At 38.2% G+C, this 576,716-nt stretch overlaps 3 protein-coding genes and 2 pseudogenes across 5 annotated transcripts; 3 read left to right on the top strand and 2 right to left on the bottom strand.

Moving 5' to 3' along the window:
- The first annotated feature begins 42,393 nt into the window (after positions 1 to 42,393).
- Positions 42,394 to 44,934, top strand: LOC149257416 (GDSL esterase/lipase At4g01130-like; annotated as a pseudogene). Its single transcript, XR_016245955.1, has 4 exons — positions 42,394 to 42,639; positions 43,031 to 43,414; positions 43,512 to 43,782; positions 44,618 to 44,934. The product of XR_016245955.1 is annotated as a GDSL esterase/lipase At4g01130-like (transcript).
- A 21,384-nt stretch (positions 44,935 to 66,318) lies between these two features.
- Positions 66,319 to 68,594, top strand: LOC149257415 (GDSL esterase/lipase At4g01130-like). The gene is made up of 4 exons (XM_089372975.1): positions 66,319 to 66,409; positions 66,780 to 67,144; positions 67,243 to 67,513; positions 68,283 to 68,594. Exons 1-4 carry the CDS (start codon positions 66,319 to 66,321, stop codon positions 68,543 to 68,545), a joined length of 990 nt encoding a protein of 329 aa, XP_089229101.1. The 3' UTR covers positions 68,546 to 68,594.
- A 36,391-nt stretch (positions 68,595 to 104,985) lies between these two features.
- Positions 104,986 to 108,222, top strand: LOC149257414 (GDSL esterase/lipase At4g01130-like). Its single transcript, XM_089369721.1, has 4 exons — positions 104,986 to 105,573; positions 105,965 to 106,329; positions 106,427 to 106,697; positions 107,578 to 108,222. The coding sequence occupies exons 1-4, from the start codon at positions 105,324 to 105,326 to the stop codon at positions 107,838 to 107,840; spliced, it is 1,149 nt and encodes a 382-aa protein (XP_089225847.1). The 5' UTR covers positions 104,986 to 105,323; the 3' UTR covers positions 107,841 to 108,222.
- Positions 108,223 to 210,898: 102,676 nt separating this feature from the next.
- Positions 210,899 to 521,061, bottom strand: LOC149257413 (Ubiquitin-conjugating enzyme family protein). Of its 2 annotated transcripts, none has more exons than XM_089414286.1 (11): positions 520,830 to 521,061; positions 472,393 to 472,458; positions 472,086 to 472,153; positions 423,523 to 423,556; positions 398,379 to 398,448; positions 398,101 to 398,158; positions 338,324 to 338,452; positions 328,505 to 328,596; positions 293,513 to 293,600; positions 293,019 to 293,091; positions 210,899 to 211,271 (listed from the first exon to the last, which is right to left on the bottom strand). In XM_089414286.1, exons 1-11 carry the CDS (start codon positions 520,834 to 520,836, stop codon positions 211,195 to 211,197), a joined length of 762 nt encoding a protein of 253 aa, XP_089270412.1. In that variant the 5' UTR covers positions 520,837 to 521,061; the 3' UTR covers positions 210,899 to 211,194. The 2 variants fall into 2 exon arrangements, with proteins under 2 accessions (XP_089270412.1, XP_089270407.1); XM_089414281.1 differs by having other exon boundaries at positions 293,019 to 293,094; positions 520,830 to 521,060.
- Positions 521,062 to 550,929: 29,868 nt separating this feature from the next.
- Positions 550,930 to 551,812, bottom strand: LOC149257412 (uncharacterized; annotated as a pseudogene).
- Positions 551,813 to 576,716: the final 24,904 nt, after the last annotated feature.

Raw genomic sequence — 576,716 nt, 5'->3', positions numbered from 1 at the left:
TGAGACAAAGGATTCCTTGGCAGTAGTATGTTGATTGAGGGCTCGAGGGTGGCCAACTGTAGAAACATTATGTGCAACTGAGCCTACAGTTGGGTGGAGAGTCGTCCCCAAAAAATTTGTTGCAATTAGCGGAATTCAAAGAGCATTCAACTCCAAAAACACAAGTAAGGAATATCGTCGATACATGTAACTCATCTCTACTCGTGTTTTTCGAAAACGCTATGTTAAATAGTTGAATAGTTATGTGTTGATTATTAATCACATAAATTGATGTAATTATTGATATATTTTAAATCTGTGTTGTTACAGTAAGTTGACAGATCTTTGGGTATGGAGTAAATAAAAGATCCTCTTTGAGACTCTCATCACCCTTGTTATTTTATATGGATGTCAAGTTTGGGTTGCAGTATATTTAGAGAATTGTGGAGAAAATTGAGTTGATCCTTATAACCTGCAACCTCAAGATTAAAAGAAATACTCTCTAGCCTATCCTCTTGATTGAAGCTAGCCTTCCCCCCACTGGAAGCATGACTACTATTAGGTATCTCATGTATAAGGAGAAGCTATACAACATGGAAGCCAAGAGGTTCTCCAAAATTGCTTCTAACAATAGCAAAAACCCCCACCTCTAGCTTAAGCGAGGCTGGCATAAGGATGCTTAGTCTTGGCTAGATCATTAGGGGATAAAGGAAGAGTTAATCTTGGAGAATATGGAAAATATTAAAAATATTATTACTTCCAACTTTAAGGATAAGTTGCGGGATGATAAAGAGTTAGAGGGAAAAAGGAAGCAAATGTATTATAAGGAGGTGATTAACCCCAATCTTGATAACCGGAATTATCTTTCTATCTTTCCTAGTGCTAAGAAGAAAATGAACATTGTCAACATAAGAACTAATTTTCATGAGCTCTAAAGGGAAACCGGGTGTTGGTCAATTCCCAAAATACCTTAGGAAGAAAGAGTTTGTCACCTTTACGATACTAAGATAGTTGAAGATGACAAACACTTATTCTTGGATTGTTTGGCTCTTACTCAAATTCATTCTAATTTTCAAAATATTCACCACACTACCAATCTTCTTCACTTGTTAAGTAAACAAAACTATGTGATATATGAATGTTTCTCTCCCTCCTTTTTGATCATATAAATAAAATATTAAATACTCTCATTAATCTCTTACTTTCTTAATGTTTAATAACCCATATTGGTCTAAGTGGATGTTAATCATCATCATCATTGTTATGAATATTTCCATATGTGGAACTAATTTTATTAAATTTTCTTAATTAAGAGAATGATGTTTGTTAAATATTTAAATTTAATAAATTCAGTTTTAGTTTATTAAAATTGTTTAACTCTTCTAAAATTGTTAGATTTAAGAATCAATTTTATTAAAGTTATTTTATTTAATGAATTTTCCATTATTCAAATTAATGTAATATCTTTTTCACTACATACATTATTTATTATTTTTAATTCATATTTAAGTTGATTTTTTATCTTAATTTTTCAAAATCTTGTAAACCAACCTAGATCCATCTTAACCCCGAATCTATAAAGCGTCGAGATGGATCAAATCTCCTAAGGTGAAAACCATTTTTTTTAGTGCAAAACTTGAGGAAAGGTTTGCACCTCGAGAGATTTGGTCCCTCTCGACACTTGATAGATCCAGGGTTAAGATCGATCTAAGTTGGTTTCTGTCGTGTGTGGTCATACAAACTTTGTTGAACATCTAATTATTCTGATCATCTTAAATTTGCTAAATATGTCTAAGATTAATTTGGTCAATTTAATTTTAAATTTGCTTAATTACCTTAGTTTGTTGGGATGAGAGAGATTGTTAGTAACTTGAATGATGAAAAATGATGAAATAAAAATTGAATGCAAAGTGACAATGTAACAATCTTGAATGATAGAAAATGTGAATAATAAAAATGTAGTCAATTATAAACAATCTTCATTGTGTTCAATCTCAGGTTGTTTTCTTCTATTGTTCATATTGTCACGCCTATTAGTTTTGACATCTTTTCATGTCAATTGTATGAAAATGGCAGTTGAAATCATATACCATTCAAATATTTAACTCGAGCTACTATAGTAAACATCATATCTTGTCTTTCTTGTTCTCCACTATTAATAGTAGCTTTCTCCAAAGTCAATCATTGTGACTTACGAAGTGTTAAACCCCAAATAATTTTCAATGGTAGAAGTTTATATTACCTCATTTGAATGCAAAGTGATTAACAATGTTGAATGATGGAAAAGGGAATAATAAGAAAGAAGCTAATTACAAATAGTTTACAGTTTCAGGAAGTAAGCATTTCAGGTAAGTGAACATTTTATTTAGATTGAAAATTCAAATATTGTATTTATGGTTGAATTATTGTAACATAGAAGTCAATGCACATCATTAATCATTTTTATGTTGTTACACTAAAATCAATGCACACTATTAATCTAATTACTTTGAAATTAATGTACATCATACATCTAGTTGCATCAAATTAAAAATCAACGTCTACATTGAAATCAATGCATCTAGTGCAAACAATCAAATAAGATTAGAAATAAACATCTATACTGAAATCAATGCATCTAGTGCAAGCAATCAAATAGGATTAGAAATCAATATCTACACTGAAACCAATGCATCTTGTGCAAGCAATCAAATAGGAGTAGAAATCAACATCTACACTAAAATCAATGCATCTAGTGCAAGCAACCAAATAGGAGTAGAAATCAACATCTACACTAAAATCAATGCATCTAGTACAGACTATCAAATAGGATTAGAAATCAACATCTACAATGAAATCAATGCATCTAGTGCAAGCAATCAAATAGGATTAGAAATCAAATACACTAATTAACACATATATTTTAGTGAAAAACCAAAATATTCATGAATTTCTAGATCTAACTCTTATGTTTGTATTTGTCTCTGCGTGTTTCTTTTTTCTTCCCTCTCTTTACACCTTCCATATATGTGTCTATCTCCCTCCCCCTATCCTTCTATCTCCCCCCCTCACTCTCTTCCCCATCTCTCTCCCTCTCTCTCAGTCATCTATATCTATTCCTCCCTCCATCTCTCCTTATTTATATCTCTATCTCACCCCCCTAAACACATGTCACGCACACAAACTCTCTCTCTGTCTCCATATCTATCTCTCTTCCTCCCTCCCTCTCTCTATATCTCTCTTCTTCCCTCTCGCCCCCTCCATCTATATCTCTATCTACCTATGCGTCTCCTTGATCTCTCTATATTAGCCCGTAAACATACATTGTCTCTCTCCATATCTATCAATCTCTTCATCTTCCTCTCCATATCTATCTCTCCCTCTTCTCTCTACATCTATCTCTCTTCCTCCCTCCCTCTCTGTCTCTCTCTTCTTCCCTCTCTACCCCCTCCATCTATATCTTTGTCTCCCATTTTCTCTCCTTTGTTTATCTATCTCACCCCAAACATACACACTCTTTCTCCATATGTTTCTCTCTCTGTCTCTATGTGTCTCCCTCTCCCCCCCCTCTTCCTCTCCCTATCTCTCTCTTCCCATTCTCTCTCTCTTCCACTTCTCTCTCTCTCTATATCTCTCTTCCTCCCTAAGCCCTCTCTCTTCTTGCCTCTTCCCCCCTCCATCTATATCTCTATCTCTCCTTGTCTCTCCTCCTTCGTCTCTCCTTCTCACCCCCAAAACATACACACACTCTCTTCATATCTATATATCTCTTTGTCCCTCTCTCATCCTCTATCTCTCTCTCTTCCCTTTCTCTCTCTCTTTTCCTCTTCTATCCCTCCCTCACTCCTCTCTCTCTCTTCCCTCCCTCTCTCCTCTCTCCCTCACTATCTCTCCATCTCTCCCTTGTCACTCCCCCTCCCTCTCTATCTTTCTCTCTCTATGTATTTCTTCTTCCCTCCCTCTCTCACCCCTTCCAATTTCATCTCTCTCTCCCTCACTATCTCTTCATCTCTCCCTTGTCACTCCCCCTCCCTCTCTATCTTTCTCTCTCTATGTATTTCTTCTTCCCTCCCTCTCTCACCCCTTCCAATTTCATCTCTCTCTCCCTTTGTCTCCCACCTCCCTCTATCTCTCCCCCCATCACACAGTCTCTCTCCAGTCTCCAGCTTTGTTATTATCTCCCTCCCTCTCTCCTTCTCTCTCTCCTCCCTCAATATCTATGTATCCCTCTCTCTCTCTTTCTCTCTCTTCCCTCATCTCCTCTTTCCCTCATTTTGTCTTCATCTCTCCCTTCCCACCCCCTCTCTCTCTCCACCTCTATCTCTCAATGTCTTTGTTCTTCCTTCCCTCTCTTGCCCCCTCCAAATCTATCTCTCCCTCCTTCCCTCTCTCTTGCCCCCCTGCCTCCTCTCTCTCTTCCTTTCTCTCTCTCCCTCTCTCTCCCACATCTTTCTATATCTCCCCCCCCCCCTGTCTTAAAACCAATCCCATTGTACTATATTTAAGAAAGTATCTAAATTAAAAAAAAACATACTTAGTTGTAAAATATTAAACCTATATTTTGGGTCAATATAAAAAACTTGAGAGAATCATGCACTATCTTTCCTCTATCATTGTTACTCACTTTGTTCTCTCTTTGCTTGGATCCTTGGTTAATATGCATCTAAATTAAAAAAAAACATACTTAGTTGTAAAATATTAAACCTATATTTTGGGTCAATATAAAAAACTTGAGAGAATCATGCACTATCTTTCCTCTATCATTGTTACTCACTTTGTTCTCTCTTTGCTTGGATCCTTGGTTAATATGCATCTATCGTGGTTCTTTATAATATTATTTTATATTACATAAATTTCACATATGTATATATATAAGTATTCTAAAATTTAATTTTATTAAACCTCGAGTTAATCCCTATGGGACTATTAGTCGTGAGGATGGAGGGATAGAGAGTTTAGATACATCTCAAAAGTAATTATAACCTTTTTGCTTTTAGATTTAATTAAAAAATATCATAAATTTAAATTCAAATAAAATATTTATAAAATTTTTTGATTGTGAAATAAGTTATGGTTTTTGGGCATGTGGTATTGATAAGCCATGGCATTGGCCCATGGTATTATAACAAAATAATTAAAAGCTTAGATCCATAACATATAATCAAAAGCCTAGAGGGCCCATAGTATTGATAAACCATAGTATTGGCCCATGATATTATGATTTTCTTTTATCTAATTTTTTTTTTCTTAATTTTATTAATAAAAACAAAATTAAATTTTATTATTTTTATTACTTCGTTCAAACCTGTTTATTGCACTAAAAATGCCTTCCATGTTGTTTTTTAAAGTTCTTATTATTAGTAGTAGTTATAATACATGCCATTAAAATGTTGACATACACTATTTCTTACATTACATCTAACACCTGCACATCTATCCTATATTAGGCTATAGAGTTGTATAGCACCGATCGGCTCAATAATACACTTAAATATTTCTTCAATTTTTATGAAAATTTTAAATAATTATTAAAAGAATCCAAAACATGTTTCCATACTTCCTTGCTTTTCTATCTTACTCAATTGTTATTATTATTATTATTATTATTATTATTTTCTACTCCAAAATATTTTCTATATCACTCCCTCTCTCACACATATATTATTTTCTCTCATAATTTTAATATTTTATTTATTTATTTATTATTTTAATTATAATTATTAAAGCTAATTTTTTTATTAAAATTTTTTGGTCAACCAAAGAGCTTGCATTAATTCGTCAAAAATTGATTACATGGGTGCCAAAATGTCTTTGTTCTCCAGGTCGACCAGATTTGTTGGCTAGGAGAGCAATGCAAAATTTGGAAAGACAAAGACTTTTTTTTTGCAAGAACCTCAAAAACAAACTAGGGCTATAGCCCAAAATATAAACATAACAAAAAACACCTTGCAAAAACCATACTACATTAGAGGAATTGACGCCCGAGAGTTTCCAGGAGCCGCAGGATGACCGTGCCCCTCATGGGCATGAAAATCAATGTGTGCCAACCTTGCTTCAATTTCAATTAGCCTTTCATTGGACCTACGCTGGCTACGATGAACTGAAGCTAGGCAATCCTAGGTTTCTCCTGGAGAGAATTGCAAATCATTTATGTATGTTGTTACGTCATTTCTATCTTCATACCTTTTCTCTTAGAGAATGTCCAAGCTTGCATGAATAATACACAATTGTTCAACAATTGACTGCAATGTTGGGTGCTACACCATGCTCCCTGGCGATGGGGCATGACCCCGAGCAATCTCCTCCTCCATAGCTCCGCCCTCCTCTTCTCGCTTCTCCCCCCATGCGACTCGGTCCCCAACCTACTCGCGGTGTCCAGCACCACGTTGAGCCCTCCCTCGTTTCCTCGACATGTCAAAAATCCGCTTCAACTATTATATAGTTGGCCCACTCCACCCCTTAATCATGCCCAAAGGAGGGGCCACTCCAACGTTGCAAACACACAGAGCATGGATGGGCTTCCCCTGCCAAGTTGGAGTCTTTCCCATTACCTAACTCCCCAACCTCGACCTTTCCAGTGTCCTCTTAGCCGTGTCAGAGCGAACACGTCTCCACACTAGTGGGTGGTCGAGGGGTTGCGACCATGCAAGGTGACTAAAAGCCACTAACAGAAAAGGAAGAGACGACGAAAGTAGCAAACCATAATTTGAACTTCGAAACCACCATTAATTTCCAAGCCAAGAAAATTCTCAATGACAACATCCATTATGACACTTATAATTTGAAGTTCGAAACCACCATTAATTTCCAAGTCAAACAAATTCTCAGTGACAACATCCACTGTGACATAGTCATTGACCCAATCTCTAGGATCCTAGACTGTTCGCACCCTCACAAGGGAGAGACACACCGTAACCACAAACCACCCTCCATCAATGCCTCAAATGAAGGGAGAACCCTTGTGCATACTCAGCTGCTCCAATCCCTCTAATCCACACTCCCATACCCAACATCCAAATGCAACTTGAAATGATGAACATAGGCTTTTGATAAATCATGAATGCCTTCTCAATATTTCTGTGCCTCCCATGGCACTTGGGGGTGGTCATCATATTTACCATTACTACGCCCCATCCCTGCCGATTGGAGTCACTTGGAGCTAGGCTCCGTACCCCTTGTCTATCTGTCTCTCATGCACTTGACACATTACATACCATCGAGGAATATTTTTATTAATTAATTTAATTACATTTTTATTATAATTTTCAAAATATATTATATATTATTTATTTTAATACATCTAAAAAACTATTCGTTTTTCATTTTTATTTAATATTATTTATTAATATCAAATACACCATACACCATACACGGAAAAAGTCGAAATTATTTTAAAATTAAAATAAATTTCACTTCCACCTCTTTTTTAATAAAGAAATATAAATTATATTAAGTTATTAAAAATCTAAAAACATTATCCCACATTATGGGCTAAAATAATGTGACTAAAGCATCATCTTTTCAAAGCAAAAGAGCACCCATGAGTTGATTTGATGCACACAGTGTGATTTGATTTGTTTTTATTGCGAAATAGTTATTTATTTGGCATTTATTATGTGTGGGGTTCACATGGTTACTTTTATGGTTTATACTTTATTAAATGTTTCGTGGATTTTGTTTCATTTAGGGTTGATTGATTATTTAGATTCCATAAGGGGATTTTATTATCCTTAAAATATTAAGGATTTTGATTAATTTAAATCCCTATGATTTCGTGGTAAGAATAATTAAAGAAGCATAATTTTTGCTTTTATATTTTATTGATAATTAAATGGTTGTATAGTAAAATAGGTGAGATATTAAATTGCAGTTTGATTTTATAAATGAAATTAAAAATAATGATATTAAAAGGTATATTAATTCATTAAAATTAATATTAATGACTATTACAATTAGCTATTAGTTTTTATATATATTATTTTTGTGGTATATATTGATATTTAAAATTGTTTTTGATTTATTAAGAGTTTGTTTTTTTAATATAAGGGAACAAGTTTACCGTTTAAATTCCAAATTATTTGATAAGCAATTTTTTTTTAATAAATTATTAATATTCCTTTTAAAATGGTGTAAGTTTTTTTAATAAAAATAATAAAGTGAATAATAATAAAAAAATTATAATTATAATTATTTTTTCCATTTTTAAGGAAAAAAATTATATTATATAAACAAAATTAATATTTAAATTTAAATTTGGAAAACAAATTTTATGTTCAACTTATTCACCAGTGTAACAATGAACTTTATTTTTTTAATCCATCAATTGAAATGTCATTAGTGTTATTTGACAAATAATCATGTCATTACAATGTATTATGTAAAGAGTAACATACTTTTATTTTTGAACAATCATCAATTGAAATGTCATTAGTGTTGTTTTTTTTCAACTATGGTTCACGACCATTGAGTGACGGCTACATCCATGGGTAATATTTATGAAACATCATTAATTGAAATCTCTGGGTAATATTTTTGAAACATCATCAATTGAAATATCATTAGTGTTGTTTTTTTTTCAACTGTGCTTCACGGCCATTGAGTGACAGCTACATCCATGGGCAATAATCTACGCAGATCCACCCAAAGGGATCTACCCTTCGACATATTTGGTTGGGCCCAACTCCAAGGGCATCAGGGAGATTTGACCCTGTGACCTCCCAATTGGAAAGGTACTTAGCAACGGGAACTCAATCAATTGAGCTATCCCTTGGGGCTACATGTCATTAGTGTTACTTGAAATAAATGTGAAAATTAATTTAAAGTGGAAAATCAGGTGGAGAGGGAAGACTATATAATTAAAAAATATTCAATGTGGAATTGCATTATTAAGATGAAGCATTTTATATATGGGGTAAAAGATTGATTGCAAAGAATTTTTAAATAGATTTTAGTGATTTGAATTTTAAAAAGGTTATATTTTAAGTGTGGTGTATTTAAGTCATAAAATTATGTTTTTATTAAAAAAAAGGGAGAACATATTTTTCATGAAATCAAGTATAATTAAATTTGACTTTGTCAACAAATCATCATTAAAAAAATGTATTAGAAGGAGTGTTAAATTTGGAATGACAAGTCTAAAAATTGACCCATTAAATGTAGTGGTTCATATAAACATAATCCTTTTTCTCCAACTTTCTCTTATGATATTCAACACATGAAATTTTTCTAGAAGGACTTCACCATTGAACAAAACATAAGTTTCAAGTCCTCAAGTACAAGGCCAAACTCTTTACAATTGTGGTGTAGGAAATCCAGGTTTTGAATGCATGGAAAAATTTTGGACAAAGGTAAAAATGTTTGAACATGACTCTTTTAAAAAACTATTACTATAGTTACAAGAGTTGAGTCATTTTGAAGTTAATCAAATAAAAATACTTGGTTATATAAAAGAGGTTATAAATATGCTTAGGAAATCCAAGGATGAGGGAAAGATTGAATTACCACTAATCCAGATGCTTGGTCATTTCCACACCCAAATTCTAAATCCCTCACCATCAAATATCTATTATAAATTCTTTCAATGATGGTTTAAGGGTCGTTTATGTAATATTTAAACATTTGTTATCATATGACCTACACCATTCTCACTATTAATATTATGACTTGAGCAAAAATCACTCCTTAATGCAAGGTACTATAATATTCAAAGACCAAGAAAAGTCAAATTTGAGATCTTATATAAGAAGTGTACGGAGAATACCATTTCCCATGCATCATTTTGATAAGATGAGCCACCCACATTCAACATCATCTTAGTTTGCCAACTTGCTTAAGTATAAGAGTTACTCATTGAACAAATAGTGGACCCTCATACAATTTTTAGTAAGACATGATTGATAGAGATTAAGGACAACCTTGGACTATTGTGAATGATGCCATTCTTTTTAAAAAGTTGCACCTATTTATGATTTTAACCTCTACCTATTAAACAAACTCTTTATCATGGGCATGCATCTCCCTCTACTTTGTCATGTGGGTTTCTGCAAAATTTATGGTGATGTTTCAAACTTTTATTGGTTGAGCAAATAAGTTTGATATTAAGTAAATTGCGGTTGAATGTGACACTTTCTAATGACATAATGTGGCAACTATTCTTTATTGTGATATTTACCTCCTCAACCCTCTGCGTTATTGACCATTTTGGTCTTCATTAATATCCCTCCAGAGCTTTGTTGCAACAGTGCAATTTGTTTGGGGTTTGATAAACGGTTCATCTATTGACACCGTGGAGATTTCCTATCAACTAATGGCGGTGGATTTCCATCTTAGTTCATCAGCCCGTTGACTATTCACGACCTTCTTGTTATGTGCTTGACCCTTCATAGCTTTCGTGGCTTTGGGCATGTAACTTAGGTTGTGATCCCTACTAGGTTTGCCTTCTGATGGACTCTTAGTTTTACAAATCCATGGAACTGTGACCCAATTTGGAACTTTTTTTGTACAACTTATACTCAGTAAATGATGACACCATACATTCAATACTACAACAATGACATCAATAACAACATATTCAACAAGCTCCCCCTGAACTTGACATCAATGACAACACATTCAACATTATTTTCCCTTAATTTGTGCAAAAGGCCCACCTTTTGAGGGCTTATTCCCTATGTATTGTACATGTGGCTTCAATTTGTATTATTTTGGATTAATTAATTTGTAGAGAGGGTCATTTAAATTACCCTCATTTGGCCAACTTAGGATATTTTAGGTTAGAAAATTAGTATTTTATTAAGAGGGAAGTTCAGAACCTCTATAAATAAAGGTGCACTTCCTCTCATTTTCTCATGAATTTTTGGGGGAGAAATCTCATAACAATCTGAAATTTTTGTGATTTTTCTTTATAAATTTTGGCTTTGGATAGTTCAAATGAAGCGAATTATCTTGGGGAACATATGTTTTGAATAGAAAAACTTTCTTTGGATTGATAGAGTGATTCATAAATAATTTTTTCTACTTTATTATGAGAATTATGTTCCCTTTGTTACAATTGTTTTAATAAAATTGTCATGTGCCATATTAATGTCTTATTGTTATTGATGTTGAGATGATGTCATTTTCATTATCATTGATATCAAAGCAATGTTCAAGCATGATTGTTGAGAGGTCAAATGAACTCTATAATACTATTGTGCATGTAACTGATGGGATGTATGAAGGAAGTCATGAAGGATCACGCACCTTATAAATGTTCAATTGGCAGATAGTCATACCAAAATCTCATACAGATCTGCAAAGTTAAACATATTGCTTAAATAGAACATTGTCCAAGGATTTTTCCAACAAGGCCGATCTGGAAGAACAAATAGAATGTTTGAAGAGGTCTGGTTCAAAAGAACAAGCGCAACTACACCTTATTTCAGCCAGTGAAGCAAATTTGAAAAATGAAATAGATTGCATTGAGAAAATTATGTCCCACTCGGACTAAGAAGGCAAAATTAAGGACCAAGAATACTATGAATTTTTTCTAGCCAATGAAGGTGTTGTGCATGGCCGAATACAATGATAACAATTTGGATCTCAAGTATAACTAAAAGCATGAATAAATGACTATTAAACCAAACATATATTTGAGCTATCCCTCGGATTCAAACGACAGTTTAATCCCTTTAATAAGTTGAGCTATTCCTATGATTTCTATTACTTGGATTTTTGTCTACAAACATCAACCTAATGATGATAATTCAACTCTAAGTTGAAATGCACATGCCCAGCCCCCAAATCGACTCCAAGAAAAATTAACTAAACACTATATATATATATATATATATATATATATATATATATATATATATATATATATATATATGCCACTCGTTTGGCTCATTGGATAAACGATTTGGACTTCTGAGCAAGGATCTGATTTGACATAAACGAGCATCTAATTTGGAGTTCTGAGCAAGGATCTGATTTGACATGAGCAAGCATCTAATTTGGAGTTTTGGGAAAAGATCTGATTTTTGGCCATTGAAGCTCTGCAGTTGAGAAAGAGACCCTATGGATTAGAGATGACGAGCCCTACAATATAGATAAATGTGCTCTGCATTCTAATGTGAAACAATCTTGTGGTTAAGAGAAGATAGATGTCTGTAGTTTTGGACAATAGCTCTGTGGTAGCGATGATGGACTTGCTGCAATCGGTTAGTACTCTTTTATGCTTGAATAATTGACACTAGTGAATTAGGATTTTTTGGAGATCCTACAAGAACTAGCTGGTAAACTTAAGCAAGCCGCTGGAAAGGGCCTTGTACTATGCATAGTGATTAAGAGACTGTAGAAGGTGACAGGGACTAGTTAGGCCACAGACATGTAGGACAATAAAAAAAAACAAACGCATAGCCCAAATTGTTGAGGCTGCAGCTTTTGTGAAGTGCTTTATCACAAGGACCAGTGTGTTTTAGACCCACTTGTGTAACCACAGGAAGAAGGCCAGAGTCTTTTTTTCTAAGAAGACAAAGATATTTGTGGATAGGCTAAGCTCGTGCACAGGTGCAAATAACAGGGGGAGGTGTGAAGCAAGTCAAAAGGAGAAAAGTAATAAGCTTAAGGGTATTGGCTGAGGTATAAAGGCTTAACGTTGCAAGCAGAAGAGGGCAGGGTGCTGGAACAAACCGAGGAGCAGTACATGTGGCTATATTAAGGGTTGAAAGTGCAAACGTAAGGGTGTGTTGGTTGGGTGATAACACATTGAAGAAAGCGAAATCGTGGTAAACCATGAGTTGCTGTTGACGACTCCAAAAATCTACAAATTGTTGAGTTGGTGATTAGCTAAGAGATTGGTGTCTCTTGTGGATTCATGCTCACAAATTTTGTTGTGTTCGTGCTCAACTGGGGGATTGGTGTTTCCCATAGGTCAGTGTCTATGAAAGTCTCAGTTGGAGTTGATAAACTTGATTGTAATTTTTATATATTAAGAAAAGTTGAAAGTGACTTTCTCCTAGTTATAAATATTCTACGTTCATGTGTTCAATCTCAGATAGTTAATATTGTGAATTATAGATGGTTAAAAATTGATTAAACGACTAAATATTGGTTCACCCCCCTTCCTTTCAATATTATCAGAGCAGGTTCCTTCAGTGACAACCTGATAAGCGGAAGGAAGATCCCAAAAGAGCAGATGGAAAAGTCAAGAATGCAATCCTCCCAACATTCAAAGGAAGTCCCATCCAATGCTATGTTGACAAAATCTTCTAAAGATATTGAAGAAAGTTTGTTTTTTCCAGCTCCTTTGTTCAATGGAACAAAGTATGATTTGTGGAGAGTTAAAATAAGGCATTGTTTGATGAGTCTCGGTTGTGAGGTATGGGAATCAAGTTTTACAGGAAGCACAAATACAAAGGAGTCAAAATAATACAATACAAAAGAAATGAAAATGACCTTGAGTAGTTTACTAGATTTTGTAAAAGTCAAAGTGGGTCAATGTTCTTCAGTGAAAAATATTTAGGAAAAGCTACAAAAGCTTTATGCAAAATAATTTGTTCTTGTGACTGTCGAGTCAGAACCATAGTGTGTGGAATAAGAACACAAAAACAATCAAGAAAAAAAGAAAATAGATGAAGAAAAAATTGGAAACACCAAAAGCATGGAATACTATGAAGATGAAGAAGGCTCCAAAGTAGAGTTTGAAGCAAAACTTGTGGCTACTCTGAAAGAAACAAATAGATTGAGAAAAGAAAATGAAGAACTTAAGAAGTAGGTGGAAGATGTTGAAGAGAAGAATCACGACCTTGATGGTACAAAGAAAGAAGTTGTCCTACCAAGAATCCAAGTACAGGAAGCAGAAAAGAGAGAAGAAATTCGGACAAGAAAGCTTAAGGATTTTAACAAGCTTGAAGCAAAATTTGGTCAACAAAGAAAGGAGAAATGAAGAAATAGTCAACTCCCTGAAAAATTCAGTTAGAAGAATCAAAGAGAATTGAATAAATGAAGATTTAAATGTTGGAGAGAAAAAAAGGATTTGTAGAAATTTTGCAAATTCTCTACAAATCTTGCTCTGAGACCTATGTAGAAAATCTGCCTGTAGGTTAACCCAGTAATGCAATATAACCAAAGCAAAATACTATATCCTACTTCTACTATCAATTTGCGAAAGTTTAAAGATCGAGCTGAACAATATAACCAGAAGAAGAAGAATCAATGCACAATACACATGAAAATACTTTGGGGAAAGCCTTAGCTAAAAACCCCACTATCTATATTATCATACAAGGTGGAAATACATAGAAATTATACAAAGCCTTAGCTCTCATAGCTATCCAGCTCTCAGTACAATCCTCACAGATGCTCACAGGAAATCCTGGCTTCTCACAAGCCTTCCTCTCTGCCCTCCAAGCTCCTATTTCCTTGCACTATTCCTAGTGGATGATTTTCACCTCACCAAGTGGAACACTGCTCTCACACACTGTCAGAACTGCACAATCCTCAAGGAATGATTCCTTCTGCATGCATGAGTTTTCTTTATAGGAAAACACATGCAACTGATAGTACACTATCCTTGACTTTAATCTCAACTGGGTCTTTCTCAGAATAGACATGCATGAGTTTCTGATGAGGGAATCTTCAGTTAACTGGAGTACACTAGTTGAGTGCATGCATGCATCAACTGACTGTTAACTCTCTATTAGTTCCTCAAACAGTTTGGAACTAATTTAACTGGACTTAACTCAGTAAATTGAGTTAACTAATTACAACTCAAATATAACTCAATCTTATCTCCTTAATTTAAGGGATAACTCTTTCATGGATTCAAAAAGACTTCTAACTTGAATTTCTCCAACTAATTAAGTCAAAATAACTTAATTAATTATTCCCAACTAGTTGTTAAGACTGAATTCAATTTTAATTCACAATTTAATTCAAGGACAAATTAAATTGGAATATTCTTGATTCTATTTTTATCATTTCTTGTTGCTATTTTCAAAAGGATTGTGAGAACCTTAAAGAAGAGATTGCCTCATTAAAAAATGAAGTTGGCATGCTATGCAAAAGTTTGAAGAGTTCTCAATCATTGGATGAGATTCTCTGCCATCAGAGATCATCATTTGTAAAAGGGACTTGGTTATTCACGTGAATCTCCTTGCAAAGAATATAAAATCTCCAAATTCCCAAAGGTTAATATTGAAGAAAAACTTGAAAACAAAGTCGTTGTCCTTCAAAGGTCAGATCACAATGAAAACTAGAAGAATGTTGCAAATGCTTCCTTTTCAAGAAGTTATTTTGGTGTCCTCAAGGAATCTTCTCTCTATGTAAGTAACAGTGAGAATCGATCAAGGATTGTAGGGCCTATACCAAGAATGATCATAGAAAAATAATTCTTTATCAGTCTTCTGAAAAATATTTTATAAGCTACAAAACTAGAGGACCTATTGGCTACAAGATAAGTTATGATTCAATTTATCCATTGTTCATGTACAATATAGAATGTTATAAATGTCACAATATTGGACACATAGGTCATGATTGCAAAAGCAACATGATATGGTCTCCTAAGAAACTCAAAGAAGAAATTATTCCTACTAGGAACAAAAAACGTCCACCAAAGTTTAGAGAAGAAAGCAAGAAGAGCCAAAAATAACATAACATGACTGGGTCTTGCATGATTAATGAACAAATTGTGGATTTTGGGCAATGAATCTCTGCAGTTGAGAAAGAGACTTTGCAAATTAGATTGGACGAGCCTTGCGATATAGATAAATGTGCTTTGCATTTTGAGGTGAAACAATAATGTTGTTAAGAGAAGATAGAGGTTTGCAATTCTAGACAATAACTTTAGGGTAGTGATGGTGGACTTGTTGCAATCGAGTAATATTATTTTATGCTTGAAGGATTAACACTAGTGAATTAGGATTTTGTGGAGTAGGTTGAAATCCTACAAGAACTAGTTGGTAAACTTAAGCAGGCCACAAGAAAGGACCTTGTATTGTGCACAATGATTAAGAGGTTGTAGAAGGTGACGAGATGTTTAGGCCATAGGTATGTAGGACAATAAAATAAAATAAATGCATAACTTGAATTGTTAAGGCTACAATTTCTGTGAAATGCTTTATCATAAGGACCCAATTTACTGTGTTTTAGACCTAGTTGTGTAACCACAGGAAGAAGGGAAATACCCTTTTTGTTAAGCATAAAGAGATATTTGTGGACAAGCTAAGGCCATGCATAGGAGCAAATAACAGGGTGGGGTGTGCAGGAAATCAAAAAGAGAAAAGGAACAAGATTAAGGGTGTTGGATAAGGTATAAAGGCTTAAGGTCGCAAGGAGAAGAGGACAAGGTACAGGAATAGACAAAGGAGTAGGACACGTAGTTGTAATAAGGGTTGAAGGTGCAAACCTAAGGGTGGGTTGGTTGGGTGATAATGCACTAAAGCAAGCGAAATCATGGTAAACCAAGTGTTGTTCTTAACAAGACCAAGAATATACAAATTTCTAAGTTGGTGCTTAATTAGGAGAGTGGTGTCTTCTATGGGTTGGTGCCCACAAATTCTGTTAAGTTGGTGCTTAGTTAGGGGATTGGTGTTTCTTGTAGGTTGGTGCCTATGAAAGTTTTAGTTGGAGCTAATAAACCTGATTGTACTATTTATATATTAAGAAAAGTTGAAAGTGATTTTCTTCATATATAAATATTCTTTGTTGATGTGTTCAATCTCAGATAATTAATATTGTGAATTATTGATGGTTAAAAATTTGTTAATCTACTAAATATTGATACACCCCCCTCTTAGTATTTCCAACACTTATGAACTCTATTTTCTTCATATGCAAAATTTGTTATCAAGTATTTATCAAGGAAAATAGTTGCATTCCTTGACCTTAAGCCTCCTACTTAGGGAAAGTTGCTAGGGTTAGATTGATAGGATATTCCTCTTTCTTTTCCATCTACATCCAAGGTCTTCATCTATTGATTTCCGCTCGTTTAACTCCATATGCCCAGAAATTCATTAATGAGTTTAGGAATTGATCCTCCATTCTCCATCAATTTATAGTTTGATGTAAATAATTAAATTCAGAGTAACCTGTGTTTGGGAATCTATTTTACCATTTTCCAAAGCATACTTTGATTCATTAGTTCTTTGACCTCACTATTTTATCCCACTCGAAACCATACTTTATTGAAGATTATTTTAGGGTGTAAAACTTGCAAGCACCTTAGAGAACCATTTGACCTTGGATCCCTTAGTCATTTGAACCTATAATTCTTGCACATGAATTCTCCCTTGTGGGGATAACATCTTCCCACAATACAAGAAGGAAAATCACTACTAAGGCGATGGTGGTTGTGGATGTGGTTGTGAAAACCCTAAAGATGATTAGAAAGCATAGGAGAAAAATACAGCGGTGGTGCCAAAATTTCGAATCTCTTAATTCTCAGCCTTAAGACTGTAGAGATTTTTGTATAAATATTTACTCAATTCGAAGCTTATACCATACAGAGTCATCATGAATTCTCTTTTGTTTAAACGCTGTGGGGCTTGTATAGTTATGATTATGACATTGCTGCCTGCTAAATTTCACCAAATTTTTTATAATTTTCAAAACAAAATTTACACCTTGTTAAACTACTCTATTGTTTTTTGGCTGACCCACTAAAAGGTTTGAACATAATTTGAATCTGAAAAACAATAATGATAATCCATCAAACATAACAAACTTTCATTATCACATCAGCGTGTTATGCATTGAAGATGTGTCTACAGCCAGTTACAACATTCTGAACAAATTAAAAATGAGACCGACTTATGATATTATTTATATCATATTTGTCTCCATATTATTTATACATATTATGGTATTATTTATACATATTTGTCTCCATTTGGGGAAGTAGGGAGGATATTCTTGGGAATTAAATTTTTCCACAAAGTTTAATTGTTGGAGTTTCTATATTTTTTATAATAACATTTTACTCTGAACCAATAAATTTTCATTTAGATATTAAAATTAATTATAAAATAGAAAAAAATCGAATAAACCACAAAAACAATTAACACACCCAATAATAAACTAGTGATGAAAAGAACTAAAGTTAACACGAGTATTCTAATGACTTGAATTCTATTGGTATTTATATAGTTGTATATTACTCATGCTTGGTGTTCTAAGTTTAAGGGGGAGTTGTGCACATTTTTTATAATAACATATTATTATGAATATTTTTTTTTCCTTTTAAATATTAAAAGAGAATGACAAACAATAATCATAAATTTGTAATTAAAATAATTAAAGATTAATATGATTATTTTGATGAGTAACATAATTTAGAAACTTTATAAGTAGCCTTTTAAAAAGTGGTATAATTTATAAGTTTTATAAGGAATCATTAAAAGTATTTTATTTTTGTGAGATAATATTTAGGGTATTTAAATATGGGATCTTGTATTCACAATTGCTTTATTAGATTAGAATAACTAAAGTTAGTGTGAGTATTCTAATAAGTTAAATTTAATTTGCATTCATATACTTATTGCATATCACTAGTGGCATAATTTAGAAGCTTCCTTAATAGCCTTTATAAGTGGCACAACTTAGAAGCTTTATAAGGAATGTTTAAACTATTTTAATTTTGTGAGGATAATATTTTGGGGATTCAGCATGAGATCTTGTATTCACAATTATTTTGCATTTTTATATACTTGCCAAGTGAAGTTTGTTAAAAATTATATATTTTGAAATTTTAATAAAATATTTAAATAAATTTTAAAAAACAAATTTTATAATTAACAAATATTTAAACTTTATATTTAATCCCATTTTAAGAAAAAAATGGTGAATTTCAAAGAATTGGGATATCTATCTTTATGATTTCCCTCACACCATGTGCACCATCTTGAACACTCTTATAGAGAAGGATATGTTAAATAGTTGAATAGTTGTGTGTTGATTATTAATCACATAAATTGATGTAATTATTGATATATTTTAAATCTGTGTTGTTACAGTAAGTTGACAGATCTTTGGGTATGGAGTGAATAAAAGATCCTCTTTGAGACTCTCATCACCCTTGTTATTTTATATGGATGTCAGCTTTGGGTTGCAGTATATTTAGAGAATTGTGGAGAAAATTGAGTTGATCCTTATAACCTACAACCTCAAGATTAAAGGAAATACTCTCTAGCCTATCCTCTTGATTGAAGCTAGCCTTCCCCCCACTGGAAGCATGACTATTATTAGGTATCTCATGTATAAGGAGAAGTTATACAACATGGAAGCCAAGATGGTTCTCCAAAATTGCTTCTAACTCTAGCCAAAACCCCCACCTCTAGCTCAAGCGACACTGGCATAAGGATGCTTAGTCTTGGCTAGATCAATGGGGGATGAAGGAAGAGTTAATCTTGGAGAATATGGATAATATTAAAAATATTATTACTTCCAGCATTAAGGATAAGTTGCGGGATGATAAAGAGTTAGAGGGAAAAAGGAAGCAAATGTATTATAAGGAGGTGATCAACCCCAATCTTGATAACCAGAATTATCTTTCTATCTTGCCTAGTGCTAAGAAGAAAATGGACATTGTCAAGATAAGAACTAATTCTCATGAGCTCTAAAGGGAAACCGGGTGTTGGTCAATTCCCAAAATACCTTAGGAAGAAAGAGTTTGTCACCTTTGCGATACTAATATAGTTGAAGATGACAAACACTTACTCTTGGATTGTTTGGCTCTTACTCACATTCATTCTAATTTTCAAAATATTCACCACACTACCAATCATCTTCGCTTGTTAAGTAAGCAAAACTATGTGATCTATGAATGTTTCTCTCCCCCCTTTTTGATCATATAAATAAAATATTAAATAGTCTCATTAATCTCTTACTTTCTTAATGTTTGATAACCCATATTGGTCTAAGTGGATGTTAATCATCATCATCATCGTTATGAATATTTCCATATGTGGAACTAATTTTATTAAATTTTCTTAATTAAGAGAGTGATGTTTGTTAAATATTTAAATTTAATAAATTCAGTTTTAGTTTATTAAAATTATTTAATTATTCTAAAATTGTTAGATTTAAGAATCAGTTTTATTGAAGTTATTTTATTTAATGAATTTTCTATTATTCAAATTAATGTAATATCTTTTTCACTACATAAATTATTTATTATTTTTAATTCATATTTAAGTTGATTTTTTATAGTAATTTTTCAAAATCTTGTAAACCAACCTAGATCCATCTTAACCCCGGATCTATAAAGCGTTGAGATGAATCAAATCTCCCGAGGTGAAAACCTTTTTTTTAGTGCAAAACTTGAGGAAAGGTTTGCACCTCGAGAGATTTGATCCCTCTCGACACTTGATAGAACCAGGGTTAAGATGGATCTAGGTTGGTTTCTGTCGTGTGTGGTCATACAAAATTTGTTGAACATCTAATTATTCTGATCATTTTAAATTTGCTAAATATGTCTAAGATTAATTTGGTCAATTTAATTTTAAGTTTGCTTAATTACCTCAGTTGATTGGGATGAGAGAGATTGTTAGTAAATTGAATGATGAAAAATGATGAAATAAAATTTGAATGCAAAGTGACAATGTAACACTCTTGAATGATAGAAAATGTGAATAATAAAAATGTAGTCAATTATAAACAATCTTCATTGTGTTCAATCTCAGGTTGTTTTCTTCTATTGTTCATATTGTCACGCCTATTAGTTTTGACATCTTTTCATGTCAATTGTATGAAAATGGCAGTTGAAATCATATACCATTCAAATATTTAACTCGAGCTACTATAGTAAACATCATATCTTGTCTTTCTTGTTCTCCACTATTAATAGTAGCTTTCTCCAAAGTCAATCATTGTGACTTACGAAGTGTTAAACCCCAAATAATTTTCAATGGTAGAAGTTTATATTACCTCATTTGAATGCAAAGTGATTAACAATGTTGAATGATGGAAAAGGGAATAATAAGAAAGAAGCTAATTACAAATAGTTTACAGTTTCAGGAAGTAAGCATTTCAGGTAAGTGAACATTTTATTTAGATTGAAAATTCAAATATTGTATTTATGGTTGAATTATTGTAACATAGAAGTCAATGCACATCATTAATCATTTTTATGTTGTTACACTAAAATCAATGCACACTATTAATCTAATTACTTTGAAATTAATGTACATCATACATCTAGTTGCATCAAATTAAAAATCAACGTCTACATTGAAATCAATGCATCTAGTGCAAACAATCAAATAAGATTAGAAATAAACATCTATACTGAAATCAATGCATCTAGTGCAAGCAATCAAATAGGATTAGAAATCAATATCTACACTGAAACCAATGCATCTTGTGCAAGCAATCAAATAGGAGTAGAAATCAACATCTACACTAAAATCAATGCATGCAGTGCAAGCAATCAAATAGGAGTAGAAATCAACATCTACACTAAAATCAATGCATCTAGCGGAGACTATCAAATAGGATTAGAAATCAACATCTACAATGAAATCAATGCATCTAATGCAAGCAATCAAATAGGATTAGAAATCAAATACACTAATTAATACATATATTTTAGTGAAAAACCAAAATATTCATGAATTTCTAGATCTAACTCTTATGTTTGTATTTTTCTCTGTGTGTCTCTTTTTTCTTCCCTCTCTTTACACCTTCCATATATGTGTCTATCTCCCTCTCCCTGTCCTTCTATCTCCCCCCCCCCCCCCCCACTCTCTTCCCCATCTCTCTCTCTCTCTCTGGCTCAGCCATATATATCTATACCTCCCTCCATCTCTCCTTATTTGTATCTCTATCTCACCCCCCTAAACACATGTCATGCACACAAACTCTCTCTCTATCTCTCTTACTCCCTCTCTCTCTCTGTATCTCTCTTCTTCCCTCTCGCCCCCTCCGTCTATATCTCTATCTACCTATACCTCTCCTTGATCTCTCTATATTAGCCCGTAAACATACATTGTCTCTCTCCATATCTATCAATCTCTTCATCTTCCTCTCCCTATCTATCTCTCCCTCTTCTCTCTCCATCTATCTCTCTTCCTCCCTCCCTCTCTTTATCTCTCTCTTCTTTCCTCTCTGCCCCCTCCATTTATATCTTTGTCTCCCATTTTCTCTCCTTTGTCTCTCTATCTCACCCCCAAACATACAAACTCTTTCTCCATATGTTTCTCTCTCTATCTCTATGTGTCTCCCTCTCTCCTCCCCTCTTCCTCTCCCTAGCTCTCTCTTTCCCTTCTCTCTCTCTTCCATTTCTCTCTCTATATATATCTCTCTTCCTCCCTAAGCCCTCTCTCTTCTTTCCTCTTCCCCCCTCCATCTATATCTCTATCTATCCTTGTCTCTCCTCCTTCATCTCTCCTTCTCACCCCCAAAACATACACACACTCTCGTCATCTCTATATATCTCTTTGTCCCTCCCTCATCCTCTTCTCTCTCTCTCTTCCCTTTCTCTCTATCTCTTCCCCTTCTATCCCTCTCCCACTCCTCCTCTCTCTCTCTTCCCTCCCTCTCTCCTCTCTCCCTCACTGTCTCTCCATCTCTCCCTTGTCACTCCCCCTCCCTCTCTATCTTTCTCTCTCTATGTATTTCTTCTTCCCTCCCTCTCTCACCCCTTCCAACTTCATCTCTCTCTCTCAATTCCTCTCTCTCTCCCTTTGTCTCCCACCTCCCTTTATCTCTCCCCCCATCACACAGTTTCTCTCCAGTCTCCAACTTTGTCACTATCTCCCTCCCTATCTCCTTCTCCCTCTCCTCCCTCAATATCTATGTATCCCTCTCTCTCTCTTCCCTTTCTTTCCTAATCTTTATGCTCTGATTTTCTCTCTCTTCCCTCATCTCCTCTTTCCCTCATTTTGTCTTCATCTCTCCCTTCCCATTCCCTCTCTCTCTTCACCTCTATCTCTTAATGTCTTTGTTCTTCCTTCCCTCTCTTTCCCCGTCCAAATCTGTCTCTCCCTCCTTCCCTCCCTCTTGCCCCCGCCCCCGCCTCCTCTCTCTCTCTTCCTTCCTCTCTCTCCCTCTCTCTCCCACATCTGTCTCTATCTCCCCCCCTTCTCTCTCTTAAATCCAATCCCATTGTACTATATTTAAGAAAGTATCTAAATTAAAAAAACATACTTGGTTGTAAAATATTAAACCTATATTTTGGGTCAATATAAAAAACTTGAGAGAATCATGCACTATCTTTCCTCTATCATTGTCACTCACTTTGCTTTCTCTCTCTGCTTGGATCCTTGGTTAATATGCATCTATCGTGGTTCTTTATAATATTATTTATATTACATAAATTTCACATATGTATATATACAAGTATTCTAAATTTTAATTTTATCAAACCTCGAGTTAATATCTATGGGACTATTAGTCGTGAGGATGGAGGGACAGAGAGTTTAGATACATCTCAAAAGTAATTATAACCTTTTTTCTTTTAGATTTAATTAAAAAATATCATAAATTTAAATTTAAATAAAATATTTATAAAATATTTTGATTGTGAAATAAGTTATGGTTTTTGGGCATGTAGTATTGATAAGCCATGGTATTGGCCCCATGGTATTGTAACAACATAATTAAAAGCTTAGATCCATAACATATAATCAAAAGCCTAGACAACCTATTGTATTGATAAATCATAGTATTGGCCCATGATATTATGATTTTCTTTTATCTAAAAAAAGTTCTTAATTTTATTAATAAAAGCAAAATTAAATTTTATTATTTTTATTACTTCATTCAAACCTGTTTATTGCACTAAGAATGCCTTCCATGTTGGTATTTAAAGTTCTTATTATTATTAATAGTAGTTATAATACATGACATTAAAATATTGAAATACACTCTTTCTTACATTACATCTAACACCTACACATCTATCCTATATTAGGCTATAGAGTTGTATAACACCTCTCGGCTCAATAAAACACTTAAATATTTCTTCAATTTTTATGAAAATTTTAAATAATTATTAAAAGAATCCAAAACATATTTCCATGCTTTTCTAACTTACTCAATAATAATAATAATTTTCTACTCCAAAATATTTTCTATGTTGAAAATGCAACAAGATGATGGAGCTTAGTGAAAAGGAGTCGCCTTCACTAAGTGGGCCGGCAGGCTATTTTTGGCACAAAGTCTATTTTTAGACATATGGATCATGGTCTATAAGTTGCAGGATGCTATTTGTGGATGATTGGTCATGTCGGTAAAAAGATATGGACTTCTATTTTTAGACATATGGGCAGATTCTATTTTTAGATTGCCAGGCTAAAAATAGAGCAGTCGAATATTATTAGCTCATAATAATATTTGGACTATAAACATTATCTTATCTTCTTGGAGCACTTCAGTTTGAGCTACAGATGTGACACATGCAGTTGTCAGAAGGAAATACGCTTTTCTTGTGGGTCAGTTGAGCTATTGCATGGTGGACTTCAGTTAGAACTCATGTGGTTGAGTTTGGTGGAGTTGACTGAGGAGTTGATGGAGTTGTGTTCAGTTTGACTTGGTTGAACTAGTTGTATTTAGTTTAATTGCAAATACACTAGTGATGAGTGATGTGAATTAATTGTTAATTAATTCACTAATTATTAACTCATAAATCAACTAAAGAATACATCAGTTAACTCAGTGCATGGACAGTTTAGGGGAGACAAGTGTTAGAGGTGAGTGAAAGGGCAAGACAACTGTCAGTTGTGACTATAGTTGTGCATGAGATTTGCACAATCAATGGATTGAGTAATGCCAATGAGGATTGCGTGATTCAGCCAAGGAAATATGAGTTTGGATCAGCCATACTCATCTATTCTCTTGCAGGATTGCGCAGTGGAGGCAGGCAAACAGTGGAGGAGATTTGAGGCATCAGATCTGAGCTAGTTTGTGTGTAACAGATGGAGATAGTACTGAGTACTTGTGAGGAGTATTGTAGTATGTATTGTTACATGTTCTCAATCATTATAATATACAGATAGTGTGGGGTTTTCAGCTGTATGCTTTCCCCGGGTTACATATTGTGTTAATGTGCGCATGCGATTGATGTTTCATTGTTTTTAATTCCACAAAATTGATGATCAATGTAGAGGAGGTTATGTATTATGCATGTATTTCACAATAGTGTATAATCGGGATAATCTCTGTGAATAAGTGTCATATTATTCAAAATTTATACATGGTATCAGAGCAGAGTTGATCATCAGATCTATTATTCAGAAAGTGATTACATTTTATTTCTTCAGGCAGAGTCTGTAATCGGGCCAGGTAGCCTCTGGATTCATCCTTCCTTTGGAAGGTGAGATATCCGGTAAAAGCCCATACAATCAATCTCTGTACAAGAAATACTTTGTTCTCACGAATTTTAGATCAGAAGTGGTTGAGTTTTGAGCTGGTGGAATTCGAATTTGCAGCAGTGTTTTCTTGGTGTCAAAATTGAAATGTCTTTCAACAGATTGTGATTGGAGTATGCTCTTGAAGGCAGCTCGAATTATATTGCATGGAAAGACATGATGGAGGCGGTGTTAGATGACAATGGGCTGAAGGAGTTCATAGAGGCTGAGGTCCCAAAGCCTACTGAAGCTGCTCACGTTGAGGTTTGGCAAAAGAAGACATCAAAGTGTCGAAGGATTTTGTTGGAGGGCGTGAAGGATCACATTGTGTCCAGCCTGCATGGAAAGGCTTCTCCATACTTTATGTGGAAAGCGTTGACAGATTTATTCCAAAGCAAGAGCGACCAGAGGAAGTTGGTACTCAAGGATAAACTCAGAAACATTAAGTGTGATAATGGAGACATTATGCCTGAGTATCTCACGAAGTTCACTCAATGCTGGGATGAGCTGGGAAGTGTGGGGGTGACTGTTGATGATGAGGACTTGGTGAGCTTGGCTCTCCTTGGTCTTCCGAAGAGTTGGCATTCCTATCAGGACTCTGTCAATGGTTGAGAGAAATTGCCAGGATGGGAGAGACTTTGGTCGGATCTTGTGCAAGAGGAGATCAGGCGGAATACCAGGGACGGATCTTCATCAAAGGCATCTGATAAAGAAAATTGCGCTTTGGTTGCCAAAGCAAAGAAGGGGAAGGAGAAGGGTTCTCTTTCCGAATCCAGTTCTTCCAATGATGGGAAGAAAGTTGACAAATCGAAAGTGCGATGCTTTCGTTGTCATGAGGTGGGCCATTATGCTTCAAATTGTCCACGAAGGAAATCCAAGAAGGGATCCGGGGAAGGATCTGAAGGTGAGGCACTTGCTTCACAGTTTGAGTTGGATTTCACACTCTTCGCATGCATGGTTTCATCCATGGTGGGAAGTGGTTGGTTTCTTGACAGTGGAGCTTCTTTCCACATGACCGGTGACAAGAGTTTGTTCAGTACTTTGGAGGAGAAAGATCTCCAGATACTCATAGCGATGGGTAATGATGAGAAGTATAGTGTCTCAGGTGTAGGCACGGTTATTTTTCAGAGGGAGCATGGAGCTCGCCTTAGCTTGACCGATGTCAAGTATGTACCAGGACTGAAGAGAAACTTGGTGTTGATCGTGATGCTGGAAGACAGAGGCTATGATGTAGTTTTCAGTAAGGGAAAGGTTTTCCTTAGACACATCATCACTAGATAGGTGAAGCAGATTGGTTCACGGGTCAAGAACCTGTATGCTCTTGAGGTTCAAGATGCATGCAAAGCCTTGAGCAGCGAGGCAATTGATGGAGACTTGGTGGTTGAGAGGGAGCGTATATTATCTCTCAACATCAGAGCCAGAAGAATTCTCAAACGATTGTGGAGGAGCCACAATTGGTGCAGCAGCTTCAGGAGGTTGTGGAGCAACCATAACAAGGGAAGCTGAGTGGAGATCGAGTAGAGACATCTACTCATGCAGAGACCTCCAGTAGGGGGAAACTTCGAGTTAGGTGGGCTGAGGGATCACATGCAGCCATACCTCTAGGTAGGAGGTGGGGTGATATAGAGTGATCGTCCCAAGGAGGAGGGGCAGGATCCTTGAGGTACCCAACCTCTTGGATGAGACCTTGCTACGGGAGCCCCGATGTGGAGTAGCAGGAACTGACTGATTGGGTAGAGACAGATGCGGATGGAGCAGCAGAGAGAGCGACAGTGTAGGGAATCCTAGGACAGTGCATAGCTAGCAGGCTGCAGCAATGCGAGAGGCACAAGTGTTTTGCACAGTGCTAGGTGGCACAGAGAGGTGTGCAATGGTGTGAGATGCATGGAGATGTTGCAGTAGCGCAGATGTCAGAGAGGGAGCACTTGTCAACAGCAGGTAGATCTTCAGCATCAGAGTATGTTCCTAGCCCAACAGAGTGGTTAGTTGGGAGTGTTTTTGTTCCAAGTGTTGTTGGAGCAAGTGGACCGGGCAAATGTGTTGCATGCAGAACATTCCAGAGTTGCAGGATAGGGGTTGCAGATAATCCATATCTTGTTGAGAGGGAGTGTTGAAAATGCAACAAGATGATGGAGCTTAGTGAAAAGGAGTCACCTTCACTAAGTGGGCCCGCATGCTATTTTTTGTGCAAAGTCTATTTTTAGACATATGGATCATGGTCTATGAGTTGCAGGATGTTATTTGTGGATGATTGGTCATGTTGGTAAAAATAGATGGACTTATATTTTTAGACATATGGGCGGAATCTATTTTTAGACTGCCAGGCTAAAAATAGAACAGCCGAATATTATTAGCTCATAATAATATTTGGACTATAAACATTATCTTATCCTCTTGGAGCACTTCAGTTTGAGCTACAGATGTGGCACATGCAGCTGTCAGAAGGAAATACGCTTTTCTTGTGAATCAGTTGAGCTATTGCATGGTGGACTTCAGTTAGAACTCATGTGGTTGAGTTTGGTGGAGTTGATTGAGGAGTTGATGGAGTTGTGTTAAGTTTGACTTGGTTGAACTAGTTGTATTTAGTTTAACTGCAAATACACTAGTGATGAGTGATGTGAATTAATTGTTAATTAATTCACTAATTATTAACTCATAAATCAACTAAAGAATACATCAGTTAATTCAGTGCATGGACAGTTCAGTGGAGACAAGTGTTAGAGGTGAGTGAAAGGGCAAGACAACTGTCAGTTGTGACTATAGTTGTGCATGAGATTTGCACAATCAATGGATTGAGTAATTCCAATGAGGATTGCGTGGTTCAGCCAAGGAAATATGAGTTTGGATCAGCCATACTCATCTATTCTCTTGCAGGATTGCGTAGTGGAGGCAGGCAAACAATGGAGGAGATTTGAGTCATCAGATCTGAGCTAGTTTGTGTGTAACAGGTGGAGATAGTACTGAGTACTTGTGAGGAGTATTGTACTATGTATTGTTACATGTTCTCAATCATTATAATATACAGATAGTGTGGGGTTTTCAGCTGTATGCTTTCCCCAGGTTACATACTGTGTTAATGTGCGCATGCGATTGATATTTCATTGTTTTTAATTCCACAAAATTGATGATCAACATAGAGGAGGTTATGTATTATGCATGTATTCCGCAATAGTGTATAATCGGGATAATCTCTGTGAATAAGTGTCATATTATTCAAAATTTCTACATTCTATATCACTCACTCTCTTACACATATATTATTCTCTCATAATTTTAATATTTTATTTATTTATTATTTTAATTATAATTATTAAAGCTAATTTTTTTATTAATTTTTTTTGTCAATCAAAGAGCTTACATTAATTCGTCAAAAATTGATTATGTGGGTGCCAACATGTCTTTGTTCTCTAGGCCGACCAGATTTGATGGCCATGAGAACAATGCAAAATTTGGAAAGATAGAAACCTTTTTTTGCAAGAACCTCAAAAACAAACTAGGGCTATAGCCCAAAATACAAACATAACAAAAAAACACCTCGCAAAAACCATACTACATTAGAGGAATTGACGGCTGAGAGTTTCCAGGAGCCGCAGGATGACTGTGCCCCTCATGAACATGAAAATCAATGTGTGCCAACCTTGCTTCAATTTCAATTAGCCTTTCATCGGACCTACGCTAGTTACGAAGAACTGAAGCTAGGAAATCCTAGGTTTCTCCTTAGAGAATTACAAATCATTTATGTATGTTGTTATGTCATTTCTATCTTCATATCTTTTCTGCCGGAGAATGTCCAAGCTCGCATGAATACCGCACAATTGTTCAACAATCAACTGCAATGTTGGGTGCTACACCATGCTCCCTGGCGATGGGGCATGACCCCGAGCAATCTCCTCCTCCATAGCTCCGCCCTCCTCTTCTCGCTTCTCTGCCCACGCGACTTAGTCCCCAACCTACCCGCGGTGTCCAGCGCCACGTTGAGCCCTCCCTCATTTCGTCAACATGCCAAAAAGGCGCTTCAACTATTGTATAGTTGGCCCACTCCACCACTTAATCATGCCCAAAGGAGGGGCCACTCCAACGTTGCAAACACACAGAGCATGGATGGGCTTCCCTCGCCAAGTTGGAGTCTTTCCCACTACCTAACTCCCCGACCTCGACCTTTCCAATCTCCTCTTAGATGACGAAAGTAGCAAACCATAATTTGAAGTTCTAAACCACCATTTATTTCCAAGCTAAACAAATTCTCAGTGACAATATCCACTGTGACACAGTTGCTAACCCAATCTCTAGGATCCTAGACTGTTTGCACCCTCACAAGGACGAGACACACCGTAACTACAAACCACCCTCCATCAATGCCTCAAACGAAGGGAGAACCCTTGTGCATACTCAGCTGCTCCAATCCCTCTAATCCACACTCCCATATCCAACATCCAAATGCAACTTGAAAGGATGAACATACGCTTTTGATAAATCATGAACGCCTTCTCAATATTTATGTGCCTCTCATGCCACTTGGGGGTGGTCATCATATTTGCCATTACCACGCTCCATACCTGCCAACTAGAGTCACTTAGAGCCAGGCTCTGTGCCCCCTGTCTATCTACCTCTCACGCACTTGACACATTACATACCCCGTCGAGGAATATTTTTATTAATTAATTTAATTACATTTTTTATAATTTTCAAAATATATTATATATTATTTATTTTAATACATTTAAAAAAATTATTCGTTTTTCATTTTTATTTAATATTATTTATTAATATAAATACACCATACACGAAAAAAATCGAAATTATTTTAAAATTAAAATAAATTTCACTTCCACCTCTTTTTTTAATAAAGAAATATAAATTATTATATTAAGTTATTAAAAATCTAAAAACATTATCCCACTCATTATTCCTATCCTTAGCTGATATGGGCTAAAATAATGTGACTAAAGCATCATCTTTTCAAAGCAAAAGAGCACCCATGATTTGATTTGATGCACACATTGTGATTTGATTTGTTTTTATTGTGAAATAGTTGTTTATTTATTTGGCATTTATTTGCTTATCTGTTGGATTATGTGTGGGGTTCACATGGTTACTTTTATGGTTTATACTTTATTAAATGTTTCGTGGATTTTGTTTCATTTAAGGTTGATTGATTATTTAGGTTCCATCAAGGGGATTTTATTATCGTTAATATTTTAAGGATTTTGATTAATTTAAATCCGTACGAGTTCGCGGTTAGAATATGTCAGGCCAGGCAGTAACTCCACAAAACAAATAACTGATTCGTCTATTATTCCATAGGTAGGTCATTGTTATATACAATAGGAGTGATTGTTCAGTTCATCTCCCGATGACTGTTCACATTCCTAATTTATTTATTTACACAAAATTCCCCCAATCATGAAGATTAGGTGTCAACATTCCCCCCCTTAATCTGAAGGGATGTTGGTGAGTCCAAGCATCATTCTGAATCGTTCAAGCTTTTCCCTTCCAAGTGCTTTGGTGAAGATGTCTGCAATTTTCTCATTTGTAGAACAATGACGGAGATGGATTGTTTTGGCCTCAACATGATGTCGAATCAGATGATATTTAGTATTGATATGCTTTGTTCGATCATGGAACTTTGGGTTCTTGGCCAACTTTATTGCAGAGGTGTTGTCAATCATGAGTGGAGTTGATTGTACTTGTTTTACCTGCAAATCTTCAAGAATTTTCCTGAGCCACACAATTTCTTTCGTTGCTTCAGCTGCTGCCACGTATTCTGCTTCTGTTGTGGAATCTGCTGGAATTGATTGTTTGCGTGATCTCCAGGAGAGAGCTCCTGATCCAAGACTCATAGCATATCCTGAAGTAGATACCCCAGTTTCTTTGTCTCCATCGAAGTCTGAATTAGAGTATCCAATCAAGCTGAAGTCGTCCACCTGTGTATACTTGATTCTAAGGTCTTGAGTTCCCTTCAAGTACCTTAGAACTCTTTTTGCAGCAGAACAATGTCCCTCACAAGGCTTTTGCATAAACCTGGAGAGGATTCCAACAGCAAATGAAATGTCTGGTCCGGTAGTAGTGAGGTAGATGAGACTTCCTACAAGCTGTCTATACTTTGTTGCATCCTCAAATTCCTTTCCTTCAATAGATGTGAGCTTTAAGTTTTGTTCCATTGGAGTAGAAAGAGGATTGCACTCTGTCATGCCAAATCTGTTTAACAAATCTCCAATGTATTTCTTTTGAGAAAGAAATATGGATTTTGGATGTTGGGTTACTTCAATGCCAAGATAGTAATGAACATAGCCCAAATCAGTCATTTCAAAACTTTTCCCCAATTCCTTCTTTATGGATGCAATGTAGCTTTCATTGTTCCCTGTCATTAAAAGATCATCTACATATACCACAAGATATACAACTGTTTTGCCAACTTTCTTGACAAATAAAGTTGCATCATCAAGATCAAAATGATTGAAGTTGAGTTTCAGAAGATGCTCAGTTAGTTTTTCATGCCAGGCTCGCGGTGCTTGTTTGAGGCCATACAAGGAATTCACAAGTTTGCATACTTTATGTTCATGTCCTTTCACAGCAAATCCTTCAGGCTGGGACATAAAAACATTCTCTTTTAGATCTCCATTCAAGAAGGCAGTTTTTACATCCATTTGATGGACTTTCCAACCGTTCTGAGCTGCTAGTGCAAAGAGTGTCCGGATGGTGGCCCATTTTGCTGTGGGGGCAAAAGTTTCCTCATAATCGACCCCTTCCTTCTGTGCAAAACCTTTTTCCACAAGCCTAGCTTTGTGCTTGTCAAGTGAGCCATCAGCTTTGTACTTGTTCTTGTAGACCCACTTGCAGCCAATTGGTTTGGTTCCAAATGGAGGATCAACTAGCTTCCAAGTGCTGTTATTTATGAGGGCATCGTACTCCTTTTGCATCGCTTCTTTCCATTCATCATGAGAAGCAGCTTCTTTGAAGGAAGTTGGTTCAAAATCTGTAGACAAGTTCAATTCACAATCATAAGAAACATCCATATCAACAGGTGAATTAGAGTCATCTACATCACCTCCATTTTGTCGGTTTGAATTTCTGGTTCCTGTTTTTCCAATTTCATCAGGATGAACACTTTCAAGTGTCTTTGTCAACCACTTTGGGGGACCTTTTTGAGATGGTCCAGGTTGCTCTGTTGATCGAGTTGGGACTGAATCAAGATTGAGTCTCCCAATTCTATCAATTACATCACTTAAAGCATCATCCGTTGTTGGAGTTTCAGTCGGGGGAGAGTGTTCTTCAGAAGAAGATTCAACATGTTGATCTAGTATAGGAATCCCCCCTTCAAGATGTGGAATCTGATTATCAAATTCTTGAAATGATTTCGTTTTTTCGAATCTATCCAAGCGATCAAGTTGCCTCTCAACAACATTGTCAGAATTGGATGATTCAAAAAAAATTACATCTCTGGATACAACAAACTTTTTATTTACTTCATCATAGAGGCAGTATGCTTTGGAGGTGTTTGAATACCCCAGGAAGATACACTTACGACTTCTAGCACCAAGTTTGTTTCTATGTACCTTTGGTATCAAAGCATAACAGGTGGAACCAAAGATCCTGAGATGTTTTACCGAAGGAACATGTCCATACCATAATTCATAAGGAGTCTTGTTTCTTATAGCATTAGATGGACATCTATTCTTTATATATGTAGCACATAGAACAGCATCAGCCCAAAACATTATCTTTACATTTTTGAAGAAAAGCATGGATCGTACCATATTCAAGATTGTTCTATTCATTCTTTCAGCTACACCATTTTGTTGGGGATTATAAGGCACAGTTGTTTGATGTTTGATCCCATGTTGGCGAAGATAGTTTTCAAATTCATTTGATGTACATTCTTTTCCATTATCAGTGCGAATAGACCCAATATGAGATTGTGCATCATTTTCAATCCATTTATGAAAATTATTGAATGTTTGAAAGGCATCAGATTTGTTCTTCAATAAATAAACCCAACACATTCTGGTGTAATCATCAATAAATTTCATGATATATTTATTTCCATTTGCAGAAGGAACAGGCATTGGACCACATAAATCTGAATGAATGAGTTCAAGCTTCCTATGTGTTCTTGAATGTGAATCATGAAAAGACTGTTTGCTATGCTTTCCTAGAATGCAAGCATCACATTGCTTATGTTTCCTAGGAATTGTAGGCAAACCAGAAACACCATTTTTCTTCAATAAGCGGAGACTGTCATAGTTTAAATGTCAAAATCTAGCATGCCATAATAAACTTGATGGAAGTGATGGAATTGTAGGCAAACCAGCAACACCATTTTTCTTCAATAAGCGGAGACTGTCATAGTTTAAATGTCCAAATCTAGCATGCCATAATAAACTTGATGGTGTTTGAATACCCCAGGAAGATACACTTACGACTTCTAGCACCAAGTTTGTTTCTATGTACCTTTGGTATCAAAGCATAACAGGTGGAACCAAAGATCCTGAGATGTTTTACGGGAGGAACATGTCCATACCATAATTCATAAGGAGTCTTGTTTCTTATAGCATTAGATGGACATCTATTCTTTATATATGCAGCACATAGAACAACATCAGCCCAAAACATTATCTTTACATTTTTGAAGAAAAGCATGGATCGTAGCATATTCAAGATTGTTCTATTCATTCTTTCAGCTACACCATTCTGTTGGGGATTATAAGGCACAGTTGTTTGATGTTTGATCCCATGTTGGCAAAGATAGTTTTCAAATTCATTTGATGTATATTCTTTTCCATTATCAGTGTGAATAGACCCAATATGAGATTGTGCATCATTTTCAATCCATTTATGAAAATTCTTGAATGTTTGAAAGGCATCAGATTTGTTCTTCAATAAATAAACCCAACACATTCTGGTGTAATCATCAATAAATGTCATGATATATTTATTTCCATTTGCAGAAGGAACAGGCATTGGACCACATAAATCTGAATGAATGAGTTCAAGCTTCCTATGTGCTCTTGAATGTGAATCATGAAAAGACTATTTGCTATGCTTTCCTAGAATGCAAGCATCACATTGCTTATGTTTCCTAGGAATTGTAGGCAAACCAGCAACACCATTTTTCTTCAATAAGCGGAGACTGTCATAGTTTAAGTGTCCAAATCTAGCATGCCTTAATAAACTTGACGTTGTATCAATGATGGTTTAAGGGTCGTGTATGTAATATTTAAACATTTGTTATCATATGACCTACACCATTCTCACTATTAATATTATGACTTGAGCAAAAATCACTCCTTAATGCAAGGTACTATAATATTCAAAGACCAAGAAAAGTCAACTTTGAGATCTTATATAAGAAGTGTAAGGAGAATACCATTTCCCATGCATTATTTTGATAAGATGAGCCACCCACATTCAGCATCATCTTAGTTTGCCAACTTGCTTAAGTATAAGAGTTACTCATTGAACAAATAGTGGACCCTCATACAATTTTTAGTAAGACATGATTGATAGAGATTAAGGACTACCTTGGACCATTGTGAATGATGCCATTCTTTTTAAAAAGTTGCACCTATTTATGATTTTAACCTCTACCTATTAAACAAACTCTTTATCATGGGCATGCATCTCCCTCTACTTTGTCATGTGGGTTTCTGCAAAATTTATGGTGATGTTTCAATCTTTTATTGGTTGAGAAAATAAGTTTGATATTAAGTAAATTGCGGTTGAATGTGACACTTTCTAATGACATAATGTGGCAACTATTCTTTATTGTGATATTTACCTCCTCAACCCTCTGCGTTATTGACCATTTTGGTCTTCATTAATATCCCTCCAGAGCTTTGTTGCAACAGTGCAATTTGTTTGGGGTCTGATAAACGGTTCGTCTATTGACACCGTGGAGATTTCCTATCAACTAATGGCAGTGGATTTCCATCTCAGTTCATCAGCCCGTTGACTATTCACAACCTTCTTGTTATGTGCTTGACCCTTCATAGCTTTCGTGGCTTTGGGCATGTAACTTAGGTTGTGATCCCTACTAGGTTTGCCTTCTGATGGACTCTTAGTTTTACAAATCCATGGAACTGTGACCCAATTTGGAACTTTTTTTGTACAACTTATACTCAGTAAATGATGACACCATACATTCAATACTACAACAATGACATCAATAACAACATATTCAACAAGCTCCCGCTGAACTTGACATCAATGACAACACATTCAACATTATTTTCCCTTAATTTGTGCAAAAGACCCACCTTTTGAGGGCTTATTCCCTATGTTTTGTACATGTGGCTTGAATTTGTATTATTTTGGATTAATTAATTTGTAGAGAGGGTCATTTAAATTCCCCTCATTTGGCCAACTTAGGATATTTTAGGTTGGAAAATTAGTATTTTATTAAGAGGGAAGTTGAGAACCTCTATAAATAAAGGTGCACTTCCTCTCATTTTCTCATGAATTTTTGGGGGAGAAATCTCATAACAATCTGAAATTTTTGTGATTTTTCTTTATAAATTTTGGCTTTGGATAGTTCAAATGAAGCGAATTATCTTGGGGAACATATGTTTTGAATAGAAGAACTTTCTTTGGATTGATAGAGTGATTCATAAATAATTTTTTCTACTTTATTATGAGAATTATGTTCCCTTTGTTACAATTGTTTTAATAAAAATTGTCATGTGCCATATTAATGTCTTATTGTTATTGATGTTAAGATAATGTCATTTTCATTATCATTGATATCAAAGCAATGTTCAAGCATGATTGTTGAGAGGTCAAATGAACTCTATAATACTATTGTGCATGTAACTGATGGGATGTATGAAGGAAGTCATGAAGGATCACGCACCTTATAAATGTTCAATTGGCAGACAGTCATACCAAAATCTCATACAGATCTGCAGAGTTAAACATATTGCTTAAATAGAACATTGTCCAAGGATTTTTCCAACAAGGCCGATCAGGAAGAACAAATAGAATGTTTGAAGAGGTCAGGTTCAAAAGAACAATCGCAACTACACCTTATTCCAGCCAGTGAAGCAAATTTGAAAAATGAAACAGATTGCATTGAGAAAATTATGTCCCACTCGGACTAAGAAGGCAGACTTAAGGACCAAGAATACTGAGAATTTGTTCTAGCCAGTGAAGGTGTTGTGCATGGCCGAATACAATGATAACAATTTGGATCTCAAGTATAAATAAAAGCATGAATAAATGACTATTAAACCAAACATATATTTGAGCTATCCCTCGAATTCAAACGACAGTTTAATCCCTTTAATAAGTTGAGCTATTCCTATGATTTCTATTGCTTGGATTTTTGTCTACAAACATCAACCTAATCATGATAATTCAGCTCTAAGTTGAAATGCACATGCCCAGCCCACAAATCGACTCCAAGAAAAATTAACTAAACACTATATTTATATGCCACTCGTTTGGCTCATTGGATAAATGATTTGGAGTTCTGAGCAAGGATCTGATTTGACATAAATGAGCATCTAATTTGGAGTTCTGAGCAAGGATCTGATTTGACATGAGCAAGCATCTAATTTGAAGTTTTGGGCAAAGATCGTATTTTTGGCCATTGAAGCTCTGCAATTGAGAAAGAGACCCTATGGATTAGAGGTGACGAACCCTACAATATAGATAAACGCGCTCTGCATTCTAATGTGAAACAATCTTGCGGTTAAGAGAAGATAGATGTCTGTAGTTTTGGACAATAGCTCTGCGGTAGCGATGATGGACTTGCTACAATCGGGTAGTACTCTTTTATGCTTGAATAATTGACACTAGTGAATTAGGATTTTTTGGAGATCCTACAGAACTAGCTGGTAAACTTAAGCAAGCCGCTGGAAAGGGCCTTGTACTATGCATAGTGATTAAGAGACTGTAGAAGGTGACAGGGACTAGTTAGGCCACAGACATGTAGGACAATAAAAAAAAAAAACAAACGCATAGCCCAAATTGTTGAGGCTGCAGCTTCTGTGAAGTGCTTTGTCACAAGGACCAGTGTGTTTTAGACCAACCTGTGTAACCACAAGAAGAAGGCCAGAGTCTTTTTTTCTAAGAAGACAAAGATATTTGTGGATAGGCTAAGCTCGTGCACAGGTGCAAATAACAGGGGGAGGTGTGAAGCAAGTCAAAAGGAGAAAAGGAATAAGCTTAAGGGTATTGGCTGAGGTATAAAGGCTTAACGTTGCAAGCAGAAGAGGACAGGGTGCTGGAACAAACCGAGGAGCAGTACATGTGGCTATATTAAGGGTTGAAAGTGAAAACGTAAGGGTGTGTTCGTTGGGTGATAACACATTGAAGAAAGCGAAATCGTGGTAAACCATGAGTTGCTGTTGACGAGTCCAAGAATCTACAAATTGTTGAGTTGGTGATTAGCTAAGAGATTGGTGTCTCTTGTGGATTCGTGCTCACAAATTTTGTTGTGTTCCTGCTCAATTGGGGGATTGGTGTTTCCCATAGGTCAGTGTCTATGAAAGTCTCAGTTGGAGTTGATAAACTTGATTGTAATTTTTATATATTAAGAAAAGTTGAAAGTGATTTTCTCCTAGTTATAAATATTCTACGTTCATGTGTTCAATCTCAGATAGTTAATATTGGGAATTATTGATGGTTAAAAATTGATTAAACGACTAAATATTGGTTCACCCCCCTTCCTTTCAATATTATCAGAGCAGGTTCCTTCAGTGACAACCTGATAAGCGGAAGGAAGATCCCAAAAGAGCAGATGGAAAAGTCAAGAATGCAATCCTCCCAACATTCAAAGGAAGTCCCATCCAATGCTATGTTGACAAAATCTTCTAAAGATATTGAAGAAAGTTTGTTTTTTCCAGCTCCTTTGTTCTATGGAACAAAGTATGATTTGTGGAGAGTTAAAATAAGGCATTGTTTGATGAGTCTCGGTTGTGAGGTATGGGAATCAAGTTTTACAGGAAGCACAAATACAAAGGAGTCAAAATAATACAATACAAAAGAAATGAAAATGACCTTGAGTAGTTTACTAGATTTTGTAAAAGTCAAAGTGGGTCAATGTTCTTCAGTGAAAAATATTTAGGAAAAGCTACAAAAGCTTTATGCAAAATAAAAGAAAATAAGAAAATAGATGAAGAAAAAAATGGAAACACCAAAAGCATGGAAGACTATGAAGATGAAGAAGGCTCCAAAGTAGAGGTTGAAGTTGACGTTGAAGCAAAACTTGTGGCTACTCTGAAAGAAACAAATAGATTGAGAAAAGAAAATGAAGAACTTAAGAAGTAGGTGGAAGATGTTGAAGAGAAGAATCACGACCTTGATGGTACAAAGAAAGAAGTTGTCCTACCAAGAATCCAAGTACAGGAAGCAGAAAAGAGAGAAGAAATTCGGACAAGAAAGCTTAAGGATTTTAACAAGCTTGAAGCAAAATTTGGTCAACAAAGAAAGGAGAAATGAAGAAATAGTCAACGCCCTGAAAAATTCAGCTAGAAGAATCAAAGAGAATTGAATAAATGAAGATTTAAATGTTGGAGAAAAAAAACGATTTGTAGAAATTCTGCAAATTCTCTACAAATCTTGCTTTGAGACCTATGTAGAAAATCTGCCTGTAGGTTAACCCAGTAATGCAATATAACCAAAGCAAAATACTATATCCTACTTCTACTATCAATTTGCGAAAGTTTAAAGATCGAGCTGAACAATATAACCAGAAGAAGAAGAATCAATGCACAATACACATGAAAATACTTTGGGGAAAGCCTCAGCTAAAAACCCCAGTATCTATATTATCATACAAGGTGGAAATACATAGAAATTATACAAAGCCTTAACTCTCATAGCTATCCAGCTCTCAGTACAATCCTCATAGATGCTCACAGGAAATCTTGGCTTCTCACAAGCCTTCCTCTCTGCCTTCCAAGCTCCTATTTCCTTGCACTGTTCCTAGTGGATGATTTTCACCTCACCAAGTGGAACACTGCTCTCACACACTTTCAGAACTGCACAATCCTCAAGGAATGATTCCTTCTGCATACATGAGTTTTCTTTATAGGAAAACACATGCAACTGATAGTACACTGTCCTTGACTTTAATCTCAACTGAGTCTTTCTCAGAATAGACATGCATGAGTTTCTGATGAGGGAATCTTCAGTTAACTGGAGTACACTAGTTGAGTGCATGCATGCATCAACTGACTGTTAACTCTCCAGTAGTTCCTCAAACAGTTTGGAACTAATTTAACTGGACTTAACTCAGTAAATTGAGTTATCTAATTACAACTCAAATATAACTCAATCTTATCTCCTTAATTTAAGGGATAACTCTTTCATGGCTTCAAAAAGACTTCTAACTTGAATTTCTCCAACTAATTAAGTCAAAATAACTTAATTAATTATTCCCAACTAGCTGTTAAGACTGAATTCGATTTTAATTCACAATTTAATTCAAGGACAAATTAAATTGGAATATTCTTGATTCTATTTTTATCATTTCTTGTTGCTATTTTCAAAAGGATTATGAGAACCTTAAAGAAGAGATTGCCTCATTAAAAAATGAAGTTGACATGCTATGCAAAAGTTTGAAGAGTTCTCAATCATTGGATGAGATTCTCTGCCATTAGAGATCATCATTTGGTAAAAGGGACTTGGTTATTCACGTGAATCTCCTTGCAAAGAATATAAAAGCTCCAAATTCCCAAAGGTTAATATTGAAGAAAAACTTGAAAACAAAGTCGTTGTCCTTCAAAGGTCAGATCACAATGAAAACTAGAAGAATGTTGCAAATGCTTCCTTTTCAAGAAGTTATTTTGGTGTCCTCAAGGAATCTTCTCTCTATGTAAGTAACAGTGAGAATCGATCAAGGATTGTAGGGCCTATACCAAGAATGATCATAGAAAAATAATTCTTTATCAGTCTTCTGAAAAATATTTTATAAGCTACAAAACTAGAGGACCTATTGGCTACAAGATAAGTTATGATTCAATTTCTCCATTGTTCATGTACAATATAGAATGTTATAAATGTCACAATATTGGACACATAGGTCATGATTGCAAAAGCAACATGATATGGTCTCCTAAGAAACTGAAAGAAGAAAATATTCCTACTAGGAACAAAAAAAGTCCACCAAAGTTTAGAGAAGAAAGCAAGAAGAGCCAAAAAAAACATAACATGACTGGGTCTTGCATGCTTAATGAACAAATTGTGGATTTTGGGCAATGAATCTCTACAGTTGAGAAAGAGACTTTGCAAATTAGAGAGGACGAGCCTTGCGTTATAGATAAATGTGCTTTGCATTTTGAGGTGAAACAATATTGTTGTTAAGAGAAGATAGAGGTTTGCAATTCTAGGCAATAACTTTAGGGTAGTGATGGTGGACTTGTTGCAATCGAGTAATATTATTTTATGCTTGAAGGATTAAAACTAGTGAATTAGGATTTTGTGGAGTAGGTTGAACTCCTACAAGAACTAGTTGGTAAACTTAAGCAGGCCACAAGAAAGGACCTTGTATTGTGCACAATGATTAAGAGGTTGTAGAAGGTGACGAGATGTTTAGGCCATAGGTATGTAGGACAATAAAATAAAATAAATGCATAACTTGAATTGTTGAGGCTACAATTTCTGTGAAATGCTTTATCATAAGGACCGAGTTTACTGTGTTTTAGACCTAGTTGTGTAACCACAGGAAGAAGGAAAATACCCTTTTTGTTAAGCATAAAGAGATATTTGTGGACAAGCTAAGGCCATGCATAGGAGAAAATAACAGGGTGGGGTGTGCAAGAAATCAAAAAGAGAAAAGGAACAAGATTAAGGGTATTGGATAAGGTATAAAGGCTTAAGGTCGCAAGGAGAAGAGGACAAGGTACAGGAATAGACAAAGGAGTAGGACACGTAGTTGTAATAAGGGTTGAAGGTGCAAACATAAGGGTGGGTTGGTTGGGTGATAATGCACTAAAGAAAGCGAAATCATGGTAAACCAGGTGTTGTTCTTGACAAGACCAAGAATATACAAATTTCTAAGTTGGTGCTTAATTAGGAGAGTGGTGTCTCCTATGGGTTGGTGCCCACAAATTCTGTTAAGTTGGTGCTTAGTTAGGGGATTGGTGTTTCTTGTAGGTTGGTGCCTATGAAAGTTTTAGTTGGAGCTAAAAACCTGATTGTACTATTTATATATTAAGAAAAGTTGAAAGTGATTTTCTTCATATATAAATATTCTTTGTTGATGTGTTCAATCTCAGATAATTAATATTGTGAATTATTGATGGTTAAAAATTTGTTAATCTACTAAATATTGATTCACCCCCCTCTTAGTATTTCCAACACTTATGAACTCTATTTTCTTCATATGCAAAATTTGTTATCAAGTATTTATCAAGGAAAATAGATTGCATTCCTTGACCTTAAGCCTCCTACTTAGGGAAAGTTGCTAGGGTTAGATTGGTAGGATATTCCTCTTTCTTTTCCATCTACATCCAAGGTCTTCATCTATTGATTTCCCCTCGTTTAACTCCATATGCCCAGAAATTCATTAATGAGTTGAGGAATTGATCCTCCATTCTCCATCAATTTATAGTTTGATGTAAATAATTAAATTCAGAGTAGCTTGTGTTTGGAAATCTATTTTATCATTCTCCAAAGCATACTTTGATTCATTAGTTCTTTGACCTCACTATTTTATACCACTCGAAACCATACTTTATTGAAGATTATTTTAGGGTGTAAAACTTGCAAGCACCTTAGAGAATCATTTGACATTGGATCCCTTAGTCATTTGACCCTATAATTCTTGCACATGAATTCTCCCTTGTGGGGATAACATCTTCCCACAATACAAGAAGGAAAATCACTACTAAGGCGATGGTGGTTGTGGATCTTATGCGACCTAACACTAGGATGATAGATTTTATGGTAACATACAGAAGAGGAACCCTAAAGATGATTAGAAAACATAGGAGAAAAATACAGCGGTGGTGCCAAAAATTCGAATCTCTTTCCAGCCACTGCCGTCGGCTGAAGATTTGTTAAAGCTTGGTTGCTTTTCTGGATTTCTCAGCCTTATGACTGTAGAGATTTTTGTATAAATATTTACTCAATTCGAAGCTTATACCATACAGAGTCATCATGGATTCTCTTTTGTTTAAACGCTGTGGGGCTTGTATAGTTATGATTATGACATTGCTGCCTGCAATGTGTTATAGTAGCTGTGAATATCCAGCCGTTTTTAACTTTGGGGACTCCACCTCTGATACGGGCACAATACATTACATTTTCCCTTACAATATGCTCGCGGAGAATCCTCCCTATGGCCGAACTTTCTTTGGAAGACCTGTAAATCGTTACAGCGATGGAAGACTGTCAATAGATTTTTTTGGTAAATTGTTTTTTCAGTACTGTTTCAAGAAAAACGTGTTAGTAATTTGAAGATTTCTGGTTTTCTTGATATAATGCTTTGGGATTTATGACATTGTATAATTTGGGTATTAGTTTCCAAGGGTCACATTTGCTGGTTGGAAATATGGACCCAAATTACTTATATTCAATATAGTTTGGATATGGACCCAAATTACTTATATTCAATATAGTTTGGATTAAAGTTTAGAAGGGTCACATTTGCTGGTTTGAAATGTCCATCTAAAGGTTTATTTGTGGACTCAAGGTTCGAAAAATCGACCCAAATTAGTCATGTGATGGATCCGAGTGGTTCGAAAAGTCTAACCACAATACTAATGTGATGGATCCTAAAAATTTAAATTGATTAACAGCGCAGGCATTGGGATTGCCATTCCTGAGCCCATATTTACAGTCTGTGTCTGCGAGTTTCGATCATGGAGCCAACTTTGCTGCTGCAGGTGCCACTGTACGTGTAATAAATTTCATTGCCCCCATTTCTCTTACTGTCCAGATCAATCAGTACAAGATTTTCAAGCAGCAAGTCGCTGCAACCATCCAAGCTCATGGCAATGTCAGCTACCTTCCAACCATCCAAGCTCATGGCAATGTCAGATGCCTTCAGAACAGGGATTTATGTATTAGAAATTGGAGGCAATGACTTCAGCTTTGGGTACATGAATCTTCATCTTAATACCTCGGAGGTCCAAAGGACAATTCTTCCCAAGGTGGCCAGGTCTATCAGGGGAGCTGTGCAGGTCTGATTTTATATATTTTTTTCTATATTTCTTAACAAGAAGATTCATTATCTGGCCTTCTGGAACTGAAATTTTTATGTGGTTTGAATGAGTTCAGGCTCTGTACAAAGAAGGTGCCAGAATGATTATGGTAAAGGATGTGGGTCCTCAGGGTTGCCAACCCTTCTGGCTTACTTTTTTTTCCCATTCCTCTAATGATTTTGATCAATATGGATGCTCCCTCTCCTACAACAATGCTGTTCGCCTCTATAACAGAATGCTACGAGCGCAGCTCGCTGTTACCCGCAAGGAACTCCCGGATGCCACTATTATATATGTGAATACTTATGATATTGTCTATGACTTCTTTGTCAATCCCTCCAAATATGGTGGGTATTCATCACTCTGTTCAACAATATGGTTTAGTGAATTTATTAGTACATGGCTGTTGGAATGTGCTAATAATTCCAGTTAGCTCATGGTTGTAGTTTGTTATTGCAATTAGTAAGTCTAGTTTAAATTTGGGAATAGTTAGTCATGCATGTGTGAGAACAGTTAATCATGTAGGCGTAGTCATGTATGGGACATGGGTGTTTGTTTAATTAAAATAAGTTTTGGGTTTTTCGGGCAAAATAGCTTGGATGGATTTTTTTAATGAACTCAATACTAACACTTGGAACACTTGGATTGTGGAGAGTTCAAAACTAAAACCTGCGATTTCAACAAATCTCTTCCAGATTCTAAGTAAATAACCAGGAAATATGCTCAAAACAGCTCCAAAACACAAAACATATAAAATAGCATGGTTTTGTAACTGAAGATTTGCATATTTATCATCATCATTTTGGTCCTAGTTAATCATGGATTTGCATATTTATTATTATCATTTTGGGTCTATTTAATTATGCATGCCTGAACTATTATTAGTATATTTATTATGAGCAACAAAACCACAGTGCCATTCTATTATCTTTTGTGTATATGTGAGATAAGATTAGAATATCTATTATTAATCACAAAGCCACAGCTGAGAGTTTTATAGTTTTGATTTTTCTTTTGAAATTTTAGTAATGGGTGGTTTGAGAATAGTAAATTTCTAAGAAAGAATTTGAAATCACAGTTCTCATGGATTAAATCTTCTAAATTCTCTGAAAAGAATTTAGAAGATTTGGTAAATTTTAAGTTTAAATGTTGAATGATTTCTCTGATGTTTTTATGTTACAGGTTTCAAGTTCACCACCAGGGCTTGCTGCGGTGTTGGGGGCAAATATAACTATAACTACGCAGTTCAATGTGGATCCACAGGAACCATAAAAAATACTTCTGTGACTGCAGAATCATGTCCTGATCCAGCTTCCCATGTCAACTGGGACGGAGTTCACTGGACAGATGAAGCCAACAAGATAATCACCCAGCAGATATTAAGTGGCAAATATTTCGAGCCTGCATTCTCCATTGCTTCACATTGTAATCTCCAACCTCTTTGAAGCTTCAAAACCCGTTCTTTTTTTCTGTAAAGATTCTTTAAAGGCCCATGAATAACACCCAGGGCTCACTGTTTCTCTGCATGCGATACTGAAGCAAAGCAATATTAGGTTTGAGGTGTGGTTGGGTTCAAACCTGAGAGCGAGTTATTAATTGAAATTTATATTCTTTGGTACGTTGATTAATGAATAACCGTTGTGGCTCCTCGGCACGAGTGTCGACGCGCCTCATTAACGATGGGAGCAGAGCAGAGACAGGAACGCATTGATCTCGACATTATTATTATGGGATTGTGTTGCATGTGACACACCAGAGCTTTTTCTGAGTTGTAAATTAGCGTGAGCTATATATCCTTGAAGCTCGCTCCTTTTATTCATGATTGAGGGTTAAAAATTAGATAGTAAAAATTTACACATGTTTTCAAATGTTGCAGCTGGTTTGGTTTGATTGGTTTGTATTGCATTAGTTGTTTGGAGGGTAAAAAATTTTGAAATTTAGTTTTTTCCAGAACCAAAAAAGCTGAGATGTATTATATTGAGGCCATATAATAGAACATGAGCTTTTCGAAAAGCATGAGGACAAAACTGAACACCCTATGCATCAGGGGAGTACAGAAAGAGGAACTGACACACATATAACCAAAATCTTGTCCATCCAAAATCTTGAAACACATATAACCAAAATCTTGGGCATCCAAAATCTTGAAACTTAACAACTGTAATCAAAATTTCTAAAAATTTCTACTAAATTTCACCAAAATTATATTAAATTTTCTATAATTTTCTAAACAAAATTTACACCTGGTTAAACTACTCTGTTGTTTTTTTGGCTGACCCACTAATTTGAACCTGAAAAAACATAATGATAATCCATCAAACATAACAAACTTTCATTATCACATCAGCGTGTTATGCATTGAAGATGTGTCGTAGTTCTGTCTAAAGCTTGTCTACAGCCGGTTACAACATTCTGAACAAATTAAAAATGAGACCGACATTGCTTACGTACTGCGTTAGAAGCTTATCCTATTATGATATTATTTATATATATTTGTCTCCATTTGGGGAAGTAGGGAGGATATTCTTGGGAATTAAATTATTCCACAAAGTTTAATTGGAGTTTCTATATTTTTTTATAATAACATACCAATAAATTTTCATTTAGATATTAAAATTAATTATAAAATAGAAAAAAATCGAATAAACCACAAAAACAATTAACACACCCAATAATAAACTAGTGATGAAAACAACTAAAGTTAACACGAGTATTCTAATGACTTGAATTTTATTGGTATTTATATAGTTGTATACTACTCATGCTTGGTGTTCTAAGTTTAAGGGGGAGTTTTGTATATTTTTTATAATAACATATTATTATGAATATTTTTTTTTTTCCTTTAAAAGAGAAAGACAAACAATAATCATAAATTTGTAATTAAAATAATTAAAGATTAATATGATTATTTTGATGAGTAACATAATTTAGAAACTTTATAAGGAGCTTTTTAAAAAGTGGTATAATTTAGAAGTTTTATAAGGAATCATTAAAAGTATTTTATTTTTGTGAGGATAATATTTAGGGTATTTCAATATGGGATCTTGTATTCACAATTATTTTATTAGATTAAAATAACTAAAGTTAGTGTGATTATTCCAGTAAGTTAAATTTTATTTGCATTCATATGGTTATTGCATATCACTAGTGACATAATTTAGAAGCTTCATTAGTAGCCTTTAAAAGTGGCATAACTTAGAAGCTTTATAAGGAATGTTTAAAGTATTTTATTTTTGTGAGGATAATATTTTGGGGATTTAGCATGAGATCTTGTATTCACATGTTTTTTTTGCATTTTTATATACTTGCCAAGTGAAGTTTGTTAAAAACTATATATTTTGAAATTTTAATAAAACATTTTAAATAAATTTTAAAAAACAAAATTTTATAATTAACAAATATTTAAACTTTATATTTAATCTTATTTTAAGAAAAAAAAGTGAATTTCAAAGAATTGGGATATCTATCTTTATGATTTCACCATGTACACCATCTTGAACATTCTTATAGAGAAGGATATGTTTTCTTTGGAAGTTGTGAAGTTCAGGGTTGCTAAGTTTACTAATGGGAAAGCTAAGGATATTGAAGGCTACCAAGATGAAATTTTCAAAATGGGTAGGTCTATGCTCATCACTCAATTTAGAAGTGAAACAAGGTTTCCCTAAGCCTTGGATGCAAAGCTTCATTGTGACTATTTTTAAAAGTGAGGGTGAAAACATTCCCTCTAACTACAAGATCGTTGATTAGCCACATTTTAGCCAAACTGTATGGGCTTATTTTGGAAAAGAAGATTAGCCTTTGGCTTGAAAGCCATGATAAAGGAGCTAAAGGGCATGTTGGATTTAGGAGACATCACTCTGTATAGATCATATTGTTACTCTCAGGGTCATTACAAAGGAATGTCACAATAACAAAATTGATCTCTTATGTTGTTTTGTTGATATCTAATTCTGATGATGAACCACAGAGGATGGTTTGAAACGTCGATACATAAAAAAACAAAATGCGATGGATCCGGAAGACATAACCACACAAAATGTAGATCGCAGAAGTCTCAAATTCATTATTTAGAAAAGTTTTCGACACAGTTCCTAGGGATAAGCTATGGAAGAGACTAGAAGAGATAAATGTTCATATCGAGTTGAGGGTAGCTATGACTAGGATATACAAGGATGTAATTTCCAATTTTAAGACCTCTAAGGGCTAGTTAAAAGAAATTAAATGCAACATCAGAGTTAAGCAAGGGTATCCCCTCTTCCTAACTCTTCTTTGGCATTTACATTGATAAGCTGGAAGAATGTTTGGAAGTTGTGGGATGTGATGGCCTCAGGCTCACTGGTATGGTCATTACTCTTCTCCTTTATATTGACGATATCATTCGTTTAGCCAGGAGCCATGACAATCTTGACAAGCAACTTGGAATCCTCCATTATTGCTCGAAGATGTGTATGATTGTTAATACCAACAAGACTAAGTTCATGATAATTAAATCCAAATAGATCAATTATGATAATTTCATTTATGATAATAATTGCCTGGACAAAGTTTCTTCATACAAATATATGAGAATAGCTCAATTGAAATTATAGAATTGAAAAATGGATAATTGGAGGTTGGAAAACTTATTATGAGCTTGAAAACAATTGTAAGTGTAATGTCCCTTATTAATAAGTAAAATAATATAATGTTAAAATATAAGTAAATAAGTGATAAATAATAAAGAAAAGATAATAATAAAAAATAAATAATAAAAAGAATATACTAATAATAAATAAATAAAATAGTAAATAATAATATTGTAGTTCTAAATAAATATATATATAAAAGTAAACTATAAAAATAGTAAAAATATGTAAAGTTAACAAAAAGTAAAATAAAATAAGAAAGAGTTAAATTAAGAGAACTATTAAAATAGTATAAATAAGTAACTTTAACAAAAAGTATCTCGCAACTTTTGACAGCTCAATGGGCTGGCTATAATCTTGGAAATCCTATCGCTCTGCTATAAATAGCCCGTATGAAGATCTTTCTGCCAATGCATCTGCTTTTTTATATATCTTATATAATATAATCATGCTTTTTTCGCTCTAAAAAAAAACTTTAACAAAAAGTAAAAAAGAATAAAATAAAAAAGAGTTAAATTAAACAAAATATTAAATTAAGTAAAGCTTAAAATAAAGAAATAAAAGTTGCATGTTGACACATGGAATGTGTGAATGCAGATCCCTTTTCATTGTTTGGTCTATTTAATGGATGATGAGGAAGATGACATTCATCACTCCTTCATCCATTCTCTTGGGAGAAAAGTGTTGTGAGACAAAGGATTCCTTGGCAGTAGTATGTTGATTGAGGGCTCGAGGGTGGCCAACTGTAGAAATATTATGTGCAACTGAGCCTACAGTTGGGTGGAGAGTCGTCCCCAAAAACTTTGTTGCAATTAGCGGAATTCAAAGAGCATTCAACTCCAAAAACACAAGTAAGGAATATCGTCGATACATGTAACTCATCTCTACTCGTGTTTTTCGAAAACGCTATGTTAAATAGTTGAATAGTTATGTGTTGATTATTAATCACATAAATTGACGTAATTATTGATATATTTTAAATCTGTGTTGTTATAGTAAGTTGACAGATCTTTGGGTATGGAGTAAATAAAAGATCCTCTTTGAGACTCTCATCACCCTTGTTATTTTATATGGATGTCAGGTTTGGGTTGCAGTATATTTAGAGAATTGTGGAGAAAATTGAGTTGATCCTTATAACCTACAACCTCAAGATTAAAAGAAATACTCTCTAGCCTATCCTCTTGATTGAAGCTAGCCTTCCCCCCACTGGAAGCATGACTACTATTAGGTATCTCATGTATAAGGAGAAGCTATACAACATGGAAGCCAAGAGGTTCTCCAAAATTGCTTCTAACAATAGCCAAAACTCCCACCTCTAGCTTAAGCGAGGCTGGCATAAGGATGCTTAGTCTTGGCTAGATCATTAGGGGATAAAGGAAGAGTTAATCTTGGAGAATATGGAAAATATTAAAAATATTATTACTTCCAACTTTAAGGATAAGTTGCGGGATGATAAAGAGTTAGAGGGAAACAGGAAGCAAATGTATTATAAGGAGGTGATCAACCCCAATCTTGATAACCTGAATTATCTTTCTATCTTTCTTAGTGCTAAGAAGAAAATGAACATTGTCAACATAAGAACTAATTTTCACGAGCTCTAAAGGGAAACCGGGTGTTGGTCAATTCCCAAAATACCTTAGGAAGAAAGAGTTTGTCAACTTTGCGATACTAAGATAGTTGAAGATGACAAACACTTATTCTTGGATTGTTTGGCTCTTACTCAAATTCATTCTAATTTTCAAAATATTCACCACACTACCAATCTTCTTCACTTGTTAAGTAAACAAAACTATGTGATATATGAATGTTTCTCTCCCTCCTTTTTGATCATATAAATAAAATATTAAATAGTCTCATTAATCTCTTACTTTCTTAATGTTTAATAACCCATATTGGTCTAAGTGGATGTTAATAATCATCATCATTGTTATGAATATTTCCATATGTGGAACTAATTTTATTAAATTTTCTTAATTAATAGAATGATGTTTGTTAAATATTTAAATTTAATAAATTCAGTTTTAGTTTATTAAAATTGTTTAACTCTTCTAAAATTGTTAGATTTAAGAATCAATTTTATTAAAGTTATTTTATTTAATGAATTTTCCATTATTCAAATTAATGTAATATCTTTTTCACTATATAAATTATTTATTATTTTTAATTCATATTTAAGTTGATTTTTTATCTTAATTTTTCAAAATCTTGTAAACCAACCTAGATCCATCTTAACCCCGAATCTATAAAGCGTCGAGATGGATCAAATCTCCTGAGGTGAAAACCTTTTTTTTTTAGTGCAAAACTTGAGGAAAGGTTTGCACCTCGAGAGATTTGGTCCCTCTCGACACTTGATAGATCCAGGGTTAAGATGGATCTAAGTTGGTTTCTGTCGTGTGTGGTCATACAAAATTTGTTGAACATCTAATTATTCTGATCATCTTAAATTTGCTAAATATGTCTAAGATTAATTTGGTCAATTTAATTTTAAATTTTTTTAATTACCTTAGTTTGTTGGGATGAGAGAGATTGTTAGTAACTTGAATGATGAAAAATGATGAAATAAAAATTGAATGCAAAGTGACAATGTAACAATCTTGAATGATAGAAAATGTAAATAATAAAAATGTAGTCAATTACAAACAATCTTCATTGTGTTCAATCTCAAGTTGTTTTCTTCTACTGTTCATATTGCCATGCTTATTAGTTTTGACATCTTTTCATATCAATTGTATGAAAATGGCAGTTGAAATCATATACCATTCAAATATTTAACTCGAGCTACTATAGTAAACATCATATCTTGTCTTTCTTGCTCTCCACTATTAATAGTAGCTTTCTCCAAAGTCAATCATTGTGAGTTACGAAGTGTTAAACCCCAAATAATTTTCAATGGTAGAAGTTTATATTACCTCGTTTGAATGCAAAGTGATTAACAATGTTGAATGATGGAAAATGGAATAATAAGAAATAAGCCAATTACAAATAGTTTATAGTTTCAGGAAGCAAGCATTTCAGGTAAGTGAACATTTTATTTAGGATGAAAATTCAAATATTGTATTTATGGTTGAATTACTGTAACATAGAAGTCAATGCACATCATCAATCATTTTTATGTTGTTACACTAAAATCAATGCACACTATTAATCTAATTACTTTGAAATTAATGTACATCATACATCTAGTTGCATCAAATCAAAAATCAATGTCTACATTGAAATCAATGCATCTAGTGCAAACAATCAAATAAGATTAGAAATAAACATCTATACTGAAATCAATCCATCTAGTGCAAGCAATCAAATAGGATTAGAAATCAATATCTACACTGAAACCAATGATCCAGTGCAAGCAATCAAATAGGAGTAGAAATCAACATTTACACTAAAATCAATGCATCTAGTGCAAGCAACCAAATAGGAGTAGAAATCACCATCTACACTAAAATCAATGCATCTAGTAGAGACTATCAAATAGGATTAGAAATCAACATCTACAATGAAATCAATGCATCTAGTGCAAGCAATCAAATAGGATTAGAAATCAAATACACTAATTAACACATATATTTTAGTGAAAAACCAAAATATTCATGAATTTCTAGATCTAACTCTTATGTTTGTATTTGTCTCTACGTGTTTCTTTTTTCTTCCCTCTCTTTACACCTTCCATATATGTGTCTATCTCCCTCCCCCTATCCTTCTATCTCCCCCCCTCACTCTCTTCCCCATCTCTCTCCCTCTCTCTCAGTCATCTATATCTATTCCTCCCTCCATCTCTCCTTATTTATATCTCTATCTCACCCCCCTAAACACATGTCATGCACACAAACTCTCTCTCTGTCTCCATATCTATCTCTCTTCCTCCCTCCCTCTCTCTATATCTCTCTTCTTCCCTCTCGCCCCCTCCATCTATATCTCTATCTACCTATGCGTCTCCTTTATCTCTCTATATTAGCCCGTAAATATACATTGTCTCTCTCCATATCTATCAATATCTTCATCTTCCTCTCCCTATCTATCTCTCCCTCTTCTCTCTCCATCTATCTCTCTTCCTCCCTCCCTCTCTGTCTCTCTTCTTCCCTCTCTACCCCCTCCATCTATATCTTTGTCTCCCATTTTCTCTCCTTTGTCTCTCTATCTCACCCCAAACATACACACTCTTTCTCCATATGTTTCTCTCTCTGTCTCTATGTGTCTCCCTCTCCCCCCCCTCTTCCTCTCCCTATCTCTCTCTTCCCCTTCTCTCTCTCTTCCACTTCTCTCTCTATATATATCTCTCTTCCTCCCAAAGCCCTCTCTCTTCTTGCCTCTTCCCCCCTCCATCTATATCTCTATCTCTCCTTGTCTCTCCTCCTTCGTCTCTCCTTCTCACCCCCAAAACATACACACACTCTCTTCATATCTATATATCTCTTTGTCCCTCTCTCATCCTCTATCTCTCTCTCTTCCCTTTCTCTCTCTCTTTTCCCCTTCTATCCCTCTCTCATTCCTCTCTCTGTCTTCCCTCCCTCTCTCCTCTCTCCCTCACTATCTCTCCATCTCTCCCTTGTCACTCCCCCTCCCTCTCTATCTTTCTCTCTCTATGTATTTCTTCTTCCCTCCCTCTCTCACCCCTTCCAATTTCATCTCTCTCTCCCTCACTATCTCTCCATCTCTCCCTTGTCACTCCCCCTCCCTCTCTATCTTTCTCTCTCTATGTATTTCTTCTTCCCTACCTCTCTCACCCCTTCCAATTTCATCTCTCTCTCCCTTTGTCTCCCACCTCCCTCTATCTCTCCCCCCATCACACAGTCTCTCTCGAGTCTCCAGCTTTGTTATTATCTCCCTCCCTCTCTCCTTCTCTCTCTCCTCCCTCAATATCTATGTATCCCTCTCTCTCTCTTTCTCCCTCTTCCCTCATCTCCTCTTTCCCTCATTTTGTCTTCATCTCTCCCTTCCCACCCCCTCTCTCTCTCCACCTCTATCTCTCAATGTCTTTGTTCTTCCTTCCCTCTCTTGCCCCCTCTAAATCTATCTCTCCCTCCTTCCCTCTCTCTTGCCCCCCTGCCTCCTCTCTCTCTTCCTTTCTCTCTCTCCCTCTCTCTCCCACATCTTTCTATATCTCCCCCCCTGTCTTAAACCAATCCCATTGTACTATATTTAAGAAAGTATCTAAATTAAAAAAAAACATACTTAGTTGTAAAATATTAAACCTATATTTTGGGTCAATATAAAAAACTTGAGAGAATCATGCACTATCTTTCCTCTATCATTGTTACTCACTTTGTTCTCTCTTTGCTTGGATCCTTGGTTAATATGCATCTATCGTGGTTCTTTATAATATTATTTTATATTACATAAATTTTACATATGTATATATAAAAGTATTCTAAAATTTAATTTTATTAAACCTCGAGTTAATCCCTATGGGACTATTAGTCGTGAGGATAGAGGGATAGAGAGTTTAGATACATCTCAAAAGTAATTATAACCTTTTTGCTTTTAGATTTAATTAAAAAATATCATAACTTTAAATTTAAATAAAATATTTATAAAAATTTTTGATTGTGAAATAAGTTATGGTTTTTGGGCATGTGGTATTGATAAGCCATGGCATTGGCCCATGGTATTATAACAAAATAATTAAAAGCTTAGATCCATAACATATAATCAAAAGCCTAGAGGGCCCATGGTATTGATAAACCATAATATTGGCCCATGATATTATGATTTTCTTTTATCTAATTTTTTTTTTCTTAATTTTATTAATAAAAACAAAATTAAATTTTATTATTTTTATTACTTCCTTCAAACCTGTTTATTGCACTAAAAATGCCTTCCATGTTGTTTTTTAAAGTTCTTATTATTAGTAGTAGTTATAATACATGCCATTAAAATGTTGACATATACTATTTCTTACATTACATCTAACACCTGCACATCTATCCTATATTAGGCTATAGAGTTGTATAGCACCTATCAGCTCAATAAAACACTTAAATATTTCTTCAATTTTTATGAAAATTTTAAATAATTATTAAAAGAATCCAAAACATATTTCCATACTTCCTTGCTTTTCTATCTTACTCAATTGTTATTATTATTATTATTATTTTGTACTCCAAAATATTTTCTATATCACTCCCTCTCTCACACATATATTATTTTCTCTCATAATTTTAATATTTTATTTATTTATTTATTATTTTAATTATAATTATTAAAGCTAATTTTTTTATTAAAATTTTTTGGTCAACCAAAGAGCTTGCATTAATTCGTCAAAAATTGATTACATGGGTGCCAAAATGTCTTTGTTCTCCAGGTCGACCAGATTTGTTGGCTAGGAGAGCAATGCAAAATTTGGAAAGACAAAGACTTTTTTTTTGCAAGAACCTCAAAAACAAACTAGGGCTATAGCCCAAAATATAAACATAACAAAAAACACCTTGCAAAAACCATACTACATTAGAGGAATTGACGCCCGAGAGTTTCCAGGAGCCGCAGGATGACCGTGCCCCTCATGGGCATGAAAATCAATGTGTGCCAACCTTGCTTCAATTTCAATTAGCCTTTCATTGGACCTATGCTGGCTACGATGAACTGAAGCTAGGAAATCCTAGGTTTCTCCTGGAGAGAATTGCAAATCATTTATGTATGTTGTTACGTCATTTCTGTCTTCATACCTTTTCTCTTAGAGAACGTCCAAGCTTGCATGAATAATACACAATTGTTCAACAATTGACTGCAATGTTGGGTGCTACACCATGCTCCCTGGCGATGGGGCATGACCCCGAGCAATCTCCTCCTCCATAGCTCCGCCCTCCTCTTCTCGCTTCTCCCCCCATGCGACTCGGTCCCCAACCTACTCGCGGTGTCCAGCGCCACGTTGAGCCCTCCCTCGTTTCCTCAACATGTCAAAAATCCGCTTCAACTATTATATAGTTGGCCCACTCCACCCCTTAATCATGCCCAAAGGAGGGGCCACTCCAACGCTGCAAACACACAGAGCATGGATGGGCTTCCCCTGCCAAGTTGGAGTCTTTCCCATTACCTAACTCCCCGACCTCAACCTTTCCAGTCTCCTCTTAGCCGTGTCAGAGCGAACACGTCTCCACACTAGTGGGTGGTCGAGGGGTTGCGACCATGCAAGGTGACTAAAAGCCACTAACAGAAAAGGAAGAGACGACGAAAGTAGCAAACCATAATTTGAACTTCGAAACCACCATTAATTTCCAAGCCAAGCAAATTCTCAATGACAACATCCATTATGACACTTATAATTTGAAGTTCGAAACCACCATTAATTTCCAAGTCAAACAAATTCTCAGTGACAACATCCACTGTGACATAGTCATTGACCCAATCTCTAGGATCCTAGACTGTTCGCACCCTCACAAGGGAGAGACACACCGTAACCACAAACCACCCTCCATCAATGCCTCAAATGAAGGGAGAACCCTTGTGCATACTCAGCTGCTCCAATCCCTCTAATCCACACTCCCATACCCAACATCCAAATGCAACTTGAAATGATGAACATAGGCTTTTGATAAATCATGAATGCCTTCTCAATATTTCTGTGCCTCCCATGGCACTTGGGGGTGGTCATCATATTTACCATTACTACGCCCCATCCCTGCCGATTGGAGTCACTTGGAGCTAGGCTCTGTACCCCTTGTCTATGTGTCTCTCATGCACTTGACACATTACATACCCATCGAGGAATATTTTTATTAATTAATTTAATTACATTTTTATTATAATTTTCAAAATATATTATATATTATTTATTTTAATACATTTAAAAAAATTATTCGTTTTTCATTTTTATTTAATATTATTTATTAATATCAAATACAACATACACGGAAAAGGTCGAAATTATTTTAAAATTAAAATAAATTTCACTTCCACCTCTTTTTTAATAAAGAAATATAAATTATATTAAGTTATTAAAAATCTAAAAACATTATCCCACATTATCGGCTAAAATAGTGTGACTAAAGCATCATCTTTTCAAAGCAAAAGAGCACCCATGAGTTGATTTGATGCACACAGTGTGATTTGATTTCTTTTTATTGTGAAATAGTTATTTATTTATTTGGCATTTATTATGTGTGGGGTTCACATGGTGACTTTTATGGTTTATACTTTATTAAATGTTTCGTGGATTTTGTTTCATTTAGGGTTGATTGATTATTTAGATTCCATAAGGGGATTTATTATTTAGATTTAAGGGGATTTTTTATCCTTAATATTTTAAGGATTTTGATTAATTTAAATCCGTATGATTTCGTGGTAAGAATAATTAAAGAAGCATAATTTTTGCTTTTATATTTTATTGATAATTAAATGGTTGTATAGTAAAATAGGTGACATATTAAATTGCAGTTTGATTTTATAAATGAAATTAAAAATAATGATATTAAAAGGTATATTAATTCATTAAAATTAATATTAATGACTATTACAATTAGCTATTAGTTTTTATATATATATTTTTTTGGTATATATTGATATTTAAAATTGTTTTTGATTTATTAAGAGTTTGTTTTTTTAATATAAGGAAACAAGTTTACCGTTTAAATTCCAAAATTATTTCATAAGTAATTTTTTTTAATAAACCTTTTAAAATGGTGTAAGTTTTTTTAATAAAAATAATAAAGTGAATAATAATAAAAAAAATTATAATGATAATTATTTTTTTCAGGAAAAAATTATATTATATAAACAAAATTAATATTTAAATTTAAATTTGGAAAACAAATTTTATGTTCAACTTATTCACGAGTGTAACAATGAACTTTATTTTTTAAATCCATCAATTGAAATGTCATTAGTGTTATTTGACAAATAATCATGTCATTACAATGTATTATGTAAAGAGTAACATATTTTTATTTTTGAAACATCATCAATTGAAATGTCATTAGTGTTGAGTGTTGTTTTTTTCCAACTGTGGCTCATGACCATTGAATGGGTAATATTTTAGAAACATCATCAATTGAAATGTCATTAGTGTTGTTTTTTTTTTCAACTATGGTTCACGACCATTGAGTGACGGCTACATCCATGGGTAATATTTATGAAACATCATCAATTGAAATCTCTGGGTAATATTTTTGAAACATCATCAATTGAAATATCATTAGTGTTGTTTTTCTTTCAACTGTGGTTCACGGCCATTGAGTGACAGCTACATCCATGGGCAATAATCTACGCAGATCCACCCAAAGGGATCTACCCTTCGACATATTTGGTCGGGCCCAACTCCAAGGGCATCAAGGAGATTTGTCCCCGTGACCTCCCAATTGGAAAGGTACTTAGCAACGAGAACTCAATTAATTGAGCTATCCCTTGGGGCTACATGTCATTAGTGTTACTTGAAATAAATGTGAAAATTAATTTAAAGTGGAAAATCAGGTGGAGAGGGAAGACTATATAATTAAAAAATATTCAATGTGGAATTGCATTATTAAGATGAAGCTTTTTATATATGGGGTAAAAGATTGATTGCAAAGAATTTTTAAATAGATTTTAGTGATTTGAATTTTAAAAAGGTTATATTTTAAGTGTGGTGTATTTAAGTCATAAAATTATGTTTTTATTAAAAAAAGGGAGAACATATTTTTCATGAAATCAAGTATAATTAAATTTTACTTTGTCAACAAATCATCATTAAAAAAATGTATTAGAAGGAGAGTTAAATTTGGAATGACAAGTCTAAAAATTGACCCATTAAATGTAGTGGTTCATATAAACATAATCCTTTTTCTCCAACTTTCTCTTATGATATTCAGCACATGAAATTTTTCTAGAAGGACTTCACCATTGAACAAAACATAAGTTTCAAGTCCTCAAGTACAAGGCCAAACTCTTTACAATTGTGGTGTAGGAAATCCAGGTTTTGAATGCATGGAACAATTTTGGACAAAGGTAAAAATGTTTGAACTTGACTCTTTTAAAAAACTATTACTATAGTTACAAGAGTTGAGTCATTTTGAAGTTAATCAAATAAAAATACTTGGTTATATAAAAGAGGTTATAAATATGTTTAGGAAATCCAAGGATGAGGGAAAGATTGAATTACCACTAATCCAGATGCTTGGTCATTTCCACACCCAAATTCTAAATCCCTCACCATCAAATATCTATTATAAATGCTTTCAATGATGGTTTAAGGGTCGTTTATGTAATATTTAAACATTTGTTATCATATGACCTACATCATTCTCACTATTAATATTATGACTTGAGCAAAAATCACTCCTTAATGCAAGGTACTATAATATTCAAAGACCAAGAAAAGTCAAGTTTGAGATCTTATATAAGAAGTGTAAGGAGAATACCATTTCCCATGCATCATTTTGATAAGATGAGCCACCCACATTCAACATCATCTTAGTTTGCCAACTTGCTTAAGTATAAGAGTTACTCATTGAACAAATAGTGGACCCTCATACAATTTTTAGTAAGACATGATCGATAGAGATTAAGGACAACCTTGGACCATTGTAAATGATGCCATTCTTTTTAAAAAGTTGCACCTATTTATGATTTTAACCTCTACCTATTAAACAAACTCTTTATCATGGGCATGCATCTCCCTCTACTTTGTCATGTGGGTTTCTGCAAAATTTATGGTGATGTTTCAAACTTTTATTGGTTGAGCAAATAAGTTTGATATTAAGTAAATTGCGGTTGAATGTGACACTTTCTAGTGACATAATGTGGCAACTATTCTTTATTGTGATATTTACCTCCTCAACCCTCTGCGTTATTGACCATTTTGGTCTTCATTAATATCCCTCCAGAGCTTTGTTGCAACAGTGCAATTTGTTTGGGGTTTGATAAACGGTTCATTTATTGACACCGTGGAGATTTCCTATCAACTAATGGCGGTGGATTTCCATCTCAGTTCATCAGCCCGTTGACTATTCACGACCTTCTTGTTATGTGCTTGACCCTTCATAGCTTTCGTGGCTTTGGGCATGTAACTTAGGTTGTGATCCCTACTAGGTTTGCCTTCTGATGGACTCTTAGTTTTACAAATCCATGGAACTGTGACCCAATTTGGAACTTTTTTTGTACAACTTATACTCAGTAAACGATGACACCATACATTCAATACTACAACAATGACATCAATAACAACATATTCAACAAGCTCCCCCTGAACTTGACATCAATGACAACACATTCAACATTATTTTCCCTTAATTTGTGCAAAAGGCCCACCTTTTGAGGGCTTATTCCCTATGTATTGTACATGTGGCTTCAATTTGTATTATTTTGGATTAATTAATTTGTAGAGAGGGTCATTTAAATTACCCTCATTTGGCCAACTTAGGATATTTTAGGTTAGAAAATTAGTATTTTATTAAGAGGGAAGTTGAGAACCTCTATAAATAAAGGTGCACTTCCTCTCATTTTCTCATGAATTTTTGGGGGAGAGATCTCATAACAATCTGAAATTTTTGTGATTATTCTTTATAAATTTTGGCTTTGGATAGTTCAAATGAAGCGAATTATCTTGGGGAACATATGTTTTGAATAGAAAAACTTTCTTTGGATTGATAGTGTGATTCATAAATAATTTTTTCTACTTTATTATGAGAATTATGTTCCCTTTGTTACAATTGTTTTAATAAAAATTGTCATGTGCCATATTAATGTCTTATTGTTATTGATGTTGAGATGATGTCATTTTCATTATCATTGATATCAAAGCAATGTTCAAGCATGATTGTTGAGAGGTCAAATGAACTCTATAATACTATTGTGCATGTAACTGATGGGATGTATGAAGGAAGTCATGAAGGATCACGCACCTTATAAATGTTCAATTGGCAGAAGTCATACCAAAATCTCATACAGATCTGCAAAGTTAAACATATTGCTTAAATAGAACATTGTCCATGGATTTTTCCAACAAGGCCGATCTGGAAGAACAAATAGAATGTTTGAAGAGTTCAGGTTCAAAAGAACAAGCGCAACTACACCTTATTTCAGCCAGTGAAGCAAATTTGAAAAATGAAATAGATTGCATTGAGAAAATGATGTCCCACTCGGACTAAGAAGGAAAACTTAAGGACCAAGAACACTACGAATTTGTTCTAGCCAGTGAAGGTGTTGTGCATGGACGAATACAATGATAACAATTTGGATCTCAAGTATAACTAAAAGCATGAATAAATGACTATTAAACCAAACATATATTTGAGCTATCCCTCGGATTCAAACGACAGTTTAATCCCTTTAATAAGTTGAGCTATTCCTATGATTTCTATTACTTGGATTTTTGTCTACAAACATCAACCTAATGATGATAATTCAGCTCTAAGTTGAAATGCACATGCCCAACCCCCAAATTGACTCCAAGAAAAATTAACTAAACACTATATATATATGCCACTCGTTTGGCTCATTGGATAAACGATTTGGAGTTTTGAGCAAGGATCTGATTTGACATAAACGAGCATCTAATTTGGAGTTCTGAGCAAGGATCTGATTTGACATGAGCAAGCATCTAATTTGGAGTTTTGGGCAAAGATCTGATTTTTGGCCATTGAAGCTCTGCAGTTGAGAAAGAGACCCTATGGATTAGAGATGACGAGCCCTACAATATAGATAAATGTGCTCTGCATTCTAATGTGAAACAATCTTGTGGTTAAGAGAAGATAGATGTCTGTAGTTTTGGACAATAGCTCTGCGATAGCGATGATGGACTTGCTGCAATCGGGTAGTACTCTTTTATGCTTGAATAATTGACACTAGTGAATTAGGATTTTTTGGAGATCCTACAAGAACTAGCTGGTAAACTTAAGCAAGCCGCTGGAAAGGGCCTTGTACTATGCATAGTGATTAAGAGACTGTAGAAGGTGACAGGGACTAGTTAGGCCACAGACATGTAGGACAATAAAAAAAAAAAAAAACGCATAGCCCAAATTGTTGAGGCTGCAGCTTTTGTGAAGTGCTTTATCACAAGGACCAGTGTGTTTTAGACCCACTTGTGTAACCACGGGAAGAAGGCCAGAGTCTTTTTTTCTAAGAAGACAAAGATATTTGTGGATAGGCTAAGCTCGTGCACAGGTGCAAATAACAAGGGGAGGTGTGAAGCAAGTCAAAAGGAGAAAAGGAATAAGCTTAAGGGTATTGGCTGAGGTATAAAGGCTTAACGTTGCAAGCAGAAGAGGACAGGGTGCTGGAACAAACCGAGGAGCAGTACATGTGGCTATATTAAGGGTTGAAAGTGCAAACGTAAGGGTGTGTTGGTTGGGTGATAACACATTGAAGAAAGTGAAATCGTGGTAAACCATGAGTTGCTGTTGACGACTCCAAAAATCTACAAATTGTTGAGTTGGTGATTAGCTAAGAGATTGGTGTCTCTTGTGGATTCGTGCTCACAAATTTTGTTGTGTTCGTGCTCAACTGGGGGATTGGTGTTTCCCATAGGTCAGTGTCTATGAAAGTCTCAGTTGGAGTTGATAAACTTGATTGTAATTTTTATATATTAAGAAAAGTTGAAAGTGATTTTCTCCTAGTTATAAATATTCTACGTTCATGTGTTCAATCTCAGATAGTTAATATTGTGAATTATTGATGGTTAAAAATTGATTAAACGACTAAATATTGGTTCACCCCCCTTCCTTTCAATATTATCAGAGTAGGTTCCTTTAGTGACAACCTGATAAGCGGAAGGAAGATCCCAAAAGAGCAGATGGAAAAGTCAAGAATGCAATCCTCCCAACATTCAAAGGAAGTCCCATCCAATGCTATGTTGACAAAATCTTCTAAAGATATTGAAGAAAGTTTGTTTTTTCCAGCTCCTTTGTTCGATGGAACAAAGTATGATTTGTGGAGAGTTAAAATAAGGCATTGTTTGATGAGTCTCGGTTGTGAGGTATGGGAATCAAGTTTTACAGGAAGCACAAATACAAAGGAGTCAAAATAATACAATACAAAAGAAATGAAAATGACCTTGAGTAGTTTACTAGATTTTGTAAAAGTCAAAGTGGGTTAATGTTCTTCAGTGAAAAATATTTAGGAAAAGCTACAAAAGCTTTATGCAAAATAATTTGTTCTTGTGACTGTCGAGTCAAAACCATAGTGTGTGGAATAAGAACACAAAAACAATCAAGAATAAAAGAAAATAGATGAAGAAAAAATTGGAAACACCAAAAGCATGGAAGATTATGAAGATGAAGAAGGCTTCAAAGTAGAGGTTGAAGCAAAACTTGTGGCTACTATGAAAGAAACAAATAGATTGAGAAAAGAAAATGAAGAACTTAAGAAGTAGGTGGAAGATGTTGAAGAGAAGAATCACGACCTTGATGGTACAAAGAAAGAAGTTGTCCTACCAAGAATCCAAGTACAGGGAGCAGAAAAGAGAGAAGAAATTCGGACAAGAAAGCTTAAGGATTTTAACAAGCTTGAAGCAAAATTTGGTCAACAAAGAAACGAGAAATGAAGAAATAGTCAACTCCCTGAAAAATTCAACTAGAAGAATCAAAGAGAATTGAATAAATGAAGATTTAAATGTTGGAGAAAAAAAAAAGGATTTGTAGAAATTTTGCAAATTCTCTACAAATCTTGCTCTAAGACCTATGTAGAAAATCTGCCTGTAGGTTAACCCAATAATGCAATATAACCAAAGCAAAATACTATATCCTACTTCTACTATCAATTTGCGAAAGTTCAAAGATCGAGCTGAACAATATAACAAGAAGAAGAATCAATGCACAATACACATGAAAATACTTTGGGGAAAGCCTTAGCTAAAAACCCCACTATCTATATTATCATACAAGGTGGAAATACATAGAAATTATACAAAGCCTTAGCTGTCATAGCTATCCAGCTCTCAGTACAATCCTCACAGATGCTCACAGGAAATCCTGGCTTCTCACAAGCCTTCCTCTCTGCCTGCCAAGCTCCTATTTCCTTGCACTGTTCCTAGTGGATGATTTTCACCTCACCAAGTGGAACACTGCTCTCACACACTGTCAGAACTGCACAATCCTCAAGGAATGATTCCTTCTGCATGCATGAGTTTTCTTTATAGGTAAACACACGCAACTGATAGTACACTGTCCTTGACTTTAATCTCAACTGGGTCTTTCTCAGAATAGACATGCATGAGTTTCTGATGAGGGAATCTTCAGTTAACTGGAGTACACTAGTTGAGTGCATGCATGCATCAACTGACTGTTAACTCTCTATTAGTTCCTCAAACAGTTTGGAACTAATTTAACCGGACTTAACTCAGTAAATTGAGTTATCTAATTACAACTCAAATATAACTCAATCTTATCTCCTTAATTTAAGGGATAACTCTTTCATGGCATCAAAAAGACTTCTAACTTGAATTTCTCCAACTAATTAAGTCAAAATAACTTAATTAATTATTTCCAACTAGTTGTTAAGACTGAATTCGATTTTAATTCACAATTTAATTCAAGGACAAATTAAATTGGAATATTCTTGATTCTATTTTTATCATTTCTTGTTGCTATTTTCAAAAGGATTGTGAGAACCTTAAAGAAGAAATTGCCTCATTAAAAAATGAAGTTGACATGCTATGCAAAAGTTTGAAGAGTTCTCAATCATTGGATGAGATTCTCTGCCATCAGAGATCATCATTTGGTAAAAGGGACTTGGTTATTCACGTGAATCTCCTTGCAAAGAATATAAAAGCTCCAAATTCCCAAAGGTTAATATTGAAGAAAAACTTGAAAACAAAGTCGTTGTCCTTCAAAGGTCAAATCACAATGAAAACTAGAAGAATGTTGCAAATGCTTCCTTTTCAAGAAGTTATTTTGGTGTCCTCAAGGAATCTTCTCTCTATGTAAGTAACAGTGAGAATCGATCAAGGATTGTAGGGCCTATACCAAGAATGATCATAGAAAAATAATTCTTTATCAGTCTTCTGAAAAATATTTTATAAGCTACAAAGCTAGAGGACCTATTGGCTACAAGATAAGTTATGATTCAATTTCTCCATTGTTCATGTACAATATAGAATGTTATAAATGTCACAATATTGGACACATAGGTCATGATTGCAAAAGCAACATGATATGGTCTCCTAAGAAACTCAAAGAAGAAAATATTCCTACTAGGAACAAAAAAAGTCCACCAAAGTTTAGAGAAGAAAGCAAGAAGAGCCAAAAATAACATAACATGACTGGGTCTTGCATGCTTAATGAACAAATTGTGGATTTTGGGCAATGAATCTCTGCAGTTGAGAAAGAGACTTTGCAAATTAGATTGGACGAGCCTTGCGATATAGATAAATGTGCTTTGCATTTTGAGGTGAAACAATAATGTTGTTAAGAGAAGCTAGAGGTTTGCAATTCTAGACAATAACTTTAGGGTAGTGATGGTGGACTTGTTGCAATCGAGTAATATTATTTTATGCTTGAAGGATTAACACTAGTGAATTAGGATTTTGTGGAGTAGGTTGAACTCCTACAAGAACTAGTTGGTAAACTTAAGCAGGCCACAAGAAAGGACCTTGTATTGTGCACAATGATTAAGAGGTTGTAGAAGGTGACGAGATGTTTAGGCCATAGGTATGTAGGACAATAAAATAAAATAAATGCATAACTTGAATTGTTGAGGCTGCAATTTCTGTGAAATGCTTTATCATAAGGACCCAGTTTACTGTGTTTTAGACCTAGTTGTGTAACCACAGGAAGAAGGAAAATACCCTTTTTGTTAAGCATAAAGAGATATTTGTGGACAAGCTAAGGCCATGCATAGGAGCAAATAACAGGGTGGGGTGTGCAGGAAATCAGAAAGAGAAAAGGAACAAGATTAAGGGTATTGGATAAGGTATAGAGGCTTAAGGTCGCAAGGAGAAGAGGACAAGGTACAGGAATAGACAAAGGAGTAGGACACGTAGTTGTAATAAGGGTTGAAGGTGCAAACCTAAGGGTGGGTTGGTTGGGTGATAATGCACTAAAGAAAGCGAAATCATGGTAAACCAGGTGTTGTTCTTAACAAGACCAAGAATATACAAATTTCTAAGTTGATGCTTAACTAGGAGAGTGGTGTCTTCTATGGGTTGGTGCCCACAAATTCTGTTAAGTTGGTGCTTAGTTAGGGGATTGGTGTTTCTTGTAGGTTGGTGCCTATGAAAGTTTTAGTTGGAGCTAATAAACCTGATTGTACTATTTATATATTAAGAAAAGTTGAAAGTGATTTTCTTCATATATAAATATTCTTTGTTGATGTGTTCAATCTCAGATAATTAATATTGTGAATTATTGATGGTTAAAAATTTGTTAATCTACTAAATATTGATTCACCCTCCTCTTAGTATTTCCAACTCTTATGAACTCTATTTTCTTCATATGCAAAATTTGTTATCAAGTATTTATCAAGGAAAATAGATTGCATTCCTTGACCTTAAGCCTCCTACTTAGGGAAAGTTGCTAGGGTTAGATTGATAGGATATTCCTCTTTCTTTTCCATCTACATCCAAGGTCTTGATCTATTGATTTCCCCTTGTTTAACTCCATATGCCCAGAAATTCATTAATGAGTTTAGGAATTGATCCTCCCTTCTCCATTAATTTATAGTTTGATGTAAATAATTAAATTCAGAGTAGACTGTGTTTGGGAATCTATTTTATCATTTTCCAAAGCATACTTTGATTCATTAGTTCTTTGACCTCACTATTTTATCCCACTCGAAACCATACTTTATTGAAGATTATTTTAGAGTGTAAAACTTGCAAGCACCTTAGAGAACCATTTGACCTTGGATCCCTTCATTTGAACCTATAATTATTGCACATGAATTCTCCCTTGTGGGGATAACATCTTCCCACAATACAAGAAGGAAAATCACTACTAAGGCGATGGTGGTTGTGGATCCTATTTTTGTTGAGGATCTTATGCGACCTAACACTAGGATGATAGATTTTATGGTAACATACAGAAGAGGAGAAAAATACAGCGGTGGTGCCAAAATTTCGAATCTCTTTCCAGCCATTGCCGTCGGCTGAAGATTTGTTAAAGCTTGGTTGCTTTTCTGGAATTCTCAGCCTTAAGACTGTAGAGATTTTTGTATAAATATTTACTCAATTCGAAGCTTATACCATACAGAGTCATCATGAATTCTCTTTTGTTTAAACGCTGTGGGGCTTGTATAGTTATGATTATGACATTGCTGCCTGCAATGTGTTATAGTAGCTGTGAATATCCAGCAGTTTTTAACTCTGGGGACTCCACCTCTGATACGGGCACAATACATTAAATTTTTCCTTACAATATGCTCGCGGAGAATCCTCCCTATGGCCGAACTTTGTTTGGAAGACCTGTAAATCGTTACAGCGATGGAAGACTGTCAATAGATTTTTTTGGTAAATTGTTTTTTCAGTACTGTTTCAAGAAAAACGTGTTAGTAATTTGAAGATTTCTGGTTTTCTTGATATAATGCTTTGGGATTTATGACATTGTCTAATTTGGGTGTTAGTTTCCAAGGGTCACATTTGCTGGTTGGAAATATGGACCCAAATTACTTATATTCAATATAGTTTGGATTAAAGTTTAGAAGGGTCCATCTAAAGGTTTATTTGTGGACTCACTTACTGGTTCGAAAAATCGACCCAAATTAATCATGTGATGGATCCGAGTGGTTCGAAAAGTCTAACCACAATACTCAATGTGATGGATCCTAAAAAATTACATCAAAGATTCTAATTATTTTGTTTGGATATTGTTGATTAACAGCGCAGGCATTGGGATTGCCATTCCTGAACCCATATTTACAGTCTGTGGCTGCGAGTTTCGAAAATGGAGCCAACTTTGCTGCTGCAGGTGCCACTGTACGTGTAACAAATTTCATTGCCCCCATTTCTCTTACTGTCCAGATCAATCAGTACAAGATTTTCAAGCAGCAAGTCGCTGCAACCATCCAAGCTCATGGCAATGTCAGCTACCTTCCAACCATGGATGCCTTCAGAACAGGGATTTATGTATTAGAAATTGGAGGCAATGACTTCAGCTTTGGGTACATGAATCTTCATCTTAATACCTCGGAGGTCCAAAGGACGATTCTTCCCAAGGTGGCCAGGTCTATCAGGGGAGCTGTGCAGGTCTGATTTTATATATATTTTTTCTATATTTCATAACAACAGGATTCATTATCTGGCCTTCTGGAACTGAAATTTTTATGTGGTTTGAATGAGTTCAGGCTCTGTACAAAGAAGGTGCCAGAATGATTATGGTAAAGGATGTGGGTCCTCAGGGTTGCCAACCCTTCTGGCTTACTTTTTTTTCCCATTCCTCTAATGATTTTGATCAATATGGATGCTCCCTCTCCTACAACAATGCTGTTCGCCTCTATAACAGAATGCTACGAGCGCAGCTCGCTGTTACCCGCAAGGAACTCCCGGATGCCACTATTATATATGTGAATACTTATGATATTGTCTATGACTTCTTTGTCAATCCCTCCAAATATGGTGGGTATTCATCACTCTCTTCAACAATATGGTTAAGTGAATTTATCAGTACATGGTTGTTGGAATGTGCTAATTATTCCAGTTAGCTCATGGTTTTAGTTTGTTATTCCAATTAGTAAGTCTAGTTTAATTTTGGGAATAGTTAGTCATGCATGTGTGAGAACAGTTACTTATGTAGGCCTATTCATGTATGGCTGTTGTTTAATTTTTATAAGTTTTGGGCTTTCTTAGCAAAATTATTTTGGTGGATTTTTTTTTATTTTTTTTAAATGAACTCAATACTTACAAAAAAGAACTCTTAGAATACTTGGATTGTGGAGAGTTCAGAATTAGAACTTGCGATTTCAACAAATTTCTTCCAGATTCTGAGTAAATTTAACCAGAAAATATGCTCAAAACAACTCCAAAAGATATAAAATACATAGACTATTGAGTCCTGCATGGTTGTGTCTATTTAATTATGCATGCCTGAACTATTATTAGTATATTTATTATTAGAAAAAAACCCATTGCCTATCTTGTGTATATGTGAGATAAGACTAGCATATCTATTATTAATAACAAAGCCACAGCTGAGAGTTTTATAGTTTTGATTTTTCTTTTGAAATTTTAGTAATGGGTGGTTTGAGAGTGAATTTCTAAGAAAGAATTTGAAATCACAGTTCTCATGGATTAAACAAACTTATAGTTTCTCTGAAAGGAATTTAGAAGATTTGGTAAATTTTAAGTTTAAATGTTGAATGATTTCTCTGATGTTTTTAAGTTACAGGTTTCAAGTTCACCACCAGGGCTTGCTGCGGAGTTGGGGGCAAATATAACTATAACTACGCAGTTCAATGTGGATCCACAGGAACCATAAAAAATACTTCTGTGACTGCAGAATCATGTCCTGATCCAGCTTGCCATGTCAACTGGGACGGAGTTCACTGGACAGATGAAGCCAACAAGATAATCACCCAGCAGATATTAAGTGGCAAATATTTCGAGCCTGCATTCTCCATTGCTTCACATTGTAATCTCCAACCTCTTTGAAGCTTCAAAACCCGTTCTTTTTTTCTGTAAAGATTCTTTAAAGGCCCATGAATAACACCCAGGGCTCACGGTTTCTCTGCATGCGATACTGAAGCAAAGCAATATTAGGTTTGAAGTGTGGTTGGGTTCAAACCTGAGAGCGAGTTATTAATTGTACGTTGATTAATGAATAACCGTTGTGGCTCCTCGGCACGAGTGTCGAGCAGAGCAGAGACAGGAACGCATTGATCTCGACATTAGTATTATGGGATTGAATTGCATGTGACACACCAGAGCTTTTTCTGAGTTAATATTAAATTAGCGTGAGCTATATTCTTGAAGCTCGCTCCTTTTTTTCATGATTGAGGGTTAAAAATTAGATAGTAAAAATTTACACATGTTTTCAAATGTTGCAGCTGGTTTGGTTTGGTTGGTTTGTATTGCATTAGTTGTTTGGAGGGTCAAAAATTCTGAAATTTAATTGCTTGCGCATCCAAAATCTTGAAACTTAACAACTGCAACTAAAATTTCTAAAAATTTCTGTTAAATTTCACCAAAATTATATTAAATTTTTTATAATTTTCTAAACAAAATTTACACCTTGTTAAACCACTCTGTTGTTTTTTTGGCTGACCCACTAAAAGGTTTGAACATAATGATAATCCATCAATTTGTCACCTTAAGAAACATAACAAACTTTCATTATCACATCAGCGTGTTATGCATTGAAGATGTGTCGTAGTTCTGTCTAAAGCTTGTCTACAGCCAGTTACAGCATTCTGAACAAATTAAAATGAGACCGACATTGCTTACGTACTGCGTTAAAAGCTTATCCTATTATAATATTATTTATATATATTTGTCTCCATTTGGGGAAGTAGGGAGGATATTCTTGGGAATTAAATTATTCCACAAAGTTTAATTGGAGTTTCTATATTTTTTATAATAACATTTTACTCTGAACCAATAAATTTTCATTTAGATATTAAAATTAATTATAAAATAGAAAAAAATCGAATAAACCACGAAAAAAATTAACACACCCCATAATAAACTAGTGATGTAAACAACTAAAGTTAACACGAGTATTCTAATGAATTTTATTGGTATTTATATAGTTGTATATTACTCAGGATATAGCTTGGTTTATATATTACAAGTGATTAGCTTGGTGTTCTAAATTTAAGGGGGTTTATATATATATATATATATATTTTCCTTTCAAATATTAAAAGAGAAAGACCAATGATAACTATAAATTTGTAATTAAAATAATTAAAGATTAACATTTACAAATAATTAAAGATTAACATGATTATTTTGATGAGTAACATAATTTAGAAGCTTTATAAGAAGCTTTTTAAAAAGTCGTATAATTTAAAAGTTTGATAAGGAATCATTAAAAGTATTTTATTTTTGTGAGATAATATTGCCGTAGTCTTTAACGCGACTTTTTGAAAGCCTTTCCGGCTACTTTTTCCGGTTAAAATCCGGCAGTAATTTATTGAAATCCAAGTTTGATAACTAGTTTCTGCACAATGAAAGCGTCCCAAGGGTTTTTCAGGGTGCTGAATCGGAATATGCAGTTAAAAAACCATTTTAACTGCAACAAATCATGATTTCATCTCAATTTCTTCCGCCTGATTCCGTCACCGGAATCTCAAAAAGTCGCATTATAGACAACTCCGATAATATTTAGGGTATTTCAATATGGGATCTTGTATTTACAATTACTTTATTAGATTAAAATAACTAAAGTTAGTGTGAGTATTCCAATAAGTTAAATTTTATTTAGAAGCTTCATTAGTAGCCTTTAAAAGTGGCACAACTTAGAAGTTTTATAAGGAATGTTTAAAGTATTTTATTTTTGTGAGGATAATATTTTGGGGATTCAGCATGAGATCTTGTATTCACATTTTTTTTTGCATTTTTATATACTTTCCAAGTGAAGTTTGTTAAAAACTATATATTTTGAAATTTTAATAAAACATTTTAAATAAATTTAAAAAACAAAATTTTATAATTAACAAATATTTAAACTTTATATTTAATCTTATTTTAAGAAAAAAATAGTGAATTTCAAAGAATTGGGATATCTATCTTTATGATTTCACCATGTACACCATCTTGAACACTCTTATAGAGAAGGATATGTTTTCTTTGGAAGTTGTGAAGTTCAGGGTTGCCAAGTTTACTAATGGGAAAGCTAAGGATATTGAAGCCTACCAAGATGAAATTTTCAAAATGGGTAGGTCTATGCTCATCACTCAATTTAGAAGTGAAACAAGGTTTTCCTAAGCCTTGGATGCAAAGCTTCATTGTGACTGTCTTTAAAAGTGAGGGTGAAAACATTCCCTCTAACTACAAGACCGTTGATTAGCCACATTTTAGCCAAACTGTATGGGCTTATTTTGGAAAAGAAGATTAGCCTTTGGCTTGAAAGCCATGATAAAGGAGCTAAAGGGCATGTTGGATTTAGGAGACATCACTCTATATAGATCATATTGTTACTCTCAGGGTCATTACAAAGGAATGTCACAATAACAAAATTGATCTCTTATGTTGTTTTGTTGATATCTAATTCTGATGATGAACCACAGAGGATGGTTTGAAACGTCGATACATAAAACAACAAAATGTGATGGATCCGGAAGACATAACCACACAAAATGCAGATCGCAGAAGTCTCAAATCCATTATTTAGAAAAGTTTTCGACACAGTTTCCAGGGATAAGCTATGGAAGAGACTAGAAGAGATAAATGTTCATATCGAGTTGAGGGTTGCTATGACTAGGATATACAAGGATGTAATTTCCAATTTTTAGACCTCTAAGGGCTAGTTAAAAGAAATTAAATGCAATATCAGAGTTAAGCAAGGGTATCCCCTCTTCCTAACTCTTCTTTGGCATTTACATTGATAAGCTGGAAGAATGTTTGGAATTTGTGGGATGTGATGGCCTCAGGCTCACTGGTATGGTCATTACTCTTCTCCTTTATATTGACGATATCATTCGTTTAGCCAGGATCCATGACAATCTTGACAAGCAACTTGGAATCCTCCAAGATTATTGCTCCAAGATGTGTATGATTATTAATACCAACAAGACTAAATTCATGATAATTAAATCCAAATAGATCAATTATGATAATTTCATTTATGATAATAATTGCCTGGACAAAGTTTCTTCATACAAATATATGAGAATATATTTTTTTGAAACATTGACCGGAGAATCCACAGTTTTAACATTTTTGTACCAACGTTTCAAATCCCAACTGGGATCCATCATCAGGATATGAGAATGATGATAACAGAAGAGCAACAAAGAAGAAATAAATAGTGATGAGGATAAATTTTGGAACAATGTACTGTCGGCTGAAATAATCATTAATTAATTTAATACAATTTAATATTAATATGTTTTTAATAAATTATTATTTTATTATTTATTTAAATTTTTGGAAAAGTAAATTAATACCAAACCCTAAAGATTAATTAAGGACTAAACTAAGACTAAAAAAGCCTAATAAACTAAGAAGAAATAATTTCAATATAAAATTAAATTAATGTATTAACCTAATTATATTAACAATTATAAATAATAAGTAATTTATAATTTATTAATATATTAATTAATTGTTATATAGAAATTATTTTAAGGAAATGAACTATAAACTAAGACTAAAGAAATCCTAAAAATTAAAAAGAAGAAATAATTTCAATATAAAATTAAAATAATGTATTAACCTAAAATATATTAACAAATTATAACTAATAAGTATTAATAATTTATTAATATAATAATTAATATATTAATTAATTGCTATACAGAAATTATTTTAAGGAAATAAAGGTAACTAATAAATTTTTAAGGGCTATAACTAAAACAAAAATAGGTTGATTAAACTAAAAACACTACATACTAGGGAAATATTAATTCTTATATAATTTAATTAAAATATTAATCAAATTATTAATCATTATAAATAATTACTATTTATAATTAATTAATATAGTGATTAATATATTACTTAATAGTAATATAGGAATTAATATATCCTAGCATTTAATGGAAATTTTAACCTGGATCTAAAAGAAAACATAGACAAATGACATGAGAAGGGAGAGGGGTAACTTACCTGTTGAGGCCTTTACCAGGGAATGTGCTTGCGCTTTTTATTTCCCTGATCAAGGGAAGCCAGCTCCCGCTAATCTCCACACCACTATCCCTGTTTAGATTATGAGGATGTTTGATGATTTCAAGCGCTTCTCTGATCTTTCGTCTCTGATGTTGCTCTTCCCTTGCGATAATTGATGCGCTTTCCAGACAAATATGGTGCTTAGTCTTTAAGGAGTGCTCTGCTAGGGCTGAAGTACGAGATCTTCCGTTCTTAATATCAGCGCCATGTTCCTTGAGTCTTGTCTGGAGGGAGCGACCTGTTTCACCAATGTAGCTCTTCCCACAAGAACATTCTATTTTATATACTCCTTTAAGCTGATGATTGCCGATATCATCTTTAACAGACTTTAAACCTTGCCTGATAGTACTTGGAGCTGAGAAATGAGTGATAATGTTTTTATTTTCTAGGATTTTAGCGATTTTGTCTGTAATTCCATTGATATATGGTAGAAAAACAATACCACAATTAGGCTGGTCTTGAGCCTTAGGCTCATGAGACAACATCTTTCTTTCAGCTTTCTCAATGGCCTTTTTAATTTCTTGCTCCTTGTAGCCTATACTTTTAAAAGTTAAAATTAGATGCTTCTTCTCTTCGTCCAGGTGCTCTGAGTCGGAAATTCGAAGGGCTCTGATGGCCAGCGTGTTTAGAACACCAAACTTCTGGGATGGGTGATGGTGGGAATCAGCATGGAGGTAACTTTCTGTGTGGGTTGCTTTCCTGAAAACCTTATGGCCCAAAGAGCCATCCTCTTTTCTGATGATAAGGACGTCTAAAAAAGGAATGCTCTTGTTTTCTTCAAGCTCCATCGTAAACTTTATATCTGGAGAGATCGAATTTAAGTGAGTGAAAAACTTTTCGAGCTCTGCTTTACCATGAGTCCATTTTATATTGGTGTCATCGACAAATCGCTTCCACCATGCTGGCTTCAAAGGATATGAATTCAGGGCCTTCTTTTCAAAGTATTCCATGTATAGGTTGGCCACGATTGGCGACAAGGGGGACCCCATTGCCACACCGGATGTTTGTTCATAAAATACTCCTTGAAAGGTGAACACAGTCGACCTTAGGCAGATCTCAGCCAGCTTTGCAGTCCCTGGATCAGCAACTTCTTTTATAACCTGAATGGCTTCATCAAGAGGGATCTTAGTGAATAAGGATACCACGTCGAAGCTTACAAGAATATCATCATGTTCCAACTTCTCATTTCTAATAAGATTCACAAAGTCCTGGGAGTCCTTGATGAAGGAATTAGTATTTCCGACAAGGGGCCTAAGAATTTTTGCAACATATTTCGCAAGCTCATAGGTTGGGGAACCAATAGTATTAACTATTGGTCTAAGGGGGACCCCTTCCTTATGGATTTTGAGTAATTATAGAATTGAAAAATGGATAATTGGAGGTTGGAAAACTTATTATGAGTTTGAAAACAATTGTAAGTGTAATGTCCCCTATTAATAAATAAAATAATATAATGTTAAAATATAAGTAAATAAGTGATAAACAATAAAGAAAAGATAATAATAAAAAATAAATAATAAATACTAAAGAGAATATACTAATAATAAATAAATAAAATAGTAAATAATAATATTGTAGTTCTAAATAAATATATATAAAAGTAAACTATAAAAATAGTAAAAATATGTAAAGTTAACAAAAAGTAAAATAAAATAAGAAAGAGTTAAATTAAGAGAACTATTAAAATAGTATAAATAAATAACTTTAACAAAAAGTATCTCGCAACTTTTGACAGCTCAATGCGCTGGCTATAATCTTGGAAATCCTATCTCTCTGCTATAAATAGCCCCTATGAAGATCTTTCTACCAAAGTATCTGTTTTTTTATATATCTTATATAATATAATCATGCTTTTTTTCGCTCTGAAAAAATAAAATAAATAAATAAATAAATAAAAAATAAAAGAAAAAGGAAAGAAAAAAAAAGGAGTTAAATTAAAAGAAATATTAAATTAAGTAAAACTTAAAATAAAGAAATAAAAGTTGCATGTTGACACATGGAATGTGTGAATGCGGAGCCCTTTTCATTGTTTGGTCTATTTAATGGATGATGAGGAAGATGACATTCATCATTCCTTCATCCATTCTCTTGGGAAAAAAGTGTTGTGAGACAAAGGATTCCTTGGCAGTAGTATGTTGATTGAGGGCTCGAGGGTGGCCAATTGTAGAAAGATTATGTGCAACTGAGCCTACAGTTGGGTGGAGAGTCGTCCCCAAAAACTTTGTTGCAATTAGCGGAATTCAAAGAGCATTCAACTCCAAAAACACAAGTAAGGAATATCATCGATACATGTAAGTCATCTCTACTCGTGTTTTTCGAAAATTCTATGTTAAATAGTTGAATAGTTATGTGTTGATTATTAATCACATAAATTGATGTAATTATTGATATATTATAAATTTGTGTTGTTACAGTAAGTTGACATATCTTTGGGTATGGAGTAAATAAAAGATCCTCTTTGAGACTCTCATCACCCTTGTTATTTTATATGGATGTCAGGTTTGGGTTGCAGTATATTTAAAGAATTGTGGAGAAAATTGAGTTGATCCTTATAACCTACAACCTCAAGATTAAAGGAAATACTCTCTAGCCTATCCTATTGATTGAAGCTAGCCTTCCCCCCACTGGAAGCATGACTATTATTAGGTATCTCATGTATAAGGAGAAGCTATACAACATGGAAGCCAAGAGGTTCTCCAAAATTGCTTCTAACTCTAGCCAAAACCCCCACCTCTAGCTTAAGCGAGGCTGGCATAAGGATGCTTAGTCTTGGCTAGATCATTTGGGGATAAAGGAAGAGTTAATCTTGGAAAATATGGAAACTATTAAAAATATTATTACTTCCAACTTTAAGGATAAGTTGCGGGATGATAAAGAGTCAGAGGGGAAAAGGAAGCAAATGTATTATAAGAAGGTGATCAACCACGATCTTGATAACTGGAATTATCTTTCTATCTTGCCTAGTGCTAAGAAGAAAATGAACATTGTCAAGATAAGAACTAATTCTCATTAGCTCTAAAGGGAAACCGGGTGTTGGTCAATTCCCAAAATACCTTAGGAAGAAAGAGTTTGTCACCTTTGTGATACCAAGATAGTTGAAGATGACAAACACTTATTCTTGGATTGTTTGGCTCTTACTCACATTCATTCTAATTTTCAAAATATTCACCACACTACCAATCTTCTTCACTTGTTAAGTAAACAAAACTATGTGATATATGAATGTTTCTCTCCCTCCTTTTTGATCATATAAATAAAATATTAAATAGTCTCATTAATCTCTTACTTTCTTAATGTTTAATAACCCATATTGGTCTAAGTGGATGTTAATCATCATCATCATTGTTATGAATATTTCCATATGTGGAACTAATTTTATTAAATTTTCTTAATTAAGAGAATTATGTTTGTTAAATATTTAAATTTAATAAATTCAGTTTTAGTTTATTAAAATTGTTTAATTCTTCTAAAATTGTTAGATTTAAGAATCAATTTTATTAAAGTTATTTTATTTAATGAATTTTCTATTATTCAAATTAATGTAATATCTTTTTCACTACATAAATTATTTATTATTTTTAGTTCATATTTAAGTTGATTTTTTATATTAATTTTTCAAAATCTTGTAAACCAACCTAGATCCATCTTAACCCCGGATCTATAAAGTGTCGAGATGGATCAAATCTCCTGGGGTGAAAACCTTTTTTTTTAGTGCAAAACTTGAGGAAAGGTTTGCACCTCGAGAGATTTGGTCCCTCTTGACACTTGATAGATCCAGGGTTAAGATGGATCTAGGTTGGTTTCTGTCGTGTGTGGTCATATAAAATTTGTTGAACATCTAGTTATTCTGATCATTTTAAATTTGCTAAATATATCTAAGATTAATTTGGTAAATTTAATTTTAAATTTGCTTGATTACCTTAGTTTGTTGGGATGAGAGGGATTGTTAGTAACTTGAATGATGAAAAATGATGAAATAAAAATTGAATGCAAAGTGACAATGTAACAATCTTGAATGATAGAAAATGTAAATAATAAAAATGTAGTCAATAACAAACAATCTTCATTGTGTTCAATCTCAAGTTGTTTTCTTCTACTGTTCATATTGTCATGCTTATTAGTTTTGACATCTTTTCATATCAATTGTATGAAAATGGCAGTTGAAATCATATACCATTCAAATATTTAACTCGAGCTACTATAGTAAACATCATATCTTGTCTTTCTTGCTCTCCACTATTAATAACAGCTTTCTCCAAAGTCAATCATTGTGAGTTACGAAGTGTTAAACCCCAAATTATTTTCAATAGTAGAAGTTTATATTACCTCGTTTGAATGCAAAGTGATTAACAATGTTGAATGATGGAAAAGGGAATAATAAGAAAGAAGCCAATTACAAATAGTTTACAGTTTCAGGAAGCAAGCATTTCAGGTAAGTGAACATTTTATTTATGATGAAAATTCAAATATTGTATTTATGGTTGAATTAATGTAACATAGAAGTCAATGCACATCGTCAGTCATTTTTATGTTGTTACACTAAAATCAATGCACACTATTAATCTAATTACTTTGAAATTAATGTACATCATACATCTAGTTGCATCAAATCAAAAATCAACGTCTACATTGAAATCAATGCATCTAGTGCAAACAATCAAATAAGATTAGAAATAAACATCTATACTGAAATCAATGCATCTAGTGCAAGCAATCAAATAGGATTAGAAATCAATATCTACACTGAAACCAATGATCCAGTGCAAGCAATCAAATAGGAGTAGAAATCAACATCTACACTAAAATCAATGCATCTAGTGCAAGCAACCAAATAGGAGTAGAAATCAACATCTACACTAAAATCAATGCATCAAGTGGAGACTATCAAATAGGATTAGAAATCAACATCTACAATGAAATCAATGCATCTAGTGCAAGCAATCAAATAGGATTAGAAATCAAACACACTAATTAATACATATATTTTAGTGAAAAACCAAAATATTCATGAATTTCTAGATCTAACTCTTATGTTTGTATTTGTCTCTACGTGTTTCTTTTTTCTTCCCTCTCTTTACACCTTCCATATATGTGTCTATCTCCCTCCCCCTGTCCTTCTATCTCCCCCCCTCACTCTCTTTCCCATCTCTCTCCCTCTCTCTCAGCCATCTATATCTATTCCTCCCTCCATCTCTCCTTATTTGTATCTCTATCTCACCCCCCTAAACACATGTCACACACACAAACTCTCTCTCTGTCTCCATATCTATCTCTCTTCCTCCCTCCCTCTCTCTATATCTCTCTTCTTCCCTCTTGCCCCCTCCATCTATATCTCTCTTCTTCCCTCTCGCCCCCTCCATCTATATCTCTATCTACCTATGCATCTCCTTGATCTCTCTATATTAGCCCGTAAACATACATTGTCTCTCTCCATATCTATCAATCTCTTCATCTTCCTCTCCCTATCTATCTCTCCCTCTTCTCTCTCCATCTATCTCTCTTCCTCCCTCCCTCTCTGTCTCTCTCTTCTTCCCTCTCTACCCCCTCCATCTATATCTTTGTCTCCCATTTTCTCTCCTTTGTCTCTCTATCTCACCCCCAAACATACACACTCTTTCTCCATATGTTTCTCTCTCTGTCTCTGTGTCTCCCTCTCTCCCCCCTCTTCCTCTCCCTATCTCTCTCTTCCCCTTCTCTCTCTTTTCCACTTCTCTATCTATATATATCTCTCTTCCTCCCTAAGCCCTCTCTCTTCTTGCCTCTTCCCCCCTCCATCTATATCTCTATCTCTCCTTGTCTCTCCTCCTTCGTCTCTCCTTCTCACCCCCAAAACATACACACACTCTCTTCATATCTATATATCTCTTTGTCCCTCCCTCATCCTCTATCTCTCTCTCTTCCCTTTCTCTCTATCTTTTCCCCTTCTATCCCTCTCTCACTCCTCCTCTCTCTCTCTCTTCCCTCCCTCTCTCCTCTCTCCCTCACTATCTCTCCATCTCTCCCTTGTCACTCCCCCTCCCTCTCTATCTTTCTCTCTCTATGTATTTCTTCTTCCCTCCCTCTCTCACCCCTTCCAATTTCATCTCTCTCTCCCTTTGTCTCCCACCTCCCTCTATCTCTCCCCTCATCACACAGTCTCTCTCCAGTCTCCAGCTTTGTTATTATCTCCCTCCCTCTCTCCTTCTCTCTCTCCTCCCTCAATATCTATGTATCCCTGTCTCTCTCTTTCTCTCTCTTTCCCTGCTTTCCCTATCTTTATCCTCTGCTTTTCTCTCTCTTCCCTCATCTCCTCTTTCCTTCATTTTGTCTTCATCTCTCCCTTCCCACTCCCTCTCTCTCTCCACCTCTATCTCTCAATGTCTTTGTTCTTCCTTCCCTCTCTTTCCCCCTCCAAATCTATCTCTCCCTCCTTCCCTCTCTCCTGCCCCACCCCGCCTCCTCTCTCTCTTCCTTTCTCTCTCTCCCTCTCTCTCCCACATCTGTCTATATCTCCCCCCCTCTCTTAAAACCAATCCCATTGTACTATATTTAAGAAAATACTAAATTAAAAAAAAAAACATACTTAGTTGTAAAATATTAGACCTATATTTTGGGTCAATATAAAAAACTTGAGAGAATCATGCACTATCTTTCCTCTATCATTGTTAGTCACTTTGTTTTCTCTTTTTGCTTGGATCCTTGGTTAATATGCATCTATCGTGGTTCTTTATAATATTATTTATATTACATAAATTTCACATATGTATATATAAAAGTATTCTAAAATTTAATTTTATTAAACTTTGAGTTAATCCCTGTGGGACTATTAGTCGTGAGGATGGAGGGATAGAGAGTTTAGATACATCTCAAAAGTAATTATAACCTTTTTTCTTTTAGATTTAATTAAAAAATATCATAAATTTAAATTTAAATAAAATATTTATAAAATATTTTGATTGTGAAATAAGTTATGGTTTTTGGGCATGTGATATTGATAAGCCATGGCATTGGCCCATGGTATTGTAACAAAATAATTAAAAGCTTAGATCCATAACATATAATCAAAAGCCTAGAGGGCCCATGGTATTGATAAACCATAGTATTGGCCCATGATATTATGATTTTCTTTTATCTAAATTTTTTTCCTTAATTTTATTAATAAAAACAAAATTAAATTTTATTATTTTTATTACTTCGTTCAAACCTGTTTATTGCACTAAAAATGCCTTCCATGTTGTTTTTTAAAGTTCTTATTATTATTAGTAGTTATAATACATGCCATTAAAATGTTGACATACACTCTTTCTTACATTACATCTAACACCTGCACATCTATCCTATATTAGGCTATAGAGTTTTATAGCACCTCTCGGCTCAATAAAACACTTAAATATTTCTTCAATTTTTATGAAAATTTTAAATAATTATTAAAAGAATCCAAAACATATTTCCATATTTCCTTGCTTTTCTATCTTACTCAATTATTATTATTATTATTATTATTATTATTATTATGATTATTTGCTACTCCAAAATATTTTCTATATCACTCCCTCTCTCACACATATATTATTTTCTCTCATAATTTTAATATTTTATTTATTTATTTATTATTTTAATTATAATTATTAAAGCTAATTTTTTTATTAAATTTTTTTGGTCAATCAAAGAGCTTACATTAATTCGTCAAAAATTGATTACATGGGTGCCAAAATGTCTTTGTTCTCCAGGCCGACCAGATTTGTTGGCTACGAGAACAATGCAAAATTTGGAAAGGCAGAGACTTTTTTTTGCAAGAACCTCAAAAACAAATTAGGGCTATAGCCCAAAATATAAACATAACAAAAAAACACCTTGCAAAAACCATACTACATTAGAGGAATTGACGCCCGAGAGTTTCCAGGAGCCGCAGGATGACCATGCCCCTCATGGACATGAAAATCAATGTGTGCCAACCTTGCTTCAATTTCAATTAGCCTTTCATTGGACCTACGCTGGCTACGTTGAACTGAAGTTAGGCAATCCTAGGTTTCTCCTGGAGAGAATTGCAAATCATTTATGTATGTTGTTACGTCATTTCTATCTTCATACCTTTGCTCTCAGAGAATGTTCAAGCTTGCATGAATAATACACAATTGTTCAACAATTGACTGCAATGTTGGGTGCTACACCATGCTCCCTAGTGATGGGGCATGACCCTGAGCAATCTCCTCCTCCATAGCTCCACCCTCCTCTTCTCGCTTCTCCCCCCATGCGACTCAGTCCCCAACCTACTCGCGGTGTCCAACGCCACGTTAAGCCCTCCCTCGTTTCCTCAACATGCCAAAAGGCCGCTTCAACTATTGTATAGTTGGCCCACTCCACCCCTTAATCATGCCCAAAGGAGGGGCCACTCCAACGTTGCAAACACACAGAGCATGGATGGGCTTCCCCTGCCAAGTTGGAGTCTTTCCCACTACCTAACTCCCCAACCTGGACCTTTCCAGTCTCCTCTTAGCCGTGTCAGAGCGAACACGTCTCCACACTAGTGGGTGGTCGAGGGGTTGCGACCATGCAAGGTGACTAAAAGCCACGAACAGAAAAGGAAGAGACGACGAAAGTAGCAAAGTATAATTTGAACTTCGAAACCACCGTTAATTTCCAAGCCAAGCAAATTCTTAATGACAACATCCATTGTGACACTTATAATTTGGAGTTCGAAACCACCATTAATTTCCAAGTCAAACAAATTCTCAGTGACAACATCCACTGTGACACAGTCGTTGACCCAATCTCTAGGATCCTAGACTGTTTGCACCCTCACAAGGGCGAGACACACCGTAACCACAAACCACCCTCCATCAATGCCTCAAATGAAGGGAGAACCCTTGTGCATACTCAGCTGCTCCAATCCCTCTAATCCACACTCCCATACCCAACATCCAAATGCAACTTGAAATGATGAACATAGGCTTTTGATAAATCATGAATGCCTTCTCAATATTTCTATGCCTCCCATGGCACTTGGGGGTGGTCATCATATTTACCATTACTACGCCCCATGCCTGCCGATTGGAGTCACTTGGAGTCAGGCTTCGTACCCCTTGTCTATCTGTCTCTCATGCACTTGACACATTACATATCCATCGAGGAATATTTTTATTAATTAATTTAATTACATTTTTATTATAATTTTCAAAATATATTATATATTATTTATTTTAATACATTTAAAAAAATTATTCGTTTTTCATTTTTATTTAATATTATTTATTAATATCAAATACACCACACACGGAAAAAGTTTATTTTACTTCCACCTCTTTTTTAATAAAGAAATATAAATTATTGTATTAAGTTATTAAAAATCTAAAAACATTATCCCACTCATTATTCCTATCCTTAGCTGATATGGGCTAAAATAATGTGACTAAAGCATCATCTTTTCAAAGCAAAAGAGCACCCATGATTTGATTTGATGCACACAGTGTGATTTGATTTGTTTTTATTGTGAAATAGTTATTTATTTATTTGGCATTTATTATGTGTGGGGTTCACATGGTGACTTTTATGGTTTATACTTTATTAAATGTTTCGTGGATTTTGTTTCATTTAGGGTTGATTGATTATTTAGATTCCATAAGGGGATTTTATTATCCTTAATATTTTAAGGATTTTGATTAATTTAAATCCGTATGATTTCGTGGTTAGAATAATTAAACAAGCATAATTTTTGCTTTTATGTTTTATTGATAATTAAATGGTTGTATAGTAAAATAGGTGAGATATTAAATTGCAGTTAGAAATAGTGTTTGATTTTATAAATGAAATTAAAAATAATGATATTAAAAGGTATATTAATTCATTAAAATTAATATTAATGACTATTACAATTAGCTATTAGTTTTTATCTATATTATTTTTTTGGGTATATATTGATATTTAAAATTGTTTTTGATTTATTAAGAGTTTGTTTTTTTAATATAAGGAAACAAGTTTACTGTTTAAATTCCAAAACTATTTTATAAGTAATTTTTTTCTTAATAAATTATTAATAGACCTTTTAAAATGGTGTAGGTTTTTTTTAATAAAAATTCTAAAGTGAATAATAACAAAAAACAATAATTATAATTATTTTTTCATTTTTAAGGAAAAAATTATATTATATAAACAAAATTAATATTTAAATTTAAATTTGGAAAACAAATTTTATGTTCAATTTATTCACTAGTGTAATAATGAACTTTATTTTTTAAATCCATCAATTGAAATGTCATTAGTGTTATTTGACAAATAATCATGTCATTACAATGTATTATGTAAAGATTAACAGATTTTTATTTTTGAAACATCATCAGTTGAAATGTCATTAGTGTTGAGTGTTGTTTTTTCTAACTGTGGTTCATGACCATTGAGTGACGGTTACATCCATGGGTAATATTTTTGAAACATCATCAATTGAAATGTTATTATTGTTGTTTTTTTTTTCAACTATGGTTCACGACCATTGAGTGACAGCTACATCCATGGGTAATATTTATGAAACATCATCAATTGAAATGTCTGGGTAATATTTTTGAAACATCATCAATTGAAATGTCATTAGTGTTGTTTTTTTTTCAACTATGGTTCACGACCATTGAGTGATGGCTACATCCATGGGTAATAATCGAGGCAGATCCACCCAAAGGGATCTACCTGTCGACATATTTGGTCGGGCCCAACTCCAAGGGCTTCAAGGAGATTTGACCCCGTGACCTCCCAATTGGAAAGGTACTTAGCAACAGGAACTCGATCAATTAAGCTATCCCTTGGGGCTACATGTCATTAGTGTTACTTGAAATAAATGTGAAAATTAATTTAAAGTGGAAAATCAGGTGGAGATGGAAGACTATATAATTAAAAAATATTCAATGTGGAATTGCATTATTAAGATGAAGCATTTTATATATGGGGTGAAAGATTGATGGCAAAGAATTTTAAAGTAGATTTTAGTGATTTGAATTTTAAAAAGGTTATATTTTAAGTGTGGTGTATTTAAGTCATAAAATTATGTTTTGATTAAAGAAAAAAGGGAGAACATATTTTTCATGGAATCAAGTATAATTAAATTTGACTTTGTCAACAAATCATCATTAAAAAATGTATTAGAAGGAGAGTTAAATTTGGAATGACAAGTTTAAAAATTGACCCCATTAAATGTAGTGGTTCATATAAACATAATCCTTTTTCTCCAACTTTCTCTTATGATATCCAACACATGAAATTTTTCTAGAAGGACTTCACCATTGAACAAAACATAAGTTTCAAGCCCTCAAGTACAAGGCCAAAATCTTTACAATTGTGGTGTCAGAAATCTAGGTTTTGAATTCATGGAAAAATTTTGGACAAAGGTAAAAATGTTTGAACATGACTCTTTTAAAAAACTATTACTATAGTTACAAGAGTTGAGTCATGTTGAAGTTAATCAAATAAAAATACTTGGTTATATTAAAGAGGTTATAAATATGTTTAGGAAATCCAAGGATGAGGGAAAGATTGAATTATCACTAATCCACATGCTTTGTCATTTCCACACCCAAATTCTAAATCCCTCACCATCAAATATCTATTATAAATGCTTTCAATGATGGTTTAAGGGTCATATATGTAATATTTAAACATTTGTTACCATATGACCTACACCATTCTCACTATTGATATTATGACTTGAGCAAAAATCACTCCCTGATGCAAGGTATTATATTATTCAAAGACCAAGACAAGTCAACTTTGAGATCTTATATAAGAAGTGTAAGGAAAATATCATTTCCCATGCATTATTTTGATAAGATGAGCCACCCATATTCAACATCATCTTAGTTTGCCAACTTGCTTAAGTATAAGAGTTACTCATTGAACAAATAGTGGACCCTTATACAATTTTTAATAAGACATGATTGATAGAGATAAAGGACAACCTTGGACCATTGTGAATGGTGCCATTCATTTTAAAAAGTTGCACCTATTTATGATTTTAATCTCTACCTATTAAACAAACTCTTCATCATGGGCATGCATCTCCCTCTACTTTGTCATGTGGGTTTCTGCAAAATTTATGGTGATGTTTCAAACTTTTATTGGTTGAGAAAATAAGTTTGATATTAAGTAAATTGCGGTTGAATGTGACACTTTCTAATGACATAATGTGGAAACTATTCTTTATCGTGATATTTACCTCCTCAACCCTCTGCCTTATTGACCATTTTGGTCTTCATTAATATCCCTCCTGAGCTTTGTTGCAACAATGCAATTTGTTTGGGGTCTGATAAACGGTTCATCTATTGACACCATGGAGATTTCCTATCAACTAATGGCAGTGGATTTCCATCTCAGTTCGTCAGCCCGTTGACTATTCACGACGTTCTTGTTACGTTCTTGTTCAACAATTAACTGCAATGTTGGGTGCTACACCATGCTCCCTGGCGATGGGGCATGACCCCGAGCAATCTCCTCCTCCATAGCTACACCCTCCTCTTATCGCTTCTCTGCCCACGCGACTTAGTCCCCAACCTACTCGCGGTGTCCAGCGCCACGTTGAGCCCTCCCTCGTTTCGTCAACATGCCAAAAAGGCGCTTCAACTATTGTATAGTTGGCCCACTCCACCACTTAATCATGCCCAAAGGAGGGGCCACTCCAACGTTGCAAACACACAGAGTATGGATGGGCTTCCCTCGCCAAGTTGGAGTCTTTCCCACTACCTAACTCCCTGACCTCGACCTTTCCAATCTCCTCTTAGATGACGAAAGTAGCAAACCATAATTTGAAGTTCAAAACCACCATTAATTTCCAAGCTAAACAAATTCTCATTGACAACATCCACTGTGACACAGTTGCTAACCCAATCTCTAGGATCCTAGACTGTTCGCACCCTCACAAGGACGAGACACACCGTAACTACAAACCACCCTCCATCAATGCCTCAAACGAAGGGAGAACCCTTGTGCATACTCAGCTGCTCCAATCCCTCTAATCCACACTCCCATATCCAACATCCAAATGCAACTTGAAATGATGAACATACGCTTTTGATAAATCATGAACGCCTTCTCAATATTTTTGTGCCTCTCATGCCACTTGGGGGTGGTCATCATATTTGCCATTACCACGCTCCATACCTGCCAACTAGAGTCACTTAGAGCCAGGCTCCGTGCCCCTTGTCTATCTACCTCTCACGCACTTGACACATTACATACCCCGTCGAGGAATATTTTTATTAATTAATTTAATTACATTTTTTATAATTTTCAAAATATATTATATATTATTTATTTTAATACATTTAAAAAAATTATTCGTTTTTCATTTTTATTTAATATTATTTATTAATATAAATACACCATACACGAAAAAAATCGAAATTATTTTAAAATTAAAATAAATTTCACTTCCACCTCTTTTTTTAATAAAGAAATATAAATTATTATATTAAGTTATTAAAAATCTAAAAACATTATCCCACTCATTATTCCTATCCTTAGCTGATATGGGCTAAAATAATGTGACTAAAGCATCATCTTTTCAAAGCAAAAGAACGATGCACACATTGTGATTTGATTTGTTTTTATTGTGAAATAGTTGTTTATTTATTTGGCATTTATTTGCTTATCTGTTGGATTATGTGTGGGGTTCACATGGTTACTTTTATGGTTTATACTTTATTAAATGTTTCGTGGATTTTGTTTCATTTAAGGTTGATTGATTATTTAGGTTCCATCAAGGGGATTTTATTATCGTTAATATTTTAAGGATTTTGATTAATTTAAATCCGTACCAGTTCGTGGTTAGAATATGTCAGGCTAGGCAGTAACTCCACAAAACAAATAACTGATTCGTCTATTATTCCATAGGTAGGTCATTGTTATATACAATAGGAGTGATTGTTCAGTTCATCTCCCGATGACTGTTCACATTCCTAATTTATTTATTTACACAAAATTCCCCCAATCATGAAGATTAGGTGTCAACATTCCCCCCCTTAATCTAAAGGGATGTTGGTGAGTCCAAGCATCATTCTGAATCGTTCAAGCTTTTCCCTTCCAAGTGCTTTGGTGAAGATGTCTGCAATTTTCTCATTTGTGGAACAATGACGGAGATGGATTGTTTTGGCCTCAACATGATGTCGAATCAGATGATATTTAGTATTGATATGCTTTGTTCGATCATGGAACTTTGGGTTCTTGGCCAACTTTATTGCAGAGGTGTTGTCAATCATGAGTGGAGTTGATTGTACTTGTTTTACCTGCAAATCTTCAAGAATTTTCCTGAGCCACACAAGTTCTTTCGTTGCTTCAGCTGCTGCCACGTATTCTGCTTCTGTTGTGGAATCTGCTGGAATTGATTGTTTGCGTGATCTCCAGGAGACAGCTCCTGATCCAAGACTCATAGCATATCCTGAAGTAGATACCCCAGTTTCTTTGTCTCCATCGAAGTCTGAATCAGAGTATCCAATCAAGCTGAAGTCGTCCACCTGTGTATACTTGATTCCAAGGTCTTGAGTTCCCTTCAAGTACCTTAGAACTCTTTTTGCAGCAGACCCATGTCCCTCACAAGGTTTTTGCATAAACCTGGAGAGGATTCCAACAGCAAATGAAATGTCTGGTCTGGTAGTAGTGAGGTAGATGAGACTTCCTACAAGCTGTCTATACTTTGTTGCATCCTTAAATTCCTTTCCTTCAATAGATGTGAGCTTTAAGTTTTGTTCCATTGGAGTAGAAAGAGGATTGCACTCTGTCATGCCAAATCTGTTTAACAAATCTCCAATGTATTTTTTTTTAGAAAGAAATATGGATTTTGGATGTTGGGTTACTTCAATGCCAAGATAGTAATGAACATAGCCCAAATCAGTCATTTCAAAACTTTTCCCCACTTCCTTCTTTATGGATGCAATGTAGCTTTCATTGTTCCCTGTCATTAAAAGATCATCTACATATACCACAAGATATACAACTGTTTTTCCAACTTTATTGACAAATAAAGTTGCATCATCAAGATCAAAATGATTGAAGTTGAGTTTCAGAAGATGCTCAGTTAGTTTTTCATACCAGGCTCGCGGTGCTTGTTTGAGGCCATACAAGGACTTCATAAGTTTGCATACTTTATGTTCATGTCCTTTCACAGCAAATCCTTCAGGCTAGGACATAAAAACATTCTCTTTTAGATCTCCATTCAAGAAGGCAGTTTTTACATCCAGTTGATGGACTTTCCAACCGTTCTGAGCTGCTAGTGCAAAGAGTGTCTGGATGGTGGCCCATTTTGCTATGGGAGCAAAAGTTTCCTCATAATCGACCCCTTCCTTCTGTGCAAAACCTTTTTCCACAAGCCTAGCTTTGTGCTTGTCAATTGAGCCATCAGCTTTGTACTTGTTCTTGTAGACCTACTTGCAGCCAATTGGTTTGGTTCCAAATGGAGGATCAACCAGCTTCCAAGTGCCGTTATTTATGAGGGTCGTACTCCTTTTGCATCGCTTCTTTCCATTCATCATGAGAAGCAGCTTCTTTAAAGGAAGTTGGTTCAAAATCTGTAGACAAGTTCAATTCACAATCATAAGAAACATCCATATCAACAGGTGAATTAGAGTCATCTACATCACCTCCATTTTGTCGGTTTGAATTTCGGGTTCCTGTTTTTCCAATTTCATCAGGATGAACACTTTCAAGTGTCTTTGTCAGCCACTTTGGGGGACCTTTTTGAGATGGTCCAGGCTGCTCTGTTGATCGAGTTGGGACTGAATCAAGATTTAGTCTCCCAATTCTATCAATTACATCACTTAAAGCATCATCTGTTGTTGGAGTTTCAGTCGGGGGAGAGTGTTCTTCAGAAGAAGATTCCACATGTTGATCTAGTATAGGAATCCCCCCTTCAAGATGTGGAATCTGATTATCAAATTCTTGAAATGATTTCGTTTTTTCAAATCTGTTAGTGTCAGTCTTTCCAGCCTTCCTCCAGTGATCAAATATGCTCTTACAAAGTGATTTTGAAGTGTCAAGGTCAAATTTTGCATTTCAGTGAGTCTTCAAGCAAAATTTGGTCACTAGGCATTAGGTCTAGGGTTTGCTTTCACACTTTTCAAAGTTGTCCAAATGTCAGTCTATGTCATCATTCAGCTGAGTCTATCATCATTCAGAGGGTTTCTATCATCATATTAGGTTCCATTGGGTCATGTTACACCTTATTCATGCTTTAGTTGTGCCTAGGCAAGGTCATTTCCCTCTCCTAGGGTTTTGAAGGCAATTTCTCTTGGATGGTCAAATCACCGGCAAAACTTGTTCCCTGATGTTCATACACCTTCCCCTATCCTTAAAGTACCTTATCAAACACTTCCCATCCCTTAGATCCGCCAAATTCTTCATTTTTGCACAAACCCTAGTTTCTAGCTACAACGTGGCAATTTTCTAGGTTGGGCCTGTGTTTTGCCCTTTTGGACCCCTTCCCCTCACTCAATCTCTGAGATTCCAATTTCCCCTGCTTCCTAACATCCCTCCCCACTTCCAAAAATTTCCCCAAGAATTTAGAAGCCCCCTATCCTCTTCATTTCGCTTCATTTCGACAAAATTCCTTGTTTCACACATCGGGACAAGTTTCACTCAAATGATGTTCCAGAGCAATCAAAGATGAATTTTTCAAAACTGAGAGAGGTTTTTGTCCAAAACATGCCAAGGAAGAGAAACCTCCTTCACTTTTTGCACAGGTGTCATGGTTTTAAAGAAATGTCAAAAATACCGGCGAGAACGAAGGTGCTCCAAGGACGGTTGGCCAAAGCACAAAAACGAAGGAAAACGCTCGATCCACTCCAAATTTTGGTCAAAGCCTCTTTGACTGAGCATGGTACTTGATTGGGGACTCCCAGCCCAAATTTCAAGAAATTTGGAGAAAATTTTGTCATTTGTGAATTTTTTGTGCCATTTGCAGGTTTTTCCCATTAACGGGTCTCACCCCCCGCGCGACCCTTCATCATGGCAACTCCATTTGGCAAAAACTCAGCATTTCCAGATTTTTCATGCAAAGTTACACATGCTCATGGATGGACTTGAGATTTGGTGAAGTTTTGGGCCTCCAGAAAGTCAAAAAACTAGCAAAAAATGACTTTCTGCCACATTTTTGAGTTGCAGAAAGCAGTCTTGGGAGATTTGATTTTTGACAGGGCAAATGAACTCCAAATTGAAAAATTCTAGTTGGGTTGGAAAGTAGACTCAAAGAAATTTCCAATGAGCTATCCTGCACCTGATTATGACACCAGGAAGTGCCCCAAAAGTGGTCCCAAAGGTGCGCGACCCGTCAGGCAGAGGCGCGCGACCCGTCAGGCAAACTTCTCCAAATTTCACTGTACAGCTCAGAAAAACGCAGTTTGACCCTGTTTGACTTTTTGGGGTGAATTATTAGGCTCTTTGATGTAATTATTGTACTTTTATGACACTTTGACTCTTATGTACCTCTTATAGAGGATTCATTCATGAAAAGGGTGAAAATTAAATGAATGAATTGGTTTCCTAGTTTATAGAGGCAAGTTGTTTTGACTGCCTAGATTTTAGTGCTCAGTTTAGAATTGGTTGAAACAGCTCCTAGAAGGATGAGCTCGACCCCTAGAGGCAAGGAAAGGTGTTAGCTTGCCTATATTATGTATTTTCTTAGTCATTTTCAGGGGTTGGAAGGTTGGACTCTTGAGGGAGAAGCTATCATTGTATTATTCACTGTATCTCTGCAATTTTTGGCTAAGGAAGACCAGGGTTTTGCAGTCCTCTTTGGGATTCTTGTGGACTCATGTGTTGATGGTGTGTTTCTCAATGTACTTGTAAGCTTGTTATGTGACTCATTTCCTTTCTTTTATTTCTGCACATTAAACAAATGAAGTGTTAAAGTAAGAATTCATGCCTGCCATGCTCTACTTTTAAGTTTGTTTAATTTCAATGTTTTCTACTGTCTAAAGAGAATTCAAAGTTATTGTTTGCTCTCTTTAGCTCTTCACCTTTCATTCTTGACATCCATCTCAATCAAAGGCATCAACACTGTCTCCTACCTCGCCCCAAGGAACCCCCTGCAGAAACTGTGTCCAATCCCCGCACCCAAAATTGCCATCCCCTCAATTTGCCACCAAAAACCCTAAAAACCCCAAATCGACCCTTTTGATCAGTTTACTAGCCTAATATCAGTGTTACCCTATTGGTCATATCATCCATTGAAGATTTTATCGAGATAGACCGGAGAGAGCCTTTTCCTGCCCCGTAGGGCTAGCTACGAGGCTAAATGGTTTGATGTTGCCTTGAGGTTTACCTTTTTCAGCCTAAGGTGAAATTTCAAGCGCTAACATACTAGCGACCATACTGGGGAGAACAAATTTGTTTGTGGGTTGATGTGTTTGTTTCATAAGTCTTAGACGGAGCCTGAAGTTATGCCAGGTAGCCTTCGAAACGCTTTTGCTTTGCATAAGCGGAAGTAGATAAACGCTGCTTCAGTCCATCTCCGTGAGCTTGTGAATACATCACTTCATTTGCATTTTACCCCAGTACATGTATCAAGTTTAGATCTGATGGTTGATGGTGGACAACGATCAGACACTTGCAAGGCTGAAATCATTCACTGGCGACTCCTTCACTGAAAACTCCAGAGATCAATGCTTCATGGTGACTTCACTGCAGAGAGATCAGTAGCTTTGAGATTTTCAAGATGGATCGGATTGCAAGAAGATATGCTCCCTTGAGTCGAGATCACATCCCCGGTTTTCCATATAAAATTCCGAAGGTAGATTGGTCAAGGAATTTGCCTACATTTAATGATGATGGTAAGAAGGACGCTGCTCTACATCTGGTTAGATTTCATATGCATATTCGCAAGTTGAAGGTGGATTTTCCTGAAGATTGCTTGATGAAGATATTCCTGGCCACTCTGGAAGGTAAAGCCCAATCATGGTATGAAAGTTTGCCACCTGCTTGTATTTATTGTTTAAAGGATTTTCATGCTATGTTCATTGAAAGATATAAGGACTCTTATCCATCATTGAATTTAGTTCAAGACTGTTGCAAGCATGCCTATAGTTTTATTGAAAGCCTTGAGAAGTTTTATGAAGATGATAATTTCATGGATGAAGAGATCATGGAAGCCCTGTATGAAAAGCCTTTTCAGCAGCACATAGAAATCTTAGAGGATACTTGTCAAGATCAGCAGGTTGAAGATGGCCATATGGTTGTAATTGATGAAAGAGAAGAGCTTGTTTCAGATCTGCCCATAGAAGAAGACAGCGTGCAGGGTATCCAAGATTCAATTTTAGAATGTAATGCAGTCAACTCAGCTATTTCAGATCAAAATTCAGATCATGGTGACCAAGAATACCTTGTGTTGAATCCTATAAAGAAGAACTCGACTGTTGAGATTAGCTGGCATGAAGAAAACGAAGTTACAAATCTAAGTGCTCCCACCTCACCGGAACTAGATCTTCATGAGGAGGTCATTCAGTCAGCTCATGAACAACAAGGTGAGATCTTTGCTCAAGCAAGTGAAAATTTTTTTCTGCATGAATTTGTGGTAGACGATATAAATGATCATCTTGTGCTTCAAGGACCATCTGAAGTTTTTTCTCTTATGATTGATGAATGTAATAAGGAACATGATAACCTGGCCCTCATGTCATATACAAATGACCTACAGCACATTCACACCACAGAAGATCAAAACATTCAGGATTTCCTTCCAGATTCTTCATATGTTTCATGTGTTGAAATGCTTTTCCAAGAAGAGATCTGCCCATCCATTTGTTCAGAGTTTTTTGAAGCCCATGAGCATTCTTTTACCGAAGCACATGATGAAGGCAGATCAGAATTTGAAATAAAGGATTACTTGTTCTTTCAGCAGAAGGTGGCAATGGCAAGTCTTCATGTTTTCCAGGATCCAATGGCAGATTTGTTACAGTCAGCAGTGAAAGTGATTATTGTTGTGTTCAGTGATGAAGGAGAATATGGTCAACTATGTTTTTGGATGCCCAGTGATAGGTTTGTACTGTTGACCATAAGATCAAAGCAGGAGAATCAATCAAGAAGGCATCTGCTTGATTGTTTGCATTGGCATTATGATATAGTTTGATGGTAGGTTGTCTTGTAAGAAACATAGGCGGTTATGTACTGCCATCAAGTTTTAAATTTTAAGTTCAGGTCTTGAGTTAGTTTGTTAGAGTCAAGTTTTTCCATCATTTCAATTTGTCATCGAGTCGGTTTGAGTCAAGTTTCAGTTAAGTTTCAGTCACTTTTTAGTCAAGTTTTCATTCAATAAATGTGTCAAAGGCTTTGTGTTCTCCGTTCAAAATAATGACTCCATTGCCCAATGATTGTAAGGCACTGGTCTGCTCTCCCAGAGGTCTAAGGTTCTTGGCACCTCCAAGGAGCTACCATCCCCATTGGAGCCAATGTTAGTGTCAGTCTTTCCAGCCTTCCTCCAGTGATCAAATATGCTCTTACAAAGTGATTTTGAAGTGTCAAGGTCAAATTTTGTCATTTCAGTGAGTCTTCAAGCAAAATTTGGTCACTAGGCATTAGGTCTAGGGTTTGCTTTCACACTTTTCAAAGTTGTCCAAATGTCAGTCCATGTCATCATTCAGCTGAGCCTATCATCATTCAGAGGGTTGTTATCATCATATTAGGTTCCATTGGGTCATGTTACACCTTATTCATGCTTTAGTTGTGCCTAGGCAAGGTCATTTCCCTCTCCTAGGGTTTTGAAGGCAATTTCTCTTGGATGGTCAAATCACCGGCAAAACTTGTTTCCTGATGTTCATACACCTTCCCCTATCCTTAAAGTACCTTATCAAACACTTCCCATCCCTTAGATCCGCCAAATTCCTCGTTTTTGCACAAACCCTAGTTTCTAGCTACAACGTGGCAATTTTCTAGGTTGGGCCTGTGTTTTGCCCTTTTGGACCCCTTCCCCTCACTCAATCTCTGAGATTCCACTTTCTCCTGCTTCCTAACATCCCTCCCCACTTCAAAAAATTTCCCGAAGAATTTAGAAGCCCCCTATCCCCTTCAATTCGCTTCATTTCGACAAAATTCCTTGTTTCACACATCGGGACAAGTTTCACTCAAATGATGTTCCAGAGCAATCAAAGATGAATTTTTCAAAACTGAGAGAGGTTTTTGTCCAAAACATGCCAAGGAAGAAAAACCTCCTTCACTTTTTGCACAGGTGTCATGGTTTTAAAGAAATGTCAAAAATACCGGCGAGAACGAAGGTGCTCCAAGGACGGTTGGCTAAAGCACAAAAACGAAGGAAAACGCTCGATCCACTCCAAATTTTGGTCAAAGCCTCTTTGACTGAGCATGGTACTTGATTGGGGACTCCCAGCCCAAATTTCAAGAAATTTGGAGAAAATTTTGTCATTTGTGAATTTTTTGTGCCATTTGCAGGTTTTTCCCATTAACGGGTCTCACCCCCCGCGCGACCCTTCATCATGGCAACTCCATTTGGCAAAAACTCAGCATTTCCAGATTTTTCATGCAAATTTACACATGCTCATGGATGGACTTGAGATTTGGTGAAGTTTTGGGCCTCCAGAAAGTCAAAAAACTAGCAAAAAATGACTTTCTGCCATATTTTTGAGTTGCAGAAAATAGTCTTGGGAGATTTGATTTTTGACAGGGAAAATGAACTCCAAATTGAAAAATTCTAGTTGGGTTGGAAAGTAGACTCAAATACCTTTCCAACGAGCTATCCTGCACCTGATTCTGACACCGGGAAGTGCCCCAAAAGTGGTCCCAAAGGCGCACGGCCCGTCAGGCAGAGGCGCGCGACCTGTCAGGCAAACTTCTCCAAATTTCACTGTACAGCTCAGAAAAACGCAGTTTGACCCTGTTTGACTTTTTGGGGTGGATTATTAGGCTCTTTGATGTAATTATTGTACTTTTATGACACTTTTACTCTTATGTACCTCTTCTAGAAGATTCATTCATGAAAAGGGTGAAAATTAAATGAATGAATTGGTTTCCTAGTTTATAGAGGCAAGTTGTTTTGACTGCCTAGATTTTAGTGCTCAATTTAGAATTGGTTGAAACAGCTCCTAGAAAGATGAGCTTAACCCCTAGAGGCAAGGAAAGGTGTTAGCTTGCCTATATTATGTATTTTCTTAGTCATTTTCAGGGGTTGGAAGGTTGGACTCTTGAGGGAGAAGCTATCATTGTATTATTCACTGTATCTCTGCAATTTTTGGCTAAGGAAGACCAGGGTTTTGCAGTCCTCTTTGGGATTCTTGTGGACTCATGTGTTGATGGTGTGTTTCTCAATGTACTTGTAAGCTTGTTATGTGACTCATTTCCTTTCTTTTATTTCTGCACATTAAACAAATGAAGTGTTAAAGTAAGAATTCATGCCTGCCATGCTCTGCTTTTAAGTTTGTTTAATTTCAATGTTTTCTACTGTCTAAAGAGAATTCAAAGTTATTGTTTGCTCTCTTTAGCTCTTCACCTTTCATTCCTGACATCCACCTCAATCAAAGGCATCAACACTGTTTCCTACCTCGCCCCAAGGAACCCCCTGCAGAAACTGTGTACAATCCCCGCACCCAAAATTTCCATCCCCTCAATTTGCCACCAAAAACCCTAAAAACCCCAAATCGACCCTTTTGATCAGTTTACTAGCCTAATATCAGTGTTACCCTATTGGTCATCTCATCCATTGAAGATTTTATCGAGATAGACCGGAGAGAGCCTTCTCCTGCCCCGTAGGGCTAGCTACGAGGCTAAATGGTTTGATGTTGCCTTGAGGTTTACCTTTTTCAGCCTGAGGTGAAATTTCAAGCGCTAACAGAATCTATCCAAACGATCAAGTTGCCTCTCAACAACATTGTCAGATTTGGATGATTCAAGAAAAATTACATCTCTGGATACAACAAACTTTTTATTTACTTCATCATAGAGGCGGTATGCTTTGGAGGTGTTTGAATACCCCAGGAAGATACACTTACGACTTCTAGCACCAAGTTTGTTTCTATGTACCTTTGGTATCAAAGCATAACAGGTGGAACCAAAGATCCTGAGATGTTTTACCGAAGGAACATGTCCATACCATAATTCATAAGGAGTCTTGTTTCTTATAGCATTAGATGGACATCTATTCTTTATATATGCAGCACATAGAACAGCATCAACCCAAAACATTATCTTTACATTTTTGAAGAAAAGCATGGATCGTACCATATTCAAGATTGTTCTATTCATTCTTTCTGCTACACCATTCTGTTGGGGATTATAAGGCACAGTTGTTTGATGTTTGATCCCATGTTGGAGAAGATAGTTTTCAAATTCATTTGATGTATATTCTTTTCCATTATCAGTGCGAATAGACCCAATATGAGATTGTGCATCATTTTCAATCCATTTATGAAAATTCTTGAATGTTTGAAAGGCATCAGATTTGTTCTTCAATAAATAAACCCAACACATTCTGGTGTAATCATCAATAAATGTCATGATATATTTATTTCCATTTGCAGAAGGAACAGGCATTCGACCACATAAATCTGAATGAATGATTTCAAGCTTCCTATGTGATCTTGAATGTGAATCATGAAAAGACTGTTTGCTATGCTTTCCTAGAATGCAAGCATCACATTGCTTATGTTTCCTAGGAATTGTAGGCAAACCAACAACACCATTTTTCTTCAATAAGCGGAGACTGTCATAGTTTAAATGTCCAAATCTAGCATGCCATAATAAACTTGATGGAAGTGATGGAATTGTAGGCAAACCAGCAACACCATTTTTCTTCAATAAGCGGAGACTGTCATAGTTTAAATGTCCAAATCTAGCATGCCATAATAAACTTGATGGTGTTTGAATACCCCAGGAAGATACACTTACGACTTCTAGCACCAAGTTTGTTTCTATGTACCTTTGGTATCAAAGCATAACAGGTGGAACCAAAGATCTTGAGATGTTTTACCGGAGGAACATGTCCATACCATAATTCATAAGGAGTCTTGTTTCTTATAGCATTAGATGGACATCTATTCTTTATATATGCAGCACATAGAACAACATCAGCCCAAAACATTATCTTTACATTTTTTAAGAAAAGCATGGATCGTACCATATTCAAGATTGTTCTATTCATTCTTTCAGCTACACCATTCTGTTGGGGATTATAAGGCACAATTGTTTGATGTTTGATCCCATGTTGGCAAAGATAGTTTTCAAATTCATTTGATGTATATTCTTTTCCATTATCAGTGCGAATAGACCCAATATGAGATTGTGCATCATTTTCAATCCATTTATGAAAATTCTTGAATGTTTGAAAGGCATCAGATTTGTTCTTCAATAAATAAACCTGACACATTCTGGTGTAATCATCAATAAATGTCATGATATATTTATTTCCATTTGCAGAAGGAACAGGCATTGGACCACATAAATCTGAATGAATGAATTCAAGCTTCCTATGTGCTCTTGAATGTGAATCATGAAAAGACTGTTTGCTATGCTTTCCTAGAATGCAAGCATCACATTGCTTATGTTTCCTAGGAATTGTAGGCAAACCAGCAACACCATTTTTCTTCAATAAGCGGAGACTGTCATAGTTTATGTGTCCAAATCTAGCATGCCTTAATAAACTTGACGTTGTATCAATGATGGTTTAAGGGTCGTGTATGTAATATTTAAACATTTGTTATCATATGACCTACACCATTCTCACTATTAATATTATGACTTGAGCAAAAATCACTCCTTAATGCAAGGTACTATAATATTCAAAGACCAAGAAAAGTCAACTTTGAGATCTTATATAAGAAGTGTAAGGAGAATACCATTTCCCATGCATCATTTTGATAAGATGAGCCACCCACATTCAACATCATCTTAGTTTGCCAACTTGCTTAAGTATAAGAGTTACTCATTGAACAAATAGTGGACCCTCATACAATTTTTAGTAAGACATGATTGATAGAGATTAAGGACTACCTTGGACCATTGTGAATGATGCCATTCTTTTTAAAAAGTTGCACCTATTTATGATTTTAACCTCTACCTATTAAACAAACTCTTTATCATGGGCATGCATCTCCCTCTACTTTGTCATGTGGGTTTCCGCAAAATTTATGGTGATGTTTCAAACTTTTATTGGTTGAGCAAATAAGTTTGATATTAAGTAAATTGCGGTTGAATGTGACACTTTCTAATGACATAATGTGGCAACTATTCTTTATTGTGATATTTACCTCCTCAACCCTCTGCGTTATTGACCATTTTGGTCTTCATTAATATCCCTCCAGAGCTTTGTTGCAACAGTGCAATTTGTTTGGGGTCTGATAAATGGTTCATCTATTGACACCGTGGAGATTTCCTATCAACTAATGGCAGTGGATTTCCATCTCAGTTCATCAGCCCATTGACTATTCACGGCCTTCTTGTTATGTGCTTGACCCTTCATAGCTTTCGTGGCTTTGGGCATGTAACTTAGGTTGTGATCCCTACTAGGTTTGCCTTCTGATGGACTCTTAGTTTTACAAATCCATGGAACTGTGACCCAATTTGGAACTTTTTTTGTACAACTTATACTCAGTAAATGATGACACCATACATTCAATACTACAACAATGACATCAATAACAACATATTCAACAAGCTCCCCCTGAACTTGACATCAATGACAACACATTCAACATTATTTTCCCTTAATTTGTGCAAAAGGCCCCCCTTTTGAGGGCTTATTCCCTATGTTTTGTACATGTGGCTTCAATTTGTATTATTTTGGATTAATTAATTTGTAGAGAGGGTCATTTAAATTCCCCTCATTTGAACAACTTAGGATATTTTAGGTTAGAAAATTAGTATTTTATTAAGAGGGAAGTTGAGAACCTCTATAAATAAAGGTGCACTTCCTCTCATTTTCTCATTAATTTTTGGGGGAGAAATCTCATAACAATCTGAAACTTTTGTGATTTTTCTTTATAAATTTTGGCTTTGGATAGTTCAAATGAAGCGAATTATCTTGGGGAACATATGTTTTGAATAGAAGAACTTTCTTTGGATTGATAGAGTGATTCATAAATAATTTTTTCTACTTTATTATGAGAATTATGTTCCCTTTGTTACAATTGTTTTAATAAAAATTGTCATGTGCCATATTAATGTCTTATTGTTATTGATGTTGAGATGATGTCATTTTCATTATCATTGATATCAAAGCAATGTTCAAGCATGATTGTTGAGAGGTCAAATGAACTCTATAATACTATTGTGCATGTAACTGATGGGATGTATGAAGGAAGTCATGAAGGATCACACACCTTATAAATGCTCAATTAGCAGACAGTCATACAAAAATCTCATACAGATCTGCAGAGTTAAACATATTGCTTAAAAAGAACATTGTCCAAGGATTTTTCCAACAAGGCCGATCAGGAAGAACAAATAGAATGTTTGAAGAGGTCAGGTTCAAAAGAACAAGCGCAACTACACCTTATTCCAGCCAGTGAAGCAAATTTGAAAAATGAAACAGATTGCATTGAGAAAATTATGTCCCACTCGGACTAAGAAGGCAGACTTAAGGACCAAGAATACTGCGAATTTGTTCTAGCCAGTGAAGGTGTTGTGCATGGCCGAATACAATGATAACAATTTGGATCTCAAGTATAACTAAAAGCATGAATAAATGACTATTAAACCAAACATATATTTGAGCTATCCCTCGGATTCAAATGACAGTTTAATCCCTTTAATAAGTTGAGCTATTCCTATGATTTCTATTGCTTGGATTTTTGTCTACAAACATCAACCTAATCATGATAATTCAGCTCTAAATTGAAATGCACATGCCTAGCCCACAAATCGACTCCAAGAAAAATTAACTAAACACTATATTTATATGCAACTCGTTCGGCTCATTGGATAAACGATTTGGAGTTCTGAGCAAGGATCTGTCTGATTTGACATAAATGAGCATCTAATTTGGAGTTCTGAGCAAGGATCTGATTTGACATGAGCAAGCATCTAATTTGGAGTTTTGGGCAAAGATCTGATTTTTGGTCATTGAAGCTCTGTAGTTGAGAAAGAGACCCTATGGATTAGAGATGATGAGCCCTACAATATAGATAAATGTGCTCTGCATTCTAATGTGAAACAATCTTGCAGTTAAGAGAAGATAGATGTCTATAGTTTTGGACAATAGCTCTGCGGTAGCGATGATGGACTTGCTGCAATCGGGTAGTACTCTTTTATGCTTGAATAATTGACACTAGTGAATTAGGATTTTTTGGAGATCCTACAGAACTAGCTGGTAAACTTAAGCAAGCCGCTGGAAAGGGCCTTGTACTATGCATAGTGATTAAGAGACTGTAGAAGGTGACAGGGACTAGTTAGGCCACAGACATGTAGGACAATAAAAAAAAAACAAACGCATAGCCCAAATTGTTGAGGCTGCAGCATTTGTGAAGTGCTTTGTCACAAGGACTAGTGTGTTTTAGACCCACTTGTGTAACCACGGGAAGAAGGCCAGAGTCTTTTTTTCTAAGAAGACAAAGATATTTGTGGATAGGCTAAGCTCGTGCACAGGTGCAAATAACAGGGGGAGGTGTGAAGCAAGTCAAAAGGAGAAAAGGAATAAGCTTAAGGGTATTGGTTGAGGTATAAAGGCTTAACGTTGCAAGCAGAAGAGGATAGGGTGCTGGAACAAACCGAGGAGCAGTACATGTGGCTATATTAAGGGTTGAAAGTGCAAACGTAAGGGTGTGTTGGTTGGGTGATAACACATTGAAGAAAGCGAAATCGTGGTAAACCATGAGTTGCTGTTGACGAGTCCAAGAATCTACAAATTGTTGAGTTGGTGATTAGCTAAGAGATTGGTGTCTCTTGTGGATTCGTGCTCACAAATTTTGTTGTGTTCGTGCTCAACTGGGGGATTGGTGTTTCCCATAGGTCAGTGTCTATGAAAGTCTCAGTTGGAGTTGATAAACTTGATTGTAATTTTTATATATTAAGAAAAGTTGAAAGTGATTTTCTCCTAGTTATAAATATTCTACGTTCATGTGTTCAATCTCAGATAGTTAATATTGTGAATTATTGATGGTTAAAAATTGATTAAACGACTAAATATTGGTTCACCCCCCTTCCTTTCAATATTATCAGAGCAGGTTCCTTCAGTGACAACCTGATAAGCAGAAGGAAGATCCAAAAAGAGCAGATGGAAAAGTCAAGAATGCAATCCTCCCAACATTCAAAGGAAGTCCCATCCAATGCTATGTTGACAAAATCTTCTAAAGATATTGAAGAAAGTTTGTTTTTTCCAGCTCCTTTGTTCGATGGTCCAACAAAGTATGATTTGTGGAGAGTTAAAATAAGGCATTGTTTGATGAGTCTCGGTTGTGAGGTATGGGAATCAAGTTTTACAGGAAGCACAAATACAAAGGAGTCAAAATAATACAATACAAAAGAAATGAAAATGACCTTGAGTAGTTTACTAGATTTTGTAAAAGTCAAAGTGGGTCAATGTTCTTCAGTGAAAAATCTTTAGGAAAAGCTACAAAATCTTTATGCAAAATAATTTGTTCTTGTGACTGCCGAGTCAGAACCATAGTGTGTGGAATAAGAACACAAAAACAATCAAGAATAAAAGAAAATAGATGAAGAAAAAAATGGAAACACCAAAAGCATGGAAGAATATGAAGATGAAGAAGGCTCCAAAGTAGAGGTTGAAGTTGACGTTGAAGCAAAACTTGTGGCTACTCTGAAAGAAACAAATAGATTGAGAAAAGAAAATGAAGAACTTAAGAAGTAGGTGGAAGATGTTGAAGAGAAGAATTGCGACCTTGATGGTACAAAGAAAGAAGTTGCCCTACCAAGAATCCAAGTACAGGAAGCAGAAAAGAGAGAAGAAATTCGGACAAGAAAGCTTAAGGATTTTAACAAGCTTGAAGCAAAATTTGGTCAACAAAGAAAGGAGAAATGAAGAAATAGTCAACGCCCTGAAAAATTCAGCTAGAAGAATAAAAAAGAATTGAATAAATGAAGATTTAAATGTTGGAGAAAAAAAACGATTTGTAGAAATTTTGCAAATTCTCTACAAATCTTGCTCTGAGACCTATGTAGAAAATCTGCCTGTAGGTCAACCCAGTAATGCAATATAACCAAAGCAAAATACTATATCCTACTTCTACTATCAATTTGCGAAAGTTTAAAGATCGAGCTGAACAATATAACCAGAAGAAGAAGAATCAATGCACAATACACATGAAAATACTTTGGGGAAAGCCTCAGCTAAAAACCCCACTATCTATATTATCATACAAGGTGGAAATACATAGAAATTATACAAAGCCTTAACTCTCATAGCTATCCAGCTCTCAGTACAATCCTCACAGATGCTCACAGGAAATCCTGGCTTCTCACAAGCCTTCCTCTCTGCCTTCCAAGCTCCTATTTCCTTGCATTGTTCCTAGTGGATGATTTTCACCTCACCAAGTGGAACACTGCTCTCACACACTGTCAGAACTGCACAATCCTCAAGGAATGATTCCTTCTGCATGCATGAGTTTTCTTTATAGGAAAACACATGCAACTGATAGTACACTGTCCTTGACTTTAATCTCAACTGAGTCTTTCTCAGAATAGGCATGCATGAGTTTCTGATGAGGGAATCTTCAGTTAACTGGAGTACACTAGTTGAGTGCATGCATGCATCAACTGACTGTTAACTCTCTATTAGTTCCTCAAACAGTTTGGAACTAATTTAACTGGGCTTAACTCAGTAAATTGAGTTATCTAATTACAACTCAAATATAACTCAATCTTATCTCCTTAATTTAAGGGATAACTCTTTCATGGCTTCAAAAAGACTTCTAACTTGAATTTCTCCAACTAATTAAGTCAAAATAACTTAATTAATTATTCCCAACTAGCTGTTAAGACTGAATTCGATTTTAATTCACAATTTAATTCAAGGACAAATTAAATTGGAATATTCTTGATTCTATTTTTATCATTTCTTGTTGCTATTTTCAAAAGGATTGTGAGAACCTTAAAGAAGAGATTGCCTCATTAAAAAATGAAGTTGACATGCTATGCAAAAGTTTGAAGAGTTCTCAATCATTGGATGAGATTCTCTGCCATCAGAGATCATCATTTGGTAAAAGGGACTTGGTTATTCACGTGAATCTCCTTGCAAAGAATATAAAAGCTCCAAATTCCCAAAGGTTAATATTGAAGAAAAACTTGAAAACAAAGTCGTTGTCCTTCAAAGGTCAGATCACAATGAAAACTAGAAGAATGTTGCAAATGCTTCCTTTTCAAGAAGTTATTTTGGTGTCCTCAAGGAATCTTCTCTATATGTAAGTAACAGTGAGAATCGATCAAGGATTGTAGGGCCTATGCCAAGAATGATCATAGAAAAATAATTCTTTATCAGTCTTCTGAAAAATATTTTATAAGCTACAAAACTAGAGGACCTATTGGCTACAAGATAAGTTATGATTCAATTTCTCCATTGTTCATGTACAATATAGAATGTTATAAATGTCACAATATTGGACACATAGGTCATGATTGCAAAAGCAACATGATATGGTCTCCTAAGAAACTCAAAGAAGAAAATATTCCTACTAGGAACAAAAAAAGTCCACCAAAGTTTAGAGAAGAAAGCAAGAAGAGCCAAAAATAACATAACATGACTGGGTCTTGCATGCTTAATGAACAAATTGTGGATTTTGGGCAATGAATCTCTGCAGTTGAGAAAGAGACTTTGCAAATTAGAGAGGACGAGCCTTGCATTATAGATAAATGTGCTTTGCATTTTGAGGTGAAACAATATTGTTGTTAAGAGAAGATAGAGGTTTGCAATTCTAGACAATAACTTTAGGGTAGTGATGGTGGACTTGTTGCAATCAAGTAATATTATTTTATGCTTGAAGGATTAACACTAGTGAATTAGGATTTTGTGGAGTAGGTTGAACTCCTACAAGAACTAGTTGGTAAACTTAAGCAGGCCACAGGAAAGGACCTTGTATTGTGCACAATGATTAAGAGGTTGTAGAAGGTGATGAGATGTTTAGGCCATAGGTATGTAGGACAATAAAATAAAATAAATGTGTAACTTGAATTGTTGAGGCTACAATTTTTGTGAAATGCTTTATCATAAGGACCCAATTTACTGTGTTTTAGACCTAGTTGTGTAACCACAGGAAGAAGGAAAATACCCTTTTTGTTAAGCATAAAGAGATATTTGTGGACAAGCTAAGGCCATGCATAGGAGCAAATAACAAGGTGGGGTGTGCAGGAAATCAAAAAGAGAAAAGGAACAAGATTAAGGGTATTGGATAAGGTATAAAGGCTTAAGGTCGCAAGGAGAAGAGGACAGGGTACAGGAATAGACAAAGGAGTAGGACAGGTAGTTGTAATAAGGGTTGAAGGTGCAAACCTAAGGGTGGGTTGGTTGGGTGATAATGCACTAAAGAAAGCGAAATCATGGTAAACCAGGTGTTGTTCTTGACAAGGCCAAGAATATACAAATTTCTAAGTTGGTGCTTAATTAGGAGAGTGGTGTCTCCTATGGGTTGGTACCCACAAATTCTGTTAAGTTGGTGCTTAGTTAGGGGATTGGTGTTTCTTGTAGGTTGGTGCCTATGAAAGTTTTAGTTGGAGCTAATAAAGTTGATTGTACTATTTATATATTAAGAAAAGTTGAAAGTGATTTTCTTCATATATAAATATTCTTTGTTGATGTGTTCAATCTCAGATAATTAATATTGTGAGTTATTGATGGTTAAAAATTTGTTAATCTACTAAATATTGATTCAGCCCCCTCTTAGTATTTCCAACACTTATGAACTCTATTTTCTTCATATGCAAAATTTGTTATCAAGTATTTATCAAGGAAAATAGATTGCATTCCTTGACCTTAAGCCTCCTACTTAGGGAAAGTTGCTAGGGTTAGATTGATAGGATATTCCTCTTTCTTTTCCATCTACATCCAAGGTCTTCATCTATTGATTTCCCCTCGTTTAACTCCATATGCCCAGAAATTCATTAATGAGTTTAGGAATTGATCCTCCATTCTCCATCAATTTATAATTTGATGTAAATAATTAAATTCAGAGTAACCTGTGTTTGGGAATCTATTTTATCATTCTCCAAAGCATACTTTGATTCATTAGTTCCTTGACCTCACTATTTTATCCCACTCGAAACCATACTTTATTGAAGATTATTTTAGGCTGTAAAACTTGCAAGCACCTTAGAGAACCATTTGACCTTGGATCCTTCATTTGAACCTATAATTCTTGCACATGAATTCTCCCTTGTGGGGATAACATCTTCCCACAATACAAGAAGGAAAATCACTACTAAGGCGATGGTGGTTGTGGATCCTATTTTTGTTGAGGATCTTATGCGACCTAACACTAGGATGATAGATTTTATGGTAACATACAGAAGAGGAACCCTAAAGATGATTAGAAAACATAGGAGAAAAATACAACGGTGGTGCCAAAATTTCGAATCTCTTTCCAGCCATTGCCGTCGGCTGAAGATTTGTTAAAGCTTGGTTGCTTTTCTGGAATTCTCAGCCTTAAGACTGTAGAGATTTTTGTATAAATATTTACTCAATTCGAAGCTTATACCATACAGAGTCATCATGAATTCTCTTTTGTTTAAACGCTGTGGGGCTTGTATAGTTATGATTATGACATTGCTGCCTGCAATGTGTTATAGTAGCTGTGAATATCCAGCCGTTTTTAACTTTGGGGACTCCACGTCTGATACGGGCACAATACATTACATTTTCCCTTACAATATGCTCGCGGAGAATCCTCCCTATGGCCGAACTTTGTTTGGAAGACCTGTAAATCGTTACAGCGATGGAAGACTGTCAATAGAATTTTTTGGTAAATTGTTTTTTCAGTACTGTTTCAAGAAAAACGTGTTAGTAATTTGAAGATTTCTGGTTTTCTTGATATAATGCTTTGGGATTTATGACATTGTATAATTTGGGTATTAGTTTCCAAGGGTCACATTTGCTGGTTGGAAATATGGACCCTAATTACTTATATTCAATATAATTTGGATTGAAGTTTAGAAGGGTCACATTTGCTGGTTTGAAATGTCCATCTAAAGGTTTATTTGTGGACACACTTACTGGTTCGAAAATCGACCCAAATTAATCATGTGAGGGATCCGAGTGGTTCGAAAAGTCTAACCACAATACTCAATGTGATGGATCCCAAAAAATTACATCAAAGATTCTAATTATTTTGTTTGGATATTGTTGATTAACAGCGGAGGCATTGGGATTGCCATTCCTGAGCCCATATTTACAGTCTGTGTCTGCGAGTTTCGATCATGGAGCCAACTTTGCGGCTGCAGGTGCCACTGTACGTGTAACAAATTTCATTGCCCCCATTTCTCTTACTGTCCAGATCAATCAGTACAAGATTTTCAAGCAGCAAGTCGCTGCAACCATCCAAGCTCATGGCAATGTCAGCTACCTTCCAACCATGGATGCCTTCAGAACAGGGATTTATGTATTAGAAATTGGAGGCAATGACTTCAGCTTTGGGTACATGAATCTTCATCTTAATACCTCGGAGGTCCAAAGGACGATTCTTCCCAAGGTGGCCAGGTCTATCAGGGGAGCTGTGCAGGTCTGATTTTATATTGTTTTTTCTATATTTCTTAACAAGAAGATTCATTATCTGGCCTTCTGGAACTGAAATTTTTATGTGGTTTGAATGAGTTCAGGCTCTGTACAAAGAAGGCGCCAGAATGATTATGGTAAAGGATGTGGGTCCTCAGGGTTGCCAACCCTTCTGGCTTACTTTTTTTTCCCATTCCTCTAATGATTTTGATCAATATGGATGCTCCCTCTCCTACAACAATGCTGTTCGCCTCTATAACAGAATGCTACGAGCGCAGCTCGCTGTTACCCGCAAGGAACTCCCGGATGCCACTATTATATATGTGAATACTTATGATATTGTCTATGACTTCTTTGTCAATCCCTCCAAATATGGTGGGTATTCATCACTCTGTTCAACAATATGTTTTAGTGAATTTATCAGTACATGGTTGTTGGAATGTGCTAATAATTCCAGTTAGCTCATGGTTTTAGTTTGTTATTCCAATTAGTAAGTCTAGTTTAATTTTGGGAATAGTTAGTCATGCATGTGTGAGAACAGTTTGTCAGGTAGGCCTAATGCATGTGTGAGAACAGTTAGTCAGGTAGGCCTAGTCATGTATGGGTGTTTGTTTAATTAAAATAAGTTTTGGGTTTTTGCAGCAAAATAGTTTTGATGGATTTTTTTAATGAACTCAACACTAACATTTGGATTGTGGAGAGTTCAAAACTAAAACCTGCGATTTCAACATCTAAGTAAATAACCAGGAAATATGCTCTGCGATTTCAACATCTAAGTAAATAACCAGGAAATATGCTCAAAACAGCTTCAAAACACAAAACATATAAAATAGCATGGTTGTGTGACTGAAGATTTGCATATTTATTATCATCATTTTGGGCCTAGTAATCATGGATTTGCATATTTATTATTATCATTTTGGGTCTATTTAATTATGCATGCCTGAACTAGTATTAGTATATTTTTTATTAGCAACAAAACCACAGTGCCATTCTATTATCTTTTGTGTATATGTGAGATAAGATTAGAATATCTATTATTAATCACAAAGCCACAGCTGAGAGTTTTATAGTTTTGATTTTTCTTTCGAAATTTTAGTAATGGGTGGTTTGAGAATAGTAAATTTCTAAGAAAGAATTTGAAATCACAGTTCTCATGGATTAAATCTTCTAAAATCTCTGAAAAGAATTTAGAAGATTTGGTAAATTTTAAGTTTAAATGTTGAATGATTTCTCTGATGTTTTTATGTTACAGGTTTCAAGTTCACCACCAGGGCTTGCTGCGGAGTTGGGGGCAAATACAACTATAACTACGCAGTTCAATGTGGATCCACAGGAACCATAAAAAATACTTCTGTGACTGCAGAATCATGTCCTGATCCAGCTTCCCATGTCAACTGGGACGGAGTTCACTGGACAGATGAAGCCAACAAGATAATCACCCAGCAGATATTAAGTGGCAAATATTTCGAGCCTGCATTCTCCATTGCTTCACATTGTAATCTTCAACCTCTTTGAAACTTCAAAACCCGTTCCTTTTTTCTGTAAAGATTTTTTAAAGGCCCATGAATAACACCCAGGGGCCAGGGTTCACTGTTTCTCTGCATGCAATACTGAAGCAAAGCAATATTAGGTTTGAGTGTGGTTGGGTTCAAACCTGAGAGCGAGTTATTAATTGAAATTTATATTCTTTGGTACGTTGATTAATGAATAACCGTTGTGGTTCCTTGGCACGAGTGTCGACGCTCCTCATTAACGATGGCAGCAGAGCAGAGACAGGAACGCATTGATCTCGACATTATTATTATGGGATTGTATTGCATGTGACACACCAGAGCTTTTTCTGAGTTAATATTAAATTAGCGTGAGCTATATCCATGAAGCTCGCTCCTTTTATTCATGATTGAGGGTTAAAAATTAACACATGTTTTCAAATGTTGCAGCTGGTTTGGTTTGGTTGGTGTGTATTGCATGAGTTGTTTGGAGGGTAAAAAATTTTGAAATTTAGTTCATTTAAATAATTTCTTTTAACTCAGGAGTGTTTAAATTCTGTTTTTACCCTACAAATGGATTTAGCATTATCAGAAAATTTTGCGCATCCAAAATCTAAAAACGGATTTAGCATTGTCAAAATTTTTTGCACATCCAAAATCATGAAACTTAACAACTGTAACCAAAATTTCTGCTAAATTTCACCAAATTTTTTATAATTTTCAAAACAAAATTTACACCTTGTTAAACTACTTTGTTGTTTTTGGCTGACCCACTAAAAGGTTTGAACATAATTTGAACCTGAAAAAACATAATGATAATCCATCAATTTGTCACCTTAAGAAACATAACACACTTTCATTATCACATCAGCGTGTTATGCATTGAAGATGTGTCGTAGTTCTGTCTAAAGCTTGTCTACAGCCGGTTACAACATTCTGAACAAATTAAAAATGAGACCGACATTGCTTACGTACTGTGTTAAAAGCTTATCCTATTATCATATTATTTATATATATTTGTCTCCATTTGGGGAAGTAGGGAGGATATTCTTGGGAATTAAATTATTCCACAGAGTTTAATTGGAGTTTCTATATTTTTTATAATAACATTTTACTTTGAACCAATAAATTTTCATTTAGATATTAAAATTAATTATAAAATAGAAAAAAATCGAATAAACCACCAAAACAATTAACACACCCAATAATAAACTAGTGATGAAAACAACTAAAGTTAACACGAGTATTCTAATGACTTGAATTTTATTGGTATTTATATAGTTGTATATTACTCATGATATAGCTTGGTTTATATATTACTAGTGATTAGCTTGGTGTTCTAAATTTAAGGGGGTTTATGAACACATATATATATATTTTTTCCTTTCAAATATTAAAAGAGAAAGACCAACAATAGCTTTAAATTTGTAATTAAAATAATTAAAGATTAACATGATTATTTTGATGAGTAACATAATTTAGAAGCTTGTGGTATAATTTAGAAGTTTTATAAGGAATCATTAAAAGTATTTTATTTTTGTGAGGATAATATTTAGAGTATTTCAATATGGGATTTTGTATTCACAATTACTTTATTAGATTAAAATAACTAAAGTTAATGTGAGTATTTCAATAAGTTAAATTTTATTTGTATTCATATAGTTATTGCATATCACTAGTGGCATAATTTAGAAGCTTAGCCTTTAAAAGTGGCATAACTTAGAAGTTTTATAAGGAATGTTTAAAGTATTTTATTTTTGTGAGGATAATATTTTGGGGATTCAGCATGAGATCTTGTATTCACATTTTTTTTGCATTTTTATATACTTGCCAAGTGAAGTTTGTTAAAAACTATATATTTTGAAATTTTAATAAAACATTTTAAATAAATTTCAAAAAACAAAATTTTATAATTAACAAATATTTAAACTTTATATTTAATCTTATTTTAAGAAAAAAATAGTGAATTTCAAAGAATTGGGATATCTATCTTTATGATTTCACCATGTACACCATCTTGAACACTCTTTTTTTCAGAAGAAAAAGCGAAATAGATTATATACACCATCTTGAACACTCTTATAGAGAAGGATATGTTTTCTTTGGAAGTTGTGAAGTTCAAGGTTGCCAAGTTTACTAATGGGAAAGCTAAGGATATTGAAGGCTACCAAGATGAAATTTTCAAAATGGGTAGGTCTATGCTCATCACTGGATTTAGAAGTGAAACAAAGTTTCCCTAAGCCTTGGATGCAAAGCTTCATTGTGACTATCTTTAAAAGTGAGGGTGAAAACATTCCCTCTAACTACAAGACCGTTGATTAGCCACATTTTAGCCAAACTATATGGGCTTATTTTGGAAAAGAAGATTAGCCTTTGGCTTGAAAGCCATGATAAAGGAGCTAAAGGGCATGTTGGATTTAGGAGACATCACTCTGTATAGATCATATTGTTACTCTTAGGGTCATTACAAAGGAATGTCACAATAACAAAATTGATCTCTTATGTTGTTTTGTTGATATCTAATTCTGATGATGAACCACAGAGGATGGTTCGAAACGTCGATACATAAAACAAAAAAATGTGATGGATCCAGAAGACATAACCACACAAAATGCAGATCGCAGAAGTCTCAAATCCATTATTTAGAAAAGTTTTTGACACAGTTCCTAGGGATAAGCTATGGAAGAGACTAGAAGAGATAAATGTTCATATCGAGTTGAGGGTTGCTATGACTAGGATATACAAAGATGTAATTTCCAATTTTAAGACCTCTAAGGGCTAGTTAAAAGAAATTAAATGCAACATCAGAGTTAAGCAAGGGTATCCCCTCTTCCTAACTCTTCTCTGGCATTTACATTGATAAGCTGGAAGAATGTTTGGAAGTTGTGGAATGTGATGACCTCAAGCTCACTGTTATGGTCATTACTCTTCTCCTTTATATTGACGATATCATTCGTTTAGCCAAGAGCCATGACAATCTTGACAAGCAACTTGGAATCCTCCAAGATTATTGCTCCAAGATGTGTATGATTGTTAATACCAACAAGACCAAATTCATGATAATTAAATCCAAATAGATCAATTATGATAATTTCATTTATGATAATAATTGCCTCGACAAAGTTTCTTCATACAAATATATGAGAATAGCTCAATTGAAATTATAGAATTGAAAAATAGATAATTGGAGGTTGGAAAACTTATTATGAGCTTGAAAACAATTGTAAGTGTAATGTCCTCTATTAATAAATAAAATAATATAATGTTAAAATATAAGTAAATAAGTGATAAACAATAAAGAAAAGATAATGATAACAAATAAATAATAAATGATAAAAAGAATATATTAATAATAAATAAATAAAATAGTAAATAATAATATTGTAGTTCTAAATATATATATATATATAAAAGTAAACTATAAAAATAGTAAAAATATGTAAAGTTAACAAAAAGTAAATAAAATAAGAAAGAGTTAAATTAAGAGAACTATTAAAATAGTATAAATAAGTAACTTTAACAAAAAGTATCTCGCAACTTCTGACAGCTCAACGGGCTGGCTATAATCTTGGAAATCCTATCTCTCTGCTATAAATAGCCCTATGAAGATCTTTTGGAAATCCTATCTCTCTGCTATAAATAGCCCCTATGAAGATCTTTCTGCCAATGTATCTGTTTTTTTATATATCTTATATAATATAATCATGCTTTTTTTTGCTCTGAAAAAAAAACTTTAACAAAAAGTAAAAAAATAATAAAATAAAAAAGAGTTAAATTAAAAGAAATACTAAATTAAGTAAAACTTAAAATAAAGAAATAAAAGTTGCATGTTGACACATGGAATGTGTGAATGCAGACCCCTTTTCATTGTTTGGTCTATTTAATGGATGATGAGGAAGATGAAATTCATCATTCCTTCATCCATTCTCTTGGGAGAAAAGTGTTGTGAGACAAAGGATTCCTTGGCAGTAGTATGTTGATTGAGGGCTCGAGGGTGGCCAACTGTAGAAATATTATGTGCAACTGAGCCTACAGTTGGGTGGAGAGTCGTCCCCAAAAACTTTGTTGCATTTAGCAGAATTCAAAGAGCATTCAACTCCAAAAACACAAGTAAGGAATGTCGTCGATACATGTAACTCATCTCTACTTGTGTTTTTCGAAAATGTTATGTTAAATAGTTGAATAGTTATGTGTTGATTATTAATCACATAAATTGATGTAATTATTGATATATTTTAAATCTGTGTTGTTACAGTAAGTTGACAGATCTTTGGGTATGGAGTAAATAAAAGATCCTCTTTGAGACTCTCATCACCCTTGTTATTTTATATGGATGTCAAGTTTTGGTTGCAGTATATTTAGAGAATTGTGGAGAAAATTGAGTTGATCCTTATAACCTACAACCTCAAGATTAAAGGAAATACTCTCTAGCCTATCCTCTTGATTAAAGCTAGCCTTCCCCCCACTGGAAGCATGACTATTATTAGGTATCTCATGTATAAGGAGAAGCTATACAACATGGAAGCCAATAGGTTCTCCAAAATTGCTTCTAACTCTAGCCAAAACCCCCAGCTCTAGCTTAAGTGAGGCTGGCATAAGGATGCTTAGTCTTGGCTAGATCATTGGAGGATAAAGGAAGAGTTAATCTTGGAGAATATGGAAAATATTAAAAATATTATTACTTCCAACTTTAAGGATAAGTTGCGGGATGATAAAGAGTTAGAGGGAAAAAGGAAGCAAATGTATTATAAGGAGGTGATCGACCCCAATCTTGATAACCTGAATTATCTTTCTATCTTGCCTAGTGCTAAGAAGAAAATGAACATTATCAAGATAAGAACTAATTCTCATGAGCTCTAAAGAGAAACCGGGTGTTGGTCAATTCCCAAAATACCTTAGGAAGAAAGAGTTTGTCACCTTTGCGATACTAAGATAGTTGAAGATGACAAACACTTATTCTTGGATTGTTTGGCTCTTACTCACATTCATTCTAATTTTCAAAATATTCACCACACTACCAATCTTCTTCACTTGTTAAGTAAACAAAACTATGTGATATATGAATGTTTCTTTCCCTCCTTTTTGATCATATAAATAAAATATTAAATAGTCTCATTAATCTCTTACTTTCTTAATGTTTAATAACCCATATTGGTCTAAGTGGATGTTAATCATCATCATCATTGTTATGAATATTTCCATATGTGGAACTAATTTTATTAAATTTTCTTAATTAAGAGAATGATTTTTGTTAAATATTTAAATTTAATAAATTCAGTTTTAGTTTATTAAAATTGTTTAATTCTTCTAAAATTGTTAGATTTAAGAATCAATTTTATTAAAGTTATTTTATTTAATGAATTTTCTATTATTCAAATTAATGTAATATCTTTTTCACTACATAAATTATTTATTATTTTTAATTCATATTTAAGTTGATTTTTTTATATTAATTTTTCAAAATCTTGTAAACCAACCTAGATCCATCTTAATCCCGGATCTATAAAGCGTCGAGATGGATCAAATCTCCTGAGGTGAAAACCTTTTTCTTTAGTGCAAAACTTGAGGAAAGGTTTGCACCTCGAGAGATTTGGTCCCTCTTGACACTTGATAGATCCAGGGTTAAGATGGATCTAGGTTGGTTTTTGTCATGTGTGGTCATACAAAATTTGTTGAACATCTAATTATTCTGATCATTTTAAATTTACTAAATATGTCTAAGATTGATTTGGTCAATTTAATTTTAAATTTGCTTAATTACCTTAGTTTGTTGGGATGAGAGAGATTGTTAGTAACTTGAATGATGAAAAATGATAAAATAAAAATTGAATGCAAAGTGACAATGTAACAATCTTGAATGATAGAAAATGTAAATAATAAAAATGTAGTCAATTACAAACAATCTTCATTGTGTTCAATCTCAAGTTGTTTTCTTCTACTGTTCATATTGTTATGCTTATTAGTTTTGACATCTTTTCATATCAATTGTATGAAAATGGCAGTTGAAATCATATACCATTCAAGCTACTATAGTAAACATCATATCTTGTCTTTCTTGCTCTCCACTATTAATAGTAGCTTTCTCCAAAGTCAATCATTGTGAGTTATGAAGTGTTAAACCCCAAATAATTTTCAATGGTAGAAGTTTATATTACCTCGTTTGAATGCAAAGTGATTAACAATGTTGAATGATGGAAAAAGGAATAATAAGAAAGAAGCCAATTACAAATAGTTTATAGTTTCAGGAAGCAAGCATTTCAGGTAAGTGAACATTTTATTTAGGATGAAAATTCAAATATTGTATTTATGGTTGAATTACTATAACATAGAAGTCAATGCACATCATCAATCATTTTTATGTTGTTACACTAAAATCAATGCACACTATTAATCTAATTACTTTGAAATTAATGTACATCATACATCTAGTTGCATCAAATCAAAAATCAACGTCTACATTGAAATCAATGCATCTAGTGCAAACAATCAAATAAGATTAGAAATAAACATCTATACTGAAATCAATGCATCTAGTGCAAGCAATCAAATAGGCTTAGAAATCAATATCTGCACTGAAAGCAATGATCCAGTGCAAGCAATCAAATAGGAGTAGAAATCAACATCTACACTAAAATCAATGCATCTAGTGCAAGCAACCAAATAGGAGTAGAAATTAACATCTACACTAAAATCAATGCATCTAGTAGAGACTATCAAATAGGATTAGAAATCAACATCTACAATGAAATCAATGAATCTAGTGCAAGCAATCAAATAGGATTAGAAATCAAATACACTAATTAATACATATATTTTAGTGAAAAACCAAAATATTCATGAATTTCTAGATCTAACTCTTATGTTTGTATATGTCTCTGCGTGTTTCTTTTTTCTTCCCTCTCTTTACACCTTCCATATATGTATTTATCTCCCTCCCCTTGTCCTTCTATCTCCCCCTCTCACTCTCTTCCCCATCTCTCTCCCTCTCTCTCAGTCATCTATATCTATTCCTCCCTCCATCTCTCCTTATTTGTATATCTATCTCACCCCCCTAAACACATGTTATGCACACAAACTCTCTCTCTGTCTACATATCTATCTCTCTTCCTCCCTCCCTCTCTCTATATCTCTCTTCTTCCCTCTCGCCCCCTCCATCTATATATCTATCTACCTATGCATCTCCTTGATCTCTCTATATTAGCCCGTAAACATACATTGTCTCTCTCCATATCTATCAATCTCTTCATCTTCCTCTCCCTATCTATCTCTCCCTCTTCTCTCTCCATCTATCTCTCTTCCTCCCTCCCTCTCTGTCTCTCTCTTCTTCCCTCTCTGCCCCCTCCATCTATATCTTTGTCTCCCATTTTATCTCCTTTGTCTCTCTATCTCAGCCCCAAACATACACACTCTTTCTCCATATGTTTCTCTCTCTGTCTCTATGTGTCTCCCTCTCTCCCCCCTCTTCCTCTCCCTATCTCTCTCTTCCCCTTCTCTCTCTCTATATATCTCTCTTCCTCCCTAAACCCTCTCTCTTCTTGCCTCTTCCCCCCTCCATCTATATCTCTATCTCTCCTTGTCTCTCCTTCTCACCCCCAAAACATACACACACTCTCTTCATATCTATATATCTCTTTGCCCCTCCCTCATCCTCTATCTCTCTCTCTTCCCTTTCTCTCTATCTTTTCCCCTTCTATCCCTCTCTCACTCCTCCTCTCTCTCTCTTCCCTCCCTCTCTCCTCTCTCCCTCACTATCTCTCCATCTCTCCCTTGTCACTCCCCCTCCCTCTCTATCTTTCTCTCTCTATGTATTTCTTCTTCCCTCCCTCTCTCACCCCTTCCAATTTCATCTCTCTCTCCCTTTGTCTCCCACCTCCCTCTATCTCTCCCCCCATCACATAGTCTCTCTCCAGTCTCCAACTTTGTTATTATCTCCCTCCCTTTCTCCTTCTCTCTCTCCTCCCTCAAAATCTATGTATCCCTCTCTCTCTCTTTCTCTCTCTTCCCCTGCTTTCCCTATCTTTATCCTCTGCTTTTCTCTCTCTTCCATCATCTCCTCTTTCCCTCATTTTGTCTTCATCTCTCCCTTCCCACTCCCTCTCTCTCTCCACCTCTATCTCTCGATGTCTTTGTTCTTCCTTCCCTCTCTTTCCCCCTCCAAATCTATCTCTCCCTCCTTCCCTCTCTCCTGCCCCCCCGCCTCCTCTCTCTCTTCCTTTCTCTCTCTCCCTCTCTCTCCCACGTCTTTCTATATCTCCCCCCCCCTCTTAAAACCAATCCCATTGTACTATATTTAAGAAAGTATCTAAATTAAAAAAACATTTTTAGTTGTAAAATATTAAACCTATATTTTGGGTCAATATAAAAAACTTGAGAGAATCATGCACGATCTTTCCTCTATCATTGTTACTCACTTTGTTTTCTCTCTTTGCTTGGATCCTTGGTTAATATGCATCTATCGTGGTTCTTTATAATATTATTTATATTACATAAATTTCACATATGTATATATAAAAGTATTGCAAGGATTGTTATACAGATAATGTCGACATTTTGGTGATGATCTTGACCAATAAGGGTTTCAAAGGGCGGAAGGATCTGGTACGATCAGGCGCTGTAACATGGCCTGAACGGAGTTCTTTGTTGGTGTAATGGGGTTGTAGGCCGGCATCGGTCCTGCAGCCTTCCCTGCCTCCGTACCCCCCTTAGAGACTTGAGCTGGGGGTTATTCTTTTTTTTTTTTATCTTTACCCTCTGTTTTATCCCCCCCACTCCTCCGCAGGCGCTCTTCTCACCCCGCTCGTTTTTACCCTGATCATTCTTACCCTCCTCTGCCGATCGCTGCGAGGTCTTTGTCGCCGCGCCTAACTCCTTACAGCAGTCGCCTGTCGCTTTCCTCCCATCGTTTACCACCCGGACGGTTAACTGCCGCCCCTCTATTCTCGCTCCTGAACGGCTCAATGGCTCACCTGGCTGTCGGCGACGGTTACCTGGTTCCGAGGTCACTTATTATTCCAAGCAGCTGGCGATGGATCTTGACGAGGTGGACTACTCAGACTCTCCGCTGGCAGACGGTTCCATCTGGCGCTCCACGTTCACGGCTTCTGGAGGTATGTACAGTGAAACCCTGTCCGCTAGTTTTGAGGATCTCACTCAATCGACGGATCCGACCCTTCCTGTTGCTCTCCAGCCGACCGAACCCTCCACCTGGGCTCCCTTCTCTGTTCCATCGCCGGCATCCCTAGGGTTTCTAGCGGAGTGCCTCCAATCCTCTCCCATCGAGGCTGGCCCCTCAAATCTTCAGGCTTCTCTTCCCTTCCCTCTACAACCTGACGCTCCCCTTGAAGCCCCCCCTCTTTCAACTCCCCTCCCCCTCTCCGCGCCCCTTGTCACATCTAGCAGCTACAACCCCATCCCCCCCTCCCGGAGGCTATCCCCCCCCCTCCCGACCCCTCTCCCCCCTCCTCCAGTCGACGCTCCTGCAGGATCTAGGGCATTAGCTAACCCTAGCCGTATGTCCTCCCGCCCGAAGAAGAAACAGCGATGCTTTAAATCCAGACCCGAGGACATCATTCTGAGGCTTGAAGAAGACATCCAGTGGGGAGATGCGATGGATCTAGTGGACAGAGTACTTGTGGGACGCATCCGGGGCTGAAACTACTCAGCGGAAAAGCTGAAGACCTGGGCAACAGAAATTTGGGGCCAATACCTGGCGGAAATCCCCTCGGTCCAAACGTTCGTGCGAGGCTGGTTCGCGTTGAGGTTCGCAAGGGTAGACCACACGAGCTGGGTACTATCATCCTTCTGGCACTTTGAAAAAGCACCAGTACTTCTTAAAAGATGGACGCCCCTCTTCGACCTGGAAACTGAACAAATTGGGGTCGGGCCTGTATGGGTTAGACTCCCGGGCTTGCCACTTCAGTACTGGTCCGAGGACATTTTCTGGAGAATTGGAAACTCGCTGGGCACCTTCATGGAATCAGACAAATCTTACATCGCGATGGGGATGATGGCCTGTGCCAGGATCCTAGTCCACCTTGACGCGAGAGGAGGCTTGCAGGAACATATCACTATATAGTGGAAAACATTCTCGAGGAAGCAGAAGCTCGACTATGAAGGGATCCCTTATCGATGTAGGAGATGTCATCAAGTGGGTCACCTCTACAAGGATTTTCCCCTTCTCAAAAAGGCTCAACAGGAATCCATATTGCAGGAACAACCCACTTCTGCAGGACCCCAAGCTCCTCAGGCTGCGGCAGCACCAAGGGCGGAGCACATCAAGACCTCAGACACAGTGGATGTGCCGCTTGCACCTGTGGGAAAAAAGCAGGGCAAAATCCCAATCAGACCACCATCTCCTCCACTGACGTGCTCAAGGGTAGCAAGGGGCGTCGTCTTCTCACCGGGTATGTCTCTTCCCCCTGTTAATTCTGCATCGCATCTCGCTTCTTCTTGTTTATCACTATCCTCCCACATGCCCCCTCCTGTCTGGATCCCCATCCCCTCTTCCCCTTCGGCTATTGACCTGGTGACGGGCTCCCGTCCGCCCTTTCCCCCCTCAAAATCTCACCACCTCTATGTGACCTGCCCTCTCCCTCAACCCTCGACTTTCCTCTCCTCCTGCCCCCTCTCTTCTGTCCAATCTCGCCCCCTCCTTTCGCCCTCTCCCTCGGTAAATTCCACTCCGAGGTACTCCACCCGCTCTACAGCAAAACAGAAAGAGTCGGACGCCATAGGATTGGATACTGCCCCCTCCATCCTCTCGCCCAAGCAGGGTAGAGGTCGACCCTCCTATATTCACAAGGCTAAAGAACAAGCTGGGGATGAAGTGATCCAGGGCAAACAGCACACCATTGAAAGGGTACTTAGAGCAAAGGACACCCTTCCCCCCTCCCCTCCATGAAGCTCTTGTCCTTCAACTGCAGAGGGTTGGCCAGCCCCGAGAAAAAGCTGGCCCTGAAGCGACTCCTCCTTTCCGAGATGGTCGACATTATCTTCCTGCAAGAAACCCTTTGTAATGCAGAATCAGCCACTTCCATCCTATGCTCTTGGCTGCATGGCTAGTCTTTCCATGCTATAGATGTCTCGGGCCGCTCTGGGGGCATTGCAATTGGGTTCAAGAACCGCTCGATAAATCTGAAGAACATATGGGGTGGTGAGGGCTTTCTGGGGGTGGACATTTACTTTAAGGAGCTGGAGGAAGAGCTAAGAATCCTAAATGTTTATGGACCATGTCACAATCGGGAACTTTTTTGGCGAAAGCTCCTCAGCTCCCTCCTCCTCCAAAATGGGAATTTAATTCTTGGGGGAGACTTAAACTTCTCCATGGGCTTCTCAGAATCCTGGGGTCATATGGCATAGATTGACCCGCTCTCTGACTTCTTTGAGCAGCTGCTCGAGACCCACCAATGGATCGACATCCCTTCAGCCAAGATTCAGTACACCTGGAGGAACAATCGGTCAGGTGACCAAAGCTTGGCCAGAAGACTGGATCGTTTTATCATCAAGGAGGCCTTTCACAACAGTCACCCAAGATCCACACAATGGGTAGGCAGCAGAGGCTTGTCGGATCACAGGCCTATCTTTCTAGAAGTTGGGGAAAAACAACTGAAGCAAAAAGCTCCCTTCAAGTTCAACGCCACATGGCTCCGGGACCCCTCCTACATCAAGCTAATTTCCGACTTCTGGAAAACACACCCAATCCCTGAGGAGGAGGATCCAGCAAACTGCTTTATAAAAAACCTCTATGAATTAAAGGGACTATCCAAAGACCGGGCTCACAAAAAGAGGGAACAGGAAGACTTAATTATCTCCCAAGCAGAACAAGCAATTGTAGACCTTGATTCGTAGTCGGATGGAACTTTCAACTCCCCGGAACATAAAGCCATGTATGGAACCCTGATCAGAGATCCCAAATCCTTAGAGACAGAGAGGCAAGATGGAGATTAAGAAGCAGAGAAATCTGGATTAGGGAAGGGGATGAAAACACAAAATTCTTCCACCATTTTGCTAATGGTCGGAAATCGATCAACACTATCTGGGAGCTGCAAAATGACCAGGGACAACAAGTGCACAACTCCAGAGAACTAGCCTCAATGGCCACCTCACACTTCAGAAACATCTATGAGGCCCCGAGGGAAGCCAACCTGCTAGAGATCATGCGAGTTGTCGAGCTCTTTCCCAGGTTTGTGGACAACGAGGATGCTGAAGAACTCAACAAGGAGGTCTCATTAGGGGAGCTAGAAGCCACCATACGAGGTTTCCAAAAAGACAAGATCCCGGGACCTGACGGTTGGACCATCAAATTCTACCTTGCTTTCTTTGATCTTCTGGGCCAGGACCTCCTCAGGGTTATCAATCATTGCAGCCGCTCATAAAAGATCCCCTCGGCCATCAAAGCCACTTTCATAGCCCTCATCCCCAAGTCTGACAAGCCAGCCTCTTACAATGACTTCAGGCCCATCTCACTATGTAACTGCCTTTATAAGATCATGGCCAAAATCCTCGCAAATAGGCTAAAGCCCATCCTCTCGGCTCATATTTCCCCTGAACAGTTTGCTTTCCTACATCACCTCCAGATCCACGAAGCTATTGGCACTGCACAAGAGCTCCTTCACTCGTTGCACAGCAGGAGTCTGAAGGGCAGGATAATAAGGTGGATCTCTCCAAAGCTTTCGACAGGGCAAGCCTGCTCTACATTCGAATTCTTCTCACACACCTTGGGTTTCCCTACTTGTACATCAAAAGGATAATGAGCTGTATAACTGATGTGCCGTATAGCATCCTCCTAAATGGTTCCCCCACACCTTCTTTACAGCAGAAAGAGGCCTCAGGCAGGGATGCCCCTTATCTCCTCTACTTTTCCTGCTCATCATGGAAGGTCTAAGTCTATTGATAGGGACAGAACACAGGAGAGGCATGATCACTGGTATAAAGATCACGGAAAATTTCTCTCTCACTCACCTATTGTTTGTAGATGGCGTGCTCATTTTCTTAAATGGTAGCTTGGCCGACTCTTCGTCCCTGCAGCATGTGTTCGACCTCTTCCAGAAGGCTACAAGTATGATCATAAATATTCACAAATCCTCCCTCACAGAGGTAGGCTGCACGCAACATGAGGTTTTTTACATCCGACACTGGTTCCCCTTCCCACCACACCAGATGGAGGAAGGGATGAAATATCTAGGATTCCGATAAAACATGGAGGATACAAGATTGCTGACTGGACTTGGATTATTGCAAAGGTGGAAAAGAGATTAAATATCTGGTATAACAGATGCCTCACCAGGGCTGGAAAACTCACCCTCATAAAAGAAATACTGGAAGCAACCCCTGTTTACTGGATGTCATTGGCCTGGATTCCAAGAGGGATACTTGATAGACTACAAAAGATCTGCTGCAGATTCTTATGGAAAGGGAATAAACAGGGAAGCCTCTTTGCATGGGTTAAATGGGATACTATAGCTAGACCAAAGAAATGGGGAGGATGGGGAATAAAAAGATTAGGTTTTTGCAAAAGCTTTGGCAGCGAAGTTAGGATGGCAGCTCATCACCACTCAAAGCCTCTGGACAAAAGTGGTATATGAAAAATACATCGCCCCGGAAAACATATTCGGCTGGATTCGCAAGGAACACAGAGGGAGCAGAAGGCACTCCAATATTTGGAAAGCTGTCCTCAATTCTCTCCCACTCATCCGGGAAGGTCTAACATGGAGGATACACTAGGGACAAGTTGTACGCTTAGGAACAGACCCTTGGATTGGGTGCGGCAACGCCCATCGCCTCCCTACACCATTAATTGCCTATCTCCAGGATCTAGGCATCTCCCACATAGTCCACATTGCAGACCATGCAAACACCACCCCTTTCCAGCAAGCCTGGAAGACAACACTCGATCTCCACATTCCGGGACAGTGGCGGCATGACTGGGAGATGTACATTGAAGCCCTCACACAAGCTCACATAAGGATAACAGAAGGAGAGGATGAGATAGTATGGGCACTCACCAAAAATGGAACTTATACCCCCAAGGAAGGCTACTTAAAGCTTATACAATCTGCTCAGCCTGACAATGTCCAGCCTTGGTGGAAAGCGCTATGGAAGCTCAAAGCGGCCCCCAGATCGCGTATGCTCATGTGGACCATACTATTCAACAAAATTCCTACAGGCGCAAACTTAATGAGACGATCATTCCATGGACCCTTCTGGTGTCATCTATGCAGATGCAATGAGGAAGACACCGATCATCTTTTCCTAACCTGCCCTATTGTCTCTGCTCAATGGTCCCTCATAACCTCATCCTCCCCATCCTTCAATAAATGGCAAGGACAGAACATATCAGAAGCCTGGCTGTATTGGCTAGAGAAACACAAAGGTAGAGAAAGGAACCTACCTCTCCTCATGTGCTGGGCTATCTGGACGGCCAGGAACCGAGCTATTTTTGACCATAGAGACCCCATCTGGCCAACCATCAGATCCCAGATCCTTGCCGATTATGAATTACTCCCGGAAGACCTCTCTCAGCCCCCCCCTAGAACCATCCTCCCTGAGCACATTGACAAATCCTCCCCATGGGCCTATTTCGACGGCTCGGCCCAAGCTGAAGGCTGCGGAGGAGGAGCCCTCCTCTACCTCAGGGAGGGCCATTGTTACCATATACAGATGCACCTGGGAAGGGGCACAAATAACTATGCTGAATTGTCCACTGCCAAACATCTTATACATTTTGCTCTTGAGAAAGGTTGCACAAAGCTACAACTGTTTGGAGATTCAAAACTTGTCTGCAACTGGATAAATAGAACTTCGCACTGCTCTGCTTTTTCGTTGAGTCACATTCTGGATGAGACACACAGGCTCATAGATTTATTTGAACATTTTGCTTGTCAACATATTTACAGGGAGCGCAACTCAAGGGCGGACCTCTTATCAAAACAGGCAGCGCAAAGGCAAGAAGAAGACTGGCTGATACAGCAAGAGTTGGATGGACTCTTCCATCAACACTATCACAGACCTTTTGTCGACCCGAGCTCTCTCCGGAGGATATAGTCATGAGGATGCTTTTTTTCTTTCTATGTTACAGAACTATATACAGACTGTATTTTTTGATACTTTTTTGGCACACTAGAACTATACAAAGCTAGAAGACAGCAGCTGCTGTTAACAACCGGAAATATTTTGAACTCATTACAGAACCAACAGACATATCTCTTTTATTTGGATGAACTGCAGATGTTTATCTTTTTTTTTGTGTTTTCAAACAGCATGTCTCCCTGCGTGGAGCACATTTTTTGTTACTTCTGTATAAATTTTGGTAAATGACACATCTGAGAACTGAACTCCCTGCGTGGAGGAAAATTGTTAACATTATCTATACAGGGTTGTAGACAACTTTTTGCTACTATCTGGTGGAGGCAATCAGCCTCATCATGCATATGCCTTGGCATCTACAGAATGTAATTTCTTTTAGCTAATAGAAATTACGACTTTTTCTACGGGAAAAAAAAGTATTCCAAAATTTAATTTTATTAAACCTCGAGTTAATCCCTATGGGACTATTAGTCGTGAGGATGGAGGGATAGAGAGTTTAGATACATCTCAAAAGTAATTATAACCTTTTTGCTTTTAGATTTAATTAAAAAATATCATAAATTTAAATTTAAATAAAATATTTATAAAATATTTTGATTGTGAAATAAGTTATGGTTTTTGGGCGTGTGGTATTGATAAGCCATGGCATTGGCCCATGGTATTGTAACAAAATAATTAAAAGCTTAGATCCATAACATATAATCAAAAGCCTAGAGGGCCCATGGTATTGATAAACCATAGTATTGGCCCATGATATTATGATTTTATTTTATCTAAATTTTTTTCTTAATTTTATTAATAAAAACAAAATTAAATTTTATTATTTTTATTACTTCATTCAAACTGGTTTATTGCACTAAAAATGCCTTCCATGTTGTTTTTTAAAGTTCTTATTATTAGTAGTAGTTATAATACATGCCATTAAAATGTTGACATACACTATTTCTTACATTACATCTAACACCTGCACATCTATCCTATATTAGGCTATAGAGTTGTATAGCACCTCTCGGCTCAATAAAACACTTAAATATTTCTTCAATTTTTATGAAAATTTTAAATAATTATTAAAAGAATCCAAAACATATTTCCATATTTCCTTGCTTTTCTATCTTACTCAATTATTATTATTATTATTATTATTATTATTATTATTTGCTACTCCAAAATATTTTCTATATCACTCCCTCTCTCACACATATATTATTTTCTCTCATAATTTTAATATTTTATTTATTTATTTATTATTTTAATTATAATTATTAAAGCTAATTTTTTTTATTAAATTTTTTTGGTCAATCAAAGAGCTTACATTAATTTGTCAAAAATTGATTACATGGGTGCCAAAATGTCTTTATTCTCCAAGCCGACCAGATTTGTTGGCTACGAGAACAATGCAAAATTTGGAAAGACAAAGACTTTTTTTTTGCAAGAACCTCAAAAACAAACTAGGGCTATAGCCCAAAATATAAACATAACAAAAAAACACCTTGCAAAAACCATACTACATTAGAGGAATTGATGCCCGAGAGTTTCCAGGAGCCGCAGGATGACCGTGCCCCTCATGGACATGAAAATCAATGTGTGCCAACCTTGCTTCAATTTCAATTAGCCTTTCATTGGACCTACGCTGGCTACGATGAATTGAAGCTAGGCAATCCTAGGTTTCTCCTTAGAGAATTGCAAATCAATTATTTATGTTGTTACGTCATTTCTATCTTCATACCTTTGCTCTCAGAGAATGTCCAAGCTTGCATGAATAATACACAATTGTTCAACAATTGACAGCAATGTTGGGTGCTACACCATGCTCCCTGGCGATGGGGCATGACCCCGAGCAATCTCCTCCTCCATAGCTCCGCCCTCCTCTTCTCGCTTCTCCCCCCATGCGACTCGGTCCCCAACCTACTCGCGGTGTCCAGCGTCGCGTTGAGCCCTCCCTTGTTTCCTCAACATGCCAAAAAGTCGCTTCAACTATTGTATAGTTGGCCCACTCCACCCCTTAATCATGCCCAAAGGAGGGGCCACTCCAACGTTGCAAACACACAGAGCATGGATGGGCTTTGCCTGCCAAGTTGGAGTCTTTCCCACTACCTAACTCCCCGACCTCAACCTTTCCAATCTCCTCTTAGCCGTGTCAGAGCGAACACGTCTCCACACTGGTGGGTGGTTGAGGGGTTGTGACCATGCAAGGTGACTAAAAGCCACTAACAGAAAAGGAAGAGATGACGAAATTGGCAAACCATAATTTGAACTTCGAAACCACCATTAATTTCCAAGCCAAGCAAATTCTCAATGACAACATCCATTGTGACACTTATAATTTGAAGTTCGAAACCACCATTAATTTCCAAGTCAAACAAATTCTCAGTGGCAACATCCACCGTGACATAGTCGTTGACCTAATCTCTAGGATCTTAGACTGTTCGCACCCTTACAAGGGCGAGACACACCGTAACCACAAACCACCCTCCATCAATGCCTCAAATGAAGGGAGAACCCTTGTGCATACTCAGCTGCTCCAATCCCTCTAATCCACACTCCCATACCCAACATCCAAATGCAACTTGAAATGATGAACATAGGCTTTTGATAAATCATGAATGCCTTCTCAATATTTCTGTGCCTCCCATGGCACTTGGGGGTGGTCATCATATTTACCATTACTACGCCCCATGCCTGCCGATTGGAGTCACTTGGAGCCAGGCTCTGTACCCCTTGTCTATTTGTCTCTCATGCACTTGACACATTACATACCCATCGAGGAATATTTTTATTAATTAATTTAATTACATTTTTATTATAATTTTAAAAATATATTATATATTATTTATTTTAATACATTTAAAAGAATTATTCGTTTTTCATTTTTATTTAATATTATTTATTAATATCAAATACACCATACACGGAAAAAGTCGAAATTATTTTAAAATTAAAATAAATTTCACTTCCACCTTTTTTTAATAAAGAAATATAAATTATTCCTCTTTTTTAATAAAGAAATATAAATTATTATATTAAGTTATTAAAAATCTAAAAACATTATGCCACTCGTTATTCCTATCCTTAGCTGAAATGGGCTAAAATAATGTGACTAAAGCATCATCTTTTCAAAGCAAAAGAGCACCCATGATTTGATTTGATGCACACAGTGTGATTTGATTTGTTTTTATTGTGAAATAGTTATTTATTTATTTGGCATTTATTATGTGTGGGGCTCACAGGGTGACTTTTATGGTTTATACTTTATTAAATGTTTCGTGGATTTTGTTTCATTTAGGGTTGATTGATTATTTAGATTCTACAAGGGGATTTTATTATCCTTAATATTTTAAGGATTTCGATTAATTTAAATCCGTATGAGTTCGTGGTTAGAATAATTAAACAAGCAATTTTTGCTTTTATATTTTATTGATAATTAAATGGTTGTATAGTAAAACAGGTGAGATATTACATTGCAGTTAGAAATAGTATTTGATTTTATAAATGAAATTAAAAATAATGATATTAAAAGGTATATTAATTCATTAAAATTAATATTAATGACTATTACAATTAGCTATTAGTTTTTATATATATTATTTTTTTTTGGTATATATTGATATTTAAAATTGTTTTTGATTTATTAAGAGTTTGTTTTTTTTTAATATAAGGAAACAAGTTTACCGTTTAAATTCCAAAATTATTTGATAAGTAATTTTTTTTAATAAATTATTAATAGGCCTTTTAAAATGGTGTAGGTTTTTTAAATAAAAATAATAAAGTGAATAATAACAAAAAAATAAAAATAATTATAATTATTTTTTTCATTTTTAAGGAAAAAAATTATATTATATAAACAAAATTAATATTTAAATTTAAATTTGGAAAACAAATTTATGTTCAACTTATTCATCAGTTTAACAATGAACTTTATTTTTTAAATCCATCCATTGAAATATCATTAGTGTTATGTGACAAATAATCATGTCATTACAATGTATTATGTAAAGATTAACAGATTTTTATTTTTGAAACATCATCAATTGAAATGTCAATAGTGTTGAGTGTTGTTTTTTTCCCACTGTGGTTCATGACCATTGAGTGACGATTACATCCATGGGTAATATTTTTGAAACATTATTAATTGAAATGTCATTAGTGTTGTTTTTTATTCAACTATGGTTCACGACCATTGAGTGACGGTTACATTCATGGGTAATATTTATGAAACATCATCAATTGAAATCTCTGAGTAATATTTTTGAAACATCATCAATTGAAATGTCATTAGTGTTGTTTTTTTTCAACTGTGGTTCACGGCCATTGAGTGACGGCTACATCCATGGGCAATAATCTAGGTAGATCCACGCAAAGGGATCTACCCGTCAACATATTTGGTGGGGCCCAACTCCAAGGGCGTCAAGGAGATTTGACCCCGTGACCTCCCAATTGGAAAGGTACTTAGCAATGGGAACTCGATCAATTGAGCTATCCCTTAGGGCTACATGTCATTAGTGTTACTTGAAATAAATGTGAAAATTAATTTAAAGTGGAAAATCAGGTGGAGAGGGAAGACTATATAATTAAAAAATATTCAATGTGGAATTGCATTATTAAGACGAAGCATTTTATATATGGGGTAAAAGATTGATTGCAAAGAATTTTTAAATAGATTTTAGTGATTTGAATTTTAAAAAGGTTATATTTTAAGTGTGGTGTATTTAAGTCATAAAATTATGTTTTTATTAAAAAAAAAGGGAGAGCATATTTTTCATGAAATCAAGTATAATTAAATTTGACTTTGTCAACAAATCATCATTAAAAAAATGTATTAGAAGGAGAGTTAAATTTGGAATGACAAGTTTAAAAATTGACCCCATTAAATGTAGTGGTTCATATAAACATAATCCTTTTTCTCCAACTTTCTCTTATGATATTGAACACATGAAATTTTTCTAGAAGGACTTCACCATTGAACAAAACATAAGTTTCAAGTCATCAAGTACAAGGCCAAACTCTTTATAATTGTGGTGTTGAAAATCTAGGTTTTGAATTCATGGAAAAATTTTGGACAAAGTAAAAATGTTTGAACATGACTCTTTTAAAAAACTATTACTATAGTTATAAGAGTTGAGTCATGTTGAAGTTAATCAAATAAAAATACTTGGTTATATAAAAGAGGTTACAAATATGTTTAGGAAATCCAAGGATAAGGGAAAGATTGAATTATCACTAATCCACATGCTTGGTCATTTCCACACCCAAATTCTAAATCCCTCACCATCAAATATCTATTATCAATGCTTTCAATGATGGTTTAAGCGTCATGTATTTAATATTTAAACATTTGTTATCATATGACCTACACCATTCTCACTATCAATATTATGACTTGAGCAAAAATCACTCCTTGATGCAAGGTACTATATTATTCAAAGATCGAGGCAAGTCAACTTTGAGATCTTATATAAGAAGTGTAAGGAGAATATCATTTCCCATGCATTATTTTGATAAGATGAGCCACCCATATTTAACATCATCTTAGTTTTCCAACTTGCTTAAGTATAAGAGTTACTCATTGAACAAATAGTGGACCCTTGTACAATTTTTAGTAAGACATGATTGATAAAGATAAAGGACAACCTTGGACCATTGTGAATGGTGCCATTCTTTTTAAAAAGTTGCGCCTATTTATGATTTTAATCTCTACCTATTAAACAAACTCTTCATCATGAGCATGCATCTCCCTCTACTTTGTCATGTGGGTTTCTGCAAAATTTATGGTGATGTTTCAAACTTTTTTTTTCTTTTTTTTTGACAAAATCGGGTACTGATATATTATAAAAACTTCGAGGGACTGAGTCCTATTACATGGATATGACAAACTAAGGCATTAAGGATCCAAAACGGGTTCGCAGACCCTTGATCCTTGTTGCTACATAAACGGTAACTGAAATGAAAGAGGTAACGGCTATATTGCCGGATAAAAGAGCCTGCCAGCCAACAAAATTTGCAATTCATGAGTCCTAGGTGTTCTTCTGGTTAACTGAGTCATCCGGGAGGGATTCCTTCCTTGCGCTAGCTCTGGTTGAAGCTTCCGCTTGCATACTTTGGGTAAGAGTCCTGATATGAGCTATGGCTTCCTCTAGGTGGGTGCATCTGTCCTTCAAGGCCTCGATCTCAGCTTTATATTTTTCCAGCTTCTTCCTTTTTGATCTGCTGTCCGCCTGATAGTCATCTTTGAGGTCGTTGAAACGCTTGATGAATCTGCCTATCATGAAGGTGTGCGCTTTGCAGAGAGTGCACTCACTGTTCGTGATGACATTTTCTAAGGGATTGGTAGCAGGCTCCTGAGCTCCCTGCTGATTCTGCTGATCCGCCATTTCTCCTAGCTGGGGAAGAAAGCCAAAGTGCTGGTGATGCAGGTAGGGACGATTTCTGGGGAAGGGGGCGAAATAGGGGAAAGACAGAAAGGGGGAGTGCAGAGCTTTGCACAAGGAGGGGGCCGGATGGGAGGAACAGGGTGGCGGGGGAGCGGATGAAAGAAAGGGGGAGCGTTGTGACAGCCAAACAAACAACCTGTTAGCAGGAAAAGAAACACTGAAATTAAAAATGCCTGAGTTTACCGCTGCTGAGGGACGTGATCCAAGCTCCAGATGATTGCGCCCTGCTTCAAGAGAGAGACTGTGCTGGGAGGAGGCGCGTGCTATGACCATCGAAGCGGTGGAGGATGAGATTAAAGAGAGAGCCATGCTGCTATAAATAGAGGGAGAGAGGCAGCTCGAGTGGGTGATCCAGTGCTGATCGGATCGATTCCTGAGGTGACTGTGAGTCCAGGTGGAGATTTTGCTGCGCGCGATGGAGATTTTGGTATGATGACCGTCTGAGCAGAGCCTGAGATTGACGGCGGAGGACGAATATAACATTAGATCGGGGCTGGGAGAGGTGACATAAACGATCACAGGGGGGAGGATCTGAGAGAGGAGGGACGGAGTGGCGCAGTCGAGGAGATTTGGCAGAGAGTGAGGTGATTCGGGGATGAGCAAATTTCGAGAAAGATGGAGTCTGAGGTGGCTCAGAATCTGAGAAGAGAGAGGAGGATAAGATTCTTTAAGGGATTGCTTTGTCATAGTAGTAGTCGTTTTCTCTGACTTGGCCTACGGGTCTACTGGCTGCCTTGTTGGCCTGTTCATCAGCCTCTTTGTTGCTGCTCCTTAGCACATGTTTGAGGGTGGCCCCATTTATGTCTCTTATGTTGTCGTTGATCCTAGCTTTAATGTTGTTCAGGGCAGTTTGCTTGAAATCCTTCCCCGAAACCATAGCAGCTATAATAATAGCTGAGTCACCCATTATGAGCGGATTTTGAAGACCAAGTCTCTTCAGAATGGAGGTTCCCAGGAGAAGACTATAGGCCTCGGCCCTATTGTTGGACATTATGCCCAATCCCCACTCGTAGGTCACTATAATCTCGCCTTGATGATCTTTGATGACTCCTCCTGCACCTGCCTAACCCGGATTGTTTTTTGAGGCCCCGTCGAACTGAAGGGAGGGCCTCTTTTGGTTTTGAATCCATTCTCTGATTTCCTCATTAGAGCCTCTTAGCTTCCAATCAATCTTTTTCTGACCTGTACTTGCTGCTTTGTGGTTCCTTGATTCATGACTGAATTTTCCCATCCATTCAATTTCCCTTGGGTTCCCAGATTCTTGATCTGATTGGGCTATTCCATTAGCACTGATGGTCTCCGAGATGAGGGCGATTGTTTTTGCAAGGGTGCTTGAGATGCTGGCCTTCTTATTGTTAAAAATGCTTTTGTTTCGGGCGTTCCAGATTTGCCAACAGAGGGTTGGAGGGATGCTATTCCACAGTCTTTTGGCAAGGGTTTTGTTTTTCTTGGGGTAGGGATAGCTGTTTCCCCAATTTTTTTGAAGGAGGGTGATCTGATTGGGCAATTCGCCTATCCTTAATGGACTGATAATGAGCTTCCAGCAATTTCGGGCAAAGGAGCATTCTAGGAAGAGGTGATTGATGCTTTCTTCCGCTGCTCTACACAGGCAGCATATTGAGGGACCGAGGATGCCTTTCTTCCTTAGATTTTCCGCTGTGAGGATTTTGCTTTTAAGGAGAGTCCAATTAAAAAATTTGATCTTTGGGAGACATTCCGGATTCCAGGCCACTTTATGAAGAGGCCAATTATTGGTGGCTGTGGCATTTTGGAGGATTTTGTATCCTTCTCTGACTGTGTAGATTCCGCCATTGGGGTCCCAGACATACTTATCCTCGGACAAGCTGTTAAGGGGAGCTGACCCTGAGAGAGATAGCTTGAGGTCGGCCCACAGATCCCTTAGATTGTTTGGGAGGGGGAGATGCTTCCAGCCCAGCCACCTGTTTTGGTCCCAAGAGGAAATGTCATATAGGGACTTAAGATTTTTTCCTTCCATCCACAATTGCAGAGGTTTGAGATTTGGGAGAGCTTCCCTTGCTTCTGAGCCCATTATGCGATCAGTCCAGATGTTAATGTCTTTTCCACTGCCCGGAGCTCTTGAGATATAATCTTTGAAATGGGGGAGAGTTTTTTTTATGAGTTTCCAGACTGGGGTGCACTGTCTGTCAACGATAGATTCCGATAGGATGTTGGAGTTGGGGCCGTTCAGGTATTTTCTTTTGATTACTTCTGTCCACCAGGCGCCTTTTCCGTTGAGGATTCTCCAAATCAGCTTGAAGCCCATGGCCATGTTGGCTAGTCTTGGGATTCTTATTCCTAGCCCTCCTTTTTCGAAAGGTAAAATAACCTGGTCCCATTTTACAAGGCTGAATTTTTTGGAGTCCTGCCTTCCTCCCTGCCACAAGAAGCTCCTGATGATTAATTCCATGTGCTTATGAGTGCTGGCCGGGGCGAGAGTGGTTGCGAACTGATATATGGGGAGGGCTGAGAGGATGGCTTTTATGAGAATTGTTCTTCCGGCCAGGTTGAGCCAGGACACACCCCAACTCTGAAGTTTCCCTCTCAGCTTCTCTATTAGTTTCACCCAAATTTCAGTTTTGACCGATTCCTTTGCTAGTGGCAATCCCAGGTACATGAAATGGCTCCAGTTCCTTTGAGCAGGGATGTCCAAGATTGAGGAGATTCTCTGAATAATCTGCCTGGGGACGTTCCAGGTATATATCATGCACTTATTGTTATTGAGCTTTCCTCCAGACACTTGTAGAAAGAGCTCTAACGTTTTCTTGAACCTTCTTGCCATGAGACTGGAAGCTCCTCCAATTAGGAGGGTGTCATCAGCGAAGAGAGAGTGGTTTATCCCCTTGGTTCCACGCACTATGCTGACACCTGTGATTTCTTTTTGCCTGCGAAGATTTTCCAGGTGTATGCTTAGCGTTTCGGCCATAATGATGTAGAGGAATGGGGAGAGCGGGCAACCTTGTCTCAATCCCCTTGAGCTTCTGAAGAAGTTGCTTGGCCTGCCATTAATCAGAGGGGCTGTCCAAGGGAATGATATACACTCCATGATCCTGCTGATGAAGGTGCTGGATATCCCAAATTTCCCAAGGGCTGCCTTAAGGAATTGATGGTTAACTCTATCAAAGGCGTTTGCCATGTCTAGTTTAATAATCATACCCTTTTCCTTTCTATTTATACTGCTGTGGATTGCCTCTTGGATAAGGATAACGTTATCCATAATTTGTCTTCTGGGGACGAAGCCTCCTTGATTCTCAGAGATGAGGGAGGGGAGGAGCTTTTTTAGCCTGTTGGCTAGGATTTTGGTGATAATTTTATAGGAGACATTGCACAGAGAGATTGGGCGGAATCGATCGAAGGATTGGGGGTTGGGATCCTTGGGGATAAGGGCTAAGTGAGAAGATTTGATGTTGTTCCCCATTTTGCACTTTGAGAAGAAGTTCTTTACCATTCTAATGAAGTCTTTCTTGATGATGTCCCAATGATTTCTGTAGAATGCCACTGTGAACCCGTCTGGGCCCGGTGCCTTGTCCTGCGCCATGCTGAAGATCGACCCCTCAATTTCCTCTGTCGTGACCTCTTGGTCCAGCTCGTTGTTTTGGTCTGCTGAGATTTTATTTTCGATTAGGCTGAGGAATTCCGCATTATCGGTGGGCTGAGTGTCTGCGGATAAGAGGGCGCAAAAGTGTCTGGACGCAGCCTCTTTTATTTCCTCTTGGTCTCTGAGCTCTCTTCCATCCATCATGATTTTCTCTATATGGTTCCCTGCCCGCCTGAGTTTTAGGCTGTTGTGAAAAAAGGAAGTGTTTTTGTCTCCGGCTTTGAGCCAGAGGCAGCGAGACTTTTGTCTCTGCTCTTCTTCTTCCATCCTGTTCTGCTTATACAATTCTTTGTACATTTCATTCTCTTTGGCCTGATCTTCCTCTGTATACTGGATTCGCTCCTTTTCCTGACTCCATTGTTCAAGCTGTGCTTGGAGGTCCGATCTTTTTTTGCTTTCCTCTGCAGCGTGGTTTCTTGCCCATCGTTTGATAACAGTCCTGAGGGATTTGAGCTTGGCTTCCCAAATATAATGGGGCGAGCCTATAATTTCTTTTGCCCACTGCTCCTTAATCAAGTTTCGAAATTCTTCTTTGCTGTCCCATGCCTTGTTGTATTTAAAGGGGAGAGGCCCCATGTTCTTTCCTTTGTCTAAAGTCAGAGCCACAGGTTTATGATCTGAAATGTATCCTTGGATGATTTTGCTTTGGATATTTGAAAATCTTGCCACTGTTCTTTCTTGAGCGAGGATTCGGTCTAATCTCTCTTTTATATTGTTGTTGCCGGTTCTTTTATTGCTCCAGGTGAATCTCCCGTTGTGCGGAGGGATATCCACTAGATTATGGGTTTGGATTATTGCTTCTAGTGAGTCTCTTGAGGGATCAGCATAGTAGTTTCCTCCCAATTTCTCATCTGCATTCCTTATAAGGTTTAGGTCACCTCCAAGGAAAATGTTCCTTCCCTGAACTGTCATGAGGTCTGAAGTTATTGATTCCCAGCATGAAGCTTTGTCCCTATAATGATTAGGGGCGTATATGTTGTATATAGAGTATTCCTCTTTTGAGGCTTTGTTCTGCATGTCTGTTCTTACCCACCAGCTGTAAGACTTTTGCTCTTTGAGTTCCCATTTGCTTTTGTCCCATAGTGTTCCTATGCCTCCTGAGGCACCCGCTGCACTTGTTGCTACACCTGCATAGCTTTTGCTTCTTTTTATGTGATTTTGAAATTCTTGTTCCGTGATTTTGGTCTCCTGTAGTAGGAGAAGGTCTGGATGTTCAGATTTGAGGAGATCCCGGACTGCATTTGTTTTTAGGGAGGAGCCCATCCCCCTACAATTCCAGGAGACCAAAATCATCATTTTCCTTGTTTGGTATTTGCCCCGCTTTTCTCTTTCATTTTTTCTCCGCTTCCTTTTGATTTATCTAGGAATGTGTCCATTGGTTGCTGCATTCCGGTGGCCATTTCTTTTGCAGCGTTTTCATCTCTAATCTCTTTATTAGACTTTCTTCCAACTTTTTTGGGGGGATCTGTGGAGAGGTTGTTTTCCTTTGATTTGTTTCTGGTTAAGATTCTTTCCACTGTTGGGGGAGGAGAGGGTTGGGGAAGGGAGATAGGGGAAGAGATAACGATGGCGGTCCCTCGAGGGGAAGGGGGGGGGGGGGGGGATGGAGGGTCCTCTGCGGACAGGGTTTAAAAGGGGTTGGAGGAGGAGGGGAAAGAAGGGCCAGAGCCAGAGGGGTGAGAAGGAAGGGAGGAGTTTTCAGGGGGATCCTTTGAGCTTGGGCCTGGAGGGGGGTTTGATTTTTTCTTTTTGACGTGCTCCCAAGCTCCCTCGAGGGTTTCAACATTGCCTTCAGGGACATTTATTTTAGATTTGCTACATCTATTAGCGAAGTGCCCATATTCATGACATACCTTGCACTTGAAGGGTAGCTGCTCGTAGTCCACTTGCTGAATGTGCGTCCACTGATCGACTTTAAGTTTGATTGCTTCCGGCAGTCCTTTCCCCAGATCTACTTCGACACAGATCCTTGCGCATGCATGCATGTTCTCCTTTGGTTCAGATCTGTCAATATATTTGCCAACTGCGTTCCCTATGGCTTTGACGGACTCATCCCCCCAGCAATGGAGCGGCAAGTGGGGCAGACGGACCCAGACGGGGACAACGTTGGGGACATCCATTTCTGGATCAAAGTCTGGAGTCCATCTGTTTAAGTAGAGACCCCGGGAGTCCATGAAATAGGGGCCATTCCTGAAGATGAGGTTCCTGTCTTCCGTTGATTCGAATAGAAAGGTGTAAAATCCTCTGCCACAAAACCTGATTGCTATTTTCCCTTGTACCATCGAGTTCCAGTTTCTCTCGACCCATCTCTGAACTGATCTTGGGGAGGGCCACAGTCCCGTGAACTGGCCGACCAGGCCTCTTTCTGCTAAGGAGATTGCTGCTCTCCTCGGGAGGGAAGGAGGTAGAGCTACTTCTGGTATTTCATCTAATTTCTTGATGAACTTGGAGGCTGAAGGACGGATTTTTCCCGCTGCGCTCTCAGGAATGAGAGAGGCAAACATTTTCTCGAAGTCTTCTGGATCCTGAGGCGGGGGATCCATTTCTGCCATAGGAGAGTCAGATGAAACCTCGAGGGGGCTACCGGGGGGAGACCCCGGTGCTGGGGGAGGGCAGGAGGCCCAGGAGCGAAGAAGGGGAGGCCAGCAGATGAGGGGAGCGGGCCTAGCAGCCGCGCTGCCAGGCGCAGAGGCGCGGGAGCGGAGTCGGGGGATCTAGGTCGCGCGCAGGTCCAGCGATCGCCAGAGCTCTTTTCTTAATGTTCCCTTGAGTCTCTTTCAAACTTTTATTGATTGAGCAAATAAGTTTGATATTAAGTAAATTGCGGTTGAATGTGACACTTTCTAATGACATAATGTGGAAACTATTCTTTATCGTGATGTTTAACTCCTCAACCCTCTGCCTTATTGACCATTTTGGTCTTCATTAATATCCCTCCTGAGCTTTGTTGCAACAGTGCGATTTGTTTGGGGTCTAATAAACGGTTCGTCTATTGACACCGTGGAGATTTCCTATCAACTAATGGCGGTGGATTTCCATCTCAATTCATCAGCCCGTTGACTATTCACAACCTTCTTGTTACGTGCTTGACCCTTCATAGCTTTCGCGGCTTTGGGCATGTAACTTAGGTTATGATCCCTACTAGGTTTGCCTTCTGATGGACTCTTAGTTTTATGAATCCATGGAACTGTGACCCAATTTGGAACCTTTTTTGTACTACTTATACTCAGTAAATGATGACACCATACATTCAATACTACAACAATGACATCAATAACAACATATTCAACAAGCTCCCCCTGAACTTGACATCAATGACAACACATTCAACATTATTTTCCCTTATTTTGTGCAAAAGTCCCACCTTTTGAGGGCTTATGCCCTATGTTTTGTACATGTGGCTTCAATTTGTATTATTTTGGATTAATTAATTTGTAGAGAGTGTAATTTAAATTCCCCTTATTTGGCCAATTTAGGATATTTTAGGTTAGAAAATTAGTATTGTATTAAGAGGGAAGTTGAGAACCTCTATAAATAAAGGTGCACTTCCTCTCATTTTCTCATGAATTTTTGGGGTAGAAATCTCATAACAATCTGAAATTTCTGTGATTTTTCTTTATAGATTTTGGCTTTGGATAGTTCAAATGAAGCGAATTATCTTGGGGAACATATGTTTTGAATAGAAGAACTTTCTTTGGATTGATAGAGTGATTTATAAATAATTTTTTCTAGTTTATTATGAGAATTATATTCCCTTTGTTACAATTGTTTTAATACAAGTTGTCACGTGCCATATTAAGGTCTTATTGTTATTGATGTTGAGATGATGCCATTTTCATTATCATTGATATCAAAGCAATGTTCAAGCATGATTGTTGAGAGGTCAAACGAAGTCTATAATACTATTGTGCATGTAACTGATGGGATGTATGAAGGAAGTCGTGAAGGATCACGCACCTTATAAATATTCAATTGGCAGACAATCATACCAAAATCTAATACAGATTTGCAGAGTTAAACATATTGCTTGGATAGAACATTGGCCAAGGATTTTTCCAACAAGGTCGATCTAGAAGAACAAATAGAATGTTTGAAGAGGTCAAGTTCAAAAGAACAAGCGCAACTACACCTTATTCCAGCTAGTGAGGCAAATTTGAAAAATGAAACAGATTGCATTGAGAAACTTATGTCCCACTCGGACTAAGAAGGCAGACTTAAGGACCAAGAATACTGCGAATTTGTTCTAGCCAGTGAAGGTGTTGTGCATAGCTGAATACAATGATAACAATTTGAATCTCAAGTATAACTAAAAGCATGAAAAAATGACTATTAAACCAAACATATATTTGAGCTATCGCTCGGATTCAAACGACAGTTTAATCCCTTTAATAAGTTGAGCTATATCTATGATTTCTATTGCTTCCATTTTTGTCCCCAAACATCAACCTAATGATGATAATTCAGCTCTAAGTTGAAATGAACATGCCCAACCCACAAATCAACTCCAAGAAAAATTAACTAAACACTATATTTATATGCCACTCGTTTGGCTCATTGGAGAAATGATTTGGAGTTCTGAGCAAGGATCTGATTTGACATAAACGAGCATCTAATTTGGAGTTCTGAGCAAGGATCTGATTTGACATGAGCAACCATCTAATTTGGAGTTTTGGGCAAAGATCTAATTTTTGGCCAATGAAGCTCTGCAGTTGAGAAAGAGACCCTATGGATTAGAGGTGACGAGTCCTACAATATAGATAAATGTGCTCTGCATTCTGATATGAAACAGTCTTGCGGTTAAGAGAAGATAGAGGTTTGTAGTTTTGGACAATAGCTTTGCAGTAGCGATGATGGACTTGCTGCAATCGAGTAGTACTGTTATGCTTGAATTGACACTAGTGAATTAGGATTTTTTGGAAGCTCTTACAAGAACTAGCTGGTAAACTGGGGCAAGCCATAGGAAAGGGCCTTGTGCTATGCATAGTGATTAAGAGACTGTAGAAGGTGACAGGGGCTGTTTAGGCCACAAACATGTAGGACAGTTAAAAAAAACAAACGCATAGCCCAAATTGTTGAGGCTGCAGCTTTTGTGAAGTGCTTTATCATAAGGACCACTGTGTTTTAGACCCACTTGTGTAACCACGGGAAGAAGGCTAGAGTCTTTTTTGCTAAGAAGACAATGATATTTGTGGATAGGCTAAGCTCGTGCATAGGAGCAAATAACAGGGTGAGTTGTGAAGCAAGTCAAAAGGAGAAAAGGAATAAGCTTAAGGGTATTGGCTGATGTATAAAGGCTTAACGTTGCAAGCAGAAGAGGACAGGGTGCTGGAACAAACCGAGCAGTACATGTGGCTATATTAAGGGTTGAAGGTGCAAACATAAGGGTGTGTTGGTTGGATGATAACACATTGAAGAAAGCGAAATCATGGTAAGCCATGAGTTGCTGTTGACAAGTCCAAGAATCTACAAATTGTTGAGTTGGTGATTAGCTAAGAGATTGGTGTGGATTCGTGCTCGCAAATTTTGTTGCGTTGGTCCTCAATTGGGGGATTGGTATTTCCCATAGGTCAATTTCTATGGAGTTGATAAACTTGATTGTAATCTTTATATATTAAGAAAAGTTGAAAGTGATTATCTCCTAGTTATAAATATTCTATGTTCAGTGTTCAATCTCAGATAGTTAATATTGTGAATTATTGATGGTTAAAAATTGATTAATCGACTAAATATTGGTTCACCCCCCCTTCCTATCAATATTATCAGAGCAGGTTCCTTCGGTCACAACCTGATAAGCGGAAGGAAGATCCCAAAAGAGTAGATGACAAAGTCAAGAATGCAATTCTACAAGCATTCAAAGGAAGTTCCATCCAATGCTATGTTGACAAAATCTTCTAAAGATATTGAAGAAAGTTTGTTTTTCCCAATTCCTTTGTTTGATGGAACAAAGTATGATTTGTGGAGAGTTAAAATAAGGCATTGTTTGATGAGTCATGGTTGTGAGGTATGGGAATCAAGTTTTACTGGAAGCACAAATACAAAGGAGTCAAAATAATACAATACAAAAGAAATGAAAATGACGTTGAGTAGTTTACTAGATTTTGTAAAAGTCAAAGTGGGGCAATGTTCTTCAGCGAACAATCTTTAGGAAAAGCTACAAAAGCTTTATGAAAAATAATTTGTTCTTGTGACTGCCAAGTCAGAAACATAGTGTGTGGAATAAGAACACAAAAACGATCAAGAATAAAAGAAAATAGATGAAGAAAAAATTGGAAACTCCAAAAGCATGGAAGACTATGAAGATGAAGAAGGCTCCGAAGTAGAGGTGGAAGTTGATCTTGAAGCAAAACTTGTGGCTACTCTAAAAGAAACAAATAGATTGGGAAAATAAAATGAAGAACTTAATAAGTAGGTGGAAGACATTGAAGAGAAGAATCACGACCTTGATGGTACAAAGAAAGAAGCTGTCCTACTAAGAATCCAAGTACAGGAAGCAGAAAAGAGAGAAGAAATTCTAACAAGAGAGCTTAAGGATTTTAACAAGCTTGAAGCAATATTTGGTCAACAAAGAAAGGAGAAATGAAGAAAAAGTCAACTTCCTAAAAAATTCAGCTAGAAGAATCAAAGAGAATTGAATAATTAATGAATATTTAAATGTTGGAGCAAAAAAAGGATTTGTAGAAATTCTGCAAATTCTCTACAAATCTCGCTCTAAGACCTATGTAAAAAATCTGCCTGTAGGTTAACCCGATAATGCAATATAACCAAAGCAAAATACTATAACCTAGTTCTACTATCAATTTGTGGAAGTTTAAAGATCGAGCTGAAGAATATAACTAGAAGAAGAAGAATCAATGCACAATACACATGAAAATACTTTGGGGAAAGCCTCAGCTAAAAACCCCACTATTGTATTATCATACAAGGTGGAAATACATAGAAATTATACAAAGCCTTAGCTCTCACAACTATCCAGCTCTCAGTACAATCCTCACAGATGCTCGCAGGCAATCTTGGCTTCTCACAAGCCTTCCTCTCTGCCCTCCAAGCTCCTATTTCCTCACGTTGTTCCTAGTGGATGATTCTCACCTCACCAAGTGGAACATTGCTCTCACACACTGTTAGAACTGTGAAATCCTCAAGGAATGATTCCTTCTGCATACATGAGTTTTCTTTATAGGAAAACACATGCAACTGATAGTACATTGTCCTTGACTTTAATCTCAACTGGGTTTTTCTTAGAATAGACATGCATGAGTTTCTGATGAGGGAATCAACTGATTGTTAACTCTCTATTAGTTCCTCAAACAATTTGGAACTAATTTAACTGGACTTAACTCAGTAAACTGAGTTAACAATTACAACTCAAATATAACTCAATTTATCTCCTTAATTTAAGGGATAGCTCTTGCATGACTTCAAAAAGACTTCTAACTTGAATTTCTCCAACTAATTAAGTCAAAATAACTTAATTAATTATTTCCAAGTAGCTGTTAAGACTAAATTCGATTTTAATTCACAATTTAATTCAAGGACAAATTAAATTGGAATATTCTTGATTCTATTTTTATCATTTCTTGTTGCTATTTTCAACAAGATTGTGAGAATCTTAAAGAAGAGATTGCCTCATTGAAAAATGAAGTTGACAAGCTATGTAGAATTTTGAAGAGTTCTCAATCATTGGATGAGATTCTTTTCCATCAGAGATCACCATTTGATAAAAGGGACTTGGTTATTCACGTGAATCTCCTTGCAAAGAATATAAAAGCTCAAAATTCCCAAAGGTTAATATTAAAGAAAAACTTGAAAACAAAGTCGTTGTCATCTAAAGGTCAAATCACAACGAAAACTAGAAGAATGTTGCAAATGCTTCCCTTTCAAGAAGTTATTTTGGTGTCCTCAAGGCATCTTCTCTCTATGTCAGTAACAGTGAGAATTGACCAAGGATTGTAGGGCCTATACCAAGAATGATCATAGAAAAATAATTCTTTATCAGTCTTCTAAAAAATATTTTATAAGCTACAAAACTAGAGGACCTATTGGCTACAAGATAAGTTATGATTCAATTTCTCCATTATTCATGTACAATATAGAATGTTATAAATGTCACAATATTGGACACATAGGTCATGATTGTAAAAGCAACATGATATGGTCTCCTAAGAAACTCAAAGAAGAAAATATTCCCACTAGGAACAAAAAAAATCCACTAAAGTTTAGAGAAGAAAGCAAGAAGAGCCAAAATAACATAACACGACTAGATCTTGCATGCTTAATGAACAAATTGTGGATTTTGGGCAATAAATCTTTGTAGTTGAGAAAGAGACTTTGAAAATTAGAGAGGACGAGCCTTGCGATATAAATAAATGTGCTTTGTGCTTTGAGGTGAAACAATACTGTGGTTAAGAGAAGATAGAGGTCTGCAATTCTAGACAATAACTTTAGGGTAGTGATGGTGGACTTGTTGCAATCGAGTAATATTATTTTATGCTTGAAGGATTGGCACTAGTGAATTAGGATTTTGTGGAGTAGGTTGAACTCCTATAAGAACTAGTTGGTAAACTTAAGCAGGCCACAGGAAAGGAGCTTGTGTTGTGCACAATGATTAAGAGGTTGTAGAAGGTGACAAGATGTTTAGGCCATAGGTATGTAGGACAACAAAATAAAATAAATGCATAACTTGAATTGTTGAGGTTATGGTTTTTGTGAAATGCTTTATCATAAGGACCCAGTTTACTATGTTTTAGACCTACTTGTGTAACCATAGGAAGAAGGAAAATACCCCTTTTGTTAAGCATAAAGAGATATTTGTGGACAGGCTAAGGTCGTGCATAGGAGCAAATAACAGGGTGGGGTGTGCAGGAAATCAAAAATAGAAAAGGAACCAGCTTAAGGGTATTGGATAAGGTATAAAGGCTTAAGCTTGCAAGGAGAAGAGGACAAGGTGCAGGAACAGACAGAGGAGCAGGACATGTAGTTGTAATAAGGGTTGAAGGTTCAAACCTAAGGGTGGGTTGGTTGGGTGATAATGCACTAAAGAAAGCGAAATCATGGTAAACCAGGTGTTGTTCTTGACAAGGCCAAGAATATACAAATTGCTAAGTTGGTGCTAAATTAGGAGAGTGGTGTCTCCTATGGGTTGGTGCCCACAAATTTTGTTAGGTTGGTGCTTAGTTAGGGGATTGGTGTTTCTTGTAGGTTGGTGCCTATGAAAGTTTTAGTTGGAGCTAATAAACCTGATTGTACTATTTATATATTAAGAGAAGTTGAAAGTGATTTTCTTCATATATAAATCTTCTTTGTTGATGTGTTCAATCTCAGATAATTAATATTGTGAATTATTGATGGTTAAAAATTTGTTAATCTACTAAATATTGATTCACCCCACTCTCAGTATTTCCAACACTTATGAACTCTATTTTCTTCATATGCAAAATTTGTTATCAAGTATTTATCAAGAAAAATAGATTGCATTCCTTGACCTTACGCCTCCTACTTAGGGAAAGTTGCTAGGGTTAGATTGATAGGATATTCCTCTTTCTTTTCCATCTACATCCAAGGTATTCATCTATCGATTTCCCCTAGTCTAACTCCATATGCCTAGAAATTCATTAATGAGTTGAGGAATTGATCCTTCATTCTCCATCAATTTATAGTTTGATGTAAATAATTAAATTCAGAGTAGCGTGTGTTTGGGAATCTATTCTATCATTCTCCAAAGCATAATTTGATTCATTAGTTCTTTGACCTCACTATTTTATCCCACTCGAAACCATACTTTATTGAAGATTATTTTAGGGTGTAAAACTTGCAAGCACCTCAGAGAACCATTTGACCTTGGATCCCTTAGTCATTTGAACCTATAATCATGAATTCTCCCTTGTGGGAATAACATCTTTCCACAATACAATAAGGAAAATCACTACTAAGGTGATGGTGGTTGTGGATCCTATTTTTGTTGAGGATCTTATGCGACCTAACACTAGGATGATAGAGTTTATGGTAACATACAGAAGAGGAGCCCTAAAGATGATTAGAAAACATATGAGAAGAAGACAAAGAGAATCATTGAAGAAGATATAAGGAAAAGGCTATAGAAGATAAGCAATCAATTCAAAAGACAAGTCAAAAAGACACATGATGATGATTAAGGGGAAGTATGAAGGATTAACTCCTACTTGTAATACATTGTAATGCGTTAATAAGGTAGACTATGCACAAATTTATAATATGTTCACAAATTAAAAATGAAGATAGTGAGACAAGTTAAGATGTGAATCTCATAGAATTAATGGAGAGATATAAGAAGATATTATTGGAGATTATTATGGATATGGTTGATGTAACAACCCTTGGTTGATTTTCCATGTAAATACACTAAGACCATGATTATGGGACATGTATTCCAAGCTGAATGTTGGGAAAACATAGTGATGGGTAACACTAGTGATTAATTAATGACTATTGAATTTGGAATAGGCATTGGCAAATACAAAGATGCAATAATTGAATTATTATTTATGAAAATAAAGGAAAATAAGAGAAAAGGAAGGTGAGGAAACACAAATTTGCATGAGAGAGAATTTGAAGGAAAAATGAAGGTAAATGAAGAAAATAGAGGCCTTAATGATAAAATGGATTCTGAGGATTAGTTCACAACTTTTGTCAATTTAACCTTTTGTCTATTTAGTTTTAGAGCTCTCATTTCATTCTCTCATACTCTTGCACACAGAGTATTCTTAGAGAACTTTGGCATACATTGGATTTGGAAAAAGAAGGCAAAGAAAAGTAGGAAAGCGCAAGGGAATAGTTGGAACAACAGCTACAACTGGATTTCTTTGCAGGTAACAGGTTGCATGTGTGATTTCCTTGTTGATTTCTAGATGCATGGTATATGCCTGTGATTTTTTGGTTATCTGTTGTCATTAGCATGGAGATATGCCTGGATTGAGAATGTTTTAGTCTTTCCTTGCCATTTCCTAGATATACATTGTGTTGTGGGTTTTTCCACTTGTTGTTTTCTTATCGGTGCTCAGGTTTCTTATGGATGTGGGTTGGAACAAACAATATGGAAGCCTTGGAACAACTTGGGCTGAGCTACTAGTCCTGGAGCCTAGGTTGGGACAAACACTCTGAATCCCTTGATGGGTTGAGATACTAGTCCCTGGAGCTGGGTTGGACAAATACTCTGGAGCCCTGGAAGATTGTGGGTAGAGTTACTAATTCCTGGAGCCTTGGACAACCTGGGTAGAGACCGATCTGGTTGGTGTTAGTGATGTTCGAACGTAAATGTGGAATCACTAGTTGAAGGATGAGGTGGTTGGCCTCTAGAAGCACTGGTTGGTTTTGTCTTGGTTTATTCCATGAGATCCCACATTCATGCTTGGAATATGGCGTGGGGGGTGATTGGATGAAAGAGATATTTAGTTCATCCCAATATATGGTCAGGTGGTACATAGAAGTCCCAAACCTAGTTGGTATTTTCATGTATTAATAAGAGTTATTCTTCTATTGTGATTCATGTATGCTTGCACTAATTATATTGGTGATATTATGGTTGAGTTTCCATGGTTACTATGTTGTCTATTTTCTGGGTATATATTGGTTATATGATATGTACTATCATTGGCTCTTGTCTTGAATTTTTTAGTTATTAATTGGTTGATGAATATATGGATTAATAAGTGTGGATGTAGCTATGTGGAGAGGGAATATAGACTTGTTGGTGATTCTATGGTGAATCTCGTATTTTTATTATCAAATATGCTTTTATGACTTGTAGCTTACATGTTTTCCATGTGTTTGACGAAATTTCTATTATGGACTAGGCATGTCGTGGGTCAATTTTTATTTAAGTTTTGTATGAAAATATTTTTCATTATGCCATTATCATTCAAAGAAGTTATAGGCAGTTCTAGGTAGTAGTCTAGAGGCTAGCCTAGAAAGGTGGCTCAAATCTTGGCACTGCACCCTCTAAATTGGGAAAGTTGGGTCAAAACGACATGGAGGTAGTGTTCTGCATGTCGTTGGAGGCCTATAACCGCACCCAAGCCTTGTCATGCATGCGGTTGAATTATAGGTAAGTGAAAATGAGGTCTAGCTCAGGGTTTGGTCACCTGGGGTGGTCCTTTGGCCTTTAAGTGTCTTGTAGCCCAAGGGATGTTGTGAGTTGTCAATGTGTGGTCAATTTTTAGGCCTCACTTCCATAATTGGATCTTGGAGGTATAGTCACTTTTTCTGTGATCTCATCAAGCACTTAGTATTCTCTGTTTTCTTTTTCCTGTTTCTTTTCATGCATTTGATCCTTATACAAAACCTTTTCATTGAATATGTGTTCTTTGCTCCTAATGATTCTTTGTTTTTCATAATCATAAAAACAATAAACAAAATCATTAACACCATATCCAATAAAGGTACATTTCTTTTATTTTACCTCAAGCTTTGTTCTATTTTCTTTATTAATGTGTACAAAGGCTTCACAACCATAAGTCTTTAAAAATAAGTAGTTTACATTTTTACCTGTCCATGCCTCCTTTGGAATACCACCATCCAAGGAACTTGAAGGCCCTATGTTTATTAGATAAACAACAGTATCTATAGCATTTGCCCAAAATTGTAAAGGCAATCCTGCATGCAATCTCATGCACTTTGCACGCTCCATGGTTGTCCTGTTCATCCTTTTTGACACACTATTTTCTTGTGGTGTTCCTGGAACTGTCTTCTCTCTACGAATTCCATTCTTTGAACAATACCTATCAAACTCTTTGCTGCCATATTCACCTTCGTTGTCTGATATGAGACACTTCAACCTTTTTCCTGTCTCATTTTCAACCAAAGCTTTCCATTTCTTGAAAGTATCAAATACATCAGATTTATTTCGAATACAGTAAATCCAAGTTTTTTTGGTTACATCATCAATAAAAGTAACATAATAACAAGATCCATCGAGAGATGATACATGAGAAGGTCCCCATACATCTGTATGCACAAGCTCTAATTTTTCGCTCTTCTTTTCATTCCTAACTCTGAGGAATCTGAATCTCTTTTATTTTCCATAAACGCAATTCTCACAAAATTTTAAATCAACATGCTTCAAACCTGGCAACAAATTTCTTGAGGGAAGAATCTGCATCCCCTTCTCACTCATGTGCCCAATCCTATGATGCCAGAATGTCGTATCTTCTCCTGTAGAGGTTAAAGAATTAACAGAATTAGAAATACCATTTCATAAATACAATGTACCAACCTTTTCTCCTTTTGCTATTACCAAGGCTCTTTTAGTGACCTTCTAGGTTTTATCTGTAAAAGTAGTCACACGACCTTCACCCCCCAACTGCCCAGTTGAAATTAGTTTTTTTCTTCAGATCTGGAACATTCCTTACCTCCTTCAGTAGTCATTGATTTCCATTCTATTGTTTTATGAAAACTGTACCCATTCCAATGATTTTACAGGGTTTATCATCACCCAATCAAACCTGTCCAAAATCTCCTTGAACATAATCATGAAAATGTTTCCTATCAGGTGTGGCATGGAATGAGGCCCCTGACTCTACCACCCATGCATCAATAATCTTTTCTAATGAAAGAATCAAAGCATCTTGCAACACATCACCTGTCACATTCGCTTCATGGTTGTTTCCTTGTTGCACATCTCCTTCTTTTCCCTTCCGAGACTTGCAGTCTTTCTGTAGGTGTCCTTTATTCCCACATTTCCAACACACTATCCCATATCTGGACTTGGATCTTCCTTTTCTTGACTTACTGTGATATCATAGGGTCTTTCCTCTTTCAATTTTTCTTCCCCTAGTCTCTGCAGTCAAAGCATTACCTGATGTCTCACCAGAGCTTTTCCGTTGCATTTTCTCGCTAAGGATTGCATCGACAACATCATCAAACTTTAAAGTACTAGATCCAGAGACAAAGTTACTAATGACCATAACTAAACCATTCCAAATGTCTGGCAATGAGCATAGAAATAATAGAGCCCTAACTTCATCATCAAAAGTTACCCCTACAGAACTTAACTGGCTGGTAACTGTATTAAATTCATTTAAATAATCAGCGACGGATCCACCTTCTGACATCTTCATATTAAATAAACGCCTCATAAGAAATACCTTATTTGAGGCTGAGGGTTTTTCATATAGTTTGGCCAATGCTCACATTAAAACCTCTATTTTCGTTTCCTTTGAAATATTAAAGGCTACCGACGCCACTAGGCATAACTGTATTGTTCCAAGTGCCTTTTTTTCGAGAATATCCCATTCTGTGTCTGTCATACTCGTCGGCTTCTTTGCCTTTTCGCTCAATGATAGGCATATATATTTATGATACAGATAATCTTCCATCTGCATCTTCCACAACTAGTAGTTTTGGCCATTAAATTTTTCGACCCTAAACCTACCATCTTCTGCCATTGCTCCCACTCGAACTAGGAACCCTTCTCTCTTGTGAGTTTATCAACCAAATAGACCTTCAGCTCTTATACCTTGTTAGAAAAGTATATATTACAGAGCAATGGAACACATAAAATATATTGCAGAAATATAAACACTGAAAAAGTGTTGTGAGACAAAGGATCCCTTGGCAGTCGTATGTTGATTGAGGGCTCGAGGGTGGCCAACTGTAGAAACATTATGTGCAACTGAGCCTACAGTTGGGTGGAGAGTCGTCCCTAAAAACTTTGTTGCAGTTAGCGGAATTCAAAGAGCATTCAACTCAAAAAATACAAGAAAGGAATATCGACGATACATGTAACTCATCTCTACTCGTGTTTTTCGAAAATGCTATGTTAAATAGTTGAATAGTTGTGTATTGATTATTAATCACATAAATTGACGTAATTATTGATATATTTTAAATCTGTGTTGTTACAGTAAGTTGACAGATCTTTGGGTATGGAGTAAATAAAAGATCCTCTTTGAGACTCTCATCACCCTTGTTATTTTATATGGATATCAGGTTTGGGTTGCAGTATATTTAGAGAATTGTGGAGAAAATTGAGTTGATCCTTATAACCTACAACCTCAAGATTAAAGGAAATACTCTCTAGCCTATCCTCTTGATTGAAGCTAGCATTCCCCCCACTGAAAGCATGACAATTATTAGGTATCTCATGTATAAGGAGAAGCTATACAACATGGAAGCCAAGAGGTTCTCCAAAATTGCTTCTAACTCTAGCCAAAACCCCCCACCTCTAGCTCAAGCGAGGCTGGCATAAAGATGCTTAGTCTTGGCTAGATCATTGGGGGATAAAGGAAGAGTTAATCTTGGAGAATATGGATAATATTAAAAATATTATTACTTCCAAATTTAAGGATAAGTTGCAGGATGATAAAGTGTTAGAGGGAAAAAGGAAGCAAATGTATTATAAGGAGGTGATCAACCCCAATCTTGATAACCAGAATTATCTTTCTATCTTGCCTAGTGCTAAGCAGAAAATGAATATTGTCAAGATAAGAACTAATTCTCATGAGCTTTAAAGGGAAACTGGGTGTTGGTCAATTCCCAAAATACCTTAGGAAGAAAGAGTTTGTCACCTTTGCGATACTAAGATAGTTGAAGATGACAAACACTTACTCTTGGATTGTTTGGCTCTTACTCACATTCATTCTAATTTTCAAAATATTCACCACACTACCAATCTTATTCACTTGTTAAGTAAACAAAACTATGTGATCTATGCATGTTTCTCTCCCTCCTTTTTTATCATATAAATAAAATATTAAAGAGTCTCATTAATCTCTCACTTTCTTAATGTTTGATAACCCATATTGGTCTAAGTGGATGTTAATCATCATCATCATCGTTATGAATATTTCCATATATGGAACTGATTTTATTAAATTTTCTTAATTAAAAGAATGATGTTTGTTAAATATTTAAATTTAATAAATTCAATTTTATTTTATTAAAATTGTTTAATTCTTGTAAAATTGTTAGATTTAAGAATCAATTTTATTGAAGTTATTTTATTTAATGAATTTTCTATTATTCAAATTAATGTAGTATCTTTTTCACTACATAAATTATTTATTATTTTTAATTCATATTTAAGTTGATTTTTTATATTAATTTTTCAAAATCTTGTAAAACAACCTAGATCCATCTTAACCCCGAACCTATAAAGCGTCGAGATGGATCAAATCTCCTGAGGTGAAAACCTTTTTTTTAGTGCAAAACTTGAGGAAAGGTTTGCACCTCGAGAGATTTGATCCCTCTCAACACTTGATAGATCCAGGGTTAAGATGGATCTAGGTTGGTTTCAGTCGTGTGTGGTCATACAAAATTTGTTGAACATCTAATTATTCTGATAATTTTAAATATGCTAAATATGTCTAAGATTAATTTGGTCAATTTAATTTTAAATTTGCTTAATTACCCCAGTTTGTTGGGATGAGAGAGACTGTTAGTAACTTGAATGATGAAAAATGATGAAATAAAAATTGAATGCAAAGTGACAATGTAACACTCTTGAATGATAGAAAATGTGAATAATAAAAATGTAGTCAATTACAAACAATCTTCATTGTGTTCAATCTCAAGTTGTTTCCTTCTACTATTCATATTGTCACGCCTATTAGTTTTGACACCTTTTCATACCAATTGTATGAAAATGGAAGTTGAAATCATATACCATTCAAATATTTAAGTTGAGCTACTATAGTAAACATCATATCTTGTCTTTCTTGCTCTCCACTATTAATAGTAGCTTTCTCCAAAGTCAATCATTGTGACTTACGAAGTGCTAAACCCCAAATAATTTTCAACGATAGAAGTTTATATTACCTCATTTGAATGCAAAGTGATTAACAATGTTGAATGATGGAAAAGGGAATAATAAGAAAGAAGCCAATTACAAATAGTTTACAGTTTCAGGAAGCAAGCATTTCAGGTAAGTGAACATTTTATTTAGGATGAAAATTCAAATATTGTATTTATGGTTGAATTACTATAACATAGAAGTCAATGCACATCATCAATCATTTTTATGTTGTTACACTAAAATCAATGCACACTATTAATCTAATTACTATGAAATTAATGTACATCATACATTTAGTTGTATCAAATCAAAAATCAACGTCTACATTGAAATCAATGCATCTAGTGCAAACAATGAAATAAGATTAGAAATAAACATCTATACCGAAATCAATGCATCTAGTGAAAGCAATCAAATAGGATTAGAAATCAATATCTACACTGAAACCAATGCATCCAGTGCAAGCAATCAAATAGGAGTAGAAATCAACATTTACACTAAAATCAATGCATCTAGTGCAAGCAATCAAATAGGAGTAGAAATCAACATCTACACTAAAATCAATGCATCTAGTGGAGACTATCAAATAGGATTAGAAATCAACATCTACAATGAAATTAATGCATTTAGTGCAAGCAATCAAATAGGATTAGAAATCAAATACACTAATTAATACATATATTTTAGTGAAAAACCAAAATATTCATGAATTTCTAGATCTAACTCCTATGTTTGTATTTTTCTCTGTGTGTCTCTTTTTTCTTCCCTCTCTTTACACCTTCCATATATGTGTCTATCTCCCTCCCCCTGTCCTTCTATCTCCCCCCCTTTTTCTCATCCCCATCTCTCTCTCTCTCCCTCCCTCAGCCATCTATATCTATACCTCCCTCCATCTCTCCTCATTTGTATCTCTATCTCATCCCCCTAAACACATGTCACGCACACAAACTCTCTCTCTATCTCCATAGATATCTCTCTTCCTCCCTCTCTCTCTCTGTATCTCTCTTCGTCCATCTCGCCCCCTCCATCTATATCTCTATCTACCTATACCTCTCCTTGATCTCTCTATATTAGCCCGTAAACATACATTGTCTCTCTCCATATCTATCAATCTCTTCATCTTCCTCTCCCTATCTATCTCTCCCTCTTCTCTCTCCATATATCTCTCTTCCTCCCTCCCTCTCTTTTTCTCTCTCTTCTTCCCTCTCTGCCCCCTCCATCTATATCTTTGTCTCCCATTTTCTCTCCTTTGTCTCTCTATCTCACCCCCAAACATGCACACTCTTTCTCCATATGTTTATTTCTCTATCTCTACGTGTCTCCCTCTCTCCCCCCCTCTTCCTCTCCCTATCTCTCTCTTCCCCTTATCTCTCTCTTCCACTTCTCTGTCTCTCTATATATCTCTCTTCCTCCCTAAGCCCTCTCTCTTCTTGCCTCTTCCCCCCTCCATCTATATCTCTATCTCTCCTTGTCTCTCCTCCTTCGTCTCTCCTTCTCACCCCCAAAACATACACACACTCTCTTCATATCTATATATCTCTTTGTCCCTCCCTCATCCTCTATCTCTCTATCTTCCCTTTCTCTCTATCTCTTCCCCTTCTATCCCTCTCCCACTCCTCCTCTCTCCCTCTTCGCTCCCTCTGTCCTCTCTCCCTCACTGTCTCTCCATCTCTCCCTTGTCACTCCCCCTCCCTCTCTATCTTTACCTCTCTATGTATTTCTTCTTCCCTCCCTCTCTCTCCCCTTCCAACTTCATTTCTCTCTCTCAATTCCTCTCTCTCTCCCTTTGTTTCCCACCTCCCTCTATCTCTCCCCCCATCACACAGTCTCTCTCCAGTCTCCAACTTTGTCACTATCTCCATCCCTCTCTCCTCCCTCAATATCTATGTATCCCTCTCTCTCTCTCTTCCCCTTCTTTCCCTATCTTTGTCCTCTGCTTTTCTCTCTCTTCCCTCATCTCCTCTTTCCCTCATTTTGTCTTCATCTCTCCCTTCCCACTCCCTCTCTCTCTCCACCTCTATCTCTCAATGTCTTTGTTCTTCCTTCCCTCTCTTTCCCCCTCCAAATCTATCTCTCCCTCCTTCCCTCCCTCTTGCCCCCCCGCCTCCTCTCTCTCCCTCTCTCTCCCACATCTGTCTCTGTCTCCCCCCCCGTCTCCCTCTCTCTCCCACATCTGTTTCTATCTCCCCCCCCCTCTCTCTCTTAAATCCAATCCCATTGTACTATATTTAAGAAAGTATCTAAATTAAAAAAAAAATACTTGGTTGTAAAATATTAAACCTGTATTTTGGGTCAATATAAAAAACTTGAGAGAATCATGCACTATCTTTCCTCTATCATTGTTACTCACTTTGCTTTCTCTCTTTGCTTGGATCCTTGGTTAATATGCATCTATCGTGGTTCTTTATAATGTTATTTGTATTACATAAATTTCACATATGTATATATAAAAGTATTCTGAATTTTAATTTTATTAATCCTCGAGTTAATCTCTATGGGACTATTAGTTGTGAGGATGGAGGGACAAACAGTTTAGATACATCTCAAAAGTAATTATAACCTTTTTGTTTTTAGATTTAATTAAAAAATATCATAAATTTAAATTTAAATAAAATATTTATAAAATATTTTGATTGTGAAATAAGTTATGGTTTTTGGGCATGTGGTATTGATAAGCCATGGTATTGGGCCCATGGTATTGTAACAAAATAATTAAAAGCTTAGATTCATAACATATAATCAAAAGCCTAGACGGCCCATGGTATTGATAAACCATAGTATTGGCCCATGATATTATGATTTTCTTTTATCTAAAAAAAGTTCTTAATTTTATTAATAAAAACAAAATTAAATTTTATTATTTTTATTACTTCGTTCAAACCTGTTTATTGCACTAAGAATGCCTTCCATGTTGTTTTTTAAAGTTAGTATTATTATTATTAGTAGTTATAATACATGACATTAAAATGTTAAAATACACTCTTTCTTACATTACATCTAAGGCCACATCTATCCTATATTAGGCCATAGAGTTGTATAGCACCTCTGGGATCAATAAAACACTTAAATATTTCTTCAATTTTTATGAAAATTTTAAATAATTATTAAAAGAATCCAAAACATATTTCCTTGCTTTTCTATCTTACTCAATAATAATAATAAGAATTATTATTATTATTTGCTACTCCAAAATATATTCTATATCACTCCCTCTCTTACACATATATTATTCTCTCATAATTTTAATATTTTATTCATTTATTATTTTAATTATAATTATTAAAGCTAATTTTTTTATTAATTTTTTTTGTCAATCAAAGAGCTTACATTAATTTGTCAAAAATTGATTACGTAGGTGCCAACATGTCTTTGTTCTCCAGGTCGACCAGATTTGTTGGCCATGAGAACAATGAAAAATTTGGAAAGATAGAGACCTATTTTTGCAAGAACCTCAAAAACAAACTAGGGCTATAGCCCAAAATACAAACATAACAAAAAAACACCTCGCAAAAACCATGCTACATTAGAGGAATTGATGCCTGAGAGTTTCCAGGAGCCGCAGGATGACCGTGCCCCTCATGAACATGAAAATCAATGTGTGCCAACCTTGCCTCAATTTCAATTAGCCTTTCATCAGACCTATGCTAGCTACGAAGAACTGAAGCTAGGCAATCCTAGGTTTCTCCTTAGAGAATTACAAATCATTTATGTATGTTGTTATGTCATTTCTATCTTCATACCTTTTCTCCCGGAGAATGTCCAAGCTTGCATGAACACCGCACAATTGTTCAACAATTAACTGCAATGTTGGATGCTACACCATGCTCCCTGGCAATGGGGCATGACCTCAAGCAATCTCCTCCTCCATAGCTCCGCCCTCCTCTTCTCGCTTCTCTGCCCACGCGACTTAGTCCCCAACCTACTCGCGGTGTCCAATGCCACGTTGAGCCCTCCCTCGTTTCGTCAACATGCCAAAAAGCCGCTTCAACTATTGTATAGTTGGCCCACTCCACCACGTAATCATGCCCAAAGGAGGGGCCACTCCAACATTGCAAACACACAGAACATGGATGGGCTTCCCCTGCCAAGTTGGAGTCTTGCCCACTACCTAACTCCCCGACCTCGACCTTTCCAATTTCCTCTTAGACGACGAAAGTAGCAAACCATAATTTGAACTTCGAAACCACCATTAATTTCCAAGCCAAACAAATTCTCAGTGACAACATCTACTGTGACACAGTCACTAACCCAATCTCTAGGATCCTAGACTGTTTGCACCCTCACAAGGACGAGACACATCGTAACCACAAACCACCCTCCATCAATGCCTTAAACGAAGGGAGAACCCTTGTGTATACTCAAATGCAACTTGAAATAATGAACATAGGCTTTTGATAAATCATAAACGCCTTCTCAATATTTCTGTACCTCCCATGCCACTTGGGGGTGGTCATCATATTTGCCATTACTACGCCCCATGCCTGCCGATTGGAGTCACTTGGAACCAGGGTCCATGCCCCTTGTCTATTTGTCTCTCACGCACTTGACACATTACATACCCATTTGACACATTACATAGCCATGGAGGAATATTTTTATTAATTAATTTAATTAATTTTTTTATAATTTTCAAAATATATTATATATTATTTATTTTCATACATTTAAAAAAATTATTCGTTTCTCATTTTATTTAATATTATTTATTAATATCAAATACACCATACACGGCAAAAGTCGAAATTATTTTAAAATTAAAATAAATTTCACTTCCACCTCTTTTTTTAATAAAGAAATATAAATTATTATATTAAGTTATTAAAAAGAGCACCCATGATTTGATTTGATGCACACAGTGTGATTTGATTTGTTTTTATTGTGAAATAGTTATTTATTTATTTGGCATTTATTATGTGTGGGGTTCACATGGTTACTTTTATGGTTTATACTTCATTAAATGTTTCGTGGTTTTTGTTTCATTTAAGGTTGATTGATTATTTAGATTCCATAAGGGGATTTTATTATCCTTAATATTTTAAGGATTTTGATTAATTTAAATCCGTATGAGTTCGTGGTTAGAATAATTAAACAATCATAATTTTTGTTTTTATATTTTATTGATAATTAAATGGTTGTATAGTAAAATAGGTGAGATATTAAATTGCAGTTAGAAATAGTGTTTGATTTTATAAATGAAAGTAAAAATAATGACATGAAAAGGTATATTAATTCATTAAAATTAATATTAATGAGTATTACAATTAGCATATTATTTTTGGTATATATTGATATTTAAAATTGTTTTTATTTATTAAGAGTTAGTTTTTTTTTTTAATATAAGGAAACAAGTTTACGGTTTAAATTCCAAAATTATTTGATAAGTAAAAAATTTTCCTTAATAAATTATTAATAGACCTTTTAAAATGGTGTAGTTTCTGTTAATAAAAATTATAAAGTGAATAATAACAAAAAATTATCATTATAATTATTTTTTTCATTTTTGGGAAAAAAATTATATTATATAAACAAAATTAATATTTAAATTTAAATTTAAATTTGGAAAACAAATTTTATGTTCAACTTGTTCACCAGCTTAACAATGAACTTTGTTTTTTAAATCCATTAATTGAAATGTCATTAGTGTTATTTGACACATAATCATGTCATTACAATGTATTATGCAAAGATTAACCGATTTTTATTTTTGAAACATCATCAATTGAAATGTCATAAGTGTTGAGTGTTGCTTTTTTTTCCAATTGTGGTTCATGACCATTGAGTGATGGCTACATCGGTGGGTAATATTTTTGAAACATCATCAATTGAAATGTCATTAGTGTTGTTTTTTTTTCAACCGTGGTTCATGGCCATTGAGTGACGGCTACATCCATGGGTAATATTTTTGAAACATCATCAATTGAAATGTCTAGGTAATATTTTTGAAACATCATCGATTGAAACGTCATTGGCGTTGTTTTTTTTTCAATTGTGGTTCACGACCATTGAGTGACGGCTACATCCATGGGTAATAATCTAGGCAGATCCACCCAAAGGGATCTACCTGTCGACATATTTGGTCGGGCCCAACTCCAAGGGCGTCAAGGAGATTTGACCCCGTGACCTCCCAATTGGAAAGGTACTTAGCAACAGGAACTCGATCAATTAAGCTATCCCTTGGGGCTACATGTCATTAGTGTTACTTGAAATAAATGTGAAAATTAATTTAAAGTGGAAAATCAGGTGGAGAGGGAAGACTATATAATTAAAAAATATTCAATCTGGAATTGGATTATTAAGATGAAGCATTTTATATATGGGGTAAAAGATTGATTGCAAAGAATTTTAAAATAGATTTTAGTGATTTGAATTTCAAAAACGTTATATTTTAAGTGTGGTGTATTTAAGTCATAAAATTATGTTTTTATTAAAGAAAGGAGAACATATTTTTCATGGAATCAAGTATAATTAAATTTGACTTTGTCAACAAATCATTATTAAAAAAATGTATTAGAACGAGAGTTAAATTTTGAATGACAAGTTTAAAAATTGACCCCATTAAATGTAGTGGTTCATATAAACATAATCCTTTTTCTCCAACTTTCTCTTATGATATTCAACACATGAAATTTTTCTAGAAGGACTTCACCATTGAAAAAAACATAAGTTTCAAGCCCTCAAGTACAAGGCCAAACTCTTTACAATTGTGGTGTCGGAAATCTAGGTTTTGAATTCATGGAAAATTTTTGGACAAAGGTAAAAATGTTTGAACAGGACTCTTTTAAAAAACTATTACTATAGTTACAAGAGTTGAGTCATGTTGATGTTAAACAAATAAAAATACTTGGTTATATAAAAGAGGTTATAAATATGTTTAGGAAATCCAAGGATGAGGGAAAGATTGAATTAGCACTAATCCACATGCTTGGTCATTTCCACACCCAAATTCTAAATCCCTCACCATCAAATATCTATTATAAATGCTTTCAATGATGGTTTAAGGGTCATGTATGTAATATTTAAACATTTGTTATCATATGACCTACACCATTCTCACTATTGATATTATGACTTGAGCAAAAATCACTCCTTGATGCAAGGTACTATATTATTCAAAGACTAAGACAAGCCAACTTTGAGATCTTATATAAGAAGTGTAAGGACAATATCATTTCCCATGCATTATTTTGATAAGATGAGCCACCCATATTCAACATCATCTTAGTTTGCCAACTTGCTTAAGTATAAGAGCTACTCATTGAACAAATAGTGGACCCTTATACAATTTTTAATAAGACATGATTGATAGAGATAAAGGACAACCTTGGACCATTGTGAATGGTGCCATTCGTTTTAAAAAGTTGCACTTGTTTATGATTTTAATCTCTACCTATTAAGCAAACTCTTCATCATGGGCATGCATCTCCCTCTACTTTGTCTGGTGGGTTTTTGCAAAATTTATGGTGATGTTTCAAACTTTTATTGGTTGAGCAAATAAGTTTGATATTAAGTAAATTGCGGTTGAATGTGACACTTTTAATGACATAATGTGGAAACTATTCTTTATCGTGATATTTACCTCCTCAACCCTCTGCCTTATTGACCATTTTGGTCTTCATTAATATCCCCCCTGAGCTTTGTTGCAACAGTGCAATTTATTTGGGGTCTAATAAATGGTTCATCTATTGACACCGTGGAGATTTCCTATCAACTAATGGCAGTGGATTTCCATCTCAGTTCATCAGCCTGTTGACTATTCACGACCTTCTTGTTACGTGCTTGACCCTTCATAGCGTTCGCGACTTTGGGCATGTAACTTAGGTTGTGATCCCTACTAGGTTTGCCTTCTGATGGACTCTTAGTTTTACAAATCCATGGAACTGTGACCCAATTTGGAACCTTTTTTGTACAACTTATACTCAGTAAATGATGACACCATACATTCAATACTACAACAATGGCATCAATAACAACATATTCAACAAGCTCCCCCTGAACTTGACATCAATGACAACACATTCAACATTATTTTCCCTTAATTTGTGCAAAAGGACCACCTTTTGAGGGCTTATGCCCTATGTTTTGTACATGTGGCTTCAATTTGTATTATTTTGGATTAATTAATTTGTAGAGAGGGCCATTTAAATTCCCCTCATTTGGCCAATTTAGGATATTTTAGGTTAGAAAATTAGTATTTTATTAAGAGGGAAGTTGAGAACCTCTAGAGGTGCACTTCCTCTTATTTTCTCATGGATTTTTGGGGGAGAAATCTCATAACAATTTGAAATTTATGTGATTTTCCCTTACAAATTTTGGCTTTGGATATTTCAAGTGAAGCGAATTACCTTGGGAACATATGTTTTGAATAAAAGAACTTTCTTTGGATTGATAAAGTGATTCATAAATGATATTTTCTACTTTATTATGAGGATTATATTCCCTTTTGTTACCATTGTTCTAATAAAAATTGTAATGTGCCATATTAATGTCTTATTGTTGTTGATGTTGAGATGCTATCATTTTCATTATCATTGATATCAAAGCAATGTTCAAGCATGATTAAATGAACTCTATAATACTATTGTGCATGTAACTGAAGGGATGTATGAAGGAAGTCATGAAGGATCACACACCTTCTAAATGTTCAGTTGGCAGACAGTCATACCAAAATCTGATACAGATTTGCAGAGTTAAACATATTGCTTGGATAGAACATTGTCCAAGGATTTTTCCAACAAGGTCGATCTGGAAGAACAAATAGAATGTTTGAAGAGGTCAAGTTCAAAAGAACAAGCGCAACTACACCTTATTCCAGCCAGTGAAGCAAATTTGAAAAATGAAACAGATTGCATTGAGAAAATTATGTCCCACTCGGACTAAGAAGGCAGACTTAAGGGCCAAGAATACTGCGAATTTGTTCTAGCTAGGGAAGGTGTTGTGCATGGCTGAATACAATGATAACAATTTGAATCTCAAGTATAACTAAAAGCATGAAGAAATGACTATTAAACCAAACATATATTTGAGCTATCCCTCGGATTCAAACGAGAGTTTAATCCCTTTAATAAGTTGAGCTATTTCTATGATTTCTATTGCTTGGATTTTTGTCTACAAACATCAACCTATCGATGATAATTTAGCTCTAAGTTCAAATGCACATGCCCAGCCCACAAATCGACTCCAAGAAAAATTAACTAAACACTATATTTATATGCCACTCTTTTGGCTCATTGGAGAAACGATTTGGAGTTCTGAGCAAGGATCTGATTTGACATAAACGAGCATCTAATTTGGAGTTCTGAGCAAGGATCTGATTTTACATGAGCAACCATCTAATTTGGAGTTTTGGGCAAAGATCTGATTTTTGGCCAATGAAGCTCTGCAGTTGAGAAAGAGACCCTATGGATTAGAGGTGACGAGTCCTACAATATAGATAAATGTGCTCTTCATTCTGATATGAAATAGTCTTGCGGTTAAGAGAAGATAGAGGTTTGTAGTTTTGGACAATAGCCCTGCGGTAGCGATGATGGACTTGCTGCAATCAAGTAGTACTGTTTTATGCTTGAATTGACACTAGTGAATTAGGATTTTTTGGAGCTCCTACAAGAACTAGCTGGTAAACTGGAGCAAGCCACAGGAAAGGGCCTTGTACTATGCATAGTGATTAAGAGACTGTAGAAGGTGACAGGGGCTGTTTAGGCCACTGACATGTAGGAGAGTAAAAAAAAACAAACGCATAGCCCAAATTGTTGAGGCTGCAGCTTTTGTGGAGTGCTTTATCATAAGGACCATTGTGTTTTAGACCCACTTGTGTAACCACAGGAAGAAGGCCAGAGTCTTTTTTGCTAAGAAGACAAAGATATTTGTGGATAGGCTAAGCTCGTGCACAGGAGAAAATAATAGGGTGAGTTGTGAAGCAAGTCAAAAGGAGAAAAGGAATAAGCTTAAGGGTATTGGCTGATGTATAAAGGCTTAATGTTGCAAGCAGAAGAGGACAGGGTGTTGGAACAAACCGAGCAGTACATGTGGCTATATTAAGGGTTGAAGTTGCAAAAGTAAGGGTGTGTTGGTTGGGTGATAACACATTGAAGAAAGTGAAATCGTGGTAAACCATGAGTTGCTGTTGACAAGTCCAAGAATCTACAAATTGTTGAGTTGGTGATTAGCTAAGAGATTGGTTTGGATTCGTGCTCGCAAATTTTGTTGCGTTGGTGCTCAATTGGGGGATTGGTGTTTCCCATAGGTCAATCTCTATGAAAGTTTTACTTGGAGTTGATAAAATTGATTGTAATCTTTATATATTAAGAAAAGTTGAAAGTGATTTTCTCCTAGTTTTAAATATTCTATGTTCATGTGTTCAATCTCAGATAGTTAATATTGTGAATTATTGATGGTTAAAAATTGATTAATCGACTAAATATTGGTTCACCCCCATTCCTCTCAATATTATCAGCGCAGGTTCCTTCAGTCACAACCTGATAAGCGGAAGGAAGATCCCAAAAGAGTAGATGGCAAAGTGATCCGGATTTAAACAGGAACGCAATAAAATACAGAGATAACCATAAAGACAGATATGCAGTGGAAATAATACCTCAATTCATTACTGTAAAATACTGAAATGTGCTTACAAATAGAAATGGAAATAAACCAGCTAGGGCGATGGTAGCTTATCTCTGAGAAGAGATGTGGTGGCTACATGCCTCTGAATTGTCTTACAATGAGGCTTGAAGGCCTATTTATTGTTGAGAAACAATGGAAAACCCTTCACATTCCAAAACCTAACCCTAGAAGATGAAACGCCAAATTGTGGGCCCCGTTTTTGGGTAAGTTGGTACATCAACCTCCCGGGGTCGCGAATTGGTCGTACTATCTCCGTTTGACGTGCATGATAGCTCGTTGGAAAGATCTCTCCGAGGACTACGACGGAAAAGACGATTTTTATTAGAAAAATCGCTGGCGGTGGATTTCCCAAAAAACGTCGTTTAGGGCCTCAAAACAGCTCCGGAAGTTTAGGACCCGAAAAAACTGCTAAAAATAGTAAACTGTGCTATAATTAAGGAAATTGAAAAAAAACTGTAAGAAGCACTAGAAGGGATCCAAGTGGAATTAGCGGGTGGCCACCAATATCCACCTGGATCATTCCTCACCCCTTAGGAAGCAATGGTCCCCATTGCGTTGAGTTCCTCCATGAGATGAGGGAACTTCTGCTGCACTTGGTCCCTGGTGAGCCACTTGCCCTGGTGAAGGAGTTGTTCTGCTTTGACAACTCGATACAGTTGGATATTCTGCTGGCGAGTGTGCTTGATCTGTGTGTCCATGATCCTATCAGTTGCCACTTGTTCCATGCAAGCTGGATTTAACTCTGTGGGTGTGAGTTGTTTTGCAATGTTGGACGTGTCTAGTAATGGTGGAAAGTATGGCCGAAGGCGGTCGACATTGAACACCGGGTGCAGGCCAAGGAATGGGGGAATGCTGAGCTCAAAAGCATTGTCTCCCACGGCCTTGGTAATGGTGTAAGGGCCATATCAGAGTGGTCTGAGTTTCCGATAGGCTCCGGTAAGGCGTTCCTTTTGCAAATGCAACCAGACTTTGTCGCCCACTTGAAACTTGTGTGGCACCCGATGTTGATCATGTCGCTGCTTGTACTTGGCATTTGATTTCTCCAGAATGTCATGGACCTGCTGGCAAATATGTTGGATGTGCTCAATGAAGCTGTTTGCCTTATCTGTTTCGGACTGGACATGAGCAGAATCTGCGTAAGTAGCTGCAAATGGCATGGCCACATCGATGGGACATAGTGGCTGGAATCCCAATCCCACCTGGAAAGGGCTGTGGCCAGTCGAGCTGTGGGGGGGCCGGTTGTAGCTGTGTTGAACATAGGGGAGGCTCTCGTCCCAAGTGCGTGGATGCTTTGAGTTGTACATGCGCAGAATGTGTACGATCATCCTGTTGAAGACCTTAGTCTGGCCATCAGTTTGAGGATGGAAGGCTGTGGACTTAGTGAGTTTGGTGTCCAGCATCGACCAGAGGCTAGAACAAAATGTACTGAGGAACCTGCTATCCCGATCTGAAATGATAGACTGTGGGATCCCAAAGTGTACCCATACTCGTTCAAAGAAGAGTTTAGCAGTGGCTTCTGTTGTGATATTCTTCTTGCAGGCCGCCATAATGGCCATCTTCGAGAACCTGTCGACGACCACGAAAACACAGTCATTTCCATGCCTAGTGGAAGCGAGGCCTGACATGTAATCCATGGAGATGGATTCCCAAGGTCGACTAGGGGTAGGTAGTGGGGTATAGAGGCCTTGCTTCTTGATGGTCGGTTTGGCAATGGCGTAAGCAGTGCATGATCTGATGTACTTCCCGACATCCTGTCGAAGATTCGGCCAATAGAAATTTTTCTGCAGTACTGCCACGGTTTTTTTCGACCCCAAAATGCCCAACGACCCGACTGTAGTGTGCTTCCCAGATCATCTTGGCACGCTCGCTTGAAGGAACATAAAGGTGACCCAGGTGGCATAACAAGTCGTCCTGGAGGTGAAAATCTGGAACATGCTGACCCTCCAAGAGTGTCTGGTATGTGTGGCCGAATTCCGGGTCGCTTTTGTAGAGCAGTGGCCAATCAGAAGTCTCGTGCCCACAAGAGTTGAGCATGGTGGTTAACGCCATGATCGGTGGTCGACTGAGGCAATCTGCAACATTATTTGTGCTGCCCTTCTTATACTTGATATTCAAATGGAACTGTTGCAGGTATGTGGACCACTTCTGATGGTGATCATTCTGCAATTTCCCTTGGGTCTGTATGAACTGCAGGGGTCGGTGGTCCGTGTGGATGACCGTTTCCTTCCCCAAAATGTAATGCTTCCATTATCGGCAGGCCTGCACAATGGAATACATCTCTTTGTCATAAGTGGGATACTTCTGGACTGTGTCTGAAAGCGTCTCACTGTGATATGCCACTGGATGCCCGTGTTGAGTAAGGACTACCCCAATAGCATAGTCAGAGGCATCTGTCTCGACCTCAAATGGTTGTTGCAAGTCTGGTAATGCAAGAACTGGTGCTGTGCAGAGTCGATCTTTCAACTCTATGAATGCCTTCTATTGAGATTCAGACCAAATTTTTTTTGCTTTCGCTCCTCCCTTGGTGACCTGACTCAAGGCCCAAGTGATATGAGAAAATCCCAACACGAACCTGCGGTAGAAGTTGGCAAGGCCTAGAAAGTTGCGAAGCTCTGTCAGAGTGGTTGGAGATGGCCAATCCCGAATGACTTGGATCTTGGCTGGATCCACATGCACCCCCCGTTCATCAATAATGTATCCCAGATACTGAACCTGGGTCATGCCAAAAGTGCATTTCTCCAAATTGGCACATAACTTGTGTTGTCGCAGTGTTTGGAGAACCTGTCGGATGTGGTGGAGGTGCTCTTCCTAAGTCTTGCTAAAGATCAAGATGTCATCCAAGTATACCACTACAAATGAGTTGGTGAATGGCCGCAAGATGTCGTCCATTAGCCTCATGAAGGTTGCAGGGGCATTCGTCAATCCGAAAGGCATAACCAACCATTCGAAAAGGCCCTCCTTGGCTTTGAAGGTAGTCTTCCACACATCGGAGGGTTCGATTGGTACCTGGTGATATCCTGACTTCAAATCGATCTTGCTGAAATATTTTGCCCCCTTTAGTTGGTCCAGGAGGTCATCAATCCGTGGGATTGGGTACCTATTACGGACAGTGATCTTGTTCAGCGCCCGATAGTCAATACAGAGTCTCCAAGTCCCATCCTTCTTTTGTACCAGCACGATCGGACTCCCACAGGGCGATGAACTCGGACGGATGTGACCTTTTTGTAGCAGCTCCTGAATCTGCCTCTTGATTTCATCGTTCTCCAGAACAGAGCGTCGATAAATTGGTCCATTGGGCAGTGGTGAACCTGGGGTCAGATCAATGGAGTGCTTGACCTGACAGTGCAGAGGAACCCCTGCGGGGGAGGTGAAGATGTCCTCATACTCCTCCACGACCTTGTCCATCTGTAGTTGTCGTGCGGAGGGGCCCTGTCTAGAGGTCGTGGCCATCGTCTTCTTCTTTTCTTGATGGCGTATCATCAGGAAAACAAACTTCCCAGTTTTGGAAATGAGCTTATTGCATTGTTTTGCAGTAACCAAAGAGATGGCGGTAGGCGGTGCTACCTCTGGTATCCTGTACAACTTATTTCCCAAAGTAACAATAACAGCACGGGGCCTTGACTCATACACAGCATGTCGTTTCCACAAGTATGGTTGTCCTAATAACACATCACAAACTTCAATGGGAGCAATGTCACACAATACCTCATCCGTGAAGGGCTTGATGTTGTATGGAAGGCGACACTGTTGGCTTACGCGAAGATCCCGTCCTTGATGCAACCACCCAATGGTGTAAGGTTGTGGATGTGTTGTGGTCGGTAAGCCCAGCCGTTTCACGACCTCTGCCGAAATGAGGTTCTTTTGGCTCCCGCTGTCGACAATGAACTGTAGCGGGGAGCCCTTTACCCACATCTGGGAGTGGAAGAGACGCTCCTCCTCCTCTGGATCTTCAGGTTCCTCCTTCTGGATCTTCGTGGTGGCAACGGTGGCGTTGGGCTCCGCATCGATAATCTGCTTCCCTTTGTCATTCCCCTTATCGGGTTCTGACTCAGAGTCAGAACATGCATCTGATTCTGAAACCTTTAGCTCGGCCACCAGTGACTGCTTGGCCCGACACTCACTTGTGTTGTGAGTGGAGCTCTTATGGAACTCACACCACTTTCCGGTGTCCTTTTTCGGCTTCGCGGCGTTGTTCTTTGCTTGCAGCTTTGGCGGGTTGTCTTGGGCCGCCCCGCCTTGGCTTTGTCCTTTGTTCTGCGGTTTGGGGGCACCTTTCCCTTGTTTCGGATTCGCAGACCCAAAGTCTCGCTTCTTCTGTTTAAACTTTTGCTCGACCTTGACGGCATATCGGTATGCCGTGCCGAGCGAGGAGATGTTCAGGAATTCTATTTCTTCTTGGATGTACTTGTGCAGGCAGCCACGGTATTTGAGTAACAAATGCTGCTCTCTATCATTGATACCCAACTTTGTGCGAAGGGTATGGAAGATATTGGTAAACTCTGGTACGTCTTGGTCCCTTCCCTGCCGTAGCGTGGTCCACTTTATGTATTGATCCTCATAGCTTCCGACAGGGTAGTACTGCTCCTTGATGGCATCTCGGAATGAATCCCAAGTCAGTGCGACTGAAAATAGTGAGCCTGTACTTTCATCCTTCTGCTCGCAGTAGGTTTCCCACCAATCCTTGACGTGGGGGGCTGCTTTGAGAAGAGCGAAAATAATCTTTTCCCGACTGGAAAAATCATGAACAGAAAAATAACCCTCTAGCACATTTAACCATTTATCGACGGCATCTGCGTCTATCTGACCCTCGAATATGGGGATTTCAAAATTAACTTGTACCTTAAATGGTGTGGCGTTTCCAGAGTTGTTGTTGGAAGCCGATGCGTCGCCCCTAGGTAGCCGCTGAAGGATTTGGGCAAAGTTGTCCATCATCGCGTTCCTTTGTCGCTCGAGGGCTTCTTCGAGCAAGATTTTGATAGGATCTCCTGCCCCCTCGTCTTTCTTTTCATCCGCCATGGGAGGCCGTCGGGATTTGCGAGGCTGGTCTTGCAAAGGTTCGACCAGTTCAAGCCCTAACTCCTTATATCCCGACCTCGTTGGGGACATGCAAAGAAAAACAGAGAAGAAAAGCAGACCACTCTGATACCACTGATCCGGATTTAAACAGGAACACAATAAAATACAGAGATAACCATAAAGACAGATATGCAGCGGAAATAATACCTCAATTCATTACTGTAAAATACTGAAATGTGCTTACAAATAGAAATGGAAATAAACCAGCTAGGGCGATGGTAGCTTATCTCTGAGAAGAGATGTGGTCGCTACATGCCTCTGAACTGTCTTACAATGAGGCTCGAAGGCCTATTTATTGTTGAGAAACAATGGAAAACCCTTCACATTCCAAAACCTAACCCTAGAAGATGAAACGCCAAATTGTGGGCCCCGTTTTTGGGTAAGTTGGTACATCAACTTCCCGGGGTCGTGAATTGGTCGTACTATCTCCGTTTGACGTGCATGATAGCCCGTTGGAAAGATCTCTCCGAGGACTACGACGAAAAAGACGATTTTTATTAGAAAAATCGCTAGCGGTGGATTTCCCAAAAAACGTCGTTTAGGGCCTCAAAACGGCTCCGGAAGTTTAGGACCCAAAAAACTGCTAAAAATAGTAAACTGTGCTATAATTAAGGAAACTGAAAAAAAACTGTAAGAAGCACTAGAAGGGATCCAAGTGGAATTAGCGGGTCGCCACCAATATCCACCTGGATCACAAAGTCAAGATTGCAATTCTCCAAGCATTCAAAGGAAGTTCCATCCAATGCTATGTTGACAAAATCTTCTAAAGGTATTGAAGAAAGTTTGTTTTTCCCAGCTCCTTTGTTCAATGGAATAAAGTATGATTTGTGGAGAGTTAAAATAAGGCATTGTTTGATGAGTCTTGGTTGTGAGGTATGGGAATCAAGTTTTACTAGAAGCACAAATACAAAGGAGTCAAAATAATACAATACAAAAGAAATGAAAATGACCTTGAGTAGTTTACTAGATTTTGTAAAAGTCAGAGTGGGTCAATGTTCTTCAGCGAAAATCTTTAGGAAAAGCTACAAAAGCTTTATGTAAAATAATTTGTTCTTGTGACTGCCAAGTAAGAACCATAGTGTGTGGAATAAAAACACAAAAACGATCAAGAATAAAAGAAAATAGATGAGGAAAAAATTGGAAACACCAAAAGCATGGAAGACTATGAAGATTAAGAAGGCTCCGAAGTAGAGGTTGAAGTTGACCTTGAAGAAAAACTTGTGGCTACTCTGAAAGAAACAAATAGATTGACAAAAAAAAAATGAAGAACTTAAGAAGTAGGCGGAAGACATTGAAGAGAAGAATCGTGACCTTGATGGTACAAAGAAAGAAGTTGTCCTACTAAGAATCCAAGTACAAGAAGCAGAAAAGAGAGAAGAAATTCTAACAAGAGAGCTTAAGGATTTTAACAAGCTTGAAGCAAAATTTGGTCAACAAAGAAAGGAGAAATGAAGAAAAAGTCAACTACTTGAAAAATTCAGCTAGAAGAATAAAAGAGAATTGAATAATTAATGAAGATTTAAACGTTGGAGAAAAAAAAGGATTTGTAGAAATTCTGCAAATTCTCTACAAATCTCGCTTTGAGACCTATGTAAAAAATCTGCCTGTAGGTTAACCCGATAATGCAATATAACCAAAGAAAAATACTATAACCTACTTCTACTATCAATTTGTGGAAGTTTAAAGATCGAGCTAAACAATATAACCAGAAGAAGAAGAATCAATGCACAATACACATGAAAATACTTTGGGGAAAGCCTCAGCGAAAAACCCCACTATCTGTATTATCATACAAGGTGGAAATACATAGAAATTATACAAAGCCTTAGCTCTCACAGCTATCCAGCTCTCAGTACAATCCTCACATATGCTCACAGGCAATCTTGGCTTCTCACAAGCCTTCCTCTCTGCCCTCCAAGCTCCTATTTCCTTGCGTTGTTCCTAGTGGATGATTCTCACCTCACCAAGTGGAATATTGCTCTCACACACTGTTAGAACTGTGCAATCCTCAAGGAATGATGCCTTCTGCATACATGAGTTTTCTTTATAGGAAAACACATGCAACTGATAGTACATTGTCCTTGACTTTAATCTCAACTGGGTTTTTCTTAGAATAGACATGCATGAGTTTCTGATGAGGGAATCTTCAATTAACTGGAGTACAGTAGTTGAGTGCATGCATGCATCAACTGACTGTTAACTCTCTATTAGTTCCTCAAACAGTTTGGAACTAATTTAACTGGAATTAACTCAGTAAACTGAGTTAACAATTACAACTCAAATATAACTCAATCTTATCTCCTTAATTTAAGGTTTATATCCTTAATTTAAGGGATAACTCTTGCATGACTTTATAAAGACTTCTAACTTGAATTTCTCCAACTAATTAAGTCAAAATAACTTAATTAATTATTTCCAAGTAGTTGTTAAGACTAAATTCGATTTTAATTCACAATTTAATTCAAGGACAAGTTAAATTGGAATATTCTTGATTCTATTTTTATCATTTCTTGTTTCTATTTTCAACAAGATTGTGAGAATCTTAAAGAAGAGATTGCCTCATTAAAAAATGAAGTTGACAAGCTATGTAAAAGTTTGAAGAGTTCTCAATCATTGGATGAGATTCTTTGCCATCAGAGATCACCATTTGATAAAAGGGACTTGGTTATTCACGTGAATCGCCTTGCAAAGAATATAAAAGCTCCAAATTCCCAAAGGTTAATATTGAAGAAAAACTTGAAAACAAAGTCGTTGTCCTTCAAAGGTAAAATCACAACGAAAACTAGAAGAATGTTGCAAATGCTTCCTTTTCAAGAAGTTATTTTGGTGTCCTCAAGCAATCTTCTCTCTATGTAAGTAACAGTGAGAATCGACCAAGGATTGTAGGGCCTATACCAAGAATGATCATAGAAAAATAATTCTTTATCAGTCTTCTAAAAAATATTTTATAAGCTACAAAACTAGAGGACCTATTGGCTACAAGATAAGTTATGATTCAATTTCTCCATTATTCATGTACAATATAGAATGTTATAAATGTGTCCAAAAGAAACATGATATGGTCTCCTAAGAAACTCAAAGAAGAAAATATTCCTACTAGGAACAAAAAAAGTCCACTAAAGTTTAGAAAAGAAAGCAAGAAGAGCCAAAAATAACATAACACGACTGGATCTTGCATGCTTAATGAACAAATTGTGGATTTTGGGCAATGAATCTCTGTAGTTGAGAAAGAGACTTTGAAAATTAGAGAGGACGAGCCTTGCGATATAGATAAATGTGCTTTGTGTTTTGAGGTGAAACAATATTGTGGTTAAGAGAAGATAGAGGTCTGCAATTCTAGACAATAACTTTAGGGTAGTGATGATGGACTTGTTGCAATTGAGTAATATTATTTTATGCTTGAAGGATTGGCACTAGTGAATTAGGATTTTGTGGAGTAGGTTGAACTCCTACAAGAACTAGTTGGTAAACTTAAGCAGGCCACATGAAAGGACCTTTTATTGTGCACAATGATTAAGAGGTTGTAAAAGGTGACAAGATGTTTAGGCCATAGGTATGTAGGACAATAAAATAAAATAAATGCATCACTTGCATTGTTGAGGTTACAGTTTTTGTGAAATGCTTTATCATAAGGACCCAGTTTACTGTGTTTTAGACCTACTTGTGTAACCACAGGAAGAAGGAAAATACCCTTTTTGTTAAGCATAAAGAGATATTTGTGGACAGGCTAAGGTCGTGCATAGGAGCAAATAATAGGGTGGCGTGTGCAGGAAATCAAAAAGATAAAAGGAACAAGCATAAGGGTATTGGATAAGGTATAAAGGCTTAAGGTTGCAAGGAGAAGAGGACAAGGTGCAGGAACAGACAGAGGAGCAGGACATGTAGTTGTAATAAGGGTTGAAGGTGCAAACCTAAGGTTGGGTTAGTTGGGTGATAATGCACTAAAGAAAGTGAAATCATGGTAAACCAGGTGTTGTTCTTGACCAGGCCAAGAATATACAAATTGCTAAGTTGGTGCTCAATTAAGAGAGTGGTGTCTCCTATGGGTTGGTGCCCACAAATTTTGTTAAGCTGGTGCTTAGTTAGGGGATTGGTGTTTCTTGTGGGTTGGTGCCTATGAAAGTTTTAATTGGAGCTAATAAACCTGATTGTACTATTTATATATTAATAAAAGTTGAAAGTGATTTTCCTCAAGTTTTCAATATGTTCCTATGTGATGCTACAACTCTTCCTTTTCTAGATGTTATGCTGTTTTCTCCTAAAATATTTTACCTCTCAGTGGCAGTCTTGTTTCATGAGACCCATCAGAATTATGATGTATATATTGCCTTAATATAAATATAATGCTTTTCTTTCTGAAAAAAAAAAAATATTCTTTGTTGATGTGTTCAATCTCAGATAATTAATATTGTGAATTATTGATGGTTAAAAATTTGTTAATCTACTAAATATTGATTCACCCCACTCTCAGTATTTCCAACACTTATGAACTCTATTTTCTTCATATGCAAAATTTGTTATCAAGTATTTATCAAGAAAAATAGATTGCATTCCTTGACCTTACGCCTCCTACTTAGGGAAAGTTGCTAGGGTTAGATTGATAGGATATTCCTCTTGCTTTTCCATCTACATCCAAGGTATTCATCTATTGATTTCCCCTCGTCTAACTCCATATGCCCAGAAATTCATTAATGAGTTGAGGAATTGATCCTCTATTCTCCATCAATTTATAGTTTGATGCAAATAATTAAATTCAGAGTAGCCTGTGTTTGGGAATCTATTTTATCATTCTCCAAAGCATACTTTGATTCATTAGTTCTTTGACCTCACTATTTTATCCCACTCGAAACCATACTTTATTGAAGATTATTTTAGGGTGTAAAACTTGCAAGCACCTCAGAGAACCATTTGAACTTGGATCGCTTAGTCATTTGAACCTATAATCATGAATTCTCCCTTGTGGGGATAACATCTTCCCACAATACAATAAGGAAAATCACTACTAAGGTGATGGTGGTTGTGGATCCTATTTTTGTTGAGGATCTTATGCGACCTAACACTAGGATGATAGATTTTGTGGTAACATAGAGAAGAGGAACCCTAAAGATGATTAGAAAACATAGGAGAAGAAGACAAAGAGAATCATTGAAGAAGATATAAGGAAAAGGCTATAGAAGATAAGAAATCAATTCAAAAGACAAGTCAAAAAGACACATGATGATGATTAAGGGGAAGTATGAAGGATTAACTCCTACTTTTAATACATTGTAATGCGTTAATAAGGTAGACTATGCACAAATTTATAATATATTCACAAATTAAAAATGAAGATAATGAGACAAGTTAAGATGTGAATCTCATAGAATTAATGGAGAGATATATGGAGATATTATTGAAGATTATTATGGATATGGTTGATGTAACAACCCTTGGTTGATTTTCCATGTAAATAAAATAATAACAAGGTCATGGGACATGTATTCCAAGCTGAATGTTGGGAAAAAATAGTGATGGGTAACACTAGTGATTAATTAATGACTATCGAATTTGGAATAGGCGTTGGCAAATACAAAGATGCAATAATTGAATTATTATTTATGAAAATAAAGGAAAATAAGAGAAAAGGAAGGTGAGGAAACACAAATTTGCATGAGAGAGAATTTGAAGGAAAAATGAAGGTAAATGAAGAAAATAGAGGCCTTAATGATAAAATGGATTCTGAGGATTAGTTCACAACTTTTGTCAATTTAACCTTTTGTCTGTTTAGTTTTGGAGCTCTCATTTCATTCTCTCATACTCTTGCACACAGAGTATTCCTAGAGCACTTTGGCATACATTGGATTTGGAAAAAGAAGGCAAAGAAAAGTAGGAAAGCGCAAGGGAATAGTTGGATCAACAGCTAAAACTGGATTTCTTTGTAGGTAACAGGTTGCATGTGTGATTTCCTTGTTGATTTCTAGATGCATGGTATATGCCTGTGATTTTTTGGTTATCTGTTGTCCTTAGCATGGAGATATGCCTGGATTGAGAATGTTTTAGCCTTTCCTTGCCATTTCCTAGATATACATGGTGTTTTGGGTTTTTCCACTTGTTGTTTTCTTATTGGTGCTCAGGTTTCTTATGGATGTGGGTTGGAAAAAACAATCGGGAAGCCTTGGAACAACTTGGGCTGAGCTACTAGTCCTGGAGCCTAGGTTGGGACAAACACTTTGAAGCCCTTGATGGGTTGAGATACTAGTCCATGGAGCTGGGTTGGACAAATACTCTGGAGCCCTGGAAGATTGTGGGTAGAGTTACTAATTCCTGGAGCCTTGGACAACCTGGGTAGAGACCGATCTGGTTGGTGTTAGTGATGTCCGAACGTAAATGTGGAATCACTAGTTGAAGGTTGAGGTGGTTGGCCTCTAGAAGCATTGGTTGGTTTTGTCTTGGTTTATTCCATGAGATCCCACATTCATGCTTGGAATATGGTGTGGGGGTGATTGGATGAAAGAGATATTTGGTTCATCCCAATATATGGTCGGGTGGTACATAGAAGTCCCAAACCTGGTTGGTATTTTCATGTATTAATAAGAGTTATTCTTCTATGGTGATTCATGTATGCTTGTACTAATTATATTGGTGATATTATGGTTGAGTTTCCATGGTTACTATGTTGTTTATTTTCTGGGTATATATAGGTTATATGATATGTACTATCATTGGCTCTTGTCTTGAATTGTTTAGTTATTAATTGGTTGATGAATATATGGATTAATAAGTGTGGATGTAGCTATGTGGAGAGGGAATATAGACTTGTTGGTGATTCTAAGGTGAATCTCATACTTTTATTATCAAATATGCATTTATGACTTGTAGCTTACATGTTTTCCATGTGTTTGACGAAATTTCTATTATGGACTAGGCATGTCGTGGGTCAATTCTTATTAAAGTTTTGTATGAAAATATTTTTCATTATGTCATTTATCATTCAAAGAAGTTATAGGCAGTTCTAGGTAGTAGTCTAGAGGCTAGCCTAGAAAGGTGGCTCAAATCTTGGCACTGCACCCTTTGAATTGGGAAAGTTGGGTCATAACGACATGGAGGCAGTGTTCTACATGCGGTTGGAGGCCTATAACTACACCCAAGCCTTGTCATGCATGCGGTTGAATTCTAGGTAAGTGAAAATGAGGTCTAGCTTAGGGTTTGGTCACCTGGGGTGGTCCTTTGGCCTCTGAGTGTCCTGTAGCCCGAGGGATGTTGTGAGTTGTCAGTGTGTGGTCAATTTTTAGGCCTCACTTCCATAATTGGAGCTTGGAGGTATAGTCACTTTTTCTGTGATCTCATCAAGCACTTAGTATTCTCTGTTTTCTTTTTCCTATTCCTTTTCATGCATCTGATCCTTATACAAAACCTTTTCATTGAATATGTGTTCTTTGTTCCTAATGATTTTTTGTTTTTCATAATCATAAAAACGATAAACAAAATCATTAACACCATATCCAATAAAGGTACATTTCTTTGATTTTACCTCAAGCTTTGTTCTATTTTCTTTATTAATGTGGACAAAGGCTTCACAACCATAAATCTTTAAAAATGAGTAGTTTACATTTTTACCTGTCCATGCCTCCTCTGGATTACCACCATCCAAGGAACTTGAAGGTCCTCTGTTTATTAGATAAACAACAGTATCTATAGCATTTGCCCAAAATTGTAAAGGCAATCCTGCATGCAATCTCATGCACTTTGCACGCTCCATGGTTGTCATGTTCATCCTTTTTGACACACTATTTTCTTGTGGTGTTCCTGGAACTGTCTTCTCTCTGCGAATTCCATTCTTTGAAAAATACCTATCAAATTCTTTGCTGCCATATTCACCTCCGTTGTCTGATCTGAGACACTTCAACCTTTTTCCTGTCTCATTTTCAACAAAAGCTTTCCATCTTGAAAGTATCAAATACATTAGATTTATTTCGAATACAGTAAATCTAAGTTTTTTTGGTTGCATCATCAATAAAAGTAACATCATAACGAGAGCCACCAAGAGATGATACATGAGAAGGTCCCAATACATCTGTATGCACAAGCTCTAATTTTTCACTCTTCTTTTCATTCCTAACTCTGAGGAATCTGACTCTCTTTTATTTTCAATAAACACAATTCTCACAAAATTTAAATCAACATGCTTCAAACCTGGCAACAAATTTCTTGAGGGAAGAATCTGCATCCCCTTCTCACTCATGTGCCCAAGCATATGATGCCAGAATGTCATATCTTCTCCTGTAGAGGTTAAAGAATTAAAAGAATTAGAAATACCATTGCATAAATACAATGTACCAACATTTTCTCCTTTTGCTATTACCAAGGCTCCTTTAGTGACCTTCTAGGTTTTATTTGTAAAAGTAGTCACACAACCTTCACCCCCCAACTGCCCAGTTGAAATTAGTTTTCTTCTTTAGATCTGGAACATGCCTTACCTCCTTCAATAGTCATTGATTTCCATTCTATTGTTTTATGAAAACTATACCCATTCCAATGATTTTACAGGGTTTATCATCACCCAATCAAACCTGTCCAAAATCTCCTTGAACATAATCATGAAAATGTTTCCTATCAGGTGTGGCATGGAATGAGGCCCTTGAATCTACCACCCATGCATCAATAATATTTTCTAATGAAAGAATCAAAGCATGTTGCAACACATCATCTGTCACATTCGCTTCATGGTTGTTTCCTTGCCGCACATCTCCTTCTTTTCCCTTCCGAGACTTGCAGTCTTTCTGTAGGTGTCCTTTATTCCCACATTTCCAACACACTATCCCCGATCTGGACTTGGATATTCCTTTTCTTGACTTACTGCGATATCATAGGCTCTTTCCTCTTTCAATTTTTCTTCCCCTAGTCTCTGCAGTCAAAGCATTACCTGATGTCTCACCGAAGCTTTTCCGTCGCATTTCCTCGCTAAGGATTGCACCGACAACATCATCAAACTTTAAAGTACTAGATCCAGAGACAGAGTTACTAATGACCATAACTAAACCATTCCAAATTTCTGGCAATGAGCATAGAAATAACAGAGCCCTAACTTCATCATCAAAAGTTACCCCTACAAAACTTAACTGGCTGGTAACTGTATTAAATTCATTTAAATAATCAGCGAAAGATCCACCTTCTGACATCTTCATATTAAATAAACGCTTCATAAGAAATACCTTATTTGAGGCCAAGGGTTTTTCATATAGTTTGGCCAATGCTGAAATTAAACCCTCTATTTTCGTTTCCTTTGAAATATTAAAGGCTACTGACGCCACTAGGCATAGCTGTATTGTTCCAAGTGCCTTTCTGTCGAGAATATCCCATTCTGTGTCTGTCATACTCGTCGGCTTCTTTGCCTTTTCACTCAATGGTAGGTATAGATATTTATGATACAGATAATCTTACATTTTCATCTTCCACAGCTAGTAGTTTTGGCCATTAAATTTTTCGACCCTAAACCTACCAGCTTCTGCCATTGCTCCCACTCGAACCAGGAACCCTTCTCTCCTGTTAGTTTATCAACCAAATAGACCTTCAACTCTGATACCAGTTGTTAGAAAATTATATATTACAGAGCAATGGAACACACAAAATATATTGTAGAAATATAAACACCGAAAAAGTGTTGTGAGACAAAGGATTCCTTAGCAGTGGTATGTTGATTGAGGGCTCGAGGGTGGCCAACTGTAGAAACATTATGTGCAACTGAGCCTACAGTTGGGTGGAGAGTCGTCCCCAAAAACTTTGTTGCAGTTAGCGGAATTCAAAGAGCATTCAACTCAAAAAATACAAGAAAGGAATATCGTCGATACATGAAACTCATCTCTACTCGTGTTTTTCGAAAATGTTATGTTAAATAGTTGAATAGTTGTGTGTTGATTATTAATCACATAAATTCATGTAATTATTGATATATTTTAAATCCGTGTTGTTACAGTAAGTTGACAGATCTTTGGGTATGGAGTAAATAAAAGATCCTCTTTGAGACTCTCATCACCCTTATTATTTTATATGGATATCAGGTTTGGGTTGCAGTATATTTAGAGAATTGTGGAGAAAATTGAGTTGATACTTATAACCTACAAGCTCAATATTAAAGGAAATACTCTCTAGCATATCCTCTTGATTGAAGCTAGCATTCCCCCCACTGAAAGCATGACTATTATTAGGTATCTCATATACAAGGAGAAGCTATACAACATGGAAGCCAAGAGGTTCTCCAAAATTGCTTCTAACTCTAGCCAAAACCCCCCACCTCTAGCTCAAGCGAGGCTGGCATAAAGATGCTTAGTCTTGGCTAGATCATTGGGGGATAAAGGAAGAGTTAATCTTGGAGAATATGGATAATATTAAAAATATTATTACTTCCAAATTTAAGGATAAGTTGCGGGATGATAAAGTGTTAGAGGGAAAAAGGAAGCCAATGTATAATAAGGAGGTGATCAACCCCAATCTTGATAACCAGAATTATCTTTCTATCTTGCCTAGTGATAAGAAGAAAATGAACATTGTCAAGATAAGAACTAATTCTCAAGAGCTTTAAAGGGAAACCGGGTGTTGGTCAATTCCCAAAATACCCTAGGAAGAAAGAGTTTGTCACCTTTGCGATACTAAGATAGTTGAAGATGACAAACACTCACTCTTGGATTGTTTGGCTCTTACTCACATTCATTCTAATTTTCAAAATATTCACCACACTACCAATCTTTTTCACTTGTTAAGTAAACAAAACTATGTGATCTATGCATGTTTCTCTCCCTATTTTTTGATCATATAAATCAAATATTAAATAGTCTCATTAATCTCTCACTTTCTTAAAGTTTGATAACCCATATTGGTCTAAGTGGATGTTAATCATCATCATCATCGTTATGAATATTTCCATATATGGAACTAATTTTATTAAATTTTCTTAATTAAAAGAATGATGTTTGTTAAATATTTAAATCTAATAAATTCAATTTTATTTTATTAAAATTGTTTAATTCTTCTAAAATTGTTAGATTTAAGAATCAATTTTATTGAAGTTATTTTATTTAATGAATTTTCTATTATTCAAATTAATGTAGTATCTTTTTCACTACATAAATTATTTATTATTTTTAATTCATATTTAAGTTGATTTTTAATATTAATTTTTCAAAATCTTGTAAACCAACCTAGATCCATCTTAACCCTGAATCTATAAAGCGTCGAGATGGATCAAATCTCCCGAGGTGAAAACCTTTTTTTAGTGCAAAACTTGAGGAAAGGTTTGCACCTTGAGAGATTTGATCCCTCTCGACACTTGATAGATCCAGGGTTAAGATGGATCTAGGTTGGTTCCAGTCATGTGTGGTCATACAAAATTTGTTGAACATCTAATTATTCTGATAATTTTAAATATGCTAAATATGTCTAAGCTTAATTTGGTCAATTTAATTTTAAATTTGATTAATTACCCCAGTTTGTTGGGATGAGAGAGACTGTTAGTAACTTGAATGATGAAAAATTATGAAACAAAAATTGAATTCAAAGTGATAATGTAACACTCTTGAATGATAGAGAATGTGAGTAATAAAAATGTAGTCAATTACAAACAATCTTCATTGTGTTCAATCTCAAGTTGTTTTCTTCTACTATTCATATTGTCACGCCTATTAGTTTTGACATCTTTTCATATCAATTGTATGAAAATGGCAGTTGAAATCATATACCATTCAAATATTTAACTCGAGCTACTATAGTAAACATCATATCTTGTCTTTCTTGCTCTCCACTATTAATAGTAGCTTTCTCCAAAGTCAATCATTGTGACTTACGAAGTGTTAAACCCCAAATAATTTTCAACGGTAGAAGTTTATATTACCTCATTTGAATGCAAAGTGATTAACAATGTTGAATGATGGGAAAGGGAATAATAAGAAAGAAGCCAATTACAAACAGTTTACAGTTTCAGGAAGCAAGCATTTCAGGTAAGTGAACATTTTATTTAGGATGAAAATTCAAATATTGTATTTATGGTTGAATTACTGTAACATAGAAGTCAATGCACATCATCAATCATTTTTATGTTGTTACACTAAAATCAATGCACACTATTAATCTAATTACTTTGAAATTAATGTAAATCATACATCTAGTTGCATCAAATCAAAAATCAACATCTACATTGAAATCAATGCATCTAGTGCAAACAATCAAATAAGATTAGAAATAAACATCTATACTGAAATCAATGCATCTAGTGCACGCAATCAAATAGGATTAGAAATCAATATCTACACTGAAACCAATGCATCCAGTGCAAGCAATCAAATAGGAGTAGAAATCAACATTTACACTAAAATCAATGCATCTAGTGCAAGCACTCAAATAGGAGTAGAAATCAACATCTACACTAAAATCAATGCATCTAGTGGAGACTATAAAAAATGATTAGAAATCAACATCTACAATGAAATTAATGCATTTAGTGCAAGAAATCAAATAGGATTAGAAATCAAATACACTAATTAATACATATAGTTTAGTGAAAAACGACAATATTCATGAATTTCTAGATCTAACTCCTATGTTTGTATTTTTCTCTGTGTGTCTCTTTTTTCTTCCCTCTCTTTACACCTTCCATATATGTGTCTATCTCCCTCCCCCTGTCCTTCTATCTCCCCCCCTCACTCTCTTCCCCATCTCTCTCTCTCTCTCCCTCTCTCTCTCTCTCTCTCTCAGCCATCTATATCTATACCTCCCTCCATCTCTCCTCATTTGTATCTCTATCTCATCCCCCAAACACATGTCACACACACAAACTCTCTCTCTATCTCCATATCTATCTCTCTTCCTCCCTCTCTCTTTGTATCTCTCTTCTTCCCTCTCGCCCCTTCCATCTATATCTCTATCTACCTATACCTCTCCTTGATCTCTCTATATTAGCTCGTAAACATACATTGTCTCTCTCCATATCTATCAATCTCTTCATCTTCCTCTCCCTATCTGTCTCTCCCTCTTCTCTCTCCATCTATCTCTTTTCCTCCCTCCCTCTCTTTCTCTCTCTCTTCTTCCCTCTCTGCCCCCTCCATCTATATCTTTGTCTCCCATTTTCTCTCCTTTGTCTCTCTATCTCACCCCCAAACATACACACTCTTTCTCCATATGTTTCTTTCTCTATCTCTATGTGTCTCCCTCTCTCCCCCCCTCTTCCTCTCCCTATCTCTCTCTTCCCCTTCTCTCTCTCTCTTCCACTTCTCTCTCTCTATATATCTATCTTCCTCCCTAAGCCCTCTCTCTTCTTGCCTCTTCCCCCCTCCATCTATATCTCCATCTCTCCTTGTCTCTCCTCCTTCATCTCTCCTTCTCATCCCCAAAACATACACACACTCTCTTCATATCTATATATCTCTTTGTCCCTCCCTCATCCTCTATCTCTCTCTCTTCCCATTCTCTCTATCTCTTCGCCTTCTATCCCTCTCCCACTCCTCTGCTTTCCCTCTTCCCTCCCTCTCTCCTCTCCCCCTCACTGTCTCTCCAGCTCTCCCTTGTCACTCCTCCTCCCTCTCTATCTTTCTCTCTCTATGTATTTCTTCTTCCCTCCCTCTCTCACCCCTTCCAACTTCATCTCTCTCTCTCTCAATTCCTCTCTCTCTCCCTTTGTCTCCCACCTCCCTCTATCTCTTCCCCCATCACACAGTCTCTCTCCAGTCTCCAACTTTGTCACTATCTCCCTCCCTCTCTCCTTCTCTCTATCCTCCCTCAATATCTATGTATCCCTCTCTCTCTCTCTTCCCCTTCTTTCCCTATCTTTATCCTCTGCTTTTCTCTCTCTTCCCTCATCTCCTCTTTCCCTCATTTTGTCTTCATCTCTCCCTTCCCACTCCCTCTCTCTCTTCACCTCTATCTCTCAATGTCTTTGTTCTTCCTTCCCTCTCTTTCCCCCTCCAAATCTATCTCTCCCTCCTTCCCTCCCTCTTGCCCCCCTCGCCTCCTCTTTCTCTCTTCCTTCCTCTCTCTCCCTCTCTCTCCCACATCTGTCTCTATCTCCCCCCCCCCTCCCCCCCCCCTCTCTCCCTCTCTCTCCCACATCTATCTCTATCTCCCCCCCCTCTCTCTTAAATCCAATCCCATTGTACTATATTTAAGAAAGTATTTAAATTAAAAAAACATACTTGGTTGTAAAATATTAAACCTATATTTTGGGTCAATATAAAAGACTTGAGAGAATCATGCACTATCTTTCCTCTATCATTGTTACTCACTTTGCTTTCTCTCTTTTCTTGGATCCTTAGTTAATATGCATCTATTGTGGTTCTTTGTAATATTATTTATATTACATAAACTTCACATATGTATATATAAAAGCATTCTAAATTTTAATTTTATTAAACCTCGAGTTAATCTCTATGGGACTATCAGTCATGAGGATGGAGGGACAGATAGTTTAGATACATCTCAAAAGTAATTATAACCTTTTTGCTTCTAGATTTAATTAAAAAATATCATAAATTTAAATTTAAATAAAATATTTATAAAATATTTTGATTGTGAAATAAGTTATGGTTTTTGGGCATGTGGTATTGATAAGCCATGGTATTGGCCCCATGGTATTGTAACAAAATAATTAAAAGCTTAGATCCATAACATATAATCAAAAGCCTAGACGCCCCATGGTATTGATAAACCATAGTATTGACCGATGATATTATGATTTTCTTTTATCTAAAAAAGGTTCTTAATTTTATTAATAAAAACAAAATTAAATTTTATTATTTTCATTACTTCGTTCAAACTTGTTTATTGCACTAAGAATGCCTTCCATGTTGTTTTTTAAAGTTCTTATTATTATTATTAATAGTTATAATACATGACATTAAAATGTTGAAATACACTCTTTCTTACATTACATCTAACACCTACACATCTATCCTATATTAGGCTATAGAGTTGTATAGCACCTCTCAGATCAATAAAACACTTAAATATTTCTTCAATTTTTATGAAAATTTTAAATAATTATTAAAAGAATCCAAAACATATTTCCTTGCTTTTATATCTTATTCAATAATAATAATAATTATTATTATTATTTGCTACTCCAAAATATATTCTATATCACTCCCTCTCTTACACATATATTATTCTCTCATAATTTTAATATTTTATTCATTTATTATTTTAATTATAATTATTAAAGCTAATTTTTTTATTAAATTTTTTTGTCTATCAAAGAGCTTACATTAATTTGTCAAAAATTGATTACGTGGGTGCCAACATGTCTTTGTTCTCTAGGTCGACCAGATTTGTTGGCCATGAGAACAATGCAAAATTTGGAAAGATAGAGACCTTTTTTTGCAAGAACCTCAAAAACAAACTAGGGCTATAGCCCAAAATACAAACATGCTACATTAGAGGAATTGACGCCTGAGAGTTCCTAGGAGCCGCAGGATGACTATGCCCCTCATGAACATGAAAATCAATGTGTGCCAACCTTGCTTCAATTTCAATTAGCCTTTCATTGGACCTACGCTAACTACGAAGAACTGAAGCTAGGCAATCCTAGGTTTCTCCTTAGAGAATTACAAATCATTTATGTATGTTGTTATGTCATTTCTATCTTCATACCTTTTCTCCCAGAGAATGTCCAAACTTGCATGAACACCGCACAATTCTTCAACAATTAACTGCAATGTTGGGTGCTACACCATGCTCCCTGGTGATGGGGCATGACCCCAAGCAATCTCCTCCTCCATAGCTCCGCCCTCCTCTTCTCGCTTCTGGCCCACGCGACTCAGTCCCCAACCTACTTGCAGTGTCCAGTGCCACGTTGAGCCCTCCCTCGTTTCATCAACATGCCAAAAAGTTGCTTCAACTATTGTATAGTTGGCCCACTCCATCACTTAATCACGCCAAAAGGAGGGGCCACTCCAACATTGCAAACACACAGAACATGGATGGGCTTCCCTTGCCAAGTTGGAGTCTTGCCCACTACCTAACTCCCCAACCTCGACCTTTCCAGTTTCCTCTTAGACGACGAAAGTAGCAAACCATAATTTGCACTTTGAAACCACCATTAATTTCCAAGCCAAACAAATTCTCAGTGACAACATCTACTGTGACACAGTCGCTAACCCAATCTCTAGGATCCTAGACTGTTCGCACCCTCACAAGGACAAGACACATCGTAACCACAAACCACCCTCCATCAATGCCTCAAACGAAGAGAGAAACCTTGTGCATAGTCAACTGCTCCAATCCCTCTAATCTACACTCCCATACCCAACATCCAAATGCAACTTGAAATGATGAACATAGACTTTTGATAAATCATGAACGCCTTCTCAATATTTCTGTGCCTCCCATGCCACTTGGGGGTGGTCATCATATTTGCCATTACTATGCCTCATGCCTGCCGATTGGAGTCACTTGGAGCCAGGCTCCATACCCCTTGTCTATATGTCTCTCACACACTTGACACATTACATACCCATTGAGGAATATTTTTATTAATTAATTTAATTACATTTTTTTATAATTTTCAAAATATATTATATATAATTTATTTTCACACATTTAAAAAAGTTATTCGTTTTTCATTTTTATTTAATATTATTTATTAATATCAAATACACCATACACGGAAAAAGTCGAAATTATTTTAAAATTAAAATAAATTTCACTTCCACCTCTTTTTTTAATAAAGAAATATAAATTATTATATTAAGTTATTAAAAAGAGCACCCATGATTTGATTTGATGCACACAGTGTGATTTGATTTGTTTTTATTGTGAAATAGTTATTTATTTATTTGGCATTTATTATGTGTGATTTGATGCACACAGTGTGATTTGATTTGTTTTTATTGTGAAATAGTTATTTATTTATTTGGCATTTATTATGTGTGGGGTTCACATGGTTACTTTTATGGTTTATACTTCATTAAATGTTTCGTGGTTTTTGTTTCATTTAAGGTTGATTGATTATTTAGATTCCCTAAGGGGATTTTATTATCCTTAATATTTTAAGGATTTTGATTAATTTAAATCCGTATGAGTTCGTGGTTAGAATAATTAAACAAGCATAATTTTTGTTTTTATATTTTATTGATAATTAAATGGTTGTATAGTAAAATAGGTGAGATATTAAATTGCAGTTAGAAATAGTGTTTGATTTTATAAATGAAAGTAAAAATAATGACATTAAAAGGTATATTAGTTCATTAAAATTAATATTAATGAGTATTACAATTAGCTATTAGTTTTTTATATATATTATTTTTGGTATATATTGATATTTAAAATTGTTTTTATTTATTAAGAGTTTTTTTTTTAATATAAGGAAACAAGTTTACCGTTTAAATTCCAAAATTATTTGATAAGTAAAAATTTTTCCTTAATAAATTATTAATAGAACTTTTAAAATGGTGTAATAAGTAAAAAAATTTCTTTAATAAATTATTAATAGAACTTTTAAAATGGTGTAGTTTTTGTTAATAAAAATAATAAAGTGAATAATAACAAAAAATTATCATTATAATTATTTTTTTCATTTTTTGGAAAAAAATTATACTATATAAACAAAATTAATACTTAAATTTAAATTTGGAAAACAAATTTTATGTTCAACTTGTTCACCAACTTAACAATGAACTTTGTTTTTTAAATCCATCAATTGAAATGTCATTAGTGTTATTTGACACATAATCATGTCATTACAATGTATTATGCAAAGATTAACAGATTTTTATTTTAGAAACATCATCAATTGAAATGTCATTAGTGTTGTTTTTTTTTTCAACTGTGGTTCACGGCCATTGAGTGATGGCTACATCCATGGGTAATATTTTTGAAACATCATCAATTGAAATGTCTGGGTAATATTTTTGAAACATCATCAATTGAAATGTCATTAGTGTTGTTTTTTTTTCAACTGTGGTTCACGACCATTGAGTGACGGCTACATCCATGGGTAATAATCTAGGCAGATCCACCCAAAGGGATCTACCTGTCGACATATTTGGTCGGGCCCAACTCCAAGAGCATAAGGAGATTTGACCTCGTGACCTCCCAATTGGAAAGGTACTTAGCAATAGGAACTCGATCAATTAAGCTATCCCTTGGGGCTACATGTCATTAGTGTTACTTGAAATAAATGTGAAAATTAATTTAAAGTGGAAAATCAGGTGGAGAGGGAAGACTATATAATTAAAAAATATTCAATGTGGAATTGCATTATTAAGATGGAGCATTTTATATATGGGGTAAAAGATTGATTGCAAAGAATTTTAAAATATATTTTAGTGATTTGAATTTTAAAAAGGTTATATTTTAAGTGTGGTGTATTTAAGTCATAAAATTATGTTTTTATTAAAGAAAAAAGGGAGAACATATTTTTCATGGAATCAAGTATAATTAAATTTGACTTTGTCGACAAATCATCATTAAAAAAATGTATTAGAAGGAGAGTTAAATTTGGAATGACAAGTTCAAAAATTGACCCCATTAAATGTAGTGGTTCATATAAACATAATCCTTTTTCTCCAACTTTCTCTTATGATATTCAACACATGAAATTTTTCTAGAAGGACTTCACCATTGAACAAAACATAAGTTTCAAGCCCTCAAGTACAAGGCCAAACTCTTTACAATTGTGGTGTCGGAAATCTAGGTTTTGAATTCATGGAAAAATTTTGGACAAAGGTAAAAATGTTTGAACATGACTCTTTTTAAAAACTATTACTATAGTTACAAGAGTTGAGTCATGTTGAAGTTAATCCAATAAAAATACTTAGTTATATAAAAGAGGTTATAAATATGTTTAGGAAATCAAGGATGAGGGAAAGATTGAATTATCACTAATCCACATGCTTGGTCATTTCCACACCCAAATTCTAAATCCCTCACCATCAAATATCTATTATAAATGCTTTCAATGATGGTTTAAGGGTCATGTATGTAATATTTAAACATTTGTTATCATATGACCTACACCATTCTCACTATTGATATTATGACTTGAGTAAAAATCACTCCTTGATGCAAGGTACTATATTATTCAAAGACCAAGACAAGTCAACTTTGAGATCTTATATAAGAAGTGTAAGGAAAATATCATTTTCCATGCATTACTTAGCCACCCATATTCAACATCATCTTAGTTTGCCAACTTGCTTAAGTATAAGAGTTACTCATTGAACAAATAGTGGACCCTTATACAATTTTTAATAAGACATGATTGATAGAGATAAAGGACAACCTTGGACCATTGTGAGTGGTGCCATTCGTTTTAAAAAGTTGCGCCTATTTATGATTTTAATCTCTACCTATTAAACAAACTCTTCATCATGGGCATGCATCTCCCTCTACTTTGTCATGTGGGTTTTTGCAAAATTTATGGTGATGTTTCAAACTTTTATTGGTTGAGCAAATAAGTTTGATATTAAGTAAATTGTGGTTGAATGTGACACTTTCTAATGACATAATGTGGAAACTATTCTTTATCGTGATATTTACCTCCTCAACCCTCTGCCTTATTGACCATTTTGGTCTTCATTAATATCCCTCCCGAGCTTTGTTGCAACAGTGCAATTTGTTTGGGGTCTAATAAACGGTTCATCTATTGACATCGTGGAGATTTCCTATCAACTAATGGCAGTGGATTTCCATCTCAGTTCGTCAGCCCGTTGACTATTCATGACCTTCTTGTTACGTGCTTGACCCTTCATAGCGTTTGCAGCTTTGGGCATGTAACTTAGGTTGTGATCCCTACTAGGTTTGCCTTCTGATGGACTCTTAGTTTTACGAATCCATGGAACTGTGACCCAATTCGGAACCTTTTTTGTACAACTTATACTCAGTAAATGATGACACCATGCATTCAATACTACAACAATGGCATCAATAACAACATATTCAACAAGCTCCCCCTGAACTTGACATCAATGACAACACATTCAACATTATTTTCCCTTAATTTGTGCAAAAGGCCCACCTTTTGAGGGCTTATGCCCTATGTTTTGTACACGTGGCTTCAATTTGTATTATTTTGGATTAATTAATTTGTAGAGAGGGCCATTTAAATTCCCCTCATTTGGCCAATTTAGGATATTTTAGGTTAGAAAATTAGTATTTTATTAAGAGGGAAGTTGAGAACCTCTAGAGGTGCACTTCTTCTTATTTTATCATGGATTTTTGGGGGAGAAATCTCGTAACAATCTGAAATTTCTGTGATTTTTCCTTAAAAATTTTGGCTTTGGATATTTCAAGTGAAGCGAATTATCTTGGGAACATATGTTTTGAATAAAAGAACTTTCTTTGGATTGATAAAGTGATTCATAAATGATATTTTCTACTTTATTATGAGGATTATATTCCCTTTTGTTACCATTTTTTTAATAAAAATTGTAATGTGCCGTATTAATGTCTTATTGTTGTTGATGTTGAGATGCTGTCATTTTCATTATCATTGATATCAAAGCAATGTTCAAGCATGATTAAATGAAGTCTATAATACTATTGTGCATGTAACTCATGGCATGTATGAAGGAAGTCGTGAAGGATCATGCAGCTTATAAATGTTCAGTTGGCAGACAGTCATACCAAAATCTGATACAGATTTGCAGAGTTAAACATATTGCTTGGATAGAACATTGTCCAAGGATTTTTCCAACAAGGTCGATCTGGAAGAACAAATAGAATGTTTGAAGAGGTCAGGTTCAAAAGAACAAGCGCAACTACACCTTATTCCAGCCAGTGAAGCAAATTTGAAAAATGAAACAGATTGCATTGAGAAAATTATGTCCCACTCGGACTAAGAAGGCAGACTTAAGGACCAAGAATACTGCGAATTTGTTCTAGCCAGGGAAGGTGTTGTGCATGGCTGAATACAATGATAACAATTTGAATCTCAAGTATAACTAAAAGCATGAAGAAATGACTATTACCAAACATATATTTGAGCTATCCCTCGGATTCAAACGAGAGTTTAATCCCTTTAATAAGTTGAGCTATTTCTATGATTTCTATTGCTTGGATTTTTGTCTACAAACATCAACCTATCGATGATAATTCATCTCTAAGTTCAAATGCACATGCCCAGCCCACAAATCGACTCCAAGAAAAAATTAACTAAACACTATATTTATATGCCACTCGTTTGGCTCATTGGAGAAACGATTTGGAGTTCTGAGGAAGGATCTGATTTGACATAAACGAGCATCTAATTTGGAGTTCTGAGCAAGGATCTGATTTGACATGAGCAACCATCTAATTTGGAGTTTTGGGCAAAGATATGATTTTTGGCCAATGAAGCTCTGCAGTTGAGAAAGAGAACCTATGGATTAGAGGTGACGAGTCCTACAATATAGATAAATGTGCTCTGCATTCTGATATGAAACAGTCTTGCGGTTAAGAGAAGATAGAGGTCTGTAGTTTTGGACAATAGCTCTACGGTAGCAATGATGGACTTGCTGCAATCGAGTAGTAATGTTTTATGCTTGAATTGACACTAGTGAATTAGGATTTTTTGGAGTTCCTACAAGAACTAGTTGTTAAACTGGAGCAAGCCGCAGGAAAGTGCCTTGTACTATGCATAGTGATTAAGAGACTGTAGAAGGTGACAGGGGTTGTTTAGGCCACTGACATGTAGGAGAGTAAAAAAAACAAACGCATAGCCCAAATTGTTGAGGCTGCAGCTTTTGTGGAGTGCTTTATCATAAGGACCACTGTGTTTTAGACCCACTTGTGTAACCACAGGAAGAAGGACAGAGTCTTTTTTGCTAAGAAGACAAAGATATTTGTGGATAGGCTAAGCTCGTGCATAGGAGCAACTAATAGGGTGAGTTGTGAAGCAAGTCAAAAGGAGAAAAGGAATAAGCTTAAGGGTATTGGCTGATGTATAAAGGCTTAACATTGCAAGCAGAAGAGGACAGGGTGCTGGAACAAACCGAGCAGTACATGTGGCTATATTAAGGGTTGAAGTTGCAAACGTAAGGGTGTGTTGGTTGGGTGATAATAAATTGAAGAAAGCGAAATCGTGGTAAACCATGAGTTGTTGTTGACAAGTCCAAGAATCTACAAATTGTTGAGTTGGTGATTAGCTAAGAGATTGGTGTGGATTCATGCTCGCAAATTTTGTTGCGTTGGTGCTCAATTGGGGGATTGGTGTTTCCCATAGGTCAATCTCTATGAATGTTTTACTTGGAGTTGATAAACTTATTGTAATCTTTATATATTAAGAAAAGTTGAAAGTGATTTTCTCCTAGTTATAAATATTCTATGTTCATGTGTTCAATCTCAGATAGTTAATATTGTGAATTATTGATGGTTAAAAATTGATTAATCGACTAAATATTGGTTCACCCCCCTTCCTCTCAATATTATCAACGCAGGTTCCTTCAGTCACAACCTGATAAGCGTAAGGAACATCCCAAAAGAGTAGATGGCAAAGTCAAGAATGCAATTCTCCAAGCATTCAAAGGAAGTTCCATCCAATGCTATGTTGACAAAATCTTCTAAAGATATTGAAGAAAGTTTGTTTTTCTCACCTCCTTTGTTCGATGGAACAAAGTATGATTTGTGGAGAGTTAAAATAAGGCATTGTTTAATGAGTCTTGGTTGTGAGGTATGGGAATCAAGTTTTACTAGAAGCACAAATACAAAGGAGTCAAAATAATACAATACAAAAGAAATGAAAATGACCTTGAGTAGTTTACTAGATTTTGTAAAAGTCAGAGTGGGTCAATGTTCTTCAGCGAAAATCTTTAGGAAAAGCTACAAAAGCTTTATGTAAAATAATTTGTTCTTGTGACTGCCAAGTAAGAACCATAGTGTGTGGAATAAGAACACAAAAACGATCAAGAATAAAAGAAAATAGATGAGGAAAAAATTGGAAACACCAAAAGCATGGAAGACTATGAAGATGAAGAAGGCTTCGAAGTAGAGGTTGAAGTTGACCTTGAAGCAAAACTTGTGGCTACTCTGAAAGAAACAAATAGATTGACAAAAAAAATGAAGAGCCTAAGAAGTAGGCGGAAGACATTGAAGAGAAGAATCATGACCTTGATGGTACAAAGAAAGAAGTTGTCCTACTAAGAATCCAAGTACAAGAAGCAGAAAACAGAGAAGAAATTCTAACAAGAGAGCTTAAGGATTTTAACAAGCTTGAAGCAAAATTTGGTCAACAAAGAAAGGAGAAATGAAGAAAAAGTCAACTACCTGAAAAATTCAGCAAGAAGAATCAAAGAGAATTGAATAATTAATGAAGATTTAAATGTTGGAGAAAAAAACGATTGTGAGAACCTTAAAGAAGAGATCGCCTCATTAAAAAATGAAGTTGACAAGCTATGCAAAAGTTTGAAGAGTTCTCAATCATTGGATGAGATTCTCAGCCATCAGGGATCACCATTTGATCAAAGGGACTTGGTTATACACGTGAATCTCCTTGCAAAGAATATAAAAGCTCCAAATTTCCAAAGGTTAATATTGAAGAAAAGCTTGAAAACAAAGTCGTTGTCCTTCAAAGATCAAATCACAACGAAAACTAGAAGAATGTTGCAAATGCTTCCTTTTCAAGAAGTTATTTTGGTGTCCTCAAGGAATCTTATCTCTATGTAAGTAACCGTGAGAATCAACCAAGGATTGTATGGCCTATATAAAGAATGATCATAGCAAAATAATTCTTTATCAGTCTTCTGAAAAATATTTTGTAAGCTATAAACTAGAGGACCTATTGGCTACAAGATAAGTTATGATTCAATTTCTCCATTGTTCATGTACAATATAGAAATTTATAAATGTTACAATATTGGACACATAGGTCATGATTGCAAAAACAACATGATATGGCCTCCTAAGAAAGTCAAAGAAGAAAATATTCCTACTAGGAACAAAAAAATTCCACCAAAGTTTAGAAGAAAGCAAGAAGAGCCAAAAATAACATAACATGACTGGGTCTTGCATGCTTAATGAACAAATTGTGGGTTTTGGTCAATGAAGCTCTGCAGTTGAGAAAGAGACTTTGCAAATTAGAGAGGACGAGCCTTGCGATATAGATAAATGTGCTTTGCGCTTTAGGTTGAAACAATATTATGGTTAAGAGAAGATAGAGGTCTGTTGTTCTAAACAATAGCTTTAGGGTAGTGATGGTGGACTTGTTGCAATCGAGTAATATTATTTTATGCTTGAATAATTGACACTAGTGAATTAGGATTTTGTGGAGTAGGTTGAACTCCTGGAAGAACTAGTTGGTAAACTTAAGCAGGCCACAGGAAAGGACCTTGTATTGTGCACAATGATTAAGAAGTTGTAGAAGGTGACGAGATGTTTAAGCCATAGGCATGTAGGACGGTAAAATAAAACAAATGCATAACTTGAATTGTCGAGGCTACAATTTTTGTGAAATGCTTTATCATAAGGACCCAATTTACTATGTTTTAGACCTACTTGCGTAACCACAAGAAGAATGAAAATATCCTTTTTGTTAAGCATAAAGAGATATTTGTGGATAGGCTAAGGTCGTGCATAGGAGAAAATAACAGGGTGGGGTGTGCAGGAAGTCAAAAAGAGAAAAGGAACAAGCTTAAGGCTATTGGCTAAGGTATAAGGGCTTAAGGTTGCAAGGAGAAGAGGAAAAGGTGCAAGAACAGATAGAGGAGTAGGACATGTAGTTGTAATAAGGGTTGAAGGTGAAAACCTAAGGGTGGGTTGGTTGGGTGATAATGCACTAAAGAAAGCGAAATCATGGTAAAACATGTGTTGTTATTGACAAGGCCAAGAATATACAAATTGCTAAGTTGGTGCTCAATTAGGAGAGTGGTGTCTCCTATGGGTTGGTGCCCACAAATTCTGTTAAGTTGGTGCTTAGCTAGGGGATTGGTGTTTCTTGTAGGTTGGTGCCTATGAAAGTTTTAGTTGGAGCTAATAAACCTGATTATACTCTTTATATATTAAGAAAAGTTGAAAGTGATTTTCTTCAGAAATACATTTTCTTTGTTGATGTGTCCAATCTCAGATAATTAATATTGTGAATTATTGATGGTTAAAAATTGGTTAATCTACTAAATATTGATTCACCCCCCTCTTAGTATTTCCAACACTTATGAACTCTATTTTCTTCATATGCAAAATCTGTTATCAAGTATTTATCAAGGAAACTAGATTGCATTCCTTAACCTTAAGCCTCCTACTTAGGGAAAATTGATAGGGTTAGATTGACAGGATATTTCTCTTTCTTTTCCATCTACATCCAAGGTCTTCATCTATTGATTTCCCCTCGTCTAACTCCATATGCCCAGAAATTCATTAATGAGTTGAGGAATTGATCCTCCATTCTCCATCAATTTATAGTTTGATGTAAATAACTAAATTCAGAGTAGTCTGTGTTTGGGAATCTATTTTATCATTCTCCAAAGCATACCTTGATTCATTAGTTTTTTGACCTCACTATTTTATCCCACTCGAAACCATACTTTATTGAAGATTATTTCAGGGTGTAAAACTTGCAAGCACCTTAGAGAACCATTTGACCTTGGATCCCTTAGTCATTTGAACCTATAATTCTTGCACATGAATTCTCCCTTGTGGGGATAACATCTTCCCATGATACAATAAGGAAAATCACTACTAAGGCGATGGTGGTTGTGGATACTATTTTTGTTGAGGATCTTATGCGACCTAACACTAGGATGATATATTTTGTGGTAACATAGAGAAGAGGAACCCTAAAGATGATTAGAAAACATAGGATAAGAAGACAAAGAGAATCATTGAAGAAGATAGAAGGAAAGTGTTATAGAAGATAAGAGACCAATTCAAAAGACAAGTCAAAAAGACACATGATGATGATTGAATATTGAAATTACAAGTATTCCTTGAGGGGAAGTATGAAGGATTAACTCCTACTTGTAATGAATTGTAATGTGTTAATAAGGTAGACTATGCACAAATTAAAAATGAAGATAGTGAGACAAGTTAGGATGTGAATCTCATAGAATTAATGGAGATATATATGGAGATATTATTGGAGATAATTATGGATATGGTTGATGTAACAACCCATCGTTGATTTTCCATGTAAATAAAATAAGACCAAGGTCATGGGACATGTATTCCAAGCTGAATGTTGGGAAAACGTAGTGATGGGTATCACTAGTGATTAATTAATGGATATTAAATTTGGAAAAGGCGTCGGCAAGGACAAAGAGGTAATACTTGAAATATTATTTATGAAAATAAAGGAAAATAAGATAAAAGGAAGGTGAAGAAACACAAATTTGCATGAGAGGGAATTTGAAGGAGAAATGAAGAAAAATGAAGAAAATAGAGGCCTTAATGATAAAATGTCTTCTGAGGATTAGTTCACAACTTTGATCAATTTAACCTTTTGTCTATTTAGTTTTGGAGTTCTCATTTCATTCTCTCATACTCTTGCACACAGAGTATTCTTGAAGCACTTTGGCATACAATGGATTTGGAAAAAGAAGGCAAAGAGAAGTAGGAAAGCGCAAGGGAATAGTTGGATCAACAGCTACAACTGGATTTCTTTGCAGCTAATAGGTTGCATGTGTGATTTCCTTGTTGATTTCTGGATGCATGGTATATTCTTGCGATTTTTTGGTTATTCATTGTCATGAGCATGGAGATATGCCTAGATTGAGAGTGGTTTTAGCCTTTCTTTGCCATTTCCTAGATATACATGGTGTTGTGGATTTTTCCGCTTGTTGTTTTCTTATTGGTGCTCAGGTTCCTTATGGATGTGGGTTGGAACAAACAATATAGAAGCCTTGGAACAACTTAGGTTGAGATACTAGTCCTGGAGCCTAGGTTGGGACAAACACTCTGAAGCCCTTGATGGGTTGAGTTACTAGTCCCTGTAGCTGGGTTGGACAAATAATTTGGAGCCCTGGAAGGTTGTGGGTAGAGTTACTGATTCCTAGAGCCTTGGACAACTTGGGTAGAGACCGATCTGGTTGGTGTTAGTGATGTCCGACCGTAAACATGGAATAACTAGTTGAAGTTTGAGGTGGTTGGCCTCTAGAAGCACTAGTTGGTTTTGTCTTGGTTTATTCCATGAGATTCCACATTCATGCTTGGAATATGGTGTGGGGGTGATTGGCTAAAAGAGATATTTAGTTCATCCCAATCTATGGTTGCGTGGTACATAGAAGTCCCAAACTTGGTTGGTATTTTCATATATTAATAAGATTTATTCTTCTATTGTGATTCATGTATACTTGTACTAATTATATTGGTGATGTTATGGTTGAGTTTCCATGGTTACTATGCTAGTTATTTTCTAGGTATATATTGGTTATATGATATGTACTATCTATGTCCCTTGTCCTGAATTGTTTAGTTATTGATTAGTTGATGAATATATGGACTAATAAGTGTGGCTTCAACTATGTGGCTGCAACTAAGGTGAATCTCTTATTATTTTTATCAAATATGCATTTATGACCTGTAGCTTACATGTTTTCCATGTGTTTGATGGAATGTTTGTTATAGACTAGGCATGTCCTGGGTCAATTCTTATTTAAGTTTTGTATGAAAATCATTTTCATTATGCCATTTATCATTCTAAGAAGTTAGAGGAAGTTCCAGGTAGTGGTCTAGAGGTTGGCCTAGAAAGGTGGCTCAGATCTTCGCACTGCACCTCTGAATTGGGTAAGTTGGGTCATAACGACACGAAGGCAGTGTTGTGCATGCGGTTGGATGCCTATAACCGCATCCAAGCCTTGTCATGCATGTAGTTAAATTCTAGGTTAGTGAAAATGAGCTCTAGCTCATGTTTTGGTCACTTGGGGTGGTCCTTTGGCCTCTGAGTGCCTTGTAGCCTAAGGGATGTTGTGAGTTGTCAATATGTGGTCAATTTTTAGGCCCCACTTCCATAATTGGAGCTTGGAGGTAGAGTCATATTATAGTAACTCTTCGTCTCATATTTACCTTGGTAGGCTGGTGAAATTGGGTAAATGTGGGAAGGGGTGGTTACAGTTGAACGAAAAATCTAATATGACATTTTTTATGGTTACTTAAAGCTATATAAAAGGGACAAAATGTACAATAAACCACACATAGGGATGGTCTGTTTGAATAGAAAGTTCCCCTTTTGAGGTTTGTTTAGTGTAAACTCTAGGTGTCCCCTGCTTGACATATGTTTAAAGAATGTATGTTATTGCTTATTAATCCCAATGCTAGCAATGATATTTAAAATTATCTTATATATAGTCGTACATAAAGACATTGACATGCAAACCTAAAATAATGGGGAATCCTTTTTAGAAATCAAGGCCAAGAATGTTGTGTTGAAATCTCCCAAATTTTCCCTTATATTATCGATTCTTTAATCATCGTAAGAAGATTTCCTCTATCATGTCACAAAATCATATAAATAATTGAATAGTTATCATTAAGACCTTGAATTTTGTCTTTTTGGAAGGAGTGCATAACTTCCTTTAATTCCTCACACCCCAATTCCATCATTAGTCCCTTGTTTACAATTTCATCCACAAACCTAGGAAAATAAGGTGTTATTTTAGTACTCTAGTGATGTTTCCCTTAGAATTTTTTAAACATTAATGATTAAAAGAATCACTCAATAGATCTAGCTTGTTATTGTAAGAACAATACACATTTTACCAAGGATATGGCTTTTCCAAAATCTAGTGAGAAAATATCTATGGATTTTATAGTAATATAACAAATTATAAGAAGAATAAAGAATGTGTTCCACCTTGCCACAAGAGCCCCATTAATTTATTTTATTACATCTATGGAAGCAAATTCTTATCCCCCTTGAAAAATAACAAAATAGTTCCATTCACTTTGTTCCCCTATCCCATGCTTCCTTAAAGCATCAAATTGTCAATTTTATGTAGTTTCACCAATCAATTTTCATTGTTGATCTACATTGTTTGTGAGAAGCACTCAAGCTCCAAATATTAAGAAAGATAATGATCATTTTTAAACCTTCCCTAAGGATAACCTTGCACTAAGCCCCCTTTAATTTTCCATAGTTTCCTTTTATATATCTCCTCCTTAAAGAAATGTTGAGGTCTAAAATGAACCTCTTAAAGAAAATAATAAAATGAGAATGATGAATATTCAAAGGAAATGAAAAGAAACTAATTTTTTAATCAAATTTTAAACTTAGTTTGTGGGTGGTAGCACAATTGGAAAAATGCATGTTGGCAATCCCTTGTGTATTCAAGTGATTAGAAGTTCAATCCCCTCAAACATGTCTCACTAGGTGAACTTAAAAAAATCATATTTTAAACTTATCTCCTTATAGATTTCACTCAAATTTCAAGTGCAAACACTCGTTGGATGAGGAATTTATGTCAGATTGAGTAAGCACCCACTCTGCATACTTTTGATAAACTCACAATGACACAAAATGAAAAGAAACACACTTCTTGTAATATATTTCCAATTTTTAGAGTCAATGTACATCTATCAAAAGTACATAAATTGGGCGTTTCTTGCATGTAGAATTTAATTATACATCCAACGAGTACCTACACTTGAAATTCTAATAAACTTATAAGAAGATAAATAAAAAATACAATTAATTTTTTTTTTCATTCCCTTCAAATCTATATATCCTTATGGTTGACATTATCATCTTGAACTATATTGGTTATTTAAAAGTTGATGTTGATAGCACATTTTTTGTTTTGAGGCACACCTTTGACCCAAAAATTTCTATATACAATGTTCTATTGGGCTAGGGATAGGAAATATTTCCTAGCGAGGATACCTCGGGACACTCACAACACCTAAATCCACTCCTAAGTCTCCTTCCATCCCCCCAAATCCATCTCATTGTCTTTAATTTATTTGATCTTAAATTATACATTTTATTTCCTTTAAATTTAAATTATGTTTCCTCATCAAAGTAGATAAATTGTGTTCAAATAACTCCTTAGAGGAAACAAGTTTTGAATTGAATTTGTGTAGGTGCAAGGATTTCTTGAATCTAATTTGTATAGGTGCAGTGATTCCTTCAGGCCATTGGGAGGTTCTACAATACTAACTTCCTCAAGGGACACCCTAATACTGATTCAAAAACTCCTTTGGAATTACAGAGAATAGAAATGGATTGATTGATTTTAAGGCTTCCCTTAATGGCTTATGGCTAAGGTTTCCCTTACTGGTACTAATATACCAATAAATAGATATAATATGATACAAAAATTTTAGAATTTTCCATATTAGTTTCAATATATGTGGGTTGATGATGTGGGTGGCCCCTCTTGTAGATCATCCCTTTGTAGTTCTTCTGAGGTCACACTACTATTGTGCCCAAATATTAATCGAATTTACTACTCCAACATGATCCACCCTTAATTTATTTTCCTGCTTCCTTAACATGCCTATTGTAGTTGTTAAAATCTTTTAAGAAAGTATTCAAAAATTCAATGTGAGTATCTAGATACTTGGCATTTCTTGATTTCCCAACATTGAACCTCTCTATCTTTGGATAGGCCTTGAGCCTCTCTGTTTTGGACACTTGTATCAAAATTTTCTTTATGATCTTTTGTAAAGATCACTATCTCTACTTGTTTTCCATGGATGGGGATGTCTATTTTTTTGTTCATAAATTAGACAATGAACATGTATAAGAGAATCCTTACATGGTCTATTTCATGATGGTGTGATCAATTTCCAAACTCTTGGGCAAGCCCTCCCTAAATCCAACCTTAAGTAGGTACTAGTAACATATTTGTGAACTTGGAATTTGGAGCACTTGACAACTATGTTAAGAAGATTCCTTAGCTAATTTCCAATACTTTATATAGCACCCATTCCACAACTCCAACAACAATGCTAAGAACTCAACCCATATGAGCTAGATGTTTGATACTTCCCACATAAGGTAAATAATGTGAAACCATGCCTTAGTTGATGATACAAAATTTTCCCAAAACCATTTACCTCAACAAATTTGAAACATGTCAACCTCAAACTTAAAGATGAATGTGAGCCAACATTTTCTTCATTTGTATGTTAATCCCTATATAACACGCATACTAACCCAAAAACTCCTTATTAGTCCCTAGATATAGAGTGGTTACATTTCTATTGTTATATTGTTATGTAGGCTAGAACCTTTCATGGTCCCATTTTATTATAATTGTACCCTTTGTCTCATATATATATATATATATACACACAAACACACACACTCTAAGGAGACCTATTCTTAGGATCATCAAATATTGTCTTGTACATTGTATTCATTGTTAAAAGGAGGTTTTCCCCCGAAGAGTACTGTAATTATTGGTTTATTATCATTTTTAAGCTGCAACGTTTATAACATTTGGTATTAAACCTCATAATCCTAGGGGTTCGCTGCTTCAAACAAGTCATCATGGAATTTTCACTATAGGTTTTTTTTTTTTTTGGTTTTAAAAAGATGAAACTAAGAGAATTTTTAGAAGACATCTCAGGAAATATATAATTCAAATTTCAGATCTTGGTTCACTATGTTTTTGGAGATGCATTCCAAGGAAGTGAGTGTTTTTAAAGGATCCTGAAATCAATATCAAATAGGTAAGTTCGAGATTGTCACTATAACCTTTTTTTGTGAGGTTTCAATCCATGAAACCTGTACCACATTGAGGTGAAATATATATGAATATATTATTCAATTTTCAATTATTGGTTTTGTTGAAAATGGTTGTTATTGATGTCAAAAACCATCAAAATTAAAGAGGAAATTACATAGTCAAATAACATATTCCAAGACCCTTCCAATAGTATATGGAATTCCCTCTAATTACATAGGAATAAGGAGATAGGAAATATTTTTTCAATATAACCCACCTAGTAAAATTACAAGTAGGCCCCATTTGGATACCCTATCTTTGAAGGAGCATTTACTCCAAATACTAGCTCAAATGGGAGCATATGATATAGGGTTTGAAAGCTTATTATGAGACCTTTCCAATGAAATATGACATGAATTCTAACTCGTCCTGGTTGAGGAGAAATCAATCTTAAAAATTCACTATACATTCTTCCAGTTGCACCAATTGACCCAACTGGTGGACAAGTTAGCTCTAACGCAACATCTAAATGCATTATTAATAAGTGTGAGAAGAAGCATTTCTAACCACTTGACTAAGGAATCTGATTTTGTGTTTAGGAGAGTAAAGGAGTAGGTCTGAAGTTCATACCTCATGAACCAAGAAGTGAAGTAAAGTCGAGTTAAAGCAACTTTTTGTGGAGGGTTTTGGCATATCTTTTGAAGGGGATTTTAGAATTGTTCTTGTTAAAGGTTTCTAGTTTTTTTGAGGTCTATTTTTAGGGCTGAGTGCTATTATTGAAGGCAAAGTTTTAGGGGACAATTTTTCTTGTTTGAAGGCCGAGTTTTAGGGTTGAGTTATGTTATTTGAAGATCTAGTTCAGATCTGGTTTGAATGCCAAGTGCAAGCTTGATTTGAAGTCCATGTTATGGTGTATTAAAGGTTGAATTTAGGTTGGAGCTTGTAATTATTGTAATTATGTTCTTACTGAGGATTGGTGCCCTCATCTTCTTAATAGGATGGAGCCTCCAATTTTTGTAAGTTGGTTCTTACAAAGGATTGATGTCATCACAAGAGATTGTAACAAATTAAAGATTTTTTTCAATTATTTCTTATTCAAATTTTTATTTGCACTTTAATATTTGTATTGTTAATACATTATGGATGACTCGTTATGTGATGTGAATTATGTTTCAAGATTAACTAAGTGAAAAATGGTCAAACGTAATGAAATACTAATTCATGTAGGTTTTAACCCCGTACAAAAATTACCTGCATACGAATTCTAAAACACAGAAAATAAACAATGCGAGAGCATAACACATAAAACACATATATACAAAGATTTCCCCTGGATCCCAGAATCGGGACTACCAGCTTGATTTTTCATTATGTTCCTTTCAATGTTATAATACATATTTATATATGCTGAAGCATCCAATACCATGGACCAAAAACCATTACGTCTAAAAAACATGTGCGAAAATCATGCACAAAACCATAGGTGGGTCCGTCCAACCTAACATAGGGTCCAAAACCAAAAATTTTCGGGGCACTGCCCCGGACCCCATAAAGTGGGGTTACAGGTACACCTCAAACCCCCTGTGACCCTCCCCCTGCCCCCCACTACACAATCGGCGCAACGAAGGGGGGCTCCGCCCCCCCTCTAATCCCCTGGTTAATTACGTGGGCTAGTCATGGAAAGAATATAGCACAACCGAACATTCTCCCACTTGTTGTTTTCTTTCCATAGGGGGCCACAAGAGAGCTTAGTCATTTTTCCAGCCCTGAAATGCCCATTGTCTCTCTACACCAAGAGAACTTCTCAGAGCTCACAGATTTTGTCAATGCATCTACAATATTCTTCAAAGTGTCCACCTTTATTAGCAACACCTTTTTGTCTTCTATCATATCCTTCACAAAGTGATACTGAACATCAATGTGCTTTGTCTTTGAATGATATGCGGGGTTCTTTGCCAAGAAAATTGCACTTTGGTTGTCACAGTCTATCCTTATAGCTCCCTGTACTAACCCCATACTTGAACACAATCTCTGCAACCAAACTGCTTCCTTGCTTGCATGAGTGGTTGCCAAGTATTCTGCCTCTGTAGTTGATAGTGCCACTACAAATTGTTTCTTACTCATCCAACTGATTGCACCTCCAAATAGGTTAAACACATACCCACTTGTAGATCTTCTCTGATCCAGATCTCCAGCGTAGTCTGCATCAACAAAGCCACGAATATCCAACATTCTGTCCAATCATGATCTTCCTTGGTAGCACAAACCATAATCACTAGTGCCACGCACATACCTGAAAACCCGCTTCACTGTTGTCCAGTGCTCCTTCCCTGGTTTTGACATAAACCTACTCAATACTCCCACTGCATGTGCAATGTCTGATCTAGTACAGACCATTGCATACATCAAGCTACCCACTGCACTTGCATATGGAACACGGGACATGTCCTCTTCCTCTTCTTGTGTCTTGGGACACTATTCAGCAGATAACCTCACACCTATAGGAATAGGAACCTTCACCAGTTTACTATCTTGCATATTAAACCTCTGCAATATTGTCTCGACATACTTCCTCTGGTTTAACCAGAGCTTCCTCTTTGCTTGATCTCTTTTAATTTCCATGCCCAAAATATAGTTTGCAGCACCAAGATCTTTCATGTCGAATTTGGAGGACAATTGGGTCTTCAAATCTTGGATAATTTCTTTGTCATTTCCAACCAGCAACATATCATCCACATACAAGACCAGATAAATAACACGGTCACCAATTAATTTAAAATACACACAGTAATTTGTTTTGCTTCTGGTGAAGCCAAGTCCCCATATAAATGTATCAAATTTTTGATACCACATCCTTGGTGACTATTTTAACCCATACAGAGACTTGTTTAACTTGCATACCAGTTCTTTCTTACCCTTCACCGCAAAGCCTTCAAGTTGCTTCATGTATATTTCCTCTTCTAGATCCCCGTGAAGAAATGCTGTCTTCACATCCATCTGTTCTATCTCAAAATCAAAAGTAGCAACAACAGATAAAAGTAATCTAATAGAAGTTACCTTGGCAGCAGGAGAAAAAATATCACCAAAATCAATTCCCGGCACCTAGGAATAACCTTTTGCTACCAACCAAGCTTTTTATTTCTCCACCTTTCCTTCTGCATTTGTCTTCCTCTTGAACACCCATTTGCTGCCAATGGGTTTCCTTCCAGCTGACAACTCCACTAGATCCCAAGCCTCATTTTTGTGCAAAGATGCCATTTCATCAACCATGGCCTCTTTCCAGAGTTTGCCATCCTCTGAATCTACTGCTTCCTTCACAGTTCTGGGATCATCGTCAGTAATAGATAAAGCAAAATTTGAACAGAAAGCAGATGGACTATACCTTTCTGGCTGCCTTCTTTCTCGAACTGATCTTCTCACACCCGAAGTTTGTGGCTCTTCATCTTCTGATTCCTCCTCTGCTGTAGAGTCTGATTCTTCCTCCTTAAGCTCAAACTCTATCTTCTCAGGTTCCTTTGGTTGGACTTCATGTTTAATAACATCTTTTACCTCTCTGAACACCACATCTCGGCTGTACACAACCTTCCATGTGACTAGGTTCCAAAGCTTATAAACCTTTAAACCATCCTTATACCCAATAAAAATGCACTTATCAGATTTACTATCCAACTTGGTTCATTTCTCCTTTGGAACATGTACATATGCATCACATCCAAATACCCTCAGATGTGAAAGAGAGGGTTTCTTACCAGTCCATAACTCTTGTGGAGTCTTATCCTCCAACGCTGATGAAGGTGACCTGTTGACCAGGTAACATCCAATATCCACCGCCTCTGCCCAGAATTCTTGTTCTAACCCGACACCAATGAGCATGCTTCTTGCCCTTTCCATCAACGTCTTATTCGTTCTTTCTGCAACTCCATTTTGCTGAGGTGTATATGGAGTAGTCTTCTGTCGTGCTATACCACACTTTTTATAGAATTCTTCAAATTCCTTGCTGCAAAACTCTCCACCATTATCTGTCCTCAGAACCTTTATCTTCTTCTCAGTCTAATTTTCCATGAGAGCCTTAAATTCTTTAAACCTATCAAAGGCTTCAGATTTATTCTTAAGGAAATATATCCATGTATTCCTTGAGAAGTCATCTATAAATGATACATAGTACATAGACTTACCCAGTGATGGAACCTTCACAGGTCCAAACACATCACTGTGCACAAGTTCTAATATTTGTTTCGCCCTCTTACTACCAGAGGGGAAACTCACCTAATTCTGCTTACCATATACACAATTTTCACAGAAATCAAAATCCAGAGAGCTATTACTCATACCTTCTACCATACCTTTATCATGAAGTATTCGAAGGCCCTTCTCTCCAATATGTCCAAGCCTTTGATGCCACAACATGGTCTTCTCTCCAAAGACCACTAGATTTTCTGCTCCACTTTCAGGAACCACAGAACCGTTGCACCCATCAATAACAGTGGTACCTTATAGCTTGTACAGAGTTCCAATTCGAACTCCCCACATCAATACCAATGCTACCTGAACCATTTTGTAGGTATCCTTCTCGAACACTGTTTTTACACCTACATCATCCAACTTGCTTACAGAAATCAGATTTCTGGCCAATGCTGGAATATGCAGAACAACTGGAAGTGTTCTAACCCTTCCACCTTGCAACTTCAACTTTACTTTTCCACGACCAATGATTCTAGCCCTCCTATCATCCCCTAAGAAGACATCACCACCATCGTATTTCTCATACTCGCAGAACCACTCTCTATGGGGAGTGAAGTGAAATGATGCACTTGAGTCAATCAACCATGCCTCATGATCTACATGTGTACTTGAAGAAGCCAAGTACACATCCCCACCTTCATCTGAGGTGGTTTTTGCCTCTGCAGAAGGAGCATCATCAGATCCCTTTCCTTTATCAGGATCTTTAGATTTACAGTCCCTTTTGTAGTGCCCTTCCTTTTCGCATTGCTAGCACACCACCTTTACAGGTTTTCCTGGAGATTTAGATCTCCCTCTAGATTTAGATCTCCCACTCGATGACTTATTTTTGTCTCTGTTCTGGGACCATCCTCGTACAGACAAGGCATCACCATTCTGGCTCTCCATATTTTTCCGTCTGATCTCCTCCGTTAGCAAGGATGAGACTATTTCATCAAACTGCAAGGCAGTTGCATTGCTACCTATTGCAATAACCAAACTATCCCACGAATTTGGTAGAGAACACAACAAACTGATGCACTTATCTTCATCTGAAATTTTAATATCAACAGATGCTAACTGACTTACCACAGTATTAAATGCGTTCAGATGCTCTGTCACAAGTGTCCATCTTTCATCCTCAGGTTATTTTCTATAAGAACAACTTATTCACTAGAGACTTAGATTGGTACAAAGTCCCTAACTTGTACCACAAAGCCTTCGTCGTAGCTTCCCCTGATACATTCAACAATATTGAATCTGAGACACACAACCATATTGTGCTCTTTGCCTTCCGATCCAACTTCTTCCATTCTTCATCGGACACTCCTGTTGGTTTAGTACCCAGATCTACTATGATCCACTGATCTTTATCCACCAACAAATCCTCCATATTGAGTTTCCACAACTCAAAACTCTGACCATTAAATTTCTCGATCTCTATCTTTCCACCGCTTGCCATCTTCTTTCACCACCAGAATCGATCTCGCAGGTCTCCCACTGAACAGGGTCTACCACAGGCTCGAGTGAAACCCCTCAGCAACAAAGGCGTCCCCTTAAAGACAAAACTGCTATGATACCAAATGTAGGTTTTAATGTCGTACATAAATTACCTGCATATGAATTCTAAAACACAGAAAATAAACAATGTGAGAGCATAACACATAAAACACATATACACAGAGATTTCCCCTGGATCCCAAAACCGGGACTACCAGCTTGATTTTTCATTATGTTCCTTTCAATGTTATGATACATATTTATACATGCCGAAGCATCTAATACCATGGACCAAAAACCATCGCGTCTAAAAAACATGTGTGAAAATCATGCACAAAACCATAGGTGGGTCTGCCCAACCTAACATAAGGTCCAAAACCAAAATTTTCTGGGGCGCTACCCCGGACCCCATAAAATGGGGTTACGAGTACACCTCAAACCCCCTGTGATCCCCCCTGCTACACAATCGGCGCAACGAAGGGGGGCTCCGCCCCCCCCGGCTAACTACGTGGGCTAGTCGTGGAAAGAATATAACACAACCCAACAATTCACCCCCCATCCACCCCCCCTTAGTATTTCAAATAATTTGTATTAGAACAGACTTCTTCAAGAATAGTTTAATAGCTAGAAGAAGATATTATAGGGGGCCATGGCCAGGTGAGAAGCATCAATCAAAATTCCCTTCTTTGATGATGCAACACACATAGCTAATCTATTTTTTTTCAGAAATTGTAAGATTACATGGATTGCCTATAAGTAGTGTCTGATAGAGATATAAAGTTTGTAGGACATTTCTGGAGAACTCTTTGGAAGAAACTAGGAGCTAACTTCAGTTTCAGTTCAGTATACCACCCTCAAACAAATGGACAGACCGACGTAGTAAACAGGAGCTTGGGAAACATATTGAGAAGTTTAGTGTATCAAATCCTAAGCAGTGGTATTTAGCACTAGCTCAGGCTGAATTTGCTTATAACGATACTCTAAACCGAAGTACTGGAATGAGTCCATTTCAGATTTTTTTTTGAAAGAATCCAAGAGGTGTGTATGAGCTCAGAAATTTGGGTAAACAGGAGACAAGAAGTGCAAAAGCTAAAGAGTTTGCAGAACATATGTAAAAACTACAAGAAGATGTCAAAGGCAGATTGCAGGAAAGTAGTGGTAAATACAAACAGAGAGTGGATATGAAAAGAAGAGAGAAAGAATTCCAAGTGGGAGATTTAGTGATGGTATATTTGAGAAAAGAAAGATTTCTTGTTAAGACTTACATTAAACTGAAGATGAAAAAGATAGGGCCATGTAGAATTGTAAGAAAGTTTTTAGCTAATGCATATGAAATTAAATTGCCAAAAGGGATTGGAATATCGCCTATTTTCAATATTGCAGATTTGTATCCATACAAAGGGACAAAGATAGAGCTACAGGAGGAAACTATAGAAGATGAAGTTCAAACCTTGAACTGGGAAGAACAAATGCCAAAGACTGTTAAGAAAGAAGTAGAAGCTGTTTTAGAGAAAAGAGTATCCAAAAGAACCAGAGGACAGACTTATTTTCAATATCTAGTCAAATGGAAAGGACAGCCAGTGGAGGATGCTAGCTGGTTAACAACAGCCGAGTTGCAGAAGTATGGAGTAAGCCCTGAAAGTCTGAAGGATGATTCTTTTCTTCCCTGAGAGTCTGATGCAGGAGCATCTGGACTTAGCCAGCAATGTGAAAATTTGTTCACATGTTGTGGCTAAACAAGTTGAATTTCACTAACCTGAGTGGTCAAAAGTCATTTTTTACCGAGAGGGTTGGATCTCTCAAGAAATGAGTTGTATTTCATTATTGTAATAAGTAGAAATTGTCTTATTTTAGATTCAAAGATAAGTTGTTAGCATAGGTGTATGATGTAGCTGGAAAATAGTGATTTGACCGTTAGATTGTTTAAGAATAGGGATTGAGTTATTAGACAGGATGGAATTGATAAAAAGAGGAAAAATGTAATGTAGACGGATGGGCAGAGAGAGAGAGAATTGAGTGAAGCGAGAGTGGAGAGACAGAGCGAGGACTTCCATATTGAACAGAGGTCTTTTTAAAATCGTTGTAATCGAGCCAGAGGGCCGAGACTCTGTAAGTGTTACTGTATTGATAAATTGATGCGTGTGGGATTATATATATATATATATATATATATATATATATATCGATCCTGTGTGGATTCCCGTTATACTTCTATTTATTTGTATTCGAGACAGAATCAAGTGTTCTCTGTTTTTTATGCTTTACGATATAAAAACTCAGAGTTAATGGAAATCACAGTCTTAAATGTTCTTACCATTGTTGATGCTCACTTAAGTCCCAGCCATTGATCCAAGTTTCGAATTAACGAGCGAAACCCTGCCAACCGTTGGATCACCATATTCCATCGCAAGATTTGTTTATAAGGGAAAACCTCAAGCCTTAAAGAGTTGCCATGTGCGATCATCACAATATTGCATCACAAACAAGCAGTGGAGTGTGATCGGTCTGTGGTCTTAAGAAGTTGCAAAGAGCGATTACGAAATATCGCATCGCGAAAGATCCTTTGTATGTTATCGGACCCGACCGTGGAATAGTGCGATTTGCGATTACGATAAATCGCATCGCAACAATACAAAGGGGAAAGCATCGGGGTTGAAACTATAGTGATTTGCGATTATGCGACATAACCTAGATTGTTGGATTTAAGGTGAGACGATCCACGGAGAATCACGAGCGACTTTGTTAAATAAAGGAAAGATTTGTTGTCGGCTTTTATATTGGGAAATCAGAGTAGCGCTGCAGAAGATTGAACTGTAAAAAGAGATAGCAAACGCGGGGGTCGATTGTTTGAGATTTCTCAAAACGATTGATTCCTGCGTCAGTGATTTGAACAAGTATAAATTAGAATGACTCATCCTCCATTTGACTACCCAATTTTGCCAAGCAAGGAACAGAAGGGAACTTGATCAAGGAAGAGGGACTTTAGTCCTGTGAAGAAGAGGAAAAAGGTTCATATCTCATGAACCTAACAATAGTTTGAAGAAATATATATTGGGTACCATCTATGTTCTTGGGTGAAGGGTATTGGAGGCCCTTTTGATAAGACTTTGGAGCAAAACTTGGAAGATCTTGGTCACCTTGTAACATTGGTTCTGTCCTCCTTTATAGCACAAAATTTCAATCTCTTGAGCATAGATCTAGGCATGTAGCAGGAGCATTTCGGTCTAATAAAGGAGTAGATTTCTTACTTCAAATTCAGCCTATGGGTATCAACAATCTTCGACCTAATTTGCCTCAGACTCAACCCTATAGAAAGGACTAGAACTCGACCTTCTCTTGGAGTAATTTCAACCTCCTCTTCGTATAAAATTAAGCCTTGTGAAGAAATTTGGACCTGTGAAATTTTAGCCTTTTCTGAGGATAAATTCGACTTGTGGACATAGCTCAACCCCCCCTTATGGACAGAACTCAACCCTATGGATCTTGGCCCTCTTATGGACTATATTCGGCCTATTAGAGCAGTCATTGTCTCTTCTTATGTCAACCTATAGAGCAGTCTTAGCATGTTGGAGTAGCTTAGGCTTCTCTTGTTGGACATAATAGAGACTAGATTTGTGCAATATAGGAGCAAATCTTTGACTAGAGCTTGAAGTGTGAAGAAGTGCCTTTTGGAGTAGATCTTGGACTAGACGTTGAAGTGATTCTTCAAGGAAGTATTTTCGAAAGTATTTTGGTGAAAGGTTAGAGCCTAGGAGGATTAGTTTCCTCATATTGACTAAGTTGATGCATGGATTTTTTTAGGAGGATTGGTGTCCTCAGATAGACTATGTTGGTGCATGGATTTGCCTAAAGGGATTGGTTTCCTTGTATAAGGTTGGTGCCTTGAATATTTGAAAAGGTTGGAGCCACATTTTTGTAAAAAGAGGATTGGAGTCCTCACTGTTGTTTTCAATAATAATTTTATTTATTTCTAGTATATCTTGTGCTCCTTACTGTGAAATATTTTAACTGGCTTAATATACAATTGAAAGAAATATTGATTCACCCCCCTCGTCAATATTCCAAAAAATAATTCTTATCAACATTTCTAATGTAGTAACCATTTATTGTGATCCATATAAATTAAATGGTTGGCAAATGCCAATAGACATCAACCTATAATAAGCATCAAAACACATCATACATCTCAAGTTGCAAAATTTTATATAAAATTATATTCCAAAAAATCATAAGGATTAACCAAATTATAACTTTATTTAAAATTATTATTATTGCTATTATTAAATAGGATTAATATATAATTTAAACATATATACATTTAAAAAAACATTTAATGAGATTCTTAACCATCCAAATTCACCCCCACTCTATCATGGAGATTTTTAATCTATAAATAGGATTTGTTACAATACCATGGTTTTTCAATACCACATGCCCAAAAAACCATAACTCATTTCAAATGACACATGTTCATATGACATTGTTTGTAATTTTTGAATTTATTTAGAAGGGAAAAAAAAGAATAACTACTTTGAGAATAAATCTAAGCTTTTGATTTGGGTATATTATTAAGAGTATTTTAAACTATTTTATGGAGATTAAATCCCTATTATTCACCTAATAATTATTAATAATTAAATTAAAATTTTGGAAACCCTATTCTAAAATAGACATGCCTATTGACATAACAAGTAATATCTAACATCTTATCTTTTACATAAATGAGAAAACTTCTAACAAAATTTATAATCATGTAAAAGTTTAACAACTGATATCTAGTAAAACAAAAGCGTAGCATATTTTATCTTTTAAGGAATTGAGAAAACTTCTAACCAGTATTGATGTGCTTACATTCATAATTCATGTTGGATTTGCATAATATTCATACTCACACATGTTATGATAAATGTCAAGACTCAACAGAAATGTCAGGAAAATGTGCCCTGCAAAATGCAAGTAGCAAATTTTTAGTAACAATTATCCAAAATAGCAAGCAAAATGTGGGAAATGATAGTACTTTATCTCAGGGAATAAGACAACACCTTCAAATTTCCCGTTCGTCAATAATCCTGATAACATAGTCACTCATACCTCAAAAGAATCGGGCGCTAGATAGAAATGACTTTTCAAAGTTACAATCTAGATTCAAAATATGAATCGAAGTTTATAAATATACATTAGTTTATAATTTTGATTAAAGCAATTATCAACAACTTCAAAGAAATACATGATTTGGCTTTGATGAAGAACTTTACTTCAGACGCAATATACAAGACTCCTTGCTAAGGATTTAGTCCAAGGCAACATCTTATAAACAGGAATTGCTACTAATCCCAAGGGAACCCCTTTTGCATACTGATATTTCTGGTATATAACGTCATGAGGGGGAAATCCTATGCCGGATCCCTTCGTTTATCATCGCAGTCACCTAAATTGTTTTGCAATGTTCTGAAATATTGCCTCCAAATATAATTCGGGTTGCATAATAATTAGTTACAATGTCCATGAAACATAATTGCAATATGCAGAGACTAGAAAGCTCTATATATAATAAAGAACTGTCCCATTTTTTACTTTAACTCAGACTACTTGGAGCCTGTTATTAACCACATCCCTGGCCTCGCAAATACAATCGTATCACATTTATCATGGTTAAATGAGCCGTTAGAATTAGCTAGCCCTCTGCACTCAAGTTAGTAGGGGGTGAGGTTTTAGTGTGCAAAATGAAGTATTGACTTAAAAAATAATAATAGTAAAATATAATGATCACATAATTAAAAAATCACAATTGTCCCTAAAGGTGCAAAGGTACACCAAAAGAATAAAAGAATTGAGATCATCTTGCCACAAACAAAGTCCAATGTTAAATGCATGCGCATAAGGTTTGTCAAATTTTCCAATGTAAACATCTATAATCATATTTTTGAGTGGAGTTAAATTGCTTCTTGATAAGAATATGTAGATGACATATATCTCAATCTGCTTAGAGACATTAATAAGGCACATACAAATCTTTGAGAAAGACTCTGCATCTCAAAGAAACGTTGTTGTGATGGGTAGAGACTGTTCATCCAAACCAATTGCAAAGCCTCATTTTCGTCCGCCTCCCTCAAAATCCGACATGTCGGGTGGGTCAACAGTGTCCACAGTGTCTATAGTCATGGTTATTTGTTTCAAATATAATTGAAGGCTAGGAATTTTGGACAAAAACACTGATGAGAAAAATTATGTTGTTCTTGGGATTGAGGAAGGTGTTTCCAGTATTCAGAAAGACGTCGTTGTCAGTGCCTTCAGTATAGTCCAGTGTTAGAGCAAGAGGAATGGGAATAGAAATAAATGAGGTTCCCATCGCTTGTAGTCTTACTTGATTACAACGTATAGATGTAGGGGCAACAAACTTCCCATGAACTCTTACTCGCAAGTCCATAGAAACAACTATAAACATCCTTCAAATTTCTAGCAAAATAAGACAAAGTTCAAACATCATATGTGTTTATGTGTTCATCTATTTCTTGGATACTCTCATTTTGTGTCCATATATGTGTATGTGCATCTTGCAAAGGGATCTAAAGAACAAATGGAATGGACATATCAATAGATTAGTGATTTCCACATAAGTGGTCCAAATGTAGAAAAAAATTGTTATACTTTATGTTGGTCAAAGTTATCATCGATGTCAATATGAGCATTGTTGAAGATGGGAAACCCCTAACCCTAAATGAAAAATGCAATATGCATGAAACCTTAAGAGAAAGCCTTAAGTTGAGCATTAATTGAAAACCCTATGCAGAATGATATAACCCTAGATTGCAAGAAACTTGGAAACCCTTAGTTTGGCAAACTCTAAGCCTTTGTTGAAGAAACCCTATCAAATGTACGAATTTGTTTCTTATTCTGAAGACAACATTGAAAGAAGGTGTTGGAGGTCCACCGTGCAATTCATTGACAGATTTTGGCCAATCACTGGTAGAACTGTGGCAAAAGAAGTCATAATTAGTGAAATCTGGTAAAAAATGTATAATTAATCTGAAACTTTCTAATTGTTGTGTTTTGCCAAGTGGTAAAAAATTATTGGACAAAGGAGGACAAAATTGAGCCTCTACTATAGGTTGAATCTGTTCAACCAAATCCATCATAGGAATAATTTCGGCCTCTACTATTGGCTAAATCTGCTCAGCCAAACCCATCACAGGAACACCTTCGGTGTAATTAATAAAAATAATATTAAAACATAATGTTGACTCAATTAAAAAATTAATAAAATGTGAAATGTAATATAAATAGTAAATCCATCCATTTCAATTTATTATATTGTAATTTTGATTTTAATAATAAAATGACACTATTTTTTCCAAGAAAAAAGCATAATATGCATATCACATTAAAATCAATTTACAAAATAATGATTTATTATAGCAACCACATATAATTAATAGACATAAAACTTAATCAATTTAATTAATAAATATATAATTAAAAATAAAAATATTTCTAAATATAAAAACTGTGGAATATATATAGTTATAAATAAATATTCAATTTACAATATAAATTAAAATAATGGTTTATATCAATAACCATTATATTTCAGAAATTTATACTTAAATTTAACGAATAAGCCTATAAAATTCAATATTTACAGTATTTTTTTTCTACTACCTATCTATCCATATATATCAATAATGCTATGCATGTTAGATAAAAAAAAACCTTACATATATATATATGATCCAAAAATGCTGTAAATATAAGTCTATTAGTAAAACTTTGATAAAATAAAAAATAAAATTATTTCTCTCTCTATATATATATGTGAAATGTATATAAAATATAGATAATATTATTAAGAACCACCATAGATTCATCTTAATTCCAGATCTACCAAGCACCTTGGTAAATCAAATCTGTTTGATGTGCAAACCTTTCCTCAAGGTTTAGCCTCAAAAAGAGGTTTACATCTTGAGAGATTTGATTCCTCTTGACGCTTAATAGATCCAAAAATAAGATAGATCTATACTGGTCAATAGCCCATGTTAAATTTATCATAAAAAAATTCTGCCAAATAGCTCTTGCAAAATAAATCCATCCACATAAACAAATGAACAAACTTATTGGAAATCAAGTACACACTAATGTGTGCATTGACCGTCAATGTTTCCCAAACTAGGAATTCACGAAATAAAACTTCTCTAATAAAACAAAATTATCATACTATTCTAGCCAGCCCATTTAGAGCCTTGAACAGCCATGTTCACCATTTAGCATGTATAATTTTGAATTAACAAATATAATTATAACCAATGGGAATGCGTTGTAAAGTCAGAGGCCATCATATGTAGCTAGACCCCCCCCCACATATCTTGAATGTGGTGATCAGAATCTACTCTATATTATACAAATACTTGCCTTCATATTTTGCATTAGTAATGAATATAGCTTATTAATGAACAACTAGCTATATGAACCGATGCTCAATAGTGCTTGATAATTCTAATACATCCATATAGAATCAAATTGCAGGCTTGCGAAGTTCTCCTAAGCTTTGCTTATCTGCGGGAAGAGCCATGTGATGAACCTTCTGATCTCTCTGTAAGATAATGTTCCAACATATCTTCTTCATCATCTGCAAATATCATGGAAATGGAACAGAAAATCACAACCGTGAATATATAAGCAAAACCTAAGGAACTATAACTAGGAAACATCAAAACGATAAATGTCGACTAATAATCTCCAGCGTTTACTAACAAATTTTAGCACTGCCAATTGTCTTTACAATGTTTAGAAACAAAAAGCCTTGGTTTGGATTTTAAACAATCATAAGCCTACCTAAAAGCCATACTAAACAACAACGAACCTGTAGATACTTTCACAAAATGGTTAACCAATCCTTATTCGGTCAATGACGTTAGTCAAACAATAAGGGGAGTGACCACATAGGGGACGAACAAAAGCCAAAATCATTGCTTCAATCTACTAGAACAAAAAATGAATAAGCATAAATAGATGATGGCAACTATATTAGTGTCATGATGCATCGCCTAGGGTGTGCACCCTAAAGCAAGGATGTCTTGTTTCGGGCACGCCTAAATAGGGGTGAGATGTTCTCGAGGATGTCTGGAACATCACAGGATGTTCCCCAATTTTGGGTGTTCTATGAATTAGGGAGCAGTTACCATGTAGTGGTGGATGTCACTTACAGGATGGCTGCCTGTCCCCAAAAACACATTTAAAAAAAATGAAAAAAAGAAGAAAAGCGACTAAAGCTTATAACCTAACCATGTCCAGAGCTTGAGAAAATAAGGAATCTGAAATTATACAGACAAAGAATGGCAGCCATGAACAGCAAAATCTGCCAACATAACCTTAAAAATGGGGAAATCATATGGGACCAAAAAAGAAGCCATATGAGGCATCCACATCCACAATAGCAGAAGCGAGTGAAACTATCATATGTCAGAGATAAAAACGATTATGCGTATGAATAATGTATTTCAGATAAGACATTGTATAAATCATTGAAGAACGATGATGTTCACATTCAATATATTTGTATGTATAGTGTTTGAAAGATGAGTCAAATTAAAAGGATGTGATTTTCAGTGTCAAGCTTAATTAATATTATATAGCTATTAATATGTACTATTATATATATTAAGTCATACATATCTAACATTATATACGGAGCAGCAAGAAATATTCAGGAAAGCCTCCCTTAGCTCTTTAGGAGGTGTTGGACTTAAACAGTGGGGGCAAGGGCCGAGGTGACAGTAGGTCCTCACCCAAATGTGCCAACCCAGTGAGGCTGTTGGGACCTTAACAGCCTTGCTACTCAGATCAGCAATAAGGTGCATAGCTCATGAGTCCAAGCTTGCATTTTTGAGATTTAGCATTTGTTACCCCCTTAATGAGAGAGGCCATTTATCACTCATTAGGGTTGAAACAATACAAGCGTTTCTCTTTATGGATGGCACATCAAGTGCTCTAGGAATTAGGTGATGGCTAGTGACATGAACAAGGTTCGTTATCACACAAAATATTCAAAAAGTTTAGGATATAAAGAAATCCATCTGGACAAAAAAAAAGCATATGAATAATTGATAGTAGAAAAATATGATGATGAGAGTACAGTTGGGAAACATGTATATCTAAGTGAGAGTGCCCATTCTTAAAGAGTCATGTTCTTTAGGAAATGTCATATCATAATTATTATATTGTATTGATTATTATTATCATTATTATTTATATTTAATTTATACATATTTATGTTCATAACCATGCCTTCCCCATTAGAAATGCATTGTCTTCAAATCATATTGATAAAAAGGCTTTTATATCTACACTTGTAATTTCTTTGCATAATCTTGAAGTTGTCATTGTTGATTGTCATGGTTGATGATACTAGATGATACAAACTTCTAAGCACTAAGCATAATTGTTGAACGGTAGCATGACCTAACCATCTCAAATCAATATTCTATGGAACCATGTGCTTGTAGTCTTCCAAAAATGAATTGTTATCATAAGACTTAATTGTTTTCACATTGATATCATCTAGAACGTAAATCAGTCGTTTATGCCCAGAGTGATATAGATTCGTCGATTAGTTGAGATGTTTGTTCTTATGATTAGGGTGTCGATAAGCAATTCTTGATTTTCCTTTGATGTACTTATAGAATTTTATTTACTTATTGTTGGCATGTGATCTTCTTTGTGTATTGATACTATAGTTTGATTACTACATCTTCTCTTGGAATTTTTGTTGTTTGAACTACAACATCCGAGTATGTCTTTACTTCTATTGGATTCAGATTTGACTGAGTTGTGAGGTTAACGGGATCTGTATTTGTTCCCTTTCTTCAACTTGAATTTCCACATCTAAATATTTTGATACTTCCTTCTCGATAAATTGTTGTCCTTTGTTTTCCAATGACTTCTTGTCTTTCTTAAGCTTCTTAATTTTTGTAAGTAATTTTCCAATGTAGTCCTTGAGACGAGAAATTTCTTCATTTTTCTCTGCAATAATTTTGTCAACATCTTTTGACACATTTAATTTTTGGTTTCCTTGAAGAATTTGTTTTGAAAGGTGTTACTAAGCCTAGTTGCAATGTGTTAATTTTTACAACTGTTGTCAAATTCCACCTTTGACAGCTCAAATGACTGAGATGATGATTGCATTAGATTCCTCTTTTCGAGAAGACCAAAATCGACCTAAAGATCACCCAATTTGGTCAAGCGGATGTTGAGTTTTGAATTTTTTGATTCATATATGTCTTATGGATGTTGATTTGTGGTAGCGTCGGATGTGCTCTAGCCACGAAATTTGGTGGAGAGGTTGGGGCACATGGGATCTCCAATACCCAGAAAGGGTTTGGGCAAATTCTAAACAGTTTGAGAAATATTAAAATAATTAATATTTTTTAATGGAGTCCCTAAGTCTAAACTTAGGGAAATTAAAATATTAATGTGTATTAATATAAAACTGTGTTAGAATGGTCTAAAAGACATGGATCAAGCCAGATCTAATCTTAGCTATTGATTAGGGACTTAATCTCGGTCGTTGATATGTCAACGAGAAAAGTATAAGAGGGGGCTTGAGGGTCACTTGGAGAGCACACCAGAGTGATCAGTCATTCTATTCTCTAGAGTGGGGTTTGCTAAGAGAGATAGAATCAGTGATTGGAGTTGTAGCTGAGGGGCATTGAGTACAAATAGACAGAGAGGCAGAGATAGTGCCGAAAGAGCAGCAAGTAGCCAAAGAGAGTGACACAGTAGCAGTCAGGGCCACGCAGAGGCAGCCAGGAGCTGCGCAGTGCCTCAGAGAGGCCAGCGTTGCTTACGCAGGGCCTCCTAAGGCTGACGCAGACCCATTCAGGGTGACGCAGGGCCAGTGCTGGGCAGAGAGGGGCTAACACAGTCCTAAAAGGCAAACGCTAGGGTTTCTGAGACACATTAGAGCTGAGGAGCTCCCAGAAGGTTTATCTGGGGTTTCAATCAGGACATTTGCCTCAAACTAAGAGGTTTACTGCCAAGAAAATTCTATGTTGGGTAGGCCGGATTTGGCACCCAAATTGTACTCTGATATTGCTTAATAAGAAAACCCTCAGATATTTGCACCGGTTTTCCCACATTGGGTTTTTCCGGGGACATTGGTCCAAAAATAACGGTGTCATTTGGTGTGATTGTTTATGTTTCTTTCAATTGTTGATCTATAATATGTTGAGCATGCACTAGTGTTTATTTTTAGTATTTACATTGTAAATAACTTGTTAAGTAACGGAACAAGTAGGTAGGAATAAATTAGATAAAGTGCATGGAGGGTTTCTAACTGGTAGACTTAGAAACTTCAACATGGTACCAAAGCGTGATTGCAGATCATAGGAGGACTAAGGACATCAGTCGAGCAGAGCAATAGCAGCAGAAAACAGTTGTCCCGAGGTGACAAAAGTTGTTTCTAACAAAGCAGCAACAAGGGAAGGGCGATGCAGTGCTTGTATCATCAAGGGTGAGCTAGGAAGAGGCAGCGCAGAGGCTAAGGAAGGCAAAGGGAGCCTCATGCAGAGCCACGCAAAAGTTAGGAGGGTTGACGTAGTTGACTGAGGAGGTCGGGTTACTGGGGTAGGGATTGCGCAGAGCCTAGGAGCTCTCACCTTCAGGTTGCTAGGGTTTAGAAGGTTGTGGGAATATTACAGAGTGGAGCTAGTGAGGTACTGTAGTCAGAACAGTACGTGACAGAGCAAGGCCAAGAGGAGAGAGTTGCTACCGAGGATTTCTAACCGAGAAACCCAAATCAGTGGTGCGGTTGCACAGAGGATCAGAGTGGGGGGCATCTCGACATCACAGAAGGATTTCCAGGAGGTAAATCGAGACTCAGTGGGAGTCAGATCAAGAACTTCCAGGAGGGAAGTAGAAGAGCATCATGGTACTACACGGAGTTTCGAACTTCGTAGTCTGGAAGGCTAAAATCTTATCTGTACTTGACAGAAATTGTGTCAAGAACTTCGCCTTGAATATTATAGCTATCCCAGTTGACCCAAATGATAACGACAAGTACGAGGAGGCAATGGCGAGGGCCAAGAGTATCATCCTTGATGGGGTCAAGGACCGTGTAGTACCACACATTGCTGAGAAGGAAACGACATATGAGATGTGGGAGGCCCTCAAGAAATTGTACCAGCATACTTCTGTGCAGAGAAGAATGTTACTAGAAAATCAACTGAGGCTGTATCAGATGAAGAAGGGAGAACCAATTGACACCTTCCTCGGAGCACTAAACGAGATCTGAGATCAGTTGACTGCTATAGAAGCCATGACGGATCAGGAATTGATGGTGAGGACGACCCTAAATGCAGTCTCAGAAGACTGGGAGGTATTTGTCCAGAGTATACTAGGCAGAGAGACAATTCCACCGTGGGATGAGATGTGGGATGCTCTTCGCCAAGAAGAGATTAGACGGCAGCCGAAGACAGGTAGCAGCAGCAAGGGAATCAAAGTCAAACAGGAGGAGGAAGATGTTGCCCTAGCATTTGAGGGAAAGCCGGAAAAGCAGAAGAAGAAGGATTTCTCCAAGATCAAGTGCTTCCACTGTGGGGAGCTGGGTCATTATGCGGCCCAGTGTCCAAGGAAGAAGAGTAAAGGAGAGTCTTCCGAGACTAAGCAGAGAGACAATTCCACCTTGGGATGAGATGTGGGCTGCTCTTCGCCAAGAAGAGATTAGACGGCAGCCGAAGACAGGTAGCAACAGCAAGGGAATCAAAGTCAAACAAGAGGAGGAAGATGTTGCCCTAGCATTTGAGGGAAAGCCGGAAAAGCAGAAGAAGAAGGATTTCTCCAAGATCAAGTGCTTCCACTATGGGGAGCTGGGTCATTATGCGGCCCAGTGTCCAAGGAAGAAGAGTAAAGGAGAGTCTTCCGAGACTAAGGCAGTGCCAGCAAGGGCAGAGAAGGAAGTTTTGACAGACGATGGTTGTGCCATGAGTGCACACGCACCATTGAGCGGAAGTGGGGAGACATCGAGCTGTAGTCAGGCGGACTACAGGCGATGAGCAGCAAGATCCTCGAGGTACCCAGCCTCTTGGATTAGACCTTGCTACGAGAGCCCCAAAGACGAGTAGCAGCACTGGTTGATGTTGATAGAGATGGGTGTGGATGGAGCAACAGAGAGAGCTAGTGCAAGATTCCCAAGACAGAGCGAGGCAAGCAAAATACAACAGTGCAAGAGGCACAGAGTGTTGCACCAGTGCAGGATGGCACAGAGAGGTGTGCAACAGTGCAAGATGCAAGGAGTTGTTGCAGCAACATAGAGGTCAGAGAGGGAGCACTTGTCGGCGACAGAGGGAGCTTCAGCATCAGGAGGGTCTCTAACCCAGCAGAGAGGTCAGAGTTGGGAGATCAGTTACTTCTCAATAACTGAGTTGCAGTGCAGCAGTGGGCAACACGATGCAGCATGACGCAAGGAGTTGCAATGTAGATGCAGTGTTGAGAGAAAGGACCAGCAACAACATGGATGCAGAGGGAGCTGTCGTACAGCGATGGCAGTGGCAGAACCATGGGCAGCAGTACAGGATACAACAGTGCAGAGGATGGTGGGCAGCAAGCCTAGCATCAGCACAAGGACTGATGTCAAATGATCAGAGTAATACTCAGTGACGAGTATTGTTAGACCACAGTCCTCGCTAAGAGGGAGTGTTGATTTGTGGTAGCATCGAATGTGCTCTAGCCACAAAATTTGGTGGAGAGGTTGGGGCACATGAGATCTCCAATACCCAGAAAGGGTTTGGGCAGATTCTAAACAGTTTGAGAAATATTAAAATAATTAATATTTTTAATGGAGTCCCTAAGTCTAAACTTAGGGAAATTAAAATATTAATGTGGATTAATATAAAACTGTATTAGAATGGACCAAAAGACATGGATCATGCCAGATCTAATCTTAGCCGTTGATTAGGGACTTAATCTCGGCCGTTGATATGTCAACGAGAAAAGTATAAGAGGGGGCTTGAGGGTCACTTGGAGAGCACACCAGAGTGATCAGTCATTCTATTCTCTAGAGCGGGGCTTGCTAAAAGAGAAAGAATGAGTGATCGGAGTTGTAGCTGAGGGGCATTGAGTACAGAGAGACAGAGAGGCAGAGATGGTGCCGGAAGAGCAGCAAGTACCCAGAGAGAGTGACACAATAGCAGCCAGGGCTCACGCAGGGCCACGCAGAGGCAGCCGGAGTTGCACAGAGCCTCAGATAGGCTAGCGTTGCTGACGCAAAGGGCCAGAACGCTGACGCGGGGCCCATTAGGGTGACGCAGGGCCAGCGCTGGGCAGACAAGGGCTGACGCAGTCCAGAAAGGCAGACGCTGGGGTTTCTGGGGCAGATTGGAGTTGAGGAGCTGCCAGAAGGTTTATCCGGGATTTCAGCCAGGACATTTGCCTCAAACTGAGAGGTATTATTGCCAAATAAATTCTCTGTTGGGTAGGCTAGATTTGGCACCCAGATTGTACTCTGATATTGCTTAATAAGAAAATCCTCAGATAGCTACACCGGTTTCCCCACATTGGGTTTTCTCGGGGACGTTGGTCCAAAAATAACGGTGTCATTTGGTGTGATTGGTTTTGTTTCTTTCAGTTGTTGATTTGTAATATGTTCAGCATGCACTAGTGTTTATTTTCAATATTTACATTGTAAATAACTTGTTAAGTAACGGAACAAGTAGGTAGGAATAAATCAGATAAAGTGCATGGAGGGTTCCTAACTGGTAGACTTAGAAACTTCAACAATGGAATGGGTCGGCCCTAACCACATGTGTAACTGCTTAGGTCGGTCTCAACCCCAAGTGGACCCTCATGAAAGCTAATAAATAGAAGAGACCTCAAGCTCTTCTCTTCTCTTATTGTCTTGGTTCGCACAAGGGCCCGAAATCTCAGGGTCGAAGCTCGCACTGATCTAGGGTTTTCTAGACCTCAGACGTTGGCACAAAACTAGAAGTTTTAGTCCCTAGACTCTAGCACAATGTGTTATGTGAATGTCGAGGGACCCTTGGACGCTGGCACAGTGGGTTATGGGAGCGTTTAGGGCTTCAGCGATAGATTGAGTTGTATTAGTCCTCAAACGCTCGCATAAAGTGGTCCTAAGAGCGTGTGGGCTGCCATAGACGCTCGCACAGCAGCCTTATGAGAGCGCACAACGCTTGAAGCAGGTATGTGTATGTTTGACCCCAGACGCAATCATCTAGTTCACCTGAGAGTGTCCAGATCTGTTCCAGACGTAGTCATCCAGTTATGCAGAGAGTGTCCAGATCTGCTATAGACGCTCACACAACTCCTCCCCGCGTTTGGGACTCGTGGATGAGATTTTTGTATTTTGAAGATTCCGCTCAGTGACAATAGTGTTCAGCAGTATCCAACAGTTGTCTACAGACAGTGACAACCACTTCAGTCCTTAGAATTAGGGTTTTGATTTCAAGCATGAATAGATTTGTTTCATGGATATCATAGTTTTTTTGTTGCATAGATGAAGTTATGGATCATTGTACTCTCTTTTGCTGAATCATTTGATGGTGATCTAAGAAGAAGAAGATTTGCAAAGAGTTTTCCCCATAGTGGGTTTTGCCCTGATCTCAGACCAATCCTGGTGTCTCTATGTGTGTGCATGATTTTCTTCTATTGTTCCTTTATGTTCCGCTGCATTGATGATGATGATGATGTTCTTTCTATATAATTGCACATGCTGATGAATAATGGTGTAAATCTTAATAATGTAATGATGATATGGGATGAACTTAATGTATAAATGAAGAAATGCAATTATCAAAGCAAAGAACAATGTAGCCCTATGAAAAATTAACATGGTATCCGAGCTGGGCTGAAGAAAAGCCATGGAGATCACCCTGATGATGACACCTTTGATGGAAGCAAGAAGAGGATGGTGGAGACCTAAAAGAAGTCTAGGGTTTGAAGAAAACCCTGAGCAACTTGATTAGTAGGGTTTGATGGAATTTGTTAAGGCTAGGGTTTGAGAGAAACCCTAGTTTATGGAATCAATATGAGATATGAAACCTAGTATGGTCAATATAAAGATGCTCAAACACTTGTGGGATATTTGATGAAGCCCTAGATGGATAATCCCTAGCAGACCTAGTTGGATAATTGAAGGCAACATTGGTATATGGACCATGGATATCGATGGCTCTTGAAGATCGGTTCAAGAGGGAGAGGATCACCTCTCATTAAAGATAAGTATTTCTTGACTTATGATGCCTCTTACTTTTGTTTATATTTATGGATCGTACCATTATGTTTATTGTTGATACTTCCTGCATATGTATCTACGTATATGGATGTTTCTAACCTCTTTGATGAGATGTGATGAGTAGATTCTTCTTGAGGATCATTTGAGATGCAAGAAAGAAAAGCTAGATCTAGAAAAAGGTAAAGAGGTACCTAATGAAAAAGGTGACAAACACTACACGTTGTCTATGAGTAGGTGCACATGTATTTGAATACCACAAGGTATGCATGGTATGTTGTATTTCAGTTGTATCATTAGATGGCTCGGTAAGCCCTAAGGTATTATGAGAATGTCTCTTTCTTTCATGGCTCATACATGCATATGAAAGTGACTTGGATCTATGTTTCCTATGTTGAAATGATGCACATAGTGTTGAGCTTTTGATCTTCTTGAATTCTACGAGGCTATCTAATGTTGATTCATTTATACACTTGATTATTGGCTAACATCCATTTGTTGGACATCTTGATCCTATAAAGAAAGCTATCACCTTGACTCTAGTAAATGATACTCTTGATTCTTATCATGATGGATTTCATATAGAAGGATAGCTCATTAACTCCTATACATGAGTCTGTTGATAATGCTTGTGATAAGCATGATGAAAGCGTATGGTAAGAGAGATTGACACTCTCATTGTTTTGGTAAAGCTTCATTGAATGACCTTACTTGATCATGACAAGCATGGTAACCTTGATGTTAGAGGTATAACTATAAGATTGATATTCTAGATCTCTTACTTTCTATCGTCTTAATGGCATATGGTAAATCTAGATGCCCTAACTTGATGAAGTGTTATTGTGCTTATAGTCTTTGAGATATGATGTTGCATCTATCAGCTGCTTTGAGTCTAACCTTTGATGATAGATTGATGTCATGATGTTGATAGCCATGATAGACATATGTTTATGATCTAACAGATCTGTTGTTGCTTGACTCTAGTAGAGACAGGTTGATGACATGAATGAAGATGAATAAAGTATATCCTCAGTTAGAGGGAGAATCTCTTCTCAAGACTCTTACTCATATTACTATTGCCATTTTGTGCTGCTAAAGCATAATTTATTTTTATCTAACATTATTGATCTGCAACAAAATCTCAGATATGAAGCTTGTACAGAAATTAGGGTCTCTGCTCTGAACACAATCATAGAACTAGGAGATCTCATCCCTAGACGCATGCATGCTAAGGCACAGAGAGCGTCTAGGTAGCTAAAGACGCTCCCATGCTAACTTGAAGGGAGCGTCCAGGGATTTGACTACAGTTGGCCATCACCTGAAGCTTTCTGAAGCTGTTTGAACTTTGAATCAAGGTGTCTCTGACATTTTTTGCCACTATACTATGATTTCTGAAGTTGTTGGGTTAAATTGTTGATCACATAAAAATGAAGTATTGTGCATGAAATCGGATTATCATCTGGAAGTTGTCAGTATCACAGATGTGTTGCACATAACAGCAAGATCCACACACAGGAAAAGCTTGTATGACATGAACATGCAGACTGAACTTGTATTTGCAGGTGACAGAGACATACATATGGATATGTCACTATGTTTGTGCTACATGAGGTTGGCATGATTTGGCTAATTGATATAGATGAACAATGTTTTGTCATGATGCTTGGCTATTAATTTGAATTGATGATTGAGATATGTTTTGACTATAGCTCTCTCTACGATAGCGAATTTGGACTTGACCTGATGACTAATGATCTGATTTAACGATTGTCGATTTGCCCTGATGTCTATGCTATGTGGGCATAATGACTTATGTGAGTATTCAGAAAAATGGTTTTGCATTGGCCTCTTTGTTCCTAGCACAATGGTTTGAGGTAATGATAGTTGTGATTCAGCATGAAAATGGAGCATGCATGACTCATCATAGATGTATGCATTTGCACCTAGTGACACGGTGACTTGTATTATGATTATGAGAATGACTTGATAAAGTTCAGATTGATATTGCATGGTTGATGACAATTTGTTGTCATGATAATAGATGAAGTCGAGACTTGAGATGAGCTCTTTGATGACTTCGATAATGGTTGTGATCTGACTTCTAAACTTTGATAAGCTGACTCTGTTGATGTGATGGTACAACATTGATTTATGTAAGGTTGATTTTGTTGGCTTAGCAAGGCATTATGCTTAGAGCATTACATGAAGCAAGTTCCCTGATCCAAATATCTATATTTGATAGTTATCTTATGAAGTCAGGATGATGGGTTCTAAGGTATGGATTTGATTTTGATTATGGTTTTGGTTTTATAACTTGATGGTCTACTCTTGACAAGTGATGAGCCTCTGATAAACTAAGGAAGATGAAGATGGCCTTTGAAGCTTGGAATGATGTATCATGGCATGATGAATTGATTTCTTGAATTTGGGAAAGAAATTCCATATTGCAAAGCTATTGAAAATGTTTTTTAATAATGAAAAATGCAAATCCTTGGATACTCCGATTTGAAGTAAAAAGATGTTGAACTTGTCATGGCATCTGATTGTTGATTAAAGCATTGACGTTCCATTTTGAACATCCATCTGTATATATATGATGTGCATGGAACCTGAATAAATCATGATTGAGTTTCTTCATTCGCATAGAATTGCCACCGAGCATGCTTTGAAATATCTGCATGAGATATTCTATCTTTGAACTGAGATAGTTCTCCTATGATATGTCGTTGCATGGATGTATTGTTGTTGTTAAGCACATTTTAATGCTTCTTTAGTATGAGACCTGCCATGATATCTTGGATTGAGTATGAGTATGATGTTGCTAGCATGGCTAGTTGTGAGGCAAGATGAAGAAGCTCCTTAAAGAGTTGTTTGAGCATGATTTGGATATGACATGGATACATTGTGATGACATGGAGTGAGATTTGATTGCCCGAAAATCCCACATTTATAGATGGGACCAAGATACTCTTATATATTGAGACAATGCAGTTGTTCGAAACAAGGTCAGGCTTGTGGTTGGCACCTCATTGAGAGGGAGGATAATTATGGTATCCTTTTGTGATTTATATGATTATTTATGTTCGAACATAATATTTGATTTGATGCCTTGTATGAACAGGAAACAGTTGTTATTGAGACAAGATGATACCAGGTTTGAATATGATGAGAGCAGTGCTGATCAAGGACATTGGGCCAACTCTTCCTCCTTGCCTGAGTTCCCAAGGTGAGGAATTGAGATGGAGGGATCCTAGGGTTGAGGGAACTCTGGACAATGGGGTATGACCCCTATCTATTACCCATAGGGTTGGAGAATGTTGCTCCCCTATCTTCATAGAGTTAGAGAATGTTGCTCCCCTGTTTGGTCTTTGTAGAGTATACCCTATTTGGCATCATACCCACAAGCAGGCCGGTTTGTCAAGAATACCACTCCTCATTTGGCCAATGAGTTGAGAGTGTACTTGGGGTGTACAACCCAAGTCGATTATGATGCAAGTGTTCTACCACATGACTATTTAGGGTCATCGATCGGAAGATCAATTGGCAATAGGATGGGTTGAGATAACCCTATGCGATTCCGGGTTAAGATAACCCTATGCGATTCCGGGTTAAGATAACCCTATGTGATTCCAGGTTGAGATTGAGCTCCCTAATGAGATCCCCGGGTCGAGATGTGCTCCGCTGTGTGTTTAAATATCCTATTACTTGATATGGGATTGTAGATGTATAGCTCCCCCATGAGATTTTGGGTCGAGATGTGCTCCTTGATGGTATGCTCTCTGATGACGATTGATGATGATATTCCGAGTAGCAGCCCGCTGGCAGAGATTCCAGGTAGCAACCTGATGGATAGAGGGTGGCAGCTTAAGCTCCCCTTCGGTAACAAATTCTTTTTCTTCTAGATTCGAGAATGTTCAGCATATGAGCAGGAACAATCAAGAGATAAGCAGGAATAAGCAAAGGATAGATCGAGATGTATAATGATGATTTGTGATGATGAGACACTTGAGATGGACATCGCATGATAACTACATGACAGAGATGATCCGTAATTGTACGTGATGACACTTGAAGATTCCAGAATGGCATATTGATCGATGGACAGATATTGGCAGGGGGAATTGTCCCAGTTGAGAGGGAGTGTTAATTTTTGCAACTATGGACAAATTCCACCTTGGACAACTCAAATGACCGAAATGATCATTGCATTAGATTCCTCTTTTCGAGAAGACCAAAATCGACCTAAAGATCACACAATTTGGTCAAGCAAAAATTAAGTTTTGAATTATTTTATTCATACATGTATTATGGAATGGGTTGGCCCTAACCAGATGTGTAACTACTTAGGTCGGCCTCAACCCCAAGTGGACCCTCATGAAAGCCTATAAATAGAAGAGACCTCGAGCTCATTTGGACACATTGAACAAGCCATCTTCTCTTCTCTTACTGTCTTGGTTCGCACAGGTTTGTCGGAAGAAAGTTCGCACAAGGGTCTGAAATCTCCGGGTCGAAGCTCACACTGATCTAGGGCTTTCTAGATCTCGGATGCAGGCACAGAACTAGACAATTCAGTCCCTAGACGCTGGCACAATGTGTTATGGGAACGTCGAGGGACACTTCAACGTAGACATAGTGGGTTATGGGAGCGTCCAGGGCTTCAGTGATAGATCAGGTTGTATTAGTCCTCGGACGCTCGCACAAAGTGGTCCTAAGAGCATAAGGGTTACCATAGACGCTCGCACAACAACCTTACAAGAGCGTCTAGGGCTTGAAGCAAGTTCGGGTATGTTTGACCCCAGACGCCCTCATCCAGTTCACCTGAGAGTGTCCAGATCTGTTCCGGACGCAGTCATCCAGTTATGCAGAGAGCATCCAGATCTACTATAGACGCTCACACAACTCCTCCCTGCGTTCGGGACTCATGGATGAGATTTCTGTATTCTGAACATTTCGCTCAGTGACAACAGTGTTCAGCAATATCCAACGGTTGTCTACAGTCAGTGACAATAGTGTTCAGCAGCATCCAGCGGTTGTCTATAGTCAGTGACAACAGTGTTCAACAGTATCCAGCGGTTGTCTACAGTTAGTGACAACACACTTCAGTGCTCAAAATCAGGGTTTTGGTTTCAAGCATGATTAGATCGATTTCATGGATATCATAGTTGTTTTGCTGCATAGATGAAGTTATGGATCATTGTACTCTCTTTTGTTGAATCATTTGATGACGATCTAAGAAGAAGAAGATTTGCAAGGGTTTTCGCCATAGTGGGTTTTGCCCTGGTCTCGGACCAATCCCAGTGCCTCTGTGTGTGCATGTGTTTCTTCTATTGTTCCTTTATGTTTCGCTGCATTGATGATGATGATGTTGTTATTTCTATATAATTGCATACACTGATGAATAATGGTGTAGATCTTAATAATGTAATGATGATATGGGGTGAACTTAATGTATAAATGAAGAAATGCAATTATCAAAGCAAAGAACAATATATCCCTATGAAAAATTAACACAATGCAACGTACTATAGTGTTATTTTTTTCTTCTTGTAGGAAAATGCCAAAAACTTCTTCGTATTTAAGATAATGAACCTTAGTGATTCCATCCAAGGTAAACCCAAAATCAAGATTTAATGATGAATTACAAGACAAGTATAGTCCCCAATACTTAGTTGTAAATTCCTTATTTCATATTATTTTTCATACATGTCTATTGCTTCAATTATATTCGACTCAAGAGCCACTAATTGGTTAGCACATTCAATACTAAGATAATTGTCATCTTGAGTAGAGGCGATAGAGATAGTAACATCCCTTCCTACAATTGTTCCTTTGAGTTTAAATAGTGCAAAAACAACTTTGCTAAAAGTTTTAGGAAATTTTCCTTTACTAGTATCCATTTTACTTTTTCAAACTTCATAATATTTCACTTAATCTTTTAACACTTTTGTGATTTAGATATTATTCATATATATCCACTTTAGAATAATCAATTTCACTTAAACTTTAGCCCTTTAACTAAAGAGTGACTTTTTTTTGCACTTCGAAACTTTGATAATGCTGAATGTCATTTTTTTCTAAATTAATATTCTTTTAATGATAATTAAATTTTAACGTGTTTTTACTTTAAATTAGAACTTCAATAATGCCCCCATTTTTTGTAACTAATGCCCCCTTTTATATATATAATTTTCTTTACCATTTAAACATATATCCACTTACACACCTTTAACTCCTTGGATACTTTCCTCCACGTAAAAAGATATAACTTATCATTCACATAAGTAGATATTTGTATTTATTTTGTTTCTCTTTAACTTGTGAATACCATGGGTAATTATCATGGGTTGCTAAAACCACGAGCTTGTAAACCAACAATGGCAATTAATTAGGATTCAATATTATCTTATCTCCTTTTCCTAGATGTAGTTTTAAAAATATTTGGAAAAAATCCCTTTTTATTTTCACATGCACTTTTTCAACAATAATTTAGAACCTTTATATATATATATATATGAATGTCTTTTTTCCACAACCTTATAATTTTTTTGCATAACTTTTACTTTTTACTTTTCTTTTATTTTAATTACAAGAATAAGAGTGGCCAAAAGCTTAAATTTGGTCAAGGACCTCGAGAATAGGGACACCCCAAAAATTTTATGTGGCAAATCGCTAGGTCAGACAACAGAGCTCTAATACCAAATGATACCAACAAGGTTCACTATCACATGAAATATTCCAAAAAGTCTGGAATATAAAGAAATACAGGTGGACAATAGATAAATAGTATATAAGTAATTGATAATAGAAAAATATGATGATGAGTACAATTGGGGTCCTGTATATATACCTAAGTAGGAGTGTCCATTCATAAAAAGTCGTGTCATTTGGGACATGTGCTTTCATGATTACTATTGTATTAATTAATATTATCATTATTATTTATATTTATTTTATACATAATTATGTTCATAACAGTGTATAAGGGGGGTAGAGTTCATGTTGGGCTTTTGCCTACTCACTAGTTTTTTTCCCATCCATCTTTTGAATTTTATCGTTTTCTTTCATTATGGTTTTCTTTTGCGTTTATCTTTTTCTTGTTCCATCAACCTCTAGGAAAGTTTCCCAACCCAAACTCAAAGATGAGGATGAGAGGGTGTGGATCCCTATGACCAATGACCACCAACCCAAAGAATGGATATGGAATAAGGGAAATGATGGAAAGTGGTAAGTATGAAATATCCTAGGCATACCACTTCAATCAAAGCCTCCAAAGTAGTGTCCTTCCTATAAGCCTAAGGCCTCAAAGGAGGTCCCACTAGACTAGAGTCAAAGACTAACCTCCCAGGTGAATTGAGGCAACAAGAATACAGTCAAAATCGGTCAATCATACAGACAATCACTTGATTCATATTAATATGCCCTGAAACATAAAGTAAAAGCACATGATTGCAAAATGGTTAAGGTCTCTATCGATGGATAACCCGCCTGTTAAAATTGCCTAGGAGAAAATTTATTGAGAGAAAAATTAAAACAACCAACAACATTTCATAAAACATAAACATGATGCCTTCTCCTGAAAAAACCCAATTCGGGGAAAAACCAGCTAACAAAATTCCAATAGTCCCTTGGCCAAAACTTGGCCAAGCCGACCAAGTGAGCCCTCACTGCTCACTGCTCATTACAATGAAATCTTCCCATGCCTTTTAAAGGCTTCACCACATGAAATCCACATGCATAAAACCATGGGCAAGCAAATCCATGTGCCCAAAACCACCATTGTTTGATCGAGTAACTTTGACTCTTTCAGTAAGTCAAGTTTTACCTAATAATCCCCCTTAAAACTTGACTTGGGCTTTCCCTTGACCAAATCTAGCCAAACTAGCCAAGTAAGATAACATCGCTCACCTTCAAGCCCTACACCCATCAAGGTTTATATCTAGAATATCAGTTAATTTGAAATTCCCCCTATCACCTATTGAGAAATCAATCCATGTAGATATTAGGGTTTGATTCCAATTTTCTTGGTAATTACTTGTGATGTGTGTAGGCTTCTTTTACTACTTTATTATGCTAATTTTCATCAAGCAATTACCAAATCAAAAGTGCATGAATATCACAAGAACAAGAAACACAAGATGTAGTCACTCAGCAAGGGCCAAACCCCTATGAAGGGGAAAACCTAGTCAAACTCTTCCTCTAGTAGATTCAAATCAAGATGAGACAATCCAAGGCCCTTTTGACCTAGATAAAGACCTCCTCCAATCACCAAGCGCCCTTCCTTCAAGTAGACAAACTTTGCCAGAGTCACCAAGTGTCAGCTCCTCAAATATTGCTTCAATCCAGAATTTCGGTCCCCTAGCAACAGAATTTCGAACTTACAGTTACTACAGAAATTTTGGCCCTTGCAACTTGCCCTGAAACTCTGAAAATATCACATGTGAGAGAGAGAGAAATGCTCCAAACTTCAATTTTTCTTTCTCCTTGGATTAGGTCTTCTTCTCCTTGAATTCGCTCTTGTTCTTGTCTCTTTCTCTTGCAAATCGAACTTGTGTGAACAATCCTCCAAATGAGTCGAACTGTCTCTATTTATACTGCTCCCACAAGGTCAAATTCCCTTCAACTTGGCTGACCTCTCCAGGACAGGGCCGACTTGGTGAGGAATAAAATGATTGTGTTTGACTCAAAATAAATTTCTTTACATGATACAAAAGCCCAAGAAAGGTCTAATAAATGTGACAATGACTCTTATGACTCAAGACAAAACCTAGAAGCCTTCAATGGAGGCTATGACCTAGAAAATAAATAAAAGAGCATGAAACCCATGCTTCAAAAATATTTTTTCTTTTATAATAACATTTCTTTTTCTTTCTTTTGACAAATACATTACATCATCACTCAAAGAGTCAAATACAATTATGAATACCAACACTACTTATATTCTTCAACACTCCCTCTTAACCCAAACACAGGGCATCAATTCCGAGCGCGGAGTTTTGTAATAATTTCTTCGTTTATTTATTGTCCAAATCCCATCGAGGAACGAGATCAATCTCAGAGGAGCCAAATTTATTCAGGGGTCCGAGTTCATACTTGTTTGGAGGATAAAATTGTTGTAGCTCAAGCTTCTCTGTCTAGCAGAAATCACGTTCTTCCTACAGGTCAAATTGATTCATATATTGCTGGAGTTGTGCCAGGCTTGTGGCTGAATTTAGGACAAAGCTGCCTCTGTCCCTGACCGTGTGTAACCATCTCTGTTGCTATGCATAGAGCATACTATCTGTGGGCAGCGTATTTCTCTTTCAACCATTTTCTCAGTCATATTTGCTGGTTTGGCATTTGACCAAGAGTTGAATCTTATTTCCAGCACCTGTCCGTTTTTTTGTTGTCCGGATCAGCCGGCATCTGTATTAAAATCCGTACCAAACTCCTTTGTTGTTTTCCGTGTCTTGGGAAACGTGCAGATGGCCTCACTAACCAATCTGATGTTGGAAGGCAATCAACATTTTAATGGCAATAATTATAACATCTGGAAACAGAGTATGTTGACCATTTTTTAATATAGGCATCTTGACCAGCTCGTTCTGAACAAAGAGCTCCGTCTTGGTACAGTTGGTACCGATCAAGATAAGTTTGATGATCGAAATCGAGAGGCTTTTATGCTTCTCAAACTCTCTGTGACTGGTGATTAGTTACTGTAGATTCCTTCCGGCAAGACAGTTGCCGAAATCTGGCAACATTTGAAGGAATTGCACGAGACATCCTACAAGAACAGAGCTTTCTTTCTCAAGAATCAGTTGTTCTCCATCATGATGGAACATATGTCTTCACAGGAACATCTTAACAGGATTAAAGACATTCGAGATCAGCTTGAAGCCATTGGTCGGACCATGGAGGAAGAAGATATGGTAGTCATCACTCTGAAAAGTCTACCAAAACCTTATGAGCACTTCATCGAAACACTCAACATTACCTCCACTAATGTTGATCTGAAGTTTCTGGAGTTATGCACCAAACTCATGCAGCAGGATCGTTGGAAATAATAGATTGGTAGTGGTGCTTCATCAACCTCCTCAGAAAATGCTTTTGCTGCCAAATATCAGTCTTCTCAGCCTTTTCAACAAAAAGGTTCCTCTCAGCGTTTTGACCCTACTAGGAAGAAAAATGTGCAGTGTAATTACTGTCACAAGTTCGGCCACATGAAGAAAGATTGCCGACAAAGGATTGCTTCTGAACATAAGAAACAGGGAGGTTCCCATCAAACAGCGAATGTTGCAGAACATTCCGAGCAGACAGAATCTACCTTTTACGCCTTTATGGCTAAGAGGTCATCAAATCATGTCCCGTCTTCTGCCTGGTACATTGACTCTGGTGCATCACGCCATTGATTCTGTGGTATTCGGCGAAGGTGAAGAGTACATAGTGGTTGGCAGAGGTACAGTTCAAATCCAGTCTGTTGGGCGTACACTCATCTTTCTGAATGTGTACTATGTTCCTGGTATGGAAATTAATCTGTTGTCTGTCAGCCAAGTTATGAGGAACTTTCCTCAGCTTGATGTAGTGTTCAGTGCACACAAGTGCTCCATTATTGACAGGGAGACTAGTCTAACGGTTGTTGTTGGCCTAGAGGATCATGGTCTATACAGACTTCTTGACACTGGTGATTCTCCAGAAGTAGCTCTAGCAGCTCGCGTTTCTCCATCAGCACTCTGTGGCATCAGCGATATGGGCATCTAAACATGCAGTATCTCTCTCAGCTCTCTCGGGAGGGACTTGTGTTAGGGTTATCTGATATTCAGACTCAGCAGTTGGGAGTATGCGGCGCCTGTCAAGTTGGCAAGCAACATCGGTCTTCATTCAAAGATGGAGAATCTTGGCGCGCATCTAAGGTACTCCAGTCAATCCATGCTGATATTTGTGGTCCTATGAATACATCTTCTATTACTAGTTGCAAATATTTTTGCTTATTGCAGATGATTTCAGTAGAAAAATGTGGGTGTATTTTCTAAAATATAAATCTGATGTATTTAGTATCTTTTAGAAGTTTAAATCCTTAGTTGAAAAAGAGTCTGGCTGTAATATCATAACTCTTAGGACAGATAACGGGGGGGAATTCTGTTCTTCTGCTTTCTCCAACTTCTGTGATACTCATGGCATCAAACGCCAATTAACTACACTCTACACTCCTTAGCAGAACAGTGTTGTCGAACACCACAACCGTACGGTTGTTGAAATGGCTCGTTCCATGTTACAACACAGGAGTGTTTCGAAAAAATTCTGGGCTGAAGCAGTATTTACTGCTGTCTATCTTCTTAACCGATCACCTACTCAGGCTGTTAAGGGGAAGACTCCCGAAGAGGTTTGGTCTGGCCATAAGCCTAAGATCAGTCACCTCAAAGTATTTGGCTTGGTTGCATATGTTTGGATTCCAGCTGCTAAGCGCTCTAAGTTGGATTCCAAAAGCCAGAAACTCATGATGACCGGGTACAGTGATCATCACAAGGCCTATAGGCTAATAGATATAGCCACTGGTCGTCTTAGCTTCAGTAGGGATGTAGTATTTGATGAAGACAGAGGATTCTTTCAGTCTCCTCCTTCTAAGCAGTGTTCTGAGGATCAGCCTCACAGTGTTCTTCTTCCGGTAGGTCCACCTGATGGGAGGGATGATGCAGCATCAGTATTTGATGATGCAACATCAGTATTTGATGATGCACTACCTGAGCTTCCTCTGGAAAATAACCCTCCTCTTGCTGCTCCTATTGATCCTGAGCCTTCTCCTCCTCCTCTTGATATTGGTTCTTCTACTCTCCAGCCTAAATGGTGGGCTAAAACCATTGGTGATCTACGGGATAATGAGCTCCTTGAAGGTAGAACTTTTATACATAAGAGCAAACAGCGGTCTACAGTAAATTTTGCTCTTATGGCTAACCTGCACAGTATTTTTGAGCCTCAAACCTATTCAGAGGCTAAGGGTACATCTGAGTGGGACTAGGCTATGGAAGCTGAATTCCAGAGTCTTCAGAAGAATCACACCTGGACCCTTTATGATCTTCCTGCAGGGAAAAAGCCCATTACCTGCAAATGGGTGTATAAAGTGAAATACAAAGCTGACGGAACCCTAGACAAGTATAAAGCTCGTCATGTTGGTCGAGGGTTCTCACAGAAGGAAGGCATCGACTATGAGGAGACCTTTGCTCCTACAGCCAAGATGAGTACCATACGGCTTGTCCTTGCCCTAACAGCTTAGTTCAATTGGAAAGTTCATCAGATGGATGTAAAGAGTGCTTTCCTAAATGGTGACTTACAAGAAGTTTACATGACGCAGCCTCCAGGATTCAAGGTTGCCAGTCAAGAACAGAAAATGTGTAGATTAGTTAAAGCACTCTATGGATTGAAACAAGCTCCTCGGGCTTGGTACATGAAAATTGATCAATATCTAACAGATAATGATTTTCAGCAGAGCCCATCTGATGCAAACTTGTATATCAAGCATATTGTTGATGATATTTTGTTTGTGGTTGTCTATGTGGATGACCTTATCATTACTGGCAGTTCAACACATTTGATCCATGGGATCAAACAAGATTTGTGCAGCACCTTTGATATGACAAATTTGGGACTTCTTCATTACTGTATGGGGGTTGAAGTCTGGCAGACTGAGAACAACATCTTCCTCTCTTAGTCCAAGTATGCCAAAAATCTTGTGGACAGGTTCAGAATGCAAGATTGCAAACCGACACTTTCAGCTCAGTCATCCTCACCCCTTGTGGATGAAACTTTATTCAGGCAATTAGTAGGCAGTCTCATCTACCTTACTGCCACTAGACCTGACATCAGTTTTGCAGTGAGCTACATTTCTCGCTTCATGTCAGCTCCTAAGGCTGATCATTGGATAGCAGCGAAATGTGTGCTGCGTTATGTGCGTGGCACTCCTGATTATGGACTTCTGTACACTCGAAGTTCCGATCCTATACTCAGTGGTTACACAGATTCTGACTGGGCCGGTTCGGTTGATGACCGTAAATCTACAGCTGGGTATGTGTTTAGTCTAGGATCCAGTGCTGTCACCTGGACTAGTAACAAGCAGCAGGCAGTGGCTCTCTCCTCAACAAAAGCAGAGTATCGGGAGGCAATTAAGGCATCTTGTGAGGCAGTTTGGCTTCGACGTATGCTTGCAAATATGCATGTTTCCCAGACAGGTCCTACTCCCTTGTTCTGTGATAATCAAGGAGTGCTCAAACTTGCTAAGAATCCAGTCTTTCATGAACGAACAAAGCATGTAGAAACCCATTGTCACTACATTCGCTAGCTAGTTGAAGACGGATCCGTTCAGTTGCGATATGTTCCCACAACGGAGCAGCCCGCCGACATCTTCACTAAGCCCCTTGGTCCCGATAAGTTTGTAAAATTCAGAGGGTCTATCGGTGTTGTAAATATTGAGCATTAAGGGAAGGTATTAGAATAATGCTATTTAGTGTTTAATGCTCATTCTTATTAGTTGTTTCTATTTTTATCATTTTAGCAGTTTCTTAGAAGAAACTGGTTGTTTCTATTTCCTAATAGAAGCTTGATGTTTCTATTTCTGTAAATATCTCTGTATTACTTATTGAGCTTCATTTGCTCATGTAAATTAACTCAATTCATTCATTGATTAAAGACTATGTACCTACAAATTTCTAACAAGTTCAACCAAGTACAAATGAAGTCAACTTTATCAATATATGGTTAGTATGTCATCATAATGGGAGCATAATATATCATATGCTAGATATCAAAACCTAAACCTAGTTAGGTTTACAATCAACAAGGGTTACACCTTTCATGCCTTAGATTTTCACAACAATCTATGTTAGAGTTTTGTCACAAGCCCTAAGATTCTTATACCAAAAATTAAACTTTAGATAGTAGCAATTAATTTCAGTCACAACAAAAGCATTTCACATCTAGGGTTTCATTATCATGCCCTAGAACCTCATATCAATTTTCTGCTAGGGTTTTTATTGTAAACCCTAGATACAAACATCAAAACTTCAAGGTTAGATATTTCACAATTTTTGGCTAGGTTTTCAATCATACGAAAGTACATACACCTAGGGTTCCATTCCCATGAATTTACATTGACTATTGCAAGGCTTTTGTCACACACCATAATTCATCAAACCCTAAAAATCTAGGGTTTCAGCATATAAGTTAGATATTAACAACAAACCCTAAAATTTAGGGTCTTATATCAACAAACCTTAAACATCAAGAGATTAGGATTTCTTTATATGTTCTAGACTTTATCAACAAACCCTAAGGCTAGTGTTTCATCAAAACATCACCAAACCCTAAACATCAAAAGGCTAGGGTTTTCATAGTGAACCTAAAGATTAGGGTTTTACTAAAAGTGAACAAAAAGTAGATAGAATGATAAGGGTAGATTCAATCTAGAGATTAATCACCCTAACAATATAGAATCTTAATGATTCTATAGCAAACCCTAGACATGAAAGAGTTAGTAATCCAAAGCAAATTTAAAAATGGTTGTACCTTTTATGTCAGGAAGACTAACTATAAATCATGTGGTCTTCAAACATACCTTCAATTATTCCTTTTACAAACCTTGTAGGGTTTTCTTATTGAAGGATTCTTTCTACAACAAAGCTTCTTTCTTTTCATGATACTTGTTGTAGCCTCCCTCTTGATTTTTAGAGTATACCTACAAACTTTCTTTCCAAGGAAAAATACTCTAGCAACAATAATAAAGAAATCAAAGTAGAATACTTATCTCTTGTGAGAAGGGCTTCCTTTTGCATAAGATCATTATTTCTTTTATGTATCTGCAACACTTGCATGACAAGTACCACCAAAAGTATACAAGTACAAATGTATGATTATAAACTAGGAATTTCTAGACCAAACCCTAAGTCATTTTTCAAAATATTAATTATAGGGATTCCAATTTCTCCCTAGAAAACTTTAGAGACTAAGAGCTAGGGTTTACTAGAACTTAGAGATCAACAACTTTTAATAACATGAAAACTACAAATTCTAGAACCAATCAAGAAATTTCAAGTAAACCAAATTAAGTTAGACCTTATATAAGCCAGAATTATTATATGTACCTCAAAGAATACTTACCTTAGTTCTCCAAGATATAAGATCCTTGTTCCTTTCAAGAATGAATACTTTAGGAGATGTTAAGTTTAAGGATTGCCTTCTAGGAGTATGGCAACTATTATTGATGTCATTAATGCCAAATGGTATTAATTGCAGCTTCTTCTTCAAGGTGATAAGTTACTTGTGAACAACATCTCTTATAATTTTGCCTACCAAAATGCCACAATTTGTAGGAGAGATGGATTGCTAATAGCCTTGGTGATGACTGATATAAATATACTTTAGAATTTTCTGAAGATGAATGCGGCCCTATAGATGACTATAATTTCTTCCAAATGATCTTAACACTGCTTCTATTCTTTTTGGTCTTGGTTCCTGTTAGTGTCGGTCTTGAGCCCTCCATCGGTGATCAAAAGCTCTTTGCATATGCATAGGTAGGTGTCTCATCAGTGTCAGTTTTGCATCCCGTTAGGCATGCCATAAAACTGATGGAGGAGCTGGTCCTTGTCCCCTTCTTGGCTTTGCTGGATCAGGTCATGTCAGGTATTAAGCTTGTGTCATATTTGTTTTGTTTTGTCTTGAAGTCCCAAGTCTTAGGTCTAGGGTTTTGGTCAAAAATCACTACAAGGTCATGAGTCAAAGGTCCATGAGTGCCTAGCAAGCCAGAAGGAGGTATGTACATATGTTCCATTGATATTTTTCATCAGGTACAGCTCATTTATACCTTGGATTTAAAAACCCTGTTTTTAAACCCAAGGTCATGTAATATTTGTAAAAAATAAGGAAAATTTCAAAAGTCTTCAAAATGCCGGCAATAACCCTGGTCTCCTCGCCAGAGTCCATCAGATGGTCAACCTGCAAAAAGAATGAAGTTAAAGCACCTCAAAAGCTAAATTCAGGACAAAGCAACTCAAAAAGCAGTGTTAAAAGTGAATGTCAAAATAGAACATTAGAGAGTGGGTTTTGTAAATTAATTTTTTCAAATTGAACCTACAAGAGGTAAATTTCCCTCTAAACATCTTCATTATGCCTCTATGAGCTAGCAAAGAAGAGCAAGAGGGCGGAAAGAGAGAAAGAGGGCGAATTGCAGAAAAATTAAGGAGATTTCTGGTGCGCGACCACTCGGGCAGTGTGCACGACCACCTGGGCGGTGCGCGACCACTCGGCGCCTCCTCCACAGTTCAAATTTCTAACGCGCGCGACCACTCGGGGTGTGCGCGACCACTCGGAGCCTGCGCGCGACCACTCGGGCTCCCACTCACAGAACCTTCCTAAATCCACTCAAATCGCGTTTTGGTTTGCTAATTGCTCGAGGTAGGCCTCTCTAATGTACTGAATGTTTGAAACATGGATGATGAGCTTGTGTTCATGCAATTTTACCATCAAAAATATGAAGAGAAATAGGTTTAGTGATTGTTTGTTCATGTAGGCAATTTTGCTAAGGTTGGTGTTTACTTTCAAGGTTTTTAATTCCTCTTTATTCCCTCCATTACTCATATTAGATTTACAATTGTCATAATGTGTCTCTATCTCATCACATTTGCAATGAATATCAATTCCCCGTTCCCTATACCTAAAATCCTAATCCCTCTCATATGCATCCCTTAAACCCTAATTCCTTCCCCACAGCAATATTATAAAAAATATATATATATATATATAAAAACACAGCAAGAATCGAAATAGTGATGTGTAAAAGGAAAGAGCAATTGCAATGGTAAAAATAATAAAACAAAAAAGACAAAAAACAAAGGAAAAGATTACTATGTGTAGCCAAGCCATTGCAAGAACAAAAGAAACTTATTGCTGTGCATAGTCCTCACAAATACAGTGAAAAGAAGGCTGTGTTATTCAAAGCAAAAATAAAGCAAATACAGCTGTACATATTTATTAAAGGACATGCTGCTCTGAAATACTGTTTGCAAAAGAATGTTGATGTGTCTCCAAAACCAAACCCTACGCATCCTTTTCCCTTCTATCCCCCTTCTTCCCTAATAAAGATATTTCTTTGCAAATGATTTCCTAATGATGGAAGATGAGATAGTATGTTTGACATTTTGTGAATTATCCCTTAAAAATCCATGTTTTTACATATTTTCCCATTCCTTATTAAAAATCCCTCCCCTAACATTTCCCTCATGATTTTTTCCCCTTGAAAACAGCATACTTCTCAGCATTTTGCAGGCAGGGCAGCAGTCAACTTTGTCTATTTTCTCCACCTTGCTCAATAACACCATGTCAACCACTGAAACTAATGAGCAAGGTGATGACCGGTCTTCTTCTACGGAGGTTGAGGCACAGCAGAGGCCTCGTAGGGGTGGCAAAGGTGGTCATCATAGGAGAGAAGAGCCCACATCTTTAGCAGAATTACAGGCTTGCCCATTGGCAGTGACTTGTTTCCAGTACATGTCATGTTTCCAGTTTTGCGAGAGGCTTGCCCAGATTCAGCACCACAGGGAGTTGGCCCAGCTATTTGTTTTGCGCCTTCATGATGGGCAGGTTACTCTTGCAGGGGTGAATTTTGTGTTTTCTCCTGAGATGATTTCAGAGGCTACCGGGATACCCAATGTGGGTGAGGTGTGGTCAAAGCGCAAATGGCTGGATTTTGTTTATTTTGAGCCATATGTCAAGCCAGCATTCGTACATCACTTGTCAGGGAACTTTCCTTTCAGATTCCTCCGAGAGGAGTATGCTCCGATCATGCGGCTTATCATGCATTACTTCACATGTGAGGGAAGGTTTTCACGAGTCTTTGCTTGTCACATTCGCCTGTTGATGCACTTTACCCGAGTGAGGATGATGAACATCTCGGTTTACTTCTTCCAGGACATTCAGAGGATGGTGTCCGTGTTTCAGAGGCAGTCCCCAGCTCAGCAGCATAGGAGTTTGTGCCATCATGGTCTCATCCAGCTCATTGTTTCCCATCAGTTGAGTCAGCAGGGCATTCCATGGGCAGACTTCATTTCTCATGAGTTCTTTACAGTGCCACCACAGCCACAACCAGAGCCAGAGGCCATTCATGAGGCGGGAGGTCCATCACACCAGCCCGAGATTATTGTTCCGAGACATGTTGCTTCCCCACCGCAGCTTACATATCAGAGGGGTCATAGGACCTTATTTGCAGCAGCTCGACGAGTATTTTCTCCACAGCAGGTGGAAGGGGTCTCGTCATCTTCTTCAGATCAGCGAGTGTTATCTCCACACCAGGTGGAAGGGGCCTCGCATTCTTCATCAGCAGAGGCAGTACGGGAAGGCAAGCAGCCCATGGTTGAGGATGAGAGAGCTGGCGATACACATCATGATTTCATTGACCTTGACGCTCACTCTCCTTCTTCAGATTTTTATGAGCTTATCAGACAGAGAGAGGAGGAGAACCTCGTGTTGCAGCAGAAGCTCGAAATGGCTCAATGGACCATCACTTATCTGGAGCAGCGCAACAGACAATTAGAGGCGGAGAAAGAACTTGATGAGCTATGGAGGATCCGCGGTAATCGAGGTTTGAACCGTAGGAGGCTCGGGGACCCATTGCCTGCTGACCGGGAGTCTTTGCTCATTCAGGCAAATGCTCGCTTGGAGAAACTGTTGGAGAAAGCCAACCAAGACAAAACGCTGCTACGGAACATGAAAACTCATTATTGGGCGAGAATGCATGTTTGCAAGGCAAAAATGAAGATACTCCAAAGGAAGTTGTCCGAGGCCCGCAAGAAGAGGAAGAAGACCAACCCGCTCCGTATCTTGGTTGAGGCCTCTCTTACTCACCATGATACTCATTAGCCTCCTCCTGGCAGCAAACTCAAGAAATTTTGAGAGTTTTGAGGCATTTTTGGCATTTTTGAGAATTTTACAGGTTTTGGCCATTGGAGTGGTCTCACCCCGCGCGCGACCACTCGTGGGGACAGCTCAGAACGGGGAAAACTCTACATTTTTGGAATTTTCATGCAAAAATACACTTGCCTATGGATGGACTTCAAATTTTATGGAGATTTGGACTTCCAAAAGCTCAAAATACATGCAAATTTTGACTTTCTGCCCCTTTTTTGAGTTGCAGAAAGCTGCCTTGGGAGAAATGACTTTTGAGGGGTCAAATCAACTCCAAATTCAGAAATTCCAGTGGGGTTGGAAAGTAGACTCATAGACCTTTCCAACAAGCTATCTTGCACCTGATTTGGACACCAGGAAGGCCCTCAAACACAGCTGCCAATGTGCGCGACCACTCCAAGGGAGGGGCGCGACCACTCAGGGAAATTTCACCATTTTGACTATTTTGGCCTGCAAAACACTGTTTTTACTTTGGTTGACTTTTGATGTATGTAAATGATGGATTGTTGGGTAATTTTCATGGCACATGGATACATTTACTCTCCTTTAACACTTCTAGAAGTTTCCTTGATGTAAATAGTGAATATTAAATGCATGGATGGGTTACCTAAGTTTTAGAGGCAAGTTGTTTTGACTGCCTATTATCTAGTGCTCAGTTTAGAATTAGTTCAAACTGCTCCTAGGAAGCTGAGCTCGACCCCTAGAGGTGGGGAAAGGAGTTAGATGATCTATATTATGCCTTCTCTTGCTCATTTTCATGGTTGGACTCTTGAGGGAGAAGCTTTATTGTACATTTTACTTGTATCTCTGCAATTTGAGGAAAAGGAAGGCCAGGGTTTTGCAGACATCATTGTGGATTCTTGTGGATTATTGTGTTGATGGTGTGTTTCCTACTTGTCATTGTAAGTGTGTTTATGTGTTCCATCTCTTATTCTATTGCTGCTAATTAAACAAAAGAAGTGATAAAGTTTGAATTCATGCATGCCATGCTCAGCTTTCAATTTTGTTTAATATTTATGTTTTCCACTGTCTAAAGAGGATTCAAAGTCATTGTTTGCCCTCTTTAGCTCCCTCTCTTTCTTCCTTGATCATCCATCTCAGCTTAAGGCATCAGCACAAACTCCTTCCTTGCCCCAAAGACCCACCTGCAAAAACTGAGCTCAATCCCCACACCCTGAATTGCACTCCCTCCAATTGCCACCAAAAACCCCAAAAAACTTTAAATCAACCCTCCTCATCAGTTTACTAGCCTAATATCTTTGATCCTAATTGGTCTGCTCACCCCATTGAGAAAATACCTTGAGTCTGACCGGAGAGAGCCTTCTCCTTCCTCGTAGGGCTAGCTACGAGGTGTAATGGTTTGATGTAGCCTTGAGATTTGTCTATCTCAGCCTAGGTGAAATTTCAAGCGCTAACAGTTCCTTTTATAAGTAGACTCATTGTTGGTTGATAGGACTATCTCTAGTCCTCAAAACTGACGCAGGAAAAACCTGTGATACCCACAGTATGCATATAAAATGCATAATCTCATTCATCCCAGGAATTTCAATGACCTGCCTAGTCAAACCTTCATTACTTAAGGGTTAAGGCCCCTTAATCAAACCCTCATGCGGAACAAGTTAATAACTAACCCCAGTCTGACCCTTAGTTAATCCTTTGGTGCGATCACAGAGTTCAAAGGACTCAATAGAATGTGCACTCAAGATTCCCGTTTTGCGATATGCGATTGCCCTTTCCACCGTTGATTTCGTCCATCAGATCAACAGCTGTCGCAATATCGCATCACACCATCATGTGACTTCATCGCCTCTCGGATGCGATATGCAATAACACAACCAGACTCCAAATAAATTAAAACCACGCCTATAACCTCCTTGGGTCCACTCTCCACAAATCTTTTTGCTTCAATCTCCACCGTCAATCTTACTTTCAATCCAACGATTGATGTCTTCCCCCGATCAACAGACTTGCTCGGTGATCCTGCGCCGTAGATCAAAACCCATTTGATCCGACGGTCCAAATGATATCACACAGACCACTTGCATGACGTTTAGTCGCCTTACGAAGCCAATAAGGATTATACAACTTTAATCTATAAATGTTCGGGTCCGCCCTTGAGGTTAAAGTTTGATCTCTTTATGGCCCGATATCCATTGGATGACGAAGGCCATCAAATCCTATGGTTTGCGGCCCTTCAACTAGCACGCGGGTTATCAACCAACTTAACCCCGCAGTTGACTGTGACGTAAGCGTTGATTGTGGGATCAATGGTTAGGATTTACTACAGGACTTCAACCACGATCAAGGGAATTTGTTCTCTCCTACCCCCGCTACTCTTTACTTTGGTTTTATGTCATTTCTTCAATGTCTTTCTGTGGTTTCGGCTTCCTTCAGGGTTCTGGTCCTTCGCTATTCTGCCACAACTCTCTCCTTAACTTAACTCCACTCGCGCCTTTATGCTCCTCCACCTTCACTGTAACACTAAAGGCTTCCTCCTATACTGTCGATGTGTACAAAGCTGTAACACCTCTATGTTACTCTTCTCTGTAATTCACCTACCTTCTGGATCTGCACCTGCAACCTATGTTACACAAAATAACTCAAGATCATATACAATATACATCTCAATTACTCAATACACACACATGAACTCAGAATCGAGTTGTCTATTTAATAAACATGTATTTACACAGAAACTCTTTCCTTGGCCTGATCTTTTGTATTAGTGACCTTTGTTCTTGCCCGTAGGCTTACAATCTAATTGATTGACTTCTCTAACTACTCTCTAACAACTGACTCTCTATGCCTTTTAGGTTTACATTTATACAAAAGGTTTTGTTGAACTAATTCAGGTTCAAATCCTTAATCTGCTAAACTAACTCCTGAATATCCTCTAAGTCCACTTTTAACTCCAGTTAATCCCTGAGAATCCTCTCTAGTTCCTCGAATCATGAGACCAATAAGAGTTACAAATGATTTTCAACTCTCTCAGTTCCCATTAATCACCCATGTTCTCCTACATTCGAGAGCATTTACAAATATCCTCACAATATCTAATTAATTCCTATTCTAATAACTTAAAACATTAATAATTACATACATAGGAATCCAACTTCCTTGAAAACACAAGACCCCTAAGTTAACTAGACTATGATGAAATTGTTGAGCTGAATGCTCCTGCATCAAAAACATAACTTGAGACTTCAAGAATACGTCAACCTAATTATGTATAGAACTTCGAAATTTTTAGATGGCACAGAACTTTGATCTTTCTCACATGATACTCGGCCTTGTCTAGGCTTATAACCTAGCTTCTCGGACTTCAAAGATGTTGCTCAACTCCTCTTTCTGTTATCGTTTTCCAGTTCAGGACTGTGGCCCTAATCTCCGAGGTCTACAACCTAATTGCAGAGGTAATATTTTATAATCATGCCAATAATATGCTATATAAGTTCGATCTTCCTTCTAAATGCCTCAATCTTCAATTGTAGCTTTGAAACTCTAGTTTTTCCAACCAACAGTGATCTTCTAGCTGCCTTGTTTCATTGACCTTAGCTCTGAAACCTTGTTGAGAAATCAATGCGTGTAGATATTAGGGTTTCATTTCTCTTTTCTTGATAGTTACTTGTGATGTGTGTTGGCTTCTTTTACTACTTTATTATGTTGTCTTTCATCAAGCAATAACCAAATCAAAAGTGCATGAAGATCACAAGACTAAGAAACATAAGATGTAGGCACTCAACTAGCACAAAACCCCTATGAAGGGGAAAACTTAGTCAAACTCTTCCTCTAATAGATTCAAATCAAGATGAGACAATCCAAGACCCTTTTGACCTAGATAAAGATCTCCTCCAATCATCAAGTACCCTTCCTTCAAGTAGACAAACTCTACCAAAGTCACCAAGTGTCAGCTCCTCAAATATTGCTTCAATCCAAAAATTTTGCCCCCCAACAACAGAATTTTGGACCAATAGTTTTTTGTAGAAATTTCGGCCCCTGCAACTTGCCCAAAATCCCTAAAAATACCGCACGTGTAGGAGAGATGCTCCAAACTTTGATCTTGCTTTCTCCTTGAATTCACTCTTCTTCTTATCTCTTTCTCTTGTCGATCTAACTTGTGTGAATACTTTCTCCAAATGAGTCAAACTGTCTCTATTTACACTGCTTAGACAGGGTCGAATTCCCTTCAACTAGGCCGACTTCTCCAAGACAGGGTCGACTTGGTGAGTAAAATGACTGTGTTTTACTCAAAATAACTTTCTTTACATGATACAAAAGCCCAAGAAGGGTCTAATAAATGTGACAATGACTCATATGACTCAAGACAAAACCCAGAAGCCCTCAATGGAGGCTATGACCTAGAAAATAAATAAAAGAGCATGAACCCCATGCTTCAAAAAAAAGATTTCTTTTATAATAAAATTTATTTTACTTTCTTCTGACAAATAAATTACATCATGACTCAAATACAATTATGAAGACCAACACTAGTTACATTCTTCAACATCGCCTAGGTCTAATTCCAAACATTACTAGTAATTTCCCCAGGGTATGCATGCCTTACCAGGGCTTACAACAGTATGCCCATTTACATGTAATAAAAATTTTAGCTCCATTATAAAATAATAATTTTTTCATTGTTGCTATTCTGACTTCCATCCTCTCACCATGCCATTAAAATATCCTCTCACCCTACCATTGCTCTAAGTTCAATCTACAACCATTTCCACTAATTACTCTTGCATGTAATTTTGTAAACAATCATGCTTACTGCTCTACTATGAATCTTATGCACCCTAGCACACAACTCCTCTCTCTAGAGGCCTTATAAACCCTTGGCAACAAAAGTGTCCCTTGAAGATAACACTTGGCTCTAATACCATGTTAAAATTATTGGAGAGAAAATTCACTAAAAGAAGAATTATAAAACAGCATTTCATAAAACATGAACACACTGATTTATCCTAGAAATCCAAATTCAGGGAAAAACTAGCTGACAAAATTCCACTAGTCTCTTGGCCAAAACTCGACCAAGTTGGCCAAGTGAGCCTTCACTGCTCACCTCCCTAGCCCATTACCATGAATTTTTTCCAAGCCTTTTAAAGGCTTCACCACATGCAACCCATGGGCAAGCAAAAACATGTGCTCAAAACCATCATTGTTTGACCGAGTAACTTTGACTCTTTCACCGAGTCAAGTTTTATCTAACACCACCTTCCTTTAAGGAGGAATGCCAAATGCGAGAATTAAATCCGACTAGAGCAAAATCTAGAGGATATATGAAATCATGTCATGTGTTAATCAATAGGGTTGTTGGTTGGCTAGTTGTCCAAGGAGGAGAAAAAAATTCCACCTTTTTGTTATACCCATTTCTTGATGGGTAATAGAGCTTAAATAGTGGGGGCTTGGGTCGAGGTGACAATTAGTCCTTGCCCTATGTGTGCGCATCTAAAAGGTTGTTGACACCATCACAATGTTATCCACCATTTTTGTGGGTGATATCCCTAGGAGACATTTTTCTCCAAGATGGTCCTCAGCTGGCAGCCAACAGCCCCTTGCAACCACCAATTAGCTCGTTGTGCCATTTCTGCGCCACCTAAGCCAACCATGTGGTCCCTCACCCATTTGTCATGATCGTATGTTTGAAGGTGGCCCTCTCGAACCCAATGTTTTAAAACTCCGACTCGACTGAGGGTCGACTCCGACTTAGTATCGACTCGGCCGGCTCGATTTCAATGACTCAGTCGTTGTAAAAAATACATTAAATATTTATTTTTTATAAAAAAACATAATTTTAAAAATTTTCATTCACGTTTCCAAACACACAGCATTAGCTTTGCTCAACATGTAAACCCTAGCATCTTGTTATCAATGCTCAAATACTACTATCAATAATTCTGTTGTTTTGCCTCATCATCTCAACCTATAGAACAAACCCTACTCAAACCCTATCTGTAGCATAATACACCTTCACTGTCATATCCTTCAATGCAAACTTCAAGACAATCTAAGTATCCAACCATTGTTGATGTATCCCTAGATGTGCAATCAGCTACCAAGTTGTTATAGTCAGAAAATTTCAACAATCTAATTAGATACACCAAGGTGACTGTCATATAACAAGGTGACGATCATATATGGGGTTACTGTTATCACTATCAAGTCAAAGGGACAAGCCATTCATTGTTGTCATATCATTTCAAGATTACATAGAGATCACTGTCATATACTAGGTCACTGCTATATGTCTAGGGCACTCTCATATCAAGAGCACTGCCATATATCAAGGTGATTGCCATTACATTTCATTGTCAAGTCTAATCACACAATATTGTCATACTTGTCATTACATATCATACAAATTACTGCCAAGATTACTGTCATATCACAAGGTTGCTACTATATCACAAGATTTATGTTACATACAAGATTACTGCCCTATGTATCATTGTCAGGCCAATACATGAGCTCTACCCCATTATCATGTCCATCACCCTGGTTCCTACAGGTTCTATGAGCCTCCTTTATCATATAAGACCCGTGATTGTCCCAACCCTTAGTGGGCAATGAACCGCCCTACCTTAAAAAGGGGTATCCACTACTACATCTCATACATCATACTCTTACCCCTTGAGCCCTGATCAGTTAATCAAAGAAAAAACATAAAAGGAAAAAGGCATATAAAGAAGGGCGAAAAAATTAAGGTTGGGGCACATCATGTACCATGATTTCTCCCTCTTATACATTATATACCCAAGTGTGGACTTTCCTTTTAATAGTTATCCCTGTACCCCAGCATGTGTTTCAGGGCTGCCCCTTCTCATCCCCTCCTCCATTCACCTCTTTATCACATACCACCACCTTTAAAAAGATGTTCCTTGGACACATTATCCCCTTTAGAAGTAGAAACCACCTAATAGGATACTTGATTAACCCCATTTTGGATTTTGGAGACATTAGCACATCCCAAAGCCCATTATGGAAGGGCATGCCATTATGAAGTCCCCACTTGTGGTCCATAGTTGGTAAGCTCATTTACTTGATTTTTCTAATGACTTGTTGTACTGGAAGGCCAAGGGACACAATGGATCTTATGCAGGATTGCAGATGGTCTCCATCTTGGGTTTGGTCTCCCTATATGGGATCCTAACCCTCCAGAGAGCTACATTGGCACATGTAGGGTGTGCATTAAGAGCCATGGGTCTCCATAGCAGTAGAAAACACTCCATGGATCCCCGAGGATGTTCAGAGATTGTCCGAGATTCACCTATTGGATAAGGAAGATGCACCTTGTTCACCTCTGCCAAGCCAACCCCATAGATGTACCATGCACTTGGCAGCTCATCCAAGACATGTAGGATGATGTGGTATCACCTACACCATCATCAGAGCCCTTATAGATGATCTGCAAGCATCATTGACTCATTTTGAGACCCATGAGGTTATTATTGTGCCCCCACACCCACTGGGAGCACCACCGGTTTATTGTTTGGTAAAAAAGGAGCCAACCCCTTGTCCATCACTTTTGAGGATCCTATTCTTCATTGTGGCACTTATGGGCCTCATTAGGCCTCTTGGAGGGGGCCCTACAACATGTATTATTTATCATCTAACCTCTTAATAGCCTTATTATTTCATTTATGAGCTAGTTTGGTAGGCTTGTCACCAAACATTAGGTTATTGGCACATTATTTTATTTTTGGGGCTTATGTAGGCCTAGGAGATTAATTTGAACTCCTCATTAGTGTATAAATACATGTAAGATGAGTTCATTTAGTCATCATCACTTTGGATTGGATCTCCTCTCTCTTGAGAATTTCGCATTTTTTTTTGGAGGATGAATTGCAGTTGTTGTTGCCCAGATTGTACAGACGTTGCAACAACACTCAGGACGGGGGTTGTCACTCTGATCCTCGCCCACTCCGTTCTAGCTATCTCCCAACAGGAGGCTATGTGGGGTAGTCCCTATGGAATGAGATGAAGGAAAACAAATTGGAAATCAACTTGTTTTGGAGACACGGATAGGTGGCCTAGCCACTTGGTTGAAATCAATGTTTTAAAACTCCGACTCAGCCAAGGGTCGACTCTGACTCCAACTTCGACTCGGCTGGCTCGATATCAGTGACTCGGTCGTTGTAAAAAATACATTAAATATTTATTTTTTTTACAAAAAAACATAATTTAAAGATTTTCATTCATGTTTCCAAAGTCAAACACAAAGCATTAGCTTTGCTCAACATGTAAACCCTAGCATCTTGTTATTAATGCTCAAATACTGCTATATAGTATCAACAATTCTGTTGTTTTGCCTCATCATCTCAACCTATAGAACAAATGGGTAGAACAAATGGGTATATCATTCATATAGGTTCAAATGGAGCTCTTAAAAAGTGTACTAGTAAAGTTAAGATGGCAAGATGCCTTAATCTGCAAACAAGCTGTAACAAGTGTGTAAATTAGTTCTTCATCATCACTAGATGTACTCTGCAAACAAGCTGCAACAAGTGTGTACACTATAAATTAGTTCTTGATCATCACTAGATGTACTTTGCAACACTGACGGTAGATGTTATTTTCCCTTGACTGGGCAAAACATGCCTAAATACTAGAGATAAATGATACAAAATATGTTCCATGACAGTAACAAAACATATGGAAAAGCTTCATTAATTTTCATGTAATTATCACCATAACCATCCAAAAGAAACTTCGCAAAAAAATATTTTCAAGCAAGCTCCGGACATTCCACCAAAAATAGCTCAAATGTAATATGGATAAGAAGTTAAGAACTAGTGATGAACAAGATATAATCTATAGGATTGCTACAACTTAATGTCAGAAACAATCTAAAAGCCTGCACCAGTAAAATCACAAAACATTCCTCAGATAATCTCAGTTCTTTTGGAGGGAATATTAAGATTACGTTCACACCCAGACACTTGTGCACATCATCAACAAAGAGCATGACCATCAACCTTCCTATCTGCATCTTTGCTTTTGATTAAAACACCCAAGAACATCCTCTTCAAATCCAATGTCTCAAATCCCAAGTGTCATAAGCCTTGGCACAAAATTGATATACCAAATATCTTTGTCGTGGTGAAGAACACATGCAATAAGTTGTTCAAATGAGAATCTCCTGAGAAGGCAATGAAACATTCCCATTCAATCCTCTTTTGCCATTGGAAAACAAAAAAGCACTGACCTGTGACGGAGAGTGACCCACCTGATCCTCTCAAGAAACGATAATTTCTGCAATCCTCCGCATGATTATAAATTTTATGTGCCTGGGCCACTGTACATAACCTGGTCGGGTTAATACGGACTCGGCCGAGTCGGTCGGGTTAATACCAAGCCAGCCGAGTTGTTAGACAACTAGGCCGGCTCGGTATTAACCCAGCCAGCTGAACCGTTTCCTAGGCTGGGTTGATATCTGGAGGCTTGACTCGGACCAACTCGGCCGAGTCGGTTCCGAGCTGGCCGTTTTTAAAACACTGGTTGAAATTAAGCAAGATTATTGATTAGATTAGATTTTCTATTATGAGACCAGTGCCTTAATGGAGTCACAAATTCTTGCTTCTTATAAAACAATGAAATTCTAATGACCAGCAAATGTAATTTAACTTGTTTAGATCACTTTAAGATGATGTATTCAGTAAAATTTCAGATCTGATTTTTTAATTTGCATCAGTAAATAAAGACAGATCAGCAAGATAAAATTGCCAAAAATGGATGGCCAATATGCCCAAAAATAGCAAAATGCAATAGAACTTGAGAATTTCAATTTTAGATCTTTTAGAGAGTTTGACTCAACAATTTTCAGCACTGATATGTTTATTACTGTAGTGAGTTAACCATAGATCAACAAACTAATCAAGCCTTAAATGATGCCCAATATTTCCAAAAATAGAAAATTTTCCGGAAATTGAAAATTTCAATTTTTGGCCCTTATTAAATATTTGATTCAGAAATTTTAGATATGCAGAAAATTTCAATTATGCAGAAAAATCCAGCAAACTTAAATGTTAGATCTAGGCCAAAACTCAAATACCTAAGACGCCAAAATTTGTGACAATAAAGATTTTGGAATTTTAAATGAGTTTCACCATTTAATTTGTGATTTTAGGGCCTAATTATTAGTAATTTGTTTGTTGTAATAAAACTGCAGAAAACAAGGGTTTAGAGATCAAACCCTAGGCCCAAGGCCTTGAAGATCCCACCGTTGAAAATCGTTGAAACTTTGGGATCACTTTGCCGCTTACAAAATAAGAATTTTGAGACCCTAATCCTGCAAAACTGCCAAGTATTTAGCTTTAAAACTTCAACTTAGGGTTTCGGGTCAATTCTGAGGCAAAGGAGGCAAAGAATTGGAGAACAAGGCTAAGGGAGGCAAATTTGCGGGGATAAATGAGCTAGAATAATAGATCGAGGCACAAGGATGAAGAATACAACCTCAAAGGGACAACGTTATGCCTAATGAGGCTAGTGTTTGGGAAAAAGAAGGTAAGGAGGCCTGGGGAAAGGGGGTCGCAAGCCCTTAGAGGGTTGTCGCTTAGGGAGAGAGGAGAAGAGGGCTGAGGGAGAAGGCCGAGGGAGGAAGGTTGAGGGAGGAGGGCCAAGATGGAAGGAGGGCCGAGAGGGGAGGCTGAGGAGGGCCGACAGCCGAGGAGAGAGAGCAAAGGAGGATGGAGGGTCGAGGAGGCTAAGGGGAGCTTGACAGAGGGAGGGCCGAGGGGATGGATGGCCGAAGAGGAGGAGAGAGAGGAGACTGAGGCCTCAAAACCCCATAACAAGGCCCAAACAAGGCCCTAAACCAAAATGCTAAAGGAAGACTGACGTTGAGGCCTACGAAGGGAAATCTGGGGCTAGAAGTCTCGAAAAGGTTGAAACCCTTGCTCAAAAAAATGTATGCTTCAACTCCTTTGATTTTCCAAAAATTTCCCATGGGTAACCTGCAAAAAAATTCCAAGTGACTAGATCTTACCTTCCTCCCACTTGGTTTCTCAATCTAACCTGCAAAAATGAAAATAGGAATACCCAAACCCCAATATATACAATAATTAAAACTAAAACCCCAACCCAAATTAGAAAAATAATTTACAAGATATACATGGGTTTTCAAATAGATTTTGAGAAAATATTTTTTATGATATTTTTTTCCTTGAAAGAATGGCTAAAACGCTTCAAAAAAATTATCGGTCATTATAGCCCTAGCGAAGATTTAATCCACCATATAAAAACTAGGAATCCAAGCAAAATGATCCCTGACCACAGTGTGTGAACTTGGAGACCAAGGACTGAGTACCTACAAACACTATGTATTATCTCAAAATATATCAAGTAAAGCACCACATAGGAAGCCTGTAGTCAATACATACCACAGATCAACGAACAAAAACACCTCGAGTTGCACCCCAAAGTCTTTTATTATAGCAAAGAAAATAGTTCCCAGCGGGACAATAATCTACAAAATGCTTCACCAACAATTCTAGCTAGAGATCAAGATGGTAAGAGACTCAACTAACTCTTTAATTTATAGATAAATCCTCCAAATGGAAAAATAACGACTATTTTATTTGATCCTTGTCAAAATAATCTTGGTCGTTGATAAATACTTCAAGGTCTTTTAACCTTGGCCAGTGATTTTTTATTTTTGAGAAATTTTCGAATTTATCATTTAATTCTATTTTAATTAGCTCAAAATTAATTATTTAGAGCTAATTTCCTCAAAAATTTGACTTTGACTTAACCACCAAGGTCCAAGGGTCCAAATTTTCTTGAAAAATACAATATTCCCTTGGTGAATGACTTAAAAATTCTCTTTTAAGACCCACAAATTTTTCCATTTGGAGAATTTATTTTCCTAAGACAATTTAACTTCACTCTAATTAACTCTGTTACATGGGAACTGCTCCCTAAAGGTGGGAAACCCGTTCCAGTGGTTCCTGCGCTCTCGAAAGCTTTGGAACTGTGTGGAAACGTTCCCTTTTCTGTGGGAGCTTGGGAAAGTTCCGGGACCTTTGAAGGCTACTTTTTTTGGAGTTCCCGCGTTCCCCTGGGGTTGGGGAATACAAAGCATGTAGACAAATATGTTGAACTGCCCACAAAACATGAGGCTTTGTTGAAACCTTCGCAGGAAGAAAGGCCAAAGACATCCTTAACACCGATATCCTTAATTGAGAAACTGGAGCAATCTCTTGATGGGTTAAGGAAGCGTGTGACACCTCAATGTAAGGGCGATATCTGGGATGTCATGCTGATGAGTATTTATTTTTTGTTTATGTATATGTATCGTAGAAGATTGCCTGCATATTGTAGTAATTTTCCTTTGTATTTTTAAGGCAAATTGTTTCAAATACTGGTCATGTGTCAGAGAACTGATAATGAACTTGACATTTTAATATTTTATATATATAAAAGGGAGAGACTCAGGAAGAGAGACACCCAGAGAATATATTTATATATAAGAGAGATTATATATTTAAATTGATTTTAATATTTGAATATTTTGATTTAATATTAATTTTGATTATTATATAATTATATATTTTTTATTTTTGTATTTTATATTTTTTTATTATATAATATTACCGTTCCCGATTAGCCGTTTCCTGTGAATTTTGGGGAAACCTCTAGCTGTACTCGACACCTGTACCCAAGTTCCCAATGTTCCCAAGTTCCAGAAACTCATGCAACATAGATAATTAATTAATTTTCTGGTTTAGGATTTAATTTTATTTTGCCAGAAAAATTAATTAATTTACACATGAGGAGATTTAATTATTTTCCCAACCCTCTAATACATATGATTTTTTATTTACAAGACTCAAAGAAGGAATACACATTTGTCTTAGACCCTCAAGACACAAGCCATCTGCAACTCAATATGATCTAGTAAACCAAGTGATTTGTAATAAAATAATTAAGCCAAATAGCTTAAATTATTCCCAAACGACTTTTATATCAGAATTGACTAAAACACTAGGAGTCATATAATAATCTGACAATAAATTTAACCCTAGATTTGGGGGTTTAAGCTAGAGGGAAAATACTCTTCTAATTAGTCAAGTCGAAAAACACAGGTAATCAGTGAGGTTAAAAAACCTCCTAGGATTGAATTCATCATCAAATTATAGGCTTACCTAGGTTGTTAAATAGACTCAAGGATTTACTAAAATCATTTACAATATATAACTTGCAGAATGGGATGACCATGACACACGAACTACTGATATGTGATCCGATCCTTGTTGAAAAAACTAGTACTTTCGCTTCCCTGGAACTTTGACAATTTGAGTGCAATGGGAGCCTTATGGATGAATTTTGATGTTTGGAATTGGTTTATCTTGTCTTGGAGCTTCTCTATTGTCAAATTGTGGATGGTTGGATATGTTCTAGTACATGTAAGTATATGCTTTTAATGTTATTCTTATTTTATTTTTTCATACATATTGGATTGGGAATTTCGCTATTTTTAGGGCTAATTGTTGTATGCATTTACTGATTAAATTATGAAATTTTGTCTCTATATAACATCTCTAAATGTACGGGCCATGTAATTTTTAATGAAATTTCCTAGGGATATTTCTATCAACGAATTCATCTTGATAAGCCATCACCTTTTGCAAGTCAAAGTATAAAGTTGTAAGTACCTTCCCTTTGCCCTAGAAGGCAAGTGAGGTAGTCTTAAGGCCTCCTTGGCTAAGAAACAAAGGTCCTCATTCACATCTATCCTAGACTCCATTCTCCCAAGACTAAGGCATTGATCTACCAATAGGTGGTCAGTCAAAAATCAACTCTTTCACCTTCTTCTAGGTCTAGCCAAGTTGGGTCACCTAAGGCATCATTTTCCCAACAAAATAGTCCTCCAAAAAGTTTGAACTCCTAGCCATTCCTGTGTTGGTGTGTCCTCAAAGCTTCTTCCAATTTTGAACCCATTCTGATAGTGGAGTTGTGAGATAACCCAAGCCCTAGCTCCAAGATCAAACTTTTCCCTGGTATCCCCAAGGCTAGTGCCTCATAGGATCCATTTGACACCTTTAAGTAAAAATTCTTGCTTTGATTTGATCCTTCCCCTTCCCTGTCTGGGTTGAGAACATCATTTGTTGCTAAATTCTTGCCTCTTAACCTAGGATGGGTCCACTTGGTCTCGTGTGGTCCCACTCCTTGAAAAGATAATTCTTCAGGAACCATCTGGCATACCAATTTCAATAAGGATTTTAGGGATTGCGACACTCTTTCACAAGTCATATTCCCTAAACCTAACCTTCAAATCCCCACATCCTTCTCCTAGAAGACATTGTACCTTGCTTAGAAAGCAAGCAAGCTCCATTCTTGACCCTCTTCTAGAAAGGGATTGTTTGGGTCACTTTATATCCATTTGTTGATTTATCCTTCATCTATGACTCCATATATACTAGGTCTCCTCCCATCGGTGAAAGTCCATAAATAGTAGGGAGCCTTAGCTGAGGTGACAGTGGGCTAAGTCTCCATTTGTTGCCCTTGGTCTATTATTTGACCCTTTAGGAATCCCCTTTAGGTCCCCTGCTAGTTTGAGCGGTAACATTTTGGCGCCATTGTTGGGGAGGAAGAAGGTCTACCTCCCTAGCGAATCATTGAGGAATTGATTCATTGACAACATGTATAAAGCATTCCTCTCGCAACTCCACCCATTGTCCAAACCCCTAGTTCACTTAAAGGCGACAACATTCCTCCTTTAACTAGGGCTGCTGCAAAAAGGGGAGAACGAACTCCACTACTTGTTGGAACTGCTCTTTTCCCTGAATTTGAGAAGGTCAGTGATCCATCTCCAAAGATGTCATCTAGTTCTAACACTGAGCCAAAACAAGATCAACCCAAGATGACCAAGATTGAAAGACACTTGGTTAGTGTCTTTGCCCCTTTGAAATTGATTGATGATCCCAAACCACTACCTGAAAAATATAACTGATGGTTACCCAAATTCAAAGGGGATGCTACTTGGACTGCCTATGGTTTTATTGCAGAATTTTATTGGCAAATGTCCCCTAGAATGATCTTTGATGAAAATACGTTCATGATGCTTTTTGCTTTATCACTTGAGGGACAAGTAAGAGATTGGTACCTTAGCCTTTCCCCTTCATGCATACAAGACTCTGATGAATTTGAAGACCTATGCATGAAGAGGTGGTCATGCAATGCCCAAGGGACCTTCAATATTGAAAAATTCTACCAAATAACCAAGGGAAGGGAAGATGTATGAGAATTCATTCAAAAATTTGATAGGGTAGTCAAAGATATACCTAATCATTTGAAGCCATCCGAAGCCAATATTCTTAATAAGTTCATAAAAGTGGTGGGTGGCCACTTCAACTATGTGCCAAGGGATAAAAAACCTTCCACTTTGGCTGAAGTTGAAGAAAACATACGAATCTCAAAGGTTGATATCAATGACCAACCTAGAGCTATAGCTAAGGTCAAGAAGGAGAAGTCCAAAGATCAACATGAGGAAGCTCTCCTTGCAATCCTCAAGAGGATGGAGAAGTTCACTGACAAAACCAATGCACGTGAAAGGCTTATCATTAACAAAATCACCCCCATGTAAAGGGCCTAAGAATCTAGTTATATCTCGAAAGGAAAGCCTTTTCCCAAAAATCAAAGTGAAGAAGATAGGCCAAGCTCTTCTCAATTCCCAAACATTTTGGCTCCAACTAATCATGTTGAGCCAAACCCTTCATCTGAGGATGAGGAAAATGAAGGGGAAGAGAGTGAGGATGAACAAACTGATGAGCAGGCCAACCTTGTGGAATCTGACATCTTCAACATTTTGCTAGGGGGGTCGTATACACATCTCCGATTAGTGAGGTCGCCCTTAAAGAGGAAAAGGAAGAATCCATTCCTAACTTTGATAGCAAGGGAAGATTCAAAGGGGTCCAATACTCACGAAAAGAAAATAACAAAGACCTCGCAACTCCTAAGGAGCCATCTAAAGAAGATCCATCACCTGATCAAGCCCCTTCCAAAGAATCTCTCCCTAAAATTCCTCCCAAGAAGGATCCCCCAACAAAAGCCAATCCAAAAAATGATCCTCCGAGTAAAGAAAACATCAAGAAGAAGGAAAAGTGTAAAGAGGTTAAACTTGGCATTGACATAGGAGTTGTTGTACGAAGAATGACTATACTCGTTCCTTTGAAAGAGATTGCTAAACTTCCTGAGCAACAACAACAAATCAAGAAGTCTCTGGGAATTCAAGAAGAAGAATTACCTGAAGAATTGCAAAACATCCATATTCTTGACCGAAACCCTGGGCATGAACCATTCTTGCTCACTTTGGCTATCAATGACCTCTTCTTACACAATTGTATGTTAGACTCAGGGGCTTCCGCAAATATCATGCCCTTAACAGTTATGAAGCAATTGGTTCTCAACATCACTCGACCGTATAAAAAGGTGTGGTTTTAACTCCAAACCTCTAGAAGTGGAAGGTCTCATCAAGGACCTTAAGGTATCTTTGGCTAGGAATCCCAATATATCCCTCCTCATGGACGTTATTGTCATTGATATTCCTGATGTGTTAGGGATGCTATTATCTAGGAAATGGGGTGCTACCATTGGGGGTCATGTTCAAATGGACTTGTCTTATGCCACCATTCCACAATTTGATGGCACCCCTTTTATCCTTTATAGGACACCTACCTACTTACCTCTTGTGATTAAGCCTGGACCATACTATGAAACATGTGAAATTGAGAAACCTTCTCCTATTCTCCCGGCTCAAGAAGTTTGTATCCTCAAGCAACCAATCTCTAAAGCAAGCAAAAGGTGGAATCCTAAAAAAGAGTATAAGGTTGGGGAATTAGTCTTGGTTGATAGAGACCCAATACCTGTTAGGGTTCATGGAAAGGTTGGGGAAGATTATTAATACATCACCAAACTCAACGACGAACTTTGGCCCGAGCCGATCAAATTAAGTCGTATCACCTCTTTCCTTGAGACTTGATATTGTATCATATGCATGGTAGAGTAGGATGCATTGCATGTCATTTTTGCACTAGAACTAACGTCGTATGATATTTGCATGGTAGAATAGATGCATATTTTATTTTTTTGTTGATTTTATGGCCTAACATTTAGCATGTGCGATCATGAGATGTCGTGAGAGCATGTTGCCCCATGTTCTTCATCTATTATATGTGCAGCTAACAAGTCTACGGTAACCAAAAGACTCTTGGAGTTTTCGTGACCTCTCGTTCAAGTAGCTTTGCCCACTTCTCTGAGAGATCACGTTCCAGTTGGAGCCAAATGTTACCCACCATTTTGTGTTGAAAAGTGTAACTAGGTTCGGCCTTTATAATGAAATGTAATTATGATTTTATGTAATAAGATGTAAAGAAGAAAAATAAATTTATTATATTGACTTGCTTCATGGGTTTCACAAGCAAGGGATTTTGTTATTGAGTCAAGACTCCAATTGAGAGTCTTTAGGAATTACTTTTCATCTAGTCATAAAATGATAGAGTCATTGTCATGTAAGGAAGTCATGTTACACTTTGTAAAAGGTCAATATTGTCTACGTAAAGTGTTGTAGCATCCATTGTCCATTGTTATTTAAGTTTTATTTTCAGTTTTATAAAATCAAAAAATATGAAAGAAATGGTTAATTTTATGTTTTCAATGGCTTTGAAAGTGATAAACCCGCAAGAAGATCTGGGTCATCCAATCAACGGGCCACAGATGCAACGGCAATTGCATCATTAACTAGAATGGGTTTATTTCGGAGATCGGAAGCGACGATGTATCAAACACAATTTACATTCACTGAAGTCGGGGCTAATCTCAGTCGTCCATTGGAAGAGACAAGATCTGATGGATATCGGGTCAAATATCGGGTCGGAAAGTGATCAAGTTCCATCTTTTAATCGGACCCGATAAATTATTAATGGCAGTTTTATTTTCCTATCCGGTCCAGATATCGGGTCGGCAAGTCATCAGGTTCCGTCTTTAAAATCAGACCCGATAAATCATCAAATGCAGTTTTTATTTCCTATCGGGTTCGTAAGGGAGACAAAGGTGCATTGAAAAGGCGGACTCGACAGGTTTTATGAATCGAAGTGTTAATTCTTTTAAGTTTCATGGGCCTGACCCATCGTTTAAATGTCATGCAGGTTGAAGAAGCACGATCAAGCGATAGTTTGATAAGACTTTAAGATGCGTTGCGGGGAAGCAATGAGCACGAAGGTTAATTAAAGTTCGACCCCCGCAGTTGACCGTGACATTAGCACGGTTGACCGAAATGTGCAGCCAGAAATCACTACAGGGGTTCAACGTCGTTGAGGCTCCCATACATTCTTTACCCCCCGCAGTGCTTCCAAAGCCTTTCGCCCTTCATCCACTACTTCGTTAAGGCTCAAAGATACAGATTCGAACAAAGAACGACCATCATCTTCTAACTTTCGTTACTTCCTATTATTTTGTGTTCTTTAGAATGAGGTGTCCTTTACGCTCTTTGTAATATTCTGTAATAATTTTTACTTTAGACAGTTAGGGAAATAGTCAAGTAGTTTGATAGTTTTGATGACTACCAACTGTCTCATAAGGTATAGAAAAAGGAAAATTTAGAGAGAGGGGGTTCCAACTTGGGAGAACCTGGATACTAGGCCACTGTATGCTTGATACAACTGTTGATTAATGAAAGAATCAGAAGTTTTCCACACATTGTTGGGTATGATTTTGTGTCTTCTTTGCTATGTGTCATCATATGTTTTCTTCCTTTAAGTATGGTAATGAAGTTGCAGGTCTTTATTTGCTTATGTAAATGAAGTTAAAATCCCTTAAAAGAGCGCTCCTATACTTGAAGTTCTTACCTCTGCAATTCTTCTAAGTTACAGATAGTAGTTTCTGTGTAAAACAGCATATTATTTTTAACTTCCAAGTGTCACAGATAGTAGATTTTGTGTAAAATAGCATATTGTCTTTGACTTCTTCAAGCTCTCTTCATTTATCATTTATATTCAGCAATCAAATGGAATTCTGATATTTTCATGTCACCTAAGTATTGAGGGTTAAAAACCAAGTCTCCGAGGTCCTTCATTTGAGAACACAACATATAATTAAGTGACAATCATTATAATCATTAATGTCTTAAGCACAATTTCTACACAGCCAGGAAATTGGTTTCTTAAGGTACAACATAAAGTATCCTCCAACAACTTGTCACTTATCCTCTTCAAGTCGGCCTACAAACGATGAAAGAACATATTGGAAGAAGTCGGCCTAAAGGACATGTGTGGAGGTGTATAAATAGCCACACTCGTACTCCATTAGATGCAAGTAACTCGACTTAATATCGACAAGAAAAAGTGCCAAGTAGAAGGGAAAAAGAAGTGCGAAGAAGGGGACAAGAGAAGTGCGAAGAAGAAGTGAAGAAGGGCAAGCGAAGATAGGTTTCTTCTGGGCTAGCGAAGGAGGACTCTTCTGGGCATAATGAAGAAAGTTTCTTTTGGATCAATGAAGAAGAGTTTCGTCTAAGGCAGCGAAGAAGAGTTCTTCTGGGGAGACGAAGAAGAAGTTTCTTCTGGGACAGCGAAGGAGGTTTCTTTTGGGACAACGACGGAAGGATTCTTCTAGATACTTTGTAACCGTGATAGAGATCTAGAGATCGAGATTCTCTAGATGAAGCCAGTGAAATCATAGAGACCGAGTGTCTCTAGAAGAAGTCGAGAAGTAGCAGTGTGAAGGATAGAGACCCAGTTTCTCTAGCAGTCGAGGAGACCAGTTCTAGATCAAGAAAGGAAGTTAAAGGGAAGAGGCAGAGCATCAAGGATAGTGGCAAGCTTCTTGGGAGGATACCAAAGTCAAGGGTGTGTGTCATGCAATGTTTTAAAACTCCGACTCCAACTCTGACTCGGCCGAGGGTCGACTCCGACTCGATATCGACTCGGCCGGCTCGATTTCAATGACTCGATCGTTGTAAAAAATACATTAAATATTTATTTTTTATAAAAACACATAATTTTAAAGATTTTCATTCATGTTTCCAAACACACAACATTAGAATATAGATAGAAGACAACATATGATCAAAGTAGGCTCATGAATATATCCATTTTATCAAAATGGCATCCAATGCATACACGATGATGATATAGAGATCAAAACAAAAACACATAACCAAGGAGGCTATAAATGGCCTCTACAACAAAATTCTGTGACCAGTACTACTGGCTACTGCTAGAGTTGCCAACATCATCTGGCTCAGTGTTACTTGGGAGCAGGAGGGAAAGTGGGGAGCGAGAGAACGGGAGCGGGAGCAACATTTTCAGAAGCTCCTGGTTTGGGAGCGAATCCCAGAGGAGTTCGACAACCAATGTCACTAACATTAAGGTACATAGAGGGATTGGTGCTCTTGATTAAATACGAGTTCCATACCCTAATACATGACAAAATTCAATGGAAACAATGCAATCCTCCAATCCTGAAATCCTGAAAAACTGACAACTCTGCTGGATTTTGAATGAAATCTAAAATTCTACTTTCTCCATATGAAATACAATGAGGCCGAAACCACTCTCAAACATCCTAAGTCATTTCATGGTAATGTTAAAAATTTAAGTAAAAGGATGAAAATGAAGATTAAGGAGAATGTCACTTTTACTTTAAGAATTTAACATTACCATGAAATTTGAATAGCATATCAATAGTAGAGAGCATTTGAGTGTGTTAAATAGGGTTTGGAGGGGGAAATGGACCCCAAATAACATTTAACTAATTCATAAAACACATTGGAGTCCAAACCAATCAGCAAACGCTTCAAAATTTCATTAAGAAAATGTCAAATCGTTGTTTTGATGGGGTTACGGGCCGCTGGTTATGACTCGACCGAGTCAATACGGAAACGGCCGAGTTGGCCGAGTCAGCCAAGACTCGGCCGAGTCATGGCTGACTCGGCCTACTGAACCGTTTCCTCCACCGAGTCACATTTCTGGGCAATGAAACGGATCAACTCGGCCGTTTCCGTTTTGAATCGGCTGAATTTTAAAACTATGGTGTCATGGTCTTGGTACTCGTCAATTGAAGATCTATTAGAAGAATTTTGATCGGGTTTTCCTCTCAAGAGGTGAGAGGTTTTGGCCCTGGCTGACAAGCCTACATACTATGTCACTTGTCTTTTATTATTGGTAATTGTCTTGACAAAAAGAACACAATAATAACATAACAAAGAAAATATCATAAGATGAGAAGTAAAAGTATATCACAAACAATTATCAAGCAGAGAAATATTTTAACTATCCATGCCCTACATTTCTCAACATTTTGTGGGTGATATCCCTAGGAGAATTTTTTCTCCAAGATGGTCCTCAGCCAACATCCAACAACCACCAACTAGCTCGTTGTGTCATTTCTCTATCACCTGAGTCAGCAATGTGGTCCCTCAACCATCTTCCATGATCGTATGTTTGAAGGTGGGCCTCTCGAACCTAAAGGTATGCCTTGTCATTTGGTAATTGAATCTTGTAGTTTGCTTATCATGGACACTTTAGGGCATGGATTAATGGGGGAATTCGGCAAAAAGAATGGGCTAGGTTTGTGCAATTGTCCCGTAGACCCCTTTTGGATATTAACCTTGGATTCTAGTCCTGTGGGATCTCTTTTACTGACCATTAGGCTTTAGGGATGGTATTTCACGGGAAACCCTGATTTTGGTTGCGTGGTCCCACTCCCTTATCTGCATATACTACCCCCTTTCCACTCACACCATTTCTCCCACCTGAGTCCACATGTCTCCACTGGGTCCAAATAAGGTTAGCTCTTCCCTTCTCCTTGCACACACCTTGAGTTAGGCCTGGAATGATGCCCCGAAGGTTGATGTGGCTAAAAATAAAGATAAAAGCATAATTGGCCACACTCAACAGGAAAATGTACCACAAAATGCAAAAGAAGGCCGGGACAAACACATTTAACACGTGGGCAAAATCCCATTAGGGGAGTTTTGAGGTCTAAAATGGGCCTCCTAAGGAAATTATAAAATAATAGTGGAAATAATAAAATAAGATTAAATTACATCATCAAATTTCAGAGGAGAAAAAAAAAAAAAAAAAACTATTTTTTCAACTCGTATTTTCAACTTAACTCCCTATGCTTTTACTCAAATTTCAAGCGACAACACTTGTTGGATGAAGAATTTGATTCCTCATCCAAGGAGTACCCATGTTGCATACTTTTGATGGACCCCGCTACACGAAAAATGAGAAATACATGAAAAACATGATTGCGAGGTCCATCGAAAGTATGCAACATGGGTACTCCTTGGATGAAGAATTAAATTTTGCATCCAACGAGGACTCCCGTTCAAAATTTGAGTAGAACCTTAGGGAGATAAGTTGAAAATAATAGTTGAAAAAATAGTTTTATTATTTTATTATTTTTTTTATCTTTTTGCTTTTTTACTCCAAAAATGGTGAATCATCCCCCATGGTTGACATCATCATCTTGAATCCTGTTGGTTCTTATAAAGTTTATTTTGGTTGTACATTTTTTTTAGGAGGCTCATTTTAGACCTCAAAATTCCCCTAATGCAATACATGAGCTCTAACCCATCATCATGGCCATCACCCTAGTTCCTATAGGTTCTAAGAGGCTCCTTCATCATACAGGAACCCATGAGTGTCCCAACCCCTGGTGGGAAATGAACCGCACTACCTTAAAAGGGGTAATCCACTGCTACATCTCACACATCATGCTCTTGCCCCTTGAGCCCCAACTCCCGAGCAATTAATCAAAGAAAAATCATAAAAGTCTAAAGTCATAAAGAAGGGTGGAAAAATAAAGGTCGGGACACCTCATGTATCACGATTGCTCCCTCATATACATTATATATCCAAGTGTGGGCTCCCCTCTTATTAGCTACCCCTGTACCCGAGCATGTGGCCCAGGGGTGCCCCTTCTCATCCTCTACTCCATTCACCTCTTTATCACATACCACCACATTTAAAAGGATGTACCTTGGACACATTATCCCCTTTAGAAGTAAAACCCACATAATAGGATACTTGGTTAACCCCATTTTGGAGTTTGGAGACATTAGCACATCCCAAAGCCCATTATGGAAGTGTAGGCCATAATGAAGTCCCCACTTGTGGGCCATATTTGATGTTATTGCCTGTCAGTCATGTCAATCACCAGTGATCAAATATGCTCTTTCAAAGTTTGCTAGGGTCTTAGGTCAAATTTTTTATGGTTTTAGTAGGTCTTCAAATAAAAAAATTTGATCATTGGTTATTGAGTCTAGGTCAATGCTACTCCCTTCAGTAATCATGGTTCTCATTAGTTGTCATGGTTGGTCTCAGATCAATTGAAGTGTCAGCATATAAGTCTTGGTCTAGGGTTTCCACTAGTGTTGTCATTACTATGTCCAAATTCAAAGCAAAGAGCCATCATGGTTATGTGTCTTAAGTCTTCACACCAAGGGAGATAGCATGTTAGGAAATAAAGGTAATAAAAGGTATCAAGCAACTTTTATGAAGATATTACTGCAAAAGAAAAGGTATATTGTCATCCTTTGACATATACAAGAAAAGGTGATTTTGTATGTTTTAAAGACATTCCACACATTTGTTTTCATCATTCACATGTACAAAGACTCCAATTGATCATTCATAACCCACAAGACTCATTCAGCATCGAAACTCACTCTCCAAGTGCATTTCAAACTATTTCGCTACGTTTTCTGCCCTCCACACTGCGTTTTCCAAGGTGTGAGGCAAAGGAACAGCTCCCAGCGTTTTCTACAACAAGTGAAGGCTTCTCCAGCTCAGTACAAGTATGTCAAAGGCAAACACCACCTCAGCAAAGTGAAATTTTCAATTTTTGGGTGTGGAACTCTCTCCTAGGGTTTCCACTCTACGTTTTCAATTTTTCAACACCATGGTTTGATTTGCACACAACTAAACTAGTTTCCCTATACATTCTACCCTTCCTCACACTGATATACATCTCCTCTATCATTCCTAACCCTTCCCATTCATCCCCATAGCTTCTAGGGCAAAACCAAAACCCCACGCTACGTTTTCAGCAAAAAGGGTAGCGTGGACTGTGTAAAAATTGTTGTTGCCCTTCCCATCACTCCCTATCCTATTTCTCACTTCCATAAGAACCTTACACACCTCCCAGAATTTTCCCATTACTCAATTCCCTCCCCAATTCCTCTTTCGCCTCACTTCAAGTCACAAAACCTAATTCTTAGTTTCCCTAATTAAAACTCTGTTTTTCCATTCCTCATAACCTAGTTTGTTGTGCAAACATCTGAAAATGGAACTGAAAAGAAAACCTACAACAAGGGAGGACAGGTGTCAAGGTTTGAACCCCTTAACACTCAAGAGTTGGTCTCCTCACCATTTGCTAAGTAGTGTTTCCAGAATGTTGGTTGCCTAAGGTTTTGTGAACAAATCCAACAAGTGGGTTATCATGCTAAACTAACCAGCCTGTTTGCCACAAACCTTAGAGGAGATAAGGTCAAGATTGCAGGGGTGGACTTCATCATTTCATCAGAGACCATAGTTGCTGCCACAGGGATACCAAACAGTGGGGAAGAGTGGTTCAAAAACTCAAATTTGGACATTTCAAATTACAAGGCTTTCATCAAAATTCAGTTCAAAGAGGCTCCCAAGAGTGTTTTTCCTTTTGGACTGTTGCTTGAAAGGTTTGCTCCATTAATGAAATTCATCATGAAATATTTTACATGTGAGGGCAGGTTTTCAGCAGTGTATAAGTATCATGTCAGATTGTTGATGCACTTCATCGGTGTAAAGCCTCTCAACCTACCTCACTATCTTTACAAAAATTTGGTCAAGATGAGAAGGAAAGTACAAAACAGAAAGGGTGACCACCAAGCTAGTCCCTACCACCATGCTTTGATTAAAGTCATTGTCCTACATCAGCTTGGACAGAAAAACATCTCTTGGGAAACCTTCATGCAATCCACAGTGTTTATGCCTTCTACTAGTCAGCCTCCTAGCCATAGTACACCACCAGCATCATCCAAACCAAGGAAGGTTGGCTCATCTAGCAAAGTTCTAGTGAAGAAGACACCTAGCGCAGAAGTCACTCAGACCTATATCAAAGGGAAAAGGCCTGTGTTTGCTCCTAGAGGAGAGGAAAGGGCCAAGCCTATTTCAGTTGACAGGGAAGCATCTCCACATCACCATGAGACATCATTCCATGAGAATGTTCATGAAAAACAGGGCAAACCATTGAAGCAGCTTGTCATGGAGAAAGAGGCTAAGATTAGAGATTTGAAAGATGATTTGGCTAAAGCCAACTACATGATTGCATTTCTGCAGCAGGAAAATAGGCAACTCAAAGTAAATCAAATGCTAATGTCAAAACCTAGAATGGGTGTAGAGGATGAGCCAGGCAAAGGTAAGAACATCATTGATTCAGAGCAAATAGAGGACACTGAGGTTCAAGTGTTAAATTGGCAACTAGGGCCAAACTCCTTGTGGGTCAGCTTATTTATGACAGCTGATATTTTTATTGGATCCCTCTCGTCGAAAGGTGTAGGATTGATCCAAAGATCATCCGATTCTGATAAGTATTTATGGAGATATGAATTTATTTAGATTATGGAATTATCATCTAGCCGACCAACGACTTGAGTAGGTTCAGAAGCCCATCAGACGTGTCTATTCATCATCCTTGTTTTAGTATAAATAGAAGAAGACTTTAAGTCATTCGACACACTCACTCTCTCATGATCTCTCTTCATCCTGTTTTGGGTTTGATGGAGAAGAGATCTAAAAGGAGTGCCCTAATATCTACGATGCCCTAATGGAGAACGTAGTCATGAGTCGTCTATGGCTTAAGGTGCAGGGATAGAGGTAGACGCAGTCAATATGCTGTCATGGAAACCCTTACACATAGTTATGCTGAACGCAGGACATAAAGTTATTAATACGCAATTATGAAGTTACCCTTACATGTTGTTCATATGATATATATATACGCTGTTAGCTACAGTAAGATAAGGAATACAGCGTGGATGGAACATAGCTATATACAAAATATACATACGTTGTCCAGAAGCTCGCAGTCAAGTAATGAACGCAGCACCGCTGTCCAGAAACCCTTACTCGCAGTAATGAACGCAGTCAAGGGAGCACCGTTGTCCAGAAACACGCAGTTAGATTATATACGGACGCAGCAAATCTATGCATTGGATATATATACGCAATACAACGCAGCAAGATTCACGGGCAATGACTCAATGTGGCAATATATATATATGCAGTATTGAAACGCAGTTATTTATGAAACACAGGTCATATATGGAACCCGCAGTTGGAACGCACCCGCAGTATTGAAACGCTGTTATTTATGGAACGCAGGTCATATACGGTACTTGCAGTTATGAAACGCTGTTAGCCGCAGTCTCATATAGAGGAGCCGCAGTAGGGTCTGACTGCACCTAGGGTTTCGGTGCAGTCACAACCTTGATGCCAGAAGCAATAACGTCATCGCAGTGAAGAAGAGTCTCAGCATTGGAGTAGATCCGCTCTACAGGATTTATCATATTGTTTGGTACAAATGATAAAGGAATGATGTAGTCTCAGCAACATAAAGGTTACATAATAAAGCAGTAATGAGAATCACTGTCTCAACAAATATACAGTGATGACAAGGTATATTGCAACAGTCCACATAATGATGACTTCAATGAAGAGCTCATTGACATAATGTAATGACTGTCTTAGTGCATCCATGAAAGTATAGAGATCATAGTGAGTGGATCATGTTGATATGAAGCAACAGTAAAGATATCCGTAATGATGGCTTCAATGGTGCTGAAATGAGGAGGATCTCAGCAGTGATGGAAAAGAGGATTAGAGATCTGGTATATGGATCTCTGTGACATGCAACAGTGACTTGGAGAACAACATGATGTATGGGTAGCATAGTGATGAGATCATTAGCAGCATGATGATGCATGACACAGCATGATGGTGCTCCACGGTAAGGTGCAACAAATGGACGAGATGTAGCATGATGATAGGTGAAGGAGTCACCTTGGAGAATCAGTTGAAGCAGAATATCTTCAACTGATCTCATCATTATACGAAATGATCTATGCTAGATCTAGATAAGTCAAAGTGTTGACTTCTATTGTAAATGTACTATCTCTCTCTCTCTCTCTTTCTCTGCTGAACTTTGAAGAACATAAAAGAAGAATTGATCAAGGGTTTCCTCACACATTGTGGGGTTTGTCCCTGGCTAACGCCACATCTTGTGTCCTCTTGTCTTGGCATGTCTTCTGCAATTTATACTTATGTTCTATCTGCAGCTTACTTTAACACTGATGTGATTGCTAACTGTGAAAATTTAAATAAATTGCTCTAGCATAGAACATACCTAATCTTAACATGGTACCGGAGCTGAGGTGAAGATTTTTCCCAAGCAAAAGTGAAAGAGCAATCACCAAAGACAGTTGGGACAAGACAAAAGGATCAATGGGTTCCTCATAATTCACCCTGGCTGAAGTCAATTGAAGCAGAGAATATTATCAGAATGGCGCAGCGGAAATTTCTACTTCATTGGGAAGTTTGGATTTAAAGATGGAAGGAAAGACAGATGCCTTGGTTACAATAAGTTTGGTCATTATGCGAAGGAGTGTCTGAATGGCAGAGACACTTCTTTTGATGAAGACAAACAAATCATTCTAGGGTTAAGGAAATGACAGGTAATACAGTTCATCAAAGAGAAATGGTCGACTCTTCTAAGAAAGCAAGGAACCTCAGGCACTTCATCGGATAGATAATCATGGGATTATACTTGGAGCTAATGCCACCTATCCCCGAAAAGATGTTGGGAATGTTATCCCTCAATTGAATGAGGATAACTCAATTCATTTACAGAAACACTTTTATGTACCTGATCGCAAGAAGAACCTGGTGACTATTTCAGCAATGGAAGTCAAAGGTTCAAGGTGGCACTCATCGATGTAAAGGTACGTATTTGAAAATAGATTTTTCAAAGATGTTTTTGAGTTTAGGGTTGTATTGAGTTGCTGGAAGTCCACTAGGGACCATGTCCATTGACATAGCATTGGAGGTCTGTGAGTCAAATGGTGATAGGGATGCCTGAATTCAAAAGGAGCATGAAGGTACATGTCTGAGATGTACCGAAGGAAAATCTTATAGGGGGGCCATTCCCCTCTTGCAGCAGGTCCACAAGTTTGGAACAACCCGAGGAGTTTGAGATTCATGATCAGAAAGCCCTCTATGGCTTAAAGCAAATCACCCCGGGCATAGTATGAGAGGATCAACAACGGTCTGATGAAGTTGAGATTCACTAGGAGTGAAATCGATCCAAACCTCTGAAGGTTGTGGATGACAAACCTCTCATACTGGCACCTATGTCTGACAGGTGCAGACCCTCTCATTTATAGGAGACAGAGGGAGTTGGATTATGAATCTGGAAAGATAAGCTGCAAGCCTGTGACTACCTCGACGATCTTAACTTTCAAGAAGTTATATGGTAGTGATGTCGAACTTGATTTGGGAAATGCCTCTAAGTTTCATAAACTCATTCGCGTTGATGTTTTTGCAGAACCTCCGTCCGGACATATGTGTTGCAGTTAGCATGGTGAACTCATATTTGGTTGAGCCTCACTGGATTGGTGCCAAGAATCTTCTGAGATATCTTCAAGGCACAATCTCTCATGGATTGAGATACACTGCCGGAAATATGAAATGAGTGGGCAGGCAGTGTGGAGGATCACTGGAGCACTTCTCAGTGTTGTTTCTCTTTGGAATCTATCTCGATATCCTGGATGAGCAGGAAGCAGAAGTCGGTGACTTTGAGCACCACCAAGGCAGAATACATTGCTGCTAGTATGGCCTTCTGTGAGGCAGTCTGGTTGTTGAAGCTCTTCAGTGAGCTGTTTGTACACATGATGAATACCATTGTGATTCTCTGTGACAACCAGTGGTGGGATTCGATTATCGAGAAATCTCGTATTCGACGATTGCTCCAATAGGTAGACATCAAATATTGCCTTATCTAGGATATGGTAAGTCAATGAGCAAGGAGGCTCCATCGCATTGAGATTCATGTACAAGTCGTTGACATTTTGACAAAGTCCCGGGGAAAGATCAAATCTGTGATTTTCCCGTACGACTTGGAGTCATCGAGAGACCCTTGTAAAAGGGTCCTGCATGTTGCATACATTGAGCTCTGGGAGCTCTGGGGGCTTGCGATTCTTACTGGAACAACATACGACCACAGGGTGACTCACCCTCCCCTGGTGGTGTGCACTGGAACAAGATGATTTGCTCTCTTGTGGAACAGGATGATTCGCTCTCCTGTGTAGCAGGATTGATGTGTTCTCCTGTGAGGCTTGGATTGATGTGTTCTCCATGGCGATTGTAGCAGGATTGATGTGTTCTCCATGGCAATTGTAGCAGGATTGATATGTTCTCCTGTGAGGCCTGGATTGATGTGTTCTCCATGGCGGCCTGGATTGATGTGTTCTCCATGGCGATTGTTGCAGGTTTGATGTGCTCTCCTGTGAGGACAGGATTGATTAAATTCTCCCGTCGAGGCATCCTACCCATGCAGTATGGGACTCATGGGAAGTACCTCTCATCTGATCAATGAGCAGGGAAATGAAGTTAGGGACCATAGTAGTACCGATGGACGCATCGTTGTATCTACCGTACTCCCTACGCTAGGATGACCTCCATTGATCTGGGATCAATGATACTGGTCTGGGTTCAGTAGTAGGAGTTGTACATACTATGATGCTGACTTTGGGTCGGCTGAGACTGGTCTGGGATCAGTGGTACATACTCCGAGACTGAGTTTGTGTCAGTGCAAGACTGGTCTGGGACCAGTGAGAGTCGTACATACTATGACGCTAACTTCGGGTCGGTTGAGACTGGTCTGGGACCAGTAGTACACTCTCTGAGCCTGTGATACTGGTCTGGGACCAGTGGTAGGAGTTGTACCTACTATGACACGGACTTCGGGTCGGTTGAGACTGGTCTGAGACCAGTGGTACACTCTCCGAGACTGCGATACTGGGCTGGGAACAGTGGTAGGAATGGTACTTACTATGAAGCTGACTTCGGGTCGGTTGAGACTGGTCTGGGACTAGTGGTACGCACTCTGAGACTGACTTCGGGTCAGTGGAGAATGATATGACTCATTCTTGATCAATTCTTCTTCTTCATAGTTCAAGAGAGCTAAGTTGAGTAGAGCAGAGCTGAGCAAAGCAGAGCAGAGCAAGCAAAGTTGAACAGAGCCAGCAGAGCTGAGCTGAGCTGAGCTGAGCAGAGCCAGCTGAGATAGCAGAGCTGAGTAGAGCCAGCAGAGCTAAGAAGAACAAAGCAGAGACAGTCAAGCTGAGCAGAGTAGAGCTGAGCAGAGCTAGGCAGAGCAGTGCAGGGCTCTGATGGCAAAGATAGTACACTCGGACGTATGGATCAACGGATGGAGTTCTCCCTAGTTGAGAGGGAGTGTTAAATTGGCAACTAGGGCCAAACTCCTTGTGGGTCAGCTTATTTATGACAGCTGATATTTTTATTGGATCCCTCTCGTCGAGAGGTGTAGGATTGATCCAAAGATCATCCGATTCCGATAAGTATTTATGGAGAGATGACTTTATTAAGATTGAGGAATTATCATCTAACCGACCAGCAACTTGAGTAGGCTTAGAAGCCCATTAGACATGTCTATTCATCATCCTTGTTTTAGTATAAATAGAAGAAGACTTTAAGTCATTCGACACAATCACTCTCTCATGATCTCTCTTCATCCTGTTTTGGGTTTGATGGAGAAGAGATCTAAAAGGAGTGCCCTAATGTCTACAATGCCCTAATGGAGAACATAGTCATGAGTCATCTACGACTTAAGGCACAGGGATAGAAGTAGATGCAGTCAATACGCTGTCATGGAAACCCTTACACACAGTTATGTTGAACGCAGGACATAAAGTTATTAATACGCAGTTATGAGGTTACCTTACACGCTGTTCATATGATATATATATACGTCGTTAGCTGCAATAAGATAAGGAATACAACGTGGATGGAACACAATTATATACAAAATATACATACGCTGTCCAGAAACTCGCAGTCAAGTAATGAACGCAGTCAAGGGAGCACCGTTGTCCAGAAACACGCAGTTAGATTATATACGGACGCAGCAAATCTATGCATTGGATATATATACGCAATACAACGCAGCAAGATTCACGGGCAATGACTCAACGCGGCAATATATATATACGTAGTTATTTATGAAACACAGGTCATATATGGAACCCGCAGTTGAAACGCACCCGCAGTATTGAGATGTTGTTATTTATGGAACGCAGGTCATATACGGTACTTGCAGTTATGAAACGCTATTAGCCACAGTCTCATATAGAGGAGCCGCAAGAGGGTCTGACTGCACCTAGGGTTTCGGTGCAGTCACAACCTTGATGCCAGAAGCAATAACGTCATCACAGTGAAGAAGAGTCTCAGCATTGGAGCAGATCTGCTCTACACGATTTATCATATTGTTTGGTACAAATGATAAAGGAATGATGTAGTCTCAGCAGCATAAAGGTTACATAATAAAGCAGTAATGAGAATCACTGTCTCAACAAATATACAGTGATGACAAGGTATATTGCAACAGTCCACATAATGATGACTTCAATGAAGAAATAATTGACATAATGAAATGACTGTCTTAGTGCATCCATGAAAGTATAGAGATCATAGTGAGTGGATCATGTTGATATGAAGCAACAGTAAAGATCTTCGTAATGATGGCTTCAATGGTGCTGAAATGAGGAGGATCTCAGCAGTGATGGAAAAGAGGATTAGAGATCTGGTATATGGATCTCTGTAACATGCAACAGTGACTTGGAGAACAACATGATGTATAGGTAGCGTAGTGATAAGATCATGAGCAGCATGATGGTGCTCCATGATAAGGTGTAGCAAATGGACAAGATGTAGCATGATGACAGGTGGAGTCACCTTGGAGAATCAGTTGAAGCAGAATGTCTTCAACCGATCTCATCATTATACTAAATGATCTATGCTAGATCTAGATAAGTCAAAGTGTTGACTTCTGTTGTAAATGTACTCTCTCTCTCTCTCTCTTTCTTTGTTGAACTTTGAAGAACATAAAAGAAGAATTGATCAAGGGTTTCCCCACACATTGTGGGGTTTGTCCCTGGCTAACGCCACATCTTGTGTCCTCTTGTCTTGGCATGTCTTCTGCGATTTATACTTATGTTCTATCTGCAGTTTACTTTAACGCTGATGTGATTGCTAATTGTGAAAATTTAAATAAATTGCTCTAGCATAGAACATACCTAATCTTAACATCAAGTCAAGCCAAAGAGGCCTAGAACCAAGGGCATGAAGAGGAAAGGAAACCAAATGAGTGAGCCATCTACACCTTTGGAGCAACCAGTTACCAAACACTAACTAATCCATTGAACAAGATTCTGAGAAAGACATGGGGTATTTGCTGGATAAGGTTAATTGCCACTTGGAGAAACTCCTTGAAAGGGCCAACAAGGCCACCAACTTGCAAAGGCACATGGCTAGGCATTACTACACTCGGAACAAGATTTGTCAAATTAGGGTTAAGAGCATGAAGGCAAAACTCAAGAAAACCCTAAAGAAGCTCAAGAAGAAGGATAACTTGGAGTTGCTTGTTGATGCATCCTTGATAGTTTGACTTATCTTTTAGAGGGTCAATGGAGCAAATTTTGAGCAATTTTGGAAAAATTTTGAGTTTTTGGGCATTTTTCCAATTTTTAGCAGGTTTTGGCCAGAAAAGGTAGCATGGCCCACGCTACGTTTTTGTTGGGGGCCTCTATTTGACAAATGGCTTAGTGTTTTGGATGCCTTTTGACCTCTACATCAATCCTAGCAAACCGGACTTCCACTACAACATGATCTGGCAAGTCAAAAAGTCCAAAAAGTGCCTAAAAACACCTTTCTGCCCTCTTTTTGAGCAACACGCTATATTTTTGGAGTAGTTGTGGGAGAATTGAGTTTTGGGGGGCTAGAATCAATCTTTTTCAATTCTTAAGGACTCTATGGTGTACTAGACAGATAGAGCTTTCCAATGAGCTATCATGAGCTAAATTTGGAGCACAGGAACCCCTCCAAAAATCACTTGCAAGCTGCATACTACGTTTTCTCCAGGCACGCTGCGTTTTCAGAGAAATTCGCTACATTTTTCCTTGGAACTCCTGTTTCTCAGTTCTATCAGATAGTTTCGAGTTTTCATGGTGCAATTACTTGAGTTTGATGTAATGATGATGTAATAGGAGGTAAATAGCTTGTTAGAGTAATCTTCATGTAATTTTAGGCCTCATTTATGAGGAGCAGTTCAGTCAAAGTTTAAAAGGAGGATTTGTTTTAACCTCCCTAGACATTAGGGTTTTGTTGAGCACTTCATGTAATCAGTGCCAAAACTGAAGGATTCAACCCTAAGAGAGGGGAAATGGTTATTTGGTCTATATGTATCTAGTTTTCAATCAGAGAAAGGGTTGGACATCAGTGAGGATGTGAAAATTCTATCACTGCAGCAACTGATTTACTTTTCCTACTTATTTCATCATAAGTTATTCATGAAATTACTTCAACAAACATTAAAATAAATACTGCTGCAGATTTCACAGTGTAATACAGAAACAAACATATGCACACATTGACATAGTTATTTTGGACTAATGTCCCTGGAAAAACCCAATGTGGGAAAACCGATGGAGCAAGGGAGGATTTTATTATTCAACAATTTTCTAGTACAACAGAGTGCCAAACTGGCTTACCCACAGATAGACAAATTTCCAGCAGTTCTTCTGATCCAGCGTAGGCCCTACTAACCTCTGCGTCATCCTGAAACCCTCTGCATCGGCCTACTAAGGCTCTGCACAACCTCTCTGGCCTTCTGCGTCACTCCTGCAGCCTCTGCGTGGATGACGCAGGCCCTTCTGGCTCTGTGCAGGCTTTGCTGCCTCTATGTGGCTTCCTCTAGCTCTGCATCAGCCCCTTCTGCCTCTACATTGATCTCTGTCTCTCTGTTCCGTACTTGTTGCCTCTTAACTGCTCTCCAGACCACTGGTTCTATTTCTCAGCGAACCCTACTCCAGAAATTGAACTAAATGGTCTCCCTCAGTGTATCCTCCAAGTGCCTCTCAAGCCTCCTCTTATACTTTTACTGTTGACATCTCAATGGCCGAGATTAAATCCCTAATCAACGGCTAAGATTAGATCTAGCTCGATCCATGTCTTTTGGACCATTCTAACACGGATTCATATTAATACACATTAATATTTTATTTTCCCTAAGTCATGTCTTTTGGACCATTTTAACACAGATTCATATTAATACACATTAATATTTTATTTTCCCTAAGTTTAGACTTAGGGACTCCATTAATTATTTTAATATCACCTGATCTGTTTAGAATCTGCTCAAACCCTTTCCGAGTATTGGAGATCTCATGTGCCCCAACCTATCCACCAATTTTCATGGCTAGAGCACATCCGATGCTACCCCAAATCAACACTCCCTCTTAGCGAGGACTATGCTCTAGCAATACTCCTCACTGAGTATTACTCTAATCATCCAGCATCGGTACCTGTGCTGATGCTAGGATTTCTTGCCCAACATCCTCTGCACTGCTGCCTCTTGTACTGCTGCCCATGACTCTGCTACTGCCACTACTGCATCTGTATGACAGCGACCTCTGCATCTGTGTTGCTACTGGTCCTTTCTCCCAACACTGCATCCGCACTGCAACTCCCTCTGCATCTATGCTGCTGTTGGTCCTTTCTCCTAACACTGCATCTGCTCTGCAACTCCCTCTTCATTCGTGCTGCTAACACTCTAATTCTGAAAGGGGTTCTTCACCATCCCCATCTTTTCCCTGAAGTAGTCAAATTTTGACTTTCCAAGGGCCTTGGTGAGGATATCTGCCACTTGTTCCCCTGTAGGAGTGTAGCTCAACTGTACAGCTCCTCGTTGGACACAATCTCTGACAAAGTGACACCAGATATCAATATGCTTCGACCTATCATGAAATATTGGATTCTCAAAGAGTTTGATGCAACTCTAATTATCACACATGATCCTGGTTGCCTCCATATTTCTTCTGCATAGGTTTACCAGCAGTTTTCTAAGCCATATAGCCTCACACGAAATTGTGGTTGCTGCCATATATTCTGCCTCAGACAAGCTTAGAGCCATGGCTTATGTTTCCTACTACACCAGGAGGTCATTCATGATCCAATGTTGAAACAATACATAGAGGTACTTTTCCGATCCACTGAACTTCCTGCCCAATTTGCATCAGTAAATCCACTCAACCTGATATCCTTCCCCTTGTTGTACAAGAGCCCATAATCAATTGTTCCCTGTAAATACCTGAGAACATGCTTGGCTACTGCCCAATGAGCCCTCTTTGGTTCCACCATGAACTGACTGAGGGTGTGGACAGCGTAGCAAATATCTGGCCTGGAATTGACTAGATACATCAGGGACCCTATGAGCTATCGGTATAGGGTGGGATTGAAATCCTTGTCTTTTGATGCATCAATCTTCTTCCAGTTGGTGATCATTGGCGTAACCATAGGTCTACAGTCTCCCATCCCAAACCTTTACAGGATTTCTGTAGCATACCTTCCTTGCCCAAGGAAGATTTCTCCTTTCTGCTGCCAAACTTCCAACCCTAGGAAATAGTGCATTTGTCCCAGATCCTTCATATTGAATTTTGTGGCTAGATTCTTCTTGCAGTCTTCAATAAGTCTGGATGATCCTATCAAGAAGAGATTATCCACATATAATACTAAGATAAGTGGCTCGCTCTCTACAACCAGATAGTAGAGATTCGAATTCGCGTCACTGTTGACAAACCCCATCTTCTGCAAGTAGCCATCTATTCGACCATACCACGCTCTTGGTGCCTGCTTCAACCCATACAAGGCTTTCTTCAGTTTGCATACATGACACTTCTTCTCATGAGTTTCAAAGCCCTATGGTTGTTCAATGTATACTTCTTCTTCTATTACCCCGTTCATAAATGTCGTCTTGACATCCATCTGATGGATCTCCCATCCCATCTGGGCTGCAAGAGATATCACGGTCCTAATAAATGTATACTTGGCTATCGGGGCGAAGGTTTCCTCATAGTCAATCCCTTCCTTTTGAGCACACCCCTTAGCCACAAACCTGGCCTTGTATTTTTCAACACTGTCGTCCGCAGCATATTTGATCTTGTAGATCCATCTTGAACCTACCACAAATCTGTCTTGAGGCCTTGACACCATCTTCCAAACATCGTTTACCATTATGGAGTTACACTCCTCCACCATTGCATCTAGCCAGACTTGATGCTGAGCTGCCTCCTTGAAGCTGGCAGGCTCTCCATCCTGAGCTACTAACGCCTGATACCTGTCTGGCTGTTTTCGCTCCCTTTTACTATTCCTTGGCTCTCCGATGAAGTTCTCTGCATCACACAGAATCTGACGAAGTTCCCTGCTAATTCTTCCTCTCCCAACAAGTGCTTTTGTTCGCTCCTCTTCCTCATCCTGAGATTCTTCCTGATCTGAGGAAGGATTCTTTATTTCCGTTGGTTGAAGAGGCATGACCAATGGATCCTCTTTCGACTACTCCTTGGAAAGCATTTAGCGAGATTTTCTGAAAGCTCTGTCCTCCATGAACTTCACATCTCGTCGTACTACTACCTTCCTGCTCCCTAGAAGATAGATCTTGTATGCCTTAGCGTTCTCGCTATATCCTGCCAAATACCCCTTTTCTGCAGTCTGATCCAGCTTCTTCCTCTTTTCTTCGGGTATGCGACAATATGCCAAACTCCCAAATATCCTAAAATCACTGACTTCAAGTGTCTTCCCAATGAATACTTTCTCTAGAGTAATCTTGCCCAATGCCCGATGAGGATTCATGTTCTAAACGTACACAACTGTGTTGCATGCTTCCGCCCACAGGAATTTTGGCATATCCTGATCATACAACATGGCCCTAGCTCCTCCAGATTGTAGGGAGTTGTCCACTCTCTTCTGCTGCCCTCCTTAGCGCAATAATTGGTGAAGTCCTTATCGACATACTCTCCACCATTATCTGAGCGCAAGACTTTTATTTTCTTACTTGTCAGATTCTCCACTAGAGCCTTGAACTCCTTGAATCGATAGAAAACCTCATCCTTGGTTTTCAAACAATAGATCCAAGTTTTCCTCGAGTGGTCATCGATGAAGGTAAGGAAATACTTCGCACCGTTGAGAGCTTTGACGAACATAGGTCCACAGATATCTGAGTGTATCAATCCTAGTACACTCTTGGCCCTATGGTTTCTCCTAGGAAATGTCGCCTTGGCATACTTTCCTAGAGCACATCCCCTGCATACATCATCTCATTCCGTACTTAGATCCGTAACTCTTGTTACAGTGCTCCTGAGAATTCTCAAAGCTCCATGGTGCAAGTGACCCATCCTTTTGTGCCATAGTTCGTTCAGGTCTTTGTCCCCATGACTGCCTATTAGTGCCATTGGAGATTCTAGTTGTAGTTTGTACAATAATCGGTGAAGTCCTTATCGACATACTCTCCACCATTATCTGAGCACAAGACTTTTATTTTCTTACTTGTCAGATTCTCCACTAGAGCCTTGAACTCCTTGAATCGACAGAAAACCTCATCCTTGGTTTTCAAACAATAGATCCAAGTTTTCCTCGAGTGGTCATCGATGAAGGTAAGGAAATACTTGGCACCGCTGAGAGCTTTGACGAACATAGGTCCATAGATATCTGAGTGTATCAATCCTAGTACACTCTTGGCCCTATGGTTTCTCCTAGGAAATGCCGCCTTGGCATACTTTCCTAGAGCGCATTCCCTGCATACATCATCTCATTCCGTACTCAGATCCGGAACTCTTGTTACAATGCCACTGAGAATTCTCAAAGCTCCATGGTGCAAGTGACCCATCCTTTTGTGCCATAGTTCATTCAAGTCTTTGTCCCCATGACTGCCTATTAGTGCCATTGGAGATTCTAGTTGTAGTTTGTACAACAGACTACTTTTGATCCCGATATGCACTTTCTTTTTCCAGCTTGGGTGTTTGACATATACCTTTTCCTTGATGAAGTAGACGTCATAGCCCTTGCCTTGTAGTTGTGACATGGAAAGTAAGTTCATCCCCAATCCTGGTACATGCAGTACATTTGTGGCACAGAACCGCTCTCCCGATTCTGTCTAAAAATCTATGGTACCCTTTCCTACTTGAGTACACTTTGCCTTGTTCCCCATGGTCATCTGAAAGTTCATCTTCTCTTCTCGATATTCTGATAAACACTCCCTGATTCCCATCACATGCCATGAGGCTCCATTGTCTATATACCATACTTCTGATGATGCAACACTAGTCATGCATGCCACTTCTTCTTCCAACCTGGAAGCCAACATAAACAAATCGAAATCTCTCTCTCTCTTGCGCAATCTTCTAAAAATCTACGAGAGTCCCCTGAGGTGGATGCCTCTACATCGCGGTCTCAACCCATAACTGATTTTCACTTTTTATCTCTGATTACTCCCTCTGATACCATGTGAAAAATCTATCAATGAAGCAATTGATTTACTTTTCCTACTTATTTCATCATAAGTTATTCATGAAATTACTTCAACAAACATTAAAATAAATATTGCTGCAGATATCACACTGTAATACAGAAACAAACATATATTCACATGGACACAGTTATTTTGGACTAATGTCCCTGAAAAAACCCAATGTGGGAAAATCGGTGCAGCAAGGGAGGATTTTATTATTCAGCAATTTTCTAGTACAACAGGGTGCCAAACTGGCTTACCCACAAATAGACAAATTTCTAGCAGTTTTTCTGATCCTACGTAGGCCCTACTCACCTCTGTGTCAACCTACTAAGGCTCTGCGCAGCCTCTTTGGACTTCTGCATCACTCCTGCAGCCTCTGCGTGGATGATGCAGGCCCTTCTGGCTCTGCACAGTCTCTGCTGCCTCTACGTGCTTCCTCTGGCTCTACGTCAGCATCTTCTGCCTCTGCACTGATCTCCCGTCTCTTTGTTCCGTACTTGCTACCTCCTGACTGCTCTCTAGACCACTGGTTCAATTTCTCAGCAAACCCTGCTCCAGAAATTGAACTGACTGGTTTCCCTCAGTGTATCTTCCATGTGCCCCTCAAGCCTCCTATTATACTTTTCCTGTTTACATCTCAATGACCGAGATTAAATCCCTAATCAACAGCTAAGATTAGATCTGGCGTGATCCATGTATTTTGGACCATTCTAACACAGATTCATATTAATACACATTAATATTTTATTTTCCCTAAGTTTACACTTAGGGACTCCATTAATTATTTTAATATCACCTAATCTATTTAGAATCTGCCCAAACCCTTTCTGAGTATTGGAGATCTCATGTGCCCCAACCTCTCCACCAATTTTCGTGGCTAGAGCACATCCAATGCTACCCTAAATCAACAGAGGAAAACTCTTGGAGCTTGTACTTCATCACATTTTATAGGAAATCAAAGGACAATTGCAGCTACTATTCAGGAATTCTTGTGTTGTGAGTTTGTGATAATGTTTATTCTTTGTTATAGTTTTATATGAATGATACTTTCATCCTCACTTCATATCTATGATTTCAGTGACTTTCCTAAGAGGTTTTAAACAGAATTCTTAAGTTTTAAGCTCTGTTTTGTTAGGAATTTCATGTTTATGTCACCTATCTTCTAATAAATGAATTCATGCTTGTCATGCTCATTCTGATCTTCGCTTTTCCACCTTACACTACATCGACAGAACCCCAAAGTATCACAAAGGCATACCTACCCTACTCGTTTATATCTCTTGCAGCTGAAACCTTTGATCTTTCGACCTAGTTTCTTGATTTTCACTCCTAATCCAAAAAAACCCTAACATTTCAAAACCCCTGAGCTGAAATAACTAGCTTAATATATTTTCCCACTTCAGTCATCATTATTTGTGAGCTCATCGAGAGAGGCCTCTTTGGTTTGGTAGGGCTAGCTGCTAAACCCTAAGTGGTCTGAGGTGACCTCCTTCGATCTCCTTTCTCAGCCTTGGGATATTGTGGAGGATAACAGTTGGTAAGCTCATTTACTCGATTTCTCCAATGACTTGTTGTACTGGAAGGCTAGGGGACACATTGGATCTTATGCAGGATTGAAGATGGTCTCCATCTTGGGTTTGGTCTCCCTATACGGGATCCTAACCCTCTAGAGGGCTACATTGGCACATGTAGGGTGTGCGTTGAGAGCCAGGGCCTCCACAATAGTAGACAACACTCCATGGATCCCCGAAGATGTTCAGAGATTGCCCGAGATTCACCTATTGGACGAGGAAGATGCACCTGGTTCACCTCTGCCCAGCTAGCCCCACAGAGGTACCATGCACTTGGCAGTTGATCCAAGACTTGTAGGATGATGTGGCATCACCAACACTATCATCGGAGCCCTTACAGATGATCTGCAGGCATCTTCGACTCATTTGGAGACCCATGAGGTTATTATTGTGCCCCCACACCCACTCGGAGCACCATCTGTTTATTGATTGGAGAACAAGGGGCCAACCCCTTGTCCATCACTTTTGAGGGTCCTATTCTTCATTATGGCACTTACGGACCTCATTAGGCCTCTTGGAGGACCCTACGACATGGATTATTTATCATCTGACCTCTTAAGAGGCTTATTATTTCATTTGTGAGCCATTTTGGTGGGCTTGTCACTAAAAGTTAGGTTATTAGCACATTATCTTATTTTTGGGTCTTATGTAGGCCTAGGAGACTAATTCAAACTCCTCATTAGTGTATAAATACAAGTGAGGTAAGTTCATTTCGTCATCATTATACTTTGGATTGGATCTCTTCTCTCTCTTGAGAATTTCGCACTTTTTCTTGGAGGATGAATTGGAGCTCTATGGATGAATTTTGATGTTTGGATTTGGTTTATCTTGTCTTGGAGCTTCTCTATTGTCAAATTGTGGATGCTTGGATATGTTCTATTACATGTAAGTAGGGCTAATTGTTGCATGCATTTACTACTTAAATTGTGGAATTTTGTTTCTATATAACATCTCTCAATGTATGTGTCGTGTAATTTTGAATGAAATTTCCTAGGGAAATTCTATCAACGAATTCATCTTGATAATCCATCACCTTTTGCAAGTCGAAGTATAAAGCTACAAGGTTGCTTCCCTTTGCACTAGAAGGCAAGCGAGGTAGTCTTAAGGCCTCCTTGACTAAGAAACAAAGGTCCTCATTCATATCTATCCTAGACTCCATTCTCCCAAGGCCAAGGCACTAATCTACCAAGAGGTGGTCACTGAAAAATCAGCTCTTTTTCACCTTCTTCTAGGTCTAGCCAAGATGCGTCACCTAGGGCATCATTTTCCCGACAAAGTAGCCCTTCAAAAAGTTTGATCTCATAGTCTCTCCTGCGTTGGTGTGTCCTCAAGGCTTCCTCCAATTTTGAAGCCATTTTGACAGTGGAGTTGTGAGATAACCCAAGCCCTAGCTCCGAGATCAAACTTTGCTTTGGTATCCCCAAGGCTAGTGCCTCATAGGATCCATTTGACACCTTTAAGTAAAAATTCTTGCTTTGATCCTTTCCCCCTCCTTGCCTGGGTTGAGAACATCATTTGTTGCTAAATTCTTGCCTCTTAACCTAGGCTGGGTGCACTTGGTCCCGTGTGGTCCCACCCTTGAAAAGGCAATTCTTCAGGAACCATCTAGGGTACCAATTTCAATAAGGATTTTAGGGATTGAGAATCTCTTTCACAAGTCATATTCCCTAAACCTAACCCTCAAATCCCCACATCCTTCTCCTAGAAGACAATGTACCTTGCTTAGAAAGAAAGCAAGCTCCATTCTTAACCCTCTTTTGGAAAGGGATTGTTTGGGTCATTTTATATCTATTTTATCTATTTGTTGATTTATCCTTCATCTATGACTCCATATATACCAGGTCTCCTCCCATCGGTGAAAGTCTGTAAATAGTAGGGAGTCTTAGTAGAGATGACATTGGGCTAAGTATCCATTTGACCTTTTAGGAATCCCCTTTAGGTCCCCTGCTAGTTTGAGAAGTAACAAGCAACATTGTTGATTTGATTAGTAATAGGTCCTTTTTTCTTCACTGAAGATTCCCTCTACTCTCTTAGGATAAAGACTCATATCATCAATATAAGGCACCAACTACAATATTTTCTTTCCTCTTCATGGTTGAAGGTCGAAAAGTTTGCACCATGGAAGATTTAGTGACATGGTGAGAGATATATGCCTACTTGGCCCTTTTCTCTTTGTTGGATATTTTCTCCACCCTCTCAACTTTCAAGATAGGGACACATTTCATTCTTTGTCTTTTCCACACTACTTAAATCCAACTACATCTCTATCGAGTACCTCCCCTATTCAAGGCGCACTTTGGATCCTCCAACCACATGCTTCCACTCAACAAGACTATTAGGGAAGACATTTATTGACTGTACATACAGGTTACATGGATCTCTCCTTCCCAAGCACTCGACCCCAACATGGCCTTCTATTTTGGGCATCTTTTACAATAGAGTGATAATCCCATCATCCATCCAAAATATATTGTATGCCATTTGTCTCATGGTCTTAGGTTCCATGTCGAATAGTTCTAGTCTTGTTCATATTAGCTCAAATTGAGTTGGACCATTGTATATTGTTACCCACAACCAGTGGGTGACCCCTATAGGACAATTTTTCTCCTCGATTTGTTTTCAGGACAGCCAGCAAATCCTTGCAACCACGTGATAGCTCAATGTGCTTCAATTCTCCGCCACTTGAGCCAGTTGTGTACCCTTGCTCATCTGTCATGGTCGTATGTTTGAAGGTGGGCCTTTCGACCCAAAGGTATGATTTTGCATTATGTAATTGGGTGTTTATCCTTTCTTTTCTTGGGCACACTTGGGCATGGATTACTAGGGGGACTTGGAGGAAAAAATGGATTTGACTATACCCTTGTTCACTTACTTCAATTTGAGGAGTTAATCTTATATCCTAGTCCTATGGTATCTCCTTTATTGGCTACTAGCTTTAGAAGTAGCACTCCATGGGAAACCCTGATTTTGGTTGCATATACCATATATCTCTCTTTCTTCCACTCATTACAATCCCTTTTCGCATTTTCCCATCTAGGTCCACATTTGTCCATTGGGTCCACAAGGTGTTTGCCTCCCCTTCCCTTTGTCCACACCTTGGGTCATGCTCTGAATGATGCACTAAAGTTTGATGTACCTAAAAAAAAAGATAAAAGCATAATATGGCCACAGACAACAGGAAATGTACCACAAAATGCAAAAGTTGGACGGACAATAAGATTTAACACGTGGGCAAAAGCTAAACATGAGCTCTACCCCCTGTCATTATGGCCATCACCTTGGTACCTAGGGCCCTTATGAGTGCCCCTTTCGTCATCAAAGAACCCATGAATGTCCCAACTCCTTGTGGGCAATGAACTGCCCCACCTTAAGGAGGTAATCACTACTACATCTTACACATCATGCTCTCATCCCCTTTGAGCCCCGAGCAGTAAAATGAAGAAAAATCATTAAAAGGCAAAAGGTGAATGAAGAAGAGTGGAAAAAAAAGGTCGGGGTAACTCATGTACCACAATTGCTCCCTCTTTACATTCATACACCCAAGGTGTGGGCCTCTTTCATCATAGCTACCCTTGTAGCATGGCATGTGGCTTGGAGCCTCCCCTTTTGCCTCCACTCCGTTCCATCACTATTTCACATGACACCTGCCACTTGATGTGTGTAACTTGGACGTGTCATTCCTTTAGAGGTTGAAACCACCTAATAGGGTCCTTCGTTAACCTCTCTTGCCAAGGAAGGTAACACCAGTGCATGTTCAAAGCCCAAATTTTGGAAGGGAAAGCCACTATGAAGTGTCCACTTTTTCCCTTGGTTAGCAAGCTTATTTACTCAATTGCACTAATGAATCATTGTATTGGAAGGTAAGGAGACGCATTGGATCTTATACAGGATTACAGGTGGGTTTTCATCTTCGATTTGGCCTCACTATATGGGATCCAATCCCTCCAAAGGATCACAATGGCATTTATAGGGTGAGCACTGAGAGCCATGGGCCTCCAGTCTTGCAAAGCATTGATTGCCACAACATGGGCTTCTTCAGCACCACCACTTGCTTGCTCGTGCCCTAGTTATATAGAGATGATGATGCATTTGGACCATGTTGTCTAGCCAGCCACACATTGCACCCAACACTTGGTAGTTGATCTACGGCCCAGAGGAGGTTATGTCTTCTAGCCCTCATTGATGAAGCATCGACTTGATTATGAGCCACGTGGAGACCCATGAGACCCATTCGGAGCCCACAAAGCCCAAATATGGGTTGGAGATGTTTTGCAGCATTTGAAGGGAATCCCCCTCGTATTCATCATTCTTGAGGCCCTCACTCTCATCCTTAGCACTTGAGGCATGAATGCTACCCTTCTAGGCTTCCACATTAGCCTTGTGTGGGCCTAAGAAGGCTTATTCGATTTAATTTTTGAGCTATCATGGTTGGCTTGTAACCATGGGTGGGTTACTAGACATTTTAGGCATTGGAGGGGCTTTGTCTTTTCATTTTTGAGCTCATAACTCATGTATAAATAGATGAGACCTAGTCTGATTCTAGATATGATAACTTGGATTTCGATATCTTTTCTTCAAAAATTCGAACCTGCAGTGGTTTGACGAATTTGGATGTTTGGAATGCATTTTGATGTTTGGAAATTTTCGCTATCTCTCTTGGAGCTTCATTTGACATTGTGATGGATGGATATACTCTTCATTGTCTTGTAAGTGATATTTAATGCTATATTTCTGCATTTTGATTAATTTCTAATGCGTGGAAAGTTTTCTCATGGTTGTTCATGTGCCCTAATTCATGAAATCGGCCTAAACATTGAAGCTATTGGGAAATTTTGCATGTGTTACTCATGAATAATGAATGAATGAATGTTCCTAGAGGTTTGTTACATATCACATCCTTGAAACTCCAACAAGTGTCATCGAAGTCTAAATATCTAGAAGTCGTTTTCTTGCTGCTTCATTAGGGCTAGTGAAGTTGCTTCTTGAAGCATATAAACCGATAGCTTGTAGACTTGAATGTAAAAATACACGAGGTATTTGATAATAATAATTTATTATATATATAAAATGTATAAGTGATGAATGTTAAAATGAGGACCTGCATATATATACCTAAGCAGGTGTCCTTTCGTGACTGGGCATGTCTTTTAGACATGCCTTTTCACTTAACTTAATGACTACTTAACATATTAAATAGTTAATTATTTAATATTTACATTTATTAATTTACTTGTTATGAATTATATTCATGACATAGGTCCTTCCTTCAGAAGCTTTGTCCTCAAAGCTATATCGCTGGCAATTGTCTTTGCGGTTGTCGTCTCGGCATATGGAAACTCGCCGTCACTGGTGGCTCAGCTTCTATAATTCGCTAGTAACTCTATTTTGAGTCTAGGGTTATGTCTACTCTTGAAGCCAAGGTTATGTCTACTTTTTTTTTAACAAGATTTTTTTTTGTAATAAGATTTTTTGTTTTTTTAATTAAAAAAAAAATTAAATAAGATTTTTTTTATATATTTAAATAACTCCAATTTTTTTTATAACTCTAATAATAACTTTTTTTTAGATAGTCTTTCAAATAAATATGGCTTTTCAGACGGAGAGCACTGCAGCGGAATCTTTGGAGATTTCTCGCGTGAGCCAGGCAACTGAACAATGAACCCCTGAGTGCCCTCACCTGCACTGTACCTCGGCTACAGGAGACGGGAGGAAACGAACAGGAGCAGATTCAATGGCAATGTAGTGCCCACGCCTACCGAAGTGAGGGCCATTGCACGACACCTCCAGCGATTCGCAACAGCATCGGATTCCTGGATTAACAAGAAATGCGAGAGGAGAAAAAGGAACATCGACGAAGACAGCATTAGGGTAGATGGCCAATATGCTATCGGATCTGAGGCCTAGGACAACCTGTCCTCCTCGCACCTATACTATAGATCAGAGTCCAATATTGCTACCCTGGTAAGGCATTTGCATGGATCTGGGTTGACCCCTCTCACTATGGCAAGGCATTTTAATCTCAGATCCACCACCAATCCTCTAGATCTGGCATATAACAGATAGAAGGGCCCACACCAAGCCCAGATTTGGAGGCCTGCTCACACAAAGTCTCCCTTCTGCCCTGGATCTCAGCCCCAAAAGGCAGCGGAAGATAAAATACAGGTAGGTTTGTCGGAAGCCTAGCATTCAAAAATGTCGTCCCTTACAGCTCATGTACCAGATCCGACTAACAAGGAACTCAAACGCCCAAAAGATCTGAGGGACAAGCGAATCGACGGCAATCAAGAAGGCTGGTACAACACGAAGCACCGCGAGACAACAACGGGACAAACAGATCTGTTAAACTCAGGAAGCTAGGCAACAAACCCTGCAAGAATACAGAGGGACATACACCCAAAAGAAGAGGATCTGACACAAATCTTCATAAAAACCCTGGAAGGCAAGTCCGTATGCTGGAAGATCTAGGATGGGAGGAAAATCCAAGAGCTAAAAAATAGAACTCAGAACCAGCTAGGTATACCAGCACATCTGCAAATAATTATTTGTTCAGGGCACGGCCTACAGGACAATTTTACACTCAAGGATTATGGCATCAACACGGATACAACGATAACAGTTAATCTGCGACTGAAGCGGGGAAGTGTCAGAGCCAGCTCTAAAAGCACAGGTTCCTTCAAGGAAGCAGTCAAAGGCAAGGAACAAGCCAAAAGTACAGCAACAGTGGAGCTTCCAGGACCTTACATAATAGAAGAAGAATCTGAGAATCCCACACTCACCTTCGCCATGCCTGAGGTAAAAAATTTGTATACAGATCTTTATTCCACTTATGTCATATGTAGATTTAATGGGTTTTGGCCAAAATCTGATGCTCTACACCAATGGATTTATGAGGTCTGGTCACCAGAATATGAGATATACTTATGTCCAAAAGGTTTTTTTATAGTTAGATTCAGGACAGAACAAGAAAGAGAATATATTCTCAATAAGGGGCCATGGCTCTGGGGCAATGCAAGACTATTTATGTCCCCATGGTTTCTGGATTTTGATGCCAATACTGTGGTGGTATCAAAGATACCAATCTGGGTCAGGCTGCACAATCTCCCGCTACACTTTTGGCATCATAAAGCATTAATAGCTATAGGGAATGCTTTGGGGAAATACCTCAAGACTAACAAGGACAGAATCTCAAAGGGGATATTTACCTTCGCTAGGATATGTGTCGAGATAGATCTTAGTGAGGGGCTACCAGACAGCATCAATTTGAATTTTAATGACATACAATGGATCCAACCACTGGATTATGAAAACACAGCTTTTCGCTGCCGTGGATGTCTAGAAACAGGACACCTCCACAGTGTTTGTCCTAAAGCGAAGCAAACCCCCAAGGGAAACAAGAAGCAACAAAAACAACCAAAAGGATGGCAATATATAGCCCCCTTGGAGGAAGAAATCAATCATGCAGAAACAGCAGTACACCAAGCAGGAATTGAGGAACAAAAGAATCAAAAGAGCCCACCAAAAGAGGAGGACGACCACAGCATAACACACTTCAACCAACAGGAAAGGAAATAACGGGCACCAAGTGAACTCATGGATCAGAGGGATCCAAATCTAACAAAGATACGCTCACGGAAAACTAGCTTTCCATCGTAATGGCCACCCCCAACACTGGAGGTTGGCGTAAGGTGGAGAAGAAGAAGGGGAGAAAAGAACCATAGTCAACCTTCTCATATTTTTATTTTTTATTTTTTACTTTTTCACTTTTCTCTTTGTCTGCCTCATATCCTGTGAAAATAGGTACAGGCCATATGCATATGCTATTAAGCATCTACAAAATGTAATTTTGTCATTATGAATAAAATTACGACTTTTTCCACGGGAAAAAAAAAAAATCTTTCAAATAAATATATTAATATATATAACCGTATTAATATTATTTAATATAGTTTATATTTAATAATATATATAAGGTTATCAACCCATGTCAACTATGTTAAGGTTATTTTTTTTAATCAATCAAAATTAAAAAAAAAATAGATGTGACTGACGAACGTCACGCTTGAGTTTCAGACACGGTGTTTAATCGTGGAGAGTGCGGCATTTAATCTTATTGGAATGGCGAACGGTTGGGTCGATGAGAGACAGCGCTAGGTCTAGCAGATGGCACAGACAACAGGGATAGAGGGTGGAGTTTGTCGAGTCATTGAAACAGATTGGCCGAGGATGTCAGAAAATACTGAAGTGTGGAATATGATTCATGGCCTCCACGATGCGCACGATTCTAGCCATGTCATTCCTGTAGCAGCACCCAAAGAAAACTTTACGTAGTATGGCACCAAAACCCTTGGCGAGGGGCTGCATGATATCAATATCAAGAACCCAGTCCTACGTGATACCTGTAATCTCTGCAAGCTTAACTATCTCCCAACAAACGTTCACAATATGCTTGTCATCCCTAGCGTTAACAGTATTTGAGCCCTGCAATTTGTCGGAATAGAAATGGCGGGGAGGATTGGGGTCGAGGGTAGGGTCTGGTGGATGGCATCGTAAGACGTGTATGGGCAGACAGTGTATGTAGCATATGGGCCCCATTCGTTTTTTTGAACCCGACGGTGCAGACAAATAACTAATCTCAGCTACTCCATGTTTCTCAAACTCAAGATATTCAATCTCCTCATGAAGAATAAGTGTTGGGGTTTTAGGCAAGAAGAAAAAGCTTTTCTCAAGAGGATATAACACTCCATCTTCAGCCTTGAGGTTAGTCCTCAAAGCATAACCATCTTGACAACTACGGGATTTCCTAGGCCATGTAACTTTGGCCCTTGATCGCATTGTACCTGTCTTGAAACCATTTCCATATTTTCCATGTGTAGACTTTTTGGAAGAACAACCAAAGGAGACACATCGCCTCAGGCAGTCTGGATCCATTCCTCCTCCATTGTCTTGAATTAGTAATGTTGGACGGTTATCACGTGGGTTACTTATTTTGTCAATTGCAACGAATGTGGGTCCATTTTCTCTCTCATCCATTGCATTATCCAACAGCTCCGCTACAGCTCCTAGAGACCATTGATGAGAAGTAGCATTTGAGTGAAGGTACGAGGAACTCACTCGAACCATGTCCTCAGCCAATTCTTCATCTTTAGCTGAAGATAATGGTACATCAATGTTCCACGATTCCCAAAGGGTGTAGGACTATCAGATGAATCTTGGGCATGCTAGACGATTTGGAGTGTTGGATCTGCCTGGTCAGTCTGGCCATGCCTTGCACTCTGTGAGCTATTGTCACTGCATCCACATTGGCAAGAGGCCTTTTTCAAAAGTCTGGTCCAATACCCAATGTTTTAGGCATTTCTTCTTTGACAGCATATAACTATGGTCCAATACCCACTGCTTCAAGGATTTCTTCTTTGACAACAATTAACTGGGGTAACTGACCTGGAGTGGACTTTCACATTCCTGCTGCATTTTGATTTGAGGACTGAGAGGGTTCCCCCTTCTTAGAATCCCTGTGCAAATATATAAATGTAACTTCCCTTTTATCATCCGAATCAGTAATCTTCACATCTTCATCAATGTCTTCATAGTCATCTATGTTTTTAAGATCATCTACATTCTCATCATAATCTGTTTTTGACATAACCTCTTCAGAAATTTTGGTTCAAAAACCTCCTGCAGGTCTACATTCTCATCATAATCTGTTTTTCACATAACCTCTTCTGAAATTTTGGTTCGAAAACCTCCTGCAGGTTCCTTCTCTTGCTTACAATCAGGGAAGGACTTAGTTTTATCAAACATATCGACATTGTCATCAATCGGACTATTATCTAAGTCATTGTCTCTTTGCAAGGGAGGATATGTTGCCAAAAGGAAATCTGAAGGTTTCTTTATCAAGTGTCTAACATCTCGGGTATCAACACAAAAAATGTTAGTAACTGATTCACAGGCTCCTCCTAAAAGTGCCATGGATAGATTTAGTTCCCTTTCAGCTACCAATTCCTCTGACAGTAAAACACTCTTATTGATATATGCATAGCTCATTTTACTCTAGTTGAGAATGGCATCTGGCTGAAGACTAAGAGAAGTATCAAGTTTAGAATCATTTTCAAGAGCTAAGCCTTCTGAGAAATTCAGCGCATTATGATCTTGGTCTGCCTGTGAAACCTTGCTCAACGTATCTTGTTCAGACTTTCCACTATCATGCTTAGATTCTGAAACTAACATGTGAATTCCATTCTGACCTTTGCGTTGGCAACTCATTCGATGAATACCAACAACCTCTCTTTCACCTTTATTCCTATCAGAAACAGGGGCTGCAAATATGTCAGAATTTCTTTTCTGATCAATCTCGACCTCTGGCACAGTAATAATTGAATTGTCTTTACCCACCATGCATGTTTTCTCGAAGGTATTTACATTCTCTATATCTTCAAGAGCCTGTTGTTTCTGAAGAGCCACCGACGGCAGTTTTTTATTGTCAGCATCTTCTTCATTGTTATGATATTGTAAATCTCCTTGTTTCTCAAGATAATCCTCATCTACATCATCTTCATTTGGATCATCATCTTGATCCATGTCATTCTCATCCATATCAAGACCACCTTCATTGGAATCATTATCTTGATCTACATTAGCTTTATCTTCAACATTATAATTATCTAATGCTTCACCTTGTTTCGTTCCTTCACTGCCACTATCGTCTTCCTCTGCATAACTTTTCTTTAGACACGCTGAAATTTCTACACGTGATTTTTCTAATCACTAATATGCTTCTTGAATTTCACTAAACTGCTCAATGCATTCAAGACGTGAATGTAATGGCACATTGTGCTGCGAACAATGTTCAAAGACTCGCATTATTATATTGTGTGCCATGGCTCCGATATCACTAAAGCATAAAACCCGATAGCTTGTAGACTTGAATGTAAAAATACACAAGAGGTATCTGATAATAATAATTTATTATATATATAAAATGTACAAGTGATGAATGTTACAATGAGGCCCCACATATATATACCTAAGCAGGTGTCCTTTCGTGACTGGGCATGTCTTTTAGACATGCCTTTTCACTTAACTTAATGACTATTTAACATAATCAATAGTTAATTATTTAATATTTACATTTATTTTATTTATTTACTTGTTATTAATTATATTCATGACACTTCTAGGTCTCCTTGAAGAGCGAGTTGTCATATCAAGATTGTTTTGACTGCAATTCTCCCAATTGTTAGGCACTAATCTTAATCCTTGGTGATCTTTTCTAAATTGATATATCATTCTTCTTTAGACTCCTTTTACCTCTTTTCCTTGTCCCCTTAAGGATAAGGGGACCTCTCTAGGGCTTGGTGTGAAATCTATTAGAGGAGTGCATTTTGAAATTCGTTTGGACAGAATTCTTCCTTAGTTTCTCATCTAGTGATCCTCAAGTTTTGTGGATTTCCCACGGTAGAATCTCAGGAAATTTGATTCCCTAGCCTTCACACCAAGTGAGAACCCTAGAAGGTAATCCTTCAACTTGGGGATTTCTTCAAAGGCTTGTGCATTAGTATTTATTGAAATATATCACTCATAGCCTTTTCTCTCGCCTACATTGACCTTGGATCTATGTTGCAAGAAACGTGGTATAGAGGTCAGTTTCCGTACGGAAACTGGTACGAAATGCGGAAACGCATTTGGTATGGCCGTGAAACGCGTTTCCAGCCGTACTGCCACGTTTCCCGAAACATAAACGTGGCCAGTACGGCTGGAAACGCATTTCACGATCGTACAACCCACGTTTCCTCATTAACTTGTGTTTTGTTTTAATTTTATTTTTTTTTAATTTGTTTTTTAATTTATTTTTAGGGTATGTTAGTGACTTCTAGTTGCTTCTAGATGTGTGTCTAAAGTTATAAAAGTGAATTTTTGCCCTAGTGTTGATATGCAGTTCATCAGGAAGTTTGAGGCATATGCAATTCATGGTAATGTTAAATTCTTAAAGTAAAAGTGATATTCTCCTTTATTTTTCATTTTCATCCTTTTACTTAAATTTTTAACATTACCATGAAATGACTCGGGATGTTTGAGAGTGGTTTCGCCCTTATTGGATTTCATATGGAGAAAGTAGAATTTTAGATCTCACTCAAAATCCAGCAGACTTATCCGTTTTTCAGGATTTTAGGATTGGGGGGTTGCAATGTTTCCATTGGATTTTATCATGTACTAAGATATGGAACTTGTATTTAATCAAGAGAACCAAGCCCTCTATGTAGGGGAAACTCCCAATAATCAAGATCATGTAGGGTACTAGGGTATGAAACTTGTATTTAATCAATAACACTAAGGTCGTTCGACTATGTAGGAGGAGACTCCCAATACAACAGTGGTCCTTCTAAAGAATGGGATGTGGATGCAGAAAATCCTGATTTGGATCTCTCTCTTGCAGCCTTATAGTCTTTATTGTACTTGCAGCCTCATATATTAATATAAACAAAGGCTGATTTTGAGATTTGGATATATAATAAAGGTTGCTTTTGGATATTCCGATATTTTTATTTTCATTATGTGATCATTCATGAGTAAATGTGATGTAAATTGAATCTTAATGTTTAAGTGTAATAAATTATAATGTATCATTTATGCTTTATGATTGCACAGATATATATATATATATATAGATTCGCGTTTCCTCGTTTCCAAAATTTGGGGAGGTCGCGTTTCTTATCGCTTCCCGTTTTGGAAACTCGTACCCGTTTCCCCGTTTTGTGCAACCTAGCCTTGGATGAGCTCATATATCGCTAAATATCTTAACCCTAGGTCTAGTGTAGTCTTCCTTTCAAGGGGTTTCTCTTGGAAAGTCTTACTAGCTTCTCCCAAAGCTCGCACTTTTATTGAACCTTTCCATTTAATGAGCCACCTTGCCTGACTTCAAACCTATCCTAGATATATTTATCACAAGTGGGGAATAATGGGACTCCTCCCATCGTTGAAAATCCGAGAAGAGAAGGGGACTTAGGTTGTGGTGACAATGGGCCTCTGTCCCAAGGTGTTGTTGTGCCCTCTAACTCTTGCCTCTTTACAAGGCCTGCTAGTTTGTGCAGCAACATATCCCATGGGGGACAATTTGTCAGTTATAACACCTACAAAAGTTGTTTTAAGATTCAGAGAATCTCTCTCCATTCCGATCCACTACCCAAATATGAGATGTTTAGCTCCTTACATGCATGGGTTGGTTACACTCATACAACAAAGCTTACAAGTTTCCTCCAGATTTTCACATTTTCAAGTGAACCATCTCATTTTTCCAACCTAATTCTGCAACTGGCGGTCCTAAGTGATGTGCTGATGATCCAGTGACCTACGCATGAGAGACCAGAATGTTGAGAGCTTGTACTGCGACTCCCTATAGGGCCAGTCAAGTTACCATCAACAATGCACCAAACCTAAGGTTGTTAAGACTTGGGAATGAACCAAAGTAAAACAAAAGATGGAAATGTGCGTAACAATGCACAAATCAAAATGAAAATTTGCAGAAACTTGAGATTTCAGTGCGAGGAAAATGATAAAAAGAAATGAAATAAAGGCATCAATCAAAGAAGGTAAGATGAATACCAAAAGAAGGGTTAGGTACTCTGGATAGAATCTCCTAGAAGCAAGTCATTGTGCACATTGTAAGACAATAGTACCACATAGTACATATTTGGGATTTTGAACTCATTGCCACCAATTTAGTAGTTGGGCTATTACTTGCAGCTATTTGACCATACAGAAAAATCAAATGAGATCAGGAAATCCTGTCACATGCTAGATCAGGGTTAGTTGTTACTTACCCTTGACAAATGTCAATTTTTCTTTGCCAACACCTTTTCATAAATATGGCGTATGAAGATTATAGTTTCACATGTATTGGAAGTAGATTGACTACAGCAAAGCTATAGAGTTGAAGGATACAAGAGAATAAAACAAGAAAATAGTAATGCTACCAGTAAGATGGTTGTAATTGTAACTTTCATGTCATAGAGTAGTATTCTAAATGTTAAAATATTACCTTCAAAATCTTCATCAAAATCAATATCTTCCTCCTCCTCTCCTTCTGATTCTTCAATAGTTGGCTTGACACCCTTCTGCACAGCCCAATTAAGTTTACATTCTGATTCATATACAGAGTTTGCACCTACTCTAGAAAGAATTAAGAAACAACATAAAAGGATCTTTTAATTCAAGTTATAAATTTCAGCAATGGGCCTGCACATAAAAAAGAACGAATAGGACACAGAAAAGCCTGGTATGGAAATTTTCAAGACAGATAACAATGTCAAGCTAAGAATGAATTCACAAAAAATAAATATTTCTCCCAAATTGGACATGTACATAGTAAGGTTCAAAAATCGCAAGAAAAAAGTATCAACATGGAAGTGCCTTTGATTATACAATGGCTCAAAAAACACTAAAGGTTTTGGACATGAGGTATGCTGTTGTATTGGCATGAGTGTTAGTAACCACTGGTGTCTAAATTCTACAAGCTTTAGGTAAAAAGAATACCGTAACAAGGGCTCTTCCACTTTCAAACCATTGTCGTCCTGTTAATTTTTTCTCCTTGGCAGCTGTAAGAGAAGAATCTGGCATTAGCCTGCACATAACAATAAAAAATTATTTCAACACAAGAGAAATAAATTTAGCTCTTGCCAGTTTAATTTTGACAAAAATAGCTTATAATACAAAACCATATCAAAAAATTCCAAATAGGTGTTTCACAAGTAAGAGAACAATGTTTCTAAATCCTACTCAATAACTATCATCAAGCTGTGGTCCAGTGGTAAGCTGGAACATTTGTGATGCAAAGTGGCTAGGTTTTATCTGCAGTGAGCATACTGCTTCCATCGCAGTCATACTCCTATGTAATTTTAATAGAAACTATAGTCTTTTGGACATGGCATTCTAACCAAAGGTACTGCACTGGAAAAGAAAAGCCCATTTAGTAATTAATTTTTGGCATATAATAAATGAAATGCTCCACCGACTTTCTAGGACAGATTGATGCAGGAACAGGGAAATGTGTCTGAGTGATATGTGGAGACACCCCCCAAATTCTAAGAAATTTCAAAGGAAAAGTCAGGTCCCTGTTGCCACAAAATCTAGCAGGGCCCTAGGAGGGGAAAACCTAAGAGACAAAAACTAGACTAAGCGACAAGAATGGGTCAATGATCACTGTCACCTCAGTCAAGGTCCCCTACTCTTTACCGACTTTCACCAATGGGAGGAGTCTCGCTAGGAAGGGAATCACTTAGAATGAATAAATCAATGATTTAGGTGTGATATGATTCCACAAGGCCCATTCAAGGAGAGACACAACAATGGTTCAATGCTTCAAGGAAGCTAAACGCTCTCCAAGAAAGGCCTAGGAGGAGATCAAGACTTCGGTTTTAAGAATTATGATTATAATATGTATTCCTAAGATCAAGACTCCAAGTGATTGGATAGGACCTCTCAAAGAACCTCAATGTGATGTATTACCACTTCAAAGGGGTTCTTCGCTTCCTAGGAAAGACTTGCGCTAGACCTAGGGTTTTATGAATAATCGTGGGAAGAAATATTTCCAAGGTACTCACTAGATCAAGGCAAGGGAGGAAATAGGGCTTCTTATGATTTATTCCAATGAATACTAAGATCATACAACCATCAAAGAAGTCCCCAAGGTGAGAGAGAGACCCAAGTTTCCCCTCTTGGAGTGGCACCTAGGGCAAGCGATTTTATGGATGAAACTCAGGCGGCTTCCCACCAAACTTGGAGCGTAGGTAGCCTTGGGCCCTCAGATTCCCAAAAATTACCTTCCTAAAATTTTGTTGCAAGCCCTAGATTTCCGCCCTACCTTTAGGGGGCCGAAATTTAGGAGTAGAAAATATGGAGAAGAGAAGAGATGATCACAAAACTTCTTCGACTAGAGCCTAGTCCTTTAGACTATGGAGTCTTAGATGCATTACATTGGCCAATTTTGTCCCCAAGGAAGTCAAAAATTGCTGCCCTAGCTACCAACCTTCAACAATTACCTACTATTAGAAAATGGAGTTTCATGAAGAAAAATTACATTTCATCACTAGGAACATTCGTTGTGCGTTATATCATGAGTAACATATGCAAGAGCCAACCATATAGCTTCCAAAAAATTTCCTCAACAAAATTAGGGCACAATAGCAGTTACATTAATTGCAACAATTACATACATTAGACATTTTCAAGAGAAAGATTCCATCAACAAAAAGACTTACACGATAATCATGCAATATATCCATCCATATTAAATAAGTAGCTCCAAGACAAGATCAAAAATCGGCTCCAAATATCATAGTGCATCCAAGATACTCCAATGGCTTCCAAAGAAAAAGGGTGAGTTCTTTTACAAGAGAAGTATCCAAGTGATGATGATGAGTCTCACAAATGAGACTCACTTCTATTTATACAACTCCCTCTAATTCGAAATAGCCTAATGAGCCCCCAAAAATATAAAATAATGTGCTAGAAACAAGTCTTGGTCACAAGTCGACCAAGTAGCTATCACAAGTTATGAAAAACCCATCCATAAGTGAGCCGAATTAATGACGTCATGATGTGAAAGGGTTGTTGGAAGGCCTTGTTGCAGCACAAACTAGCAGGCCTAGTAAATAGGTTAAAGCTAGAGGGCACAACAACACTTTGGGACAAAGGCCCACTGTCACCACAATGGCACAACCTATGTTCCCTTCTCTTCTTGAATTTTCACCGACAGGGGGATTCCCAGTATCCCTCACTTGCGATTAACGTATCTACAATTAGATTTAAAGTAAGGCAAGGATGGCTCATTCTATGGAAAGGTTCAATTAAAGTGTGAACTTTGGGAGATGCTGGTAAGACTTTCCACAAAAAACCCCTTGACAGAAACGCTATACAAGACCTAGTGTTGAGATATTTGATGAGGTAATAGTTCATCCAAAGTCAAGATAGTTAATAGAAAAGGTTTTGAATGATACATTACTAAAGCACAAACCTTCAAGAAATCCCTAAGTTGAAGTGCAACTTTAAGGGTTCCCACTTGGTGTGATAGCTAGGGCGTCAGTTCTCTTGAGATTCCACCGTTGAAATTCGTTCAAAACTTGTTGATGCCTAGAGGAGACACTATAGAAGAGGTCTATCCAATCAGAATTCCAAATGCACTCCTCTACATAATTTTGCACCAAACCCTAGAGAGGCTTCCCTAACCTTAAAGGGATGAGGAAAAGAGAGAGAAAGAGGTGAAGAAAGGATAATTTTTCAAGTAGAATGTGATCACCAAGGATCCTAGCCCGTTGCCTATTGGGAGAAAATGGAGTCAAGATAAACCATTAAAAGGAAACTCGCTCTTCAAGGAGACCTAGAAGTGTTTTTTCTACCCTAGATGGAAGCAAAAATAAAATGACTTCTAGATTTGTATACTTTGATGACACTTTTGTGGAGTTTCAAGGATGAACATGCAATTAATCCCCTAGGAATATTCATTCATTCTTTGTCCAATGAGTAACACATGCAAAAATTTCCAATAGTTTTAAATGCTTCAAACAATTCACATTAATTAGGGCATATTTAGTCATAAGAGAAAATGCATTAGACATTCATTAAAACAGAAATGTATCATCATATAGCACTTACAAGACAAAGAAGGGTATATCCATCCACAAGATTTCCAAGAAGCTCCAAGAATGCCAGCGTAATTATCCAAACATCATAATTCATCAAAGACATCCAAATTTTGTCCTGTACTGCATGTCTGAATTCTTTTCTAGAGAATTCGAAGATCCAAAGTGATGATTTGAGAGAGTGTAGCTCTCTCTTATTTATAAATTCCATATGAGTTCAAAAATAAAAGTAAATGCCTCTCCTGTTGTTTTTCCACGGTACTAGAATCTAGTTTAGGGTCTTAGAATCACTGACACTACCAATCCAAATAACACAAAAAACTACTTTACATAGTGGAACAAAATACAACAGTGAATTTACTAGCGCACAAAATATAGACACCTTTTTACAATTTTCAACAACCCCACTTCGTTATATTAACAAACTGTAATACTATTGTCTAGCGCTCCCATACCATGGATAGTGGCCCTCATATATCCATTGATAGAAGAATACGGGAACAAGATACATTGGCAATCTACCTAATGTAGTCAACAATCACAGCACCTCTTGTCATACCTTGAACACAATTGTTGGTCTGTCTGCTCCCAATCTGCAGCTCCTGCCTCTATTGTAAAGTTTTGTAGATGTTCTATGCTAAGAGCAATTTCACTTTTCTCACAGCAATCATACAAGTAGTTAAGCAAAATGCAGATAGAACATATAAGCAGATCTTACAGAAGACAAATCAGAAACAAGAAAAATGTGTGTGTTCGTTTCGGCGGTCAACAGGATGCTTCAACCAGCAAAGTCTCCTTTGGTCAGCCAGCCCAGATGTGTCACAAGATCCCTCCAACTAGTAGATGAGTCAACCCAAGTCAATTCTACAAAAAGTCAACGCTGTCCTGAAAAGTCAACGCAGGGGCAGCAAGCTAAAAGTCAACGCAGCAGCAAAACGGTCAACCCTTTGACCTCGATTTTTGTGCCAGATAGTACGGCCTTCAAAAATCGAACTTTCCACCAATTTTCAGCTTGATTGGACGAAGCGTTGACCAAAGTCAACGCTGGTCAAACTTTCTGCGAAACCCTAGCAGCAGAAACCCTAGCAGCAGAAAATCCGTACGGTCTGTCGTCTTCGTCCTTCCCATGTGTGGCTGAAATTCGTCCTCCAGGTAGCGTACTCTCTAAGATGAGAGAGGAAGATGTGAGTTGAGTTGTGATAAAATTCTCTCCAACTTTTCCTGTATATATATCCATCAATGAGGGTGTGTGACACATCTGTTGGGCATGTGAGCCTACATTACAAAACTAGCTGACCTTGCACATATAATTTATTAAGAATAATAAATTCACAATATAAGTTCTGCTCATCCGATTAAGACTATTTTTATATGGATTTTACACCTCTCAGAAAGAGGAATCCAACAAAAATATTAGCCTCTTAATCTGAGCATCAGAACATGGAGTTTGGACCTAGTTGTCCAAATTTAACACTCCCTCTCAACTAGGGAGAACTCCATTTATTAGTGCAATCAACATCGTGAGTCATCCCGCCGAAACTTGCTTTGCTGGCTTCTTTATTTCAGAACAGAAGTGGGTCAGTCACAAAGACATCATTCCCCGACTGACATAATCAGTCCAGAGGTCCCAAACCTCACAAATCTTGATCCCAGATCAAGAGGTTGGACCATGCCATCCTAGATAGAGAGTACGGCAATCTCTGATGCGTCCATCAGTCTTTGCTAATAGTCTCTAGCTTTTCCACACCTCATTGGCCAAATGAGAGGTACTTCCCATGAGCCCTGAACTCAATGGGTAGGATGCATACGGGGCACAGATTAAATGAGTGGCGAACCAGCTCAATAATCACAAGGGTGGGGCAGAAGCATTATGAGTGCTTATAGCTTCGAGAAGCTATCCCCAAAGCCCCCCAGAGCTCCCAGAGCTCATTGTCCAACAGGACCCACATCATAGGGTCTTTCCACGACACCAAGACTCTCACGGAAGGTTAGGAACTTGACCTTCCCCAGGGGCTTAGTGAGAATATCCGCGACCTGCTCATCAGTTCCTATATGATCGAGCCTTACGGCGCCTCGCTGTACCATATCCCGGATAAAGTGGTACCTGATATCAATATGCTTGGATCGGTCGTGGAACACAGGATTCTCAGTCATACGAATCCCACTCTGATTATCACAGAGTATTACAGTGGTATCTAGCACATGTTGGAACAGCTCACTAAAGAGCTTCCTCAACCAAACTGCTTCACAACAGGCCATACTAGCAGCAATGTATTCGGCCTCCGCGGTGCTCAAAGCCACCGACTTCTGCTTCCTGCTCATCCATGAGATCGAAGCAGAACCAAGATTGAAACAGCATCCAGATGTGCTCTTACGATCCACCACACTGCCAGCCCAATCGGCATCAGTATATCCCGGAGTATCACACTCCCGGCAGTGTATCTCAGCCCATGGTTTATCGTGCCCCGAAGATATCTCAAAAGATTCTTGGCACCAACCCAGTGAAAATGATGAGGCTCAACCATCTGTTGGCTCAAAGTATTCACTGCAAAACATATGTCCGGACGGGTGTTCACTAAGAACATCAAAGCTCCTATGAGTTGACGATACTCAGTAGGATTGGCCAAGATAGGCCCTGCAGCGCTGCCACTCAACTTCTTAAAGTTGAGTTCCATTGGTGTCGACACGGACTTACAGTCCACCATCCCAAATCTTTCCAGAAGCTTCACAATATACTTTCCTTGAGAAAGGAAAATCTCTCCAGGTCTCTGCCAGACCTCTAGGCCTAGGAAATAGTGCATCAGTCCTAGGTCTTTCATCTCGAACTCAGCAGCAAGCTCCCTCTTACATTGATGAATGAGAGGGTCACCACCTGTCAGGAAGAGGTCGTCCACATACAGCACTGGAATGAGAGGCTTTCCTTCCACAACCTTAAAGTAAAGGTTTGGATCAGCATTGCTTCGAGTGAAGCCCAGCTTCATCAAGTAACTATCCATCCTCTCATACCAAGCTCTGGGTGCTTGCTTTAACCCATAGAGGGCTTTCTTCAACCTGCAGACATAAGTGTCTCGATCTTGAACTTCAAATCCCAGAGGTTGTTCTACATACACCTCTTCCTTTATTGCACCATGCAGAAAAGCGGTCTTGACATCCATCTGATGAAGACTCCATCCTTGCATAGCAGCAAGGGTTATGATGGATCGGATGGTGGTATATCGAGCCACAGGTGCAAATATATCGTCATAGTCAATTTTCAATCATCATGGATCTGCACCTCAATGACTGTAATGTTGCTCTCATTATACAGCATCACATTGCTACCCCAAATCAACAAGAATGACAGATCTGGTCTTTTCATTGTAATATACTCCTAGTGGAGATTCATATCTTCTTTGCTGTCTATGCATCATCACGCTGCATGCTACCCATGCTGCCTTTGCATCATCACGTTGCAACACTACAACACAGTCAGATCTGCACTAATTGAGGCTTACGATCACCCAATCAAGCCTCCAAATTTGCTCCCACAGGTTGCCCAACCATCTGATCCAAAACTGATCAAATTCCTTGACCCAACAAAAGGCATAAATTGTTGTTCCAATCTGTTTTCGCTGCTGCTCCTAATTGTGACTGGTTAGGGCATCCATATGCTGCAACAGCCCTTAACCAAGTCACCAAACAGCCTTCAAAAACTACGTGCTACCCTTGTATAAGTCCTCTGCATCCACGTTGTTGATTAGGGCTCAATCTAGCCCCAAAACAGTCCCACGCAATGCCTTTTCAGTGGGGTAAGGGCCTGCGGCCTACCACAGGTGGCTTCCTGTACCCACGGCCTGCTGAAACAGAGTTTCCAGCCCGCACATAATATTCAAATCAACCCAGAATTTTGTCTCCTTTATTGAGGCCTTTCTGCTGGTTAATTTTCACTCCAAAACAGTCATAGGAGTGACCTAAACGTCCCCTCTTCCTTCACTGGAAATGCCCTTACCTGCACCCAATAAAACAGAGATTTAGGGCCCAATATACTGCAGATTTAGGGCTCCTATTCTTAGCATGTAAGGGCCTCTTGGGACAGCGTATGAGGGCTCTTTAGAACTGCGGATTCTCCTCTAGATCTCTCTGTCCACAAAACCCAAACACGTGGAGAGAGTGCAGTGGTAGTCTCCCTCTTAATGCCAGCTTCTCTGCAGAAGTTTTTGAACTCATTTGACTCATATTCAGTGCCATTGTCAGTCCTCAAAATCTTGATCTTCTTTCCGGTCATATTTTCCACCAAGGCTTTGAAGGTACGGAACCACATGAAAGCCTCATCCTTCTTTTTCAAGAAGTATATCCAGGTTTTGCGAGAGAAGTCATCAGTAAATGTCATATAGTAAGAACATCCCCCCAGGGATGTTACAGGCAACATACCAGAAAGATCAGAATGGACCAGTTGCAATATCTCAGATGTCTTTGTGACACTTGAGGGGAAAGGTCCCCTTGTATGTTTTCCTTCAGCCCTTACATACACCTTTATGATTATTTCCAAAATCAGGCAGCCCTTCATGTTCATGATCTTATAATGCTGCCTATGCATCATCATCATGCTGTCCTATATATCATTGTCACATCACAGCCATATAAATCACTGTCATACAAGAATCACTTCCATACATCAAGAAACATTGTCCAAATATCACTAAAGTCGCTGCCCAAACATTATTGTCATAGGAACAAATATCTCTTCCATATATCATCTCCATTTGTCAAGAGAACAATATCACTGCTATGCATAACTGTTATAAGAGTAAGTGACACTACAATGAGTGCAGAAGATCACTGTCAAAAACTCTGTCATATTGTCATATTTCACTGTCATACGTACAGAAGATGGGGTCTGATAATAAGCCCACTTGACTACCCTTAAGCTCTTCCATATATCCATTTTTAAGACTCCAAATCATCTACCTTCTAACAGCCCTTGTTGTCCTTCTCAAGGGACTATACTTGGTGCTTTACCAAGCATCTTCTTACAGCCCATTATACCAGAATTGCAAACTGTCTAATCTGGACCATAGTATCTGGTAAATTCATCATTATAAAAGACAAGCACATACCTGTGATAGACGTCATATTTCTGTCCACAACTACATTTTGACCAATGCACAGGACCCTGAAATTTCGGCCCTGGTTAGGGCTTTCTGTGGCTTCTACGACAGCCCACTATACAGCCTTCAAACCTCTTTAATTCCTACGTTGATGGTCAAGGGTACTGCGGCCTTCTTCCTGCTCCTTGCTGGGCCTCTCGGCCCTCTCAAAACAGACTTTTGTCCCATTGTAAAACTCAAAATCACTCAACGGCCTGTGCATAGAGAATAACCCTTGCATTTATGCTCAGAACTCCTCTTTACAAGCTCAGCTAGCCTCCTTCCTTACTTGGCCAATCAGATCATAAACAAAAGACACAGAAATACTCCTCTTCGCACTTTGGCCAGAGCCTTAAGCCTGCAGATACCTCTTCATTACTACGACTTGACTCTTCATGACTGCAGCCTCATGTCCTTATGACTGCGGCTTCCTTTACTGCCTAAACATATCCTCTACAGCTGCGCTGTATATCTTTCCGTTACAACGTATATCATTGATAGCGTATATAATCCTCTATGTACAGCGACACAAAGGCATCCATTGACTTCGATTAGGGCATGATTATTTCGATGATGATTGCTATAGATAGAGTTTGTCTTCACCTCAACTCCGATACCATGTAAAGTTTTGTAGATGTTCTATGCTAAGAGCAATTTCACTTTTCTCACAGCAATCATACAAGTAGTTAAGCAAAATGCAGATAGAACATATAAGCAGATCTTACAGAAGACAAATCAGAAACAAGAAAAATGTGTGTGTTCGTTTCGGCAGTCAACAGGATGCTTCAACCAGCAAAGTCTCCTTTGGTCAGCCAGCCTAGATGTGTCACAAGATCCCTCCAACTAGTAGATGAGTCAACCCAAGTCAATTCTACAAAAAGTCAACGCTGTCCTGAAAAGTCAACGCAGGGGCAGCAAGCTAAAAGTCAACGCAGCAGCAAAATGGTCAACCCTTTGACCTCGATTTTTGTGCCAGATAGTACGGCCTTCAAAAATCGAACTTTCCACCAATTTTCAGCTTGATTGGACCAAGCGTTGACCAAAGTCAACGTTGGTCAAACTTTCTGCGAAACCCTAGCAGCAGAAACCCTAGCAGCAGAAAATCCGTACGGTTTGTCCTCTTCGTCCTTCCCATGTGTGGCTGAAATTCGTCCTCCAGGTAGCGTACTCTCTAAGATGAGAGAGGAAGATGTGAGTTGAGTTGTGATAAAATTCTCTCCAACTTTTCCTGTATATATATCCATCAATGAGGGTGTGTGACACATCTGTTGGGCATGTGAGCCTACATTACAAAACTGGCTGACCTTGCACATATAATTTATTAAGAATAATAAATTCACAATATAAGTTCTGCTCATCGGATTAAGACTATTTTTATATGGATTTTACACCTCTCAGAAAGAGGAATCCAACAAAAATATTAGCCTCTTAATCTGAGCATCAGAACATGGAGTTTGGACCTAGTTGTCCAAATTTAACATCTATCAATGGTCCTACTCCTTTAAGTCACTGAACTCGACTTCTACCACTACTCTCTAGTTGATCGTCAATCCTTCAACGCATCAACACATAGAGACTCCTGTTGAGTTCTTCACAACTCCATTTGTGAACAACTCTCAACTGCCCATTATTGCTCCTCCACTCCTTTGGGACTTCTTCCCTCTAATGCCTCCTAGGCTACTCCAATGAAGACAAACTTCGGGTCAGAGGGCTGCCACCTATCACGACAAGATGTCCTTCTCTTCAATGAACTTGGGCTGATCCAACTACTCACTTTGACTTCCTTCTTTCGTCCTTCAAAGATCAATCACTAGAGCCTCCAACAATCTGCCTCTCCTACCGGTCCAAGTGTCCTTCCTTGTTCTACACTTAGGGCTCCCTTGAGCACCTACTTGTTTCCCTGTAACAACCTTAAGACCCTATGTGGACCCAGTGGAGGAAAGTGGACCTAGGTGGGAGAAATGATGAGTTGGGTTAAAATGAGTGGAAGGGGAGTGATATATATGGATGAGGGAGCGGGACCACGCAACCAAAATCAAGGTTTCCCGTGTAGTACCCTCCTTAAAGTCCAAAGGTCAGTAAAAGAGATCCCACAGGACTAGGGTCCAAGGTTAACATCCAAAAGAGGTCTAGGGGACAAGAGCACATACCTAGCCCACTCTTTCTGCCGAATCCCCACATTAATTCATGCCTAGAAGTATCCATGATAAGTAAACTACAACATTCAATTACCAAATGACAAGGCATACCTTTAGGTTCCAGAGGCCCACCTTCAAACATACGATCATGAAGGATGGATGAGGAACCATATGGTTGGCTCAGGTGGTGGAGAAATGGTAAAACGAGCTAGTTGGTGGCTGCAAGGGGCTACTGGCTACCTGTTGAGGACCATCTTGGAGAAAAAAATTCTCCTAGGGATATCATCCACAAATGGTGGGTAAGATCTGGCTCCAACTGAGACCTAATCTCTCGGAAAAGTGGACGAAGCTACTCGAATGGGAGGTCACGAGAACTCTAGCAATCTCTTGGTTACTGTAGACCTATTACCTGCACATATAATAGATGAAAAATAGTGGGCAGAATGCTTTCGCGACATCTCATGATCGCACATTCTTCGATTAGACCCATAAAATCGACTCATAGAAGTAATCCTTCCAATCGGTGTTCTAAAAAACAGCCGGCTCGGAACCGACTCAGCTGAGTTGGTCCGAGCCAGCCTTGGATTTTGTGACCCAGCCATTGAACCGGTTCGGCCGGCCGGGTTAATACCGGCCCGGTATTAACCCAGCCGGCTCGGCCGAGTCCTTATCAACTCGGTCGGGTTATGTATAGCGGTCAGTGAACCCAAAAAAAAGGCCTTTTTTTACTTTTTTTTATTTTTGGGACTCCCTGGGCGTCCCTGTCTGACTCATGGGTTTCCCTGTCTGACTCTAATCCCTAGTATTAATATTCTATTAATGGTAATGTTAAATTCTTAAGTAAAAGTGACATTCTCCTTAATCTTCATTTTCATCCTTTTACTTAAATTTTTAACATTACCATGAAATGACTCAGGATGTTTGAGAGTGGTTCCGACCTCACTGGATTTCATATGGAGAAAGTAGAATTTTAGATTTCATTCAAAATCCAGCAGACTTATCAGTTTTTCAAGATTTCAGGATTGGGGGATTGCAATGTTTCCATTGAATTTTGTCATGTATTAGGGTATGGAACTCATATTTAATCAAGAGCACCAATCCCTCTATGTACCTTGATGTTAGTGACATTGGTTGTTGAACTCCTCCGGGATTCGCTCCCAAACTAGGAGCTTCTGAAAATGTCGCTCCCGCTCCCGTTTTTGCTCTCGCTCCCCACTTTCGCTCCCGCTCCCAAGTAACACTGAGCCGGATGATGTTGGCAACTCTAGCAGTAACCAATAGTACTGGTCATAGACTTTTGTTGTAGAGGCCATTTCTAGCCTCCTTGGTTATGTGTTTTTGTTTTGATCTCTATATCATCATCATGTATGTATTGGACATTGCACTGGGTGCCATTTTGATATAATGGATATATTCATGAGCCTACTTTGATCATATGTTGTCTTCTATCTATATTCTAATGTTGTGTGTTTGGAAACATGAATGAAAATCTTTAAAATTATGTGTTTTTATAAAAAATAAATATTTAATGTATTTTTTACAACGACCGAGTCATTGAAATCGAGCCGGCCGAGTCGATACCGAGTCAAAGTCGGAGTCAACCCTCGACCGAGTCGGAGTCAAAGTCGGAGTTTTAAAACATTGCTTCAAATGCAATTTTTTAAATCTAAATGCAGCTAATCTATCATGAGAAATATCATATGACATTAGTTCTAATGTGAAATCAGCATGCAATGCATCCTACTCTACATGCATATGGTATAATGTCAAGTATCAAGGAAAGGGGTGATATTACTTAACATGATTGACTCAGACCAAAGTTCGTCGTTGAGTCTAGCAATGTAATAATATTCTTCTCCAACTTTTCCATGAATCTTGACAGGAATTGGGTCTCTATCAACCAAGACCAAGTCTCCGGCCTTATATTCCCTTTTAGGATTCCACTTTTTGCTCATCTTGTGATTTGGTCATTTGAGAGTGCGGACTTCTTGTGATGGGAGAATAGGAGAAGGCTTCTTGATTGCGTGTGTTTCATAGTATGGGATCGGTCTAGGCTTGACCACATGAGAAAGATAGGTAGGCTCTCTATAGAGGAAAAACAGGGTAATGTCGTTTTGCAAGATATGACCTCCAACAGTGGCTCCCCACTTCCTAGATAAGAGCACCCCCCATACACCAAGGACATCGATGACCACAACATTCATGAGAAGCGATATATCAAGGTTCCTAGCCAAAGAGATCTTTAGGTCTTTTATGAGACCATCCACCTCTATTGGCTTAAAAGTTAAAACCACATACCTTTTTGTATGGGCATTATGTTTGCGCAAGCCCCCGAGTCTAACATATAATTGTGTAAGAGGAGGTCATTGATAGCCAAAGTAAGCATAAATGGTTCATAACCAGGGTTTCAATTAGGAATATGAATGTTTTTTAAGTCTTCGGGTTATTCCTCTTCCTGAATACCTAGGGACTTATTGATTTGTTGTTGCTGCTCGGGAAGTTTGGAATCTCTTTGAAAGGAATGAGTATGGTTATTTTCAATATGGCAGCCCCTACGCCAATTTCAAGCCTAGCCTCTTTTCCCTTCTCTTTCTTCTTAATGTTTTCTTTCCTTGGAGGATCCTTTTTTGAAAGGGCTTTGGCTGGCAGATCATTTTTGGGAGGAATTTCAGGAAGAGACTCCTTGGGAGGGGCTTGCTTGGGCAATGAGTCTTCTTTAGGTGGTTCATTAGAGGTTGTAGGGTCTTTGTTATTGTCCTTTCGTGAATATTGGACCCCTTTGAACCTTCCCTTGCTATCAACATTAAGAACGGATTCTTCCTTTTCTTCTTTAAGGGTGACCTCACTAATGGAGGATGCGTGGACGAGCCTCCCAGCAAAATGTTGAAAATGTCAAATTCCACAAGGTTAGCTTACTCATCTATGATTCACTAGGGAGGTAGACCTGCTTCCTCCATGGCAACGGCGCCAAAATGTTACCACTCAAACTAATAGGTGGTCCTAGAGAGGCACTTGCTAGGTCAAGAGCAACAATGAAGCTAAAGCCCACTGTCACAACAACTAAAGCTTCCTACTCTTTACGGACTTCACTGATGGGAGGAGAGCCAATATATAGAGAGTCACTTATGAAGGATAGATCAACTAAGGTGGATGTGAGATGATCTCAATGACCCTTTCCTAGGAGATACTCAAGACTGGGACTTGCTTGCTTCTTATGCAAGGTGCAAGGTTCTGTAGGATAAGGGAATATGAATTTTAGAGCTTGGCTTAGGGAATGTGACTTGTAAAGGAGCTTCCTAAACCCTAAAATCCTTATGGAACTTGGTTTCCCAAGTGGTTTTTGAAGAGTTGACTTTGATAAGATATGGGACCACACAGGACCAAGTGGACCCAGGTTAGGTCAAGAGGAGGGAGTTTAGCAACCAATGATGAGCTTGACCTAAACAACGAAATGAGGGGGATCAAAGAAAAGACCTTCACTTAGAGGTGTTAAAATGATCCTTATGAGGTACTAGCCTAGGGAAACCTAGAGCAAAAAGCGGTCTCAAGGCTAGGGCTTGGGATATCTCACAATTCCACCGTCGAATTCTCTTCAAATTTGTAGGGGGCCTAAAAGGCACACCAGCGCAGAAGATGCCAAGAGATCGAAGTTTTTCTATGGGTGGTATGTCGGGAAAGTGATGCCCTAAGAGGCCTAATGTGGTTAGACCTAGAATAAGGAAGAAAAGATGAAGAAACATGGTTCTTAAAATGTCCACCTTATGGTAGACCAGTGCCTAATCCTTTGGGGAGATTGGAGTCAAGAAGAATAATGAGAATGGACTTCGTTTCTAGGTCAAGGAGGCTTGAAGGACTACTCCGCTTAGCGTTAGGGGAAAAGAGAGAGACCTTAAAGCTTTAACTTCGTTTTGCAAGATAAGATGGCTTATCAATTATCAAGATGAATTCAACCATAGAATTATCCCTAGGAAAATTCGTTCAACATACATGCCCATACATAGAGAGATGCTATCTAGAAATAATAGTTCCACAATTTCGCAATAATGCATGCAGTCATTAGCCCTAGTATAGCAAAAATCCCATTATCAATGCATGTGACAAAGTAAAAGAAAAAATAACATCAAATTTTGTACTTGCATGTAAGAGAATATATCCAACCATCAACAAATTTCCAATCAAGAAGCTCCAACAAGGGAGTAGTTGTGGTGCATGAGGTGCCCTGGCCTTGATTTTTCCACCCTTCTTTATATGCCTTTTTCCTTTTATGATTTTTCTTTAATTAACTGCTTAGGGCTCAAGGGATAAGAGCATGATGTGTAAGATATAGCAATGGATACCCCTTTAAGGTAGGGCGGTTCATTGCCTACCAGGGGTTGGGACAATCATGTGTTCCTGAATGATAAACGAGGCTCATCTAGGGCCTATAGGAACCAAGGTGATGGCCATGATGATGGAGTAGACACATGTATTGGCTTCCGCCCACGTGTTAAATGTGTTTGTCCCGGCCATCTTTTGCATTTTTTGGTACATCTTCCTGGTGAATGTGGCCAGTTATGCTTTTACTTTTCTTTTCAGCTACATCAACCTTTGGGGCATCATTCCAGGCCCGACCCAAGGTGTGGGCAAAGGGAGGGGGAAAGCTAACCCTATGTGGACCCAGGTGGGAGAAATGATGAATGGGGTTATAATGAGTGGAAGGGGAGTGATATATATGGGTGAGGGAGAGAGACCACGCAACCAAAATCAGGGTTTCCCGTGTAGTACCATCCCTAAAGCCCAAAGGTCGGTAAAAGAGATCCCACGGGACTAGGGTCCAAGGTTAACATCCAAAAGAGGTCTAGGGGACAAGAGCACATACCTAGCTCACTCTTTCCGCCGAATCCCCCCATTAATTCATTCCCAAAAGTATTCATGATAAGAGAACTACAACGCTCAATTACCAAATGACAAGGCATACCTTTAGGTTCGGGAGGCCCACCTTCAAACATACGATCATGAAAGATGGGTGAGGGACCACATGGCTGGCTCAGGTGGCGGAGAAATGGCACAACAAGCTAGTTGGTGGCTGTAAGGGGCTGTTGGCTGCCGGCTGAGGACCATCTTGGAGAAAAAAATTCTCCTAGGGATATCACCCACAAAATGGTGGGTAACAAGCCTCACCAAGAGTGAGGCGGATCCCATGTTGTACTATGTACTTGTTGATGGTGATTTGCTCATCTTGGTACTTTATGTGGACGAGCTCTTTGTTACAGGATCAGAGAAGCTCATAGGGATGTGCAAGGAGAATCTTGCTTTGAAGTTTGACATGAAGGACATCGACTTAATGCACTATTCTTGGGAATGGAGGTGTGACAACAGCCAAGAGAGATTTTCCTTGGACAAGGGAAGTATGTAGTTGGGATCTTGAGGAGGTTTAGGCTAGAGGATTGTAGGCCTATGTCTATACTAATGATCACTAACCTAGAGAAGTTGAGTGCTTCTAAAAGTGAATTACTGGATCCCACACTATACAGGCAGTTCATAGGTTCCTTTATGTATTTGGTCAACACTAAGCAGAATATATTCTTTGTTGTGAACACATGCAACTAGTTCATGGTGGAGCCTAGACAAGTTCATTGGGTGGAAATGAAGCATGTGTTGAGGTACCTGCGAGGTACGGTAAACTTTGGACGAGTGGGGTTGCAGGGTTACACAAATTCTAATTGAGAAGGAAGTGTAGTGCAAAGAAAATCCACATCTGGATGTTGTTTCAACTTGGGATCATCTATGATCTCATGGTTCAATAGGACAATCTTGCTTTGAAGTTGGACATGAAGGACATCGACTTAATGCACTATTTTTGGGATTGGAGGTGTGGCAACAGCAAAGAGAGATTTTCCTTGGACAAGGGAAGTATGTAGTTGGGATCTTGAGGAGGTTTAGGCAAGAGGATTGTAGGCCTATGTCTATACTGATGATCACTAACCTAGAGAAGTTGAGTGCTTCTAAAAGTGAATTACTGGTCCCACACTATACAAGTAGTTCATAGGTTCGTTGATGTATTTGGTCAACACTAGGCAGAATATATGCTTTGTTGTGAACACACGCAGCGAGTTCATGGTGGAGCCTAGACAAGTTCATTGGGTGGAAATAAAGCATATGTTGAGGTACCTGCGAGGTACGGTAGACTTTGGACGAGTGGGGTTGCAGGGTTACACATATTCTAATTGAGAAGGAAGTGTAGTGCAAAGAAAATCCACATCTCGATGTTGTTTCAACTTGGGATCATCTATGATCTCATGGTTCAACAGGAAGCAACACTCAACGACTCTTAGTTCAATAGAGGCAAAGCACATGGCAGTGATTATGGCGAGTTGTGAGGTAATGTGGCTCCGCAAGATGCTTGCAGGACTATTTGATCAGCAAATGGGGCCAATGGTGATTCACTGTGATAATCAGAGTTCCATTAATCTCTATGAGAATCCCATGTTTCATGATCAGTCCAAGCACATCGAGATCAAATATCACTACATCAAAGACAGGGTTTAGAGAGGTGTTGTGAGATTACAGTACATTTCTACAAAGGAGCAAGTGGCAGATGTTCTCATTAAGTATCTAATGATAGGGAAGTTTGTGAAATACCAAGATAGGTTAGGGGTGGTGGAGAATTCCTTCCTTGCCAGGAGGAACAATTGAAGATAGTGGCAGCTTTGAAAGGTCCTCCACATAGGCTTGGTGTCCCAACATGTGGAAGACATTATTTGCCTCTCTTAGGTGTTTGCTTGGTGGAGTAAGTGATTTATGTCTTCTTTCCTAACTTGTCAAAAGTACAATAATAAAATTCAAATTATTGTGGACTATTAAGTCATTTTTTAAGGATCAATAAGTTAATTATTTAAGTGACTTAGAAATATCTCAACCGTTGATCTCCTAGATGTTCTAGAAGGGAGATTAGGGTTACAAATTTGGACTTAATGAAGATTATAAAGGAGGCCTAGCAATGAGGTGAAGACACACACAGTAATCAATGAATGAATTGAATTGATTTACATGAGCAAATGAAGCTCAATAAGTAATACAGAGATATTTACAGAAATAGAAACATCAAGTTTTTATTAGGAAATAGAAACAACCAATTTCTTTTAAGAAACTACTAAAAAGATAAAACTAGAAACAGCTAATAAGAATGAGCATTAATCACTAAATAGCATACATAGCATTATTCTAATACCCTCCCTTAATGCTCAATCTATTTACAACACCAATAGACCCTCTGAATTTTACAAACTTATCAAGGCCAAGAGGCTTAGTGAAGATGTCGGCGGGCTGCTCGGTTGTGGGAACATATCGCAACTGAACGGATCCATCTTCAACAAGCTGGCGAATGTAGTGACAATGGGTTTCTACATGCTTTGTTCGTTCATGAAAGACTGGATTCTTGGCAAGTTTGAGCACTCCCTGATTATCACAGAACAAGGGAGTAGGACCTGTCTCAAAGACATGCATATCCGCAAGCATACGTCGAAGACAAACTGCCTCACAAGATGCCTTAACTGCTCCCCGATACTCTACTTTTGTTGAGGAAAGAGCCACTGCCTGCTGCTTCTTACTAGTCCAACTGACAGCACTGGATCCTAGACTAAACACATACCCAGCTGTAGATTTACAGTCATCAACCGAACCGGCCCAGTCAGAATCTGTGTAACCACTGAGTATAGGATCGAAACTTCGAGTGTACAGAAGTCCATAATCAGGAGTGCCACGCACATAACACATCACACGCTTTGCGGCTATCCAATGATCAGCCTTAGGAGCTGACATGAAGAGGGAAATGTAGCTCACCGCAAAACTGATGTCAGGTCTAGCGGCAGTAAGGTAGATGAGGCTACCCACTGATTGCCTGAATAAAGTTTCAACCACAAGGGGTGAGGATGATTGAGCTGAAAGTTTGAGCCCTTGTTCCATAGGAGTCATGGCAGGTTTGCAATCCTGCATTCGGAATCTGTCCACAAGATTTCTGGCATACTTGGACTGAGAGAGAAAGATGTTGTTCTCAGTCTGCCAGACTTCAACCCCCAAAAAGTAATGAAGAAGTCCTAAATCCGTCATATCAAAAGTGCTACACAAATCCTGTTTGATCCCATGGATCAAATGTGTTGAGCTGCTAGTAATGATAAGGTCATCCACATAGACAACCACAAACAGAATACCATCACCAGTATGCTTGATATACAGGTTTGCATCAGATGGACTCCGCTGAAAACCATGATCTATGAGGTACTGATCAATTTTCATGTACCAAGCCCGAGGAGCTTGTTTTAGACCATAGAGTGCTTTGACTAATCTACAGACTTTCTGTTCTTGACCGGCAACTTTGAATCGTGGTGGCTGCGTCATGTAGACTTCTTCCTGTAAGTCACCATTCAAAAAAGCACTCTTTACATCCATCTGATGGACTTTCCAATTGAACTGAGCTGCTAAGGCAAGGACAAGTTGTATGGTACTAATCTTGGCTGTAGGAGCAAAGGTCTCCTCGTAGTCAATGCCTTCCTTCTGTGAGAACCCTCAAGCAACAAGGCGAGCTTTATACTTGTCTAGGGTTCCGTCTGCTTTGTATTTCACTTTATACACCCATTTGCAGCTAATGGGCTTTTTCCCTGCAGGAAGATCAGAAAGGGTCCAAGTGTGATTCTTCTAAAGACTTTGGAATTCAGCTTCCATAGCCTGTTCCCACTCAGGTGTACCCTTAGCCTCTGAATAGGTTTGAGGCTCAAAAATACTGTGCAGGTTAACCATAAGAGCAAAATTTACCGTAGACTGTTGTTTGCTCTTATGTCTAGAAGTTCTACCTTCAAGGAGCTCATTATCCCGGAGATCAGTAATGGTTTTAGCCCACCATTTAGGCCGGAGAGTAGAGGAACCAATCTCAGGAAGAGGTGGAGAGGGCTCAGGAACAATAGGAGCAGCAAGACGAGGGTTATTTTCCAGAGGAAGTTCAGGTAGAGTATCATCAAATACTGATGTTGCATCATCCCTCCCATTAGGTGGACCTACCGGAAGAAGAACACTGTGAGGCTGATCCTCAGAACACTACTCAAAAGGAGGAGACTGAAAGAATCCTCTGTCTTCATCAAATACTACATCTCGACTGAAGCTAAGACGACCAGTGGCTATATCTATCAACCTATAGGCCTTGTGATGATCACTATACCCTGTCATCATGAGTTTCTGGCTTTTGGAATCCAACTTAGAGTGCTTAGCAACTGGAATCCAAACATACACAACCGAGCCAAATACTTTGAGGTGACTGTTCTTAGGCTTACGGCCAGACCAAACCTCTTCGAGAGTCTTCCCTTTAACAGCCTAAGTAGGTGATTGGTTAAGAAGATAGACAGCAGTAAATACTGCTTCAGCCCAGAATTTGTTCGGAACACTCCTGTGTTGTAACATGGAACGAGCCATTTCAACAACGTACTGTTGCGGCATTCGACAACACTGTTCTGTTGAGGAATGTAGGGTGTAGTTAACTAGCGTTTGATACCATGAGTATCACAGAAGTTGGAGAAAGCAGAAGAACAAAATTCCCCCCCCCCCGTTATCTGTCCTAAGAGTCATGATATTACAGCCAGACTCTTTTTCAACTAAGGTTTTAAACTTCTGAAAGATACTAAATACATCAACTTTATATTTTAGAAAATACACCCACATCTTTCTACTGAAATCATCTACAATAAGAAAAAAATATTTGCAACCAATAATAGAAGATGTATTCATAGGACCACAAATATCAGCATGAATTAACTGGAGTACCTTAGATGCGCGCCAAGATTCTCCATCCTTGAATGAAGACCGATGTTACTTGCCAGCTTGAGGGGCACCGCATACTCCCAACTGCTGAGTCTGAATATCAGGTAACCCTGACACAAGTCCCTCCCGAGAGAGCTGAGAGAGATACTGCATGTTTAGATGCCCATATCGCTGATGCCATAGAGCGCTGATAGGAGAAACACGAGCTGCTTGAGCTACTTCTGGAGAATCTCCAGTGTCAAGAAGCCTGTATAAACCATGATCCTCTAAACCAACAGCAACCATAAGACTAGCATCCTTGTCGATAATGGAGCACTTGTGCGCACTGAACACTACATCAAGCTGAGGAGAGTTCCTCATAATCTAGCTGACAAACAGCAGATTAATTTCCATACCAGGAACATAGTACACATTCAGGAAGATGAGTGTGCGCCCACTAGACTAGATCTGAACTGTACCTTTGCCAACCACTGTGTACTCTTCACCTCGGCCGAATACCACAGAATCACTGAAAGATGAGAAGTCCATAAACCAGTCACGCCTGTGAGAGAAATGGCGTGATGCACCAGAGTCAATGTACCAAGCAGAAGACAGGACATGATCTGAAGACCTTTTAGCCATAAAGGCGTAAAAGGCAGATTTTGTCTGCTCAGAATGTTTTGCAACATTCACTGTCTGATGGGGCCCTCCCTGTTTCTTCTATTCAGAAGCAATCCTCTGTCGGCAATCTTTCTTCATGTGGTCGAACTTGTGACAATAATTACACTGCACATTTTTCTTCCTAGCAGGATCAAAGGCTGAGAAAAACCTTTCTGCTGAAAGGACTGAGAGGACTGATATTTGGCAGCAAAAGCATTTTCTGAGGAGGCTGATGAAGCACCACTACCAAACTGTTGTTTCCAACGACCCTGTTGCATGAGTTTGGTGCATAACTCTAGAAACTTCAGATCAACATTAGTGGAGGTAATGTTGAGTGTTTCTATGAAGTGCTCATAAGATTGTGGTAGACTTTTCAGAGTGATAACTACCATATCTTCTTCCTCCATGGTCCGACCAATGGCTTCAAGCTGATCTCGAATGTCTTTAATCTTGTTAAAGTGTTCCTGTAAAGACATATGTTCGTCCATCATGATGGAGAACAACTGATTCTTGAGAAAGAAAGCTCTGCTCTTGTCGGATGTCTCGTGCAATTCCTTTAAATGTTGTCAGATCTCGACAGCTGTCTTGCCAGAAGGAATCTGCAGTAATTGATCATCAGTCACAGAGAGCTTGAAAAGCATAACGGCCTCTCAATTTCGATCATCAAACTTATCTTGATCGGTGCCAGCTGTACCAGGACGGAGCTCTTTGTTCAGAACGAGCTGATCAAGACGCCTATATTCAAAAATGGTCAACATTCTCTGTTTCCAGATGTTATAATTTGTGCCATTAAAGTGCTGACTGCCTTCCAACATCAGATTTGTTAGCGAAGCCATCTGCACGTTTCCCAACAACAAAGGAGTCTGGCTTGGATTTCAATGCAAATGCAAGCTGATCTGGACAATCTAACAGGTACAAAAAAATCCCCACATTCAATAATTACTCCTACGTAAAACATGCATTTGCAGGTACCAAAAATACACGTCCAATCTGCGGCTTCTGAAAAAACAAAAACAAAAAAAACTGAAATGGGAATGTCAAGAAATGTATGACACAGTCCCTTGAGATAATATCCCAGGAATAAGCTACCAAATCAGACTTCCGTAGTTAGGCCATATGTCCAGCCCAGCAAAGTACACACAAGTTCGAACTATGCAAAAAAAAAAGAGGGCACCATACGAGCTAATATATATAAATATATTGGTTTAGGACAGAACGTGGTAAAAATATCAAACCACAAAGAGCCGAACGTGCAGAGAGCAGTTTTACGGAGGCGTTTTCTAGAGGTTGTATTACGCCAAACAGAGAAACCGTCGAAGCATCAATCGACCATACTAATCCCTTGTTTTCTGAGCAATTACGGCTGGGCTGCCCAGTGTTTTGTTCTCCGATGACTTTGACCACGTTTGTTGTTCGGATAAAACAGCCTGGAAAAGACAACTTTAACATGCACAGAAACGTGACTTTGAACATGCGGCAACGCGACCAATTACCTCAGATCAGGCAGAATATCGCACATATAATGACAGAGTTCCGAGCAGAAAGAGGACGCACGTCGTTCTTCGCCAGTGTTACCATCGACAGCAGGCAACATCAACGTTTCTAACTCGGGCGACTCGTGCACGGTGGCTGACTGCACACCTTAAACAAAGAAACCATCGAAGCATCAATCGACCATACTAATCCCTTGTTTTCTAAGCAATTATGGCTGGGTTGCCCAGTGTTTTGTTCTCCGATGACCTTTACCACGTTTGTTGTTCAGATAAAACAGCCTACAAAAAACAACTTTAACGTGCACAGAAATGTGACTTTGAACATGCGGCAATGTGACCAGTTACCACAGATCAGGCAGAATATCACACATATAATGACAGAGTTCCGAGCGGGAAGGGGACGCACGTCATTCTTCGCCAGTGTTACCATCGACGGCAGGTGACAGCAGCGTTTCTAACTCAGGCGGCCCGTGCACGGTGGCTGACTGCATGCCTTCCTGTAGTGACTCGTCCGTTGTCGTGAGCTTCTGCCAGGGGCGCAGTGTTGATAACGGTGCTAACGGGAGTCAAACGGAGAAAATTGTCCGCAGGAGTCAAGAAGCGTCTCGAGGTGCAGTCGCAACGGGAGCTTGATGACAGGTCGTGCACGCTGGTGAACTTCAACAGTGATCACTCACATGGCAGTAACGACCATACAACTTAAGAGAATCCAAATATTTTGATCCACTGGCCACTTATTCACGCCTTCCAGATGCAGAATACGCCCAGCCACTCGAATCCAAGTTTTAAAAAAAATTCCCACAATGCACATATACAATAGACACTGAAACTCCTAGGTTTGATCCCCACGACTTGTCCTTCAGGTACTGGAGATCTCAGAATAGGAGCGAAAAAATCCACACCCGCTGTAACCCGAAATTACACCAAATCCGACCCAACACTACACAGAAAAAAATTCCAGATTCCTAGAGAGCTATTTCGAAATGAAGCAAAATTTTCTAAATAATGAAAAATTATTTCGAAAAAATACCTAAGCTCTGATACCATAATCAATGAATGAATTGAATTGATTTACATGAGCAAATGAAGCTCAATAAGTAATACAGAGATATTTACAGAAATAGAAACATCAAGTTTCTATTAGGAAATAGAAACAACCAGTTTCTTCTAAGAAACTGCTAAAAGATAAAACTAGAAACAGCTAATAAGAATGAGCATTAATCACTAAATAACATACATAGCATTATTCTAATACACAGAACTCAAGTAAGTGAATCATCACAAAGAGAGTGTGATTTTCTCTAAAGTGCGAGTGGCTCAATGGACCAAGAGCACAAAGAAGGAGAAGTGCGAGTGGCTCAATAGACCAGGAGCACAAAGAAGGAGAAGTGTGAGTGGATTGAGGGCGAATCCAGGAGACTGAGTGGAGGAAATAGCAAGGCCAAGTTGTTGGAGGGAGATCGACTTGATCTAGAGGAAGTCGAATTGCTAGGCAAGAAATTTTTCCCTAGTGCGCAGTAGTGACATGAAAGGAGTGCACAAGTTGATTTTGTTGGCTGATTATTTAGGCCAATTTCTTCTAAAGGTTCATTTCCTTGAGGTTGAATTCCTTGGGCCAAATTCATTTTGTGGGAGCTGAGTTACGAGTTCTAAATATTCTATTTTTTCCTTCTATCTCTATGCATTGAAAACCCAAATTTTCTAGAATAATAGATGATGTATAATTGTTGTGGGTGAATTATTTTTACAATGTGTGATTGATTTCTTTGCATTAATTTCTGCTACATATATTTATTTCTAGAAGTTAAAAATACCGGTGATTTTATTTTTCAGTGATTCAGTGTTTATTTGGGTAAATAAATAAATTGATGAGGATAAATAAATTGTCGGGAGAAAATAAACCTTGTTGGTATTCAAGAATTTACATGGATGACCAGTAAAAAAAATTAAAAAATAAAAAATAAAAAAATCTAGACAAGTTCAACAAGCCATTAGTTAGTTGTTATCAAGCCATTAGATAAGATTTATTTTTGGCTAGCCTCCCCTCTAGCAAATGGTTATAGTCTCATGAGATAATTGCCATCAATAAAGAACTTTCATTTGCAAATCTGTGTTGAATTTTTTTTGTACATTGTGCGGATTGGCTTCCACTATTGTTTCATTTCTTTATTATTGTTATATACGTTTAAATCTAACATATTTCCTAACATATAGGATCATACTAAAGCTAATGAACTAAGCCATTGAAGGGAAACATAGTCACATGTAGGAGGCAAACTAGGAAGCAATCCCACTTGGCCTTTTTGTTTGCAAGTGGATTGTTCCAAGAAGGGTTAGGCTATTTCAACAAAATGCTTAACTCAGGGAGGGAACTTGTGTTGAGAAATCTAGGGCAGCTACATTAGGTGATTTCTCTTACTTTGATAACTGCTTGTGATGTATTTTTCTAAGTTACCAGAATTCGGATACGGATACGGATCTGGATACGGCAAGAGTACGTCACGTTCAAAAAAATAAAATATAATAATATTTTTTAAATTTTAAAAAACACTTTAGAGTTCAAAAATCAAATACTCCATGAAACCATCAAACACTTTTAGAACTGAAACCATTAGATATATTATAAATATGAAGACTGAAATGATGCATCCTCCCTCATACAAAGTAACAAAAGGGATCATAATATCATAAATGATAATAGTAAATACATTCGCACATCCTCAAATGGATCTACATTATCTTCTGCATATTGCAACTCTACATCATGAATAGATGATGGGGATCCTAGAATGTAGGAAGTTGCATCAGTAGGTTGGAGTGGTGGTGGAAAAATATCCTCAAGTAGGTTGAGGTGAGTCATGGCATTCAGTGTCAGGTTCAAGTCAGAGATCCCAGGCTCCACATCCGACATCCTGCTCGAACCTTTTTTATACTCTGGTTCAACATGTGATAGAAAGCGGACGTTGGAATGAACATTCACAAGATCCTCAGCCTTTGCTACTCCCAGCCTGTTTCGCTTCACTGAATGGATGAAGCCATATGTACTCCAATTCCCTTCAACTCATGAAGAACTAGTAACCTGTGATAACAACCTGGTGGCTAGAGTAGAGAGATGAATGTTATCCCCGCCATGGAAGCCCCACCAAGTAATAGGATCAAGATGCCCTCGATCATCCATAGCTATTGGATCTAAAATGCTACCAGTAGATTGTACAAACCCTCCAAATTCTTGGCGTACTTCCATTGCAACTCCCATATCTCTATAAATTTTCCTCAAAGCTATCTTGCATCCTTGTACCACTTCAAAATCCTTGTTTGCGTTGTTCTACCAGATAAAGACAAAATTTTGGAATGATAATATTTAGGGTGCAATGCATATGCCAAAAGGTGTAATGGTGGTCATTTTGTTCCACCTTTCTGTAACTATGTCCTTCACTAAATAATAGAATGTTTCATAAGGCTCATTTTCACTTGCCCTGATAATTTCCCTTATCCTCTCCAACATACTATCAATGTTTTCATAAACTTCCCCCAAGCAAGTTGTATCTGTATCAAATGCCCTGATCAAGGTTAAGATTGGTTCAATGAACCATAGAAGGTATTGGATATTGTCCCACCATGCATCATCAAGAATGACGGACTTGACTTTTTGCCCTCTATCAAAAGTGGAAGTCCTCCATGATTCCCAAAGAGGGTCAATGACCATTGCTTGTAATACTTGTTTCACCTCCACAAGCCTCTTTATGACAAAAGTGTGGGAGGCAAAACAAGTTTCAGCAACTTACAAGTTTCAAAAAGTCAAATCTCAAATGAGAAATCATATATAAATTTCTAATTAGAATTAAGAATTTCCAATACAAATAATATTGATTAAAAAAAGAGTACCTTCAGTAGCTCCAACTTTGCAAAACCCCGATAAATGGCTTGGGACATTGAATGATTGGTTATGAACATTTGGATTTTTTTTGTTGCTACATATATTTCATTAATCCATTCAATCTCACCAATCTTGGCAAGCATAAGGTTCAATGAATGTACTACACATAGAGTCCAAAAGATGTAATCATATCAACCCTCCACAATCAAACCTACAGCTTTACAAACCTATGCGTTGTCCATAATGACTTGGACAACATTATGTGGCCCCACACTTTCTATTGCGTCAATAAGAATTGTGGATATGAAAGATGCATCTTTGTCTATTCCACTACAATCAACAGCCTTCAAAAACATTGCCCCTTGGGAGCATACTGCAACAACATTAATTAATGGATGGTTTCTTTGGTCTCTCCATCCATCAAAAATGATAGACACACCTGTTTCTGCCCGTGTATATCGGATTGCATGTAGCTGTCTATCCACGGATTGTGTCTCTGATGCCAACAAAGTAGTGCAGGCCTTTTCATATCTAGGGCTTTTGTACCCTTTTGGCACTTCATTAACAACCTTAATCATTTGTTGCCAATAAGGGGAACGCACCAAATAGAAAGTTAGCCCATTTGCAAAGATGCAACGAGCTACATGTTCACCGGCTATGTCTCTAAGTTGATTATTGAAAGCTGCTTCGAGAGGGCCTAGAGTGGGCCTTTTATTAGCTCTAGCAGTAGGCCTAGATAGCAATGGAGGCCTAGTTGTAGAGCTTTGCACATGGTGTTTTCCCTTAGTAAGCTCCTATCAGCAGCTTCTCGCAAAGATGCATAGAATTTCATTTTTCCAAGACTCAAACCTTTGCCAGGTTTTCCATTTGCATCTTTTGGCCTAGTGCATACTTGCACCCCTGTGTTAGTTTGACCAGTGAGATGGGCCTTCACTCTAGTATATGATCCATTTTTGATATATTGGCATTCATTGCACTTCCATTTAAATGACCACCTCTGGGATTTTTTTCCAATAATCTCCACATATTGCCATAGAGGAGATTTTGGGTCTGTTTTGATGACTTCCCCTTCACTCTGTTCATGCTGTGATGGTTCCATAATGATAAAGGTCTATAGGTTACCTTACTGCATATAAAATTCAAATTATAATATATTAATATATTATCAATACACAATTAAAAATAAAAATACACTGTTAACTAATTTGTTAAGTTGCTTTGATTGAATCTATGTATCATGTTTTTCAATCCAATTATTTTACATAGTTATATAGTTTTTCAATCCAATTAAGAGGCATAGTTATATAATCCAAGAATGATCACAACTAGATTTTTAAACAATATATAATATAACTATATAACAATGGCATATAAATATATTTCACTAAACTATAAACTATATATTAATATAACTATGTGTTGATTTGGGGTAGCATTGGATGTGCTCTAGCCATGAAAATTGGTGGAGAGTCTAAAGCACATGAGATCTCCAAGACCCAGAAATGATTTGGACAAATTGTACCCGGTTTGGGAGATATTAAAATAATTAATATTTTAATGGAGTTCCTAGGTCTAAACTTAAGAAAAATAAAATATTAATGGGTATTAATATAAAACTGGGTTAGAAGGTTCAAAAGTCATGGATCAAGCCAAATCTAATCTTAGTCGTTGATTAGAGATTTAATCTTAGTCGTTGGTTAGAGATTTAATCTCAGTCGTTGAAGGAGCAACAAGAAAAGTATAAGAGGAGGCTTGAGGGTCAATTGGAGAACACATCAGAGTGATCAGTCATTCATTTTGCTAGAACGGCGTTGCTAAGCAAAATTGAATCAGTGATCAGCAACGAAGGGCAGTGAGTACTGGACAGAGAGGCAGAGACAATACTGAGAGACCAGCGTAGAAGCAGGGATAGCGAGAATAGCAGCCAGTTCAGGCCACATAGAGCCCAGCAGAGACAGCGCAGAGGCCAGAGGGACTGTGTCATCCACACAGAGGCTGTTGGAGTGACGCAGAGGGTCCCCGAGGCTGCGCAGTGCCTCAGAGGGCTGACGTAGAGGGTCCTGGGGCTGACGCAGGAGGCTGACATAGAGGCCAGAATGGCCAGCGCTGAGCTTCAGAGTCGCTAGAGAGGGTTTCGTGGAACAAGTTTTCTAAATACCTGTTTTCGAATATAGAGGTATTGTTGACGTGTATTTTTCTTTGTCGGGTGAGCTGGATAGGCACCCAGTTGTACTCAAGGAAATATTGCATAATAATATACCCTCAGAATAGCTACATCGGTTTTCCCGCATTGGGTTTTTCCGGGGACATTTGTCCAAAAATAACGATGTCACTTGTGTGTTTGTTTTCTTTCAGCTGATGATCTGTAGATGTTGTGACTGTATTGTGTTTATTTTAGTATTTAAATGTTTTAAATATTTTGTTCAGAATTTACAAGTAGAAGAAATAAACCAGCAGAATACAGATTAATTTTCTAACAGATAGACTTAGAAAATTCAACATGGTATCAAAACGTGGTTGTAGATCATAGGAGAGCTGAAGGCATCAACTAAGCAGAGCATTTGCAGCAGAATCAGTTGTCCCAAGTGACAGTAGTTGATCCTTCCAGAAGCGACAGAGGAAGGGTTGACACACGGGGACTACGTCATCACTGCAGCCAAAGAGAGGCCAGCGCAAAGGCTAAGGAGGGCAGGGAGAGGCTCATGCAGAGCCCAGGAGGGCTGACGCAGTTGGCTGAGGGAGTTGTTTTGCTGGTGTCGGGATTGCGCAGAGCCAAGAGGCTCAATCCTTCAATTGTTGGGGCAAAAGAAGCTGTGGGCAGTTTGCGGGAGCGAAGCTGGCGGGGTACTGTGGTTAGAACAGTACCTAACAGGGCAAAACCAAGGTAGAGGGAGTTGCTGCCCAGGCGGATTTCTAACCAAGGAATTTGGGTCAGTGTTGCAATTGCACAGATGATCGGAGAGGAGCAACTTGACAGTTGGCAAAAGGGTTTCTAGGAGGGAAATCAGGACTTAGAGGGAGTCTAGAAGAGAACTTCCAGACAAAAAGTAAAGAGACTCAGCAGGAGTCGAACCGAGAACTTCCAGGCGGGAAGTAAAGAGACTCAGCAGCAGTCGAACTAAGAACTTCCAGGCGGGAAGTAGAGAGACTCGAAGAAGTTGATAGAGAAGAGCAGCGAGATGGTTTTGAATGGGTTGAGAGATCAGAACAGGCTGGACGGAGAGTCCAACTTTGTGGTCTGGAAGGCTAGGATCTTGTCCTAGACATACATCGTATCAAGGGCTTCGCCTTGAGAGTGATGGCTATCCCAGTTGACCCGGTAGCTAATGAAAGGTACGAGGAGGCAATGGCTAAGGCAAAGTGTATCATCCTTGATGGGGTCAAGGATCATGTGGTCCCACATATTGCCAAGAAGGAAACGGCAAAGGACATGTGGATCACTTTGAAGACATTGTACCAACATACTTCCATGCAGAGGAAGATGCTCCTAGAGAATCAGCTAAGGTCATACCAGATGCAGAAGGGAGAGCAGATAGATGTCTTCCTAGGTTGGTTGAAGGAGATCTGTGACCAACTGAATTCCATAAGGGCCATGCCGGATCAGGAGTTGATGGTAAGGACCGCACTTAACGCAATCTCCAAGGATTGGGAGACATTTTTCCAGAGCATACTGGGCAGGACGAGTCTTCCAGATTGGGAAGAACTGTGGGCGAGTCTTCGTCAAGAAGAGATCAGATGGTTGACCAAGGCAGGGAGTAGCAGCAAAGGGGTCAAGTTCAAAAAGGAAGAGGAAGAGGATGCGGCTCTAGCATCTGCGAGAAAGCAGTAGAAGAGGAAGAAGAAGGACCTCACCAAGGTCAAGTGCTTCCATTGTGGGGAACTAGGTCACTATGCGAACCAGTGTCTGAGGAAGAAGAGTAAGGGAGACGCTTTTGACTCAAAGGCAACGCTAGCGAGGATGGAGAAAGAAGTCGAGTAGGATGACGATTGCGCCATGAGTGCTCACATGCCACTCGAGAAGAAGTGGGGAGACATCGAGTTGTAGTTAGGAGAACTACAGGCGATGAGGGGCAGGATCCTTGAGGTACCCAACCTCTTGGATTATACCTTGCTATGAGAACCCCGAAGAGTAGCAAGACTGGCTGATGTCGGTAGAGACGAATGCAGATAAAGCGACGGAGAGTGATAGAGTGCAGGATTCCCCGGGCAAAGTGAGGCTAGCAGGTTGCACCAATGCAGGATGGCACAGAGGTGTGCAACAATGCGAGATGTAGGGAGTTGTTGCAGCAACGCAGAGGCCAGTAGAGGGAGCGCTTGTTAGCGAAAGAGAGAGCTTCAGCATCGGGAATGTTTCTAGCCTGACTGGGATGTCAGAAGTTGGGTGGATCAGTTACTTACTTCTCAGTAACTGAGTTGCAGTGCAATAGCACGATGTAGCTTGATGAGAGGGGGATGCATCGCAGATGCAGTGTTGGGAGGATGGACCAGCAGCAGCACGAATGCAGAGGGAGTTGTCGTACAGATGCAACAGTGGTAGAGGCAAAGCCATGCGTAGCAGTACAAGATGCAGCAGTGCAGAGGATGTTGGGCAAGGAGGTCTAGCATCGACACAGGTAACGGTGCCGGATAATCAGAGTGATGCTTAGTGAGGAGTATTACTAGAGCACAGTCCTCGCTAAGAGGGAGTGTTGATTTGGGGAAGCATCAGATATTCTCTAGCGAAGAAAATTGGTGGAGAGGCTAAAGCACATGAGATCTCCAACACCCAAAAATGGTTTGGACATATTGTATACAGTTTGGGAGATATTAAAATAATTAATATTTTTAATGGAGTTCCTAAGTTTAAACTTAGGAAAAATAAAATATTAATGGGTATTAATATAAAACTGGGTTAGAAGGTTCCAAAAGTCATGGATCAAGCCAAATCTAATCTTAGCCATTGATTAGAGATTTAATCTCAGACGTTGAAGGACCAACGAGAAAAGTATAAGAGGAGGCTTGAGGGTCAGTTGGAGAACACACCATATTGATCAGTCATTCATTTTGCTAGAGCAAGGTTGCTAAGCAAAATTGAATTAGTGATCAGCAGCGAGGGGCAGTGAGTACTGGACAGAGAGGCAGAGACAGTACTGAGAGACCAGCACAGAAGTAGGGAGAGCGAGAGCAGCAGCCAATTCAGGGCACGCAAAGACAGTGCAAAGGCTAGAGAAACTGCGTCATCCATGCAAAGGCTACTGGAGTGATGCAGAGGATCCCAGAGGCCACGCAGTGCCTCAGAGGGCTAACGCAGAGGGTCCTGGGGCTGACGCAGGTCAGCAGGAGGCTGACACAAAGGCCAAAAGGGTCAGCGCTGAGCTTCAGAGTTGCCGAAGAGGGTCTTGTGGGACAAGTTTTCTGAATACCTGTTTTCAAATATAGAGGTATTGTTGCCGTGTATTTTTTCTTTGTCAAGTGAGCCGATTAGTCACCTAGTTGTACTCAAGGAAATACTGCATAATAATAAACCCTCAGAATAGTTGCACCGGTTTTCCCGCATTGGGTTTTTCCAGGGACATTTGTCCAAAAATAACGGTGTCACTTGTGTGTTTGTTGTCTTTCAGTTGATAATCTATAGATGTCATGACTGTATTGTGTTTATTTCGGTATTTAAATGTTTTAAATAGTTTGTTCAGAATTTAAAAGTAGAAGAAATAAACCAGCAAAATACAGATTAATTTTCTAATGGATAGACTTAGAAAATTCAACACTATGGCATATAAATCATTAAATTTGTGGATGCTTTCACTATAACTAGAATTCTAACTTAATAAGTTAATATAGTTGCTATAGGGATTATAGAATTCTAACCTAAGGGTCGAGGCATAGTGATAATATATATAAACCACGAACGAGTGAACTGTGAACTAGTATATTTAACGAGTGAAATATATTTAAATTCCATGGCAACTATTAAACAGTGAACTAGTGGTAAACTCGTCCATAAAACTCGACGAGTGCGTAGTGGAGCAGTGGTAAACCCGACCATAAAACTGTAAATGAAACAGACTACAACCATACCTTGGTTTCATCATCCGGTGATGAATAAACCCGACTGACCAATGATGAATAATGTCGACACCGAACGATGACGCAAGTGATAGAAGCTATATTCTTCTCTGTTCCGCCTGTGATAGAAGTGTTCAATGCAACCTGTAGGTGATAGAAGCTTTGTTCCGCCTGTGATAGAAGTGTTAAACGCAGGTGTTAAGCTCTGTTCCGTGTCGATTCCTTGCTTAAGACTAACTAACAAATATATTTACACAAAAGACAAAACCTACCTTTAAACTTTGCGCACACTTAACCTTTACGCAAAAGACTGAAACCTAAAAATCTGGGCAGCAATTCCTTTTCCCTTTCATCGGCTCTGCCAAGCGTGTACGAGATGCGTTTCTAGCGTCAACGAGTCGTTTCCGTGTTTTTGTGAACCGCCACCTACCGTTTTTTGGCATATTCCAGCGAATCCTGGATCTTGCCCCCCCCCCCCCCCCTGCTGGATCCGATAACATAGGTATTTTTACTTAACTTGATTATCTTCTTCTTACACTTGATTATTGTTAGTGTTTTTTATCATCAAACAGCTAACAACAATAAAATCAAAGAAACAATCGGACACGAGATGTAGGCGATCAACAAGGGCCAAAACCTCTCCAACTGAGAGGAAAACCCACAAGAATTATTCTCTTCTTATAGAACTTCAATTAATGAATTCCAAGACCTATGACCCTTGACCAAGACCCTCCAAGGCCAAGTCAAACCTTCATTGCAGCAACTTTTGCAATTTCAACTTGCGCAGCAGATTCTTCTCAAACTTCAACCTACCCAACACATTCTTCTGCAACTTCGATATGCCCAGCAAACTCTTTTGCAACTTCGACCTGCCCAACAAATTCTTTTGCAACTTCAATATGCCCAGCAAACTCTTCTACAACTTCAACCTGCCTAGCAAATTCTTCTACAACTTCGACCTGCCCAACAAATTCCTTTGTCCGGCAAATTCTTCTGCCCAACAAATGTAGAAACCCTAATACGAGAGAGAGAGGGGTCCAAAAACTTCGTCTAGTTCTTCTCCTTCCTTTTCGTTCTTTTTCCAGCGTCTATCTTGAGAAGATCGAACTTGCTTGAGTGAGTGTCCAAGTGACGTCAAATTTCTTCTTATTTATAGGCTTGTGAGGAGTACGAATTGCTATCTTGAGGCCGACTTGTCCCTTCATGTAGGCCGGCTTGATCTTTGTGCCATGACGAGGTCTTGGAGGGTCTTTTGACTCTATTTTTACTCAATAAATTTTCTTTACAATATGTAACATGCCCAAATGGGTCTTCAATACATGACAATGACTCAATTGACTTTATGACAAACCTAGAGCACTAATTGGGTGCTTGACCTAAAAATAAATTTCTCTTGAGCATGAAACCCATGCCTCATGAACACAAATAATAAATTTATTTTTCTCTTTTCATTAAATCCATAAAATCACGATTACATATTTCATTATGAAGACTGAACTTAGTTACATATTTCAACAACTTGTACTCCATCTCACATTCAAACTAAAGCTAAAGAACACCATGCTAGCAGCTACTACTAGGTGGGTCTGAAAAGTAGAGGAATTATCAATCATAAGTCGGGGTGATTTCTCTTGTAGACCAAGTCTACTTCCCTAACAAAGTGCAATATCAACTAAGGAGACTTGGGTTTCTCAAACCAACAAGTGAGGTACATTTATTTTGGTGCATGGTATAATCTGCAACAACCATTCTATTTTGAAAACACATAAAAAAAAAAAAAAAAAAAAAAAATTAGATTAGGATTTACTTGCTGATTTTTACATCGTTATTTCATAAACAGCAAGAAAATAGCCTTGGGTTATTTTTTTTAAATAATGTGAAATTTTCACCAAGGATTGATACATTGAGTTAGCTTTAATATTGGACATTCTTACCCTCCTGAATCGAGTGACTTAAGTACAGATCTGACGGTTTTTATTTAAGTGCAGATCTGGGGTTTTGCTGGGTGTAACACAGGAAATATGCAACAAATATCAAGGTTCCCAGCTCCCAACAAGTAAGTAAACCATTTGGAACCTTGCTCTTTCCCTCTAGATTGAATTTATTTACAGATTTATTGATTTAGAGTCTAGAATACGCATTTCCCATCGACTTTTAAAGTCTATTTAAAGATTAGAATATTCTACATAAGATTCTAACATGTCCACATATATATAAGCTCTAGTAAAAACTAATTTACTAGGTTTGGTTAAAAAAATGTATTGGGCCTAGTTAAACAAAATACCAAGTTCGGTAAAAATAATTTACCTAGTCTTGGTAATTTTTTTTAGTTTATGACTTCTAATTCGATAGAACAAAAAATATATAATGTATATTGGAATAAAATATACAAATGAGTGACCACATATATAAATACGATCAAAGAGAGCTTTATGTCTTTTCACATAAGAAGTATGTATTTTTAATAAAATATTTACCTATGTATAATATATATTTTTTAATTTTATTATTTGTTTATATTATTTTATAGCATCTATGCCTATGCATATGCTTGTTTTTGTGTATAGAACAATTATAGTTGTAAAATTGTGGGAAATCAGAATGCACACGCCTACAAATTTATGAATGATGGCTATGGAGACGTAAGAATTAAAGTCTTCATTACAAACAATAAACGTACATCTCAGAAAGACAATGTAACAAGAATTATCTGGATTCACATCCAAAACAAAAGAGTTAAAAATCACCAAAACAACCACATCAACATTCTTATACAACACTTACTTTGCTCGTTCTAGTGCTTGCTCCGCTTCAAAACGCTCTCTCCAAGCATTGAATGTTTCCATTGTCACTGCTTCTCCATGTGGTACAACTATCTGGCAAGAGATATCATTCTTCAAGAACCATTTTAAAATTGGAAAACAAAACCTCATACTTCTAAATAGAAATTCACACCTTGTTAATAAATAATTTGGCAAGATTCCATAGTCTTGATATTAACATTGAAAAATAATAAAACGAATGTTCCAAACATCAACTAGATATTGCATTGCATCTTGAGAATGGTCTATCTTTCAAGCAAAAATTCACAAACTCTGTTCTGATAACAAGGTCGCATATCTAGCGTTCCCTGCCGCTTAGTTTCATTATTGAACTTTGAAAAGTATGAACCAATTTCTACATTTGAAAGTGAGTCTAATGTTTTGGTTTAGGATCCATTTCAATTAGAAAAAGTTTGTGTTTGATTCTCCAAGCATTGTATCCAGTGTATCTATGTATCATGACAACACTGTATTGTCCTACAAAACCAATGGAAGCTTGTTTTTCTTCTTTTTTTAAATGTCATTATCTAAACTTTTGATTAGGGATCCATATCCATTGAAAAAATATTTTACATTTGATTCTCCAAGTAATATATCTTTGTGTCACAAAAATACTTTGGGCCTAATGGTTAAGAACATGTGCTTAGCAAGTTCAAATTTAGAGTTGTTAGGTATGTACACCTTCCTAGATTTAGTAGTCAAATTGTTGCACAAAGGTAGGTCCATTGTCTCACACATAAGAGAGTCTCATGAGCCAATTTGGTGTAGGCTTGGCTATAACCTTAAAATCAACTTATTATTATTAATACTACTATATTATGGTACAAATAAATAAAAATGAATAATTTGTTGAACTCTTTCATTTATTTTTTAATAAATCTTTATATCTATTAATATAAAAACTTCATTGTTGTAACAACTTACGGTGAATTGCAACATATTTAATATGTTCGAGAGGGAAATTAGGTTTTGAACCTTTATAGTTATTTATGAAGAATGCTTTTATTAATAAATGAAATTGTGAAATTGATTAAATTTTACTTTTATAAGCAAGTTAAATAGTAAATAAACTTATATTTTTTCTTATAAATTATTTTTTGGTAAGTTATAATTGTGAGAATTTTGATTTATAAATTTTCACCCACTTTAAAATATTTAAATAATGAAATTTTGAAAATGTTGATAAATTATTAAATGTAATTTTATTTTATCAAAAAAAGTTAAAACTCATTAAAAAAATAAAATTTATCTAGTATATTATAAATAATTTAAATTATCTAATATATTATAAATAATTTAAATTTAAATTTCAACATATAAGAGAGAGAAATTTGGAGCATTCTCTTATTATTGATAATGGAGATTTGGAATAATAAAATATATTTTTAAAAATATATTGAAACAATTATTTAAGTAAAATGAGAATATTGCCTCAGAAAAGGTATTTCGTTAATATATACATGCATTAATTTGTTAAGTATATGTTAAGTTTCTTTAAAAATATTAAAAAAAAAAAAAAACTAATTTTAAGGAGTTAAATACTTTCACATAGATATAGAATCTTTATATTTGAAAAAATAAATTATTTAAAATATTAAAATAATAAAAAATATTATTTTTAAAAATATATTTATAATTTTTATAAAAAAACCTTATTGCTCTTCCGTTAAAAGATTTACACTTCTGGAAATAGATTATTCTTGAGCTAATATAAATGAAATGCATGCATGGCCGTGTGAAATAAATTATTTATCTGATATTTTTCATTTTTATTTTGACATATTTCAACAGTTTTTTTATTATATTGATTACATCCTTAAAAATATTATATTTAATCCTATAAGAATTAAACTAAATCTTTAACTTTAAATCATCTACCATTGTTGTTTTAAAACTTTTCCTGATATAAATAATTCTGTTATTATTAATAATTTTGTTATTGTTTTTTTCCTTATATGGTAAATTTTTATTTTTAGAATATTAATAGTTCAAATTTAACGATATTTATGATAAGAAAAAAATTAAAACCTTAGTATTAAAAAATTAAATATTTAATTATAAAATTTCATAATTTCGATATTATTAAAATTATTTCCTAATCAAGTAATGTACGTTCGTTTGCCTCTTGAATCGGGGTCGGGTTTCCTCCAAACTTTTAGTTGGTTTGTTGTTTTTCCAGTAATTAAAAAAAAGTGGCTTTTGATTGCATGTCAGTTACTCAGCGTTCGGATGTTAGGCATCACCATGATCTTTAGCACATAAAACAATAAATACGAGGCTTACCATTCCATAAATGGCATCATCATGATCTTTAGCACATAAAACAATAAATACGAGGCTTACCACTTGACATTTAATGTGAGTGAGATTAACCTGTCACTTATATGGTATATTGTCAGCATCACCCAATAAGACCATAAAAACCATAACCAATTAAAATGCAGATAAAAAGAAAATTAAAATATCTAAAAATAAATTAAAATAGTTTATAATGTGAACTTTAGAAATTACTGTTTAATTTTTTTTCAAACTCCAATTAATTCATAGTCAAACGCATATTGGATGCATAATACTTGCCTTGGGTCAGGGATAATAATGCATATCTAACTGAAAATACCAAGTAATCATTTTTACATCACTAAAATACATGGTTGAAATCACATGGAAGGAATTGGTAAAGAAATGTGTGTGCATGTGTGTATATATATACACACACAAAGAAAATATCAGTGTTACTTGGGAGTGGGAGCGAAAGCGGGGAGCGGGAGCGAAAACGGGTGCGTGAGCGACATTTTTAGAAGCTCCCGGTTTGGGAACGAATCCCGGAGCGATTTTTATATAATATATATATTTTTTATATTTTGATACATATATGTCAACAAAAACATATAAAATGATGAATTAGATATAAAAAACATAAAAAACATAGATTGATCATTTGAACCATATAACATCAATCATCTAGAAGTTATAATCTTCATCAACCACATCCACAAGTTAGTAACATACAACATATTGAGTCTCGTGAATCATGATTCATCAATCTTAAAGTTTCAACTTCAAGCTTTCAAAATTGAAAATTCAATATATAACATTTATCATCATTGATCACCAAAGTTGTACTTGTAAGCTAAGTTTAAACTTTAGCCATTACAAGAAATAATATCTAACATGAAATGAAATGTTATAAAATGAATTATGAAATGAAATGAAACAACTTTCACGAAGCATCATATTCATAATTTAGAATCATTACCAATGAGTTACAATTGCCAACTTCAAACTTCAAACTTAAATTGTCACAGTGATATATTGTTTACAAAAAATATCATTATGATATGAAAGAGTCAAGACTCAACAGTTATGAAAACTAATAGAAACTAGAAAAGACAAGTAAATTGTAAATCTATTATCTACTACTTCATGTGGCCCTTGCCACGAGAAGTGTCTAATGTATGAGCAGGTCGTGGTGGTGTTCTAGGAGTCTCCTCCCGCACAGACCGACAACAAGAACCAGAAGGCACATGCCCTCCACGTGAGGGTGTAGATGGAAGCGGCGACAGCAAAGGAACAAGACTCAGAACTCGAGCAATGCTACTGGATGGTGGAGGTGGCATGGTTGTTGCTTCATCTTCCTCTCTCATGAGTTCCGCTTCCAATTCTTCAAGATGTATAGTGTCATTCTCCAAATTATCATCCTCTGGGTGGTTGTCCCAAATTTTATATGTTGGATCCTCGTAAGCCCGATCACAGTAATGACTCAACAACCTCAAGTTGTAGTGCACATAAACCAAGCTTTCTACCCGGTTTTCATTGACTCTGTTTCTTTTCACATTATGTATGAAGTTGTAGGTGCTCCAACACCTCTCTGCAGAAGAAATATTTACAACTTGTGAGAGAACTTTTTTTGCCAATTTTGGCAAAAGTCCATGGCCGCCATATGATTCCCGCCATGTGAGAGCATTAAATCTGTCTCTATCTTCCATTGCATGAAAGGTACCAAACAAACCAGTGCAACTGAAGTATCTACCTAATTCAAGACCCACACTAGCACATTCCTCCTTGTCAGGTATCAACTTTTCTAATGCTTGCAAATATCCTATAGATACCTCTTCATCTATATGGGATTTGACCCTAACCCCACCCCATGGTGCAGGTTGGCCCAACCAAGATGTAGAGTGGTATTTTGGCGTAAGGATATACACCAAGCAATGTACTGGAACATTAAGTTTATCCCACCATATACACACACAATCGTGACTCAGTTTATACAAGTTGGGATCATTGTTATGAACAATATCTTTTATTTGCCCCAACATCGTATCCATTGCTCATACACCTCGCCAATCACTGGTTTATCTGTATCTGCAAACCGAATCATATGAAAAATGGGCTTGGTGAAATCCAATACTTGCCTCACGTGTGCCCAAAACATACCATCAAGAGCAGCCTCCTCCACCTGTTCAAAACCTTGCCTGTCAGCTGCATTTGTAGCCCTTTCCTTTAATCCCTGTCAGTGTGGACTTGATACCATGCTAGCTAATGACTTTCTTACCTTCAAAAGGCGCCTGAAGGTGAGGTGATAACTACCAAATCTAGTCCTCGCAATCTTCAACAACTCCAATCTTGAGTGACTGCGGAAAAGGGCATAGGTATTGCTATGATTTGTAATAACTTTTATCATTTGTTTGCCTCTCTTGTACAAATCACCAATCTATTTGTATTGTTCGTTTTTGTTCTTAACTATATCGTGCATCAAAAGGTTCATTGTGTGAACAAAACACCCAAACCAAAATATGTTGGGGTATTTATCCTCAATAATTGCTCACGCTGCCTTACAATTAGGAGCATTATCAGTGATGACTTAGATGACATTGTATGGCCCAATATGCTCAATTGCTTCAAGTAATGGTTCTGCAATGTTGATGCTGGTCTTGAACTTGTCTGAGTAATCATATGCTGAAAGAAAGATGGCACCACTAACAGACACAGCAAGAACATTTATCAATGGCTTGCCTTTTACATTTGTCCATCCATCAAATACAATGGACACCCCATGGTCAGTCCAAGAACTTGTCATTCTATTCAAAGAATGTGATATTTTTGCTTTTTCATGATCAAGTCCAGTGATTCTTGCCTTGTCATACCCAGGGCTCTTGTATCCTTTAGGGGCATCATTTATGGTAGAAACCATTTCGTGCCAATAAGGTGAGTGAAGAACATTGAATGGTATCCCACATGCATAGAGAAACCTGTAAACTTTTGAATCCACATCATTCCTACACCCTTCATCAAGGAAATCTGATATGCTTCTACGCCTTAAACTTGGTGACCCTGTGCCTCCATATCCACTGCCTTGGGAGGATGCTGAAGGACTTCTTTGTGCATGTGATTGTGAGCTTGGTTCAAAGAAACCTTTGATTTTTTACATTTGTATTGGGCTTCCTCCTCTTCCCTTAGGTATTTGGCTCTATCTGTTGCTGACACACCTGAACAAGTTTTGATTCCTATTTGTTTATCTCCATCCCATGGCCTTTTTCCACAGAGTTGCTTTCTGGCACGAGTGTATGAACCTATGTAATTATTGTTGCAATGGGGGCAATGAAATTTAGTGGTTCCACCCCCTTTCCCTGCTTCAGGCCTATTAACATATTTACACAATGGAGTTTGGTCTTGTTTAGTTTTTTGAGCTTACTCATGTTCACTCTCCTCCAGCTCCTCCTCACCGGCATTTTCATCAAATCCACTATGACCCCCTTCTTCATCCCCTTCTTCATTTTCAACCCTCCTTTTTCTACTCTCCAACACCATAATAACCAAAAAAGGAACCAAGAAGAAGAAACTGCCAAGAAATATAACCATGATGTTTGAATCTGCAAAAAAATGGAATGAGAATGGCATGGGAATGGGAAAAAAAATTATTTATAATTTTACTTATTTCATAATGAACATTAAAAAAAATTGCTAGAATAGAGCCTACGTCTTTGGACTCCAATCTCCCCTCCTTGCTTTCTCTTGCTCCTTGCTCCTTGGCACTTTCTCTCTCCTTGCACCTTGCTCCTTGACACTTGCTCTCTCCTTGCACCTTGCTCCTTGCTCTCACTCTCGCTCTCTCTTGCCCCTCACTCTCTCTTGCTCCTCACCCTCCCTTGCTCTTACTCTCACCTGCTCTCTCTTGCCCCTCACTCTCTCTTGCTCCTCACCCTCTCTTACTCTCCTCTTGCTCTCACTCTCACTCTCTTCTAAAACAATGAAATTGATTGGAGGGAGGATTTATTTATATTCCCTCCCTCTCCCTCCCCCCCTTTCCTCCCTTCCCTCCCCCAAAACCGGTGACCTTTTTCTATTTTCCAACGCAAATTTTTTTTTCATGCGCATGAATTTTTTCACCGACCGGGAGCGTTTTTTATAGCCCGGGAGCAGTCAAGCGATCACTCCCCGACCGCTCCCAGGCTATAAAAAACGCTCCTGGAGCGACGAGAGCAATCACTCCCTAATTCGCTTTGGCAATTGACAGGGAGCGGGAATTTTTTTGCCCGCTCCAGAGTCGCTCCCGCCTAGAGCGCGGATTGGGAGCGGGATCGAGGGGGTGCTCCCCCGCAACACTGGAAAATAGAGAGAAGAACTAAAGCAAGAGTGACATTTAACAAAAAGTATTATGAACTGGAATGAACTAAATGTTAACTTTTAGGGTTCCTCTGAAATTGTCTACACAATTGTAACGAACAAAGTTCACCTACTCTGAGGAATGCTTTGATACAAATGTAACGAACAAAGTTTGTATACTCAACGGAGTAATCTTCATAATACTTCTAAGAGGTAAACAACCATTGTTGATCTATCCTGATGATGAGCCACGGTGGAAGGCTCGAAACGTCGATTCAATCAAATCATGGATGCGAGAACTTCGGAAGAAAACAACACACAAAGCACTGATTGCAGACGCCTCAAAACATCAATATATATTGAATATTATAAATAATTGATATGAGATGATTATAAAAGAGGGTGAGGGCCAGCTTATAATACCTAGGCAGGTGCCCCTTCAAAAGTAGACATGCCCTTAGAACATGTCCCTTCGATATTAACTATTAGTTAGTTTAATCATTAATTATGATTATTATTGTTTACATTATTTTATTATTTTCTATAAATTATATTCATAACATTGCCTTCCTCTTCAGAAAGCTTTGTCCTCAAAGCTTACTGATGAAAGGGCTTGATCTCTTTCCTGTTTCGAACATCTTCTCGTCTCAGAAATTTCATCTTCGTTGACACAAGACGATATGATCCTGTTGGAAATATTGAGAGGGGGGGGAATCAGTGTTTTTTTTATTTCAATTGTGATTATTACCAGTTTAATTCTTCACAACTTAAATAGAGAAATGTAAAAGTATAATTTTATTGAATAAAATAATAAAGACAATATAAATGTGTTCCAAGCTCCAACATGGTTTTGATGGGGCTCCGACCTCTAGGGCTTCAACCCTATCTTATCAAGGCACCAACCTTGGATTTAGGAGCACCAACTCCTAGGACAACAATCCTTCCAATTCTGAGGCATCAACCCCAAGGGCTCTGACCCTATCTTTCAAGATGAATCAGGTAAAAAGATTGTCCTCCCACTCTGTCTTCAGCTTCCTTCTTAGCTCGGCGTTCGTCTTCTACATCACCTTCTGTGTCAGCGAGACCTTCGGCTTTATCTTCTTTTGCTAGACCTTTCGGCTTCATCTTCTTCTGTTGGACCTTTCAGCTTCCTGTTTCTTCCACTGAACCTTTTGGCTTCTTGTTTCTTCTGCTGAACCTTTCGGCCTCCTTCTTTCAAATGTTCCTTCGGCTTCCTCTATCTCTGCAAGTTCACAAGTTGTGAACTTCTTCATGTTCTATTTGTGTGCCAAAGGTAGATACTCAGAACTGAAGCGTTTTAACTCATTTTTATACGAGTTTCACCAATGACCACAGGACGCGTCTATTGGTGTCCGACTTGTATATTAAAAATATATATCGGAGAGTCTTTTATCCATAGACTTGATTATTCACGGAAATCCATATAAGAGCTGTTATACCCACATGGAGGTCCCACAGGCCACGTCATTACGTTTAATCGCAATCGCAACTTCATGAAAAATCGGAGTGATTCCGTTAATCACACAAATGAACGCTGGTCCCACCTAAATGCACAAGACCGGACCCCAAATAAAATTAAACCCGTGCCCATAAACTTCTCGGGTCCACTTAGTCCCAAGTCTTATTGGATTAATTCTCCACCGTTGATCTCATCACTTAATCCGACAGTTGTTGATCCACCCAATCAACAAACCCAATCGTCGATCCTCCACCGTTTGATCAAGGTGCGCTGGATCCAACGATATCGGCCGGGGAACTTGCATGACACTTAACCGCCTTTACGGAGCCAATAAGGATTATAAATACTTGATCTATAAAATTTCAGGTCTGTTTTTAGATTTAAGTCCGATCACTTTATGACCCGATATCCATTGGATATACGAGGTCATCAAATCTACAACCAGCGAGTCTTCAACTAGCACACGGATTAAAAACAGAGATCGACGGCTAGGATTTGAAGATGAGATCAATGTAAGTGTTGACTGTGACGTAAGCATTTGAACATCCGTACACTCCTATAACTCTATTTATGCTCCTCCGCTGTTTTCTTCCTTTCGGTTCTTCTTGGGCATATATTACATGTGATACTTCCGATATGACTCCTCCGATGTTTTCTTCTTTACTTCTCCGTTATTGTTGTTTTCTCTTTGTTCTTTCGATAACTCTTACCCTTGGGCATATGTGACAACCTGCTTCTCTTGCTCTGATGACTTGCTTCTTTGATGGCTTTCGATAAACTCTTCATCTTACTCTGTCTTCATGCTCCTGTTGCTTCACGGATCTATTGCTTCTATTTTGTTTGTATATATATCAAACTTTCATCACTATGGGGAAACCCTAGGCAATCATGTAACAACAACAATAAAGTTGACAAAGATTTGATGGCCAAAGGCCAGGATCAGAGAACGTGGCTTTGATACCAACGTAACGAACAAAGTTTGTATATGCAGCGGAATACACAGAATATCTGGTAAATGTAAGTATTCATCGTAGGATAAGTAACATATATTATATAAGAATTGTTGAATGTTCAGAGATATATGCTTGCTCCAAATGAGGCCCGCTTATATACCTAGGTAGGTGCCTCTTCATGGAAAGTCATGTCCCATTAGACATGTCTCTTCAGTACTAATTACTAATTAATGTTCACTAATTAATCATTAATATATTTACATTCTTTCTATATAAAGTATATTCATAACAACTAGAGGCAACAGTGAATGCTCTAATTATATTTATCGAACCAAATAAAAAATTAGAAACATAATATGAATAATATAATTCAAAAGGCCATAAGGCCTCATATCTAAACAAGGCCACAACCTGTCCATGTAGAGTATAGCTGGAAATAATCAACTATATAAAAATACAGTATTTAAACGTTTTGTAATTGAATGTTTGGGAGGATGGAGTTGGCACTAGGTGTAATCCTTTGAGTTTTAGTTTTTTATCAGCACATTACATAAGCATATATGTCCTTGGCACAGTGGAGAGAGTATTCAGATAATCTTCCATAGCAATGAAAGCTTATGTTCCAAAGAAAATATGCAATCAAAACATGTTAAAGCTGATCACATTATCAATGTAGGTTTTTCAAAACAGAGGTATCTAATAGAGCTGAATGAGGCACAAAAACAAGAAATAATAATCATACCTCATCTTTGGAAGCATCTTCATCATCTCCATTCTCAATATCTTCTGTGTGACCAAACTTTTCCCTCAGCCACTCTTTAGCTGAAGTAACAAGAGTGTAAATCATTGCCATACCTAGATTCTCCATTGCCTGTGACATTATATCATAGAGCACAGACCTGTCAAGACTCAATACAAACGTTAAATGCTATAGAAATAAACTTTTAGAGGAGAAACAAATTAAATATTTTCATAAGCCCAAGAATACTGTACACTCAAAAATACACATTAGATAGCATGACAAGAACAAATGACCACGCACTTAAGAACATACAAACTTAAACCACAGGCAAAAGATCTTTTAAGTCCTTCTCAGACATAGAACAGTGGCAATAAATGTTCATCATTCCTTGTTGTCTAACATAAAGCATATTCCACAAACAAACAAAATACCACTTCCAATGGAGAAAATTCACTCCTACTCCTAGGGGAAGTTACTGCACTGAATCTTACTTAGCAATACAGTTTGCAGCTAGATCAGGAAATTTTAGAAAAGACATTATACCTCTTGAAGTTTGAATCATAACAGATATGCTTGCCTTCCCTGTTTACATATGGAGGGGAAATGCCACTTTTGTTGGAAATGTATGAAAATATAAGACATTTTCTTCAATGCATTAATTAGATATAATACTCATTTCCTTTTCTAAAAATAAAACAAAAGCAAAAGCTTCCTCCTTTTCAGCAATCTTACACAAGGATGCACCCTCAAAACCAGTGTTTTAAAAAACGGCTGGCTCGGAACCGACTCGGCCGAGTTGGTCCGAGCCAGCCTTGGATTTTGTGACCCGGCCATTGAACCGGTTCAGCCAGCCGGGTTAATACCGAGCCGGCCGAGTTGTTACACAACTCGGCCAGCTCGGTATTAACCCAGCCGGCTCGGCTGAGTCCTTATCAACTCAGCCAGGTTACGTATAGCGGCTAGTGAACCCAAAAAAAAGGCTTTTTTTTTATTTTTGGGGATTGCTTGGGCTTCCCTGTCTGACTCTGATCCCTAGTATTGATATGCTATTCATGGTAATGTTAAATTATTAAAGTAAAAGGATGAAAATGAAGAATAAGGAGAATGTCACTATTAAATTTTTAACATTATCATGAAATGACTCGGGATGTTTGAGAGTGGTTCCGGCCTCATTGGATTTCATATGGAGAATATAGAATTTTAGATTTCATTCAAAATCCAGCAGACTTATCAGTTTTTAAGGATTTCAGGATTGGGGGAATGTTTCCATTTAATTTTGTCATGTATTAGGGTATGGAACTCGTATTTAATCAAGAGCACCAATCTCTCTATGCACCTTGATGTTAGTGACATTGGTTGTTGAACTCCTCCGAGATTCTCTCCCAGACTAGGAGCTTCTGAAAATGTCGCTCCCGCTCCCAAGTAACACTAAGCCAGATGACGTTAGCAACTCTAGCAGTAGCCAGTAGTACTGGTCACGGACTTTTGTTGTAGAGGCCATTTCTAGCCTCCTTGGTTGTGTTTTTGTTTTGATCTCTATATCATCATCGTGTATGTATTGGACAGCGCACTGGGTGCCATTTTGATATAATGGATATATTCATGAGCCTACTTTGATCATATGTTGTCTTCTATCTATATTCTAATGCTGTGTGTTTGGAAACATGAATGAAAATCTTTAAAATTATGTGTTTTTATAAAAAATAAATATTTAATGTATTTTTTACAACGACCGAGTCATTGAAATCAAGTTGGCCGAGTCGATACCGAGTTGGAGTCGGAGTCAGAGTTGACCCTCGACCGAGTCGGAGTCGGAGTCGGAGTTTTAAAACATTGCTCAAAACAGTAGGATGCCCCATGAAACACTTAGCAATCTCCCCCAAATTGTGAAATACACAATAAAACCAAGGTTGTTGGGAGTGGGGAGGAAGGACGGGAAGCGCATTTGAAAAAGCTTTCAGGAGCGGATTATTTCAGAAACGTTTTTTATATAATACATACTTAGATACATATATATTCCAAAATGGCATGGCGAATGCCAAATCAGTGGCAGAAAACATGAAAACATAGATTCAACCACTAGATTTATGATTATCCTTCAAGCATCAACAATTTATTAAATATATAACATAAATCATCTAGTAGTTATTGATATGCTTGGCAATTACTGAGAAGGCAGGTGAAACAGTGATTGTATTTTTCCAGTCATTTAGCTCAACTTTATTTCTTTTTTCTATTATCTTCTTATGCAACTAATGACTTATGTATATGTTCAATTATTAATGGTTTCTTTTGCAGTTACCAGAGAGAGACATTTACATATTTACTTATTCAGAATTCAAGAGCATTCACACAACATTCAACAAGCAACACATGAAGACACCAAATATAAGTGGAAACCATAAGGGAGAAAACCATGAATTTTTGGCAGAAAGTAATGTGACAGAAAGCTCCTACTCCCCGTTTACATCAAATTTTTGTAGGCTCCAACCTACAGGAGGTTGCTACCTCAAGGAAGCTCCAACTCCCACAAATTTTTCTGCAGGCTACAACCCACAAGAGGCTCCTACCTCAACAGGCTACAACTTGTTCTTTATCAAGCTACAACTTGAAAGGAGACTGCAATCTCCCAATCACAATACAAAGTCAAGTTTTCTGGTTAACTGATATTAATTTTTGCTCTCAAGTCTGTTGTTCATCTTCTCTGCTTCTCTTCTTCAATTATGTTCCTCTTCTGCTACTTTTCTCTTCTTCTCCTCACCAGAATGTTGACCATGAACCCTCTCATATAAACTTCTTTTCACCAAAAGTTCATTTGTCATTCAACAATGTATATTTTATAAGCATTTGTTATTGATTGTTTGTAATATTGTATTCTATGCAAGAATACGAAATGAGGAGTTGTCTCTTGGTCTTCTAAGGTTGTTCACAATCTGCCTCTTCATTTTCAAATCTGAAATTCAGAATTTTGTAATATAAAATAGAGTTGAAATAATATAGGCTAACAACAATGATTGCAAAAGATAAATTTTGAAAACTTTTCAGATTTGTATTAACTACATTTTTCAGATTTGTACCAGCCTAGTGCAGATAAATGCGCCATTAAACAAAAACATATATATTTATTAATAACTTGATGATATTTTAACTAGGCTTCTCCACCCTGTATCGAACAACACGAGCATTCCGACACCTATCTGCATTTTCTCCCTGCAATCATATTTACCATACACCTTCCAACAATGCCCGTCCACTGTGTCTTCCGCCATACATCCATTGTGTCTTCCATCATAGAGACCCGACATTTTTTTAGTTTGAGAATTGTTCCCTCCATACATCACGTCCCTCCTTTATCTCGTACGGGCTCAATCGATTTCAATACACCATTTTACATTAGTCATAGTTACATTATAAATTAAATTAACATATTTTAATTAATTAAAATTATTCAATTAGGTAAATTATTTAATTATTATTAATATTATTATTATTATTATTATTAAAAAAGGGGGGAATTCTATATATTTCAAATAAGAGTTATAGAGATTTTAATAAAAAGAATTCTAAAGCGAGTACTTTACAAAAGATAGAAGGAAGTTTTTAATAATAAAAGGAAAGGGGTTATTTAAATAAAGTTATTAAAAAGAGTTACCCAAAAAAAAAGGTTGAAGAATTAATAAAAGTTAAGGGGGTTACCTTTAAACCCTAAGCTTAGCGACAAACACAAAAGAAAGTTCATCACTGAAGAAAGATAGAGTGTAATTTGAAGATGAATAGAGAAACTATGGATTCCATACATAACTCTACATTTTGGACCAAATGTCCATTTTGTGGAGCAGAAGATCAGTATTTATCGATTTTTAAAAATCGCACAATACCTTGTCCCAAATGTCAAAGATTGTTTACTTTAGAAGAATATCAAGATAGTGCCCAGACACAAATTAAAAAATTAAAAGAAGAAATCGCAAAACTTCAAAAAAAGAATGAAGCATCAGAAAAGAAATATAAAGATCTCCAAGATCGGTTTCATGAAAAATCAACAAAAAGCAATGAAGAAATTTGGCATCTAAGGAACCACAATGAGAAACTTCTTGCACAAGTCAAAAAGTGTAAAACTAAGAAGCACAAGTTAAAATAAGAAAAAGAAAGTTTTGACAAAAAATTCAACGAAAGTATATCAAAGAAAGAAGAGGAAAACTTCATATAACGACCACTAGTCGTATACCTAGCGGAAATATTTAAAGATATCCATCATATGATGGTAATTGTAAATTGTCTATTGTATAAAAGAATTGATAGAGGATGAGTACAAATGGGAATGAGGGTCCTGTATATATAGCCAGGTAAGTACCCTTTCACGAACAGGCATGTCTTGTAGACACATGCCTCTTTGTTTAACTAATTATTATTTAATTACCTATTATTATGATTATTATTTATTATCTATTTTTATTTATTTTTACATAATTTATGTTCATAACATATTACTACTCCTATGCCAAAACCTGAATCGTCGCATTCAATTACAAATGGTTTTGAGAAGTCTGGAGTTGCCAATACAGGCGCATTAGACATAACTTCGCTCAAGTCTTCAAAACACTTTTCTGCTTCATCATTCCATCAAAATGAGTTCTTCTTTAGAAGGTTTGATAGGGGTGCAGTTATATGGGCGTAGTTTTTAATAAATCTTTGATAATACCCGGTCAACCCTAAGAATCCTCTTAGCTTGGAGATATTAACTGGTTTGGGCCATTCCCTTATAGCCTTGATCTTGTTAGGATCTACTTTAACTCCTTCCTTGGATATTATATGTTTGAGATATTCTACTTCTTCCTTCCCAAAAGTGCATTTTGACTTCTTGGCATAGAACTAATGCTCTTCCAACACAATAAGAACTTTCTCAAAATGTTATAGGTGCTCCTTCCAAGTTTTACTGTAAATTAAAATGTCATCAAAGAACACTAACACAAACTTCCTTAGATATGGACGGAATAGCTCGTTCATAGTAGCTTGGAATGTTGTCGGTGCATTGGTTAAACCAAAAGGCATTACTTTAAACTCGTAATGACCTTCATGTGTTCGGAATGCATTTTTTGCTACATCTTCCAATCTTATTCTGATTTGATAATATCCTGACCTTAGGTCCAATTTTGAGAAGTATTTAGCACCATGTAGTTCATCCAACATTTCATCGATAAAAGGAATTGGAAACTTGTTTTTAATTGTTATTTTGTTTATTCCTCGACAATCGACGCATAATCTGAACGATCCATCTTTCTTTCGAACTAATACAACTGGAGCATCTTACAAACTTTTACTTTTTGAGATGATGCAACACTTTAAAAGATATTGGATTAATCTCTCAATTTCAGTTTTTTGATGATGTGGATATCGATATGGTTTGATGTTAATGGGATTTGATCCTACTTTGACTTCTATTGTAAGCTCGATATCTCTTTTAGGCAGCATCTTCATTGGAAGGTCTTGGAATACTTTTTCGTGCTTTTGAAGTAGCTCTTGGACTTCTGGCGCTTCTTCGTTGATTAGATTCGAAGTTAACATTTCTAATTGATGACACTGTACTACATAGGATGGCGCTCCCTTCCGAATCATTTTCATCATCTAGGATGATGATACAATTTGGTTCTCAGGGGGTTGGAACCCATATAATTTGTATTTCTGCCCTTCCCATTTAAATTTTATAAATTGCTTTTGATGGTTGGTAGAGTAAGTACCGAGGGTTTGTAGCCATTGGATACCTAAGACCACATCCACTCCTTCTAATGGTACCGTGTAGAACGGAGATTCTAAATTAAAGTCTTGAATCTACAATTTGACTTTATGGCAATTCCCTACCTTTTCAATTTTCTTATTGTCAACTACCACAACCTGCATGTTGGGCATGGGAAATGAGAAAATGTTGAGTCTTTTCGCCATGGTTGGGTCCAAAAAATTGTGGGTGTTACCGGTATCGATCAGAACCATTACATTGTTCTTCTTGATATGTCCTTTTAATTTTAATGTCTGGGGTTGTGATATACCTATCATAGCCGATAATGATACTTGCGGAATGCTCTCGTCATCTAGTTCTAGAGAGAATTCTAGGGAATCTTCGATTTCTTCTACGTCTGATTCATCACTGTCTGAATCATTAGTTGCTTCGCATTTATACAAGTTTTTGGTCTTTTTTCCTTTAGCACACCTATGTTTAAGGTCCCATTTTTCGCCACAATGTTTGCACTTGCCCTCTTTCATCCTTTCTGTTTCCACGTTAGTTTTTTCTCCTTCATGAAGATGTGGTGGAACATATTTTGAGTTATCCGTGTTCGCAGCCTGGGAAAATCTTCGTCTTGAATATACTCTTTCAACCTTCGACCACTGCATTTTTTCGTGCTTCTTTTCAGCAGCTTTTGCCTTTTGTCTGGCTACCTCTATAGACGTGATGTCATGAAGCTCAAGTTCAACCTGAATATAGGGTTTCAGTCTCGTGATGTATGACTGAATTAGACGAGTTTCTAATAACCCAGGTACGAGTATGGCCAAAGTTTCCCATTCTTGAGTGTATTCGTCCACATCTCCTTTTTGTTGCAATCTGGTGAGTGTTGAGAAGAACTCTTCTTCCTTGACAACTTGGAACCTTTTAAAGAACGCATTTTTGAATTTACTCCCATTGATAGCAAGTGTCATCTTTTTCCACCACATATACCAATTATATGCTTCGCCTTCCATTTTCATGGAAGCATGTCTGATCTTTTCGTCATCATTGTCAATACTGTAAATCTTGAAATATTCTTCTGCTTTATTGAACCAAGCAACGTTGCATTTTTCGTTACCATCAAATTTGGATAGCTCAAGTTTTGCTCTTTGTTGATATGTTGTTATCGGCGGAGCGAAGAAGGGATATTGATTTGAAAATGACATATTGGTGTATGGATTCCAAAGATACCTATTTTGATAATTCGTGTTACTATTTCCTTAATTAGGTGTGGAAGATGTCTTGGAGACTCAGGCTTCTCACGTGAGTCTAACGAGTTTGACAAATCTGGAGAATTGAGATGTTGAGTAGCTTCATTATTCTAGGGTATTTGATCGGGTGTAATCTTCATAGTGTTACAAATGCAAGTCAACATCACCATCGCTTGATCAACCTTAACTGAAAGGTATGCCTGCTCCTTTTTAATTTCATTCTTGTTCTCCTCAAGCTAACTCTCTATTCTCTTCGTTGTGTCTTGGAGCACTTTGATTTTTTCACCATGTCCGTCACCTTAGCCTCAAGATCTATCATTTTTTATTGAAATCGGCCATCGACATTGCTGCAGCCATTGATCTAGTATGCGGCGGAGTATACTTATCCAAGGTAACCCTTTTTTTTGTTTTTTTGTTAAATTGACCTAATTCTTTTTTAATATTAAATTTAATTATTATTATTATTATTATTATTATTACTTAAATTAAATTAATTATATAATACAGTTATAATATATAACTAAATTATAACTTTTATACTTTATACCAAAAATAAAATCGAATTCGAACAGTGCGTGCCACGATCACAGTTTGGACAGAGACCAAAAATCAAATTGGAACAAGTGTGTACCACGATTCTGATTTGAACGGCAATGGAATTAGCTCTGTCGGGTTCGAGTAGAAACAGTGGACAGTTACGATGATGGTAGTAGATGGCTAATGGAACAGCAGACAGTGGTGATCGTGGACGCAACCAACGGAAGGAAAATGTTGTCGGAAACAGGGGATGACAGGTTGAGTGCGGTGGTCGAAGGAACAGGGACACGACAGCAGGGCGTTGGATGGAAGAGATGCGGAAGGGCGGGTGACGGGGAGATGGTGGTGAAATACCAAGGTAACAGGGAACGAAGACAACGATGGCTGGAGCAAGAGGGAACCAAGGAGCGATCGGCTCTGATACCAAATGGTGCAGATAAATGCAGCATTAAACAGAAACCTATATATTTTATTAATAACATGATGATTTACAGTGAAAGAGACACTGGCTTAAATACAACCCTAGGTAAATGGGCATGATCTTTGATCATGCCCTTTTTCCTAATTAACTAATAGTTACAGATTATTATTTTTTACATAACACAGCCACATGTTAATGCCTTTAAGGATTCATGTTTAATAAAATCATATACATTTTTCCAGCTTATGTTTGAAGATATCATGTGTCATTTTTTATCATCAAGATAACCAATCAACATATTTAACAATGATCAGCTCAACATAGTTAACAATGATCAGCCTTTGCACCAATGTTTTAAAACTCCGACTCCGACTCCGACTCGGCCGAGGGTCGACTCCGACTCGGCCGGCTCGATTTCAATGACTCGGTCATTGTAAAAAATACATTAAATATTTACTTTTATAAAAACACATAATTTTAAAGATTTCCATTCATGTTTCCAAACACACAGCGTTAGAATATAGATAGAAGACAACATATGATGAAAGTAGGCTCATGAATATATCCATTATATCAAAATGGCACCCAGTGCACTGTCCAATACATACACGATGTTGATATAGAGATCAAAACAAAAACACATAACCAAGGAGGCTATAAATGGCCTCTACAACAAAAGTCTGTGACCAGTACCACTGGCAACTGTTAGAGTTTCCAACATCATTTTGCTCAGTGTTACTTGGGAGCGGGAGCGAAAGTGGGGAGCGAGAGCAAAAACAGGAGTGGGAGTGACATTTTCAGAAGCTCCTGGTCACTAACATCAAGGTACATAGAGGGATTGGTGCTCTTGATTAAATACGAGTTCCATACCCTAATACATGACAAAATTCAATGGGAACATTGCAATCCTCCAATCCTGAAAAACTGATAAGTCTGCTGGATTTTGAATGAAATCTAAAATTCTAGTTTCTCCATATGAAATCCAATGAGGCCGGAACCACTCTCAAACATTCTGAGTCATTTCATGGTAATGTTAAAAATTTAAGTAAAAGGATGAAAATGAAGATTAAGGAGAATGTCACTTTTACTTTAAGAATTTAACATTACCATGAAATTTGAATAGCATATTAATACTAGGAGAGGGGAATGGACCCCAAATAGCACTTAACCAATTTAGAAAACACCTTGGAGTCCCCAACAATCAGCTAAATGTTAAAAATTAAAAAAAAAAATTAGAAAAATCCCTGTTTTTTTGGGTGACTGGCCAGATTTAATGACTCGGCCTAGTAGATGTGGAAACGGCCGAGTTGGCCGAGTCAGCCATGACTCGGCTGAGTCATTGAATGACTCGGCCGAGTCATGGCTGACTCGGCCTCCCGAACCGTTTCCTCCACCGAGTCATATTTTTGGGCAATGAAACGGATCAACTCGGCCGTTTCCGTTTCGAATCGGCCGAATTTTAAAACTATGCTTTGCACTTCACATCACTTATCAACCTTTGCACTTCAAGCAATCTTGCAACAATGGCAGTGTAGCAATCAACATAAATCAACCTTAACACAATCAACAACAATTAGCTTAATGACATCAAGCATCCTTAACATGACCATTTGACATCAATGCCAACATTACCAACATTCTCCCCCTTTGGCATTGATGACAACACAACGACCCTTCTCTAGTTTGTCCTGGAAAGAAAGAAAAAATATCCATTCCATATTTTTGAATACCTCCCCCTTTGACATCAATGACAAGGGGTCTGGAAATTTAAGACTGAATATTCCAACAACAAAAAATTGTTCCACGTTGTAGATTTTTTATATCTATCAATTGGAACTAAAAATTCATGACTAGACATTAATAGAATAGTTTGGAAAGCAGCATTTTCAATAATGATGCCCAGTGTCAAAAAAAATAACTTTCCCTTCCTAGGAATGCCAGTTTTCATCTGTCCCAAATGAGATAGAGCTTTTTGGATTCCACTTAATTCAGAACACGTATGAATAGATGGTACATAGGAATGTTAATATTGCAAGTGTCACTTGAAAAAAATTGTCCAACTGTCTGATTCATCTATTACCAATGAATTTATAGCAAAAATGGTTCTTCTGATTTTATTAAATCTTTCCTCTGATACCAATCTCCTTGTACAATTTTGATCAACCATCAACAAATACTTTCAAGTAAGGTAGCATCATTGTTGGCACCTTGAACTCAGCAATAAGCATAATGCATGCCTTTAGTTCTAGAGAATGTTGCAGGCCAATTATTATTATTTTTTTCATATACAAGCTTGAGCCATGTATTCCTTATTTTAGGAGTTAGGGCACAAAACCCTAATAATAAAAAAACAATGAACGGTTGAAATAGTAACATTGACATATGTATCCATTACAATAGTAACGCTGACAATTTAACACTGCATATGCACTGCTCTCAATATAATGCACTCACAAATACAATACCATAAGATATAACACGCTACTCACAACACCATATCTCACTGCTCACAAAAGTAGGTTTTAAGAAAAAATTGAATTCTTCATCAAGATTAAAAATTCGATGGTGGAAATTAAAAGATCATCAAGTTATTTTCGACGGTTGAGATTATTTTGATGAGGATCAAGCCGATTTTTTGGCGCCATTGCCTGGGATCATTTTATTCTCGGCGTTTCAATGACATTCATCTTCTCATTTCTCATCATTTTTTCATCTTTCTCATCTCTCATTTGAGCTGGCAGATTCAATATTTTTTGGCATCATTTGGATCTTTTCATCACCTTTTGTCATATCAGCAACTACTCTTCAGTTCGTTTCTTGTTTGGGTGGCGACTCCATTTCTTTTATTTTTTCCCAAACAAGAAGCCTCTCATATCAGCTTGTTTGTTGCTTTTTGGATCCTAGAATTAGATTCATTGTTCAAGTGGCGACTCCACTTATTTCATCTCTTGATTTTCTTGAGCAGATATCTCTTTCTATCATCCATTTGGTCCCTTGTTATTCATCATGGATTATTCGTTTAAACCATGTCATTTTACTAATGATCTCCATGATTTTCCGGAAGTGACCATTTCTAAATTACCTTTGTTCTCAAGTGGTGATTCAGTCGCTGTTAAAAAGCATCTAAGCTTGTTTACTCGTATAATGATCATATATTGTAGACCCCCTCAGTATAATCATGAAGATGTCAAAATGCGTCTTTTTGTCCTTTCTTTAGAGGGTGATGCTTTGAATTGGTTTAATAATTGTCCTGAAGATTCTTTCACTTCTTTACAAGACATTGTCGATGCTTTTAAAGATAGATATGGTGATCCAGATAGCTCGCCTTGTGCCCCTAAAATTGTGCAACAGAATGAAAGTAATCTTATAAAAGGTCCAGCTATCAATGAAAGATTCCAAGACAATTCTTCATATCAGAATGTGCCATCCACCTGTACCATTGCAGATCAAATCCATGATAGTGGAAAAACAGGGACAAATGACAATGAAAAGGAAGATCAAAAGCAAATTATACAAGAACTAATGTTGCTGGTAAAAAATATGGAGATAAATCAAACAAATTACGCCAATGATGTGAGAACTTTATGCACCCACCTGGAAAAATGTAATAGGGAGACGGAGATCATGCAAAATCAACATGCTAAGGAAATTGAGGCCATGAAGACTAATCATGACACAGAAATTAGTTTTATGCAAAGCGAGTTATCAGGCTTAGAGGAAAATATGATGACCATGAAAGCTAATCATGATAGGGAAATTAATTCTATGCAAAACAAGTTATTAACTATGGATGAAGAAATGACTATCATGACGTTCGATCATAATAATCAGTTGGCTACCATGCAAGCAAATCATAAGGAAGAGATAAACTCTATGCAGCATTGCTTGATGACCATAAAGGAAAAGAACGATAAAGTAATAAAAGATATGGAAGAAGACCATGCCAGGGAAATCAGTGCTATGAAGGTTGAACACTCTAGTCAGATAGATGCCATTAAAATACAGGTTCAGAAATTTCAACAATGGTCAGAGGATGAAAGAAACCAGGGAACGTCAATAGATCAGGAGCCTCCTTATCTGTTACAGCAAGCTCCATCATATTATGAGGTCCTTTGTTCCATTGAAAAGTGGATAATTGAAGGTGACCTGGATAAAAGGGAAATTAATAATCAGATACAGAATGAAGAAAGACATGTCACGCATATCTTACATACTTCATCTGAAAGCTTTGAAGCAAAAAGTTCCATGTCATCAGTAATACAGCCTGCCACGAAGAAAAGGCGCAAGAAAAAGAAAATGAGAAAAAGATTTGATGCATCAGACGGCCGCAAGCAGCTTGATTTTCGGATAGGAAAATGTCCTACCGTATGCAGAATTGGACATGGCACATCTACCAAGCAGCCGACAGATTTTCCTGAAAGCAGGCAAATGCTCAGTATACACTATATTGAACACATCTGATGCCATGGGGCATCGTCTGTATTTCTAACCCTACTCCTTGCTTTTTCAACATTTTCATTTCTGTTTTAGGATTAGATTTACTTTTCATGTTACTAGATAGTTAATAAATGAAGAGCTTATATCTTTCCTGTGCTTAACGTTATATGATGATTTTTGGATGGACGCTACTTATGTTTTGTTGTGTGTTGCATGGATGCAGATTCTGGATTCTCACATTCCTACAGTGCAGCAGCGTGTCCCCAAGTAGAGCCAAATGTTGACCACTACGTGTTAACTACCCATAGCAGTACACTCCCTTTTTTCGCAAAAGGGATAGCACCTAATCAACATGTCTGTGCCATTTGACAGTCATCGTCGACCTGATCATGTTATGTTGTAAACCCAGTTGCATGTGTAAATTGTAAATAATCTTAGCAGATCTGAGTCATATATGTAAATTGCCTAGGCAAACCTAATTTTCTAGTGATAATCTATGTTCCGGAAGGTTTTTTGTCTCACCGATCCATGATCAGCAGAGTTTTTCTTCAACCTAACCCCAAAGCCGGAATGAATTTTGTCATTAGAATCTTAGAGGAATCCTAGTGTGTTGATCTGCTAGATTATATTTGGTCGCAGAACTGGGTGGTCTATGAGGGTCTATGTCAAATGGGTTTTCCCCCTTGAGATGTAAAATTATAAAAGTCATGATGTAAAATGTCTTGAGGGTTAGAAAATGTTTTAATCCCCTCATAAGTCCTAAGTCCTAAGTCCTAGGTCCTAGGTGATTTTTCCAAAGGCTAAGTTCGAGGATCCAAAAATAAAATTAAAAAATTAAAAAATAGATACAAATAATAATAAAAAATAATAAAATTTAAAAAAATAATAATTAAAAAATAAAATAAATAAAAATAAATAAATAAAATTTTAAAATAAAATAATAATAAGTCAAAGTTTTGAGTAAATAAATGAAAATTTTCAATTTTTTAATATATTAAAATGCATTTAAATATTCGACAGATGAGATTAAAAGGGATTTTGATCCTCATCGACGGTCGAGATCATTTTGACATGGATCACTCGAACTAGCCATTGGGAAATTTTCCTTTAAATAGGGTGTCAGGGGTCATTTGAGATCAGATTTGATCTAAGAGTCTGGTGCTAAAGAAAGCTCTCTTGTAGTCATTTTTTGTGCAATAAAGAAAGACTTTGGGGTAAAAATCTTGCTGGTGTTACTCTTCTAGAAGTGTTGTAAGATGATTTATTTTTCTGCATAATTTTATTTTCAGCCATTGATAATAGCTTGATGAAGATTGATTTAGGCACAGGTATCTTGTCTGATCTCTGGGGTTTGAACGATAGTTTAGATTCTGAAATATAATGGCAGGTATCTCCATTTGATCTGGATTTCACTATTGTTTTCTCCTTCTATGTTAATGGTTGATTTTAAACTGTGCAGGAAATCTTAGTTTTGAGTTTACCGGGAGTTAGGGGAAGTTCTCGGCTGAACCAGCCAACTCCCGGATTGCATTTTTTGAAAGAGCCTAGCCAGTTTTAATTCTGGGCTTATCATTGAAATTTTTTATGAATGCATGAAGGGTTTTCTGAAGTATCTCACATTAAATTGAAATTCTGAAAATATTACTGGGGATTATTGACAAATCTGGCTGCTTAAGAATCGAAAATCTATAAATATTGTAAATTTTTAGCTGGTTTTAGGGTTTTCAGTTTTGTTTCTGGCACATTTTATTTCTCGGTGTTCTTGCCATTGGAGGTTGAAGGTACAGACTTTAAAAAAAAAATCGGGGTTTTCATTAGGCAAATCTGAATGCAGAGCAATTTAAAATTTACTGGAAAATTTGCAGGTTTTTTTTTGAAGAGATTCGAGGGTTTTTTCAAGCTATCTGTTTGCTGCCTAGGATTTCATTTTGACATAAAAAAATTTCGAAATTTTTTTTTTTGTGGCATCCTAGGGTTTCTAGGCCGCCAGTTTCAGTTTCTATGCTACTCGGGGCTTCATTTTTATTGCAGGAAAATTTTTCAAAACTTTTTTAAGCAGGCTGCAAAACACTGCAAAATCTCCCGGTATCCATTATTTCTGCATATGTTGAACGTCTCACTCTCCCATCATCGTACCCCTCTCAGTTACCCTTGCAAATCCCTTCCCTTGGCCGCATGTCCTCTACACATAGCCTCCTCCAAACCTGCGTACTGCACTCCCTCCGCAGTCGACTTACACAAAAAAAAAAACTCCACGCGTGCTCTCTTAGCTGTCTTTCTTTTCTGTTAGTCCTCTCTCCATCCTCACGTCTGGCTTTCTTCCTCTGCGTTGGCGCCTTTCAGCTCTCCCTCAGCGTCTTCCCTGTATCCACCCTTCCACGCATTTTCTTTTTTTTATGCATTACGCAGCTCCATCTCCAGCTCTTTTGCTGCCAAACCCTTCCAGCGTGCTACCTGTTCTCTCCCTACTGCCCAACGAGCAGCCGCCATCCAACGTTTTTCACTAGTCCACGCCTTCACCTGCAAATCGGTTCAGCCTCCTCCATACGTTGCTGCTCCTCACGCTGCCGCTGTCGTCCAACCTTCACGCCAACAGTCTTCTCGCTCATTCCTCACTGCGTCTTGCGCTGTCAAGCAAGCCCGTCGTCCTGCTCTTCCCTTGCCCGTGGCACCTGCAAACATTGAACGCAGACAAAAAAATCAAAAAATTGGTTTGATATGGTGTGCAAAGTTTCAAGGTAACGTATAAGTTTCAAGTTAATGTATATTTGTTAGGATAGTTAGACTTTTCGTTCATATCGTATAGTTTAGATTTTTTTTATTTGGTTTTCATTTAAATTTAAATTTCTTTTATTTAGATTTTTTAGAATTAAATTTTTAGTAGTTTAGAATTTAAATAAAAGAAATAAAATAATAAAATTTTGGGTTTATATATATATTCATGTGTTAGGCCCTTTTAGTTAGGTTTTAAATTTAAATTAGAGTTACGTTTTAGCTTTTAGTGTAGTATAGTTTAAACCTCATTTTTAAATTTAGTTTAGTTTTATTTTATTTTAGAATAAATCAAATAAAAATTTAAAAAAAAAAATCCATAAAAGGTTAAAAAAATTTCTTTTTTATTTTTTTTTAGGACTTTAGTTTAGATTAGATTTTATTTAGGATTTTAGTTTTGTTTAATTTTCGGATTTAAAATTTTATTAAAAAAATATAAAAATATATATAAAAATTAAACATTTTGAAAAAGGCTAATTAAAAATTGGAAATTCTTTTTAAAGTCTTTTCTCTGTTGTGGTGAAATTAAATGTGCTTAGAATGTTTACATCTGGAGATTAACTATTTGAAATCTGGTCAGCATTTAAATTTTGTCGTTGTTTAAAGCATTCATTCTTTAGAAATTTAATTGTTGGATCATTATTAAGGTGTTGTGCATTTGTTGAATATCTTACATCGCTTGGGTTATTTGATGATAACTGATTGTTTTACATGGTCTATACTTCTGCAACATTTAATAGATTATCATTTAATCATTAACTCCATAAGGCACTGGTACAATAATTTCTAAATCAATCAAGTGCTAAATTGCCTTGCTGTGTCTCCCAACCCAACTGGTCCGCCTTCATTCATCCCATAGGGTCTACCCCCCTTAGCCTCGGGAGATGACTTAAACGAAGGGATCGGGGATCAGGGTGACAGCCCCCGGTCTGAGCGTTGTCGTGACAATCTGTGCGACAACAAGAGCACAAAACCATAATAATAAAAAAACAATGAACGGTTGAAATAGTAACATTGACATATGTATCCACTACAATAGTAATGCTGACAATTTAATACTGCATATGCACTGCTCTCAATATAACGCACTCACAAATACAATACCATAAGATATAACACACTATTCACAACACCATATCTCACTGCTCACAAAAGTAGGTTTTAAGAAAAAATTGAATTTTATATCAAGATTAAAAATTCAATGGTGGAAATTAAAAGATGATCAAGTTATTTTCGACGGTTGAGATTATTTTGACGAGGATCAAGCCAACTAGTCGTTATTTTCCACTTGGAAGGGTTTCTCTATATAAAGAAGTCATTTTGCTTCTGTGTTGCATGGGTACCCACACCTGGGGGTGGGGTTCTCGAACCCGTCCCGAGTTCCCGCACCCAAGTACCGGATTCGGGTATGGGTTCTTCCCAGACGAACCCAGAAGAACCGGGTTCTTCCATGAAGAACCGGGTGCTTCAAAAAAAAAAATTGGGTTCTTTTCCTTTAACGGGTTCTTGGGTTCTTGGGTACTTCGGGTGCTTGGGTTCTTGGGTTCTTCGGGTTCTTCGGGTTGGGTTCTTTGGGTTCTTCGGGTTGGGTTCTTCGGGTTCTTCGAGTTGGGTTCTTTGGGTTCTTCGGGTTCTTTGGGTTCTTCATAAAAAAAACTATATTAAAAATTTAATTTTCAAATAATTTTTTTTATTGAAATTTAAAAAATAACTTATAACAAAGGTAAAAAACTTTAAAAACCCTAAATCTTTAAGACTTTAACTCTTTACACAAGCAAATATTAGCTTTAGTAGCAGTGGGCAGTGGGCAGCTTTAGCAGCAGTGGACATAGCAGCTTCAACGGCAGTGGTATTTACAAATTTTTGTTTTCAATTTTATTATTCCATGAAAAAGTTTCACAAGACCCGCGTGTGAAAAATATAGGTGCATTATAATTTATATTACACATTTGAACAGTGAACACCCACAGGGGCTCAACTACATTAAGCTGCATTACACTTTCATTGTAAGTGGATCGCAATTGCCCACTAGCAGTCACTACTGCAATATCCCTAATGCCATAGGTGTTCGTGATTACTTAAAACCAAAAATCCAAGCCTGTAGACCCGTGTTCTCTGTTCCAACGATGAGCTTTGTGGAACAGAACGTAGCCACCATCTAATTTGTAAGGCTCCTTGGAGCATATTAGCAAGTTTAATTGCAATGTTTTCCATCGACACGTAACATTGAGATGGCAAAACATATAATAAATAATTCCCTTCTCTATACAGATGGACATTCAATTGTAACAACTCAATTTAAAAGCTAAATATGTCACTTATGTCGAGAACATAGAATATATGGCATCAAAACCAGAACTGGAAAAGAGACCTCTTACTCTGTAATTTGAGCCTGCAGATTCTTGTAAATCAATTTGGAATGAAACATTCATTCCCGAACCAAATAACCATCAAATTATAAATTGTAAATGCACACACACAGGTTCAGACATTTTCAGTCAAATAGAAAGTAGGATTGAGACCAGCCATAAGCTGTAATCAGCTAATGCTGTTAAATGGCGAAGGGCTATTTTGGACAATGGCTAAATTAAGTATCAAAATCTGCCAATTTCTCACAGCATTCTCAAAGTTTTCTTGTTTAAAGTTGAAAAATATACAAATTCATATATATTATTAATTATAAATTTATAATTTATAAAATATAATTATTAAAATTTAATATTATTATATTACCCGATGAACCCACGCACCCTGTTTCCAAAAATGCCGTCCCCGTCCCCGTCCCCGTCCCCGCACCCACGTTTCCTGGCAACATAGTTTTGCTTCTATTGTAATCTTTGGATGATGTAAAAAAAAATTAAAGCTGATATTGAGTTATTGCTCTGCTGGGAACATTTCTATATCATAATAGAAATACTTTAGGGTCCAGTTCATGGTGCTTTTCTTCCATTGATCTATGGTACGTGCTAGTTATGTGTTTTCTTATATTGTGCTAAAAAATGTATGAACTTGTTATTTCATTTGTCAGTGATAAAAGCATTCTATTGGTAAAAAAAATTATCTTAGGTGATATGATTCACCATATGATCACACAGTTCTACTTGAGAAAAATTATAGAGATTTGCAAGTACACTAGTCCTTGGGCTCTAAGTTCACAAACTGTGGGGAAAATCCAACTATGTCTAGGCTCTAAGATTTCTATATGGTATTTAATGTTGTAGAAAGGTTTTGGCCAATATTCAAATTTTTCGAAAAAATACATTCATCCACTACTATTACTCAAATATATATATATATATATATATATATATATATATATATATATATATATATTTCTCCAAAATATTTTAATTTGCAAACATTGTACATTTGTAGATACTAGATAATTTGTACATAATTTGTAAAATAATTTGTAAATTATTTCTAGCTCGATTGTTTTGCAACACTTGGGGTTCTATTTTTGGGGTTTATATTTTTGTATATATTTGGGGTTTTGAAATTCTTTGATTCATTTGTGCAGGTGATCAAGAAATTTTTTTGTTAGGTTTTTGAGGTATATCTAGGCCTAGGAAGGCAAGATCTAGCCTCCAAGCTCAACGTTCAACCTGAAGAGGAAGCCATCCAACAATTTTGCAATGATTTTGTGGAGAAATTTTTATTTGCAGGGGTTTCGAAATTTATTTATTTATTGGCCCTAAGGCCTAGTCGTCCAGCCTTTTTCCTCTTGGTCGTGAGCCCCAGAGGGCATCTTAGGCCCTCAGCGCCCTTATTTACCCCAGTCGCAGGCTTTTTGAGAACTCAGCCTCCCTTTAGGGGAACCGTACAACCTCTTGGAGGCCTCGGCCCTCTCTTTTCCCTCAGCGAAAGCCCTTTAGAGCTAAGTCATAGGCCCTAAGGGCCATTTTTCCTTGAGTCACATCCCTTGGAGGGTTTACAGTTGGCCTTTAGAGGCCTCCTCCCTTGAGTCACAAGCCTTTTAGGCCTTTTCCCAGGCAACCGCAGGCCTTAGAGGTTGCAACTAGGAGAGAATTTAGCCCTAGCCACTAGCCCTAATAGGCATTTTCTCTCCATCGTTGGGGTTTTTATGGGGTTTTGCAGTCATTTCAGCCAAGTTGTGGGGCTTTACAGCAGTTCTTGAGCTAAATTTTTTGTGGTTGCAGGCTTGGAGCATCATTGAAAATTATTTGGCATTGGTTTATGGTCATTTGAATCAAAAAATTTGAATTTATTTGGCTAACACTTGGTTTTGCAGATTAATTAGCCCATTGGGCTAGGGTTTCAAGAGCCAAAGTTGCCAAGCAAGGCCTCAACCAACCATTAGTGCCCTAGTTGCAACCATAAGAGGGCTGATCCATTTATTTTCAACTGACAATTTGTGTTGCAGGTCATTGGCCCAAGTCTCAAGCCTTTTGAAAGACAATTAGTCACCAAACTAGGCCATTAGGCCTAAAGGTTTGCTTGTTGATTTTTGGTAGCATCGTATGTGCTCTAAGTCTCAAAATTTGCAAGGAGGCTTAGACACATGCATTCTCCAATACCCAAAAATCGTTTTGGGAAATTCCACCCAGAGACAGTTTTATTAAAATAACTAATTATTTTTAATGGGACCATAACTCCAAACTTAGGAAATTAAAATAATTAATGGGTATTAATCTAAACTGTGGGTGTAACTTCTAGAAGAAAGCGGAGATCAAGTCAATATGATCCTAGCCATTGATTAGAATCTAATTTGGGCCGTTGATTGATCAACGAAAGGATTATAAGAGAAGTCTTGATGGGCACTTGGAGAACACACCAAGAGAGTTCAGAAGATTGAATTTTTGAAGCAGAGCAGCTGCCGAAGAGAGATTCGAAATGAGCTTTTGCAGTGAGGAGCAGGGATAGTATCCGAAGGGAAATCTTTCCCAGTCGGAGGATACTCAGTAGAGAAGGCAGAGGGAGATCCAGTAGTGGTAGCGCTGAGCTAGAGGGGATGACGCAGAGGCGGCACAGAAGCCAAGAGGGAGCCTGAAATTTGCAGAGGGAATTCGAGTTTTAGAAGCCAGGAGTCGGGGTGTGAGACCGAAAGGCAGAAATTGAATCACCTAGGCAGAAAATCGACCAGTCAGAGGATTGACGTTGTCCCTAGAGAGCTTGACGTTGGGCTAACGCAAAGAAAGCACAGAGGTGGCCAGAAAAATCGGGGGCAATCATTCTGGCGCTGGATCAGCCAGGATTTACAGTGATAGTGTGAGGTAATCTCACAAATATATCTATCAAGTTTATTCTTTGTAACTGGATTGTCAAGAAGGCTTCTAGAGATGTATTCAGATTTTACTACTGCATAAAAATAAAACCCTCAGATCTGCTGCACCGATTTTCCCACATTGGGTTTTTCCAGAGACATTTGTCCAAAAATAATGGTGTTATTGTGTTGTATTTTCTTTCTTGCTCAGTGTCTTGTTTCCGCATATAATTTAATTAAGTGAAGGCTGCAGTGTATGTATTTCAATATTTTTCGTAGGAAACTGCAAATAATTTGTTCATGTAAATCTAAGTAGGAAAAATATCATCAGTTGCTGTAGTAGGATTCTGGTTTAGGAATTTTCACATTGCTCTCTTCCCTCACATTTTCTTTGTTGTTATGTTCTTCAGTTTTGAATCGTTTTGTTACAGCAGTGTATTCAGTGTTAAAACACTCTATATTTAAGCTTATATCCATTAATCAATCACATAACACATTGAAAAATAACCTCAAGTCACAAATATCAAATTTTGAGGTCATATTGATTGCATACAAGTGGATTTTGTGAACTATTTGATTAATTTCAGATCTGATTCATATGCTACAGCTATCTACACTTAGCCTATAGCAGTAATAAAGTTCATAACAATGACATAATAACTCATTGGCAATCATATTCCATCATTGTACTGTCACTTGTATTCATTAGGCTTGCATTTATTGGCATAATTCATTATTTTCTAAAGGTTGTAATATTAATTTAAGGTCTGACATAAAATTTGTAGTAGTGTTAAAAGTGTTGAAACTCATCTAATTTCACTCGGCTATTGTTCTTGGCATATTGTGGAACTTAAATAAGTATTTAATTGTGAAGATTTTGGTGATTTTCCTATGTTGATCCATATTTTCTTTTGCACTATTGGCATCTATTTTCCCTCTTGCATTCACTCACACAAGTGATCTAATCAAATTGATAAAGTGTTTAGTAAGTTTGGCTAATTGCTCTAAGGTGACATTGTGATCCCATTGCTATTATCATTGTTGGATAAGTCAATACATTGCTCATTTGTGAATTGGATATCTCTTGTGGATCTCATAATCAATCATAATTGTGATAAGATATTTAAATTTTCTCGTGCATCTAATTGGCAAAAGTGGGGATTTATTGATTATTATCTTGCTAATTGTCTTAAATCTTGTATTGTCTATCTTTTGAGCAATTACCTATTGGTTTTATCATCACATTTTCTGGTACCGTTAAGCTTAAGCACTTTCTCTTGTGGTTGAGATTGTCTATTATTCAAGTGTTCAATTATTCGTAATTGAAAGTGTTGAGAAATATAGGGCATAGCAATTAAGTGATTTCTCTTCTATTAGTAATTGCGTCTGAGTGCTTTTTTACTTCTTTAAATTAGGATCTTCTTTTACTTAGGTTATTAGCATCCTTCTTCATCAAACAACTACCAATGCATAAACCATAAAGAGACAAGAGACACATAATATAGGCTATTAGCCAGGGCCAAAACCTTTCCCACTTGGGAGGAAAACCCGAACAAATTCTTCTTCTTATAGAGATTCCAGTTGACGAATAACAAGATGAAGACCCTTGACCTATTTGTCACTCCAAGACCAAGACACAAGTTCTCTTGATGAGATCCTTAGACAACGATACTCAACCTTCTACTCCTTCCTACTTCTCGACTTCTTCTTCAACCTTGACTTCCTTCTGCTTCAAACCTTCAGCCTTCTTGAATTAGATCTGCAATCCTTTAATTCAAAACGAGAAATATCCTTGATACCATTGCTTAGGATAGAGTATCCTATTGGCTTGTCTCGACTTCTCTTTTGACTAGCCCTTCTTCCTCTTCGGCTCCCTAGGAGGACTACAATTCTCCTCGGCTTCCACTGCCGCAACAGCGCTCTTTCTCCCTTGCACGTATGGAGGTTTACAACGCTTAAAACAAACCCAAAAATAGTCCTAAGAACTTCGCTCTTCTTTTTTCTTACTTCACTAGTTGGGAGGCTTCCTTTCTTACATTTTTCGCACTTCTGTTTCAAATCTTTGCTCCACCGAAATTCTGCTATGAAATGTGGGTGTGCTGCCCTATTTATAATTGTTGCGGCCTCACAATAAGTCGACTTGCCATCCAGCTAGGCCGATGTGTCATTTGGAGAGATAATATTATTCCTTTTGAAGCCGACTTGAAAGGAGATGCTTGTGCTTGTCTTGGAGGGCTATTTATTCTTATCTAATGACTCATACAAAATGTAACATGCCCAAGAAGGGCTCTTGATACATGACATTGACTCAATTTGACTTTTATGACTAGATGACAAAACCTAAAGGCTCACAATGGGAGCCATTACTAAAATAAAATTCCTTGTTCATGAAACCCATGAGACAAGCATTACAATAATAATTTTATTTTTCTTCTTTTCATCAATTACCTAAAATCACAATTACACGTGTCATTATGAAGACCGAACCTAGTTACACTTTTCAACAGAAAGATCATTGCAATTGAATACTTAAGTAATTAAGTGATCTCACCTTAAGAGCACTCACCCATCTCTTGCACTTGCATACTAGGATTAGTATCTTGCATTCATAAATTTACTTCCAAGCCTAAGCTTGGTCGATAAAAATATAGGTCCACCTTTCTCAGCTAGCATGAGGAGTTTTGCACCTCTTTAGTGGCTAACACGGTGACCTTGCAATCGCCAAAGCCACAGTCTCTACAGCATCAGAGGCATCAGATGGTTAGAACCCCAAAGGAGGTATCATTAAACAAGCCCCAGCTTGCTTCCCCCCGGTTTCTCTCTCACAACCTACTCTAGAGACTAGCCTAAAAATAGTTAAGAGGAAGGATACACTTAGAATAGGCATATAACTTAAAATAAACCAAGACTCTACATCTCACATAGATTATAGGACTTGTATTTCATATAGGATAATGGAGCATCCTCAAGCAACAATTGTTCATCCAGTAACTTGGTAAATAATCTAAGCAAGTAATTAACTCCATCTAAGGCACTGGTCTTTCAAGATAAATCTAATCTAATCCATAAAAAACTTGCTAATTCAACCAAGTGGCTAGAACATTCAGTTGTGTCTCCCAGACTTGTTGAATGCCAACAACTATCGCATCTTCACATTTCATAGGGACTACCCCCATAGCTTCTTGTAGGGAGACAGCTAGAACGGAGATGGCAGGGATAAAAGTGACAACCCTCGCCCTGAGCATTGTTGCATCTTTCCTATATAGTTTGGGCGACAACAGGCCAAACGCTTGAAAATTGTTCCAAAATTGAAGACTCATTGGGTCGCCTTATGGCATTGTATCGGATCTGTCGTTTCTCAATATACAATGTTGTAGCAAACCCATTCATCTCTGTCTATAAGGGACTGAATCATTGGAAGGTATAGTGTCTTTCTTGAAGGGGTCGTGTAAAAATTGTTAGAGAATATTTGCGCCAAGGAGGACGAATCACTAGATGTTCCATGTTGAAGTTTTCCTTAGAAATTGCATTCCTTGTGACTGTAGCAGCCTATTCCATGTTGAGAAATCTAGGGCAGCTAGATTAGGAGTGAGTTCTCTTTACTTTGATAACTGCTTGTGATGTTCTTTACTTCAATCTGTAGAATTTACAATTAGCTTCTTCTTCTCTTGATTATTATAGTGTTCTTATCATCAAACAGTTACCAAAACATGAAGATCAATAGAACAAAAATGGACACAACATGTGGACTGCTAGCCAAGGCCAAAACCTCTCCTAGAGAAGAAAACCCACAGGAAATTCTTCTCTTCTTACAGAATCTTCAAATGACGAATTCCAAGAACTTGAGACCCCATAACAAGACCTTTCCAAGACCACATCAATCTTTTGTAGATGAGTTTCTCTTTAACAAAGTCAAATCAAGTCAAACCTTCTTCAAAAATGCACAACTTTGACCCTTGCAATAAATTTCGGCCTTCACTGTAGCTCTGCACTTTTTCGGCCCCTCTGCAATTGTTGCAACTTCGCACGTGTGGATGAATAGGACAGATTTAGGCCTCTTTTCTTCTTTGCTTGGCTTGCTTCTTCCTTTTAGACAAATGGACTATAAAACTAGCTTCCTTTCATCAAATTTTCAACCATTCTTAGAGACTTGAAATTAGGGCTTGTAGCTCCCACCAAACCATAGCCTTTTTCGCACGTGTGAGAGATAGATAGAGTGAAGATTAGATTTTTCAACCTTCTCTCATCTAGATGTTCGCTTGCCTTCCTTTCTTCTTGTCTTGCTTTCCTGATCGAATGGATATATGGATGTCCAAATGAGGTCGAATGGTCACTTATATATAGGCTTGCAAGGAGAACAAATAGCCCTAGTGAGGCCGACTTCTTCACTGCAAAGCCGACTTGGCCTTGGAAAGGCAGATCTATATTTTTGACTCAAAAATAAATACTTTGACTTGTTACAAAATGCCCAAAGGGGTCTTTTACATAAGATAATGACTCTATTGACTCCATGACTCTTTGACAATCCCTAGAAGCACACAATAGGTGCTTTGACCTAAAATAAAAACGACCTTGAGCATGAAACCCATACTATTAAATAACAAGAAAAAAAATTCTTTCCTTTTACATGATATACAAAAATCAAGAGTACATGACATATTATGAAGACCAAACCTAGTTACATATTTCGACATTCCAAGAGACCAAATTGATATGAGACATGTAGTAGTTGATCTCAAGGAGACGAGTTGGTTAGAAGGGCATCTAAAAAGTCAAACCCCAATGATTAGAGTAGGTTCCAGGGGTAATCATTCCAGTAGCATTGTAATATTTTCACTTGCTCCCAAGACTCATATAACTCAATTGGGCCAAAATTTTATTCTTATAGTAGTTGAACACTTGGGAGGGTTGAGTTCTTCAACGTAAATGCTCATGTTCATCTTCAGATTTGAGGGCATTTTTAGGTGTTTCTCTCCAAATTGTACTCTAGAAATTGTTCAAATAAAGAACAAAATTTGTGTCTTCAAATTTGTGTTCTAAATTGTTTTCACAAATTAGTGTGTGTTTCCTAGAAGTGTATTTTCCATTATTTTGCACACTAACTGTTTGTAAAAAGGAGTGAAAGGAATTCATTGATATTTTTGGAAACATTTGCTTGAAAAGGTTATTAGTGTGCTCTACATCGATTAAAATATTTGCTAGGTTGAAAATATTGTCACTACCATTTAGTACAAGTTATTCCATTAGGAATATTACAGTGGTATCAGAGCATAATCTTGGCCAGTCATGGGGAAGCTAGCAAGATCATGGAGGTGTGGGCATTGATGCATAGTGATTGGTGGAAGTATGGACATTCCAATGATCCAAGAAAGATGGAGTACACAGAGGGTCTAGGAGGAAAGCAATGGAAACAATGAGGAACTAAAAGAATTATGGACCCAATTGAATAGCAATAAGAGGATTAACCAAAGCCATCTTTATTTCTATGACAAAAACCCTAGAGATAGGCATGTCACGGGGTTGAAGCGTAGATCAGCCAAAACAGAACAACATCCATACGTATTGCCAGTATAGTCGTCCTGCCATGCCTCATTTTCTGGATGAACCTGAGAGGAACAAGGAACTAGACACCTTTGCAGATTTGATGAGGTCTTTCACAAAGGGGATTGATGAGTATGATGCGTTGGACCCCAGGACCAGGGGGGCTCTGTCGTTTGGGGAGTTTTTCCATTTGAAGGAGAAGCATAGAGCAAGAGCAAGATTATCATATTAGAGCACTAAGGATGAGGCCTACTACATGGAGGTGCTTCCTAGGAGCGGATCTGTGGAAGAGGTCGAGCAAGAGGCAAAGGACACTGGTGGTTGTGAGGTCTTTCATAGAGGGGATTGATGAGTATGATGCGTTGGACCCCAGTACCAGGGGGGCTCTGTCGTTTGGGGAGTTTCTCCATTCGAAGGAGAAGCATAGAGCAGGAGCAAGATTATCATATTAGAGCACTAAGGGCTAGGCCTGCTACATGGAGGTGCTTCCTAAGAGAGAATTTGTGGAAGAGGTCGAGCAAGAGGCAGAGGACACTAGTGGTTGTGAGGAGGGCATAGATCGACCTAATGTGACTCTAGAGTCACCCCTATCGGAGAGCACATTTTGATAGCACGGGTTGAGACAGTGGTAAAGAGAATGGAGCGCATACCCACATGACCATCCAATGACAAGATGCCAATAGGCACAAAGGCATCCAGACCCATGACAGAGCTTCAAGATGGAAGCCACCTACAGCTGACTGGTAAGGATGCTTTGCATGATCAGTTGACGATGGAGCAGTTGGAAGCTCATATTGAGCTACCCATTGATGAGGGGCAACAAAGAGGGCACATGTAGTGACTCCAGCCTTTGAGCTACCCATTGATGAGGGGCAACAAAGAGGTTACATGTAGTGACTCCAGCACAGTTTACTTTAGAGGCGCATCGTTGGGGCTTTCAACATTATTAGCCCACCTTTATATATCAAACAGAGGTAGGCGGAGTTGACTAGACAGACCATAGGGAATGACCAAGTCAGCAAGAGTGAGCGACTTGAGCTGAGTATGGCACACAATCAGCATGGAGGGCATGCTCCGTACACAAGAGATTGTGCCTTTGATCCCTCCTTTGGGATTGGATGCAAGAGGTAATGACTTGGTACCCGACGGAGCGAGCTAGGTCGTTGGTTACATCCATGGCCACAGTTCAACAGAGTTCGTGGATTACTCGAGGGGCTTGAGGACCAGATTTTTTTTGGGATCCAAGTGGGATCCCCTATCATATCTTGGACTTCGTTAGTGATGGTGTTGGCGGTGAGATGGATCTGGTGACTAATCACACGCACAATTTTAGGTCTTCATCAAATGGTCGGACAGTATTGGTGATAGGGTGGTTTGACAAGGGGGCAAGCATACCTCGTGAAATGTCTTAGCATGTTGATTGTGCATGGGGTCGACAGTTGATTAGTACACTTTGGCAGGAGCTTGTAGGAGGAGGTGGCATCAGTAGGCCACTAGACAGAGCATTGTATGGATACAATGCTCTCTCATTGATATATTGTGCATAGGAGAAAATGGGGATCGGCACCATAGTGTTATTCCCGTTAGCATGTGCGGAGATAGGCCACTCAGGTCTACCAGGGAAAATGAGGAAGTGTAGCTCACATCATAGCGTGTTCACTAGCAGAGTGGTTGATGCATTTGCACATGTGGGATTCCAGATGATGTTGGGCGGTACGGTAGTGTGGTCGTTGGTGTCCATTAGGGCACAGGGTTGTGCCACGGATTTCAGTGTTATGCAAAAGAGTGTGGGAGTACATGTTTGTGTACAACGGAGTATGATGATGCACATCAGGTTGTTGGAGCATTGTCTTCGGAGAAATCTCCCAACCGAGACAACAAGTGTACCATTGGGTTTGGCTTACCTAGGATCGATGAGGGCACTGGCGAGTATGAAATTTCCTTGAAATTGCAACAACTGCACTTTATTCTCCTAACTGATTAGCAATTTAATTGTTTACGGCAATTAACGAATAAACCACACTGCAATTCTTCACAAATAAAAATATGTTGTATAAGTAAAATTAGGAACTGAGAAATAGATGCACACACATAAAAATTTGACATTGTTATTTTGGACTAAACGTCCCCAGAAAAACCTCGAAGGGAAAATCGATGCAGCAAATGAGAGTTTATTTTATTATGCAGTAAATATAGCGAATTACAATTTGGATGCCCAATTGGCAATTCCCTGGCAATATATCTCAACTAGAAAATAATTTGGGAAATACTTTTCCCTCACAACAACTGGATTTGGCCCTCTCTAGCAAATTCGCATTTCCCAGCTAATTCACACAGCGATACTGGAAATGCACACTATCTTCTCAAAATAATTTGATCTTCCTCTGGATCACTTCCAGATGAGTCGTCTTGCCCTTTTAAGCCCATGGATCCAATTCGCTCTACCTCCGAGATGTAGATCTAGGATCTTGTACTCACACTTTCTAGGCAACTAGGCAACTCACACTACAGATTTTCAACCTCCCTGCGGGATAATTCGGCCTACCTTTCTTGGATCTGGAAACTGGAAAACCCCTTAAGAATTTCTCCGGAAATTCTCCCTACTATAAACCCCCTGCTACTCTCCTTCCCTAGCTTGAATTGCACCTTCGCTAGATCTGCAAACTGGGTAGCTCAATCTGCCTTGATCACGTTAATCACTTTGATGCAACTAATACTTTCTCCAAGCTCTTAGTGTTAATTTTTCTTTGGGATATATAGTTCTTTGCTTTGATAATTGCATTTCTTCATTAACACATTACAATTTACATTCACCCCATAACATTATTCAGATTTACATCATTATTCAGCAGCATATGCAATTATATAGAAAAAACAATATCTTCATCATCAATGCAATGGAACATAAAGGAACAATAGAAGAAAAGAATTCACACATAGAGACACCAGGATTGGTCGGAGACCAAAGGAAAACCCACTATGGGTAAAACCCTTTCAAATTCTTCTTATTAGATTATCATCGAATGATTCAGCAAAAGAGAGTACAATGATCCATATCTCCATTCATACAACTATTCATCAAAAGCAACTACAACATCCATGAAATGAACCCAACAATGCTTATACTCAAAATTTTGACTCTGAAACATGTAATGAACTGTCACTATCTACGATCCACTGCCAAACATTGTGGTCACTGAGCGAAATCTTCGGACAACTGAAATTCCATCATTTAGGTCTCGGTCACACGAAGGAGGAGTCATGTGTGCGACTAGAAAGCTTCCAGTCGCTCTCTCGAGCCTACAAGCGAGCGACTATTGTCCACAACTAAGATTCTGAAACCCTAGATGTCGGTCACACGAAGGACGAGTTGTGCGTGCGACTAGGATGCTTTAGTCGCATGGATGACCCTCGTAGCGAGCAACTACAATGGAGATCTCTTTGTCATGTGCCTAAAACTGAGACCCAAAACCCTAAAATAGAAATGTGAACTTCGAACCCTGCAATTTCATCTTTGAGCAAACCTATTCCTTCGCGGACAAGCCTCAGACCTATGCGCACCAAAAACCAAGATAAAAGAATGTCTCATGATGATGTCCAAATGAGGTAGAGGTCACTTGTATTTATAACCTTCCAAGGGTGTCCACTTTGCTTTAGGGCCGACCTTATCAAATATGCACATATGGGCTTTTCTTCATAAGTACACTTTCCCTTATCAGATTTGAGTGATCTTTAGGTCAACTTTGGTCCTCTTGAAAAGAGAAATTCAATGCAATCATCTTCTTCATCAAGTGAGTTATCCAAAGTGGAATTTGACTGCAATTGCATATTTTAACACTCCCTCTCAACTAGGGAGAATTCCGCTTGCATCATATCATGCGTATCCTGTCATCAGATCATATCCAATCTCAAGCATCTCATCATCACATATCGTCATTGTTCATCTCGATTCAACTCTTCCTTATTCCTGCTTATTTCTTCATTGTCCCTACTCATATGTTGAACATTCTTGAATCTAAAAGAAAAAGAATTTGACATCAGAGGGGAGCTCAATCTACCACCCTCTATCCATCGTGGAGGCACTGCTACCACCTGGAATCTCTGCCAGTGGGGAGCCTAATGCTACCACCCAGGAAACATCAACGGGGAATCAAATTTTTGACCCGCATCATCATTGAAGAGAATATCATCAAGGAACATATCTCAACCTAGAACCACATTGGGGAGCACATCGCAACCCGGAATCTCATGGGGGAGCTAAACATCTATGACCCCATATCGAGCAATAGGTGATATAAGGGAGCTACTACTCAACCTATCCTATTGCCTATTGATCTTCCAAACAATGACCCTCGAGAGTCATGTGGTAGAACACTTGCATCATAATCAGCTTGGGTTGTACACCCCAAAGTACACTCTCAACCCGTTGGCTAGATGGGGAGAGATATTCCCAATAAACCGAGCTTGTGGGTATGATGCCAACTAGGGTATATTCTGCAAAGACCGAGATAGGGGAGCAACCAGTGTTGCAGGAACCCCCCTCCCCCCCAAGGGTATGGAGGCGGAACCGCGTCCCGTATGGATCGGCCACCAATCCTTACGCAGAACCGCAGATCTTAAAATCGGATCCACGGTTCCGCCTTTTTTTGGCGATTCCTTGAAATTTGGACTTGTGAGGGCCCGATCCACGGTTCCTACTGCTCGATCTGCGGATCTGGAAAGGATCGGGTGCGGATCTGTGGAGGTTCGAGCATGTATCCACCGCGAATCTCGAGCGGACCCGAGAGAAGGTGGACGGTTCACACAGTTACGAGGGGATTTTTTGTTTTTCTTTTTTTTTATTTCGAATTGTTATGTGAGGAACTACACTTTCCAATTACTCCCAAGGTGCCCCTTGATGCTCCCTAGATGCTTCCTAGATGCTCCCTAATGGTAATGTTAAATTCTTAAATTAAAAGGATGGAAATGAAAGTTCATTTCCATCCTTTTACTTAAATTTTTAACATTATCATGAAATGACTCGGGATGTTTGAGAGTGGTTCCAACCTCATCAGACTTCATATGGAGAAAATAGAATTTCATATCCCATTCAAAATTCAGCAGACTTAACAGTTTTCAGGATTTCAAGATCAATGGGATCGTGGCGTTTCATTGGATTATATCATGTATGAGGGCATGTGATAGGCGTTTAATCAAGAGCACCAAGCCCTATATGTGCCCCTATCTAATTGTTGTTGATTGTTGAACTCCTTTGTCATGTGCCCTTCACTGAACTCAAAATCGTTGATTAGGCATGTTAAGCTTTCTCTACCATATTATAAGGCTTGGATTAAGCTGTTTGATCAAAATTAGGCAATGTTGACTAATATCCCTATAGAATTGAAGTAGAGGCAAAGGCTAGACAAGAGAAGAGGGAACTAGATTCTAGATGGTTGATGCTATAATAATTAATCATTGATGTACAATGGATGTCATATCTATCTTGATTTATGTAAAAATATGCATTTTTCATGTCTTCTAGAACTAATTTGGTATTTTGGATGTTTTTTAATATAAATGCAAAAAATATAAAATATATATATATAGTAGACAGTGTTGAAAATATCGGTATCGGCAAAATATCGGCAAGGGTCCAGAAAATATCTTATCGGCAATATCAGCAAAAATATCGGCAAAATATCGACAAATATCGGCAAGCATAAAAAATAATTTTTTCAAATTTTTAAATATAGCCGATATTTTGCCGATATTTTCAAAATATCGCGATATTTTCCGATATTTGCCAATATTTTGAAAATATCGCGATATTTTCAAAACAGAAAATATCGCGATATTTTCTCGGCGATATATCGTTTTGCCGAAAATATCGCGATATTTTCGAATATCGTCGATATTATCAACAGTGATAGTAGATGCTTCGCTTCCTAGATATTTGAGAAATGACGCTTCCACGTCCCCGCTTCATGCAACATTGGGAGCAACATCTCCAACCCTATGGGTAACAAATAGGGGAGCAACATCTACGACCCTATTATCCAAAGATCTCTCAACCCCAAAAGCCCTCCATCTCAATTCCACACCTTGGGAGCTCAAACAGGGGGGAAGAGTTGCCTCAGTGTTCTCGATTAGCGATGCTCTTTGTAGATCATCTACATATCATCGTGCTCATATCTAGTAATCATTATGTCTCAATAGCAGTTGTCTCCTGTTCATACAGGACATCAAATCAAATATCATATTAGAGCAAATATATATATATATATATATATATCACAAAAAGGATACCATAATCATCATCCCTCTCAAGGAGGTGCCAACCACAAACCTAAGCTTGTCTCATACATCAACATTGTCTCAATATATGAAGGCATTTTAGTCCAAACTATATATGGGATTCTCTGTCAATCGGATCCCACTCTTTGTCATCACAATGTATTTATGTCATATCCAAAACTTTCTCAAACATCTCTCCAAAACACTTCTTCATCTTGCCTCATAGCTAGCCATGCTAGCAACCTCGTACTCAACCTCGGTCCAAGGATTTGCTTCATACAATGCTCTCTGCAAACATAACACTTTACCAAACCAATATGTTTAGTCTTACATAAATCAATATTGTATAATCAAATCAACTAAGTCAGCTTATCAAAGTTCATATGTTAGATCAGAACTAATATCAAAATCATCAATATCACAGTATCAGATTCTTTAGACCAGGTGACAGGTAGAGCTTTCATCAAGTCATCACATGCCAACAAGTTATCATTTAATTATCAAACCAAGATTCATCGTCATCCTCATGATCATAATATAAGTCACTAAAAGCAAATGCATATACTAAGAATAGGTTCCATCCATTTATTGTGAGATTACTTCACACTGAATCACAATTGTCAATACTTCAACCAATGTGCTAAGAACAAGGAGGCCAATACAAAACCATTATCGAATACCAATATTAGTAACTGAAAGTCACTATGCCCATATAGCATTGTTATAAAGGCAAATCATCAATCATCAAATCAAATCATTAGTCATCAGGCCAAATCCCAAAATTTGATATCATAGTGAGATCTATAGTCCAGAACATATCTCAAACATCAAGTAAAAGTTCTAAGTCATTATCATGTCAAAACTCCAAACACTGCTCATCTATATCGATCAGCGAAACCTAGTCAAACTCTTGCAGCGCAAACTTCAATGGTTAAATCATAATGACATATCTATATGCATATCCCGGTCACCTGCAAACACAAGTTTAGTCAACATATTCACATCAAAGCTTCCCTTCTCATAAAACTTCTTGCATTCTGCTCCATGTCTGTAGGACTATCATCCTTCAGGTGAACTTCTGATTTAATGCACAAAACTTCACTCTTGTGTCCTATAGGCATAGTCGCACCCATAGGCCTTCCTCTGAGCAATTGGGAGGCTATAGTCGCACCCTTGAGCTTACTTTCATGTGGCTGAGAGGCTACAGTCACACCTGTAAGCTTGCATCTGTGTGACTGAGGCTTGGAGTAATGGAAAACTCTCTCTCTCATATCAAAACTTTGCTACAGATCAACAATATCATATATTTGACTATTCATGTCCATAAATCTTACTTCAATAGTAAAGAATATTTTATACATATAATGCAAATGATAATAGGAGTAAGGATCTTATGGAGAGATTCTCCCTCTGAATGGGAATCCACTTCAGTCATCTTCATTCATGCCATCAACCTATCTAGAATGCTATCATGCATCAATAGATTTGTTAGATCGTAAAGTCAGACTATATAACATATTCATCATGGTCATATCAGCTATTTCACCACTACATCATGACATCAATATTTCATCAAGGGTTGGTGTCAAATAGCTAATAGGAGTATACTCCAAGAATCATGATCACAACATTATGTAACTCAATCCATCAAGCCAAGGCATTCAATTTTGCCATATGACATGCACATCAAAACATAACCACAGTAAACAAAAGATCTTGAATATCAATCTCATTATTACACTTCTATCATCATGGCTACCATGCTTTTCACAAACAATGTCAATAGTGTCAAGTTACCATCTACTAGAATCAAGGTGCTAGCCTTCTTTATGGGATCAAGATATTCAAAATGATAGATGTCAGACAAACATCAAGTATACCAATATATCAAAGATCAATATTAAGTAGCTTCATAGAATCAAGAAGTTCATCATGTCTAAAGGATAAAATACTTGCTTACTACTAAGTGCATCATTTCATCATAGGAACCATGAATCCAAATCACTTTCATATGCATGCATGAGCCATTTGAGAAGGAGACATTCTCATCATACCTTAGGACTTACCTTGCCATCAATATTGCAGCTGAAACATAACTTTGAAACAATATACCATGCATACCTTGTAGTATTCAAATACATGTGCACCTTCTTATTTTACATAGGCAGCTTGTAGCGCTTTGTCACCTTTTCATCAGATGCCTCTTCCTGCACTAGCCATGATCCTCAAGAAGGATCCACTTATCATATCTCATCAAGAAGTTAGAAGCATCCAAATACTCAAATATATATGTAAGAAGCATAAGTAATAATCAAAACAATAATCAGATCCATAAGTCTAAACAAAAGTAAAGACATAAAGAAGCATCATAAATCGAAAAGTACTTATCTTCAATGAGAGGTGATCATATCCCTCTTGAACCAGCCTTCAAGAGCCATCACTATCCATTGTCTATAATAATTAATTTGCCTTCAATATTTCAACCAACTATATCAGGAACCAGGCCTAATAGAGAATATCCCATCTAGGGCTTCATCAAATTTGACACAAGTGCTTGAACATCTTCACTTTGACCATGCTAGGGTTTCTAGATTGCATATCTCAAATCTTTGCCATAAACCAGGGTTTCTCTCAAACCCTAACCTCATAATATCCATCAAACCCTAATAACCAAATTGCTTAGGGTTTCCTTCAAACCCTAGAATTATTTTAGGTCTCCTCCATCCTTTCTTGCATCCTTCAATGGTGTCATTCAAGGGGTGATCTCCATGACTTTTCTTCACCCTAGCTTTGATACTTCAGTGGGGCTATATTGTTCTTTGTTTTGATAATTACATTTCTTCATTAACACATTGCATTCACCCCATAACATCATTCAAATTTACATCATTATTCAACAGCATATGCAATTATATAGAAAGAAAAATATCATCATCATCATCAATGCAACAGAACATAAAGGAACAATAGAAGAAAAGCATTCACACATAAAGACACCAGGATTGGTCGCAGACCAGTGCAAAACCCAATATGGGGAAAACACTTTCAAATCCTTCTTCTTATTAGATTGTCATCGAATGATTTAGCAAAAGAGAGTACAATGATCCATATCATACAAATATTCATCAAAAGCAACTACAACATCCATGAAACGAACCCAACAATGCTTATACTCAAAATCCTGATTCTGAAGCCTGTATTGAACTCACTATCTGCGATCAACTGTCAAACACTGTGGTCACTGAGCAAAATCTTCGGACAATTGAAATTCCATCATTTAGGTCTCAGTCGCACAGAGGAGTCATGCATGCGATTGGAAAGCTTTCAGTCACTCTCTAGAGCCTACAAGCAAGTGACTGCAATCTGCAACTGAGATTCTGAAACCCTAGATGTCAATCGCACGGAGGACAAGTTGTGCGTGCAACTGGGATGCTTCGGTCGCATGGATGAGCCTGGTAGCGAGCCACTGCAATCGAGATCTCTCTGTCTTGTGCCTGCCACTGAAGCCCAAAACCCTAAAACAAAAATGCGAGCTTTGAACCCTGCAATTTCATCTTCGAGCGACGTATTCCTCCACAGACGAGCCTCAAACTTGTGAGAGCCAAAAACCAAGATAGAAGAGTGTCTCATGATGATGTCCAAATGAGGTAGAGGTCACTTGTATTGATAGCCTTCCAAGGGTGTCCACTTTGCTTTAGGGTCGACCTTATCAAATATGCACATATTGGCTTTTCTTCATAAGTACACTTTCTCTTATTTGATTTGAGTGATTTGTAGGTCGATTTTGGTCCTCTTGAAAAGAGGAATTCAATGCAATCATTATCTTCATCATGTGAGCCATCCAAAGTGGAATTTGATCGCAGTTGCATATTTTAACACTTAGATCTGCTTTTATAATCTCTTGTTGAGACTTCAACAGACACGATTTAATATCCATCGACAGCTAAGATCAATTAGACTTCATCAATAGAAGTCTCTAGAGCAATCTAGAACATCCTTAATTAATTATCTTTAATTTACCACTTTTCCTAAGTTGTACTTAGGAAATATTTTAATTATGGCAAACTAATTTAATTAAGGTGTTTCCCAAGCTTATCTCATGAAACCATTTCTAGTTTTTGGAGATCCAGTTTTCCTTGGCCTCTTAGCATCATCTGAGACTAGAACACATGTCTGATGCTACCATAAACTAACATTCCCTCTTAGCGAGGAAGGTGTTCTCAACTATACCTATCTATAAACTTAGTAACTCTGTAAGAACATCTTGTAGCTAGACTAACCCGTGTTGCTGGTGTCAAACATCTGTGATACAACTAGCTCTCACTATCCACATGGCTACTGCAAAAGCTTTGATCCACCTACTACAAACTGTAGCTGAATCAACCTTTGATCTCGCACTATTGATGCATTTGCCTATTGTTATGTTGCAACTACTGCTACTGTGTGTACTAATCTCTCCTAATCTCCCTCTGAATAAGAATAGGGAAATCTCTCTTCCTTCTCGCAAAGCCTCTCTTCTGCAACTCGCACTCCTATCTGCATGTCGAACTGGACTGCGTAGTTATGTGGTGGGAAAATCAATCTTGTCTCCAGAAACCCTTTCCAGTAGTAACTTTGCCTCCCGCTACTCACTGACTCTACTCGCTCTTCCTCTGGGTCACCTCTAGGCACTGGCACACAATCTGTAGCGTCTATAACACAAATTGGTTGATTGTCTCTGGCCGGAATTGTGCCTTGCTCTTTGCAACTAGCCAATTCATACTGCTCCTCTCAGCTTCATCTGATGGAAATACCTCGGCCTCCTTTCCTCTTCCAAAAACTGGAAACCTCTTTGGTTGGAATTGTGCCTTTCTTACTACAATTCGCCAATTTGCACTGCCTGTGTCATTGCAGCGAGTTCTACAACTATCCCTCGAGTACTGACTGTAACTAGCTTTGTTGTTGTCTATCTGATTGCATCCTATTAACATTGATCTCCTACTACTCAAACATTGTGGGCTCCTATAGCAAAGGTACTAATCTATGTGAAGAATGATGTTCTTCACACAGATCTTGCCTGATCCTCTAATTCTGAGCCATCACGCTCCTCCTCCATCAGGAGGTATAGCTACTATCAATGCGAACTCCTCCAATCTAGAGGTTATCTCATCTATCTCCACTGAAGTTGTCATCTGCTCTTGCCCCTTCTTTTCCTTCTTTCTCTTTGGACACTGAATGACATAATGACCAAACACACCACATCCGAAGCATATGACCTTCAACGGGTCCTTTTTCTTCTTCTCACCTCCCTTTGAGTTTTGTCCCTGATTGGGACGTTTCTTCACCTTACCTTTACTAGCAAGGGCTACGTTCTCCTCTTCCTCCTTCTCCCCTTTCGGTCCTTTGTTGTTAATGTTGTTGATGGTACCTTCTATGAGGCTAAGTCTCACTTCCTCCTGAGTGAGGTCACTCCATAGGTGATCCCATCCTCGAAGTGTGTCTCGTCCAAATATAACTTGGACGAATGTAAGCCACTCCTCAGAAAACCCATTTAAAGTTGTACACACTAGCTCATCCTCAAACAGTTTCTCCCCAATGGTTGCAAGCTCATCTCAGACACTCTGAAGTCTGGTGAGATAGGAAATCACCCTTCTACATCCTAATGGTCATCAAATTCTCTTTGAGAATCATTTTGCGATTCTTAGATGGATACTCATACAACTTTACGACAACATCCCACATATCCTTGTTGTACTTTAATTTTTAACCTACAACATGCAGGACGACATGATCCCGAACACCATCCAGGATCATTCTCTTAGCTTTGGCCATCTCTTTCTTGAAGGTAATCAATTGTTGTGGATCTGTTGGCTCTACCATGACATTTGTCACAAACTCCTTCAAACCATGCTCATCCAACAGGAATTGCATTCTGACCTTCCAGACACCAAAGTTAGATGGTCCATCAAGTTTGTCTTGATCACTGAGTCCTGATGTGGCCATCTCTGCAAAACTCAATTAAACTAGAGACTAGATCTTGAAATCTCCTTCTCCTTCTTGCTTGGCTTTCCCTCTGCTACTGGCACTCCTCTATCAAATGTGCAGATCTGCCTCCCAAATTCCACTGAATGATATACTGCCTTTAGTGGCTCACTAAGACTACTCACTCTGCCTTTCGGATGACCTTTCTCCAAGAACTGGCACTTGAACTACAACCTCTGCAACTCGAACTGGCTATACTAGCAAACTCGCGCAAGCAAATTACTTTGCTTGATATGGCCCTCTGCAACTGGAAATTATGGATCTCCTCCTGGAAACTAGATCTAGAAACCCTTTGAGAAATTCTTGAAATTTCCCCCATGTGCTTTTCTCTTCCTGCCCCGAGCAGATCTGCAACTAGAACCCTTGCTACAAATCTTTTGCGCCCAAATCCGTTACGCGAATCAACTGATCTACTTACCAAAATTGCTTCCCGGCAACCACACTACCTGCAAAATCTGCTTTGTGGCTATTCGAACTTTTCCTTCAAACTGGATCTGGAAATCAAACCCTCTACCACAGCAATTCGCACACCTGGCTTGGCCTGCGTAGATCTGACCCCTGAGCTTTAGATCTCCCTTTGAAACTGCACGATCTACCAATCTTTCGCCTATAAGCCTCTGATCTAATCAATAATGCTCTTAAACCATGTAAAATTTCTTTGAAATTGCAGCAACTAGAATTTATTCTCCTAATTGATTAACAGTTTAATTGTTTACGGCAATTAACGAATAAATCACACTGCAATTCTTCACAAATAAAAATATGTTGTGGAAGTAAAATCAAGAACTGAGAAATAGATGCACACACACACAAAATTTGACATAGTTATTTAGGACTAAACGTCCCCAACAAAACCACAAAGGGAAAACTAGTGCAGCAGATGAGGGTTTATTTTATTATGCAACAAATGTAAAGAATTACAATCTGGATGCCCAGCTGGAAATCCTCCATCAATCTATCTCAACTAGAAATTAATTTGGGAAATACTTTAACCTCACAACAACTAGATTTGGCCCTCTCTAGCAAATTCACACTTCCCATTTAATTCACACAATTGGATTGGAAATGCACATTATTTGCTCAAAATAATTTAATCTACCTCTAGATCACTTCCAGATGAGTCATCCTGCCTTTCTCTGCCCCTGTATCCAATTTGCTCTACATCTAGGATCCAGCGCTTCGCTCTAGATCCTGAACTCGCACTTTTTGGGCAATTGGGCAACTTGTACTGCAGATTTTCAGCCTCCCTTTCCTGGATCTCGAAACTGGAAAATCTCTTGAGAATTTCTCCAAAAATTCTCCCTACTACAAACCCCTTGCTACTCTCCTTCCCTAGCTCAAACTATGTCGTCACTAGATCTACGAACTAGGTAGCTCGATCTGCCTTAATCACGCTAATCACTCTGATGCAACTAATACTTTCTCTAAGCCCCTCAACCTGCTCTTATAATCTTTCATTGAGACTTCAAAGGTCACGATTTAATCTCCATCGACAGCTAAGATCAATTAGACTTCACCAATAGAAATCTCTAGAGAAATCTCGAACATCCTTAATTAATTATCTTTAATTTACCATTTTTCCTAAGTTAGAATTAGGAAATATTTTAATTATGGAAAATTAATTTAATTAAGGTGTTTTCCAAGCTTATCTTGCAAAACCATTTTTGGGTTTTGGAGATCTAGTGTTCCTTAGCCTCTTAGCATCATCTCACAGTCCAGAACACTGGTCTGATAGACAAATACTACCATAAACTAACAGCAAGCATCTCTCGGACATATCCCACGAGACTTGCATATTCCTCTCTCATATTGCTCACAATCTCTAAGGAATTGGTTGTTGTGCCTTGACACTCTCAACAATGAGCAGTAGGGTGCGGGAAGCTCATCTGAGACAGTTGGATGGGACTCAGTGCGCTAGAAGAGAGACTACCCAGTAATGGCATATGGTCAAGGTGTGAGTTGGCAGATGCAAGCTTCAGTTTGGGCCAACCTACTACGAAGGTAGCACTTGCTCCACCCTTAAGGCCACACTCAGGGAGATGCATGACACACTTTAGGCAAGACATTCTGAGGTGTCACAGGAGCATGCACATTGAATGGTGGACCTTTCTCACAGGCATATGTTTAGACTCCAGAAAATATTGGGGTGCATCCTCAGGACTCAGGAGACAAGATAGCGGATTTTACGGTGTGTTATGGCATGTTGATTTTCCACGATCTTGGTTCTAGGATAGAATCTTAAAATCTCTTAAGTTACCAAACCAAGAATCTCAACGATACTACTTTGCACAACAGAATATAAACAGCAATAAATCACATATGCACAAAATATAGACAACTTTTTATAGTTTTCAACCCAACTTCGTTATATTAAACAAAATATAATACAACAGTTTAGGGCTCCCATACCAGGGATAATGGCCCTCATACATCCACTAGTACAAGATACAAAACTGGCGCTTGGTGTCAGTACATCGACAACCAATCTGCCCTCAACAAGATACTTTGACCATCTGGTTGTCACATGCTCTCTCAGCTGCTCTCGGTCGTACCATGTACCTACCTGGTCCTGTGACTCCCGATCTACAGCTCCTACCTCTATCAATGCTCCAAGTCCATCTGGCCACTGAATCTCGACTATCCAATTTGCTCTGGGATCCAGCTCTTCGCTCTAGATCCTGAACTCGCACTTTTTGGGCAATTAGGCAACTCGTACTGCAGATTTTCAGCCTCCCTACTAGATATTCTGCTTCCCTTTCCTGGATCTCGAAACTGGAAAATCTCTTGAGAATTTCTCCAAAAATTCTCCCTACTACAAACCCCTCGCTACTCTCCTTCCCTGGCTCAAACCGTGTCATCACTAGATCTACGAACTAGGTAACTCGATCCGCCTTAATCACGCTAATCACTCTAATGCAACTAATACTTTCTCTAAGCCCTTCAACCTGCTCTTATAATCTCTCATTGAGACTTCGAAGGTCATGATTTATTCTCCATCCACGGCTAAGATCAATTAGACTTCACCAATAGAAATCTCTAGAGAAATCTCGAACATCCTTAATTAATTAACTTAATTAATTATTAAGTTAGAATTAGGAAATATTTTAATTATGGCAAATTAATTTAATTAAGGTGTTTCCCAAGCTTATCTTGCGAAACCATTTTTGCGTTTTGGAGATCTAGTGTTCCTTAGCCTCTTAGCATCATCTCAGTCCAGAACACCGGTCTGATAGACAAATACTACCATAAACTAACAGCAAGCATCTCTCGGACATATCCCATGAGACACGCATATTCCTCCCTCATATTGCTCACAGTCTCTAAGGAATTGGTTGTTGTGCCTTCACACTCTCAGCAATGAGCAGTAGGGTGCGGGAAGCTCATCTGAGACAGTTGGATGGGACTCAGTGCGCTAGGAGAGAGACTACCCAGCAATGGCATATGGTCAAGGCGCAAGTTGGCAGATGCAAGCTTGGGTTTGGGCCAACCTACTATGAAGGTAGCACTTGCTCCACCCTTAAGGCCACACTTAGGGAGATGCATGACACACTTTGGGCGAGACATTCTGAGGTGTCATAGGGGCATGCACATTGAATGGTGGACCTTTCTCATAGGCAGATGTTTAGACTCAAGACAATATTGGGGTGCATCCTCAGAAGACAAGATAGCGGATTTTACGGTGTTGTAATGCATGTTGATTTTCCACGATCTTGAGTCTAGGATAGAATCTTAAAATCTCTGACGCTACCAAACCAAGAATCTCAACGATACTACTTTGCACAGCGGAATATAAACAACAGTAAATCACATATGCACAGAATATAGACAACTTTTTACAGTTTTCAACCCAACTTCGTTATATTAAACAACATATAATACAACAGTTTAGGGCTCCCGTACCAGGGATAATGACCCTCATACATCCACTAGTACAAGATACAAAATTGGGGCTTGGTGTCAGTACATCGACAACCAATCTGCCCTCAACAAGATATTCTGACCATCTGGTTGTCGCATGCTCTCTCAGCTGCTCTCTCGGTCATACCATGTACCTGCCTGGTCCTGTGACTCTCGATCTACAGCTCCTGCCTCTATCAATGCTCCAAGTCCATCTAGCCACTGAATCTCGACTATCCAATCTGCTCTCTAGTTGTGCCTTCATCCATCAAGGCCACAACACATCGAGACCCATGTCGATTTGTTCACAGCTCCACTTGTGAACAACTCTCAACTACCCACTGTTGCCCCTCAGCTACTCAAGAACTTCAGCCCACTATGGTCTTCCTACACTGCTCCGATGAATACCAACACAGGGCACAGAGGTCTACCACCTATCACTGCAAGATGTCCATCTCCCACAATGAACACAAGCTAGGAGGACTGCCCATCTTCTGTTGTAGATGTCCTTCTCCACACAAGTCTAGGGCTCCACAACTTGCTCTTGGTTGATCAGACCCTTGAGGTCATCAACTACCTCTCTCGCAACTACGTTTGTCCATCAAGGTGTGGCTCACCGAGCTCCAACTTGGACATTATCACACTATCCTCCAGCAAACCATAAGTGCCCAATCACATCCACACTTGGTCTTCTCTCACACTACCCTCCAACAGTCCACGAGAGACCAAGTCCACATTGTAGCATTTGCACCTAGTTAAGGCATCCCCACACTTAGGAGACCCTTACACATGGTTGCCCACAGACTCCACCAATCTGCCATTTTACTCTACAATAGAGTTATTGCACAAATCTGGGCACATCAATATGTCCTCACCTAGGACATCATCAAGCCATCAACCAAGGGAACATCTACAACTCTCCTTGTTGCTGTCCTCTTACCTCTCATCTGATGTGCCTACTATCACCTTGGCTGATTGGTAGGCTTCCCAATAGTCCACGTGGGCTCCTCCAAAGAGCTCCTAAGGTCTTCTACAACTACCCATCAAACTGATCCAAGTCTGCTGCCCAATCACTGTGGAAATTGTTACTGGTTTAGGGCACCTAACCATGAGGTTTGCCCCTCCTCTTTGACTTCCACAGGCTACCCTACAAACGATCCAAGACCGATCCTCAAACTAGGATCCAACAAAACATAAGATGCACTCCAAAGCGCATGCAATAGCTCACTATTTGTGGTCTCTTTTACTGTTGCACCTTTGGACTGGCTAGGGCACAATATATAGTCCTACTAGCCCTCACAAAATTGTTGCAACAATCCTCCTTTAGCTACGGTCACCCTTCTCCATCCTTCTTTAAGCCCACAATGCTTGTTCATGCTTCAACACTCCCAAATAGGTCTTGATGCCCTCTTTTTTTGCCTTGGCACAGACCTCTGATGGCTTTAGGGACTACGGCTTGCTACAGCAAGCCTTCTCCTTGCTGCAACAGCCCTTCCCAAGGGTTTGCACCTCTCCTTAACCCACAAAAATAGTCCAAACTTCCTCCTAGTTGTCTCGGCCTCCAAGAATAGGCCTGTGACCTTCCTTTCTAAACCTCGGCCTCCTCAAAAATCCCTAGAACAGAACTTGGCCTCCTATTCTTGCCTTCTTCCTTTGCTGCGCCCGAAACAAATAAGTCTTCTTCCTCCATGAGCTGATCTCTTCTGTATTTATTGCACAAATGGATGAGAAAAATGACTCTCCATCACCCTCTATTTATACTAAAGAGAGGGGCTCCTTCCAACATCACTCTAGGGTTGTCCAACTTGTCAAGAGGCTTATTTAACCCAAGCTAACCTCGACACATATGGTGTAAACCTACTCATGACCTTCAAAAATTCATAACTCCTCAACGACAACTCGGAATCGGATGATTCTTGTTGCGTTAGAATCGTCTCACCGAGAGCTATCATCCTCATCCATCATATGTCAAAAACTCGTCACAGTTTTGGCCCAAACATCTATGGGTGCAAAACCCTAGGCTTGGGTTCTAAGCCCACAACCCTACTTGTGGCGCTTTGACCTCCAACCCTCAAACACTAAGGCTTGGAGTACCTCCCAAGCTACACAAAAAATCAACATGGTAGACACAGATCAGTTTTGCATGCACTGAATTGATTCATGAAATGTGGAGCATATATATTGATTACACACAAGGACCAAAGACGTGGAACAAGTGGATTCTAGCAGTTGTCAGGACTATGCCATAGCAAATCTGGTTATGGGATCTAGGGATCTAGTTGGCTGATAGGTCACTCCATTTCATGAGGAGCAGGATCATGGCAAAGGATGATCTAGTTCACTTTGGGTTTGACCCATGGAGGATCGTTGAGACCTCCATTGTATGGCGAGGCAGATTTTTCCTAATGTTGCTCAGAATCAAGATTAGCAGTGGATGGGTAGTCATTGGCATCATGTCGATGCTTGGGCAAGACGAGCTAGGCCTTCACATATATTTCGCCATCATTTTACGAGAGAGGAGGATACAGTATGTGCACGATGACCACTCTGTCATAGTCAGAGTGGCGCAGCGACAACATAGTAGCACCATTTTGAGACTAGCCTGCGATCCTGGAATCACGGGACTTGCAATTCAGCTACCCTTAGGTATAAGCTAGTTTCTACAACTGAGGATCATTCAGATCTTCCAGTATTAGTGATTCACTAATGACATGGGGGACTTCACCAGTATGGAAGTATGTTCAACAGGAAGAGAACAGGGGGAGCACATGCAGGCAGGGGTTCGACTCCACTAGGATTGGACTGCATCTTCAGGAGTCTAATCTTGAAGTGCACAAGATCGATTACTCAGGAGGGCAACTTCTCAAGGATCTGCTTAGAATTTCATATAGCCAAGGTGCTCTCCTTACTGATGATTTGTAGAGGGCTTCTAGCAACTTTATCTTGTGGGACAGCGAGTGGAGCGAAGGAGGCTCCACATGGATCAAGATGGTTTGGGACCTTAATGTCATAGGATTTATTCATTTGGTGGTGGTGTCACAGTGAGGGTTCAGTGGTGCAGTTGGGTCCCTGGCATTAGCTAGGCTAGCTTGTGGAGCAGCAGCATATGGGTATTGATTGAGGACAAGCAATGTTTGGGGGAGGACTGTGATGTTCCCAATTTTGTGCATGCAAAAATCACTAAGGAGTTTTGCCAATTTTGGTAATATTAAATAAAATGGGGAAAATAATATATTTCATGGGAGAAAGACAGAAATTATTATCTTAATGGAGAATGGCAGTGAAATAATATTTAATTGGAGAAGGGAGGCAAATCATTATTTTAATGGAGAATGGTCGCAAATAATATTTTATTAGAAAATGGGGACCAATTATTATTTTATTGGAATGGCAGCAAATTATTATTTTACTCAAAATGGCCACAAAAAATCTCGTAGTGGAAAATGGCCCCCACTAATAAAATAATAGGAAAAAAGGAGGATCTAGAAGCTAGAGGGAGGCTTCATCAGGAATTATAAAATGAGGAACTCAATTACAAATTATTCTATTCCTATCCATTTCATTGACAATTGAAGGAGCTCAAGCGAGTTCAAGAGTTTCAAGCGAAACTCAAGCTAATTTCGGTGGACTTCAAGTGCCACCCTCGTTGGCTTTTGGGAAGATTACTTCAGATCTTCCATTGGTGTTTATTGGTTTGCTTGTTTGATTCATCTCCTAAAGATCTGACGACATTTTTACTGTAGGAGATTATTGACATTGTGATTCAGTTTGCAGGACTTTTCTTCCTACACCAAGAGCCATGTGCAAATTGTGTTTCTAGGTGGGCCAAGCACAAGGATTGGAGGGCCAATTCTGGATTATTTTCCTTGTCCAAGCGTCAAATCCGTCAAATCCTTCAAGGACAAGATTCATCTTCAGAAAATGGATGAAATGCCAAGCGTTTAGAGGGCCGAGTTTCACATCTTAGCACCAAGGAAGATACACACTAGAGAGACCAGAATTAAAGACCGAAACTAGCAGACATCTTGGAGATCCACTGTCACAGCTTGAGGCCAATATTCTTCTCCAGATAGATCGTGGGTTTAAGTGGCAGTCCTCCATCTTTTCAGGGATTCCATCAATAAGAGGTCGAGAAATACACAAGAAGAGAAGTCAAAAAGTTTGTGCATCAAGGTAGAATTATTCTGTGCATCAACAGTGCATTTAGGGGCCAAATTCTTGCATCACCTTGGAGGGCCAAATGCTTGAAAATTGTTCCAGAATTGAAGACTCATTGGGCCGCCTTATGGCGCTGTAACAGATCTATCATTTCTCAATATACAGTACTGTAGCAGACCCATTCATGTCTGTCTATAAGGGACCGAATCATTGGAATGTACAGTGTCTTTCTTTAAGGGGCCGTGTAACAATTGTTGGAGAAAATTTGTGCCAAGGAGGACGAATCACTGGTTGTTCCGAGTTGAATTTTGCCTTAGAAATTAAATTCCTTGCACCTATAGCAGCCTATTCCAAGAGGCCGAATTGATATGAGACCTGTAGCAGCTGTTATCAAGAAGCCAAGTTCGTTTAAAGGGCATCTGCAAGTCAAATCCCAATGATTAGAGCTTGTTCCAGGTGTAATCATTCCAGTGGCAATGTAATCTTTTCATCTGCTCCCAAGTAAAACTCAGTTAACTCCATTGGGCTGAAATTTTATTCTTATAATAGCTGAACACATGGGAGGTCCGAGTTCTTCAATGTAAATGCTCATATTCATCTTCAGATTTGAAGGCATTTTCACTTTCAGTTGTTTCTCTCCAAATTGTACTCTCTGGAAATTGCTCAAATAAATATCGGAATTGGCCTCTTCAGATTTGCTTGCTAAATTGTTTGACAAATTGGTGTGTGTTTCCTTGAAGTGTATTTTCCAGTTTTTGCACACTAACTGTTTGTAAAAAGAACTGAAAGGAATTAACTGATATTTTTGGAGATATTGACTTGAAAAGGTTATTACTGTGCTCTAAATTAATTAGAAGATTTGTTTGGTTGAAAATTGTTATGAATATAATTTATATAAAAATAATAAAATGTAAATAATAATAAACATAAATAATGATTAATTAACTAGTAGTCAATAACGAAGAGGCATGTCTCTCAAGACATGACTGTACGTGAAAGGGTACCTGCCTAGTGTATATAAGCAGGCCCTCACCATCATTTGTAATCATCTCACTTGTATTCAAATATTCTTATATATAATTACTTGTCCTACAATAAATGTCCTTGTCTTCGAAATTTTTGAAGATTATTGCAGGTATACAAACTTTGATCCTTACATTGGTATCAGAGCATTCCTTCGAGTATACGAACTTTGTTTGTTACATTGGTATCAAAGCATTCCTCTGAGTATACGAACTTTGTTCGTTACATTGGTATCAAATTTGTTCGATCCTCTGGCCGCTCACCCGCTACACAGAGTCGTGTTTTTTGATCCAGGTCTTTGGCCGTCGAAATTCGTCAACCTTGTTGTCGTCGAAGCGTTTTGCTACAAAATGTGGAGGTTCTCCATTTTGCAGGATGTTATTTAGGCCTTTGGTCAATTAAAAATATATAATAATAATAATAACAATAGACCTTTCCCTATTTAAAAGAAAAGGAAAAAATAGGCTCACTGATCCAGATACCGCTCGGTTAGTTGAGTTGTGCCTTACTTCCACCTTTTTCAGCTTCAAAGGCAAGTTCTATGAGCAAACCTGTGGGGTGGCCATGGGCTCCCCCCTGTCCCCGGTTGTCGCTAATCTTTTTATGGAGGATTTTGAGTCCAGAGCTTTGTCCTTAGCCCGTCTCTTACCAAAGCCTTGGAAGAGATTTGTGGATGACACTGGTGTCGTTTGGTCTCATGGTCATGATGAGTTGGATCTCTTCTTCCGTCATCTCAATGAACAATCCTCCACCATTAAGTTCACTATGGAAAAGGAAGTCAACGGCGGTCTTCCCTTCCTTGATGTTCTCATCTCTAAGAATAATGATGGTTCCTTCTCCCACCAGGTTTTTCGAAAAAAGACTCATACCGATCAATATCTCCACGCCAACTCTCATCATTTCCCTGCTCAAAAGTTAGGCGTTCTCAACACGCTTGCTACTCATGCATTAAGAATCTCTGATGAGAAAAACCTGGCAAAGGAGAAGGCTCATCTCCTGGATGTCTTCGTTAAAAATGGTTTCAGTAGACACCTAGGTCAGAAAGCCTTCCTCAAGGCCCAAAAGGAGCCTTCTGTCCATAAAGATCCTAAAGACCGGATCCTGGGGGTACAGCTCCCCTACATCCAAGGAACCATTGATAGGATTGCCTGGATTCTTAAGAAGCACAATATTCCCTTGACCTTTAGACCTCTTAACACCATCGGTAGCTCCCTTCGATCTATTAAGGATCCTATCGACCCTAAGGACATGAAAGGTGTCTACGTCATTCCCCGTTCCTGTGGGGCCCCAAATTTCCCCATACATTGGTGAAACAAGTCGTTCTATTAATCAGAGGATTAGTGAGCACTCAGCAGACTTGAAGCATGGAAGGGCCAAGTCCTCAGCCCTTGCAGAGCATGCCGAGAAGACTAAACATCATGTCTGTATCGAAGAGGCTCAAGTTATCGCGAGAGTTGCGCAGTTTCACCATCGTAAATTTAGGGAAGCCCTTGAGATCGAGAAAAGACCTATTAATCTCAATAGGGATGACGGCTGGAAGATTAGTAGTTGTTGGATCCCAGCCCTTTTGTCTTAGCCTCTTCTTCATTTTTTCCTTGCCTTACCCCTCTCTGTTTGTTTAGTTGTCCGTTGTTTTCATATGGTAACAATAGTTTAGTAATAATAATATCATTCTTTTAATAACATTAGTCACTTTATTAATTAATAATAATTAATTATTTATCCTATACCAGTATTATTAGTTTTAAGTATAATATTACTATTATTTAGTAATAGTGAATTTTTTACCAGAGAATTAAGTTAATAATGATATCAGTTTAGTCTCTTTAAATATAACGAGTATCATCAAAAGACAATTAAAATAGTAACAATAATAATATTATTCCTTTAATTAAATTACTCACATTATTAATTAGTAAATTTACCTGAGTCTAATAGTATTGATAATATGAATTTGAAGTTAATATAATAATATTAATTTAATATAAATTTGAAGTTAATATAATAATATGACTATTGATAATATTAAATTTAAAAAAAAACATTGCCCTAGTCTATTATTAGATTAATAATATTTATAAAATTAAACTATGGTCTCTTTAAATATGATTTACCATAAGATTAGAAATTATAATATTATTTGAATAATTTAGTTAACAAACCTTGAGCCCAGATCTAATCTAGTCGTTAGGAGTCTTTTTAGTTGTTGCCCGGTCAAATATAGTCGTTGAAGGACCTGCATTCCCTATTTAACTGATCGCTCAGATTTGTTCCTCAACTTGTCCTGACGATGAACCACACTAGTTGGTTCGAAATGCGTCGACAAATGACTCTCTATGTGATTTTGCCGAAATTATTCTCACTACCAAATTTTTGTTTCAAGGAATGTTGAAGTTTGCAGAATCCAGACCTATGCAATGTTTTAAAAACTGATTGGTTTGACCCGGAAACTGGTCAAACCGGCCGGTTAGGTGGCCCATCAGGTCAAACCAGCAGAAAAACCTGGCTTGACCCTTCATTTCGCACATAGAAGGGAAAAATCGGTCCCAACCGGCCGGTTTAGGACAGAACTGGCTGGTTTGTGGTCAAACCAGTCAGTTCTGTCCTAAACCGGTCGGTTAACTGCCAAGGCTACAGAGGACCCACGCAGCGCGGTTTTCCAAGTTTGTAGGGTGTTTTGGAGGGAAAATAAGGGTTCTTTCCCTCCAAAAACAGCCTCTCCAAGCCTTTAAAAGGAGCTCACCCCCCTCATTTGCCTCACACATCTCATTTGGAACTTTTGCAAGTTTGATTAGGAGCTTGGAGAGTGTTGAGTTTTTGCTGGAGTAGTGGAACGGCAGAGAGCTTGAGCTAAGTAGTAGTCATCATGCCTCCAAAAGCCAAGGATACTGCATGGGCTCATTGTGATATGATTGATGGCAAAATGATCTACAAATATTGCCAAAAATCTATTGGAGGGGGTATTAACAGGTTCAAGCAACACTTGGTTGGGATAGGAGGCCATGTAAAGCCATGTGAAGCACCAAATGACTCAATAGGGTATATTAGGGCAAAATACCTTCAGTAGTTTGAGACTCAACTCACTGAACCAATAGAGAAGTTTGTGACTCAAGCAGTTGCAAATTTTGGGAGTTGAGACTCAACCAACTGAGTTTGATCATGATGACTCATCAGAAGTTTCAAGTGATAATGTTGATCACTATTATGATATATGTAGACTTGTAGTAGGCCAGTGGCCCCAGAGTTTGTAGGCTTTGTTTTTGCACTCTAGAGGCCATTTAGAGCCTCATTGCTTATGTATTTTGTCGATGATATGTATTGCACTCGATGCCATTTTGATATATTCACCTTTACATGGTATATAAATGAGCAATCTTTGCATATTTTGTCTCTATTGGCTTGGAATCATGGTTTTAAATCTTAAAAATAGTTTTTTCATTAAAAATTAATTATTTAATGTATTTTTTTTAAACCGGTTCGTTAAGACCTGACCAGTCCCAGTTCGACCGGTTTCGGTTCGAAACCCGGTTCATTAGGTGCACCGGTCCGGTCACCGTTTTGGTTTTTAAAACATTGGTCCTATGATAACAATTCATTACAAATTTCTAGTGATCGGAAGATTCCATAGAAGATTAATCTAGGATGGTCAGATTGCTTCTCAGTTCGACAATTTTATTTATCACTCCAAGGATCTTATCATCTTGTGTCAATGAAGATTACAACTCGAAGAATACCAAAGGATGCAAATAGTTTACAAGACAAAGAAACAGATGACACACTTTATCAACAATAAGCTTTGAAGACAAAGCCTTTTGAAGAGGAAGGCAATGTTATGAATATAATTTATATAAAAATAATAAAAAATGTAAACAATAATAAACATAAATAATGATTAATTAACTAGTAGTCAATAATGAAGAGGCATGTCTCTAAGGACATGATCGTACATGAAAGGATACCTGCCTAGGGTATATAAGCAGGCCCTCACCATCATTTGTAATCATCTCACTTGTATTCAAATATTATTATATATAATTACTTGTCCTACAATGGATGTTTTTGTCTTCGAAGCATTTTGAAGATTATTGCAGGTATACAAACTTTGATCGTTACATTGGTATCAAAGTGTTGATTTGGGGTAGCATCGGATGTGCTCTAGCCACGAAATTTGGTGGAGAGGTTGGGGCACATGAGATCTCCAATACCCAGAAAGGGTTTGGATAGATTCTAAACAGTTCAAGAGATATTAAAATAATTAATATTTTTAATGGAGTAAGTCTAAACTTAGGGAAATTAAAATATTAATGTGGATTAATATAAAACTGTGTTAGAAGGGTCCAAAAGACATGGATCAAGCCAGATCTAATCTTAGCCGTTAATTAGGGACTTAACCTCAATCGTTGATATGTCAACGAGAAAAGTATAAGAGGAAGGCTTGAGGGACACTTGGAGATCACACCAGAGTGATCAGTCATTCTATTCTCTAGAGTGGGGTTTGCTAAGAGAGATAGAATCAGTGATCAGTTGCAGCGAGGGGTAGTGAGTACCAAGTAGAAAGGTAGGGACAGTGCCGAAAGACCAACGCAGAAGTAGAGAGAGGCAGACGCAGAGCCAGAGGGAGCCACGCGGAGGCAGCAGGGACGGCGCAGAGCCAGAAGGGCATGTGTCATCCACGCTGAGGCTGTAGGAGTGACGCAGAGAGCCAGAGAGGCTGCGCAGAGCCTCAGTAGGAGTGCGAGAGGCACAAGAGTGTTGCACCAGTGCAAGATGGCACAGAGAGGGGTGCAACGGTGCGAGATTTAGGGAGTTGTTGCAGCAGCGCAGAGGTCAAAGAGGGAGCACTTGTCAGCAGTAGAGGGAGCTTCAACATCAGGAGGGTCTCTAGCCCAACATAGAGGTCAAAGTTGGGAGATCAGTTACTTACTTCTCAGTAACTGAGTTGCAGTGCAGCAGTGGACAGCACAATGCAGCATGATGAGAGGAGTTGCAGTGTAGATGCAATGTTGGAAGAAAGGACCAGCGGCAACATGGATGCAGAGGGAGTTGTCGTACAGATGCAGCAATGGCAGTGGCAGAGCCATGGGTAGCAGCACAGGATGTGGCAGTGCAGAGGATGACGGGCAACAGGCCTAGCATCAGCACAGGGACCGATGTCGGATGATCAGGGTGATACTCAGTGAGGAGTATTACTAGAGAACACTCTTCTCTAAAAGGGAGTGTTGATTTGGGGTAGCATCGGATGTGCTCTAGCCATGAAATTTGGTGGAGAGGTTGGGGCACATGAGATCTCCAATACCCAGAAAGGGTTTGAGCAGATTCTAAACAGTTCAGGAGATATTAAAATAATTAATATTTTTAATGGAGTCCCTAAGTGTAAACTTAGGGAAATTAAAATATTAATATGGATTAATATAAAATTGTGTTAGAAGGGTCCAAAAGACATGGATCAAGCCAGATCTAATCTTAGCCGTTAATTAGAGACTTAATCTCGGCCGTTGATATGTCAACAAGAAAAGTATAAGAGGAAGGCTTGAGGGTCACTTGGAGAACACACCAGAGTGATCAGTCATTCTATTATCTAAAGCAGGGTTTGCTAAGAGAGATAGAATCAGTGATTAGTTGCAGTGAGGGGCAGTGAGTACGAGGCAAAGAGGTAGGGGCAGTGCCGAGAGACCAGCACAAAAGTAGAGGGAGGCAGACGCAGAGCCAAAGGAAGCCACGCAGAGGCAGCAGAGACTGCGCAGAGCCGGAAGGGCCTGTGTCATCCACGTAGAGGCTGTAGGAGTGACGCAAAGAGCCAAAGAGGCTGCGCAGAGCCTTAGTAGGCTGACGCAGAGGCCAACAGGGATAACACTAACCTTCAGATTGTGCTGGAGAGGGATTTCGTGGAGCAGGCTTTCCAAATACGTGTTTCCGAAGAGAGGTATTGCTGCCAGATTTTTCTCTGTCGGGTTAGCCAGTTTGGCACCTAGTGTACTCAGAAAAGAATTGCTTAAGAATAAAACCCTCAAATAGTTGCACCGGTTTTCCCGCATTGGGTTTTTCCGAACACATTAGTCCAAAAATAATTGTGTCATTTGGTGTGATTGCTTTTGTTTCCTTTAGTTGATGATCTGTAATATGTTGAGCATGCACTAGTGTTTATTTTCAGTACTTACATTGTAAATAACTCGTTAAGTAACGAAACAAGTAGGTAGAAATAAATCAGTAAAGTGCATGGAGCGTTTCTAACTGGTAGACTTAGAAACTTCAACACAGAGCATTCCTCTAAGTATACGAACTTTGTTCGTTATATTAGTATTAGAGCATTCCTCTGAGTATAGAAACTTTGTTCGTTACAAAAATATTGTCGTTGCAACTTGTCACTTAGTACATGTTTGGGTATCTATTGTAAATTTTCCATTAGGAATATTACACACTAGTTGCCTTCTCTAACCATGGATTAATTTGAGCTCTCTAATTGAATGCTAAATAAAATCCCTCGACTAACTTTTTAGCTAAAGAAGGGATTTCAAATGAATTCAAATGCTATACTATAATGTGTTGTGATATTAAGTCGTCAACAATTCTCTATGTCCTCCCTGCAATTATATGCATATCCCTCCAGAATAGGTCCATCTAAGTAACCCCATATAAAGTTAAAAAGACAAACAAGAACACAATTTTATGACTTTGTCTTAAAAGCTTGTTGTGTGTGAGTTGCATATGATCATTTGGAGTACATCATCAAAGCTCACAGAAAAACCTCTTGGAACACACTTACAACACCTAGGCTTACCATACCAAATAGTTTCCTAATTTTAAAAAGGTAGATCACAAAAAATCCCGACATGAAATATATGGAAAGGTCTTGAGTCGTTAGTTGTAACCACCCATCCATCCAGGCTAAGTTAAACTTTCATGACAATCTAATTGTGACTTCTATGTTGGAGCCTCCAACCTGTTGACCACTACGTGTCAACTTCCCATAATAGTACACGCCCTTTTTCGCAAAAGGGATAGCGCTTGAGCGACGTAACCTTGCTTGTCATCATCAGCCCGATCATATCGTTTTGTAAACCCAGTCTGCATGTGTAAATTGTAAATAATGTAAATTGCCTAGGTGGACCTAATTTTCTAGTGATAATCTATATTCCGGAAGGTTTTTTGTCTCACCGATCCATGATCGGCATAGTTTTCCTTCAGTCTAACCCCAAAGCCGAAATGAATTTTGTCATTAGAATCTTAGGTGAATCCTAGTGTGTTGATCTGCTAGATTATATTTGGTTGCAGAACTGGGTGGTCCATGAAGGTCTATGTCAAATGGGTTTTCCCCCCTTGAGATGTAAAATTGTAAAAGTCATGATGTAAAATGTCTTGAGGGTTAGAAAATGTTTTAATCCCCTCATAAGTCCTAAGTCCTAGGTCCTAGGTCCTAGGTAATTTTTCCAAAGGCTAAGTTCGAGGATCCACTTAAAAACAAAAAAAACAATAAAAAATAAAAGATATAAATAAAATTAAAAATAAAATAAAATAAATAAATAAAAATTTAAAAAAATAATAATAATAAAATAATAATAAGTCAAATTTTTGAGTAAATAAATGCAGAATTTTAATTTTTTAATATATTAAAATGCATTTAAAAATTCGACGGATGAGATTAAAAGAAATCTTGATCCTCATCGACGGTCGAGATTAGTTTGACATGGATCACTCGAACTAGCTGTTGGGAATTTTTTTCTTTAAATAGGGTGCTAGGGGTCATTTGAGATCAGATTGGATCTGAGAGTCTGGTGCTAAAGAAAGCTCTCTTGTAGTCATTTTTTGTGCAATAAAGAAAGACTTTGGGGTTAAAAATCTTGTTGGTGTTACTCTTCTGGAAATGCTGTAAGATCTTTTATTTTTCTGCATAATTTTATTTTCAGTCATCGATAATAGCTTGATGAAGATTGATTCAGGCACAGGTATCTTGTCTGATCTTTGGGGTTTGAATGATAGTTTAGATTCTGAAATATAATGGCAGGTATCTCCATTTGATCTAGATTTCACTATCGTTTTTTCCCTCTATGTTAATGGTTGATTTTAAGCTGTGCAGGAAATCTTAGTTTTGAGTTTACCGGGCGTTAGGGGAAGTTCTCGGCTGAACCAGCGAACTCTCGGATCGCGTTTTCTGAAAAATCTCAGCTAGTTTTAATCTCGAGCTTATCATCTGAAATTTGTTATGAATGCATGCAGGGTTTTCTGACGTATCTCACATTAAAATTAAATTTTGATAATATTACTATGATTATTGACAAATCTCACTGCTTAAGAGTCGAAAAGCTGTAAATTTTGTAATTATTTAGCTGGTTCTTAGGGTTTTTAGGGTTTCATTTATTTTACATTTTCAGGTTCTGGTTGTTTGTTTTCATTGTTTTCAGGTTGCAGGTACGAGTTTTCAAATTTTTCTAAAGAAGGTCAGCTATCTGCTCGCTAGGGTTTTATTGCCAGAAAATTTTCTTTTTCGAAATTTTTTAGAAAGTTGTGTGCAGCTCCTGGATTGTTACCAACCCTCAACATTACTGTCCATCAAACTCTCTGCCTCACGCAGCAAGTTCCTACCTCTTCTTTCTCTGCTATCCCCGTAGCCATCTGCGTGTACCAACGCTGCCAAAAATCCGTGATTTTCCTCATTCACGCTGCCATCTTACAGTAGCACGCTGCAACCCTCTGCCAACCCTCACGCGTTTCTTCCAGTCCGAGCTCCATTATCCTTGCCATCACTAACCCTGCAAATTAATTTAAAAAAAAAAAGAGGGGGATACGCTGCCTGTCCACAGCCCATTTCTCTCTTTTCCTTTGCTCATTGTTCCATCTCTTTGCGGACCTGCAAACACAATCAAAGTCCGCATCCATATACCTGCGTCCCCTTGCTCCGCCATATGTTGCAGACTCGTCCACGCAGATTCTCTTCTCTATTTGCCATCGAGCTTCCCTTCCACGCAAAGCCTTCAACTCTCTCTCAGCTCCCCTCGTTGTTGCCTATCCTCAAACCTGCAAAGCTGCTGACCTCCAGTCTCCAAGCTTCCACGCTGCCCTCGAAGCATCATCACGCAGCAGATCCCGCCGTCACAACCTGCAGCTATATACTTCAACTTTTTTTTTCAAGCGTATGTGGTTTAGAGTTAGGTTGTTTTAAATTTAGATCTTGGTATTAGTTTAGCATTGGATATAAAACGATTTCAGTTTTGCTTTATTTTTCTTTTTGCTTTAAAAAAAAAAAAATCAATTCTTTAGATTAGATTAGTCTTGTTTTGTATATATATATATATAAAAGACATAAAAAGTTTTCCTTCTTTTTACTTTAGATTAGATATTAGATTTAGTTTAATTTAGATTAAGACTTTAATTTTGTTTTATTTCAACCTTTTAAATTAAAAAAAATAAAAATAAAAATGAGCATAAAAATGTCTCTTTAGATTCTTTAGATTAGGTGTTAGATTTAATTTTTCTAAAATTTTGACAAAAAAAAAAAATTCATAAACATTTAAATTTAGATTTAGAATTAGACTTTCTTTCTACTTTTGATTTCATAGCTTTCAAGATCCGAAAAATTTTTGTTTAGTTTTGATTTTAATATAAAAAATATAAAAATCTCTCATAAAATATATAAAAGCATGAAAAGTTTTTTTTTAACTTAGAGTAGATTTTTATTTGATTTAGATTAGTTTTTTTAAGCAAAGAAAATCATAAAAAGTTATAAAAACATAAAAATCATAAATGTTTATAAAAAATAAAAACTAAAAGGTCCCTTTAGTTTAGTTTAGATTTTAGTATTATTTAGATTTTAGATTTAAAGTTTCATTTATTTAGCCTTTAGTTAGCTTAGTTTAGTTTTATTTGAAAATATAAAAAATATTTTGGAAATTTTTTCCCAGTTTCAGCCTTGGCTCAGGGATTTGTCATGTTTGCGATATATCTTTTCTGCTGAGGCTAAAATTTTGATGTGGGAATAATATTTATCATTTCTCTATATGGTTAAATATGCTTAAATGTTCATTTGAAGATTAACTATATGAAAGTGATAACTAGTTATCATTTAAAATTACGTGGTTATTTAAAGCATTCAATCTTTCAAACTTTAATTGCTGAAATATTGTTAAGGCATTGAGCATTTATCAATTATCTCTCATCTGGTAAAAGTTAATCTTTGATTGAGTTATTTGATGGTAAACGATTTTTAATGAGTTCATATTTCTGCAGCATTTGATAAATAATCGTTTAATCATTTATTTTATAAGGCACTGGTCTATTAACTTAATAAAATCAATTAAGTGCTTGTTCCCCTCGTATCTCCCAACCCAACTGGTCCACAGTTGGTCATCCATTGTCCTATAGGGTCTACCCCCCTTAGCCGTGGGAGACAGGCTTAAACAGAGAGATCGGCGATCAGGGTGACAGCCCCCGATCTGAGCGTTGTCGTAACAATCTGTGCGACAACACAACCTATGTCTTCTCTGAAAAGATGGGAGTCCTTAATTTCTTGTAAGTAGTAACCTAGGAGAATTCTGTTGATTTTTAATGTACCTTGGACAAGTGGTTTCCCATGGGTTAGTCTCTACCTAGGGAAAAGTGTCCAAAATAATTCTTTTCCTAAGCGTGACTTTATAAAGTGAAAGTGACTTTATAAGTTGTAAAGTCAATGTTAAATTATAAAGTGAAAAGTGACTTTAGACATAAAGTACAATGTGGGTACTTTATTTAATGGATGAGTTAAAAAATAAAAAGTGAGAATTGAATGCACATTTATCCTCATCCCTTGATCTAAATGAATCTGAGCCATTAGATCTTAGGGTTGCCCAAAAGTCATTTAGGGAAACAAAAGGGGGAAAATAAAAGAAAGACTGCATTCATTCTTCATGAGCAGATTGGAGAAAGGAGGCTGAGAGCTGAAGAAGAGTTTTGAAGGAGAAATTTGTTGCAACATGCTGAAGGAGTAATTTCTGGGCAAAGTTGGGCATGGAAATCAAGGCATAGAAGACGGGAGAAGGTGCAATACGAACAGCATTGAATGTGGTGAGCTGCACACCGTTCAAGATAGGTGTTTGAAAAAAATGAAAAAAATCCGTACTATGCATACGGAGTCCGTACAGTCCATACAGAATCCGTACAATACATATTTTCAACTTCAATTGGGCACGAAAATAGAGGCAAAGTGGGCACGATTTTCAAGGAGTTTTGGGCTGAAGATATAAGTTTTATTTTGCTGTTTTGTTTTGTCTGCAAATGTATTTTTCCTGAACTTGAAAGATAAATAAAATTGAAGAGCCCTCTAACAGGTTTTCCCTGGAGAAGATTGAAGGGGTTTTTCCTAGGTCTAAGTTGACCAAAAATTTGTATGTATTTTTATGTGTGTTTCTGGTCTGGTTATGTCCATATTTATTTTCAGCATGTGTTGACAGTCCCATGTGTTTTAATCTGAAAACTTCATTTCCAGAATTCTATATGTCAAATGTATGTTTATGGGAAAGAGCATTTAACTGAATGGCAGTGATAAGGTGAAATTAAAACCGGGTTGGGATTGCAGGAAACTTTTTTTTAGTCATCAAATTTCAACAAATTCATCTTAACAATGAAATTTTTCATGAATGCTAACACTTTTTAATTTAAAAAATGGGTGTTTTAGATAAAATGCCCCCAGAAAACTAAACTTCAACCAAAAACCTAACAACATCAACCCAATCATTCGCAACGAAGACTACATAAAGAATACTTCCTACAATTTCTTCAGTTATAGAAAGAATCATCTCTAAATATTGCATGTTATGTTTATTGCGCAATGTAGATCACGTACCAGATAAGGACCTGCCCCTGATTTACTAAGTTTACATAATAAAATTAGAACATAATAAGATTCCAAGCCATACTCTATGTTTCATGGAACATGAATGCAAACAATGTTTAATTGACATGGGTGGAGAAAACTGCTAGACAAACCCCATTCAAATCACATATGTAACAAAATGAAGAAAATGCACAAATAATCTTGGGTGTAATTCTGAGGACACTAACTATCCACTTTTAGTGTTTGGTAACTAAAAGCCTCTAATAAATTTAGAGTACTAGGCCGTTAACAACACTTGTAGTCCAATCAGCCATTAGGCCAATGTTCTTTATTACTTTCTCACACATGTGACCAATGTTGCGAACATTGGCATTGGGATAAAATCAGCAAGGGTCTGAAAAACCAAAAAATCGTAAAAATCGGGAAAATACCAGTAAAAAATCAGCAAACATCGGCAAAAAAGATACCATAAAAATATCTTTAAAAATCGACAAACATCAGCTGGGCCAAAAAATTGTGATTTCGAGATAAAATCGAGATGTTACCGAGATGTTCACAACACTGCATGTGACAAGTATGTCTTTATGGAAAAATCCTCTATAAAACTTAGAATATATATGACTACAAATCCTATTACCAAAGTCATCAACTCCATAAAAAAATCAAGAGGGCTTTAAGGATAGATTTCAGGGCTTGAAAGTTGCCTCTTGTTCAAGCTTTTCTTTCAGCAGTCTCAAGTCTTCAGCTTTCATGCCCTGCAAGCTGCACAAAGAAGATAAAATATGTCAAATCCGCCGATTAATTTACAATCAAAAAATTTGTGGATAAAATGTATAAAATTTCTTGCAATTTAAAACATGCAGTTCTCAAGCAGTCTGCTAAACAAATGCCAAAAGACAAAGTTCAACTTGCACCATCAACTGAGTCAAATTTCTATAGTGATTGACAGAAGTACACAGTAGCAAAAAGATCTAAACGTTACCTTTTCAGACCAAGGAGTGGTGGTTCATCAGGATAGTTCGCAGTATGTGAAAATGTCAAAGCTACACGGACTGCACATAACAGCAATTCATTAGTAATACCATTTTTCTGTATTATCATCATATTCACTCAATAGCTATGCAACTAATCCTCAAGCTCAACTAAATCTCAAACTCAATGTACAGCGCATAGTATTAGTAAATTTGGTTGTGATGTAGGTATCCAACTTATTAAAAGGCTTTCTTCCTGTACATTCTAAAAAGTCTCAAACATTGCCAGGATGAACATGAACCCATACCATAGTTCTTTAAATTTTAAGGAGTGACTGAACCCTCCCTCACCCCATTACCATTGTAAAGCATTTCTGAATACTTTCCTTCCGTTGAATTAGTTTCAGTGTTTTGATTATTTTACAGTTGTTCTTGTACCAGTTATGCTAATGTTTGATTTTTCCATATGTTGACAGTTTCATATGATATTTTGATGCCCTAGCTCCAAATCTAACTATTATCTTTGTGAGGGATCAAAGGCACTTGGGAGAGCTACAACATGAGTTCCCAAGGGGAAAACCATTCACATGTTATATAATGAGTAATGCATGCAATAATAATATCTAACTCCTATAGAATTGAATCTCAACAAATTAGGGCAGAATAGAAAAACCCTAGATTAACAATATATTCCATACATTAGACATAAAGCAAAACTTTATCAAATACAAGGTTCACTTACAAGATAACAAGCATGAATAATCCATATTGATCCAAGATAACTTCTCCAAAGACAAAGACATAGTTCCAATACAAAATTCGTTCCATAGATCACATCTTTCCACAAGTAATGAAGACTGAAATTCTCCTAAGTGAGGCTGAATTGTCCAAGTGATGATGATCATAAATGAAAAGATTTTTCCTCTATTTATATGAGGAGGGCAAGTCTAATTAGCCTAAAAGCCCCTCATCAGCATGTAAAATCATAATCATGCATTGCATTACAAGTCAACCCAACTAGCTTAGAAAAAGGATCAAAAAATAGCCCACACGTGTGAGCCATGAGACCTTATGAGGTTGACATCATCCTCATTTGGGCTCTGGATCATCTTCCATCTCTCAGAGAGTAACAAGGCTAGCCTGGGAGCATGCTAGTCTAGGTGCATCATCTCGAGGAATCATCAAATGTAGTGCAAAGTAGCAGAACATCCTGGGTGTAGAAGGTGTCCAGGGGTAGGTGTGATGTGATACTACTATTTAGAGAACAAGGCTCTCAACTCTTCACCTGTGGGTGCGAATATGCTTTTCAGATGGCGTGGGTGCCTGTGGGTAAGGTGCCCAAAGCTTGGGTTGTGGAACCAACTGACAATTACAACATAAAGTCTAGTGAAAGCAACCCGTCATCAGGTACAATAATCATTTTTGCATCTAAGTGAACCAAGTTTGAATCTAAAGGGTTATTTAGCAATTCAAATAAGACTTCCCTTCCAAAATTAAGGCCTTGAACTCGCAATCGTGTTTCCTCCCTAGGTAGGAGTGGCTAAAGGACAACCCTATTAGGTGTTTCTAGGCCCCAAGGGGAAGTAACATTTCCTCAGTCCACCCTTCAATTGATAGGTGTTAGTGAATATTGATGGTAACAGAGGGGAAAAAACTTCATGGCCAAGTGTCATGGTCAAAGGGACCAGCAAGATGGGGATCCATATCCTGAGTGTATAGATGCGAGTGTGAAAATTCTTAGACTTGAAGGAACCCCTACTGCAGCAAAGTTGAATCTACTTCACCTACTTGATTTTTAAATTACATTTATCAAGTTATTCTTCTGAATACTGAAGCAATTTATTTCTGCAGCCTACACTAATAAAATATTTGATCTCATGAAACAAAAAACAGAGCAAAGAACAAGATACATAGGACACACTTATTTTTGGACACAATAGTCCCCAGAAAAACCCAATGCAGGAAAACTGGTGCAACAGTTCTGAGGGTTTATTATTATGCAGGAGAAATATCTGAATACAATTCTAGGATGCTCATCTAGCAATCCTTTACAGAGAAAATATTGGCAGAAAATCTAAGTGAGTTTTACCTCACTTCAACCGGCAGAATTTCGACTGATCCGGCACAAGACTGGCTAACCCCGGCTATTTTTGCGTTGGCCCTGCTCACCTTCTCTACCCTCTGTGTCAGCTCTCCCAGTTGTTCCGGCAGTTTCAATTGTTCTGGCAATTCTGGATTCTGCATGACAGGCAGCTTTTCTGCGTCAGCTCTCTCGACTACTATGTTGCCTCTTCATCAACTCTCCCGTCTACTGTGTTGCCTCTGCGTCAGCTCTCTCGTCTACTGCGCTACCTCTGCGTCGGCCCTCCTGGCTGTTCCGGCAGTTTCGGTTGTTCCAACAATTATGGATTCTGCGTGACAGGCAACTTTTCTGCGTTAGCTCTCCCAGCTACTGCATTGCCTCTCTGCAAGCTCTCTCTGCCTTTCTATCAGTATTCTCCAGAAATTCCTTCTTCCGGATTCTCACTGCCCCTTTGCTGCTAGATCTCCCCAATCAATTTTCCTCCTGAGAACTTCTCACCTCAGAAAATCGATTTCCTCGATCTCTCTAAGTGTATTTCCAAATGAACCCCAAGCCTCCATTTTATTTTTCCTACTAAGTCTTCAACGGCCAAGATTAAGTCTTTAATCAACGACTAAGATTAAGACATGACATGATCCGCCTTCTAGATCATTCACACCCATATTTTGATTAATACCCATTAATATTTTAATTTTCATAAGTTTAGAGTTAGGAACACCATTAAAAATATTAATTATTTTAATAAAATACAATCCGGGTGGAATTTCACCAAACGGTTTCTAGGTTCTTTCGAACTCATGTGCCTTAGCCACTCCACCAATTTTCAAGGCTAGAGCACTTCCGATGCTACCAAAAACTAACACTCCCTCTTAGCAAGGAAAATGCTCTAGCAACAATGTCCACCTGCATGTTGCTCTGTTTCTGAAGCACCTCCCCTTTCTACACTGTTGCTACCACCAACACTTTGCTACTGCTGCTACTGTTTTGTTGTCCATGACACTGCCACTGCCACTGTTGCATCTGTACTACAGCTCCCTCTCAAACGCTGCATCTGCTATGCTGCTAGCACTACATCCATACTGCAACTCAGTTGTTGAGAGAAGCAACTGAAAAACATCCAAAATTAACTAAACTTACTCTGTTCAGCGTAATACCATGAATGTTGGAATTTGAATGCTACTAGTCTTTGACCCTCTGAATCTTTTGCGTTGTTGTTGATTTCTGCATTGTGCCAACTGCACTACTGCCAACCTTGCTATGCGTTGATCAATCTCTGGCCCCAAGTAACTGCATCTATCCTCCAAACAATCCACTGCATCATCTGACACTAAGTCCATCTCACTACTGCTGACTCTTGGGCTCTCATAGCAAGGAATTGATCCAAGAGGTGGACTCCTCAAGGACCCTGCCCACATGTAGTGCTCCTGACTACAACTCAATATTGCCCCATCTCCCTCCTGGAGATGTGTGGGCACTCATGGCATACTCTTCCTCGTCTATCTTCATGACTGCAACCTTTGGACCATGCTTCTCGTCCTCATCCTTTTGCTTCAAATGACACTGAGATGCAAAGTGACCCATCTCACCACATCAGAGACATTTCACCTTCAAAATGTCCTTCTTCCGCTTCTGCCTTTGTTGTCCCTTCGATGCTAGAGCTGAGTTTTCCTCCTCCTCGTTCGTCTTTGTGCCACTCCCACTGCTGCCACTAAGGTTGACCTTCACTAGGTCCCTCCTTAACTCCTCTTGTCAAATCTCCTCCCATGAAGGTAGTTTTTCTCTGCCCAATATGCATTGGACGAAAACTTGCCATTCATCGGAGACTACATTCAGGACTATCCTCACCAGTGCGATTCGCTGAGGAGTGGACCCCACTGCAGCAAGTTGGTCTCTAGTGTCCTGAAGACGCTGAAAATAGAAGTTCGCCCCTTCTCCTTTCGGCATCAAAGTCCACTACAACTTCTGCTTCAAATACATCTTCCGCTGTTCAGAAGAGCCTTCATACAGAGAAGACAAGGCTTCCCACATTTCTCGGGTTGTATCCTTGCCCTGCAAGTGTGAGACCGCATGATCTCAAACTCCATCAAGAATGAGCCTCTTTGCCTTCCCCCGCTCGGCCTTGTACTTCTTCTTTTGATCGTTGTCAGCAAGAACAGCTACAACATTTTTGACGTAGGCCTCGAGATCATATTCCTCTAGAACAGCTAAGATTTTGGTCTTCCATATCAAATAGTTGGAGGCTCTGTCCAACTTGTCCTGATCTTTGAGCCCATAAGATGCCATCTCACCCAACTGTCGAACTGACTCCTCTAGTCACTACTTAACACTGCTCAGCGAGTGAGAAATTCGAACTTTCTGGTGGAAAGTTCTTTGAGGAGAAAATTCCCCTTCTACGTGTCTTCGTTCTTTTCCAATGGATTTCTGCCCTGGCAAAAACTACACCCTTCAAGCATTGTGTTGAGGCTATGCGTCACTCCCTCTGCCTCTGCAAACTCACGAACTAGAAATCGTACCTCTCTATCATCTCACTCAGAGAGAGATTTCCTCACATTTGCTTCTGGCAAGGACTGCGCAATCCCTTCAAGGGGATTCAAATTGCTACCAAGTGCAGCTTTCAGCCTCACTACTCAGCACTTGATCTACTCTTCTTGTTTCAAAATCAATGCTTTGATACCATGTGAAAATTCCTAGACTCGAAGGAACCGCTACTGCAACAAATTTGAATCTACTTCACCTACTTGACTTTTAAATTACATTCATCAAGTTATTCTTTTGAATACTAAAGCAAATTACTTCTGCAACCTACACTAATTAAATATTTGATCTCATGAAACAGAAAAAAGAGCAAAGAACAAGATACATAGGACACACTTATTTTTGGACACAATAGTCCCCGGAAAAACCCAATGCAAGAAAACCGGTGCAGCAGTTCTGTTGGATTATTATTATGTAGGAGAAATATCTGAATACAATTCTAGGATGCTCATCTAGCAATCCTTTACAGAGAAAATACTAGTGGAAAATCTGAGTGAGTTTTACCTCACTTCACCCCGCAGAATTTCGGTTGGTCAGGCACAAGACTGGCTAACCCTGGCTATTTCTACGTTGACCCTCCGTCACCTTCTCTGCCCTCTGCATCAGCTCCCCCGGCTGTTCCGACAATTCTTGGCAGTTTCAGTTGTTTTGGAAATTCTGGATTCTGCGTGACAGGTAGCTTTTCCGCATCAGCTCTCCTGACTATTCCGGCAATTCCCGACAGTTTCGATTGTTCCGGCAATTGTAAATTCTGCGTGACAGGCAACTTTTTTGCATCATCTCTCTCGGCTACTACGCTGCCTCTCTGCAAGCTCTCTCTGCCTTTCTATCAGTATTCTACGGAAAGTCCTTTCGAATACTCACTGCCCCTCTGTTGCTAGATCTCCCCAACCGATTTTTCTCCTGAAAACTTCTCACTTTAGAAAATCGATTTCCTCAATCTCTCTGAGTGTATTTCCAAATGAACCCCAAGCCTCCATTTTATACTTTTCCTATTGAGTCTTCAACTGTCGAGATTAAGTCTTTAATCAAAGGATAAGATTAAAACATGACTTGATCCGCCTTCTAGATCATTCTCACCCATATTTTGATAATACCCAATATTTTAATTTTCCTAAGTTTAGACTTAGGAACACCATTAAAAATATTAATTGTTTTAATAAAATACAAACCACGTGGAATTTCACCAAACGGTTTCTGGGTTCTTTAGAACTCATGTGCCTTAGCCTCTCCACCAATTTTCAAGGCTAGAGCACTTCCAATGCTACCAAAAAAAAATAGTGAGGAGGGAGCAATCATGGATGCATGAGTTACCAAATCGGCCTTTGTTTGTCCACCCCTCTTGTGCACCTTTACTTTTGTTTGATTTTCTTGGTATTACTTCTCGTCGCCCAAAGGGTTAGTGCTTGCTTTAAATGATGTATGGCAGTTGTATTACTCCTTAATGATGAGGCAACTCATTGCCCATCGAAATTGGGACATGCAAGGGTTCCTTTTTATGATGTAATGGAGCAACTTGTGCTCAGGAATCGGGTGATGGCCATTATCTTTGTTAGGGATCAAAGGCACTTGGGAGAGCTACAACATGAGTTCCCAAGGGGAATACCATTCACATGTTATATAATGAGTAATGCATGCAATAATGATATCTAGGTTCTATACAATTGATTTTCAACAAATTAGGGCAGAATAGAAAAAACCTAGATTACCAATATATTCCATACATTAGACAAAGCAAAATTTTATCAAATACAAGGTTCACTTACAAGATAACATGCATGAATAATCCATCATTGATCCAAGATAACTTCTCCAAAGATAAAGGCATAGATCCAATACAAAATTCGTTCCATAGATCACATCTTTCCACAGGTAAAGAAGGTCGAAATTTTCATAAGAGAGGTTGAATTCTCCAAATGATGATGATAATAAATGAAAAGATCCTCTCCTCTATTTATATGAGGAGGACTAGTCTAATTAGCCTAAACACCCCTAATCGACAAGTAAAATCATAAGGATGCATTGGGCTACAAGCCAACCCAACTAGCTTAGACAAAAGATCAAATGATAGCCCCCACATGTGAGTTGTGAGGCCTTATGAGGTTTAACATCATCCTCATTTGGACTCTAGATCATCTGCCATCTCTCACAGAGTGACAAGGCTAGCCTAGGGGCATGCTAGTCCAAGTGCATCATCCTAAAGAATCATCAAATGTAGTGCAAAGTGGCAGAATGTCCTTGGTGTAGAAGGTATCCAAGGGTAGGAGTGATGTGTTGCTATTGCTCGAGGAGCCAACCCTCTCAACACTTCACCTATGGGTGTCAATATGCTTCTCAAATGGCTTTGGTGCATGTGGGTAAAGTGTCCAAAGCCTAAGTTGTGGAACCACCTGACAATTACAACATAAATTATAGTGAAAGCAACCAGTCATCAGGTACAATAATCATTTTTGCATCAAAATGAACCAAGCTTGAATGTAAAGGGCTATTTAACAAATCAAATAAGACTTCCCTTCCAAAATTAGGACCTTGGACTCATAATTGTGTTTCTTCCATAGGTAGGAATGGCTAAAGGATAACCCTATTAGGTGTTTCTATCCCCCAAGGGGGAGTAACATTTCCCTTGTCCACCCTTCAATTCGTAGGTGTTATTGAATAAGGATGGTAACGGAGGGAAGAAGACTTCATGGCCAAGTGCCATGGTCAAAGGGACCAGCATGATGGGATTCACATTTTGAGTGTATAGATGTGAGGAGGGAGCAATCATAGATGAATGAGTTACCAACTCGGCCTTTGTTTTTCCACCCCTCTTGTGCGCCTTTTACTTTTGTTTGATTCTTCTTTGTATTATTGCTCATAGCTAAAAGGGTTAGAGCTTGCTTTGTATGATGTGTAGCGGTTGTATTACCCATTAATGATGAGGCACAACATTGCCCATCAAAGTTGGGACATGCAAAGTTCCTTTATGATGTATTGGAACAACATGTGCTCAAGAACTGAGTGATGGCCATATGAGTGATGTAGAGAGCTCATGCTAGGCTTTTGCCCGCGTGCTACTATGTATGTCTTGGCCATCTTTTGCATTTGATATTCTCTTATTCTATTTTGTGGCCATAATATAATTTTCCTTTTCTTTTAGCTACATCAACCTCCCGAGGCAAAGTTTTGAGCCCTACCCAGGTATCTAGGTGTATGTGTGTGCTAGATCCCCAAGAACTAATGGTCAGTTGAACCCAAAGAATGGAAGTGGAATATGGTACGCCTAATTTATTCCTGCAAAGGTTGAATTCACATTATAATACTTTTGTCAACGAGTTTCGAACTAAATAGTCAACAAAAGTATTATAATGTGATTTCCGCCGAAAAATCACAGAAGCTTAAATTCAACAAATGGTTGAAATGTTCGCCTACAATCAATTTGCTCACATACATTGATTAACAAATATATATATATATATATATATATATATATATATATATATATATATGATTCAATTGAGGGATGATTGTTACAAGGTTATGTAGGTATAGGAGTTGACTAGCCATGAACCCGAAAAGACACGTCCCTTGTTGATTTGGGGTAGCATCGGATGTGCTCCAAACCTCAAATTTTGCAAGGAGACTTGAGCACATGTATTCCAAAGAACCCAAAAAGAGTTTTGGGAAATTCCACCCTGAAGTGATTTTATTAAAATAATTAATATTTTTAATGTGGTTCCTAAGTCTAAACTTAGGAAAATTAAAATATTAATGGGTATTAATCTAATCAGGGGTGAAACTTCTAGAAAAAACCATGGATCAAGTCAAATCAATCTGAGCCTTTGATTATGTTTTAATCTAGGTCATTGGTTGTCCAACAAAAAGATATAAGAAAGGGCTTTAGGGTCATTTGGAAAATACACAGAAAGAGAGAAAATCGATTTTCTAAAGTGAGAAATTCTCAAGAGGAAAAATCAATTGAGGAAATCTCTTGCAGTTGAGGGGCAAGGATAGCATCTTCTAGAGAGAGAGATTATGAGTTGGAGATACATCAACAGAGAGAGGCAGTAAGTGATCCAGAAGCCTTGACGCAGGGCCAGAAGGGCCACGCAGAGGTGACACAGAGGCAAAGAGAGAGTCGAAAATCAGAGCAGAGGGTCAGTTTCAGCAGCCGGAAGCCTGGGTGTGAGACAGGGAGGTTGAGAGCAGTGACTCTGGGCTTCTGATCGAATTCCCAACTGGGTGATGCAGTGCCTAAAAGGGTTGACGTTGGGACAGCATAGAGGCAGCGCAAAGCTAGCGCAGTGCCTGCCAGGGGCATCTCATCCAGTAGCCAGAACAGCCGGGACTTTTCTCAATGATTGTGTGAGGTAAACTCACAAAGCTTCTGCCAGTATTTCTCTCTGTAACTGAATAACCCTGTGAGGTATTCAGTGATGTATTCAGATTTTGCTACTGCTTAATAATAATAAGCCCTCAGAGTTGTTGCACCGGTTTTCCCACATTGGGTTTTTCTGGGAACTATTTGTCCAAAAATAACTGTCCTATGTGTGTATTTTTCTTTCTTGCTCCGTGTTTTGTTTCCACATATATATAAATTAAGTGAAGGTTGCAAATGTATTTACTTTGAAATTTACAGTAGAAGACAGTAAATAACTTGCATGATTTAATCAAGTAGGAGAAGTAACATCAGTTTGCTCTAGTAGGATTCCGGCTTCGGAATTTTCACATCCCTTGGGATTGATGCCTCCTTAAATTAATTAAACACCCTTAACTTAAATTATAATTATTAATTTAAATTTATTTAATATTTTTCTCATTTAATTATATATAGTTATGAAACATCTAATTCATAACATTGCCTCTCCCTTGAAAATGTTTTGTCCTCAAAGCAGAGGCAACGTTGGGTGTTGTTGAAGAAAACGTTTTGTTTCCCATGATAAATCTTCCTCTGGTAGTTTCTTCCACTTGATGAGGTACTCTTTAATAGTCTTGGATCGTAATACCTTCTCTCTGGTAGCAAGTATAACTTTAGGCTTGAAGATGATTCTTCCTTCTTCATCAGTTTCAGGTATCTCAGTTTAAACTATTTGATTCTACCCCAATACTTTTTTGAGGCTTGATACATGGAACATGTTGTGGATTCAACAATTCTCTGGTAGCTTCAGTCCATAAGCCACACTACTTATTTTTTTTATTTGGTATGTTCCTTAATATTTAGTATTACAATAATGCTACTTTAGTGTTTAATGTTGTTTCTATTTCTATCTTATTAGCAGTTTCTTAGACGAAACTTGTTATTTCTATTTCTTAGTAAAAACTTGTTGTTTTTATCTATGTAAATACATTTGTATTATTTATTGAACTTCATAGCTCATTGTAAATCAATTCAATTCATTTATTGATTATGGTATCAGAGCTCGGGTATTTCTTCGAAATAATTTTTCAGTGTTTGAAAAATTTCTTGCTTCATTTCGAAATTGCTCTCTAGTCTGAATCTGGGCGCTCCACAAGCAAAGAACTATTCTGACGCAGCTGAATTGCATCAACACGCTTCATAGGTTTATTTCGTTGAAAGAGGGATTGTTGTTCACGAGTGTTGAGAGCAGCCAAAAGAATGTGAATACGATTATGTTCATTAACACAGAATCATTCCAGCCAGTAGCGGAACTTGGTAGTTTTTTGTTTTTTGGCGTCACGCTTTACCTTATTTCACGTTTGACATGTCGGCATCGGAAGTTTCTGATTTGGTTTCAGTCTCGGCAAGCTGAGCATCTTGTCTGGCATGCTCGGCATCGGTCGCTGCACACTTGGCCTCGGCGTTGATATGTTTGGCCTCAACCTCAGCATCTTAAGCTTGAGACTCGTCGTCGATGTGCTGGGCCTCAATCTCCATGCGCTATGCATAGGCTTCCGCATGCACACGCACAACTTCGACATCTACGGGTTTGGCTTCAGCCTCAGCTGATTTGATTTCGAAATTAGCGCACTTGAGCTCGGCCATCAGCGTCCTTGGCGACATCGGCGGCTACACAGTGGTCAGCCTCAACAAAATTGGCAGCGGCCTGCGTGACAGCGGCTTGGCTGTGGGGCGGGTGGTGAACCTCTTCCAAAGTTTGCAGATTCCCAACCAATAGCAGGCGGCCCATTTTTTGCTTCCCTGTCATGAATAGCACGGGGGACGTCGTTGTTCGATCCATCGAGCCCATAATCATTCAACTGTCACGCCCAGTATTCTGTTCACATATTGGTATTCCTGTGGTTGGGGTTTCGTGAAAGAAAAGGTCTGGTCAAATTTTTTTATCTCCGCCATTTCACAACATTTCAACATTATATAATTGAAAGGACCCACAGTCCCTTATTCCTTCTTCTTTGACCGAGTGGATTCCATTTGAAGCTACTGCAAAATCAGACGTCCGAGCTACGATTGGAGAGTTATTCTCAGGGTTTAACGTAATTCCATCTGTGGATATAGAATTCTGTTGTTCCAAAATATAGAATTTGTGAGAATTTTTTTTTTATCTCTGTCATAGACAAACAAAACCTATTTTTAGTATGTGGGGATTCTTGCCCAGTAAGTTATTTTGGTAAAAGATCGTGGTCTATATATTTACTTGAACCTGCTTCTTAGAACAATTTCTGGCACCTGTCAGTTCTTTTTCTCCAGAATCAGCAGGCATCTACATTGAAATCCGTGCCGGATTTTTTTGTTTTCTGCGTCTTGGGAAACGTGCAAATGGCCTCACTAACCAATTTGATGTTGGAAGGCAATCAGCATTTTAATGGCAATAATTATAACATCTGGAAATAGAGAATGTTAACCATTTTTGAATATAAGCGTCTTGACCAGCTCATTCTGGGCAAAGAACTCAGTCTTGGTACACCTGGTACTGATCAAGATAAGTTTGATGATCGAAATCAAGAGGTTGTTATGCTTCTCAAACTCTCTGTGACTGATGATCAATTACCGCAGATTCCTTCCAACAAGACAGCTGCCGAAATCTGGCAACATTTGAAGGAATTGCACGAGACATCCGACAAGAGCAGAGCTTTTTCTCAAGAATCAGTTGTTCTCCATCATGATGGGCGAACATATGTCTTTACAGGAACACCTTAACAAGATTAAAGACATTCAAGATCAGCTCGAAGCCATTGGTCGAACCATGGAGGAAGAAGATATGGTAGTCATCACTCTGAAAAGTCTACCAAAACCTTATGAGCACTTCATAGAAACACTCAACATTACCTCCACTAATGTTGATCTGAAGTTTCCAGAGTTATGCACCAAACTCATGCAGCAGGATCGTTGGAAACAACAGTTTGGTAGTGGTGCTTCATCAGCCTCCTCAGAAAATGCTTTTGCTGCCAAATATCAGTCCTCTCAGTCTTTTCAGCAGAAAGGTTCTTCTCAGCCTTTTGATCTCGCTAAAAAGAAAAATGTGCAGTGTAATTATTGTCACAAGTTCGGTCACATGAAGAAAGATTGCCAACAGAGGATTGCTTTTGAACAGAAGAAACAGGGAGGGTCCCATCAGACAGCGAATGTTGCAGAACATTCCGAGCAGACAGAATCTACCTTTTACACCTTTATGGCTAAGAGGTCATCAAATCATGTCCCGTCTTCTGCCTGGTACATTGACTCTAGTGCATCACACCATTTCTCTCACAGGCATACTGGTTTATTGACTTCTCATCTTTCAGTGACTTCGTGGTATTCGATGGGGGTGAGGAGTACACAGTGGTTGGCAAAGGTACAGTTCAGATCCAGTCTGGTGGGCGCACACTCATCTTCCTGAATGTGTACTATGTTCCTGGTATGGAAATTAATCTGTTGTCTGTCAGCGAGATTATGCAGAACTCTCCTCAGCTCGATGTAATGTTCAGTGCGCACAAGTGCTCCATTATTGACAGGGAGACTCATCTTACGATTGCCGTTGTCCTAGAGGATCATGGTCTATACAGGCTTCTTGACACTAGTGATTCTCCAGAAGTGGCTCTAGCAACTCGTGTTTCTCCCATCAGCACTTTGTGGCATCAGCGATATGGGCATCTAAACATTCAATATCTTTCTCAGCTATCTCGGGAAGGACTTGTGTCAAAGTTACCTGATATTCAGACTCAGCAGTTGGGAGTGTGTGGTGCCTGTCAAGCTGCCAAGCAACACCAGTCTTCATTCAAGAATGGAGAATCTTGGCGCATCTAAGGTATTCCAGTTAATTCATGCTGATATTTGTGGTCCTATGAATACATCTTCTATTACTGGTCGCAAATATTTTTTGCTTATTGTAGATGATTTTAGTAGAAAGATGTGGGTGTACTTTCTAAAACATAAATCTGATGTTTTTAGTATCTTTCAGAAGTTTAAATCCTTAGTTGAAAAAGAGTCTGGCTGTAATATCATAACTCTTAGGACAGATAGCGGGGGGGAATTTTGTTCTTCTGCTTTCTCCAACTTTTGTGATACTCATGGCATCAAACGCCAATTAACTACACCCTACACTCCTCAGCAGAACAGTGTTGTCGAACGTCGCAAGTTGCAACCGTACGGTTGTTGAAATGGCTCGTTCCATGTTACAACACAGGAGTGTTCCAAACAAATTCTGGGCTGAAGCAGTTTTTACTGTTGTCTATCTTCTTAACCGATCACCTACTCAGGCTGTTAAAGGGAAGACTCCAGAAGAGGTTTGGTCTGGTCGTAAGCCTATGATCAGTCACCTCAAAGTATTTGGCTCGATTGCATATGTTTAGATTCCAGCTGCTAAGCGCTCTAAGTTGGATTCCAAAAGCCAGAAACTCATGATGACAGGGTACAGTGATCACCACAAGGCCTATAGGCTGATAGATATAGCCATTGGTCGTCTTAGCTTCAGTCAGGACATAGTATTTGATGAAAATAGAGGATTCTTTCAGTCTCCTCCTTCTGAGCAGTGTTTTGAGGATCAGCCTCACAGTGTTTTTCTTCCATTAGGTCCACCTGATGGGAGGGAATATTGATGCTGCACTACCTGAGCTTCCTCCGGAACATAATCCTCCTCTTGCTGTTCCTCTTGCTCCTGAGCCTCCTCCATCTCCTCCTGATATTAGTTCCTCTACTCTCCGGCCTAAATGGTGGGCTAAAACTATTGGTGATCTCCAGGATAATGAGCTCCTTGAAGGTAGAACTTCCAGAAATAAGAGCACATAGCAGTCTACAGTAAATTTTGCTCTTATGGCTAACCTACACAGTATTTTTGAGCCTCAAACCTATTTAGAGGCTAAGGGTACACCTGAGTGGGAATAGGCTATGGAAGCTGAATTCCAGAGTCTTCAAAAGAATCACACTTGGACCCTTTCTGATCTTCCTACAGAGAAAAAGCCCATTAGCTACAAATGGGTGTATAAAGTGAAATATAAAGCTGACGGAACCCTAAACAAGTGTAAGGCTCATCTTGTTGCTCGAGGGTTCTCACAGAAGGAAGGCATCGACTATGAGGAGACCTTTGCTCCTACAGCCAAGATGAGTACCATACGGCTCGTCCTTGCCTTAGCAGCCAAGATGAGTACCATACGGCTCGTCCTTGCCTTAGCAGCCCAATTCAGTTGGAAAGTCCATCAAATGGATGTAAAGAGTGTTTTTCTGAATGGTGACTTACAGGAAGAAGTCTAAATGATGCAGCCTCCAGGATTCAAGGTTGCCGGTCAAGAACATAAATTTTGTAGATTAGTCAAAGCACTCTATGGTCTGAAACAAGCTCCTTGGGCTTGGTACATGAAAATTGATAAGTACCTAACAGATCATAGCTTTCAACGGAGCCCATCTGATGCAAACCTATATATCAAGCATACTGATGATGATATTTTGTTTGTGGTTGTCTATGTGGATGACCTTATCATTACTGGCAGTTCAGCACAATTGATCCATGGGATCAAACAAGATTTGTGCAGCACCTTTGATATGACAGATTTGGGACTCCTTCACTACTGTTTGGGGGTTGAAGTCTGGCAGACTAAGAACAACATCTTTCTCTCTCAGTCCAAGTATGCCAGAAATCTTGTGGACAGGTTTAGAATGCAGAATTGCAAACCTACCACAACTCCTATGGAACCAGGGCTCAAACTTTCAGCTTAGTCATCCTCACCTCTTATGGATGAAACTTTATTCAGGCAATTAGTGGGCAGCCTCATCTACCTCACTGCCACTAGACCTGACATCAGTTTTGCAGTGAGCTACATTTCACGCTTCATGTCAGGTCCTAAGGCTGATCATTGGATAGCAGCGAAGCGTGTGCTACGTTATGTGCGTGGCACTCCTGATTATGGACTTCTGTACACTCGGAGTTCCGATCCTATACTCAGTGGTTACACAGATTCTGATTGGGCCGGTTCGGTTGATGACCGTAAATCTACAGCTGGGTATGTGTTTAGTCTGGGATCTGGTGCTGTCACATGGACTAGTAAGAAGCAACAGGCAGTGGCTCTTTCCTCAACAGAAGCAGGGTATCAGGGAGAAATTAAGGCATTTTGTGAGGCAATTTGGCTTCGATGTATGCTTGCAAATATGCATGTTTCCCAGGCCAGTCCTACTCCTTTGTTCTGTGATAATCAGGGAGTGCTCAAACTTGCCAAGAATCCAGTCTTCCATGAACGAACAAAGCATGTGGAAACCCATTGTCACTACATTCGACAGCTTGTTGAAGACGGATCCATTCAGTTGTTGTATGTTCCCACAACGGAACAGCCAGCAGACATCCTCACCAAGCCCCTTGGTCCTGATAAATTTGTAAAATTCAGAGGGTCTATAGGCGTTGTAAATAGATTGAGCATTAAGTGAGGGTATTAGAATAATGCTACTTTAGTGTTTAATGTTGTTTCTATTTATGTCTTATTAGCAATTTCTTAAACGAAACTCATTGTTTCTATTTCTTCGTAGAAACTTGTTGTTTCTATCTATGTATATACATTTGTATTATTTATTGAGCTTCATAGCTCATTGTAAATCAATTCAATTCATTCATTGATTATTTAGGGTATAACTTGTTTTTTCCTTGTTGTTTTAATGATAATTGTTTAGAGGGTTGAAGTCTAACAAAGACCCAATCTCCTTCGTCGAACTCTCTTTCGGTGTGGTGTTGGTCGGCTTGTTGTTTCATTCTATTACGTGCCACTGTTAGATTTTCTTTTAGCAAGTTAATAATTCTTTGGTTTTCTTCTAAGTGGTCTTTTACTGCTTGTACCTTAGAATCGAGTAATGCAAAATCCTTCCACCTGGGTAGTTCATAGCCATATAAGGCTTGGAAAGGCATCATCTTAGCTGAAGTATGATAAGTGGTATTATACCACCATTCTGCCAGGTGTAGCCACTGGGTCCATTTGTTTTGTTTGTCGGTGACGAAACAACAAAGATATGTTTCCAAGCATTTATTTATGACTTCAGTTTGACCATCTGTCTGGGGGTGATAGGCCAAACTCATGTTGAGAGATATTCCTGCTTGGTGGCAGAAATCCTTCCAAAAATTGCCTTTAAATTTTGCGTCTCTATCACTGACAATGACCTTGGGAAACCCATGTAGTTTGTAAATATTTTTACAAAATGCATCTACAATTTGCTTAGTTATGTCAGTTTTTTTTTATTGCCATGAAATGGGCATATTTAGAGAGTTTGTCGACTACGACAAATATCTTGTCCTTACCGTCAGACACAGGTAGTCCTTCAATGAATTCCATCGAAATTTCCTCCCATTTTTTATTTGGAATATGTAATGGGTGTAGTAAACTAGGGGTTGGGATATTTTCACTCTTATTCCTCTGACAAACATCATATTCTGCAACATAATTTTGGACTTCCTTACTCATACCTTTCCAATAGAATGATTGTCGAAGGTTGTAGTAAGTTTTGAAGAATCTGACATGCCTAGCTGCAGGAGAACCGTGAGATTCCCTTAGAATTTTCATTCTAAATTTGGATGTTTGGATTAGGTAAATCCTACCTTTGTACCATAGTATGTCATTTTTCCATTCAAAATTGGCATATTGACTGATGTTTTCAATCATAGAACCACAATCCAAATCCTTGGCATACTCGGCTCGTATTTTGTCTAACCACTCAGGAACAACTACCAAGGCGACGCATATTGTGTTGTCTTCATCCTTACGTGAGAGTGCAGCAGCTACAACATTTTCTCTTCCCTTTTTGTGCAGTATTTCTAGTTCAAATGCTAAAAGTTTTTCCATTGTTTGTTGTTCTGTTGGCAATGGTTTTTGTTGAATTAGAAATTGAAGACTATTATGATCAGTTTGGATAGAGAACTTACTTCCGAGCAGGTACTGTCGCCATTTCGTTAAAGCATGTATGATGGCAAGCATCTCCTTTTGGTAAGTTGATTTCAAGCCTTCTCATTTGTTAAGTTTCTTGCTCTCGAATGCTATAGGGTGGTTGTCTTGCATTAATACGGCTCCAATTCCAAACCCTGAAGCATCACATTCGACTACAAACGGTTTGGAGAAGTCTGGAGTTGCCAGTACCAATGTGGTTGACATCACTTCTTTTAGATTCTCGAAGTATTTGTCGGCCTAGTTATTCCATTGAAAAGCATTCTTTTTTAACACGCTGGTCAGGGGTGCTGTCAAATGTGCATAGTTTTTTATGAACCTTCTGTAATACCCAGTTAGACCTAGAAATCCTCTTAGTTTTGATACATTCTTGGGTTTGGGCTATTCTTTGATTGCTTTGATTTTGTTGGGGTCCACTTTGACTCCTTCCCTGGATATAACGTGTCCTAGATATTCAACTTCCTTTTTCTCAAAGGTGCATTTCGATGACTTGGCGTAAAATTGATTCTTCTCTAATGCTGACAACACTTCCTATAGATGCTTGAGGTGCTCCTTCCATGTCTTACTGTAAACGAGAATATCGTCGAAAAAAACTAACACAAACTTTCGCAAGTATGGGTGGAAAAGTTCGTTCATGGTTGCTTGGAAGGTGGTTGGCGCATTTGTTAATCCAAATGGCATAACCTTAAACTCATAGTGCCCTTCGTGAGTTCTAAATGTCGTATTTTTGATGTCTTCTAATCTTACTCGAATTTGATAGTAACCTGATCTCAAATCTAATTTTGAGAAATATTCTGCTCCATGAAGCTCATCTAGCATCTCATCAATGAATGGAATCGGAAATTTATGTTTAATAGTGATTTTGTTTAATCTTCTGATGATGCAGGAGCATCAAGACCTTTTTCTCCAATTGTAAATATGGGGTGTGATAATATTTATTTGTAAATATGGGGTGTGATGATTTTTAATTAAATAGGAGAAGGTGAGGATTTATGTAAATATCCTTTTATTAATAAAAGGATATGAGGAAATTTAATTAATTGAAGGATTTTAGGGATAAAAACCTACCCTTTAGGGATGTTGAGAGATTTAGGGGTTGTTGAGGATTTTAAGGGATTGAGCATTTAATTTAATGATTTTTAAATAGGAAATGTGAGGAGTGAGAAAAGGGAGAGTGAGTACATTATAAGGTCTCTCCTTGGAAGCCTTCGACAGTGGGGGAAAAGGGCCATAGATGTGCATATCTGGCCATGAACACAACTATTGTGTGAATATTTGTTTTATGTTTTATGTACATATAAGTATGATTTGCATAGGCAAGATTGTGTTTAATGAATTTTGAGATATGGTTCTGGTTGCGGAGACCGATGTCATACGACCTTGAATTTGCATGAGATGATTGTGGTTTTAAATTTTCAATACGCTATTGTATATGTGTCGGTCATTGAAGGCACTTTTTTTTTGTGTTGATTGCTTGATTCTTGTTCTGGCGCGCATGTATGCGGGATAATCCAAGTGGCGCACATGTATGAGGGCGGATCCAAGTGTTGATTGCTTTAGTTAATTAACTGTAGTGTATTTGGGGACTGTATAATTGTATGTCCTTAATCACTGGTGACTGTAGTTCTGAGATTATATTGATGTCGAGAGGATCTGAGGAACGTTAGTTGTGTGATCAATTCACGGAGCCGGCGGTTCGAAGGGAGCCATCTTGCAACAGGGCCGAGGTTTGGAAATTGGGAATGATTTGATATAAATTGTAATAAATATGGATCGCCAGCCCGTCATTCGAAGGTGGAACAGTTGCTAGCCGAATAGCGGAACAATGAAAGCATTAACTATTGGTTATGAGATCTTCAGTTCTGGAGAACGGAAGTCTTTGTTTGAGCCATCGGAACGGAAACGTAATTGAAGGGACTTCGATTGGGGAAACCAGAGGCATGCAGATGCCTTCTCTATGTGCTGCGCAGGGAAGACCACTGTTGAATCAAGCGCCGGGTTATGTAGCGTCAGCGGAACCTGTATAGGGAAGGGTTAATCCAATTTCATACAATTAAGGCTTCAGTGGCTCCAGCGCGGTGAACATTGGAGTCATGAATCCAGCGGGTCCAAACCATATGGGTCTGGCCTGTATTGGCGGTAAAAGGTTCTTTAAACCTGTTATTTATACGCTCAATTTACCCAGCTACCACTATTGTATATAATTCCTTCTGCGTAAGCAGTTTAGAGTCTTGGGAATCGCTTGCTTAGTGGATGTATGTGAGCGAGGCATAAAAACGCCATTTGACATAGCGTATAAAAACGCCATTTGACATAGCGTATATATCTTATGCGTGTGTACATTGTATGATTGAGATTCTGGATATATATACATATCGGTTCAAGTGAACGTGTCTGTATGTAGGCTGTGTGCGTAAGTCCAGCAATTATATGTTCTTTAAAGGATTGCATGAGAGCGGCGACACCAAAGAATTGTTGCAGATATGGTTGCGTGGTTGCTTGTTAATTGTGTTGTTACTGTGTATCAACAGGTCTGGATTACGACACAATTTTGAATGTCGTTGTGTATAAAGGTCCGCGGAGCAGAGAGAGCATATGACAGAGCAGATGTCCATGTCAATGGAGAAGAGAGAGCCGAGAGAACGAGCTATTATCAGCCCAAGTGATATCATGGACCTATAATTGTAATAAGGGCCCTCTTATCGTTCCGAAGTTGGTCCGCCATTCTGTCTTATCAGGAACTGTAGATGGTTGGGTTTTAAAGAAGCAAATTATGTTTGTAGTGTAGAAAAATACTACTTGTGTTTGAAGAGAGCAGAATAGAAAGGGATGTCTGTTGGAAGACAAAATTGACAAAGTATGAGAGCACTGTTCGCCACTTAGTTCCTACTGCTTATGTTAAACCTGTACACTATCATATATATGGAACTGAATTATGCTCAAACTTATTTATGTGCTAGATTGCAGAGATCCTGGTAGTTGTGGCCTGGAGCAGGCCTAGCCTGCGTCATCTGATGCCATTGGTAGTAGGTACACCTAATTTATTCCTGCAATGGTTGAACTGTTCGCTTACAATCAATTTGCTCACATAAATTGATTAACAGATATATATATATATATATATATAGATATATATATATTCAATTGATAGATGATTGTTACATATATATAAGATGGATGATGGTTATATATATATATAAGACGGATGATTGTTATATATATATATATATTCAATTGATGGACAATTGTTACAAGGTTATGGCGGTCCTCCTTTATAGGAATTGATTGGCCATGAACCTGAAAAGATATGTCCCTTGGGACTGTTGCCTCCTTAAATTAATTAAACAACCTTAACTTAAATTATAATTATTAATTTATATTTATTTAATATTTTTGTCATTTAATTATATATAGTTATGAAACCTAAGTTGCAGGAAACGTGGCCCTAGGGGTCGTTTCCTCCCGGGAAACGAAACGAAACCCGGAAACGCGTACCGTACGGCCTGGAAACGCGTTTCCGGCCGTACTGCCACGTTTCCCGAAACGGAAACGTGGCAGTACGGCCGGAAACGCGTTTCCAGGCCGTACGAGCCACGTTTCCCCAAATTTATGTGTTGTTTTTTAAATTTTTTTTTTAATTTGTTTTTAATTTTTTTTTAGGTTTCCGGGATGTTCTAGAAACCTATTCTAAAGTTATAAAAGAGCAGTTTGTCTCATTCTCTCATCACACTATTCAGCAAGTCGTTTCTCTTGGAGACTGGCAGTTGTTTCAGCTAGGGTGTTTTGAGCAGTGAGCAAAGTAGATTTCAGCAGCAGGAGAGAGATTTCAGCAGCAAGAGAAAGAGATTTCAGCAGGAGATTTCAATAGCAGCAGATTTGGCTCAGCTACAACCATATTTCTCTTCTCTTTTCTGGCATTTCGGGGTAGTCTCAGCCACAGATAATTAATTTGGGTAAGCCACATTCATTTTTTTAGTTTTTTCTTACTATTTCTTCAATTTTTCTAGGGTTTAGGCAGCCAAAAATATGAAAAACGTTTTTTATTGATAGATTTGTTTTTTAAATTTATTTTTGCAGCAGATTTGGCTCAGCTACAGCCATATTTCTCCTCTTTTCTGGCATTTTAGGGTAGATTCAGCCACAGAAAATTAATTTGCGTAAGCCACATTCATTTCTTAGTTTTTTTCTTACTATTTCTTTAATTTTTCTAGGGTTTATACAGCCAAAATATGAAAAACGTTTTTATTATTTACAGATTTGTTTTTTTAATTTATTTTTGCAGCAATGGCTTCTAGCCAAAGTGCAGCTGCAAGTTCAATCCCTAGGGCCAACCCAAGGGCTGAATATTATCCTCTTTGGAGGCATGTGACGAAGCTTCAAAGATGTGGAGGTGGTGGCTCATGGGAATGGCGATGCAATCTTTGCAATAATACGTACAAGGGCTCCTACCCAAGAGTGAAGGCGCATATATTGCATGGAGGAGGACAGGGGATTTCAGGTTGCACAAAAACATCAGATCCGTTGGCAAGGAGGGCATATCAAAGAGAGAAAGATGAGGCGGATGGTACTAAGAGAAGGCATGATGAGCTTACTCAAGCTCCATCTAACATTGAGCCAAGGATTGTAGTTGAAGCAAGAAAGAGGAGAGCTGGTCACACTCAACAACATGAACAACCAGCACCCAAAAATACCAGAGGCCCAGGGGCATCCCCTTCAGTTCAGGATAGCAGAATTGCTAGATTGGTGAATGTGCAAGCAAGAGAAGAAACTGATTCCAGAGTGGGTAGGTGCATTTATGCATGTGGTATCCCATTCAATGTTGTTCGCTCTCCTTACTGGCAAGATATGATAAGGGCAGTTAACAAAGCTCCTCAAGGGTACAAGGGGCCCAGCTATGAAAAAGTCAGAACCCAGCTTCTCAAAAATGAGAAGGACCTTGTGGAGGACATTTTAGCTCCAATTCGTTCTTCCTAGAGTAGCTCTGGGGTTACCATAGTCTCAGATGGTTGGACAGATATGAGGCGCAGACCATTGATAAATATCATTGCCACTTCCCCCAAAGGAGCAATGTTTATCAAGGCAGAAGACTGCTCAGGAGAGGTGAAAGATGCACAATACATTGTTGATGTTATTATAAAAGCTATTGAACAAATAGGGCCTAACAAGGTGGTGCAAGTTATCACGGATAATGCATCGGTTTGCAAAGCTACAGGTTTAATTATTGAGGGGAGGTATGACCACATCTTTTGGACACCATGCATTGTCCATAATCTGAATCTGATCTTAGAGGAGATCGACAACAAAGTTTCCTGGATAAAGGAACTCACAGGGGAAGCAAGGGAGATTATCAAATTCATCACCAACCACCACTAGTCTCAGGCCATATTTCGAGAGTACTCCAAATTGGAGTTGTTAAAAGTTGCTGAGACAAGATATGCCTCAAACTTCGTGATGTTGCGCCGCCTTGTTGAGGTTAAGCATGCATTAGTTTCTATGGTGGTGAGTCAACTTTGGATTGAGTGGAGACAAGCAGATTCAGAGCGGGGATCTATGGTGCGTAGATTGTGCCTTGATGAGGATTGGTGGAGCAAGGTAGATTTCTTGCTAAAGTTCACAACCCCTGCATTTGAGCTTCTCCGGAGTGCTGACACTGACCAACCTTTCTTGGGAGAGGTATATGATGGCATGGATTCCATGGTTGAGAAAACTATGGAAATCATTTCGCAGGAGTCTCCACAACTTTTGTTTGTTGATGATCATTTTGCTGGTTTGATCAAGAAAATCATTGTTGATAGGTGGAACAATTTCAATACACCATTGCACACTTTAGCACATGCTTTGAACCCCAAATTTTATGATGAGCTTATTGCTAAAAGCAATGGGAAGAGGAAGGCACCCCATAAGGATAGAGAGGTGGCTACTGGGGTGAAAAAAGCCCTTATGAGAATGTTTCCTTCTCATCTACATAGGGAGGTAAAGGAGGAATTTGCCAGTTTTGCTGCAGGAATAGATGATTATGCAGATATATCAGCTTTGGAGGAGAGAAGCACCATGAATCCAGTTAGGTGGTGGATTTGTCATGGAGCAAATGGTGTACATTTGCAAAACCTTGCCATTCGTATTCTTTCACAAGTGGCAAGCTCTTCATCAGCAGAAAGGAATTGGAGCACTTATGGTTTTATTCATTCTGTGAAGCGCAATAGGTTGGACTCACAGAAAGCAGAGGATCTTGTTTATGTGCACCTTCGCCTTGCATCTCGTAGGGGTCCAGAATACAACAGTGGTCCTTCTAAAGAATGGGATGTGGATGCAGAAAATCCTGATTTGGATCTCTCTCTTGCTGCCCTGAATATTGAGGCTGAATCTGATAGTGGAATTGGTGCATCATCTTCTTCAGCACTACCATCCACTGTTGAGCATTGTGCTGCTTCTATTTTTGATGAGGATTGTTATGATGAGGATTAGTCTTTTGTGACTTGTCTCTATAGTTCTTGCAGCCTTATAGTCTTTATTGTACTTGCAGCCTCATATACTAATATAAATAAAGGCTGATTTTGGATTTTCCTATATTTTTATTTTCATTATGTGATCATTCATGACTCATGAGTAAATGTGATGTAAATTTAATCTTAATGTTTAAATGTAATAAATTATAATCATATAATGTAAATGTATCATTCATGCTTTATGATTGCACATATATATAATAATAATTTTTAAATATTTTTAATATATATATATATTATTATATATATTCGCGTTTCCCCGTTTCCAAAATTTGGGGAGGTCGCGTTTCGTTTCGCTTCCCGTTTCAGAAACTCGTTTCCATTTCCCTGTTTCGTGCAACTTAGTATGAAACATTTAATTCATAACAGAATATGGGTTTGTAATGTCAGAGTAGAAGTGGTAAGTATGGAATAGGGATAGATGGGACACACTATCTCAATCGATGCTTCCCAAGTAGTGCCCCTTCTATACCCATTGGGCCATTATGGGAGGTCCCATTGGACTAGGATTGAAGATTGACCCCCCATTTACGCTGAGGGAACAATATCACGGTCAAAACTCCTTTTTCCAAGTCACCCCATAATCCATATCAAAAGCCAAAGTACAAACAAGCATAAGCACCCGATTGCAAAATGAATGAAAGTACCATTTGAACGGAAGCCCACCTTCATTCATGTGCCCTTACTGGATGGGTGAGAAGGCATGTGACATTAATAAAATTATCTTATCTTCCGAAAATGGGAAAATAGTACTCCATTGAATGAAACTTTGAGGATGTTGAGGATGTCTAAACCAGATTGTATTTCTATTTGTTCACAAGCCATTGTCCCTACACCTCAGAACTAGTGAAATCTACTCCAACTGATCAACAAGTGAAGGTTGTTATGAACCATCTTCTTATTACATAGAGGTTGAAGCATTTCAAGAAAGGATAACTCATGAAACATTTTACATTAATCACTCTTCATTGTTAGATTAGAGCATTAAATCCTTTCGTACAAATATAAGATTGCAATATTTTGGAGACTGACAAGGCTCATCTGAGTTGTGGAAAATGCTGTTTATTACATAACAGAGTAAACCAAGATACTAAACCAGACCTAGCCTTTAAATTTCAGCACCAAATATACTTGTGATAAAAATAAATAATAAAATTGGACAAGTTTGGAGTGGCAATCAAAATACAATAAAATTTACCCTCAATGTCAAAAGAGCTACTAGGGTTTAAGTTGAAAATAGAAATCAGGCAATTGCTAAATCAAACAGAACAAACTGAAACCTCAACAAGGATCCCTTTGTAGCTCAAAAACAAAAGTTATATACTGTTATAATAAGTTCTTACATATCTGCACATCCGTGAAGTCAATTTAAAGATCATAAATTAAAACACCATAAAAAATACTTTCAGCGTGAAATGAGTTTTCTCAAAATTAAATTTCAAATACGTTAACTGTGTTATTCCCCTAGAACCATCAAAATTACGTACAGAATTCTATGTTAAAGGGATAGGCATATCAATTACCATAGTGGTCATCCTACTCTGTTGCTAGGTTGTAAACGCATTCTTCGAAGAGATGCAAACCCTCTGGTGGATAAGGATAAATGGTAAAAATGCAAGACTGGTGTTCATAAATATTCTCTCTTTACAAATAGAAAGAGATTTACTTTTCCATCTAACCTACGGATTTGCAAATCCTTTGAATTAAAAGCCCCCACGTATTGAGTTAAATGAAAAGCCCTACCTGGAATATCAGTAGGCTCATCCTCATCTTCATCCTGCAGAAACAATAGTCAGAAAAAAATTAGGCAATGCTGAAAGAGTGATATCAAAACTAAGAATTCCTACAAAGAAAAGATTCAAGAAAATACAGCACTAGAGAAAGCCAACCCAAATATCTTGTAACATAAAGGTCAGGATAAGTAATCTGAAAACAAGTGGAAATTCCAAAGAGAAACTCCTGGGTACTCCACTGTTACAAGAACCGGACCGGATTAACTGGCCGGCTCCATTGATTTTTCTTATAATAGAAACATATTTTCTGATATTGAAAATTACTTCCAATGATTTGTTCTCTCATGTTGTCTTATGTCACTTATATCATCAAGCAATTATACATAGAAAATCTCAACTGTAATGCAATAATAACCACAGGATCATAAAGAGACAACCAGACACAAAAAGACACAAGATTACCCGGGGGAAAACCTAAGCTTAGGAAAAACCCAGTCAACTTTTCTTCTAAAGGGAATTCAATCTTCAACAAAGTTTACAATATAAATTGTCTAGAAATCTGTGCCAATTTCAAGCTTTTAATAACAGTCAAACTTGGTCAAAAGAGAGAATATCCGACTTTTATTTAACTTAGTCCAATCCAGTCAACAGGCCAAATTTTAGCCTCTGCTGCTATCTCAGAAAATTTGGTCAAACTGCCTCAGTCAACCTGTGGTTAATGCTGGTCAAACAATTTGGTCAATGCCCAGAATCCTGCCCAGAATTTTGGTCAACAGTTCAGTCAAAGATGCAGTCATATGCCCAGATAAGTCTTGGTCAACGGAGGTCAGAAACAGTTCAAGAATCCTTCAGTAAATGCAGGTCAATGAGTCAAACTTCTGCTTGGAATTCAATGGTCAAACCTCAGTTTTCTTCTACTCCACACGTGTGAACAGATGGCTAATTGCTCCTGAGATCCAAGTTGATTGATGATAAATTGAGGTCAAATGGTTTATTTATAGTGGTCAAACTGGATCAGTTTTGACCAAGGGTCACACCTATTCACTTGAATTTTGGGCAGTGTTACGAAAATTGCAATATTATCGCGATAACATCAAAAAATCACAACTTTTTCGAATCCCCGATAAACTTGCCTGATTACTACGCAATTTTTTTTCCAAAAAATCGCGATAACTTCAAAAAAGCGCGAGTATTTCGAAATTATCGCGATTCTATGGGAAGTTATCGCAAGGGTGGCGGATGGCGTGTTTTATAAGGAAAAACATGAATTTTTTTTGTCATTTTGAACAAACAGCGACGTGGATTGAGAGTTGAGGAGGAGAAGAACCCTGGAAGGCATCTACTAGGGCAGAGGAAGAGGAAGCCTGGAGATTTTAGCATCCCAAGCAAGAGAACATCGTCTTTGGATCAAATTTCTCCGGCAAACCGTGGTTTCCAGGTATGGGCACCAAATTTGGCTTTTTTGTTTTGGCTTTTTTCTTGTTTTTGCTTGGGTTTCTGTAACCCATTGATTATCAATGATTTTTTAGTGGATTTGATGGTGTTTTTTTCATTTTTGTTGCATAGAGTAGAGAGAGTTCATTTTGAATTGAGTTGGGGTTTTTTTGTTTGTTTGTCAAAAATTCAATGTGTTGTGTCATGTATGTAAAATTTTTTTTAATTTTTGTAACTTGCAATTCTTATTGTGCCATAGGTTCAACTTCAAAGTTTAAACTTCATCTTACATTAAAACTCAAGAGTTCAACCAAGTTACAAACATGTCAAGAAAATTGAACCCTCTATGGGAATTTGGTGAACCTGATAGAGGGTTTGATAGATTGAACTTGTCTTGCAAGTTGTGTGGGCAGCATATGTCAGGAGGGTTTATAGATTGAAGTATCACCTTGCACAAATCCCTGGACATAATGTAGGGCCTTGCAACAATACAAATGCGGAAATCATCCGAAGAGCCATGAGATCATTGGAAGAATTAGAGCAAGAGAGAGTGGTCAAAGCAGATCTAAAGAAGCAAATAGCAGGGAAGATGTTAGGAGGTGAATATGGAAGTGGCATTGGTTCTACTTCAGCGTCAATGTCTACAACCAACCCTGTAGCTGCCTCATCATTTTTTGTTCCTAGAACCACACCTGGATCACAACCATCTATCACTTCAATGCTTAAAAAAAATGAGAAAGAACAAGTTGACAAGTTGTTGGGCAAGTTTCTCCTTTTGAGTGATATTCCTTTCAGCGTTGCAAGGAATAATCCATTTTCCAGCCTGTTGTTGATGCTATTGCAACTGTTGGCCTGGGGTACAAAATCCCTTCTTATGATGACTTTAAAGGTCGCATTCTTCAAGAGGAAAAGGTTGACTGCACCAAAAGATTGGAGAAGTTTAGGGCATCATAGACACAAACAGGATGCACTGTGATGTTAGATGGTTGGACTGACCAAAAGGGGAGAACCCTTGTAAACTTCTTGGTTAGTTGTCCCAAGGGGACAATGTTTATGAAATCTGTTGATGCATCTTCACATATCAAAGATGCAAAAATATTATGTGATTTGCTGGATGTGTTTATTTTGGAGGTGGGTGCAGAACATGTTGTCCAAATCATAACGGACAATGTTGCAAATTATGTTGCTGCGGGCAGAATGCTTATGGAGAGGCATCCTACTTTATTTTGACACCTTGTGCTGCACATTGTATTGATTTGATGTTGGAGGACATAGGGAAAATACAAAGAAAAATCAAGAAAAAGTATAAGGCAATTAGAGGGGCAGAAAAATAAAGGTTGAGATAACTCACGCAGCCACGATTGCTCCCTCCTCACATCTTTACACCCAAGATGTGGAGCTTCCTTCATGTTGATCCCTTCACCATGGCACTTGGCCATGAAGTCTTCACCCTTCATTCTATCACCATTTATGACACCTATTTCTTGACGAGTGAACCAGGGACATGTATTTCCCTTTAAGGGTTGAAAACACCTAATAGGTTCATCTATTAGCCACTCCTAACTAGGGAGGTAACACCATAACGAGATTAAAGCCCCATGTTTGGAAGGCAAACCTTATAAGAAAATTCAATTTACCCATTAAGTTCAAGCTTGGTCCACTTAGATGCAAAAATGATTATATGTACCTAATGGTGAAGTTGCAGCACTGGATATTGTGTGTGATTGACAGGGAGTTTCATAATGGGTTGGGCAACTTAACTAGGGCCCAAGTCCACTAGAGGAGCATATTGACACCCACAGGTGATGCATTGAGAGCCATGTGACTCTAGACAGTTGTAGAGCATCATTTGTATCCATGGGTACCTTCAGCACCTACATAGCTCTTCAATTTTCCCTATATCATTTATGGGATGATTCACCTAGACCAACATGCCCCCAGCCGACTTAGCAATACTACAGGTTTAAGCAGTTGATCCAGGGCCCAAATGAGGTTCGTCTCATACCATGAGACATGGGAGGGCTAGCACCATCTTCAGTGCCCTCAACTTTGGAGCATAATCAAACATTCATGCCACCAAGAAACCCAAGAGACCCATTTTCTGCCCCAAACCCAAAATTGGGGTCCACGGGATGATTATGATATATATATATAGGGGTCAACACCTAGATAGTGATTTAGAGGAGTTCTACACACTTCATGGCACCCCTAGCCCTCAACGCTAGCCCTTAAAGGGCTTACGCTAGCATGACGTTGTCATATATTCTATTTTGGTTCACACAAGTGGGTTGAATTGATTTTGTTTCATTGGCTACTAGGTCAGCTTGTGACCTAGACTGTTACTTGCCCATTATTTTATCTTTTTTGAGGGTCGTTAAGTTAAAATAGCTAATCGAATTACTCATATAAGTAGAGGAAACATTCATTGTTAGAACTCATCATCACATGCTTAGAGATTCCGACCTCTCTCTCTAGATAAACTTCGACCCTCTTTTCCTGTGGCATAGATTGGATCTATAAATGCACTTTGATATTTGGAGCTGATTTTGGTTATCTTTAGAGCTATTCTATTGGAAATAGTACCAAGGAGAGGTGTTACTAGGCATTTATCCCTCTTAACTTAGTAGACACATTAATGACTTTTGTCTTGGTGACTTATGAGTTATATTAATGTCATGGGTGGAAAGGGTACTTAAAAGTGTTTACCGTGTACTTTTCTAATATTAAAGTCACTTGTACTTTATAAAGTGACTTTATGTGTAAATTACTAAATGTACTTTTCTAATATTAAAGTGAGGTGAAAAATCAAATATGAGAAAATTTGAAAAAGGTACTAAGAGGCTTTTAAGTAATGGGACCAATGTGTGAGGGGGGTCAATTGAGAGAGTTAATCTCAACTACACATCTTGAGATTTGGAGATTAAATCTCATCCATTGAATCTTAGGTTTAGGGATTCAATTTTTTCTAAGAGACAAAAGGAGAAAAAGGAGGTTCATTATTCACTTCACACTTGAGAAAGAATGAAGAGAAGAGGAGATAAGAACTTCAAGGAGAATTTGCAGCAAGAGGAGGAGGGGTCGATTTTCTAGGAGCGATGCAACCATAGTAGGCACGAATTCCAAGGAGAAGAGTATGAAAATCAAGGAGACAGTTAGCAGGAATTTCAAAGCAAACAGCGGCACAAAAATTGAGGGAAGCAACACAAATTTCGAGGTTGTTGAACATGAATTTCGAGGTCTTCTCTAGCGTTGACTTGGCTCAAAAATCGAGGAATTTTCGGGTTTGCTACTACAAGGAGGATGATTTTCAAGGAGGGTCCCTATTGTCACCTGGCACAAATTTCGAGGGTTTCCAATCACTTCCAACGCAGAATTCGAGGTTGCTTCAACACATAATTCGACGCAAATTTGGCACAAAAATCAAGGTTGCTTCAACACAAATTTCGAGGCAAATTTATTGGCACAAAAATCAAGGAGTTGAGTTGTGGGAAAGTGCAGAAAATTCTAGGCATGAAAAATTTGTAAGATCTGAAAATTATCAGTGGGCACAAATTTACAGATTTGCATTTAATGCTTGATCTGAAGGGAGATAGGTACTGTGTTTAATTTTATGTACTTAGACTAATTTCTCAAGCAATAAAATCCTCTTTTGAAGACCGGTTTTCCCCAAGAGGCTGTGGGGTTTTTCCAAGGTTAGCTTGACCAAAAACTAGTGTCTCACATGCTTGAATGCTTGCATAAATTTTGTATTAATTTCAGTTGACAGGAAAAGTAAAAAAAAGTAGTACTCTTTGAATGTTTACAATTATGCATTCTGAAATTTATATAAGCATGGAAAAACATGTGGGTTGGGCCAAATAAACACATGCAAACTTGTAAACTAGGATAAGGGTGCAGATCATTAATTTTCTACATGGTATCAAAGCAAAGTTGAGCCAAGATGAGGCTTAAATCTCAAATTCCAGTCAGTTGATAAAGAGGGCAGTAAGCTACCAAAGTCTTCAAATAGTGAACCATACCTTTGAAACTTTTTTTGAAACCCAATGACACCAGCAGTTTAGAGAGAGGTTGGTTCTAGATTCCAGATTTGCTTCATTTTGTTGGTTGTGGGGTCATGACAACTGGGTTGAGAGTAGAGCATGGATTGATGGGGGTTGAAAACTTTGGCCCATGGAAGGAGAGGATTATGCTTTAACTAGGAGGTGGAAGTGTGGGATGTTGTTGAAGCAGTTGTGCAAGCACCCACTAATACAGCTCAATAGGTGGAGTTCAACAATAAGAATGTGAAGGAAAGGAGGATCTTTCTAAATGCCATCAAGGACCATTTATTCCCTCATGTTTCAGGGATGAGATATGCATATCATATGTGGGAATCCTTGGTCTCTTTGCACCAGAGTTCTAATGAGAAAAATAAGATGGTGTTGAGACAAAGACTACGCAACACCAAGATGACCAAGACCGACAGTGCGACATCTTTCCTCACCAGAGTCTCACAAGTGAAGAACAAATTAGCTATTATTGGAGAGACTGTTTCAGAGGAGCAGTTGGTTCGGATTGCTTTAGAGGGGTTCACCGAGAAGTGGGATAGTTTCATCCACAGCTTGGTGGCTAGAGAGCACTTTCCTAGTTGGAGGAGGATGTGGGACGATTTCCTCTAGGAGGAGATCAGGAGAGTATGAAAAGTGGCAGCAAGAGTGGTGGGGGAGGTGAAGAGGAGAATGTTGCTCTTGCAGCAAAGGGAAAGAAGGGAAAGAAGATCAAGAAAGGGTCTTCTAGTGGAGAAAAACAAGATAAGGGGAAGTAGAAGGCTAAGGAGAAGGACATGAGCAAAGTGAAATGCTTTGCTTGTGGGAAGATGGGTCACTATGTTGTTCAGTGTCCCAACAAGAAGGGTAAGAAGAAACAGGGAGTTGCAGCTTCAGCAAATGTGGATGATTTTGCGACTATGTTTGATTCAGAGTGTGCTTTGGTGGTGAGTTTAGCCACTCATGTCACATCTTCCCGTGCATGGTTCATAGACAGTGGAGCATCCTGCCATATGACCAGAGTTAGAGAGCACTTCACAAGCCTTTTGGAGGATGACATTGACTTGGAGGTTGTGCTTGGCGACAACTCCAAAGTCAAGGCGACAGGTATGGGGATAGTTTCATTTCAGAGGGAGTCATCACCTCCTCTGAAGGTGACAGATGTTCTTTATGTTCTAGGGTTAAAGAAGAGTTTGATATCAATTTCCAGCTTGGAGGGCTGGGGGTATGAGGTATTGTTCCGAAAAGGACAAGTGTTGATATATCCTAGAGGATCCAGTATCGAGTCTACTTGTGTGATTGGAGCTCACAGTGTGAGACTATACAAACTCATGTTTCAGCCTCTTCAAGCTATGGTAGCGCAGACCAATAGCAGTGATTTATGTGAGTTGTGGCACAGGAGGATGACGCACTTGCACCATGGAGCTTTCAAGATGTTGAGGGAGATGGTGACCGGGTTGCCAAATTTCAGCACTTAGCATCATGATGTGTGCAAGGGGTATGCTTTGGGAAAGTACACCGAGACACCTTTCCAGAGCAGTGACAGCAAAGCTGCAGGTATCCTTGATTTGATTCATTCTAATATATGTGGTCCTATGTCCCATGTCTCATTGAGTGGATATGAGTACTATGCGACATTCATTGATGACCACTCCAAGAGGACCTGGATTTACTTCCTGAAGACCAAGGATGAGGTCTTTCGACAATTCCAAGAGTTTAAGGCTCTTGTGGAGAACCAAATGTTGAAATATGTAACTAGGTTCAGTCTTGATAATGGCATATGTAATCGTGATTTTATGTATTTAATGAAAAGAGACAAATAAATTTAATATGTGTGTTCTTGAGTGTTAAATTTGGCAACTAGGGCCAAACTCCACCTTAGACAACTCATATGATGGAGATGATATTTTTGTTGGATTCTTCTTTCCGAGAGGTGTAGAATTGATCTAAAGATCATCTCATTCTGACATGTATAAATGGAATTATGAATTTATTTCTTCTATGGACAAATTGTTAAGGTCGGCCAGCAATATAATGTAAGCTCAAGAAGCCCAAAATTCATGTCTCTTCACCCTCAACGTTGCATATAAATAGAAGAAGCATCTACCTCATTTGAACATTCATCATCTCACACATATCTCTCTCTCTCCTCATCTAATTGTGTCGTACGAATTTCAGGCAGCCTTCTTCTCCTCCACACGTGCGAAGGGTTGACTATGTTTTTCTTTTTTCCTGTGTTGACCAAGTTGCAGCGAGTTTGACCAGCGTTGACTGGGCAGCATTTGACCTTGTTTGACTGCGTTTTTCTTGGAAAAATTTCTGTTTGGGCAAGCCACATTCTTTGGCACATATTTCAAGAATTTCTGGGCAAGTTGACCAACATTGACCATAGGCTCTTTGATAGCAAGTTTGACTTTTCGTTGACCAGGTTTGATTGATTTCTTCAAGACTATTTTGAGCTGATTTGGACTATTTTTGGAGGCCGAATTGACTAGGTTTGGCAGAGTTGATTTGGAGGAGTAATTCTGTTGATTTGACTAGCGTTGACTTTCTGGTTAGGAAATCCTGTTGACTGCAATTTAACTGGACAGATTTGACTGTGTTTGGGCAAGTGAATTCTGTATATTGTACTCTCTATCTGCGCTGAACTTTTGAAGAATAATAAGAAGAGGGGTATTTCCCTGGCATCCGCCAAATATTGTGTCCTCTTGTCTTGGCTTGTCTTCTATTTATTACTTATGTTCTATCTACATTTACTACAGTGTTCCACAGGGACACGTCCCCCAGGGTTGGGTGCGCGCCCCCTCGCACCCCATGCACCCGGGACGAGAGGACGTCTGGGGAAACATTTCCCCACGTCCCCCTTTTGGGGAGACGTGGAGAGACACAACGGGAGACGTTTCCCCAGTGTGGGGGACGCGACTCCCCAACCTCAAAATGGGCTATGCGTCCCCCTTAAATTTGCTTGTAAACAATGATTTATGACAAGGGAAACCTAGTATTTGATCATATTTCCCTACTAATGCTATGCAATTCATGGTAATGTTAAATTCTTAAAATAAAAGTGACATTCTCCTTTATTTTTCATTTTCATCCTTTTACTTTAATTTTTTACATTACCATGAAATGACTCGAGATGTTTGAAAGTGGTTCCAACCTCATTGGATTTCATATGCAGAAAGTGGAATTTTAGATCTCACTCAAATCCAGCAGACTTAAACAGTTTTTCAGGAATTCAGGATTCGATGCATTGCAATGTTTCCGTTGCATTTTGTCATGTACAAGTGTATGGAATTAGTATTTAATCAAGAGCACCAAGCCCTTTGTGTACTTTAGAGTGACTTTTAGACTCATCACTCCACTGTTTTTGAATTTAGTTATATCAATTTACTATTCCAATCTTTAGATTTTAGTATCTATCATAGTCTATTTTGCTTAGTACTAATTAGATTCTAGAATGATAAATGATGAATTTTAATTTTAAATCAATTTAGAATCTAGAATGATGAATGATGAATTTAATTTTTAAATCAATGTAGATTCTAGAATGGTGAATAATGAATGATGAATATGTATCAGAGTACTTCATTATTGAATCTCGTGGTCTATGAATGAATCATTTATGTATTAGTAAGGATGATGAGTATGGATCAATGTATTTCATTACTTAATTCAATTAAGTATGTATCATTGTATTTATGCTTTCACTATTGAATATGAATTTGAAATATATATATATATATATAGTAAAAAATTATATACCCCGACGTCCCCCCGTCCCCCCTAAATTTCTCTAAAATTTGAGAGTACTCCCACACGTCCCCCTTGTGCATCTCCCCGCACCCGCGTCTCCCCATCCCAGAGTCTTGGTGGAACATTGATTTACTAGCATGTTAATGTGATGGCTAATCTGGAAATTGATATTGAGCTGATAAGAAAAATTGAAGTAAAATGCTCTTAAGCATAGAACATACCATTGTTATCTAAAATTAACATTGAGGCATGGGTTTCTTGCTCAAGGGAAATTTATTTTTAGGTCAAGCACCCACTGAGTGCTTCTAGGTTTGTCATAAAGTCAATTGAGTCACTGTCATATATTGAAGACCCATTTGGGCATGTTACATATTGTAAAGAAAAATTTGTTGAGTCAGAATAGAGTCAAAAGACCCTCCAAGACCTCATCATAGCACAAAGATCAAGTCGGCCTCAAGATAGCAATTCGTACCCCTCACAAGCCTATAAATAAGAGGGAATTCAACCTCATTTGTACACTCACTCAAGCAAGTTTGATCTCGTCAAGATAGAAGCTGGAAAAGGACGAAGAAGAAGAAGAACATCAAAATCGAAGTTTTTGAGCCTCTCCCTCTCTCTTTCATTAGGGTTTCTACAGTTTTTGGGCTAGGCGAAATTCTAAAGCTGCATCGAAGTTATGAAGTTGTAAGGTCCAAGTTGTGAAGTTATAAGGTTGTGAAACTGCAAGGTCGAAGTTGTGACGCTGCAAGGTCGAAGCTGTGAAGCTGCCTCTAGATCGAAGTTGCAAGGTTGTTAGGTCGAAGCTGCATCAAGGTCGAAGTTGTTGAAGCTGCTAGGTCGAAGTTGCAAAAATTATTGTTGGGGTTGAAGTTGCTACAGAAATTGTTGGAAGGTCGAGGTTTGTTGTTGGAAGTTGTGTAAGGAAAGCTCATCAAGAAGGAAGGATGACTTGGTCATTGAGGGTCTTGGTCAAGGGTCATAGGTCTTGGAATTCGTCAATTGAAGTTTTATAAGAAGAGAAGGATTTTGGTGGGTTTTCCTCTCAGTTGGTAAGGTTTTGGCCTTGGCTGATCGCCTATATCTTATGTCCTATTGTCTCATTGTTCTTTATGATTTGGTAGTTGTTTGATGATAGAGAACACTAATAATAATAAAGGAAAGAAGAAGTTAATCAAGTAAAGTAAAAATACATCACAAGCAGTTACCAAAGTAAGAGAAATAACTACACTTGTTGCCCCCTAAATTCCTCAACACCAAACAGGGAGGAAGATCAGGGTGTTGAGATCAGACAATGGGCGTGAGTACACTTCAACAGAGATGAGAGATTTTTGTGGGAGTGTTGGCATCAAGAGGGAGCTCATTGTGCCTTATAACCCTTAGCAGAATGGGGTGGCAGAAAGGAAGAACAGGACCATTGTGGGTGCAGCTAAAGCGATGTTGCATGATCAGAGTTTACCTTTCTTCTTGTGGGGCGACGTGTGTGACATTGTTGTTTATTTGTAGAATAGGAGCTCACATAGAGTCTTGGGGAGCAAGACTCCTGAGGAGATATATACTAGCAGGAAGCCAGAAGTTGGGCACATCAAGATAATTAGGTGCCTTACATATTCACACATCCCTGAAGAGAAGAGGACAAAGTTGGAACCCACAGCAGAGAGGGGTATCCTAATGGGTTACAGTGAGACCAACAAAGCCTACCGCATATATCTTCCTGCACAGAGGAAGATTGTCTTGAGGAGGGATGTGACATTTAAGAGGAGAGAGGGATGTGACATTTAGGAGGAGAGGGCTTTGAGGAGGTCTTGGGAGGTTGATCAGGTAGAGCAGCAGGCTCCTCAGCAAAAGGTAACACCACAAGTTTCAGGTGCATCAGGTGGTACATCAAGATCAAGAGGTTCACCTTCTTTAGGGGTGACAGGTTCACAAGGTACAGTTTCGCCTGGCACAAGCTCACCTGGTGCAAGTTCATTAGGCACCGTATCTCAGAGTTCAGGATCTCCTTTGGTTATTTCAAAGCCTTCCTCGCCAGGAGGAGAGGCACCAGTAGAGGATTTTCCCATACCACCACAAGAGACTACTACGGGGAAGAGGAAGCCAAGATGGCTTCTGGAGACCCTGAAGGAGGCTCAGGAGGCCGTGGGGAGACCTAAGTGATCAGTAAGGGAGAGTAGACCGCCAGAGAGGTTGGTTGGCTTTGTGGGAGATGTTGTGGAGGTAGAGCCAGCTAGTTTTGAGAACGCCACTAGACAGCAGATTTGGAGGGATGCCATGGAGGAGGAGTATGCCTCTATCATAAAGAATGATGTCTGGGAGGTAGTGCCACATCCTGATGGGAAGTCAATTGTGACTTCCAAGTGGCCCTACAAGGTCAAACATGTTGCAAATGGTAGCGTTGAGAAGTTTAAAGCTCGATTTGTGGCACGGGGCTTCTCACAGGTAGAGGGAGTTGAATATGAGAAGACATTTGCACCAGTTGTTCGTTATACTTCCATTACAGCAATGATATCCATAGCAGCTGAGATGGGATGGAGGATTCAACAGATGGATGTGAAGACCGCCTTTCTCAATGGTGCTATACAGGAGGAGGTGTACATGAGCAACCCGAGGGCTTTGAGTTGCATGGGAGGGAGTCTCATGTATGTAGGCTGAAGAAATCCTTGTATGGATTGAAGCAGGCACCGACGGCATGGTACGAGAGGATAGATGCCTACTTGCATCAAATGGGTTTCTAGAAGATTGATGCAGATCCGAACCTGTACTTTATCATGCTAGGTCACGATCCACTCATTCTGGTACTATATATGGATGACTTGTTTATCACAAGGGAGGACAGTCTCATCCAGCACTACAAGAGAGATCTTGTTTCAAAGTTTCATATGACTGATATGGGGTTGATGGTGTGGTAGGAGGATGGGCACATATTTGTGGGTCAGGGTAGGTATGCAGGAGATATCTTAAGGAGATTCTGTATGGATGGTTGCAGGCCTATGGCTACTCCTATGATCACCAACTGGAAGAAGCTTCATGATGTTGATTCTGAGTTGGTGGATCCCACTTTGTATCATCAGTTGATCGGGTCATTAATGTATCTAGTCAACACTAGACTGGACCTTTGTTTTGCAGTGAACTCATTGAGTCAGTTTATGATGGAGCTGAGGAGAGTACACTAGGTGGCTGCAAAACATGTGTTGAGATACTTACAGGGCACAATGGATTATGGGTTGGACTATGTCAAATGTGATGGGGTCAGATTGATTGGTTGCACAGACTCAGATTCGGATGGCAATGTCAGTGACCGGAAGAGCACTTTCAGATGTTGTTTCTCATTGGGCCTGGCAATCAGTGGCATTGAGCAGCATAGAGGAAGAGTACATGGCAGCGAGTCAAGCAGGGCGCGAGGCATTATGGCTTCACAAGATGCTCCATGGTCTATTTGGTCAGATGTTGAGACCAACTACGATTTACTGTGACAACCAGAGTTGTATTAAACTCTTTGAGAATCAAGTATTTCACAATTGGTCAAAGCATATAAAGATCAAATACCACTTCATCAAAGACTGGGTTCAGAGAGGGCAGTGAAGCTTGAGTATATATCCACTGATGAGCAGGTAGCAAACATTCTCACCAAGTCTTTGCTAAGACGCAAACATGTTTTCTTCAGAGACAAGATGGGAGTGGTGAGCAACACCTTCCTCGGTAAAAGGGAGTGTTGGAAATAGTACCAAGGAGAGGTGTTACTAGGCATTTATCCCTTTTAGCCTAGTAGACACATTAATGACTTTTGTCTTGGTGACATTTATGAGTTATGTTAATGTCATGTGTGTAAAAGGTACTTAAAAGTGTTGTATCGTGTACTTTTCTAATATTAAAGTCACTTGTACTCTATAAAGTGACTTTCTGTGTAGAGTATTGAGTGTTCTTTTTTAATATTAAAGTGAGGTTAAAAATCACTTTATGAGAAAAAAAACGGAAAAGTACATGTTAAGTCCCTATAATACTAGTGATTACCCCATTACTATTGTAGTTGTATCCCTTATTAATATTGTTGTGCCCCTATTGTCCCCATATTGTTATTACTGTGCCCCATAGAATCCCTCTATTGTTATTTTTGTGCCTTTATATTATTATTGTTAGGTCGGCTGAGTTATATTGTCACTCCTTAGACTCCTATATATAGAAAGGAGGTTTTGTCATTTGAATCATCAAAGAATCATTCATTTGTGTAATGTAAAGGAGGCTGCCCCCTCGAAGAAGCTGAATTCTAAGGCGTTGATCCATCTTTTCTATCTTTTTGTGAGCTGGTTTCATAACATTTGGTATCAGAGCTTTGGATTCTAGGGTTTCGCTGCTCCAAATAGGTCATCGTGGCATTTTCGCTATAACTTTTTTCTGCGACGTTTCAGAAGCGAAAAAAACCCATTTGAGACGAAATCGCACTGAACCTCAGGTCCGAATTTCAGAGCTTTTCGCGCTATATTTGCGGAGATATGATCTGAGGAAGTTGGTCTTTTTGCAGACTCCTGAATTACATTCCAAACAGGTGACCTGGGGAAAATCGTCATAACTTTCTCTCTGAGAATCGGATTGAAATTTCATGAGAAGGTACAGAAAGAGGACGGACTGTAGTTTCTTGTATATATTTTCAGAGCCAAAGGTCGAAACAGGGACACGTGGCACGTCGTACAAGTTTGCTCTACTGAACTAGTCTATAATCAGGTCACTGTGGAAGATTTGGCATAACTCTTCCTTGGAGAATCCAATTTGGATCAGACTAGTGGCATTGGAAAGAGGAAACAAGGGCTACTACAATTCGCAATTTCAGAACTGGATGATCCGAAATTACAGAGATACATCAGAGGCAATATCGAGCTCCTACAAAGTGAAAAAAGGTGTGTAGATTTTTTTACATTTTTGCTTAAGCTTGGTTTGAAAAAATATTTTGAAGGAATTCAAAGGGCATAGTAGAGCATTATTATCGGTAACTGATGCCTCGAGAAAAGAAAATGCAAACACCTAGTAAGCAACCTGAAAGCTCTAGCATGACTCATGAAGAAGAGGAAGAAATGCTACATGATATATCAAAATTACAAGACCAAATGCAACAAATGTCACTCTCACAAAAGCTAACAGAAGCTAAGATAAATGGCGTGGAATCTAAGATAAAGGGCGTGGAAGCTAAGCTGAATGGCGTGGAAGCTAATATGGACGATTTGAAGATAGATTTTAAGATAGGCATGGCAAATTTGAAGACAGATTTGACAAATTTTCTACAAGAAATACTTACTAATGGTGAAAGGGTAGTAAAGGAAACTCATGATGCGAACAAAAGAAATGTTAATCATGATTTCATAGACTCTAATGTTGGATCGAAGACCCACCATATTCCAAAAATCGATATGAGGAAGTTTGATGGCAAGGATCCCGCAACATGGATATTACAAATAGAGCAATTTTTCGATCTCAATAGTGTGCAAAACACACAAAAGGTACGTATTGCAACTTTATATTTGGAACCAAATCAGTTTATAGGTATCAATGGCTTTGCTCTTGTAAACAAATTATCACTTGGGCAATTTTTATGGAAGAATTGACAACATATTATGAGGATACAAAAAGCAACACTTTTTTTAGCCAATTGATAAGTCTCAAACAAAAGGGTTCAATAATGGAGCACATTGAGGAGTTCCAAAAATTGAACATAAGGGTAAAAAATATTCCAGAGGAGCATAGGATTGATGTGTCATAGGGACTTTAAAGGATAATATCCAACATGATGTTCGCCTTTGGGAACCTGATTCATTAGAGAAGGCATTCAGGTTAGCAAGAAAAATGGAAAGCAAAATTATGGCAACCAGGAAGCATACCACTCACAACTATAAAGATGGAAGTGTTGTTGCCCCTACTCTTCCACAACCTAGAAGGTTGACACCACAACAATTGGAAGAAAAAAGAGCAAAAGAGCTTTGTTACAGTTGTGATAGCAAATACACTAAAAGTCATAAGTGTGCTAAGAAGAAATTATTCTACATAGATTGTGAAGAGGAAGAAGAAAATGAGCAAGAAAGGTCAAAAGAAGAGGATATACTCCAGGAACAAAGCCTAGATAAAGAAGAAATGAATCCGACCATATCTTGTAATGCATTGGCTGGAATTACCACTCCTCAAACCATCAAGATAGAAGGACAAATCAAGAAGAAAAAGGTAATAGTGTTGATTGATTCAGGAAGTACCCACAATTTTATTCATTGTAAGATAGCAAAAGAATTGAATTGCTTCCTATATCCAGCACCAGAGTGTCAAGTGATGGTTGCAAATGGAGGAACGATAAATTGCTCTGGAAAGTGCCATAATATCAAGCAATCCATGGGAGAATATGTATTGACTAGCCCAATGCTTTACATTCCAATGGAAGGTGTTGATGTTGTACTAGGAGTCCAATGGCTACAATCCTTGGGTACAATAGCTTTTAGTTTTCAAGAACTTTTCATCAAATTTTCTGCGGAAGGAAAGGAAGTTGAATTAAAGGGTATTGCAGGGAAACCGGGAAAGATAATTAGCTCTAACGGTATGACAAAGCTTCTAAAAAAGGAACAAAGAGGTGTAATTGCACAATTAGGTTTGCTAGATGTTTCCACATCAAAATCATCTATTTCTCCAGATCTCCAAAAAGTCTTGGACAATCATTCCAAGGTATTTGAGACTCCCAAAGGTGTCCCACCTATTCGTGATCATGATCATGCTATTCATCTGATTCTAGGAAGTGTTCCCCCAAACATTAGGCCGTACAGATATCCCTATGCCCAAAAGAGTGAAATTGAACGTATGGTTGCAAAAATGCTAATGGTTGGTATAATTCAACCTAGTCAAAGTTCTTTCTCTGCTCCAGTAGTATTGGTGCACAAGAAGGATGGATCATGGCGCATGTCTAGATTATAGGGAGCTCAACAAGCTCACTATTAAAGATAAGTTTCCCATCCCTGTCATTGATGAATTACTGGATGAATTTCATGGATCAATTTACTTCACCAAGTTGGATCTTCGTTTAGGATATCATCAAATCAGAATGAAGACTGAAGACATTCCGAAAACAGCATTTAGAACTCATGAGGGTCATTATGAATTTTTGGTCACGCCTTTTGGCCTTATCAATGCACCTTCTACATTTCAAGGTTTGATGAATTCCATTTTCAAACTCTTCCTTAGAAAATTTGTGTTAGTATTTTTTGATGATATACTAATCTACAGCAAGTCTTGGAAGGATCATGTTGAACATGTTGACAAGGTGCTACAACTATTGGAGGAGAAACAATTATATGCAAAAAGATCCAAATGTTTCTTTGGAGTACAAGAGGTGGAATATCTGGGTCATATTGTATCTCATGAAGGAATTAAGGTAGACCCTAGCAAAATTAAAGCCATTAAGGAATGGAAAATCCCCACATCCATAAAGCATCTGTGAGGATTTCTCGGGTTGACAGGGTATTATCGCAATTTTGTTAAGAATTATGGGAGAATAGCAGCACCTCTAACAACATTATTGAAGAAAGATGCATTCTCATGGACTCTAGAAGCAACAAAGGCCTTCGAACATCTTAAAGAGGCAATGTGCCAAGCATCGTCTTAGCTACACCGGACTTCACAAAAACCTTTATTGTGGAATGTGATGCTTCAGGAAATGGAATTGGTGTTGTTTTAATGCAAGATGAAAGACCCATTGCTTTTGAAAGTCATCCAATCAAGGGAAGTATTTACACAAAGCTATTTATGAGAAGAAAATGTTGGCAATACTATATGCACTTAAGAAATAGCGACCCTACCTAATGGGAAGACACTTCAAGGTAAAAACGGATCATGATAGCCTTAAATACTTTTTAGAACAAAGATTATCCTCTGAAGAGTAACAAAAGTGGGTCACAAAGATGTTGGGTTATGACTTTGAAATCATCTACAAAAAAGAGAAGCAAAATGTGGTGGCAGATGCACTCTCAAGAAAGGATGAGGATGTGGAAGCATTGTTGTGTGTCATTTCTATTATCCAACCAGATTGGATAAACGAAGCAAGGGAGGGATGGAAGAATGATGAAGAAGTGTGGGCATTCATTCGAAAGTTACAACAAGATTCCAGTACATCTAATACATTTAGCTGGCAAAATGATTTATTATGATACAAAGATCACTTGTACCTCTGTAAGAATTCCCAACTCAAACAAAAGATTCTTATGGAATTGCACACTTCTCCCTTAGGAGGGCACTCAGGATTTTTAAAAACTTACCACAGGGTTAAGAAGGAATTTTTTTGGGATGGCCTTAAATCGGATATTCAAAAGTTTGTGGCGGAATGTTTAATTTGCCAACAAAATAAAGTTGAAACAATTAAGACCCCGGGTCTATTACAACCATTATCCATTCCAAGCCAACGTTGGGAGGAGGTTTCAATGGATTTTATCACAGGTTTACCCAAGTCTGAGGGAAAGAGTGTCATCATGGTGGTAGTTGACAGATTTACCAAGTATGCACACTTTTGTGCATTATCACATCCATTTAAAGCCAGTACACTTTCTACTACATTTATGGAAACAATTCAAAAGCTACAAGGAAACCCAAAGATTATTGTAAGTGACAGAGATCCCATTTTCACTGGAAATTTTTGGACAGAATTATTTTCTTGTCTCAGTACTCAGTTAGCTCATAGCTCATCTTATCATCCTCAATCTGATGGGCAAACTGAGATAGTAAACAAATGTTTGCAAGAATATCTTCGTTGCTTTGTATCTGATAAACAGACACAATGGGTCAAATGGTTGCCTCTGGCTGAATGGTAGTATAACACTTCCTTCCATACAGCAACAAAAATGACCCCATTTATGGCACTTTATGGATATCAGCCACCATCCATCATGTAATAACCAAATAAATAAAGCTAAAATACAGGAACCGTAAAATATTTAGAGTACCTACCTGAACTGCTGCGTGCTGCCTGCTCTGGTGATGATGCTGCGGCTACTCTAATCCAATTACCGGAAGACCAATTTCCACCCAGCCAGACTGAGCAGAGCCTGGCTGCTCAATCCAGTAAGCTTCCCAACAGAAGCTCACTGTCCCCCGTGCCCAGAACCTCAGACGGATTAAAGCTCTTCCAATGGCAGAGCTCTCTCACTGCTGAATTCCTCCTCTGGTTTCAAACTCCGTTTTTTTCCCCCCCGTACTCGGTTCATATTTCCGGTTTTAACCACGGGCTTGGCGGTGGCTGCCCTCCTGCATGCAACCACCGCCTCCCTCCCTGATGCCACGCTCCTGTCCACGTCCCTCAGACCAGAAGCTAATCCCAGAGTTTATTATGAATCTTTCACTTTATTTGGTTTTGCCTTTAAATCGTATTAAGTTTAAGATAATTCATTTTGGTATTTAAATTTTAAATTTATAAAGTTTGATTTGTATTTTTAATATAAGGTTCGATTTACATCTATATTTTAAATATGAAGTTTATTAAAAAATTTTAAATATAAAGTTTAAAATTTGATATTAGTTATTTATTTTTATTATTTCTTAACTTTTATAAATGGGTCGTTACATACACTCCCCCTTCAGAAAACTTCGTCCCGAAGTTAGAGTTTTATCTTATCTGATTACTTATGATGGTAATTAGTACCCCTTTCTTAGCTTTAAAATTTTATTTTAATATCAAGAGACTAAAACAAAATTAGAATTTTAGGTTTACGATTTAATGGACATATCGTGCTCCATCCAGGTTCCCAAGCTATTCTAAAATCAACCTATCCTTCCTAATATCTTCCGCTCCCATCCTATCCGTCCTCTACTGGAGTATGCCATGGCGTCAGTTTTACTGACTCGGCCATTCATAAACTCTAAGGTGACAGCGTCGGTTATACCAACCTGATTCCTAGTAGGCATCTGGCAGTCATCATCACACGTATAGGGGAGCGTGGTTCACACAGTCCTCCCATGACTCCAGGGTTCGGAGGATAAACGGTGGGCAACACCTCCACCCCTCCCAATAGAACTTAGGGCTAACACCCTATCATAGAATCACTTGGAGCTTTAATTGTTCTGAGGTTCTGTCATCACGTGGTCATCCCGGTAACTGTCTATTACCTGCAATCATACACTTATCCATGCATCCGTAAAATGTGCATCAGCATATTCAAAATAACTCACATATTATTCCCTTATTAATTCATTTATGATACTACAGTACAACATATTTTTCCATATTCCATGCATGTCTTTTGACTTTCATCTAGAATGTATTCACTTCCTGATTTCTATCCCATTGATCATATTGACATGTATAAATAAATCAGATCTATAATATCTTAATTTCTATCAGAAGGAACATCATTCAACTGTCTTAACTTTACTTCGACAACGATAATTTAGTAAAATGAACCATATATATTGTTTTGGTATCCATGTACCAGCAGGAATTAAACATGTATTATGCCACAAAATTTCACGTTTATCCATAATCAGTCAAAAAGTTTATGAGTCTCTGATTGTAGTGAAGTAAATATATACTAAACATAGTTTAAAGTTCTTCAAAATTGACATAGATTAGGGTATCTTTGACATATGTCCTCTGTATTTTCCCAAGTTGCTGATCCAGGACTATACTTGTCCCATTGGACCCTAACTTGGTCCACCAGACGGTTCCTCAGCTATCGAACCCTACGTCCCAGTATACGTAATAGTTCGACCGTTACGATTCCCTTGTTCCATACCTGAAGATCCCGCTATAGTGGGTTGATGCGCTGCTTGGTCGTTGCTGATTACTGCATGAATTCTATGATTATCTTGATTGTTTGATATTGGTCCCTCTCCAGTCCTAAGCGACATATTCGACGAAGCTTCAGGGCAATCCCGTTGAAAATGTGGTCCCCCACATCCCTAACAATTTAGCGGCATTGATCCTCTTGACTCAAGACGTGAATTTCTAGAGAACGAGCTTCGTCCTCTCATGTTGATTTCTCTCGAATTTCTTCCTCTGCTGGCAGTCCCTCGAGATGACCATGACCTAGCGTTTGATGATTCCGAGGCTATAGTGTTTACTGCCATGGGAGCTCTTGTTACTATATTTCTCGAGGTAGACCTGTTATCGTAAGGTGGCCTTGAGCTACCTCCGTTGATAAAGTTTCGAGGAGTCTTTCCAGGAAATCCTGATTGTAAAGGTTCTGCTAGCCCTATCTCTTTTTTGATTCCAAGGTGCTCTTCTGCATAACGACCACATTCAACCGCCTCGGCTACTGATGACGGTTTCCACATGGTTACCAAGGCTCTAATGCGAGGATTTAACCCAAATATGAAGCGTTCAGCTTGACGTTCATCAGAATCTAAGTAGTGAATGTATTTTACAAGCTCCATAAACCTAATCTCTTACTCTTCCACCGTTTTATTTCCCTGAATTAATGTATGAAAGGCTCTCGCTTGCTGTTGTTGAAAGTATGGAGGTAAATACTTTGCGCGGAACCTTTCCTCAAACAGTTCCCAAGGGACATTATCCGATGTAAGGTGCAGCTGCTTCTCCAGATTTCCCCACCAAATTAAGGCACTCTCCTTTAATTGAAACACGGCAATTTTTGTTTTTGCCGAAGAAGAATATTCTCTTAACCTAAAGCATCTGTTCATTCCTTCTAACCATGCTTCAGCGCGTTCACCTGCTCGACCTCCTGAGAATTCTGGGAGTCTAATTTTCTGAAGCTCCCTGGAAATGTCTTCTTTCGGTCTTCTGGGCTCATAATTATTTGGTTCTACTGAACTGGTGGCTACATGATGAAATTCCCCTTTGGTTCTGGCCTTAGTGGATTCTTTTAATGTTTCCAATAAGGCTTCCAAAGAATTCATTATCACAGTTAACTCTGGCGCTGGGGCGATTGATGTTGATGATGGTCTTGGTGGTGACGATGGTGATGGAGATGACGATGGCGACGGTGGCGGCATTATTGGTGGTGATGCTGCCCGATCACGTCGTCGTCGCTCATACGTCCTTACCATTGTAATGGTTCCTGAACACATAATAAAATTATATATATATATATATATATATATATATATATATAAATTGAGGTAGACAACCGAATTTAACACATAATTTTCCTTTTACAATTTCACATTCATAAACGGGTATAGTTTTGCTATTTTTATCCGCTAGGCGGATCTTACTGGTACCGAGGTCAAGGAGGGTGGTCTCGCGACCTCCTTGTCCTAATGCAGGGTGTTCTATCCTAGAATGAATAATGCAGAAGTGTATGGTTATTAGCTCCTAAGATCAAACATCTAAATAATATCCACAAAATGAAAATGTTTAAATGTCTCGTTACAATATACCTCGGTAACATACCCGTCATACCTCAATCTAGCTATTTCCTTTAAAGAAGGTCATACATACTTATATTTTTGAATATATTACTTAGATATGGATTAAACCTATAATAAAATGGAGGGTTGTTCTGGTTCCAAATCAGTTTGTCCTTTAGCCGGAAAATTTACCATAGACATGTCATGATTACAATCTAGAAGAGATACAGTTCAGCAGATAATGTAGCATAAAGGCAATATAAGGTATGCAATTTTAACAGTTCACCATGGCACATGACAGAGGGGTAATTGGCATTTGCATTCAGTAAACTTGAATGCATTTGGGGCAGTGTAAAGATTATAAGAGGTTAGTTTAATAGTATGTAAATAAAATGATCTATACTATCCTTTCCTACATTAGTGCACCATCTCATTTCTAGATGTTTAAGAGCCACCTACAGGCATTATGTAACGGGACTACCAAAATCAAAACTTTGTAAGATCATGGCAATGTTAGAGTTACTTTAGAGATGACCTAGCAATGCATTATATTGAAACTACTCTGTAGCTAAACACAAATCGTTGTATGTAAGTACGTTTATGTATATCTAATTTTTGTTTATAAGCTCACGAGATTGTACTGGAAGATCATAAAGTTATGGTTTTGGAAAAATACTAGTTTACTGAGTTTAATACCGGTGTTTGCAAAAATTCATGATGCTGGAGCAATTAATCTATGAAAATGGTTGACCTCTTTCCAAATCTTTGTATTATTTTTAAACTAATAACGCTGCCTTTTCTCGATTCCTTATTAAAGGAATTGATGCAATAGCAAGGTTTCGATGACTTCTTTGTGGTGACACAAGTGCCTATGGTATAAATTACCATTTGTTTTCATATTTATTGCAACAGGCAAAATGGAGATGAGATTAAGGAGTGTAGAGAACCTATGGTTCAGAGACCTGGAGATACTCAAATGGGTCCCGCACATGCCATCTTTGATTTAATGATTTCTATCATGGTTGCTGTTATGCACTCTGTACAACATGCAAAATTATGACAGCAACAGCAACAACCTATAATTCATGGTGACCAATAAATAACCAAGGCTTTTGAATAAAATAATTGAAAGGGTTGCAGCAACTTTCTAATGGTTGAAAAATACATAACACAGCTGTCAATGGTAGCTGTCAGCATCTAAGATGGTTTCCAAGACTCCTTCAACTTATCAAAGTATGCTTAAATTCAAGAGATGTTTCAACGAATGCTTAGCTTCAAGGTAATAAAGCTTACAGGTGCACTTACAATAGAGCCACAAACTGATTTACTAATAACATTCCTATGATCAGCTAAAGATCAAATATAATAATTGTATAACGTCTGTAAATGGTTGGATGGCACAGCTGAAGTGTGGTTCGCTTTTCGGTTTGGTCTTACGTGTCTGTTTATTGTTTGACCCTCACATGCTGGCCCTTGTATATAATTCTTTCACTACAGCTTTATTTCAGTTTATAAAGTCGCTCCTTCATCTAAACTGTCTCCTTGATCTGCTTGTCATACAATCATAGGAATGCACTCAAATACAAGTACATTGTCAGCAATGTCAAAATCACACGCAGCAGACCTAAACTAATTTGTGTACAATCCAAATTGACCTTGTTTTCAGATAAATGTCTACACAATTGGGTTGATGAAAAACGGAAACGACAAAAAGCCCTTCTTGTGCTCATTATTAAATTAATCTGACAGGTACTCTAAATAGAAAAAAAAAAAACACTCCAGAATCTAAGATGAATTTGAAATACTGCATTATTTAATATAGTAATATAACATAAGCATGGGTTTAACAAGCCTAGCAAAATGACTATATAAATAATCAAAGCACACCTTTCAAACGAAGCAATAGATAACAGACGACATTGCAATCTCATTTAGTGCCATGCAAATCTTAATTAACCACCCCACCTTCACATTAACAAAATAAAAAGGAAATAGAACAAAGAATCGTATCAATATCCACAATGCTACAAATAGTCAATGGATAGCTGAGTATGGTAACAAATAGTATATAAATTTTAAGTGCATAAAGGATTCCCTGCAGACGCCTATCTTGAAGGAAGAAAACAAAAATAAAAGAAGAATAAACATATCCCTAAAGTAAAAGGTCAACAAAATCAGCCAACATCCTGAGTACAAAAATTACCTGAAGGTTGGATTTAGCATCCCGAATGCCCATGTGGCATACATATATATAGTGCAAGATAACAGGAATATTGGAGAATAGAAATTCTACACTTACAGTGTTTCATTGACATATAAGAAACAAATCATGCAAAATGGAAGTAATGTAAATTTATGGAATGGGGACGTCTCTTTAGGAGTAATACTATGCCCCAAACCTTTACACTTATAGTATTCCGTTGACATATAAGAATCAAATCATGCAAGATGGATGTAAATTGATGGAACAGGAACATCTCTTTGAGAACATTACTATGCTTGTAATAATTCTGTGTGTGTGCGACAGATATACCTGTTCTGGTGCATTTCTCCTGTGCCCAACTATGTCTTCTGCATGTGTAACAATGTGTGACAGGTCTTCGCACTAATTGAGACTCTTCTCTGCAGCAATTCTGCACTTGTATCTCTCAGACTCTGCTTTTCTTCTGCAATTTATGTGCTTTTGCAATTGTAATAGCTGCAGATTGCTGCTGTACCATGTTGACACCCTAACATTATGTCAGCAACAGATTCATAGGCAGATTCTCTGCCTATGAATAGAGCCTCAGTGCCCTAAATCTGTTTGTGACTGCTAAACAATTTTCCTTGAATCTGCTTGCCATTTTATCCTATAGAACTCATATATTTTCTTTCTCCATGAATTTTAAAATATCTTTTAAAAGGCTTTATAAATACTAATTCCACATTACAATAAAACTTTGTAATTACCATTATTTCGTGTAAAATCGAACCCCGAGAAACAGAGGATCTGTTGAATCTCAGGGATTTCGTCTAACTGATCGGAAGCATCAGATATTTAAAACTCAAAATTCACAATATATAACTCAATTCTTTCCAACGATTTGCCTCTGCTTACTAAAATAAAAGTTGAAGAGTTTTCAAACGATTTTTAATGACAATATTCAAATAATAGGGCTATGACCGTCAATCGATTCTAAATTATTTGGCATATTATACGTCATAAATTGTAATGTTTGAGGAATAGGAGTTGGACATACAGTGTTACATACACGCGCCTCTTTTCTTTAAATTTTGATTTTGCTCGTTAATGTTCTCTCCTCTATGCGCCCTAGCATAGTCTAATGGTTTTCTACCCTCACTTGCGTGATTCCGAGGTCCATTTTCTCTTCTGAAGAAACTCTGTAACAGCAGCGGATTGGAAGGTAATTTTAAAAGAAATAACTCAGTCTTCGCTAGATCCCTGGTTGGGACTCCTCCCGAGGTTGCGCTGCGTCTAGATGCGCTTAGCCATGAATACGAAACCAGCAACATCGGTCGAGTCTCAATCCTACCCCATTTATCAACAGCAAGTCGCATTGAACCTTTAAACATGTCGCTCTTAGCATTGCGCAAGATGACTGTAGACCCTTCCTTCATAAGATCCACTTGATCGTTTCTGGCCGTGAAAATAACGATGCATGTGTCGTCGCCAATCACACATTCAGCGGTCCGCATTTGACGTACTTGGCTGTCAGGACGGCCCTTCTGAAGCACAATCTTGGCACTTGTTACCTTCACTATCAAATTGTCGTCGGAAGTTCCCGGTCGAAGCTGATCAATCTTGGTAAACACTGCTTCCTCAAATTCGAATTAGGATTGGAATTGGGAGACGACATTATCTCTCTCACTCCTCAACACGAAACCCTAAAGAATGCGTGATCGGATGGTGTGGAAACACGGTCCGGGAAAAGACGGCAGCGATTTAAGCAGATGAATTCCAAGATTTCTGTGTCGAAGAAACATTTCGCCCTCAGGAAGCTGAACCGATTTCCCTTTTCTCATAACACACAGCGCTTGTAAACATGGGGTTTTAGATTCAAACCGCAGAAATGTAACCGATAATTTCTTAAAAGTTTTTACGCAGCAGAATTTAACCAGCAAATTTACACGAGCTTAGGGCCTGTGAGGTCCCGAAGGGTTTGAACGACAGCTCCGATACCATGTGTAATAACCAAATATATAAAGCTGAAATACATGAACCGTAAAATATTTAGAGTACCTACCTGAACTGCTGCGTGCTGCCTGCTCTGGTGATGATGCTGCGGCTACTCTAATCCAATTACCGGAAGACCAATTTCCACCCAGCCAGACTGAGCAGAGCCTGGCTGCTCAATCCAGTAAGCTTCCCAACAGAAGCTCACTGTCCCCCGTGCCCAGAACCTCAGACGGATTAAATCTCTTCCAATGGCAGAGCTCTCTCACTGCTGAATTCCTCCTCTGGTTTCAAACTCTGTTTTTTCCCCCCCGTACTCGGTTCATATTTCCGGTTTTAACCACGGGCTTGGCGGTGGCCGCCCTCCTGCATGCAACCACCGCCTCCCTCCCTGATGCCACGCTCCTGTCCACGTCCCTCAGACCAGAAGCTAATCCCAGAGTTTATTATGAATCTTTCACTTTATTTGGTTTTGCCTTTAAATCGTATTAAGTTTAAGATAATTCATTTTGGTATTTAAATTTTAAATTTATAAAGTTTGATTTGTATTTTTAATATAAGGTTTGATTTACATCTATATTTTAAATATGAAGTTTATTAATATTTTTTAAATATAAAGTTTAAAATTTTATATTAGTTATTTATTTTTATTATTTCTTAACTTTTATAAATGGGTTGTTACACATCACATCATATTTAAGAGAAAATTCTAAGGTTCAAGCAGTGGAATATCACATCGAGCATCAACAACAAGTCCTCCAACTCTTAATGGATAACCTCGTGCTGGCACAGAATAGAATGAAACAACAGGCAGATCAACATCGCAGCGAAATAAGTTTTGATGTAGGTGATTGGGTATTCCTATGGCTACAACCATATAAACAAATGTCCCTCAAGCAAGCTAAGAAGGATAATAAATTATCACCAAATTATTATGGTCCGTACATGGTGTTGCAAAAGATTGGTACTATGGAATACAAATTGAAGCTTCCTGTAGCTTCTCGAGTGCACCCAGTTTTCCATGTTTCATGTTTAAAGAAAGTTATAGGCGACAAGCTCCCAGTTCAAACAATATTGCCAGAACTTGACGAGGAAGGAAAAATTATATTGGACCCAGAAGCAGTCACAGAAACAAGAACTCGACAACTACGAAATCGATCAATTTCAGAGTATCTCATCAAGTGGAAGAACTTATCTGTTGAAGATTCCACATGGGAGGTTGAGAATTTTATACAGAAGCATCCAGAACTACTAAAGCGTTGAAGACAACACTTTTTTGAAGGAGAGGGGCATGTTAGGTCCCTATAATATTAGTGATTACCCCATTACTATTGTAGTTGTATCCCTTATTAATATTGTTGTGCCCCTATTGTCCCCATATTTTTATTACTGTGCCCAATAGAATCCCTCCATTGTTATTTTTGTGCCTTTATATTATTATTGTTAGGTCGGTTGGCTTATATTGCGACTCCTTAGACTCCTATATATAGAAAGGAGGTTTTGTCATTTGAATCATCAAAGAATCATTCATTTGTGTAATGTAAAGGAGGTTGCCCCCTCGAAGAGGCTGAATTCTAAGGCGTTGATCTATCTTTTCTATCTTTTTGTGAGCTGGTTTCATAACAGTACACAACTTGAAAAAGGTATGAAGAAGCTTTTAAGTAATGGGGTCAATGTGTGAGGGGGGTCAATTGGGAGAGTTAATCTAAACCACACATCTTGAGATTTGGAGATTAAATCTCATCCATTGAATCCTAGGTTTAGGGATTCAATTTTTTCTAAGAGACAAAAGGAGAAAAGGGAGGCTCATCTTTACTTCACACCAATGTTTTAAAACTCTGACTCCGACTCCGACTCGGCCGAGGGTCGACTCCAACTCCTACTCGGGCGAGGGTCGACTCCGACTCCGTATCAACTCGGCCTGCTCGATTTCAATGACTCGGTCGTTGTAAAAAATACATTAAATATTTATTTTTTATAAAAACACATAATTTTAAAGATTTTCATTCATGTTTCCAAACACACAGCATTAGAATATAGATAGAAGACAACATATGATCAAAGTAGGCTCATGAATATATCCATTATATCAAAATGGCACCCAATGCACTGTCCAATACATACACGATGATGAGATAGAGATCAAAACAAAAACACATAACCAAGGAGACTAGAAATGGCCTCTACAACAAAAGTTTGTGACCAGTACTACTGGCTACTGCTAGAGTTGCCAACATCATTTGGCTCAGTGTTACTTGGGAGCGAGAGCGAAAGCGGGGAGCGGGAGCAAAAACGGGAGCGGGAGTGACATTTTCAGAAGCTCTTGGTTTGGGAGCAAATACCGGAGGAGTTCGACAACCAATGTCACTAACATCAAGTTACATAGAGGGATTGGTACTCTTGATTAAATACGAGTTCCATACCCTAATACATGACAAAATTCAATGGAAACATTGCAATCCCCCAATCCTAAAATCCTGAAAAACTGATAAATCTACTGGATTGTGAATGAAATCTAAAATTCTACTTTCTCCATATGAAACCCAATGAGGCCGGAACCACTCTCAAACATCTTGAGTCATTTCATGGTAATGTTAAAAATTTAAGTAAAATGATGAAAATGAAGATTAAGGAGAATGTCCCTTTTACTTTAAGAATTTAACATTACTATGAATAGCATATCAATACTAGGGATCAGAGTCAAAGAGGTAAACCCATGAGTCAGACAGGGAAGCCCAGGGAGTCCCCATAAATAAAAATAAAAAGCCGATTTTTTGGGTTCACTGGCCACTGTACGTAACCTGGCTCGGTTGATATGGACTCAGCCGAGTCGGCCGGGTTGATATGGACTCGGCCGAGCCGGCCGGGTTGATATGGACTCGGCCGAGCCGGCCAAGTTAATACCGAGCCAACAGAGTTATGTAACAACTCGGCTAGCTCGGTATTAACCCAGCCAACTGAACCGGTTCAATGGCCGGGTCAAATTTTTTTTGATCGAGTCAGTTCCGAGCTGGCCGGGTTTAAAAACACTGCTTCACACTTGAGAGAGCATGAGGAGAAGAGGAGAGGAGAACTTCAAGGAGAATTTGCAGTAAAAGGAGGGTTCTATTTTCTAGGAGGGAGGCAGCCATATGAGGCACAAATTCCAAAGAGAGGAGTACGAAAATCAAGGAGAATCACCACAAATTTCAAGGCAAACAAAAGCACACAAATCGAGGGCAGCAGCACGAATTTCGAGGCTATTGGGCATGAATTTTGAGGTTGTTGGGCATGAATTTTGAGGTCTACTCCAGCATTGACTTGGCTCAAAAATCAAGGAGGAATTTTCAAGTTTGCTACTACATGCAACATGATTTTCGAGGAGGGTCCCTACTGTCACTTGGCATTGAATTTTGAGGGTTTCCAGTCACTTCCAGCGCAGAATTTGAGGTTGCTTCAGCACATAATTCGAGGCAGATTTGGCACAGAAATCGAGGCTACTTCAGAACAAATTTTGATGCAGATTGCTAGGCAGAAAAATCAAGGCGCTGAGCTGTGGGAAAGTGCAGAAAATTCTGGGCATGAAAAAATTGTAAATCTGAAAATTATCAATGGGCACAAATTTCCAGATTTGCATTTAATGATTTAACTGAAGGGAGATAAGTATTGTGTTTAATTTTATGTACTTAGACTAATTTCTCAAGCAATAAAATCCTCCTTTGAAGACTGGTTTTCCCCAAGAGGCTATGGGGTTTTTCTGGGGTCACCTTGACCAAAAACTAGTGTCTCACATGCTTGAATGCTTTCCTAAATTTTGTATTAATTTCCACTGATAGGAAAAGTGAGAAATAGTAGAAGTATTCTTCGAATGTTTACAATTAATGCATTCTGAAATTTATATCAGCATGACAAAACATGTGGGTTGGGCCAAATAAACACATGCAAACTTGTAAACTGGGGTAAGAGTGCAGATCATTAATTTTCTACATATTCCTTGGACAAATGGATGGAATCTTTGCATGTTATCTTCTAAGTGTACCTAATTGTTTAATATCTAGTTTCTTCATGTTTAATGTATGGTAGAATGTTGATTCTAGGTTATGCTAATTGTGCCCTAATTTGTTGAAGATATATTTAATGCTATCTATATGAGCTATTGGGTGCATTACTCATATAACATGTGAATGAATCGTCCTAGTGGTGAACTCCTAGTAACTCTCCCATGAAAATTCCATTATCCATCTCATAGGTAATTATTGAAATTTTGGTTGCTAGGGCATCAAAATCTCAACCTCCTTGGAAACTTATTGGCTGACCTATCACATTATAGACAACACTCACCCAAGAATGAGGCACTAGCGCTCGTTTGGTGGTGATCACTTTAATTTTTATCCATAAATTTCCTCCTTTTTCTTTGCCCTAATTCGGCCCCTTTAAGGCCAAGCGACCAAGCTAGGGTTGGTGCAAATTCCTATGGAAAAGGAATTTCCGAAGTTGGAGAGTCTAAATGACAAAAGGATAGTGGTTGCCACTAAATCCCTCCTTTTGGCAGGCATTCATTGCAATTTCGTCCATAAATTTATTTCCCCTAGTTACTAGCTCTAAGCTAAACCTAGTTTTGGATTTAGCTTCAACTTGGGGCTTGTTGAGGTTTCATGTGCCCTGTTCTTGTTGAAATCATTATTTGAAACCCTTTCTCCTCACCTAGACCTTTGGCCGCCCCAACTATCAACTCATTGATCAAGCCCTAGGTCTTGGTTTGCTTATATTTGGTCTCTCTAAGGAAAGCATATTGCCTCCTCTTGGAGCCTTGAGCCTAAAATTGTGTCTTTCCATTGTAGATCTTTGTGTCATCTCACTCCTCAAACCTAGAATACCTATTACATAACCTTCCACATACCGAGACTCCTCCCCTCGGTGAAAATTCATAAAAAGCAGGGGGTTTTGGCTGTGGTGATAGCGGGCCACTACCCCATTGTTGTCTCTTGGTCTAGTTTACGCCTAGTAAGGCATCCCTCTCCTAAGCCTACTAGATTTTGCGGCAACAGGGAATTAATAATATTATCTTGTTTATTATCTTATCTATTATCAAATTTCACCACATCAGATTCCAATAAATCAGTTGGCTATGTATAATCCTTATTTTTTCTACAGATTAGCAAATGTAGAAAATAATTTTAGGCTAAATTATACGGCACAAACTTAACCTTATTATCACATAGGAAAAATAATCGAGATTGTTTTCAATATGGTTGGTCATCTCAAAAGAAGTGTAATAACCTTTTCACATATGATTAATATCAAGTTGTAGAAAACACTTCTTGGTTAGATGATCCATCTATTTCAAAATTCAGTCAAGAAACTAAAATTAATATTGTTATAGATAATATACAATAATTGATTTTTGGTTGCTATCAATGTCCATAAAGAATTAATGTGATAATTAATTTCCTTGAGTTCTTCCTTCGAAAAAGGCAAGAAATCCAAAGCATAGAAATATTTCAGATCAAATATGTGACGACTCTTATTGAGTATTTTCAGAAAATTTAGATCGCAAGCCCTGATGTTTGGGAGGTCACAAGTTCAACTCTCTTGATCCCCTGATGGTTAGGATCCATCATCAGGGAAAACAATGTTAGTTTTTGTAGCATCAGACGATGTCTTAGTCTCGAAACTTTGTGGAGAGGCTAAAACACAGGAGTTCTCCAAAACCCAGAAATCATTTCTGGAAATTCCACCTAGAGATAGTTCAATTAAATTAATTGACCAAAATTTAAATTTTTCCCAAGTCTATCTTAAGAAAACTAGTTAATTTATAGCAATTAATTGAGAACGGTTAGAATTCTCTAGAAACTCACATGAATCAACTTGGAGATGACCTCAATCATCAATTAAGTTTTAATCTTGGCCATTGGAGTCCCAACTGGAGATTATAAGAAGTCAATGTGTAGATGGAGACACACATCACAGTGAGTGAGAGCCAGCAGTGTGAGTTCCTTGGGCGGTTCGAGCTAGCCAACAACAGAGTTCGAGCCAGAGAGAGAATAAAGGGCTAGAGAGGGTTAGAGACAGTGATCAGGACCAAGATTTTCTAGTTTCGAAGAGGCAAGAGAGGAAGCTGAATTATTTCTCCTAGAAGCAGCGCAAGGCTTGCTGTTAAGTTTTGATAATCATGTTCTTTGCTTAAGACAGTTTCCAAGATAGCCCAATTTATATTTCTCTCATTATCATTAAATTGATGGTAACCTAAGTCACACGACACGAGACACGGAGGACACGTAAATACGAGTATTCAATACGAAACGTAGCAACCTGGAAACAGGACACGGGGGACACGTTTTATATATATTTAATAAATATATATATATATATATATACCGAAATATAGTTTTTTATCCATATTAAATTGCAGGTTGCAGCTTATCTAATTAAATTAAAATATAATTACTTCTCAAAGTTCATAGTTCACTTTAAAAAAAAAAATAGAATCAAAATTTACTATTTAGAAATTAGAATGTGATATGCTTGGTCTTGATTCTTGAATATTCAATGTTCATTGTTCATGTACAACTTACAAGCACATAAAAAAATAACTAAAGTCTAATCCTATTGATTTCCTCTGCCCCTCTTGCGAGAAAATGCCACACCTTTCACTTTCCCTTGACCGTTAGATGTAGATGTTGGTGCTGGTGGAGTTGGCAGTGGAGTTTGCTATGCTCTAGAAGCTGAAGAACTAGAAGTAGGAGCTATAGGAGCTAGACCACGTCCTCTACTAGTGGCAGGGGTAGCCTGGGCAGGTGGTGTCACCTGGAAACATTACAATCTCCCAATCCTGAAACCCTGAAAAACTGATAAGTCTACTGCATTTTGAATCAAATCTAAAATTCTACTTTCTCCATATGAAATCCAATGAGGCCGGAACCACTCTCAAACATCCTGAGTCATTTCATGGTAATGTTAAAAATTTAAGTAAAAGGATAAAAATCCTTTTACTTTAAGAATTTAACATTACCATGAATAACATATCAATACTAGGGCCTAGACTTGATCATTAAGCTGCCCCACTCAAAAATTATTTGTTTCTTTCAAAAAAAATTGCAGCTTATGCAGGCAACGTTTTCTATCAACGGAATACGCGTTTTCTAGATGCAGGCACGACGAAAACCGGCGAATACATTTTACATTTACAGGACACGATGAAAAACGTTTTCGACACGTTTTAGGGCTGTTTTCGTGTCCGACACGTAAAATACGGGACACGGGACCTTGGAGGACGTGTCCTGTGACTTAGATGGTAACTAAAGAAAGAACATAAATCATAAATGCAGAAGACATGACAAGACAAGAGAACACAAAAATTTGGCTCAAGCCAGGGAAAAACTCCAAGATGGGGAAAACCCTTGATCAATCTTCCTTATCATTAATATCAAATGCTCAACAGAGAGAGAGTACAATAATTCTCAGTCAAAATTGACTTGCCATATTACAGAAAAATAGAAGACCCAAAAATAGCAATCTTGAATAAGACAAACTGTTGTAGAAGCGTGCTCTGGATAGGGCTACCACTGCTATCTTATTCAACAAGACTATGGTGGTGATGACTCCTCCAAACAGACACTATAACCTTTGTCTTCTCTGCAATAATACCAGGGATCTGCTACTTATAGTACTGAGACAAAATCACACCCAAAACTTGCACATACCAACTCAGAATTGTGCTACTCAAGGATAGAAACCCTTCAACTTAAATACAACATTCTCATACCTCAAGTCTGGTGTGTTTCTGTTGTAGGTTAGGCTGACTAGTTAGGGCTTCTATCAGCTCCCGGTTAGCCCTTCCTTTCACCTCTTCAAGGCCTCCAATAGTTGTGGCATACTTCTCTTGTCTTACTACTGTTACATGTTGGTTGTAGGGTCAATCTCCAGCCCTCTATTCATACTTTTGGCCCTATCCAAGCAATGGAACAGAGTTCGGCTCTCTGTCTAAGTTATGATGCAGACCTGCGGTTTCATCATAAAGAAAATCAGCCCCAAACGAGTCATAAAAACAACCCAGATTTGCACTAGGAGTCTCGGCCTACTCAAACAGTCATAGAAAGGACAAAGCACAATTCCTCCTTCCTTCGTTTGGGCTTCTTATTATCCTTGCGGCTACAAAAGCTCTGGAACAAGGTCTTCAAGAGGGGCCGAAAATCGTTCTGTAATTCTGCCTTAGGAAGATCGGATGATGCCACAAACTTGCCTCAGGACTTCACACGGTGTCACAGAAATGAATATCACAGTGAAAAACTCAGCCTTCTTTGATTGCTGGAGCGAGAGCAAACTAAATGGATTTCTCCCTTCTAATTTCGTCTTTACTATCCTTTCTTTCGCTCAGATCAAAGATAGATAAGCAGATCAAAGTGCTTCTTGAGGTAGACCAATAGACTATTTATATCCTTCATGGGTAAGCTGACTTGGTCACTTGAGGAGGCAAATTCAAATTTCAATTTTTCAATTTTCCCACTTTAATAAAGTCATGACTTGTCGAATTTCTTTTGAATAAATAAATATTTTCCCTTATCCAAATTTGGTGTTCTATAGGTCGGTTTTGGTCCTCTCGAAAAGAGGAATTCAATGCCACAATTATCTTCCTCAAAGGAGCTGTCCAAAGTGGGACTTGGCCCTCATTGCCAATTTTAACACCTGCACAATTGCTTCAATGAGCAGTTTGATTTTGTTGGAGAGGAAGTCATTTCAGTTTCCAAAGGTTGAGAGGATTTTCAGTAGACAGGAGAGACATTTCCCCAGTGAGCAACAGGCAAGACGGCTTGATTAGCATCAGTTTCAGGATGAGCGTGTCGCAAGAAGCACAAAGGTGATGCTGGGCCTATGCAGAGGCTTTGGACGGCTTGCTTTTCAGTTGTCAATTTGAGTCAGGATTGCTTGGAGATGAGGGTAAATTCCCTCAAGTGATTTTCCCAGTATTTCTTTCAGATTGAATAGCTAGTTGGGCATCCAAATTTATTGTACTCAGAATTCGTTGTTGCATAATAATAAAACCCTCATTTGTTGCACTGCTTTTCCCACATTGGGTTATTCCAGGGACAATTGTCCAAAAATAATTGTCATTTTTATATGTGTGTGTGCTAGTATTTCTCAGTTCCTATTATTGCTTCCACGGTATTTTTTATTTGGTGAAGTAATTGCAGTGTGAATAAATTGTTATTTTGTCGTAAACAAAATAAACTTCATAATTAATTTATCAATTAGAAGAATTATTTCCAGTTGCTGCATTTCAAGGAATTTTCACATTGTATCAGAGCATATTGAAGGACGGGAAGCTCACGGGTGGAACAGAGAAAATTTCATTGTTCGAAGGGAGCATCAGACCGAAATTTTCAAAGGATGCGCAGTGCCTAGCCAGGCAGTGCAAATTGCTAGACAGAGGGTTCAATTTTCAGTTGCAGGGTGGCAAAAAATTTGATTTGTCCAAAATAGTGATTCTAGCAAGCAGAGGGAGCAGCAACTCAGTTTTTTCGTAGAGCAAATTTCTTGTCTGGGTACAGAGGGTTTGCAGCAGTTTGCTAGAGCAAATTCATTGTTGGGTGGAAGAGAAATAGCACACAGATTTATACTCAGGATGTCTTTAGTAAATTCTCCAAAATTCTCCAGTATGACCATGGACAAATTTGATATTCAAGGGGGCTTCAGAATTGTCTTCCAGATTGGAGGACGAATTTGCTTGCTTAAATAGCTCAGCTTCACAGGGTGTTTGGTACATTGACAGTGGAGCGTCAGCTCACATGACAGGGATTAAAGAATATTTCTCTAACTACAATGAAGAGCAGATGGACTCCCAGATTACGATGGGAAAGATGACCAAGTGCACCCCTGTGGGGAGAGGTACCATCGATTTTCAGAGGGAGTCAGGAGCAAGTACCAGTGTTATAAATGTACTGCATGTGTCGGGATTAGGTATGAACCTGATTTCAGTATCTCAACTATAGGATAAGGGATATGTTGTTCACTTTGTAGGGAAGAAAGTGTTTGTTAAACACCCAAGTCGAAAGAGGGTGAAACTAATTGGAGTTCGAAGAAACAGGTTGTACAAGTTGCAACTCGATTCTCCAATGGCACTGACAAGCAGTGTGTTATCACTGAAAAGATTTCAAAGGAAAAGGGTAAGGTAAGGGAGAATTGGTCTTGGTTATTCTCCTGTGTTTCTTTCATGCATAAGAAGACAATTGGCAAGCTTAAGGATGACACTCATCAGAACTTTTTGAAATCTAAAGCGAGGCAGTTATCAATTTCAAATTCAAGCAAGGTAGTGTTCAAACCAATAAAGTGCAGGTTTATCTTCAAGTTTCCTTGTAGGGATTTCATAGACATGTTTGAATAAAAGAAGAGTAACCAGAAGCCAATTTCAAAAGAGTAAAAGTCATTTGGAAAGATGTAAAAGTTCCAAGACATGAACTAGTTGACAGCCATGCTCAACATTTCACTTGGATTGTCCCTGCAATAAAGAAGGCAAAATATATCAGAATGATCAATGGAAATTAGGAACTAAAATCAGGATGATGAAGAGACAGTTGAGGACCTGCAAATTCAGTTGAGAAAACCAGGAGGACAGTCTTAGCATAAAAGAACCGGGCAGTAAGTGATTGGAGCCTTAACACAATTTTGGTTAGAACATTACCTTTTTGAAGCTGTTTATGGATGAATTATGTCAAAGATATGTGGCCTATTGGCATAAGATGAAGCTGTGAAGAAATCACAAGAAGAATAATTTTTGAGAAAAAGCTGTGTTTTTGTAATTACACAGCAGTTTCGTAGCGCGCTACGAAACTGCTGTAGGAGCACATTATGATTTCATGGACCAATGTTGAAAGAAAAAGGCAAATCTTCTTGAAGGAGAACCTCTACAAAGAATCATTTAAAAGGTGTAAACATTCAGCAAGGGCAAAACAAGTAGAGGAGAGACATTTTTGAACTCCAAACTTTATCAGTCAACTTATCAGTCAAACTGTCTTCTTGTTTTTACCAGTCAACTTCTAGAAGAGTTTCTGAGCAGTTGAAAACTCATCTCTGAAAATTGAAAGAGGTTTTCATTCCTAAGATACTAAAGTACAAAAACCTCTTCCACTTTCTTCAAATCCATTATGAGCTGGGAGAAACGGGTGACTAAAACTTGCGCTACGAAACTGTTGTAGGTGCAAGTTTTTCACAGGCATATTTCTCTGTTTGACACAGGTTTTTCAAAGACACATTCTGGGCGGTAGGAAAGGTGTTTCAAAAAACCAAGAGAGGTTTTTGTTAAGCACGGATTGGTTCACAAAAGCCTCCTTCAGTTTTTCGAAATACATTTTTTATGAGAAGTTATGAGCTCTGTCCCAAGACCTATTTTTCAGCCAGAACAGAGCAAGGGACAGTCTCCTAGTTTCTAGGAACAGCAAAAGGATGAGTCATCAAAGGCCAGCTGGAAGGTTATGAGCACCATCAAATTCGACTTCATGGAGCTTTAGGTGTCAAATAATGTTTTAAATGTTTAGATAAGGTTGTTGTAATCATAATAAGGAGTTACACTCCTAGTTGTATTAGGTCTCTAGGACTCCTAGTTAGCTGTCCTTTGTATTAAATAGTTAGTTTTAAGTGTCAATAGGTGTCAAATTGGGAGGAATTCGAATTCCCCTCATGCTGGAGGAAGGAATCTACATGAACTCTATATATGGGAGAAGAAATAATGTATTAGAGGTTGGAAAATTTTATGGAAAAGCTTGTATTTGGCCTATGTAAGACTCATTTTTAGTAATACATGCTTGACTTTACTTCTCAGGATTCATGAAGGATTTTTTATGTTCAGAATATGTGATGTTGTCCTTTCCTTAATTCTTACAGTGGTATGGATGTATAATCACTCAGAATTCACTGAATGTGCTCTGACTTCCTGTATACATTTATAAACTGTGTGGTCCCATATGAGTTTATGTTCTGAATGTTTAAATGTTGAATGCCCTGACTTCCATGTAGAGTTGAGTTCATTGTTATATTGAGGTGTTGTTGACTCCATAAGCCCAATGGATAGTTTTGTTTAATGTGTTTCCACCATTCATATTTTTCACAGTTGTTCTATAAGAGTTAGCCATCTTATCTTTAATCAAAATCATTAATCCATCAAGAGAGAGCCCTCTCAGGTTGAGGAGGCTAAGCCTCAGCCTAAAGTAGGTTGAAATAGTTACTTAGAGTCAACCTGACCAGCAGCCTATCAGGATCTGATTTTGAGATAACACAGTGAAAGTAACAAGGGGAAAGACCTGAATGAGCTATGGCATAGGAGAATGGGACATTTACAACATGGAGCACTTAGAATGCTCAAGGAGACAGTGATGGGCGTTCCAAAACTTGGCACAGAACACGATGATGTGTGCAAAGGGTGTATGCTTGGGAAATATGCTAGGGAAACATTCCCAAGAAGTGACAACAGAGCAAATGGCGTGTTGAGGTTGATACATTCAAACATTTGTGGTCCTATGTCCACTAGAGCTCTCAGTGGGGCCAAGTATTTCGTCACCTTTATTGATGACCATTCCAAGAAAACCTGGATCAACTTCTTAAAGACCAAGGATGAGGTCTTCGATCGCTTCAAGGAGTTCAAGCTTCTGGTGGAGAATGCAACAGGGAAGAAGACCAAGGTGCTTCGCTCAGATAATGGTGGAGAGTACACAGATAAAGACTTCACAGACTTTTGTGTGAAGGAAGGCATCGGAAAAGAGTGGGCTCCACAGCAAAATGGGGTAACGGAGTGGAAGAACAGATCTATAGTTGGGGTAGCAAAAGCGATGTTATATGAGCAGGATTTGACCAAATTTCTATGGGCAGAGGCATGTAACACAATGGTGTATATATAGAACAAGTTCCTCATAAGGAATTGGAGAAGATAACGCCAGAAGAGGTCTTCTCAAGAAAGAATCCCAAGGTAAGTCATTTCAAGGTCTTCGACAGCGTAGCTTACTGCCATGTGCCAGATGAGAAACGCACCAAGTTGGATCAGACTGCAGACAAGGGGTTCCTTGTTGGGTATAGCGAAACCTCAAAGGCATACAAGATCTATGTTCCTAGCAGCAGGAACATCGTAGTGAGATGGGATGTAAACTTCATGAAGGACAGAGCCTTCAAGAAGTCTCACAAGATGCCAGCATGTGGTCAGAATGAGTCAGCAGAAGCTCCATTGGTCCAGCAACAGGTGTAGCCAGTGGGACCACTAGTAGGACAGTCACAGGGATCCAGTACAATTACCAATACTAGCATATCCTCAAGTGTAGGGGATTCGGTGAGTTCATAGCAGACGAAGCAGCAGAGGCAGGATGAGAAGCTGGTTGAACCTCCCACAACTAGTGGACGAACCAGCATGGAAGCTCGTTAGACATTGAGAGATACAAAGGAGTTCACTGGAGCTTCTAAGACGAGCAAAAGGGAGCGCAGACAACTTGACAGGTACCAAGCATTGGAGGCACAGATTGCAGAACCTTCCAGCTATTAGGAGGCCGCACAACGTCAGGTTTGGATAGATGCCACGGTAGAGGAGTACAATTCTATCATGACAAACTATGTTTGGGAGGTGGTGCCAAGACCTGAGGACAAGTCAGTTGTAGGTTCCTGATGGATCTACAAGATCAAGTACGCTGCAAATGGTAGCATTGAGAAGTACAAGGCTAGGTTCGTGGTAAAGGGTTATGCACAAAAAGAAGGGACAAATTACGAGGAGACCTTCGCCCCAGTTGCCAGATACACTTCTATCCAATCAGTTATATCCCTAGTTGCACAAATGAGGTGGCAGATTCACCAAATGGACATCAAGACAGTGTTCTTGAACGGGGTGATAAAGGAAGAGGTGTACATAGAACAGCCAGAGGGCTTCGAGACTCATGAGAAGAGCACACATGTGTGCAGGTTGAAGAAAGCTCTATACGAGCTCAAGCGAGTTCCCAAGGCATGTTATTGTCGAATCAATAGCTACTTGCAACAAATGGGATTCATCAGAGTGACGCAGATCCCAACCTTTACTACTTGATGGTAGAGGATGAGCCACTCATCCTAGTTTCATATGTGGATGACCTCTTCTTGACAGGGTCATCAAGGCTCATAGAAGACTGCAAGAGGAACCTGGCAGCATAGTTTGACTTGAAGGACTTGGCATTGACGCACTATTTCCTAGGATTGGAAGTGTGGCAAAAGGACAAGGATATATTCCTTGGTCAAGGGAGATATGCTACAGATATTTTGAAGAGATTTAGAATGCATGATTGTAGACCCATGTCTACTCCCATTATCACCAACTAGAAGAAGATAAACGCATCAAATGATAAGGATGTTGACCCCACGTTGTATAAACAGCTCATCAGTTCTCTCATGTATTTGGTCAACACTAGGCCAGATATCTGCTTCGCGGTCAACACTCTCAGTCAATTTATGGTGGAGCCGAAGAGAGTGCATTGGACAGCAACAAGACACATTTTGAGGTATTTGCACAGCACAATAGAGTATGGGTTGAAATATACCCGAGGGGATGACGTCAGACTATGTGGATTCACAGATGCAAATTGGGCAGGTAGTTTAGTGGACAAGAAAAGTACCTTTGGGTACTGCTTCAGCGTGGGAATAGGGATGGTTTCTTGGTGCAGCAGGAAGCAAAATTCAGTAGCACTGAGCTCTACAAAAGCAAAGTATATGGCAGCTAACACAGCTACGTGCGAAGCTATATGGCTTCAGAAGCTGTTGGTGAGCTTGTTCAGGCAGAGGATGGAGGCGACCAGTGTCTACTGTGATAATTAGAGTTGCATCAAGCTCTCTGATAATCCAGTGTTTCATGACACGGCAAAACACAGATATTCAATGTCATTTCATCAGAGATGTTGTGCAGCGTGGAGCAGTACAGCTATAGTATGTTCCCACAAAAGCGCAGGTTGCAGATATGCTCGCGAAAGCACTAGGGAGAGCTAAGTTCATATATTTTAGAGAACATATGAATATCGTGGAGAACACATTTCAGTAGCAGGGACAGAGTATTTTGGATGATTCTCAGTTGCAGTAGTTGCAATAGCAACAGCAATAGTTGAGAGGGAGTATTAGTTGGGTTGCAGTGCAAATGCAGAGTTGGCACCGTTGATTTTTAATGTACTTTGGACAAGTGGTTTCTCATGGGTTAGTCTCTACCTAGTGAAAAGTGTCCAAAATAATTATTTTCCTATGTGTGACTTTATAAAGTGAAAGTGACTTTATAAGTGGTAAAGTCAATGTTAAATTATAAAGTGAAAAGTGACTTTAGACATAAAGTACAATGTGGGTACTTTATTTAATGGGTGAGTTAAAAAATAGAAAGTGAAAATTAAATGCACATTTATTCGCATCCCTTGATCTAAATTAATCTGAGCCATTAGATCTTAGGGTTGCCCAAAAGTCATTTAAGGAAACAAAAGGGGGAAAAGAAAAGAAACACTGCATTCATTCTTCATGCGCAGATTGGAGAAAGGAGACTAAGAGCTGGAGAAAAGTTCTGAAGGAGAAATGTTGCAACAAGCTGAAGGAGCAATTTCTAGGAAAAGTTGGGCACGAAAATCGAGGCATAGAAGACAATGGAAGGTACAGTACGAACAACATTGAATGTTGTGAGCTGCATGTCATTCGAGAGAAGTTTTTGAAAAAAAATCCATACAGTCCGTACAGCAGTATGGAGATCTATATAATCCGTACGGAATCCGTACAGTACCATCTGTACGTTTGTATGCGTACAATACATATTTTCAACTTCAAGTGGGCACAGAAGTCGAGGCAAAGTGGGCACGATTTTCAAGGAGTTTGGGCTAAAGAGATAAGTTGTATTTTGTTGCTTTGTTTTGTCTGCAAATGTATTTTTCCTGAACTTGAAAGATAAATAAATTTGAAGAGCTCTCTAACAGGTTTTCCCTGGAGAAGATTTAAGGGGTTTTGCCTGGGTCTAAGTTGACCAAAAATCTATGTGTATTTTTATGTGTGTCGCTGGTCTATTTATGTCCATATTTATTTTCAGCGTGTGTTGACAGTCCCATGTGTTTTAATCTGAAAATTTCATTTCCAGAATTCTATATGTTGAATGTATGTTTAGGGGAAAGGGCATTTAACTGAATGGGAGTGATAAGGTGAAATTAATACAGGGTTGGGATTGCAAGAAACTTTTTAGTCATCAAATTTCAACAGGCAGCAGTACAGATTGTAGAGTGTAATGTCAGTAGCAACATAGATGCAGCTTGGTTCAGCTACAATCAGTGGTAGATGAATCAGAGTTAGCACAGTGGTTAATGGACAGTGGCAAGCAGCTATAGTTGTCAGACATCAGCAGCGTGTATCGAGGATGATGCAGAGATAGGGTGTTGTAGCAGGAGTGCGGCGCTAGAGAGAACATCTTCCTCGCTAAGAGGGAGTGTTAGCTTTTGTAGCATCGGACAGTGTTCAAGTCTCAAAACTTTGTGTAGAGGCTAGAACACATGAGTTCTCCAAAGACCAGAAATTGTTTCTGAAAATTCCTCATAAAGATAGCTCAATTAAATTAATTGATCATCATTTAAATTTTTCGTAAGTCTAACTTAGGAAAACTGGTTAATTAATAGCAATTAATTGAGAAAGGTGAGAATTCTCTACAAACTCACACGAATCGACTTGGAGATGATCTCAGCCATCGATTAAGTTTTAATCTTGGTCGTTATAGCCCCAACTAGAAATTATAAATTGAAGTTGATGAGTAGATGGAGACACACATCACAGTAAGTGAGAGCCAATAATGTGAGTTCATTGGGCAGTTCGAGCTAGCCAGCAACAGAGTTCAAGCCAGAGAGAGGACGCAGAGCTAGAGAGGGGCAGAGACAGTGATCTGGACAAAGATTTTCGAGCTTCGGAGAGGCAAGAGAAAAGGTCGCATTATTTCTCCTGGATGTAGCGTACGGCCTGCCAGTTGCTTCAGTGAGCAGTTTGATTTTGCTAGAGAGGAGGACGTTTCAGTTTCCAGAGGTCGAGAGGATTTAATATGCAGGAGAGACACTTCCCCAGTCAGCGATAGGCAAGACAGCTTGATTAGCATCAGTTCCGAGTTGAGCGTGTGGCAGGTTGCGCAGAGGTGACACAGGGCCTACATAGAGGGTTTGGACGGCTTGCTTTTTAATTGTCAATTTGAGTCGAGATTGCTTAGAGACGAGGGTAAATTCCCTCAGGTGATTTTGCCAATATTTCTCTCAGATTGGATAGTTAGTTGGGCACCCAAATTTATAGTACTCATAATTCATTGTTGCATAATAATAAAACCCTCAATTGCTGCGTCGGCTTTCCTGCATTGGATTTTTCCAGGGACATTTGCCCAAAAATAATTGTGTTATTTTTATGTGTGTACTAGCATTTCTCAGTTCCTATTTTTGCTTCAGCAGTATTTTTTATTTAGTGAAGAAACTGCAGTGTGAATAATTCATTATTTTGACCTAAATAAAATAAATTGCATAATTAATTTATCAGTTTGAAGAATTATTTCCAGTTGTTAAATTTTAAGGAATTTTCACAAATAGTTTGCCCCATTTACCATCCATGGATCATGGGAAAGTACTTGGACAGTTTTCCACAAATTTTCCTTGGAAACTAAAAAAGATAGTGGATCTACAGGGAAATCTCTAATAAATCCTAATCCATCCAAGCAAAAAATATGGAAGAAATAAAGTAGCACTTAAATGATGAACACGAGAGATTGTTGTAATACCTAAGTACATAAAAAAGAGAAGCATGCTAGAGAAAGATTGTCCTTGGGCCTTTATCCAACAATCACTAGAGTGAATGAATTACAAATGAGTGTTGTGCTTTAATTATACATCTTTAATGCTTAGGGCATGAACCTCAAAAGAGTGACTAGGTCAACCTAGTCAGATATTAAAAATACAATCAAGCGGGTTAATTACCCTTATGTAGGCTCAATAAAATCACCAATGCATCAAATGGAGTGTCAACATGTGGCATAGAGTGAAGATTAAACATAATTGCAACACTTGTTGCTCTTTGTGCACCACTTCTATTTTGCTTGGCTATTGTTGTTGGTCATAGTCACTACTACCTTTGACTTATTTTGGTCTCTAGTGGGCATTCATACAAATTTCATTTCAACGTGTTGAAAATATAGCGAGCAAGAACTTTTGGCTTGTGCCTTAACCAATTAAGACCTCGAATTGTCCTCGTGAGTTAGACTTCAATTAGGATGAGTTATTTCTAGTTTACTCGAATAATCATCAAGTTAACATGCATAGAGTTGAAGCTTCAATCATATAGGAGTCTTCACCAGTTTGAATACAAAACAAGGTGGCAGTTAGCAGTACAGTTACAGTGAGTTACAAGTTAAGAACTCCACTGTTGATTGAAGAGAGAAAAAGCATCTCTCAGTTAACCCATCAATCAAGAACTCAAGTTCTAAATTTGAACTAGGTCTTATTGCATGTTTGAATTAGGGCTATAAAGAAGAGGATGAAGGCACAAGGAAATTCATTGTTTTGTGCACAAAGATTTGTGACAAGGCAGAGCTCACGAGTCTATGAGAGAACCTTGATTGTGGAGAGTGCAGGGATTGTGTCCTAAGAAATAGAAGGCACAAGTGCGCTAGGATTTAGGAGTTGGTTGTGCGCAGAGAAGAGGAGTTGGGTCCTAAGATTTAGGAGGCAGTAAGTGCGCAAGGATATAGGGAATTTCCCTATAAAATAGGAGTTGATTTGCGCCAGAGAATAGGGGTTAACGTGCAGTAGGAAAAAGGGGTCTAGTGCGCAAGGATTAAGAAGCCTCTAGTGCGTAGAGATCAAGCAGAAGTGAGCAGGTTTTGCAGAGAAAGTCAAGGAGGCAACACAGGAACAATTGTGTGCTAGGGGCCAAGATCAAGAAGGATCTATGCTAGACAAAATCAATTGTATCAGTTGAGATTTGTGCGAGCAGCAGAACACTTTCTCAAGAGAGATGGATTGCTTTATAATAGATCCAAGTGCTCAAGAACAATCCATAAAATAGCCACATCAAGCAAGGAGGTTTTCCCTGTTGGGATTCCTAAGAAAAATAAGTGTGCCAATTTGTGCATGTCTTTGTGCTTTATTTCACTGCTTATAAGTTATTAAGAAACTTTGTGTCTTGATGAAAGTAAACTAGTTTTCAGTTTTCAATCATTCATCTAAGTAGTTGCAAAGTTTGATGGAAATTTAACATGGTATAAGAGTAGAGATTAGTATAAAGACAAGCACCAGATTGACCAGTTAGTGGACAGCGCAGATCAAGCAGAAGGCTTGTGCTAGAGTTTGAAGAGCACAACAATTCTTTGGATAGTAGTATGGCGTTCCAAGGACTAAGGTCAGATCACAATTTAGAGGAAGCCTCAATTTTTTTCTCATGGAAGGAGCAGATCTCAGTGTGTTGGAAGATAGTGGAGTGCTCGAGTGTGTGAACCAGGCAATAGCTCCACCTCAAGATGACCAACAGTTGATACAACATAAAGAGAATGACACCAAGGCGAGGAGAATCATTCTTGAGGGGATAAAAGATCATATTATCCCTCATCTCCATGAGAAGAAGACAACATGTGAGATGTTTAAAGCCATCTTAGATCTATATCAAGGTCCCAATGATGCCACGAAGCTTGCTCTCGAGGAGAAGCTAAGCAGTATCTAGCTAAGCAATGGAGAGCTCATCATCACATATCTTTCGAAGTTCACTCAAGTTCGAGATGAGCTAGGTGGAGTGGGTGTCACTGTAGCAGATGTTGACCTTGTGAGTCTTGCGTTTCTAGGACTTCATAAGTCTTGGTATAGTTTCTAGGATGCAGTAAGTGGCAGAGAGAATATTCCCAGTTCAGAAAGGTTATGGAGTGATTGTGTTCAAGAAGAAAATTAGGAGAGGGATGAGAGCTAGTAGAGAAGCTTCAGCAGAGGACGAGGAGAACTTTGCCTTGGCAAGCAAAAGTAGCAAAGCCATGGGAAAGAAGGGCCCAGGAGAGGCCAAGTCCAGTTAGAAGGGCGAGACGAAGAAGAAGGATCTGATCAAGATCAAGTGCTTCCATTGCCATGAGTTCGGACACTATGCCACTAAGTGTCCTAATCGGAAGGAGTCCAGTAAGGATCATGTAGTTGTAGCAGCTAAGGTAGATGTGTTTTATGCTCAGTTCGAGAGAGATTTCTCATTGATAGCTAGCATTGCAAGATCAAGAGATAGCAGTGCATGGTATATTGATTCAATGGAATCCTTCTACATGACTAGGAAAAAGGAGTATTTCAACTACCTGAAGGAGAAGGACATGCAGTTTCAAATTGACCTAGGAGATGATGGCAAGTAAGCAACCAGGGGAGTTTGTACTGTCAGTTTCGGGAGGGAGTCAGGTAGCTCTCTCCATCTTATAGATATCCTATGTGTTTTAGGCCTAAACCAGAACCTTGTTTCAATAGCTACTCTTGAGGACAAGGGTTATGATGTTATCTTAAGCAGAGGTAAGGCTTACCTCCAACACTTAGCTTTTGGATGTAAGAAGCAGATGGGTGTAAGAAAGAAGAATCTATACCTGCTACAAGTTGGGACAGGGACAGCCTTGAGTAGCAACGCAAGAAGTGCATTGAGTAGAGACATGAAGGTGGAGAAGAGTAAAACTCTGAGGGAGTCCTTGGAGCCAAAGCAAGTTAGAGCTTTCAAGAAGGCGCCTCAGCCAATATCACAATTTGAGTCTCGGCTAGTTGGCAAGTGGGCCAACCAGCAGGATGACAAGGAAAGTCTTATAGTTCAGAGGGAGCAGCGGCAGTAGCGGATAACGTTGTGGTGTTGAAGACAAATCCAGGGGAAAGAGGTTCTTCTAGAAGTACCTCCCTCACTGAGTGTTGAAAATATAGCAAGCAAGGTCTTTTGGCTTGTGCCTTAGCCAATGAAGACTTTGAATTGTCCTCATGAGTTAGACTTCAGTTAGGATGAGTTATTTCCAGTTTACTGGAATAATCATCAAGTTAACATGTGTAGAGTTGAAGTTGCAATAATATAGGAGCCTTCATCAATTTGACTACAAAACGAGGTGGCAGTTAGCAGTTCAGTAAGAGCAGGTTAGCCTTCAGTCTTGATTGAAGGAAGGACAAGTTAAGAACACTAATGTTGATTGGAGAGAGAAATAGTATCACTCTCAGTTAATTCATCAATCAAGAACTTGAGTTCTAAATTTGAACCGGGTCTCCTTGTATGTTTGAATTGGGCCTATAATGAGGAGGATGAAGGCAGAAGGAAATTCATTGTTTTGTGCACAATGGTTTGTGACAAGACAGAGCTCACAAGTTTGTGAGAGAGCCTTGATTGTGGAAAGCGTGGGAATTGTGTCCTAACAAATAGAAGGCACAAGTGACCTAGGATTTAGGAGTTGGTTGTGCGCAGAGAAGACGAGTTGGGTCCTAAGATTTAGGAGGCAGGAAGTGCGCAAGGATATAGGGATTTTCCCTATAAAATAGGAGTTGATCTGTGCTAGAGAATAGGGGCTGATGTGCGCTAGGAAATAGGGACCTAGTGCGCAAGGATTAAGGAGCCTCTAGTGCGCAGAGATCAAGCAGAAGTGAGCAGGTTTTGCAGAGCAAGTCAAGGAGGCAGCAAAGGAACAATTGTGTGCTAGAGGGCCAAGATCAAGCAAGATCTAGGCCAGCCAAGATCAATTGTATCAGCTGAGATTTGTGTGAGAAGCAAAATGCTTTCTCAAGAGAGACAGATTGCTTTGTAATAGATCCAAGTGCTCAAGAACAAACAACAAAATAGCCACATCAAGCAAGCAAGTTTTCCCTGTTGGGTTTCCTGAGAAAAAAAAGTGTGTCAATTTGTGCATGTTTTTTTATTCCATTGCTTATAAGTTGCTAAGAAACTCTGTATCTAGATGAAAGTAAACTAGTTTTTCCGTTTTTTCAGTTATTCATCTAAGTAGTTGCAGAGTTTCATGGGAATTTAACACAATGTTCAGTTTTCTGACAACAATATGCAGGAAGTGGGACAAAATTAGGCTCTGCTAAAAGGAGTTTCCTCAATAAATTTCTCTATTAACAGATTTTACTACACATCGGATTCCAATAAATGAATTGGCTATGTATAATCCTTATTTTTTCCACAGATCAGCACTCACACAATTCATCTGCAATTTTAGGCTGAATTATAAACCACACTTTTAACCTCATTATCACATACGAATTTTTAAATCCAACTGGTGATCTCGAAAGAAGTGTGACAACCTTTTCACATCTGATTGATATCCAGTTGTAGAAAACACTTGTTGGACAGACAATCCATCTATTTCAATCAAGAAACTAAAGTTAGAACTGTTATAGGTGATATACAATAATTGATTTTTTATTGCTATCAATGTCCATAAGGAAGTAATGCTATAATCTAATGTCGTTGGGTTCTTCCTTCCAAAAAGGCAAGGAAGCCAGAACGTAGAACTGTTTCAGATCAAATATGGGAAGGTTACCACACAAATCTGAAAGGAAACATGAGACTTAATGATACTGACTGAATAGTATGGAGTTGCTGAATTCCACTACCATCATGCACATCACAGGTCAGTTACAGCCAACTAATTTTCTGATCTTTTAAACAGTTCAAATGTACACAATATCCTTGACTGGCTGATCATAACAAAATCCCATACATGAAAATATTTTATTCGTTATCTGTTTGACCCATTGATGGGAAATGTAGATTAGTCCTAAAGCATTTAACAAAGATTGTTTCCGTTAGAAGTTTCTCCAACTCTAAAGTATTGACTGCAACTTCAGATCATCAAAGGCAATACAATGCAAAAGCATGTTCACGGTCTATATTAACTATTACTATCTAGAAGTATCCATTAATTCCCCAGAGACTATGATGTACCTTGGGAGACAATGTAATTTGAAAACACCGACCTTGGGCATCAAGACCACTCTCATTGCCGTCAACCTCTGTCAAAGTAAACAAAAGAACAATCTAGATATGGTAAAACCCTTCTCAATAACACTGAGAAGCATAAACAGCAAGAAAGCAAGTTCCACATTAAAGTGTTAAGAACTCTAGAATCTAGACCATATTTCTCTGCTTCAGTTCACCAGAACCTCCATACAGTGGCCAAAAAGCACAAAAACCTTAGAAACATAAAGTAGCAACAAAGGCTGTGACATATAGTTTTAATGATTAGAAAAACCTCTTATGTCATCCATCAATATTGCTTGCAGAGCTTCAATTTCCATTTCTTGATCTTGACCGTAGTCTGCAGACAAATGCCACAATCAACCATCAGTAGTTTCTTCAAATAGTCCCTCACACAATCTGCAAATATATCACCAAATATATCATCAAAGAAGTCCAAAGTTAAAGCATTCTTGGGATCCTCACTCAAATCATCATCACAAGGAAGGACACCTCAAAAGACCCTCATTCTACTTGAATTGAAGAAATCATAAAATCAAAGCATCTTGAAGCATACTCATCCAAGGGAAGGAAGAAGAAAGGAGTCGTTGGCATCATCAAAAGTCTCAAGGTGATCTCCCTCTCTTTGGAGTCAAGGACCACTTTTGAAGAAAACCATCTTTATCAAGAAGTTTTCTATTATCTATATCATCATCAAATTCAAGAAGGCAGCAGATTGAAGGAGCATCTTCACAAGTAAGTATATATATGTCTACATTTGAATCTCTCAAAAAGTCTTTTTGCAAGGAAAGCAACAAACTGGTTGGGGCTTCAAACTTTCTTGCATGGAGGAAAAGAACAAATCTGAAGCTCATAGAAAATGAGGTCATGGAAAATGTTAAGGGCTCAATCACAAACCTCCAAAGGAAGATGCTCAAGCACTTGCAAGGTATATGAAAGGGGAAGTAAGGGCTCAAAGGATTCTCATAGAATCCATCAAGGATCCCCTCATTCCCTATGTATCAAAACTAGAAACATCAAAAGAAATATATGACAAACTTGTAGAATTGTTCTCTGTAAGCACTATAGGAGAAGTAATCTTGTTAAGACAAGAACTCTACAAGATGAAGATATCAAAAGAAGAAGGAATAGCCTCATACTTTATGAGGATATCTGAAATAAGAGATCAACTACAAGAATTAGGAGAGATAATGTCTGACAAAGAGATGTCTAGCATAGTGCTCAATGCACTACTGGAAGAATGGGGCAACTATTGCTTTGGGGTAGCATCGGATGTGCCCTAGCCACGAAAATTGGTGGAGAGGCTAAGGCGCATGAGATATCCAATACCCAGAAAGGGTTTGGGCAGATTCTAAAAAGTTTGGGAGATATTAAAATAATTAATATTTTTAATGGAGTCCCTAAGTCTAAACTTAGGGAAATTAAAATATTAATGTGAATTAATATAAAACAGTGTTAGAATGGTCCAAAAGTCATGGATCAAGCCAGATCTAATCTTAGCCGTCGATTAGGGACTTAATCTCGGCCGTTGATTTGTCAACGAGAAAAGTATAAGAGGAGGCTTGAGGGTCACTTGCAGAACACACCAAGAGATCAAGATTTCGACTTTCTGGGCCTGGGTTTGCTGAGAAAGTTGAGAGAGTGATCAGAGTTGCAGTTGAGGGGCAGTGAATACAGAAGCAAAGTGGCAGAGATAGCATCGAGAGGATCAGCGCAGTAGCCGGAGAGAGGGACACAAAAGCAGCCAAGGGTTCACGCAAAGCCAGCGAGGGCTCACACAGAAGCAGCCAGGAGCTGCGCAGTGCCTCAGAGGGCTACCGTGGGTAACGCAAAGGGCTAGAGGACTGACGCAGTGCCTCCAAAGGCTAACACAGGCCAAGCCAGAGTGACGTTGGGCTAACGCTAGGCCAGAGAGAGGCTGACGCTAGGGTTTCGTGGGGCAGATTGGAGCTGTGGAGCTACCGGAGTGTTTATCTGGGGTTTCAGCCAGAATATCTGCTTCCGAGTAGAGAGGTACTACTGCCGAGATTTTTCTTTGTTGGGTGAGCCGGATTTGGCACCCATATTGTATTCTAAAACTACTTAATAAATCAAACCCTCAGATAGCTGCACCGGTTTTCCCGCATTGGGTTTTTCCGGGGACATTAGTCCAAAAATAACGATGTCACTTGTGTGCTTGTTTCTAATTCCTTCAATTGATGATCTGTAATGTGTTGAGCATGTACTTGTATTTATTTCCAGTATTTACATAGTAAATAACTTGTTAATTAACAGAAGAAGTAGGTAGGAATAAATCAGTAAAGTGCATGAAGGGTTTCTAACTTGTCAGACTTAGAAATTCCAACAACAACTTCACATCAAGTATCTATGGGAAGAAGGAAGCTACTCCATTTAATGATCTATGGTCACTATGCAAAATTGAAGAAACCAGGTTGAAGGCAAAATTTGATGTAGGATCAAATGAACAAACTCAAGCATATACTGCTATGAAAAAAAGAGGAAGTTTGGGAAATTTGGTCCTCGTAAAAGAAAGAAGAATATGGCAAAGGTTCAATGCTATGGATGTCAAGAATATGGGCACTACAACAGAGCTTGTCCTAAACTTAAGAAGGACAACAACCAAAAAGGAAGGGAAGAAGCCCATATCGCTGAAGAAGTGGAGGAAGTTGAAAAGAAGAAATCCAAGAAAGAGGAAGTAAAAGATCTCAAATATGATTGAGATAGCCTTCCTCACCTAGTTCTTTTCAAGTTTTTGTCTCAAGTTCTTCTGTTGTAAAATATAGCTATCATAGGAATCATTTGAGGCATGACAGGATGCATCATAGCATCATAAAAGCATACGATTGAAGGCAAGAGATCATGACATCATCTTAAGCAAGCATGAAGGATAGCTGAAATTGAAGTCTATGGCAGCCACCCATAGAAAGATGTAGCTCTTGGTAACCTCATTAGAAGCATAAGTAGTACTTATGGGAAAAAGAAAGTCATCTAGTATAGAGCTCCTCATACATCATTCAAAAGGAGAATTCGCGGGATGAGGATGATCAAGATCCTTCATTGGAAGGTTCACCTACTAGAAGAAGCAAGTGTCTCGCGAGGAATTCCAACTTGTATGGGATTCATGGGATAATGGTATGATGTCAAAAGAAGTAAAGCAAGTCAAGGGATTAAAGTTCTTTTAATCAAGAAAGTTGTCGAAGGAAGTCTAGATGACCAAAAGAAAGAGACGAGGTATGTATGCTTGTACTATAAAATAGACTCATGTCATATGGTTGCAGATATCATGAATGAGTGCTCTACCTCAAGAGCATGATCAAAAGAAAGGATCTCTCCTGTGAAAGGATGCATGAAGGCATGGTTCACACATTGACTAGATGAAATCAACATAATATGTCCTCAGATGAAATATGAGGTGGTTGACAAAGTTGAAGGAACTACGATTGGAATTTCCTGGGAGGAAATGTGTGAATGAAGAAAAGAAGAGATCATGAAAAATGCAACTATAGAGAAGGTAATTAACATCCAAGGACTAGAAGATTTGACTATGATATCTCAATGGATAAGATATGAAGATCTTGATAAACTCTGGAAAAAAAAAAGATCCTTGACATTGTATATCTTTTTGGAGATGTGTCAATATATATATGAAGAATGTTGATGCAATCAAGGAGATGTCATGATGAAAGACCATCACAAAGGTATTTTTTATTTACTGTTCATTTTCTATTTTTGAATAATATCTAGATGAGCTTATGCAGGGCTACCAAAGGAAGAGCTATAGATGTCATCTACAACTGGCACTCATGTGGTAAGATGAAAGATCCTGAAGAAAACATGATGCAAAGAAGGCAGCAAGGTATAAAGGAAAGGCTAGATAAGGACTAATGAATCACTTTCCAATAAAAGAAAGAATGACATGACTGACATGATGAATGAAAGTGATGGATGGTCAATGCCCTTCGAAGAAGTCCCAAAAAAATGAAGACTCCTAAATAAAGAGAAAGAAGTTCATGACATCGAAAGGAGGAGCTTTTCAAGCAGTTGGTTGTCCCATGATCTCCACCTAAAGAGTTGCTAGAAGCAAGTCCCTAATCAAGAGGGAGTTTGGTCAAGTCCCTAATTAAGAGGGAGTTTGGTCAAGTCCCTGATTAAGAGGGAGCTTGGGTACATTCCTTTTATAGGAATGGGTACATTCCTTCACTGGAATGGGCATATCCTCCCTAATTGAGAGGGATAGATAGACATATCATTCTTGTCTTTGCTTGGGATGATAGAATGGAGGATTGGATAAGCATATGGCATCCGATACTCTTTGAGAATGTGGTAGGGCATCCAAGATAAAAGTAGTCGTAGAGGACCAATATTCTTTGAGGACTGGGAATCCAAGATAAGGATAGTCCTAGCGAAACATACTCTGAGTGAACCTAGGTGGGGTATGTTCCAAGAGAGACAATGATGAGGGTGTCTATAAATCATTGGTCTCGCCAGCATTGTGATCTGATCTCGTGGAGAGATAGAGCAGTTAGTCAAGGCCTTGCTATGTGACAATGCTGGATTATATGATGCTAAACAGATAGATTACCAATCCAACTCTTCTTATGAGAATTCTTCAAATTCAGAATGTCCAAGTGCCTTGTATGGATTGTGAATACCTCCCTAGTTAAGAGGGAGTGTTGAAATATGTAGCTAGGTTTAGTCTTCATAATGACATGTGTAATCATGGTTTTATGTAATTGATGTAAAGAAGAAAAATAAAATTATTTGTGTCATGCTTGAGTCATGGATTTCATGCTCAAAAATTTTTATTTTTATAGATCAAGCTCCCATTGTGAGCTATTAGGATTGGTCATAAACTCAATTAAGTCATTGTCATGTATTGAAGACCCATTTGGGCATGTTATATATTGTAAAAGAAAATTTATTTGAGTCATAAACCCTCCAAGACCTTGTCACAAGCACTCAATCAAGTCAGCCTTCCAAAATATGCTTTAGATCGTTCTAGAAGGTGATGTCGGCCTACACACTAGCACAAGTCAACTTATTTTTCATGGGCAAACTACTATATAAAGGAGGACTTAGCCTCACTTGAAGACAACTCGTTCAAGCATCTGAAATAGAATATCAAGTGTGAGAAACACAAGAAGAGAAGCCTCTCATCAAGCGAAGAAGGGAGGAGAAGGAACCGGAGTAATTTTTTATCTGTTTTGAGGCAAATACCTCTCACACGTGCGAAGAAGATTAGTATCATCTACTGCAGAAGAAGTCGAGTTATCACAGTCATCATAGGAGGCCAAATCAAGGAAGAAACCAAGTCACTTATCAAGCCGAATTGTAGAAAAAGGAAATACTATCCAAGCGAGAAGGAAATCAACGATAAAAACATTGTTTGTCCCTCACACGTGCTGCAACTAGGGTTTTTGAAGAGGCTGAGAATTGTAGGACTATGTCAACAGTCGAAATTTGAAGAGAAGTCAAGATCTATGTTGAAGAAATCAAGTTTGTCTAGCGTTGACTCAAGGAAGAAGAATTGTTTCAAAGAAGTCTTCTGACTTGTTCTTGGAGAGGTTGTTAGATCAAAGGTCTTGGTCATGGAATTCACTACTTGAAGATTCTATAAAAAGAAGAATTTGTTTGGGTTTCCCTCTCAACTTGGAGAGGTTTTGGCCTTAGTTGATCACCTACATCTTGTGTCCCTTGTCTTATTGTTGTTCATATTTTAATAGTTGTTTGATGAAAAGAACACTATAATATTCAAGCTAAAGAAGAACCTAAACATAAGAAATAAAAAGTATTCACAAGCAATTATCATTTCTAGAGAAATCACTCCTTGTCTTTGCCCTAGATTTCTCAACATGATGTAGAAGTGTCTAGGTAAGCTCCCAATGTACAAGTCAGTGAGCCAGTGGAAGTCGACCTAGAAAGGGTTAATGAATCCGCCTTGGAAGACTATAAAAGGAAGACTCGTCCTCCATTTGTGAACAAGCAATCAAGCTTGCATATCTTAGTATTATGGTCTATGACTTGAGGAGGCATGTGAAGGATATTAGGGGGGCTAGAAGAGCCTTACAAAGATGGAAGTTCGAAGTCTCTTTTTTATGTGATGTCCTTAGATTCTGCTAGGGTTTCCACAAAAGTAACGAAGTTGTAGATGTAGACAAAATGTAGAATTAACGAAGTTACAGAAGTGAAGAAGACCTGATTGGCTAGCTGGTTGACTTGTATCTTGATGGAAACTAAAGACCTTAGGTTTGGTCTTGGAAGTCTCCTTTGATAGTTGACAAGAAAGAGAAGTAATGATGGGTTTTCCCCTTTTAAGGGGTTTTGCCCTAGCGTGGAGCCTATATCCTGTGTTCATTATATTTGGCATTTACTTTATGATAAGAACATAAGCATAATTAAGTTAAGAAGCACCTAAATCACAAGTAAATGTCAAAGAAGGAAAATGTTAAGTTAAATATGCTACCCTAATTAATTTTCCAATAGAAATTGAGTGTAGAGGGCTCCAAAAATCATGATCTAGGGGTTGGCGGGCACAAAATGGATCTCATGGGTCTCCTAGCGATAAAATAGCATGTTTTTGCTCCAACGTTGAGGCCTCTAAGGATGTTGTTATCCGTCACATGTCTCAAAGGGTGAGACAAACCTCACTTGGGCCTCCAATCAGCTGCCAAACCATGTGTACACTGCTAAGTCGGTCGGGGCATGCTATTCCAGGTGCATCATCTTATGAATAATGTGGAACAAAGTGCAAATTGATGAGGGTGTTGTGGGTGCCCGTGGAATGGAATAATTATCTGCAAGTGATAGAAGTCCCATGGCTCTCAACACTTCACCTGCAGGGTGTCATAATGCTCCTCTAGTGGAGTTGGGCCCCAGTTAAGTTGCCCATCCCATGATGAAAACCATCTACCAATCACACAACAAGTCCAGTGTTGCATCTTCACCATTAAGAACAATAATCATTAATGCATCTAAGTGGACCAAGCTTGCAAGTCATAGGCAATTTGACACTTCATACAAGTCTTCCCTTTCAAATTTTGGGCTTTGATCACGTAATAGTGTTACCTCCCTAGGTAGGAGTGGCTAATTGAGGAACCTATAGCGTGTTCCCAACCCCTACAAGGAAAGACAAGTCCCTGGTACATCCCTCAATCAATAGATGCCATGTGAATAATGATGGAACAGAGGGGACAAGGGGTCACAAATATGCCACGGTCAAAAGAGGTAGCAATGATGAGGAAATCCACATTTTGGGCATACAGATGTGAGGAGGGAGCAATTGTGGATGCATGAGTTACGTCGGCCATTGTTTTCCACCCCTCTTATTGTCTTTTGCCTTTTCTTGATTCTTTTCTTTATATTATTGCTCAAAGCTCTAGGAAATGAGAGCATGTTGTGAATGGTATGTAGTAGTGGATCACCCCCTTAAAGGTGGGGCAGTTCATCACCCACCAGGGGTTGGAACATGCAAGGGTTGCTTTTATAATGTGGAAGGGCAAGATTGGTCCTAGGAATCAAGTGATGGCCATAATGATAAGGGGTAGAGCTCATGCTTGACTTTTGCCCATGTGTTAATGTTAATGTCCCATCCATCTTTCGCATTTTATAATCTTCTCTTTCTTTTGTCTCTTGCTTGTGGCCATGATATGCTTTTTACTTTTCTTTTAACTACATCAACCCCCGACGGCAAAGTTTCCAAGCCCAGCCCATATTTGTGGACAAAGAGAGGGGGTGTGCTAGAACCTAGTGGACTATGGTCATGTGGACCCGGAGATGAGAGGTGGAAAATAGGGCTTATAATGGGGATGGAAAGTGATAAGTATGGAATCGGGAAAAAGGGACCACGCTATCTCAAACAAGGTTTCCCATAGTACCCTTCCTAAAGCCATGGGCCATTAGGGGAGGTCCCACTACACTAGGATTGAAGATTAATGTTAGTTTTTGTAGCATCATATGGTGTTCTAGTCTCGAAATTTTGAGGAGAGGCTGAAACAAAGGATTTCTCCAAAACCCAGAAATCGTTTCTGGAAATTCCACCTAGAGATGGCTCAATTAAATTAATTGACCATAATTAAAAATTTCCTAAGTCTAACTTACGAAAAATGGTTAATTAATAGCAATTAATTGAGAAAGGTGAGAATTCTCTAGAAACTCACATGGATCGACTTGGAAATGATCTCAGCCATCAATTAAGTTTTAATCTTGGTCATTGGAGTCCCAACTAGAGATTATAAGAAGAGGTCGATGGGTAGATGGAGAACACACCAACGCAAATACTTAATGATCAAGGCAGTTTGATTTTGCAGTAGCAAGTGATTCAGCAGCAAGATTGAGCCAATGATCAAGTAGCAAGGGGAAGAGGGGCAGCATAGCAGTATTCCGAAGGAATTTCCAGTTCCAGAGAGTCAGAAAGAGGAGGCTGAAATTTATCTCAAGGAGCCAGCGCAGGGGCTGCACAGAGCCTCAAGATAGGCAGCTCGATTTGGCTGAAGGGAAGGTTGTTTCAGTTTCCAGAGGCCGGGAGGATTTTCCAATGTGATGGAGAGACATTTTCCCAGTCAGCAGTAAGCAAGACGGCTTGATTAGCATCAGTTTCGGACCAAGCGTGTGAGGGCCTGCACAGAGGTGACGCGGGGCCTGCAAAGAGGGTTTGGATGGCTTGCCTTTCAGAGGTCAAAATGTGCCGAGATTGCTTGGAGCGACGGTAAAACTCCCTCAAATATTTTTGCCATTATATCTCTCAGATAGAATCACCAATTTGGCGACATTTTTATTGTACTCATAATTTTTGTTGTTGCATAATAATAAAAACCCTCATTGTAGCATTGGTTTTCCCACATTGGGTTTTTCCGGGGATTTTGTCCTAAATAAATGGGGTCATAATTTTTGTGTGTGTGTTAACATTTCTCAATTTCCAGCATTTTATTTACGCAGCGTTTATTTTATTTTGTGAAGAAATTGCAGTGTGATTAATTCGATATTAATCAGAAAATTAATAAACTAAATAATCAGTTAGGAGAATTAATTTCAGTTGTTGTATTTCAAGGAATTTTCACATGGTATCAGAGCATATTTGACGGACAGGAAGCACAGAGGCGAAAGAGAGAAAAAATCGTTGTTTAGAGGGAGCAGCAGGACGAAATTTTCTAGGGTTGCGCAGTGCCTAGCCAGGCAATGCGAATTGTTGGACAGGGTTCGATTTTCCAACTGCAGGATGCTAGAAAGTTAGATTTGTCAAGGCAAGCGATTCCAACAGGCATAAGGCACAACAAGAGCTTAATATTTTCATAGAGCAAATTTCTTGTCTGGGCACAGAGGGTTTTGCAACAGTTTGCTAGCGCGGAATCAATATCAGGTGGAAGAGAAAGTGCACACACAAAGGAGTTTCTCTCAGAGGGTTTCTAGCTTCAGAATTCCAAATTTCCAGTTGTAGTCAACAATGGCAAGAGGTAGATAGTCTCACTCCAGAAGGGAGTGTGAATACCAGAGCTAGTAGCCGAGCAGGAGAAAGAGGGAAATTTCCAGTACAAGTCGACTTTTTGCAGAAGTAACCCAATCGAGCTTAGAGATCAAGAAAAATTGGACAGTGCCTCCAACTATAACATCTGGAAGGCCAGAATGTCCTTTCTCATGGATGAGCAGGGTCTAAAAACTTATGCAGACAATGTTGTGGAAGAACCTACAAACCAGCAACAGTTAGCAACTTTCAGAAAACCTGGATGGAATCAGAAACCATATAGTCTCACACATATCTGCCAAGAATACAGCCAAGGAGATGTGGGATGCTCTTGCAAGGTTGTATCAAAATCCTTCCAAGCAACAGAAGATGTATCAAAAAGAGAAGTTGCAAAATAATAGGATGCAGAAGGGTGAAGGCGTAGATCCCTTTCTCACCAGAATTTAGGACATTTAGGATTAGCATGTTGTAGTAGTAGAAGCACCTTAAGCTATAGAGCTTGTGCGTTTGGCCCTGAACAGTGTCTCAGAGGAATGGAAAATCTTCATCCAAGGCATTTTGGGACGAGATGCAATACCAGGGTGGGACAAGATGTGGTCATACTTGCAGCAGGAGGAGATGAGGCGATCTCTAGTAAAGAGCTCCATCAGCGGCAGTAGCAGCAAGGGATCAAAAGGTGTGAAGGAGGAAGACAATGTGGCCCTTGCATCAAAGGGGAAAGCAAAAGGTCCCAATCAAGGACAAGGCTTGCAGGGAGAGAAGAAGAAGAAAAAGGATCTATCTAAGATCAAGTGCTTCAAGTGTGGCGAGTTTGACCACTACAGTACTCAATGTCCTCAAAGGAAGAAGGACAAGAAGGAGAAGCAGGATTAGGCGGCAGCATCCACAGAGATAGACCAGGTGTCCTCCCAGTTGGAGGAACAATTCGCCATGTTTGCAGCGATACCTCCAGAAGTGAGGCGGGGCAATATGGAGCCTTAGTCCTAGAGTTGCGAAGAGATTTGGGTAGGGTCCAGTGAGGTGAGCATCGTATGGTGTTTCCTCATGGATCATTACCCTTGCTACAAGGTCCCACAGTGTTCAATAGCACAAGGATCAGTGTCAGTTGAGGCAATCAAATTCCAAAGTGACAGTTACAGACTAGTTGCAACCAGATGCTGACGAGCGCAAAGCAATGTTGATAGCAATGTAGGAGGCTCAATGGCAAAGTCAACAGCAGCGTAGATTTCCTAGTAGACAATGCAGAGGCTAGTAGCAGTTAGATGCTAAGGAGACAGTTGCAACATAGAGACAGTTGATTCAGTATTTTGGATGCTTCCAGTTACAGTAGCAACAACAATAGTTGAGATGGATTATTAGTTGGGTTGCAACAGTACAAGTTGGCAACAGTACAAGTTGTACGATGTAGTGTCAGGAGCAGCATGGTTCAGCTACAGTCTGTGGCGGATGAATCAGAGTTAGCGCAATGGTTGGTGGACAGTGGCAGGAGCTACAGTTGTCAGACATCAGAAACATTGTTGGAGGATGTTGTAGAGACAAGTTGTTGTGGCAAATTGTGCGGCACTAGAGAGAGAACACCTTCCTCACTAAGAGAGAGTGCTAGTTTTTGTAGCATCGGATGGTGTTCTAGTCTCGAAGCTTTGGGGAGAAGCTAAAACAAAGGAGTTCTCCAAAACCCAAAAATCATTTTTGGAAATTCCACCTAAAGATGGCTCAATTAAACTAATTGACTATAATTAAATAATTTCTTAAGTCTAACACAAGAAAAATGGGTAATTAATAGCAATTAATTAAGAAAGATGAGAATTTTCTAGAAACTCACACAGATCAACTTGGAGATGATCTCAGCCATCAATTAAATTTTAATATTGGTCGTTGGAGTCCCAACTAGAGATATAAGAAGAGGTCAATGGGTAGATGGAGAACACATCAGTGCAGATACTCAGTGATCAAAGCAGCTGGATTTTGCAGTAGTAGGTGATTCAGCGGCGAGATTGAGACAGTGATTGCATAGTAGGTGGAAGAGGAGTAGCATAACAGTATTTCGAAGGAATTTCCAATTCCAGAGAGTCAAAAAGAGGAGGCCGAAATTTATCGCCAGGAGGCAGCGCAGGGACTGTGTAGAGCCTCAACATAGGCAGCTTGACTTGGCTGAAGGAAAGGTTGTTTCATTTTCCAGAAGCCAGGAGGATTTTCCAGTGTGCCGAAGAGACATTTTCCCAGTCAGCAACAAGAAGGACAGATTGATTAGTGTTAGGATATTCCGACACATAGGAAATAGTTAAGTTCAACTTGGTCTAGTATAGAGTTAGGTATAGAGTTAGGTAAAGTGTGTTTCTTTACCGTTGTACATTTTGTAACTTACAATCCGACGGTCACGATATGTAGTAATCCAACGGTTCATTCTCTCCTCGGTATTACCGACACTTGATCCGTGGCTTGACACCCGATTGGTCCATGAGTTCTATTTAAAGCGCATGGAGGGTCATTGTTCGGGTAATCCGTGCATGAGAGAAGCTTATGTAAATTTTCGTTCTTTGATTAATAAATTGCCTGTAGTACCCACGTTGGGACAGGCCGTGGACTGTTTCCCTCTTTGAGGGTTTTAACCACGTCAAAAATACTGGTGTATTGATCTGTGATCTGGTTGTGAGCGGTGTCCTTTTGGTATTCTTTCTGAGGAACTTACCCTGTAAATTCCTACATGGTATCAGAGCTATTTGAGGGCCGCGTCCGTTGGTGATCCAAATCTGAAGCCGGTAGAACTGCATGCCGCTGTCGTTTCCTAGATCTGCTGTTTCTGACTGCTTTCGGGCCGAGAGGACTGCTCTATTGCATTCGGAGCATCTGTTCCAATGAGGAACCCCTTTCGTTTCACGCAAAAGGTTTCCGGTAGCCCTAGCTGTGTCATTTTTCAGATCGGGAGGTATACAGTTTTTTTTGCAGTTTACTGTTATTTTCTCTCTGCTTATTTCGGTTTCGGTTTATTTAGCCTTTTTTTTAACCGGATCTATACCTTTCATTTCTGCGTATGCTCTTTGCCCTGCGACTCTGTGCGGTCTGGGCAAATCAGAAACAGAAAGGAAGGATTTTTCTCATGCGTATGCTCTTTTCCCTGCACCTTAGTGTGATCTCGGAAAATCAGAAACATTGAGAAAAATATTTAGTTTTTCGGCTAAAGCTAACTTTGAGATTTTTTTTAAATTTCTAGTTTTTTGGCTAAAGCTAACTTCGAACCGCAAGGTTCGTTTTTCTTTGCATATTCGTGTTGGGTTTGTGTTTTGTGTTTTGTAGGGAAAAATAGCTTTCTCAAGGCAAGCACGCAAACCAAGGCCCCCCCCCTCTCTCTCTCTCTCTCTCTCAAATTTTTTGTATAGATCAATTGGTTCAAAGCTATTTTAAGAGAGTAGAGGTCTTGGGTTCAAGTCTCCATTTTGTGGGGGCGGATTTTTTCATTCCCGCACATTCGCGCACTTTGCCGGCAACGTCAACAATTTTTTTTTAAAAAGCCATAACTTCTTCATCCGGAAGCCTTTTTCAAAGCCGTTTTTTTTAAAACCGCCTATTTTTTCGAGATCTATCCATTGGAACACTTACTTTCAGCATCTTCAGCTTCAATTTAAAAAAAAAAAATGGAAAGTCCATGCCAAGTCATTCTTGACAGCACTAACTACTTCCAATGGGTAGCCTACATGGAAGATTTACTTAGAAGTAAAGGCCTCTTCAGAATAGCCACAGACCAAGAGAAGAAACCAAAAGATGAAGACAAGGCTGCAAAATGGGAAAATAAACAAGATCAAGCACGTGGTTTGATAGGGATGTCTATTTCTCCTGATCTTAGATTCCACATTGCAGAACTTGAGACTCCTCATGAAGCATTAGAAAAACTCGCTAAAGTTTTTGGGATTAAAAATGAAATTAGAGCCCATCAACTTGAAAATGAGTTGCTTACTTTGGATCCTAATAATTTTTCTTGCATTGAAGATTTCTTGTCCAAATTCAAGACCCTTAGATATCTCTTGGAAGGTGTTAAATTTAAGAAAGAAGATGGTAACCTTATTTATTCCATCCTTACTAAGTTGGGACCAGCCTACTCTGTATTTGTTTCCACTTTCCATTCTACAAGGGAAGCTTTCATTTGTCAAGGAAAAGACTACAAGGCCCCTTCCTTTGACTCCTTTTGTGATTCCTTAATAAGAGAACAAGAAAAACTCTTACACCTTGGTCTTCTTAATCTTGGAAACTCTTCCACGAAAGCGTTAGCCGCCCAGCAGCAACCAAATTCAAAGAATCCTAAGAAGTCATATCCTCAAAAGAATGGTCCTAAACCAACTCAGCCTCAAAATGAAAGATCATTTCAGCAAAATGATAAGACCAATAAAAACAAATGGAAGAAGACTGATAGACATTGTAACTTTTGTAATCGAGATGGCCACTTAGAATCTAAATGCTTTAAGAAGATGGAAGCCTTGGAAGCCGCAATGAAGAAACATAACATCCATGTGGAGCCTACTTCAACTTCAACTTCCGGAATGGCACTTTCTGCATGTCGTTGTCAATCATCTCAGTCTGGTTATGCATTAAATGTATCTTCTTCTTCTTCTCATTCTCATGAGTGGCTCATTGATTCTGGAGCCTCTTATCACATGGCCAAAAACCAAGCCATGTTTTCTTCTTTAAATGATTGTAACACCAAAAATATATATGTTGGTGATGATAGATCTCTTAATGTTGTAGGGACTGGAACTGTTCATCTAGACAATGGTCAGTTTAATGATGTATTATGTGTTCCAACCTTATCCTGCAACCTTCTATCTGTCTATCAGATAACTCATTCAGGTGAAGGTAAAATTGTTGAATTTTCACCTCATGATGTTGTAATCAAGGGTCTAAAAGATCCTAAACAGATTCTAGCTACTGGTCTTGCTGATGATTCCACAAGGTTGTATAAGTTTCACAACTTTTGGTCATCAAATCTTCCCTCAGTATTTGTTGCTCATAATGATGAAGTGAGCAAACTTTGGCATGAGCGATTTGGTCACTTAAACTATCGCTCCCTTCAGCATCTATGTAAAGAAAATATGGTGACAGGTCTTCCTATGGTATCTTGCAGAGATGGTGTTTGTTCCGGATGTGTACTCGGAAAACATCATCGGGACAGTTTTGACAAACGTGCCTCTTGGCACACCTCAGCCCCTTTACAGCTTGTGCACAGTGATTTATGTGGTCCTCTTCCTGTTGCTTCGTTCTCTGCTGCAAGTACTTCTTAACTTTCATTGATGATTTCTCCAGACGCACTTGGGTATACTTCTTAAAACTCAAGAGCGAAGTATTTAACACATTTTTGGCCTTCAAAGCCTTTGTTGAAAAACAATCTGGACATCAAATTCTTAAGCTAAGAACTGATAATGGTGGAGAATATGTTAAAAACACATTCATCAACTTTTGCACCGAAAATGGAATTCAAATGCAACATACTGTTCCATACACTCCACAACAAAATGGTGTAGCTGAAAGGAAAAATCGCACCTTAAAGGAAATGGCTAATTGTATGCTGCAATCTAAAGGACTCAGTCTTAGTTTTTGGGCCGAAGCAATTAATTGTGCAAATTATATAATCAATCGCACTCCTACTAAGGTTCTAGAGAATATCACTCCAGAAGAAGCTTGGAGTTCCATTAAACCAGATGTAAGTCACTTTCGTGTGTTTGGAAGTGAAGCATGGGCCCATATTCCAGATGAAAAGCATAAAGCTTTAGAACCTAAGAGTGAGAAATGTACTTCTGTTGGATATTCTGAAGATGTAAAAGGTTATAGACTTATTCCATTTAAGTCCAAAAATGTTATCATTAGAAGAGATGTAAAATTTGATGAAAATAAATCGGCCTGCGAGCCTAGTCCGGCGGATGTGCCACCTCTTCCTATCTCTTCTACTTTTGAAAACATTTCTTCTTCAGATGATGAAAGCGAGGATGATAATCCTCCCCCACCTTCTCAGGATCCTCAACTTCCAAGATGGGTCCGTGCTACTCGGGATGCAGCAGGTGATCTTGCCGGTGATCCTACAGATCAGCGACGTACACGTTCTCAGTTTGAAAGAGCCTCTTCTTTACTGGCTCAAGCTCCAGTAAATCATGATCCTGACACTTTTGCAGAAGCTTCAGGCCATCCACATTGGGAAGCAGCTATGAATGAAGAATATCATTCATTGATGACAAATGATACATGGGATCTTGTTCCTCTACCAAAGGGACGCAAACTTGTTAGATGTAAATGGGTTTACAGAACCAAGTATGGACCAGATGGGAAAGTTGATAAACATAAAGCTTGTCTCGTTGCTAAGGGCTTTTCACAGGTTGAAGGCATTGACTACACTGAAACCTTCTCCCCTGTTGCCAAAATGAACTCTATCCGCCTTGTTCTTTCCCTTGCTGCCTCTTTAAAATGGGAAGTCCATCAGATGGATGTTAAATCTGCCTTCTTGCATGGGGACTTGCAGGAAGAAATCTATATGGAACAACCCATTGGCTTCATACAAACAGACTCCAGCCTTGTTTGTCGACTTAAGAAATCCCTTTATGGCCTCAAGCAAGCTCCTCGGGCTTGGTATGCCAAAATGGATAGCTTTCTTTTAGAATCTGGCTTTTCTAGGTGTCATTCTGACAATACTGTCTACACCAAGAAAGTGGGCAACTCTCTTATCATCCTTGTTCTTTATGTTGATGATCTTATTCTTACTGGTAGTGATCCCAACCTTATAAACCATGTGAAGTCCAGCCTTAAAAAGAAATTTGAAATGACAGACTTAGGACACTTACACTATTTTCTCGGTCTTCAAGTCTTGCAATCCAAGGAGGGTATTTTCCTTTCCCAGTCCAAGTATGCTTGTGATATTCTTCGTCATTTTCACATGGAAGATTGTAAGCCAGCCCCTTCTCCCTTTCAGTCTGGAGTCAAACTTTCAGTCTCTTGTACTTCTCCTGAAGTTGATGCTACCTTATACCGTCAACTTGTAGGAAAACTCTTGTATTTAACCCATACTCGTCCTAATCTTTCCTTTGTTGTTGGCCTTGTTGCTCGTTTTATGCAAAACCCCCGTGAAAGTCATTGGAAAGCAGCTAAAAGAATACTTCGTTATGTTCGAGGTACAGTACAGTTTGGGATTCATTACAGTGCCAAAGCAGCTCCTCTGTTAGTTGGTTTCACTGATTCTGATTGGGCTGGTGACCCTGATGATCGGAAGTCTACTGCCGGTTATGTCTTCACTCTTGGTTCAGGACCTATTACATGGGCTTGTAAGAAACAGGTTGCCATCTCTCTTTCGTCAGCAGAAGCAGAGTATCGTGGTGCCGTGGAAGCTAGTAAGGAAGACTTGTGGCTTCGTCAGATCCTATCAGAGTTTGGCTTTGAGCAGCAGCATCCAACCACACTTTGGTGTGATAATCAAAGTGCCATTCAGCTATGCAAAGATCCAGTCCAGCATCAGCGCAGCAAACACATTGAACTACACATGCACTTCATCAGAAAGCTCATTCATGACCATGTTCTTGAAGTGCAATATTGTTCAACAGATGATCAGGTTGCAGACATCTTCACAAAGGCTCTCACAGAGGCGAAGTTCACTAAACTTCGATATATGCTTGGAGTTCAGGAAGTTGTCACTAAGGGGGGATAGGCTCTAGTGCCTCCTTCCTTCTCCTATTGTGTCATATTTGTAAATCCTTCAATCCTATCCCAAGTTGTTCTTAAGGGGGGATGTTAGGATATTCCGACACATAGGAAATAGTTAAGTTCAACTTGGTCTAGTATAGAGTTAGGTATAGAGTTAGGTAAAGTGTGTTTCTTTACCGTTGTACATTTTGTAACTTACAATCCGACGGTCACGATATGTAGTAATCCGACGGTTCATTCTCTCCTCGGTATTACCGACACTTGATCCGTGGCTTGACACCCGATTGGTCCATGAGTTCTATTTAAAGCGCATGGAGGGTCATTGTTCGGGTAATCCGTGCATGAGAGAAGCTTATGTAAATTTTCATTCTTTGATTAATAAATTGCCTGTAGTACCCACGTTGGGGCCGTGGACTGTTTCCCTCTTTGAGGGTTTTAACCACGTCAAAAATATTGGTGTATTGATCTGTGATCTGGTTGTGAGCGGTGTCCTTTTGGTATTCTTTCTGAGGAACTTACCCCATAAATTCCTACAATTAGCACCAGTTCCAGGCGAAGCGTGTGAGGGTATGTGCAGAGGTGACGCAGGGCCTGCGTAGAGGGTTTGTACGGCTTGCTTTTTAAAGGTCAGACTGAGTCGGGATTGCTAGGAGCGAGGGTAAAATTCCCTCAGGTATTTTTGCTAGTATTTCTCTCTGATAGAATCATCAGTTTTGGCGACATTTTCATTGTAGTCAGAATTTATGTTGCTGCATAATAATAAAAACCCTCATTGTTGCACCGGTTTTCCCACATTGGATTTTTCCAGGGACTTTTGTCCAAAAATAACGGTGTCATAATTAAGGAATTAAGACTTCTGTGATCCATAACATTGTTTAGAAAATCTTCGGCAAAATCACATAACCAATCTTTTGTCGACGCGTTTCGAACCAACCAGTGTGGTTCATCGTCAGGACAAGTTGAAGAACCAATCCGGCTTAGCTTGATTAAATAGAGTGTGCAGAGACTCCAACGGCTATAATGCCAACGGCTAATTTTGACCAGAGGTCCTAGTCAAACCCTAATTTTATTATTAATATTCTTGGAAAAAGCTAAAACTTATAATTCATTATTTCATATATTAAGAGAGTTCATTAGTTAATTTGAGTATATCTAAAATATAAAATCTATTAATAATAATTTATATAAATATTATCATTCAATATTATTTAAATTTAAATAATAGTATTAAATCACTATTATATTAGGTAATTTGTGTATTTATTAACAATAATTATTTAAATCTAAAGGTCAATACCCTAAAATATAAAAATTATATAATCCATTTTTTTTTTTAATTATTTAGACATAATAGTTATGTATGATCGTTCATATTTTATTTTATTTTATTTTATTTTATTTTTTTTATTTTTTTTTTAAATCTATATATATATTACCATTCCAATATTATTTAAATTTAAATAATAGTATTAAATCACTATTATTATACCAATTTTGTTCCATTAGGTAAATTGTGTATTTATTTAATAATAATTATTTAAATCTAATGGTCCAGAGGTAAAAAATTTTAAAAACTAATTGAGTATATCTGAAATATAAAAACTATATAATAAATAAAAAATGATTATATAGTTTTTATATTTCAGATATACTCAATTAGTTTTTAAAAAATTTTACCTCTGGACCATTAGATTTAAATAATTATTATTAAATAAATACACAATTTACCTAATGGAACAAAATTGGTATAATAATAGTGATTTAATACTATTATTTAAATTTAAATAATATTGGAATGGTAATTTATATATAGATTTAAAAAATAAAAAATAAAAAAAATAAAAAATAAAATAAAATAAAATATGAACGATCATACATAACTATTATGTCTAAATAATTTAAAAAAAAAAAAAAATGGATTATATAATTTTTATATTTTAGGGTATTGACCTTTAGATTTAAATAATTATTGTTAATAAATACACAAATTACCTAATATAATAGTGATTTAATACTATTATTTAAATTTAAATAATATTGAATGATAATATTTATATAAATTATTATTAATAGATTTTATATTTTAGATATACTCAAATTAACTAATGAACTCTCTTAATGTATGAAATAATGAATTATAAGTTTTAGCTTTTTCCAAGAATATTAATAATAAAATTAGGGTTTGACTAGGACCTCTGGTCAAAATTAGCGGTTGGCATTATAGCCGTTGGAGTCTCTGCACACTCTATTTAATCAAGCTAAGCCGGATTGGTTCTTCAACTTGTCCTGATGATGAACCACACTGGTTGGTTCGAAACGCGTCGACAAAAGATTGGTTATGTGATTTTGCCGAAGATTTTCTAAACGGTGTCATAATTTTTGTGACATTTCTCACTGTCCAGCATTTTATCCTTGTAGTGTTTATTTTATTTTGTGAAGAAATTGCGGTGTGATTAATTCGATATTAATCAGAAAATTAATAAATTGAATAATCAGCTAGGAAAATTAATACCATTTGCTGCATTTCAAGGAAGTTTCACAATTAACCCCCCATTTAAGGTGAGGGAACAAAACCACGGTCAAAACCCTTCCTTCTTCCAAGTCACCCGATAATCCATGCCAAATGCCTAAATGAACAATAAGCAAAAGCACCCGATTGCACAATCAATAACATACCTTTTTGGATCAGAATGCCTGACTTCTAAAATGTGCTCTTGACAAATGGGCAAGGAAACATATGGTTGATGCAGGTGGCAGAGATAAAATGGCACATCACATTGGCTACAAGGTGGTTGTCAGTTGTTGTTGGTTATCGACTGGAAGAAGATGATTAGGAGAAAAGTCCACTTGGGTGTACCCACTTTTTGTGGATTACAAGTCCAATGAGTATAATATTAGGGGCATTTAAAAGAACTATTTTTTGCAATTGTCAAAGGTGAGTGACACATGGCATCCTTCCTATGGCAACATGTGATGATTAAGGGAATGACATTTGGCATCTTGAGGTGTGCACAAGCATTAATATGATTGGGATGCATGCATGAAGTATATATATATTAAAATTAAAAGAAATCCATTTCCTAAAAGCCCTTGGCAGTAGAGCATCTTTGGGGCGCATATATATATCTTGGCAATAGAGATTCTTTGAGGCACACACACAGACACATATATACATACATACATGTGTGTGTATGTGTATGTATGTATGTGCTCCCGAGATGCTCTACTCCCAAGGGTTGGGTTTTTGGGAAATGGATTTCTTTTAAGTTTATATATATATATATATATATATACTTTATGCTTGCATCCCAATCATATTAACACTTGTGCACACCTCAAGGTTCCAAATGTCATTATATATGTGTGTGTGTGTGTGCCCCCAATATGCTCTACTCCCAAGGGTTTTTGGGAAATAGCGATCCTACTCTTGCTTCGCTCCCATGTAATGGCAATCTTGCATGTACATGTGCTCCCACGTTGTGGCAACCTTGCATGTACATGTTCCAATAAGTTCCATGTAAATAAACGAATGAGAAAGCCATAGAAGAAGCATAGACACTGATTTCAATTTAACATTGAACTGGGTGGTGAATTTGCAGATTTCAATGTGCATATCTTCCTTGCATTGTTGTAATGTCCTCTACGAACTGAGGATGAATGAAGGACGTCATACCCTATCGGTCTTCGTAGGCTATAATCCTCAATAAAGTGGAAAACGCCAAAATATCCAATTTTGGGCGAGTTTTGGGGCAACTGGGCAAAGAAGCCCAAAATTGGGGTTCGAAGTAAACTTTACTCAATCAATTAAGCAGAAGAGACCCCTCTTGCAAATCTATAAATACAAGAGGATTGAATTCATTTTGGATCATCATTATGGATCATCTCATTTGTTTCATAAGCATTAGCTCTTAGGGTTTTAAGACCCCTTTCCTCTTGTCAATTTCGGTGGTGAATGATTCAACCATAGTTGACACCTCTGTTATTTTTCTTACTCTGTTCTGGAACAGGAAAGCAATTTGGAAGGCAACAAAATTATGTGTTGGTTCTTGTTCTAGCACAGGAATACGTTCTGGAAGGGCAGCGAGATTTCTACTGGTTTTGATCTTTGTCCTGTGCATAGGAATATCATAGGATAAGCAGTGAGGTTCTTTGTGGAAGTCTGTTGTAAATCTAGACAAGATCATTAATCTCCTCCTTTGTGGAAGTCTGTTGTAAATCTAGACAAGATCATTAATCTCCTCCTGAGACAGAAGTCGAAGCTAGGGTTTCCTTGAGTTAGACGTGCCTGTTGAGGGCATGCGAATTATTCCTATGATAAGTGAATTGATAGTTCTAAGGATGCATGAAAGTCTGGGATCTAGCGCTCCCGCCATCCTGTAACTCTGAAGTACCCAGATCAAGTTTTCCAAAAGCAACACCATGGCAAATCAAGTATCATTGGTGATCCAAAGGGTAAACGAGACTTAGCATCGCTATTAGTGCTCTGAGTTCTTTCTGAGGTAATTCCGTGGAGATCCTACAACAGACGAGTAAAATTGGAAGAGGACGGATCGTGCATAAAGCACAAATGACTTCCTGAGAAATGCTTAAGTCGTAAACAGCCAGGTCCGACACAGGCAACAAGTGTGAAGCTAAGCACAAAAAGGTTTTATAAGGAAGGTGTAGGTCTTAAATAGGCGGAGTCGAGGCTACCAAAGAAGCGTGAGTCTGAAACATACCTAGTATTAAAGTTGGCAGGAAATTGTATAGCATTCATCAATCTATGGGCTACATTTGAGACTTTGTCTAGACACTAGATTATTGAATATAGAATTCGGCCTAATACTAAGGGGTTAAGGAATATTGAGCTATCTGAAGGCATACACCGAATTATAAGGTTATGAGGTTAAAGGTAGAACTATTCTCTGTTATAATGTTGATATATTTCATAAATTGTTGTAGTCCATTGGATTGGTATTGCTTTCTATTTGTTGATGAATTGTTGAACTGATTACTCTTGGAGCACTGTTGTACTCCAAATTTAACTATAGTCTATGGATTCGACTAGAACCATTTGATGATTTACTATTGAATTACACTACAGGAATTTTTACAGTATTGATATTTATGTGTTGCAATTATTTTATTGTACACAATACATGAAATTTTATTGAAATCCTAGTCACTTAAAGGAAAATCTAGGGCAAAAATTGCCCTAGCATATTACAGTGGTATCAGAGCCCTAGAGTCCTGCCAACCTGTCAACTTTGTATGTTTCTGGGAGATACAAGTAACGTTACAATCAGGAAGAATAAGGTTAATCACAGGGCAGCATTGGAGGATAAGGAGGAATGAGGAGATCTAGACACTAAGGATCTCTTACATGTACTGATACATGGACAGACAGAAATATCAAATTTGGTATTACAATGGGCTACAGCAAGGACAACAGTTAATGCAAACATTGGCCTAGGGACAGCAACAACTTGGTCAGTGGGTGACTCATCTCATAGGAAATGAAAATGTTGCTTGCAACAACAGAACTAACATAGGAGGGAGTGGGAATCATAACCTTGGTCCTCCTAACACCAGGGAAACCAACAGAAGGAGTCACCGACCATTGCTTCCTCAATTCACAAATAATCAAGTCGTGGCAAACCAAGAAGTTGTTGAACCAAACAGATTGTTGGACAGTTACTTTCAAGAATATGCAGTGCTAGAAGAAAACAAGTGAGCAGCCATGACCTTCAATGAATATAGTAATTTCAAATTCAGAAACATACCCAAGGGACGGCCTAACTCTGTTCTAATACGCATGGTTAGTAAACTTTTCCTTCCCTCATTTGATGGATCATCTAAATGTACAACAAGAGCTTGGATGCAAAAATTAGACACCTGCTTCAGGCTCAACCCTATGGCAGAAGCAGGTGCGATCCAATTTTCCACATTTCATCTAGAAGGGGAAGCTCATGAATGGCGATATCATGGTCTAGTAACATTGGGGCATGCCAACATTACTTTTTATCAACATTTTACGCAAAGTTTAATATAAAGATTTGACTGGAATAACCCAGACATCCACTTCAGAGAATTGGCACTTCTCAAGCAGATGAGAACGTGTGAAGAATTTATTGCAGAATTTGAACAAGCAACAATCATTGTAACAAATATATTTGAGGAGCGATTAGTCAGCTTTTCACTGAGGCATTAGTCGAACCCTACAAGGTTGGGTCAAGGCATTCAACCCCACTACCCTTTAAGAGGCTATCAAGAAGACTCGTGATATGGGAAATGCAGTAGCCAAATCTAAAGCCCCTCCAAAACCTTTCATTCCCCCAAAGGATAAGGAAAAGAAGTTATTTCAACGTGATTGACCCAGGAAGGACAGATTAGATGAGGAAACACGAAGTGAACTCACACGAAAGAAGTGATCCAGATCTTTTACTTCACGGATGCATACAGAATTGCATTTAAAAGAGCATGTAACCAAGTAACATAAACACATGAAAGAAGCGGAAATCAAAAGCAACCATGAGATCAAAAGCACAAGACAATTTGGTGACGAAGTTCACCCAATGTGGGCTACGTCTTCAGGCCCTGCTCATTGTGGGGAGGACTCTTTCATTAAATGGCCGTAGAAATAAATTACAATCAGTTATGTAAATGACCCTTATACCTCCATTTTCTGGAATGATCTAAAAATGCAAAGTGTAGCTACAAAAACGGACATCACTATTGAATTCATGGCGCGAAATCGTATCAAACAACTATAAACTTGACACCTTTCTGACACCATCAATATCTGGACCCTCGGGAATTTCAAAGATTCCCCAAAAGATTCCTTCTCGCTGGTTGGTTGGAGTTTTGCTACTCAGATGAAAATTCTGAGTTCACCACTACGCTCCTTGCAAAATTCTGAGAAAATGACTATAAAGTCGGCATCATTCTGTGTCTGTCAAAAATCAGCCTCCAAGGGAATATAAAGATTCCTTAGGCATCAAGAATATTCTTACAAGATTTTGTCTCAAAAAATGTGCCAGACATGGTTCTGCCTCGACCACTGTCTCAAGCTTTTGCCCTCTCACCCTCATGCTCGACCTCTGTCGATTAGGCAATGAAACGAATGGTTTAAGTCATTTTTGTGGCGGAGTTCCCAATGGTGGCCCCGTTGGCACATTGGTGACGTGGCTAAAATGGGGGGGGCAAGCCCGGGGCCAACCCCTGCGGCCTCCCCAAAAATGCCGGTTGTTTTCTTTTTAATTAGTGCGCTCATCATTTTATTTTTGGTGGTCGTTATAATTTACGTTGACAGTTTGTTTGATTTTGGGGCCGCCCAAACGGCAGGCAAGCCAAACCGGATGGGCAGGTTCGACCCTCGTCAGCCCCTCTCCATAATTGTTATGTCGTTTAATAGTTGGGTGGACGAACCCACCCCCATTTAAATATATAATATATATAGGGACCAGTAGGGTGAGCGGGTCCATCAGGCCCAACCAGCGCCCTTTTTTTATTAATTGTTTTTATATATAAAAAATACTATTCAAAAATTTTTTACCAAATTTTGGGGTTTACCAGACAAATTAACAAGATGACAAATTCACCTGTCCTGGCTACTGGAATCCGTCATCAGTAAGTGCAAAATTGTTGCCGCGTTAGTGGCTACCAATGGGCCTAGTTTGACCAAAACTTTGACTGGCCATAACTTTCACATATGAACTCGGATTGAGGTGTCGTTCGCACCGTTGGAAAGCTTGTGATGATATCTTCAATTTGACCATGGTTTCACATCAATCCAACAACTTTGATTTTTGAGCTTTTCCAAGGCCACTTCAGAATTTAGAGCATTTCTGGAGCCACATGGATCATTCCTCCCCACTAAGGAGCTTTTGGTCCTCCAAAAGCATGAACACATCCTGCAATCTACATGTGTCCTTGTCAAACCACACTTTCAACATCTGCATTCCATGCAAATCTGTGGTACATTCTTTGCAACCACGTACAAAACCAAACATGACTCAAACAACCCCATACTTGCCAAGAGTTTATAACACACACTCTTTGGTCAATTTTACATCATAATAGAAACCAATACCCCAACTATCAACAAAAGGCCAAAACATCATTGTTGCTTTAATAAGCGATGGAAAACACATCATCACTTTTACAATTATATTGCAACACATGATTTACAAAATGTGGTCATGACAAGCTACCATATCTAGTAAAACCATCTCTTACTCAACAAAGTGAATGGGTCATCTCCCTGTGGCGGATTCGCTTGTTGAACATCTTCACCAGCTAGTTTCTTCATAGGTGCTTTCTGGGCCTGGAGTGTCGAACACACGGCTCTCTAGTGTCCATCCTCATTGCAATAACTACAATGATTCTTTCTACTCCAAACTTTCTAGATCGTCATGGAATGCTAATTCCAGGTGCGCCTCTGATAAGTGCCCGTGGAATCCTCACTATCACTGGATTGTGATGAAGTGCTCTAATCATTTGTCGTTGGTTGGTCACTAGTTGTCTTGGAGCATTCTCCAACCTCTCTTATGACATACCCAAGTCCTGCATAGCGAGGCAGTTCCTCTACCTTGATGGGATTCACAATGCCTCGGCCATTAATGTTGAAGCCCTTCCCTTGATACCCCATCTTCCTCAACAATTTTGATCCAATTCTTGTAGTGTGTTTCTCAAAAGCAGCGAAATCATCATCATAAAAAGAACATGGAATTGAAGAATCACCTTATACCTCAGGCTTGTTATGTTGCAACTTTTCCAAAGCCTCCTCCTTGGCTTGTAACTGATGTTGCAACCTTTGTTTCTCCTTCTCTGCTTCTTGTAGGAGTCTTCTTAGTTCAGCATTCTCTACTTGGATTCTTTGGTTGACCTCTTCAAGCTCTTGGAGCCATGCCGCATTTGGAGCCCTCATTTTTGGCACAACATCTGCTAAAATCTTTGTCTCATTGCCTGAATCAGAACCCAAGTCAATAGGTCCATCTTCTGCGATCCCAAGCGCTGCAATCTCCATCTCATCACTAATTTCGTTCTCAGGTCAATTGGTCCAACACCTGCAAACCCTACAGTTGTGATCTTCTCATTATCCTTTGATTCAGATTCTTGGTCTTGTTGCACAGTTGCAACTGTCTTCTACTTCTCTTTTTTGTCGTTCCTCTTAGGCCTCAATTCTAAATGCAGTTTGTAGCAATTCTTCTCATCATGTCCTTCTTTCTCACAATGAGTACAAGAGGGCTTTGCTTCTCTTCTCTTAGTTGTTGCTACCCTCTTTGGGTGGTCATCTTGTTCATGCTTCCCTCTGCGTTCAAGATGTACAACCTTCACACTAGCTTCATCAAAGGTTTTAGGTTCAAATAATAACAATGAATGATGCAAATACCTATGCAAAAAGCCAATATATTTCATCAACGTCTCAGGAGTGTCTATTGAACATTCAATGCTAATGCTTGTTTCGTAAACTCCTCTGTAAAATTATGAACAGTTTGACCTTTACTTTGTTTCAAATGTTGCCATTCCATCATGGCCTTTCGTCTCTAACCCAATGGATAAAATTGTCCTCTTAAAGCAGAAATAAACTCAAACCAAGATGAAATAAGTTTACGACTATTTTTACCACCTTTCTGCAGCTTGCCTTCCCACCAGACAAGAGCAATGCCACTCAATCGAAGGGATGCTAGTTGGACCTTGGCTTCACCCTCTTTGATTCTTTGTATGCGACAATATACCTCAACCTATCTGATCTAGTTGTCTAGCTTTTATGCATTAGATTCTCCGCCAAACATAGGTAAATCAAATTTGACATCCAGCTTGAAAAAGGGCTTTTTGAGTTCTTCTACCTCTAGAATGACAAGAAGAGAATGAAAAAGAATTTTCGCTAGACAATGGAGAGGGAGGTTCAGGAGGCTCCTTTCCTCCTCCTTCGTGATTTATCAAGGCATGATCATCTGGTTTTTTCTTCTCATGCTTGATTGTCTTCTCATATTCTACATACAACTTGTCAACTTTCTCTGCCATGGTGAAGAAGATCTTGCGATAATTTCGCTCTTCCTCCATCCGAGCTTCCTCATCTGCTATGTTTTGTCTTCGTGCTACACGCCCCGCTTCGGGATCAAAGAATTTGAGTTTTCCTTCTCTTTGGAGCTTGTTCCTGGTTAACATTCACTCATGCAATTCGCATCAACAAGACCTGCTCTGATACCAAACTTGACCCAAATCTTTCACTTCACAGATGCATACAATATTGCATTTAAAAGAGCATGTAACCAAGAAACATAAACACATGAAAGAAGCAGAAATCAAAAGCAACCATGAGATCAAAGGCACAAGACAATTTGATGACGGATTTCACCCAATGTGGGCTACATCTACGACCCCCCTTTTTTAATCCTTATAAATTATAATATTATTGACCTTATAACAGAATTGACTTTAATATTTTTGAATAAATAAAATTTGAATAAATATCGACTATTAATAGAATCTTACCTTAGATTTTAAGGATAAATTATGATTGACCAATGATTTTAGTTATATTCTTAGGAATAATCATTCAACCCTATAAGTAATAATTTATTTACCTAAGGGCTTAGTTACCTCTAATATTTTTGAATAAAAAATATTGAACTAATATGGATTATTTGACCATTAAAGGAATAATACTATTATGAATTAACTTGGACCTTACCCTTAATTATGGCATTTACCTAGGATAACAAAACTCTAGGAAGAATAATGTTTTAACAATTTGTTTAGTTAGTTAGTAGTTATAGATTATTCAATAAGCATATATTATAAGTTTAATGACCATTATATTTAAATAATAAAGAACTAACTTACCAATGGACCATTAAGAAATTATTACATAATTATCCAATGTAACTAAATTATAAAAAATAGTAGTGAATTATTACATAATAATTAGATAGCAATTGAATAATAATAAATCATTTAATATATATTATATAATGACCATGTAGATAATTGAAATAATATTAAACTAACAAATGAATTCAATTATATATATTATTAATAATAATTATTTAGTAATATAATTAAATAATAATAAATCATTTAAAATATATATAATGACCATTATAATTAAAATATTAATAGATTCTCTTAATATTTGAAATAATATTATTAATATATCGAATTTTAAATTAATTTATTTAAATAATAATGGAATAATATTAAATCATTGAATATATATTATATAATGACCATTATAATTAAAATATTATTATTATCCTTAAATTAACAAATAAACTCCTTTATTTACCTATTTTAACTATTTCTTGAAATATTAATTAGATATTTGAGTAGTTTGACCAGGTTCATTAGGTCAAATTAGCCGTTACCTTATAGCTGTTGGAGTCTCTGCACACTCTATTTAATCGAGCTAAGCCTGATTAGATCTTCAACTTGTCCTGACGATGAACCACACTGGTTGGTTCGAAACGCGTCGACAAAAAATTGGTTATGTGATTTTGCCGAAGATTATCTTAACAATGTTATGGATCACAGAGGTCTAAATTCCTTTATAATCAATTACATAAATGACTCTTATACCTCCATTTTCCGGAATGGTTTGAAAATGCAAAGCTCAGCTGCAAAAACAGACATCACCGTTGAATTCATGGGGCGAAATCATGTCAAATGACTGTAAACATGACCCCTTTCTGACACTGTCAAAATTTGGACCCTCGAGAATCTCAAAGATTTCCCCAAAGATTCCTTCTAGTGGTTGGCTAGAGTTCTGCTGCTCAGATGAAAATTTTGAGTTCACCATTGTGCTCCTTGCGAAATTCTGAGAAAAATGACTATAAAGTCAGCATCATTCTACCTCTGTCAAAAATCAACCTCCAAGGGAATATAAAGATTACTCAAGCGTCAAGAACATTCCTACAAGATTTTGTCTCGAAAAACGTGCCAAGCATGGTTCTGCCCTCTCAGCCCTCATACTCGACCTTTGTCCGCTGGGCAATGAAAAGAATGGTTTTAGTATTTTTTGTGGCAGAGTTCCCAATGGTGGCCCCGTTGGAACATTGGTGACATAGCTAAAATGGGGGGAGGGGTGCTGAATCCAACCCCTATGGCCTCCCCATTGTAAAAATTTCTCATTTCCCACCCCGGTTTTCAGTTTCACCTTATTTCTCCAAAATAGTTAAATGCCCTTTCCCATATCCATACATTCAACAACTGAAAAATAAATTTTGCTGAAAACACAAATTCTGGAAATTTTACAGAATGCTGGAAAATGCAGAAATATAAAAATCAGCACATACAAACAGCCATTTAACTCATTTAAACACAGTGATTTTTGGTCAAGGTGACCCTGGAAAAACCCTCTACAACTCTTGGGGAAAATCAGTTCGAGAGCTCCTTATTTCTGGAAAATGCTTTTTACAATGAGAAATATTCAGCAAAAAATCAGCAAGCAAATTTTACAACTTATCTTGTTTTCCGTGCCTCACAGCCAACTGGGAAAACTTGCAAACAGCAAAACAGAACAGCAATAAATGTTGTACGGCCTCCTCGAAAAAATAGCAGTCCAGTTGTACGGATTTCTGCCCTCGACTTGCTGAAACTCCACTGTACGGACTCGCTGAAACTACGCTGTACGGACTCGCTGAAACTCCTCCTCCTCACTGTCCAGAAATCTCCCTTGCTCTCTTGCTCTCCTTCTCTCAATCTGCTCATGAAAGAATTAATGACCTTTTCCTCCTTTTCCTCCTTTAATCTAACCCTAAGTAACTTTTGAGTGATCCCTAAATCCAATGGTTGAAATAGATTGAGATCTAGGGCTGAGATTAAATGCTCATTTAAATCTCACTTTCTATTTTTTAATTCACTCCACTTTAATAAAAACCCACTTAGTCATTTATTTCCAAAGTCACTTTTCCTTTCTAATTTTACATTGGCTTTATTAAAGTCACTTTAAAATTAGACTTTAGTAACTTTATCACTTAAAGTCACTTTTAAATTAGATTTGATTTTATAAAAATTATGAAGTCACTTTAGGAGAAAAAAATTAAATTCTTTTGGACACTTTTCCTTAGGCCAAAGATCAAAGCCTTAGGGAACCACCTGTCCTCCGGTACCAAATTTAAACACTCCCTCTTACCGAAGGTGGTGTTCCTCACCACACCCATCTTGTCTCTGAAGTAGTCATGCTTGCCCCATGGTAAGGCTTTGGTAAGAATATCTGCAGCCTGCTCATCAGTGGGAATATACTCAAGCTTCACAGCGCCCTTCTGAACACAGTCTCTAATGAAATGATATTTGATCCCGATATGCTTTGACCTGTCATGAAATACTAGATTCTCTGTGAGTTTAATGCAACTCTGATTATCACAGTAAATCACTAAAGGTCTCAACGGCTGACCAAATAAGCCAAACAACATCTTGCGAAGCCAGATGGCCTCACAACTAGCTAGACTGGCTGCCATATACTCTGCTTCCGCTGAACTCAATGCTACTGACTGCTGCTTCTGGCTGAACCATGACACTACTGTTGAACCCAACCCAAAACAGTACCCTGAAGTGCTCTTCCTATCAGAAGCACAACCTGCCCAATCAAAATCAGTATAACCTGCCAATCTCACTCCATCCCCCTGCTTGTAGTCCAGACAATAATCCATTGTCCCCTGCAAGTACCGCAAAATGTGTTTTGCAGCCACCCAGTGAACCTTCCTAGGCTCACACATAAACTGACTCATCGTGTTGACTGAAAAACAAATATCTGGTCTAGTGTTGACCAAATACATCAAAGAACCAATCAGCTGCCTGTACAATGTGGGATCCACCAACTCGGAATCCGAAGCATGAAGCTTCTTCCAGTTGGTAATCATCGGTGTCGGCATGGGTTTACAATCCTCCATGTGGAATCTGCCAAGGATGTCCACAATATACTTCCCCTGCCCCAGGGAGAAATGCCCCTCCTCCTGCCACACCTCCAAACCCAAAAAGTAATGCATCAAGCCGATGTCCTTCATCTCAAACTCCGCCGCAAGATCTCTCTTGCAGTGCTCTATGAGTCTCTATGCACCTGTAATGACCAAGTCATCCACATACATCACCAGAATGAGAGGCTCCTCACTTATCACAATATAGTAAAGGTTCGGATCTGCCTCACTCTTTGTGAAACCCATCCCCTGCAAGTATGTATCTATCCTGGAGTATCAAGCTCTGGGAGCTTGCTTCAGGACATAAAGGGCCTTCTTCAGTCTGCACACATGGGACTCCTTCCCATGCACCTCAAAGCCCTGTGGCTGCTCAATGTACACCTCCTCCTGTATGAAGCCATTGAGAAATGCAGTCTTCACATCCATCTGGTGGATCTTCCAACCCATCTCTGCTGCTATCGATATAATGGAGCGGATTGAAGTATATCGAGCCACGGGAGCGAAGGTCTCCTCATAATCAACTCCCTCTACCTGGGAGAACCCTCTAGCCACAAACCTCGCTTTGAATTTCTCAATGCTGCCAACTGCAGCATGCTTTACCTTGTAAAGCCATCTGAAAGTAACCACGGATTTGTCCTCAGGCCTCGGCACCACCTCCCAAACATCATTCTTCATGATAGAACAATACTCCTCCTGCATGGCCTCTCTCCAGACCTGCTGGCTAGCTGCCTCCTCATAGCTAGAAGGCTCAGAGTCAAGGATGCTGGTAGTCATTGCCATATAACTACAAAACCTCTCAGGTGGTCTACTCTCTCTGATCGGCCTCTTAGGCTCAGCAACAGATGTGGCATCTCTCAAGGTGTCCTGAAGCCACTTGGGCTTCCTCTTCCCTGAGCGCACTTCTCCCACTGGAGAATGAAACTCCTCCTCCTCATCATCATCAGGAGCCTGAACCCCTGACTGTCTGTTTGTTGTCCTCCTGCCTGCACCTGAACCTGTAGAAGCTGAGGTACCGTGTGAACTATCCATCAGTGGACTCCCTAGTGAACTGCTCTGTGAACTGCTCTGCATGCTGCCCAGAGCACCACCCCTCTGGCTTGGCGAGCCACTACTCACTGACGGACCTGACATCCTCATAGATGTACCTCCGGATCGTCCTGATCCCTGCCCACTGGATCCTTGCGACTGACTCAACTGCTACTGAGGGTCTAGCTGATCCAGATACTCTAACTCCCGTGACCTCCTAAAGGCCCTGTCCTCCTCGAACTTCACATCCCGCCTGACAACAACTTTCCTCTGTGCGGGAATGTAAATCCGAAAGGCCTTTGAGGTCTCACTGTAGCCCACAAAGATACCCTTCTCTGCGGTGGGCTCTAGTTTGGTCCTCTTCTCCTTGGGTATGTAGGAGTATGTAATGCATCCAAAGATATGAAGATGACCAATATCAGGCTTCTTCCCAGAAAAAGCCTCCTCCGGAGTCATGTGCCCCAAGGCACGATGCGGACTCCTGTTCTGCAAATAAACAGTTGTGTTGCAGGCCTCTGCCCACAAGAACAATGGCAACCCCTGATCATGTAACATGGCTTTGGCACTACGATGGATCTGTTCTTCCTCTCCGCAACCCCGTTCTGTTGGGGGTTGTAAGGAACAGTGAACTCCCTCCTAATGCTTGCCTCCGCACAATAGTCAACAAACTCTCCAAGGGTGTACTCTCCCCCATTGTCCGACCTCAGGGACTTGATCTTCCGACCTGTGTGTGTCTCCACAAGAGCTCTAAACTCCTGAAACCGCTTGAAGACCTCACTCTTGGTCGTTCAAGAAATAAATCCAGGTCCTCCTGGAGTGATCATCAATGAATAAAACATAGTACTCATATCCACTCAAGGAAACATGAGACATCCGACCGCTCACATCGGAATGAATCAAATCAAGTATCCCAGTCGCTCTGCTGTCACTGCTAGGAAAACGGGATTTGGCAAACTTGCCCATCACACATCCTCTGCAAGTATCAAAGTGATCAGTACTGAAATCTGGCACATCTGTAGTGATCTCCCGCAATGTCCTCAAGGCTCCATGATACATATGCCCCATCCTGCGGTGCCAAATCTCACACAGCTCAGAACTGTTAGCTCTGTTGTCGGTACTACTGCTCAATGCCAAAAGGGGCTGGAATGCAAACTTGTACACCTTTGCATGGCGTACACCTATCACTCTAGCTGAATCAGCTGGAGTGCCCCTGGGATACATCAACACCTGTACTCCCCTGAACAGTACCTCATATCCTCTGTCCTCCAAAGCTGAGACGGATATGAGGTTCTTCCTCATCCCTGGCACATAAAGAACATATGTCACCTTCAAGGGAGGTTTGGACTCCCTCTGAAATGTCAGTGTCCCCACCCCGACTGCTCTAACAACTCTGTCATCACCGAGTACTACCTCTATATCAGTGCCACTCTCTGAAAGCTCTGAGAAGTACTCACGAACTCCTGTCATGTGACGTGAAGCCCCACTGTCCACATACCAGATACCCGAAGATGCTCCGCTAATCAAGGGAAAAGCATGCTCCCTCTGAACCTATGTGGTAGGTGATCCTGCACTAGAGGACTCATACGTAGTGAACCCAAACTCCCGATCAAAACGAACTGCAAAGTCCTCAACCTCTGCTGAAGTTGCCATGCTCTGGTTCTTCCCCTTCTTCTTCTTCTTCTCCGGACACACAACTGAATAGTGTCCCATCTTTTGACATTTCCAACACTTCACCTTGGAATAGTCCTTTTGTGTGTTATCATGTTTACCTGTACCTTTGCCTTTCTTGCCTCCTGCCGACAGTGCTACATCCTCATCCTGCTCAACTGGCTTGGCTGCCCCAAGCTGACCTTTCCTGATCTCTGTCTGAATGCAATCATCCCAAAACCTCTCCCATGTGGAAAGGGTCTCACGTGCACAAACCCCATCAGCAAAGTTCATCCATGAACGGGGGAGGCCATTCACTGCAATCTGCACCAAATCAGTGGGTGGAATGTCCTCTCCAACTACTGCCAACTCATCTCTCACATTAGTAATCTTTGTGAGATATCCAGCTGCACTATCATTACCCATCTTAATGGTCTTCAGCTTCTCCTTCAGGACCATTTTCCAGTTCTCATTGGTACTCTGGTAGAGATTGGACAATGTTGTCCACATCTCATGGGCATTATTCTTTCCTCTCACATGAGGAATGCAATGGTCTTTGATTCCGTCTAGAATCAGTCTCTTACCCTTGTTGTTCTTTTTATTATACTCAGCCAACTGAGTAGTATCAGTAGGCACAGCAACAGGGTTCTGTGTGATATGCACCATGATGTCCCAGACTTCTGCCTCCTGAAAGATACTCTGCATTCTCTCCTTCCGAACGCTGTAATTTGTATGCCCATCCAACCTATCCTCCACCCTCAATCCCAATGACATCCTGTTGTCCTAAAACTGAAAAATAGCACTGCAGTAGTAAAGATAAAACTGTTGTTTGTGAAAAATCAGCTTGCTAGAATTTTCTGAGTGAAAAAATCAGCAAGCTGTAATTTTCCTCCTTGCTGTTCCAAACTGCACTTCAGCACTCAAGCTCTGATACCATGTAAAAATTTCTCATTTCCCACCCCGGTTTTCAGTTTCACCTTATTTCTCCAAAATAGTTAAATGCCCTTTCCCATATCCATACATTCAACAACTGAAAAATAAATTTTGCTGAAAACACAAATTCTGGAAATTTTACAGAACACTGGAAAATGCAAAAATATAAAAATCAGCACATACAAACAGCCATTTAACTCATTTAAACACAGTGATTTTTTGTCAAGGTGACCCTAGAAAAATCCCCTACAACTCTTGGAGAAAACAAGTTCGAGAGTTCCTTATTTCTGGAAAATGCTTTTTACAATGAGAAATATTCAGTAAAAAATCAGCAAGCAAATTTTACAACTTATCTCGTTTTCCGTGCCTCACAGCCAACTGGGAAAACTTGCAAACAGCAAAACATAATAGCAATAAATGTTGTACGGCCTCCTTGAAAAATAGCAGTACAGCTGTACGGATTTCTGCCCTCGACTTGCTGAAACTCAGCTATACGAACTTGCTGAAACTCCGCTGTACGGACTTGCTGAAACTCCTTCTCCTCACTATCCAAAAATCTCCCTTGCTCTCTTGCTCTCCTTCTCTCAATCTGCTCATAAAAGAATTAATGACCTTTTCCTCCTTTTCCTCCTTTAATCTAATCCTAAGTGACTTTTGGGTGATCCCTAAATCCAATGGCTGAAATAGATTGAGATCTAGGGCTGAGATTAAATGCTCATTTAAATCTCACTTTCTATTTTTTAATTCACCCCACTTTAATAAAGACCCACTTAGTCATTTATTTCCAAAATCACTTTTCCTTTCTAATTTTACATTGACTTTATTAAAGTCACTTTAAAATTAGACTTTAGTAACTTTATCAATTAAAGTCACTTTTAAATTAGATTTGACTTTATAAAAATTATAAAGTCACTTTAGGAGAAAAAAACTAAATTCTTTTTGACACTTTTCCCTAGGCCAAAGATCAAAGCCTTAGGGAACCACCTATCCTCCGGTACCAAATCTCAACACCCAAAAACTTCGGTTGTTTTCTTTTTAATTGGTGCGTTGGTCATTTTATTTTTTGTGGCCGTGACTATTTATGTTGGCGGTTTGTTTGATTTTGGGACCGACCAAAGCAGCCAGGCGGGTTCGACCCCCGTCGGCCCCTCTCCATAATTGTTATGTCGTTTAACAGTTGTGTGGCAACTCCGCCCACAGCAGCCCGCCCCCAATTAAATATATAATATATAGTGACCGGTGGGGTGGGCGGATCTGTGGGACTCGGCCCACCCCCTTTTTTATTAATTGTTTATATATATATATATATATATATATATATATATATATATATATATATAATTCAAAAAATATTGACCAAATTTTGGGGTTTATCCGACAAATTAACGAGGCGACAAATTCGCCCGTTCTGGCCACCAGAATCGGTCGTCGATAAGTGCCAAATTGTTGTCTCATTAGTGGCTGCGATAAGACCTAGTTTGACCAAAACTTTGACTCGCCATAACTTTCACATACGAACTCGGATTAAGGTGTCATTCGCACCGTTGGAAAGCTTGCAACGAGATCTTTGATCTAACCCTGGTTTCACTTCAATCCACCAACTTTGATTTTTGAGTTTTTCCAAATCCACTTCTGAATTCAGAGCGTTTTTGGAGCCACCTGGATCAAGACACTATGCTTCAATTGCAAGGAGCCATGGGAACCAAGACGTTGCTGCTTAAGTAAGGGAAAAATTCACTACATCCAAGTAATCTCTGATGATGAGCAAGAAGGAGAGGAACCCACTTCAAATGTTGAAGGAGAATCATCACAAGAGAAAGTAAAAGAACAAGAAAAGCCTAGCAGCCCCCAGGAGGAACCACCACAAGCAGAAGCGAAAGGAGAGGTAAGGTCCAACGAAGAAAATAAGACACGACCATAGGTTAAGATTGCAACCCTTTCGTCAAGTCCCACAAGCACAACCGGTTGAGGATGGGCCATGTCAGCAAGGCGACCCAGGACCAAACCTCACAGAGGGTGTTTGTGCCTTGTGCTAGGGGGTGTAGACATGCTAAAAATCCAACCAATTGGTGTGGCCTAGGCCAAGTGCGATCCTTGGGTGACTTTAACGGCTTAGATGCCCCTGGGTCGTGGCTCCTCAAGCCACAGGTCAAGCCTGGAGGATCATAGACAACTTGACAAACAAGATGAAAAAGATTGCAATCTTTTCAGGCACGCCCAAGTATTACACCTTTAGGATCAAGGGAGTTGTCAAAGGATAATGCATCACAGCACTAATTAATGGAGGAGCTACACAACTTCATTGATGCAGCATTAGTAGCAAGGAGAGGACTTCCCACCGAAGAATTTGAGGGCCTTGACGTAATAGTAGCAGATGGATACAACTTAGATTGAACACGGATGATTCCAGGTTTGAGTGTAACACTTGGTAATTATACTTTCACTAGCGACTTTTACGTAATAGATCTTGCAGATATTAATATGGTATTGGGAGTTCAATGGCTATATTCGTTGGGGAAACACACTATGGACTACAAGCTTTGGAAATGGAATTTAAATCCCTTGATGGAAGTAAGGTAGTTTTGAGGAGCTTGACTAATGGGGGCCCACAAGTCGTATCTGCCAGAAGAATGGAGGCCATATTTAGACACGAAGATGTAGCATATGCAGCAGAATGCAGGGTTACGAGCCAAAAGACTCGCAGCTGTAACAAACCGCAATACAGAGCAGACATTCAACGAGTGTTTGACAAGCATGATCAAGTATTTGGTGATATTCCCCCAAGATTGCCTCCTAAAAGAGGATTTGAGCATACTATAGAATTGGAAGAAGGGGCTAAGCCCGTAATCACCACACCATATCGACATCCAAAGAAATTCAAAGACGGGATAGAGAAGACCATCTAGGAATTATTAGCAATGGACCATAACAGACCTAGCTCGAGTTTGTTCACCTCATCCATGGTTTTGGTGAAAAAAAGGACGGCACGTGGAGGACGTGTATTCATTACTAAGCTCTCAACAAGAAAACCATCAAAAATAGGTATCCTACTCCCAGGATCGATGAGTTACTGGACGAGCTTCATGGAGCAATATATTTTTCAAAGATTGACTTACAATCAGAGTATCATCAAATCCGAGTTCAAGAGCAAGACGTGCCAAAAACAGCATGCCGTTTGGACTAACCCATGCTCCCGCCGCTTTCCAATCTTGCAAGAAGAACATCTTCAACAAGCAACAAAGGAAGTTTTTATTAGTATTCTTTGACGACCTTCTCATTTACAGCAAGACATGAGATGACCACTTGGAACATTTGGATAAATTCTTGAGCATCATGCAGGAACAGCCACTCTATGCCAAGGCATCAAAATGCAAGTTTGGAATGACAGAGATCCTCTATTTGGGACATATAATTAGTGCAAAGGGTATATAGGTTCATCAAGAGAAGATTCAAGCAATATTGGATTGGCCCACACCTAAGAATCTCACTGAGTTGCGAGGATTTTTCGGGATTTGCAGCTATTACCGGCGATTTGTCAAAGGGTTCTCTCAATTAAGCGCACCATTAACCAATTTGATGAAGAAAGGAGCATTTAGGTGGACAGAAGTAGTAGGCAAAATGTTCAACAAGCTCAAAGAAGTGATGAGCTCATGTCTAGTCTTGGCCCTTCCCGATTTCAATCAACCCTTTGTATTAGAATGTGATGCATCAAGAGAAGGAATAAGGGTTGTTTTGTTAATTTTAGGTATGTTCTATGCTTAGAGCAATTTATTTCAATTTTCACAGTTAGCTCAATATCTTTTCCAGATTAGCAATCACATCAGCATTAAAGTAAACTGCAGATAGAACATAAACATAAATCGCAGAAGACATGCCAAGACAGGAGGACACAAGATGTGGTGCTAGCCAAGGACAAACCCCAATGTGGGGAAACCCTTGATCATTTCTTCTTATATGTTCTTTAATAGTTCAGCACGGAGAGAGAGAGTACGTTTACAACAGAAGTCAACACTTTGACTTATCTAGATAAAAGCATAGATCATCTCTAAGAAGATGATACATGAGATCAATTGAAGACATGCTGCTTCAACTGATCCTCCAAGGTGACTCCTTCACGTATCGTTGTGCTGCATTTCGTCATCATGCTGCACCTCATCGCGCTGCACCATGCTGCACCCATCATCACTATGCTGCATCTCATCACGCTTCATTAATCATGGTTGTACCCATCACTGTACTGTATTATGTGCCATTGCTGCACCATGTTGCCATCCTGACCTATGTGTTGGCTACACCTTGCTTGCTTGTCGTCCTTAGCATGCTTGTCGTTTCATGCTAGTTGTCCCTTGCATGCTAGCTGTGCCTATAATATTGCATGCTTGGTGTATTTGCTGCTAAGTACCATACAATTGTCCCAATGTTAATTAGTTGTCCCTTGCATGCTGCTCTCCTTCGGAGACAGATGCTCCGGTTGTTTCGGCAGTTCCCGGCAATTCTGGCAGTTCCGGCTGTTCCTAGCAGTTCCAGTTGTTCTCTGCAGTTCCGGCTTTTCCAGCAGTTCCGATTGTTCTCGACAGTTCCGACAGTCCCAGCAATTCCAGCTTTTCTGGCAATTCCGGCTTTTCCAGCAGTTCCAATTGTTCTCGGCAGTCCCAACAATTCCAGCTTTTCCGGCAGTTCCAGCGTTTCCGACTTTTTCGACATTTCCGTCTTTTCCAGCAGTTCCAACTTTTCCGGCAGTTCTGATTTTTCCAAATTTTCTGGCAGTTCCGGCATTTCCGACTTTTCCGGCAGTTCCAGCAGTTCCATCTATTCCCGGCAGTTCCGACTTCTATTCCAAATAGTTCCGGTAGTTCTGGCGTCTGCCCTCTGGATTAGGGCAGTCTTATCCCTTAGGATCTCTCCTCCTACTAAAACCCAAAGACAAGTAGAGAGGAAGAGATCTCAAGTGTGTTGAAATGACTTGAAGGCCACCTCTATTTATACTAAAACGTTGAACACAAGTGGGGTTTATTTGGTTATTGGCCGGCCTTGACGAATTGTCCCATAACACAAATAAATTCATATCTCCATGAATAGTTATCCGAATCGGATGATCTTTAGATCAATCCTACACCTCTCAATGAGAGGGATCCAAGAAAAATATCAGCTTCGATTAATAAGATGACCCACATGGAGTTTGGCCCTAGTTGCCAATTTTAACATGTTTTAATGCAAAAGGGCCAGCCCATTGCATTTGAAAGTCAAAAGCTCCAGGAGGCAGAGAGAGTTTACTCCATATACAACAAAGAGATGCTTGCTATCATGCACGCTTTGGCAAAGTTCAAACAATACTTGCTGGGAAACAGATTCGTAGTCAGGACAAAACCATAATAATTTACGTCATTTCTTGGAGTAAAACGACCTGAACAAATGGCAGTAAAGTGGGTAAGTAAAGTCCAAGCCTATGATTTTGATATTGAGTATGTGAAGAGGAAGAGGAATGTTATAGCCGGTGCACTTTCCAAGAAACTAGTAGTGTGTTCCCTCATAGAACTTGCAAAAGGTTGGAAGGCTCATCTCTCAACAGAATACACCAAGAACTAGTTTGCATGTGCACTAACCAACAAAATCATTCAAGATGACGGGTACAAAATAGTCAATGATATTATTTACTACAAAGACAAGATATACCTAGTTCTTGAATACGCCCTCAAGGAGGAGATTTTGAAGGTTATGCATAACATCCCATTAGTTAGAGATCAGGGGTTCTTCAAAACCTACCGACGGATTATGGAATGATTTTCATGGAAAGGTCTCAAGGAAGATGTGATGAAATGCATCAAGGAATGTGTGACATGCCAGTAGAATAAGGACGATCACACACATCCTGCAGGCTTCTCCAACCTCTCCAAATTCCAAAACAAAAATGGGAAAGCATCTCAATGGACTTCATCACATGGTTACCCAAAACGCAAGGCAAAGATTGTATCTATATCGTGGTGGATAGATTGACAAAATTCACGCACTTATTTGCAATCTCAACTCACTACTCGGCCAAACAAGTAGCAGAACTCTTCTTCAAAGAAGTCTTCAAACTCCACAGATTGCCGAAAAATATAGTCAGTGATCGGGATAGCGAGTTTATGGGTGCATTATGGCAGGAGCTCTTTAGGCTAATGGGGATAGAATTAACCCCTAACACTAGTTATCACCCACAAACAGATGGGCAGACAGAAATCGTGAATAAGTAGATTGAAGGGTACTTGCATAATTATGTGATGTGTCAACAAAAAGCATGGATCAAATAATTGTACCTTGCAAAGAATTGTTATAATACCACCTACCATTTATCCATTGGGATGACGCCTTTCAAAGCATTATATGGTTATAATGCACCATCCTTTATCGACAGGATTTTTGGAGACAACAAGGCACCTATTGCTAAAAACTGGATACAGGCGAGTCAAGGCATTCTCAGGGTAGTCAAGGAAAACATTAAGGTTGCTCAAATTTGGCAAAAGATGTACGCAAACCAACATCAAACAGAACGCGGATTTGAAGTAGGAGACTTCGTTTTCTTGAGATTGCAACCTTATAGGCAATCTTCACTTAAGAAGAGCGGCACAGAAAAATTGACGCCTAGTCTGTATTCCATGTGTTGTGCCTCAAGAAGGCTGTGAGATAGCAAGTCACCACCTCTATCGAATTGCCACCATTAGACGAAGAAGGACAACTACAACTCATTCCAGAGACAATCATGGTCGTGCGAGAAAAAGAAGTTAAGAGGAAGAGTAATTCTAGAATACCTTATCAAATGGAAGAATCTACCGGAAGAGGATGCAACATGGGAAGGAGAATGAGTTTTGCAGCACCTGAATCTGCAAATGCTTGAGGGCAAGCAATTTTGAGGACGGGGGACTATAATGTCCTCTATAAATTGAGAATGAATGAAGGACGTAATACCCTATCGATCCCCATAAGCTACAGTCCTCAATAAAGGGGAAAACCCCAAAATATCCAATTTTGGGCAAGTTCTGGGGCAGTTGGGCAAAGAAGCCCAAAATTGAGGTTTGGAGTAAAATTTACTCAATCAATTAAGCAGAAGAGACCCCTTTTGGAAATATATAAAAATAAGAGGATTGGATTCATTTTGGATCATCATTGTGGATCATCTCATTTGTTTCTTGAGCATTAGCTCTGAGGGTTTTAAGACCCCTTTCTTCTTGTCAATTTCGGTGGTGAAAGATTCCACCCTAGTTAACACATCCGCTATTTTTCTTATTATGTTCTAGCACAGGAAAGAGATCTGGAAGGCAAAAATTATCTGTTGGTTCTTGTTCTGGCATAGGAATACGTTCTGGAGGGCAACGAGATTTCTACTGGTTTTGATCTTTGTGCTAGGCATAGGAATATCATAAGAGAAGCAACGAGGTTCTCTGTGGAAGTTCACTGTAAATCTAGCCAACATCATTAATCTCCTCCTAAGATAGGAGTCGAAGTAAGGGTTTCCCTGAGTTAGGCGTACCTGTTGAGGGCATTCAAATTATTCCTGTGATAAGTGAAGTCTATTCCTAGAGCAAATTGATTGTTCTAAGGACAAGCGAAAGTTTGGGATCTAGGGCTCCCACCATCCTGTAACTACAAAGTACATAGATCAATTTTTCCAAAAGCAAGACTATGGCAAATCAAGTATCATTGGTGATCTGAAGGGTAAATGACACTGAGCATCATTATTAGTTCTTTGAGTTCTTTCTGAGGTCATTCCGTGGAGATCCTATATCAGACGAGTAAACTTGGAAGAGGATGGATCGTGCACAGAGCACAGACGACTTCCTAAGAAATGCTTTAGTCTAAACGCCTAGGTCCGAGACAGGCAGAAAGTGTGAAGCTAAGCACATGAAGGTTTCCCAAGGAAGGCGTAGGACTTAAATAGGCAGAGTCGAGGCTACTGAAGAAGCATGAGTCTGAAACATACCTAGTATTAAAGTCGACAGGAAATTGTATAGTATTCATCAATCTACGGGCTATGTTCGAGACTCTATCTTGACACTGGATTATTGAATACAGAATTCGACATGATACTAAGGAAAGGTTTAAGGAATATTGAGTTATATGAAGGCATACACAGAATTATAAGGTTATCAGGTTAGAGGTAGAACTATTCTCTATTGGAATGTTGCTATATTTCATAAATTGTTGTAGTCTACTGGATTGGTATGGTTTCTATCTATTGATAAGTTATTCAATTGATTACTCTTGGAGCACTGTTCTACTTCAAATTTAACTGTAGTTTGTGGATTGTACTAAAACCATTTGAAGATGTACTATAGAATTGCACTATAGGAATTATTACAGTGTTGATATTTATATGTTGCAATTATTTGATTGTACACAATACACGAAAATTTATTGAAATCCTAGTCACTTCAAAGGAAAATATAGGGCCAAAATTGCCCTAGCATATTACAATTCTCCTTGTTTTAAAGGTTTGGGAATTTTGTCAATGGTATGCCCATGTGCATAGTGACCATTTGCTAGAAGTTTCCGTATTAGCAACACTATACCATGAATCATTCCATATCATCAATATCTACTATTTCCCCGAAACGGTGTCTTCAAAGTCATCCAATCACTAGGAGGACTACTATTTTAGTGGATTTATTTAGAATGGGTGCTTGATTAGAGGCTTAAGCACCAAACTTATACATCTAAGGATCGCCATTCTTCATTCCAAGTGCTTTCATTTCAATTTTCATATGTTATACAATTCACCATCATATGTGGTCTAGTTCTTTTCGTTGTCAGCATCTACTTTATTTATGGTTACCTATCTTTTCTTTTACAAATATTTACAGGATATTATAGAAGTTCGATAATATTTACAAAATAGAAGAAATATTTTCAAAAAAAAATACTATAAAATTTATCGAGCACTTGCATAAGAAAATAACCATAGCTATTATTGAAGTGTGGTCATAAAAAAGGTCAGTCGTGAGTCAATTGGGCCTAGCTCAGACGCTTTGAGAGGAAGAATTGTTATCCTTCCCACCCAAGTTCAAATCCCACTAATGACATGTTGGCTCTTTGTAACCCAGTTGAGGCTTTCATGAGCCATGAGGAATATCTCATTGTTGCCTATGGGTCGGAGTGTGGGATGCATCATTACATGAAAAAAAGGATTAGCCATGGAGAAGCAACAAAATTAAGACTCTGAGAAGATAAGATCGGATAAGATAATTTTATTAATGTCCAACAAATGACCACAAAAGTAGGTCAATGGGACTAGAGGATACATCCAGTACAAGTACAATGTGGGAGTGCAAATGCCACTCCTAGAAAAGTTAAATCTAATACAAAAACTATATGCAAAATGAAGTAATGAAAAATACAAACAATAAGACATCCTCATGAACATGAACATGTATAAAACCGTATCAACGGCCCAATGAAGAGCCCATGGAGAGAGAGAGTTGAACATAAGGTCCATGATGTCAAGAATGCCCAAGTCTGATAATTGACAGCGAGGAGCACGATCATGTTGGAAATGTAACTAGTTTCAATCTTCATAATTGTTGTTGTACTCATTTCAATATGTATATCTTATGTAACAAACAAAAGAAGAAAGAAAAGTTATTATTTTAAAGCATGGGTTGCATGCTTCTTATTGATGTTCTAAGTAGAAGCGTGTTCTTCATGCTTCCAGGGTTTGTTAGGTCATAGGATTTATTGTCATGAGCCAAGAGAGTCAACATCATGTTTGTAAGACCCTTCTGGGCAAGATATAACTTGTAAAAGAATTTATTGTGAGTCTAGAAGGTCCTGGAAACCTCCAAAGTACAAGTCGGTCCTAGCAGTTTCATGTCGGCCTAAAGGAGGGAATTCGACCCCTTGGAAAGGCTATAAATAGAAGCAAATTCGACCTCATTTGACACTGACTCACTCACAAGTTTGATCTCTCAAGAAGAAGTTCGATCTAGAGCTAGGAGAAGCAAGAAAGGGAAAGCAAAGGACTAGAAGGCAAGGAGAATCCAAGAAGAAGGAAGTTCATTTTTGGGCTCTATCTCTCTCAAACATGTGAAATCTAGGGTTTCTACAGCGTCCAGGAAGGCCAAAATTGCAGGTTTGAATTGCAGGAGATCAAGTTGAAGTATCAAGTTGTTGGAAGAGCAAATACTTTGTTTTGACCTCGTTGATTTTGGGAAGATCTGTTTTGGTCAAGGAAGGATCCCTTGAAGAACTGTTTGTGCAAATATTAGAGTTTTTGCAACAGCTATAGGGCCTAAGTTGCATAGTCGAAGTCGACATTGGAAGCTAGTTGAAGCAGGATTGAGTTGATCCTATTGGAAGGACTCCTTGGAGGGTTGACTTGGTACTTGGAGGACTTGGTCTAGGGTTTGGATTTTGATTGTCTCATTTGAAGCAAATTCTATAAGAAGAGAGGAGATTTTTTGGGTTTTGCCCTGGCTTGGAGCTTAATTTTTGTGTCCATTGTCTTTACTGTTTTGCACTTGATATTTGTTTGATGAAAAGATCTAATAAAGAAACACAAGAAGATAAATAAAGCTCACAAGCAAATACTAAGGTTGAGGAAAATTTGATTTAATAGCTTCCATATTGCATTTTCCAACAAATCGAGGCGTTGGTTCACTATCTGAGTCCTCTTGAGCCTATCTAGGAATCCCGCTGCATGATCCTAGGGTGAAAGGAAGGAGCGAGGGATACTCCTAACAACCGAGACAAAAAGGAAAAATATTTGGATAAGCCTTTGGCTACTCTGTTGTGGTTGGGACAGAATCTGTCTGAGGGACACCCTGCTCTAGATCCGCTTAGAACTAATCCCTTTGGTGCTATGGACATGCATAAACTGATGTGCTATTCGGCACCATCGAATCAGTCTCGAGGATATCAGTCAACCTCCTCTAGCGGGGGGCCGAGGGGAGACCGATGTCTCACTACTCTACTATCTGAAGTACTCTGGAACTCAACTAGTCGCTTATTACTTAAATTAGTCGTATCCACTTGAAAGTATGATGTGATCATTTGGTCATCCCCATGCAATGTGACATATGTAAGGCCAAAGATCTGTGTTTGAATGTCCCTGATGAAGAGGGTTAAGCAACTCTGATCGAGATATCAAAGAAGGTAGAGAGGGAGCCCTTGAATCTCTATAGAGGCAATGGAAATGCCCTCTAATCTCATAATATAGGGGGCACCTAAAAATGAGGTGGTCTCTGGCTCCTGTAGGTGACACATCTGGCATATCCTATCAGATCATGGTATATTGTGGTCAGTCTCCACTCGGAGTTTATGAGAATAAACTCGAATTTATCTAAGGGGATCCTAAATGAGTGCATCCAATGTCTATGTGTGTATGGGGAGCAGACAACGATACCATCTTGCAACTCCTGTTGAAAATTGACAGTTATGGGATGAATTTCCTTAAATAAAATTTCATTTCCGACCTTTCTAAAGTGACTTTCTAAATAGAAAGTCATGTTTATCTTTGCAACCATGACTTTCCAAAAATAGTAAATCACTTTCCATCAATTCATAATCATATATATATATATATGAATGATGGAAAATCACTTAACTTGTCTTTAATCAATCTCAATTGTTTAATTTTTAACTTAATCATCAATATTATTATTATTGCTACTATTATCCTCTTTATGATATTATTATATTATTATTAAAAAGAAATTCAAATCTCTCAATCATGAGACTCAATCATGTCATATGTAACTCCCCTCAATTAATGCATATGTTACTCTCTCTCTCTCTCTCTCTCTCTCTCTCTCTCTCTCTTAATGGATTCATTCCTCTCTCTCTTTAATGCTCTTACACACATCTTACACTCTCTTACACAATTTAATGAATCGTCATAAAAATATTCTTCTTACACCTTTTAATGCATAAGTTACACTTTTCTCCTCAATGCATAAGTTACACTCCTCTCCTTTATGACATAAGTTACACTCCTATTTTGGCATATGTAACTCCTCCTCAAGGCATAGGAGTTACTTCGTCATGAATTCAACCTCCTTGCTCTTCCTATATATTTGTGCCTCTCATCCTCACTTGACACACTTACTTGTGCTTGTGAGAAGAGGATTCGAACTTGAGAAAGAGAGAGTTGGAGTGTCTAGAGGAATATTGAGAGAGAGAGAAAGAGTCTTGAAGAGCAAGAATAGATCTTGGAGAGCCAAATTGATCAGTGTTTGCATCAGCTACTGTTGTCAGAGATCTTCTTCAGATTTAGGTGAACTTCTTCATTCTCTCATTGTACTTTGTATCTCTGCTAAACAATTGATTTCTAATAGAAGAATAATCTGGTTGGGCTTTCCCCTTGAGGGTTTTGCCCTGGTCATTGACCTAACTTCTGTGTGTCTCATTGAGTTCTTGTTTGTCTTCAATTGTGCATATGGTTTATGTTCTACCAACAATTACTTAACTTGTTTTGCAGCATAAAGAACTTCTGGATTTAAGTGATTGTAACAGCATAGAGCATCAAAATTTCAACAACTCCAAGAAGTGCTCAAGGTAGAAGGACATCTTCAGGCCTAGGCTTGTCGGGGGTGAAGTCCAAGTGAACTAAATGTGCAATCTGTAGATATCCTCTCTAATGCATTGATTCAGTATCTGTCTAGACCATAGAAGATGGCTCAGAGCATCAAGGGAGAATCTAAAAGGGGGGAGGCGCTCTGGAGAGATGGTCAGTGATTAGAGAAGTTGAGATACATCTGAATAAGAGACTAGAGTTGGATATATAAGTGTGTCAAAGTTAACCAAAAAAGGGTTTTATACATAGGATTGCCATGTTTAAGCATGATGTCAAAACCATGATAAGAAGAGCGTCTGAGAAATATATAATCAATTTGCTACAGCCACAAAGATGGACAGTTTGGAGAAATCAACCAAAAAGTTGAGGCGCTCCTTTTGAAATGATGCTTAATTAGCAGAAAGTTGGAGTCTTCATAGACTATCCACAAATTTTGTATTGAATCTGAAGATATGTAACACAGCATTTAATGTAGAGATAGAATAATTTTGAACTACACATATGCAACTACGTCTGCAGGCATGTGATAGTGGATTTACGGCCACCATCTACTCAAAAGTTAAAAGGAGAAAACTTGCTGTTTGCACTTTACATGCCTATCTTTGTTTGTTAAAACTTCTATGTCAAGTTAGCATAAAACACTCATTGCACTCGTATGCTTCTCGGTTCATCACATCGATAAGCAGCTAACAGGCAACCGCATGCCAATAAAAACAAACTGGATTTAAAATGATGCTGATTGCAGAGACACGAAAAAGAACAATGGCAGTGGCCAGATGTCCACTGGACTGTGGTCGAGTGGTAACTATGTATGGGAGCTTTACACCGATATGATACAAGTTCAAATCCTGGTGGGCATGCCCCACACAGTAAAGAGCTGTTTTAAGGCAGAGAGGGAGCCATGTTTACGTAGTTGTTGTGTCCAGTGTTATGGAGTTTCATGGTGCTTCTGCCTTAACAAATGTGTTTCAGTAGCTGAAAGAAAGAGAAAACATTAGTCAGGTTTTAGAATGACCGATCCTCTTCACTGGTTACTGAGATCGTCTCCACTTTTCCAGGCAAATAATGACAGTAGAGGCACAGGTCGTATCTGCGTCGATGATGGTTTCCTGTTGTGCGTCATTCGGAAACCATGGAACATGAAAAGGGATTTTATTAAATGCAAAAACTTAACCTTGGCCATAGTTCAGCCCAAACCACCCAGACTAACTGCAAACGGCACCCAAGCCCTTACTACAGACATAACCTTTAAAACCTAATAAGCCTGTTTCGGAGAAGCAGGATTAAAGAATTGGGATTGATCGTATGTCGGGATCAATGAACGACTAGATTCGCCTAATGCCCAACAGATGAAATTTCATCAATTGAAGATGCAAATACTTGTTGAGCAAAAATCACTGTACAGGATCAATTTGTACTTTACCAACCAAAATCTCAGTTATAGGACGGACAAAAATTGATGTCTCTGTATTGAATAAAATGAAGATTTTAATCATAGAAACCACGTGAAGATTTTAATCACAGAAATCACTTACCTGTCATTGTGGATGAATGACCGGAACTAGTTTGTCCGTTTTACAGAGCCGAGTTAATCGTGGATTCGGAAAGCAGGCTATCGTGCTCTGCCCCGAAATCAGATTGAAGAGTACAGAAGACCAGTGAGATATAGATATGGAGTACCCAGGTCACTTTACTTCGAACTGAATTTGCCCATTCGTCTTGTCGAGATACCATACATTATGTTTTGAATTCAATTTCATAAATTTATGGTTCCTTTGGGTTTTATATTTATTGTGTTTGGTTTTGTTGTTTTTTTCGTTGGGCTTTTTCTCATTTCATTTGGTATGTGGGAGAAACTTTTATACGGGTACAAGCACATGGCAAGAATTTTAGTTTAAAATGTAAATATGAAAATTTTGAATAGTTTTAATAATTAAAAATATTTGTTTATTATTTTATCTATATATATAATTTGAATGGGTTAAATGATTAAGAATATGTTTTTACTGGTAGGAGATTTATAAATTTAAATTTAAAGGGGTAGAGTATGTATATTTTTAGAAATTTTAGTAGTTAAATCATTATATAAAAGTTGGCATTTTATTTTATAAATAAAAAAATTATTATACACCAATTTGACGTCTAACATAACCATGACTTTAAAAAGAGATTATTATTATTATTATTATGGTAAACAAAGTTTCCTTTGGCTCATTGTGATAAGGCTCAAGGAGTAGGCTCCCCACCCTCAAAGTAGGTAACCACTAAGGTTAATCTTGGCCTCGCCCAAATTAATCAAATGAAAAGTGGTAAAAAAATTAAATTAATAATAATAAGAAAATGGGTCAACTAATAATATGTAATGAAAAAATAAATTATAATAATAATAATAATAAGAACCCTTTGTTTGTAGGATAAAAGATTCATTTCTACTCAATTATTTAATTGATAAAATTTACAAAAGTGTATATAATCTAGTCTCTTTGGATTTAAATATGTAAATTTTTAAGAGAAAACACATGTTCTCAACTTTTAAACCCGCTTATATAAGGTGTGTACCTACCACCCTTTGAGGAGTATGTGTTGGATAGCCACCTTTCGTATGGTGATTTACTGCATCCGGATCAGAAACAGCTAGCAAGAGATGGGTGTAGTAAGCCTCGTAGAAGGAAACCGCCGAAAGTGGTAAAATCAAACAAGGAAACTGTGCAGTTACGATTTGGAAAGGATGTATTATGGGGTAGGATTGTTGGTCTGCAGAAGCATGCCTTAGTTAGTAGATGGGAGTTTGTTGATATGGATGGGGCAAGAATGCTAGAATGGGTCAAGGTAAACTATATGCCCATCCTGAAGTATAACCCATTAGTGTCCTAATGAACAGCTGGTTAATGGTCAAAGTATTTTGCAGCTTCATCACGGTTATGTTGGCTTCAATCCTTTGTCGGAGGTTCCTCGAAAGAGATTGATTTGGGCAAAATTACCCAAACTCCCACTAGAGTATTGGACTAAACATGTCATTATGAAGATTAGTAATTCTATAGGGAAATTCATATATCTGAACGTGAGGAGCCTTTGCACAGTGGACAAGCAGGTCGCATGGCTATTAGTGGAAGTAAATTTTTTGGGTTGCCTTCCGGAGGAGATCGAACTGTTATGGGGATCAATTAAACACAAACAGTGCATCAACTTTTGGGGGATTCCCTTCATATGCTTGATGTGTGATAAAACGTTCATGTGATGGAAAATTTCCCACAATGAATGAGGAATAGATGCAATTTGCTATCTAAGGGAGGACCTAGGATGGATTCGCCATTTTGTTCGACTGAAAACGATTCGGGTGGAGACCCATCAGGTAATATTTTTTCTCCGCACTCTTTCTATCAATTTTGTGATTTATCATTAAATCCGCCTATGGATGGAAAATAAATATATTGTATTGGGTGTTAGCATCAGTTTCACACCTTCATTTCAAGGCAATGATATTAGTCCATCTTTTGCAAGGTCGTAATTATGTAAAGGAGGTATTGTATTCTTTGTAAAGTTTGTCAAGCCTAGGAAGATGTGTCATTAAACCTCTTTCACCTAACCCTAAGTTTATGCAAAAATTCTCGTAGCATTTTGGCCTATAGTAAAAGTTTGGTTGGCGCTACGAAATGTTTTTGTAGCACGTTTCGAAAAAATGTAAAACTTGTTTTTCAACACACTAATCTAAATTTTCTGAGCGCTCAAGTGTCGATTTATAAAGTATTGGTCCTCCTCCTGCATGATATGACATTTTCCAGTGTTTTTATGCCCAATAGAGTTGTTTAAGATCAAACCCTAATTTGGTATGTTTTCCTTAACTTTTCCATCAAACCCAAATTTGCAGTTTTCATGTGCAGAAAAGTTGTTGAGTGTCTTGCGACCTTCTATTAGGGTATTTCAAGGTTATTAAAAATGTTTGCAGGTCCAAGAGCTTTGCAAGATGGGTCGGTCTGATCATGTAAAGAGATATGAACCCTAGGTTGAAGGAAACAATGGTCATTAATGCAGAATATAACACATAATAGACTTCAAAAAACAGAAAAAGATAGAAGAAAGCATATCATCTTGAGAAGAAGAAAATAAAAACCATAAAAGCTGACAAAAGTCCACAAAAACTCACTAGAAGGATGACAAGGAGTCAAAACAAGTTGGATATCCTTGCTCAAGTTGCAGAAGTCATAGAGAAATGATCAGTTTACTTCATGGAGTGGAGTATTTCACAAACCCTAGTTTTGTTGCACAAACACTAATGGTCCCTCAACAGTTTGGCCTACTCAGGTTAATATTTAAGGAGTAAATTATTTTTTGCTATACTATGGTCATATATCATATGTTTTTGTGGCTGAGGAAGTGCAAAGAATACAAATCAACATAAGGAAAAACAACCTTGAAGTAATAGGTTTACCAACACTTCGTTTTTCCTATTTTAGTTGCTATGTTGAAATAGAGTTTCCGAGCAGATGGTAATGAATTTTAAAAAACCAAAGAAGGTTTTTCTTGGGAGCGGGGTGATTTCAAAGAGCCTCTTTAATATTTTAGCCATACCTCATAGTTTAGAAACTACAGAGGAATGTTTGAGGCCCAGTTTTCATATTTTGTAATTTTGTATTTTCTTATTTTAGTTATTATTCCAAAAGCAGTTTTCGAATAGATGGAGATGAACTTTGGAAAACCACAAGAGGTTTGTGGAGCTAATGGATCAATTAACAAAAAATTTCTCCATTTTCTAATGGGTGACGTGATTTGGAAGATATGAATGTACCTTTGGACCCTATTTTTAGGAATTTGCCTAATTTTTAGAAATTTGGTTTCCTATAAAAATGGCAAGTCAACAGTTGAAGGCCACCTCATCAAATTCAACTTAGAGAGAAAGCTAGAGATGGGTTTTCAGATCCATTTTCTTTTTGGATATTGTTGGTTATTGTAATTAATACTTTCCACATGTTGTGGATCTAAATCTCTACTGTATTTTCCTATATATTACATGAAAAATATGGAGAAAGGGTTGGTTTTCTGAAAAGATATAGTCATTGTCTATGTGTTTTGAATGCTTTATTCATTTCATTTGCCAAAATCAATAAATTCTTACCAATGATATAAATATCCATGCGATAGTAGGTTCTAGTATGTACTCTCTTTATGTTTTTTCAGATTCTTCTTTATAATCTCATGAATGCATTCCTTCTGAATGTTTGGAAAAGATTATTTGATTTAGAATTCATCTTTGTGTTGATGCTCTGAGTTAAGTTTTTCAAAGGTTCCCATTTTGATCTTCTAAAGCTACCATAGGATTCACTGTATATGCCCTATTGTAGTGGATTTTTCTTCTTTTTCTTCATCCATCTACAACAAATAACAAAGGTCTAGGATCTCTATCCACCTTGCCTTTATCAATCTTGATCAAACAACCAGCTATCTTGGTAAAATTATATAAACCCTAGCTATTTAACTACATCACCCAATGAGCTATTGATTTCAGGTCCAACCAAACCCTACATCAACACAACTTATTTAAAGATCTAGCCACTGTGTAAAGGTCAGAGAGAGCCCTTTTTGGATTGAATGGGCTAGCCTTCAATCTATAAGTTGGAGTGAAAAAGGTTACCTTGGAAATTTCTCTTATACAGCCAAGAGAATATTTCTAAGTGCTAACATCTTAGTGACCATATTGGGGACATTCGAAAGGTTTATCTTCCATAAAACTACTTTGAAGATCATATCTACTTTATGAGGGGAAACAAAAGGTTAGATAACATATTGGTTGTTCAATTTGTCCTGGCAACTCCATTATCAGTGAGATCCAAAATTTAAAGTGTCACTGGTGACTCCACAATACGAAGATGGCTTCCATGGAGGCTTACAGATCTATAAGGTATGCTCCTATGAACTGCTCACATGTTCTTGGTTTTCCAAACTGTTTGCCCTGCATAGATTGGAAAACATATCTCCCAAAGTTCAATGATCAGGAAGGAGATGATGTAGTTTTGCATCTGATTAAGTTTCATAGACATATATATAAGCTTGGGATTAAGTTTCATGAGGATTGTTTAATGAAGATGTTTATGGCTACCCTGGTAGACAAAGCTAGATCATGGTATGAGAGATTAAAACTAGGTAGCTTATACTCTCTTAAAGATTTCCACACAGTATTCTTGGAGTATTATGCAGCATTTCATCCTTCTTTGTCACTCTTCCAAAACTATTGTGAGTATTGTGAGGAGCTTATGGATGATGAAATTATAGAATCCCTTTATGAATATTCTTCTCAACAAGAAATTGTAGAAACTGGTTGTTGTGATAATCATACCAATTTTCAGCAGATTAGAGCTTCTCCCTTGTGTAAAAATGAAATAGATTAGCTTCTTAGTGTAGACAGTCATGTTTCATCCCCTGAAATTGATGAAGATATGCAGCAGGTTTGTTAACTTTTATGTGACCAAGAGTATGAGGATAGTCAAATAGTTGCCTCTTAAAAACAATAATTTTCTGAGTTTTTGTCCCATGATGAAATTATTGAAAATCAAAATTGTGAAAGTGCTCATATTGGTGTTTTCTCACATTCGCAAGAGAATCATGTACAAGAACTTATTTCTCTTCATTCATTTGAAAGTCAAATTGATAGTTTCTAAACAAAGTTACTGAAGGTTAATGAGGGAAGATCATAATTTTTTGATGAGCAAGAGAGTGTTTTTAATGCACTTGATGTGGTTGTCATATTTGAACCTATTCTAAATGGTATAGAGTCTTTTTTTGATGAGAATGATGAACAATCTACTGCCATGTTTTTTAAGAATGATGTTGAGAATCAAGGTATAAACCAAGAACAACTAGCGGTTATAGATAAAGTTTGTTCTCCTGCATTTGTTCATCAAAAAGAGGTGAATTTGCATGTTTTCCATGATCCTTTGGCTAGTTTATTACAGTCATCAGTGAAGGTGGAGTTTTTTTTGTTCATAAGCTCAGGTTTTTGATTTAATTTTTGTTTTGAGTTGTCATCCTTTACATTTACTTGTTTGCTTATGGAAGTTGTGAGCAAAATTCCAGTGAGTGGCCATCTCCTTTCCTAGTTGCACTGGAAATTTTGTATCACCTGATTAGGCAGAATTTCAACAGGTTAGTGTAGATAGAGGTGTGCAATAAGATTTTTAGGGAAAGCATGAGTTTCAGCATCTATTTCAGCTTTTTGTTTTTCAGTGTGCAGTAGTTTCAGGTCATTTTGCAGTTTGCTTTCAGTTGCAAGTCAGGTTGTTGGACAGATCAGTGTACAAGCTTAGAGTTTGGTTGGGAGAAGCCCAATGGATTAGACACAGGGTCTACGTGTTCTTTAATGCCTCCTATGGAGTATCCCCGTTTGATCCAACTGTTAGCATCAGGTTTACACCTTCATTTCAAGGCAAAGATATCAATCCATCTTTTGCAAGGTCATAATTATGTAAAGGAGGTATTGTATTATTTGTAAAGTTTGCTAAGCCTAGGAATATGTGTCATTAAACCTCTTTCACCTAACCCTAAGTTTGTGAAAAACTTCTCGCAACATTTTAACCTATAGTAAAAGTTCGGCTGGCGCTACGAACTGTTTTCGTAACGCATTTCAAAAAAAATTACAACTTATTTTTCGATGCGTTAATCTCATTTTTTTTTAGCGCTCAAATGTCGATCTATAAAGTATTCGTCCTCCTCTTACATGATATGACATTTTCCAATGTTTTTATGCCCAATATAGTCGTTTAATATCAAACCCTAATTCGCCATGTTTTCCTTAAAACAAATTTTTCCAACAAACCCGTAGGAAGGTTCTTGATTGTCTTGTGACCTTCTGTTAATGTAGTAAAAGTGTTTGCAGGTCCAATAGCTTTGTAAGATCAGTAGGTTTGGCCATGTAAAGAGATATGAACCCTACGATGAAGGAAACAATTATCATTGATGCATAAGAGAAAACATAACAGACTTCAAAGAACAGAAAAAAGACATAAGAAAACAGAGCATGTTGAGAAGAAGAAACGAAAAACCCTAAAAGCTGACAAAATTCCACAAAAACTCACTAGAAGGATGAAAAGGAGTCAAAAAAAAGTTGCATATCCTTGCTTAAGTTGCAGAAGACATATAAAAATGATCAATTTACTTCACGGGGCAGAGTACACAAACCCTAGTTTTGTTGCACTAACCCTAATGGTCCCTCAACATTTTGGCCTACTCAATTTAATCTTTAAGGAGTAAATTATTTTTTGATATACTTTGGTCATATACCATAGGTTTTTTTGGCTAAGGAAGTGCAAAGAATACAAGTCAACATACGGAAAAACAACCTTGAAGTAACAGGTTTACCAACACTATGTTTTTTCTTGTTTTAGTCGCTATGTTCAAACAGAGTTTCCGAGCAGGTGGTAATGAATTTTAAAAAACCAAAAAAGGTTTTTCTTGGGAATGTCAAAAAGCATCTTTCATATTTTTCCCCCTCGTGGTTTAGAAACTATAGAGTAATGTTTGAGGCCCAATTTTTAGATTTTGTAATTCAGTATTTTCATGTTTTAGTTACTATTTTCAAAAGCAGTTTCCGAAGATATGGAGATGAATTTTGAAAAACCATAAGAGGTTTTTGGAGCTAATGGATAATTTAACAAAAAACTCCCTCCGTTTTTTAACAGGTTTCATGGTTTTGAAGATACGAATGCACCTCTGGACACTATTTTTAGGAATTTGGCAGATCTTTTGAAATTTTGTTTCCTATAAAAATGCCAAGTCAACAGTTGAAGGCCACCTCATCAAATTCGACTTAGTGAGCAAAATAAATATGGGTTTTCAGATCCATTTCTTTTGGATCTTGATGGTTATTGTAATTAATAATTTCCACAAATAGTGGATCTATATCTCTATTGTATTTTCCTATATATTACATGAAAAACATGAAGAAAGGGTTGGTTTTCTGAAAATATATAGTCATTGTCTGTGTGTTTTGAATTCTTCATTCATTTCATTTTCCAAGATCAGTATATTATGACCAGTGATATAAAGATCCATGCGATAGTAGGTTCTAGTATGTACTCTCTCTATGCCATCGAGTTCTTATTCTCATGCTTAGGAATCCTAGTAAAGTTACATCCAAGTTTAGTAATAGAATATAAATTCACTTAACATCTATCTAGATCAATCAAAGAGATATGAAAATAGGCCTAATTTGTGACTTTACCTCCACTCATTGACTTGGACCATTTGACGAGGATAAGGGCAAGCTTTAAGGTGTCAAAAGGGTAAAAATGTAGCAAGGCATCACAGAAGATGACAAAATAAGGTATTTAAAAGAGACAAAACTAGGCCCCAACATCTCCCCCATGCCAAAGAGGATGCATGTCCTCATGCAGATGTATTTTACAAATTTTATTTGGACATCAAAATTGGGGCCAACCTTGTTCTCAGATTCTTGCTGCACTAACTAAAATTTCCAGGTCACAATCATTCAATGCCCTATGTTGTCAAAGTGTTTGAATTGCATCATAAGCAGTGTATATTCAGGCAGGTTTCAAGTGCCTTACCTTTCAGTGGAGCAACTTTTTATTTTTGGTAGTCAACCTATCATTTTATGATCTCAAAGTCAAATTTTGAGCCTTATAAAATTCATTCTCACTTATAACATGCCTATACAGAACCTTGTATTTATGGGCCTTCTCCTTTAGCTTAATATTTTTCCTTTGTAGCTTATCGACTTGATACTGTAACTCCCTCTCAACAGAATTAGGCACATTTTCAGGAGGAAACCTACTTTCTCTTAAACTAGTCTCTTCATGAACCATTTTTTCTTGAATTTGACTTATCATTGTTTTAGCTACCTCTTTATCTATAGTAGGCCCATGTTCAGATAAAGCATTGGGTGGAGAGTTACCTTGAAAGTCATCAAAATTATCCATAGGCCCTTCCTCCTATAATGATGATGGAATAGACATTGGTTTGAGGGGTTCAGTTGTTTGTGGAGGACATTATTGTCATGCCATGCTATGTGTAAACCTTTTGCCCTTTTGCAAAGTCGTGACCTCTGCTAAATTAGGAATTTATTTAGTTGTGGGTGAGAAGACAAGGTTGTTGGTGGCATAATATCCTTTTACTTTTGAAATAAATTCCTTTGGCCCTTATTAGTGCATTCCCTTAACTGTTTTGCTCCTTGTTTATTTCCTATCGTAACATCTGGTTTCGCAACCTATGTCTCTAGCTTCTTCCCAACACATTCTTACAGTTGCTTTGGCATCGGTTCCTTCTCTGTCTGGATATTTGTGTATAAACTCGTTTTCATACCCCTTTCTTTTTCTTTTCTTGGGATACCAAGGTTTCTTTATCTTGAGTAGGGCTAGAGTTTCTCGAGGAGAACCCATTTGGAGATTTTGTTGCATTTCCTTCGATCCCCATTGATTCTGATTTCTTTATAGGCTCCTTAAATGTTTGGTAACTGATTTAACAGGGGCCTTAGATCCTTCACCCATCTTCTTTGACTTCAAACTAATTGTTCATTGTTTCAACTTGATTTGATTTTATTCTCCATGAAAATTTCCAGGAAAAAAATTATGCCCATGTATCTTTTCGTTGTCCCAATTCATAAACAATAACCATCTTAATGAGGTCGTAATGGCATAGGCTAGTTTTTTGTTCTTTTGGAGGTCTATTAAACATTCCTAACAACTTTTTGCAGACTTTTGCAAATGAAGAAAGGGAAATTTATATCATAACCATCTATGAAATGTAGAAAAAGCCTTATATGCTAAACAAATGTAGTAATATACCTTCCTTTGCAAGTCACAAATCTCTGCAATGTTGTCATAATTGACCACCATTCTTCTGCAATACAACTCCCAGGGACTCCTTTGGTCCAACTGACATGTTTTTATGTAGCCTTAAGAAATTTCGAGCACTCCTCCCAATCAATCTGGAACCCCTTGAAATATTTTTCACCACTCAAAGGTAACCTCATTACCTTGACCATTAATGCATCTATTATTTTAATTTCAAAATCTCCATTTTTTATCGTCTTCCCATTGATTTTTTGTGAAAATTCCATGGCGACCCTCTCATCATTCCCTTTAAAATTCTAGAGGAAATCTATCCACCCTTTCTCTTTAAACTTAGCTTTCCATGCAGCATACTCAGTGCTAGTACTAAAATGAGTAAAGGTAGGGTCATGCCTATCTTCCCCCATGCCGGTGATAAAATTGTTTCAAGGCTTAACGGGAAATTGAGAAGCCACTGGGCTGAACATAAAGAGGATATGAAATTGGGAGTAGAAGGATTCTTGTTGTGGTCTTTCATGGGTTCATAATAGACAAATGGGATTAAATAGAAAGGGGTGACCTGTTTTTTTTATTATAAATTATGACGATAATAGGGTCTAAAAATGATGGGTGAAAACACGAACGCATGTATAATAACAAGAAATTGGTAATCATGATTTGTTGATGGATATGACAATTCAAAATTTCATTTCAATGGCACAAGGAATGGAATATATTTAATCATAATGGCACATAATTTAGAAAAATGGAGGTCAAGACCACTAGTTAGACTCTATCATCCACATTCTTTACATAAACCTAAATAAATGAAAGTGAATTCATACCTTCGTTTTGACTGTGTAATAATAGCTAGAGATTCAAAAGAAACGAGTGATAAAATACTCTTAGCATTATCAAAAGTTAATGTTGATGCTTCTAAATTGTTGAATTTGATGCGGACAAATTGATGCTTCCCAATTATTGAATTTGATGTGTACAAACTAATGCTTCCCAATCATTGAATTTGATGTTGATACGAACATAATTAGTGAAACCTAGAGTATCGAATTGGTTCGGTAATCAGAACTTCTGGACAATGTTTAAGTACCGAAGTACTTGAGTTATCTAGGAACTGTAAATGAATTTAATAACAACATTGGTACCAAATCACTAGAACTGTGTTGAAACAACAACTATGAAGTACAACTTATTGGAGTAAATAATTTTACATTCAAATTAGCTTGGAACTGGTATAGAAAATCAACTACAGGAGGAAGGTCTAAACTGAGAGTCTGACTAACATTAAGATTTGTTGCTTCAAACCAATTGTTGTAACCACTATTCTATGGATTTTGAACCAGGCTTGGAATAGTTACTGCCTAGTGGCATTTCAATTTTAGAGAGTCTGAAACGTGCCAAAGAAGACTCCCCAAGTTTCCTCTCCGTAATTATTCTACCTGCCCAGAAAATAACAATTATCTACTTGGTAGATCCCTAACTACCACTATCCCATCCAAATTTTAACGAGCTTGGGTTAGTCTCTGCTTGGAGTTCTTCAATGTTAGAGAGTTTGAAGATACTCAAAGTAAACTCCAGGGGGACTTTCTTTCCGTAATTATTCTACCAAGCCTGGAAAAGAACAACTCTATGCTTGGCAAATACTTGACTATTGCCATCCCATTGGTTTTAACGAGCCTAGGTTAGCTTATGCTCAGAGTATTCAATTTTAGAGAGCCTAAAGATACTCGAAGAAGACTCCAAGGGTATCCTTTTCTATAAATAATCTAGTTAGTCCGGATAAAGGAATAAACTCACACTTGATAGATTCCATTTTTATTCTATGTGGGCCTAAGGAGAAAAGCAAAATTAATCCCACTATTATTTATATTATGTACACACACATAATATATATATATGTGTGTGTGTGTGTGTGTGTGTTCACTATTATTTATATTATGTACACACACATAATATGTGTGTGTGTGTGTGTGTAGTTTAAAGAACCAACAGGAGCTGGGTCCTCCTTATTAATAAGCTCCATCTCTAACTTTTGCGAGACAATTCGTAGAAATTCCTATTTGAAAAGTGGTCAGTGATAAACCTTCAATCTGTGTCCATTCACTACAAAAGAAGTATGATTATAAACCATAGTCTTGATCTTGACTGAGCCATTGTCAAAAACCTCTTCCACTTCATAGGGTCCTAGCCATCTAGTTGAAAATTTCCCTTTGAAGTGTTTGAATTTACCGTCATACAATAACACCCAGTCTCCTGGTTGGAAAGTCTTCTTTTTTATGTACTTATCATGCCAACGAGCCCTTTGATCCTATACCAACATAGTCTTCTAGAGAGCATTTTGCCTAATCTCATCAAGTTCATTTAGTTGCAACATTCTTCATTTATATATATATATATATATATATATATATATATATATATATATATATATAGACATATATAACCTATTCCGCTTCATAGGGTCCTAGCCATCTAGTTGAAAATTTCCCTTTGAAGTGTTTGAATTTACCGTCATACAATAATGCCCAGTCTCCTGGTTGGAAAGTCTTTTTTTTTTTATGTACTTATCATGTCAACAAGCCCTTTGATCCTCTACCAACATAGTCTTCTAGAGAGAATTTTGCCTAATCTCATCAAGTTCATTTAGCTGCAACATTCTTCGTTTATATCTATATATATATTCAGCTTAAAGAACCAACGGGAGTTGGATCCTCCTTATTAATAAGCTCCATCTCTAAGTTTTGCAAGGAAGTTCATAGAAATTCTTATTTGGAAAGTGGTCGGTGATAAACCTTCAATCTATGTCCATTCACTACAAAAGAAGTCTGATTATCATCAATAGTCTTGATCTTGACTGAGCCATTGTCAAAAACCTCTTCCACTTCATAGGGTCCTAACCATCTAGTTGAAAATTTCCCTTTGAAGTGTTTGAATTTACCATCATACAATAATGCCCAGTCTCCTAGTTGGAAAGTCTTCTTTTTTATGTACTTATCATGCCAACGAGCCCTTTGATCCTCTACCAACATATCTTCTAGAGAACATTATGCTTAATCTCATCAAGTTCATTTAGCTGCAACATTCTTTGTTTATGAGCTTCATTCAAATCCATCCCTAATTGAACAACAGTCCTAAAGGTACTTACCTGAAATTCAATGGGTAGCAATACCTGCTTCCCATTGCTTCCCATAAATCAATTCATAGGGAGTATATCTAGTCACATTTCTCCAAGTTATTCTATAGGCCCACAGTGCTTATAGTAACCTGTCAGCCCAGTCTCCATGATGCAACTGAATTGTTTTAGTAAGAATAGACTCCAAGACTTTATTGGTAGATTCTACTTGGCCATTAGCCTAGGGATGGTATGATGTAGACTTGCAGTGCTTAATTTGGTATTGTTTAGTGATAGATTTCACCAGCTTGGAAGTAAATTGTGTCCCTTGATTGGTGACAATATCTCTAGGTATGCCAAAGTGGGTAAATATGTCTTCAAAGAGAAAATCCACAACATATTTTTGACAAGTATAATATAGCCTCTACCCATTTTTTCATATAATCGACGCAGACTAGAATATACCTCTTCTTTCTATACATAGGAGAAATAGGTCCTACAAAATCCGATGCCCACTTTTCAAAAGGTTCAATTGATACTTAGGTTTAAAGAGGCATCTTGTCACTTGAAACTAGTCTTCCCATTCTCTGGCATGCATCACACTAGCAACAAACTTTTTAGCATCTTTAAAAAGGGCAGGCCAATAATAGTCCGCATGCAACACTTTGTAAGTTGTCCTTTTATTATTAAAGGGCCCACCACATGGCTCATTGTGGCAAGCTTTCAAAACATCATACATCTCGTATGCCCATACACATCTCCTCATAATTAGATATGGTCCAGTGCAGTACAAATATCCTTCAATCCATGAATAATTGGCACTCAATTGAACAATGTTGTGTTTCTCCATGGCAGGTAAGTTTTGTGGCAGCTTGCCTAACACCAAGTAATTAGCCACATCAGTGAACTAAGAAGTATGAGTGGAAATTGAAAATAGATTCTTGCTAGGGAAGTCATCCTGGACTAGAGCAACATCTTGTGAAATGTTCGTTCTAGACAAAAAGTTTGCAACTGAATTGTCTTGCCCATGCCTGTCAATCACAATAATGTTAAATTCCTGAAGTAAAAGTAACCATCTTGTAACTCTACCATGTGTAATAGGTTTATTCATGAGAAATCTAATAGCAGAGTGATCAGTGTGCACAAAGGTTTCATAGCCAGTAATATAATGCCTGAACTTATTAATGGCATGGACTACAACTAACAACTCCTTTTTAGTAACAATGTAATTCAATTATGCAGGTGAGAGATTTTTGCTAACAAAATAAATAGCATAAGGAATTTGATTTTCTCTCTGACCCAACACAACTCCAAGGGCTATATCTGATGCATCGATACAAATATGAAAAGGAAGAGACCAGTTAGATCTCCTCAATACTAGTGCAATTGATAGCCTATCTTTCAATACTTGAAAAGCTTTTTGATAGTCAGTGTCCCATGAAAAATCAACATCTTTAGCTAATAACTTAAACATAGGAGCAACACGTTTAGTGAATTTTTCAGTGAATCTTATATAGTACTCCCAAGCAAATGCTACATATTGTTTTTGGATCATTTTTATTACTTGCTCTCTTTTTTTTTGTATTTAATCAATACCAATGCATAATATTATGCTAGGGATAATCTCAACAGGTTGAACACCTAATTTTCTATTTTCCCCCATGGTTGCAATAGTAAAATATGCAAAAACAATAGGATAACAAGTTTCTTGAAATTCATAACTGAAAGCATGATTATAACTGCTAAAGGAAACGAGATATTCAATGCACCTTATGTCTGATTCAAATTATTAAAAGATATGATCCTCTATTTGTTGTTGAAATCCCTTGATTGTTCTAAAGTTAATAGCTGCAACATGCATTATTCTTCTCCATAAGGGTTCTCTAACCAAGAGAGAACTTCATTTGTCAATTGAGCAGGTGGAAAAATGGTCAGGTTTTGGATTTGGGATCCATTAGAAATTGTCATTTCTCTAGTTTTGCAACTAGTAAAGGCATCAACAATTGCTAGCCATGGTCTGCCCAAAACTATTGGGTGTCTTGGTTTAGTGGTTTTGGGAGAGATCACTATAAAATCTACCGGATATTCCCAGGAAACCATAGTTACTATCACATCTTTGAGGACTCGAATAGGCTTAACAATAGACTTGTATGTCAGTTCTAACACAATAGGTGTTGGTCTCACCTTGTTTAGTTGTAGCAAGGTCATAGTATCAATGGCCATTGCATTAATGGCTGATCTTAAATCCACTAGAGTGTTGGGCAGAAAGTCCCATTAATTCCTATAGTTACTACTGGATTCCCTATATCATAATATTTTGGTGGCATTTCTGATATCATTTCAGAAATTTGGCCAACTACCTTAATGGTTTGGTTTTTTTTTTTCCTTCTTGGTTTCTTTATACAAAGATTCCTAATAATCTTAGTGCAATTAGGTATATATTTAATGGCCCAAAGTAAGGGGATCTTTATACAAATGTTTCTTAGTTCTGATTCCAAGTCATATTCCACAGGTACTTTAGTTTTCTTTATGAGAATTCTTTCTAAAAAAGGACGTTATTTAGGTTCCCATTGTTCCCGTGGTTCTCTTATCATGTCATTTTTGTAGGTTTCCATTTGTTTATTTTCATCAAGCTTTTCTCAGATTTTATTTGGGGATCCTCCTCTTGAATAATGACTGCAAGTTTATTTTTACTTAACATTTTCCTAGACCTTAGTTGAATTTCATTTACAAGAAAAGAAGCAATGACATAGGTGGGGAAGGTATGCAGTTCTATGTTTTGGACAGGTTGAGGATGTCTATTATTAGGATTAGGTATAGGTTGTGCATGCAGTTGCATTGGTCTCAGAGGATTTGAATTAAATGGCTATTGTATTTTCTGTGAAGGTTGATTAGTACCTTGAGATAATGGGAGTGGCTGTTGTGGTGGTGGTGGTAATCGTTGTGTGGGTTGTTGTGGTGTGGAATAGGGTGGATTATACCCTTGCTAATATTGAGGGACATTAGGTGTGTATGGTGCATAAGCTGGGTATTGTGGTTGATATTGGGAGTATGAGGGTGCTGGAAATTGGGGCTGATAGACATTCCCATAAGGATTTCCTCTTTGTCCTTAACTCCATGGTGAATTTTAAGGTGATTAAGTTGACCAAGGGCAATAAGATGTTTGAGGATTCCATGTTTGATATTTGGGATAAGGCTGCATACTAGGGTCTTGAAAAGAGTTCAGAATTGGTGCCCTCCATGTTGGTCTTCTAGGAGGATGGAAAGGTTCACTTGTTTCAACCCCTCCTTTATAAATAACTTGTAATCCTTGTAAGGAAGGGCATTGTTCAGTTGGGTGGTCATGTGTACAAATTCCACAAACCTCCACTACATTTATAGGGCACTCTCTCTCAACGTGTTTCTTTTTGGACTTAGGATAGAAAATGGCCAAAGCAACCTTTTCTTCTTCCAACTTTTTTCTTGATCTTAAGAGTGTCCAATTGATCACTAATGGTGTTCAAGATATCTGTTTTAAATTTTTCTAAAAGATTCCCCAATTTTGTTCAAGTAAATCCCCCTTATATAGGTTTAGTAATTTTTATTACAAAGTCTCTTATATTGTCTCTAATCCTTTTTCCTACTTTAGCTTGACTCATAGAATATGTTCTACAAAGTTCAGTTATCTCAACAAAAGGTTTCTTGTAAATGTTGTTGGGTTGTGTTATATTCTTTCCACGAATAGCCCACGTAGTTAACTGGGGGGTTAGAAGGGGGGTGAAGCCCCCCTTTGTTGCGTCGATTATGTAGCAGGGGGGGAGTCACAAGGGGTTTGAGGGGTGCAAGTAACCCCACTCTATGGGGTCTGGGGTAGCGCCCCAGAAAATTTTGTTTTTGGACCCTATATTAGATTGGGCAAACCTACCTATGGTTTTGTGCATGATTTTTTGCACATGGTTTTAGATGTGATGGTTTTTGGTCCATGGTTTTGGACGCGATGGCTTTCGGTCCATGGTATTGGATGCTTTGGCGTGTATAAATATGTATTATAACATTGAAAAGAACATAATGTAAAATCACGCTGGTAGTCCCGGTTTTGGGATCTAGGGAAAAATATGTGTTTTATGTGTTATGCTCTCACATTGTTTATTTTCTGTGTTTTATAATTCATATGCAGGTAATTTCTGTACGGGGTTAAAACCTACATTTGGTATTAGAGCTATTTTGGCTTCAAGGGGATGCCTTTGTTGCTGAGGGGTTTCGCTCAGGCCTGTGGTAAACCCTGTTCAGTGGGAGATTGTGGGATCGATTCTGGTGGTGAAAGATGATAGCGAGCAGTGGAAAGATAGAGATTGAGAAATTTAATGGTTAGAGTTTTGAGTTATGGAAACTCAATATGGAGGATGTGTTGGTGGATAAAGATCAGTGGATCGCAGTAGATCCGGGTACTAAACCAACGGGTGTGTCCGATGAAGAATGGAAGAAGTTGAATCGAAAGGCTAAGAGCAGAATAAGATTGTGTGTCTTAGTATTGCTGAATGTATCAGGGGAAGCTACGATGAAGGCTTTATGGGACAAGTTAAGGACTTTGTACCAATCTAAGTCTCTAGTGAATAAATTGTTCCTGCAGAAAAAGTTGTATAACCTGAGGATGAAAGATAGAGACTCGGTGACAGAACATCTGAACGCATTTAATACTGTGGTAAGTCAGTTATTATCTGTTGATATTAAAATTTCAGATGAAGATAAGTGCATCAGTTTGTTGTGTTCTCTACCAGATTCGTGGGATAGTTTGGTTATTGTAATAGGTAGCAATGCAACTGCCTTGCAGTTTGATGAAATAGTCTCATCCTCGCTGACAGAGGAGATGTGACGGAAAAATATGGAGAGCCAGAATGGTGATGCCTTGTCTGTACGAGGATGGCCCCAGAACAGAAACAAAAATAAGTCATCGAGTGGGAGATCTAAATCTAGAGGGTTATCGAAATCTCCAGGAAAACCTATAAAGGTGGTGTGCTGGAAATGCAGAAAGGAAGGGCACTACAAAAGGGATTGTAAATCCAAAGCTCTTGACAAAGGAAAGGGATCTGATGATGCTCCTTCTACAAAGGTGAAAACCACCTTAGATGAAGGTGGGGATGTGTACTTGGCTTCTTCAAGTACACATGTAGATCATAAGGCATGGTTGATTGACTCAGGTGCATCCTTTCACTTCACTCCCCATAGAGAGTGGTTCTGCAAGTATGAGAAATATGATGGTGGTGATGTCTTTTTGGGGGATGACAGGAAGGCTAGAATCATTGGTAGTGGAAAAGTAAAGTTGAAGTTGCAAGGTTAGAACACTTCTGGGTGTTCTGCATATTCCTGCATTGGCCAGAAATCTGATTTTCATAAGCAAGTTGGATGATGCAGGTGTAAAAATAGTGTTCGATAAGGATACCCGCAAAATGGTTCGAGGAGCACTGGTATTGATGCGGGTAGTTTGGATTAGAACTCTGTACAAGCTGCAAGGTAGCACTGTTATTGATGGGTGCAATAGCTCTATGGTTCTTGAAAGTGGAGCAGAAAATATAGTGGTCTCTGGAGAGAAGACCATGCTGTGGCATCAAAGGCTTGGACATATTGGAGAGAAGGGCCTTCGAATACTTCACGGTAAAGGCATGGTAGAAGGTATGAGTAATAGCTCTCTGGATTTTGATTTCTGTGAAAATTGTGTATATGGGAAGCAGAATCAGGTGAGTTCCCCCTCTGGTGGTAAGAGGGCGAAACTTATATTAGAGCTTGTGCATAGTGATGTGTTTGGACCTATGAAGGTTCCATCACTGGGTAAGTCTATGTACTATGTATAATTTATAGATGACTTCTCAAGGAATACATGGATATATTTCCTTAAGAAGAAATCTGAAGTCTTTGACAGGTTTAAAGAATTTAAGGCTCTGGTGGAAAACTAGACAGAGAAGAAGATAAAGGTGTTAAGGACAAATAACGATGGAGAGTTTTGCAGTAAGGAATTTGAAGAATTCTATAAGAAGTGTGGTATAGTACGACAAAACACTACTCCATATACACCTTAGCAAAATGGAGTTGCAGAAAGAATGAACAAGATGTTGGTGGAAAGGGAAAGAAGCATGCTCAGCGGTGTCGGGTTGGGACAAGAATTCTGGGCAGAGGCAGTGGAGACTGCATGTTACCTAGTCAGTAGATCACCTTCATCAGTATTGGAAGATAAGACTCCACAAGAGGTATGGACTGGTAAGAAACCTTCTCTTTCACATCTGAGGGTATTTGGATGTGATTCATATGTACATGTTCCAAAGGAGAAAAGAACCAAGTTGGATAGTAAATCTAAAATGTGCATCTTTATTGGGTATAAGGATGGTTTAAAGGGTTATAAGCTTTGGAACCCAGTGATAAGGAAGGTTGTGTACAGTCGAGATGTGGTGTTCAAAGAGGTGAAATATGTTATTAAACAAGAAGTCCAACCAAAGGAACCTGAGAAGATAGAGTTTGAGCTAAAGGAGGAAGAGTCAGACTCTACAACCGAGGAGGAATTAGAAGATGAAGAGCCACAAACTCCGGGTGTGAGAAGATCAGTTCGAGAAAGAATGCAGCCAGAAAGGTATAGTCCATCTGCTTTCTGTTCAAATTTTGGTTTATCTATTACTGATGATGATCCCAGAACTGTGAAGGAAGCAGTAGATTGAAAGGATGGAAAACTTTGGAAAGAGACCATGGTTGATGAAATGGAATATTTGCACAAAAATGAGGCTTGGGATTTGGTGGAGTTGCTAGTTGGAAGGAAACCCATTGGCAACAAATGGGTGTTCAAGAAGAAGACAAATGCAGAAGGAAAGGTGAAGAAATACAAAGCTCGGTTGGTAGCACAAGGTTATTCCCAGGTGTCAGGAATTGATTTTGATGATATTTTTTCTCCTATTGCCAAGGTAACTTCTATTAGATTACTTTTATCTGTTGCTGCTGCTTTTGATTTTGAGGTAGAACAGATGGATGTGTTTTATGTGTTATGCTCTCACATTGTTTATTTTCTGTACTTTAGAATTCATATGCAGGTAATTTTTGTACAGGGTTAAAACCTACAAATGTCTCCTGAGCTTGAGAGGTTTAACGTTTCCATGCAATCTTCCCTTAATCCCTTTAAGAAGAAATTCGTAATAATTCACTCATCTAGATTACCTATTCGAGACTCATGAAAGTTATAAAGGAATCTCTTAAGATATTATTTTAGACTTTCATCTTCCATTTGTTGCAACCTAAAAATGTTATTGCTGTCTCTACTTTTACAGTAATCTTGGTACTTTTTAATAAAAGCATATTTCATTTCATCCCACAAAAAGATGGTATTTTCTCCCTGGCTCATGAACCACCTAAGGGTTGAATCTTTCAAAGTGGCAGGGAGTAGATTGAGTTTATGAGCATCATAATGATAATTGTAACTCCTACCAAGAATGCCAAACTCAAGCAAAAAAGAATTAGGGCCCTCTGAAGGCATACCATGAAAAAGTGGAAGAGATGCCAAAGGCATGTTTTTCATAGTAATATTCCTTGAGACATCCAAGACGGGGAACTTGAATGTGGTCTATGTTTCCTCTTCATGTTCGTTTTCATCGGGTCCACCTCTAGGTCCTTCTCTTCTGCCACCATTGCCATGAATTATGTCATTGTTTTTGTTCTCTTCGCCAACCATTCCTCCAAAATATTTGAAAGCAGTAGAATCTGGTGTAGTGTCCCAGATGGAAGAAGATTAAGCTGAATTAGGTCTTATATGCACAAGTCCTAAGTCCCTTTGAGGTGCTCCCACTGCAGAATCTACTTTTGAAATCACCACCTCTTACAGTACTCGTACTTGTTATGTCTCCACAATTGCTTCCAATACAGGTTGTTCTTGTTGTGATATACCTCTAAGCTATACAATTTCTTCTATATACGATGCATCCTTATTTGAGGCTACTTCCACAGTTGAACTTTCTCCTTTCTCCACGTTGCCTGCATAACGATTAGCAGGGTTAATTTGGGCGGGGGGGGGGGGGGGGGTTTGTAGGACCAGACAAATATGAAGGAAACTTCTCACTCTGAATAAATCTTCCTTTACTATCTCTAGGTCTACCTTTGGCTCTACGCATATGAAAAATGTTGAAGAAAAGTGTAACTAGGTCCGGTATTTGTGAATGTAATTTTGATCTTTGTACTTGTCAAGAAAAAGCAATATTATTTTTATAAAATTATATGAATGATTTTCTTGCTCATTCCATGGTCTAGGAAAGTCAAAGAATCAAGATTACGTTAAAGAGATCTTTATGAGCATTTATGTAATGTACACAGGTCAACCCAGTGTCAAGAAGCCCTCCAGGACAAGCATCATTCTTCAATAAAGAAGTATGCAAGATAAACGATGTAGAAACACATTTATGTCGACCTTCAAATTAAATATAAGTCACGTTGGCTTGCATCAATGGACACACCTCTTCAGACTATCATGTCGGCTAATTATGGAGGAGGAACCACTATAAATACCCAGCTAGTGTATCCGTAAAACTGCAGTGCAAAAACTTGGACTTGTCTGAGGTTTTCGGACATACCTCTGCAATTTTCGGGTGTAACAATGAGTACAGGATCTCGAATATCAATGAAGATTTTGGTGGATAGTGTAACCTTCTTGGTCGTATCAGTATCAGCATAAATATGACAATAATGCTCTCGATGCAAGGAGAATGTTATCACTTAGAATTTAAAAAAAAAAAAATTATGCATATAGTTGTTTGTCCTAGTCCAAGTACAAAGGTCTGTGTCAAGTTGATTTCATCTTATATGTCTTTCTTAGGATTTGAGTGTTAAAGTTCTTAACTTAAACCATACTCGACTCCCATTGGTTCTAATTCATCCATCATTGTTCCATAGTCATGTCTTATCCATGCCCGAGTCATCGTGTCTTTTAGTGATTTCGCAGCATAAATCCCATTGGCCAGTTTCGCAGCGCAATTATGGTTTAGCAATTTCGCAGCGCGTCATGATTAGGCCGTTTCGCAGCGCATTATTAGAATTTCAAACTAACAGCGCTGCGAAATCATGGATTCGTGTTTTTTGCAGCGAATCTTTCCTGAAAGGTCAAGTCTGTTATCCGAGTCATCAGTTGTGTCCACTCATGTCAGTTTTTGTACCTCTCGTATCATGTTTGAACACTCATTTGCCACTATCCCACTACTAGTTCTGTCAACATGCACAGAAATATCATTCTTAAGGGATTTTACCGTGCATGTACTTAATGATAGTCGTAAATGCTGCATGAGTGACAAAGAATTTGGATTTCAAGCGAGGCTGTTTTCAAGCGAGCCTGATTTCAAGCGAGGCTGAATTAAAAGGAACTGAACTACCATTGCAACTGAAGCTGTTAGACTCTGTGTGTGTGAAGATTTTGAAAGGAAAATACACAGATCCGGCAAATGCCAGAGGACTGAACCTGAGGGCTTGGATATAGCGTTGAGGGATGAAGGTGTGAAGAAAGCATTCAAAGATGCCGGCTGCTGGAACTTCTGCAAGAAGCTACAAGGAGGACATGCGCAGGTAACCAAAGAATTTGCGCTTAATTTCACTGGGTTAAATTCAAAGATTGCTATGCTAGAAGTTCAAGTCTCTCCAGAAGCCATAGCTGCTGTGACAGAGATCCCAAGAGGGCGGGAAGAATGGTTTAAAAATTTTAAGTTTGATATGAACCCCTGTAAAGAATTTTTAAAAGAGGCATATGTAAATGAAGACTTAACAAAAGCAGTGCCCAGAAACTATGTCAAGGAACATTATGCTCTTCTTCTCACCTGCATTCAGAAATACTTGACCTGTGAAGGAAGATACAATAAGGTCTATTCTTACCATTTCAAACTGCTCTTGCATTTCACGGGAAAAATCTCCATAGACATTCCTTTCTATTTGTTTCGCAGTCTGAGTAAAATGTGTGATAAAGTGCAGCTAAGGAAAGAGGACTGTGAAACTTCTTTATTTCATCATGGGTTGATTAAGTTGCTAGTTTTAGATGGTCTCCAGAAGATAGGCAGAGACTGGAATTCGTTTATTTTCATGGCTGGTTTCCAAAGCAAGACTGGCCTTACTCCACAACCAGTCAAAGAATTCACAATAGCTGAGCTCCAGAAAGAAGCAAGAGCTAAAAAGCAAACCAAAACACAGCTAAACAAACCAGTGAAGCCACTAATCATTCAGGATCAACCTCAGCAATCAACAAAGGGAAAAACTCATGATAAGAAGACTGTCCCTGAAACAAGTGGAGCTGAAGCAGTTTCAAGAGTAAGGACAAGAAGCCAGATAAACAAAGAAAAGGGCAAAGCCATAGCTGTTGAAGAGAGCCCAACATCCAAGGCAAGCTTGAATGATTTATTACAGGCCATTGAATTCGAGCAGTCTGAACCGGTCCATATTGATTTGACACAGTCATCACCAGAAACTGCCAAGAAGTCTAAAGCCTCAAAAAAGCTCAAGTTCGATGAGCCAGGTGAGGAATTCATTGTAAAACCCAGAAGACCTATCACAAGGAAGCAAGTAAAAGAAGCACTGTCAAAGATAGAGGCAATCGAGAGAGTTAGGCAAAATAATGCAAGCAGAACAATCATCACATCTCAAGAAGATAGTATAGCAGTCATGAAGAGCCAATTAGAAGCAGCCCAATATGAGATTGCCAGATTGAAGCAAGCAGTTAGAAAGCATGCAGATGTGTATACAAAATATCGTAAGGCTCTGTGGGGTGAAACTAAAATTTTTCAAGACCAGATGAATTCAGTAGTTGATAGCCATGCACAATTTCACACATGGACAGTGCCAGCCATCAAAGAGGCCCAGTTCGTTAGAAAAATAAATATGCAATTAAGGGCTGAGAATAAAGTTCTGAAGAAGAAGATTGAAGACCTAAAGGTACAGCTGTACCAATTATCTGCTAATTGAATTTTCTCTTCAAGAGAGGTTTTGTTCCAAATTTTTGTCAAATCTGCTTAATCTTATTGTTTTAAAGACATATAAATCCCTGCTATACATATGTAAACTCAGAGGAAGTTTTGGCAATCAAATATTTCGGTGATAAAGGTATCGGGTAAAGGCATGCTGTTTTAAATAATTCAGCAGTTTCGTAGCGCGCTACGAAACTGCTGAAGGTGATGATTTTAGCACAGAACAGGCAGTTTTGTATTTTGAGCGAAAATTTTGAAAAGGAAACGCCAAAGGGGTATACAAGATATCAGCGGGAACGACAATAGCCAATCAAAACAATACAGGTGGAGGATTTAAAAAGGTGAAATATTTCAACTCATTTTCAAAGTTCTGTGATATCCCCGTTGTCACCGTTCAAGAGGTAGCAAATCTTTTGCATACAAAGACCTTTTGCTTGCACACATGTCAATCGATGCAGCTCACAACACATCCAGAACGTGGCAGTGTTCCATATTATGGGTTATTAAAGGCTAGAAACATGCTTAGTACATTCGAGCATTTTGAGGAAAATTGGAGCCGAGAAACCAGGCACATCTCCTAATACTTCTGAGCAGTTGAAAGGTTCAGCGTTCAAGATCACTATGGAGTATTAAACATCCAGCTCAGCCAAGTCGAAAGAGGACCAGGTGTCAGAGAATAAGAAGAAGTCATTATGCATGCAAAGTGGAGTCAGAGTCATAGTTAATTTAGAACTCTTAAACACTACAGTCAGTTCCTTATTGTATTTATTAGTTAGTTCAATAGCTAATAGGTGTCATTAGAGGCAGTTATCGAGTTCCCCTCATGCTGGAGGAGGAAGCTCGAAGTAGTTAGAATAAGGATTCTATATATAGCTGGAACATCTATGTAATGAGGGTTGGAGATTTTATAAAACAGAGGACTGTTTTGGCTTATGTAGAAAGACAAAGTTCAGTAATATAATAGAACTGCTTTTCTTCTCAGGATTCATAAAGTGTTTCTATGTTCAAGATGTATGGTTTTGCTTTATCCCTGATCTATTTTACAGTTTCATAAATGTGTAATCACTCAGAATTCACTTATGCTGCTCTGATTTCCTGTGCACATTCATGAACTGTGGTTTTCTAAAAGTTGTGTTTTGAACATTTAAATGCCACATGCCCTGACTTCTATGTAAAGGCTGTATCATTATTTGCTGAAGTTTTATTGACTCCATAGGCCCAATGGAAACTTATGTAATGTTTGTCCAACCTTCATATTTGTCACTGTTATTTCACAAGAGTTAGCCCTCTTACTTTTTAATCAAAATCAATAACCTTTTGAGAGAGCCCTCTCAGGCTAAGGAGGCTAAACCTTAGTCAAAAGATTGGTCTGAAACAGTTACTTGAAGTCTTCCTGGTCAGCAGCCTTCCAGGGTCTGATTTTGAGATAACAGAGAACACAGTCATAAGGTATTAGTACAAGAAGAAGACACAGTGATGAACTCGGTGATGGATATGATCTCAGGATCTCACAGTAGTACACACAACCTCAACATAATTATGGTGAAATGATTTCATAGTGATGATATCATTGTCTCGGCATACTGAATGGAGTCATAGTCTTGACATACTAATAAGAAGGATCACAATTATCCCATTGTGATACATTTTGTCTCTACATATTTGTGACAAGAAGAAGCTCGATGATCACACAGTAATGCACTCTCGGCATACTGAACACAATCATGATCTCGGTCTCAGTAAAGGAGTAGTAAGGATATAAGTGAAGAGGCAACAATGGTGCAGTTGTAATAACCTCTGTGTTGCAACAATGATTACCTCAGTGAAGCAGCAGTGATGATGAAGAACTCAACAGTAACAAAGAGGAGGATTGGTGCCTTGGTCTTGGAGTGGCATAATAAGTCAAGGGTAAAGGTCTTGGTGTTCGTCAATTGGAATCTTTATACGAAGAATTTTGTGCGGGTTTTCCTCTCCAAGAGAGAGAGGTTTTGGCCCTGAAAGAAAGCCAAACATCTTGTGTTCTTGTCTATTTGTTTTGGTAGCAGTTTGATGAAGCAAACACACACACTAATAATAAGAAGAAGATTAAGCTAAGAAAAAATTGTAAAATCACTTCATAAATTGTTATCAAGTCTAGAAGAATCCTACTAATACTAATTGCCCTAGATTCTTCAACATGGTATCAGAACTAAGGTGCAGAAGTCAAAGGAAGGGCAGCAAAAGAGACATACAAGGACCAGTCCTCAAGAAGGGCATCAAAGTAAGGTTAAGGGTTTTGTCAAGAATAAAGGATCAAGTATACAACAAGCAGTCTACATCAACAAAGAACCTTTTCTCCATAGTCATCATCAAAAAGGTCACCAAGAACCTTATCAATATGAGTACAAAGCAAGATAACTCAAAGTCAAATATTATCATCTTGGAGAAGGTCAAAAATCTGAGGAGAAGTCCTAATCTACACTACAACAAAAGGAAAACACAGTACCTTTCACAGTCTCGGTGCTAGCCTCAAAATTTGGGTGTCATTACAACCCATGTCATACCATATTAATCTTAATGACTTAAGAAATTTTGATGATTGGTATTGAACAATCCTCGAAGGCCACAAAGATATTTTCTCATGCTAGTCAACTCAAGCAAGGTTCTACCCCAACAAGGAGCATTGCAACAAGGCTACAATGATATACAGTCACAACATACATTACAACAATATCACTTCAGAAGGAGAACCCAATGCCACATCTCGGGTGGACATCATGATAGTGCTCTCAAAATTCTTGATTTTGATTCCATACCCTCACAGTCATGGGAATCAAATAATCTCAACATATCATAAAAGACAGGTGTGCTTCATGCTGAACAATGCAAGGAAGTCTCAAGAAAGGTTCTGGAATTCTATTGTACCAGGCAGCTCAAGCAAGAATCTCATTGAAGGAGATCACTCAAGAAAGCATAAATGTGAAGATTTCACCTTCACATGGCAAGTAAGTATCTTTTTATTCTATATTCAAGTTTGGTTAAATGACTTCATGATTGCAAGGACATCTATGAATTGGATGGGTTATCAAGATTCCTTGCATGAAGAAGGAGAATACACATAGTCCTCTAAGTAGCTGAAGTCATCAAAAGGTCTCCTCTAAATTTATGAAAAGGGATATTTATGAAAGATTCCCTCACATAGAAAAATGGAGACATCAAAGTGATGTAGATGATAAACTCATTCTCTTAAGGTGCAATGAAGAAGGTTACATGAAATCTGATCTACATTAATGTGTTGAAGTTTCTAAGTTTACTTAGTTTAGAAATCCTTCATGCACTTTTACTGATTTATTCCTGCCTACTTGTTATTTTTCTTTAACAAGTTATTTACAAAGTAAATACTAAAAATAAACACCATTGCATGCTCAACGTATTATAGATCAGTAACTAAAAGAAACAAGAACAAACACACCACATGACACCATTATTTTTGGACCAATGTCCCCAAATATCCACACCATTATCCACTCGACTACAGCTCTATGTCTCCCCACTTCAGCTCAAGTGGCGTGTGTGCACTCATGGTGTTGGGTGAAACTATGTTCGTTTAAATCTGTTGTAGTACTTACCCAACTATTTAATTTGTCAATCCGAGGTCCGTAGACTTACGAGACACATGCACTATATATGCAGGACTGAAGTGGTACTAATCTAATCTAATCTAAATTACTGAAATCAAATTACTCTAAGAAGGCATTGAAATATTAACTATGAAAGCAGGAAATTGCATAAAGGAAAAGCAATACAACATGTGAAGAAGTGAATGACAAACAACATATGTGAGCTCACAACAATAAAACTATGTCAAATTATATTACAAGAACTAAATTACAAATCATGAAAGCATAACAATAAAAGAATATGAATCAAAGTTAATCTCCATTCTCTATTATTCATTATTCATCATTCCAATGAAGAGAGAGCACTCTCTTATATACATGAGGAAGATAACCTTTCCATAATTACATATCCAATATTCTCTCAAGCACTCTCAACTAGTTTCCCATTATTACAAGATATGATGCCACAAATCTCTCAAACATGATCCCACAAATCTCTCACATATCTTGGATAAGATATGCCAACCAAATCCTCCATGCTTTTCTCCTAATTATCTCCTCGGATAAGATATGTCTCCATGATTTTCTCCTTAGGAATTGGATAAGATATGCCTCCATGATTTTCTCCTTAGAAAAAGGCTTGCATAATTATCTCCTTGATCTGGTGGAGGAGATATTGATTCTTCACATATTTCCTACACATCACAAAACTCACATATTCTTGAGATATATATAAAAATATGTACATTTTCTAATAATTAATCATAAATTAACTTATAATACAAAAATGAATAAAATGGAAAATAAGAAGGGGAAACCCAAATGTATGTATGAAAATGATATGATGAAAGGTTAATGGGATGATGAAACGTAAGGAAAAGGTGGATGAAAATATGACTTTTATGAGTCCCAACATCCTCCCCAACTGAACTTGTTGCATGTCCTCATGCAACCATGCATGGGTCTCTTTAAGAACATTTGGCATTTTGAACTTTGGCTTTACATGATGATGTCTTTTAATAATTAATGTTTCCAGGATATGTGAAAGACATGAGTAACAATTTACATTTTCTTATGGTTGGTTCTTGTGTGACAACCATGAATACAAAGAATGTTGGTTCTTGTGTTAACAACATTCATTTCATTTTCTGTTCTCTTTTCTTCAATAATAATGTAAACAATCACTGGAAATCATAATGTGCATAAGAAAGCCCTTTTGTAATATTAATGAAGCATGCCAATATCGTGTATGAAGCAAAGTGCAACAAAATATCATTGGAAAATGAATGTTGGTGAATGGTAAATGGAGTGATAGTGGTGAAAAAATGGAATCATGGTAGTGAATATGTAGTGAATATAGTTCTTCCCCCCTGTCAACTGAATGGGTTGCATGTCCTGACATGGCTCATGAAAAGAAATGTAGCATGGTGAGGGAATTTTCCAAAATATTCAAGTTAGCATATAAGGAATTGCATGATTAAAGATTAGAAAACAACATACCTCTACTTACCCAAGAATGATGAATTATGCAATAGGAATGTAACTGCTGCTGCTGCTGGATCAGGAAAATGTGACTGATGTTTTTATAACTGGATCCTGGGAAATGAAGGAATCTGAACTGCTGATGCTGAATCATGGAAAAGATAAACGCTGAAAGTGGAACTGTGGTACTCTCAGAGATCAGAATGCATTCTGTTGTAACTACTGAGGGAGTCGTGAAAAAGTGTATAGTCTTCACCTGCTACAAACCCGATGGTACAATTCTAAACATGCGAATGAATGTTTGATGTCGAGCATGAATAGAAATCATTGGATTACCGACCATTGATGTATGCCGTTAACCAATGCAAGGCAACTCACCCGTGATGTCAATGAGTGCCAAGGTACCCGAGTACATCTTGCGAAGTGCGAATGGATGTGTCGAGGTCGAGCCACTTGCAAGATCTGAAGATCAAGGGACATTGATGTATTCCCACGATCGTCAGCGAGAGAACTTGCCATTAAGGCATGCAAACCTCTAGGTACTCAAAATGAACTCTAGTCTATTTCCCAGATAAGGTGCTGATGTCGATGGGGCAAGACTTGTTGAAAGGTGGGCCTTAAGGAATCCCACATCAGTCAACGCGAGTTTGTACAAAAGATTTGGTAGGACTATAAATGGAAAGAAATCACGGACAAGCAATGTGGATCAGCATGGCTAGGAAATCAAGGCAATGTAATCATGGAAAGGGAATGAGTTTTATTCAGAAGGCAAACTAGAAGGCAAAAATAAACTGAAAACGATAAAGGGATGTATGCTATTCAGAAAAATAGGCGTGCATGAAGTCGTGAAAGATAAGGAAATGGAAGATGGGCTGCAACACAAGGATGGTGAGTAGTCATGACGCAAAAGGATTTTTGTGTAGTGGAAAATGTCATGATATGTGCAGTGAAGAATTAGTTCCTTCAAGCGTCCAATGATGCATGTTTCATTGTGATTTCGAAAAATCACTTTTGCATTAGATTGTCTTCAACGCTTAGCACCATTCTTGCATAAAAATTGTCACCTTTGTGTGCCATCTCCATCGATCATACCTGTATGAAGTGACTCAAAAACAAATTAGCGCATTTTCAAGAATTTACAAAATGTCCATTTTTTTAATTATTTTCCGAAATAACTCTAATTGTGGATGAAAAAGGTGTCGCATCGTAATGTTGAGCTTTCTGCATAAGCTTCTCGTTGTCCTACACATAACACCAATCTCATTTCACTTGTTAGTATATGCATCCTAACTTTTGCCCATAAATTCACAAAAAAAATCCAACATACTTTGATTCCCTCCCCAACTAGAAATATTGCATGTCCCCATGCAATGTATTCATTGATTTTGCAATATTTTTTCAAAATGTTTTTATTGGTTTGCAGGAAAATTGATTTAAAACATTTGAAAAGGCATTGTACTTGTTAGGGAACAAGTAATGAGTTTATGAATGAGGGCAATTTTATTTGATTATTATTATTATTATTATTATTATTATTATTATTTTTTAAAGCTACAAGTCAGCAACTATACATTATGCATTACATTAAGTTAGGCAAGTTCGAATAATTGAAACACTTCGTGTGTCCCGCAAACATTATATCTCCGCCACTACATCATTCATAATTTCATATAGAATCAAAGCGATGCCATCCATTCCTACTGAAACAGTAATATAAATCATATTTTTCAAGCCCTTATGATACTTATCTGTTCCAAAATATCCTCTTTGCAGTTACTTATCTACTGCTATATCAGATGCATATAATTATCAGAAAGAAAGAAAATCCATGTACTGTATCGAATTATACATAATAAAGCAATTTTGACTAAACCAGAGTTTATAACGTTAATAACTCTCCTAAGTCGCCACATCAGAACTTCAACGACAATTCCTGCATATTGCGGTAGTGGGTGGCCAAAGACTGGAGAGCTAGGGTAATGTCGAAGGAAGGCTCAAGCTCGAGTGAAAACTTCAGAAGCGTCGGACAATTCTCACCTATTTTTATCAAACCAAACGGAGTAATTCCAAAATGACCCTTTAAACCCAATTCTTGGATATTCTCACAGTTTTTAAGGCTTTTCAGGGTATCATCAGACAAATAGCGTTAAGCTTATTACAAACTCTAGTCATGGCCTCGATACCTGAATCCTGCAAATTGCGTATGGAAGTCAAGGAAACATTCTCGAGCATGGTACAAGTTTTCACAAAACTCACAAACCCTGCATTTGAAATGCATTCCTGTGGTTGGGCAGGGTTCCCTAATGATAATATACGTAGGTTTTTAAGGCATTTGGAGGCCATCTGGAGATCTTGATCGTGAAATTGATCAGTGCATCGAGAGAGATTCAGCTGCTTAACATGTTTGAAGCGAGGAAGAAGAGAAGGGAGGAGTACACGCGACCTGATTGTCAACCTCTGGGCTAACGATGTCGGCACCTCGTTCCAGTCTTTGCAGACCATGGAAGCCGAGAGCTGGTCCTGGGAGCATTCAATCCGCATTAACATGAGGGACAACATTCCTTTGTCCCTGAGCGCGATCTCCATGCTGCTCTGTCTCGTCCGGAAAAAATCAGACAACGTTGCTCCCGTGGGTAGGTCAAAACTCAGATACTCAGACACTGAACCGGGCTCGGTTTATCAGCGACTCAGCGTGGATTTGTTTGATGTTTTGTATATACAATGAATGATGCAGAGTTGTTTTTTATTTCGCTGGTTTTTTTATGTTTTGTTTTTATGAATGCGCTGGTTGGTTTTGTTTCTTTTTTTATTAAAAGTCTAAAAAAATGGAATTAATCCTATCTTTGAAAAACAAAAATGGTAATCCTATCTTTAAAAACAAAAATGGTTAGTTGTTAATTTTTTTTTTTTTTTTTTTTAATCAATGAAAAACTAAAGTTGAGAAAGAAATTAAACTTTCTCTTAATTTTTTTTTCTTTTTTAACAAATGGACATAATAATTTGCATATCGAAAGATGTTGGTGATGAAGCATATTGCAAAACATGAATTTATTCTTGAAATTAGTCTAAATCATTCCTATTTTATGATCCTCGAGATCGTACAAAGATGCAGGAGGAGAGCATACTTATTCTAGGTAAAAGCAAAACTGAAAATGAAAGCAAACGTTGAAAATGAAAGCCTAACTACTCTATACTAATTAGAATTTACAAATTAGTTACGTGTAGGTAAACTTCCAATGAAGCCACTCACGTAGCAGTAACAACAATAGATTCAGTAGCAATTTGTCAGATGAAAAATGAAAATATTCAAGAGTGAATGAGTCTAGTTGCTGTAACTGCAAATTAACTAAAAAATTAAAAAATGAATCTAATCTAGTACTTACCTGGAACCATTGTTCGATGAAGCTTTGATAGGCACAGTTTCTCTCACTCAGATCATGCTGTAACTCCTGTTCTTCTTCGATCTGTTGTTCTTCTTCCTCGATCTCCTGTTCGAATGATTGTTCGCCATCAGATATGCATGATTCTTCATATGTTGAATCTTCGTTTATTTCTTGGGGAGTAGTTGAACTTTCAATTTTTGTCAAGATCTCCTTTTCCAGGGAAGAGGAGATTTTGACTTCTGCAAGGACCTGAGTGAGTAGTTCCATGCTGACACTCATTACAAAACCATGTTGAAAGAGAAAAGCAAATAAAAATCAGCACACTAAAAATTGAATTAAAAACAAAAGGACCACAGAAATAATCTTGAATTCAATACTCAATTAAACCCTCTTACAAGGACTGCTCATTAATTGAGTAATCGAATGCTTCAATTATAACCATGAACCATGAATTCATCAAACATTCTTCACAGTTGCGAAAATCAAACACACTTGCAGAAATTGAAATTCACACTTGCATAAATGTAAACACACCCTACATGCCCTGATCCATAAGAGGTCGAGCCCGTTACGGTATCTCGAATGCGATGCATAGGCTGTTCCCCACGTCTTACCGCCTTAACACCTCGGAGTTAGGAACATGTCTAAACACACTTGCATAAAAAATCAAACTAAACTTCAATCCATCGTGCCTCCCCGGCAACGGCGCCAAAATGTTGGGTGAAACTATGTTCGTTTAATTCTGTTGTAGTACTTACCCAACTATTTAATTTGTCAATCCGAGGTCCGTAGACTTACGAGACACATGCACTATATATGCAGGACTGAAGTGGAACTAATCTAATCTAATCTAAATTACTGAAATCAAATTACTCTAAGAAGGCATTGAAACATTAACTATGAAAGCAGGAAATTGCATAAAGGAAAAGCAATACAACATGTGAAGAAGTGAATGACAAACAACATATGTGAGCTCACAACAATAAAACTATGTCAAATTATATTACAAGAACTAAATTACAAATCATGAAAGCATAACAATAAAAGAATATGAATCAAAGTTAATCTCCATTCTCTATTATTCATTATTCATCATTCCAATGAAGAGAGAGCACTCTCTTATATACATGAGGAAGATAACCTTTCCATAATTACACATCCAATATTCTCTCAAGCACTCTCAACTAGTTTCCCATTATTACAGGATATGAAGCCACAAATCTCTCAAACATGATACCACAAATCTCTCACATATCTTGGATAAGATATGCCAACCAAATCCTCCATGCTTTTCTCCTAATTATCTCCTCGGATAAGATATGTCTCCATGATTTTCTCCTTAGGAATTGGATAAGATATGCCTCCATGATTTTCTCCTTAGGAATTGGATAAGATATGCCTCCATGATTTTCTCCTTAGAAAAAGGCTTGCATAATTATCTCCTTGATCTGGTGGAGGAGATATTAATTCTTCACATATTTCCCACACATCACAAAACTCACATATTCTTGAGATATATATATAAATATGTACATTTTCTAATAATTAATCATAAATTCACTTATAATACAAAAATGAATCAAATGGAAAATAAGAAGGGGAAACCCAAATGTATGTATGAAAATGATATGATGAAAGGTTAATGGGATGATGAAACGTAAGGAAAAGGTGGATGAAAATATGACTTTTATGAGTCCCAACACATGGCACAATCGTCGTCTGTCAAAACTTCCTTCTCTGCCAGTGCTGGCGCTGCCTTAGTCTTGAAAGTCTCTCCCTTACTCTCCTTCCTTGGACACTGGGTCACATAATGACCCATATCCCCACAGTGGAAGCACTTGATCTTGGAGATATCTTTCTTCTTCTGCTTCTCCTGCTTTCCCTCAGATGTTAGGGCCACATCCTCCTCCTCCTGGTTGACCTTGATCCCTTTGCTGCTGCTACCTATCTTTGACTGTCGTCTGATCTCTTCCTGGCGAAGAGCTGCCCACATCTCATCCCAAGGTAGGAGAGTCCCTCTACCCATGATGCTCTGGACAAACACTTCCCACTCTTCTGAGACAGCATTCAGGGTTGTCCTCACCATAAGCTCCTGATCCGGTGTCACTCCTATAGCAGTCAACTGATCTCGGATCTCATTCAGTCCTCCGAGGAAGGAGTCAATCGTTTGACCCTTCTTCATCTAATACGACCTCATTTGGTTCTCGAGAAACATTCTTATCTACACAAAAGTATGATGATACAGGTTCTTGAGAGCCTCCCACATCTCAACTGTCGTTTCCTTCTCGGCTATATGTGGTACCACATGATCCTTGACCCCACCAAGGATAATGCACTTGGCGCTCACCATCGCCTCTTCGTACTTGTCATTATCATTTGGGTCAACTGGGATAGCTATTGTCTTCAAGGCGAAGTTCCTGACACAATTCCTATCAAGCACTAAGAAGATTCTAGGCTACCAGACTGCGAAGTTTGATGCTCCGTCCAGTCTATCCTGGTCTCTTACTCTGTGTAGTGCCATGATGCTCGTCTAATTCCCTCCTGGAAGTTCTCTGTTCAACTCCTCTAAGTCTCTACTTCCCGTTTGGAAGTTCTCTTCTGGACTCCCTCTGAGTCCTGATTTCCTTCCTGGAAATCCTTTTGTGGCTTGTCGAGATGCCCCCTACTCTGATCGTCTTGTGCAACTGCACTTCTGATCCAGGTTCCTTGGCTAGAAACCCTCGGTAACAACTCCTCTGGCCCTGCTCTGTCAGGTATTGTTCTGACTATAGTACCTCACCAGCTCCACTCTGCAATATTCCTGCAACCTTCTAGACTGCAACAACTGCCTCTTCGTGAACTACGTCAACCCCTCTCTGCCCCACGCTGGCTTTACGTCAACCCTGTGTTGGGTTGTGTTATATTCTTTCCACGACTAACCTACGTAGTTAAACGGGGGGTTAGAGGGGGGCGGTAGCCCCCCTTCGTTGCGCTGATTGCACAGCGGGGGGCGGGTAGCCCCCCTCTACGGGGTCCGGGGCAGCGCCCCGGGAATTTTTTTTTGGACCCTATATTAGGTTGGGCGAACCTACCTATGGTTTTGTGCATGATTTTTGCACATGGTATTAGACGCGATGGTTTTTCGGTCCATGGTATTGGATGCTTTGGCATGTATAAATATGTATTGTAACATTGAAAGGAACATAATGAAAAATCAAGCTGGTAGTCCCGGTTTTGGGATCCAGGGAAAAATCTCTGTGCATATGTGTTCTATGGGTTATGCTCTCGCATTGTTTATTTTCTTTGTTTAAGAATTCGTATGCAGGTAATTTCTGTACAGGGTTAAAACCTACATTTGGTATCAGAGCTGTTTTGGCTTCAAGGGTACGCCTTTGTTGCTGAGGGGTTTCGCTCGGGCCTGTGGTAGACCCTGTTCAGTGGGAGATCTGCGAGATCGATTCTGGTGGTGAAAGAAGATGGCGAGCAGTGGAAAGATCGAGATTGAGAAGTTCAATGGTCAGAGTTTTGAGTTGTGGAAACTCAAGATGGAGGATCTGTTGGTCGATAAAGATCAGTGGATCGCGGTAGATCCGGGTACTAAACCATCGGGAGTGACCGATGAAGAATGGAAGAAATTGGATCGGAAGGCAAAGAGCACAATACGATTGTGTGTCTCAGATTCAGTATTGCTGAATGTATCAGGGGAAGCTACGGCAAAGGCTTTGTGGGTCAAGTTAGGGACTTTGTACCAATCTAAGTCTCTGGTGAATAAACTGTTCCTGCGGAAAAAGATGTATAACCTGAGGATGAAAGATGGAGACTCGGTGACAGAGCATCTGAATGCGTTTAATACTGTGGTAAGTCAATTATTATCTGTTGATATTAAAATTTCAGATGAAGATAAGTGCATCAGTCTATTGTGTTCTCTACCAGATTCGTGGGATAGTCTGGTTATTGCAATAGGTAGCAATGCAACTGCTTTGCAGTTTGATGAAATAGTCTCAGCCTTGCTGACGGAGGAGATGAGACGGAAGAATATGGACAACTAGAATGGTGATGCCTTGTCTGTACGAGGACGGTCCCAGAATAGAAACAAAAATAAGTCATCGAGTGGGAGATCTAAATCTAGAGGGAGATCTAAATCTCCAGGGAAACCTACAAAGCTGGTGTGCTGGAAATGCGGAAAGGAAGGGCACTTCAGAAGGGATTGTATATCTAAAGCTCCTGATAAAGGAAAGGGATCTGATGATGCTCCTTCTGCAGAGGCGAAAACCACCTCAGATGAAGGTGGGGATGTGTACTTGGCTTCTTCAAGTACACATGTAGATCACGAGGCATGGTTGATTGACTCAGGTGCATCCTTTCACTTCACTCCCCATAGAGAGTGGTTCTGCGAGTATGAGAAATACGATGGTGGTGATGTCTTCTTAGGAGATGATAGGAAGGCTAGAATCATTGGTCGGGGAAAAGTAAAGTTGAAGTTGCAAGGTGGAAGGGTTAGAACACTTCCGGGTGTTCTACATATTCCTGCATTGGCCAGAAAGCTGATTTCTGTAAGCAAGTTGGATGATGCAGGCGTAAAGACGGTGTTCGAGAAAGATACCTGCAAGATGGTTCGAGGAGCACTGATATTGATGCGGGGAGTTCGGATTGGAACTTTGTACAAGCTGCAAGGTAGCACTGTTGTTGATGGGTGCAATAGTTCTATGGTTCCTGAAAATGGAGTAGAAAATCTAGTGGTCTCTGGAGAGAAGACCATGTTGTGGCATCAAAGGCTTGGACATATTGGAGATAAGGGCCTTCGAATACTTCATGGTAAAGGTATGGTAGAAGGTATGAATGATAGCTCTCTGGATTTTGATTTCTGTGAAAATTGTGTGTATGGGAAGCAGAATCGAGTGAGTTTCCCCTCTGGTGGTAAGAGGACGAAACAGATATTAGAGCTTGTGCACAGTGATGTGTTTGGACCTGTGAAGGTTCCATCACTGGGTAAGTCTGTGTACTATGTATCATTCATATATGACTTCTCAAGGAATACATGGATATATTTCCTTAAGAAGAAATCTGAAGTCTTTGACAGGTTTAAAGAATTTAAGGCTCTGGTGGAAAATCAGACAGAGAAGAAGATAAAGGTGCTGAGGACAGATAATGGTGGAGAATTTTGTAGCAAGGAATTTGAAGAATTTTGTAAGAAGTGTGGTATAGCACGGCAGAAGACTACTCCATATACACCTCAGCAAAATGGAGTCGCAAAAAGAATGAACAAGACGTTGATGGAAAGGGCAAGAAGCATGCTCAGTGGTGCCGGGTTAGGACAGGAATTCTGGGCATAGGCGGTGGATACTGCACGTTACCTGATCAATAGATCACCCTCATCAGCGTTGGAGGATAAGACTCCACAAGAAGTATGGACTGGTAAGAAACCCTCTCTTTCACATCTGAGGGTATTTGGATGTGATGCATATGTACATGTTCCAAAGGAGAAACGAACCAAGTTGGATAGTAAATCTGAAAAGTGCATCTTTATTGGGTATAAGGATGGTTTAAAGGGTTATAAGCTTTGGAACCCAGTCACACGGAAGGTTGTGTACAGCCGAGATGTGGTGTTCAGAGAGGTAAAAGATGTTATTCAATCTGAAGTCCAACCAAAGGAACCTGAGAAGATAGAGTTTGAGCCAAAGGAGGAAGAATCAGACTCTGCAGCAGAGGAGGAATCAGAAGATGAAGAGCCACAAACTCTGGCTGTGAGAAGATCAGGTTGAGAAAGAAGGCAGCCAGAAAGGTATAGTCCATCTGCTTTCAGTTCAAATTTTGCTTTGTCTGTTACTGATGATGATCCCAGAACTGTGAAGGAAGCAGTGGATTCAGAGGATGGAAAACTCTGGAAAGAGGCCATGGTTGATGAAATGGCATCTTTGCACAAAAATGAGGCTTGGGATCTGGTAGAGTTGCCGGCTGGAAGGAAACCCATTGGCAACAAATGGGTGTTCAAGAAGAAGACTAATGCAGAAGGAAAGGTGGAGAAATACAAAGCTCGGTTGGTAGCAAAAGGTTATTCCCAGGTGCCGGGAATTGATTTTGGTGATATTTTTTCTCCTGTTGCCAAGGTAGCCTCTATTAGATTACTTTTATTTGTTGCTGCTGCTTTTGATTTTGAGGTAGAACAGATGGATGTGAAGATAGCATTTCTTCACGGGGATTTGGAAGAGGAAATCTACATGAGGCAACCTGAAGGCTTTGCGGTGAAGGGTAAGAAAGAACTAGTATGCAAGTTAAAGAAGTCTCTGTATGGGTTAAAACAGTCACCAAGGATGTGGTATCAGAAATTTGATACATTTATACGGGGACTTGGCTTCACCAGAAGCAAAGCAGATCATTGTGTGTATTTTAAATTAATTGGTGACCATGTTATTTATCTGGTCTTGTATGTGGATGATATGTTGCTGGTTGGAAATGACAAAGAAATTATCCAAGATTTGAAGACCCAATTGTCCTCCAAATTTGACATGAAAGATCTTGGTGCTGCAAACTATATTTTGGGCATGGAAATTAAAAGAGATCGGGCAAAGAGGAAGCTCTGGTTAAACCAGAGGAAGTATGTTGAGACAATACTGCAGAGGTTTAATATGCAGGATAGTAAACCAGTGAAGGTTCCTATTCCTGTAGGTGTGAGGTTATCTGCTGAACAGTGTCCCAAGACACAAGAAGAGGAAGAGGACATGTCCCGTGTTCCATATGCAAGTGCAGTCGGTAGCCTGATGTATGCAATGGTCTATACTAGACCAGACATTGCACATGCAGTGGGAGTATTGAGCAGGTTTATGTCAAAACCTGGGAAGGAGCACTGGACAGCAGCGAAGCGGGTTTTCAGGTATTTGCGTGGAACTAGTGATTATGGTTTGTGCTACCAAGGGAGACCAGGATTGGACAGAGTGTTGGATATTCATGGTTTTGTTGATGCAGACTGGGCTGGAGATCTGGATCAGAGAAGATCTACAAGTGGGTATGTGTTTAACCTATTTGGAGGTGCAGTCAGTTGGATGAGTAAGAAACAATCTGTAGTGGCACTATCAACTACAGAGGCAGAATACATGGCAGCCACTCATGCAAGCAAGGAAGCAGTTTGGTTGCAGAGATTGTGTTCAAGTATGGGGTTAGTACAGGGAGCTATAAGAATAGACTGTGACAGCCAAAGTGCAATTTTCTTGGCAAAGAACCCTGCTTATCATTCAAAGACAAAGCACATTGATGTTCAGTATCACTTTGTGAGGGATATGATAGAAGACAAAAAGGTGTTGCTGGTAAAGGTGGACACTTTGAAGAATACTGCAGATGCATTGACAAAATCTGTGAGCTCTGAGAAGTTCTCTTGGTGTAGAGAAACAATGGGTGTTTCAGGGCTGGAAAAATGACTAAGCTCTCCTGTTTTTGTGCATGATTTTCGCACATGGTATTGGACGCGATGGTTTTTCGGTCCATGGTATTGGATGCTTCGGCATGTATAAATATGTATTGTAACATTGAAAGGAACATAATGAAAAATCAAGCTGGTAGTCCCGGTTTTGGGATCCAGGGACAAATCTCTGTGCATATGTGTTTTATGGGTTATGCTCTCGCATTGTTTATTTTCTTTGTTTAAGAATTCGTATGCAGGTAATTTCTGTACAGGGTTAAAACCTACACCCTGGGATGCCCTGCATTAACCCTCTAGCCCTTTGCGTCAACAACGATGGCCTCTTTGAGGCTTTGCGCAGCTGCCGGCTTCTTCTGCATGGATCTGGCTAGCTTTGCGTCACACTTCTTGGCCTCTGTGCTGCTAGAAACAACTTCTGTCACCTCGGGACAACTGTTTTCTGCTGCTATTGCTCCGCTTAGCTAATGTCTCTTAGTCCTCTTGTGATCTGCAATCACTCTGTGATACCATGTTGAAGTTTCTAAGTTTACTTCGTTTAGAAACCCTTCATGCACTTTTTCTGATTTATTCCTACATATTTGTTATTTTTCTTTAACAAGTTATTTACAAAGTAAATACTGAAAATAAACACCAGTGCATGCTCAACATATTACATATCAGAAACTAAAAGAAACAAGAACAAACACACCACATGGCACCATTATTTTTGGACCAATGTCCCTGAAAAAACCCAATGCTGGAAAACCGGTGCAACTATCTGAGGGTTTTCTTGTTAAGCAATATCAGAGTACAATCTAGGTGTCGTAACTGGCCTACCCAATGGAGAATTTCCTTAGGAGCTATACCTCACAGTTTGAGAGAAATCTCCTAGCTGAAACCCCAGAAAACCCTTCCAGCAGCTCCTCAGTACAAAAATGCTCCTACAACCCCAGCGTCTGCCCAATCTGGACTGCGTCAGCCCCTCTCTGTCTCACGTTGGCCTTGCGTTATCCTTTCTAGGCCTGTGTCAGCCCCAGGAGGCCCTGCGTCAGCTCTGGGAGCCTCTACATCAGATGCGCTGGCCCCTCTGGCGCTCTACACAACACTTGGCTGCCTCTGCGTGGCCCTGCGTGAGCCCTTGCTGGCTCTGTGTCAATCTCCTTGGTTGCTGTGCTGCTCTCCCAGCACAATCTCTGCCTTCTTTGTTCCTCTGTACTCAATGCCCCTTAGCTGCTCCCCCGATCACTGATTCTATCTCTCTTAGCAAACCCCACTCTGGAGAATAGAATGTCTAATCACTATGGTGTATTCTCCAAGTGACCCTCAAGCCTCCTCTTATACTTTTCCTGTTGACATATCAATGGCCGAGATTAAGTCCCTAATCAACATCTAAGATTAGATCTGGCTTGATTCATGTCTTTTGGACCACTCTAACATAGATTCATATTAATATACATTAATATTTTATTATCTATAAGTTTAGACTTAGGGACTCCACTAAAAATATTAATTATTTTAATATTTCCTGATCTATTTAGAATCTTCCCAAACCCTTTTTGGGTATTGGAGATCTCATGTGCCCCAACCTCTCCACCAAATTTCGTGGCTAGAGTACATCTGATGCTACCCCGAATCAACAGAATGTAAAGGGTATCAAAGGATGTAATATATCTTCCATCTACAAGGCCTAAAAAGGAAGATAACCATAACGCACTAACAATTAAGGTAACAAATGTCCATGAACAAGAAGGTTACCTCATTTAGCAACTTGTGGGCTTTATGCCAAATAGAGAAGGAAAAGTTGATGGCATAAATATTGAAGGTCAAAATAACTCAACCATGTGCAGAAAAGGAAGGCAAGGTTAGTCCTCAAGCAAGACAAAATAAGTAAAGTTAAGATTCAATGCTATAGAAAGATTTTAGAAACTCATATCACTGAAAGATGGAGGAAGCTGAAGAAAAGGGCGAAGGAAAGAGGGAGTAACAAATCTCTCCTATGAGTAAGATAACATCCCTCATAAAAAGGTCCTATCATAAGCTCCTAGATCTTGTGTTATAAGATATGACAATAAGATGCATCATGGCATCATGGAAGCATTAGAAACAAGAGCACGTAACGTCTCCATAGGGATAATGAAGGACAAAAAGCCATGGCAGACAACATGTAGGATATATATCTCTTGGGAGCCTCAGTGGACATTGAAGGAAAGAAAGGAGTCATCTAAGGCTCGTCATACATCAAGTAAAAAAGGAAACATCTACCAATTGGGGATATACAAGATCCTCAAATGGAATCCTCATCGTAGGATTCACTAATCTAGAGAGGAAGCAAGTGTTTCAATAGGAACTCCAACTTATGGAATCCATGAGATGATGATGTGATGACATGAAGCAAATCAAGGGATTGAAAATATTTTTAGTCAAGGAAGTTGTTGGAAGAAGCCTCAATGACCTGAAGCTAAAACAAGGTATGTATGATTATGTTTAATATTATAATGTCATGTCATATGGTTGCAGGTAACATGGATCATTACTTCTATCTTGAGAAGCACGAACAAGAGAAAAAATATCTCTTCCTCTGAAAAGATACAGGAAGGCATAAGTCACACTAGATGAAATCAACATAATATGTCCTCATATGAAGTATGAGGTGATTGACTACAATAAAGAAACCCTGGTTGAAAGCTATGGAATGTGTGAGGAAGGAAGAGATCGTGAGATATGCAACCATGATGAAAGGCAATCAACATCCAAAATACCAAGAAGATTTGACTAGGAAATCTCCCAGAAAGATATGAAGACTCTAATAAAAGTCTGAAAAGAATGAAGACCCTTGCTAATGGATATCTTTGGGAGATGTGACAATATGTGTGCAGGATGTTGATACCTACAAGAAGATGTCATGATGAAGAGCCATCTCGTACGGTATGATTTAATTTAATATAATTTCCTGGATAATATCTAGATGAGTTCATGTAGGTCTACTAGAACAAGACTTGTAAGTACAAGTGCAAACATCATTCATGTGATGGACGGAAACTCCTGAAAGAAGCATGGAGAGAAAAGAAGCAGTCATATTAAGAAGGTTCCAGATATGTACCAAGAAGGCCACTTTTCATGAAGAAAGGAATGACATGATAGAATAAGAAGGAAAGTGGTTGATGGTTGTTGCCATATAAGAAAGAAGCTCGACAAAATTCCATGACATCAAGGAGAGAAGTGGATCAAGCAACTGAAGGACCCACAAAGAAAAAGTTGCTGATATATAGAGGAGTCCCTAGCTAAGAGGGAGCTCTGACAGGTCTCTGATCAAGAGGGAGTTTGAATTAAGATCACCCTTGATTACAAAGGTGTGACAATTGTGTTTTTCCATGTCATGTGTCATGCACTAGACCAGGACTAACAACTGTAGGTCTAGATGAAGGCCATGAATGGAAATGTAGACACATGATAGACACAACATTATTGTCTTCACTTGGGAAGAAAGAATGGGAGGATTGGGTAATCGTTTGGCATCCAATACTCTTTGAGGATGTGTAGGGAATCCAAGATAAGAGTAGGAAAGAGGATCGATATTCTTTGAGGGTTGGGAACCCAAGATAAGAATAGTCCTAGAAGGTCATACTCGGTGAACACCCGAGTGGGTATGTACCTTGAGAGACAATGATGAAGGTGTCTATAAATCACTGGTCTTGCCAACATTGTAGCTCATGGTCTCATGGAGAGATGGAGTTGTTAGTCAAGGCCTTACACTATGAAAATGTTGATTGATATGATGCTATACAGATTGGATTACCAATTCGATTCTTCTTATGATAAATTCTTCAGATTAAGAATAACCAAGTACCATTGTAAATACCTCCCTAATTAAGAGGCAGTGTTGAAGAAAAGTGTAACTAGGTTTGGTATTTGTCAATTAATTTTGATCTTTGTACTTGTCAAGAAAAAAGAAATATTATTTTTACAAAATTATATGAATGAGTTTCTTGCTCATTCCATAGGTCTAGGAAAGTCAAAGAGTCAAGATTATGTTAAAGAGCTCTTTATGAGCATTTATGTAATGTACATAGGTCAACCTAGTGTCAAGAAGCCCTCCAAGACAAGCACCATTCTTCAACAAAGAAGTCTACAAGATAAATGATGTAGAAACACAGTCACGTTGGCCTGCAAATTAAATATAAGTCATGTCATATTGCATCAACAGACACACCTCTTCACACTATCATGTCGGCTAATTATGGAGGACGAACCACTATAAATACCCAACTAGGGTATCCGCAAAACTGCAGTGCAAAGACTCAGACTTGTCTGATATTTTCAGACATACCTCTGCAATTTTCAGGTGGAACAATGAGTACATGATCTTGGATGTTAATGAAGATTTCGGTAGATAGTGTAACCTTTTCGGTGGTATCAATATCGACATAAATATGACAATAAAGCTCTTGATGCAAGGAGAACACAGTCACAAGGTATTAGTACAAGAAGAAGACACAGTCATGATCTTAGAGATGGAGATGATCTCAAGATCTCACACTAGTACACACAACCTCAATATAATTATGGTGAAATGATTTCATAGTGATGATATCATTGTTTTGGCATAGTAAATGGAGTCACATACTTGACATACTGATAAGAAGGATCACAATGATCCCATTGTGATACATTTTGTCTCTACATATTTGTGATAAGAAGAAGCCCGATTATCACACAGTAATGCACTTTCGAAATACTGAATACAATCATGATCTCGGTCTCAATAAATGAGCATCAAGGATATAGCTGAAGAGGCAACAATGATGGTGAAGCAGCAATGATGATGAAGAACTCAATAGTAACAAAGAAGAGGATTTTTATCTTGGTCTTGGAGTGGCATAATAGGTCAAGGGTCAAGGTCTTGGTGTTCGTCAATTGGAATCTCTACAAGAAGAATTTTGTGCGGTTTTTCCTCTCCAAGAGGGAGAGGTTTTGGCCCTGACAGAAGGCCAAACATCTTGTGTTCTTGTCTCTTTGTTTTGGTAGCAGTTTGATGAAGAAAACACACACACTAATAATAAGAAGAAGATCAAGCTAAGAAAAAAATGTAAAAGCACTTCACAAATTGTTATCAAGTCGAGAAGAATCCCATTAATACTAATTTCCCTAGATTCTTCAACAAAAAAGAAACTAAAGAAATTGATCAAGGACAACCAAACTTTGGAGCAACCCCACCATAGTGGATGTGTGGCTCTTCACTCACGTCTTACCGTAATTTCTCCACCATATTGTTGCCCTGCAAATTTGATATCAAAACATGAATCTACGAACTCTTATCAAAGCAAAATGTTACCTGGACCGTTTGCAACTCCCCGGCAATGACACCAAAAATGTTAGTATTTTTATTCGTTGAATTAATTGCCTCACATTATAGTAGAAAATATCATAATATTTGAGTTACAATATAATCTGATCTAGGTACACTTCTATGAACCTAAGAAAACTGAGAAATTTCTAATTATGGATTCGCAACTCATGAAAAACTGAAACTCTGACTTCAGATTCAAAATTTGGCACTCTACAATTTTTTGGTACTTAGATGAAATAGATTGTCAGCTCAATCATATAACTTTAATCTTAAATATTAAAAGAACTTAACTAAGAAACAAACAAATGAAATATTAGAAATCCTTTGATACCATTATGAAAAAAAGGAATCTACAATTAACTCTTTGTTCAACAATCTGATTAAGACATCAATTCATAATAACTTCAGCACTCAAGTCATAAACTTAAAGAGATATAATCAAAAATTAAATACTAAAACAATATTCTTAAACACTCAGAAGGAAGCGATAACAATCATAAGCAAAGGTTGCAATGAATCTATGCCTTAACATGCAACTCTATTCTAATTGAAAATGGTTACAAACTTGACAAATATCAGTGTTGGGTCCTTACCATGACCTAAGGCAAGTTAAATTATTATAGTAAACTAAACTATTCAATAACACACCAATGATTAAGGAATAGATGCTAGAAATATTATATTAAGAGTCTTCAATAATACATATATCATAGTTCCAAATTGCAAATAGAACAAAGTCTTGAAATGTTATAGTATTGTCACTATTCTCATGTTCTATTCTCTCTTTTCTCCCCTTTTAACCTTGGTAGTACTGCTAATCACTCATTTTAAGGAGATCATAGCGTAAATATAACTCTAACTGAATAAATAAGAAAATAGTACAAGATATGATCTGGACTCAATTAAGACAAGTCAGATCTTGAAGATCACTAATCCAGTCTAACATATCCATAGAGATTTGTCATAGTACTATTCTTGGGAGAGAACGTTATAGCTGTTGTCAAAAGAAGTATGAGAAGATAACATTGTTTCTTGGGAAACATTATTGAGTTGACTGGTACCAAATTTCTGGAAAGTGGTTTTGAATCAGGTACAAAATGAAGTACCAAACAACTGCCAAGCACATAACATATTTGAATGTTGATCTACCAATTTAATCTACCAATGCCATCGAGTTCTTATCCTCATGCTTAGGAATCCTAGTAAAGCTACATCCAAGTTCAACAATAGAATACAAGTTCACTTAACATCTAATTAGATCAATCAAAGAGATATGAAAACAAGCCTAATTTGTGATTTTACCTCCACTCATTGACTTGGACCATTTGACAAGGAGAAGGGTAGCTTTTAAGGTGTCAAAAGGGTAAAATTCCAGCAGGGTATCACAACAGATAACAAAATAAGGTGTCAAAAAGAGACAAAAAGAGGCCCCAACATTGGTTTAACCATAGATTCCTCTTTTCCAAATCTTGTTTAATTTCCATGCCCAAAATATAGTTTGTAGCACTAAGATCCTTCATGTCAAATTTGGAGGAGAATTGGGTCTTCAAATCTTGGATAATTTCTTTGTCATTTCCAATCAACAACATATCATCCACATGCAAGACCAAATAAATAACATGGTCATTAATTAATTTAAAATACACACAGTGATCTGCTTTGCTTCTTGTGAAGCCAAGTTCTCGTATGTATGTATCAAATTTCTAATACCACATCATTTATGACTATTTTATCCCACACAAAGACTTTTTTAACTTGCACACCATTTCTTTCTTACCCTTCACCATAAAGCCTTTTGGTTGATTCATGTAGATCTCTTCTTCCAAATCCTCGTCAAGAAATGTCATCTTCACATGCATTTGTTTTACCTCAAAATCAAAAGCAACAACAACAGATGAAAGTAATATAATAGAAGCTAAATTGGCAACAAGAGAAAAAATATCACCAAAATCAATTCCCGACACCTGGGAATTACCTTTTGCTACCAATCGAGCTTTGTATTTCTCCACCTTTCCTTATGCATTCATCTTCTTCTTAAACACCCATTTGATACCAATGGGTTTCCTTCCAATCTACAAATCCACCAGATCCCAAGCCTCATTTTTGTCCAAGGATGCCATTTCTTTAACCATGGCCTCCTTCTAGAGTTTGCCATCCTCTGCATCCACTACCTCCTTGACAGTTCTAGGATCATCATCAGTAATAGATAAAGCAAAATTTGAATAGAAAGAATATGGACTATACCACTCTAGTTGTCTTCTTTCTTGAATTGATCTCCTCAAAACTGGAGTGTGTGACTCTTCCTCTTTTGTTTCATGTTTGATTATAGAGTCCGATTCTCCCTCCTTCAGCTCAAACTCTATCTTCTTAGGTTTGTTTGGCAGGACTTCATGTTTAATAACATATTTCACCTCTCTAAACACCACATCTTGGTTGTACACAACCTTCCTTGTTTTTGGGTTCCAAATCTTATAACCTTTTAAACCATCCTTATACACAATCAATATGCACCTTTCAAATTTACTATCCAACTTAGTTCTTTTCTTCTTTGGAATGTTTAAATATGCATCACAACCAAATACCCTCAGATGTGGAAGAGAGGGTTTCTTACTAGTCCATACCTCATGCAGATTCTTAACCTGCAATGCCGATAAAAGTGATCTCTTAACCAAGTAACATGCAATATCCACTGTCTCTGCTCAAAATTCTTGCTTCTTTCCTTTTCCATCCACGTCATGTTCATTCTTTCTACATCTCCATTTTTCTAAGGTGTGTATGGAGTAGTCTTCCATCATGCTATACCACACTTATTACATAACTCTTCAAATTCCTTCTTGCAAAACTCTCCACTATTATCTGTCCTCAACACCTTAATCTTCTTCTCTGTCTAATTTTCCACCAGAACCTTAAATTCTTTAAACTTGTTAAAGACTTCAGATTTCTTCTTGAGGAGATATATCCATTCATTCCTCGAGAATTCATCTATAAATGATACATAGTACATTTTTTTACCCATAGATAGAACCGAAATAGGTCCAAACACATCATTGTGCGCAAGCTCTAATATCCCTTTCACCCTCTTAGCACCTGAGGGGAAACTCACCTGATTCTGCTTCCCGTATACACAATGTTCACATAAATCAAAATCCAGAGAGCACTTAGACATACCTTTTACCATACCATTACCATGTAGTATTCGAAGGCCATTCACTCCAATGTGTCCAAGTCTTTGATGCCATAGCATGTTCTTTTCTCCAAAAAGCACTATATTTCCAACTCCACTTTCATGAACCAGAAAATTGTTGGACCCATCAATAACAATGCTACCTAGAAGCTTGTATAGAGTTCCAATCTGAAAGTCTCCCTGAATCAATACCAGTGCTCCTCGAAGCATCTTGTAGCTATCCTTCTCGAATTATGTTTTTACACCTGTATCATCCATCTTGCTTACAAAAATAAGATTTATGGGTAATGCAGGAATATGCAAAGCACCTGAAAGTGTTCTAATCCTTCCACCTTGCAACTTCATCTTAACTTTTCTATGTTCCATGATTATAGCCCTCTTGTCATCCCCTAGGAAGATATCACCGCCATCATATTTCTCGTACTCACATAACCACTCCTTCTTGGGAGTGAAGTGAAAGGATGCACCTAAGTCAATCAACCACGCCTCTTGATTGATCCGAATTGGATCCATGAATATTATCCTAGTACCATGACTGTATCAAATCAGGACAAAAACTTCAAATTTAAGAGCACAGAGTGATTAGGAAGACCTCTGGAAAGTGGCAGTTTGCAGCCAGCAAGGAACGACGAGGACCTCGGTCAAAGCGCGCTAACTGAGGCCCATGGAGTCCACATAGGAGGCAAAACTGGACATTGGGAAGCCCAGATCGGGAAACAAAGGGCATTTCTGATGCGCAATTAGCACTTAGGACAAAACCCCTCGAGAAGGAAAGGCCTCGAGCGCTTGGTTGCATGGAAGCCGGAAAAAACCGTGGGGAAAGCGCTAAAGGCTAAAGGCGGGACCCACGCTCCAAAATCGACAGTATATCGGGGGCACCCTTGGCGGCAAGCGGATTTGGAGAAAAACGAGTGATTCCATTCAGCGCCCGACACGTGGTAGGCGGAGGAGAGAGAAAACCGCCGCTCATCGCACACTAACAGTCGAGCAAGTCAACTGCGCGAAATGAGCGAATAACGTTGGATCTGGGGGCTCTAGATCTAACGGCAGAGATCTCGCCCGATGGAGGAACCAGATTTAACAGGTGATTAAGCCGCGACATAAAGGAATTCTGAAGTCCAATTTGACCGCTGAGTTGGAGGATGACTCATTCCATAGTGTAACCGGAGAACCGAACCGACAAGGAAGAGATGGCACAGTTCGCAAAAGGACAAGTGGTCACTCTTGTGAGCCAGTGACGATGACACAGAGACAGGGAACTCCAAGCGAGCAGTGGCAGGGTATCCGACGGGGGCGGAAGAGGAAGCGAGCAGTCATGAGATCACTTGGCTTTAAGCCATGAACAAAGACAGAGAACAGAACATGAATAGAGGAAGAAAGAGACGAAGACAGAGAGAGCAAGAGCAAAGAAAGGACAATAAAGCAAGAAGTAGAAAGACAGAGGGCCGAGCTGACCTGCAACATAAGGTAGCATCGAGCAGACAGAAAGTTTGAGAGGTTAAAGCCATCCCCGAGAGGATCTGTCAGGAATTGAGCACCACAATGGGCTCCTCCCACTAAAGACCAGAGATGTCAAGAGTTGGATAGGAAAAGAGTCTGTGCACTCTAGTGGCTTGGGGAATCCAATAACCACCCTGCCAAGCAATTCTGTTTCAGGAGACTCCAATTGAGCTCCTCATTGTAAATATTTGCTTTAAAGACACAATAAAAGAAAGCCACCACTGAAAGATGGACTGGAGATGTAGCCCTGGAGGATAGGGTGAAATCCTTATTAATTGTTATGTTCTTGTATTTGCTTACTGTGTTCCTCTTGCTGTTTTCCATTTTCCAGTGTCTGGGTATTTTGCAATCTGATCGATCTATTGCCTAAAATAACATAGACAAACACCAGCACATGAGTCTGTAATACCTTCATTCATTAATAAATTAACTAAGGTCACTCAAGAGTGATTTTCAGATCAAGTGGTATCAGAGCTTTAGGCTGTTAAGGTTAGACAAGCTTGTGTTGGTTTAGCTGTTGAATGCTCACTAGATCAAAGCTCAAATTAGGAGGAGAGTTGGTCGAAACTAATCCTGAAATTGGGAGAGTCTATCCTTGGAAGACAATGTCAGAGGAAGGTTCTATGGGGCCAAACCCTCAATTCATAGAAAGTTTCCTAGCCTTAAAGTCCACGGTAGAAGAAATTTATAGGGACTTTAGAAAGCATAAGGATGAAGATTCTTCAGGCTCTAAACATGACAAAGGAGAAGATGAGTCTCACTTCCATGACCACTCAAAAGGAAAAGGGAAAGAGGAAAGCTTTCTCACACCTCCTAATAGCCCTGAACACAACAAGAAAGCATCTTTGATCAAACTAGATGTTAAATTTGATCTACCTATATAAGATGGAGAGTTAAATGCAGAAAAGTTGGACAATTGGATTAGACAAATTAATGTTTATTGCAGAGTACAAAACATCGATTCAGACAAGAGTAAGATTCATCTGGCAAGCCTACGCCTTGGAGGCACTGCCTTGGTTTGGTGGGAAGGTAGAACCCAAGCTAACGTGAAAAGACATGGTAAGACCATCTCTGTCTGGAGTAAATAGTTTTCTACAATAAAAAAGCAGTTCTATCCATTAGCCTACACGCAACAAGCCATGATGAGTTGGAAAACTCTTCAGCAGTTGAAAGGGCAAAGTGTGCAAGGGTACACTCAAGAATTTAGAAAGAGAGCATTGATTCTAAGAATCTCATTAGACTCACCAAAGACTCTGTTGAAGTACATTGGTGGTCTACACAGCTACATGAGGCATACCATCCTCATGTTTAATCCCACTAGTATAGATGAGGTATATGTACAAGCTACTCATCTAGAAGCTAGAGGAAAGAATGGAAGTCTAGAAGTTGGGGGACCATCCCAACCCACTGCAAGCAAGAATAAGGAGAAAAGAAAGCAGAAGTGGAAAGCAAGGAAGGCTAACACTGCACATAAAAGCAAAGCCTCATGCACTCACTGTAAAAAGGATGGGCATGATGATGAACACTGTTGGATTCTACATCCAGAGCTGAGACCTAAGAAGTTCGAGGGCGAGAAGAAGAAGACTGCTGCAGCTATTCAGAAAGATTTGGGGTTAGACTCGGGAGATGAAACAACCATTGCAGCTACAGGTATAAAAGGTAAGAATTCTGAAGCATCTACTAGTAATTCTGCACAATCTATTACTGATGAAGAAAATGAGAGAAAAAGACATGAGCTTTTCCATATTCGAGTTATTTCCAAACATCAAAAGATTGATACTTTGTTTGATAGTGGCTCACAAGTAAATCTAATTTCTGAAGCAATTGTAAAGAAATTGGGATTAGCAACTACACCTCACAAGAAACCATACCCATTAGGATGGTTAAATGATAAAGCACAACTACAAGTGACTAGACAGTGCAAACTCAAGTTTTCTTTCGGGTCAGCATTTGTAGATGAGGTTGAGTTAGACATAATTCCTTTGGATATATGTGGAATTTTTTTAGGAAGTCCTTACTTGTATGACAGAAAAGTTATTTTCTATATAGCTAAGAACAAGTATCTACTTGTTAAAGATGGAATCGAATACTTTGCAAGAGCTCATAAGCTCAAGAATAATTATAATCTCATAAACTCAGGGCAGATGAAAAGAATGATAAATTCATGGAAACAATTCTTATTGATGGTTGTAAAGGAAAAGAAACCTGATAAAACCAATGTATTTGAGGGCTGTAATGCTAAACAACAAGCTGATTTAGAAAAGGTTGTTTCAGAGTATGATATCTTATTTCAATAACTAAAGGTCTGCCACCCAAAAAGGAAATAGTACATGATATTATTTTGCAGCAAGATGCTCCTTTGCCTAACATTGGAATGTACAGGTTGTCTGCTTTAGAGAATGCTGAAATCAAGAAGCAGGTGTAGGAGTTGCTCGAGAAGGGGTTCATCAGGCCTAGCACATCACCATGTGGGTCACCAATCGTTGTGGTGAGAAAGAAAGATGGGTCGTGGAGAATGTGCATTGATTACCGAGCACTCAATAAGATAACAATAAAAAATCATTATCCCCTTCCTCACATAGATGATCTTTTAGATCAATTGAAAGAAGTTGTTTATTTCACCAATCTAGACTTGCAAAGTGGATACCACTAGGTCAGAGTTGCAGAACAAGATGCATGGAAGACTGCTTTCAAAACAAAGCAGGGATTGTATGAGTGGCTGGTTATGCCTTTTGGCTTAACTAATGCCCCTGCTACTTTCATGAGATTAATGAATGATGTACTGAGACCTTTTCTTGATGATTTTGTTATTGTGTATCTGGATGACATTCTGATTTTTAGCAAAACGTGGGAAGAACACTTAAATCATGTTAAGTAGACATTAGATGTTTTGAAAAGAGAAAAACTTCATGTTAAACTCTCAAAATGTGAATTTGGCAAAACATCTCTAAATTATTTGGGTCATATAGTAGGGGGTGGTGAATTGAAGATAGATCCCTCTAAGGTGGCAGTCAATGTGAACTGGCCTAAATGCAAATCTGCTACAGAAGTGAGAAGCTTCTTAGGGGCAACACAATATTGGAGAAAGTTTATTTCTAACTTTTCCTCAATTGCAACTCCCTTACATGCTTTAACAGGATTGAACAAGGTGTTTTAGTGGGGAGGCAAACGTCAGAAAGCCTTCGACACCTTCAAAGAAAAGATTAGTACATCACCTATACTAGCACTGCCTGATCTACAAAGACCACTTGAGATCCAAACAAATGCCAGTGACTATGCCATGGGAGCAGTGTTGACACAGCATGGTAAACCCATATGTTATCATTCTGAGACTTTTAATCCTGCAGTAGTTAACTATCCTACATATGATAAAGAATTGTATGCATTAGTACAGAGTGTGAAAAAGTGGAAACATTACTTAATGGGCAAAGAGACAGTAATACATACTGATCATCAACCACTTCAATATCTACACTCCCAAACTAAGTTGCAGCAATCAAGACACTATAGATGGATGGGTTTTCTACAACAGTTTCATTTAGTCATCAGATATAAAAAGGGCATACACAATAAAGTTGCAGACATGCTATCTAGACCTATTATAAATGCATCTACTATACTTAAGCATAATTCTGTGCTACATGAAAGCTACATTGAACAGTATGCTCAAGATATAGACTTTAAAGATGTATATGCAACCTTAAGTCAAGGAAAGCGAGTAGAAGAATTGGATTATCATGTGAAGGACCGACTCTTATATCATTGTGGGAAGTTATGCATTCCACAAACTGAGAGAGTAAAGATAATTAGAGAAGCACACACTTCTCTGATATCAGGTCACTTTGGGGTAAGTAAAACAGTTGCACAGCTGCAAAGATTTTGTTATTGGCCAAAAATGAATGAGACAGTTTCTAGATATGTAAGAGGGTGCACTTCGTGTGCTAAAAGCAAGCCCAACAACATAAAACTAGGCTTGTACACTCCATTACTAGTTCCTTCTCACCCTTGGGAAAGTGTTTCCATGGATTTTGTTGGAGAACTGCCTAAATCTAGGAAAGGTCATGATTATCTATATGTTGTTGTGGATAGGTTTAGCAAAATTTGGATTTTGATACCTTATAATAAGCAGATTACAGCTGAACAAACTGCAAAACTGTTCTTTGAACATGTATGGGTTCATTTTGGATTACCCACTTCCATTGTATCTGATCGAGACACCCGATTTGTGGGGAAGTTTTGGTCAAGTCTGTGGGAACTGATGGACACCAAACTGAAGAAAAGCACAACTTTTCATCCACAAACTGATGGCCAGACAGAAGTAGTTAACAAGACAGTGATCCAGTTACTCAGAGGATATTGCAGCAAACATCCTAAGCTTTGGGATGAACATTTGTGTTATGTGCAGCATGCTTACAACAGAGCAAAACATTCTTCTACATAGAGATCTCCTTTTGAGACCTGTTTTGGTTTCACACCAAGGTCTCCTTTGGATTTTGTCTTTGGTAAAGACACCACAGTTGAGGGACACAATGATGTGGACAGGGCAACTAGGTTCATTGAACAAATCCAAGAAATCCACCAAGCAGTACAGGAACAGCTGGAAAAGAGCCAAGCCAAATACAAGGCAAGGCATGACAAGCATCGGATGGAGCATAGTTTCCAAGTTGGTGACCAAGTCTGGCTGTATATCAGCAAGGACAGGATGCAAGGTGAAGGTAAAAAGCTAAAGCCTATCAGGTATGGACCCTTCAAAATACTTGAGAAGATTGGTGAAAATGCTTTTCGCCTTGATCTACCAGCTTACATGCACATCTACTCAGTCGTAAATGCAGATTGCTTGAGATTTTTTGAACCCTCTCTAATTGAGGATCCCGAAGAGTAGAGTCAATTGCCTTCTATTGATGACCTGCTACCTGAATATCTTAATGAATTGCAGGAAGACACAGTTCTGGACAGGAAGGTGAGGATGACGCGCAGGGGAGATGTTGAGTACCTCAGAGTAGGGCTCAAGGGTTTAAAGCCAAGCACTGCAAAGTGGATAGAGATTGGACAAGTGAGGCAATTGTACCCTCACCTAGTCGATGCTTGAAAACCAACTTTTGGTGGTCCAAAAGCTTTTTCAGTGGGAAGGCCGTGATCCAAATTGGATCCATGAAGATTATCACAGTACCATGACTATATCAAATCAGGACAAAAACTTCGAATTTAAGAGCACAGAGCAATCAAGAAGACCTCTGGACAGTGGCAGTTTGCAGCCAGCAAGGAACGACGAGGACCTCGATCAAAGCGCGCTAACCGAGGCCCATGGAGTCCACGCAGGAGGCAAAACTGGCCATTGGGAAGCCCAGATCGGGAAACAGAGGGCATTTCTGATGCGCAATTAGTGCTAGCGCTAATCGCAAATCACTGGGCAAAACCCCTCAAGAAGGAAAGGCCTCGAGCGCTCGGTCGCATGGAAGCCGGGAAAACCGTGGGGAAAGCGCTAAGGCTAAAGGCAGGAAGCGCGCTCCAAAACTAGTAGTATATCGGGGGCATGCTTGGGCAGTAAGCGGATTTGGAGAAAAACGAGCTATTCCATTCAGCGCCCAATGCGTGGCAGGTGGAGGAGATAGAAAACCGCCACTCATCGCACACTAACGGTCGAGCAAGTCGACCGCGCGAAATGAGCGAATAACGTTGGATCTAGGGGCTCCAGATCTAATGGAGGAGATCGCACCTGATGGAGGAACCAGATTTAACAGGGGATTAAGCCGCGACATAAAGGAATTCTGAAGTCCGATTTGACCGCTGAGTTGGCGGATGACTCATTCCATAGTGTAACCAGAAAACTGAACCGACGAGGAAGAGCTGGCGCAGTTCGCGAAAGGACAAGTGGCCACTCCCTGTGAGCCGTTGATGATGACACAGAGACAGGGAACTCCAAGCGAGCAGTAGCAGGCAATCCGACGGGGGCAGAAGAGGAAGCGAGCAATCATGAGATCGATTGGCTTTAAGCCTTAAACAAAGACAAAGAACAGAACACGAACAGAGGAAGAAAGAGACGAAGATAGAGAGAGCGAGAGAAAAGAAAGGGCAGTAAAGCAAGAAGCAGAAAGATAGAGGGTCGAGTTGACCTGTAGCATAAGGCAACATCGAGCAGACAGAAAGCTTGAGAGGTTCAAGCCATCCCTGAGAGGATTTGTCGGGAATTGAGCACCACATTAGGCTCCTCCCACTAAAGACCAGAGAGGTCAAGACTTAAAAGGAAAAGAGTTTGTGCACTCTAGTGGCTTGGGGAATCCAAGAACCATGTTGCCAAGCAATTCTATTTCAAGAGACTCCAATTGAGCTCCGCATTGTAAATCTCTGCTTTAAAGACACAATAAAAGAAGGCCACCATTGAAAGTTGGACTGGAGATGTAGCCCTGGAGGATAGGGTGAACTCCTTATTAATTGTTGTGTTTTTGTATTTGCTTACTGTGTTCCTCTTGTCGTTTTCCTTTTTCCAGTGTCTGTGTATTTTGCAATCTGATCGATCCATTGCCTAAAATAACATAGACACACACTAGCACATGAGTCTGTAATACCTTCATTCATTAATAAATTAACTAAGGTCACTCAAGAGGGATTTTCAGATCAATGATTTACACGTGTACATGAAGAAGAAGCCAAGTACACATGCGCACCTTCATCTGAGGTGGTTTTTGCCTCTGCACAAGGAGCATCAT

The sequence above is a fragment of the Pinus tabuliformis genome, chromosome 6 (genome assembly GCF_031772625.1).
Source record: "Pinus tabuliformis cultivar Carrire ecotype Pingquan chromosome 6, CPIR1, whole genome shotgun sequence".
Classification (NCBI taxonomy): Eukaryota; Viridiplantae; Streptophyta; class Pinopsida; order Pinales; family Pinaceae; genus Pinus; species Pinus tabuliformis.
Note: the sequence above shows the minus strand (reverse complement) of the source record. Positions and strands in the feature narration are given on the sequence as shown.

Bases quoted from the DNA above. Each gene is read 5' to 3' on its own strand.
- LOC149257415 (XM_089372975.1), top strand. From the start codon at position 66,319: ATGCTCGCGGAGAATCCTCCCTATGGCCGAACTTTGTTTGGAAGACCT. The intron at 66,410-66,779 runs GTAAATTGTTTT...GTTGATTAACAG, and splicing joins ACTGTCAATAGATTTTTTTG to CGCAGGCATTGGGATTGCCA. The intron at 67,145-67,242 runs GTCTGATTTTAT...GAATGAGTTCAG, and splicing joins CTATCAGGGGAGCTGTGCAG to GCTCTGTACAAAGAAGGTGC.
- LOC149257414 (XM_089369721.1), top strand. From the start codon at position 105,324: ATGAATTCTCTTTTGTTTAAACGCTGTGGGGCTTGTATAGTTATGATT. The intron at 105,574-105,964 runs GTAAATTGTTTT...GTTGATTAACAG, and splicing joins ACTGTCAATAGAATTTTTTG to CGGAGGCATTGGGATTGCCA. The intron at 106,698-107,577 runs GTGGGTATTCAT...TTTATGTTACAG, and splicing joins TGTCAATCCCTCCAAATATG to GTTTCAAGTTCACCACCAGG.
- LOC149257413 (XM_089414281.1), bottom strand. The intron at 472,154-472,392 runs GTTTTTCTAATC...TTACTTTGACAG, and splicing joins ATTGATGGATGACATAAGAG to AGGTTGACGGCAATGAGAGT. The intron at 398,159-398,378 runs GTAACGTTTAGA...TTCTTTGTGCAG, and splicing joins CCACTCCTTGGTCTGAAAAG to CTTGCAGGGCATGAAAGCTG.